The sequence below is a fragment of the Notamacropus eugenii genome, chromosome 1 (genome assembly GCF_028372415.1).
Source record: "Notamacropus eugenii isolate mMacEug1 chromosome 1, mMacEug1.pri_v2, whole genome shotgun sequence".
Classification (NCBI taxonomy): domain Eukaryota; kingdom Metazoa; phylum Chordata; class Mammalia; order Diprotodontia; family Macropodidae; genus Notamacropus; species Notamacropus eugenii.
This window is the reverse complement of record NC_092872.1, coordinates 418,450,586-418,974,925: the sequence shown is the minus strand read 5'-3', so window position 1 is coordinate 418,974,925 and position 524,340 is coordinate 418,450,586. Positions and strand designations below refer to the sequence as shown.

The following is a 524,340-nucleotide window of genomic DNA, read 5'->3' as shown; positions in this document are numbered from 1 at the left end:
ACAGAATGCAGCTCCAGCCCCCAACCCTACATGCCCTCCCCCTCTCCACCCTGGTGATAGACACAGCCCCTGGAACAAACCTTCTACCCTCAGGAATGAAATAACCCCTTCCTGACCCACCGAGATGCCCTCAACCCTAATCCACCTCCCCACCCCCTCCCCGGCCGGTCCTTACTTCCTCAATTTACTCCCGGTACTAGACTAATAAATTGTGATCCCTGGGCGTAGGATTAGATCATCTACCCCAGCTCCTTTGTTTTACCGAAAGGGGGAGGAAATGTCCCAAAACACCCTAACTCAGCACCTGACATTCAGCACCTCCGAAACAGAACTCATTTATTTTTTCCTTCACAAACCCAACCGTTCCTCCAAACTTCCTTATTCTTGTTGGGGTCACCATCATATTTCCCATCACCACAATGTGCAACCTTGACTTGCATCATTGACTCTTCTTCCCTTTCCTTTATTTTCATATCCATTTCGTTTAGAAGCCCTGTTGACTCTCTACCTCCACATTCTCCGAACTTGTCTCCTCCCGGTTCACACAACCAGTACCCTAAGTTTAGAATCTCTTTGCCTCTACCCGAATTATTGTACTCCCCTACTAATTGATGTCTCCACTTCCAAAGCTAACCCACTCTGACCTGACCTCTATACAGATGCCCAAATTATACTCCAACCCCAAAACCTTTAGTGGCTCCCTATTGCTTCTAGAACAAAATACTGTCAATTCCTTGATCTGTAGTTTCAAGTCCTCTGTCATCTGGATCCAATATATTTCATTATTTCATATTGCTGAGGTTCAGGGTGCTGGGGACCCTAAAATACTGACACACTGGATCCTCCTCAAATGAATTCAACTCAAGCCTTCTTTCAGCAAAAGAAAAACAGTTTATTAAAGATTCACCATATTGGATTGACTCTTAAGAAGCCTAACCATTTGTAAGACTTGTATTAACAAGCCGGCTACATAGAATCACAGCTAGACAGACTCCGAGCTGGATTCAATCTGAGTACCTCAATGGAGGCGAGTTGGAATTTTTATACAGAAGACCGTGGGAAAGATCTAGATGTGGTCTGGTAGTCTGGGAGGAGGGTCTAAGGAGGATCTTGATGGGACTGGGGTAACTAGTGATGTAATCCTAGGTGGGAAATAGCTGGAGGCAATTGGGAGTATCAGACAAAGTTGGATTTGGGTAGGAAGCAGGTGAGGAAATCCTGAAGTAACAGACAATGGAGGGCCAGGTTAGGTTAAGGGTAACTGATTTGAGTATGAAAGGCCAGATTAAGTGGAAAGATTCAAGCGGAGTTCAAGGAGGTTCCCAGAGTCTGTACCCCATCAATATTAGCCCCCTTCTTGCACTTTGTATTCCAGTCAAACTGGCCTATTAACTACCTTACAAACTGACATCCTAGGAAATGAAAAATGCTGTCCACCTCCAGAGAGAGAACTGATGGACTTGATGCAAATAGAAGCATACTTTTTTCTCTTTCTTTTTATTTTGTGTGTTTGTATGTGAACATGGCTAATGCAGAATTACATTTTGCATGATTTCATATTTATAATGGGTATTATATTTCTTGCCTTCTGGAGGGAGTGGAGAGAGGGAAAGAATTTGGAACTTAAAATTGAAAAAAAAAAATCCCATTTCCTATCTCTGCAAATATCACTAGCTTTCCTTCATGTCTAGAATTCACTCCCTCCTTACTTTCACCTCCATTAACTTCCTTCAAAGTCCAGTTCCATTGACTCCTATGCAGTCTTTCCTGATCTACCCGTTAATTAAAAATGTTTTTCAAAATGTCATGACTGAATAATAAGTGAGAAAATCACTTAACAGTTGAGTGGCAGAACTCAGGTTTGTCGACCTGAAAGTTTGATTTAAAGAGGCAAATATCCTAAAATCATATTATTTATTCCCTTATAGCTAGCAATTACATGATCATGGAGCCAGAAGGAAACTTCTGTCTGGTACAAGAATGACCCTGGCTTAAATACACTTTACCATGAGAAAGGAATTTTCTTAGTTGTATAACTTGTAAATTCAATAGGATAAGACAATTCATGGAGTGAGTAGGAATATGCAATCCCAGGATGTCTGTTTTCCTCTATCTCTGTTATCCTCTTATCTCTATATCAAGATAAGAAAAAATCCCACTGCTCTGGTTTGTAGGCATCCTGTCATAAACAGGTCTTTGAAATTGCTGACCTGCACAGCCCTCCCTCACTCAAAACAAAGTCAAGTCTTGTCATCAGGAACACACAGGAAAGGGCATTTTTAGAGCAAAACAAAGCAGTCTAATTGATTAGTTCAGGTGTTGGCCCTTTTTAAAAGTCCAAAAATGATATTAAATGTTATCAAGTTCAAGTTTTTTACTTTGGTATCCAGAATTGGTTTTGGAGACTAGATCCATGTTGTAGGGAAGAGGACATTAGCCCTTGGAGTTAGGAGACTTGCTATATGGATTAGATTATTCCTACCATTATTGAGGCAGCATGGCAGCTAGCCTCAAAGCCAGGAAGATGTGAGTTCAAGTCTCACTTCTAATATAAATTGGCTGTGTGACCCTGAATAAGTCATTGCTCAATGCTCTAAGCAACAATCTAAGCTGAGAAGATACATATCTGTAAATTGTAGAAGGAGTTTTCTTTTTTTAATTAATTTATTTGTTTTCAATTTTCAACAATCACTTTCATATATTTTAAATTTCCTCCTCCTCTTTCCCCCCTCCTTTCCCAAGATGACGTGCAACCTTGTATGAGTTCTACACATACATTCTTATTAAACACACTTTCACATTAGTCATGTTGCATAGAAGAATTAAAATAAATGGGAGAAACCATGAGAAAAACCAAACCAGAACAAGATGTAACAAAAGAGAAAATAGTCTGCTTCATTATGTATTCTTGACTCCATAGTTCTTTCTCCGAATGTGGATGTCATTTTGCATCAAGTCCTTTGGAAATGTTTTAGGTTCTTGCATTGTTGTGAAGGGTTAAGTCTATCAGAAACAGTCCTCATACACTGTGGCTGTTACTGTGTATCATGTTCTCCTGGTTCTGCTCATTTCACTCAGCATCAGTTCATATAGGTCTTTCCAAGTTTTTCTGAAGTCCACCTGTTCATCATTTCTTATAGCACAGTAGTATTCCATTACATTCACATACCACAACCTGTTCAGTCATTCCCCAATTGATCAGCGGTCCCTCAATTTCCAGTTCTTGATCACCACAAAAAGAACTGCTATAAATATTTTTGTACATGTGGGACCCTTTCCCTTTTTCATGATCTCTTTGGGATACAATCCTAGAAGCGATATTGCTTGGTCAAAGGGTATGCACATTTTTGTAGCCTTTTGGGCATAGTTCCAAATTGCTCTCCAGAATGGGTTGAATCAGCTCACAACTCCACCAACAATGAATTAGTGTTCAAATTCTCCCACATCTTCTCCAACGTTTATCATCTTGTTTTCTCATGTTAGCCAATGATAGATGTGATGTGGTACCTCAGAGTTATTTTGATTTGTATCTCTCTAATCAATAGTGATTTAGAGCAATTTTTCATATGACTATAGATAGCTTTAATTTCTTCCCCTGAAAACTGCCTGTTCAAATCCTTTGACCATTTATCAATTGGGGAATGACTTATATTCTTATAAATTTGACTCAGTTCTCTATATATTTTAGAAATGAGACCTTTATCACAGATACTAGTTGTAAAAATTCTTTCCCAGTTTTCTGTTTCTATCCTAATTTTGGTTGCATTGGCTTTGTTTGTGCAAAAGCTTTTTAATTTAATGTAATCAAAATTATCCATTTTGCATTTCATAATGTTATCTATCTCTTGTTTGGTCATAAATTTCTCCATTTTCCACAAATATGATGAATAAACTATTCCTTGCTCCCCTAATTTGTTTATAGTATCATCCTTTATATCTAGATGATGTACCCATTTGAACTTTATTCTTGTGTATGGTGTCAGGCATTGGTCTATGCCCAATTCCACCACACAAAACTTTCAGTTTTCCCAGCATTTTTTGTCAAACCATGAGTTCTTTATCCCAGAAGCTGAGATCCTTGGGTTTATCAAACAGTAGACTGCTATAATCATTGACTATTGTGTCTTGTGTACCTAACCTAATTCCACTGATCTACTCCTCTATTTCTTAGCCAGTACCAAGTGGTTTTGATGATTGCTGTTCTATAATACAATTTGCGATCTGGTGTAGTTAGGCCACCTTCCCTGCCATTTCTTTTCATTAATTCCCTTGAAATTCTGGACCTTTTGTTCTTCCAGATGAATTTTAATATTTTTTTCTAGCTCAAGAAAATAATTTTCTGGTAGTTTAATTAGTATGGCACTGAATAAGTAAATTAATTTAGATAGAATTGTCATTTTTGTTATATTAAATTGGCCTACCCACAAACAACTGATGTTTTTCCAGTTACTTAGATCTGACTTTATTTGTGTGAAAAGTGTTTTCTAATTAGTATTTCTAAACATAGTCCCTGGGTTTATTTTGACAAATAAACTCCCAAATATTTTATAGTATCTACAATAACTTTAAATGGAATTTCTCTTTCTATCTCTTGCTGTTGGGTTTGTTAGTAATATACAGAAATACAGATGATTTATGTGAGTTTATTTTGTATCCTGCAACTTTGCCAAACTTGTTTATTATTTCAAGTAGTTTTTTACTTGATTTAGAGTTTTCTCACCAAGGAGGTCCCTACTAATGAAATTGTAGGTCCTGTCCCCATCCTTTAAAAAAAAATATTTTCTATTCCATTCTCTCCCTCCTTCTACCCCTTATCTATTTTTTTTTCTTAAAGAAAAGAACATTATCTGGTGTCAGAGGACCTGAATTCAAATCCTAGCACTGTCATTACCTGAGTGACCTGAACTTTTCAGGTCTCAGCTTTCTCATTTGTAAAATGAGAAGGTAGGACTAGGTGAACCCTGAGGTCTCTTCTATTATTTATCTTCAGCAACTCTTGAGTCCAGCTAAACCTGTTTTGTTCTTCACACTTGTCTCCTTTCCACTTCACACTCCAGTGGCTCCCTATTGGCCTCTAGGATAAAATATAAATGACTTTCTTTGGCATTTTTAAAGCTCTTCACAACCTGGTCCCTACCATACCATGTTGATCTTCTTACTGATTTCCATATTTGACCTTCATTTCCTGTTTTTGTGTCTTGCTTTGGTTTAATCTCATGCCTACAATTAATTAATCAATCAACAGATTATTTACATATAATTTTCATTTTATTATTTTTTCAATTACATGTAAATAAACATATTTAGCATTTGCTTTTAAAAATTTTGAGTTCCAAATTCTGTCCCTCCTTTCCGTCCCCCTCCCTGAGATAGCAAGCAATTTGGTATATTATACATGTGCAATCATGAAAAACATTTTCATATTAGTCATGTTGCAAAATAACAAAAAAAGGCAAATAAAGTAAAAAAAAATATGCTTCAATCTGCAATCAGACTCCATCAGTTGTTTCTCTGGGGATGGATAAATCCTTCAGAATTGTCTTGGATCACTATACTGCTGAGAATAACTAACTAATTCACAATTGAATCACATAATATTACTGTTTCTATGTATGATGCTCTCTTCATTTCACCTTGCATCAGTTCACATAAATCTTCCCAGGTTTTTCTGAAAGCATCCTGATCATCATTTCTTAGAGCACACAAGCATTCCATCACAATGATATACTACCAGTTGTTCAGCCATTCCCCAGTGGATGGGCATCTCTTCAATATCCAATTCTTTGCCACCACAAAAAAGGCTGCTATAAATATTTTTGTACAAAGGTCCTTTTCCTTTTTCTTTGATCTCTTTGGGGTACAAAACTAGTAGTGGTAGTATTGCTGGTCAAAGGGTATGCATGGTCTTATTGGCCTTCGGGTTGTGAAAAATTATTTTTCTTAGTAATCATTATCTTAGAAACTCAGAGCTTTCCCATACCCCTTTCTTTCAAAGCAGTAGTTCAGAAGGACATGAAGATCTAATCTAACTGGGTCTATTCCTGCTCATTATGTTGCTTTAACAGGTCTGGAAAAATGTTGATTCCTCCCTATTGTCAATTACAGGTGACATGGAAATTGATATTTCTTTGATCAGGATTAAGTGACCTAAAATCATGTACTCAAGACCTCATTTTGATATATCCCACCTCCCTCTATGTGGATCAATCACACTTGATTGGCACCCATTGTGAACAACTACTCTATGAAGGGCATATAGCCTGTATCCCCAAATCGAGCCAGTTCTGAACTGGCCCCATTGGAAGGGGCCCTAGTTTTGTACTGTAATTCTCATGCAATGCATGTCAAGCCAGCTTGAGAGTAATTAAACTGTGGACATGTACACCCTAATTTTGTTTGTTTCTTTTTTAGAACAGAGTCTGTTCCAAATTGGGATTCATGGGGTCACAGGGCATAGTTCCAAATTGCCCTGTAGAATGATTGAATCAGTCCCTACCTCTGCCCACATTCCATTAGTATCCCTACTTTTCTACATCCACTCCAGCATTTGTCATTTTGCTTTTCTGTCATATTAGTCAATATGATGGGTGCAAGGTGGTACTTCAATTTTATTTCCACTTCCTAATCAACAGCGATTTAGAGCATTTTTTCATATGACTATTGATAGCTTTGATTTCTTTTTGTGAAGACTACCTTCAACAGGCATTTATTAAGCACTAGGTGTTGAGGTTCCAGGTACCATGAGGTTTGGGGTGCTCGGGACTCCAAAATACTGACATGCCAGGTCTTGCCGAATGAATTCAATTCAAGACTTCTTCCAGTCAAAGTAAAACAAAGTTTATTAAAGGTTTGCCATATTGGGTTGACTCTTAAGGAGCCTAAGCATTTTGTGATGCTTGTATTGACAAATGGGCCAGATAGAATCTCAGCTAAACAGAGTCTGAGCTGGATTCAATCTGAGCACCTTGATGGAGGCCAGATGGAATTTATATACAGAAAGACCATGGGAAAAAATCTAGAGGTGATCTAGTAGTCTGGGAGAAAGGTCTAAGGAGGATCTTGAGAGTGGGGTAACTAGTAATATAATCAAGGATGGGAAACAGCTGGAGGCAATTGGAAGTATCAGACAAAGCTGGACTTGGGTGAGAAGCAAATGGGGCAATCCAGAGGTAACAGACAATGGAAGGACAGGCTAGGCCAAGGACAACAGATTTGAGTATGAAAGGCCAGATTAAGTAGAAAGATTCAAGGGGGTTCCCAGAGTCTGAACCCCATCACTAGGTATGTATTTGCATTCTTCTAAGCACTAGGGACACAAATACTACAAATAAAACAATTTCTATTCTCAGTGAGGTTAAATTATATATATTTTTTAAAGAGCCATAATTTATTGAGAGCACATCCTCTCCCAACTCCATATATAGTACCCTGCCCTCCCAGCCCGGCTCCTCATGTCCAACTCCTTGGTCACTTCTGACTTTTGTAGATCTTCTTTGCCATTTCCAAGAAGATAGATGGGGGAAAGGGGATGAATGCTTCTCAGCTGATCTGCCCCATCAGTCTAAAGTAACTTTCTTCAAACATGGTGAAATGAGCAGACAATTCAAGTTTGTCATACAATTCTTTCACTTTGGCAACCTCCTCTGGATCTTTCTGTCCATAACTCTCACCCAACATCTTTCTTTGCTCAGATGATGCCAGCTAAAGGCACTTCATCAACCAGCCAGCTGCATTTGTTATCTTGGTTATCAGTACCAATCTTGCCAGCCACATTGGGGTCACCGAAACCATCAAAGTAATCATAATGAATTTGAAAAAATTCCCCCATCTCCAGAAGGATGTTCTTCTTTCTCCCCATCTATGCCTGCCATGAAAATGGTAAGTAGAAGGAATAGAAAGCAGTCTTGTATTTGACAATGGTCTAATATCTCTGCTCAGTGAATTTGATAAGATCAACCTTGCCCAAGGAGCTGTGATAAGATCAAAGATTTGGCCAATCACAGTCTGGTTAGTGCAGGGTAGGAAGAGTTCAGTGAGGTTCAGGTAACAGGGCTACCCATGGCAGTAATGCTTCAGCAGGCTGTAGATGCAGATTTCCAACAACATGACATCACTGATGGCATCCAAGCCAATGTCAGGTTTCTTATACCAGCATGGCTGTCCCCAGTGGGTAAGAAGAATTCATGATGCTATCTGTTACTAGGAAGAAAGCCTGGAGCAGCTCCACACACCAGCCCACTGCTAGTGCTCTGTGTAGAGTGTCAGCATCCTGCTTTTAATCAGCTTCCGGAATACCATGAGTATTGACAAGCCTCAGTTGCATTTTCCCATAACGCCATTGTACTCTATGACCTCCTTGAGCCTGGTTTTGGCATCTCCCACCTCAGAAGGCCCCATCCCATTTTCTGTCAGGATCTTAACAATCTGAAAGAAATGCTGGATGAAGTCTTGCTTCTCTTGGGCAAAAACTGATTTCTGATTTCTGTTCATCCTGGTACTGTATGCAGCTACTCTAGGGGGTGGGAGGATTACATTATATTTTAAAATTATGTTTTATTTTCAAATAATCTGCCTTCTCTCTTTCTGGTCCCCCCTACCCCATGTTGAGAAAGCAAGAAAAAAACAACAATCCTGTTACAAACCTATATTGTCAAGCAAAAAATACCTACATTAGCCATATCCAGAAAAATATGTCCTAATCGCTACTCTGAGTTCTTTATCTTTTGGAAAGTAGATGGCATGTTTCATCATAAGTCCTCTGGAATAGTTCTGAAGTCTTTTAAGGTTTTTGTCTTTACAATATAATTGTCATTGTATAACTTGTTCGCCTGACTCTTATCTAATTCTACATCAGTTCATACAAGTTTTCCCAGGTTTCTCTGGAACTGTCCCTTTCATCATTTCTTACAGCATAATACTATTCTGTCATATTCATATGATATGATATGAACATAAGTTGTTCAGTCATTCTTCAATTGATGGGTATTTCTTCAGTTCCAATTCTTTGCCACTATAAAAAGAGCTTACACACACACACACACACACACACACACACACACACACACACACACACACAGATCTATTTAAAGGTTTTCATGTAGGTTTTTTCATCTTTTTCTGATCCCTTAGGGGTACAGACCTGGTGGTCATATTACTGTATCAAAGAGCTTACTAACTTCTGGTTCATAGTTTCAAATTGCTTTCCAGAGTAGTTGGACTTTCCAGAGTAACCTCTCAGCATTTGTTATTTTCCTTTTTTTGGTCAACTTTGCCACTCTGATATATGTGAGACAGAACTTCAGAGTTATTTTTAATTTGCATTTCTTTAATTACTAGTGATTTAGAGCAATTTTTCTTATGGCTTTTGATAACTTGAATTTTTTCCTCTTACAACTCCTCTTCATATCCTTTGACCATTCATCAGTTGAGGAATGGTACTTGTTCTTATAAATTTGAATTAGTTCCCTACGTACATCTTAGAAATGAGATTTTTATCAGAGAAATATGCTGCAAAGATGTTTCCTAGTTACCTGCTTCTCTTCTAATTTTAGCTGTGTTTGTTTTCTTTGTACAAAAACTTTTAAAATTGTACATCCTGATTGTGAGGTTTAGAGTTGGGAGAGCTGGTTCTGATGGGATACAGGTGCAAGTCAAGACCTTTGCCCCATACCCCAAAAGAGTTTGGGTTCCATTTGTCTAAAGGGTCCTGGAAAACCCCACCTTGGAATGTCCTTGGATTTTCCCACTTAATTTGGCACTCCCTTGAGGCCATACACTCTTCATTATCACTATGCCCAAATCTCTGTTACCTCTGGATTGCCTTCTGGCTACTTCCCACCCTTAATTCTATCAAAATCCCATTCTCTTCCTGGTGTTTGACCTCTAGTCACTGCATTTTCATCAAGATCCTCCCTAGATTCGACCTTTAGGCACCCCAGGGTATGGGCCTTTCCCAACAAGACTCTCCCTATAACCCTCCCCACTCCAGACACCCAGACTATTTGGTCATCCCTAGATCTTTCCTTCAGTCTTTCTGCATATAAGATCTATCTTCTTTCCATGAAAGGGCTCAGACTCTATCTAGCCTGCTTACATTAGCGATACAAATGCTCAGATTACATAAGAGTCTACCCAATATGGCAGATTTTAAATAAACTTTGTTTGACTTTGGCTGAAAGAAGGCTTGGGTCGATTTCATTTGGGCAGAACCCACTATTTTAAGGTCCCAGCACCCCTAAGCCTCAACTGTTCAGGTGTAAAAGAACTCACTTAGACCTTCTGTTTTAGTCAATTGGGAGCTTTTTATTTTATGTGAAAAAGCATCACAGGCCTCCTTAGCAAGAAAGCTAAGTGAGAACCCCATATTTGGGGTAGTTATGCTTATATAGAGACTTCAGAATGATGATATAATTTTAGAGGTTTTTAGGGAGATTAAAGATTAAAGACAGAATAGGGTGAGGGAGACAAAGGGAATTCTTTATGGTTCAAGAATTTAAGGACAGGGCAGGAGGATACAGTTTAAAAATTAAAGGACCAGGGAACACAGGATAAAGGAGACAAAAGCAATTCTTTTGGTACAGGTTCAAGATAATAGAGGAAAGGACGTTAGGACAGGTGATAGAATAAACTAGGGGCTTGTTGACCTGAAAACTTGGTTAGAGAAAAGACAACATGGCTAAATGCATACATTTTATGATTTAATTAATTAATCAATTCCCTATAAAGAAACCAGTTACATAGCTCTATGGAGTCAGAGGTGACTCTGACTATCTAGTACAGAAATCATCTGTCTTAAGTACATTTTGCCATGAGAAAGAAACTCTCCTAATTAAGCAAATCATAAATTCAGTAAGACAGGACAATTAACAAAGCAATGTTAGTCAGGCCTTGAGATTCCAAGCTGGGTAAGCATATGTCTCGGTGATAAGGAAAGAAACCCCACCACTAGTAAGTGGCAGGCTTCCTCCCTTAAACAGATAATTGACATAGGAAAGGGTAAACAATGTTCAATAGAAATTATGATCTAAGATGTCTATATTTTCTTTATCATTAATACGCCATAACATAGTATATGTCTATAGATCAAAGGAAAGTCCCATTATTCATAACATAGTATGTGTCTATAGATAATAAGATTCATCAAAGGAAAGTCTTATTATTCAAGATATAGTGTCTTAGGTTAAAGGTCTCCTTAAGGAGTGTAGAGTCGGCCTTGGCTGGCTTTTGCTGACATAGAAAGAGGTACTCTCTGAGTTTACTTCAGAGAGAACAAAGAGATTATTCCAAAATTTTATATTAAACATTATCAGGCTTCACAAAGTACTGGAAAAGCATCTCTTAACTCTTAGGGCACCATCTGTATTCTCATCAAAGCCATGGAGAGTTGGATCAAGGACTACAGACAAGGTGATGCAGCCAGCTGGCCTGACAAGGAATCCCTAAAAGCTAGGGTGCTGAGACTCAAGCCCTGGGGAGCTTTGGACTTGGAACTTGGGACTGCGCTCTGTAAAAATTAAACTACACTATGAACCTAATCTCTTTCCCCTCCCCAGAGACTGAGGTAGGAAGTGGGGCAGATAGAGGAGGATTATGTGCCTTATATCTTGGAGGAGCAAGTTTGTACTTTTGTGATTTTACCTCTGGAAGTAAATATTTCTGTGTAAAAGCTAATCTGACTGCTACTGGCTAAATGGAATTGGTCGTAGGTAATCATCCCCTACAACTGAGGGAAAAATGTTGCAGAGGGCTAGAGGTATTTGCAGAGACTCTAGAAATTTCCCAAATCCCCTTGAGTGAACAGGTTAAGTGAAGATCCCTCAGGTAGGAATTCCCCAAAGCCCCCACCCTTCCTGCCAGAGATAAAATAACTAAGTATCCCCCTTAGACAAATAAAATGCTCCAGGATGGAGGAGAACCACCAAAGTTCTGGTCACCTGGAGTACCCTCCCCACCTTATGCCTCATCAGCATTGTTCCTTTAAGTTCCATATTTGGTAACAAAAACCCTCTTTGGTGAGCAATGATCCTTTCCATGTTCTTTGTCTCTGGGGTAGATTCCCATGCTTAGAATGTACATCTGGATTCCCAGCCAATGGGAAGAGAGGCTAGTGGGCTTCCACGTTAGGGACTATATAATGCTGTACTCTGCTCTGCTCAGGTGCCCTCCTTTGCTGACACCACCCCTGGTCTTGAGGGAAGTGCCCCTTCTCATGAGATTGTAATAAACTCCTTTTTGCCTTCTACCTTGAGAAGCCTCTGATTTTAATTTGAGTAAGAGTCACTATATCCCACACAGTTTTGGGGGCCTCTCTGGGCCCCTTTCTGATGGGTCTCCCAGACCATTAACAGGGACCAGGTGCCAACTGAGGTTTTCTCGGAGGTCCTTGGAATTGATTTGTGAGATCCTCCTCCAATCGGGTAACTGCCTGAGGAGAGGAACTCGGAAGAGGAAAAAACGAAAATAAAGAGACTCCAGAGCAAAGACAGGACTGATTAATTCGGCCAGGAAGACCAGCCAGAGCATGGGTCACATGAGTTGACCCAGGCAAGCAAGATCTTGTGAGCTTGAGCAGATAACTCAGGCAAGATCAAGTGAACACTTCTGGGTGACTGGTGAAGGGGTTGGTTGTAAATTCAACCACCCCCTCTGGACTTCTCATAGCAAGATTGAGTGAGCTTTTTTTTTTTTTTTTTTTGGAAGCAAGATCTCTTGAGCCATGGGAAGGGGACAGTTAAAGGTGGCTGGTCCCAAAAATTCATTTCCAGACATTCGGGAGGATAGCCCCTTGGGGAATAGATTTAGCAATTGCGAAGAAACACCAAAATATAAAGGGAAAGATAAGAAGAAAATGGTTGTCTTGTTTTGTTTGGGCAGGGATCTCCGTGGGGAGGAAATGTAAATTGACCAAGGTAAGAGTCCTCCAAGGACTGGGTGTGCCGGCAGTTAAACCTGCTGGTGAATGCCAAAAAGCCTCTTAATGAGGAAGAAAGGTCTTATGCAGCCCTATGGCTGCTGGAGGCAGGCCAATTTGTGGTTTGGCTTGATCTGTTCCATGAATGGTGTTAATTGAGAGTTTGAAAACTTTTTGAAAGTTGTTAAAAAAAAAAATCTTTCTTTCAGCATTCTTAACACCTGGCTATGTTTTTGAATGTGAAAAGAAAGATAAGGTAAAATGAACCTTAGGCCGGCCATCCACAGTGAAAAGTTGAGTTTTGATTTGATGAGATCTCAAAGCTAAAATCTGTACTTTAGGTTTGAATTGGGTCAATGTATCTGATACCAGACAGTGTGTTTAAAATTGCAAGTTCACTTTGGAAGTTCAGTGATTTCTTTTGGAGGCATTAACTCTCTCCAGATTCTGAAGGATGAAGACAAGGAGGGTAAGTATGGAGGTTCCTCAGGTACCTGCCTGGATTTTGTGCTAACCTAAGGAGAGCAGGTGGGACTTCAACTGTTTCTAGAGCCTGAAATTCCCAGGGCAGTATCCATGTGCCTAAACCATGTGCTCAGGGGAGGTTGCTCCCTCCTCCTCCCATTCTGAGTTAATTGGGAAAGCTCCTGGTCTGGTTGACCTTGGAGGGGGGAGGGGAGCTGGAAGATGGCTCTTCAGTTCTTTAAGGAAGTAGAGTAAAAAAAAAAAAAAAGATTATGGAAAGTTATAAATAAAGTTTTCTTTCAGTAGCAAGAGTATTTGAAAAAAAAAGAGGAGGGCTAAAATGTTTATCATTAGTGATTAAAAATCCAAGTTTGATATGATTTCAAGTTAAAATTTGTCCTGAAGGAATAACAAGCAGCATCTGACCTATCAGGATTAGGCAGAAAAGATATTGTTATTTGGCATTTATGATTGTAAAGTGCTTAACATAAGGATGGGTATATGTTGGATGACACATTACACAATTTTTAAATTTGGAGTTTGTTATATATATAGATTGGGGTTTTAAAAGCATGTAATAGAAATTTGATAATTTGAAACTTATATTTGGTTATAAATAAGCAGTGCAAATGCTGATGTTTGCTATATAATGGTAGATTTAAACTAGGAAGGGATTCCAGTGCAGACAATTATAGTTAAGATGTGGAGGAACTGGATAATCTGAGTAAAGAGACTGAGAGACTTGGAAAGATAAAGGGTTTGATTGAAGATGCAAGTCAGATAAGAATATTTGAATACTTCTGGATGAGTTAGTTTCAGATGGTTTCAGTAAGTAGTGAAGGTATGAGGAAGTATTTTAAGAAGACAGAAAAATTATTTAACTTGATTTGATAATTAATAGCTTAATCAAATTTGAGATGACTCTATCTGAAAGGATATCAGGTGATAGAGTGCGCCCATGTGGTGGTAAAGAGCTGAATTACTTTGCAGGGTGATGTGGAAATGCATTTAGCTGAATAAATAATGGCTTATTTAAAGTTTTAAGTAAACTCAAATAGTTTATATTAGAAATTGCATTGTTAAATTAATGATGAATTGGTTAAAAAAACTTATGTATTCTGTGTAAGAGTTTCTGTGTTGTAGAATTCCTATTGAGAAAATAAGAATCCTTGGAAAAACACATATGCATTTTTATATATGGATGTGATTTTCAAGCCTTTTCATTCCATGTAAGGATGTGTTAAGTATGTTAAAAAGTTCATTTCTGCTGTTAAGAAGGAAGTTTTAACTAAAATTGTTTTTTGCTATGAATCAAGTATTTACAAAATTATGTTTGTAAAAGGAAGCTTATGGGCAAATGTGGAAAGGCCTAGGTTTTAGATCTTGTAATTTTTGCCAGTGAGGTTCATGAGAATTTTGTGATAAATTGTAAACTGTTCTTAAAAAGGAAGATATTTGTTGTATGAAGAAATGTTTTATAAAATCTTTTGTATGATTTTTGAAAGGGCTACCTACCAAGTTTATATTTGTAAGTTAATTTGTTATAGTAACTTCAGGTTTTATGGAGGGTTGGCAGTTAAGGGACAAGATAAAGGAGATCAGGAATTTTATGGCTCCAGGAGGGTATGTGGTAGTTGTAAGACAAAAAGCCTCCTAGCCTCATCCCCCTTTCCTTTTGAAGTCCAGTCATTACAGAAGGACTTCTTAAGATATAACCTGAACTCAGATGGAGTTCCTAAACAAAGAACTTGTTTTGGTGATAAATAATCTCTAGTGATTGGTTTTTAGGACAAATTTAAGATGTGAGTCCTGGTAAAATTTTTGATTAGTGAAACCTGCCATCTAATATATAAGCTGCTGGGACTGTACTCAGAGAGGAATGTGACTTACAGACAGAAATATACTTCAGAGGACAATCCTGTCCTCAGCCTGGGATGGGATCCTTTTGACTCAGTTTTCCTATTGTGTCCCTTTGAAAAGGAATGTTTTCCCACATGACTATTTCTGAGTCTGACAATAAAGTGGAGATGATATCTAATTAGGTCCTTGCTTTTCATCTTCATGGTATGTTTCTATAATCAAATCAGATAGTTTAAGATGTAAGCACAATGCGAGTAGTGGAATCTTGCTGTTTTCAATTAATTGGGTAAATGGGTACTCTGGTATGGTCTTGTGAAAGATAAAATCTCTGAAATAGAACATTTTTCTGCATATCATGGGAATGCTTAGATAAAGGAAACCAAAGAATAGTGTGATGCAATTTATCATTCATGTAGCTCATTCTTTTAGATTCAGCATGGTTAGAAAGGGACAGAGTAGTTTGGGAAACAGATGTAAATCTTTTAGAGCAATAACTTATGGCTATAATAGTAAATTTGATTTTATGATTGTTATTTAATCAGAAACTAGAAAAAAGTATAGAAAGGCGTGCAAGCTATTTAAGACTTGCTTCAAAAAATGTTCCTTAGCCAATGTGAAGTTATAGTGATATCTGGAACCAATTATTGGAGCTTGCTGTTTTAAGATTTTAATGGGACTATTAACTGACTATTCTTCTGAGTCTAACTCCAGATGTGGATAGTAAGAGAGATTGTCTGAGCCACTGATTCATGATGCCAGTGAGCCTGTGAGATGCTGGTATGAACTGCAAAAAGGTGATCTCATGGGAAGATTGGGAGAGCTGCTGTTCAGCCTGGGTTGAGGTAGGATTCTCCCAACTCAGTTTCCCCATTGACACCTGGCAGACTTCAAGCCTGACTGAATGCCAGTTGACAATCTACTCCTGCCTGGAACTGACATGAAGTTAGGGAGATGTTGTTTCCCTGCAATGTCCCTACTCTTAGCGGCAATTTCATATAATCAAAAGTTTTATAAACTTAATATGAGATCTATTAAATAGTAGATTGTTGGTATGGGAACTTCTGAGGTTAAGTCTAAAATTAAGCTGTTAGACTTAGAATTTCAGACTCAACAACAATAAGTTAGGGTCCTTTAATTCTTAGTAATAGTATGGAGACAATCAGGTCAACAGCTTGTGAGGTTAGCATACATAGTCATTATTATTTTTGTCTCAGTTGGTAAATGTTGGAAGAAAAATGGTTTGTGGTCTATATTGTAAATTCTTTAAAAGAAGTATCACATGACCAGAAGTTGGGATTGCTTTATGATATGATATGATATGTACTGTCTTAAACATGATTATTTATTGTATTTATGTAAGTACTGGAGCCTGTTATTGACTTCTTAGTGAAATCTCATCTTCCTGATGGGGGAAATGAATAGTGAATTAATGTAAAATGTAAAATCTGGGTTCTAATGTGAATTTCTTAAACATGACAAGTGGCCAAAGTTCAAATTTTGATTTTCCAAGAGTGATAAGTGTATAAAGTTTAGGAATGGTCATCTAAAATGATATTGTCAATTTTTTAGGAAAGTGGACTTCTGGATTTCTACAAGAAGATAAAGGGAAGAAGATGCTGAGATGCTATGCTGAAGACTGCTTAAAGGAGCATCCAGACCAGAAAACTGCATCAGATAATGTTCCTTCCCAGACCTGCTGTATGAGATGGAACCTCTAAATGAACAATTCACGGATCTACTTTTTCCTTTTTTGTCACTGTATTTATACTTATAAAAAGAGGACTGCCATCTTGTAATTTGTCAATGCGTTGGTCAACTTTGCTCCCTTCCCATATTCATATAAAAGAGAGATAGAGGAAGGGGAGAATTCATAGGGGAAAGAATGTGAGGAGGTATTTATTGGATTTAGATGTGGAAACAGAAATTTTAATAAAGAAAAAAAGGGAGTTTGTGAGAAGCTAAATCTCTCTACCTGCTATATGAAAATAGATGACAATGGAAAGGCAGTAAAAAAAATGACTAGGAATATTAGAAAATTGGCTCACGTTCTGGTTCAGACTTGGACACCACCATTTAACACTTCTTAGTGGTCTTGGTTCAGAGATAGCTGGGGGAAACAGCTATTATGGTTTGGGCTCATCACCCTCAGTGGAGTTATACTCCTCCCACTTTGTCTCCTTTGCATGATACAACTAATAACCACACTAGCACAAGATTTCCTTTCAAAGATGATTAGGCCAGAAACTAAAGCTGAAGTATCTGTTAGTTTCATGGTCCTAAAGAGCCAAGGCTGGACACCAATCCAAGATAGCGGAGAAGAAGATAGGGAGGATGATTTAGCAGAAGCAGCCTTCTGAGAGTAGTGTGAGGGGTCTTCAGAGGAACAAAAACAAGAGGACGGATTGAATGAAATCAGGTTAAATGAAGACCCCCTCAGGCATGAATTCCTCAAAACCCCCACCCTTCCTGCCAAAGCTAAAATAATTAAGTATCCCCCTTAGGCAAATAAAATGCTTCAGGATGGAGGAGAACCACCAAAGTTCTGGTCACATGACCTGAGCTATCCCCCCCACCTCATGCCACGTCAGCATTCTTCCCTTAAGTTCTAAACTTGGTAACAAAAACCCTCATTGGTGAACAATGATGTTTTCCATGTTCTTTGTCTCTAGGGTAGATTCCTGTGCTTAGAATGTACATCTGGATTCTCAGCCAATGGGAAGAGAGGCTAATGGGCTTCCACATTAGGGACTATATAATGCTGCACTCCACTCTGCTCAGGTGCCCTCCTTTGCTGACACCGCCCATGGTCTTGAGGGAAGTGCCTCTTCTCATGAGATTGTCATAAACTCCTTTTTGCCTTCTCCCTTGAGAAGCCTCTGAGTTTAATTTGAGTAAGGGTTGCTGTATCCCACATACCCTTAAGGGTCCTGGAGAACCCTAGGGATGGGAGAAAAGTAAAAATCTAACCCACATGGCTTTTATGCACTGGAGACCAGAGTAATTTGTGTCTCGCTCACAATAGCAGGAATTGCTCCAAGTAGTTACACTATATAGCATAACTGTTACAGGGCTATTGTTGAGGTTTGGATGTGCTGGGACCCTGAAATAGAGACATGCAGGTCCTGCCAGAAAGAATTGGTCTCAAGCCTTTCAGCCAAAGAAAAGCAAAGTGTATTAAAAATTCACCATGTTGTCCAGACTGTTAAGAAATCTCACCATTGACTACACTCTGAAGGAATCTGAGCATTTGTATGGCTAATGCCAGCTGACCAGAATGATTCTAAGCACCTTCACGGAGGTAAAATGGATCTTACATACAGAAAAACTGTGGGAGGGATCTAGGAATGGCCAACTAGTCTGGGGTTACTGGAGGAGGGGTCCAGGGAGGATCTTAATGGGAGTGGGCAGTAGTCTGGGGTGATTAGAGGTCCAAGTCCAGGAACCAAGATAGAATTAAGGGTGGGAAAGGCCATCCAGAGGTAACATACAATGGAGGATTAGGCTCAGTTAAGGGTAACAGAGATTTGGGCATAGAGATAATGAAAGGCTTTTAGCCTCAGGCAAACACCAAATCAAGCAAGAAGATTCAAAGAGAGTTCAAGGGGGTTCCCACAGTACCATAGTAGAGTAGAGTCTGGCCAGTATGGAGGATTTTTAATAAACTTTGGTTTTCTTTGACTGAAAGAAGACTTGGGTCTAATTTATTCGGGCAGGATCTGTGTGTCACTATTTTGAGGTCCTAGTACCTAAACCTCAAAAATTCCACATGTAATAATGAAGAGGAGATAAATAGAGGCAAGGAGGGAAACTGAGTAGTACTGTCCTTGAATGTTTCCAGAGGAAGAGTACTTCTGTCTCTCTAAACACCAGACATTTGGCTTACAACAGTATCTCTAATTTAGGGAAATGCAATGCAACTTGTTTCAAATTATGAATCATTCTCTTTACTTTCATTTCTTCTGCTTATCACCTTGACCTGGTTTAGAAAGCAGTCACCAGCAACACCTTTTGTCTTAGGAGTTTTCAGGCAGAGCCCATCGCTTGGTTGACACTTCTCACCTTCCACCCCTACCCTGTGCATGCCTCTGAACTGGACATGCTGGATGAGTTTACTATATTACCCCAGATTTCACTGGCTTTCAATTGCTATCATCCACATTACATCACACAAACAAATGTTAGTGGTCACTAATGTATTTTATATACCATTAGAATAAACAGTGACAAAGGAATGCATAGAAATCACAGAGATAAAAGAGGAATCTCTGGGAATATATGAGAATAAGTGAATCACAAACTCTACAGGACTGTTGCATTTAATTGCATTTACCTTCCCTTTGGTTTAGAACTATAGGAGAAGGAAATTACTTTTAGGAGCAGCAGGGATAATCTCACCCAATCTAGACCATAAAGTTAAGTGCCTGCTGGTCAAGGTTATTCTCCCTTCACCTCAGCTGCTTTATTAACCTTCGTGGCTGCTTCTGAGCTAGCAATAGTTGCTTCTTTCAATCTCTTCCAAGAAGAGCAGAGAAGCACAAATTCGAGAAGTACTTGACTCTACAAAAGTTTGTGTGATTTTAAGATGGAGGTAAGTCAAACTTCTGCCCTTAGGGCTTAATGTATTCCATCTACTTCTGCCACATTTCTCTCAGAACTCTCTCTAAAATATACTTTCATATGACCTCATATGTCATGACCTCAGCTATCAATTAAATCATGGAAGTCTCTTTGGGTTACATTAATCCAGGGCCATATTTCTATTAGGAGATGACATACCTTCCCAGGATCAGAAATTTTTTAGTCCCTTGAGAAAATCAGCCACTCTGTTTGAAAGCTATAACTATGTAGCTTAGAGACTTCAATACTTTAAAAGAATAAGGAATTCTGACTTCCTAGGTAACCATTCTAAAGAAGCTTTGAAAATAAATGCTGATTAACCCCACATGAGACAGATGTAGCATTATACAAAGTGTCATTTGATGGGCTACTTCAAAGGCAAATTGTCTGTGTTACAGGCAAGACAAAGTACCTACACATCTCAAGAATACATTCACATCCATAGTACATAGGAAATAATCAGAAATAGTAAAAAATTAAAAAGCAATAATCATTAGTATGTACACAAATAAACAATGAGCAAAACAACATATTAAGCTACAAACAACACATACATGAGCAAATAAACATACCAATAAAAGAATAAAATAAGCATAATTTATATATGTAGTGATTAAGATATATGATAATAAATATGTGCAATTAAATGCAAGGTATACTACATATGAGCAGTCTCTAGTATTGTCGGTCAACAAACATTTATTAAATACCTACAATGTTTCGGGCACTGTACTTAGCGTTGGAGATACAAATATGAAAAAGAAAAATGGTCCTTGTTTTCAAGGAGCTTGCAATGTAATGGGGGAAGACAACATACAAAAGGACTGTCACTTAGCTACATATGCAACTATCTCCTTAGGTTTGGCAATAGCAACATTAGTTAGCTTAAGTGACTGAACAGATGGTATCTGATTCAGCGGTCACTTGCTGACCTCTTCGCTCCCACTTAAAGAGAATAAATACATTGTAGTTAAATACAAGGTAGTTTGAAAGGGAGGGCACTAACAATTGAGATTGGAAAAACTCCACATAGAAAGTTAGTTCTGGAAGGAAAAGAAGGATTCTTTGAGGAAGAGGTGAGGAAGTAGTGTATTCCAGGCATGAGGGAGAGCCAGTGCCAAGGCACAGAGACCAGAGATGGAGTGTCATATGTGAAGAACAGAGACAAGGTCATTTTGACTGAATCAAAGAGTGAAGAAGGGAGAGTAATGCCCAGTTGTGTTGAAAAGATAGTTTGGGATAAAGTAGTGAAATGCTTTTAAAGCTAAACAGATGAATTTGTACAAGAATTATCACAGTCCTTCCCAACTACTACACAAATGAGCTAACAAATGATATAGACAGACAAGGACACTGTCAGTAACACATCATCAGTGGGTGATGGACACGTTGTGAGACACAACCTAGCAGATGACATATGACATGACATATCATATATATGATACGTAAATTTAATATTCTCTTCTCTTGAACAGTGATCCAGAGAGAGTAACAAAAGAGCTATGTTTCTTACAAGGTCAGTTTAGCAAGATCAGGTAGAACACAATAGGCTGGAAAAGACGCTTTATTAAAACAAAAAGAGGATGCCTAAATTGTTACAAAAGAACAAATGTGTCCTTGTTAGCATGACCATATGCCAAAGAGAATAGTGCCTTCTTTACATATCAGTCAATAAAATTTTAAGAGTCTATTAAGTATTTTATTATATAGGATTTTTAAAAAGGGTCAACTTTCCTAAACTTTTGAGGTCCTCAGTTTTCTTTTGTAATCTTATATTGATTAGGGGAAAGGAGTTATTGAAAGAGACATTCATTACAAGTCAAAGAGGCATCATACAGAAAAATTTTAAGAAATCGCAAATATGGGACAAAATAGAATCAATTGTAGTCTTCTCAAAATTCACTTTCAATAAGTTTTAATTTTATTCTAGGGATTTATTGAGTAGAAAGTGACACGCTCAGTTCTGTGCTTAAGGAAAATCACTTTCGCAGTAGCATTTTGGAGAATGGACTGAAGAGAAGAGGCAAGAGATTAATTAAGAGGCTATGGAATAATCTAGCCATTGTCTCCTCACCTCTGCCTCTTTAAATCCAAGGCTATTTTAAGCACCACTTTTCTTGATCCACTCTCTGCCCTCTACCCAAAAAAATCACTTTTGTGATTTTGTTTTGTTTCTCCAGTATACAAATTTGGCAAAATACTGATTTTGCAATATATAAAAACATAAACATATATGTACACAAATATGTATTTTCTCCCAAGATGAAATGAATGCACTCTTCTGAATGACAGGAACTATTTCATTTCTGCTTTGGATCCCAAGTGCCTAGCACAATGCCTGGCACCTAGAGAGTTGGTTCTTTAATAAATGATTGATTGCACTGAAGCCAAAGCTCCTGGCTACTAGCCCAGGGCTCTTTCCCTTAGACTAGGTCCTAACTGTGTGGAAAACTGCTTTGCAAAATATAAAGGACACCCAGATATAAAATTTTAATATTTACTTCTAACACACCATTCTCAGTTTATTTATGCACACTGCCCCTGCTAGGATGTTGGGGGAGTCTGACACTCCTCCCACCAAGATGTGACCTGAGATTTCACCTCTAATTCTGAGGCCCTTTGCTCACCAGCCAGAGGGGTGGAGCTGGCTCCCTCCTACCAGAACCTGACCAGTCATGGCCAACTCTAAAGCCTGGGGAGAGCTACATCTGTCCTGTCTCTAGTTTCCTCCTTTCTGTTCTGCCTCACACCATCCTCATCAGGCTGGAGCTCCTCCCTTGCCTGCAGGTCTGCACAACTCCCTTCCCTTCCCTTCTTCTAGCTCTTGGTTCAACCATCATCCAGCTTCTCCTCCCCACTGCAAGACTGATACACCTGGATGCTCTCCATGTTACTAAGAGGACACTAACCCTGCTCAACAGATATAGGCTTGACCCAGGGGGCAAAGATTTCAGACACTATTGAGATGACAGATGTCACACAAAAGGGAGCATTGGTTTCACAGAGAAGTCGCAGAATACATTAGGAGGACACTACTGAGAGGGGGTGAGGATGACAACAAGGACACAGACCTCATTAAGGGGCTACAGAAGATCCTAATGAGAGAGGACCAAAAGAATATAGAAACCAATGAATGGGCTGAGTCCCCACTGCAGGGAATGCAACCCTCCCAGAGGAAGCTAAAGATCCCATTGGGGAAATACTCTAACCCTCATGATGGGGGATATTGATCCCACTGAGAGAACAGAGACACCCTTAAGGGAGACACAGATCACTGGGAGAGAGATAAGAGCCTCACCTGACTAAAGAGGACAAAGATCACCAGAAGGATGAGAATCCTGACAAAAAGGCAAACCTCAGGCACTACACTGAGGAAGGCATAGGGAAGGAAAGGGAATAAACATTTATTAAGTACCTGCTTTGTACCAGACACTGTGCTAAGCACTTTACAAATATCTCACTTAATACTCACAACAAAGTTGTGAGGTAGGTGCTATTATGATCCTCTTTTTTAAAATTAAAGAAACTGAGGCAACAGTTAAAAGACTTGCCCAAAGTCACACAGCTGAATCTGAACCCAGATCTTTCTGAATCTAGAACCAGCTACTTGTCTATCGACTGTACCACCCAGCCACCTCAGTAAGGGTACATAGATCCCACTTCAGAGACATACAACCCACTGAGAGACATGAACTCCTGTGACTTCACTGAGAGTCCACCATTTCCGCTGAAGGGAGGTACATCCATGAGAAGAGATCAAATGAGACTTATATGGAGAAAGGCCCTCTGAGGGAAATAGAGGTTCCACTGAGAGGACATAGACTCTAGTGAAAGAGATAGAATGTGTTGAGAAGATTTAGATCCTATTAAGGGGCCACAGAATATATTGCAGGAGTCACAGACAACCTTAAGGAGACACAGACCCTACTGAAGGTGCTGAGGGAGTATTCTTAGTTATAAGACTCAGCCCTCATGGGGGGAGGGAGTGAGGAAATGTGACATAGCCTACATAATATGAGGAAAACAGAGACCTCACTGAGAAGGGCAGAGACCTTGAGAAGATGACACAGACCCAACAAAAGACCTTACTAAGGGGCATATATCCCACTGTGGAAATGGAGTTACCACCTGAGAGAAGGACTACCCACAGGAGTATACTGGAACCAGCCTGGAGCTCAAGAGTTCAATTGATTGATTGTTAAATTTTAAATGTTAGCCTTTATACCTCAGAAATGAGCAATTCTACCAATCAGAGCTTGACATCATTTTAGTGATTTGCTTAGACTTAAGAAAATATTAACAATGAAGATTAAACTAAAAAATGTGCCAAGTTGACGTTTCTTCTGTCTCCCCCACCCTCACCCTCTGGACCAGTCGTTAAACATTTACCAGTATAACTTTGACTACATGGTTGGGCTGGGGAAAGCTGGATTTCCATAGTATTGTGCTGGACAGAATGAATGAAATGAATGAGAAAGTATTCTTTAAACACCTACTACATTCAAAGCACTAATTGTACTTTAGCACAAAGCACTAGCTGTTGTGGGGTATAAATAGAAAATCAAGACAATCCCCATTCTCAAGGAGCTCACATTCTAATAGGATGAGAGAACACATTTAAAAGGCTTCTGCATCAAGTCAGATTGAAAGACACCAAAGTTCTTAGGGTGCAGTGGGCACAATGCAGATGATAATGCAGATTCTTTACTGTTATTTCCGCAAATAAAACCATGTCAGTTTCAGATGTTGAATCATTTGATGATGCAGAGGACTTTGGCTTGAAAATACTTTTCTGTATCTTCAGTAGCAGGGACTGATAAGGAAGAACAGGGTGAGGAAGTAGTAGAGACCCTGCAAAGTCAAACTCACATCTCCAGAGAAGGGCTTCTTCCACAGACAAGAGCTCTGAGGGCAGACTAGGATCAAGGGTGGTGGAATGGTGGTAGTGGTTTGGGACTGCTACTCCTCTGGACTTCGTGGGCTTCCCTGTCTTACAATGACAGGTGGTTCATGTAGTGCCAATGCAATACCTACAGTAGCTGCAGTGGATATGCACGTGTATTTCCAGGATAAATTCTCAAAATATAAACTCTGTTCCTCAAAGATGAAACCAAGACATTTATTCAAACACCAGAAAGCCAAATCCATCATAGTAACAAGGAAATCTATACACATCAGCAACATAGGGAGCACCACCATCCCCGAACACAACTGAAATAATGGAACAAAAAGAAAACAATATGTGCAGTCCAGTAAAACAGATTCCCACGTTGGCCTTCTCTGAAAATGTCTATCGTCTTCTCCATCTTGAGTTCATCACCTTTCTGACAAGAGATGGGTAGGATGTCTCATCATCAGCCTCTGGAATCAGAGTTGGCCATTGTATTGATCAGAGTTCGTAAGTCTTTCAAAGTTGTTTGTCTTTACAATGTTAATGTTATTCTATAAATTGTTCTCTGGTCCTATTCACTTTACTCTGCATTAGTTCAAACAAATTGTTACAGATTTTTCTGGAAACGTAATTTCTTGTGATGCCCTAATATTCCATTACATTCTCATGCCATATTTTGTTCCACCATTCCCTAGTTGTTGCATACCCTCTTAGAATCCATTTCTTTGCCACTATAAAAAAAGCTGCTATATAACATTTGTTTACATATAGATTCTTTTCCTCTTTGATATCTTTAGGATTTAGGCCTAGTGATGGTATCAGAGGGTCAAAGGATATGCAGTTTAGGGAGTTTTGGAGCATGATTCAAATTGCTTTCCAGGATAACTGAAACAATTCACAGTTCTTATTTTCCCACAGTCCTTCCAAATTTATCATTTTCCCTTTTCGTCATATTTGCCAATATGATTGATATGAAGTAGAACCTTGGAGTTGCTTTATTATGTTTCTACAAGTAACAGTGATCTGAAGAATTTTTTTTTTTTTTGTTATGGCTGTTGATAGATTGAATTTCTTCCTTTGAAAGCTGCCTGCTCATATCATTTGATCATTTGACATCTGGAGAATGACTCTTATTCCTATATATTTGAATTAGTTCCTTGTGTATCTTAGAGGAGATCTTTATCAGAGAAACTTGCTGCCAAGATTTTTTCCCAGTTAATGTTACCTTTCTAATTTCCATTGGTTTTGTTCATCTAAAATCTTTTTAATTTTATGTAATCAAAATTGTCTACTTTATCTTCTTTAATCCTTTCTATTTCTTATTGACTCACGGACTCTTCTATTTATGAACTTCAAAGGTAATTTCTTTCTTGCTTCTTATGATGTGACCTTAATATCTAAGTTCTATTTCCATTGCAAGCTTATCTTGTATATGGTCTGAAGTACTGATCTAATTTGTCCCAGATTTCTTTCCAGTTATCTCAACCATTTTTGTTGAATAGTGAATCCTTTCCAAGTTACTTGGCTGTCTGATTTATCAAACAATAGACTGGGAAGTTCTTTGGCTTCTACAATGCCGTATGCCTCTTCTGTTTAAGAGCTGATACTGCTAAGTCCCCATCCTTCCCACTCTTTTTTCATTATTTCCCTTGAGATTTTTCATCTTTTGTTGCTCCAGATGAACTTCATTGTTATTTTTTTCTGACTCTATTAAGTAATCTTTTGGTAGTTTGATAGGTGTGTGTATGTGTATGTTCATCCTTTGTTGCCAAAGAAGACCATGCCATCAGAGAAATAATGACATGACTTGCACTTGACTTTGTTTTGAGTGAGGGAGGGCTGTGCAGGTCTCCAGCCTCACTTCTCCTCCAGAGGCATCTGAATCCAGTGACCAGATATTCATCAGGATGACTGGAGATGACCCAGGATGAGGCAATAGGGGTTAAATGACTTGCCCAAGGTCACACAGCTAGTAAGTGTCAAGTGTCTGAGGTGAGATTTGAACTCAGGTCCTCCTGACTCCTGCACTGGTGCTCTATCCACTGCACCACCTAGCTGCCCCTTAGTTTGATAGGTATGGTATTGTGCAAGTAATTTAGTTAGTATTGCCATTTTTATTATATTGGCTCAGCCTATCTCTGAGTGATTAATATTTCTCCAATTATTTAGGTCTGTCTTCATTTCTATAAAGAGTGTTTTGTTTCTTTAGTCCTCCTTAATGATCCACCCTCAGATGATAGGTTGGAGCTTGTTGTGCTCATGATTAATCTCTCCCTGAATCTGCCATAACTTTTATTCTGCCTTCTTTCCTTTACATTTCATCCTGTTTCCCTGTGTTTTCTACCTTCCTTTGACTGCTTCAGGTGAAATACCTGCTACCCCGCTCCTTTCCCCTTGTTTGTATAGTCTTTTAATTACACATACGTATTTATATGTGAGATAGCCTAGTTTAACTTTGCTTCTCCACCCTTCTTATCTTATATGTTCATTTCCCCAACCTTTTTTTCACTGTTTTGTGGTCCATAAAGCCACTTCCAGTCCTTCTATTAACTTCTATGACTCCTGATAACTTTAGGGTTCAGAGGGAACATTTGTTTCTTCTTCCTCAATTAGAATGTAAACACTTCAGTCCTTGAATAATTACTTCTAATTACTCAAATGCATTTACTTTTTTAACTTAATGACTATATTTGCACTTCAAAGTTTTTGTTCAGTTCTAGTTTTTTTTTTTCCCTTGGAAATTCTCTATTTCCTTAAAGGTACATTTTTGGGGAAGGGAAACTGGGTAAATTATTGTTGGTTGTAAGTTTATGCTTTTATCTTTTGGAATATTGTATTTTAAGTTCTCCTTTCCTTTTTGGTGTCAGTTACCAAATCTTATATAACCTTGACTACAGCTCTTTAGTACTTGAATTCTCTCTCTTTGGAAACTTGAAATTTTTTTTTCTTTGATCTCAAAGCTCTAGGTTTTGGCTATGGTATTCCTGGGAATTTTCATTTTGAACTTTCTTTCTGGAGGTAGCCAGTGGATTCTTTCTATTTTTACTTTTCCTTTAGTTCTAAAAGGTGTGGATTTCATTCACGATTTGGATTCCGGACTCTTTTTTTGGTCACTACTTTCAGGCAGTCCACTGATTCTGAAATGATCTCTGCTTGACCTGTTTTCCAGATCAGTTTTTTTTTCCTATGAGTTATCTTATATTTTCTTTTGGTTCTTTTTCACCCTTTTGACTTCGTTTTAATAATTTTTTTTTGTCCTATGGAGTCATTAAATTCTGCTTGGTCCATTCTAAATTTCAGGGAGTCTGTTGAGTGAGGTTTTGTACCTTTTCTACTTATTCTCCTTTCAAGTCTTCCCTCTAGTGCACTCATTTCCTTTTTAATTCTTTCCTTGAGAGGCCACATATAATTTATAATATAATTTTTAAACTCTTGCTCTATTTTTTTCCCAAGAATTCTAGTTGACCTTGCTGCTGAGCTATATTTTCCTTTGAGACTTTGCTGATAAATATTGGGGAGTTATTCTCTTCCTCTGGTTGTGTGTCTTGGGCATTCTTACATCTCTTTTTCACAGTTGTTGCTTTTTGTTTACTCATTTTTCCATGCACTTGTTAAAGTAATGTTGGAACCTTGCATGGTCTTAATCTGTGTTCTCTGAGATTCTACTACTGCTTTCTTCAAGTAGTGACTGCTGTGTTCTTCAAGGATCTTAGGGGTGGTTCAGATCTGGGACTTAGAAACTTTCAGTGTATCCTAATTGATGAGATATAGGGCAAAATCTGATGGCTGCCTACTTATTCTGACTTTTGCAAGTTCCTAGTGCCAATTTGGATGTAATAGCCACAATTGCAAGCTTATCTTTGGTTGGAGATCCAATAGATTACTGCTAGCCCCAGTCCCTGGAAGGTAGGTACAATATTTCTGCCAATTCAAGCAACAAAAGTATAGATTCACATTTGATCTGAGCTCCTTGACTAATTTACTTAGCTGCATATCCCATTCCAGGTTTGCGGGCTGAATTCACAACTCCAGTTCAAGATCAGAGCTACATAGCTGCTGCTTAGGCTCAACCATAGCCCCAAAGACCCCTCAGAGACCCAGGTCCAGGATCAGAGTGATATAGCTACCTGCTGTTGAGGTAGATAGTGGCACAGTGGAAAGATTGAGGGGCCTAGAGCCAGGAAGATGTGAGTTCACATCTGACCTCAGACACTTACTAGCTCTATGACCTTGGGCAAATCACTTAACCTCAGCCTCAGTTTCCCCAACAGTAAAACTGTAAAATTATTAGAATAACACTTACCTCCCAGGGTTGCGCAGATCAAATGAGGTAATATTTGTTAAAAAGCACTTAATGCAATGCCTAGCACATAGTAGGAGCTATGTAACAGCTTATTTTCTTCCTAGCTAGCTCTATTTCTGCTCCTTGCATTGTACATGGCTTCAGACTTTGTTAGTTCTGTGACCCTCCTCCTTGCTCTGGAACTTAGCTCTGTTGTGCCTGGCCCAGTCTCCATGCTGGAAAGGCTCTGCACAGGACTTCCAGGATAGACCCTTCTATCCAGTGGCCATAGGTCTCTGACTGCCTCCTTTGGCTACCTGGGTCGAAAAAATGACTCACTCTGATTTCTCTTTGGATTTCCTGATCACTACTTGATCCATTGTTCTTCCTTGAAATGTGTTAGAGTAATTGTGGGAAAGAGCTAGGCTGTACTTACCAGGCTTCCTCTTACTCTGCCATCTTTTCTGTCCTCCTGCCTTCAGTTTGTAGATAAGAAAAAAGGCACCCAGGGTAGTGAAGTGACTGCCCAATACCACATAGGTAGTAGGCATCAAATGAACTTGAACTGAAATCCTTTGACCCCAAAGTCAGTGTCTTTTCTAGTGCTTATGTTGTCACAGAAAATCTATATTGGGAGGAACCTCAGATACTACCTATCTATTACCTTAAAAATGGATGAAAATGAGTCCTAGATGGTGAAAGGGACTGGCCCAAGGTCATGCAGATAGCAAGTCATATTGATCAGAGTCTGAGAAGGAAGGTCTTTTTTTAGTAACAGTTGGGACAAGGGAAGGCTTGATGGAAGTGGTTACAAACATTCTGAGATCTACACATACAGAAGCAGCTAGGTAGCTCAGTGGATAGAGCACCTGGCCTGGGGTCAGGAAGACCTGAGTTCAAATTTGATCTCAGACACTTGCTAGCTGTGTGCCCCTGGGCAAGTCACTTAACCTCTGCTTGCCTTAATTCACTGAAGAAGGAAATGTCAAGCCACTCCAGTGTCTTTGCCAAGAAAACTCCACGGACAGCTTTGGCATACTGTGGTCCATGGGGTCATAAGGAGTTGGACACGACTGACCAGCATCAGTCCAACACACATATATGGACAGGAGGAGTGGGTTAGGCTGTATAATCTCTATGGTCCTTCTCAGAACAAAGTCCTGATGATCCATATGAATAGTTATTTGCATTCATGTTCATACTCATACATGCATATACATACTTACATATGTATGTAAGAGATAAACATCTATATTACTTTATCTGCTCACATACATATTTGTGTTTACATGTATATAAGCAGCAGTGCACTGGAGCCAGTTCATACCTATTCATAAAAATCAATTGTAAAATTTTCAGTGTGAGTATTTATACCTCAGAAATTGGCAAAAGCTACAAATCAGGGATTGATTTATTGTTTTGTCGATTGCCTAGACTTCAGAAAGTGCTGGAGAAAATGTTCATAATGTATATTAAACTTTAAAAGATGTCAAGTTACATTTTCTCCCCAGAGAGCTGATTGTTAAACATTTGCCAGCACATCCCTGTAATGTAGACAAAATCATTTGAGCATGCACATGCAGCATACACTCACAGTCATAAGAACGCACACACTCATGGACACGTGCAATAATCCGGTGCACATAACTCCTTTCTGCTTTCAACGGTGTTGCCTTTTAGGCTCAGAGTCCTGATCCTGTGCTGCCCCCTCCTGTCCATTGGGAGCTTTGCAGGAGGTGACAGTCTCCTGACCCTGGGTTGATTTTTCAAATCATATTGTCTTTTCCTTGAGACCCTTCCCCTAAAAGCAAGACAGTGTGGATTACAGGACAGAGTCGTTATCCCAACAAACATTTTTAAGGACCTAATTGTGCGCCAGGCACTGTGCTAAGTGCTAGGGATATATAAACAGAAGGCCAAAAAAACGGAGTCCTGACCCAAGAAGCTCATGTTCTAATGTAGATGACATGCAAACAATTATGTACACATAAGATATATATGTATATATATAATATACATATATATATGAAAGTAATTTCAGAGGGAAGGGGGGATATGTGGGGGGAGAGAGAGAGAGAGAGAGAGAGAATAATGCACTGTTGGTAGAGTTGTAAACTGATCCAACCATTCTGGAGAGCCATGTGGCACCATGCCCAAAGGACTGTAAAACTGCACACCCTTTGATCCAGAGGTATCACTGTTCGTTCTATATCCCAGAGACATCCAGAACAAAGGGAAAGGGACCTATCTGTACAAAAATATTTATATCAGCTCTTTTTGTGGTGGTTAAAAATCAGAAAGAGAAGGGATGCCCATCAGTTGGAGAATGACTGAACAAGTTGTGGTATATGATTGTGACGGGAATATTATTGTATTATAAGAAATAACAAGCAGGATGATTTCAGAAAAACTTGGACTTCTACGAACTGATGCAAAGTGAAGTGAGTGGTACAAGGAGAATGCTGTATACAGTAACAATAATATTGAATGACCGCTATTTTCAGTGATACAATGATCCAAGACAATCCCAAAGGACTAATGATGAAGCACACTGTCCATCTTCAGAGAAAAATTCATGTTGTTTGAATACAGACTGAAGCATGCCATTTTTTTCTTTCTTTCTTTTTTCATTTTATTCAAGTCTTTTTATACAATATGACTAAAATGGAAATGTTTTACACAACCGCACATGTACAACTTATATCTGAGTGCTTCCTGTCTGGGGAAGGGAAGGGAAAGGAGAGAAGGAGGGATGGAATTTGAAACTCAAAACTTTCTCTTTTTGTAGAATTTTTTAAAATTAATTTATTTGTTTTCAATTGTCAACAATCACTTCCATAAGTTTAAAATTTCTCCGCCTCCCTTCCTCCTTTCTCCCCGAGATGGCATGCAGTCTTCATGGGTTCTTCACATGAGTCATGCTGTAACTTAAAACTTTAAAAAAAAATGTTAAAAATTGGTTCAACATGGAATTGAGGGTAAAGAGCATATATATTAGAGATAAATTTGCATTGTAAAAAGAGTGAGAGTGAAGAAGAGTGAGAGTGTGTATGAGAAGGAAAGAGAGGGAAGAGAAGAGAGAGAGAGAGAGAGAGAGAGAGAAAAGGTGCTTTTTGCAAAAGGTGGGATTTGAGCTGAGGCTTGAGAGGACAGTTAATGAAAATATTAAGTATTTAATGTAGGGAAATGAAGTATCTTGGGCAGGAACAGCAAGAAGGCCAGTATAAATGAATTGTTGACTATGTGGAAAGTAGTGGAAAAAAAAAGGCTAGAAAGGTAGGAAGGGGCTAGGTTATGCAAGGCTTTAAAAGTCAAACAAAAGATTTTATATTTGATCCTGGAGATACAGGAAGCCAGTGGATTTTATTGTGTGTAGGTAGGGGGAGGGCAAAAGGTAATATGATCTGACTTATGCTTTAGAAAAATCACCTTGGCAGCTGAGTGGAGGATGGGAATGAGATGAGACTAGAGTCAGAGAGACCAACGAGTGTCAGTGTGAAATGAGGAGGGTTTGCCCCAGAGTGATGGCTATGTGAGAGGAGAGAGAGGGAGTGATGTTGCCAAGGTGGAAATGGCAAAACTTGGCAATAGATTAGATATGTAGAAGTCTAGGATGTGAATGAGGAATCTAGGATGACAACAAGATGATGAAGTGGGGAAACTAGAAGGATGGTTGTACCCTCAACAGTAACTGGGAAGTTAGGAGAATGGAAGGGTTTAGGGGGAAAGAAAATTAGTTCTGTTTTGGACATATTGAGTTTAACATCTATGGGACAAACAATTCAAGATGTCTCATAGGAAACTGGTGATGCAAGAAAGAGATTAGGGGTGGATAACTGGATTTGAGAATCATCTATCTAGAGATGATAATTGTACCCGTGGGACCTGATGAGATCACCAAGGGAGATGGTATGGGGGAAGAAAAAAAAGGCAAGGACAAACTCTTGAGAGACACACAAAGATCCAGCAAAGGAGACTGAAAAGGAACAAACAAGTAAGAAGAGAGCTAGGAGAAAGCAATGCCATGAAAACCTACAGAGGAGATAATATCCAGGAGAAAAGGGCAATCAGCATTGTCCAAAGCAGAAGAGAGGACAAGAAGGATGAGGAGTGGGGAAAAGCCACTCAATCTGGTGATTAAGAAATCATTAGTAACTTTGGAGAGAGCCAGTGCAGTTGAAAGAGGAGGTCAGAAGTAAGACTGCTGAGGGTTTATTAAAGAGTGAGAGGAAAAAAGTAATGGTGCTAATTGTAAGTGGCATTCTCAAGTTTAGCCATGAAGGGAAGGCAATATACAAGACAAGAGCAAGCAGAAATGGTTGGATCAAATGAGGTTTTGAGGGGTTTGTGATTTTGATTTTTTAAGGATTTTTGTTTGTAGACAGCTAAAGAGCATCTAGTAGATAAGGAGAGACTGATGATTGATGAGGAAGTAGGGATGCAAAAAAGGGGAATTTGCTAGAGAAGTCAGGATGGAAATGGGATCAAGGATAAATGTATAGGAGTTAGTTTGGGCATAAAAAAGGGTCTGCATGAGACAGGGTGAAGGAGGAGATAGTAGAGGAAAGTATTTGAGTGAGATGAGATGAGGAGCAGGAAAGAAGAGGCAGATCTCAGGAAATGACCTCAATTTTGTTTTCAGTAAAGCTTGAGGCAAGATTCTCAGTTGAGAGGGTGGGAGAAAGGAATTCCATGGATGAAAATATTTGGAAAAACCACTGTGGCAAATCGGATGGGGAACTGACTAGAAAGGTGTGGAATGATTGATTTACTGCATTGATGGCCCAGTAGAGATTATGCAACATAAATCTGTAGTGGACCCAGTAAGTGATTTCACTTTATCTAGCTCCATCAGCAGCACATGACTAGAACTGAAGGCAGCTGATGAGGGGAATAATTCAGGGCGGGGCATGGCAAAGCATGATTGGCTATAGGATAAGTGGACAAGAGACTCAAGTATAAAGAGTAGAGTAGATTGAACTGGTTCATCAAAGCATAGAAATAAGGATGGGAGCTGAGGGTAGTTAGTGCAAAAATGGAAGAATTGGAAGCTATGGTGAGGACAAAGGATAGAATAGGGCTAGGGGTCGTAAAGGGGGAGGGAAAAATGGAATAAGAAAATACTATGATCAGATAAAAGAATTTTGGAATTCATTAACATGGAAGTGTGACACTTATAGGTGATGGCAAGATCAAGGATATGTCCATCTCTATGTAGCAGAGATGGGGTAGAGGAGGTCGTAGGAATTGAGAAGATGAAGAACTGAGTGGTTAGGGTGTTGGGGGAGTATCTGTCTATCTGTCTATCCAACTATCTATCTGTCTTTCTATCTATCTATCTATCTATCTATCTATCTATCTATCTATTTATTTATGCATGTTGGAGTTCCTTAGTATGAGGGTAGGTGTTGGAGTGGAGAGAAAGACTGTGAGCTAGGTACTGAACTCATTGCTACTAGTAGATAACAGATATTAGGTGATACCTTTGTACTGAAATAACCTCAGAAGAGAAAAAGTTATTGAGTGATGGTAGGAAGAAAGTCTAGAAATGGAGATGAGAGCAAGGAGTATTACTGTGACCACTGAAGTGGGAGATAGGGGGATGGGGGAAAGGATTGGAAGAGTATGAATGAAAGATTATCCAGAGATATTGTTTCATCAAGAGGGAGCCAGATAGGAGTAATGTTCAGATGGAAGAGGGAAAGGAAAACATTTCAGATGAAAGTAAGTGTGTTACCTATGGAGCAGCAGACATCCCAGAGAGCACAACAGAAAGATAAGTCTGGAGAAGGGCAGTTGAGGGGAATGAGAATAAAGGAGTGGACAGTGGGGGCTAGGGAATGGGATTTGTACAATGACAGCCAGAGTTTTAGAAACACTGGGATAAGGGAGGCTATGAAGGGATGTAGGAATATGTTAACTGGTGAGGAATGAGTTCAGTCCGAGTATCAGTGTCTGAAAAGAGATCAGTGAAGGAGACAAGTGATTAGACCATTCAAGGCCCTCCCTTGAGGTCCCACCTCACAGCATGTGGTGATGTTGAGTTCTGTGAGGTCCAGAAGCCCACACTTACAATAGGAAGAAGCAGGTAGCGTTAGAGCCTGGGAGAGTCTGGAGGGGGGAGGCAAGAGCTGGCAATTCAGGATGAGTGTAATCTGAGAAAGGCTTCTGGAGCACTACAGAAGGCCCTGGGAGAAGACAGAGATGTCATTTTCATTCATATTTTTGTGGTTATTGTGTAAATTGTTCTCCTGATTCTTTTCATTTCATTTCATTCTCTGTTTTCCCCTTCTTTTGTCTTCAATCTTTCTCAATATAAAGGTACTTTCCAACAAGTCCTGTATTCTCATCTTGTGGCCAAAGTATTTAAGCTTCAGTTTCAGTATTTATCCTTCCAATGAACAGTCTGAATTAATTTCTTTAAGTATTGACTTCTTTGATTTCTTTGTTGTCCAAGGGACTCTCAAAAGTCTCCACCACCACAATTTGAAGTGTTGATTCTTCAGTACTCAGCTTTCCTTATAATCCAAATCTAATAGCCATACATTACTAATGGAAAAACCATAGCTTTGACTATATAGCTTTATCAACAAGGTCATGTCTCTTCTTTTTAGTATGCTGTTTAGATTTGCCATAACTTTCCTTCCAAGGAGCAAACATCTTTTAATTTTAATTAACTCACTTTTCAATAATTTCATGGCTGCAGTCACTGTCTGCAGTGACCTTCGAGTCCAAGAATATAAAATCTAACACTGTTTCCTTTCCTTCTCCCTGTTTACCAGGAAGTAATGGAACCAGTTGCCATGATCTTAGTTTTTTAATGTTAAGTTTCAAGCCAGATTTTACACTCTCCTCTATCTCCCTCATCAAAAGGCTGTTTAATTTTTTACTTTCTGCCCTCAGAGTGGCATCATCTCCATATCTGAGATCAATGGTATTTCTCCTTAGTTCTGGCTTTTGATTTGTCCACCCTGGCACTTCACCCAATGTACTCTGCATATAAATTAAATAAATATGATGACAGTATACAACCTTTTCCTAATCTTAAACCAATCAGTTGTTCCATGTTCAGTTCTAACTATTGCTTCTTGGCTCACATACAGGTTCCTCAGGAAACAAGTAAGATGATCTGGTACTCCCATCTTTTTGAGGACTTGACACATTTTGTTGTGATCTACACAGTCAAAGGCTTTAACTCAGTCAATGAAGCAGAAGTTGTTATTTTTTTCTGGAACTCTCTTGCTTTCTCCATAATCCAGCCAATGTTGGCAATTCAGTCTCTAGGTCTTCTGCCTCTTCAAAAACCAGCCTGCACTTCTGGTAATTATCAGTTCACATGTTGCTGAAGTCTAGTTTACAGAATTATCAGCATAGCTGGTATGTTCAATGGGCACATTTGTTCAGTCATTTGAACATTCTGTGACATTGCCTTCTTTAGCATTGGAATGTAAACTGATTTTTTTTTCTAATCTGGTGGTTACTGTTGAGTTTTTCAAATTTGCTGGCATATTGAATGGGATACTTCAACAGCAACATCTTTTAGGATTTTAAATAGCTTAGCTGGAATGTCATCACTTCCACTAGCTTTATTGTTAGCAATGCCTCCTAATGCCCACTTCACTCCATTCTCTAGGATGTTTGGGCTTTAGATTTAGATAGTACCGCACCATCATGATTATCGGTGATGTTAAGATCTTTCTTGTTATAGTTCCTCTATATATCTCGCCACGAATTCTTAGTCTGTCCTACTTCTGTTAAGTTCCTACCATGTTTCTCTTTTATCATGCCAATTTTTTGCATGAAACATTCCCTTGATATCTCTAATTTTCTTGAAGAGATATCTTTCCTATTCTATTACATTCTCTTATTTCTTTGTTTTGCTTCTTTAAGAAAACCTGCTTATTTCTCCTTGCTGTTCTCTGGAATTCTGCATTCATCCATATATCTTTCCCTTTCTCTTTTCTCTTTCCCTGTCATTTTTTCCTCAGCTATTTGTAAAGTTAGGGTATATGAGGAGTTAAGGGAGGACTAGAATCTCTGGTGTGAGGAACTCTTTTCAGAGCTGTTGATCCACCTTTGGTGTCCACTTGGCACCCAACTCTCACCTGTGGCTTCAAGAAGCTGTAGGAAGTACAGTGGCCACATCCTGGTAAACCATCTCAGAAGACAGGCAAAACCAGGTTGAGGGTAACTGACAGATCTCAAATTAGTCGATGAATTAGGGGGATGTCTACCCCAGGCATATGAAGACTTCTTTCTGGCAGAATAAGTGGATAAGAATAATTTGTTCTAATTGCCATAAAGGCTGCTGAAGCAGGCTCTATGGAGTGATGAGAACTTGGTCATACATCAAAGATGCTAAGGTCATTTACTGCATCCCAGGCCATTGCCAGTTGTCCTGGCTTTTTTTTTGCTACTGGATTTTGATGATTCTGACAGAGAGAGGGAGGCTGACAACTTTGTGCAACCCGAACTCACTTAAATCCATTTCACACACAAGTCAGGACATTGCATCAGGACATCATTGGTTCTCTTTGAAAACAAAGGATACCATGCAAGTTTTCCATAAAATAATCTTTTTGGCAAGCGTACATTTTGCATTTGAACAATGTGGCCAACCCATTAGAGTTGTGCTCTCTGAAGCATAGTTTGAACGCTTAGCAGTTTACTTTGAGTAAGAACCTCAGTGTCTGGTACCTTATCCTGCCAAGTGATCCTCAGAATCTTCCTAAGACAGTTCAAATGGAAGCAATTCAGTTTCCTAGCATGGCGCTGGTAGACTGTCCAGATTCATAGGCATACAACAATGAGGTTAGCACGACGACTCTGTAGACCTTCAGTTTGGTAGTCAGTCTAATACCTCTTTTCTCCCCTACTTTGCTTTGGAGCCTCCCCAACACTGAGCTGACTCTGGCAGTGCATTTGTCAACCTCATCATCAATGTGTACATCCCTGGAAAGTACACTACCAAGGTAAGTGAACTTATCTACAGCATTCAAAACTTCTCGATTTCCTGTAACCGATGGTTCCATATATGGATAGAATGGTGGTGGCTGATGGAGCATCTGTGTTTTCTTGGTATTAATTGTTAGGCCAAAATTAGCACAGGCAGTAGAGAATTGATCCATACTTTGTTGCATCTCAACTTCACAGGCTGCATTGAGTGCACAAGCATCTGCAAACAGAAAATCAAGCACCAACGCTCCCTCCACTTTGGTCTTGACATAACCTTTTCAAATTGAAGAATTTACCATCAGTGCAGCAGCTGACCTTGATGCCATGTTCATCCTCATTAAAAGTGTTTGACAACATAGCTGAAAACATCACGCTAAAAAGCATGGGAACAAGCACACAGACCTGTTTCACTCTATTGGTGACTGGGAAGGCATGAAAGCATTGTCCACTATCCAGAACCTGGGAAAGCATGCCATCATGAAATTGACATACCATACTGATGAACTTCTCTGGGCAATCAAATTTTGACATAATTTTCCATAAGTCCTCACGACTAACAGTATCCAGGAGAAATAATTGAAGAACTATCTTAAAGCCATGATAGAAAAAAAACCTGGACATCACAATTCAAGAGTTATCAGGGAAAACTGCCCTGATATTCTAGAACCAGTAAATAAAATAGAAATTGAAAAAAACCCATCAATCATCTCCAAAATGAAAACTGCTAGGAATATTTTAGCCAAATTCCAGAACTACCAGGTCAAGGAGAAAATACTGCAAGCAGTCAGAAAGAAATAATCCAGGTATCATGGAGCCACAGTCAGGATTACACAGGATTCTACATTAAAGAACTGGAGGACTTGAAATATGATATTCCAGAAGGCAAAAGAGCTAGGATTACAACCAAGAATCATTTACCCAGTGAACATCGAGTATAATTATTCAGGAAGAAAAATGGATATTCAATGAAATAGAGGATTTTCAATCATTCCTGATGAAAAGACCAGAGCTAAACAGAAAACCTGATTTACAAATACAAGATTCAAGAGAAGCATAAAAAGGTAAATAAGAAAGAGAAAACATAAGGGATTCATTAAGGTTAGACTGTTTTTAATTCCTACATAGGAAGATGATACTTGTAACTATTAAGAACTGTATAACTATTAGGGCAGTTAGGAGTATCCATAGACAGAGGGTGCAGGTATAAGTTGATTTTGATGGGATGATATAAAAAATTAAAGAATGAGAAAGAGGATTGCACTGGGAGAAGAGGCAAGGAAGAGGTAGAATGGAGTAAATTATCTCACATGAGGAGGCATGAAAGACATATTGCAATGAAAGGAAAGATTGGGGGGAGGGTGCATCACTTGAACCTTACTCTCTTCAAAACTGATCCAAAGAGGGAATAACATACCCAATTCAGTTGGGTATAGAAATCTGTCTTACCCTATAGGGAAGTAGGAGAGGAGGGGAATTAGAAAAGTGAGGGGATAACTGATAGAAGGGAAGACAGAGTGGGAGAGGCAGTGATTACTGGTGAGGAGGGACAGGGTAAAAGCAGAGAGGGAATGGGGGAAGAGAAGGATAAACAGGGGGAAATAGGATGGAGGAAAATACATGTAATCATATGTGTGTGTGTGTTCATCCTTCATTGCTGAAGAAGACCGTGCCATCAGAGAAATAATGACATGACTTGCACTTGACTTTGTTTTGAGTGAGGGAGGGCTGTGCAGGTCACCAGTCTTACTTCTCCTCCAGAGTCATCTGAATCCAGTGACCAGATATTCATCAGGATGACTGGAGATGACCCAGGATGAGGCAATAGGGGTTAAATGACTTGCTCAAGGTCACACAGCTAGTGAATGTCAAGTGTCTGAGGTGAGATTTGAACTCAAGTCTTCTTGACTCCTGCATTGGTGCTCTATCTACTGCACCACCTAGCTGCCCCCTAACATGTAATCATAACTGTTAATGTGAATGGCATGAACTCATCTATAAGACAAAAGTAAATAGCAGAGTGGATTAAAAACCAGAATCCTACAATATGTTGTTTACTAGAAATACACTTGAAGCAGAAAGACACATACAGAGTAAAGGTAAGAGGCTGGAGCAGATACCATTATGCTTCAGCTTAAGAAAAAAAGCAGAAATAGCAATCATGATTTCACACAAAATAAAAGCAAAAATAGATCTAATTAAAAGAGATAAGCAAGGAAACTACATTTTACTAAAAGGTATCATGAACAATGAATTAATGTCAATACTAAACATACATGCACCAAATGGTATGGTACCCAAATTTTTAAAAGGGAAGTTAAATGAGTTACAGAAGAAAATAAGCAGTAAAAATAAACTAGTGGGAGATCTCTACTTTCCCCTCTCAGAACTAGAAAAATTTAACCACAAAATAAATAAGAAAGAAATTAAGGAGGTGAATAGAATTTCGGAAAAGTTAAATATGATAGACCTCTGGAGAAAACTGAATGCGGAAAGACAGGAATATACATTTTTCTCAATGGTACCTAGTACCTCCACAAAAACTGACTAGGTATTAGGGCATAAAAACCTCATAATCAAATGCAGAAAGGCAGAAATATTAAATGCATCATTTTCAGATCATAATGCAATAAAAATTACAACACTTCAATAAAGGGCCATGGAAAGAGAGATTAAAAATTAATTGGAAACTAACCTACTCCTAAAGAATGAGTGGGTAAAAGAACAAATGAAAATAATCAACAATTTTATTAAAGAGAAAGACAATAATGAAATAGTATACCAAAATTTGTGAAATGTAGCCAAAGTAGCACTTATGGGAAATTTTATATCTCTGAATACATATCAATAAATTAGAGAAAGAGCAGATCAATAAATTGGGCATAAAACTAAAAAAAAAAAAACCTAGAAAAAGAACAAATTAGAAATCCTCAATTAAACACCAAACTGGAAATTTTGAAAATCAAAGGTGATATTAATAAATTTGAAGGTAAGAAAAACATTGAACTAATAAATAAACTAGGAACTGGATTATGAAAAAACAATAAAATAGATAAGCCCTTGGTTAATTTGATTTAAAAAGAAAGAAAACCAAATTATCAGTATAAAAAAAGAAAAGGGTGAATTTCCCACCAGTAGAGAGGAAATTAAAACAATTTTTAGAAGCCATTTTGCCCAATTATATGCCAGTAAATCTGACAATCTAAGCAAAATGGATGGATATTTACAAAAATAAACTGCAGGTTAACAGAAGAGGAAGTACAATACTTAAATAATTCCATCTTTAAAAAAGAAATGGAACAAGTCATCACTGAACTCCCCAAGAAAAAAATCCCCAGGGCCAGATGGATTCACAAGTGGATTCTACCAAACATTTCAAGAACAATTAATTTCAATACTACCTACACTATTTGGGGAAATTGCTACAGAAGGAATCTTACCAAATTCCTTTTATGACACAAATATGGTGCTGATATCTAAACCAGGAAGAGAAAAACAGAGAAAGAAAACTATATAGACCAATTTCTGTAATGAGTATTGATGCAGAAAAACTGTCAATAAAAACACAACACCCATTGCTATTAGTAACACCAGCAAGCACAGGGATAAATAGAGCTTTCCTTAAAATGATAAGAATATCTATATGAAAAACCATCAGCCTACATTATCTGTGATGGGGATAAGCCAGACACCTTCCCAATGAGATAAGAGGTGAATCAAGGAGGTACATTATCACCCCTACTGTTCAATATTGTGATAGAAATGTTAGCTATAGCAAAAGGAGAAGAAAAAGAAATTGAAGCAATGAGAATCGGCAATGAGGAAACAAAGATATCATTCTTTGCAGATGATATGATGCTATATTTAGGGAGTCAACTAAAAAAAATTATTTGGAATAGTTGAAGGGAAGAATTTATGACCAAACAAGAAAGACTTATAAGATATAAAATAGATCATTTTTATTATATTTAAAAGTTTTTGCACAACCAAACCAATGCAACCAAGATTAGAATGAAAGCAAGAAGGTGGAGGACAATTTTTCTAGCAAGTGTTTCTGAGAAAAACCTGATTTCTCAAATACATAGAAAGCTGAGTGAAATTTATAAGAATACAAGTCATTCCCTCTTTGACAGTTGGTCAAAGGATATGAACAGGCAGTTTTCAGATGAAGATATCAGAGCTATCTACAGTCATATGAAAAAAATGCTCTAAATGCATATTAAAACAACTCTGAGGTCCCACCTCATACCTATCGATTAGCTAATGTGACAGAAAAGGAAAATAACAAATGTTGGAGGGGATGTGGGAAAACTGGGACATTAACACATTGTTGGTGGAGTTTTGAACTGATTCAGCCATTGTGGAGAAAAATTTTGGAAATACAACCAAAGGGTGATAAAACCATGCATACCCTTTGATACAGCAATACCGCTATAAAGTCTGTATTCAAAAGAAATTTTTTAAAATGGGGAGGACTTATTTGTACAACAATATTTATACCAGCTCTTTTTGTGGTGGCAAAGAATTAGAAATTGAAGGGATGTCTATCAATTGGGAAATGGCTGAACAAGTTGTGGTATGTGATTATAATGGAATACTGTTGTGCTATAAGAAATGATGGGCAGGCTGATTTCAGAAAAACATGGAAAGATTTACATGACCTGATACAAAGTGCAGTGAGCAAAAGTACACAGTAAAAGCAATGTTGTACAATGATCAACTGTGGATGACTTAGCTATTCTCAGCAATACGATGATCCAAGACAATTCCAGAGGACTCATGATGAAAAATACTGTCCACCTCCAGAGAAAGAACTGATGGAATATGAATGCAGATCGAAGCATGCTATCTTTTACATTATGTGTGTTATATATGTATATGTGTTTGCTTTGGATCTGTGTCTTTCACAACATGATAACTATGGAAATATATTTTGCATGAATGCAAGTGCACAACCTATATCAAATTGCTATATCAAATTGCATTTGAGGAAAGGAAGGAGAAAATTTGGAACTCAAAAATTTCTTTAAATGAATGCTAAAAATTATCTTTACATATAATTGGGAAAAAAGAAATATTTTTTTCAAAAAAATAGAAATACCCTTCCTCTCAGGTAGTTCTGCAATGAAATGCTATTAGTAACAAAGAAACAAAGTATTAGTGGTCTTAACCTTTACCATTTCACTATTATTTTATGCAAAATTAAGTTGATCTTCAGAGTTGATTTTCCATTTCTTCTTTTGAAAATCTCAGAATTAAGCTAATCTATTGTAACCCTTCACTGCTTTAGCATCTCATCGAATCTTTCACATAGTCTGAGGTCACTCTGGTTTTGGGCAGACACTAGTAACTGTTTCATCTCTTAGTGGCAAGGGCTTAGCTGTCGTTGCTGCTGCTTCTGCCTGACTGGGTTTTCTGTGGCTCCTGAAAAGTAGTGTCAGATCTTTAAAGCTTATTACTTATTTACTTATTTAAAGTTTAATACTTATTACTCTTATCCCTGAAGACACCAGTAATGACACAGCCAAGAAGGTTCCTAATAGCTGAGTCCCCTGCTATTCTTGCTGTGGTGGTAGTCATTTGGGCCATCAGACTCAGCTGCCTGGGTGCAGCAGGAGAAGGTACCACTGTAGATGGTGGACTGCTTGCTGGTACTGACTAAGCTACAGCTCTCACAACTGTGAAGGCCAACCAGGAGGTCTGACTCCTGCTTGCTTAGGGCATCTCAACTCTGCGATGTCAATGATCCCAAAAGGGAAAGTGAGAATGAAGAAGTTACAGCAATTGGACCAACTGTCAAATTTACCAACAGTGTACAGCTACCTCACATAGCTACCATCTTCTTAATTCAGGACTTTATCACTTCTAGCCTGGAATGATTAATATAATAGCTCCTTGATTGGTTTTCCTGCTTCAAGTCTCTCACCACTCCAATTCATCCTTCCAACTGCTGCCAAAGTCACTTTCCTTAGGTACAGATCTGACCATGTGACTTCCCTAATCAATCAACTCCACTCATTCTGTAGCCTATCTATGTCTTTGCATTGGCTCTCTTCCAGGTCTGAAGGACTGTCCCCCCATCTCCTTATTTTTATCTCATAAGAACTCTCTCATCTTGTAAGATGCTCAAGTACCACCTTTTACATAACATCTTTCCCAATCTTCCTAATTTTCTTCTTCATTAGAAAGTAAGCCCCTCATGAGAAGGTCTATTTCATTCTTCATATGTGTATCTCTAGCACTTAGTACCAGGCACACAGTTGATGCTTAATTAGTCTTTGATTGATTGATGGTTGATTTTTATCTTCTACAATTTTTGACAGTCTTACAGATGTGAGGTCAAATTTCTGAGTTGTTATAATATTCAGTTTTCTTATTATAAGTGACTTCGAGCACTCTTTCATATGGTTGTAGATAGCTTACATTTCTTTGTTTGAAAACTGTTTGTTCATATCCTTTGATCACTTGTCTATTGAAGAATAGCTCTTGTTCTTACCTCATACTTGTATCTTCCTTCTCTAAAAGGATATTGGGGTTTGACATGGGCATGGGCATTGCTATAAATTTAACAATGGGGTTAGAAATGAGGAAAGTAGTGCAGATGTGGACACAGGTAAAGGAGAGAATGGGATTAAGGATGAAAATAAGATTGGGGATAGAAAGAGGGGTAGGGATGTGGTTAGAGTTGAAGATAGGGATACGATTAGGGATAGAACTGTAAATGTGGATAAAGGGGAAAGTGGTGTTAGGACTGTAGTTAGAAATTTAGAATAAGAACAATGATGGAGTAGAAATGAGATAAAAGAAATGTTTAGGGGAAAGAATGATAGGGTGAAGAGTAATGGAAAAGGGATAAGTATTGGAAGAGAATGAGAGTAAGGCCAAGGTTTGGAATGAGAAGGTGAAGTAATAATGGAGATGGGGATAGGAAAAGGGAGATGAGAATAGAAGATAGAAATGGGAAGAAAGAGATTAAGAAGTGGTAGAGATAGAGTTGAAGATGGGAAAGGGACTCAAGGCGAAAATGGGTTAAGGATTAAGGATGGGAATTAGGTTGTGAATTAGGAGAGTGGATGGATCATGGACTGGGGAATTTAACAAAGATGGGGTTGAATACTTGGATATGGATGTGATTGATTATTCAGTTTGAGATGGGAAAGATATAAAAGCTTGGGTTGGAGATGAACATCTGTACAGATATTGGAATGCTGTTGGAGGTGGAGATGAAGTTAGAGGTGAGGATAAAGATAAGATGTGGATGGCAATGAGATTGGGTTTGTGAAGGAGGCAAGGATAGAAAAAAACTAAGGATAGGATTAGAAATGTGATATGGAAACAATGATCTCTGTTAGTGATTATTGAAAGATTGTGGAGAAAGGGGTACTGCACTACAAAATTAGAGAAGGTCAAATAAACTGGTTTTCTAAAAAGGGAAAGAATGGAGTTTGCAGACTACAAACTGGTGAACTTGACTTTGATTACTGGCAAAATTCTAGAATTAAAGTGATGGTTAGTGAACATAGAAAAGGAATCAGTGATCAAAAAGAACCAGAGTGGCTTAGGATCATCACATGATTATAAATCATAGACAACTAGGTAGTACATTGGATTGAGAGCTGGACCTGATTCAGAAAGACCTGAGTTCAAATTATCCTGTCTCAGACACTTATTAGCTGCCCATGGTCACATGGGCAAACCATCACTTGACCCCTGAGTTTCCCATCAATTTCTCCATCTGTAAAAGGGAGATAATAATAGCACTTACCTCCTAGGATGATTGTGAGGATAAAATGAGATAGTATTTGTAAAGTGCTTTCCAAAGCACTAAAAGAAAATCTGGCAATTATTGCTATCTAGAACTGGATGAGAATCTAAGAAATCATTGAACTATTGATTCTTTTGATCCCATTACTGGATGTTTGAACCAATAAAATCACAGACAGAAGGAAAGGTCTCATATATGTCAAAATATTCATAGTGGCATTTTTTGTAGTATCAAGAAACTAAAAATAAAATGGATACCTAATGTGCTGGGGAATTACTAAACAAATTGTGGTACCGCAATTCATGGTATATTATTGCTCTGTAAGAAACTATGAATATGACCAACCACAATGCCAGAGGACTGATAATGATCCATGCTACTTACTTACCTCCAGAAGGAGAAGTGTTGGACTCAGAGTCTAAACTGAGACATAATTTTTTGGGATACAGCCAATGTGGAAATGTATTTTGCTTGACTATCCCCATTTGTAAGAGAAGTGTCTAAAAGCTGGCTTGAAGTTTAACATTAAAAAAAAAACTAAGATCTTAGCAACTGGTCCCATCGCTTCCTGGCAAATAAAGGGAGAAGAAATGGAAGCAGTCTCAAATTTTATTTTGGGGGTTCACTACAGACAATGACTGTAGCCATGAATTAAAAGATGCTTGCTCCTTGGAAGGGAAGTTATGGCAAATCTGGACACCATACTAAAAAACAGAGAAATTACCTTCCTGACAGAGGTCTGTATAGTCAATGTTATGGTTTTTCCAGTAGTAATGTATGTCTCTAAAAGTAGGACTATAAGGAAAACTGAGCACTGCTGAATTAGCAGTTTCAAATTGTGGTGGTAGAGAAAACTTTTGAGAGTCCTTTGAACAGCAAGGAGATCAAATCTGTCAATATTTAAGAGGGTAATTCAGGCTATTCAGTGGAAGGTCAAATACTGAAGGTAAAGCTTAAATATTTTGGTCACTTGATGGATCTCATTGGGAAAATACTTTGATGTTGGGAAAGATGGAAGGCAAAAGGAAAAGGGGAAGGCAGAGGATGAGATGAATACATAACATCATGGAAGCAATGAACATGAGCTTAGACAAACTTTGAGATAGAGTAGGGGATAGAAGGGTCTGGGGTGCTATGATCCATGGAGTCATGAAGAGTTGGACATGACCGAACCACTGAACAACAATAAAACCCATTTGTAATTTGACTTTTGTTTTTTCTTTCTTTCTTACTTGGGATGGAGGATGTGGGAGGGAAAAGAGGACTTTCATTGATTAAAATTAAAAAAAAAAACACAGAAGAGAACAGAAGGCAAAAGGAAGCACAGACAAAGATAGCTTTGAAAATTCCATGTTGAATTTATTTACTTTAAAGGAAGAGTGAAATGTACACCAGAGAGATTCACAGCTTCATTTACAATCCTCTTTTTCTGTTCTACTTTGTATATAAAAATGCTCTTTTTATTTGATGTTTGTTCAGTTCAGAATTTAAAACTAAAAAGAAAAAAGAAACTCTGAATATGAGAAATTCAGAAAAACATGGGAAGAATTATATGAACTTATTTGAAGTGAAACAAGCAGAACCAGAAGAATAATGTGGATTAAAAGAATGACTAAAACAAAGCTGAATGCTGTATAATTGTAATGACCTATCCTTACCCTATAGAACAAAGAGAAAATGAACCTTCCTCTTTTTCCTTGGAGAGGAGAAACAAGCATGTGGAATGTTGTGGTAGACCATCTATGGTAGACATGGTTGCTTTGTAAACTGGCTTAATTGCTTTTCTTTGTCCCATGATATTCCTCACACATTACATTCCATGTCCCGTTTTGGTATATTTACACTGGAATTCCCCACTGCCTGCCCTCCTCCCCTCTGTCTCCTAGCTTCCTTGAGTTCCTTCAAGATTCAGCTCAAAGCCTACATTTGTGTTTTTCTAATGCTATCAGCTTGAGCCCCCATTCCAGTGTATTCTCCTTTAATGTCAAACACCAGTGATTAAAGTCCCAGTATAATTTGCCATTAAAAGCTCCTCAGTATCATCAATAGCAGGGATTAGCACTCCATTATTAATTACCTTCTTGACATCAATAATAACCACTTAATGTCGATTTGCTTTTATAAAAGAATATTTGCTGAGCAGATACAATAAAAACAGAAGTACAACAAATTCAAGGTATACTCTCCACTCTACCATCTTGGCCCCTGGGGAGAGTGAGTTCAAATTTAAAATGGCTTCTACAAACATTGAACTCATTAAGTTCACATCTAAATGCAGCATAGTCATATGGATGGAGTCCCTTACTCACTTGAAGGATACAACTTTTCAGTTGCTAGAACTGATCCATTGGGAAGCTGAGTAAAACAAACCATTCCATGTTCACTCCTGGCTCGCTAAGTTCAATAGACACCAACGTCTGGTATGGACTCCAATTCCTGGACCTCTAGTAGCTCTTCAGACCCTTTCATGCTCACTTGGTTGTAGTTTAATCCATTCTATCTTCTACACTCTTTCAGCTAAGAGTAGGAAATAACGAAACACAAGATAGGAAACCAATATGTGTTCAAAGTCGCATAGTAGCCCGGGTAGAGAGATAAAAACATGAGACTTCTGAGAGTAGGAGTGAATATTGGGTCTGAGAATGGGAAGAGCACAGAATTGAAGGTTTGGTTTATGTTAGATAGGAGTTAGAGATGGAAAGGAGCCAGTCTTGTTGGTCTGTTTTTCCAAAGGAGACAGTTGTGTGGCAGAAGAGACTGGAGCAAGAGAATGACTTGAAGTCAATAAGGAGAAGAAAATTATAAAGGATTTGGAGGGCTTTGGATTTGTGAAGAAAGTGATTAGATAGAGAGAGAAGAAATTTGGGAGAACTTGAGGAAAAATTGAAGGAAATAAACTCAAGCAGAAGGAAGAGTAGGGGGAAGCTCAATCTGAAGGAGGAAAAGAATTGAGGAAAAGGCATATTAGGTGAGGGAGAGGTGGAGAAGGAGGAGAAGGAGAAGGTGGAAAACTCAGGAGAAGGTAGTTGGTAAAGTAAGGCAAGAAAAGGTAAGTTAAATTTTGGTAAGATGAAGTTAAGAACTTAGTGAGAAAATGAAAAGGAAGTTGAGTGTGCCTGCTAAATTATTAAGAGGTGGTAAAAGGGTACAGGGCTATTAAGGGGTGATATATATATATATATATATATATATATATATATATATATATATATATATATACACACACACACACACACACACACACACACAATATATATATGTATATATAAACACATATGTATATATGTATGTATGGGGTGTGTGTGTGTGTGTGTGTGTGTACCTAACCAGTAAGAATGGAGAACAGGGAGAATTTTGCAATGTCTTACACCAAATGTTCTTCATTTGCATTTCTGCCATGGTCAGCTGACTGCTGATTATTTTACTGATTATAAACAGTACAGGCTGATTTCTTGCTTAGGAAAAAAGCTGAAATGACTTGAGAAATATTTTTTCACACTCCAGGTTTTCAAGGACAATAAAGTATTCCTAAAATTAAAAACAATAACAACAACAAAAGATTTGGGAGTGGGAAAAAGAAAAAGTAAAAGGACCTCAAGAGTTAGAAGGGATACCCTTTGACCCAGCAATATCATTTCTAGGACTGTATCCCAAAGAGATCACAGAAATGGGAAAGGGTCTCACATGTAGCTCTCTTTGTGGTGGCCAAAAACTGGAAATCAAGGGGATGTCCATCAACTGGGGAATGGTTGAACAAGTTGTGGTATGTGAATGTAATAGAATACTATTGTGCTATCAGAAATGATGAAGAGGAAGACTTCAGAGAGGCCTAGAAGGATTTATATGAACTGATGCTGAGTGAAAGGAGCAGAACCAGGAGAACTTTGTACACAGCAACAACCACAGTGTATGAGGAATTTTTCTGGTAGATTTAGCCCTTCACAGCAATGCAAGGACCTAAAAAATTCCTGATGGACTCTTGAGGCAAAATATCTTCTATATCCAGAGAAAGAACTATGGAATTGGATCACAGAATGAAGCAGACTATTTTCTCTTGTGTTATGTTATGTTATGTCTTGTTTTCATGATTTCTCCCATTCATTTTAATTCTTCTATGCAAGATGACTAAGGTGAAAATGTATTTAATAAAAAAAAGAAGAAGAAAAGTTAGAAGGGAATCTTGACTTTTACCAGGAAGTTGGAGAGTGGAAGAATGTGATGAGAAGGAAGAGAAGAAGAGGAACCACTGAACACTTAGAGATAAGAAGAAAATTTGAAGAGGATAGAGGTGGATTCCATTAAGGAAGAAGAAGGTTCTTGTCTTCCAAGGAATGGTCATATGGATCTGCAGATGCTGCCATATTGGATTAAGGATCAGAGAAGAAAGAGAACAGAATAGGTCATTCTTTGCTGAAGGGAACTGAGGAAGCTATTGGTTAACTTGACGTCAACAACAAAGAAATCTGTTGCTTTTTTAGGGCATGTATCCAAGATAACAGAGAACCTCTTAAGACTTATAAAAATGAGTGACTCCTACATACTTGGATGATTCACATGAATTCAAATAATACTGCCAGAAAGAACCTGGGAGGCATTGCCAAAAATTATGCATACAGGGCCAAAAAATTAAAGATACTAGGGGCAATGGTAGTGTTTTCATAATTGCTTCCCATTGAAGGCATGGGGTATAGAAGAAGTAATCAGATTTGAGGAAGGGGAGCAGTTTATTAAACAGATAGTGTATGAGAAAAGGATTTGGATTTCTGGGTCACAATTTAAAATAGGAGAGAAAAGCTTCTAGACAGGTATGGAGTATAGCTAGCAAAAGCTGATAAGAATGTCTTTTCCTAGTGTCTTGAAAATCTAATAAAAAACTTTTTTAAAGCTTTTATAGGGATACTTACTTAAGATATGGCAAAGAATAGAAGTATAAACATTTTCCCCCAATGCCTCAGGGGGCATACTCAACACCATCTTGATCTCTTAATAGAGCAGGCTCAAACTTAACTCAGTATGAGCTAAGTAGCCATGGGTCCTACCAAATTCATGTTCATATGAGGAATGAGTGTTCATCTCAGCTATCCCTGGCCTGAGTCCCAAAGGTCATTCTTGAAAGTCACTTTTCAGGGTATTGATACTAAACTGGCTATAAAATCTGAAAGCTAGAACACTGGGATGCCACTCTCACTTCCCCTAAAACCCAAAGAACAAATGGAAAAGCAGGCAAAGAACCCAGGTATGTATTAACAGAGCCACATGGTCTTGCAGGGGAAAAGGTCAAATTTCTCTCTCCTTATAGCATTGTCTCTCACTGGACTCTGTCAGTGAAGGAGTGAAATAGGCAGTCTTTCCCTTCATTATCATTTTTAGCTTAAAGTTTTTTTGATTGCTGTTCATCTGTGTTCTGGTGGTTTTAATCCTTCACTGAAAATGGCATCAAATTTGGAAATTAAGAGAAAACTAGTAGCTGTGGAAAGAGGAATTTCACTTGAAAAATGAGACTGAAAACCAGATTGCAAAGAGTTGAGTAATGAAAGAAGTGAGTACAGGCAGTGTTTTCTAAGGGTTTAGCCTAGTTTTATAAAGCAGTAATCCTCAAAACCACCTGGTACTGGCTAAAAGATAGAGTGGTAGATCAATGGAATAGACACAGTAGGTAATGACCATAGTAATATAGTGTTTGATAAATGTAAAGATCTAAGTTTTTGGACAAGAACTCACTATTTGACAAAAGTTGCTAGAAAAAACTGGAAAGCAGTTTGGCAGAAACTAGATATAGACCAACATCTCACACCATGTATTAAGATAAGTTCAGAATGGGTACATGATTTAAATATAAAGGGTGATACCATAAATAAATTAAGAGAGCAAGGAATAGTTTATCTGTCAGAACCATGGGTAAGGGAAGAATTTATGACCAAACAAGAGATAGAGAACATTATAAGATGTAAAATGCATAATTTTGATTACATCAATTTAAAGAATTTTTGCACAAACAAAACCAATGTAACCAAGATTAGAAGGAAGGCAGAAAGCTGGGAAACAATTTTTTACAGTAAGTGTCTTGGATAAAGGCTTCATTTCTCAAATATATAAAGAACTGAGTCAAACGTATAAGAATACAAGTCATTTCCCCTTTGATAGTTGATCAAAGGATACAAACAGGCAGTTTTCAGATGAAGAAATCAAAGCTATCAATAGTCATATGAAAAAATACTCTAAATCAAATGCAAATTAAAGCAACTCTGAGATACCACCTCATACCTATCAAATTGGCTAATATGACAGAAAAAAAGTATGGCAAATGTTGGAGGGGATGTGGGAATACTGGGACACTAATGAATTGTTGGTGGAATTGTGAGCTAATCCAACCATTCTGAACTATGCCCAAAGGGCAATAAAATTATGTATACCCTTTGATCCAACAATACTGCTACTAGGTCTGTATCCCAAAGAGATTTTTTAAAAGAGAAAACACACACATATACACATACACACATTAATATTTATAGTAACTCTTTTTGTGGTGGCAAAGAGTTAAAAATTGGGAGGATGCCTATCAATTGTGGTATAGCTGAACAAATTATGGTAAATGACTGTAACGGAATATTACTGTGCTATAAGAAATGATAAGCAGACTGATTTCAGGAAAACCTGGGAAAACTTATATGAACTTATGCGAAATGAAGTGAGCAGAACCAGGAGAACATTGTACACAGTAATAATAGTACTTTATGATGATCATCTGTGAATGACTTAGCTCTTCTCAGGAATACAATGATCCAAGACAGTTCCTAAGGACTCATGATAAGAAATGCTATCCACCTCCAGAGAAAGAACTGATGGAGTCTGAATACGTATTGAAGTATATTATTTTTCACTTTCTGTATTTTTTCATGATTTTTTTCTTTTGGGTCTGTATCTTCTTTCACAACATGACTAAAGGGCAGCTAGGTGGTGCAGCAGATAGAGCCCCAGTGTAAGAGTCAGGAGGACCTGAGTTCAAATCTCACCTCAGACACTTGACACTCACTAGCTGTGTCACCTTGGGCAAGTCATTTAACCCCAACTGCCTCAACCTGGGTCATCTCCAGTCATCCTGATGAATATTTGGTCACTGAATTCAGATGGCTCTGGAGGAGAAATGAGGCTGGTGACCTGTGCAGCCCTCCCTCACTCAAAACAAAGTCAAGTGCAAGTCATGTCATTATTTCTCTGATGACATGATCTTCTTCGGCAACAAAGGACAAACACATATGGCAATATGTTTTACATATTTGAACATGTATAACATATATCAAAATGCTTATTATCTCAGGGTGGGAAAAGGGGAGGGAGGGAGAAGAAAAATGAATGTTAAAAATTGTCTTTATATGTAACTGGGGAAAAAAATAAAACATTATTTAAGAAAAAAAGAAATAATGAGCAGGATGTTTTCAGAAAAACCTGGAAAGACTTACATGAATTGGTGCAAAATTAAGTGAGCAAAACCAGAAGAACACTGCACACAGTAACAGCAATAGTGTGATAATCCACCATGAATGTCTTACCAATTCTCAGCAATACAATGATTAAGACAATTCCAAAGCATTTATGGTAAAAAAAAAAAATGCTATCTATCTCTAGAGGAAAAAATTGATGGAGTCTGAATGCAAATCAAAGTATTTTTCACTTTTTTATAGAGTTTTTGTCTGTGTTTTCTTTTATAACATTATTAATATAAAAGTATGTTTTGCATGATTGCACATGTATAACCTATATTAACGTAGGTTAATGCTCAATGTCTCAGGGAGGGAGAGAGAAGGGAAAAAAGGAAATAATTTAGAACTTAAATTTTTTTATTTCATAATGCTTTCCCCCCACTAAATTTATTAATTTGTTTGTGTGTAGTTTTCAACAATCACTTCTATAAGTTCCAAATTTTCTTGCCCTCCCTCCTCCCTCCCTTCCCAAGATGGCATACAATCTTATATGGATTCTACATATGGAATACTATTGTGCTCTAAGAAATGACATAAGAGATGATTTCAGAAAAACTTGGAAAGATTTATATGAACTGATGCAAAGTAAAGTGAGCAGAACCAGAACATTGTACACAATAACAGCAATATTGTAACAATGTTCAGAAAAACTTAGCCACTCTGATTAAGACAATGATCCAAGATGATTTCAAAGGACCCATGATGAAAAATGCTATTCACCTCCAGAGACAGAACTGATGAATTCTGAGTGCAAATTGAAGTATAATGTTTCCACATTCTTTATTTTTCTTGCTTTTTTTGGCAACATGGCTAATACAGAAATATTTTTTGCATGATTTTACATGTATCATTGATATCATCTTGCTTCCCTTAAAAGGAGGGAGAAATTTTGGAACTCAAAATTTTTTTAAAAATCTGATCTTGTGTTGACTCCAGTCCCACAATTACAAGGTAGATGCTAGGTTCAAAATTGGTCAGCAGGCGATGGTGCCATGTGAATTTGTTTTGTTTTTTTTTTAATTCAATTTTACTTTGTTTTCAGTTTCAAATTCTTACCCTCTTGTTTCCCCCTCCCCCACCTATTGGAAAGGCAAGAAAAATAAAATCCATAACAAATATGTATAGATATACAAAACAGATTTCCATATTAGCCATGTTCCAAGAAAAAAAGTGAAATAGAAGAAAATATGCTTCAGTTTGCAATCCAAATCCATCATTTCTCTATCTGAAGGTGAATAGCATGTTTTATCAAGAATTCTTTGGAATTGTTTGGTCATTACCTTGATCAGAGGTACTAAGTCTAATTTTAAAGTTGATTATCTTTTCAATATTGTTGTTACTACATAAATTGTTCTGGTTCTGCTCACTTCACTTCGTATCAGTTCATAGAAATCTTCCCTGGTTTCTCTGAAACCATCCCTTCATCATTTCTTTCAGTACAATAGTATTCTATTCCATGTGAACTTGGAAGGCACATTCCAATGGAGCATTCAGGGAATCTGTATTTGGTCCTGTGCTATTTAACTTATTTATCAATGACTTTAGAGACTACCTGGTATAATGGACATTAAGCCAACTTGAGAGTACAGAAAATTCACATCAAGTTCCTCTTCTGACACATGCAGGCAATGGATGACAAATCATTTAATCTCTCTCTGGGTAAGACATTCAATGTCCACCAGCCAACTCTGTAAGACTGGAGAGCAGAGCTGGGATCTATCTGCCTTGGTAAAGGAAGTTCCTCACACAAAGCTTCCTATAACAATGAAATAACAGGTCTGGGTCCCTTCTCCCCCTCCCATCTCCAAATCAATGTCTCAGATAAAGGCATAGAGAGTATTCTCATCAAAATTACAGATGCCACAAAACTGGGAGGGATAGCTGATACATTGAATGACAGAGTCAGGATCCAAAGAGATCTTGACAGTCCCTTAGAACCTAATAGAATTCAATAAGATGGAATTTAATAGACATGAATGTAAAGTCTTACATTTGAGTTAAAAAAATCAATTCCTCAAAGACAAGATGGGCAGCCATTGCCTACAATCTAATAAAGTATCAGACAGCAAGCAATTTGTTTGAAAAATATCTGGAGGTTTTATTGGACCACAAACTTAATGGGTCAACAGTATGATATGATAATAAAAAAACTAATTTGATCTTGGACTGTCTCAAAAGAAACATAGCTTTTGGTAATAAGGAGGTTCCACAATCCTTAGTCCTGGTCACACTACATGTGAAGTATTGTGTTTAGTTCTAGATACCACATTTTAGGAAGGGCATTGATAAACTAGAGAATTTCCTTAGGAGCACAACCGGAATGGTGAAGGTCTCTGACTCAGAGCTCTGAGAGTCCATTGAAAGAATTTAGAGTGTTTGCCCTAAAGAAAGAAGAATCAGAGCAAATATGATCTTTGTCTTGGAATACATCAAACATTGACATGCAGAAAGAGCATTAGATTTAACCTCTGCCAGCAGAATTGGGGTGATGATAATGAATTGCAGAGGAGACTTTAGACCTGATAAAAGAGAATATGTTCTAGCTATGAGAGCTATGGAATGAGCTGCCTTGAGAGGTAATGAGTTCTTCCACAGTAAAGGCTGTATGACCACTTTTCAAGTGTGTTGTAGTAGTGAGAATGTATATTTATAGTGATATAACTTTTAAATTTTAGCTATATCCTAGAAATTTGGTATGTTTTCTCATTTTTTGCATTATTAATTATTTCTATGATTTGTTCTTTGATCACTTAGGTCAGGATTTCATTTTTAAGTCTACATTTATGTTGCATCTTTTTCTCTGTGTTCCCTAAATTGAATACTATTTAAACTTCATTATGTTCTGCAAAGGTGTGTTTAGTATTTCTTGGTGTGGTTTTGTTTTACATTTTCAATTTCTTTGCTCCCTAATAAATGGTCTATTTTTTAAAAAAATATCATGGCACTAATAGAATATAATATAACATAAGTATATACTACTTAGTGATCCCATTCAGAATATGCCATCTTTTGTTAGTTCTAAATTTCCTGACATTTTGTTCTATATTTTCCCTTTTGTTTAGCTTTCTGTTAGATTTGTCCAACTCTGGAAGAAGAAGATTAAAGTCTCCTACTATTATTATGTTGCTATATGTTTCTGAAATTCAGTTAATTTTCCCTTTATTAATTTAGATGTTATGCCAAGAATGGGGATGGGGATTAGGATGGAGATGCAACTGTAGATAAGGATAAAGTTAGCAATGAAGGAACTTTGGAAGCATTGTGTAATGAGAAGAGCATTGAATAATGAGTCAGAAGACCTAGATTTAAATGCTGCCTCTTCTGCTTTCTACATATATGACTTTGGGCAAGTTGATTAATCTCTCTGTGCCCTAGTTTTCTCATCTGTAAAATGAGTGAGTTGTAGAAGATGACTTCTAAGATTCCTACCATCTCTAAGTCTATGATCCTGGACAGGACTGAGATGGTGAATAGAAAGACGGATGGGGATGGGGGTGGCAAATGGAAGTAAAGATAGACATAAAGAGAGGGGACGGGGATGGAGATGGAGGAGGAGGAAAGAGTTATGGAGATAGATTTGGGGATGGGACTGGGATTGGGGGTGGGTCTAGGAATAAAGATGAGAATGGAGATCTGAAGGGGATAGGGAGGAAAACGTGAATGGGATGCCAGTTATAATGGGCTTCCAATGAGTGAGAAACAGAGATGAAAGAAGAATGGGTATGGGGCATAACTGAGAGGAACTGAAGGAGAAAGAAGCATAATGTCCTTGGGTGCCTACCGGGATCAGAGACCCTCCTGAGAGTCATTAGTTACGTCTTCCATCTCTTCCTCTGCACTGTCCTTCCTCCTCCAACTCCATGTCATGTTCCTAGAACAAGACAGCCACTCAGACTCAGGGTCAACTTGAGACCCAGCCCCACTGACATGTGGACACCTACCTTAGTACCCCCAACTTACAAGGCCTCAGGCCCCGCCCCCAGACCACAAGCCCCGCCCCTCTCTGCTCCCCATCCCCCACTCCTTCTCCCAGGCCCCGCAGTCACTTCCGCCGCTGCGCTGCCGGGGCAGATTAGGGTGAGGATGGCGGCGGAGAAGGAGGCGAGCCAGGAAAGCGCCTTGGGCGCGTACTCGCCGGTGGACTACATGAGCATCACGAGCTTCCCGCGGCTGCCAGAGGACGAGCCAGCTCCTGCCGTCCCGCTGCGCTGCCGCAAGGACGAGGACGCTTTCTTGGGGGACCCAGACACAGGTGAGGGAGGGCCTCACGGAGCTGGGACTGACCACGACCCACCGCGGCTGACCTGGACCTACTGCAGCACCGCGGGCCCATCTCAGCATTTCTCCCCTGGTTCTCTCCACCCTCCCACCATTCTCTCTCCCCCAAGCCTCTCTCTCTATCCTGTACCTCTGTGCCCCTTCCTGTCAGCTTCTTCTTCATCCTCTTTGCTTCCATCCCCATCCTCGATCTGCCCTCCATCTCCTATCCGCATCCCTTCCCTGTCTCCCTCTGATTCAACCCTCCTATCTCCCTTCCCCTCCTCCTCCCCACCTCTCCTCCCATCCCCCTGCTTCCACACTTCTATTATGGATCCAAGAGCAAAGAATTGCAACGGTGGAGGTGGGAGGCGAGGGGAGAAGTATATTTCTACGGTCAGATTTAGGCTGAGGAGAGTGCCCGGGTTTTTCCCTTACCCCAGACAGAGCAGGGCAAGGGGAAGAAGGAAGGGACCAGAAATGTAGCACGAGAAAATAAGGTCTGGGAAAATTAGATCTGGGAAAATTTGATAGCAGGTTGTGCATGGAGGTGGGAGGGAATGGAATAGGGTATCTTGAAGGGAAGGGGAAGTTGATTGGGTTCTCATAGGTCTCCAGTGGCTTACTGGAAAACAGGGGGATGCATTCAATGACCTCTCAAAGTCCTTGAAATGTTCTTTCCTCTCCGGATTCCTCAGCATTCCATGGGCAGCCTTGCACTCTCATCCCCAAACTGTCTCCCATCTTTTTTCTTCAGATAATTATCTTGAGTGAAATCAACATAGTTATCTAATAGGTTCCCATGGTCATTCCACTATCTAGTGCCTGTCTTGGGGTTCAGGAGGAAGCAGGTCCCTGAACTCTCCTGCTCCCCCAACACAGGACCAATCACCAGACAGGTTTCTTCTATTCCCACAAAACTTAAAGGGGTACAGGACTGGGAAAGCACGGAGAGGACCTCAAAGAAGCTGAGAGATCTGGGAAGAGAAGAAGAGCACCCTCTGTTCTGATAGCTCTCTCTCAGGTCTCCTCTACTTTTCCATATGGCCTAGCTCTCTCTCCATCCTTCCCCCATGTCCTATGACCCCTTAATCAAAAGCATCACTTCCTGTCTGTGGGGCATCCTTCCAGTAGTAAGCCTTCCCTTTGGGACCCACTTGCACCTCCAGGCACCCAAATGTTCTTCTCCTCCTGACCTCACTGGGCTCTCTTACTCCCCTTAGCCCCCAGCTGCAGACCTTCACATCCTTCGTTCGCTCTTTTACTCTGTCCCAGCTTTCCCAATTCCTGCCCTTCAAACACAAACTTCCACATCCCAACCTTCTCTGCCTTAATCTCCCAATTCAAGTTCTCTCAGTTTCAACCTTCCGTGCCCGTCATTCCCAGCCCTTTGTGTGTCCCTAATCTCTAGCCTGATCTGTCTCAGCCTTCCCAGTGCTGGCTCTTCAAGCATCAACTTTGCCAACCCAGCTACCTCCTCCCCATCCTCTCCATCCCAAACCTCTTTATTTCTGTCACCAAGTCCAGGCTCTTGACCGTAGCATCTAATCCCAAGCCCCTTGAGAACCTAGATAGCTAGCGCACTGTGTCACTGATTGCCCAGCTCCTGCTACCTCAGCCTTTCTGACCCAAGACCCTCTGAGTCTCTTCAATCCCTTCATTGCCCACTTTTTAATATCCTTGCCCACAACACCTCTGGTCTCCAGGGCACTAAGTCTCCAGCCTCTTATATTCCCATCTCTGCCCCTTGAGTCACCACCTCCAGACCTTCTCTGCGTCTTCTTCCTTTCCAAGTACAAAATTTCTCTCAGATCTATATTTTCCCCAAGAGACCTGGGTTAGATGACCCTCCCCAATCTATACCTTTCCCACCAGTAGATGTTAGTGTTGCTTTCAGAACTAAATCTCAAACCAGTCACCCCTCCACCCTGCCTCTTATGACTTGTAGGAAGGAGGTCAGGGTGCCAGCCCTGCAAAGGGCTAGGAGGTTGGGAGTCAGTGCCTGAGTCTACAGACTCAGACCTTCTTCCAGGAAGTCTTATTTACTGAGTGTGTTGGATTGGAGGAAGAACTTCAAGTGGAAACATGGTGCCTGAAAGTTTCAGGGATTTGAATGGGTTGCAAGCTCATTGTATGTAATATTGTGGTCCAAAGACAGATAATGTGATTTTAAGCTGCATTAAGAGAGGCAGAGTAGGGGTAGCTAGGTGGCGCAGTAGATCAGATCAGTGGCCCTGGAGCCAGGCAGACCTGAGTTCAAGTTCGAACTCAGACACTTGATACTATCTGTGTGACCCTGGGCATGTCACTTAATCCTGTTTGCCTCACCAAAACAGAGAGAGAGAGAGAGAGAGAAGCAAAGTGACCACCTGGTCTAGGAAGGTGATAGTCCCACCATCTCCTACCCTACTTAGACCACATCTAAGGGATTGTGTTTAGTTCTGGGTGCCATATTTTAAGGGCATTCATAAACTAGAGACTGTCCACAAGAGGGCAGCTAGAATGGGTGAAAGACCTCAATACCAGACCATATGAAAATCTATTGAAGGAACTGAGAATGTTTATCCTGGAGGAGAGAAGACTTCGGTGGGGTGGGAGTGGAGACATAATTGTCTTCAAGTATTTGAAGGGCTGTCACATGGAAGTGGGATCAGACCTGTTCTTTTTATCCTCAGAAGGCAAAACTAGGAGCAACAATAGCTGAAAATTGCAGAGAAGCAGATTTAAGGTTTGATATAAAGGAAGAACATTCTAACAATTAGAGCTGTTGACAAGTGAACGGTCTGCCCTGAGAGCACTTGTTGGTGATGATGCAGAGAAAATTATTTTTCAGGAAAGCACTGGACTAGGGAGCATCTGATAGACTAGATAGGTTAGACAGTTAGTTAGCTAGTTAGTCCTATCTAACTTTGAGAATCTCTGATTGTATGAATGAAGAAAGAAGGAGGTTTTCAGAGCCAAGCTGTCTTGCAAGGGGGTGCCAAAGGACAGAGCAAGAGATTCAACACCAACCTCTGACCTCTCTTATCCTGAATATTGGAGAGCTTGTTCCCCCAAGATATTCTGGTATCTATAAGCAAAAAAGTCACCTTGGTTCCCAGGCCTTTGAGGGAGCTTCAGGATGGAAACCCACTACAACCCAAGTTGTAGTGCATGTATTTTGCATGATAGCCAATAAGTCTGAATCTCCTGACCAGGAATTAGTGAGGCATAGATGACCTAATGTAAAAAACTCTAAATTGGGTTTCAACCTGGGTACTGAGAGATCTACTCAAGGTTTCTCAGTATGACTATAGTCCAAAACCTGTCTCCTTGGTTGTTACATCCCTGATTCTCAGACTTTGTTCCCCAGAGGCCAGGGCAATACCCTCTGTAAGCTAGGGGAAGACAGGGTTTCCATCTTTAGGGGTTCCCCCTTTTTCTAAAAGAAAGACATGGCCCTGCCCTCAAGGGAAATCCAAGGGGAAAAAAGTAGTCCCTGCCTTTGAGGGCATCCCAGTCAGGGTGTCCTAGTTCTGGGGTGGAGAAGAAACAGGAGTGTTCAGAACAATTCCAGGAAAACATCAAGGAGGTTGAGGTTATAGTCTTTCAAGGCAGAATCTGGGCTCTGTACTTCTGTAATCCTATAGGACTTTGTACATAGCCTTGTCCTCTCAAATGGTGACTAGTGAATGCTTACCATGTGAATGTGCAAGAGCCTGATATCATGCCATATGCCCATCCACATCTTGAGTGGATGCAGGTGGGCACCCTGATAGGGTAAGAGGGGGTACATTTTAGCAGAGTTTTGAAGGCTATTGGAGATGCACTGCACCCTATCCATATTGACCTAGGCATGGAAATACTGACTTCTTCCATTGACAGACTTAAATGGATTATTTTACCAAGTCACTAAAGGTGAACAGCACAGTAATGGCAATCCAAAAGGTGACATAGTAGATGGAAGGAGGTACAAAGAAAAAGTTTTTGTTGAACTCAGGTACCTGAATAGCTAGCTATGGATGCTAAACAAAGGTATATATCTCATCACATTATGAAAGGGAAACCTCTTTACTAAAGCAGCTAAGTATGCCATGTACTAATCGTTAATTATTCTATTTTCTTTTGAATAGATTTTATGCATATCTTTTGTTTTGACATCACTTAGATTCCCCCCATGTCTCTCTCAGAGAGCCATCCCTTCTAACAAAGAATTTTAAAAAGATAGAAGAAAAAGAGAAAAAAAAGTCAGCAAAACCAATAAAAATACATTATATGCAATTATTGTATTTTCAAGATGGTACACAATTTAGAACAAGATTGAAATAACCTTTAACTGTTCTCAATCACAGCTCAGTAAGCCTAGTCTGCCCCCAATATGATGTAGATTTTTTTTACTTAATAGTATTATACTTTTCCAATTACATGTATTGATAGTTTTCAACATTCATTTTTGTAAGATTTTGAGTTCCAAATTTTTCTTCCTCCTTCCCTTTCCTTCCCCCTCTCCAAAATAGCAAGCAATGATTTAGATTTTATTAATTCATTCTGTGTCCCCAGATTTGAAGGTAGAAACTCCCTTCTGGTCCATGGCTGTGGTCCATTTAGGGACTTCAGGACAATTTTCCAACAAAAGTCGTTTCAGGCAGCTTCCATCAAGATGTTGTTGGGGGCAGCTAGGTGGTGCAGTGGATAGAGCACCAGTGCAGGAGTCAGGAGGACCTGAGTTCAAATCTCACCTCAGACACTTGACTCTCACTAGCTGTATGACCTTGGGCAAGTCACTTAACCCCAATTGCCTCATCCTGAGTCATCTTCAGTCATCCTGATGAATATCTGGTCACTGAATTCAGATGGCTCTGGAGGAGAAGTGAGGCTGGTGACCTGTGCAGCCCTCCCTCACTCAAAACAAAATCAAGTGCAAGTCATGTCATTATTTCTCTGATGACATGGTCTTCTTTGGCAATGAAGGATGAACACACATCAAGATGTTGTTCTCTCAATAACAGAAAATACTATTCACTGCCTTCTTACTTCTAAGGAGAAAACACTCTTCCATTTTCCCTGTTTTTTCTTCTCCACACAGTTCTGTGAGGAAATTCACACAGATTTGTGATATGCTTACCCTTAGAAACCATGACACACTTTTTCCACACAGAAGGTAATTTGACAGCCCACCGGATTTTCCCTCCATAAGTTTTCTCCCTTCCTGTGGTTCATCTTGGATCTATATACTCATCGTTTTATAAAGGATGAAACTGAGGTTCTGAGAGAAGGAACTTGCTCAAGGTCACATTTAGTGTCTGAACCTTTTGATTCAAGGCTCTTCCCACTATACCATATACTCTTTCTCTGTGGTTCAGGGTAAAGAGATTTGGATAGGGACATCTGGGTTTCCATGTTAGCTCTGCTATAGACGACCCTTCTCTGAGTGTCAATTTTCTCATCTCTAAGATGGGCATAAGAATATATGGAGCAGCTCTGTCATAGGGCTGTTGTGAGGCTTAAAGGAGAGAACAGATTTCAAGCACTTGGTGAGCTGCAAAGTGCCATCTAAATGTAAGCTATTAGGATTTAAAAAATTTTGTCCTCCCAGAAAAAGAGGAAGGAGACACAAATGAGCCCTGTATTCTGAAAGCATTCAAGGATGAAACAAATAGATGGAAAATGGGATAAATTTGTCCACATTTCTGTACCAATCTATTTTCATCATCAACGTCAAAGGAACAGCTACATTTGGAATCTAATGCCTCTGTCCCTGAAGTATGATAAGGGGAAGCAGAAATGACTGTTAGGAAAATAAACTTGGCAGTAGTAATCAGACCAGACCATGCACACACCAGAGACATTTATACTGTGGGCAACACAACATCAAAGGATGCCTTAACAAGATATCTCAGAGATATACTAAAAGGATGGAATAAATAATAATGTAGAGCTGTGTGTAGTAGCATAGTAAGTGGTAAGACTTTCTACTAGGGAATTGCTTGAGTTTAGGAACTCTGAGCAGTAGGGCTAAGCTGATTAGGTGTTTGCACTAAGTCTGGCACCAATATGGTAGACCACCAGGAATGTGGGGTCACCTGGATACCTACAGAGAGGCTAACCTACACAGGTCAGAAAGGGAGCAGTTTAAACTCTTGTGTTGGATGAGCCCCATGACTGGCCACTTTACTTCTATCTTGGGTGACCTGATGAGACCTAGTCTCAAAAAAACCCCCAAACCATGTATTATAATAAAAATAGCTAGCGTTTGCATAATGCTTACTATGTGCCAAACACTGTGCTTAAGCACTTTATAATATCTCATTACAGTCTCAGAACAACCCTGGGAAGTAGGTGCTATTATAATCCTCATTTTATAGATGAGAGAACTGAGGAAAACAAAAGTTAAGTTACTTGTCCAGGGTCACACAGTTAGTGTCTGAGGCTAGATTTGAATTCAAGTCTTCCTGGTACCCTATTCACTGCACCACCTCACTGCTTCATGTGGGATATCAACATACGCAAAAAAAAAGTTATTGAAAGCACGTAAACAGTAGACATGTGCTTCCTTTGTCACCTTTAAAAAAATCTTTATGTGAATACATACATACATATCAAAGATGTTCTTGGTAGAAATAAAAAGAAGAGAAAGGGCATGCTTTTTCCAAAGGATTCTCTATATCAGACCACATTTTTATAATTACACATTTGACCGAAAAATGAAGAAAATATAAGCTACCATGCAGTGGTATTGTTTGTTGGTTACAAAAAAGATTTGACTTATTAAAAGAATCTTAAAACCTCTCTTCCAGTAAGGAGTCTCTCCAGGATACATTGTCTTCTTTTTTTTTTTCATTTCTTTCATTTCCCACCAACTCACTCCACCCACCCATTCTGAAAGAAGTCTTCTCTTCTGACAAACAAGTGTACTTAAGCAAAACAAGCCAACACCGGCCATGTCTGGAAATGTGTGCCTTATTCTCATCCATCACCTCTCTGCCAAGAGGTGGGAGGCATGCTTCATCGGCTTCTGAAGTCATTATTGGTCTTGCATTGATTAGCATTCTGAAATCCTTCAGAGTTGTTTTCCTTCACATCATTGTCATCATCGTTTCATTTGTTCTCTTGGTTCTACTTATTTCACTCTGCATCAGTGCATTTGAATATTCCCAAGATTCTCTGAATTCTTAATATTTATTATTTCTTATGGAGCAATAATACTTGATTACATTCAGTTTATTTTATTTTTAAATTAACAGTCATTTACTTTCCTTCCCATCTTCTACCCAACTTAAAAGAAAAAAAAGAAAAACAAAACTTTTTATAATATATGTAGTTAAGTAAAACAAATTCCAATATGGTTCACATTCAAAAATGTGTATCTAATTCTGCATCATGAATCTGTCATTTCTCTGTCAGGAAGTGGGGACCATAGTTCATCATCAGTCTTCTGGAATCATGGCTGGTCATGGCATTGCTCAAAGTTATTAAACTTTTAAAAGTTGTTTGTCTTTACAATATCATTATTGGATAAATTGTTCTACTAGGCATTTCACTATGCATCGCTTTATAGAAGTCTTCACAGGTTTCTCTGAACCCAACCCTCATTTCTTATGGCACAAAAGCATTCCATCACATTTATACAGCAAAATTTGTTCAGTCTGTTCTCCAGTTAATAGGCTCCCTCTTGCTTTTCAGTTCTTTGATCTATTACATTCACATATCTCTTTTTTTTCAACCACTCTCTAACTGATAGGCATACAATTTATTTCCAGTTCTTTCTATCATACATATGTTAGGATCAAACATGATACTTTGGTTTTGTTTTTAAATTATATTTTTATTTATTTTGTTAAATATTTCCCAGTGACAATTTTTTACTTTTAAATTTCATTTTAAAAAAATTTTGAGTTCCAAATTCTTTTCTTCTTTCCTGCTTCCACCCCACCCATTGAGAAGGCAAGTAATATGATATCAATTATACATGTGAAGCCATGAAAAACATTTCCATGGTAGTCATATTGCAAAAAAACAACAACACAAAAACCCAAGAAAAATAAAAAAACTGAAAAAAAGTATGCTTCAACCTACACTCAGAATTTATCAACTCACTCTCTCTTTCTCTCTCTCTCTCTCTCTCTCTGTCTCTTTGTAAATAGCATTTTTCATCATGGGTCCTTTGGAATTATATTAGATCTTTGTCTTAATCAAAGGAGCTAAGTTATTCACAGTTGATCATTGTACAATATTACTGTTACTGTATGCAAATGTTCTCCTGGTTCTGTTCTCTTCATTTTGCATCAATTCAGGTAACTCTTCTCAGGTTTTTCTGAAACAACCCTGCTCTTGATTTCTTAGAGCATGATAGTATTCTATCACAATCGTGTACCACCGCTTGTTCAGCCATTCCCTAATTGTTGGATATCCCCTCATTTTCCAGTTCTTTGTCACCACAGAAAGACCTGCCATAAATACTTTTCTACAAATAGGTCCTTTTCCCTTTTCTTTGATATCTTTGGGATATTGACCTAGTAGTGTTATTGCTGGGTCAAAGGTTACCCACAGTTTTATAGTCCTTTGGGCACAGTTCCAATTTGATCTTTGGAATGGTTCACAATTCCACCAATGGTACATTAATATCTGTTTCTTTATATCCTCTTCAGCATTTGTCTTTTTCATTTTCTGTCATGTTAGCCAATGTGATGGGTGTGAGATGGTACCTCAGAGTTGTTTTCATTTTCATTTCTCTAATCAATAGTGTTTTAGAGAATTTTTTTTTCATATGACTATAGAGAGTTTTGGTTTCTTCTGAAAACTGCCTGTTCTTATCCTTTGATAATTAATCAATTGGGAAATGACTTATTTTTGTAAATTTGAGTCAGTTCTCTATATATTTGAGAAATGGTTTGTTTGTCAGAGAAATTTGCCATAAAAATTCTTTCCTAGTTTCTTGCTTTCTTTTTAATTTTGGTTGCATTAGTTTTATTTGTGCTTCATGTGTTTCATGTAATAAAATTTATCCATTTTACTTCCCATGTGTATCATGCATGATACTTTGTTAAATCAAACAGAGATAACAATATTCAATCACCCTCTTGATTATTGATATTAAATAATATATAAATTCAAGCTCATCAAAGTTGTTTGCCACTGGCACAGTGAATTTTGTGCAAGGTTCAAATGGAAGATTTCTGTATAGATGGTGAGGTCCCCCAGATATTCCTTTTTTGTAGATGACATTGGACTGATTACATCAAGTTCTAGAACATCACAAGGCTTCTCCAATGAGATTTTTGATTTTTCAAAAGTTATCATACTAAAAATTCATATAGGAAAAACTAAATGGATGAAAAATTCTTATTGTCCAGATTGTGACAGATAGGTCCATTAAACTAGTATATTAGTACATATCTGGGAGAGGCATTGCGAATGAATTTACCCAGAATAGGAGGAAGAGAGTTGGATGAATTGCATTTGGGAAATTACTCAGTTTTTAACGCTCCTAATCTGCCCCCAACACAAAGTTGCATCTTTGTTTAATGTTTAATCTAAATGTTTAATCCCATCTTGAACACACACTCTTTGAGGAAGATACATTGAGGCAAAGAATGAGATATAGAAGTTCTCATTGACTCCACTAAGTCCCTTGTGATTTTCTATCACATCTTCTGACATAGGTGATATATATTGTTTTAAAGAAACTTGAAGCTTCTAAAATCCCAGTAGTTTTGGTTTATTAACTCTTAGATTTCAGCTATTGAAAGCAACCTTCAAATTCTCAAAGCATTTATGAGGGAACTTGAAAATATATAATTACATATACATGCTTGAATGATTTAACAGGGATCACTTTGCTATATGACCTTCTAATTATTAACATCAAAAGAGGCATAAAACAGGGAGATATTTGTGCATCAAAGGTATTTGCCAGAATCATGGAACATGTTCAGCACAAACTCTAAATGGAAGATGGATTCCCCATGGACAGTGAGGTCTCTCAGATGCTCCTGTGTGCAAGAGACATTTTCTGCTTGCATCAAAGCCTGGAACATTGCAGTTTCCTAAATGAACTCCAAAGTAATGCCAGAAGAGTTCAGCTTCATTATCCACAAAGGAAAAGCCAAGTTAACGATGAGTGCTCATTTTCTAAATTACGATCTACATTTACATAGACAGTCCATAAAAGTGATCCATTCATGTAGCATGAACAGATGCCATGCATGGACAATGAAACGAGTTTAGAGTTGGACAAGGGGAGGAGAATGGGCTGTATTGCCTTTAGGAGATGGCAGTGTGTTTAAGTACTTGAAGCTTCTCTCTCAGACATTGGCTCATCTTTTTAACAGCAGTATTGTTCCCACGATGATGTATGACTGTGAGTCTAGGATGTCACAGTTTCTGAAGAATTAAAGTAGAGGGTCACCTAAAGGTCAACGGAGAGGAACATGGTGAGCGTGAGCAGTATGTGAAGCATTACCAACCCAGAATTGTGCAGAAGTGATATGAAGGATTTCAAAGAGAACTTATGATATAGAGGAAAAGTTGGACTTGTCACATAACAAGAGCAAGGTGATTACAAAGGACCAACTCATGTACTCCATTGGTGTCCACGCAATATCACGATATCTAGAAGAAGGCCCCCAGCATATTGGGTAGACCCTTGTGAAAGACAAAATAATATAAAGATCTTTGCAAACAAAGTGCTATATAGATATCAGTTATTATTATTAAGGAGGTCATGGAAAAGAACTAGAATGGGCAAGCCATGGATAAGGATCTAGGTTCAAAACCTAGCTCCTCCACTTACTGCCTGAGTGACCTTGGGCAAGCCACTTAACCTTTGTGAGACTCAGTTTCCTTGTCTGTGAAATGAGCATTTTGGACTTGATGAATTCTGAGGTTCCTTCTGACTCTAATTCCATGAGCCTCTGATTTATAATCTATCACTGAATGGAGTACTGACATCAACAAGAATATAGATATATCAAAGCATATGTGTATGTGTATGTATAATGTTCAAATGTTATTGGAAAGTTATCAGTATAGGAAGGATACCATTTATGTGACTTTGTAAGGTTGGGTGCTCTCCCATATGGCTGGATAAGTTATCAGACAGTTCTCAAGTAGGAGTCTTGAACTTCCATTTGCCCATCAGCTTGAGTAGAGCCAGACAGGCCAATGACCACTGGCTTAATGGCTTGGTATAGCTAGGTGGTACAGTGGCTAGAGCACAGGACTTGAAGTCTAGAAGTGAATTCAAATTTAGCCTTACACACTTTCTAGTTGTGTGACCCTGGGCGAGCCATTTAACCTCTATTTGCCTCAGTTTCTTCATCTATAAAGGGGGATAATAATAGTACCTAGTTTCTAGGGTGGTTGTAAGAATAAAATGAGATAGTATTTGTAAAGCATTTTGCGCAATACCTGACACAGAGTAGGCACTATATAAATGCTAGCTATTATTATTATTAGGTCTTCCTGACTCCTAGTTCAGTGATGCCTCTGCTTAGGTTGCTCCATTGGACAAGCTGACTATTCAGATGTTATAAGCAAAAGTAATAGTTGATTGAATATGAGAAGCCCTAGGTCAGTTGTACACTCATTTAACTTACGTACCTTATACGTTGAACCCTTTACTTATAATCATCCATGTCTATGGACCATCAAGAACACTGGAAAGCAAAGTAATCAAACATAACTTGGTGAATGTAGCAGTACCAGTCGATCTTAATACATACATACATACATACATACATACATACATACATACACATATAAACTTAGCCTTCTGAATTGTTCTTCATTTTCTCCCTTTTCTTCCCCATTAAACATAGGCATCTTAAGTGTTTGCAGTAGCCACGTGGAAAGCCAGCATCCCTACTTGTCTATTCCACAGGATAGGTGATTGTTATGCATTCAGTTATATACTCCAGCCTTCAGTCAGTACTTTTGTCTCTGAGAGGCTATTTTCACTCTGGTCCTCTCAAAACTCTCCAAATCTCAAGAACTTTTATCTGAAGGACTGTTTTTTTGCCCCTGGTCCTCTCAGAACCATCTATGGCTTTTTTTTGGTCTTTGTATCCCTTGTGCCTAGCATGGTGTCTAATACTTAGTAGGGAAGGGGACTGGACCTTGATTTCCCAGAATGTCCCTCATTGATTCATTCATTTTATTCATTCCATAGGCATTTATTAAGCATGTATTATATACCAGGCACCATTCTAGGCTCTAGTTACTAGAGTCTAGTGATTAAAAACAAAAACAGCCCCTGCCACTGGACAGCTTTCGTTGTACTGGGGAGAAACTATGTATATACAAATAAATACAAAGTAATATTGGAGAAGGCAGGGAGAGGCTTGACAACTGTGGCCTCCTATATATGGCTCTTAACATAAAGACTATTACAGTCTCTAGCTTTATATCCCATACTGTGGAGTGTACTTCCAACCCCGTTTCTGCTGCTGTCAGGTAAAGAATGGTAAGCGAATGTTGTAGGAAAATTCCACAGCTGGGGAGGCACTAAGGTGGTAATATTGTTTTGAGATGATAATTTTTAGAGGGCAGCCCAAACCCTCTCAACGCTTTCTTTGCCCAGTCAGTGAGGATTAGTTTTAATATTATGGGTTGAGAGACCAATCTAAGGTTTGTGGCACTCCCAGGGCTCATCATCTGCTCTCGCCCACTGCAGCTGGGAACTCAGGACATTCTCCAGCCTCAGCATCCAAGTAGCCGGGATTTTAGGCACGTACACTGTGTTTAGCTGCTGCTTGTTAACTTCCATTTGCAAAATAGAAATCTGCTCCCTGAATACAGAGTCTGAGACTTTTCAGGGGGAGTCTCAGCCCTCTAAGGATTCTTGAAAAATTGACTTCTATGCCTGTGATTCTCCTTGCATAACATTTGCTAAAATTGGGAAGCAATCACCCAAATCACCCCATAATTCTCACACTCTGAATTTCTCTTAGCTTACTTTTGCTGTGACTACTTTCCATCATAGTTCACCCCTGTGTAGGAGTCTCCTACTGGTCAAATTGAATATTTAGATATTGTTTAAGTATAGCAGCAGCAGAAAATGTGTGATAAGCATTGACTATGTTGTGAAACCATTTAGTTTATCTGCTTGATATACCAATTTATGTTTCTTCTGTTTCTAAAATACATATAAACAGAACTTAACATGCTTAGCAGGCAGCTAGATGGTGTAGTGGATAGAGTGTTGGACCTGGAGACAGGAAGACCGAACCCTTCCTGAGTTCAAATACAGCCTCAGAAGCTTATTAGCTGTGTGACCCTGAGCAAGTCACTTAATCCTGTTTACCTCAATTTCTTCATCTGTAGAATGAGCTAGAGAAGGGAATGGCAAACCACTCCAGCACCTACCAAGAAAGCCCCAATAAGGTGGTCATGATGAGTCAGACACAACTAAAAAACAACTCAACAATAAATAACATGCTTATCATTAACAAAGCTTATCTTTCAAACCAAGCTACAAAGTGATTTTTCCACTGACCCCAGTAGAGGTCATTTTTAAAGAGATGGGGGAGGGATGAAGATTGATATTCCCCAGAACACAACTACTTTGCTTATTTCTTTTTGAGGCAATTGAGGTTAAGTGACTTTCCCAGGGTCACACAGCTAGTAAATGTCTGAGACCAGATTTGAACTCAAGGTCTTCTGGACTCTAGGATCAGTGCTCTATACACATCACCACCTACCTGCCCCTAATCACTTTGTATATTGATTAATTGTGAACAATCTCTCAGATCCCTTCTAATTCTTAGATTCTCCAAGGGCTATGACCATTGCCCCTTAAGGATTTCTTTTCCAAGTCAGCTGTGATTGCAGAGAAGAAAACTAAGATCTGGCCCATCAGCCTTCCCTCTTTCTTCCTTCCCCCACTCTCATCTTTTCTGCCACTTCCAGGAAATTGGAGTTTTTTTCTGTATTGAGTTTGGGCAGGCAGAGACTAGGGGAGTCAGAGGACTGAGGAGAAAGACTTGTGTAACCTTGGGCTGATCATTTCTTTCTGAGCCTCAGTTTCCTCATTTGTAAAATGAGGCAACTAGTCGACACAGTAGATAAAACAATGGGTCTGGAGTCAGGAAAACCTGGATTCGAGCCTCAGACAGACATTTACTAGCTGTGTGACCCTGGGCAAAGTCCCTTTATCTCTGTCTGCCTCAATTTCTTTAACTGTAAAATGGGGATCATAATAGTACTACCTCCCAGGGTTATACTAAGGATCAAATGAAATACTGTTTGTAAACTGCTTAGCCTGGTGCCTGGCCATAGTAGGTACTGAATGAATGCTTGTTCCCTTTCAGCTCAAAGTAGTTCTATGACTAGATTTGGGGAAGGAGGCCTCTGTTTCCCGGTCCCCACCCATCTTAGAACAGAGCACGTCAGAAAGAGACTGAAAGATGATACAGGTTAGGGATTAAGGAGCTGGGGGAACAGGGGCTGGGGGAGGGAAAGCCAGAGTCTGAAGGAAGCAGGAAAGGCAGTTGCTGGGAGGTAGGTGGAAGCATCACCTCAAAGCCAAAAGTCCTCTGGGAGGAGAGCTCAGGGACTGGAGGGGATTTAAGCGGGGAAAGGTCAACAAGAGATGCGAGGAATTCTAATAGTTCTTCCTTTCCCTTCTTTAATTTCCTATCCCCCAGATCCTGACTCTTTCCTGAAATCTGCCCGGCTACAGCAGCTACCCTCATCTTCCTCAGAGATGGGCAGCCAGGATGGGTCACCTCTAAGGGAGACCAGCAAAGACCCCTTTGCAGCTGCAGCAGAGTGTTCCTGCCGCCAAGATGGACTCACAGTCATCGTCACAGCCTGCCTCACTTTTGCCACTGGGGTCACAGTGGCCCTTGTCATGCAGATCTACTTTGGGGATCCTCAGGTAAGACTGGAAAAGAGTAGATTGGGTAAAAATCTAGGGAGGCCTGAAGGAGAAAGAAAGAAAAATATGGGTGTAAAAGGGAACGTACTGGGGCCTAGGATGGAGTAGTGCCTAGGGTCTGAATAGAGGTAGGGAGCTGACTAGGAGATTAGAGAGAAAGAAGGAAGTAAGTTAGAAGAGAAGCCATGGTTAGGAGGTAGAGAGAGGGGACCAGAAACTGGCCGAACAGCCTCAGTTCAACAGAAAATTATTTTTTTTCTTATTAATTGATTTATTTTTAGTTTTCAACATTCACTTCCACAAGATTTTGAGTTCTAAACTTTCTCCCCATCTCTTCCCTCCCCCACCCCAAGACGACGTGCATTCTGATTACCCCTTTCCCCAATCTGCCCTCCCTTCTATCACCACTCCCTTCTCTTATCCCCTTCCGATTTTCCCATAGGGCAAGATAGATTTCTATACCCCCTTGCCACAGCAGACAATCATTAAACACCTACTATGTGCCCATCCCAGCTCTGTGCTCAGGAATGGAAGGATTTTAGGGAAAGAGAGACTTACCTTGGTGGGTAGAGGGTTGTACTCATCCTTGAACCCCAGTAGGTAGGTAGTTTTGTTTCCTCGACCCCCCTAGGTGGCATCAGAGTTTTGCCACCTAGAATAGAGGGTTAGTGTGAGGGAGAGATGTTCCATGAGAGCCTTTGCTGCTACCTGCCTTTAAAACTACACCTGCCCATATTCTCCCCCAGATCTTCCACCAGGGTGCAGTTGTCACAGATGCTGCCCACTGCACAGCTCTGGGCATCGAGGTATTGAGTAAAGGTGGCTCTTCTGTGGATGCCGCTGTGGCTTCTGCCCTGTGTGCTGGCATTGTAGCACCTCACAGCTCTGGCCTGGGTGGGTAAGTGACTTTCTATCTGGAGCTCCTTAAATCTATGCCTCAGACTCCCCCAACTTTCAATTCCCAGTTCCTCCAGTCAGTGCTCAACAGGGACCTGATTGGTCTCCCAAGAGTTTCTTAATCAGTCCCTCAGGTCCCTCCAATCATCCCTCATTAAGTTCTCCAAATAAGCCTCTCTGGGCTCTCCCAATTTTCTGCTCCAGACTCCTGTCAGCAGCCCCATTTCCCTAATCAGCACCTCCATATTCCTCCAGTTGCTTCCCCCAGACTCTTTCAGTTGACCTAGACTAAGGCATTCTCTTGCCCCTATACAAGCCCTGATTTCATTTTCAGGAAGGAGGGTGGGTAGGTAGGTCTTAACTACTCCTCAGCCCTTCAGAATTTGAACTTGGCTTAAAGGCCAGGTCAGTTGGGAGCTGATATCCAGGGCCTAAAGTCTTCTCCTTTACATAAGCCAGCCCCAGAGGCTGGGAGCTGGCTGCCACTTCTTTAAGAGAGGTACAGGAAACTGGCAGGCACCCAGGCTATGGCTCCCTAGGATTGGCCTGGAACCCTCCTCTGACCGGTTCCTACTAATCTGGGATTAAAATATTGGGTGACTTTGTGGGGAGAACTTCTTTAGGCCTGCTTTGGAGAGAGCCAACACCCTTCTCTCCCACCCCCCTATTAGTTTATTCACCTGCCCCTCTCCCAAGCCCTAGAAGAGATCTATCTCAACAAGGGGGGCCAGGAGAGAGTATACTACAGTGGGGGGTATCTCATGCTTTCTCCTTGTTCTCCATTACTACATCCCCTTGTTCCTCCCTGTTTCCACATGCTCCCCTGCCTATGCTCCCCTCTCACCCTGCACAGGGGAGGAGTGATGCTTGTCCATGACATCCGGAGGAATGAGAGCCGCCTGATTGACTTCCGGGAGACTGCTCCTGGTGCCCTTCGGGAGGATGCCCTGCAAAGATCCTGGGAGACCAAGGTGGGGGCCGCAGGGGAGGGGCTCCTCTCCCCTTCCCTTCTGTCACTGAAATCCATTTGTGAGCACCCTTTATGTGCCAGGCTGCTCTGCATCTACTATGTACCATGCTACTGTCCACCAGGAGTATACAAGGCTTGTGTGAGCTAACCCCAACCCTCCTCCAATTCACATCATTCAAACACTTTCCCTCACTTTGTCCTCCTTTGCTCCAGTCTCAGATGAAGAAATGGTCCTTTTCCATGCAAAAGTCACTTTCTTTGCATGAATCCTTAATCCCCCCTCCTCTCTGACTTCTCTGGCTAACTGTTCCCATTTTCTCTCTTATATTCAGTCTATCTACTAGCACTTTCCTTCTGCCTACTAACATACCCATATCTCCCCTATCCCTAAAAAAACTTCACTTGATTCTATCACCCCCACCAGCCCCACCAGCTCTTATCCCATATCTATCATCTCTTTATGGCTAAACTTGAGAAAGTTATCTACATTTGGAACTTCCACTTCCTCTCATCTCTCTTTCTTCTAAAAACTCTGTAATTTGGCTTCTTCGGACTTCATGGTGCACCTGATCTTTCGCTCTTTCAAGGCTACCAGTAATCTCTTAATTGCTAAATCTGATAGTCTTTTCTGATTTTTTTTTTTTTGATCTCTCAGCAGCATTTGACACTATTGATTACCTTCTCCTCCTGGGTGCTCTCTCCTTTCTAAGTTTATGTGAAATTGCTCCCTCCTGCCTCTCCTCCTGTCTGTCCAACTGCTCTTTCTCAGTCTCCTTTGCTGGTGTCCTGGGTCATCTTCTCTTTTCCATTTATACAATCTCACTTGGTTCAGTTAGCTTCTCTGTGCAGATGATTCTCAGATCTATATACCCAGACCTCATCTCTTTCCTGAGCTACAGTCACATATGAGCTGAATGGCTCAGAGACATCTCAAACTCTACATGTTCAAAATAGAACTTCATCCTTTCCCTAAGTCCTTCCTTCTTCTGAATTTTCCTATTATTGTTGAGAGCACTGGCATCTTCCTAGGCTCCCAGACCCACAAACTTGTTGTCACCTTCATCTCTTCACTCATACTCACCTCCATATCCAATCCGATGTCAAATCTTATCATTTCTACCCTCATAACATTTCTCTTCTATGTCCCCTTCTCTCAGCTCCTATAGCCAAAACACTAGTTCAGGCCCTCATCACTTGGACTATTGGAATAGCCTTCTGCTAGATTTTCCTTTTTTAAGCATCACCTCACCCTAGTCTACTCTCTGTTGAGTTACCCATGTGGTTCTTTTTCTAAAATTATTATTCGTATTTTTTCTCAGTTACATGTAAAGAAAAATTTTTTAACATTTAAAAAAACTTTTGAGCCCCAAATTGTCTCCTTCCCACCTCCTTGAGAGGGCAAGTAATTTGATATGGATTCTACATGTACAGTTATGTACAACATTTATATAATAACCATATTGCAAAAGAAAACATAGACCAAAAAACCCAAAAAACAAAAACCAGGAGTACTTAAGAAAGTTAAAAAAGTTTGCTTCAGTCTGCATTTAGATGACACCATTTGTTTCTTTAGCATTTTTCATCATAGGTCCTTCAGAATTGTCTTAGATCATTGTATTGCTGAGATTAGCCAAGTCATTCACAGTTGGTCTTTGTCACAGTGTTGCTATTATTGTGTACAGTGTTTTTCTGGTTCTGCTCACTTCACTTTGCATCAGTTCATGTAAGTCTTCCCAGGTTTTTCTGAAACTATTCTGCACTTTGTTTCTTAGAGCATGTTAATATTCCATCACAATTATATACCACCAATTGGTGGGTACCCCCTCAAATACTTTATCATCACGATACAAACCCAAGAGTTGTATTGCTGGGTCAAAGGTTATACACAGTTTTATAACCCTTTGGGCATAATTCCAAATTTTTCTCCAGAAGGGTTGGACAGTGCATTAGTATTCCTACTTTTCCACATCTCCTCCAACATTTATCCTTTTCCATTTCTGACATATTGGCCAATCTGATAGATATGAAGTGGTACCTCAGAGTGTTTTTAATTTGCATTTCTCTAATCAATAGTGCTTTAAAGTATTTTTTCATATGACTATAGATAACTTTGGTTTCTCCTGAAAACTGCCTATTCATTTCCTTTAAGTGATTCTTTCCGTAGCACAGGTCTGACCATGTTACCCTCTGCTCAGTACCTCTAGTGGATCCCTGTTGCATTCAGAATCAAATATAAACTCGGTTAGGCATTTAAAGCTCTTCATAACCTGGATCTTTTCCAGTATTCTTAGATTTTACAATCGCTCTATGATCCACCTACACTGGCCTCCTTGCATTTCCCCAAAAACAACATACCTCTTGCTGTTTTGTCTTTGCACTGACTGACCCCATTCCTTTTGACCTCAGCCTTTCACCTCTGCCTTATTTTTTCCAGTTTCTTTCATGACTCAGCTCAAATCCCACCTTCTGCTGGAAGCCCCTTCAGCTGCTTTTATCTTCATTCTCAGATTACCTTCCATCTTTGTTCTTGTTGTTCAGTAATTGCAGTTGTGTCTAACTCTTTGTGAGCCCATTGGGGGTTTTCTTGGCAAAGATGCTGGAGTGGTTTGCCATTTCCTTCTTCACCTCATTTTACAGATGAGGAAACTGAGGCAAACAGGGTTAAATGATTTGCCTACAGTCTAACAGCCAGTAAGTATCTGAGGCCAGATTTGAACTTAGAAAGAGAAGTCTTCTTGACTCCAAGTGCAGAGCTCTGTGCACTTCACCATTTAGCTTCCTACCTTCCATCTGCTCTGTAGATAGTTTTCATATACCTAGTAATTTGCATGTTTTCTCTCCCATTAGATTGTGAGCTCCTTGAGGACAGGCACTGTTTTTTGCCTTTCTTTGTATCCCTAGTGCTTAACAAAGTGCCTGGCACATAGGAGGCACTTAATAAATGCTTATTGATTGCCTAACCATACTATAGGTCTGGCTGCAGTGCACCTTCTATTTGTGTGTTTGCTATATGGCTAGTTACTGTATAGGGTGAGCATTGGTCAGGCACGTCTGTCTGCTATGTATATATGTATATAATATATGCAAGGCTACTGAACTATGATGTTCTGATGAACCTTGGGAGTTCCCTCTACCCTGTGGGCCCTTTAGAGCTCAGCCTAGCCCCTCCCCTTCTAGTGACTTGATCTCCTCTTTCCCTTGATTGCTTCACCTGACCCAGCCGGGTCTCCTTGTGGGGATCCCAGGAATGGCCAAGGGGCTGTATGAAGCTCATCAACTCTATGGAAGGTAAGGGAAGGGTGACATCAGGAACTTCCCCCATCCCAACCCCTCAAAACCCCCCCACCACTGAATTTTTCATTCTCCTTCCCGGGCATTCTCCTGCTTTGGGTTTCCTCTTCCCATATTCCCTCTCCTCAGGTGCCCACTTTTTTGTTTTGTTGTCACTTTCTCTTTCCCCACTCATATGTCTTATCTCCCCAGATTCCTCCTACTTCATCTTGGGCTCCACCATCCTTGCAGTCCCCTCTCTTTTTCCTCCTTTCAATTCTCATTCCCTTTTCCATTCTCTTCCCATGCTGTGTGTGTGTGGGGGAGGGTCTCATCTCCCTCTAGCTCTCTCACCATGTCCTCTATCTTCTCTCCCTCAGGCTACCCTGGTCCAAGGTTCTGGCATTTGCCTCAGCTGTAGCTCAGGATGGCTTCAATGTGACCCATGATCTTGGTCAGTTAGGGGCCCTGGAGGTGGGTGGTGAGGCTACAAAGGGGCTGGGAGGAGAGAATAAGAGCTTCGAGGGCTGGAAGTCCCTTCACTATGTTGGCAAGGGTGGTAAAGGGGGTGGTTAAGGTAGGCGAGGCTCAAGTCTGAAGTACCTTCCCCCTGTCCTTCTAGCCCAGGCCATCCTAGAACAACCTGTGCCCAATGCCTCAGAGCGTTTCCGGGAGATCTTCTTTCCCGAAGGCCGGCCTCTGGTACCTGGTACATTTGTGAGGAGGCCAGACCTGGCAGCTGTTCTGTCTTCATTGGGCTCTGCAGGGGCCATAGCTTTCTATGGGGGTGGCAACCTCACACAGGAGATGGTGTCAGAGGTGAGCATGGGACCAAATCAGGGTGGGCTGAAGTAATAGAAGCATAGACCAACAAAGCTGTGAGGGACTTTAAAATAAAGAGTACTTTACTCAGTCCAGCCATTTTATCGATGGTTAAATTGAAGTTCAGAGAAAGAAATTTCTCCCAGTTTGGAGCAAGTTAGTGGCAGAATCAGGGCTAGAACCCAGGGTACCTAACACCTGTTCCAAGGATTTTTCCATTTCTGCATTCTCAGGATCAACAAAATATTCCAGACACTTTTAAAGACTTTAAAAGTCCTAAGGAAAAAGATCAGGGAGCTCTTGAGGAGAGAGATGTGATCCTCAACAATATGGAGAGTGAGAGAAGAGGAAACAGGCTCCTAGGAATTATAAATCTGGAGCTGAAAGGAACCTCAGAGGCCATCTAGTTCAACCCCCACATTTTACAGATGAGGAAATTAAGGCACTTGCCTAAGGTCACATGGATAGTACATGTCCAAGGCAAGATTTGAACTTGGGTCCTCTGACTCAGAGTCAGTGCTTTTTCTGTTATATTCCATTTTCTAGGACTTGGAGTGTTATTGAGGGTGGCAAGAGAATACAGTCACCAGACCCTTACTTGTGGTGCCCCAGGGGTGGGCAGAGTGGGGGGTAGGAAAAATGTTAGCTGAGGCCATCTTCCTTTCTCCTTCTCTTCCTCCTTGCCTCTAGGTGCAGCACCATGGTGGAGTCTTGACTGAGGAGGATTTCAGTAACTACAGTGTATTAGTGGAAAAGCCTGTGCGTGGAGTGTACCGAGGTGACCCTTCCCCCTACACAGCAGCCTTTCTCACCCTTCCTCTATGCTGGCTGGAGACTCCTGCCCACTAAAGAAGGAAAAAACCAAACCGTGGAACCTTGAGAGGCCAGAATCTGAAGCAGAAACTAGAGATCAGCCAGCTTCCCAAGTGCCTAGAATGTCAAGATCTGGGGGAGGTGGGAGTGGGGAGAAGAGAGAAGGGACAGGCAGGTGGGAGGTCTAGTCTTGCCAAGGAGGTTGGTTTTCCTATTCATGCCCCTTTTTTCTCTCCTGTCTTCTCAATATCACTTGTTATTCAGTCATTTCAGTCACGTCCAACTCTTCCATGACCCCATTTGTGTCAGATACTGAAACAGTTTGCCATTTTCTTGTCCTGCTCATTTTACAGATAAGGAAACTGAGACAAGCAGAGTTAAGTGACTTGCCCAGGGTCACACAGCTAAATAAGTGTCTGGGGCAGGTTTTGAACTCAGTCTTCCTGATTCCAAGCTCAGTCCTCTATCCACTGTGCCACTTAGCTACCCCTTCCTAATGCCATGGTCTCAGCCTAAAGGAACCACAGAATGTTAGAAGAAAAAGAGACTTGGGAACATAGATTGTCCGAGCTAGAAAAGAACTCTGAGAGAATCTAATCCAATCCTCTCATTTTATAGAGTAGAAAACTGAAAAACAGGGAGTGGAAAAGATTTGCCTAAGGTTACACAGCTAGTATCCTGATTCCTATGCCAGGGCTTTGGGTTATCAGGATTTGGGGTGAGACTTTTTCAAAATTGTGGTTTGTCTCCATCATTCTCAGTCTAACCTCTCTGTGTGAGCCTCTTATATCTCTTCCTGCTCCACCCTCCCATCTTCCTCTTTAGGTGCTCAGAAGTATCTTCTTTCAGTGATATTCTTGGTCATGTAATTTCCTGGGGATCAATTATTGAGCAATCTTTATTAAGCACCTGCTCTGTTTGTTCAGGGATAAAAAGACAAAAATTTAACAGTCTGCTTTCACAGAACATATTTTCTGTTGTTAGATATACATATATATATGCATATGCAAAATAGATTCAAGGTAGTTTTTTGGGGAGGAGACACTAGCATCTGGAGAATCAGGGAAAGGCCTTGTTGTAGGAGGTAGTACTTGAGATGAGTTCTTTTTTTCCTCCCAAATACATTTTAAAGCTATTATTTATTCATTCATACTGTCAAAGTGGATCTCAGATGAAACTATTTAAATTCAGAATTTAAAGAACAGTGGGTTTGGGTAAAAATAAAATTGTCCATGTTGTCTTTGCCCTTGTTTCTTAGCATTCATCTGAGTTTTGAAGAAAACTAGTAATTGTAAGAAGTAGAATGTGTGAAGAACAGGAAGATGACCAGTTTGGCTGGACTGAAGAATGGAAGAGTGATAAAAGGGCATAATTTATAATAAGACTGGAAAAGTAGGTTAGAGCCAGATTGTGAAGGGCTTTAGAGTTTATTGAATAGACATGTGAATGTTGTGGTCAGAGCTATGCTCTAGTAAGAATCTCATTTTGGCAGCCATGTGGAGGATGTATTGGAGGGGAGAGTGTCTTGAGACAGAGAGACCAATTAAAAAGTTTGGAATATAGCCACAGTCTGGTAAGAGGATGAAGATGATAATCTGTGGTCTGTGAGAAGGACTGGTCAGACAGGTAGGAGGATAACCAAGGGCAAAGTCATGAAAACTCAGAGAGGAAAGACTCTGGGAAAGGGTAGTAAAAAGTTTCCAATGCTTTAGAGATGCTTCTCAGAAGCATCAAGAAAGATGAGACTTGACACTGAAAAAAGGCCATCAGTTCTGACAATTAAAAATCATTAATAATTATTAATATTAATAATCAATTAGTTATTGTGTCATTAATAATTAACATTATTAATAATGTTGGAGAGTACAATTTCATGATCAGAGGCAGAATTGCATGGTCAGAGCAGAAAACCCAACTGCAAAGAATGAGAAGTGAGAGGAGAAAAAATAGAGGCAATGACTATAGCTTTGCTTTTTCTATATTCTGGCTATATAAAGGAGGAAAGGCATTAGATCATAGCTTGAGTGGATCATAGGGTCAAATGAGAGTTGTTTTTTTTTTTAAGATGTCAAAGACTTAGGAATGTTTTTAGGTAGCAGGGAGGTAAGCAGTAACAGAGGGAAGGGTAAAAGATTACAGACAGAGAGGTTGAACAATTGTAGGGACAATTTGCTAAAGGAGCCAGAAAGGGATGATGGGAATGAGGGTAGAAGTAGAGGTGTTGGCCTTGGTAAGGAAATGGGGGGATGATGACAAGGAGTTTTGAAATGTAGAGTAAGGGAGAGAAAGGAGCTCATGGTGAACAGCTTCTATTTTCTCAGTAACATAGGAAATGAGATCCTCTGTTGCAAGGGAGGGGAAGAGGAATGTGTAGGAGGAAAGAAGTGAAGGTTTGAAATAGTCCCTGTGGGGTGTCCAATAGAAAGTCAATTACAGAAGAGGAAAAGGGTTGCCTTGCTGTAGTGAGGCCCTGATGGGATTATGCATATCAGTCATATAGGTTTGTATCTTGCAATACCTGCCATCTTGGCAACTCTTGGCCATCTCTTCTCATGAGTCCCCTGGTTCTTCTCACCAAATAACCAATTGTTTCCTCAGTTTTTCCTGATATTTCAAGGACAGCAGTAGAGCACGTGACTGCCCACCTATACTCCCATGACACATGACCAGCCCATCTTTTCCTATCATATGTTTCACTGATGACATCTTAAACTCCAGCTCTTTTTTGAAATTCCTTATTGGTTACATGTTGCATGTACCTCTCTGTAGGGTTCGCTATGGTTCATGTTTAGTTCTTCAGACACCATTGTGCTCCATGTGTCATAGCTATACAATGTCCCCAGAATGATGAGCCTTTGCTTCTGGGAAGAGCTTGAGTTCCTTAAAAGAACCTTGCAGTTTCCCAAAAGCAACCCAGCTCCCTCTCCTCTTCCCATTTAATCCTGGAACTACCTCATTGTCCACTGTCTGTCCCAGATATATATACTGATGGATGAGTTCTATAGTGGAAGTTAGATAACATAAAGGCATAGTGGACCCAGTCAGCATGGGGTCATCAGGGTCAGCCTTATCTCACTGGGCATGAAATGCTTTGTCTTTGTTAGAGACATTTTTGGCTTTGGCAAATAGAGAGTGGTGGGGAAGGTTAGGAGTGGGGTGGGGTAGGGATTGGAATGGCCTTTGTATAAACTTGAGGCCAGCCCTGAATGAATAAATATCTTGGATCCTTGTTTTTGAAGGTCTCAAAGCCCAGGGCTGGAACTTAGGAGGCCTTCTGAACTCTACCCCTGCTTTGCCACTGACTAACTGTGTGATCTTCAGCAAGTCCCTTTTTCACTCTAGGCCTCAATTTCCTCATCTATAAAATGAGGACTTTCGTTTCTAAGAGTTTGGTTTTAGTTTCTTTACCTCAGTAAAAGTTCTTTGCCCGCTTTGTCCTTGTACCTAGATCTGTTTCTCCTCCCCTCCTTAACTTGGCGTCTCCCCTTCTCAAAGGCCACTTGGTGCTCAGCCCCCCACCCCCTCACACCGGACCTGCCCTCATTGCTGCCCTAAATATCCTGGAGGGCTTCAACCTTACCAGCCTGGTGTCCAGGGAGCAGGCTCTGCACTGGGTGGCTGAGGTATGGCTCCCCTTCCCTTTCCCACTATTCTCCCTGTCAACTTCTCAGTTTCCTTGTCCTATTTTGTATTCCTGCTTTTCAGGGACTAAGGTCAGTGCCAACCTGCCCCCTCCCCTGTCCCATTCCATCTGGGTACTGGGAATACCAAGCAGTCCTTGGGTCTAAGGGAAGCTTTTGGGCATGGGGTTAATAAAGATATTTTGGAGAAGGTCTTTGGAATTCTGAGGGATGAGGCATGGATGTTTTGGAGCTTGGGGGTCATAGGCAGAGAAGAGGTCTTGATGTCTCCTTCATGCCTTTGTAAACACAGACCCTGAAGATTGCTCTGGCCTTGGCTAGCAGACTGGGAGATCCCTTCTATGATTCAACCATCTCTGAGAGCACAGAAGACATGCTCAGGTAGGGCCAGGAGATAGGAAGGGATTGGGGATGGGAGGGTAGTATGGAAAGACCTGAGAAAGGCATTTATCTGAGGCTTTTGCTTCTTTCTGATTTCCCAGAAACACACACATACACACACTCCATATTCATATATGTACATTTATGTATATGTGTGCATTGATCTGTAAGATTCATTCTAACTCTAAATCTTATAATACTATTTGTGCATACACAGGGAATTCCAAAAGTCTTAGTTCAGTTTTAAGCTATTAAAACTTAAACTTTATTAAACTCTATTAAAGTTATATATGTGCACATGTACATATAATTAATCACCAGAAATTGTGCTAGGTCCTAGGGATAGAAAGTTAAAATATGAAATAATCCCTGCTCTCAAAGAATTTACATTCTATTAAGGGAGATAACATGTACATATGTAAGTATATAGAGAATAAATGCAAAACAAATACAAACTAGGGAGGGAGGACATTAGCAGACAGGGGGATAAAGAAGGGTTTCCTGTAACGGGTGGTATTTGAGTTGTATTGAATTTATGTCTTTATTATTGTCTTTATTTCTTGCATTATGGTGTCCAGGTTTTTTGACATGTCATGTTCTTCTGGGAGACCTATAATCCTTAAGTTGTCTCTACATATGCTCTTTTTGAGATCAATATGTTTTGCTTGTACAAATATGTTTTCTTTTAACGCTATTGCATTTTGCTTTTCTTCTTCTAAATTTTCCTTCACTTCTACGTATTTGCATTCCTATTGGGTTATGCTTTCTTTTATTTCTTAGGGGAGACTTGCTACTTTGTGTTCAAGTTTTTTCCCATTCTGCCAGTTATTCTGCTATGTGAGCCATTTATTCTTTTTCACAATTCTTATTTTTCTTTTATCATTCAGGAACATGGTACTGTGGTTCCATGCTCTCTTGAGAATCTGTAGACTTCTCAGCCTCATTGGGTGTTGATTTTTCTTTGTCTTACAATACTTATGTATACATGTCTGGTAGTTTAGTTGATTTGGAGGCCATATTCCCTTCCCCATATTGTTTGTTTATTTGTTTATGCTAGAGGTCTTTAATTGAGTTATCTTCCTCCTGACATCTTTGATGTTTTCAGTTTTTTTGCCTCTATTATTCACTTTCTGACTCCTTCCCCTTTGATTGCAGTTTCCTTGAAAGTTGTACCTTAAAGCTATTTTAGCTTCTTCCCATGCTGGGAAATTCAAGTTTCATCAGTCTGTCTTTGCCCCAAGGGACTTCTGGGGATCAGAATTGGCCCTGACTTAAAGCTGGGCTCTTTCCCTCATGCTCAGTGGAGTGGCACATATGTGTCCTGCCCTAGTCTCCTTTGTTCCTTAGTTGTCTAGTTGAGCCCTGTGGCAGCATAGAGTGCTGCTGAACTGTTGTCCCAAACTAAGCAAACTTTTGACTTTTGGTTTTACATGGCATGTTTCATGAAGAAACAATGGGTAGGCTTTAGTTCTGTTATAAGCCCATGTGTTGGCTCTTGAAGCCCTGCTATTAGATCATGTTGAGCGATGGGGGGGGGGGGGGGTGCTGAATAAGCACATTAGGGGTTAGGGATTAGCCTTCTCTTCTGTTAGTTCATTGGATTATTATCTTATTAGGATTCTTGATGTCCTAGACTGTGGAGAGAGCTGAAATTGCTTTGTCTATACTTCCTATGGGCCTCCATCTTGTTGGCATGTGACTCAGATTTGTCCTATTACTGTCAAGTTATCATCACTCTCAAAGTCACCTAGGCTCACACCCTAGGTGTCATCTTCAGTTCTTCACTCTCTCTCATTCCTCATATCCAATCTGTTGCCAAGTCCTGTCATATACCCCCTTCTCTTCTCTGTCACTGCTACTACTCTAGTGTAGAATCTTATTACCTCAGGTATAGACTATTGCATAGCCATCTGGTTATTTTCCCTGCTTCAAATCTCTCCCAATCCCTGACCATCCTCTACTCAGCTAGCAAAGGTGATCTTCTTCAAGTGCCACTCTGACTATGTTACGTTTTCCCCCATTCAGTAAACTCTAGTGGCTCCCTATTATCTCCAGAATCAAATCTAAAATCCTTTGGCTTTTAAAGTTTTTATAACCTGTCCCATAGATTTCCAATCTTTTTATACCCTACACCCCCCCATGTACTCTACAATCCAGTGTCACTAGCTTCTTTGTGTTTCCCCATACTACCTCACAACTCTGTATTTTCAGTGACTGTCTCCCATACTTGTAATGTTCTCCCTCATTGTCTCTGCCTCCTGACTTCCCTGGTTTTCTTTAAATCTCATCTAAAATCCCACCTTCTACAAAAAGCTCTTGCCAGTCTTTCTTTTGCCTTTCTTCTGAGATTACCTCCAATTTATCTGTATATGTCTTATTTATACCTAATTGTTTGCATGTTGACTCCCTCACTAGATTGTGAGCTTCTGGAAGGCAGGGAATATTTTTGCATTTCTTTGTATTCCTAGCACTTAGCATAGTACCTGGCACACAGTAAATGTGTGCTTAATAAATGCTTGTTGACTTGACCTGATTTGACTTGAAGTGAGAAAATTTATGAGCTAGAGAATCTATGGCTAGTGAAAAGGCTTGGAGATGAGAAATGAAGGCTTTGTGTGAGGAACAGAGAAAAGACCAGTCTAGACTGTACAGTAAAGGAAAGGAAGTAATGGCTAAGGAAACTTAAAAGATAGATTGGAGCCAGGTTATGAAAGGCTTTGACAGCCAACTAGAAGAGTCTATAATTTTACCCTGGAGGCATTAGGAAACGACTGGAGTTTATTGTATAGGGGAATGATATGCTCAGAGCTACCCTGCTATGTGGAGCATATAATGGAGTGGGGAAAGATTTGAGGAAGGGGGACCAATTGAGAGACTATTGTAGCAGTGCAGGCAAGAGGTGATAAGGGCTGATCTAAGATTGTAGCTGCATGAATAGAGAAAAGGGGCCACACATGGGAAATGGTGTGGTCATAGAAATAGAAAGATTTGGCAACTGATTGGATAACCAGGGTAAAGGACAGTGAAGAGTCAAGGATAACCAACCCAGGAGATTGGAAGAAGGGTAGGTTTTAGGGGAAAGATCATGAGTTCTCTTTTGGACATGTTGAAGTTGAGATGTCTTGTGACATTTAGCTTTATGTGTCCAACAGGCAGTTTGTGTGGCAGAAATGGAGCTCATGAGAGACTGGGGCTGAATATATGCATTTGTGAGTCATTTGCATAGAGATGATAATTAAATCTATGAGAGCTTAGTAGGTCATCAAAGCAAAGAGAAGAAAACAAAGAAAGAAGGAAACAGGTCCTAGAACAGCTTTGGGGACTATCCACAGTTGAGGGGCATGATAGGAATGATGAGCCATCAAAGGACACTGAGGAGTGGTCAGATCAGTCATGTATGCATGTATCTATCTATATGTGTGAACATATGAATATGCATGCATCAATGTAAAGATATATGTATATTCATGTGTATGTGTACACCTTAATGCATATGTATCAGTGTGTGTATACATATATATATATATACATATATATATATATATATATATATATATATATATATATATACATAAATATACTGCATACACACAATGTATGTGTGAGCATGCATATTTTTGTATGGGAGAGATTCTTTATGATCACATTTGGGGTTTTCTTGCAAAGATACTGGAATGGTTTGCCATTTCCTTCTCCAGCTCATTTTACAAATGTGAAAACTGAGGCAGACCTAGTTAAGTGACTTGTCCAGAGTCACAGAGCTAGTAAGTGTTTGAGGTCACATTTGAACTCAGGTCTTTCTGACTCCAGGCCTGGTGCTCTATCGACAACATCACCCAGCTGCCAATGTGAGAGATAGTACAAGGTTATCTCTCTCCCTCATAACTCCCCACAACTATGACACACTTTTCACCTCTTGCTTCTTTGTCTTTTAGCTTTAGCCTGCCTTTCCTGGGAGTGTGGTTGTCACTATCTAAGTCCTGCCTGACCCCTAGAAGACTTTCTCCTTGACACTCCCCTCTCAGCCCTACCTATTGTGTTCCCACAGCAAGCTGGAGGCTGGGTACCTTCGGGGCCATATCAACGATTCACAGGCAGACCCTGGCTCACTGCTGCCTGCCTATGAGTTGGACGGTGGTGCCACAGCTGCTCAGGTGCTGGTGATGGGGCCTGATGACTTCATTGTAGCTGTGGTCAGGTACAGTCCAGTGTCCAAAGTTTGGAACCCAGAGTTCAGAGCCCATCCAGGCTGGGGAGGTGGAACAGGGATTGCCCATGGCAAGCATCTTCTCCTTCCTTTGTTGGAACAGGGAACTGGGTTTGGGTGCAAGGAGAGCAATGCTGATCCTGTGGGCATGGAAAGAGATGGGGTCTCATCTATGTCTCCTGTTACTCTGCAGCTCACTGAATCGCCCTTTTGGCAGTGGCCTCATCACACCCTCTGGGATCCTGCTAAACAGCCAGATGCTGGACTTCTCCTGGCCCAATAAAACTGCAAACCACTCAGCACCCAGCCTGGTACTTCCTAGGCTGGTCTAGCTGCCCTGCCCTCCTCTGCCCCTCTCTCCCTTCTTTTTCCCTTGCACTTTGGAATAATCCTCTAAACCACCCCAACCCTCCCCCCACTACCACTTCCCTATCAAAACTTTGTTCCCAACTTCTGACTTTCCCCACTTATTCATTTCCTTCTTCCCTGCCCTCTCCTCCCTTCCTTACCCCATATCCTGAAGTACATTGTTCTGGTCTCCGCACACAGCAGGTATTCAGAAAATGTTTGTTGAATGAGTGGGCCAGTTCTATGTCCAGTCCTGTGCTGAGTGCTGTGGGCTTATCAAGGAACTTACATTAGCTGGGGAGACATAGCACTTCATATGTGTGTAAACATAACTAACATGATTTATCCCAGCTAAGAATTAAATTTGCAGAAGGAGAGATCACTAGGGGTTGGATAGTCAAGAAAGACTTCCTGAAGAGAGGGTCCTGTTCCTTGAGCTGCTTCCTTCGGTTCTTTTTGTCCCTTATGTTCTCTCCTCCACCCCAAGATGAGTTTCTTTTCTCATCCTTCTAACCCCAGCCTATTACTGATCACCTTCCATTTCAAAGACACTAGACTGAGGCCCAGGGAGATAAGGGTACTGGCAGAGCTGGGCTTGAAACTCCCTGCTCCAGAGTTCTTTGAGCCTGGTAGAAGCTGGGAACAAGGGGAACCAGTTCAGGTTCCCATTACCCACAAGATCTATATTACTGTGACAGGAGAATGCTATTCATCCTGGGAAGAGGCCACTGTCCTTCCTGCTGCCCACAGTGGTGAGGCCAGCTGAAGGACTTTGCGGGACTTACCTGGCACTGGGGGCCAATGGTGCTGCCCGAGGACTTAGCAGCCTCACCCAGGTGAGCCCTTCCCTTTGTTCCTTCTGACAGAGAAGCATAGGAGCAGAACTCTTAGAGTCCTTCTTGCTCATGGGAAATGGGAGAGGGGAGGGGGCTACAGCTCTCCTCTCATACCTTCTCAGGTTTACTTCTCCATTTGAAGTTTTTTTGTTTTAAAGAACTTTAAAGGCTGTCTTCCTGTTTTCCCGGGAAGCATGAGAGGCAATGTAGTAGGGCAGCTAGGTGTGGTGGATAGAGTGCCAGGCCTAGAAGCAGAAATACCTGAGTTCCAATCCAGCCTAAGACATTTACTAGCTATGTGATCCTGGACAAGTCACCTCACCACAGTTTGCCTTTGTTTTCCCATCTGTCAAATGGGAATAATAATAGCACTTCACTCTAGGATTATTGTGAGGATCAAATGAGATAATATTTGTAAAGTACTTAGCACACTGTCTGGCACATGGTAAATGCTATATAATGTTAGCTATTATTATTACTATTATTAATAGTATAGTACAAAAAAAAATAGTATAGTGCAAAGAGCACTGAAGACCTACCTACGTCAGGAGACCTAGAATCCAACTGTAGTTCTAACGTTAACTGTGTAAGTACAAATCATTTAACTTCTCCAGGCCTCAGTTTCATCATCTGTGAAATAGGCATAGTAATACTTGCTCTTTTACCTTGTAGGGCTGTTTTGTGGAAAGTATCTTGTATATCTTAAAATGTGATGGAAATGTGAGCTATCACTAGGCAGTGTAATGCGTCATGGTATTATGGAGGAACATTGGACAGGGAGTCAGATCAGGGTTCTAGGACTGATCTGCCATTACCTCTTTCTGTGGCTGGTGGACAAGTTACTTTTCTTCCTTGGGTTTCAGTTTCCCCTTCCGTCAGATCAGAAGAATAATCTCTGACTTTCTTGACCTCAAGGGGTTGTTGTTGGTGTCTGAGGCAGTGGGTAAGGAAGTGCTTTAATAAGTATTATTAATAATAATAGCATTTATATGGTGCTTTAAAGTTTGAAAAGCACTTTACAAATACTTCCTTTTAAACTCACAACCACCCTGGGAGGTAGGTGATATTATTATCCACATTTTACAGACCGAGAAACTGAAGCAAACAGAGGTTAAGCATTTTGCTTAGGGGTCAGACAGTTAGTAAATGTCTGAGACAAGATTTTAATTTATTCACAGGAGTGTGCTGGTAAATGTTTCAATAACAGGCTCTCTGAGAAGAAAAATTGTGCCTATGACACTTAAATTTAATCTGTGTTAACGTTTTCTCCATTATTTTAAGTCTAAACAATCAACGAAACAATAAATCAAGCTCTGATTTATAACATTTGCCAATTTCTATGGTGAACATGCTCACACTGAAAATTTAACCATTGGTACTTGTGATGAGTTCAAGCTGGCACCAGCACAACCCTGTTACTATACCTCCTAGTACCTAAAAGTATATAATGCTTTGCAGCTATAAGGGATGATTTGCCTGGGCTCCTTGGGAATACTCCCTGGCTATATGCACCTCTCACCTCCCTGGTATCCTGCAGGTCCTGGTGAATGTGCTGACTATGAACAGAAATCTGAGTGACAGCCTGTCCCTAGGGCGTCTCCACCCTGAGCTCCAATCCAACATCCTTCAGGTGGACAGTGAGTACAGGGAGAAGGGCAGGCTGGTGGGGTCCTGATTCTGGAACCTAGGTGGGTCACATTAACAGCAAGTACAACCCCCAGGTGCCTCCTGGAGAAGGGGACTTTTAGGCTTTGCTTTCCTTTGTTGCCTCAGAACACCCCCCCCCACACACACACACATACCGCCTCTCTTATCCCCCCCAACCCTACCCCCTACCTGCAGGAACACCTTCTGGGAATTTATGAGAACATTGGAGGGATTATGGGACTCTTGAGTTTGTATCCCTATTCATTAACAGTGTTGCTGGCACATCGTAAGTGCTTAATAAATGCTTGTTAATTGACTCATTACTTATTCTCCCCTTGTCCTGGATGCTTAGTCAACTTTGCTGAGATAATAATCCTTTATGTACTCAGGGTTCTTTATGAGGAAGAAAACTAAAGACAGGAGTTGTTATCATCATCGTTCATTATTTAGAGGCACAATTTCTCAGAACACTTCTTAAAAATTTTGAATTGATATATTTTATTTTTGTTTTGGGTTCATTTCCAATTATATCCTTTTCCCCTCCCCAGACAGCTTGTAGACAAGATAATGGGTACAGGTAGGGACTGAACTTGTGATTTCATTGGTATAGGGAACTCTTGGGTGAGAAAATTTCCTTCTCTTCTACTTTTTGTCTTAGAGAGTTATCTAGGACACAGGTGTCACACTCAGGACTAGTGGGTCACATGTAGCCCTCAATACTTCTGAGTACTCCAAAATCAGATCACAATGTCATTGGGAAATGTTTGACAAAATAAATAAAAATGCAATCGAGCACATATAGTGTTCACATATGGCTTTCAAAGTCAACATGCTAGGTGATGCAGTGCTAGACCTGGAGTCAGGAAGACTCATCTTCCTGAATTCAAACCTGGCCTCAGACACTTACTAGCTTTATGACCCTGAGCAATTCACTTTAACCCTATTTGCCTCAATTTCCTCATCTGCAAAATGAGCTGAACAAGGAAATGGCAAACTACCCCAGTATCTTTGCCAAGAGAACCCCAAATGGGGTCTATGAAAGGGCTGGACAAGACTGAAAACGACTGAACCACTTGCTGTACCTTCCTCCAGGTTGTTACGGGGAGGAAAGGGCTTTGTAAACTTGAAAAGGCTAAAAAGACAGTATTGTCTTTTAAATTGATGTTATTTGTGAATATAAAAGATTAAAGGTCAAGTTCATCTACAAATCAGTTAAAAGCCTTGAGTCTTCTCCCTCCAGTTCTCTATGGGTGGTCTTTCTTTCCTGAGGTAGGCATTTCCTCTCTTCTCAGGGTTTAGAGCCCTCAAGGGCTGGGAAGGGGTGGGGGGAATACCCCATAAACCAATTTAGGTCTAGAGGGCCCTCCTGGCCAGCTTCTGTGAAGAGCTTTAAGCCAGGGCTGGCCAAATGAAGGCAGGCAGTTGGCAGAATTGCTGTTTGTAAAGTTTGTCCCAGACACCAACAGCTACCCCTTTTCTCTGCCCTTTTCCCACCTCAGTGGTGGCCCTTCTCTCTCAACCTCCCTTCTGACCCCCCAGTGCCCTCTTGCCTCCCACCTACCCAAAGACTGCTCTTGGGAAGTGCTTTGAGATCTAAGATAATAATTATTTAGCCACTTCCTCCTTTCTGGGCCTTAGGTTCCCTACCTTTAAAATAAGGAAGGTTGGACTAGACTCCCCTTCTAATACTAATTTATATATGACAGTAGTCATGTGACTTTAGGCCAATCCCTTCACCTCCCAAGGTCTCATTCCCTTCATCCTTATTTTCCCGTTGGCCTGGACTAATTCTATAGCATTGTAGTTGGTCTCCCAGCCTCAAGCCCATCTCTTTTCTGGTCTATCCTTCATATAACTGTCAAAGAAATATTTCCAAAAGACCTCAGTAAGTGCTTGATTGATTGATCTGTAAAATGGAGAAGTAGGACTAATGCTAGTGACTGATAACTCCATAATAAACTAGTTGTGTGGCACTGGGCAAGTCCCACAGTTAAGCTGTCCGGGATTGTTTCCCGTGTAAAATGTGAGGATTAGAGTAGATGATCTCTACAATCCCTTCCTACTCGGACAGTTTATAATTTTCCCATGGGAATTTATTCCATCAATCTGATCTCTGGAGAATGTTGGGATTTGTCCCTATTAAGGGATAAATGGGAGGACTGGAGAGAAATTTGGGAAGTAATGGAGATTTTTCTAGGGGTGCTGAAATTGTTTGTCTACATCTTGCCCTGGACAGACAAGCTTGTCTAGTCCTGAAAAATAAATCATCTTGGCCAGTGCTTGTGGGTTTATATGAGTTTACTGAACACCCAGAAGAGAGTTCTGTACACAGGAGATACTTAATAAATGTTTGAATTGATTTTGTTGCATGTGATTTCTTTCAGGTGAATTCACAGAGGAAGAGGTTGAGTTCCTGGAGGCTAGGGGCCATCGGGTTGAGAAGGTAGACGTTCTGTCCTGGGTCCATGGAGGTCGGAGAACCAACAATTTCATCATTGGGGTGAAGGATCCTCGAAGCCCTGATGGAGCGGGTGCCACCATCTTGTAGGGCTGGGTGGGTGGGGCAGGGGCAGGCGCTGCAGCACAAATACCCCTTTGCATGTTCCAAGAGCCCCTTGGAGCCCTGCCTCCCCCTGGGCAAGGGAGGGAGGGAGGAGGGACAGGCACAGAGTGGGTCTGAAGACCAGAGGTTCCCAGTTGGTGCCTTCGAGCTCTGCCCAGGGCCTGGGGACCAGAGGAGATTTATATCAAACCCAATTCCAGAATAATTGACAAATTCCACAGTTGATGGGTGTGGTGGCCTGACAGACCTCAGGCAAGAAGACTAGAAGAATGGTTCTGCCTCCTTCCAATACTTCCTACTCCTGAGAGGCTTAGGGAAATGCTTGCTTAAAAACAAAACAAAAACTCCCCAAAAAAACCCCACCCAGGTGGCCCGAATCATCCTTCCTTCCCACCAACCCTTGACATCTTTCCCCATCCCTCTCCCCTGTCTCATTTCTTAAATGACTTTTTTTTTAACTGACCATCCAGAAGCAAGGGGCCCTCTTTCTCCTTCTCTCTGTCCCAGAAGTAGTAAGGGTCTGAGGGAGAGGTGCAGGGAGAAGGGGCCACATAAGGGTGGGAGGGAGGGAGGGTGGGTAACAGCTCAGGGGCTTCCACTTCCCAAGAGGAATTAAAGAGAAAGTTGCTTAAGAAATCTCTTCTCTGGCTTGGTCTGTTAGCTGGTCTCCAGGTCAAAGTTGGGACAGATGGCTGAATTTTTGGGAGAGCGAAGTCTCCTCACTTAGACTTCTAATAGGAGCACTTTAGGCTGTCTGCAACCTTGGAGGCCATTTAGACCATCTCTCTACCTCTGGGCAATGTCACCCCTAACTCAGTCCATAAACAATGCCAGTCCCATGAAGTTCACCAAGAAGGACCCTAGGGAGGAAAAATGAATCTTCTCAACCTCTCTTTAATTTTCCTTAGTCTCTTAGGCTGTTCCTGGAAATAGGGTGGAGTAGGGCATGCCATCCAGCACTTTTTTCCTTATAGCTCATTGAGTATTAATGCTGGAAACTTTGACCCTCTAGTTGTACAGAGATGGAAATTTAGGCCCAGAGAAAGGAGAGCACATGCCCAGGTCTTCAACCTTGATTTGACAGAGATGGTACTCAAAGCACAGAATCCAAGAGTTGAAAGGAACCCCAAAGGTCATCCAGTCTGACTGAGAACTGAACGGAAATTCCTTCTTCAACAACCCTGAAAGGTGGAGCTCTCCATGTTAACAAGATTTTATTGACCCCTAAATCTCCTTCCCTGTAACTTTCACCCGCCATTGCTCCTACTTTTCTCTGCAGCCAAAAGGACAAAGCTACCTCTTCCACGTGACAGCTCTTCACATGCCTGAAGACACTGACCATGCTTCCCCTAAGTCCTTTCTTCTCGTGGTTAAGCCATCTGAGTTCCTTCCACTTGTGCGCTCTTGTCCACCTAGGCCTCCTGACTCCCTTCCAGGAGATGCACAGCCCTGCTCTCAGGTGTCAGCAGGGGCCGTTCCTGCTGGGCCCCCAGCCGCCCCAAGTCACCGAGATGACCTCTCTCTCCCTAATTTCAGTTCTGTCTCTAGCTTCTCACCGGGCCACTCTCAAGTCCTGGGATCCCGCGACCCTACTTAGATATCCCACTAGTCCCCCAAAGTGAACACTGGGAGGGAATGGAGACCACCCAGTCTCCTAGAGGTGAAGGCACTTGGGCCAGTCATTCAGAATGTAAGAGCCAGAGCTGAGGACGCAAAGCCTAGGAGCGAGACTTTGGGCCGGTTCTGTCCCTGCCTCCTCGGGGCCAGGGGCAGAGGGTCCAGGTTCGGAAGAACCAACCAGCAGGCAGAAGAACGAGACCGATTCCTGGCTACCCTTTCCTTAAGAGGGCAAACCAGATGGGGCGCAGTCCACGCAGCTGGGGATTGCGAAAAGATGGGGGTTACTGTGGGCTCCGGACTGTGGGGAGTCGGGGAATGCGCAGTCCGGAGAACCTGGAGATCAAGGGTTCAGCGCTGCCAAGGAGTAACTTGGGGCTCAGGAAAGAAAAACTGCCGAAGATCGGGGAGGAAAAAATCCGAGGTTCATCCAGGAGGGACCAGGGCGCGGTGGGGTGGGGCGGGCCCGGGCGCGCCTGCGTGCGGCCGCCCCGAGCTCCCGGGGACGTTCGCTCCGGTCACGTGCGCGAGGCCCCCGCCTGCCCGGCCCCGCCCCGCTCCTCCCCCTCCCTCTCCCCCTCCCCTCCCCCTCCCGGGCCCCGGTCCCCTCCCCTCCCCCTCCCCGCCGGGTCTGAGGCCGCTGCCGGGTCCGGGAGTCCCGGTGTCCCGCTGTCCGGCTCTCCGGGCCGCGGGGACGGACAGAGCGGCGCTCGCAGGCCACGGGCCAGAGTGGGCCGCCGTCGGAGGCCCCTGGCAGGGCCGCAGGTGAGGCAGAGGCTGGAGCTCGGGCCGGGTCCGGGGGGGTGGGGTGGGACTGGACGGGACGCGAATGGGACCAGCCTTGTCCCTGGTCCCGGGAAAATGGCGCCGCCGCGCGGGGCGGATGACAGACCCGGCCCGGCCGGGAGCCGCCGCCCGCCCGCCGCCAGCCACCGGGCTCGCTCGTGTCCCCGCCGCCGCCGCCATGTTGGGGAGCTGGCCCCGGCCTGCGGGGAGCCGGGGCTGGGGGGGGGGGGGCCGGGGCCCGGCCTGCGGCGGTGCGGGGTGGCCTCGCCGCGGTGCCCGAGCCCGAGCTCCGCCTCCCAACCCCCCAGCGGGGCCAGGGGAGGCAGGTGTCCAAGCCCCGGCCCGGGCGGGCGTGCAGGGCAGGCCCACCTCATTGTGTGCCCGGGTTACCGGGCCGGGTGTGTGTGCGCGAGTGTGCCCCGGGGGGAGGGCAGGAAGGACACGGGAAGGCCACTGAGGCAGAGCCCGGGCTGGGGACTTTGACAGCGGGAGTCGCAAAGGAACAAGCTTCTCCCTCCCAGGGGCTTCACGGTGCCTGAAGGTGGGGATAAGGAAGGAAGCCTCGGGATGGCCGGGGCCTGGCCGTGTTGTGTGTACGAAACAGCCGTGGCATTGTGTGGGGGTAATGACCCAGGGCACTCTCCAGGGGAGGACCCGAATAGGGGTCACACAGGGAGGTCACCCGTGGGGGCTGAGGAAGCGGTGTAGACCCAGCGATGTGGAGCCCGTGGTTGGGAGTCGGGACTAACGCCAGTGTGGGCAGCCCACCACGAGCCCGCTGAGCTTCGTGCGCTTTAAACGCGGACTCTGGTTGTCTGGAGCCCCGTGCGGGGCGCTGTCCTCAGAGCGCTTGAAATCGAGCCTCCGAGGCTTACAGCTGCACAGAGACTTTTGGGACACCTGGTGTAGGGACATACAGAAGAAATACAAAGAAACCGGGGAGGGAAGGATCGGGCCGTCGGGAAAGGTTGAGGAGCAGGTCTTGATCGCTGCTTCTTGAGGGAAGGGAGGCTTGTCTTCCAGGCAGGGGGGATGGCCGGTACAGAGACACAGGTGGCCAGTGGAGGTGCCATGGAGGAAGAACAGATATTCAGTTTGTAGATTGGGAAGGGGAGTAATGTATAACAAGGTTGGAGAGATAGATTGGGGCCGGGTTGTGAAGGGTTTTAAAAGCCAGAGAGAGAAGTTATTGGTGTAATAATTAATAAGGAGCAATTGAGAGGTTTTGAATGGATGAATGACCTGATTCTTAAACTCTGTGCCTTAGGAAAATTTATCTGTTGTGTGAAGCAACATGAATGGTGTTGGAAAGACCTTGGACTGTAGGTGCTAGTTCAAGCTCGGCCACTACTTATGTGATTTAGGATGTCAGTTTGTTTCATCTAGGTCTCAGTTTCCTCATTTGCAAACTTGGAGGATTGGAGTAATGATCTCTGCTGAAATTTTATTAACTCCCTTTCCCCAGAATCACTTTTTCTTTTCTTGCCCTTTTATTCTTTCACTAAAAAGAACTTTCTCAGCCCTTTCAATTTCCTCATAATCTCTCTCCTTCCCTCCAGTCGCTGAAGTAAAGTATTCTGACTAAGGCTAATTCTTTTTACCTAATCTCATTTCTTCCTTTGAAGACCTTACTTAAAGAAGTCAACCCCTCTGAGTCACTCATCTCTTCTGTCTCTGCTCCACTGGAACCTTCTCATCAGTTTACAGATGTGTTCATTTTGACACATCCACTTTTATTTAGCTACTATCCTGTCTTTTTCCCTTATGCTGCTAAACGTCTTGAAAAAAATTGTCTCTCCCAGATGCCTACACACCCTCTTTTTGGTTCCCTTCTATCTACTGAAACTTTCCTCTCTAGGATCACCATTACAATCACCAAATCCAGTGCTTTCCAAACCCCTTGACTTGTCAATGTCTTTTGACACTGTTGACCGGCCTCTTCTATTCAATACTCTTCTCTATTGGCTTCAGAGACCATACTCCAGAGATTTTCTTACCTTTTGATGTGCCCTTCAGTATGTCCTCAACTTGGTCTCAATCCCATAATGACGAAGGGCGAACACACGTGATTTTTCCATTGACAAATGAACATTCATTTCCACGACTTCAACTACTTCCTCTATGCAGACAACTCCAAAATTCTCTCCAATTCTGACCTCTAGATCTGCATTTCCAGTGACCTACAAGAAAGCTTCACCTAGATGTCCTTTTGGCACCTCAATCTAACATGTTAAAACCAGGTTTATTTCTTTTCTTTGGGCTCTCCTCCTGCCTCCCCTATTTTTGTCTGATTCACCACCATTTACTGTGCCTCTTATATTCAAAACTTTGGGGTTGTTAGTCTTTACTTTTCCTCATATCTCATATCCAAGTAGGTACCAAGTATTTTGCCAGTTCCTCTGCAACATCTCATTCATCCATTCTCTCCTCATTCTTTCCAATGATACCACCATAGTACAGGTCCTCATTTCTATTCACTAGTTCTATTTTAGGGACCTTTCTACCTTCTCAAATCCATCCTTCATATTACTGCCAGGGTATGATTTCTTATGTATAGATCAGGTTGCTCTTCTGCTCAAAAAACTTCAATGGTTCTTTATTACCTATCAAGTAAAGTTCAGATTTCTTTGCCAGGAGTTCTAAGTATTCTACAGTTTGGGGCTTTCTACATTTTAAGCCTTGTTTCTTTTTCTTTCCCTTTGCTCACAATGCTTAAAACAAACTATATTACTCAAACACAGATAGTCCTCATTATCCTCATCTGTTGAATCATCAGTAGTCCTTTAGTTCTCAACTCATTTGTCACCTCTTCCATTAAATTTTTCCTGATCAGTAACAATTTTCAGATCTCACACCATTTTTTGTACCATTCTAACTCACATTTATCCCAGCACATTAAGATTTGCAAAGTGCTTTACATATATTATCTCATTCGATCCTCATAACAACACTGAACTAGGTACTGTTATTATCCCCATTTTACAAATGAGAAAACTAAGGCAGATGGACTTGCTCAGAGTCACACAACTAATAAATAAGATAGGATTTGATTTGGGAATGGTCTCCCCTACTTCAAGTCTAGTTTACTAACCTTTATACCAGGCTGCCTCTCCTTTGGGGAGATGTAAAATTTCTCACTCTCATCATTTAAAAATTCACTTTCTCAGAAAGTACCTTAAATATTTCACTTATGTAGGGCTACTGTCAAGTATTTTAGCTACAATAGAGTCCAGAAGAGGGAGAAACATATAGTATCTTGCTTTGAAAGATTTTGCTTAATCGAAATTAAATTTTATTATTCTTTTCTTGAAGTATTCAAAATCAGTGCCTCAGTCACATTATAACGTTCATAATTTTCCCCTGCAGTTGTAATCTCTTTTGATGGTGATGTGATTATTTCCAAGCTGCATTGATTTGATTTGACCTCTCTGGACCTCAGCTCCCTTATCTGTAAAATGAGCTAGTTGAACTCCTTATTGTGTAATATTTTATATATATATATTTCTTCCTCTACTAGAATGTAAGTTTCATGAGGAAAATTATGCAGACTTGCTTTATCTAAACTATATCTTTCCAGCACCTAACATAACATTCTCTACACAGTAAATGCTTAATAAATGTTCACTGAATGAGTGAATGAATAAGTGAGTTCAATTTTTAAAAAATATCTAAGGCACGATACCATATCTAAGGCACTGTATTACATGCTAAGGACATAAAGATAAAAAAATGACACGACCCTCTTCCCTGATCAAAATTGGCCACACTTCCCTACATATGTTGCTTCCCCTTAGAGAATGTGAACCTTTTGAGGACAGAGACTGAGATGTGTATGTGTGGTTAGGGGTTTTTTTTGTATGTTCACTCTAGAAGCTTACAATCTGTTGGCTGATATGACATACACAAATAAGTACAATACGTGGTAAAGGAGAGATCCAGGAAAGATGTCATAGGAAAATTGGAGGAGGAAAAGAAGACTTTCACCCAGAGTGGGGGGATTGGAGGTCAGTAGAATCTGGAAAGGCATCTGAATTTGAACCTTTAAGGATTCTGAAAGGCAGAGATGAAGAGGGAAATTAATTTCCGGCCTGGAGGACAGATTACATGGAGGAAGGAGATGGCATGTCAGATTTGAGAACAATTAGTAGTCCAGTTTGGAATGTATTGTACAGGTAATGGGGATAATATAAAATTCAGAAAAGGTGGAGGATGTGGAAGGACTTACATACCAAGTTAAGGAATTTGTATTTTATTCTCTAGGCCAAGGGTTCTTAACCTTTTTTTGTGTGCTGTAGACTCCTTCTTAGAATCATGTTCTTAAATGCATAAAATAAAATACATATGATTACAAAGAAAACCAGTTACACTGAAATTCAGTTATCAAATTTTTTTTTAAAAATAACCTCAGGTTAAGAACTTCTGAACTAGTTGAGATCCAAGAGCTCCTTTAGCTCCTGCATTCTGGAACTCTGGAGTCAGAAAAGGGGCAATGAAAACAAGGGTGGGGGGAATGGAAGTATGTGATCTTTCCTTGAATGCTTAAATGTAGGATCTGGGCCACTAGGTTGGATAAATGAGGGTCACATATCTCTTTTACTATAAAAAGGATCTTGGTTAGCTCTGTTGTTCTGATAGTGCCTTCTTCACCAAGTTCCCAGATATTTTCTGGCCAACTTAATGATACCTGTGTCTCCAGCTTTAGGACTACCTCTGCTAGGCTGTAGTAGAGCCTGCAGTTCTACTACTGGGTCTTGCCAAGCAGCTGTCTTTGTGAAGCCAGATGATGGAACAGAACTGCTAAGGGATATATTAGCTCCTAATCAACAGCTTCCTTGCATTGTGAACATTCAAAATGACCTGTACCACTTTTACAGGGGCAGAGAGGAAGAGGAAATGTGCTAAAGTAAAACAGAACAGTGGTTATGTTTGTAGAATTAGAAAACCTGAATTTTCATCCTTGCTTTCTAGATGTGTGCATTTTGACTGAGCATTTCCCCTTTCAGTGCCTCAGTTTCCTCATCTGTAAGATGGTGATGATAATGATCATATTACCTACTTCATAGGCTATGAGGAAAGTGCTTTGTAAATCTTAAAATACTAGAGAAATGTGAGATGGATATGCCTTTAGTAGTTCTTTAATCACATTGGTGTAGGTACTCTCCCTAATGATACAGCTCATAACTCATTCACAATTTATATTTTTTTGGGATTTTGTCCTTGTCCTCCCATAAGTCTACTCAGTGCACTGGACACTGTCCTTTAAAGGTTTTTTATATTTGACAGGTAAAAAGAGCCATCTCAAGACTGACCCATCCCCTGGTTGATATCTTTGATGCTACAACTTGTACACAAGTTATGATTGTTAATAATTAGTAGCCTACTTTTGACTACCATGTTTTTTTCTTTAAAATTTTTAAAATTTATTTTTAACATTCATTTTTAAAAACTTTTGAGTTCTAAATTCTCACCTTTCCTTCATTTCTACCCCCACCCTTGGAGAAAGCAAGCAACATATTGTCAATTATACATGTGAAGTCATGCAAAACATATTTCCATATTAGCCATGCTACCACCAAAAAACAAAAACAAAAACAAAACTATAAAAAGTGAAAAAAAGATGCTTCAGTCTGCACTCAGGATTTCTCAGTTCTCCCTCTTGGAGGTAGATAACATTTGTTGTCATCGGTCCTTTGGAATTGCTGATCATCACTACAATATTGCCTGTTACTGTGTACAACATTCTTCTAGTTCTGCTCACTTCACTTTGCATCAATTCTTTCCAAAATTTTTCTGGAATCATCCTGCCCTTGATTTCTTAGAGACAATAGTATTCCATCACAATCATATACCATGCCTTGTTCAGCCATTCCCCAGTTGATGGATTTCCCTTCAATTTCCAGTTCTTTGCCACCACAAAAAGAAGTGCTATAAATGTTTTTGTACAGATAGGTCCTTTTCCCATATCCTTGATCTGTTTGACATAGAGACCTACTAGTGGTTTTGCTGGGTAGCCCTTTGTGCGCAGTTCCAAATTGCTATCCAGGATGGTTGCATCAGTTCGCAACTCCATGAACATTGCATTACTGTCCCAATTTTTCCACATCTCCAGCATTTGTCTTTTTCCTTCTCTGTCATGTTAGTCAATCTGATAGGTGTGAAGTGATACCTCAGAATTGTTTTAATTTGTGTTTCTCTAATTAGTCATTTTGAGCATTTTTTCAAGTAACTATTGACAGCTTTGATTTCTTCTTTTGAAACTTCCTTTCCATATCATTTGACCATTTATCATTTGGGGAATGACATATGTTCTTATAAATTTGGATCGCTTCCCTGTATATTTGAGAAATGAGGCCTTTGTCAGAGAAACTTGGTGTAAATTTTTTCTCCACTTTCCTGCTTTCCTTTTAATCTTGGTTGTATTGGTTTTGTTTGCTAATCAAAATTATCCATTTTACTTCTTCAGATCTTGTTGGTCACATACTCTTCCCTTATTCATAGAACTGATGAATAAAATTTTCCGTGCTCCCCTAATTTATGTCTAAATCATTTACTTATTTTGGTATACAGCATGAGATGTTCAGGCAGAAACTCTGCATAGTTTCTGCCGAACTGCTTTCTAGTTTTCCCAGCAATTTTTATCAGATGGTGAATTCTTGCCTCCAAAGCTTAGATCTTTGAGTTTGTCAAACGATAAATTACTGTCATACATCTCTCTCAATGACCCTTTGGGTTACTAGAAAATTTTATTTTTTTGGACATTGTGGTATTGCATGATTTCCAGCCATGTTGATGTTCAAAAGATGGTTTTTAGTGCTATCATAGAGGCATTATTAAATGTGCTACACAATTTCCCAAAGGCAGTCCAGCTCTTTCTTCCTCCCGTTTAATTTTGAGCCTACTTTATTATTCATTGACAGGTCCACAGATATATTTTGGACAAATTCAGTGGACTGCCCATCCACCAGCATGTAATGGTCTGGGAGTGTTATGCATTTTTCACCTTTTTTTGTCTTACATGAATTTTGAAATCTTTTTTGACTGTTGCTGAATTTCAGTGAAGGGGCCTCAAAACAGTGCAATCAGTGCAGTGTTTCCTGGAAACAGAAGTTTCTGGAGTACCCTCACCATTTATTTAAAAAAAAAAAAAATCCACTTTCATTGGGATTTTGCCAGAAAATCCTTTATAACAGGAGCTAACACTTTGGTTAAATGTGTGTCTTCCTGTTTTATGCCACTTGAGACTGAGAGAGGATTGAACAAAGTTATTTCTGTGATTTTTATCAGTCTAATAATCTTACATGTTTTACATATGGATGGAGACACCTTGCAGGATAGCCTGTAGCCTACTTTTTTGCTCTATCTAGTCAAATGCTTTAAAAAAACAACAAATAAACAGAAGAAATCTGGCAGCTAGGCATCACAGTGAAGTACCTGACTTAAAATCAGGAAGACCCAAGTTTAAATTTGGCCTCAGACATTTACTAACTTTGTGACCCTAGACAAGTCACTTCTGTTTGCTTCAGTTTCCTCGTCTGTAAGGGGATAATAATAGTACGTACCTCTCAGCATTGTTGTAAGACTCAAATGAGATAATTTTTGTAAAGTGCTTAGCTCAGTGCCTGGCACATAGCATTATATAAATGTTAGCCATTATTATTATTAATACTGTTACTATTATTATACTTTTTAGCCACTTTTGTGGTTATGAAGAATGTGGTCCACAATAGAAAATCTTAATTGAAAGCACTTTGCCTGTTCCATTCTCATATTCATCAAGGTTACTACCCTTAATGTCTATGTACATTATTTTCTTAATATTTTATAGCAATCTGAAAGTAGGCAAATGAGTTGGTAGTTGCTGATGTCCTCTCAGTTAGTTGCCTTTTTTTGGAGAATAATACTGCTTGTGTTTTTTTTTCTTATCATTTGGTATCTTACCTTCTTTAAAACATTTGGAAAATGGATCCTTCAGTGCTTCTAAAAATTGTATGTCTTTAGCTAGGATTTCCTCAGGTGTAGTTAGTTATTTTTCCAACTTTATTTTCCTGATCTCCATTTCAGCTTCTTTTTTATGGTACTTCTGGTTGGTACTCAGATGCTAGAATCAGTGTAATCACAATGATGAGAACAGCTCTATAGAAACACTGATAAATCTGTTCCACTTTCTGGCTAGTTGTTGTCCTCAACAGTTTTCATATATGAATATGATGATCTAGGTTAGCTGGGTTTCACATTAAGTGTTTTGCAGACTCATTTTTTTCTGCTTTGCAGCTGCAGGACTTCCCCATCCCCCACCCTCCTGGCCTGCTGCAGAGATCTTCAGGGTTTAGAATGTCTTCTCTGGCCAACTTGTGGCACATAGGGATGAAGGAGGGTGGCCCTACCAGAAAATTGGAGATTGTGGAGGTAGAGAATTGCCAGGTGAGTTTGGAGGCATTTAAAAACACAAACCTATTTCTAAGGTTAATTCTAAAATATTGTCAAGCAAAATTTGGTAAATAAAGTGGTTCATGAGATTAAAAAATAATAATTTGCTTTTACATAGTGCTTTAATGTTTGCAAAGCACCTCATATACATTGTCATTTGATCTTTAGACAACAATCCTGAGTGGATTACTATTACTTCCATTTTACAGAGAATGAAACTTAGTCTCTGAGAGGTTATATGACTTGCTGACTTCCCCAGGGTCACATTGGTATAATCTATTAAAGATGACATTGGAATGAAGACCTTTTTGACTCCTAAGTTCATGATTATTTCCACTGTACCATACTGCTTAGCATTATAGGACACAATAAAGGAGGGCTTTTTATTATTGTTGTAGAGCTCTTTGTAGTGAAGATAATTTGGAAAAAGTAGGAAATAGGAGACATCCTTGAGGGTGAAGGATAGTGAGGGCTTAGGAACTATGTTGTCTTATCTCAACTGTAATGGAAAAAACAGTCCAAGGAAATGTGAAGGCAGTTTTTAAGTATCTGAAGGTACATATTAATAAAAAAAAAAAAAAGTCTTCGACTTGGTTTCCTGATCTCTCGACCTTTCTCACTATCTAATTTGTGAGATGGGGTTAGTATTACCACCCTGACATATTCACGGATCAAATAAGATAAAGTTCTTTTTAACTATTTGTAGAGGGCACTGTACAAATGTAGGTGTTTTTATTGTACATATTTTAAGAGAGATGGGTTATGTTTAAATGTCAGGAAGAACTGTATAGAAATTAAACAAATTTATAAGTGGGGTGGGAGTGCTTCCATAGAAAATATTCAAACAAAAGTATGTGCAGAGTCTGGATTTTAGAGCTTAGAGGGACCTTAGAAATCATGGAGCTTTCTTTTTACCAGTGTGTGTGTTTGTTCATCCTTCGTTGCCAAAGACCATGCTATCAAAGAAATGATGACATGACTTGCACTTGACTTTGTTTTGAGTGAGGGAGGGCTGTGCAGGTCACCAGCCTCACTTCTCCTCCAGAGTCATCTGAATCCAGTAACCAGATATTCATCAGGATGACTGGAGATGACCCAGGATGAGGCAATTGGGGTTAAGTGACTTGCCCAAGGTCACACAGCTAGTGAGTGTCAAGTGTCTGAGGTGAGATTCAAACTCAAGTCCTCCTGACTCCTGCACTGGTGCTCTATCCACTGCACCACCAGTGAGGAAACTGAGGCTTAGAGAGGTAATTGGATGATAAGTTGTAGATCCAGATCTAGAAAGGATCTTTAGGCCAACCTAATTTTACAGATGAGGAAATTAGGATCTAGGGAGGTTAAGTGATTTCCCCAAGGTCACAAAGGTAGGTAGGATTTCAACCCAGCAGTGTTCTTTCTGCTGTACTGACTTTTCCTGATACTGACTGTCCTCACTTTATGTAAATTTGCATTACACAAATTTGACTTTACATAAATCTGAAAGAAATCCTCATTCCAAAAGCCCCCACCATTGTTAACGGTGCTTTATCTGTGCTCCTGCCCTAAATGATCCATGGTCTCTCCCACCCTTGCCCATCTTCTCCTGTCTCTGGCCCCCACTTGTCCTTGAACTATGTAATGGGCCCCTTCTCACTTCATTTCCTCCCTTCCCTTCCCCTGGCAAATTCACATAAATTCATATTAAATCTCTTTATGTAAAGACCTGCAGAAAAGCCTGAACTGTCTGTATCTTGTGGGAATGGGCATTCTGACTGTGGAGGATGCTAATACATATGAAAAGAAAGACAGCCTCTGCTCTCAAGGAGTTTATATTCTAATGAAGGCAGCAAACAAAAAATGAGTTTAAAACTGGGGAGGGAGAATGTTAAAGAAGCGTTTCCTTCTTTGAGTGATAGATTTAATCAGGTGACCTCTAGGAGTACTTGCAGCTGTAGTAATAAAAATAATAAGTTACATTCAAATGCTGTGTTAAAATTTTGTCTTTATGATTCTTTGCAAGAGAATGCGGCGTGGTATAATGCATAGAGATCTAGCCTCTGAGGCCTGAAAGGTCCAGATTCAAGTCCTTGTGGCCCTAGGCAAGTCGTTTAATCTTTCAGTGCCTCAGGCAATTCTCTTAAGATCTGAAGTTGTAGAATTGTTACTGGAGTGCTTTTGTGGAAGGAAATCACTGGGGGAAGTTGGAGTGGGAAATGATTCTGTAAGAGTTTGTATTCTGGAAGCAATAAAAGTATTTACTGTGAAGAATAGTTTTCTGTGTGAAACAGAAGAAAACCTATCATAACTGATTAATATGTATTCAGTTTCTACTAAATCCATGGCACTGTAGTGTTTACAGAGCATACATAGAGGAGCATTGACAAGAGGCCAGAAACACTCTCTTGCATTCCCCAGTCATCTTCACGCCTTACTGGCAAAGCTTATTGGCCGAGGAGAAATGGGATTTATAAAGACTCTTCAAGTGGAGACTCTTGGAGGGCTTTGTGTTTCAGGTGGTGATTGGAATAGATAACTTCACTAGGTTTCTTGAATTTCTAAGCTCTATCCAAAGAATTCTGATGTAGGATCCTCTGTTCTTCCCTTATACCTCTGAAGGGCTAACAGACATATTCATTTGGTGGTTAGGATCTTCCTTGGGATGATGAAGCCAGTAAATTTCCCAGGCCATGAAATTAGATGAAATTTTTTTTCCTGCTACTTTGTCATTCTTCTCCCAGCATTCTCCTGCAGTAAAAATGATGTAAGTTGATAAGGAGATAGCCACTATTGTACTCTGGTTTCAATCCACAAGATGGATTGTCATGAGGAAGAATGATTAGATTTATCCTCCATGGTATCCAGTGGAGCTAACAAGGATATATGGCAAAAGTTATAGGAAGGTAGATTTCAACTCAGTAAGGAAAAATTCTCTAACTATTAGGAGTTACTTAAAAATGAAATGGGCTGTCTCTGAAGTTTGAGGTCCTTATTATCAAAGATAATTCAGCATAGATTCAGGGACTTGCTGGGAGGTTGTAGAAGAGATTTTTGCTTCGGTATCTTGGACAAGATACCCTCTGATCTGTCTTCTAATATTAGGACTTTGTGATTTTAGGATTCTCCCTGATCCTCCTGTATTCTTTTCTTTTTTTGAGCATTTGAGACATGAATTCCCTGGCAGTTCTCAACAAGCAGGTGGAAGCTGAACTTATTTACAATTTATATGATTACTGAAAAGATATGTCCATCTTGTTCAGTAGCTTTCATTACATCTATGTTGGATATAGGCTTTATAGATTTTAAGTTCTAGAAATTCTGTGCTTAAAGGAGGATAACAGCTGAGGAATATGAGCAAAGGAATTGTTTTTGTGTACAATTAATTCTTAGCAATTATTGTTAGAGAAAAAAGAGGCACAGGGCAGGATCTGAGTGTTACTGACATTATCACTAAGCATAGGGCCTTACACTGCCTTTCTAGTGCCACCCTACTGTTCTAGACCAGTCTCAACTCTCATATAATTTCCTTTCTATATTCCAGCCAACTGAACTATTCCTCATTCCTTTTTTATGTCCTGTGCTTTCCCCAGGCTTTTACTAATTCAACTATCTGTGCTTCAAATACCCTCTTATCAACTTCCCCTTTCTCTACCTCATCTCTACCTTTTGAAAGCCTTCCCATCTTTCAAGACCCACACATTCCTTCAAATCTTTCCTGATTCCCCTGTTGAGAAATGAAGTTTTTCAATTCCCTCGATGGAGCTTGGGAAACAATTGGTTTATAGTTCTTGTGCACTTCCCTTATTCTGTTTTGTATTATGGTCATTTGTATAAGTGTCATATACCTGCCAAGACTGTAAGGTCTGCAAAGACAGAGATAAGTGTCTAATTTATCTTTGTACTTTCCTAGCCTAGCAGAGTGTTGTATATGTAGTAGTATCTGTTGAATTTTACTCAATTTACCTGGAGGTGTTGATTGTTTAAGTGATAAGAATATTTTATTATCCTGAGAGGCAGCATGGCATAGTGAAGCCCTGCATAACTTGCAGCCTGCCAAAGGATTTCTGGCAGCCTGAGAAAAATGTAGAGAACACGCTCTACAGGTTGTGCAGGCCTGGTGTAGTGTATAGAGAACTGACCTCAGAGTCAGAAAAACCATTGTTCAGTTCTCGCCAAACATACTGGCCTTGTGTCCCTGGGAAAATCATTGAAAGGAAATAGAAGTTCCCTATGAAAATGAAATCATTGGTCCCATTAAGAAAAAAAGGACAAATAGATGGTTCCTAGAACCTATACTATATTTTGATACTTTTTGATGATGTGTTAAAAATATCTTGCTTTTTTTGTTACCGGGCCATAAAGGATAAAAATTCTAAGACTACTATAAACTTTATTTAGTGATCTGGAAGATTGTAACATTTATTATACTTCAGGATATTTATCCTTCTAATATAGCATCTAGTATGAGGGAGATAATTAATGCCTTTGAGCTTTTGATTTTGTCTTTCAGGCCTAATGTGCCATGGCCAAATTCTTAACCACATATGTCAATCTGTGTTAAGATGGAAGTTAATTCTTTATTTAGCTAAGATGATAAGATTATTGGCCTTAGAAGTTGATGTTCCCTGAGCCTTTTTTTTTTTTTGGTCAGTTTGATTCAACATATAATTATTAATTGTCTAATATGTGCACAGTCTCGGGTTAAGTACTGTATTAGATAGAGAGATGAATTTGGCATTGTTCCCCTTCATGGAGCATAGTAGTAATATCATCATACTTATATCATGCTTTATAATTTACAGAGAAATTTCCTCACAAAAATCCTATGATGTGGGTAGTGTAATTATTATTACTTCCATTATACAGATGAAGAAAGTGAGGCTCAAACAGGTGAAGTCAATTTGCTGATAGTAAGAGGGGTAGCTGAAACTTTCAGTTATACCAGGTATAAGGTTAGTATTTAAGAAATGTGTAAATTATTATGGGGACTCAGAAAGAGAAAATCTTAAAGCATGGAGGGAGGGACTTGGAGATGGAAATCAAGAAAGAAGAAATCTCCTGTTTTAACTATGTGTCCCACAGTTAAAATTCTAATTTCTTGACCCCAGGCATTTTGTCAGCTATTCAGGAACACTAACTTTCTCTGGTTTGGTCTGTGGTTTGCCTAAGTTAACCTCTAAGGCCTCTGGACTAGAAGTAGAAATACATAATAGTGTTTAAAAACCTCATGAGAGGGATTGGAAGGATAGGATCTGCCTCATATTAAATCTCTTATGGCTATGCCCTTTGAAAAAAATCATATTTATTATTCTCCTAGGTACTTTCTCTGTACCTTATAAATTAAACTGAAACATTAAAATTTTGTTACAGACACTGTCATTTATTTGTTAGGCTACTGAGTTGTTTTTTTTTTTAAAATGCACTTATCCTATGATCTAGAGGTTTCTATACTTGGTAAAGGGAGCCACAATTTAAATGTCCCCAGATTAAGTGAAAGTATCCATATTACACTAGTAATGAATTGAGGGAATTTTCTCCTTATATGTTTCTTCACCACATTGAGTTCTTAGTAACAGGTCTTTTCTCATACTTTATGAAAATCAGATTTTTTTGTGTCATTTAAAAATACTACAACCATCACCTATAGAAAATGCATCAGTTAAAAGCTTGTTTGCTTCACATTGATTTCTGTGTAAATATACATCACCATTGTAACAATTACTTATGTAACATGATTTTATTTTTCCCTTTTTTTCTGGATTTTTTTCCAACTGTTACTGCAAAATGTAGGTCCCCAAATGCCTGTTTGGAGTTAAAGGCAGTGGTCTGACTAAATGATAAGACAAGACATCATTTTGGTAAGTGAAATCATATCTATGTGAGAGACTTCGGGTGAGTGTTTAGGAAGCAATGACTATTTTCTTTATCTCTCCATTTTCCCCTGACTAAAAAGAATTCTAACAATAATACCCTCCTGAAAGGATTTTGAGGCTTAATTTTACTCCCCTTGGCATCTGTAAGTGTTCTTTCTTCATTTTGCTAAAGAAGATTTCTAGAAACCATTGTGAACCTTTTTTTAGAAAAATTATTATTACCTTGTTGTCTGGAGAGGCCTCATGATGCCTTGGAAAGGGCACAGTCTTTTGAGTCAGAAGACCTAACACCTGTCTTCTTACACCTTACTCCCTACTTTATTATTCTTCAATCCAGTGACACTGGTCCCTTGGCTGTTTCATGAACAAGACACTCCATCTGTTGGCTCCAGGCATATTTTCTGCCTGTTCCCCATGTCTGCAACATTTTCCCTTTCCTGCTCTGCCTCCTTCAAGTTCCAACTAAAATCCCATCCTCCACAAGAAGCTTTTTCTAACCCCACTTAATCCTAGTGCCATCCCTCTCTTTATTATTTCTTACTTATCCCATATGTAACAGCTTGTTTGTAGATATTTTGTTTGATTAAGACTCCTTGAGGGCAGGCACTATCTTTTACTTTCTTTTACTTTCTATTCCCAGAGCTTAGCACAGTATCTGATACATGGTAAGTACTTAATAAATGTTTGTTGACTGTTTTTCTGGGTGCAAATTCTGACTCTCCTATGTACTGCTTGTATAACCTTGGTCACATCACTTAACTTTTCTGGGGCTCATCTATAAAAGAAGGAAGTTTGGACTTAAAATTATCATTCAGCTCTAAATTCTGTGAATCATAACCAACTTCATTTTTCATTGTCTGTGGCTCTACAGCATCAAGGTGGGAGCTAAATTAATGACTTTGATTATTGGCCAAGACTAGTAGGAGATAATGGAAATTACCTTCATGAGGTAATGGGAAAAGCCCTAGACTTGGAGTCAGAAGACCTTGATTTGATTTGAATCTAGGCTTTTCCACTTATGTGCATGATCCTCTTTGAACCCATTTCCTTATTTGTAGAAGGGGGAATAATTATCTTTGCTCTGCTTATTTCACCAGGGTTCTAGTGAAGATAATTGAGAGTGAATGCAAAAATGCTTAATAAATTGTAAAGCACAATATAGAAATCTAAGAAATAGCTATATTCTTTGTGGGCCAACAAAGAAACATGTACTAGTTCTAATAGGGAATTACATCTACTTATTGTTATTGCTGGGACAGGTAAGTATGGAAAATCATGCTTCCCTAGTTGTTGAGCAGTATTTTTTCTGCCATCATGACCTAAGCCATGAGCCATGACCCTACCACCCTCTGAATCTATAAGTCCAACTACTGAGGGGTTGTACTTTTTTAAGGTTTGGTAAGAACTATTCTTTCTGGAATGCTTCAAAGTGAGTGAAGTAAATTCAACTACAGACTCTTCAACAGTAAAGAAATCTCTTTTTAGAAAAATAATCTTCAATAGCTGGCAGGAAATATATACCTAAAAGACAAGAGTAAATCATTCAGCTTATTTTTTTGTTCTCTCATTCACTGATGGGGTAAATAGTGTAATTTATGGATATAGAAGAAAAAAGATAGATTGGTCTTCTGGATATGTGTTGTTTATGCCATGCCAGACACATGATCGGTGCTGAATAAATATTTATGGAGTTGAACTTAATTTTTTTTTTTGTATTTACCCTGTCACTACTCCTCCCTCCCCTGCCCCATGTCCTATATGTTTATGACAGTAACATGAAATGGAATAAAAGAAAATATTCTTATTAAATTTAAAGCACTTAAAAAAAAGTTTTATTGATACCTTTTGTTTTTGGCACAGTTCATTTGCTAGTATATCACCCATCCTGATCTAGGGCCCTTCTTTATAACAAAGAAGATCTTTTAAGTAAAACTTATTAAACTGACAGTATGTGCAATCAGTATTCTACATCCATAGTCCTCTTACTTGTTATGGATAGGGAGGGCTTAAACATGCTTGTTTCTAATTCTGTTATTTTTATGCTTACTGGGATTTTCCAATTAAAGAAATTTTTTTAATTCCTTTTTTTTGGCAGGGGAAGGAAGGCTACCTTATTGCTTGACAAATAAATTACAACTCTCACAGTTGTAATACAGCTGAAATACATAAGCATATGTTGTAATATATGCACAATGAGAAAATTCTGTCTTTTTTCTCTCTTTTAAAAGGTTGCCTCACAGTCTGCTTGGTGTGTTTGTATTGAATAATCATCACCATGGTTTTGGATGACCTTCCAAACTTAGAAGATATTTATACTTCCTTGTGCTCACCAACAATGGAAGACTCAGAGGTGGATTTTGACTCTGGAATGGAAGATGATGACTCAAAACATGACAGTATTTTGGGGGATTCTACTATCTTTATGGCTTTCAAAGGAAATATAGATGATACAGACTTGAAATGGAAATTGGATGCCATATTGGAGAATGTTCCCAGTCTTTTACATATGGGTAATTTTCTTTAAGTGTCTTTTCCAGTGTTTATTTGGTTGTCTTTAATTATATATAATCAGACCCCATTGACAGGAATATGGGAGTGACTGGGGTTGGGGCACTGTTTGGATTAGTAAAAAAAAAAATCTGAATTGTAGAATTTAAAAAGAAATTAAGGTATGTTATTTTCAAATAGGAGATTGTAACTAGGCTGAGTTTTGCCTAGAATATGTTTTGCTAGATAAGAATAATTATCAGTTAGCTTATATACATATAATTACACATAAGTACTAAAGGATACTAACAGAGTTTGTCCTCTTAACGACTTAAAATTTTCCTAGAAGTATTGTGCTTACCATTAATACCCTAGTACTAAGGCAGACTTTAGTGTAGGTCCTCTCAGAATTAGCCTCTCAGTACTAAGGCAGACTTTAGTGTAGGTCCTCTCAGAATTAGCCCAAATTCCGATTTCTTGTAGTATGAATTAATTAACTTTTCTGTAATGTAATTTGTTTTCTATGGAGAAGAAATAATTTTTCAAGGAATTTGGATGTTTTCAACCAACTCCTTTAGCAGTTATTTAGCACATGTATTCAGAACCTTGTATTTGTCAGTGACATTTATCAACGTAGTGTATTATATACTAAGAATCCTTTTATTCACAAAGCAGCTGTTAGATCATGTTAAGTTGGTGCATTTGGCATTACTTTGCTGACTTATTAAGATATAGAATCCCTGTTTTTTGACAATTTTTAAGAAATTTTACAAAATGACTAAATTTAAAATAGTGGCATTAGTTCTTGAGTGTTTGTGCTAAAATAGAAAATGTTTTTAGGCAATTCCGTACTTCTGAATGACCCTTACATTTGCATAAATGTGTGCTATCTCTGAAAATCTTTGATCTTCTTCTCAGGAGAGTTTGATTAATGCTTTCTGTAGGGCTCATGTTCTTAAAGCCTTTCCTGGAGCCAGTAATGGGAGGGTCATTTTTATTTCAGCTTAAGATTTTATCCTGTCCCAGCAGACTCAGTGACAGACATTCTAAGAGCCCGGAGCAGTCTTTTAAATTAGCCCCACTAGAGCTCTGCTCAAAGAATCATAGAACTCTAATGTTGGAAGCAACCTTAGAAGTTGTCAAGCTCAGCACTTAACCTCAAACATGATTACCCATTATAATATACTATCCTTATTAGAGCCCCCATTGGACCAGCTGTAGTGTGACTAAGGGTAGGATGGCCTTCCATCCTACAAATTGGAACTTAAGAGTCTAAGAGTGATAGAATTTAAAACCTAGACGGAACTTCTGACCTCATTTAGTCCAATGCCTGCATTTTATAGAAAGGAAGAAACTGAGGTCCAGGGAAAGGATGTCACTTGTCAAAGTCCTGCAGTGAGATACTGAAGAGTCTGAACTAGAATCCAGGTTTCCAAACTCCTAGTTCTGTTGCTATCTGTTTTCCTTATATCATAATGGCATTTCCATCTATCACTTCCCACTCAAGAACTTAGAAGTATTCCATGTATTGAATCTAAATTTGTGAACCTGGCATTACTACCAATATATTTCTTCTTGCCTACCTTAGTCCTTATTATTGCCTATGTATTGCCTTTTTTCAGTTCTGTTTTTGTACTGTCACTTCAGTCTAATATTCACATGCTCTTGTTTGTCTCTACCTTCTCTTGATCAACTTTTTCTTTAGAATTCACTTTTTTATTTCACTACCTCCTTGCTTCCTTTAAAACTTACCTCTTATTGTAAGTCTTTATTCTCTCTTTCACTCACTATTCTCGATTTGTGTATTCAATTTAAACTAAGTTAGTTTTCATTAATAATAACTTATATTTATGTAATGCTTTCTAGTAGGCAAAGAAATTTTCCTAATAATCCTGTAAGGTAGACAGTATATAGTCATGATTATCTCCCTTTTTACCAGTTAGAAAACTAAGACTTAAAAAGGTTACATAACTAGCCCAGGGTCTTACTATTGTGCAGTAGAAAAAGTACTGGATTAAGGGTTAAAGGACCTGGATTTTAATCCCAGTTTTGTTACTTGGTATCTGTGTGACCTTGGGTGGGTCACTTGACTTGCCTGTGTCTCAGTTTCTTCATCTACTAGATGACAATTGAATTACCTGACATCTAAGACCCTTTTCAGCTCAAAATAAAAAACAACCACATTACTGTTGTAATTAATAAGTGGCAGAGCCAAGACTCAAACCCTCTTCTTCCTGGTCCTAAGTCTTGAGCTAAGGCTATGTTATATTGTAATATAACCTACTTCCCCAGGCTTCATTACAATGAAACTTCCCAAATCTGGAATAATTCACTGTAGTGTGGGTTCATCTTATATGTAGATGATTCCTAGATTTGTATAATCAGACTTAGTCTCTTCCTGAATGCCAGTTGCACATAACCAGCTGCCTATTGGCTATGCCCCATGGGCATCTCAACCTCAGTGTATCCAAAACAAGACTTGTTTTTGAAAACCCTCCTCTGCCTTACTGCCCTATTTCTATTGAGCATACCACTGTCCCTCTAGTCATCCAGGTTTGCATCTGAGGAGTTGTTTGCAATTCTTTTCTCTCATGCCTTGTATCCAGTTTGTTGCCAAGTCTCGTTAATTCTATCTCCATGACACCTTTGACATCTGTCCCCTTCCCTCTACTTATACATGGTCACATCTCAAATTCAGTCCCATCTCACTTATTGTCTAGACTATTTTAGTATCTTCCTAGTTGATTTTCTTGCCTCTACTCTCATTTTCTTATCCATCCAGCATGTGATTGCTTTGCCTCTTGCCTCTACGACTAAAAAAAGTGAACAACTCTGCCATTTAATGTCCTTCTGCATTCAACCACCATTCTAGACTTTTTGTACATTCTTATTTTACACTCTCCGTTTCAGCCTAACCTGCCATTCCCTATTTGGGATATTTCATTTTTTTATTACCTCTTCCTGAAAGGTATTTGCTTCTCACCTCTCACTCCAAATTCTTAGCTCCTGCAAGGCTCAGCTTAAATGAGCTTACAAAGGGCCCATCTTGATTCCCCCTTGTATTTGATCCCCAATAATCCACTGAAAATTACTTTTTATTTACTTTGTATGGAGTTTTATATTTTTGTGCTTATGTTGTTTCCCCCCAATAGAGTATAAGTTTCTTGCAATCAGAAGTTGTCTTGTTCTTGTTTTTATAACCCTTGTTGCCTACTACAGTGTTTGGCACATTTTAAGTGCTTAATAAATGCTTTTATGAATGAATGAATAATTGGAGAGATTGGGAATTTAAATGAATGATGTCTAAATTACAGACTTTTACAGGTAATTTGAAATGTCTGCTGTTTATTATTTAGACTGAGAAATACATTATTCACTCATCTATTTATTAAATGCCTACCAGGTACAGAGCACTGTGTTTGGTATTGGAGGAAATACAAAAAACAAATAAGTCATAGCCCTTCACAATCTAATGGAGGAAAGAACACATATATAACTATGTAATAATAACCATAAAGCATAATAGAATATGATGAGAGCATGAGAAGTACAAAGTGCTATGTGATGTCCCAGGAAAGAAATAGTACTTCTGACTTAAAGGATGAGGAGAGATTCAATGAAGAAAATTGCATTTAAGACATGTAAAGTCAAACTCTCTAGTAACAAAGGTTTCTTACAGTTTGTTGGGACTGTCCCTTCTCTTCAGCCTTACTTTTCTACTTTGAGGATTGTAATGGCAATATATTGTAATGCTTTAACATTTCTTGCCCCTGAGGTTTTCTGTACTGCCATGAAGATTTTATGATGAAGCTTGGCAGAAAAGGATGGTAGTTTAATGGAAGAGGTGTCACAAGCTTTCTTACTTACCCAGATCGACAGACAAAGCATATATTTTTGTGTGCTGGGCACTATGCTAACACGGGAGTTACAAATAGAAGCAAGCAAGATATTCATTGATCTTAATCCTTCATTCTAAAGAGGAAAGATAACTCACAAAATGGAACTAGAAAGGGAGGGCCAGGTGTATATATGAGGCAGCATCTTGGGGAGGCTTCATTCCAGAGAAGATGAGCAGACTTTCTTTCACCTCTTAGAATCAAGAGGCTGAGAAGCAGAATCCAAGGTTGTAGTGGGAAGCCAAGGATGATTATAACTAAAATGTAGGCATCATTGTGAGGAGATGACTGGGAAGAGCATTTTGAGCTCGTTTCCATGGCTGACACTTTTTTCCAATTTCTCTTTTAACCAAGAATCCAACAAGCTCAAAGTACAGAAGGTGGAACCTTGGAACAGTGTCCGTGTTACATTTAGCATCCCCCGGGAAGCTGCAGAGCGGTTACGAATTCTGGCTCAGAACAACAATCAGCAACTCCGGGACTTAGGAATTCTCTCCGTTCAGATTGAAGGTATCTCTGCCATTTGCTCGTGTTGGTAGTTTTAGTTATGGCAGTGGTAGGAATCACCAGGAATAGAAAGCCTTCATTGTAGAAAGCCTTTATAGATATTTTTAAGTTATATAATTGTCAGGCCTGTTGAATGATGGCCAGATCATAAACCAATCTATGTTTTCTGTTTTAGCAGCTAAGAGTAGAAGATGGGTTGAGTGTTCTTTTGTCACTCTGCTATTCAGTCCCCTTTGGGATCCAACTATACTGCATTTGTGAGTGATAAAATTCATGGGTATAACAATGGTTGTCATGATTTAGTCAAAACTTTCTAATTTTAGGGTCTGTGCACAGCAAACCTTAGGCCACTTGCTCCCCCTTCTCTCTGCCCTGTGATCCCCAAGGGTTCAGACAAGTACCACTTTTGCTTTGCTAATAGAAAGAGGCAGTACCATCATACTGCTATGGCTGGGAGACCATCCTCTCCTTCAGCCTGTCACTTCGCATCCTTCCATATCCATGTTTGGAGTAACATTGGAGAACAGTAAGAATCATTTATAACTTTGCTGTAGATTCTTGGCAGTCTGACCAAGTTATGGCTAAAGATTGAGAACTAGTGCTTTAATAACTTTGTCAGGGTACTTTGGAATTTTAACTGTATTTAACAGACCCTGGCTTTAGCATACTGAATATGTTCATGGTTTTCTTCCTTCTCTTGAAAAGCAGGAAAAACTTGAGAATTTTTCTTTTTATTCACTTAATTTTATACTTTCTAATAACAATTTCAGACAAACTCTGCTACAAAGGTTGCTCCTTTATAATAGTAGTGATAGGGGCTTCTGTAGATAAGTCCTTATCCCTCTAGCAGCCAAACAGGTACCTTCCTGGATACACAAAATTAATACTACTGGTTATGTTGTCAGTATAGTGTGAACATTCAGTTTTTTAGTAGTGGAGGATGAATTTGCACTGGTTGTTCTGCTTACTTTCTTGCTCTTCTCTTTGTAAGTAAGATTGACTCACAAAAATTTTAGAGCTGCAGGGAATCTTAGAGATTATGATCCAAACCTTTTTATTTTACAGTAGAGAAACCTGAGTCCCAGAGAGTTTACACAGTGGGCCACAGTCACACAGTTAGTGTGACCAAAAACCAACACAGGTTTGACTGTAACAGAATAAAGTAACTTTCTTGGCTTTGTTAACACCGTATTTTAATCAGCTGGTTACATACAGCTTACATAACTGGTTGCAGAGTAAGGAAGGTCAAGAAATCTTCATTGCCACGTTTTTAAACTCTAGTCACCTGTGCTTCTCTCTGTCCACAAGATGGGGCTATTTTCCTGGAAAGAAAATTTGGATAAACTACCACATGGTTTATTCTTTGGAACTCCTTTGTTTCATGTATGGACCATTTCTCCTTGTACAAAAGTCAGTAAATAATACTTTGGTAAATGAATTTTTTTTCCTTTCTGGATTTAATTTTTAATAATTGCTATATCTAGTTCAAATTTAAGGGATAAAATTTCTTCAGCTTTGAGTATCTAATTAAATTTCAGTTCAAGAAATGGTATCTGACACCAAGTTTGGTAGAGGGAGGTAAATCCCATCTGGATATTGTCTTTCACTGCAATAATTGTCTAGAATTCTAGGACTGGGAGAGACCTGAAAGGTTATCTAGTTCAACTCCTTTGCCTTGGGAATAAATCCTTCTATAAGGATCCCTTGATAAGAGGTTGACCATTTTTGGGTTAAGTTCTGTTTGGGTTGTCTCTGCTAGAAAAGAACAAAGAAGAAGGTGAATGGAGGCCTTTTTGACATTTTTTCTTCAGGACTCAGAATTCAAACTTTTTGCCAGAGGAGTATATGAAATTTTCCAGCTTTAAGAAAAACTATAACACATTTATGAAATTATTGAGAACAATGGGGAACAGTTATTTGTTTACCTATACTTCTCACTGCAACCACTTTATATATATACCTCCATGGTGCCAGTCCTGACACTCTGTCCAGCCTGTTCCATATGTACACCTTATTTTATTTATGCATCAGAGCATTCTACTGATTGGGAAGTAGTACATTTAATGCCCAAAACAGAGAGATTATGAATGGCCTTAGCATACTTTGTGTCTATTAGTGTCATAGGGAGGGATTCATTTATCCATGGGGCTTATCTGATTCATAGAAAAAACTTAGGAGCTAGAAAATTGTAACAGTAAGCATCCCAACATACACGAGGCGGGGGGGGGGGGTGGTGTCTGCTATCACAGGTTCTTAGATCTGCATTCATAAAAGGAAAGCAACTTTCAGGGGGTTAACTGTCACTTTAATCAAGCACAGGTATCAGAGAAAATCAGAATGTCAGAAAAAATACAGAGAAATCAAAAGTCAATGGACATGCTTCTAGGATGTCTGACCATTACTTAACATACACAGTTACCAGAGGGAGCAGCATCAACTTCTGGGTTGGGGGTGAGGGGGCCCAGCTCCTTAGCGGCTTCCCAGAATCTCTCTGGCCAAAGAAACACTTCCAGTCAGTAAGCCCCAAAGTAAAACCTCACCCTCAGAGTATTTATACATTTTTTACAGCCAGAGGACATAACCCTTTGACTCAGTGCCTCAGTAGAAAAAACAAAAGATACTTGGGATCCTTCTACAAAACAACTCCCCTAATCTAATTTCCCACAATAGGCAGGTCCATCAATGGGTGGGAAAGATCTTCCCCCATCATTTTATTCACAGGCACTTTTAGTAAAACAAGAACAGCAAAAGATCCTAATTTGATTGCCATTACACAAATTAATTTCTTCTGAAGACACTAAGTAAATGATTCTTCTTCAGGAATATTACAGAGGGTAATTCCTATATTGGGAAGAAGCTGAACTAGATAATACTTGAGGTCCTTTCTACTTCATAAAATCATATAACTGCAAGACTTTGTGTACCTTGATTTTTATATTTTAGTGGAGGGCTTTTAAGTTTGGAAATTTTGCATTCTAGTGCTCCCAGAGCAATTTCTTCTTAGTGACTTCACGTGTTACTTATCACTAATTTTATTTCATTTTTAAATTTATTATTGATAGTTTTATTTATATCATCTTTATTTCCAAATATATCCCTGTACATTCCACCCTCACAGTGAGCTAGACAGTCTTTGTAACAAAAAATAAAAAAGAAAGGCAGGAAAAGCAAAACTGAACAACAGATCAGTATATCCAACAATATATAGAGTATTCCATATCCATGGTACCCCATATTTACAAAGAAAAGAGAGGGGTACATTTTCTCATCTCTTCTCTGGAGCCAAGCTTAGTTCAACTTCATTTTTTCTTTCTTTTTTCGATTTATATTGTTATTGTATAAGTTCGTTTCCTAGTTCTGCTTACTTCACTGAATCATTTCAACAGTCTTCTTGTGATTCTCTGAATTCTTTTGACATAATAATATTCCATGACATCCATATGCCATAATTTATTTAACTCTTACCCACTTAATGAGCATTTACTTTATTTTCAGTCTTTGCAGCACAAAGAGTGCTGCTCTGAATATTTTGGTGTGTATGGAACTTTTGTAACCGACTTCTTGGCATATATGTGCAGCCAAAGGGTCTAGACAGTTTTAGTGACTTTTCTTGCATGATTACAAATTGCTTTTCAGAATGGTCGAACCAGTTCACAATTCTAAAAATATATTAGTGTGCTTATTTTTCTATAATACTTCTAAGACCACTCCTGTCTTTTTGATATGATCTCCAGTTTGTTTGGTATGGGGTGAAATTTTAGATTTTTTTTGTGTTTCTTATTTCTTATTGGTAATTTGGTGCAGTCTTTCATAAGGCTCTTAATAGTCTGCACTTCTTTTGAAAACTGTTCATTCATATCCTTTGATCACTTAACCATTGAGGAAAGGCCCTTGGTCTTACATATTTGTGTTAGTTCCGTGTATACTGTTCTGTATATCATATCCTTATCAGAGCTGTCATTAATTTTAAAAGCTATTTTTTAAAGATTGCTGGACCTAATGCCTTTTATGTTTAATAAAAGCTGCCATTTAACACTCACTGGACTGTTAAAATGCTTTGCTTAGATGACTGGTCAGTTTGGTAGATAGTAAATTAAGTCTTGTTTTTGGAAAAGTTTCATGGTATCTACATTTATGTAACCTTTTCAGATTTCAGTTTTGAATTGTTGAGTTCCATTTTAATTTCAGCATATACTGCTTTGGAGAATTACAAGAACCTTGTTTAGTGCTACATAGCCATCCTATATTCATGTGAGGACTCTTTCTAACATTGTCCTGGGCTGAATGTATTTAGCATTAAGAATATTGAAATATCATTTTAATTGTCTGTCTTTGGTATCTGCTGTTGGCTATATTATAGTGAGTTTTTGTTATGCATTCTTTTTGTAATAATAACAAATATTTAATTAGGGAATTTTGTATATAGGGCAACATGCTAGATCGTAGGAGAGAGAGTTTAGGTAAGACATGGTTCCTTCCGTTTGGGAGAGGGCTAAGACACTAAGATAAATAGCTTTGCTGCGTGATGGTACTTTCGGTAAGTAACCCCCTTTGGTCAGGGTTCCAGAAGGAGCCATATGATACTGAATTCTAGGCTGTATATCTTCACTCCTATATAATACTAGCTTGTATAAGGCAGGATGGCAGGGTGGATGGAGAACAAATCATAAAGCCAGGGACACCTGGCTTTAAGTCCTGCCTCTGTCGTGTACTGGCTGGGTGATCCTGGGCAAATTACTTAATCTCTTATTGCTTTCAGTAACTCTCTGAGACTGTAAGTTGCCCAGAAGTTGCTAACTCTGCATTGAAATTTTTTTCACCCAGGAATTTCTTGTGTCAGTGAGATAACAGTTCCGGCCTTGTCCCTAATTAATACTACCTTATATAGTTATTATTTTGTTGTTTTTTGTTCATGTCCAACTCTTCATGATCCTGTTTGTTGTTTTCTTGGCAAAGATATTAGGGTGGTTTGCCATTTCCTTGTCCAGCTCATTTTATAGATGAGGAAACTGAGGCAAACAGAGTTAAGTGACTTGCCCAGGGTCACATAGCTAGGAAGTATTTGAGGTCAGATTTGAACTCAGGAAAATGAGTCTTCCAGACTTTAGGCCCAGCACTCTATCCACTTCACCATTTAGCTACCTGATTATCATATCCTGTAGAAATGATTGAAATTTAACCAGTTAAGACTGTGTACTTAAGTTTGTTGGGAAAGATGTAGCTCATTCTCAGAATTGACCTTGGAAGCTTGATTATTCTCATTCAAATAGTTTCCCCTTTTCAACCTGACTGCCCTTTTCAGGTGAAGGTGCAATCAACCTGGCTTTGGCTCAGAATCGAAGCCAAGATGTTCGAATGAATGGCCCCATGGGAGCTGGGAATTCTGTTAGAATGGAGACAGGATTTCCCATGGCAAGTGGTCCAGGTAAGAACGGACTTATCACTATAAAGTGCTTTTGTTAGAAGCCACTTAAACTCTCTAGGACTCATTTTTGCTTGGCTGTATCATTTATGGGAGGAAAAGAATGTCAATATAGTTAACATTTAATATAATATTATTGGCTTACATAATGTGTAATATATTGTCTATATTTTTTTAAGAAACAACCAGTTGTCAGTTTTCAGCATCCTCTGTGAATTTGTTAGCATTCTCAGTGAAATGCAAACTAAATGTAATACTGACTTCATCTAAACCAAAACAAGGAAGTGTGGGGGGAGGGAAGAAAATCAACCAATTCTATCATGTAATTCATCTGAATGACTTGCAGTGAAGCTTATGTTTTTTGGGAGTTTTCTGTTGCTACTTTTCTTCTATTCACAAAGGTGACTGACCAATGAAATTGACTAATGAAATTTCCCATTGCGCTTAATTCTTAATCTTCAAGTACAATGTATATGTGTTATAATATATTACACATGAATATTTGAAGAATCGGATTTTCAAAAAAAGTTTGATGTATTTTATTTTTAAACATCACTAAAATTTTCCCTATTATTCTTCTTCCTCTCCATAAACAAATAATATTCTTTCTGTGTACAGTGTTTTCTTTCATTTTAAAATAAATTCTCTTGGTATCTTTTATTTGGATTACCAAAATTTCCCCCAGTATCCCTTTCCTCTCTTAGAGAGCCATTCCATATAACAAATAATAACTTTTTTAAAAAGAAAAAAATCAACAGAACTTATCAATCCATTGAAAAAGTCTTAAAAATATTTTCAGTGTACCCCACATCCTTGGACCTTCCACCTCTCTGTGAAGAGATGGGGAATATGTGGGGGTGTCTTCATAGCTCTTCTTTGGAGCCATACTTGGGTTTTATATAATTTTGTAGCATTTGCTCTTAAGTCTTTCTGTAGTCATTGTATATATTGTTTTCTTGATGCTGCACTTTGTAACATATTATATAAATCTTTCTGTGTTTTCTTTGGAGCCTGTGAAACATTTTTATGCTTATTCTTAAGGGATAATTGTAGCAAGTAAGACAAGTTAACAAGCAATTACTAAGCACCTTCTATATGCAGTGCACTGTGTTAATCACTGGGGCACAAAGAAAGGCAAAAAGTTTGTGTCCTCAAAGAGCTCACATTCTAATGGCGAAGATCATAAGTAAAGAATTATTTGGAAATAGAATGTTCACAGGATAAATTAGAGATAATATCAGGGGGAACAAACTAAGATTTAGGAGGACTGGGAAAGGCTTTTTACAAAAGGTGGGACTTGAGCTAAGACTTCATGGAAATCAGAGAATACAGGAGGGAGAGGTACATTTCCTTTTCTGTGCATCGAAGAGAGAGCCTGGGAGAACACCGGCAGCTAGGAGGTAGAGTACCATGTACAGGGAGTAGACCAGCAACACTGGGTTGGAGCATGTGGAGGGAAGTAAGGTTTGTGAAGGGTTTTAAAAGCCAAACAATTTTGTATTTTATCTTGGATGGAATAGGGAGTGGCTGGAGTTGATTAAATAAGGGATGATATGGTCAGATAAGCACTTTAGGAAGATCATTTTGACATCAGAGCCATGGGTGGACTGGAGTGGGGAGAAATTTGAGGTAAGGAGACCAACTACCAGACTATTGCAACAGTTCATGTGTGAAGTAATGAGGACCTATGCCAGGGTGGTAGCAGTGTCAGGAGAGAGAAAGGGGCATAGAAGGAGAGAGCTTTTAAATATAGAAATCACAAAACTTGGCAATGGATTGAACATGAAGAATAACCCCTAGGTTGGGAGCCTGGGTTACCAGGAGGATGGTAGTACCTTCAACCTTAATAGAGAAGTTAGAAAGAAGGGAGGAGGGTTGGAAAGAAAAGTAATGAATTCATTTTTGGACATGTTGAATTTAAGAGATCTGTGAGACATACAGTTTGAGGTAGTAAATAGGCAGTTAGAAATAAGGCAACTAGGTGGTGCAGTGGATAGAGTGCTGGGCCCTAGAGTCAGGAACACTTGAGTTCAAAATTGGCCTCAGACAACTTGATAGCTTAAGAGATCCTGGGCAGGTCCCTTAATCCCATTTGCCTCAGTTTCCTCATCTATAAAATGAGTTGGAGAAGGAAATAGCAAACTACTCCAGCATCTTTGCTTAGAAAGCCCCAAGTGGGATCACAAAGAGTCAGAAACTGAACAACACTTAGATACAATAAATTATCATCCACTCACTGCTGTTGTTCATTACTTCCTGTTTTGAGGATGTGTCATCTATGGGATGGATCAGCAAGCAAGCGCAGTTGTCTAAAAAGAGCTCCCAGCACATCTTCTATTTCTGCCTCACTCCTGTTCTTCATCTTCACCTCAAACTTCACTCCCTGTATCCCTTCCTATTCTCCCAATTTATTATCCTTGTTCTGGTCTTACTTAACAGTATGCACTCTGTAGTTAATTCAGCTGCATGTTGTCCTCCACCCTTGACTAACTACTTTGTCCTCTACTTCTCTCAGTCATTATGCTGAAGAAAGTCACACTTCTTTGCCAACTGAGTCCATTCCATTCTCATGTTATCTTATCTCAACTGGACTGTCATTGTATCGAATAATTTTTTTTCTTTCTCTATTGTTCTTTCCACCTGATTCAGCAGTAGTTCCAGACTTCTTTCTCCTCAGTCCTCCAGCTCCTCTAAGCTATTTTCTCCTAACATTCCTTATCCTCTTAGTATCTTGAGGAAATTGAAGTGATCCATTAATCCCTCCTTCTCTTTTATTCCATATTTTAAAACTTCTTTACATCTTTACTCAGCCCCTTCCTCCTTACAGATTAATCTTCTTTCCAAAGTCAACCCTTCTATGTCTATTGTAGGTCCTCTCTTCTCCTCTCCTTTCTTCTGTGGAAGCTAATCCCATCAATCATTTGTTTCTTTAATCTTTTCCTATCCATTGGCTCCATACAAACTGCCCCAAACTACTTACAAAAGTGCTCAAAAAACCCTCACTTGACCCTGCCACCTCACTAATAAACTTTTCATCCCATGGCTTCCTTTTTCTTGCCACATGCATGGAAAGAATCATCTACACTTGCTGATTTTACTTGATCATCTATTCATTTGTTAGCCCTTGAAAAATGACTTCTAAGCCTGTCTCTTCTTATTTCTCCTCCAAACTTTCCTGTTACTTTTGAGAGCACTACAGTCCTCATTTCTAAGATTCTTACTCTTGGAGTAATCCTCTATTTCACCACATCCCCATCAGTTGCTGGGTCTTGCTGATTCTACTTCTATCATGTTCTTTGCATCAATAACATTCTTTCAACTCACTTGACCAGCACCCTAATTTTCTAGCCTTACTTCATACTCTTTTTTTATGCCTTTTATGTCCCATTCATAGCTTGTCTCTGAACTTGACTCTTTCATTTTTTGCCTCTGTATTTGCATAAGCCATCTCCTGTCTCTAGAGTGTACTTCGTTTATATTTATATTTTTTGGGATCCTTTTATTCCATTAAGACTCATCGTAGGTATCCTTATCTATCAAGTTTTTCTTGACCTCTTATACTGCATCCTAAGTTATTAAGTGTTTTTTTTCCTCTTTAGGTTTCCTTGTATACTTTATTTGTATGTCTTTTGTATCCCACTAGTAGGATGTAGGCTTTCTAAGAGCAAGGACTGTTTTTTGTTTTTTGTCTTTGCATCCCTAGAATAGTACATAATAGCAACATATAGTACATAGTCCATAACTTAATAAATGTTTATTGAATTGAATGAGGCAGCATGTTTTATGTGAAGAGTGAACTGGAATCAAGGGACTTGTATTCAAGTCCCAACTCTGATACTTATTAGCTGCTTGCCCCTTGGCAAGCCAATTCATCTGATCTTCAGTTTCCTCTTCTTCAGTAAAAGGGGGAATTATAATACTTATACTGCCTACCTCAGAGGGTTGTTATTAAAAATAACAATAACACTTACTTAACCTTGAAGTGCGCTGGAAATGTGCATTTTTGAGGATGGTTTTAAGTTATTACTTTCCTCTGAGAAAAACTAATGGATTCCAAATTTTTTTGTAGGATTAATAAGGATGAACAATCCTGCAGCTGTTATGATGTCCCAGGGTGGAAATGTATCTTCTTCCATGATAGCAGCTGGTGCTAACCCAGAGCTGCAGACCAGAGCACCCCGACCTGCTTCACAGTCAGGTAATGAACTCAAGTATAAAGTCCATTGTGAAGTTCAGGATGGCATCAGGTGGTAGCATGTAGTACTCTCCAACTCTTGGTTGTGCTGAGCTCCCCCTCACTTGTTTAGGTTAAGAGTGTGTTGAGAAGTGAAAAGGAAAAAATTAAGTCAAAATGAGTGGATCATAGATTCATACATTTAGAGTTAGAAGGAACCCTACAAGTCATTGAGTCTTTCCCATTCATTTTACAGATGAGACCCAGAAAGGATAAGTGCTTTGTTAGTCTGTTTATACTTGTATGTTTCTAGGGAAGGGAACATGTGGTATTTATCTTTTTGAACCATTGATTACATATTTTTAAGCCTTTGAATAGATATTGTAGTAGTTGATGGAATCTTGCAGCTCATCATTTCATAATTCAACATTTCTTTTTAAAATAATAAATTGTTATTTGTATCTATATCCCACTATATCCCTTCTCCCACCCCCTTACAAAAAGCTGTCTTACAATAAGGAATACAAAAGAGGAAACAAAAATTCAGCAAAATTAACCAACATATTGAAAAAGACATCATATATATGTTCCTTATTTATTGTCCCCTACTTCTGCAAAAAAGAGGAAGATGTACTTTTTTCTACCTTTTGTTTGAGGCCAAGTTTGTCAACAAATATTTCTTAAGTACCTATTATGTGTATTTTTTTTTCTTAATAACTTATTTCCTTAAAATGACACAAGGTACTTGGGGTAAAATGGGGGAAGACTTCTGAGTTATCTTTGGGAATTATCCCTTTAACAGATTCATAGAATGTAACACCTATAATGAATGAACAAGTATTTCTTAAGCATTTATTATGTGCAAAGCACATAGGGTACAGATAAAAAAGCAAAACAGTACCTTCTTTCAAGGTGCTCATATTCTTATAAGGGGATATAACACACATAGAAGGTTTGAACACACAGTCAGATGAAAAGGCCCCTGATCCTTAATTTTGCTTTAGCAGCAAAGCAGATGGTAATTAGCCATATCTATTTCTGATACTGAATCATTTGACAGTGCTTTGATAGGCTTTGGTGACAAGAACTTTCCCCATTTTCTGTATGTGCCTGCAGCACCTGTGGAAGCAGTTGCTGGGTCTTAAGTCCACAAGAGTTGATTTTCTGAGTGATAGCTGTGAGACTTGTGTTGGAAGCCTGGAAAATACTATTCCAATCACCACATTTTACAAAGGAGGAATCAGATACAAAAAGATTTAGATGCTTAACCATTTTTATCTGGGATTTTTTATCTTTTGCCTATGTAAGCATAATAGTAATTAGCTATTTTGAGAGAAATTTTTAGCTCATACAGTACAACAAAATTTGCAAAGCCTTTTCTTTATAACTACCCCCTGAAATAGAAAGTATTATTATTTTCATTTTTACAGAGAAAGAAACTGAGGCTCATAAAGGTAAAGTGACTTACCCATAGTCTCTAATGAATGTTGGAGCCAAAATTTGAACCTGGATTTTGTTCCTGAATCTAGTTCTCCTTTTATTATTCTGGGCTGCTTATTGTCTCATAATTTTTTTTTTGGTAATTATTAGATTATTTTATTTCCTTAATCTTGTCAAGCAAAAAGAATATTGTTTTTTCTATTTGAAGATCATGTATTTTCATAGAATCTCAGAGATGGAAGAAATATGGAAGGCTTTCTATTCCAATCCAATGTCCCAGTAATGACTAACAGGATACAAATTTTGAGCCGTTTTTCTCATAGTCTGGGTTAGATTTATTCTGTTTTACCTTAATTGATGTCTTTATTTGGTCCTTTTTGTAACCAGTAGTACAAATTCCCAGATAGCTGGTCAGAACTAGGCACGCAGATTGTAGCTGTGGAACATAGCAGAGATAATACAAGGATTGAACTTTGTTGTTATTTGCCTTTCCTTGTTGAAGAAGACCATGACATCAGGGAGGTGATACCCTGACATGCAAATGAATTGATTTAAGTGAGGAAGGGCTGTACAAAGTTACCAGCCTCACTTTCTCCTTCATAACCATCTGGGTCCAGTGGCAAGATATAGATCAGGATGACTGGAGATGGCCCCAGATATAGAAGGAAACTTTGGCCTTTTTAAGCTAAGGTCTTCAGCTGGTCTCAGTTTGACTGAAGCAATGCCCCTTCAGTGATTAAGGCTAGGTAAGAAATGTGGCAGAGAGTGGCCTTTTTACCTAGTGAAAAAAAATAATTCAGTCTGGGAGGGGAAGACCCTCTGGGTTTTTGGCCAAAATAGAAACAATTGCTATTTACATTCGCTCTGAGCCAATCTGGGCCCAAACACTGACCAAGTGGGGCTTGGTTTGGGACCTATTGTTGGCCAGTCTATGGGAACTTGAGTGATTGGTCTTGAGGTGTGGCTCTTAAGGTCAAACAAAAAGTTTCAGCTATGAAAATTTACATTCCTTTCCTCAAAGTACCTGCAGGTAAGGGTATGATCCTTATGTGGACAGAGGGAATGGAAAGAAAAAAAGAAAGAAGGAAGGAACGGAGGGAGGGAAGGAAGGAAAAAAAGAGCTGTATTGTCCAGTTGTCCAGTTCCCATTGGGTCTCTAGTGGAGCAGCTCCTACTTTCTACTCACACAGGTTGAACCTTGGTTTCATTATGGAACTGTGCTCCAATTCAGGGATGGGCCACGTGTTCTAGAGTCCAAACAGTAGAAACTTGCCTCTCACCCTACCCACATTGAGAATGAAAATAAAATCTCTGTTGCAAACTAATCAAGTGAAACTGATTTCCACATTGGCCATATTCTTATACACACATATAGATATGCATACATGTGTGTATGTCTTAACTTATTTCTCATTGAGGCTTGAGAAGCTAACAAAAAGCATTGACTTTAGATAGCATTGATCTTGTTTTCTTAGAAAATCTATTTATTCACCATTTCTTAAAGTTCTTCCCTTGTTTGACCATTTTTCTCTACAATAGTTCTTTGATGGCTAACCACTTCAAGTGCCTTAGTCTGTCTCAGCACCAACATGTTGTTTTCCATTGGACTTGTGATTTCATTGTTATAGGGAACTCCCAGTAAGGAAATTCCCTCTACCAGTGTAGTTTGGGACTTACTCTACCACTTACAGTCCATTGCTGGGGCACTGAGGTTAAGTGATTTGCCCATAGTCACACAATCATTATAAGTCAGAGGCAAAGCTTGAACTCTGGTCTTCTGATTCCAAGGCTAGATGATTGATTGCCCACAATGCTATGCTGCTTCTTACATGGGCACTTTGAAATCGAAACTTTTGATTCTTTTAAAGTTATATGAGTGGGCCTTTCCTTTAGGATTCCATTAATTTCTTTAGGCTTTGCAGAAGGCGTTTAGTATGTGAGTAGATAGGCACATTCTGATTTTCTTGCTCAGGTCATTTGATAGTGCATAATAGGTACTTATACTTTCTTTTTTACTGCTTTTATGTATAATTTCCATTGATATCAAATACATGCACACATGCTCAGTTTGCTTTACAACAGCCATCCTTTTGGTGCAGTTTTTAGTCCAGTCAAATAAACATTTATTAAGTGCTTGTTATGAGCCAGGCCCTGTGCTAAGCTTTGGGGACACAGAGAAAGGCAATAAGTAATCTTTGCCTTCGAGGAACTGATGTTCTAATGAGGGAGATAACATGCAGACAGCCAGGTACAAACAAAATATAAATAAGATAAATTGGAGTTAATCTAAGAGAGTAGGTACTGGCCTTAAAGTTGACCAGGAAAGTCTTCTTGCGGAAGGTCAGATTCTAGTTGAAATTTGAAGGAAACCAGGAGGCTGAGCATTCCAGGCATGGAAGCAAGCACCCTGTGAAAACACCTGAAGTCAGGAGATGGAGTTCCTTGTTTGAGGAACAATAAGCAGGCAGTGTCATTGGATTGTATAGTACATAGAAGGAAGTAAAGTGCAAGAAAACAGCAAAGGTAATAGACCAAGTTATGAAGGGCTTTAAAAAGACCTACACTTTAAGAAGATCACTTTGAAAGCTGAGTAGAGAATGGACTAGACTGGGAAGAGATTTATGGCATGGAGACCACCAGAAAGCTTATTTCAGTGGTCTAGACTTGAATTGATGAGGGACTTCATGAGTATGGTGGTAGGGTCAGAGGAGAGAAAGGAGCATATGTGAGAGATGTTTTGAAGACTGAGTAAACAGGACTTGGCAAAACGAATTAGTTATAGGAGATAATAGAAAGTGAGAATTAAGAATTACCCCTATCTTTTAAGCCTGGTTGACTAGGAGGGTGGTGTTGTCCTTGATAGTAAGAGAAAAGTTAGCAAGAGGTAAGGGTTTTTGAAGAAAGATAATGAGTTTAATTTTGGACATGTTGTTAGAGATGTCTCTGGAACAGGACATCCATTTCAGGATATACAATAGGCAGTTGGATTGGGGGTCAGGGCCCAATAAATTGATCTGAGAATCATCTGCAGAGATGATAATTGAATGAGTGAGACCTGTTGTATCATAAGAGAGCCTAGTATAGACTGAGGATCAGAAATCCTGCGATTGATTCCCTCCTTTGGCACTTAGTGTGTAACTATTGCCATGTCACTTCTCTTTTTCAGCCTCTTTAAAGTGGGGATAATAGTACTTACGCTACCTATAACAGAGTTATTTTGAGGAAAGTGTTTTGTAAGCCTTCAAATGTAAAGTGCTTTAGAAAAGTGAGCTACTGGGGCAACTAAGTGGTACAGTGAATAGAGCACCGTTTCTGAAATCAGGAGGACCTGAGTTCAAATCTTGCCTCAGACACTTGACACTTACTAGCTGTTTGACCTTGGGCAAGTCACTTAACTCGAATTGCCTTGCCTTCCCCCTTCCACAAAAAGAAAGAAAAGGAAAGTGAGCTATTACTTTTCAGTGGCATTAGGTGAATTATCCCTTTGTTGATTTTCTTTAAAACAGATTCAGTGGATCCACTCCTCTCTGGGCTTCCTCTACAGCAACAGAGTCATAGCTCAGGGTCTTTGGCTCCTCAACTCCACCAAATGCAGCCTGTACCAGTTAACAGACAAATAAATCCACCTAATTTTCAGCAGCTACAGCAGCAGCAGCAGCAGCAGCAGCAGCAACAACAACAGCAGATGCAACCTAGACCCCCACAGCAACATCAGCAGCAGCAGCCACAGGGAATTCGGCCTCCTTTTACTGCCCCCACTCAGGTGCCTGTGCCTCCTGGCTGGAACCAGTTGCCTTCTGGAGCTCTTCAGCCTCCACCAGCCCAGGGTGCTCTGGGTACATTGACAGCAAATCAAGGGTGGAAAAAAGCCGCCCTTCCTGGTCCTATGCAGCAGCAGCTTCAGACAAGGCCATCTCTAGCCACGGTACAAACTCCTTCCCACCCTCCACCTCCATATCCCTTTGGAAGCCAGCAAGCATCACAGTCCCACACAAATTTTCCTCCAATGAGCAACCCAGGTCAATTTACTGCGCCTCAAATGAAGAGCCTTCAAGGGGGACCTTCCCGGGTTCCTACCCCACTTCAGCAGCCTCACCTAACGAACAAGTCTCCTGCCTCCTCTCCCTCCTCCTTTCAGCAGGGATCTCCTGCATCATCTCCAACAGTTAACCAAACACAGCAGCAGATGGGACCAAGGCCACCTCAAAATAACCCTCTTTCCCAAGGATTTCAGCAACCTGTCACTTCTCCTGGTCGAAATCCTATGGTTCAACAAGGAAACGTGCCCCCCAACTTCATGGTGATGCAACAGCAAAATCAGGGTCCACAGGGTTTACATCCAGGTCTAGGAGGTGAGCTGGATTGAACATATTTTTGCCATTCTGTTTCTTAGAGAGAAAAATTGCTAGAACTTCATCTGGCTTTTTCAGTTGGCATGGGAAAAGCTATAATGTAAGGATCTAATTCATATCTTACACTGCATGATTAGTGTTGTCACATTAACTTAGCTACTTTGATGTGTCATATGATACCTTGGTAATTAAGCCAACCATCTTTGTGCAAATAAATACAGGTAATCAGGTTAGATGTGGTCATTTTGTTGTTTGAAATTCTTTGACTTGTCAGCTAAGAAAATGTGTCAAGAAAAGCACATTTTCGCTTCACAGTCTATGTATTGATTTAGTATGTTGTGGTCATTCAGTATTTTAAGTTGTGTTTGACTCTTTGTGACCCCATTTGGGGTTTTCTTGGCAAAGACACTGGGTATGCTTAGCAAAGATACAAGAATGGTTTGCCATTTTCTTCTCTAGAGATGAGGAAACTGAGGCAAACTGAGTTAAATGACTTGCCCAGGGTCACACAGCTAATAAGTGTCAGAGTCTGGATTTGAATTCAGGAAGATGAGTCTTTCTGATTCCAGGCCCGACTCTATTCACTACACCCCCCAGCTGCCCCTTTTAGTACATCAACTGCTGGTAAAATAGTAAAAGTGATTTTTTGATAAATTTGGTAAAACTTTGTTAAAGTGCAAAAGATAAGTTCAGAGCACATTGACTTTTACAGTATTATAATGCAGATAGCTGCTCCTTAGAGAGGGAGCTCCACTAGTTATACCTAAAGGAGATTTATTTATTAATTTTTAAGGTGTGTCTCGTATGAAGAAAAAGCAATGGAGCTTAATGTGTGAGAGGTAAAACGATTAATGTAAAACTTATCCATCTCCATGTTTATTATTGTTTATTGTTATTGATCATTTATGTAGTACACAAGAATGTGCTTGGAGCTTTTCAGTAAGACATAGAAAGCACGGTTACAATTACCATCTGATAAACATGCTCAGAAAAGAAAGTCACTTCCCCACCCCCAATATACTCCTTAAAGCTCTAGTAGAGCATAGTAAAGGCATGTTCTCATAGTTTCTGGTGAACTTGAGTTGCTCATCAATCTTTTCACTGGCTTGCAATTTATTTTATTGACATGGGCTATAGTTATGGCTTTAATATTTGCATCTCTTGGAGAAAAGGGCCCTACCAAATTCATGTTTTCCGGAAAAAAAATAATTTCAACCCCAAACTTCAGCCCCCCAAGCATTCTGGACATTCTGATACAGATCATCAGCCAGCTTTTATCTGGGTCTCACTCTACAGATTTGATTACTGTCTTTTCAGGAACCATCGGATGGTGCAAGAGGACTCACTATTAAACAGATGCATAATTGTATGCAAAAAAATGTCTTTTAAAGAGAAATGGGATTAAAAACATAGCACTTTTAAAGAGAGAAGCATGTTTAATAAAAGTAAATTGGAAAGAAGATTTTTGAGTGAAATGCCTTCCATTGAGTCCTTGATGGGTTCACCTAGATGATCTGATCACATCCAGTCCTATATTATTTACTCCCCTTCTAAATTAATTCTCAGACATCAGACCTTGTTATAAAAGAGAAGCAAGATTCGTATTATAATGATTCTTTGTATCATGACCATCAGAGGACGGAGCAGAGAACCTTAGGGTGGGTTCTATGTTAAACTGACATCATATCCTCATTTTGAAGCTTCTCTGCTACCCATTATAAGGAGACCAACACTATAATATTTAAGGGGGTAAGGAGGGATGGAGGAATATTGTAGAAGGAAATGTCATTTATCTCCTTAGATGGGATTGAAGCTATTTATTTATTTTTAACATCAGGACTCAACTATTGACCCTGATATGTTGCATATCAACCTGTTCTCATGCTTTTTTGCACATTTCAAGGTTTAGCATGTTCCCTTGTTTCAGATGCTCCTTTGGGGGTCTGTGCTGAGGAAATTCGGATTTTCCGGATTTGGTAGGCTACAGAACAGTGAGCACGTGAACCTAGCTGTGCCAGTGAGCTCTGGTCACCTCTAGGTAGCAAATTGCCCTCTTTTCCTTGGCATGTTCTGAGTATAAATTTTTAAAATATTTTTCTTTTCATTTTGACAATGCTTATGTGAGAGATTGTGTTGATTTTTTTAACCATCTTTTCTGAACTTAATATAAAGATATGGCCAGTGTGACTAAAAATCCCTAAGTAAGTGGACTCTTCATGCTGTTCATCCTTCCTTATTCATTCCAAACTTGAGCAGAAGTGCAAATTTGCTAGGTAACTGCCTTACTCATTGTTTTCTATTAAGGAATGCCTAAACGACTCCCACCTGGCTTCTCGACAGGACAGGCCAATCAGAATTTTATGCAAGGCCAAGTGCCTTCAACGGCCCCTGGAACCCCTGGGAACACAGGAGCCCCTCAGCTACAAGGCAACCAGAGTGTACAGCACACAGGTTTGTCTCTCTCTCTCCTGTGGCCAGGAGCCTTTCATCTTATTAATTTTATCTCTCTCTTATGCCAAATTTGAACAAAGAGTCTTGAGGCTGGTGGGGCAAATAAAACAAACACAATTATTGTCTTAAGATATATTAAGTATTGTCATGTGGAAGAGGGATTAAACTTATCTTCTTGTCCCCTAGAGGGTATGGCTTGTCCTAAGAGGTGGAAGTTAAAAGGAGACAAATTTCAGCTACCTGTAAGGAAAAACTGCTTAACAGAGGTATTCCCCAATTGTCTAGACTACCTCAGGTGTCCCTCTTGCTGGAGGTGTTTAGACAGAGGTCAGATAAACCACTTGTGCAGGATAGTAGAGAAGGAATTTATCCATTGAGATAGAGGTAAAACTAATTGAGCTTTATGGTTCCTTTTTAAATCACCTAGGATTGTGTGATGAATATACGTCCCAAAGAGTGTCAGTGAAATAGGCTGTTTGTCTTTTGGGAACAAATTCAGGAAGTTAGCACCTTTAGCCTGCAAATTAGGGAAGAGATTTCCAAGTAAGGACCTCAGGTTAAGGATTCTCTTCTTTGACTAGAACTTTAAACCTTCAGTAAAGTTTTCCTATAATTAAGATGTTTCTATGCTTATCCCTCACTTTAACCCTTTCTCAATTATAATAAGGAGAAATGGAATTTGTCCACATCTGGGTCAGGTTCACTGGCAGCCAGTGCACTTGAGAGGCTGGGTGTAATGCTACCATCAACAGCAGCTGACCATGTGTTATAGGAAGAGTGAGTAAAGCTAGATTGAAGATAGATGAAAATAAAGGTCAAGGAGATCTGTAATGGGATTTTTCTTCACAATCTATTTGAGAAGTGTTAAAACAGTCGTGTGGATAAACTATTTTATAAATCAGCAAATAAAATATACACTGTATGTTAACTTGACTCACACAGAGAGTAGCTTCTGGTTCCCTCTGTATTGGTCACAGAAGCAAGAAAACATCCTAGTGCAGTCAATCCCCGTAGTACAGTATACTTACGTGAAACATATTGAGAGAGGCTGAATCTCATTACTCCAGAAATGAGCCAAAAGGTGCTCAACAGCCCACATTTCATCTCTCTGATTATATATGTACCAAGTGACTTTTTCTGTTCCTTTCATACCCCTTTATGTCAAGGCATCATTTAAATTGGAACATTGGTGTGATGCCATCAAAAATATCTTGATTGTCCTGTGTTCTTACTTGGGGTTAATTTGATCATTTCGTCCTAGTTTTAATTACATATTATTGAAGAGTTAGAAAAGCCTTGTTTATAGCTGGTGAAAAGTCATATGACATCTTGAGAAGGAAAGGCAGTTTCTTTGACCTTTCTTATTGAATATGTAACAAATAGTATTTGCCCAGGTAGCTGAAGAGGAAAGTCCAGATGAACTTCCCAAGAAACCTTATAGGTCTTTCCAACTTCTTCAGAATTTGCTTGATAGAAAAGGAAGCATCTTCTCTTAAAGTCTCTGCACTTCCATCTTATATTTCCCCAGCTGCTCTTGAGGAAAAGTTTAGTTCACTGACCAAAAGTGTTTTTAATTTTCTTCATCTTACAGGTAGCAACAATCATCTTATTCAGTATTGACAATGAGATTATGTCCTCTTCCCTTTGTAATCTGAGAGAATGTAAGCTTGATTATCCAGCAAAAAAATTTGTATCATTGAGTTGCCAGGCAGGAGTGGGGAGAACTTGTTTACCTCTATCCCTGTTGTGCAGTAAGATCTCAATGTAGATGATTATACAGCGTCACACCTTTATGACCCAGAAAACCCACCAAAAGCACTCTCAAGTGTGTTGACAGGTAATGGTATTTAAATTGGTCGATCAGAATGGTGGGGAGTGGGGTATCTTTGTAGTTAAGGTAATTGGAATGTACTAATGCCAGTTGATTTATAAGAATTTCTTTCTAAAATCATGCATTTTCTTTTAAAGGTGGTCAAGGAACTGGTCCTCCCCAGAACCAGATGCAAGTATCACATGGGCCACCAAATATGATGCAGCCCAGTATGATGGGACTTCATAGCAATATAACCAGTCAACAAACTAGTAACAGCGGAGTTCCTCAGGTGAACATGGGCAGCATGCAAGGTCAGCCTCAGCAAGGACCCCCTTCTCAAATGATGAGCATGCATCAACAGATTGTGTCCTCCCAAGGACAGATGGTGAACTCTCAGACTCAAGGAGCCCTGAACCCTCAAAACCCAATGATCCTTTCTCGTGCCCAACTTATGCCACAAGGCCAAATGATGGTAACCCCTCAAAACCAAAACCTTGGGCCTTCACCGCAAAGAATGACCCCTCCCAAACAGATGATTCCCCAGCAGGGCCAGCAGATGATGGCACCACATAATCAAATGATGGGACCTCAAGGCCAGGTCTTGCTACAGCAGAACCCAATGATAGAACAAATAATGACCAATCAGATGCAAGGAAATAAGCAGCCATTTAATGGTCAGAACCAATCCAATGTTATGACGGGACCAGCTCAGATAATGAGAGGACCAACTCCAAACATGCAAGGAAATATGGTTCAGTTTACAGGACAGATGGCAGGACAAATGATGACCCAGCAAGGCCCCATGAACAGCAATCAATCTCAGGTTATGGGAATTCAGGGGCAGGTTCTAAGACCGCCAGGACCTGGCTCACACATGTCCCAGCAGCATAATGATGCCACTACCCCCACAAATAATGAAGTCAACATTTCCCAGATGATGCCTGATGTTTCCATGCAGCCATCAAACATGGTACCACCCCACATGCAGGCAATGCAAGGAAACAGCACCTCAGGGAACCACTTTTCAGGGCCTGGGATGTCTTTTAATGCACCCTTCAGTGGAGCACCAAATGGAAATCAGATCTCCTGTGGTCAGAATCCTGGTTTCCCTGTCAATAAAGACGTCACTCTAACAAGTCCTTTATTAGTGAATTTACTGCAAAGTGACATATCTGCAGGCCACTTTGGGGTGAACAATAAACAAAATAATACAAATGCAAATAAACCCAAGAAGAAGAAACCACCGAGGAAGAAGAAAAGTAATCAGCAAGGAGAACTTAAGTAGGTTGAAATGATCTTGCCTAAATGTTATTTGTTTGTTTCTGTATCAAGGGGGACTCTGTAATAGAAAGATCACTAGCCTAGGAGTGAAGAAAACTGAGTTCTAGTCCAAGCTCTGCCACCATCTTGTGTAATTTTTAGGTATGTCCTTTCTCTCTGGATCTTAGGGTTCTCTATACAATGAGGGGGTTGGAATAGATGATTTCTTCTTCAGCTTTAACATTTTATGATTCCACATTGTTTTATTTAGTCAGCCTTTTAGACATTGAAGTCACCTGCTAACTAGTAAAGACTAGTCCTAGGGAGCCCATGGCTCATCCCCCTTGGGAAGTCACCAAGGCCACTATATCAAAAAAAATAGATTTTCAGTTGCTGTTGACTATATTCTCAGCTTTAATTGTGGTTAGTGAACCAAAGTGGGTAAGTATGTTTTGAAAAACAACCTATGTGAGTGATAAAGCAAAACTTGCTTTTAAAGCCCCCTGCTGTTCACAGAAAATGGTTTTTTTGACAGGAGTCTTCATAGAATATTGGTTCTTAATCATTTCTAGAGGCTTGAAATCTGTGTTAAGAAGATTAGACACTTCAAATCAGGCCCCCTTTCCATCCCTGACAGATGGGTTTCTTTCATGTTCACAGAAGGCAGAATGATTAACAAATTCATTTATACTCTATTTCCAAAGGCTGAATGTCAGTTTGATTTGTTTTATGCCTTGACAATAAGTGTTTTCAAGGAAACTTTTAACTGTTTCTCTCTGCTTCAAAATGTAAGATAGAAATGTAATAGTTAGGATTTACTAAGACACTAATTGTTCCAATGAAGGCAGGAAAGGTTAATTCGAATATGTAATTAGAATTGACAGTACAAATATAAACAGGACCCTAATTAATGAATGCCTAATTGGTCCTCCTTATGTCTGGTCTGGGCTTTAGCCTAATATACACTGTAACAAAAATATGTGATAGATACTAGGCTATAGAGCAAAGGCTTTGCTATTACAGATTTCCCCCTGTGATAACTGCAGCTAAATTAAAAATATAAAATCTGATAAACCGCTTTTCACTTGTATTTTAAAAGACTCATTTTGTGGTTGAGATCTGGCAAAAATTAATTTGTCAGATGAACTTCCTCAGAAGGTTCATTGGATTCCACTTCGGTTCTGTGTATTGGTTGAATTAGATGATTACTGAAGTCCCTTTCAACTTTTCATTGTGTGATTATATGTTTTTATTTATTCATCTGGGACAAGAACCATACTGTTTGAAAATTACCCGTTGGTAAAGTTAAAAGTAAACATTTAGTGCCTAGCTTCAACGCTAATCTTACACAGGGCTGTTATACTTCTTCAAGATGAATGAGCAAAGAAAAGAGCAAAGTAATATTCATTGCAGGATTCAATCTAAAGTAGACAACATCTGTTTTATGTACAATAAGTATACTTGGAAGGATCTGTGATTTCATTAACATAGGTACTCCCAACACTGATGCAGATTAGAATCTGTTAATGATTGAATCTGTTAAAGAGTTCTCTTGGCAAAGAAGAAATATCTGGTGGTGCCCTACACACCAGACTGGACTTATTCTTAGGTGACAGAAACATAATTTGTTGCTTAGTCTTTACTCAAATTTGATTTGCTTGTAGGCTTAACCAAAGTTTTTACTCTTTTAGCCTTTTCTTTGAAAACTCAAAACCTCTTATACACTATAATGAGACCTTTAAAGAAGACAATAAACCACCAAACACCTTGCATCAGGTTGAAAAAGATCAGATTAGTTGAATGGCCTGTTAGTTTTACAAAGAGAAGTTTTCCCAAGTATATTTCCCTGCTGAAGTTATGTTCTTTTTATCCCAAGATGGATATATTTATTGAGATTTACTTAGACTAAAAGAGTGGCTATAGAGTAGCTCTGTATTTCAAAGACTCTTTAAGAAATACAGCATGCAATTAGCATATAAACCCCTTCCGGCTTTAAATAAGTTTTACAGGTGATTTCATTGGTTTCTCTAAGCCATAAGGATGTTTTGAATCAGACACCCTAAAAACTCAGTATTTTGTATGGTGCAAAGGGTCATTTTGTGAAGGGTAAGTCTGGCAGGACATTAGTCTGTCATTTCCAGAACAGTAGAAATGTCTGTTAGCATTGCACTTCTTTAAGGGTAGTCTGGGCTCTGCAGCTTTTTGAGCTTTCCTGAGTTGGCTATGTGAATGTGGACCAGCCACTTAACCTCTTAGTTCCCCAAGGTAAATCTTAAAGACTGAATTGTAGAAGAGCTGCTGATCTGTATTAATAAGAAGAAGGAGTTTTACTCAGAGGACAGGTTATCAGCAATTTATAGACATGGTTTTTGTTGTTACTTGTGTAACTTTGTTTTGTGCAAATTTGCTGAGTTTCTAAAAGGTCTCAGAATGTTATATACTAACATATCTGTGTTTAGAATAAGAATTCAGTAAGACTTGGCTAGGCTTGACATTTTTTCTCACAGGAAAAAGGGCAAGACTTTCTATTAATGAAATCCCACAGTATATATTCTCTTGTTCTTAAGACAGATGTGTGCAGTTGCGATCTTTAACACTGTAAGTTCTTTGACTGTTTTCCATTATTTTAATCATTTAACTAATACAGACCATAAATTAAATGTTAGAGTTGATGCAGAGGATTTAACATTCTCCCACTACTTGTCTTTTCTACCCTGGCTGTCTAAACTTTGCGTGTTTGGTACAGAAGTTAGGGGTGGAGGAAATAAGATGTAGGAACTTTCTTTCCTAAAAAGGTTGTATGACCTGAGTCAAAACACTTAAGTTTTCTAGGCCTTTTTCCTAAAAAGGTATATAGGGTTGAGATCACTTTTTTCTTTTTTTTTTGCTTCAGCTTTTTTTTTTTTCCTTGCAGTTCAGGGACTTGCTGGAGGGGAAAAGTATGTGTTTTTCCCAACCTCTGACCTCAGTTACGTAGATTTTGCTATATTAAAAATAGGGCAGATCTCTGGGGTGACCTTTATGGGCCCTTCTAGCATTTCATTTGTTTTTGTACTTTTAAATGTGGTAGATGACAACACCTGGATGGTTTACTTCACATACAGGTAAAATCAAATGCTTTTTGAGTCAGAGAATCTAGAAGTGTTTTGATTTCTGAAATAGGAAATAGTGATTCAACCTCACTCCTGACAACACTGTTCTCTCTCATTTGTGCAGATGTGTTTTTGAAAAATTGTGTAAAAATCAAGTTTTGTGAAGTTTTAATACAAAAACACTAGGAGAGTTCATAATTTAAAGATTATTCTGATTTGTTAATGATCATAAATCCCTAAGTTTTGTATATTTTCATACATTGAATGAGTGACAGAACAAGGCATAATTCCTTTGTTTTCTTTGCCAAGACAGATGATCTTTTGACCGGGAAAAATAGGTCACAAATGTTTAATGAGGAATTAGAACCTAAGATAAATAAGGAGATAGTGAAAGAATACCGAGGTCCCCTCATCAAACCTAGCCAGATTGCTTCTCAGAATTCTGCAAAAACTGGCAGATTTGATTACTGAGACACTGTTAGTAATTTTTTCTTTTTTTTCTAGTTTTTATTTTTACTAATAAATTTTGTTTTGACATTATACAAAACACCAGTATTCTCACAGTTGAATGCCCCACAAGTACAATCCCTCAAAGCAGTTAAGCTTAATTGTAACTGAAAATAAATATATCTTTACACATTAGTGGTTCTTCAGTTTGTTTTAAAAAAGGATGGGTATACACTTTGTAAGTTAAACTCAGTAATGGTGAAAGTTTTAATTTGAATTTTGTTGCCATTTAAAGTTGTCTTCATTTAAATATCTGTAGTAATTTTCATGTTTCTGTTTTGCTGACTCCACATCATTTCATATAGGTTTTCTCATAGTCCTTTGGACTTTTCATAGTGCTCTCATGGAGCAGTAATATTTCACTACATTCATATACCACAGTTTTTTCAGTCATTCTCCAGTTCAATGGGCACTCAGTTTTACTTCTAACTTTATTGTTATTACAAATAATGTTTCTAGGGATATTTCTAAGCATATATTTCTTTTCTTGTTAGTAACTTCTTTGGGGTATGAACTCAAGAATGGCATCACTTGGTCAAAGAACATAGATGGTTTTGTAAATTTTCTTGCTTATTTCAAATTGTTTTTCAAAATAGTTGAAATAAGTCAATTTCCTTACCAGTGAGTGTGCCTGTTTTCCTACATTCCCATCAACATTGATTATTTTCCAACTTTTATTTTCTTAGCCAATTTGATAAGTGATATCTCAGAGTTGCTTTGGTTTTTATTTCTCTTATTGATTTTGAGCTCTTTTTAAGATAGTTCTTGGTAGTTTGCATTTTTAAAAACTATTTGTTCATATCCTTTGATCACTTACCTATTTGGAATTGATTCCCAGTGGGGTTTGAATGTCGTACTTGAATTAGAAATATTTCATGAAAAGTTTTTTTTTCAGTCCTTATCATAGGATATCTATATTTCAACGCTGCATTTAACAAAACTTCTCATTGCATCTTTATGGATAAGATGGAGAGAAGTGGTGTAGTTGATTGTCCAGTTAGATGGATTCATGCCTGTAGTGGAAAGGCCCAGGTATCTGTCTTTGACCTGGTGCTTTTCAGTACGTTTATCAAACTTTCAGGTAACACATGCCTATAAAACTGAGGGGATGGGAGTGGAAACTGCTAAAATGTTAGGTAAAAATCAGACTCCAAAGAGATCTTAGCAGGATAGCATAATGAGCCAAATTTAATAAGATCAAATGTATAGGGATAAACAGAATACTATGGAGGCATAGTGTCCAGAAGAAGAAAGGTAACAGTTCTACATGGACTCTGTCCTGGTCAGACCATGCCTGAAGTATTGTGTTCAGTTCTGAGAATCATATTTTAGGAAACCTGTTGCCAACAGGAACTTAATAAATGCTTATTGACTGATATCCAGATGAAATTGATCAGGATGGTAAGGGGACTGGAGACCACACTTACTTATATGAGATAGCACCTCAGAATATAAGAATTAATTGGTGGAATTAGTCATGTTTAACCAGAAAAAGAGAAAGGGGGATATATATGATAGCTACCTTCAGTTATTTGAAAGATTGTCATCTGAACGACAGATTAAACCTGTTTTATTTAGTCTCCTAAAGGCAGATCTAGGAGCAAATTCACAGAATTTCCATCAGAAGGGACATTTATACTTGAACGAGAATACACTGTAGCATCCTTAACAAGTAGTTATCTTGCTTTCTCTTGATGATCTTTAGCGAAGAAAAATCCACTACCCCTCAATGCAGTTCATTCCACTTTTCAACATCTCAAATTTCTAGGAGGCTTTTAATTGCTTAAAATCTACATTTTCCTTTCTGCAACTTTAAATTATTTCTTCTATAGCAGTCTAGTGACCCTTTCAACAAAGAAAGTGAGGTTAATCTGGAATAATTAATTCTGGATGAAACCATACTGATTCTTGGTGATTAGTGCTTCTCTTTCTTTAAAAAAAAATCTGTTGGTCTCTTTTGTTTCCAAATATTTTCTGTAGGGAAGAAGGGGAGTTCAACAAAACTAAACAACACAGCATTGCTTCCCTTTCTAAATGTTCTTTAATTAGCCTTTTAATAATATATTCTAGCATTTTTCTCAATCCTCAGTTTATTGGCCTATAGTTTGGAGAAGTTACTTTTCCCTTTTTGGAAAATCAGAACAAATTCACATGCTGCTGTAGTTCCTAGTTCACCTCTTCCATTCTCTATAATTTTTGAAAAGTCATTGATAGGAAACTAGAATGTAATTTGTCTGGTCTTCAGAACTTTAATTCACTGAGGGCAGTTAAATGTTAAATCTCTTACTATTACCTCACTTGAATTTCATTTTCCTTTTAGCCATTAAAAAAAGAAAATTGATCTTCAGCCATAGTCTCAGAAGGAATTTATTATCTTGAATTCCAGCTTCATATATACTTTATTTTCTGTAAAAATGTCTATTAATGAGGTAATTTTTTTGGTACCATCATTCCTTTTCTTTTTTGAGAGGGTTATTATTCTCTTCCCAATAGTTTGAATGTTAAAGACTGAAATGCATAGTTAATTATTTGCTACTGTCATATTTTTATATTCTTGCTCTCTATCCTTCAGTCCTCAGGGAGGTATACCTCTTCTCAGCATCTGGAAGCTGACTCCATTAATATATTACACACTACTATTGGGATCATCCTTAGTCAGTCAGTGACTGGCAGGCAGCTCCCTAAAATAATCTAGTCATGGAGTTACAGTAGGGTATAGTGATAAAACTCTGAGATGGAGAGTTAGGACTTCTAGTACCAGTCTTTCCCCTGATTTATTGTGTGACCTTGGGCAAGTTCCTTCTTCTATTTGGTCCTCATTTTGCGTTTGGATTGTGCAGTCTTTGAGGTTCCCTTCAGTCCGTTATTATCATCATTTTATGATAAACTAGACTGTCCCATAGTCATAGAGTTAGTAAATGTCAGCTAGACTTTTTGGTTATAGTTTTCCCATTGTAACTTCCTCTCCCACTCCACTCCCCCCCTTCCCCTTTTAAGTATTTATTGAATTGTTTGGAGCCACTGTTGAGGAATTGCTTACTCAATAAACAAGTACTGGGCCCCTTGGTTACATTTTTTTCAGCTTCTGAGATTATGGTGTTGTAGATGTTTATATTTAAGAGTCAGCACCTTCAAACCCATTTTTGTCATATGCTGATAGGCCAGAACTTCTTTGAAGTCTTGAACTATTCCTTCTGTCTCTGACTCCTAGGGAGGCAGGTTGGTATGGTAGAAAGGGAACCTTGAGACCTGGGTTCTAGCTCCAGCTCTGTTACTGGCTTCACTGTTTGATCTTTGGCAGGTCATTTAGCTCTCTTGGTCCCTTAGTTTCCTCATCTCCAAAACTCAGGCATCTTGAACTAAGGTAGAGGCAGCATGGTACAGTGGAAAGAACATTGGATTTAGAGGCAAAGAAACAATTGAAATCCTGCTTCTGTGTAACCTTGGGCAAGTCACTTGATCTTTCTGGGCCCTAGCTTCCTTATCTGTAAAACAAATCAGTCACCAGTCAGCAAACATTTGTTGAGCACTTATGTGCGAGCCACTAGGGACACAACAATCGGAGCTTCCCTTCAAAAGCTCGTGGGGGAGACAACTTGCAAACAGCTTACGTACATACAAGGCATATATGGTGTAAATGGGAGATAGTCTCCGAGAGAAGGCACTAATAGGCATAGGGCCAGGAGATGGAGGAAAGGAGGGGGACATTGCAGGCTTGGGAGACAGCCAGTGAGAAAGCCCAGGGGAGGCAGCTGGAGTGATTCTGGATCACTAAGTACAGAACAGAGTGTAAGAAAACTGGAAAGGTAGGAAGGAGCCAGGTTATGAAGGCCAAACAGGTTTTTTTAATTTGATACTAGAGGTCATAGGGAGCCTTTAGAGTTAACATTGAGTGGGAAGGTGATGTTGTCAGACTTGAGTTTTAGAAAGATCACTTTAGCAGTAGAGAGGAGGATTGACAAGAATGGGAAGAAACTTTAGAGTTGAACTAAATAACCTACCTTTAAGATCCCTTGCACTTCTAAGTCTGAATCATTCTTTCCACCTCCAAAATTCTTTGATTCTGGGTGATTACATTACAATAAAAATTGTAGTTGTGCAAAAATTACTTGGAATAAGTGTGGTTTTTAACATGGTGGCCTGTAATATTTCACTCAATTATCAGATTATATAGACTATTTAAATTATAGGAAGCATCATAATTCCAGTGTTGATTTATAAAAAAGTATAACTTAAGGTCAAACTAATTTTGCTTGTTAAATTTCAAATGCTTTCCTTTTATTTCTTCTTTTTTCAACCCAGTACCCCAGATACACGCCCAGCTGGCCTTGAGGAGTCTGACCAACAACCACTGTCTGGAGAACAAGGAATTAACTTGGACAACACAGGCCCTAAACTCTCAGATTTTGCAAGTAGGCCACCAGGTGATAAAGCATAATGATGTCACTTGTCTTGTCTATGACATATGAAAGGGGGCTTTGTTTGGTGTTCCTCCTTCCCCTAAAGGAAGAAGCAACACTATTTTATCCGTTGTGATCCATTTGTATTTCCTGAACATTTTGGCTTGTGTGATGTTTGAGAATTTTGTTGTGTTGTTGAATAATAAACCTTTAAAATAATAAAATCTATCTGAAGGTACATGTACCTTTGGACTCACCTCCAGTTGGACCTTTCAGCGTCTTCCAAAGGAAGACTGAAATGGGATGGATTTTCCTGATCCTAACAGTGGACATCCAATCCCAGTCATATTCAGAGAAGCCAAGTTTAAATGAGAAGTTTTCTCTATTATCTGATCTGATATGCTGAGCTGCCCTTTCCACATTGGAAGTTGTGGATTTCCAAGAAATCAATGATACATTTATTCAGTATTGGAAAGCTTGATGTCAAAAGAAGTACTGGTCTTAGGTACTGTCACTGTAGCATCTAGTAATGTGATCTGAAATTTCATTTCAGATGAAATATTGTCTATGCCTATATATGGTAGGATTCACTAAGATGACTGTCCACCAACCTGTGACAGGTAGACCCAAAAGGGATACTGGCTCTATCCATAGCAGTAACTAATGGTAGGAGGGCCTTGGATGCTTCTGCCTAATCTTTAGGATCTTCCCACATAAACCATCTGTCTTTTCACCTTTGACACTGTTAGGAACCCTGTGACTTCTCAAGTACTTCCTGTCCCTGGATCTTTCAGGACATCCATATCTAGGATTGTAATTTCCACTAGATGATGTTACAGTGTTGCCTGCTAGTGGATGGGGTTCTGTTTCCTATTTCAGGGCAGATGCACCAGCTGCTGAAGCAGAATTGAGAGCATCTTTCTCATCTGTATCATAGCACTAGCATCAAGGAACTTGTGGAGAAACTGTAACTGCTTTGGTGCTTGATATTAAGTAATACACGTTGTGAAATCTGTGCCTCATATAAAAAAGAATATTATATTCATCACATAATATGCTTGATTGCATTAGGTATCTTCCTCACTTATGTTGAGAGAAATGCCTCAAGGACAAGAATTAAATATATAACAATGCTGTATTTTACCTTGGGGAACAGTTTGTTTAAAAGAAAAGTTATGTTGCATTTTAAAAAACATGGATAAAACCGTCCAAATCTAGATTCTCTAGCATTTACTATTAGGTGCCAAACAGACCTTAGCTCAGATGAAATTATCATTTATTCAGTTCTTAGGTGACACTTATCCATAAGGGTCAAAATAAAACTTGGCTAGTGCTGTGTGTAATTAAGCTAATATTCATTCAGTTTTGCCAGGTTAAAACAGAACCAAAACCACTTTTGCAAAGCTTTTAAACCTGCCGTGCCTGATTGTTGTAAGTTTTAACAATTTCTGATACAAAAGCTGTATCTCAGCTCCATGCCCCTCACCCTCCAACTCATTTACCTTCATTGTTGATGTCAGTAAAAAGTAAAAATACTTTTTAGTATTTATTCTCAGTACTGTGATAAGCAATACTTCTTTGTAAGCAGTGGGGCAGCTGTTCAAACCTTGCCTTTATGAAGCTCTGTGTGGTTATGTCCCCAGCATCTCTTTTCTGTTTGTTGTCCAAGAGGGCAAGTAGTGATGTCTTTGGTCTTGATGGTTTTTAATGGTGTGAGTAACTGAGAAATCTTTCTGCAAGTGGAAAAAATAAAGAACTATAAGTAAATATGGGGGTAAGGGACAATTTTAAAAGATGGACTTATGAACAAATACATAAAGGTCCCTTTCCAGAGTTTTTATATGTATCTCCTTGTGATTCATAGTTCATTCAGCTGATAAATGTCCTGGGGAGCAAGGACAGCCAAGTTGCCAATAAGATTTACTTTTCTTAAGGAAATAAATCCTAGACTTGTAAATCTCAATTTTACAAGTCAATAAGCTATCTTTTCCTCGACAGTTGTCAACAAAATCGTGAGAACATGAGAAACATGAGAAAACTAGTTAATTCTTACAATGGAGAGAATCACTTTATATGTACAGTGAAAGTCAGATGGCATCTAAGTGACACAAAAGTTCTAGATTGTATAAAGCATCCACGTGATTGGTTTTGGCATCTTAATCCACATTTTTGGCAGATATGTCACCTGGACTTTTTACCTCTTGCAATGAATAGCTGTACAGTTGTCAGAACCTGGAATCAATAGCATCTCATTCATACCCCAGGAGCTCAGGAGTTCTAGTGATTTTGCCCTCTCCTAAGCTTCTTTACATTTTCTTTAACTGTATGTAAGCCTGATGCCAAAAGACTGCATCCTGGAAAAATGATTGTGCTTGCACTGTCTGTATAGATTCAATGTGGCCTTCCTCAGAAGTATCACTGAATGTTTGTGAAAATGCTTTACAGATTCCTGAACTTGTCAGAAATCTAACTTCCCTGATTTGGGGGGCTCGTTCTAGGTTATCCATCTCAACAAGTTGAACAAAGGCCACTACAACAGATGCCTCCTCAACTCATGCAGCATGTGCCGCCATCCCAGCAGCCACCTCCACAGCAGCCACCACCACAGCCACCTCAACCACAGCCCCCACCACCGCCCCCTACTCAGGCACAGTCACAGCAGCAGCAGCAACAAATGATGATGATGCTTATGATGCAGCAAGATCCCAAATCAGTCAGACTGCCTGTATCCCAAAATGTTCACCCCGCAAGGGGTCCCCTAAACCCAGATGCACAGAGAATGCCCATGCAGCAGAGTGGTGGCATGTCAGTAATGGTCAGCCTGCAAGGTCCTGGCTCAGTACCACCATCTCCTGATAAGCAAAGAATGCCATTGCCAGTAAATCCTCCCTTGGGGAATAATGCAAGAAAAATGGTATATCCAGATAATATACAGAACCCTTCCAATTCACCTCTGGGAGAAGTGGCATCACTTCCTGAAGGAAGTGGAAATGAAGTTCCACCAGTCTCAGGGGCTTCAAATAACCTGGCTTCGCATTTAGTAGTTTCTCAAAATCAGTTAATGATAGCAGGGCCAAAACCAGGACCATCTTCCCTCTCCGCTGCTCAAGGTGCAAGTCCACAGCAGCCACCAGTTAATTCTTTATCTAGTTCTCATGGTCACCATTTTCCAAATGTTGCTACCCCTACACAGACATCCAGGCCTAAAACACCAAACAGGGCCAGCCCAAGACCCTATTACCCACAGACACCAAACAATCGCCCACCTAGCACAGAACCTTCAGAAATCAGTTTGTCACCAGAACGGCTCAATGCTTCTATAGCAGGTCTCTTTCCTCCTCAGATTAATATTCCTTTGCCTCCCAGGCCTAATCTGAATAGAGGATTTGATCAGCAGGGTCTTAATCCAACTACTTTGAAGGCCATTGGGCAAGCCCCTTCTAATCTCACTATTAATAATCCATCGAGCTTTGCTCCTCCACAGACTCATAAATTGGATTCTGTTGTAGTTAATTCTGGAAAGCAGGCTAATGCTGGAGGAACAAAGCGAGCTAGTCCAAGCAATAGTCGAAGGTCTAGTCCTGGGTCCAGTAGGAAAACTACACCAAGTCCAGGCAGACAAAACTCAAAAACACCTAAATTGTCTCTGACATCCCAGACAAATCCAGCTCTGATGCAGGGTGCAGAATTGCAAAGAAATGTGTTGGCCAACTCTACTTCTTTACCTACATCTGTATCTGGGAATTTTCCTAGTAACAACATGCAGAATCAACCAAACCCAGCTGTGCCTATGGCTGTAGTAGCTAGTATTACTGAGGATAACAAAGACAGTCTTAATGTTCCCCAGGATAATGACTGCCAGACTGCCCCGGGTAATAAAGAGCAGGCAAATGTTGAGCTGAAAGCCATTCCTATCCAAGAAATGAAGATGATGGTTTCGGAAGACCAACAAAAGAAGGAGATGCAGCCTTTAGACACTAGCAAACTTCCTATTGTAGAAGAGAACAAATCTGTGCTCTCTTCTGCTATGAGAGAAGCCCCAACGTCTTTAAGTCAACTTCTTGATAATTCTGGAGCTCCTAATGTTACCATTAAGCCCCCTGGACTTACCAGTCTTGAAGTGTCACCTACAGTGTCATCAGGGGAGGAACTAAAAAAGATAGCTGTCATTCCTCCACTGCAGGATCCACCTTCTGGTAAGGAATCTTCTAATCCCTTAAACTTGCCTCACAATAATGAGCCATGTTCAAACCAAATGCACCAAGAATTGGGTGAGGTCAACTCCAGTGTCACACCAAGTGTACCCCCAATAATGTCCAGGCCTGTCAGCTCCTCTATTTCTACTCCTTTGCCACCAAACCAAATAACTGTCTTTGTAACTTCAAACCCTATTACTACTTCTTCTAATACATCAACACCTCTGCCATCTCACCTGCAGCCTACATTAATGTCGACAGTAGTCACAATGCCCAGTGTGGGAAACAAAGTTATGGTTTCTGAGGGGCAATCATCAGCTCAGTCCAGTGCTCGACCTCAGTTCATTACACCTGTATTTATAAATTCGTCCTCAATAATTCAGGTTATGAAAGGGTCTCAGTCAAGTACAATTCCTGCAGCCCCGCTGGCCTCTAACTCCAATTTAATGCCACAGCCTGTGGCAGTGGTTGGCCCTTTACACATACCCCAGAACATAAAGTTTTCTTCTGCTCCTGCACCTCCTAGTGCACCATCCAGTAGTCCTGCCCCAAGCATACCGACCAACAGGTCTTTGGTTCTTAACTCACGGGCAGCACCCATGCAGCTTCCTTCTCCCCCATCCACAGCTTCTTCAGTTGTTCCTACACAGACCCCTGTCCAGCAAGTTAAAGAGTTTAGTCCAGATGAGGCTAGTCCTCAAGTTAGTGTTTCATCAGACCAGTGCCCTGTAGCAGCTGCGCAATCAGCAGTGATGGTTTCACCTCTTCTTACCAGTAGTCCAGGTTCCTCTGGCAACCGAAGAAGCCCAGTTTCATCTAGTAAGGGCAAGGGGAAAGTGGACAAGATTGGTCAGATTTTGTTGACCAAGGCATGCAAGAAGGTAACAGGATCTCTTGAAAAAGGGGAGGAACAGTATTCTGTGGATGGAGATGCTGAAGGCCAGGGCCTGGAAATGCCAGCCCTGTGTAATGTGGGAACTGAGCAGATAACTACAGAACCGGACAATAAGGCCACCACACCCCCGGCACCCACTCTACTAAAGATAAGCACTCCTGGGCCTGGCACACCAAGTGTTAGCACCATGGCTATTTCTTCTTCCTCAGTATCAGTGGCGCCGAGCTTATTGAGCAGTGCTTCTCCTGCCAGTGCACCATCCATGGTAAATGCCCCAATGATTTCAGAGCTTGCTTCCACAACCCCAAATACTAAAAGTAATCATGGTGGCATAGTGACTGAACAGCTTGGAATTGGCCTAGTGGAAGAGAAAGCAGGAACCCACCCAGAACTTCTGCAGAATATAGGTATGTACTCTGAGCCTTATGGTTTTTCTCATACAGTGAGTTAGCAATTTAAACAGTGATTTAAAAAGTTTGGGCCATGGTTAGAGGGAAAGAAGTTGATTTAAGACCTGCCTGGTATCTTTTCCTGAAGGACAAAAAAAAGTAAGGGCTTTCTTCCATTGAAGACTGGTTAATAGTGCATCTAAATTAATATAAACTTATATACATTTTTTTCATTAATGTTATGAATTTATAGAATTTTAGAGTTGGAAGAGACAGAGATCATCAAGCCCAGGCCTCTCATTTTATAATGGAGGCCCGGAAAGAGTAGGAATCCTACCTCAAGGTCCCTTAATCAGTAACATTTATTAATTGCTTACTGTGTACCAGGCATTGTGCTAATACACTCTAGGGATACAAAAAAGAAACACTAGTTTGTCCTTAAGTAGTGGAACTAACATCATAACCCAAGTCTCTGTACTCTTACTGCAATGCTCTTTCCATTTATAACCTATTATTTGTGATTGTGCCAAATCCTGCTAAGACATACAGACTGTCCTCGAGACACTCAGTTTAAAATATTCCTTACATATGAACAGTTGTAATTAGATATTTAAGACAAAGAAGCACCTAGTATTTTTAAAGTGATGGCCGTGTTTTGTTATTCAAACACCATTCCACTAATGTATATGAAATCTAAAAATGAAATGGAAACCAGATGTTGCTTAAAGTAGACTCTCCTATTGTGTTTTTCCATTTCTTCCCTTCAGGTAACATTATTACCTTACACGCCAAGAAACTAATGATATTTACAATCACATCCACAAGACCAGTGTGATTAGATGGCATTCAGAACTATATAGTATTGTTGAAACAACAGGGAAATCATTGCATCTGAAATTATCCAGGAGTTGGAAAACTGTTTAAAGTAGGCACTGCTCTCTAGTTTTGCTTTAATTTCCAGATACTTGCTGTGAAATTCCTTCTGAAGAGGGACCATTATTGTAGTAGAAAAGGTTGACAGTATAATATTAAGTTTTGTCAGAGAAGATATAATATTACCTTAATAAGAATCCATGATGACTGACCACATCATTGGAGATAAAGGGGATTCTACCAATTTGTAGTTTCAAGGAAAGAACAAAACTTATTCCAGGGCTCTTAGAGTCAATATCACCATCTAATCTTTGTATTGAAACATTTATTTGATGTTCATCATCCCAGGGAGATATATGAGGATAAAATATCAAGGACCCTATATGGCTGTGGATTTCTACTCTTAAGTGCAGCTTCATCTCTGCTGTTTATTGTACCCTAGCTGAGAGAAATACTCCAGTCAAGACTGGGGTTAATTTATCATTCCAGCCTGCTCTTTGGATGATTTTAACTGATTCAGGTCCTTCATCTAGTCTACTTCTACAATATGCAGACAACCACAGCTAGTGGGGTCTTTCCAAACACTACTACCATCACTTGGTTATTTTAGAAAATACTGATCGCCTCTGGTTCCAGTCACATGGACAAAACCTTAGGGAACCATACAGCAGGCCAATATGGAAATAGAACCTGGCACAGCAATGGGTGTTGATTTAAAATATTAGTCCTGGAAACCATAGCTTCAAATCCAAGTCACCCTTCCTAAACAACCTTGGATTGTACTTTTGCATATTCGCCTTCAGACCTACTTTTTGAGATCTCACAAATACTATAGCTAGTGGATTATTGGTATTACCCTTTATATGTATACCTTTCCTCACCTCTCCCCTCTCCTCCTCTCCCTCAGGCTTGTAATTATTGACAGTTGGTCGCTGAGTAGTGATAAGTTTCCTAGTGCCATTATCTTGTAATAACTGCTGTTATGCTGGGAAGTAGAGGCTTCCTCCCCTGAGTCTTTATAATGCTGTTTACTAAAGGACATCTACATTTTTGTTTTTTGCATTTTGGTATACGATCTTAGAATTTTGGTCTAATTAAACTTGTACAAATTAAGTACTTATTTCATGACTAGCACTGCTAGGTGCTATGATGGATACAGAGAAATATATGAAGTGATTCCTGCTCTCAGGACACTTCTAATCTCATTAGGGAGTAGGACAAAATAGGATTTAACTGCCAAGAGATATGTAGGCTATAAATCCCGTAGAAGTGATTGAATTCCCTGCCAAGACTTCCATTCAGGATTCTTAAAGTTTCTGGATAGCTGACCCCCAAGAACAAAAAGAGCTGTAAAAGGGTGATTAACCTGGGGAGGAGGGCAACTAGCATTCTTGCTTTACATATACACACACTTCCAAGTGCTGGTCTTTGCCAGTCAGTAAAGATGAACTTCTTAACAAGGCTTGGAGTTTATTTGTAAATTCAAGTCTGCCTCACCACCTCCATACTTCATTTAGGACTGTAAGAAAAGCTGTTTAAAAGTTCTTTCTGTTATCAAGCCACACATTGCAACACTACATTTTATTTTGCTTTGAAAAAAATTAGATCACCTGCTTTCCTCACTTATTTTAGCACCTTCACCCAATCTGGCCCAGAAGGAGATCCCAGCTGTACCACCTCAGGGACCTGCACACAGACCAGGTAGAGTATACTTTGGAAAAGCTTCTCTTTGGGCTAGAATGGACTGGAGGGTAGTAGACTTAGCTTTAGGCCCTCTTCTTGGGGCTCACCTTGCTTTCATTTTCACATGTTCTTACTCATTGGAGAAAAAATGGAAACCATTAAAAAAAACTTTTTTATGTCCTTTTAGGAATCAGCTTTGCTGTTAGATGACAGGCTTATGATTGACTCTGTTCTTGCATTCAGATGCTGCAGCTTTCCTGCCTTCTCCTTATTCATAGTAATAATAATTAACCAGTTAACTGACAAAAGACACTTTAATTCTTTCAAGTCACAAGGTCTTGGGATTCTAAGAAATCTAGTCGTCTAGTCCAACTCTCTTATTTTACTGAGGATTGTATTACATGATCATGTCACGTGCACATCTCTTATCCAGTTTAATCTCTCCCTCCTCTAATCCATCCTTCACATTGCCACTAGATTAATTGTCAATTCCCTGTGCAAAAATATTCACTTTTAATAGCTTTTCTCTTGGTCATCATACAACTAGAACACAGGTGTCCTTGCTCCTAATCTAGTACCTTGTACTGTAAACCGACAGAACTCTTAGTATTCTTTTGTTGCTCATCTATGTTACCATTGCTCTAACATTCCCAGGAATCCTGGGGAAATGCTAGCTGTTGTAAAACACAAAATGAAAATGCTCTTAAAATAGTGCTCGCATAAATTATGACTAAAGCCAGGACTTGTGTAGTTGATCTCTGATTAAATTGTAAAGCACTTTTGGTAAATGAAAATCATTTCAGCCTGTATAGGTTTTTGTTTCTCCCCTAGGCCCAAGGTGCTACAAATAGTCCAGGAGTGGTATTTTTAGAGGAAGAAAACCAGGGTGATGTGACAGATTCAATAGGACATGATTAATATTAGGATCTAAGTTCATATACATATCCTGCCTGAATCATATTTTAGTCAAGCTCTCCCATGAATTTTGCTGATAATCGAAGAAGTCTTTTGTCATGGCTTAGTCTACCTTAGCCATGGATGGATGTGTGTGAGTATGACAGAGAAATCAGGGCTTTCTTTTTTTTATACTGAGGGTTGCCAAGAAGAGGGTTATGATGAGATTAACAAGCTTTAAATGCTTTGAAGACCAGACTTGAGAAATACCGTTTTTCTTATCATCTCTTTCCTAATACACAGTACAGCAACATATTCCTAAGACCTTCAAATGTAAGAGTAAAAAGAAAAACATGTAATCATGATAGGCCTCTTAGCTTATTTCTCTCTAATCTATTTGTCATTCCCCTTTGCAAAAAAAATCCACATGTATTTGATGATTTTTTTCATCTTCATGCAAAATAAACACCTCCCAGCCTAGTATTTTAGGCCTTCCACAATCTGGCTTTAACCTCCTGAACTTTCTATTTCAGCCAGATTGTTCTTTTAGCTTTCTCCTAAGCATGCTTAGGCATGTGTTCACAGTAGTTCTCTGCCCATCAAAATACTGCCTGTCCTTCAAAGACCAGCTCAAATCCTGCTTTCCTCTTTTAAGTTGTACCCAACTATTCCAGTCCAAAATTGCACAATTTTCATTTTTTTTTTTTTATCAAACTAGATTTTAAGCTCCTTGAGGAGAAGGATCATGATAGAAATACTCTAGGGCTGACTATTTGAGCTCCTTATTCAGTCTGTAAATCAATTTCCTGTATGATCTTTTTCTTGTTTGTGTATATAAATGTTGGTTTATGTTGATGGCTGTTTAGAATTTTTCTCAAGAAAAGAAGACATAATGCTACATTCTTACTTATAAAGAGTTTTTCAATCAATCAGTAAACATTTATTAAGTGCCTGCTATGTGCTAGGCAATATTCTAAGCCTAAGATGTAAAGGCAAAATGTAGATAATATGAAACAATTAGTGAATGAGATAAGTAATTTTACAATATAGACAGTTAAAGTATGAAACCCTATGTGATAAGACGCTTGTTAGGATTTTTATAACATTGCTTGATTGACAGTGTCATATTAATATAGACAGAAATAGAAAATGTTCCCAGTTTTAGCAGTAGAAAAAAAGTTTTTATTTCAGCAGTCCTTTTTGACGTGAGTGATCTGTTGTCAGGTCTTGGAATGAAGTTATATTTCTCTGAGGAATGTTTTTGTCAGCAAGAATTTCTCCAGCACAGCTGATTTTCTTAAGTGACCACAAGATGGCAGACGTAAACAAAGAGGGCTTAAATTACCAACAACCCTGTATTCATCCCATTATCTCCTAAATCAGTCCTCAGTCTTATACAGGGTTCATTGACTGTCAGAATTGAAGAGGACTTTAGTCCTAAAGTATAAAAACATTAAAATGAATGTAGGTAGCACTTGAATACTAATATTTTATGGATCTATTTAAAAGTCAAACTCTAGATTTAATTCCCTTAATGTCAAATGGTATTGATCTTAAAATTTTTTAAAATTTTAAAAATTTAAAAACATTTAAAAAATGTTTACGGTATGGAGTTGTTGAAAAATAGTTTCATACATCCCACTTTCAGTGTATAGCATAAATCCTAGCCATGACTCTACCATCTGCCATGAATGTCTTTGGGCAGAGAGACTTCAGACATCTGTATTTTTGGTTGTGGCCATGTCACAACAGCTTCTGCAAAGGGCATCTTCTTAGTCTCATTTTATGTTTTTTGCAGAACTGGAAGCAAATGCTGCTGTAGTCTCCTGTCAAAGGTAAGATAATAGTTCCTGCAAATTCAGCAGAAATATAAACCTCTTTGGAAGGTATCAGCTTTCTCAGTTTCTAAATGAGTTTTCTCCTTGTCCTTTTTCTTCACTTCATTCACCTGTCTGTTTTCCTTCCAAATTGGCTAGCAGTCATTGATATTAGCTACAGATTAACCTTAAACCCCAGAACTAGGGTTTCTCCTCATAAAGCTTGATGATTGCTATTTTACTATGGGTGTAAGTGTGCCTATCTGCTTTTTGTGTATGCAAGAATGTGGGCCTCATTTTCTCACCATTGTAAGGGAATGACATTATACAGTGAAACCAATTATCTATACCAATGGAAAGACAGCTTTTTGAGGTCATAGATTTCTTGAATATTAGAATGAAGAAAGAGCCTTGGAATACATCTGGTCCATCCTCTTCATTGTGCAGGTAGAGTAACTAAGTCCCAGAGGTAAATGAATTGCCCAAGATCACACAATAAATTAGTAGCAGAGCCATGTCTAAATCCAGTTCCGACTTTTAGATCAGGGTTCTTTCCATCATACTGCTATTTTCAATGTGTAACATACATAGAGTCACAGGATTTTATAGCTGGAAGAGACTTGAGAAATCTCCAGTCCAGCTCTATACCCACTATAAGAATTCTCTTTTCTACAGTCTTCTGATATGTGGTCATTCAGTGTTTGCTTGAAGACTGTCATGAAAGGCTGTTATGAAAATTCAGTTAGATATTTATTACTCCAGAAAGCTGAATTGGGTGCAAGTTGCACAGGGGCAGATTTCAGCTCAATGTAAGAAACAAACTTCCTAACAATTACAACTATCCAAAGTGGGCCTTTGGAAAGAGGATTCCTTCAATAGGAGAATTCCTAGTCATCATGCTGCTAGAAGGAAGATGGAGGATTTTTGAAAGAGGAAAGAGAAGAGTACTCGCTTTGGCAGCACATATACTAAAATTGGAATGATACAGAGAAGATTAGCATGACCCCTGTGCGAGGATGATACGCAAATTCCTGAAGCGTTCCATAGTTTTGTCATTCCAGTCCCATTAAGATCCTCCTTGGACGACTCCTCATGATCCTCCCTGAACCCCTCCTTGCATCACCCCAGACTACTTGACCACCCCCAGATCTCTGTACATAAGTTCTTTCTGTATATGAGTTCTATTTTACCCCCATGAAGGCACTCAGATTCACTCTAGCCCGCTTGTTAATACAAGCATTACAAATAGTGAGACTTCTTAAGAGTCAACCCAATATGGCAAATCTTTAATAAACTTTGTTTTACTTTGGTTGAAAAAAAGAAAAGATGAAAAAAATGAGAAGAACTTCATTTGGCACTAGCCATTGGTGGTGATTGACTAGCAGAATGGGGGGGGGGGGATGTGCTGCAGACGTATTGGAACAAGACTTTTCTCTCAGGCAGTTAAATAGAGAATAGCCCTGTTAATCCTGATGAAATAGATACAAACAAGAAGCAACTGGATAGAGGTGGGAGAAGAACACTTCTGTACATGAGGACAGGTATAAATACAGCAGGGTGATGGCTAGAAAAAGTCTACATTTATGCAGATACTCATTAGTTTTTTGTTGACATTTCAGTGAGTTGATGGGAATTCTAGGAATGCTTACTCACTGGGCAGATTTAAGGCCTTCATTCTGTTTCTCAACATGAGTGGTTCATGTACGGAGATCCAAGTAACTGGTATACAGATTAATATGTTAGCCTCATGGCCCAGCACTTGCCATGCTTTAAATATACAGTGTAATGTACATTTAAATATGGAGTAAAAGAGCAAGCTTTGAAGTATTTGGTAGTTATTTCAGAGAACAGGCAGTTGAGGGGCATATTTCTAAGACTGGAAGTATTAATAAGATGGGGCCATTTCTGCTAAGGGATCTGATTCTTAAGAATGACCCTGAAATAGGAATAAAACAATTCCTTGTGAGATCATGTGCCCCATTCTGAATTTTGAGAGTCCTGTCTTTTGACAGTTGCTATTTTACCCTTCTTGTATGAGATAGTGTACCCTTCTGCCACTTAAACTCAGTTTTTGGACTTTTTCTTCTAATGTACCCCTTCAACACCTGCCTCCTGTTTCTAACTTCTTATTGTAGTCTTCCCTAATTCTGTACCCGAATATGTGCCCCTTACTAGAAATTCTGTGCTTTCATCCTTCCTTTAGTAATGAGCCCAAGGAGACAGGGGAGAAGTCTAAAACTCCAAGCCGGAGAAACTCAAGAGCTGAGGAACCCACCACTGCCTCAGAGAGTGGGGAAAATGGGCAGCGAAAGCGGTCCTCCCGGCCAGCATCAGCTTCTAGCACTTCAAAAGGTGGGCCCTAATATGTACCTACATAGAGGAAAGCAGGAAAAGAAAAACAGCAGCCTAGTTACAACCAAGGTGTTTTGACTGTTACGTACTACTTAAAGAGGCCTATTCATTGAATGGGTATATCTCACTCAAAGTGAGTACCTGATAAGACATTAGCCTAAAATGGACAGGGACTCCCATTGCATCCTGGGCCATCTCCAGTCATCCTGATGAGTATCAGACCACTGGAACCAGATGGCTCTGGAGGAGAAAATGAGGCTGGTGACCTTGCACATCCCTCCCTCATTCAAATCAAAGTCAACTGCAAGTCATGTCATCATCTTAATGTCATGGTCCTCTTCAAGAACAAAGTACAAACACAGCAACTCCTAAGTGAAATGGAAGGAACATTTGGAAGTCCCACAATGAGGTAGCTTATTGTTTAGAGGTAGACAAGACCACACTGTGCTATTTATAGCAACTGTAGTGCAATTGGGTGGAAGTACAGAGCAGACAAGAACACTTTGTAGTTGGGTGAAAACTCATACCTCTCTCTGTATAGCTTGAAGAGTCTCCCTTCCTGTAGTAATTATCCTTGAACTAGATTTTGAAAAGTAAAATAGCTGTCCTTGAAAACACTGCAATTAAATTTAATAAAGATTTGCTAAGTACTTACCATGTGCTAAGCACTATGTTATGTCCTAGGAAGATATAAGAGAAATAAGGCTTGGTCCTTAGCCTCATTGTGCTTACATTATAGTTGACACAAGCCCAAATACTGATCAGCACATTAGATTACATAAGTGAGTAAGAGCGACATGAGCAAAGTGGTACATAAAGTTGAAAAAGGAAAAAGGTCATTTCCAACTTGACGGTTTCCATAGGAGCTTCACATTTGAGGGAGCATAGACAGGATGTGTCTATGTCAACAGGGTTCATGGAAGTAGAAGGGATTCTAATATAGGAAATGGTATGAAAAAAAGCATGTGTGTAGTGGTTAATCAAGTGACTGACTACCCCTTATAAGCAAGGGCTGCCATTCTTGATGAACTTTATTAACTAACTGAGAGAGTCAACCTCATTAAGGCCAATTCAGGGTTGATAGAGGTATTGTAGGCCATAAATATTTCTGGGCTTTAGTGTGTCTGAGTGCTCCCATAGGTGAGCACAGAATCCAAGAGAATTCCCTCACCAAAGTGTATGCCCTGTGTTTCATTCCTGCCTTTGTGCTTTACCTGGCTGGTTAGCCCTCAGATGGTTGGACATGTAAGCAAGGTGCTAGCCTCATCAGAGAATTGTGGCAGACCTAGATAGGTTTCATTCCTTTGTCTTCAGTTCACCTAATATGAACTATCAACCTGTGACCTCAACATATCTTGTTCCTTAGAGGGGATGGCATGTGTGGCATGCATTGGGACACACAGTCTTTAGCCATTGACTTTATAATAGAGAAAAATAGGAACTGATGACTGTAAGCAAGAAATTGAAGGGAGTGGAAGTTTAAGATCTAATCCTTCCCCCCTCTCTGACTGTCATTTTCATCTTCTCTGAATCTTGCTGTAACCATTTGAGACTGAGGGGACACAAAATTCTTTGTACCATAGACCCTAGTTAAGAGAGTAGAATACCACAGACACAGCTATATTTCAGGCAGGAAAGAAGGAACAAGAGATTACTAGGTGTCTGGGGATTTCCTTTCTCACTTAAAATTGTCTTTTCAGCAAAAATCATTTTGGAAAAAACACTACTCGGTATTTCAAAGGACAAAATCTAGATTGTGGACAGAATGGTTCTGAAAAACTTTCCCTTTTCCCTTTCCTCATCACTCACATGCTTGAAGTCTTTAGGTTATGTCTGCTTCAGGCACTTTTAAGGCCAGAAGAAAGACAAACATTGGAGTGACCAACATTGGAAGCCACATTGGGTTGTTGAGATCTTCCTGGTCTTTGCTCACCTGGACCATCAAAAAATTCAGAATTGTAAGGAAAACAACAAGTTAGGATCCAAAACAGTTCTGCAGCAGGAAAATGCTACATGGAATATGTGTTGTATTTGTTAGAAGGTTGTTGCCTTTTTCTTTTTCACTTTGGAGATTAGGGAGGTAGGAGTAGAAGGGAAACTAGGGACAAGTAGACAAGAAAAAGAAGAAAGTAAAAAATGGGAAAGAAAGAAAAGTGACTCATTGAAACATTTTTTTAAACATACGGAAAAGGCTGGAAAAAATCACAAACAAGCAGGACAGTTTTGAAAGTTACAGTTTGAATTTATATGTAATTTACTTTATATTTTAAAAAGAAAGCAAGCTGTACATAATAGACTTGAAGTTTCAGGTACAATACTTCTTGTTTGTTTCTACTATGTATGCATATTTTATTTGGTATTTAAATTCAGAATTTTACAAAAGAACCCATACCAGGATCCCTTCAGGCAGCTGAGAGGAGTGGAGCTGGCCTGGGACTTACTGCAGGGTTTGGAAAAAGGCATCACTTAGTTAACTCTGCAGAGGAGTCACCTTTGTAGAGGTGATGCTATCTCTAGCTACTGCTATTCCTGTCAGGGCTTTTTACTAATCGGTAGGCAGGTCATCCAACCAACCAGAAAATCCTCTGGGACTCCAGGAGGAGAGCTCAAGTGTTTTTCCTGAGGGTCTGTGCTGCTGGGTGTGCATGTGCTTCCCCAGAGGAACACATTCCAGGCAGTGCCTCAACAACAGCCCAATCACCTCTTCCATGTCTCTGAACTTTTCTCTCCCTACTGTCACTATCTCAGCCAACAGAAATATTAGCCCTCACTGGATTTCCTGGAGCAGTCTGTCTAGATCTTTCCTTTGCCCCCATTTTACATTATGCTTATTTTAGACTTACATGTGTGCATGTCATAGTGCCCTCATTAGAATGGAGCCTCCATAAAGATAGAGACTATCATTTTTTCGGAATCTTTCTCTCCCCAACACCTAAGCAATGTTTTGTACTTAGTAGATGCTTAATTGTTAATTAACGTTAAATTGAATTGAGTTTCTGATCTTATTGCCTGCCACTCTACTAGCTGACCAGCACTTTGCCCTGAGAATTGTTGTATGATACAGCCTGAGGAGACCCTATTTTGTATCTCATCTCTAGCTCTCATGGGATCCCCGGTGAGGAAGGTTTATCACTGTAGAACCTGCCAAAAATTAGTAGAAAAATGGAGCCAGGGAGTAAATATCCTAAGCTGTACATGTTTTTCCTTTCTTCCTCACAGAGCCTGCAGCCAGCGTGATGCAGTCCAAACGAAGGAAATCCAAGTAAATCGCTTCAGGCAACTTGAGACTTGTAAATGTGTGTGAATTTTACAAAAAGCAATTTTGAGCTGTGATTTTTAGAAACAAACAACACTTTCTGTACAGTTAATCATTTTAATAATACTGCCCCTCTCTCAAACCATGTAGCCTCTTTATTAATGAACAGCAAGAGAGGCAGGGTTGATGAACCATTTATTGTGACTAGATGAAGTTCAAGTTTTCCAAAAAGAATTGTTGTCTCTCATAAGAAATGACAACTTACTGTTGTACATGTCTAGATTTCCCATTTGTTTCCTAAGCAAATTAGCAGACACAGTGGCCGTTCTTAGGTATCTGGTGATGTTTTGTGCAGTGGAAGTACTCTGTGAATAGCTGTATTGGGGGCAGAAATAATCCCTCTCCTTTGGAAATGTTGTAAATAATTTTATTATAGATGATTTCAGACATATTTGTTGTAGAAAAATGGACCAGTGAATAAAGAGAATCTAAGGGTTTGTATAATGTGGAATTCCAAATGTTCTAAATAAATGTCATTGTTTTAGACCGTGAAGGGTATTATTAGCAATAGTGGAGCCTCCTCTAAGGAAAGGGCAAGGTTTTCTCATCTGTAAAATGAGTGCTTAGAGATACAGAACTGGGAAGAACCTCAGAGGTCACCTAGTCTAGCTCCCTCGTTTTACATATAAGGAAGTAGGCCCAGAGAGGTGAAGTGAGACTTACCAAAGGAAAAACTTACCAACAGGAAAAATCGGTAAAACCAGGATTCCTAACCAGCTCCTGACAAGCTCCAGGACTACATGACCTGAAGGTGCCTTCCAGTTCTAAATCTGTGACCCTCAGTGTAGATGGAAGCTTGAAGCTTTTATTCATTGAAGATGCTGAGCATCAGCCATTCTGCTCACAAGTCCTTAGCTCTTTTTGGGCAGCTAGGTAGCCCAGTGCCAGGCCTGGAGTCAGGAAGACCTTAGTTCAAATTCAGTCTCAGATACTAGCTCTGTGACCCTGGGCAAGTCATTTCACCTCTTTGCCTCAGTTTTCTCATCTGTAAAATCGGGATAGTAATAGTACCTACCTCCCAGGGTTGTTGTGAAGATCAAATGAGGTAATTATAAAACATTTATCCCATTGCCTGGGACATAGTTAACACTATATAAATTGTAGCTATTATCCCTTACTCCTGTCTTCCCCCCAGCTGAGGTAAAAGGAGATTTGAGGCCTGAGGATGGGATCCTTGATATAGGTGCACACAGGCTTCCTAGGAGCCTTTGGAGGCCCAAGAGGGGTGTACACTGGTTTCTCTTTCCTACGTTGCTCTATCCCATCTTGCTATCATCTTTTCCATTAGGTCAATAGACCTTTTCATTTGTGGTCCTTCCTCTCTGGCACTTGACGGTCACTATTCATAGAGATTATCTTCATATCAGCATCCTGCTTAGGGGGTAATCTGAGCCACATTTGAAGTCCCAGTGGGGCTCCACCCCCACTCCCCTCACTCTAACCCCTTCTCCCTCCAAGCTAGACCTTCTAGGCCTTGAACAAGAAGTGTGACTTGTTTTGCCTCAACTCCTCCTTAAAGATGGTGTCATATTTCTATGCTCTTATTTCCTTATATTCAAGCCTTCTGCCTATGGATGCTGTAACTCTAAGGCTCACACCACTTAGCACAGAGCAGCCCAAAATAGGAGTGATCTTTTTAGGGAGGGAGAAAATAGTACTAGGCTGACTGCCATTCTTAAGTTTGCCTCAGCCCTTTCTCTTAAGATGCCAGCATCCTCCAGCATCATCATCCATCAGGGAGCAAAAGGAGACTAGGAATGTGGCCTTATCCCAATGTATGCCCACAACATGTCACTTTTCCTGCTCAATATCCCATCAGCATGGGATCTCTGGTGCACCCCAAATCAAGACAATTCAACTTCAGTATATGATTTAAATAGATTTTTATTTCTTGTGTTTTCTTTTATATTAATTTTTTCCCCCACAGAGGAATAGCGTTACAGTCTAATACTCAAGAGTCCTGTTACATACACACACACACACATGCATACACGCACACACACCACGATAGAGTCAAGGTAGTTGCATCCTTGAGTCCAACACACATTTTAAACATCCTAAGGAAGGTTCCTCCTACAATCTGGACTCAGCATATGACAGAGACACAGTTTGTTAGCTTTATTTGGAACCAGGCGGCAGGGCTACAGTCATAGGTATCAGAAACTGGGTGGTTTGTCTGCATTAAGCCCCCTAGTTCAAAGCCATTTGGATTTAGTAAGGCATTCAAGATCTGGAGCACCTGGGGGGCAGTGATGCCCTCTGAGAGAGGAGAGGCGGCGCTCTAAGGGGCGGATTGGTGGATTTCTGGTATGCTTAAAACCGGTCACAACTGCACAGGTAAACACACACACACCATACACACTGTGGCCCTCTTGGGACAAGAGTGGGGAGCAGGGGACCAGCAAGTGATACCTGGGGCAAGAGAAGGTCAGGTTCATGCTCTCAAAACTCAACAGGAAAAGAGCAATGCTGCCCTTGTGAACAGTGCTTACTCTTTAGAAACAAACCCTTAGAACGAAAGATGGGCATCTCCCCCCAACACACATACACACGCACATGCGCACACACAATTTTGTTGAAGTGCTGGTTATACTGGTCTAGCTAATACTCCTCACAAACTGGTCATTTCCTCAATGTCTCTGAAACAGTTGTCATTGCAGACTCTGACTCCCTGTCTTAGGTTGCATAGGACTTCATGAATACTGGTTCCTTAATTTGTTCAAGTTCTGTGGTTTAAAAAACCCTGAACCATGCTAAGGGTAAAAGGCACATACACAGTCCATATAGCATGAGAAGATCTGGTGGCTCTGTAGTCAAACAAACAGGGGACAGAGTAGTGTCAGGTCTTAAAAATCTAGACATAAAATATTGCCACACTCAGATGCTACAGTGTCTATGGGATGGTAGAAAAATCTTATGATCAGCTTGTGTTGATCCTTGGGTATAAAGACTTCAAGGAGTCTTGAGGAGAGGGAAGGCATTAATGGGGGCAAGCAAGATTTTAGGATGATAGGTCCTGCTCTCCAGACTTCCTTCATTCCAGTCCCCATTAAATAGCTTACTAGGAGCCAAACCCAGCTCCTCAGCACTGGAACAGGGAAGATGGGAACTTTGAAAAACAGATGTTAGGCAGACACAGCGTAACTGGGTGTGAGGTGACAAGTGGGGTTTGGGGAAAGTCTTGAAAGAGGGTTGAGGGAACTTTAGAAGGTACAGGGTGTGATACTTTAACCACTAACTTCTGAGTGAGCTGAAAGTATTTTTTTAAATGTCATGTTTTAATTTTAAAAAATAATTTGGTTTGCTTCTTGGGGCTGGGGGGCCTCTGCCCAGATAGCTGTGAAGCTATAGGCACCTGGACTCAGGAAGCCAGCCCAGTTGTACTCTAGCTATACACCCAGGGCCAAGTAATGGGAAAGGGGGTATGTAGACAGAATAACTCATTAGAGGAAAAAAATCCTTGGAAGTTTCAAGAAACAGAACTAGCATAAGAAATAAATCCAGATGAAGAGATAGGAAAAAGAATGGCATCTAGAAACTGACAGGGGAGATGCAGGGCATTGCAAGGGGACAATTGCTGGTGTCTGAGCCCAGAATTCACAGCCCACAGCATCAAAAAGGGTAGCTGCTTCTTAAGTCCCAGACTGGCCATGGGTTTTTGGGACCTTCTCTCCCTTTTCCATACACCTCAGGAATAAAGGAACAGCCACCTGATTTCTGCAGGTAGAAAGAAGGTAGGGAACCTCAGTAAAGGTTGGTACTAATAGCTCCGTTTTCCTAAGAGTGAGAACTTCAGAATGGGTGGGCAGTTAAAGGAGGAGGTGCTTCTCTATCCTTTTTCTAAGGTCTGGAGCTAAACAATAGTCAACACAGAAAGGCTTGGGACTACCAGAAGATCTGCCCATCTTGGAGCAAAGAGGATTCTCCCTAGTTCTAGAGTGGGTGAGACATTTATAATGCAAAGCACAGAACTCTGGTGTTGAGGCAGAAAGTAAATTCGGCAGCCTTAGTCATTTAGAGTCTCAGGCTGAGGTCAGAAGTTATCCTTTTCATTGCCCTCAACCCAGTCCCTAGAGAGCCTCCCCACCCCCAGGCTAGCTAGCTAGCCTAGGCTTCACAGGGTCTCCTGGATCCCCCCTAATTCCAACACCTTGTGGCAGGGTGGGAAAGGGAGGAGTCACCTGGACCAGAAGGCCTTTCTAGTATGGTGTGTGGTGGCATCAGACTGAGGAAACTACCTACTTACTCCATAAAGCAGTCTACTAAGCTAGGATGATAGGTCCCTTTCCACTAATAAAAATCCAACTTTCCTGTGCTCAGGAAGCTCTGCTTCTCCTGACTCTTATCTTTCTCGTCTGTCTCTGACTTTCTGTCCCTGTCTGAATCCCTCCATTCTTTCACTCTTTAGTTTCACATCTCACAGCCCTCTCCAACATACTTTACTTTCAGACACCTGGGCCAGATCTAAGGAGTCTCCTAGGGTACAGACAGTAGGAACTGGGCCTTAGGGCATTTTAACCTAGTAGCCAAGACTTGTCAGGGAGCCTTAGAAAAGACAATTCTGTCACTCACTGACAGATATCCTAAGAGGAAGGTTAGAGAGGGGCAGAGTTGTGATGGAACCAGTGTTTTGTATGTGTGTAGGTGGAGTCAGATGTAGGGAAATGAGGGGATCAAGGTTGAGGGATAAAGAAGGGGATGAGAATTCACAAGAAAGGATTTAGAGGTAAGGAATGGGAGGAATCAGTTGGGGAATGCAGAGAACTGAAGTACGGGGCTGGCATCTCTAGACAGAATGACCAAAGGGAGGGATGGCTGGCAACACCTTTGTCCCTCTAGACTCCCCTTGGGTAGAGGCTCCCTTAGGGAACAGGACCTTGGCCATCAGGTCCATAGAGCATGTGAGGGTCACCGTATAGGTCCAGAACAGGTGGCAGGAGCAGGCTGGTGAGAATGAGTGGGTAAGGGGTAGGTGTAGTGTCTGCGGGGGAAGGGGAGGGAGGAAGGCTGGTGAGAGGTTTATTTGAGAGCAGTGTAGATTGGAGCAGCCCAGAATGGGCAGACAAGAGACCTCAAGGGTATCAGTAATTGAACTGGCGCTGGCACGGCTGGTGGAGAAAGCTGCCCTGGTGCTTAGACCGACGAGGGTGGCGCTCTCGAACACGGTTCTGCCGCTGGACAACTTTCGGGCTCAACCTCTGTCTGTCAGCCCTCTGGCGGGCCCGCTGCACCCACCGGGCCTGACTGGCCTTTTCCAGCACTGCTGTCCGAGGGGGCATCGAGGCTGTGTGATGCCTGGGGCCTGGATCCCTTCGGGCTTGCATGACCTCCCTTGGGGAGAGGAGACATATAGTAGGCTCAAGAGTTGGACTTGGAGGAGGCCCATCTCCACTGCCCAGACCCCAATATCCCCTAAACTCCCTATCCTGCCTGACATCTAATTCCAAGCCTTTGATTTTCAATGTCCTTTCCGCTGCCAGTCTAGAGACTGGCTTCATTTCCTGTTTGGACTCTTAGCCACCTAACTTCCCTGTCTCCTTTTTTTCCTTCTCCCCCAATCCATTCTACATGATTTATCTAATATGCAAGTTCTTTCTCTTTAAAGAACATTCATAGTTCTCCCCCAAGGGTAGCCTGTACTGATTCTTCCAGCCTTACCAGGACATAGGCTTCAGGGATTAAAAGGGTCCATTGTGAGACACACACAGACACATACAGACACAGACACACACACACACAGACACAGACACACACAGACACACACACACACACACACTCTTAACCCCTGACTTAGGCTATTTATCATCACCTGATCTGGGACCTTCAATGGGCACCAATACACCTCCCCTTCTACCCTTTTGACTATGATCTCCCAAGGACAGTGATCACCAAAGCTCCAGAGCAGAAATGCTGTTGTGAACTCCCCCTCTACACACACACACACAGTAGCCCCCCTTTTCTAGCACTAAAAAAGTCTCTATAAAGCCTAAATGACCTGACCTGAGAACCCTGGTGACACAACCCACTCAATACCATCCCAGTACAGAATGCTGCCCTGGTCTTAGACCAGCAAGGATGGCCCTTCCAGACATGGTTCTGCCTCTAGACAATCTTAGGGCTCAGCCTCTGTAGGCCCTCTGGTGGGGGGCTGCACTTATCAGGCCCCATTGGCCTTTTCCATCAGTGTTCTCAGATCACTTTCGCTCCCCTAGTCCCCTCTCTAGGCCCTAGGCCTTTTCCCTCCCCCTTATCCTGGTCTCATTCTAGATTCTTCCTTCTCTATTCCTGTCCCAAGGGCTCACCGGTGGCCAGCTCTAGCTGGGGGCGGGCTCCGGGGTGGGGTCAGGGTGGGATCAGGCCCAGGCTCCAGGACGATAGTACTGCCAGTGACATAGACAGACATACTGGGGTGCTCGATGAGCAGGTCCTCCAAGGGGCTGCTCTCCAGGTGGGCAGGCCCCAGCTCAGGCCCCTCTGCAGTGAAACAGGCGGGAGGGGTAACAAACCAGCTCTCATCCAGCAAGCAGGAGGGGGTTGGTTTGGGACTTGGTGGGGTAGCAAAACTATCTGAGAGGAGGGGAGTGAGGCAGCAGCAGGGGTAGGGGACCACACACACAAGGACACATAGTGGGATAGGGAAGAGAAAGGGGAATAGTTAGTCAGACCCAAAGCCCACTGGCATTGGGCTATCCTTTCCCTCCAGCTGGTGCTCTTCTCTTCCTCCTCCAGGCCAGGCCCACTGCTGTTCCAGTAGGACTAGATCAAGGAGCAATCCCTCTAGAAGCAGTTGCTGCCCCTGGGGGAAGGGAGCTGTGAAAGACCCTTCTGGCCACCTGCTTAGGCTATCAGAGGCCTAGCATCCCGCTCTGGACACTTCCCCTCAGGTCCCAGATCTGTCCCCTTCCCTAGGACTTTCTGCCTCAAGAATCAACACTCCCTTCTCTGGGCTGATCTGAGGTATTCCCCGCCCTGCCCCTCACAACAGAAGCCACAGTCTCCAATAGCTCTGAATACTTTGAATGGGCCTTGAAAGGGAATTTTGGAATATCTCCCACTATGGGGGAATATGAGGGCCCATGAATTCTACCCCTACTCCCAGCCCCAGCTCTTTGAGCCCAGAGATCTTTGTGTGGACTCTTAACTGGAGCTGGGACAGGGGAAGTAGATGTGCTGGACCAGGCACCCAAGGTCTTCTCCAAGCACTTACCAGGCAGGTCAATAATGAGCCATCCATCTACTTCTTCGTCATCCTCAGGGCAGATGAAGGCTTTGGGGGAGGGGGGCTCCTCAGAGGGTGGGCTGGTGCTAAAGAAGAGGCTGGTGAGGCGCTGGAACATGATGCACGAGTGGGAGTGGGGGAGGTAGCAGAGGAAGACCCAGCTTCAGTGACCCTAGAGAGACCTGAGGACAAGGAAGTGAAAAGTCATTCAGGTCCTGGCTCTCACTCCCATATCTCATAGTCAAGTTGGGTATAGGGAGGCCACTTCTGTCCGACCAGGGATAGGAGGTAGCAATGAAATTCTTCCCCTCCCCTCTACTAAAAGCTGAGCAAGGTTTCCTGCAACAAAGAGGAATCCTCAGGCACAAAGTGTACAGTGCACAAAGGGCCCAGGGAGGCAGTTTTTCCTATAGGTACTGAGTATCTTCCTCCTTCCACCACCCCCTCCCATCCCTCCTTTCCCCCCCAGGAAAGCAGACTAAATAAGTATTCTCATCTATCTGATATGAGACAATTCAGAGCCTTAGGCCCAGATATTCCAGGCCTGAGACTGGGCATCATGTCCTTTAGGTTTTCTGTATTCTCACCTGTCCCTAAGAGTTTGAACAATGGCCTATTTTAGGGGATTAAAATAAGCCTGGACAGTGGATAGAGAATCCAGCCTTGGGATCAAGAAGACCTGGGCTTAGGTTCTACTTCTGACACTAATTATATGATCCTGAACAAGTCAGTCAGTTCCCCAGGCAAGTAAGACTATGTAAGTGCTGGAGAGTTTCTAATATGTATCGGTACAGGGAGTTCCTTTACCATGCATTCCCTGTACCAGACCTCTCTCACTTACAGGAAAAGGTCAGTCACAGGGATAGCTCAGACTAAGAAAGGGGTTTGGCACCACAGGGAGAGTGATGAGTAGGGGAGAAGAGCTCAGGTCCAGGGGGTTGCAAGATACAATGGAAAGAGCACTGGATTTGAAGTCAGGAGACCTGACTTCCATTTCTGGTTTTGATCCTTATTAGTTGTGTGACCTTAGGCAAACCATTTCCATTTGTAAAATGAGAGGATTGGATGCTGTGATCTCTAAGGTCTCCTTTAGCTTTGACATCCTAGAATATTGTGACCTATTTGAAGATGAAGGCAGATTTGGTTGATGAACTGATTATTCCACACAACTGTCAGGAATTGGGATCCTTACACACCTGGTCACCTACACTCAGTCCCATCCCACCACTTTCAGGTGCATCAGAACCCAAGCAGGTTCCTACTAGCCAAACAACTTCCTTGTTTTTAACTTCCCCAAATAGCCCTTGGGAGGACAAATCCCTTTAGTCATTGCAAGAGGTGCTCAAAATAGATTCTGTGGCTCCCAGTAAGTCAGTGGTGCAGCTAGGAATGGGACCCCAGAATCTCAGCTCTGAAAACTAGGCCTGTCCCTCAACCAAAAAGCTTGCCTGGTCTCCTCTAGGTACAGCTGCTTTGACAGGAAAGAGAATCATCATCATAGTGGCAGCAGATCACATTTCTGTAGTGCTTTGTGGGTGCTTAATGCTCATCAACCTGGTGAGGTAGGTAGTCTCACTGTTCCCATTTACAGATGGGGAAACTTGACATTTGAAAAGGGGGGGAAATTGCCCAGAAGCCCATCTTAGCTCAGCCTGGCCTGGAATCTGTGTAATCTGACCCCAAATTCAATGCTTTTTATACAGCATTCAAGCAGGAGGAGCAAGCCAAGTACTAGACACATTTACCACTAGCACCACTCCCTCCCTACACCTCCAGAAGGAATTGCCTTGTCCTCTGTCTGCCCACCCAACCTAGCTCCTCTTCAAGGGCAAGGAGAGAAGCAGAAAAGGAAACATGCCAGCAGAGAAAAGTAATACAGACCTCACCAGCTCCAACTGGACCACAGACAGGCAATGTTGCCCCAGAGGTCATGAGCTCCAGGATTGTATTACCTGCCCCTGATGCTTCACTTCCCTCATTCCCAGGGAAATCTTTCACTATGGAGTAAAAGTCAGAGCTAGGTAGGCTAAGAGGAAATAGTACCAGAATCAACCTTCCAGCTTCTGGAGTCCCTGAGCTTGTGTTTCTCTGGACCCACAGAAAGGTCTCAGTTTCCCAGGAGTTTTACAGCCATTACTTGCCCTGGGTGGCTCTAGGAGTCACCGGACCCACTAAACTCAGATATCGGGCCTCAGGTTAGTAATTGGCATTTCCTCGCTAGGGTCCCAAGCCCAACCCTAATCGCCCCCCCACCCCGCATCCTTCCCGGGCCCCTCCAGTCCAGCCATAAGCCTCGCCCCATCAGGCCTCTATCCAGCTCCAACCCAATCAGGTCACCGGAGGACAGCCGGAGTTGGGGGAGCTGAGGGTGGCGGGGAGGAGCTGGCCTTGGTGACGACTCAATGTCATATGTAAATAGGATGACGTCACCGCAGCGGACAACCCCAGGGAGCCAATGGGCAAAGGGCAGTGGGGTCCTGGGCTCCTGCGGTTGGTGAAGCGGTGAAGCCGAGAGACAAAGGCCCCGGAGCGAAGCCGGATCTCTAGCAAGGGAGGGAGGGCGACCCCGCGGGACGAAGGGTCCGGCGTTCCCGGGCCGGCCCAGCCTCCGCAGCGCTCAGAAGAGGCAGGGTTTGCACCCAGGCCTGGAAGCAGCCCCGAGCTTCCTCCAGCCTCCAGCTCAGTCCCCTCGGCAGCAGCGTCTGCGTAGCTTCCGGAGCATCCTCCCTCCTGAAGCCCGGCTCCCCGCGCCGCCAGCCCCCGCCGTCCGGCAGAGAGCCGCCGGCCCCCTTCCTCACCCACTTTGACCTCCGACGGCTGCTCTTCCCGCCCCCACCTCCGCGCGGTCCCCCGGGGGTCGGGAGTCGGAGCCACAAGCTGGCCCCCCCCGAAGCACCCGAGTCGTGAGGATCCCTGAGCAGCCACAAAAACAGCCCCGAGCCCCCATCACGCTCCGACTCTGCGGGCGCTGCGGCCATCCCGGCTCAGCGCTGCCGACAGAGGCCCGGTCCGGACCGCACTGACCTGGGACTGCTTCCACTCGCCGGCCGCGTCCCGGGGCAGCGAGCGCGGAGCTGGCCGGCCGGCGCTGAGGGGCAGACGACGGGAAGGGGAGAAGGGAGGCGGTGTGGCGGAGTGTCCCGGGGCAGGGGCTCCCTCAGAGGTCCAGCAGCATGGCTGGGGCCGGAGCGGGGCTGGCGGGTTGCGGGGATGCAGGCTTTGCTTCCAGCGCTCCCGGCGGGGGTTGGTGGATTGGCAGCAGGTCCGCCGGGGCTCACGGCACAAATTGGAACGCTCAAACAGCTGATTGTGACGTCACAAAGGGGCCCGCCCGCCCTCACGTCACGGCCCGGGCGGCCCGAGGCCAATCCGGAACGGTGTGTCCCCGGATCCCCTACCCCCGAGCCGGTGATCCAGCCACCACAGGGCACACGTAGCACCTTTAGGGTCTTGCGCCAGCCCAGTGGGTCAAGGCTGCTTTCCCCTCTTCCTCCCACCATGGGCTCCGGGGTCGGGTTGCTGCCTCCCCAGTTCTTCCTGCCCCTCTGGTCCCTCTCCATTCCTTATCCAAACCCCTCCCCTATCCTCTGGAGAAGGGGGAGGTGAGAGAAGAGATCCGGCAATGCTGGCCTTCCGGGCCTTAGGAGCTCTAGGGGAGAGTGCGCTGCATGGAAGGACCCCCTGCTGGTCCTCAGGGGTGAGTCAATCAAGATTCCTCCTGAGGGGTCCCAGGGAAACCTGGGGAACGTCGGAAGACACAGGAGTGCCTCAGAGAAACCAAGTCCTAAACTGGGCTTCAGAGCCCCTGGAGAAGCGCTTGTGATACAGCCCTGGACAAGAGGTCCTCCCGTTCGTTGTGTCCTTAGACAAATTCGTGCTCCTCTCAGCCTCAGTTTATTAATCTATAATATAAGGCAGTTAGACTCGATCGGGAGTTTCTAGCCTTTTTTTTTACTGTGGACCTCTTTGCTAGTCACCAACAGGCACCTCAAAGAATTTTTAAAGCACAAAATAAAACACACGAAAAATCAAAGGAAATCAAATATGTCGAAGTAGTTGTTGATTTTTTAAACCAGCTTCACAGGCCCCAGGTAAGAACTCCTGGTCGAGATGATCTCAAGGCACCTTTACGCTCTGAAGTTCTCTCTATGGTCTATAACCTCCGACTCCTCAACCACGAGGTTTGATTCCCTCAGGATGGTCCATGGTACTTCTGTCTCTCACTTCACTTCTGCCTGGGATTTGAGACTAGAAGCAATGGAAACCAAACCTTTCATATTTGAACCACCTTGGTTCACTCAGGTTCAGTGACCTCGGAGGTTCCAGAGCTTTAGGATATGGGACAGGGACCTTAAATAATAGTTAAGGTACTTCTCAGAGCTGAGCTGGAGGTTAAAGTTCAGAAGCTTCTGGCTCCAGGATCTTTATCCTGTAAGGAAAGGTGAAGGTAAGTGAAGGGGAAAGTGAGAGGGGCAGATCTGGGGGGGGAGGGGTAACAAGCAGCTAGAGTAGTTTGGAGGAAAGGAGAGACTTCCTAAGACAAAGTAAGGAATGGAGAGAAGTTTTAGGAATAAGGGAGTCCCTCAGACTTCAGTCTGAGTGAAATTTGAACTCATTCCCCAGCAGTCCAATGCTGCAACCTACAAACTTAGCTGCAAACCTAGCACTTCGGAACTGGAGACAGAATGGAAGGCAAGCTCAGCAAGTATAGAGACAGTTTCATTTTTGCCTTTGTATTGTCAGCACTGAGCACCGTATCTGGCCCCTAGTGGGTGCTTGGTAATTGATGGTAAGGCATCTTGGAAACCATAGTCCGATTCTCTTGTTATGAAGGAATAAACAAGTCCAGAAAAGGGAGCACGCTAAGGAGTCCAAATCACATGGAAGACCTAAGTCTCCTGAAACTTTTAAGTTCTATGATTTTTCACTGGGTTTCTTCAAAACCAGCTCCCCCATTAGCTTGCTATGTGACCTTAGGCAACTGCTATCTCTTCTAAGTATTTTCCCGACTTGTCCAGTGAAAGGATGGTCTCTAAAGTCTTTTTCCACTCTAAATTCTATACTTTCACTCTCTCCAGAAATCCACAGCCCCACACCTTATACTTCCAGTTCCTCACTACAGGATCCCCCAGCCTTTGTCACTCCCAGCATCCTACACCTGCAGCCCCTACTCTAAGGATGAGGGGATAGGGGGAAGAAGTAGGGCCTGAGTCTTCTTCCCGCTAGAAAAGCAGTCAGTGGGTGGGAGCTAGATTGACTCATGAGCCTCTTTGGGGCCCATGTTTGTCTACCCACCTTGGCACACCAGGAAGCTGTGGACTTGGGAGTCCTCGGGAACCTAGGCTAGAACTGGGATTAGACCAGAGACATGCCTAGTTGCTTTGTCACTGACCACACCAAACCTAGCCCCAGGACATAGGGAAGGGGCCCCACGTGACTGGCTCACCCAGAAGGGTGAGGCCCAAGATGCCTGAATCTGGCAGAGAATAATGACTCAATCTTCCTGCTGGCTAACCCTTGCTAAGAGCCCAGGCTCTTAAGTACCAGGCTGTAAGCAGGGAAAGAGCTGTGAACTCCTTCTGCCCTCATCCTGACCTCCAAACTTTCCACAAAAGACAACAAATGTGTTTAGGAAAGAGTGCTAAATGTGGAGTCAGCAGACTTCTGAATTTGAATCCTATTTCAGACCCTCACTAGCTATGAATGACTATGGCTGTCACTTAGTTTTTCTGACCCTAATAGTACTTACTCACGGGGGTTGTTGTAAGATCAAATGAGATATGTGTCATCCCTCTTGCAAACCTTAAAATTATGACTGACCACATTTCTCCCCTGCTCAGGGAACTTCAATGGCTCCTGTTGTCCAGAGGAGAAAGTCACAGGATGACAATGTGATTAGAGGTGGAAGGGATCTGAGAGATCATCTTGTATAGCTTCCTTATGTTACAGAAGAAAATACTCAGGCTCTAGAAAGCCTAGAGTTGGAATTTGAATCAAGGTCTTCACATTACAAAAGCAGTGCTATTTACTCAGCCTGGCATTCAAGTGCTAGACACCTCCCTATCTTGTCCAATGTATCATCCATACTTCTCCAGTTTAGACTATCCCTTATGGTCTTCCCTTCTTTTGATCATACCACCCCCTGCTTAGAATGTCCTTCTCTTTAAGTCCTAAAATGTTTCAAGGCCAAGCCCAGCTCAACTCATGCTTCCTCCAGAAAATCAACTCATAGGGAGCTATTAGTTGTTTTTCAGCTAATGTGGAACCTTGAAGGGCAGGGACAGAATCTTACTCAGCTATCCACATTTCAGCCCTTGTATGTAATAGATGCTCAATAAATGTTTCTGGATTGGCTGCCAGAGGAGGAGGAGTTTAGACTCAGAGAAATCAGAGGGTCAGAATTCTTAGCTTAAATCCCAGAAAGGGCAAATGTGGTCACTGCCTTGGGCTTTGCCCCAAGACCCCAATCAATCCTTGAGGTCACAGAGCTAGGGTTTGGCTACAGCTCTGACCTGGTCAAGGTTTGGAGTTTGAAGGTGCCTGTGGAACAGATGGACAGCATCCCAGAACTTCCCTGTGACTGGGGAGGGGAAAACTGTATCATTTTGGGGTCTCTTAGGTTTTAGGGGTCATGTTCCATATCTTAGTTTAATTCAACAAATACTAAATATCTATTATATGCAAGATGGTGCTAGACAGGGGATACCTCAGTTACCTCAAAAAATTACCTCAAGAAGCTATCGTTGTATTTGAGGGATACAAGAGATGTATGCAGAATGATGCCAGGTAATTTGAGGAGGAAAGGGCATAGCGGCAGGGGCAGGGGTGTGTTTGTATGTGGGGGAAGGGTAGGGGATGGAGAACCTCGAATCAAGGAAGGTCTCACAGGAGAGTTAGCAGCTGAGGCAAACCTTGAAAGAAGGCAAGGATCCTGAGAGGTGATAATGAGGGAGTGAATTAATTCCAGGCATTGGAGAACTCTCCTAGGATTCACAAACCCACCTCTCCTAAAATCACAGATTTAGAGCTACATAGGCCTTCAGAGATCACCTTCTTATTTTCTGCCTCCTCTCTCTCCAGATAGCTAAGAGTAGGAGACAGGAACCTGGCCTCTTCTACATCCCAACCCAGATTTAGGGGCACTATGTCTTTGAGGGGACAGCACTATATCAGCCATGATCGGTAATCCTAGCTAGATCAGAACACAGAAGACAATCCAGGCCAGGCTCTTACTGGAGGACAACTTAGAGCTTTTTTCTCAGGTTGGTAGGCAGATGAATGCTCCCCTTTTACTTTCTTTATGAAAATACTCAGTATATATTTTTACACACACACGTATAAAGGTAGAAGGCCTTGGAATCAGAAGTCTTGAGTACAAGTACAAGCTCTGACCCCTACTAGCTGTGTAATTCTGGGGAAGTCAATTCATCTGCCTGAGCCTCAGTTTCTCCATCTGTAAAATAAGAATAATTGCTTGCACCTACAGACTTCACCAAACTATTGTAAGGTAAAACATCTTAGAGTAGGGACAAGTTCTAGACCTGGACCTGGGTTTAAATATTATCTCTGACTCATTTGCCCTTGTGACCATGGCAAATTATTTGACCTTTCTTAGTCAAAGTTTCCTTGTTTGTAAAGCAAGGATAAACATACCTTTACCTTCTTCATAGGGTTGTTTAGAGCAATGATTTTCAAACTTTTTGATCTCAAGAACCCTTTACATTCTTAAAATTATTGAGGATCCCCCCAAAAGAGCTTTTGTTTACATGGGTTATATCTATCCGTATTTACCACATTAGAAACTATAATGTCTTAGTATTATTGTAAAAATAGTTCTGACCTCAGGGCCCCCTAAAAGAGTCTCTGGAACCGCCAGGAGTCTCCAGACCACCCTGTGAAAACGACTGGTTTAGAGAATCAAATGAGTTAATGTATTCTTTTCAAGCTGCTGTATTCTTTGTATGCTTTGTAATCCCTAAAGCTTTTGAAATGTCAGAAATGTGAGCATTAGTTATTATACACACTCACATATGGGTACACAAGCCTATTCAGTCACAGGCATGAGTGCTCACATCGGGTAATGTTGAGGCTCTGTGGGCACTTTTATCCAACATGTTGGGACAAACCTTCAAGCACCATGGGTGAACATGAAACTTTTCCTGATCTATCCTCATCTATTTATAAGACTCCCCCCTCTCCCTTTCAAATTACCTTGTATTTCTTTTATATACACAAAGTGTCCTAAAAGTCTTAGTGCAGTTCTAAGCAACTGAAGCTGTTATTAGATCTTAAAACTATACTAAGATTTTTGGAACACACTGCAATTTACATGTACTTAATTATGTACATAAGTATGTACTGTTTCTCCTGTTATGTATAATGTGGAAATTGGCCAGTGAGAGCTATGCCCTTATCATCTTGCACAGCATGTTCAGCCTGATGCAATCCCTCATGTGAACATCAAAGCATGCACAAGTATAAGTGTTTGAGGCCCTCATGGTGAAGAAAGACTGAGCTGGAACAGAATGTGAAACAAAAGGCTCTAATGATTTGACCTTGTTCTTTTACCTGTCTGGATGCCGTGGGGTGGGGAGATGAGGACTTCTTTGATTAAGTCTCTTGATTGGGAGAGAGCACACTATGAGGTCAGGAATGGAAGTACAATGTCAAAGTTTATAAGTAGCCAAGGCCAGTGGGAAGCGAAGTTTCCAAGCTACCTTCTTGTTTCAGTCTATTACTGAATAAACCCTGAGATACTTGTTTCTTCAAAGCTCATGCAGTAGAGAGTAAATTTGGTGGGGCACAAAGCTTCAATAATTTTTCATTTTTTTTAAAGGTTTATAGCTTTAAGTTTGACTTCACTCTTCCCAGGACCTGAAGTGGTACAGGAGAGAATATGTTCTTGACGTTTCTCTTCCAAAAAAAGTGAATTGGTATCATTTGTTTAAATGATATCAAGATGCTAATCAATGATTGATACCTCTGCAACTAGCATATCATATTGAGGAAAACACACTAGAATGGGAGACCAAGGCAATAGCTTTAGAAGAAGTGCCCTGTTGCCCCTAAAGGATATCCCTAGAACACCAAGGAAGGAGCTATCCCTTGCTCTGGGGGTCCTGACCTAGCAGTGAGAATAGAAAACTGGGAACTAGACCCTGAGTCTTTTAACAGGTTAAAAACATAAGCTCCCTGAGGGCAAAGCCTATTTCATTCTTTGTATTTGTATCCCCAGAACCTAACACAGTGCTTGGTACATGACATGTCCTTAATAAATGCTTACTGTTTAATTGAGAATGAGCTATGCATTGAATGCAGGGTCAAGACACTAGGATTCTATTCCTAGCTTTGCCCTAGGGTTAGCCTACCTTGTCCCTCCTTGATTTCCCTTTTTATGAGTCCCAGACCCAGGGTTTGGGATGGTAAAGCAGTTCAAAGGTCAAGGGGATGTGACATTGCTGGGCTTGGTCACAGTACTAAGAGAAGTGTATGTGTATATATGTGTGTGTGTGTGTGTATGTGTGTGTGTGTGTGTGTGTGTGTGTGTGAGACAGAGAGAGAGAGGGAGAGAGAGAGAAAAGGAGAGAGAGAAGAAGAGAGAGAGAGAGAGAGGGAGAGAGAAACAGGATGAGAGGGGGGGAGAGAGAGAGAGGGGGGAAATGTAGCTCAGTGGAAGGAGCAATGGATTTGGAGTCAAATGACCTGGGTTTGGATCATAGCTCCAATATTTACCACCTGTATGATTTTAGTGAAATGGCCTTACTTCAAAAGAGGGCCTGTTTTCTTATCTGAAAAAAAAAATCAAAGGATTTGAGTAGATGATTTCTAACTTCCTTCTTATTCAATATTTTATGTAACTTCCTGAGAAAAGCTGGAAATTTGATCCTGAGGGTGGAGGTGTTAGGAAATCCAGGAGATACTGAGCATTCTCTGCTCCTGTCTGGAGAGTGAAACCCAGCCCTGCTCACCGCCCTCCTCACTAGAGAGGGTGGCTGGACAGAAGCTTAGGAGGCTGATTCAGATAATTCTCAAGGCCCTAAGGACCTAAGCTAGCAATGTCCAGTAACAGTTAAAAAATGCTGCATTATGGAAATGGGGCCTGGGTTAGATTTGATTTAAGCAAGTAGAACAAAAAGGAGAGGGCAACCAGGTGAAGAAAGTGGATATTGGGCAGTGCTCCATACAATCAAATCCTGATTGTGCCAAAGGGTCCTTTCCCAGGTCTAGGGCCTATCCTGCCTCTCCATTCTTGAAGATCTGCCTGCCTTTCCATTTCCTTCCCTCCTCTCATTTGTCTTGCCCCTATGTATTAGGCTTTTTTCTTCAATATGGACCTAAATTTTCTCACCTGTAAAATGAGAGGCTCCAACTAGAAGGCCTACAGCTCTAACTTTTCCCCTCACTCTCCCATCTCCTTCCTTCTCCTTTCTCTTTCTTCAACCTCTAGCTGCTGTAATTGGTCCTGTAATGGAAAGAGTCCTCATCTAGGAGTCAGGAAGCTAGAATTTTAGTCTGGGTTAGGTCACACATTGATTCTTTGGTGTAACTTTATACAAGGTAGTCTCTGGACCTGTAACAAGATAAGGTTGGAATAGTTTGGGGATTATTAACCTAGGTTTTAAAGACTCCTATGGGGTAGATTTCAGGGAATCCTTGAACTTGGACAGGAAAAAAAATTTCCATCTTTATTTTCACTAAATATATTCATTTCCTTTATTTATTTAAAAATATGATTCTGAGAAGAGGCCTATAACCTTCACCAGCCTGCCAAAGGGGACTATAACACAAAAAAGGTAGAGAATTCCTGCAATAGATAGCATCTGAGATTCCTAACAGCTCTGTATTCTATATCCTAAGATGCATTCCAGCTTGGAGATCTTCTAAAGCTGACATTTTAATTCTATGTTCTATGGTCCCTCCCAGCTCTGATGTTCTATGATCTATTTAGTGGCAGAACTCAGATGTTTCTTTTTTTTTTTCTCCTATTAGTAGCATTTATGAAACTCACTGCTGTTAGAGGAAACAAGTCCCTGCCAGGAACATTTGGGAGATGAGACCAGAAAGACAGCATGATTCATGGAGCTTTGGGATAGAAGGGGATTGGGGAGGCGAAAGGCAGGGTGATGCAACAGCAACAGACAAACCCAGAAATCCAGTAGATAAATATTGACAATCTGGTTGGGTCTCTGTCCTCAGAAGGCAACTCTGCTAAAGGTTATTCTCTGAGGGAAATTTTACTTGAGAGCAAAGGGGTCAGTTAGGAACAACTTCATGAAGGAGGAAGAATTTCAAAAGACTTTGGAAGAGTTGAGGGCTGAAACTGAGGTGAAGTGGGAGTGGGCAGAAGTGCTACAGACAGCAGCTTTGAACCTGGAAGGGGAGCTGAAAAAATACTAGTGTCAGAAAATAAGGGTTTGGAACCCAGCTCTGTCGTTTGCTAGATGTGTACCTTGGGCAAATACTTTCTGTTCTCTGGGCTTTAAGATTAGGGAATTGAATTAAATAATATCAAAAGTAACTTCCAACTCTTAAGTCCTATGATCTTATAAGTGAATGATGGGGAACCTTGAGAATTCTTTGTTGCTGATAGATGGTGCATTGGATAGAGTGTTGGCTCAAAAGTCAAGAAGATCTGAGTTCAAACCCTGCCTCAAACACTTACTATCTGTGTGGAACAAATCATTCAACCTCTCAAACTCAGTCCACAATAATAGCACCTACCTTATAGGGCTGTTGTAAGGATCAAATGAGATAATATGTGTAAAGTGCTTTGAAAACCTTAAAGTGCTATATAAATGTTAGCTATTGTTGCTGAGTAGAGTCTGGATAAATATACTTTTCAAGGATTTCATCCAGGAGCTTCCTGAATAGGGCAAGGAGTTGGATTAGATTTCTAAGGTGACTCAGAGGCAGCTAGATGGTTCAGTGGATAGATACAGTGCTGGGTCTTACAAATGTCCTTACAAGGACATTCTCAAGCTCTTTTTGAAGAACTTGGGAACTGCATGACATGGGAAACAGGGGCACAGGATCACCCAGTATGGCCTGCATACTTCAAAGAAGGCACTGTGTTCTATGAGTAAAGCAGAATTGCAGTAGCTCGGAAGAAAAGTGAGATGCACAAATTGAGAGACATCTCCCCTCCAAATGTTCATACAGATTATTTACACCAGACCTGTGGCAGAGCCTTCCAAGCTCACATTGGTCTGATCAGCCATAGTGGAACATACTGTACCTTGATCCCAACATAGTGATGTCATTTTGGAGCTCTTTGAGAATGAAGAACAATAACTAACCAACCAACCAACCAACCAACCAATAGCACTGGGCTTCCTTAGATACTTACAAGCAGTGTGACCCTGGCCAAGTCACTTAACCTCTGTTTGCCTTAATCCACTTGAGAAGGAAATGGCAAACCAGTCCAGTATACTTGCCAAGAAAACCTCATAGACAGTATGGTCCATGGAGGCCAGGGCAGAGAGCACAAGAAAACTAGAAATTAGGGCTTTAGGTTTAGAGATCCACATTGAATACATAAGTTTGCCCAGCACCGACCCTGCCCAATTGCCAGAGGATTGGGTACCAAGGCTACCATAACTTCTTCCTATTAGGAAGTGACCATGGAGATCCAGGAAAGCTCTAGCTCAGGCTGAGAGTAGATAAAAGGTCATTGAAGAATGGCATTGGGACACTTCCATCTTTAGGGGACTAGACTTTTTTCATTCATACATTTTTATTCATTCAGAGATTGGACACCTGCTTCCCCAGATAGATTTCCCCAGTGCCTATATTCCTGTGTCCAGGGTAGTTTTTTTTGTCCCCAATTTTGAAAGTGTTTGTCAGGTAAAACTGACTAATTGGGTCTGGGGTCTGAAAGAGAAAGAGGAAGGTTCAGGAAAAATAGCTCTGAATGGGCTGGGAATAGGAGGTCTAGGTTTGAATAATGGCTCAATTTGAGTAATGGTAGTAACATTTTAGTTATGTGGCCCAGGGAAAGTCACTTAACATCTCTCAACTCCTATTTCTTCATTTGAACATGAAGATATTATTTTTACAACCTGCTTCAGGACTTTTGTGAATTATAAATGGCTTTAAATGTGCTATGTCCTACTAATATACACTTAAGATATATAAATACAAATATTAAATACTTTATTAAAATAAAGGAAGATAAATAATCAAAGATATATTAATTTTTTTTTAAATTTTATTTTCAGTTTTAAAATCTCCCCCTCTACCTCCCTTCCTCCACCAAACAAGATCCATTACAAATATGTATAGTCACGGAAAACTATTTTCTACATTAGCCATGTTCCATCCTCCCCCCCCCCAAAACACAAGAAAAGTAAAGAAAGAGAAGAAAATACACTTCAATCTGTCCTCTGAATCTATCTACTTTCTATCTGAAAGTGGATAGTATGTTTCATTATGAGTCCCCTGGAATTGTGGTAGGTCATTCATTATGTTGATCAGTTATTAAGTTTTTCAAAGTTGTTTATTTTTACAATATTGCTGTTACCATATAAATTGTTCTCCTAGTTCTGTTCACTTCACTTTGCATCAGTTCATACAAATCTTTCAGGTTTTTCCTGAAACTATCTCCTTTATCATTTCTTATATTACAATAGTATTCCATAAAATTCATATTCTATAACTTGTTTAGCCATTGATGGGCAGAGGAGTATTAATTTCTGTTAGTCATTGCATGGTCTAGGCTGCTGATGATAAATAAGGCCATGCCAATATAGTAATAATGATGGGAAAACCTAAATTAACCTCTAAATGACACATTTGCGACATCCTGCCTTGTACCTGAGGTTTCTGAGTTCTGCTTTCCTTAAGTTTGCCTTAAGACAAACTATAAACATTAAGTCACTGTATTAATCATTCAGCAAGGGAATGCAAAATCTAAGTTGTCTGTCTAATACTTGACTTCAACCACTACTCCAATAACCCTGTTAGCTTCCCCCACTTCCCTGGTGCAAGCAGGATAGCCTCCCTACTAGGCTAGTGTCCCCAGTGGCTACCAGAGGGTACTTAGTCTATAAATACCTGGACTTCTCCTCATACTTCCAAACCCATGTTTGGGTGGAAGCATTAAACAATGTGGATTAATCCTTGATAGCCAGGTCCAAAATTAACATAAGGGACACAGAATAATATTACTCAAAATTTTAAAATATGAAAACTGTTGTCCATACCTAGTTCATCAACCCCCATTCCACAGTATCATAGATACAGAGGTAGAAGAGGATTCAGAGGCCAACTAGTCCTAATCCTTCATTTTGTAGATGAGGAAACTGAGGTCCAGGAAAGTCAAGTGACTTGCTCAAGGTCACCAAACAATAAAATGTTAGATTTGGGATTTGAACCCAGGTGCTTCTGACTCCAGAATCATCTGATCACATTCCTACTTCCCTCCCCCTTTAAACTACAAACTCCTTAGGATAAGAACTGTCTTCTTTCATCTTTGTATCCTTAGAACTGTGTACAGAGCCTTGCACATATCCTAATATTTATTAAATTAAATTGAACATTTCAGGCAATAAGAACTTGCTGTGCACAAAGTCTAGTGATCCTGATGGGTGCTGTAGTAGTCATCAGAGCTGATGGAAATAAGAAATAAACAATGATATCTTGTACTCTGCCTTTACAATGGTCACTGCCTTGGAGGGGAGGGAGGTAGCATATTTAGACCCCTACAATTCTATAGTCAGTACAAAGTAGATTAAAACTCACAAATGCCCAAGGGGTAGAGTTGATTCAGGAACTCTGAGGAGGGAAATGTCATTTCTGCTGGACTGGAATGGTAACTGCCAGGCAAGTCTTTGAGGCAGAGGTGGCAATAACTGGGCTAAGTTTGCAATGATGCCATGGGCTTTTCACAAGTCCTAGACATGTCTGCATGTCTGTGCTGGACAGGAAGGAAGGAAGGAAGTGGAGGAGTCCTAAGGGGCCAACCTTATGGCCCCATCTTTCCGGCAGGCTCAGCCCCTGACAAACCCCAAGACCAAGAGTAGGTGCTTCCCTCATTGGGATGGGGCTGAGGAAATGACCTGTGGTAGTTTTGGCCAGGAAATGACAAAGAGGAATAAACAGAATGGTTGAATTCAGCACAACTTCTCAAACTTTCGAATCAGATTGGATACTACCAGCTTTAATTTCCTGTTTCACATTGATTTTTGAGGGCTAATTGCTTTTTATCATAGCAACCAACTGAAAGCCCACCTTCACAAAGATAGGAGATTATATATTGAGATAACTAGAAAGTGAGAGAAGTTATTGGAGTAGTCAAGAGAAAGAGCAATTCAAGAACTTTGTCACACAAAATGTAGCTTGTAGTTCGATCGACTGTTGATACTGAGCTACACTGAGTTACAGGCAGGTAGGTGGCACAGTGGCTAGGGTGCTGGCCTTGGAGTCAGGAGGACCTGAGTTCAAATCCAGACTCAGACACTTATTAGCTTTGTGACCCTAGGTAAGTTACTGAATCCTGTTTGCCTCAGTTTCCTCATTTGTAAAGTAAGCTGGAGAAGGAATAGCAAACCACATCAGAATCTTTGCCAAGAAAACTGCAAATGGGGTCTGGAAGAGTCGAATATGATGGAAACAATTAACAACAATGGAGTCTGACAGATGTTGGGTTTTTGCTGTGTTTCCCTTGAACATTTAACTTAAACTATCTAGTGGTGCCCCTGTGAGTCTATCATGGTGTCCCAGGGTACCACTGTGCACAATGTGGGAACCAAAAAGCATAGATGATGGAGGGAGAATTGGCCTCAACATTAGGAAGGCTGTGTCTTTGACACAGAGCTACTGTATCATTTAATCTCTCAGTGCCCAGGGAACTCAAGACCATACATTACAAAGATGTAGATTTCCACCTGAAACTCCTTACATAAATTAAATAGCCTATCTGTTAAGTGCATAAAATATATGACACAATTGTGTTAGACTCACACCATAGTACATACAACAATAACAGTCTGGTGACAATAGCATATAAAGATCTAAAGAAGGATCTGAGGATGATGTTTAGCATAGAAAAGAGAAGATGAAGTAGGGACATGTTGGCTGTCTTCAAGTACTTGGGGATATGATTTAACACCTCTTCTGTCTGGCTCCAAACCACAGGTGTAGGAACAGACAATAGGGAAAAATGGTAGCAAGGAAAGGTTTAGTTTGATACAAGTTCAGTGTGCCTCACATGTAGAGAACTCCATGTGTTGTAAGGGGCTGTCCCCTAAACTGTAGCATAAGAGTATTATTGTGTGACTCAAAGGGCCACAGAGCAGACATCTCTAAACTTCTCTCTTTTCTTTCTTCAGGGAAGTCTTTAATTCTTGTCAGGAGGGGACACAGGAGGTAGGGGCTGGAAGCCACTCTGCTCTCCTTAGAGAGAGATGGTAAAGGGCTAGATTTATATCTATCTGTTCCTTTAGATATTTTTATTCTAGGGTAGGGCTTCTTAAATTTTTTCCACTTGTGACCCCTTTAGCACTTCTTAAACTGTGGGTCACAACCCAATATGGGGGATATGATCAGATTCAATCTAACTTCTGATCACCGTAGGGGGAAGGAGAACCCCCAAGCTCTATATCCAACACTTGACCTATTTCCCATCAAATACCAGTTCCACAATGAATATACATAATCAATAGCAAAGAAACCTATTTATCCCCATCAGAGAATACATTAGGAGAAAATATGCCAAGCAATACAGTGTGAAGGAGCCCCTCCTATGGGGATCAAGGGAATTCAGCTCAATCAAAAGACAGAGTTCTAGATTTCACTCAAGAAGAAACTCCCCAAAGTCTCCAGAGTAGCAAGCTGGGGATGGGCACATGATAAACCCCTCCCACTCCTCTCATGTCTTCCCAGACTCTTTTACTTCAGCAGCCCTAAGTAGGGTTGCCCTCTTCCATCTTCTCTCTTAAAGCTGGAAGTGAGAAGCCCCCTAAGAGACTCAAGCTTGAAGAGTCCCAAAGAAGACTCAAAGCTCCAAGAATGAAGAAGGTTGGTGGTCTCTTACACTCATCTCCACCAATAAGGAGTGCTTGATACCAATGGGCTTTGGGACAGAGGATACACAAGGAAAAACATGAATAATCAGAAAGGTCCAAAAGGGAGATGGAATGCCGCAGGAGGAAGTGAATTTCTTCCTAAGCAGAAGTTGGATATATGTGTGTGTGTATACATATATACACACATATGTATATATGCATATACACTCACATATATATATATATTCACACACACACATATAGATAGGTAGAGAGATAGATAGATAGACAGAGATAGATAGATATAGATGCTTCCTCAAGCTCTCTAACCTCCCAATTCCTGGCCTCTTTAAATCCCATGATCTATTCATTCACTTCACCTCAGCCACACATATGGATGGTCTCACAATGGATTTCACTAATGCTCACAAGTGTACTACTTTTCTCATTAGAAACTTTGACCCTATTTGACCGTAACCTCTTGCCATTCCATCTCTTATGATGCCTCATCCCTCCTAAACCTATTCTTCACTCTCATGGAGACCTCCAATCCCTTCACCCCTCAGTACTTTCTCAGGACACCGTTGTTGTTGTTCGGTTGTTTCAGTCTTGTCTGACTCTTTGTGACCCCACTTTCTTGGCAGTGATACTGGAGTGGTTTGCCATTTCCTTCTCTAGCTCATTTTATAGATGAGGAAACTGAGGCAACCAGGGTTAAATGACTTGCCCAGGGTCACACAACTAGTGTCTGAAGTTAGATTTGAACTCAGATTTTCCTGATTCCAGGCCCGGCTCTCTTATCTACTGTGCCACCTTGATGCTCATTCTCAGGATATTGCCTGTCCTCATTTTAACCTTCCTTCCTCTCTAATCTTAACCCATTGGTTAGCCATTGGAACCCTAACCTGTCCTCTGATCTCAAATTCCTCATCCCTTTGTTCTATTGCTGTTCATATATTGTTTTGCAATCTGCCAGCATGGATTATGCCCATCATTGGCCTTTCTTCTGCTGCTGGATACAGCTGGAGGAAGCCTAACAAATGTGCTGAATTATATTACATTAAAAATTCATGTTATCCCAGTGTGGCGGAAATTAGGCATAGACCCATACCTGACACCGCACACAAGAATAAAGTCCAAATGGGTACATGATTTAGGTATAAAGATTGATACCATGAATAAACTGGAGAAGCAAGGAATAGTGTATGTATCAGATCTATGGAGAAGGGAAAAATTCTTTACTAAAGGAGAGATAGAAAGCATTATGAAATGCAAAATGGATAACTGATTACATTAAACTGAGAAGTTTTGCACAACCAAACCCAATGCAACCAAAATCCGGAGGGATGTAGTAAATTGGGAAAGAATTTTTACAGCTAAGCTCGGGGATAAAGGCCTCATTTCTAGAATATATAGAGAACTGACTCATATGTATAATCATATAAGTCATTCCCCAATTGATAAATGGTCAAAGGATATGAACAGGCAATTTTCAGAGGAAGAAATTAAAGCTATCTATAATCATATGAAAAAATGCTCTAAATCACTATTGATTAGAGAGATGCAAATCAAAACAACTCTGAAGTACCACATCACACCTATAAGACTGGCAAACATGACAGAACAAGAAAATGATAAATGCTGGAGAGGATGTGGGAAAGTTGGAACACTAATTCATTGTTGGTGGAGCTGCGAGCGCATCCAACCATTCTGGAGAGCAATTTGGAACTATGCCCAAAGGGCTACAAAAATGTGCATACCCTTTGACCCAGCAATATCGCTACTAGGACTGTATCCCCAAGAGATCATAAAAATGGGAAAGGGTCCCACATGTACAAAAATATTTATAGCAGCACTCTATGTAGTTGCCAAAAACTGGAAGTCAAGGGGATGTCCATCAATTGGGGAATGGCTGAATAAATTATGGTATATGAATGTAATGGAGTACTATTGTGCCATAAGAAATGATGAACAAGAAGACTTCAGAGAGGCCTGGAAGGACTTATATGACCTGATGCTGAGTGAAAGGAGCAGAACCAGGAGAACTTTGTGCACAGCAACGACCACAGTGTGCGAGAGTTTTTTCTGGTAGACTTGGAATTTTGTAATAACGCAAAAACTTCTTATAAAAAAAAAAAATCCCAAAGGTGGTTCTCAAGGCAAAATGCCTTCCACACTCAGAGAAAGAAATATGGAAGTCATTCACAAAATGTAGCAGATCATGTTTGTGTATGTGTATGTGTTTGTGTATCATGTTTTGATTTGTTATATGATTTCTTTCATTTATTTTAGTCTGACTACATAGCATGACTATAGTGAAAATATACTCAATAGGAAAGTATATGTAGAACCTATACAGAATTGTATGCAGTCGTGGGGAGGGAGGGGGGTAGTGGGGGGTAGGTGTGGGGGGGATAAAATCTCAATTGTATGGCAGTGATTGTTAACCATTAAAAAAAAAAAATTCATGTTATCCAACCTCAACTTGGCCCTCACTATGGCAAGATGGTATTTTTATTTCTCCCTAATTGATTCCCTGTCTCACTCCCAGCAAAGCTATACCAAACATTCTCTTCCCTTTTCAGTTCTCTCACATCCCTTTCTCTCACTTGACCAAGAAAATGAGGCCATTTGATCTGGGTACACTTTTCTTCCATTCTCTCCATCTCTAAAACCATCTCTCACTCTCTCCTCCTTTCCCTTGACTGGCTTTTCTCCTTGCCAAGGCCAATCCCCTTACTTACACTTGATCCCAACCTTCCCAGTCTTTTCCAACAGATAGCATCCACAATCATTCTCTATCTTGAATCTTCAACCTCTCCCAATCTACTGGGCTTTTTTTCCTATTGCTTTCAAATTTGCCCACGTCTCTCCCATCCTTAAATCTTCACTAGATCCCACCATGTTCTCAAGCGATATCTACCTAAATCTCTCCTCAGCCAAACTCCTGAAACAACTGTTTATACTTGCCATGTCCCCTTTACTCTTCAACTTTTTTAATCTAGATTTTGACCTCAGTACTCAAATGGAACCACTTTCTTCAAAGTTATCAATGATCTCTTTTTAATTACCAAGGCTGATGGTATTTTATCAGTCCTTGTGCTTCTCAATCTATCTGTTAATCATCCTCTTCTTGATACCTTCTCTGCTCTGCATTTTCATGACACTGCTCTTTCCTGGTTCTCCTCCAACCTATCTGAGTATTCCTTTCCAGCCTCCTTTGCTGGTTCATCATCCACATCAAGTTCCCTAACAATGAGTGTTCCAGAAGTCCCGTCCTAGGCTATCTTCTGCATCCACACTTTCTCTTGGTAATCTCATTATATAATTCTTATACAGATAACATGTATGCATCATATCATATAATCTGTGTCTATGTCTTGTGTACATATATCTTGCTTATATTTATATAATACATATATATGTATGTATTCCCATTTGCTCCCCCAAGCTTCAATCTTGTAACTGCCTATCAGAAATTTCAAACTGGATTTTCTGAAGACTTAAATTCATCATGTTCAAAGCCCAATGTATTCTTTCCCTCAAAATCCTTCCCTATTCCAAATTGCCCTATTTTGCAGAAGGCACCAACATCTATCCCTCCAGTCTTCCAGTTTTGTAATCTTGTCATTATCCTAAATTACTTACTCTCTCTTACCATGACTATCCAATCAGTGGCCAAATCTTTCCATTTGTATTTTTACATCTCTCTCATCTGACACTTCTTTCCAGTCACACAACTGTCATTCATGCTTTCATCTAGTTTATTTTAAAAAAGTGTTTAAATTAATTTAAAAAATTTTTTCTCCTCAAATTTCGAAGCTTTTGGAGAAAAAAATAGAAATATAAACCTCTTCTAGCATATAAGCCTAATCAAACAAAACAAATTCCCACATATGGTCCCATTCCAACAATGTCTCATGTAGATTATGACAACAGCCCCCCTGCCTGGAGTGTCTCATCACTCCAGGGCATCTTATGTTCTGCTGCCAGAGTAATTTTCCTTAACTGATGATATGGCTGTCCTACTCAACCACTCCTGTGGCTTCCTATTGCCTCTAGGATTTAATGTAAACTCTACTGTCTAACTTTTAAAGTCCTACACAACATCCAGCCTCACTGGATGCAATTCCCTGTTCTCCACATGTAGTACTTCCAACCTTACTCCATTTGTACTTTTGCACTGGCCATTCCACAAGAATGGAATGCATTTCCTTCTAATACACACACACACACATATATTATATATATATGTAGATATGTATTTATTTGCTTTACATTAATTCTGTATATTTATATATGTGCTTGTCTCCCTATTAGAATGCATATAAGCGTCTTATGGGTTGGAATTGTCTCGTTCATTGTACTTATATCTCTATGGCCTACACGGTGCTTGTCACATAGTAAAGGCTTAACAAATGCTTGTTCATTGATTGCTGTTCTATAAACTGGCTGTAATAGTACAAATCCTGTTCCCCATGTCACTCTGCCTACTCACTAATTCCTGACCAACCTCTTCCCCCACCCTCCACCCCCACTCCAATGTACCACTTAAGATCTCTACATCCCTCCCACTATGCTCTGTGGAATGCTTGATCCATAGGTAACTAATTTGTTTTCATCCTTTCCTTTCTCATTCCTTCCATCTCGTTGCATTCACTTTGAACTAGCTCCCTCTTGATGACACAGCTAGCTTTCCTTTTCAGAACTGGTTGCACTTTCTCTCATATCCCCTGAATCACTAGTCATGGTGGGGGAATCAGAATAGTCCTTATTCCCCATTGCTTCTTCTAATCTCTACCTCTACTACCATTGCTCAATAATCTTTTCTCCTTTGAAGTTCATTCAATCAATATTTATCACCCAGTTAAGATTCTTCTAGCTGTTATTTTCTGACTTCTAGAATATTTTCCTTTCTTTGTCAGTAGGTTCAGTGCCTGACTCACAGGCCTTTTTCTCTCCCCCAACTCATGCCCTCATACTAGGAGTCTTCAACATATTGATACTATACCAAACATTCCAACTTCCTAATTCTGCAACTTATTCATTTCCCATGACCCACTACCCTACTTCACCTCAGCTGTAGATGGTGTATACTCTTGCTCTTGTCATCATCCACAAGTATTTCACCTTCATGTCCATGACATCGGATATTTCTTTATCTAATTATAATCTGCTTAATTTTACCTTTCCCTGTCTTCCAACTCTTAACTTTATTCATCTTCATGACTTCCAATCCTTCTACATCACAGTTTTTTCCTTGGCTATCACCCCTGCACTGGCTATACTATTCCTTCTTTCCCCAAATGTGCTTCCTTGGTGAACCAATTCTATACCATCCTCTTCTCTTGAATCCTTTGCCCCTACATACTGTCACTCACTCATCTTTCATTGCCAAGTCACAGTCTTAGATTGCTGCCACCATCTGCCACCTTCTTCCTAATGATACTTGAAGCTGGCAAAATCACAAAACCATGCTAATCGAGTCCACTACAAATTTACTCACCTGGGCCCCTCAGGTAATCCTTTCATACCTCCCTAATCAATTCACTATTCTACCCACCACAGCAAATCTTTCTTCAAGGGTTTTCATCCCTCCCCAAAACATTCATGGCTCTTCCTCCTCTCACTTCTCTCAGCAGAGAACATTGCTTCATAGTTTATTGACAAAAATGGAGCCTTTTCTTCTGTTTTCTTTACCTTTACACTTCTCCAGACGCCTTCTGCCACAATCTCCTCCTGTTTTCATCTCTAACATAAAGAAGTGACCCTTCTCTTTGCCACGACAGACTCTTTTACTTGAATGCACAAATGATCCCATCCCATTTTTATCATCCCTAGTCTCTCTCTCCCTATCTACCAGCTGGTCACTGCTGCCCATTTAACTCCCACCCTCACAAACCCTTCCCTTGATCCCACCATCCCCACTAATTATTGTCCTCCACCTCGCTTCCCTTTCATTGCTAATCTCCTGGGAAGGCTGTTTGTAACTGCCATTTCTGCTTGCCTCTTATTCTCTGAACACTGCAGTCTGGCTTGGGATCTCACTCTCTCCAAAGGGACCTAGGCTTTCTCAATTGCCAAATCTAATGGCCTTTTCATAATCTTCGTTCTTCTAGACCTCTCCAGAGCCTTGACACTCTTAACCACCCTCTCTGACACTTTCTTCTCTCTGGGTTTTCATGTCACTGTTTTACGCTGGTCGTCTTCCTATACGTCTGACTCCCTCTCAGTCTCCTTTGCTGGATCTCAAGGCCTCAGTCTACAGGTGCAAAGGGATGATCCCTAAATCTCGGCCGAACTGTTATGCTCCACGTTCCGCAGACCTTGATCCCCTGCTGAGACCCCGGAGACGTGCCCTTTGACAGCACCACGCGGTGGCAGATACCAGTACAAAGGGTTTGGGGCAGACGCGCAACACGCGCCCCCTCCAGGTCTGCACCGATCACTAGAGCGGAGAATCTCCATCTCGGCCCCTAGGCCCTATGAGCAGGGACGAAAAATTTGCGCCATAATGAATGATCCCTCCTCCCTTTCCGTCGTTCAGGTCCTACACGCCAAGGAATTCTGGGAGTCGTAGTTTCTTGTCCAAGGTACCCCCTTATCTGTCGCGGTGCCCACCTTGGCGGGAAGAACTACAGTGTAGGGCGCATGCTCCAGACGGAGTCCCGCACCGGCCAGCGTCGACCCCGCCCTGCTCCGCGTGCCCGCCTGCTCTCCCGCCCCCGCTAACATGGCGGCTCCTCTGGCCCTGGTGCTGGTGGCGGCCGTCACTGTGCGGGCTCTGCTCTTTCGCTCCAGCCTAGCAGACTTCATCTCCGAGAGGGTGGAGGTGGTGTCCCCACTCAACGCCTGGAAACGAGGTGAGTCCGCCGGACTGCTCCGCCTCCGGACGCCCGGGACCCGGCCCCGCCCCCGCTCTGGCCCCTCCTCGGCGGGCGCCGTGAGGCGGGGGCTGGGGAGGGGAGAGAGGAGAGGCGCTCTCCGGGTCCCGGGGGCCCTGCTTCCTCCTCCCCTATGGGGCCGGGGGGGTTGGGATGGCTCGAGCATGGGCGGGACCATCGGAGGGCGGGGGGCGGGGTGGGGAGCCTTACGCCCCTGTCTCCCGGGATGAGGGAGAAGGGGCCGCAGGGCCATTGAAGGTAGAGGGTGTGGTCCCTCAGACCGGGGCTTGCTCTTAGGCAAGACCCTCCTCCCATCCCCCTAGGAGCCTGGCTTAGAGAGGCTACCCGTGCAGACTGTGGCCCTGAGCCCCGGGGTGTGCGTGTGTGTTAACCGGCTCCTCTCCCCCACCTTACCTGTCAAGGGAGGGGGCGTGGCCAGCGAGGGAGGGGGCGTGTCTTGTGGAAGTGCTCCGCCCAGTGCTTGGGTCTCGGTGAGTCACCTCCCCCAGCCAGGGACCCCCTAGGCAGGGGCGGAAGGTGCTCCGCCGGACCCCTGGGGTTATTGAACACGGGGAAGAATGGGTTAGTTTGACGTAATACTCAATAACGCCCTCACTGGGGGTAGGTACTTCTGTTCTTGGTTCCCTTCATTCAGTGAAGCTCCTCCTGCCCAGAATCCCCGTGCTGGGGACCCTCGAGGAGATTCTGGGCGTGGCTGTAGGCCGGGCACCTCTGGGCGCTGCGGTGTCGTCATCTGTAAACGTAAAGTGTGGCAGTAGAGGATCCCTGGGATTCCATTGAACTCGGAATCCTTTATCCTAAAAGTGGGAGGGGCCAGTGTCAAGAACGGAGCGTGCACCTGTGTGGAGATCCATGAAATGGTGTCTTTAAGACAAAAGTCGAGAAACACAAGTGTTGTTATGGGAATGTACTACCCATCAGCTGACTTGGAGCTCCTGACACATATCTTATAATTCAGTTCAGAAGTATTTATTATGCATCAGTAAATGTGTATTGATTGATAAGGTGTTAGACTTGGAGTTGGGAAGGCCTGGGTTCATGTTCAACCTCTGACCCTTGCTATGTCTTTAACTTCTATATCTCAAGCAAAGCCTTATGGCGTATATACTTAGGAATGAATGTATGAAAAATTAAGCGTTTATTATGTGCCAGAGACACTAGGACTACAAATTAAAAAAAAGAGTTTTCTTTTTCCTAGAGGGAAAATAACACTGAGACTAGAGTAGTTATTGGAGGAACTCAACTATCAGGAAATATGGCATTCCTAACTTTCCACTAAATGCAAAATAACTAACTTTTAAAATTAAGTTTTATTTTTTCTGTCAGAAATAACCTGCCGTTCTCTCTCATTCCAATTGAGAATGAAACTCAAACAAAACTTTTGTTACAAATATGTATATAGTCAAGCAAAACAAATTTCCTCATTGGCCACATTTAAATAAAAAATATAAATATATATGTAATATATTTAACTCTCATTCTGTGCTCTGAGTCATTTGTCTTTTATCAGGAGATGGGTAGCATATTTTATCAGTAGTCATCTGAAATCTTGGCTAGTCATTATGTTGTTCAGAATTCCTAAATCTTTCAAAGTTTGTCATTATAATATTGTAGTCGCCATATAAATTATGCTCCTTGTTCTTTTCATTTCACTCTGCAGTAATTCATCTAAGTCTCTCTAGGTTTCTGTTACATTTGTTTACCATAAGTTGTTTAGCTATTCCCTGTTTGATTGGCACCCCTTCAGATTTCAGTTCTTTGCCAACTCAAAAAAAATCTATAAATGTTTTTGTATGTCCTTAGATTTTATTTTGCTTAGGACTACTCCCTCCCTTAATCTACTATTTCCTCTTTTCCCTTCCCCCTTTTGGTCCTATTTCCTTGTTTGAATGAAATGTATTTCTTTCCCTCACTTTGTGTGTATATTCAGTTCAGATGAGAGTTGGGTTGAAGTTTCAGCTGCTTCCTCCATCCCTTTCTTGTTTATATAGATATCTTTTTGTGCACCCCTTTATAGCAGTGGCTCCTGTATTTGGTGTGATTCTTATTGTGGCACCTGGAAGCTCAAGGTTTTGGCTACTGTTCCTGGGAGTTTTCATTTTGGGATTTCTTTCAGGAAGTGTCTGGTGGATTGTTTCTACTTTACGCTCTGGTTCTAAGAGATCTAGGCAGTTTTTTAAAAATTTAATTAATTTATTTGTTTTCAATTTTCAACGGTCACTATTTTTTCCCTTTTCATTCTCCTACATCCCCCTCCCTCCCCTAGGTGGTATGCAATTTAATTTGGGTTCTACACATACATTCTTATTAAACACATTTTCACATTATTTATGTTGCGTAGAAGAATTCAGATGAATGGGAGAAACCATGAGAAAAACCACACCAAAACACAACACAAAAGAAAATAGTCTGCTTCGTTCTGCATGCCAATTCCATAGTTCTTCCTCTGGATATGGATAGTACTTTGCCTCAAGTCCTTTGGGAATGTTTTAGGTTTGGCAGGTTTTTCTAATAATTAATTTATTTGTTTTCAGTTTTCAACAATCACTTCCATAAATTTAGAATTTTTCTCCCCTTCCCTCCCCATTCCCTCCCATGATGGCATGCAATCTTATATGGGTTCTACACATACACTCCTATAAACACATTTTCACATTATTTATGTTGCATAGAAGAATTCAGATGAATGGGAGAAACCATGAGAAAAAACAAAACAAAATGTAACACAAAAAAATATAATCTGCTTCATTCTGCATTCTGACTCTATAGTTCTTTCTCTGGATGTGGATGACATTTTGCTTCAAGAGTCCTTTGGGCATGTTTTAGGTCCTTGCATTGCTGTGAAGGGCTAAGTCAATTAGAAACAGCCTTCACACGCTATGGCTGTTAATGTGTATAATGTTTTCCTGGTTCTGCTCATTTTACTCAGCATCAGTTCTTTTAAGTCTTTCCAGGTTTTTCTGAAATCTGCTTGTTCGTCATTTCATATAGCACAATAATATTATTCTGTTACATTTATTTACTACCACTTGTTCAGCCGTTCCCCAATTGATGGGGATCCCCTCAGTTTACAATTCTTGGCCACCACAAAAAGAGCTGCTTAAATATTTTTGTGCATGTGGGACCTTTTCCCTTTTTAATGATCTATTTGGTATACAGACCTATTGGTGGTATTGCTGGGTCAAAGGATATGCACATTTTTATACTGGACAGTTTTTTAAAAGTTGAAATATGTCTTATTGTTCAGTTGTTTCAGTTGTGTCTGACTCTTTGTGACTCCACTTAGAGTTTTCTTAGCAAAGATATTAGAGTGGTTTGCCATTTCAGCTTATTTTACACATGAGGAAAATAAGGTAAACAGGGTTAAGTGACTTGCCCAGTGTTTAAAGCTGGATTTGAACTCAGGTCTTACTACAGATTTGGCATTGCACCACCTAGCTGCCCTATCTAGGCTCTTTTTATTTTGGTCGTGGCTTCCAGGCAATCAGTGATTCTTTAAACTTTTTTCTTCTTGGTCTATTTCCATGTCAGGTGATTTTGCTGTGAGATGTCATACAATTTCTTCTATTTTTCAGCTTTGTGATTTTTAATATTTCTTATTGTCTTATATTTCTTTACTATTTAATATTGTCTCATGGAGTCATTGGCTTCTATTTAGTATTTTCTGATTTTTAGAGAGTTTATTGGTTTGACAAGGTTTTGTGTCTCTTATGCTAAGCTATTAATTCCGTTTGCATTTCTTTCTTCTGCAGCTCTCATTTCTTTCCATTTATCCCCATTTTTTACAGTTGAGGAAACTCAGGTAAACCTATGTTTAAGTGACTTTCCCAGCATCACACATCTGGTAATTATCAGAGGCTGTATTTGAACCCAGGTCTTCATAACTCCAGACTCAGCACTGTGCCTTCACCTGCTTAGTACTTACTCTCATGTCTATTCCAAAAACTTTTTTCCTCTAGCACTTATTTTATTTATAAAAATGCTTTTTAACTCCTTTTTTAAACTCTTATTTCATTTCTTCCAAGACTTTAGTTGAATTTATGGCCAAGTTGGGTTTGTATTTGAGGCCTTGCTTATAGATGTTTTGCATGGCAGCTAATAGTGGATACAATGCTGGACCTAGAGTCAGGAAGACCTGAGTTCAGATTTGACCTCAGACACTTACTAGTTCATGTGATCTTGGACAAGTCCCTTAATCTCTCTTTGCTTGGCCTCTAGTAGGTGCAGTTTATTTTTAATTTCCCACTTAATAGTATTTTATTTTTTTCAGTTACATGTAAAGATAGTTTTGAACATTCACTTTTTATAAGGTTTTGAGTTCCAAATTTTTTTCTCCCTCCATTACTTTCTTCCTCCCTCCTCAAGATGGCAAGCAGTCTGATATAGGTTATACATGTGCAATCATATTAAACATATTTCTACATGAGTCATATTGTGAAAGAAGAATAAGAACAAAAGGGAAAACCATGAGAAAGGAAAAACAGAAGTGAAAATAGTATGCTTCAATATACATTCAGCCTCCTTTGTTCTTTCTCTGGAAGTGGATAGCATTTTCCATTATGATTCTTTTGGAATTGTCTAAGATCATTGTATTGCTGAGATCAGCTAAGTTTATCAAAGTTAATCATTGTACAGTGTTCTCCTGGTTCTGCCCACTTTACTCAGCCTCAGTTCATGTGAGTCCATGTGAGTTTTTCTGAGAGCATCCTGCTCATCATTTCTTATAGCATGATAGTATTCCATTGCATTCATATACCACAGCTTGTTCAGCCATTCCCCAATTGAAGGGGATTCCCTCAATTCATAGTATAAATGTTAATTCCCTTTCTCTTTTCCTTATTTTGGAAGTCTCTCCCAGCTTTCTATTTTGAGCCTCTTCGTAACCATAATAACTTTTTATGGTGGTATTCTTTTTTTATTTGTTTGCTCATCCTTCCAATCTTCTTTCTAACTTTAGACTTGATATGAGAGCCAGGCTAGGTGCAGTTTTAAAGGAAAGGTCTGGGTTGGTCCTGTTGCTGCTTTCTTGGAATTGATGAGTATTGTGTTATTCCAGATTCTCAGGGATAATGTTATGCATATTAGGGAACTGGAAGCTTTGTGTGCTTCCATAGTGTCAGATCTAGAGCAAAATCTGATCACTGACCCCCTCTGAGCTTTTCAGTCTCCTGACCTGAGTTTGGGTCTAAGTAACCGTGGAGTGCTGCTGGACTATGCCACTATTAGTAGCTGGAAAGCTCTCCTGGTTCAGTGACAGAACTGTAGACTGGGATGAAGGTTCTGAGAGGTCTTTGGTTTGTAATTTGTTTCCTGAATATCATTTTACAGGTTTCTGCGTGGACTGGAAGCTGGAGCTGAGGTCTCACTCTTCTCCTGGGTTCTGAGCCATAAAATTACTGCTTGCTTCTGAACTTCCTTCTTCCTTGGTAAAGGTACACAGGCTAGGACAGGGGTGGGGGACCTGTAGTCTCAAGGCCACATCTTGGTCCTTGGGTGCAGCCTTTTGACTGAGTCCAAGTTTTACATAATAAATCCTTTTATTAAGGGGATTTGTTCTATGAAATTTGGATTCAGTCAAAGGGCTACACTTGAGGACCTAGAGGGCCACATGTGGCCTTGAGGCCTCAGGTTCCTCACCCCTGGTAGGGTTTGCAGCCTCTCCCTTCACTCTTGGATGCAAGTTACTTCCTCAGTCTGTCCTGAACTTGGGACCCAGAACTGGGTAAAAAGTGGCAAAGTTGTTCTTTGGCACCTTTTCCTGTATCTTGCAGGAGGTCTGGATCTGGTATGGATCTGAAATCTCACCTTTCCTTTGGGAATCTCCTGGCCAGACCCCATCCTGTGTCTACAGACCTCTCTGTATCCTTATGCTTAACTGGACTGGACAGATGATTTACCATAATTTTTTTCTCTTAAAATTTCTGATTGGGATTAGATCCAAGGCATTTTCTAGTTTTATTTGGAGTTTTGAGAAGAGAGCTCAATGTACTTCCTGCTACTCCACCATCTTCACTCTGCTTTCTATCTAATTACTTTTTGACTTGCTTGACTTAATAGTTTTATTCCTCGAAAGGTAGAATAAGTGATGAGAGACACTAGATTTTTTTATAAAGGATTAATTTTTAAAAACAGATTTTTATTGATATCTTGGATTTTTTTTACAAAACCTAGATTTCTTTCATATCCTTCTCCTTGCCACTTCCATATCCATTCCTTAGAGCAAAAAATTTTAAAAAAGATTAATGTATGCAGTGTTGTGTAATTGTAGAATAGTGGAGGAAGGTATCTTTTCAGCTTAGTTTTTTATAATTTCCCAATTTCAACCTCAGTTATTTTGCAGTAGTTGTTCTTTCCATTTATGTTGATGTTATCCTGTATATTGTTTTTCAGACTCTGTTTACTTTGCATCTGTTCATATAAATTTTTCTATATTTCCTTGTATTCATCATGTTTGTTATTTCTTACTGCACAGTAATGCCCTGTTACATTCCTGTAGCTTAATTTGTTTAATCATTTCCTACTTGATCATCTACTTTGTTTCCTTGTCTTTGTTAACCACAAAAAGAGCGCTGTAAATATTTTGTTTTATATGGAGCCTTTCTTTTTATCAACAACTCCTTGGGAGCATATGTCTGGCAGTGGAATCTCTGGGTTATAGAGTATAGTTAATTTTGATTCATAAGGAGAACCTGGTTGAAGTGGGCATAGGAATCTTGGCAGAAAGTATCATTTTAGAGTTGGAAAGCTTGGATGTAGGTAATGAGTTCGCTAGTTTATAGTAAAGCAAATTTCTTAAAGTAAATGTAAAAAGTAAGTTGGAATATATATCCTGAGAAGGAAATTGACTCAATAGGTATAGATAAGAGGCCAACAACATAGTTGAGAATAATACAGATTATGAAGAAAGGAGAAGAGAGGGTTCTAATGTAGTTGTTGGAGAATTATCAGATGGCTTTAGATTTAAGAAGATAATATACAAAAGATGGAAGCGGAGGCATGTAACCAAGGACAAATAAAAAATTGGGGCATGGGTTTGTAAGAATAGTTTGGTTTTATGTTTATTGATGACTTTTAAAAAGCATTGCTGTTACTTTCCAGTAACTCCGCCCATGTAGAACCTTTAGCAAAGAGGTATAGTTAAAGTATTGATCATGTCTGACAAATTATGCCTTGTCTTGCAGCCATAATCTACCACCTCACTGTTGAAGGGAGGAAGTTGAGTTTCACCATCAGTACTCTGAATTCACTGTGCTGGTGAAAGTCCTGTGATCAATGTTTTTCTTTACATCATTATGGTCCTTGAGTAAATTATTATTTTGACTTCATTTATTTCACTCTATTCATACATATCTGACCAAATTTCTCTGAACTCTTTATACATTTCCTTTGTTTTTTGATGCAGTAATATTCTATTACATTAATATGCCACAATTTTTTCCATTATTCTCAAATTGAGATCTATTTTGTTTTCAATTTTTCTAAATAACAAAAAGCACTGTTACAAATATTTTTTATATGGGAACTTTCCTACTGTCTTTTTTAAAAAAGCCTCACCCATCTCCTTTTCCCCCCTTGAAAAAAAGAAAAGAAAAACAAAATCCTCATAGCAAAGATACGTAGGCCAAATTCCTGAATCAGTCATGACCAAAGTAAAAGTCTCATTCCACACCTGAGCGCATCACCTCTCTGTTAGGAGTTGGGTAGCATGCTTCCGGCTTTCCACTGTTTTGATTTCCTTGGGAACATATGCCCATTACTGGTTTCGTGAGGTCAAAGAGTATATTTATTTTAGTAACTTTTCTTGGGTAGTTCCAAATTGTTTTCCAGAATAGTTTGGCCAGTCCTCAACTCTATCAACTCACCCTTCCAACATTTACCATTTTTGTCTTTTGTTATCTTTGCTGATCTGATGAATGGGAGGTGAAAACTCGGTGACTTTAATTTGTATTTCTCTTATTAGTATTTTGGAGCATTCTATCATATAAAAGCTCTCAGAAAAGATAGGGTCCACTAAATATGCTATAGGTAATTAAAAGTTTATTTTGTATGTGTAGTTATAACATACATTTTCACTGATATCTTTTTTTATGTCACTAGAATTTTTCCCAGTATCCCTTCCTTTTCCTAGAGAGTTGTTCCATATAACATACTATTTTTTAAAGGGGAAAAAAAGGCAGAGGAAAAAAAATCAGTAAAATCAATGAATTCATTGAAGGAGTCTGAAAAGATATGCATTGTCCTGTACGTGTGGCCCTTCCACCTCTGCAAAGGAGTCCAGTGAAGACATCTTTTCATGTGTCTCCTTTGGAGCTTGTTCTTTATAATTCTGCAGCATTTGCTTTTGAATGTCATGCTGCTGAACTTTCCACTTACATTGTGGTCATCATTGTGTATGTTGTTTTCTTGACTCTGCTTACTACAGTTTGCTTTAGATCACATAGGACATGCTTCTATGCATTCATCATACTGTTTCTTTTAGCATAGTAATATTCTGTTACATTTATTTGCCACAATTTATTTAGCCATTCCCAAAATGATAGGTATTGATTTTATTTCCAGTTCCTTGCTATTACAAACAATGCTGCTATAAATATTTTTATATTTCTCGTGACTTTCTTTGTATCAGTGATTTTCTTGGAAAGCCCAGTAGTAGAATCTCAGGGTCAAGGGTATGAACATTTTAATTATTTTATTTACATAATTTCAAGTTGCTTTCCAAAATGGTTATATACAGCTCCACCAGCAGTGAAGGTGTGCCTGTCTTTCTACTGTCCTTCCAACGCTGACTATTTCCATCTGTAATCTTTGCCAGTTTACTGGGTGTGAAGTGAAACCTAAGGGTTGTTTTGATTTGCATTTTTCTTATTAGTGATTTTGAGCATTTTTTCTTATGGTGGTTAATAGTTTGCCATTCTTCTTTTGAGAACAGTTTGTATCCTTTTTTTAAAAAAAATTTAATTAATTTATTGTTTTAAGTTTTCAGCAATCATAAGTCTTAAATTTTCCTCTTCCCTTCCTCTTTCTCCCTGAGATGGCATGCAATCTTATATGGGTTCTACACATACATTCCTATTAAAAATCTTTTCATATTAGTCATGCTGCACTGAAGAATTAAAACAAATGGGAGAAACGATGAGAAAAGAACAAAACAAAACATAACACAAGAGAAAAGAGTCTGCTTCATTCTGCATTCCGACTCCATAGTTCTTTCTCTGGATGTGGATGGCATTTTGCCTCAGGAGTCCTTTGGGGATGTTTTAGATCCTTGCATTGCTGTGAAGGGCTTAGTCTATCAGAAACAGTCCTCACACACTGTGGGTGTTACTGTGTACAATGTTCTCCTTGTTCTCATTTCACTCATTATCAGTTCCTATAAGTCTTTCCAGGCCTCTGAAGTCTTCCTGTTCATCATTTCTTATAGCACAATAGTATTCCATTACATTCATATACCACAGCTTGTTCAGCCATTCCTCAGTTGATGGGCATCCCCTTGACTTCCAGTTTTTGGCCACTACAAAGAGAGCTGCTATAAATATTTTTGTACATGTGGGACCTTTTCCCATTTTTATGATCTCTTTGCGATACATCCCCAGAAGTGGTATTGCCAGGTCAAAGGGTGTGCACATTTTATGTCTCACTTTAAGCATAGTTCCATATTGCTCTCCAGAATGGTTGGATCAGCTCACAGCTCCACTAACAATGCATTAGTGTTCCAACTCTCCCACATCTTCTCCAACATTTATCATCTTCCTGTTTTGTCACGTTAGCCAGTCTGATAGGTGTGATGTGGAACTTTAGAGTTGTTTTGATTTGCCTTTCTCTAGTCAATAGTGATTTAGAGCATTTTTTCATATGATTCTAGATAGCTTTAATTTCTTTCTCTGAAAACTGCTTGTTCATATCCTTTGACTAATTATCTCACAGGTAATGGCTTTTGATTTGTTAGTTATTTATGTATTTTATATTTCTTGAATAGAAAACCCTTATCTGAGAAATTTTATATGAAGATTCCTTCCCTGCCCCATTTATCTACTTCTCTTCTTATCTTAGGTACATTATTTTTTTTGTTTAGTAGCTTTTCATTTTCACATAATCAAAGTTATTAATTTTATCTTTTGTCATTGCCTTTCTCCTGTATTTAAGAACACATCTCTTAAGAATACATCTCTTAGCCATAGCCATGAAAAGTGTTTAAGTTGCTTTATCTTGTGATCTTAAATATTAAGGTCACACATATTCACATAGAATTTATTGTGAAGTAAAATATGGTTTATGGTATTGGCTTAAGCCCATTTTTTTTTCCAGACTACTTTCCAGTTTTCCTAGCAGTTTTTATCAGATATAAAGTTCCTCTCTATCTGTCCTACATTTTAATTGCATTTTCTTAGCAATTTATGTTTTTAGATGAATGATGAAGCAGGCACTTAAATTAGTTGCCAGAACATATTAAGGTGGCTATTTATTTGTACATGCTGCTTGTTACTGTTAAGGTAGTGTAACAGGCAGAGCTTCTTGCGTTATTTGTATCCTGTTAGGGTTACCACCTTGGTGAGTTCAGACAGTTGATTTTTTTCATTCAGTTTGTAACGATCAGGTTCTAGGGGGACTGAATGATTCCTATTCATTAGACAAGCTAAAATGCCAGTTTTAAAATTTATATGGAGAAATATAATTGCCAAGGGTAGTTAGAAGAGACAGGAGGAGAGGCTTGGGGACAGATGTTTGATGGGGGCAAGAGAAGAATGTTTTTGTTATGAAGGTTGGTTACTGTCTTCTCAGTAAGACAGAAGTGGAATTAAAATTGGAAGGTTTCACAGGGTGTAGATTCAGAGAAAAAGGAGTTGTGGGGGTATTAGTGGATGGTGTTACTTTTGGGATGTGTATACCTGACAAGTAGATGAGAATACTTGAATCAATCCATAATAACACTGTGATTTATTCTGTATAATACTTTGACTCTCATTTCAGTTCAACAAACACTAGGTGCCACCATGTGCAAGGTACTGTATTAGGTACTGGGCATATAATGACAAGAATGAAAGTCTTTCTTCAAGGAACTTTTTTTTAGTGCTTGGTAAAATTTTAGTACATAAATATGTACTAAAAAAACTAAACTATGTAAAAATACACAAAAAATAATTAATAAATACACAAAAAATAATACACAAAAAAGTAATTTCAAGAGCCAGAAAAGCCTATTAACTGGAAGGATTAGGAGAAGCTTTCCCCCCTGTCTTCCCCACTCTGCGCCCCTCCCCCCCAATAAGAGCTGGCATCAAAACAGTACCAGTACTTTGAAGAAAGGTAAGGATTCATTCCATGAAATGGAGGGAAGGAGGGTGAGCATTCTGTGTCTGGAGTGTGTAAAGTCAAGCAAGCTGATGGGGAGTAGCTAGGAAGTCCAGTTTGACTGGGAGGGAGAGGACAGCAAGACTCCATGTAGACAACTCCTCTTATGATAGCGTTGTCATCTTTATAAATTAGTTCGCAGCATGTCATTTCTGTTTCTTTGATGAGATTCAAGAGACAGCCTCATCTCCTTGATAAAATTTGGGAAGCACCCTTGTGTCTTATCAGTAACAGTTAAACCACTACAAAAAGTAATTTTAAAAAAAGTTTTATTCCCAAACTCTAGGAATTCCTTCATTTGGGACACTTGTATTTCACTAACACACTGTCTGTAGTGCTATATAAAGCTGCCCTTTAATTTTATAATCCAAGAGAGATAGCATTGATACACACATGAAAACACTTTGGGCCTATGTGATAGATTAATGCAGAACTGGTCAGTGAAATAAAATTATAGGATCTTAGAGCTGGATGAGACCTAGATTTCACACACTTCCTGACTAATGGATGGATCTCCTTAACATCATTTTTTTGCAAGTGACTGTCCAGTGTTTGCTTGAATACCTCCAATAATAGAAAGCCCCTTATCTCATAAGGCAGAACATAACAGCTTTTACATGACTTTGGTGACTAATGTGAACATTTATGTTGTCTTATCTTAGATCTGATGTCATGAAGAACAGTTGTAGGTATGTCTGGTATGAGTCAGTGAAGATTTTATAGGTCTATGAAAACAGGTACATCCCAATATATTTTTTGAAACCTCTCTGTTAGGCAGTTATGCTTAGTTATTTCCTTAATGATCTCTACACAACCTGTTGGAATATATATGATTTGGTTAATATTTGTGCTTTTCAAAATAAACTTACTTCAGAGAAGTATAAAATAACAGTGTTTAAGTGTTTTCTTAGGTTCTTCCAGCCAAATGAATAGTTCATTGTTTAGTCAAGTTTTTTTCTTAATCGTTGTAATATTTTATGGAGATAGTTTGTAGCATGTGACAATCATCACTTGTGTGAACCATTTAGCAATGTATATTTTTAACATATCCAAACTTGGATGGTATAGTTTATTGTGGAAAACGTATTGCAGGATAAGAGGTGCAAGCAAAAAAGAATGAGGTAAAGGAATGGAGTAATAACATATCTTGACTACAGTACTGTTGCATTCAAAACAAATGATAAAATCATAAAGTCTCAGAGCAGAAACAGTGGTTTTTGCTCTAAATATTTTTGTACATAGAGGACCTTTTCCTTTTTGTTTTTTATCTTTTGGGATACAGATCTAGTAGTGGTATTGCTATGTCAAAGGGTATATGCATGGTTTTATAGCCCTTTGGGCACAGTTTGAAATTGCTCTATAAAATGGTTTAATCATTTCACAACTCTGACAGGAGTATATTAATGTCTCATTTTTCCCATATTCCCTTCAACATTTGTCATTTACCTTTTTTGTCCTTATTTTCTAATCTAATAGGTATGAGGTATTACCTCAGAATTGTTTTAACTTGCATTTCTCCAGTCGATAGTGAGTTAGAATATTTTTTCACATGGCTATAGAAAGCTTTAATTACTTTATCTAAAAACTAATTATATCTTTCGATAATTTATCGATTGGAAAATGGCTCTTATATTTATAAATTTGACACAGATCTCTCTATATTAGAGGAATAAGGCCTTTATCAGAGAAACTTGCTTCAAAATCTTTTTTTCACAGTTACTCGCTAACTATATTTCCCTCCATCCTTTTCTCCCTACCCTTATTTATTCTATTCTCTCTCTCCTTTTACCCTGTCCCTCCTCAAAAGTGTTTTGCTTCTGATTACTCCTTCCCCCAATCTGCCCACCCTTCTGTCACATGTCCTGCCCCTTCTCTTATTCCCTTCCTCTTCTACTTTCCTGTTGGGTAAGATAGATTTCTGTACCCCATTGCCTGTGTATCTTATTTTCCAGTTACATGTAAAAACAATTTTTTAACATTCATTTTTAAAGCTTTGAGTTCCAGATTCTTTCCCTTCTTCCCTCCCCACTCACCCTCATTGAGAAGGCAAGAAATTCAATATAGGTTATGCATGTGTAGTCATGCAAAAAATTTCCATAATAGTCATGTTGTAAAAGACTAACTATATTTTCCTCTATCCTATCCCACCCTCCTTTCATTCTGTTCTCTCCTTTTACTCTGTCCTTCCTCAAAAGTGTTTGCTACTGATTATCCCCCAATCTGCCCTCCCTTCTATTACCCCTGTCCCTTTCTCCTTACTTTTCTGTAGGGTAAGACAGATTTCTGTATCCAATTGAGTGTGTGTGTTAGTTTCTCCTTAAGTCAATTCCAATGAGAGTAAGGTTCATTCATTCTTTCTCACCTCACCTCCCCCTTCTCCACTGTAAAAGTATTTTTTTTACCTCTTTTATGCGAAATAATTTACCCTATTTTGTCTTTCCCTTTTTCCTTCTCCTAATACATTCCTCTCTCAGCCCTTAATTTTATTTTTTAGACATCATCCCTTCATATTCAACTCATTTATATAGATATTTATATATACATATGTATGTTTATACACACACACACATATATAAATATATCTGTGCCCTCCAACTACTCTAATTATGAGAGAGGCCTCATGAGTTACAAATATTGTTTCCATGTAGGAATGTAAACAGGTCAACTTTAATAAGTCTTTTATGATTTCTCTTTCCTGTTTACCTTTTCTTGCTTCTCTTGAGTCTTGTATTTAACTGTCAGATTTTCTGTTTAGGTCTGGTCTTTTTTTGAGAATGCATTAAATTTCTCAGCATCATTGAATATCAGTTTTTTCCTCTCATGGATTATACTAAGTTTTGTTGGGTAGGTGATTCTTAGTTTTAAGCCTAGCTCTTTGACTTCTGGAATATTATAAACTCTCTGATCCCTGTATGTAGAAGCTTTTATAAATCTTGCATTATCCTGACTGTGGCTCCACAATACTTGAATTGCTTTTTTTTTCTGATTGTTTGTAATATTTGCTCCTTCACTTGGGAACTCTGGGATTTGGCTATAATATTCCTGGGAGTTTTCCTTTGGGGATCTCTTTTAGGACTTAATTGGTGGATTCTTTCAGTTTCTGTTTTACCCTCTGGTTCTAGACTATTGGGGCAGTTTTCCTTGATAATTTCTTGAAAGATGATGTCTGGGCTCTTTTTTTGATCATGACCTTCAGGTAATCCAATAATTTTTAAATTATCTCTCCTAGATCTAATTTTCCAGGTCAGTTGTTTTTCCAGTGAGAAATTTTACATTGTCTTCTATTTTTTTTCATTATTTTGGTTCTGTTTTATAATTAGCTTCCATTTGCTTCATTCTAATTTTTAAGGAATTATTTTCTTCAGTGAGTTTTTGGACCTCCTTTCCTATTTGGCCAATTCTGTTTTTTAAGGCATTTTTCTCCTCTTTGAACTTTTGGACTTCTTTTGCCATTTGGGTTAGTCTATTTTTAAGGTGTTATTTTCTTTACTATTTTTTGGAGTTTCCTTTAGTAAGCTGTTGAATCATTTTTCGTGATTTTCTTGCATCACTCTGATTTCTCTTCCCAATTTTTCCTCTACTTCTTTTACTTGGTTTTCAAAATCCTTTTTGAACTCTTCCATGGCCTGAGATGAATTCATATTTTTCTTGAATTGGATATAGAAGCTTTGACTTTGTTGTCTTCTGAGTGTATGTTTTGATCTTTCTTGTCACCAAAGTAAGTTTCTGTTGTCTAAGTTTTTTTCCATTGTTTGCTCATTTTCCCAGCCTATTACTTGACATTTTAAGGTAGGACTTTGCTTCCACTGTGGAGGGCATCCTGTCCCAAGCTTCAGGGGTATTGTGCAGCTATTTTCAGAGATACTTCTAGGGATCTGTAAGTTTTCAGTTCTTCCAAGGTAGAATGATCTAAGGAGAGGTGTTTACTCCGCTCCTGGCTTGTCCTCTGGTCTGTGAGTTACTACAAGCATTCTTTTCTGCCCTGTGAGAAGGGTTCCCTCTTCACTGTTGCCACAAGCTCTTTCTCAGTGCTCCTCCTTGTCCTGGGACTGCCACCCAGGACTATTACTCAAATCCAAGTGTGGTCCAAGTAACACAGTCCTGCCTCAGTGACCACAAAGCGATCTCTGTAATCTCCTTCTGGCCAGTTGTTTGATCCCCTTATTGTCTGTGGGCTGAGAGCTCTGGAAGTAGCTGCTGCTGCTGCTGATCCAGTCACTCCTAAGACCTGCTCCTGGTTTTCTGGCCCCTGTTTTGGGGCCAGGACTGGACTGTGCTCTCTCATCCAGGTCTGATAGATCTTTTCTGTTGACCTTCTAAGTTGTCCTTGGTGTTTCTGGGTCAAGTCCAGAAACTGCCATAGCTACTAGTGATTCAGTACCCCAAGGCCTGCTCCTGGTTTTCTGGCACTCAGTCTGTGCCAGTGCAGTCTGTGCTAGACTGTACCCCTCTCTCAGCCTGGTGCAACAGGCCTTTCCTGTCGACTTTCCAGGTTGTCCTGGGCTGGAAATTTGTTTCACTCTTTCTTTTTTGTGGCTTCTGTTTCTCTCGAATTTGTTTAGAGTCGTTGTTTACAAGTATTTGGAAGTGTTTGAGGGGAGAACTCAGGCAGTCCCTGTCTTTATTTCTGCCATCTTGGCTCCACCCCCCTCTAGGAACAGTAGTTTTTTAACGTGGAGTTAGTAAACTTAAAAAAAAAAATTTAATAACTTTATTTCAATAGAATTAATTTTTTTGTAATCCTATGTGTTTTATTTTATGTATTTGAAAACATTCTGGGAAGGGATTCATAGGCTTCATTAGATTGCCGTGATTAAGAAAAAGAAAAGAGTTAAGAACTCCTGATCTAGACCAATCCTAAGTTGAAGCATGAATGGTCTCAATCATATCCCTACCAAATGGACATCCAATCTCTGCTTAAACTCCTGTAGTGACAGAAATTTGCTGTAGTGACAGAAAGCTTGCTCTCTTATAGGGCAGCCCATTCCATTATTAGGCAGCTATTATTTAACAATTAGAATTGTTCAGTAGTATAAAACTAAAATCTTCCTCCCTGAAACTTTCACCCAGTGGTCAAAGTTCTTCTCCCTGGTCTTATCTGACTTTTCCTTCTCAGTTTTCTTTGCTTTGTCTTCATCCATGTCAAGCTTGCTAACTGTGGGTGCCCCACAGGTTCTGTCCTGGCCCTCTTCTCTTTTCTCTCTATACTATTCCCTTGATACCATCAGTTTTCATGGATTCCATTATCATTTCTATGGTGATGATTCTCAGATCTACTTATTCAGACCTGATTTCTCTGTTGATATCCAGTCTCACATCTCCAGTTGTCTGTTGGGCATCTCGCTTTATGTTCTGTAGAAATCTTAAACTCATCTTGGCCAAATTTGAACTCTGAACTAGTTATCTTTTCTCCTAAACTCCTCCTCTTACTGTCAAGGGTACCACCCACTTATCAAGGGTACCATACAGTTATCTAGACTTCTCTCCTAAGTGTCATCCTTGACTCCTCACTCTCTGTCATTCTCTATATCCAATCTGTGATCAAGGCCTATTGATTTTACCTCTTAACAAATCTTGTAACCTCCTTCTCCCCTTTGACATTGCCACTGCCTTGGTGTAGACCTTATCACCTTATGCCTTTTGATTTTTGCAATAGCTTTCCTGCCTCAAGTTACCCTCCTCTTCAGTCCATTCTACCATCAGTTGTCAAAGAAATCTTCCTTAAGTGTAGACCTGATCATGTCACTCTCCCTCTCCCCCCACCCCATTCAATAAATCCAGTGACTTCTTATCATTTTTGAGATCAAATATAAAATTGTTGGCAAGCCCTTCATAGCCTCCCCACCTCCTATATCTTTCCAGTTTCATTATACTTTATTCTCACCTATATACTCTACATGCCAGTGTCATTGGCCTCCTTGCTATTCCTCAAGCAAGACATTTTGTTTCTTAACTCTTTGGGCATTTTTATTGGCTGTCCCCCAGGCCTGGAATGTTTTCCCTCCTAACATTTTCTTTTTGGCTTTCTTCAAGTTCCACCTAAAATTCCACTTTCTATAGAAAGTCTTTTTTTTTTTAATATTCCTTAATTTTAGTGTCTTCTCTCTGATTTTTATTTCCAATTTATCCTATACATGTTGTTTGTATGTACAAACAAGTTGTATCCTCTGTATCTTATTTGTACATGTTTATTTACTTGTCGTCTCTCCCATTTGATTGTGAACTCCTTGAGGGCAGAGATTCTCTTTTGCCTTTCTATGTATTGCCAGGGCTCAGCACAGTTCATGGGGCATGAAGTGCTTAATAAACGTTTATTGACTGGTTGACTGTTGACTAATGATTACTTCACAGGAATTGTTGGTTAGCCAAACCTCTCTCATGATACTTGTAGGAAGTTGAGTTTTTGAAATCAGGTAAAAGACTTTATGTTTATCCAGAGTAAATGCCATCTTATTAGATTTGACCCAGTTGTACCCTTTTCATATCTTTTTAGATCCTGAATCTGCTATCCAAGATGTTAACTCCCTCTCAGTTTTGGGTCTTCCACAAATTTGATGAGCCTAACATGTATAATTTCATCCAGATCATTGATAAAAATATAAAATAGCACAAGGTATAAGATTGAATCTTGGGGCACTCAACTAGAAACCTTTCCTAGTCTGAAATATACTCCTTAATGACAAGTCCTGAGGATTCAACAAATTGTGAATTAACTTTATGATCATATAGCTTATGTTGATCCATTTTGTTCATAGGTATAACATTAAAGACTATCAAATGTTTTTCTTGAAATCTGTAGTATTAATCTATAGATTCCTTTGATCTAGCAATCTAGTAACTATCAGGAAAAAGAAATGAGGTTAGTTTGACATGACCTATTAAAATTTTTTTTTAGTCTTATTTTTGTTGACTGTCTACAACACTTTTACTTTCTGAATGCATCCTTTCCTTCTTTCCACCTAGGAAGTCATCCTTTGTAACAAAGGTTAAAAAAGAATGAGAAAAAAAGACAAACAAAATTAATCAGTGCACTGACTATGTTTGACAGTTTATGCAACATTCCACATCTATTGAGTCTCATCTCTGTGGTGAAAGAGAAGTAAAGCACATCTTCTCATCATTTCTCTCGAGCCAAGCTTAGTCAATATAATTATGCAACAATGAATTGAATTTTTTTCATTTACATTATTGTAGTCATTATATGTATATTGTCTTCCTGTTCTGCTTTTTCACTCTGCATCATCAGTTCATTTAAGTCTTCTCATGCTTTGAATTGTTCATAATTGTTATTTCTCCTTACACAGCAAAAAAAAAAACCCCAAGTGTTTAGCTAGTCCCTTATTTATGGACATTTACTTTATGTTACATTGTCTGTGGTCACAAAAAAGTGCTGCTGTTTAGTGTATATGGGACTGTCCTGTCTTGGACCTTCTTCATGTATATTCCCAGCAGAAGGACCTATAAGATTAAAGGATATGATACAACTTCTTTTTAATGAATTGTTTTTGGGATCATTGCTTTCTTTTTAGATATACATGAACTGTCCTTTTAATAAAAAATTGTATAGAATTTTGCCAGAATCACAGTTAATTTTACCAGCCATTTAAACTGAAGATTTCAGTTTTTTCTCTTTTTGAAAATTAGGACATTTGCCCTTTTATCCTATAGTTCTTTCCCATTCTTCAAGATTTTTAAAGAACCACTGCCTGTGTCTTAACAAATATATCCATCAGTTCTTTCAGTACCCTGGGATATTATTTGCCATGGTTTGGTTACTTAAATTTATTCAGAATGACTAGGTCCTCTCCTAACTATTTTCTTATCTTGGATTTTAACTTCTCATTAGACTTTTTATTGTATCATTTGTAATTTAAAGTTAGTTCTTGACAGAGAAAATAGAAGCAAAACCAATAGAAATTCCTTTTCTCCCTCCTTTTGTTATTGTTGATTCATCTATCCAAAACGTATTCCTTTTAGGGACCTCACTTTCTGTTTTCCACAGAAAATGGAGTCCATATACTGTGAGCTCCCTCTTTTTCTCTCCTCTTTGTTTCAGAATGCTTTAATATCATCCCTCTTTCTTTCTCCTCTTTATTCCAGTCTCTGAGGAAGAGGTGGTCTTTCTTACTAGGGTCTAACATCCTTTACATATGCTTATGATCCTGTTGACTTCTGTTTCCTCCAGCAGATTGCTTCTACAATCATATTTTCTTCATAATCTTCTAACATTCCTTTTTTTTCTTTCATTATTTTATTTGTTTTCAATGTTCTACAATCACTTCCATATAACATAGATTTTTTTCCCCTCTCTTTCCCTCCCTCCCCCTTCCTCCCCTAGTCGGCATACAATTTCGTATAGGTTCTACACATGCATTCCTACTAAATACATTTTCACCTCAGTCATGTTGCATAGAAGAACTAAAATGAATGGGAGAAATCATAAAATAAACCAAAATGTAATACAAAAGAAAATGATCTGCTACATTCTGTGATCAAATTCCATAGTTCTTTCTCTGGATGTAAGACATTTTGCCTTAAGAGACCATTGGGAATATTTAAGTCCTTGCATTGCAATGAAGTTCTAAGTCTACCAGAAAAAATCCTTGCACACTGTGGTTGTTGTTATGTATAAAGTTCTCCTGGTTCTGCTCCTTTCACTCAGCATCAGTTCATATAAGTCTTTCCAGGCCTCTCTGAAGTCTTGCTGTTCATCATTTCTTACAGCACCATAGTATTCCATTACATTCATATACCACAATTTATTCAGCCATTCCCCAATTAGTGGGCATCCCCTTGATTTCCAGGTTTTGGCCACCACAAAGAGTGCTACTATAAATATTTTTGTACATATGAGACCCTTTCCCATTTTTATGATCTCTTGGGGATACAAGTCCTAGAAGCGATATTGCTTGGTCAACGGTTATGCTCATTTTTGTAGCCCTTTGAGCATAGTTCCAAATTGCTCTCCAGAATGGTTGGATCAGCTCACAGCTCCACCAACAGTGAATTAGTGTTCCAACTCTCCCACATCTTCTCCAACATTTATCATCATCCTGTTTTGTCATGTTAGTCAATCTGATAGGTGTGATGTGGAACCTTAGAGTTGTGCTTAATAAATTCTTATTATTGATTGATCAATTGATTGACCCAAAGCAGTGATCCTGTTGTCTTTCTTTTTTTATTAATATAGCTTTAAAAAGTTTAATCTTTCTTCAAGATGGCAGCAGCTATTATGTCCTCCCTATGTTGTTTTTTTTAAAAGGCAAAAAATATTTGCATCCTTCCAATAATTCAGTTCAAAGCATTTATTTATTATCTACTCTGTTCAGGCCAATGCTTGGAACTGGGAATACAAAGATAAGATGTCCTTGTCCTCAAAGAATTTCAGTTATATAGGGAATGTTTTCAAGCCCCTCAGTATCATGGTCACCTAGCTCTATAGAAGCTTCACTGTGTCAATGTCCTTTCTAAAAATATTGAACCAACACTTGAATTCTTCTAGGAGTTTTTGTTTAGCTTGTATCCAATCCGTATTTTTCTTTGAGGCTTTGCTTGTAGGTGTTATTGTCCTATACCTGTGTGTTGACATTCTCTATTATCATAATAGATTTTTATGGTCAGGTTCTTTTTTTGGTTGCTTATTTTTTCAGCTTACTTCTCACTTTTGGACTTTATGTCATCTTATCTTATGTGAGGTTCTGCTCACCTCTGTGTGTGACCTGAGCTTCTGTCTTATGTCCTGCTGTTTTCATAGCTCAATTTGAAGGCTATGTTTTCAGTCCTTCCAAAGTGATATGATCTGGGAAGCTCAAACCAAAATCTCTTCATTTCCTCCTAGTCTATGCTCTTCACATTCTTGACCTGGTTTGGATCTATTGGATTGTGTGTAGTTGATTTTCCTTAGATCGCTGCTAGACACAGTTGTAGCCTTCTGGGATGATCTGCAGGTTCAGAGTGATTGATCTGCTAGCTCCTCCTTGGTTTTGGTTTCCTTTCCTGTTTATTTCATTGTAATAGGACTAAAGTTTAGGAGTTTCCACTCTTTGTTTGGGCTTGGAACCACACAGCTGTGTTTCTGGAATTTACTCCTTGCTCCTTACACACATAGGGTCCCTGTTCCCTCATAACCACGCCTACTTTTCTCTGCCCTGGAACTGGAACTCTGAACTGGATAATGGATGACAGAGTTGCTAAATGATACCCAGTGCTGCTCACAGAGCTAGTACAGGATTCCCTGGCATCTCTTTCTTCCCAGATGTTGAGTCTTCTTACTGTGGACTCTGGGCTGTTTTCTACTGCTGTTGCTTTGACCACAGCCACAACCAGTAGTTGCTTCTGCCTGTTGCCTGCTGCTGCTGCTGGCATGCTGTACTCCTGGCCAGTCCTGACCCTAGAGTCCAAAGATCTGTCTTGTCTATCTTCTTAAGCTGCCCTGAACTGGACAAATGACTCACTGTATTTTTTTTTCTTGGCTCTCTTGACCAGAATTTGGTTTGATACATTTTCTAGGTCATTGTGGAGGAGGATGTGAAGAGAAGCTAAGAAAACTTTTTTACTTCTCACTTTACCATCTTGATTTTGCATGCCCTTTAATGTCCCTCTTAAAGTAATTTAGTGTTCTATCCATATGTGATCTGAATAGAGTTCAGTGAGCGGAACTTTTTAAGTCCCTCATTCTTATACTCATAAAGTATCTTAGGATAACACTTATTTTTGTTTGCTGGTCTGTCTCAGACCAGTCCCCCAATAGTTTTGGTTTGATTGTGGGAGAAAATAAGCTTGTAGCTTATCAGTAGTTAACAAAAGGAGATTTACTTCATCATAGCAAGAAAAGTCTATCCAATCAATAAAGATAGGCATTGAGATAATTCAACTGAGAGAAATCTGCCATTTCAGTCCACTAGTCAAGAGTCACGGTCTTTCCAGAGCCTTTTGACTGCTTTGTTCTCAGGCAATAAGAAAATGATGTCAGCAGTTTGAACTCTTGGTCCCTGAGCCAACCAAATCTTGAAGAATGTCTCAGTAGTTTTTGAGGAAAAACTAACCTAACTTGCATGTGGGAGGGGTTAAGATATTATCCTTACCATACGATACCTCCCTTAATCTATACTTATGAAATTTATTTTTTGAGTGCAAGTATTAAACTTTACATTTACTCCTGTTAAACTTCACTTTGTTTTCTTTGCTCAGTTTGTCTGTTTTTATGTCCATGTCTCTAGCTATATCACTATATCTATGTCCAGTGTTTAACATAGTGCCTGGCACTTAGTAGGCACTTAATAAATGTTTATTGAATGAATTAAATATCTTTATATCTATTTCCATATCTATCCCATTGAAAAAATCTTAAAATGGTGGATGGACCACACTTACATTCACTTTTTTATAAGATTTTGAGTTTTGAATTTTTTTTCTTCTCACTAAGATAGTAAACAATTTGATATAGTTTATACATGTATAATCATTAACATTCATTTTTATAAAATTTTGAGTTCCAAATTTTTCTTCTTGCTCCATCACCTCCCCTCCTCCCTAAGATGGTAAGCAATTTGTTATAGATTATACGTGTGCAGTCATGTAAAAAATACTTCCATATTAACCATGTTGCAAAAGAAAATAGTAAAAAAAAAAATAAAGTAAAAAATATGCTTCTATATGCATTCAGACTCCATCAGTTCTTTCTCTGGAGGTGTATAGCATTTTTTATCATAAGTCCTTTAGAATTGTCTTGAGTCACTGAAGTGCTGACAGTAGCTAAGTCATTTACATTTGATCGTCCTACAGTATTGCGTCACTTTGTACAATGTTCTGATTCTGCTCTTTTCATTTTACATCAGTTTATATAAGTGTTTCCAGGTTTTTCTGAAAGCATCCTGCTCATCATTTCTTATACCATAATGGTATCCCATCACAATTATATACCACAACTTGTTCTGTCATTCCCCAGTTGATGGGGATCTCCTCAGTTTCTAGTTCTTTGCCACTACAAAAAGAGCTACTACAACTATTTTCCTTTTTTTATCTAAACAGATAATTTTCTTTCATATATATATATTTAAAATTAATTAATTTTTAGTTTTCAGTATTCGTTTTTATAAGATTTTGAGTTCTAGATGTTTTCAATCCCTTCCCTATCCCTCCCCAGGACAACATGCAGTCTGATATGGGCTATGCATGTACAATCATATTAAACATATGTCCACATTAATCTTGTGAAAGAAGAATCAGAACAAATGGGAAAAACCACAAGAAAAGAAAAACAATAACAGCAAAAAAAGAAAGTAATATGCTTTGGTCTGCATTCAGACTCCATATTTCTTTCTCTGGATGTGGATAGCGTTTTCCATCATGAATCTTTTGGAACTGTCTTAGATCATTGCATTACTGAGAAGAGCTAAGTGCATCAGAGTTGGTCATTAAACAATGTTGCTATTACTCTGTATAATATTTTCCTGGTTATGCTCATTTCACTCAGCATCAGTTTATGTGTCTTATCAGGTTTTTCTGAAATCTGCCTGCTCATCATTTCTTATGGAACAATAGTATTCCATTGCATTCATAAACCGCAACTTGTTCATCCATTTCCCAATTGATAGGCATCCCCTCGATTTCCAATTCTACGCTACCACAAAAAGAGCTGCTATAAATATTTTTGTACATGTGGGTCCTTTTCCTTTTTTTATTTTTATTTTTAAGTTAATTTATTTGTTTTCAGTTTTCAACAATCATTTCCCTAAGTCTTAAATTTTCTCCCCCTCCCCTCTCCCTCCTTGGGATGGCATGCAATCTTATATGGGTTCTATACATACATTCTTATTAAACATATTTTCACATTAGTCACGTTGCATAGAAGAATTAAAACGAATGGCAGAAACCATGAGAAAAACCCAACCAAAACAAAACATAACACAAGAGAAAATAATCTGCTTCATTCTGCTTTCCACTTCCATAGTTCTTTCTCTAGATGTGAATATCATTTTGCCTCAAGAGTCCTTTGGGCATGTTTTAGGTCCTTGCATTGCTGTGAAGGGCTAAGTTTATCTGAAACAATCCTCACACACTGTGACTGTTATTACATATAATGTTCTCCTGGTTCTGCTCATTTCCCTCAGCATCAATTCATGTAAGTCTTTCTGGGCCTCTCTGAAGTCTTCCTGTTAATAATTTCTTATAGCACAATAGTATTCCATTACATTCATATACCATAACTTGTTCAGCCATTCCCCAATTGATGGGCATTCCCTCGATTTCTAACTCTTGGCCACCACAAAGAGAGCTGCTGTAAATATTTTTGTACATGTGGGACCTTTTCCCTTTTTAATGATCTCTTTGGAATATAGACCTACTATTGGTATTGCTGGATCAAAGGGTATGCATAGTATTATAGCCCTTTGGGCATGGTTCCAAATTGCTATCCATAATGGTTTGATCAGTTCACAATTCTACCAATTATGCTTTATTGTTCCAGTTATTCCACATTCTCCAGCATTTATTATTTTCCTGTTTTATCACATTAACCCATCTGGTAGGTGTGATGTCATACTTCAGAATTGTTTTAATTTGCGTTTCTCTAATCAATAGTGATTTTGAGCATTTTTTCATGATTTTTTCATATAACTTTAAGTTCTTTATCTGAAAACTGCCTGTTCATATCCTTTGACCATTTATCAGTTGGTTTTCAAAAGAAAAAATGAAACTATTGACAACTATCTGGAAAAAATGCTCCAAGTAGTAATATAAATTAAACTAATGTTGAATAGTACTTCAAGAAAATTGTTGAAGATAATGAAAGAAAAAAACAGGCAGTGTTTGGAAAAGCTGTAGGAAGACAGACACACTAGTAGTGTTCTATGAATTGGAACTATGTTTGAAAAGTGATTAGATTATTCATAGTCAGTAGTAATAGCACCTGTTTTATGTAGTTGGGCAGTTTTACCTTTAAGTGGTTATGGAGGCTGTTCTCAGGATCATCATTAGTTTGGCTTCTTTATTGCCTGAAGCATAAAAGGCCCATTCTCTGGAGAGTTGATGTTAGAGGTTTTAGCTGGATTCTTGTTGCTCAGTGGAAACTTTTTGTTATTAGTAATTTGTATTGTATTTTATAGTCTACTACAGTCTCACTGCATTCTAACTCTGAGCTTGGACTGACCTGAGTTAGGCTTAGCTCAGAAAAGTGGGTGTCAAATAAGACAAAAATGTTGTTTGAGAAGTAGAGGAAAATCAGGAGTATAGTGTAGTATAATGACTCTCAGACTTTTTTCTTTGCTCTCAGCACATTCTTACTCTTTTCCCTGAGGAACCGTGGCATCTTATGGTACAGGGGTCAGTAGAATTGTACATGCACATATTATTGTTTGCATGTGGAAGTTTCATGTAATTTGTAGGAGACTTGAGTGTTGTTGTAAATGCAAATTCCATACAGTTTCTGGCACACTTAATGAGAACTCATGGCATACTACAGCATACCTTTTCAGAACCACTGCTTTAATAGCAGGGGTTATTGCCTTCCTTTCAACATGCACAGGTCCTTTCTGTTCTGAGGGAGGAAAACATCTCTTTAGTTGGGAGGCTCTAAATCTTACTTTGGCAGGGGGTAACTGAGACATGAGAAATTGTTTCTTGGAGGGCTGAATATCCCTCTTTTTTATAGCACTCACCATCTGGGAAACAAAACACAGAAATGACATCTGGTGCTTGCTCCATTGTATTAACACTGTACTCCTATACAATAGTTGTTCCTAGGCAACTGTTCACACTTTGCTTCTGCCCAGGGTCCTGATTAGAATTGTTGGTTTTATGAAAGCAACTTACTCATAGTGGCTGAAAGTGTTGGGCTGGGTTGGTGGAATATGCCTTCATTTTTCCAGATGGTTTTTACTTTGCACTGTATGGTTTCTGAGGTCCCTTTCTGCTCTAGATCCATGGTTTTATGATTAACAGATTCAGTATAACTAATCATCAGAAGCTCATTTGTGTAGTGTAGGAAGAACCCTGAATAAACTTAGAGTTAGAAGTACTGAGTTGGAAGACTAATTCTGCCACATACTAACAGTTTGACTTTGCACATAGTGGACATTTAATAATAAATGTCGAATTGAATTGACCTTAGGCAAGTCCCTTTACTTTCATACTAATTTCCCTCATCTGTAAAATGGGGATAGTAATTATTGCTTGCCTTTGTATAGTTCTTTGAGGTTTTTGCAAAACATTTTACATAGATTATTTCAGTTGATCTGCACAATAATCATATGAGGTAGGTGCTCCTATTTTCTTCATTTTACAAATAACAGCAGTGAGGACAAGAGTGAAGTGACTTGGCTAGAGGGTCACAAAGCTAGTAAGTGTCAGAAGCAGAAGTCAGCCAATGTTTTCCAGACTCTAGGCTCAATGCTCCATCTGCTACTGCTTCTCCCTTTAAGGTTTACAAAAGACATCTCATTTCAACCAGTTTGATGAGATAGGTTCTTTTTAAGGATGAGGAAACTGGTACTCAGAGAGGTTAATTGATTTGGTCATGGTCATACAAGTTGAGTTAGGGTTTGAACTCAAATGACTAATTGCCTATCCACCATGCCACATATTGCCACAGCTAGCTCACAGGAATTTGAGAATCAAATCAGTTAATAGATATGAAACATTTTATAAACCAAAATGCTATATACACATGAAGTTTATTCCCAACAAATTCATTTCCCCGTCCCTCCACTCTCAGACTCTTACCATGTGGGCATTTGGACATTTCACAACATGGTAGGTGATTGTGTAAAAGAATCAATTATTAATATCAGGTGAATACCTGAAAAATCAAAATTTAGACAGCCTCAGAGTTTCTTAGAACTTAATTTCTTTGATTTTATTCATGTATATAAATGACTCAGATGTGGGTATTGGTTTGTTTTGTCTTTACAGTGGTCGAAGGACTCTCTCTGTTGGATTTGGGAGTGTCTCCCTATTCTGGAGCAGTTTTTCATGAAGTAAATATTAATGTTCCCTTTCTTTTCCATGTGTTAAAAATGTTATTGTTATTCAAACAAAGTCTGACTAATGCTGACTATTTAATAGGTAACTTAAAATAGCCTTTGAAAAATTATTTAAGAAATAGTCCTGTGTTTGAAGTCCTCATCATTTAACAGTGGTGTCACAATTGTGATGGAAATGATTGCAAACTGAAGAAACAGACCTTGACCTTGGGAAATATGCCCAGAGAGGTAATTTGGGAATATAGAAAGACTTCTGCACAAAATTCTTTCTTGACAGTATTATTACATTACCTTCCCAGATCTCTATTTCTAGGCCCATGGTACAGATATTCTGGGTTAATTGAGAAAGAAATGTTTTTGTATTATTGGGTCTCACTAATGAGTATGGCATGGTGTAGGAGAAAGAGAATTGCACTTAGGACACTTGAGTGGGTAGCTTAGCGCTACCATTGTCTGGACAAAGTTATTCAGCTTCCTGATCTCTTGTGTAAAATAAAGATAATCTTGCACTAGCTACATCAAGCTTGTGAGGAGATAATTGTGAGAAATGAGCCCAACCAAGAAGCCCCCAACTGTGAGAAACATGCTCACCTTAAACAAAGAACAATACTTGTTGTGAAGTCAGGAAAGCTTTTATTAATCTTTATGTTTGTTCCTCCAGAATGAACAGGTAGCTCCCACATAAGGCTACAGGAAGACTACAATTTGTTCAGACCAATGCAAGCCCTTTATACTGTTCCAAATTTTAGACTTCCTGCCACATCATCCATTGACCATGTGACTTCATGTTCTCCTCTCTGATAGGCTTTTCTTCAAAAAGCTCCCCAAGCCTGAGCACAGAGTTCTGACTTTTTACCTGACTGTACTAGGTCACAATTCTGATCACCTAAAGCTGGGAGTTTTAATCCTGTGGAAACAGAAGGCCTTCGTTTCCTTCTCACAATAATAGATATAAACCACTTTGTAACACTAAAGTATAGTACAGATGTAAGCTATTAAGATTTTATTGCTAATATTTAGATGGTTCTGTGGTTTTATGTGTATGAATATTTTTTCCTTTGATGTAGATTGCAGTTCTAATAACTTCCAGTTTTTGTGTTGTTCTGGAAATTATTTTGTTTTAGTTTCTTTTGACAGTATGAGATTTGGCTAAAACTTTTTTGTTTTCGTCTTGTAGACGCCGCTAATAATATATCTTTTCCATTTCCTGATTGACTATGCGGAGTTGGTATTTATGGTAAGTAATCTACTTTTTAAAAAATTAAATTACTTTATTTTTGTTACATTTTAAGTTCTCAACTATCTTTCTTCCTCTCTACCTTGCATTAGAGAAGGCCACCATTTGACGCAAAATTACAAATAGATGTAAAACCATATTATACTCACTTCTTTTTATCAGTTCTTTCTCTGGAGATGGATAGCATCTTCCTTCATAGGTCCTTTCTAATTTTTTAAAGTATTTATAATAGCTCAGAATAACTTGGTCTTTCACAGTTGTTTTTCGAACTATTACTGTATACAACGTTCTCTTGGTTCTCCTCATTTCTCTTTTCATTATTTCATGCAAGCTTTTCTCTGTTTTTCTAAAGTCAGCCAGCTCATCATTTTTTATAGCATAGTAGTAGATCTGATGTAGTAGTATATTTGCTATAAAAATACAAATACATAGCACAGCTTGTTTAAACATTTTCCAATTAATGGGCTCCCCCTTAATTTCCAGTTCTTTGACACAACAGAGAGAGCTACTATAAATATTTTAAAATAGATTAAAATAGATTCTTTTTCTTTTTCCCTGATCACCTTGAGAAACAGACCTAATAGTAGTATTGCTGGGTCAAAGGGTATACACAGTTTTATAACTCTTTGGACATAATTCCAGATTGCTCTCCAAAATGGTTGTATTAGTTCACAGTTCTGCCAATAGCGTGTTAATGTTCTAATTTTTCCACGTTCCCTCCAACATTTTTGATGTACTCCTTCTATTATTTTAGTCAACCTCATAGGTGTGAGATATCTCAAAGTTGTTTTAATTTGTATTTATCTAGTCAATAATAATTTATAGAATTTTTTCATATGAGTACATATGGTTTTGATTTCTTCATTAAAAAACGCCTGATCATATCCTTTGACCATTTATCAGCTGGGGAATGACTGATTTCTTATAAATTTGACAGGGTTCTCTGTGTATTTGAGATATGAAACTTGTATTTGAGAAACTATAAATTTTTTCCCCAATTTTCTGCTTTGTTTCTGATCTTGGCTACATTGGTTTTATTTGTGCAACAACTTTTTAATTTAATATAATTGAAATTATCCATTATATATTTCACAGTGCTCTCTATTTCTTCCTTATAAGTTGTCTACTTTTAAAGAAAAGCCATTGTTATAATGTTTGTAGAGTCTATCAAAACTTGTCTTGATTGTAATAGTTTATATGTAGCCTCAGATTCTGATACATGCTAATTCTTAGAACTGTTATAGTGTCATGGAAGCAAGGAATATTTTCCAAAATCTCTGGCTAAATAAATGGGAAAGAGTAGATTGGGGTGAAAAGGTCACTTGGTGTTCAAAGTCCCTCCTGTGATGGTTATTAATTGACATGACCTTGAGAATGTTACTTAACTGACCCTTGATAAAAGGGCCTCTGTGTAAAATGGGATAATACCCACCACAGGGCTGTGTATTTAAATTAAATGAGATAATTAATGTACACGGAAGTGCTTTATAAGTAGTAAAATGCTAGAGATGCTGGAATATTTTAGAGAAAATGAATTTTCTCTCCATTTCTTCCCTTCTTATTCTTCAGAGTGGAATATAAAGATGAATTAAGACAGTCTATACCATCATGGGACTTTGGTCTTTTAGAATGGGGATAAGACATGTATATAGGTAGATATAATGCAAATTAGAATATGACAAGTTGATAAAAGGAATAGAAGATGCTATGAAATTAGATGGGAGAGCATTTGTAGATGGGCAAATAAGGAAAAGTTCTTTATAGAAGTGTCATTTTCTCATGTTTGTCACTTAATCGTCAAAAAGATCTCACATATATTAAACAAAAGTTCAGTACATGCTTAATATGTATGGCATGCTGTGCTTTACATTTGCAAAGTTCATTATATATATTGACCTCCTGACCATTTATTGATGAGGAAACTATAGCTCCTCTAGAAATTAAGCTGTATGGTCAAGGTTAAGAACCTATGGAAAAGCCAGAACCTGAACCTAGACCTTCTGATTCAAAACTTTCACGATGACCTTTTTTACTCACCTGTGTGACTTTGGCCTAGTCACTTAACCTCTCTGAGCTACAGTTTCTTTATCTATAAAATGAAGGATTGAACTAAGTGATTGATTAGGGATTCTTAATCTGAGGAGTGAACAAAAAAAAAATTGATAACGGTATTTCAATATAGTTGATTTTCTTTATAATCCTATGTATTTAATTTTTCACATTTAAAAACAATGAGGGGGGGGGGAGAATGGAGCCAAGGTGTCAGAGAAAAGACAGAAAAGAGCCTGAGCTCTCCCAAATTCCCGTACAAACAACTTTAAATAATGCTCCAAACAAATTCTGGAGCAGCAGAACCCACAAAAGTGGGTTCCAGACCAAGACAACTTGAAAGGTTTGTTGCATGGCATGAGAGTAGAGTGCAGTCCAGCACAGGCTGCACTTCAGCAAACCAGCAGCAGGCTTTGGGAGTGATTAAATCAACTTGGCAGCTGAGGCTTCTGTAGCTCTCAGCCCACAGAAGGTAAGGGGTTGGACAGCTGGTCACAAAATGATTACAGGGGTCTCCTTGCTGGCAGTGCAGAACTCCAAGTCCTGAGTTGCAATCCCAGGGCAAGGAGAAGCAGTAGCATACCAGACCTTGTGGTCTTAAGGAAATGGGGATTCTAGTCATAGTTCCTGGGTAGAAAAGAATGCTTGTGGACACTCACAGATCAGAGCACAGGCTGGGAGAAAAGGAACCATACCTTTCCTTAGATCATATCACTTTGGAAGAACTAAAAGCTTACAGATCCCCAGAACTAGCTCTGAAAACAGCTGAACAAAAAACCCATGGAAGAACTGAAAACTTATAGATCCCCTGACCCCCCTGAAACTAGCTTTGAAAACAGCTGCACAAAAACCCTGAATCTTGAGACACTCCCCTCTCCACCTCAGAAGCAGAGCCCAACTTTGACAGATAAAGTTAAAAGTCAAGAAATAGACTGGAAAAATGAGCAAGCAACAAAAAAGAATCTGACCACAGAAAGTTGCCATGGTGACGGGGAAGATCAAAATACAAATTCAGAAGACAACAAAGTCAAAACTGCTACAACCAAAGCCTCCAAAAAAAAATACGAATTGGTCTTAGTCCATGGAAGAACTCAAAAAAGATTTTCCAAATCAAGTAATAGAGATAGGGAAAAAATTGGGAAGAGAAATGAGGGTGATGTAAGAAAAGCATGAAAAAAGATTCAACAGCTCGGTAAAGGAGGCACCAAAAAATACTGAAGAAAATAACACCTTTAAAAACAGAATTGGCCAAATGGAAGAAGATTTTCAAAAATTCACTGAACAGAAGAACTCCTTAAAATGTAGAATTAGCTAAATCAAAAAGGAGGTACAAAAGCTCACTAAAAAAAATCAATTCTTTATTGATTGGAAAAATGAGGTGTGTGCAGGGTTCTCATAGGTTTGTTGATGCAATAATCCCCACAATATCTAGAAGATAGATGTACCCACCAAGGAAGCATTCTTCTGTTAGTAAAATAGTTTGCTGAAATGTAAGCTAAATGCAGTGCAAAATTGAGTCCATGGTATTAGGTGATACTAATTCTCTGAGTAATAATCTTTTTAAAGTATCACCTTGATAATGTCTATAAAATTCTGTGGAGTTTCTAAATTTTTCCTGTACCTGCCAGTAAGAACAGGGTATCCTGGCATACATTTTCATATTGGCTACCAAAATTCATAGGCTTATAAACATTTTTGTATTTGAACTCTTAGAAACCCTGTAATGCAACATTTCTTTTTAAGCTGTGATTCTCTTTGGCATGTAAGAAAATTATATACATCTGTGCTTTATATTAAGTGGTCCACTTTTAAACAGTGTACATATTGGACCATGCTGAAATTGTAATTAAATGACCAGTTGCATATTGTAATTGGTTATTTAATGTAAACTCATTTTCAGTGTATTTTTGGTTGTCCCTCTTATGTGTCTGAAAAAAGTGTTGTATAGATTATTTGTTTGTAATTGAACAAGTTTCAAAAATAAAGAAATGCAAAATATGTTTCTCAAATTAAAAGAAAAAGTAATTCCTTAAAAATTGGAATTGGGCAAGTGGAAGCTAATGACTCCATGAGACATCATGACATAATAAACAAAATCAAAAGAATGAAAAAAATGTGAAATATCTCATTGGAAAAACAACTGACCTGTAAAATAGGTGGAGAGATAGTTTAAGAACCATTAGAGATGGTTTAAAAATTATTGGACTGCTTGAAATCCATGATTTAAAAAAAAGAGCCTAGATACCATCTTCAAGAAATTATCAAGGAAAACTGCTCTGATATTCTAGAACCAGAGGTAAAATAGGAATTGAAAAAATCCACTGATCAAATCCACTGATCATTTCCTGAAAGAGACCCCAAATGAAAACTTCCAAGAACATTATAGCCAAATTTCAGAGCTCCCAGGTCAAGGAGAAAATGTTATGAGTAGACAGAAAGAAATAGTTCAAATATCATGAAGCCTGAGCCCAGTCAGGATAAAATAGAATTTAGCCATTTCTACATTAAAGAATTGGAGGGCTTGTGACATGATATTTTGGAAGTCAAAGGAGTTAGGATTACAACCAAGAATCACCTATCCAGCAAAACTGAGTATGATCCTTCAGGGGGAAAAAAGGATATTCAATGAGATAGAGGATTTTCAAGCATTCCTGATGAAAAGACCAGAGCTGAATAGAAAATCTGACAACTAAACACAAGACTCAAGAGAAGTGTAAACAGGAAAGAGAAACCATAAGGGATTCAATCAGGTTGAACTGTTTACATTCCTAAATGGGAAGTTGATATTTGTAACTCCTAAGAACTTTCTCATTATTATGGCAGTTAGAAGGAATATGCATAGACAGAGGGCATGGGTATGAATTGAATATTATGAAATGATATCTAAACAAATTAAGGGGTGAGAAAGAGGAATGCACTGGGAAAAAGGGAAAGGGAGAAGTAGAATACAGTAAATTATCTCATATAAAAGAGAGCTTTTACATTGGAGGAGAAGTTGGGGGAAGTAAGGGGAAGCAAGGGGAAGCATTTGAACCTTACTGTCATTGGACAAATGTCCTCAAAGAGGGAATAATATTTACACTCAATTGGATATAGAAATCTATCTTACTCTGTAGGAAAGTAGGAGGGGAAGGACATAAGAGAGAGGGAAGGGGTTGATGGAAGGAAAGATTGAAGGAGGCGGTAGTCAAAAGCAAAACAATTGAGGGTGGACAAAGTGAAAGGAGAGAGAGAGTAGGATAAATGGGGAAAAAAACAGGATAGAGGGAAATACAGAGTAATCATAACTGAAAAAATGTGGCTAATTTTTTTGGATAAAGATCTAATTTCTCAATTATATAGAGTCAAATTTATAAAAAATAAGAGCCATTCTCCAATTGATAAATGGTCAAAGGATATGAACAGGCAGTTTTCAGAGGAAGTAATCAAAGTTGTCTATAGTCATATGAAAAAATGCTGTAAATCACTGTTGATTACAAAAATGCAAATTTAAACAGCTCTTAGGTACTTCCCTACATGTATCAAATTGGCTAATAGTACAGAAGAGGAAAATGACAAATGTTGGCAGGAATGTGGGAAAATTGAGACACTAATGCACTATTGTTGGAGTTCTGAATTGATTCAGCCATTCTGGAGAACAATTTGGAACTATGCCTAAAGGTTGATAAAACTGTGTACACCCTTTGATCCAGCAGTACCACTACTAGCTCTGTACCCCAAAGAGGTCAAAGAAAAAGGCAAAACACCTATATGTGCAAATATATTTATCACAGCTCTTTTTGTGGTGGTGAAGTAGTAGAAATTGAGGGGATGCCCATCAGTTGAGTATGACTGAACAAATTGTGGCATATGATTGTGATGGAATACTGTTGTGCTATAAGAAATGACAAGCAGAATGCTCTAACCTAGAAAGACTTATATGAACTGATGAAAAGTGAAATGAGCAGAACCAAGAGAATATTGTACACAGTAACAGCAATATTGTACTATGATCAGCTGTGAGTGGTTGCAATGCAATGCAGTGATCTAAGATTTATGATAAAAAAAACGCTGTCTACCTCCAGAGAAAGAACTGATGGATCTGAATGCAGAGTGAAGCTTAGTTTTTAAGAAATTTTCTTTATTTTTCTTGGGTTTTTCTGTCTGTTTTCTTCTGTAATGTTACTAATATGGAAATATGTTTTGCATATATAAAATATACATTATATATATATGTAATCCATATCAAATTACTTGCTTTCCTAATGGGGGCTTAGAGGGAGAGAATTTTGAACTCAAAAAGAAAAAAAAAAGCATTCTAAAAATTGTTTCTATGTATAATTGGGTGGGGGAAGGAAAATGCTAAATGTTTGTATTCTTTTTTTAAACCAACATTTTGCTGAGAAGGGGTCCATAAGCTTTCCAGATTGCCAGGGGGCTCCATGACATAAAAAAAGGATTCAGATCCTCTGGACTAGATAGATGGTCTTTGTGGTCCCTTCCAGGTCTAATCTAAGATACTGTGAAATCTAATGCTTTCTCCTTTGCTCCATAATGCCCCTAAATATTATCTGTATTGAAATATTACTATCAGGATGTTGATGTCACTGTTAACAATGTTCTCACCACTGCTACTAATATTTTTTGTAATTTTCATTGTGGATTGTATTAGCATTTTTCCCTCAGAAATTGGAGAGAGAGAAAATCTTTTCTGGTGTTTTTGTAACATTTCTTGCTAGTGATTTGCTCTGACTAGATTTGTCTTTAAAATGGATGGAACTATGTGTGATGAACTGTGTTTTATTGCTGGATTTTTAGACCTTTTGGAGGTTTCCTCCATTTCCTGTTTAATGAAAGCTCTAGCAGGTTTTAACTCTGGTTTTATCTTTTTCTGGGATTCACACTGATTCTTGTACTTTTGTGTGATTTTCGTTAAGTTAACCTTGTGACAGTTCTTTCCTGTCGAACTATTTCCAGCTACACTTATTTTGACTTGGTATGTTACAGGTTCTGGCATCTACCACAACCTACATTATTTATGCAGAGCAAGTTTTTAAAATAATACTAGGCAAATACAGAAGGTTCTGGATGCAGCTCAAACCTGCCTCTGAGCCATTTTGAATCCATAAGAGAGATTTGAAAAGTAGCAAGTTTTTATTCAGTACTTTTTCTTTTTAGAGTTGTTTGCTTTCAGAAGTATGTAATCCAGGTATGATTTTAGTTGGTAATTGTTTTCACTGGTAAAACTTTTAGTGTAATTAACATCCGTGTACCCCATGGAGGAATATCTTCAACAAGTAGCCATTCCAGTTTCTGCTTGAGCACCTCCAGTAATAGGGTACTTATTATCTAGTGAAATAGCTTCATTCCATTATGGGAGAGCTCAGGTTGTTAAGTAAGTTCTTTCTTATATTAAGCTGATATTTGCTTCCTTGTACTTTCTAATGCATTGTTCCTCATTTTGCTTTCTGGAGCCAACCAGAATAAAGCCAATCCCTCTTCTCAGGTTATAACTCTTTAGATATTCAAAGACATTAATCATGTTCCATACTACATTTTCTCTTTCACAACTTAAACATCCCCAGTTCATTACTCAATTCATGTATAACATGGTTTGAATCCTCTCACTGCCCTAGTTACCCTCTTGGACATACTCCATTTTTTTAATGTTTTCCTCTAAAATGTGTTATCTAGAACGAAATGCAGATTATCCAGTTATGGTCTGACTAAATCAACGTGCTGTGAAAATCTGACCCACTTTGTTCTGCTAACTGTGCATTTATTAATGTCTCTAGAATTAGAGCATAGTTTAATTGGAAATAGCACTCTGACCTACATCACCTTGCTTTAGGAATCTAATCTTGCATTGTGAAGCCAGTTTTGGGTTTATTCTGTGTTCCATATATATATTCTATATAATTCTGCTAGTCACAGAAGAAAGGGGTTAAAAGATTACTTAGATGTGTAGAAAACAGTTTGGTTCAACAAATATTTGTAAAGTGCTGACTGTGAGATAATATAATAATTAGGTTAGGAATATAAAGACAAAAATAAAAATAATCTCTATCCTTAAGGCATTTATATTTCGCAAAAAACTATTGTTAACCTTAATTGTTGTTGGTAAGTTCATGTATTAAGGGGACTTGGTTCACTTGATTTACTTGGTCATTCTGGTGATGTACATCTGAACCAGTGGATACTTATGAGGTTTGTTTTGGTTTAGATACCTCTAAGAGACTTATTTGCAAAGGACCTTGTGGAGACCCTGGATTTGTAAATCTCTCTAATGGATTCACAATGGCTCAGAGGCAGGGTTGAACTGGATCCAGAACCTTCTTTATTTGCCTAGTATTATTTGAAAAGGAATTATCCACTGACTTTTGTGAATTGATTTTTGGGGCTCAGTCAGAGAGGGAGACAATAGTTTTACGTGGTTTTATGAATTTTTTTGCTCAAGGCAGCAACATGACTATGTAAGAGGGATGTATCCCTCTAGCCTTAGACCTTTCTTACTCCCCTTCTGACTTGGTCCCATTTTGTAATTTTCTTCTTACTTTCTCCAGGTAACTGATGCACTTACCGCAGTTGCACTGTATTTTGCAATCCAGGACTATAACAAGGTGGTGGTAAGTAGACAGGAGCTGAGTTGTTTCTTTTGGGCTTTTATCATCTTTTTTTTCTTCTCTTGGTCTAAAATGTGTTCCAGGAATCCTCTAGCATCAAAATCATAGGAAGTGAGACTGAAGGTGCTTGTCATATCTTACTGACAACTACAATAAAGTCAACTATAATCTGTGTAGCCTATTAATAAACTTTATTAGTATCACACTCCTCTGTAAGTTTAGACTTGAATGAACTGGGCTGTACTATTACTATTAATAGAAACCCTTCAAACTTTTCCATTGCTTTTACCTTTCAAGGGAGAATAAATGATAGCTATGATTCATTCATTCAGTAGTTTCAACAGACATTTATTTAATGCCTACCTCTTTTTTAAGCTCTGTGCTAAGTGGTGGAGATAGAAAGGAGTAAAAACATGGTTCCTGCTCTCATGGAGCTTCTTATAAAATCTTAGAAGGGAGGATCTGACCCATTGACAAATGACAATAATAAAAAATAAACTTGTGCATAAGAAAGGTGAGTACAAAGTTCTCTGTGAGAACTGACAGAATAAAGATTATTTTTATTTAGGGTAGCCAGATGGAAGAGATAACATTGACACTAATTCATTGATGTTGGAAGTGTGAAATGATCCAAATATTTTGGAGAGCAATCTGGAATTATGCTCAAAGACTTATTAAACTACCTATATATGCCCTTTGACTGGACAGTACTACTACTTGGTCTGTTTCCAAAGATAATTAGGAAAAAAGGAAAAGAACTTTTATGTTCTAAAATGTTTATAGTAGCTGTCTTTGTGGTCGTAAAGAATTGTAAATTACAGGGATGTCTATCGATTTAAGGAATGGCTGAACAAGTTGTGATATATAATTGTAATGGAATACTACTGCTCTATAAGAAATGATGAGCTCAGCGATTTTAGAAAAGCATGGAAGGGCTTGAATGAAATAATAAAGAGCAAAATGAGCAGAACCAAGAGAACATTGAATATAGTAACAGCAATATTGTTTTAAGAATGACTTTGAATGAATATTATTTTGAATATCATAAATACCCAAATTAACTAAAAAGAATATATGAAGAAAGATGCTATCTGCATCCAGAGGAAGATCTGATAAATAGAAGTATGTATAGAATAGTTTTACATATACACACACACACACACACACACACACACACACACATTTAGGTCTAATGGTAGCCATCTCTGGAGCGAGGGAGAAAAAAAGAAATTTACAGGATAATTTAGTTGTATATTTGAAAGGAATAGCAAGTTGTGCATAGTAGATTTGCAGTTTCATGTGAAATCACCTTTTTTTATTGTACTGTGTTATGGAAATCCTTCTTTTATTCCATAAATTAAAGACAAATTTTTTTTTTTTTAAAGGAAGAGGTAGCATTTGAATGGTCTGGCTAAGATGCTTATGATTTCCTCAGATGTAGATGGGCAGAAAAAATTCTAGAAATAGAAATTAGCAAAGGTACACATTTGGGAAGGCACAAGATTGTTTGCACACAGTTTGCAGTCTAGTTTGGCTAGAATGTGGAGCGTATGGCATCAAGCTAGAAGTGTAGCATAGTGCCAAATAAGTCTGAACTTTATTTGGTAGGTAATAGGTGGTTACCTGTTGCCATTGAAAGGTTTTGAGCAGAAAGCTGTTATGATTAAGTCTTATGCATAAAGAAGATGAATTGGTATCATGTATAGGGTGACTGGGAAATGGGGAGGCTAAAGTAGGTAGATCAGAAGGCTAATGAAGTACTACAGATGAGAAATAATGAAATCATGGATAAAGTGGTGGCAGGAGAGCAAAAAGAAAAAGATGGATGCAAGATATATATGTATATAATTTATAAATGAGTTTTTTGATTTTCATATAAGTCTCTCTGCTATAACCCCCTAGAGAATCTTCCTTTATGACAAAGAGAAAGCTATGCAAAAGCAAAACCAACACACCAGCCTTGTGTGTTGGTGTATCTACTAATATCTTCACGGGATGCCCTAGTTGAAAAGTTTGAAGTGTGTTCATTATCTGTTGAAGAACTCTTGGCCCAAATGAGCAGGATCTGAGTTGTGATAGTACACCTATGTATCTGTAGACCTAGGACAGTTTTCAAGTTTTCCTTGCTTCTGAAAAGTCAAACTAAATAACTGCAGCAGTCATGTCCGTTCTTAAAAAAGAATTCTGCATGACTAACTGGGAGTCACTGAAGGGATTCTGGCAGGGATGAAAGGCAGGGACATTCCTTTGGAGCCACTTGGCTCCATGGAGAGTTCCACTCACGTTGAGTAATAAGGCCCAGGTGAGGAAAGATTTTACATTCCTTTGCTTGACTAATATTAATTAGTAAAGAAGAAAGTCACAGAATCTCAGGTAGCAGAGGCCATTTAGTCCTGACCAAGAAGCCCTTTTATAATGTTACTGAAAAATAGTCACCTAGTCTCCATTTGGAAAGCTCATGGAATTTCAGAATTGGAAGGGATCACAGTGCCTGTCTAGTATAACAAAAAGAAAAAGAAAATTCATATCTGATAAGTTGTCGTCTAGTGTCTGCTTTAAGATTTCCAGCGCATGGCAGCCCACTATATCCTAAGGTAACTGGTTTCCTAGTTGGATAACTATAATTATTAGGGCACTTTTTCTTAGATCAAACCTAAATTTGCTTCTTTTCACTCTTCCACTAATTATTGCTCCTGGTTTGTCAATCTGTGGTTTAACAGAATACATTTAGTCCTTTTCCCACATGACAGCCTTGTGAATACTTGAAGGCATCTGTCATTTCCCCTTTCAGTCTTTTATTCTTTAGACTCAACATCCTCAGTTCTTTCAACTGACTCTTACATGGCATGAACTTATTAATGCCTTTTACCACCCAGTCTGTCTCTGGACACATTCATTTGTACCTTTCCCTTCCCCCTGATTTTTCAGCTTCTTTATGTTTTATTGTATTCCCTCATTAGATTGTAAGCTCCCTGAGGACAGGAACTGTCTTTTTTTTTTTTTTGGTATCTCTATCCCCAGTGTTTAGCACGTCTGGCACATAGTAGACACTTAATAAATATTTATTTACTGTTACTACTACTATTATACTTATCCAGCTTATCCTAAAACTTTGCTGAATTCATTTATTGTATCCACTAATTTTGTACTTGAAGTAGGTAAATGTCCTAGATGAACTTAAGTCATTTGCAAATGAGAGTTGCAGTTCCCATTTTTATCATTTTAATATCTTTTCCATGTCCTATTAGTGTTGCTAGAATTTACAGTCCTGTGTTAAATAAAAGTGATCATATTGAGCATCTTACTTTTTATTCACAGATTCAAGATCAGAATGCTCATTCTCACCCATTTGTTTTGCCCTTAGGGACTAAGTAGAACAAGTCTCATCCCTCTTCCACATGACAGTCCTTTAAATTTTTGAAGAAGAAACTTTCATATCCACCTTATGCCTTTTCCTCTCCAGGCTAAAAATCTAGTTAATTCAGTAAATCCTCATATAATATGGCTCTTAGGCCTTTCACTGTTGTGATTATATTCCCCTTGGACTACCCCTCCATCTTGTTTTTACATAATAGTAGTTTTTTAATATTATACCTCACAAAGAACTGTCTGGTGAATAGAAAGTGAATAGAATGAAGGGTCTGGCATCAGGAAAACATGAATGCCAATCTGGCCTTAGTTACTTCTGTTTCCCTCAGCTTCTTTAACTTTGAATTGGGGATAATAATAGCACCTACTTCCCAGAGTTGTTATGAGGATCAAATGAGATAATATTTGTAAAGTGCTTAGCACAGTGCCAGGCACATAGTAGGTACCACAGAAATGATAGCTATAAAAATTAAAAAATGATTGCATGTGACTGTATATATAGTATTCTGCTCTGGAGTTCCTGCTCTTATCATCTTTTCTCCCCTTTCTGCTAAATAGCCAGAAGTTATGAAAGCAGGAAAGGTTCTTTCATCATCTCTTCTTTGGGACCAAGATTAGTAATTGCAATTAAGTCAAGTCAGCAAGAATTTATTGACTGCCTTCTACACTGTGCTAAGTGCTGGTTATAAAAAGAAAGGCAAACAAAACAACCCCCTCCCCATAAATCCCAGTTCCTGCTCTTGAGGAACTCACAGTCTAATGGAGGAGACAACATATAAACACTGTACAAACAAGTACATAGTAAGATAAGCAGTCGGAGATGCGAGTCTGGAGGTTGAGAGAGATTAGGTCTAGAAGATCTTACAATCAGCATGGAGATGATAATTGAATCCATAGGGGTGCTGTTTGTTTTTAGGATTGCTTTTATTGCTCTTACTGTAGTTATTGTGTAGTTCTCCTAGTTTTGCTTATTTTTCACTACATCAGGATGTATGGGATATTCAGGGAAGACTGGTACCCCAGGTGTGAATGCTATTGAGCTCTTTTCAGAGTTGTTCATCCACCTTTGTTGTCCATCTGTCACCCACCTCTCACCTGTGGCTCCAAAAAACTGTAACATTCACATCTTGGTAAAATTGTCTTGGCAGACAGGCTAAACCAGCTTGAGAATAACTAATGGCCCTCAACCTGTCAGTGAGCTGGGGGTATCTATTTCAAGAATGTGAAGACCTCCCCAGTGGAATAGGGAAATGTGAACATTATGTTTCTTTTTTAAAAAAATTAATTTGTTTTCAGTTTTCAACAGTCACTTCCATAAGTCTTAAATTTTCTCCCCCTCTCTGCTTCCTCCCTCCCCGAGACAACATGCAATCTTATATGGGTTCTGCATGTACATTCTTATTAAACATATTTTCACATTAGTCCTGTTGCATAGAAGAATTCAAATGAATGGGAGAAACCACGAGAAAAATCAAACCAGAACAAAACCTAACACAAGAGAAAATAGTCTGCTTCATTCTGCCTTCCAATTCCATAGTTCTTTCTCTGGATGTGGATGGCATTTTCCTTCAGGAGTCCTTTGAGCATGTTTTAGGTCCTTGCATTGCTGTGAAGGGCTAAGTCTGTCAGATATAGTCCTCGCACACTGTGGCTGTTACTGTGTACAAGTGAACATTTTGTTTAAATGGGCCATGAAAGCAGTGGAAGCAGGTGCTGTGGAGTGCTTAGAGCTTGGTCAGATGCTGAAGTCACCAAGGTCATCCACTACATCCACAGCCATTGCCAGTTATCTTGACTTTTGTCTTGTCAGCTGAGATTTGGTGACTCTGGAAGAGAGAATGAGGTTGATGACTTCATACAACTCTGCTTCACTTAAATCCTATTTACCTGTGAGTCAAGTCTTCTCTTTTATCATTTTATCATTTTATTATTTTGCTATTCAATAATTTTATCATTTTATTATTTTGCTATTCAACTATTTCATTATTATTTTACTATGTTCCTATTGTATTATCTTACCATTTTGCCTGAGACAGCAAGGTGGTGCAGTGGATAGAGCACCAGTGCAGGAGTCAGGAGGACCTGAGTTCACATATCCTCTCAGACACTTGACACTCACTAGCTGTATGACCTTGGGCAAGTCACTTAACCCCAATTGCTTCATCCTGGGTCATTTCCAGTCATCCTGATGAATATCTGGTCACTGGATTCAGATGGCTATGGAGGAGAAGTGAGGCTGGTGACCTGCATAGCCCTCCCTCACTTAAAAAAACAAAGTCAAGTGCAAGTCATGTCATTATTTCTCTGATGGCATGGTCTTCTTTGGCAGCGAAGGACAAACACACACTATTTTTCCTACCTCAAAACCCTATGGTGACAGACTAATGACAAAGCAACAGATGTGGATACCCTGGGAGCTGTAGTCACAACCCTGCACAAAGGTGGTGCAGGCCATAGAGTTGGTTGTCTTTTTGCTGGACTGAAGCAGAAGTGGGATTTGGCAGTCCCCTGGGTATCTGAACAGCCTTCTTAAGCACTGCACTGTTTACCTTATGTAAGGAAGGGTCTAGAAAAGGTGCTCTCAAAATTGTCTGCTTCACTTAACCTTGGCCTGCTTACTGTGGCAGTCAGGGATTTCATTCTTTGGACAAAACACAAGATATGTACAAAAACTATGGTGAAGATGATTCTGCTTACTACTGGTATGTGGACTATGCACATGCTTATGCACAAGAAATCCTGTAGACCTGAAAGACAAAAAGCTCATGCTGCAAAAGAAGTCAGGAGGTATCACATCCAATTAGCAGCCCTGAGTGAAACTGGCAAATGAAGTCCAGTTTACTGAAGTCAGAACTGGATACACATTTTTCTGGAGTGGCCACAGTGATGGAGAGCACTATGAATCTGGCTTAGGTTCCATAATCATATCTAATCTGGTCAAAAGTTTGTAGGCCTCCCAGAGGAAATCAACGATGGACTCATGACAGTGTGATTGCCACTTGCAGGAAAGTGCCACACCACCATTATCACTGCCTATGCTCCCACCATAACAAACCCTGATGTGGTCAAATAAAAATTTTATGAAGTCCCTTATCACCAGTGTTCCAAAAGAGAACAAGCTTGTAATTCTGAGTGACTTTAATGCCAGAATAGGCACAGATTATCAGATGTGGCAGGGAATCCTTGGGAAGAATGGAGTTAGAAACAGCAACAACAGTGGTCACTACTGAAGACTTGTAGTGTCTCATGACCTCATCCTCAACACTGTCTTCAGTTTACCCAAATGCAACAAAACTTCATGGATGCACCCTCGCAGCAAACACTGACTTTTTGTTCGTAGATGATTGTGCACTGAATGATGCCAAAAAGTATGGATCAGTTCTCTCCTGCTTATACTAATTTTGGCTTAACAATTAACACCAGGAAAACACAGGTTCTCCACCAGCCAATACAGCACCATCCATGCTTGGAATCATTAGTTATAGCAAATGGAGAAGCATAGAATGCTATGGATAAGTTCATTTACCTTGGCAGCATACTTTCTAGGGATGTCCACATAGATGTTGAGATTGACTCACTCATTGCCAGAGTTATCTCAGTATTTGGGATGCTCCAAAGAAAATGTGAGAGAGAAGAATTGGACTGTCTGCCAAGCTAAAGGTATGCAGAGCCCTTGTGCTGACCTCATTGTTGTATGCCTATGAAACCTGGGTAATCTACTGGTGTCATGCTGAAAAATTGAATCACTTTCATTTGAATTGTCTTCAGAAGATTCTGAAAATCACCTGACAAGATAAGATACTGGACACTGAGTTCATTTCTCTGTCAGAACTGACAAGCATTCAGAGTTTACAGCAGGAACCACAGCTCTGATGGGCTGGCAATGTTGTTGGAATGCCGAACGTATGTTGACTAAAAGACTATTTTATGGAGAATTCACTCAAGGCAAGTGCTCACATGGAGGTTAGAAGAAATGATACAAGGACAATCTCAAGGTCCCTCTGAAGAATTTTGGAATTGATTGTGAGACATGGGATTGTCTGGCATGATGTGCCTGCATCAAAGAAGGTGCTATGCTCTATGAATAAAGCAGAATTTCAGTAACTCAAAAGAAATGTGAGATGCACAAATTTAGACACATCTCCCTCCCAAATGATTGTGTGGATCATTTGTGCCTGACCTGTGGTAGAACCTTTTGAGCTCATATTGGTCTGATCAGACACAAGCCGGACACCCTGTACATTGACCCAACATCATGATTTCATTTTGGTCTTCTTTGAGCATGAAGGACAACAATAACAACTCGTCACTATTCCTATAAATCTTACCTTATTTCTCTGAATTCCTTGTGGTCACTTTTTACAGCTCAATAATACTCCATTACATCTAGATACCACACATTGTTAAGCCAAACCTCCAGTCTGTTGGTACTTCAGTTGGTTTTTGCATACTTTTAAATTTTAGATGATCATAAATAAGATTTTTGGCCACATAGTGTAGTAGAAAAAACAATGAACTTGGAGTTAGGAAATTTGGGCTTAAGGTTCAGCTTGAGCATGTAATAACTGTATGACCTTGGACAAGTTGATTAGTTTTTCTGAACCTCAGTTTCCTCTGTGAAATGAAGATCATTTTTTTATTGCCTGTCTTAAACAGGTGTTGTTAGGAAAGTTCTTTGCATATCATGAAGTGCTTCAGAAATATGAGTTATGGGTAAATCAGGAAAAAAATTTTAGCATATTTCTCTGATAAGGTTTGATATCCAAAATATGTCACAAATTGATACAAGAGTCATTCCTCAACAGATATTCATGAATAAGCAGTCTTCAAAAATGGAAATGCAAATTACCAACAACTATATAAACGAAATGCTCCAAATCACTAACAAGATAAATGCAAATTAAAATAACTTAGGTTCTACCTAATACCCAACAGATGGGCAAACATGACAGAAAAGGAAAATAATTGTTGAAGAAGCTGTGGGAAGACAAACCCATTAATGAATAGCAGAGGTGTGAATTGGTCCATTCTGGAATGTAGTTTGAAAATAAATGCAGTACAGCAATACCACTACTAGGCATGTAGAAAAGAATAAATGTGAGTTATGATTATTATTGTTACTGCAGTAAATCTTCTAAAAGATGGCTTTATGTGACTCCACATTAATTTGAAATAAACTTCATTTGGAAAGCTAGCAGGAACTCTTCTTTTGTTTCATTCAGTGGTCTTTGTAGGATTCTTCCATTTTCATTCTGGTCCTAGTTAGTATATAGTGTTTCCCAGCCTTTTTTTCAATCTGTGATACACTTGTCACCTCCTTGGGATATGCCAGTGGATGATACAGAAATCTGTATTTCTTTTAAAACCTACTTGTCAAATTTTCTGTCAGTCCATGCCCCTTACTCCTAATCAGGCTATATATCTATAGATACATACATATCAATTTTCTTTCCTCCCATATAATAGAAAGAAAGAAATGACAATAGCTAACATTTATGTAACACTTTAAAATTTACAGAATATTTTTTCATATATTATCTATTACAACCCTGTGAGATAGGCACTGTAGGCATTATTTTATTTTAAAGATGAGAAAACTGAAGAGGTTAGGTGAGTTATCCATGGCAGGTCAGTAAGTGTCTAAGGCAAGTTTTGAACCTGAGTCTTTCTGGTATACCATGGTGCAAGTTCCACCCTCTTCTTCCTCCTTTCTCCATTACTATTTGCTTCCTTTTATCCTCCCTCTTTCTACCCTCAGAACAGAAGCAATCTTCTCCATGTTCTCTATTTTTCTCCCTCAGTACCTTTGAAGACACTAAAATTCTGAAGGGAGGGCACTTTTTTCTTCTCCCTTTATTAAAATGTTAGCACTACATCATCACTAAATCCTTCTGATTGCTTAAATAAATTTACCTTTCTCAGTTTATTTGGACTCTTGTGTTTATGTTTTAGAGTTTCTGTTCAGCTCCAGCCTTTTGATTAGGAATGCTTGAAAGTATTTTATTCCATTAAAGATCCATTTTTTTCCCTTGTAGGAATCTCATCAGCTTTGCAGAATAAGTTATTCTTGCTTGTAAACCTATGTCTTGCTTTTTGGAATATTGTCTTCCAGAATCTTCTCTCATTTTTAGTAGAAATTCTGTCCTGGGTCCTCTATTATATAACTTCTTCCTCTATATACTATTTCATTTGATCTTCCCAACTCTCATAGATTAAGTTATGCAGATGACGCATATATCTACTTGTCTAGGTTTAACCTCTTTCCTGACTGTCATTCTTTTTTTATTATTAATTAGTTTATTTTTAGTTTTCAACATACACTTTTATAAGGTTTTGAGTTCCAAAATTTTTTCCCTTTCCTCCTCATCCTCTCACCCCCAGATGGCATGCAATCTGATGTAGGCTACTGACTGCCATTCTTGCATCTGCAGCTGCTTATTAGACGTCTCAAACTGGGTGTCTCATAGACATCTTAAACTCAACATATCTAAAATTTTAATCTCATTATCTTTCCCTGAAGCTCTTACCTCTTCCTAATTTTCCTATTACTTTTGATGGTACCACCATCTCCTCAGTCATTCAGGCTTGCATTTTGTTTTATCCTCAACTCCTCACTTTCTTGTACCTCCTATAGCCATTCAGCGATCAGGTCCTCTTGTTCTACCTTCTTAACAGCTCTAACATATGTCCCCTTCTCTTCTGGCAGTGCTGTCAGTTTAGTTCAGGCCTTTACCATCTCATACCTGGACTAATGAAGTAGCCTACTGGTTGTAGTCCCTGCCTCAAGACTCTCTCCACTCCCATTCATTCTCCAGTCAGCTGTCAAATTGATCTTCCTGAAATAGCAATCTGGCCATATCACCTCATTAATTAAAAAAAGTCCAGTGGTTCCCTGATGTCTCTAAGATCAAATATAAAATCCTCTGCCTTTTAAAACCTTTCATAACTGACTTCTTTCTACCTTTCCAGTCTTCTTATACCTAATTCCCTTCTACATATTCTGTAATCCAGTGACACTGATCTTCTTGCTGTTGTACCTCACACCAGATACTCTACCTCCTTACTACACGCATGGGGGATGCCCCCATGCCTAGAGTGTTCTCTTCATTTCTATCTTCTAGCTTTCCTGGCTTTCTTCAGGTGTCAGCAAAAGTCCTACCTTCTGCAAGGTGCCTTTCCCAGTCCTCCTTAATGTTTGCTTTCCCTTTGAGATTGTCCCAGCCCTCACTCAGTACTTATTGTACGTGGTCCTCCATTAGATAGTGAATTACTTGAGAGCAAGGATTGTTTTTTGCCTTTCTTTTTGTGACCAGTGCTTAGCACAGTACCTGGCATGCATAATAGGTGTTTTAAAAAAATGTTATTTGACTGACTGATTGATTTAATGATTTGAAGTTGCCAGGTCTTGTGCGATCTTGTCTTTGGATCCTTGGTGCTTAAGTTGCTTTTTCTGGATGCTTGCAGTATTCTTTCTCTGATGGAGAAGTCTGGGTTTTGGCTGTGACATTCCTGACTTTTCCTTTGGGGCTTCCATTCAGGAGGCGATCAGTGGATTTGTTCTGTCCTTATTTTGCTGTATGGTTTTAATAGATCTGAACTTTTTAAAATATATTTTGTTGAAATATGTTCAGTTTCCAACTTTTTTGTTTTTGTTATGATTTTCAGGGATTCCAATAATTCTTAAATTCTCTCTCTTTGACTTGTTTTTCAGGTCAATTGTTGTTTTAAAAAAAAAACCCAACCAACAAATACCTTACATTTTCTTCCTTATTTTCTTTTTTTCTAATTTTTTTCCCAAGAGTTTCACTTACAATCCCCATGCTTATGGCTTACACATGTATATATCTAGCCCTGGTCTATCTTCTGAGCTCCAGAACCAGTATTGTCTACTGTCTATTTGACATTCTAAATTGAATGTTTCTCATGCATTTCAGTGTCACCGTATTTAAAACAGAACTCACTATTTTTCCGTCCCAAATCTATCCCGCTTCTGAACTTTCCTTTTCAAGGTCACCACCATCCTTCCATTCACCTAGGTTCACAACCTCGATTGCTCATTCTCATTAACCTCACATAGTCATTTAACTGTATCTTGTCATTTCAGTCTCCATAACTGCTTTCATATGTATGTCTCCTTATCTCACATAGACACGGTCATAGTTCAAGCCCTCACCTTTTGCCTATAATATTGCATTAGCCTCCCAATTGCTCTCCCTGCCTCAAATCTCCCTTTTCCAATCCATCTTCCATCTGGCTGCCAGAATGATGTTACTCAAATACAGGAACAAATCTAAACTTCTCTATTTAGCATTTTAATACATCACAACCTGGTCCCTTCCTTTCTTTCCAATCTTCTTACACTTTATTTCCTTCCATGCTCTCCATGGACCAGTTATACTTACCTTGTTCTTCTTTACATGACACTATGTTCATGCCTTCAACACTTGCTGCCTCCTATTCCTGTGAATGCTTTTTCTCTTCACTTCTCACTCAGAAGCCTTGCTTTATTCTAAGACTAAGATCAAATGCCTTCTCCAATAGACCTGTCTTGGTTTCATAGCTACTAGTGTCTTCACCTCGACAGTTACCTTGTATCTACTATATATATATAATATATATCTATATATCTCCTATATATATATATATACACACATATATATAGGATATATCTTTTTTTTTTTTATATTTTGTACATTAGAACATAAGCTTCTTGAGGGTAGGGATTATTTTTGCTTCTTATTTGAATGTCTAGTGTTTCTCCCACAGTGCCTTGCACATACATAATGGATTCTTTATAAATACTAGATGAGTGATTGAATGTTTATGAAGGACTCATGCATAACACTGCTAGATCTATCTTTTTTTTTATGGAGAGAGCTGATCGTATCACTTCTCAGCCGTATATCCTTCAGTGGCTCCCAGTAGCCTATTGAATAAAGTTCAAAGTGCCTGCGCTGGCATTTTAGACCCTTCACAGTTTGGTACCACTCCTTATAGTATTCTCACATTTTTCCTCCCTGTATTTCTTTATACTTACTTCATGCCTGCCTTGCATGTACTTCACTTCTCTTGCTCTTCTTTAGGCCTGCAGTGCCATAGTGGCTGTGGAATTCCTACCCATGCCCTCTCCTCTAGTAAACTTGGTCTTACTCTCTTAGTTAGTAATGACCTTTTTAGGTTTGGACTTTCTATAGTGGTTTGTATCATTGCATAGTCAATGGAAAACAAGAATTGAAGTCACAAGATCTGAGTTTGGATTCAGACTTTTCTAGTTTGTAGCCTTTAATTGAATTTCTCTGAGTCTATTTCCTTATTTATAAAATTAGGATATTTGTATTCTTTTTTATTATTTTATATTTTTATTACTTGTAAACTACAAAGCAGAATATTAGTGTAAGATATTATGATGATGCATTTATATTCTGTATTGTAGCATATTATACCTATTTGTATATACATCCTCCTGCTAGACTATAAGTTCCATATGAGCAGGGAAACGGTTTTAATTCAATTTTACAATTTCTCTAGGACCAGCATCATATGGTATATTAATGTAAATATTTGTTAAATTAAATGATGTCATTTGATCTTCTTATCAACTCTGTGAGGTAGTCAGTGCTAGGTATCAGTCCCATTTTACAAATGAAGAAAGTAAAAGTAATGCTTAATAGAGCATCTCTGACTTGCCTAAGGTCATGTAGCTACTAAGTGGCAGAGCCAGAATTTGAATCTTGGTTCTATGACTTCAAGTACAGAATTCTTGTATCTTATATAATTTTGTTTTTATCACTATAGTACCTCTCACACCTGCTGCCTGCCTGATTTTGGCCTAGTGTATTGAGGAACTAGAATCAAAGATTGCTCTTCAACAGAATTTTAGTTTGCCGAATTTCTTCTGTTTGTTTTGTTTTGCCTTCTTTCCAGATTAAAAAGCAGAAACTCCTTCTTGAATTGGACCAGTATGCCTCGGATGTGGCTGAACTCATACGGACCCCTATGGAAATGCGTTACATCCCTCTCAAAGTAGCATTGTTGTAAGTACTTCCAAGTAGAACAAGACTTTTAAGCCAGCAAATAAGATGAGAGTTTCCCATGTTTGTTAGATATTTGGAAATGCGAATTCTTAGTCATCAAATATTTTCTATAGTCCTGTTGCATGACTGACTAGAGATAGAGACAGAGCTATTTATTCACCTTCCCTCTGTATTAAAAAAATAGGTGTTTCATAAATTTTTTTTGTTTTAATGATCTAAATCCTTTCTTCTGTGACCAGCATTTCTGTAAAAAAAAAATTTCTGTTGAAATAATCCTTAGTTTTTTATGTAGCTACTTATTTCATATTTCTTAATATAATTATATTTTTTACTCAGTACAGCCTAGGATGTTTTCTTTCCCATTATACAGAATGTAAAATTGATAATGGTGATATAATAACCTCTGATTCATTCTTTGACTTGTAAAATGTATGGTACTTGAAATTATGATGCTGCTACAGAGTAGTAGCATATTATTTCCTCACTAGATAGGTACTTGAGCCCACATAATACTTCCTGCCAGTGGCTTTGATTCTCTTATAAGGATAGCCTTTATTCCTGAGAGTTGTAAATGTGAATTGATACAAAAACTGTGCTCATTTCTTTCACCCCTGGAATGGGCCCAGATCTTTGCAAATTGAATTGCTAAAAAAAAAAGTACTGTCGCTATTTAGTCACAAGTTAAATCTATTTGTTTTATAATTTGCTTTGATAAATGTATTTATATATTTTTCTTTTTCAAGGCTATCTGGGGTGATTTTCCCTCTTTCCTAGGCCCCTTCAGTGGAAATTAAGAGTGATCTTTGAAGTTGTGCAGCATTTGAACTTATATACCACATAAACAGAACGTCTCCTTGATGTCCTTCTTAGTAAGCCTTGCTGTTTTCTGAGAAGGGCGAATCTTAGATACTTGTAACAGCTCAGAAGACATGATCAGTGCCTAGGAATTTGATAATGGAATGTTTCCCCCTGGTTTTTCTGTAAAGGCCTTTCCTGGACTATGAATGCATCTGAGGGATCTAATGAAGTAATGTTTTCTTTGCCAGAGATGTAACATTTCTGAGATAGTTACAGTCTTATTGAATACATTTTGAGTCAATGTAGTGAAAAATTAAGACTGGATAATGCTTGTAGTTGGGAATAATTGTTATGCTGAGTGTGTGTTTATGTGTTCTTTCCCAGCTATCTTTTAAATCCCTACACAGTGTTATCTTGTGTTGCTAAGTCCACTTGTGCCATAAACAACACCATCATTGCTTTCTTCATTTTGGCTACAGTAAAAGGTAAGATACAAAGAACAGAGATTCCGGCTGCGGTACAAATGTCAATTATTATGGTTATTATAATGTCTTGAACATGCAAATTGATGAATTTTGATGAGTAAACTGCATAATATGAAAACTTTAACAGTGAAATTAGGTAAAAATAGCTGGCCACAAATGCACACCAATAATTTTTAGAGGGTTCCAGTTCTAACTTCTAACAGGTATTATTTTGTATAGTTTCTTACATTAATGATGTGAAAATTGGTGAACAAATATTATTCCTTTTCTTTGTTCCAATTAATTCTCTACTGGTTAGTTTTAATATTTAAAATTATCTGAGGCAAACCGTGAACTTCTGTACGTTATGGTAAAAGCTCATCTTTTGAAATGCATTGTTTCCTTTGAGTGGTGTTTGACATAAGCAGGTCAATAATATTAGGGCATATGTGTTGCTATATGTATAGCTGGATGAAATTTTTGTTTGTTTCTGACTTGTGTCAGGCAAACGTTTGGCATTCTTTGTAATAGTCCATTTATTCTGCATCCTAAGAGAAGTTAATGATTCTTGGCATTTGAAAATGTTATCTCAAAAATGGCTGTGCCCGAAGATAGACAGTGTGTACAATGTGTACAAGAGTCATCTGGTGCTTTCCATTTTCAGTGGGTCTAATGGAAAAAAACCCAAGGCTTTCTGCTATTGTACAACCTTTTCTTGACCTGTAAAGTCAATAAGAATGTTTTCCTTAAAGAAATTATTCTAAGTGGAATAACTGCACTGAGTCAGCAGCTAGGGTGGAAGAGCCCTGAAAGTTTTTGCTCTGTGGCCAGTTGGCTTACAGTGCAATCGTTGCTACTAAGTATTCAATACTTGCTGTTGCTTTCTCTTTCATACTGTCTTTCACATAGTAATCAGCTATCTAAGATAGTCCTATGTAGCCCTTGCACAGAAATTTTTAGATATAACCCCATATAACCCTAAAATCTACAAAAATAAGTAAGTATGAAGAATTCAGTATCCTTAAATTGTTCACATCTCTTAATTCTTGGACAACCTTCATTAGTGTATATTCACAAAATTTTACTACCTCATATTCATTAAGTACTTAAGTATCTTACGTTCACTGTGGTAGTAATATATGTGTAACTCTTGCTTTTGTTTCACTGTAGTATGCTAGCATGTGCCTGTAGGATTTTCTTAGCGCTTTTATTATTGTGGTGCTTTTAGGAGGGTTGTGATGTGTGTGGAAAAAGATAATGAGTTTCAGTTTAGGGCATATTGAGTTTAAGATATCTACAGGACATCCATCTGAGGTGTCTAAAAGCCAATTGGAGATGCAAAACTGGAGGTCCGCATAAAGTTTATGTCTGGATAAATAGATTTGAGAATTATCAGGATAGAGATGATAATTGAATCTATGGGAGCTGATGAGATCAAGTGAAATACTATAGAGGGAAAAGAGGAGAGTACATAGAATAGAGCCCTATGGGACGTTCACAGTTAGTGGGAGTAACATGAATAAAGATCTTACAAAGGTCAAATAGGTAGGAAGAGAACCAGGAGAGACTACTGTCCCAAAAACCTAGAGAAAAGAGAGTATCAAGGAGGAGAGAGTGATGGACAGTGTTAAAGGCTGCAGCAGTGATAAAAAGGAAAAAGATTGAGAAAAGGCCATTGGATTCACCAACTAAATGATCATTGGCAGTTTTGGAGAGAGCAGTTTCAGTTACATGATGAGGTAGGAAGCCAGAATGTAGAAAGATAAGAAAAGAGAGGAGAGGAAGTAGAGGCACCTATTGCAGCTACCTTTCTCAAAAAGTTTAGCCACAAAAGGCAGGAAAGATGTGGGAAGATATGAGGATGGATCAAGTAGGCATTTTTTGAGGATATGAGAGGTATGGGCATGTTTGTAAACAGTAGGGAAGCAGCCAGTAGACAGGGAAAGATTAAAGATAATTAAGAAAGTGAGGATCTGTTAAAGAAGATGGGAGATGATGGGATCACTTGCACATGTAGGAAATTAGCCTTGTCAAGGAGAAGAGACACCTTTTTATGTGATACAGGTTTGAAGGAGGAGATGGGGGTAGAGGGCATCTCAGTGAACAGAAGAGGAGGGAGCTCAATGAGCAAAATGCTTCAATTTTTTCAGTGAAATATTAGACAAAATTCTTAGCTGAGAGGGTGTGGGGAGGGGCAGCTGTGGGAGGTTCAGAAAGGGAAAAAAGGCTTGAAAGACCTTCTGTGGTGAGTGGGATGATAAGCTAATTAGAGAAATGTAAAAGAATTGCTTAGCAGCACTGAGAGCCCAATTGAGGTCATGTAATATAAATTTATTGTGGTATCAGGACAGTTGCATGATTTCCTCTACCTTTGCTCAGTAGAATATAATTGGGGCAAAGGCAAGGGATGGTCATGGTAATCCAAGTTGAGGCTTGGCAGGGCACTATCAGCAGTGCAATAAGGGGACAATAGAAGAGCGCAGTGTTGAACTGGTTCACCAAGGATTAAGATGGACAAAAGAGGTGAGTGTGGCTAGTGCAGGGGTAATGGCTTGAGAGAGAACTGGATGGTCAAGAGATTGGAGGTCATGCTGTCGATGAAGAGCAAGTTTTGGTATTGGAAGGCATGTGGAAAGCCCATAGATTGTGATTAGATAAAGGAATTTCAGAGTTTATGAACATGGTAGTAGTATATTATGGTAGTACATGTATTAAGGGTATGATTATCTTCATGTGTAGTTGAGGTAAAGTGGAGTAGTAGGTTATGGGAAATAAGTAAGTTTGGGAACTTCCAAAATCAGGGTTTTTGATGGGGAAATCAGTATGTTAAAGTCTCCTACTCTGAGGGTAGGAGTTGGGGAAGAGAGAAAATTGTGAGCCAAATACTGAAATAATTGAAGAAGGAAGGAGAGTGTCCAAGAGGTCAGGAGATAACATCTATCAGCGTCTTGATTGGGTGATAAATATTGATTGAATGACCCTCAGAGGAGGGGAAGTTACTGAATGATGGTGGAGGGAGAGTCTGGAAGTAGCAGTGGGGAGCAAGAATTATTCTGACTCCTCAACCATGACCATTGATTCAGGGGGTATGAGTAAAAGTGCAATCATTTCTGGAAGGGAAGGCCAAAGAAACTGTGTCATCAAGAGAGAGTCAAATCTCAGTGAGAGCTTGACAATGGAAGGAATGGGAAAAGAAAATATTTAAGATGAAAATAATCTTGTTGCATATGGAGTGGGTATTCCGAGGACATAATAGGAAGGATGGGTAGCTTTTGATTGGGACTTTGGGGTTTGTAACAGGTGAGGAAGGACTAAGTAGATTAAAGAGAGAATGACCAGGAAAGAGAGGAAATGGTCGATGCCGACTACTAGAATAGATGAAAGTAGATTGGGATCATGTGGAGCTTTTGAAAAGATTTGTCAGGTTTTTGCTTTGTGAAAATAATGCTGTCATGCATACTTTTTAGATTTTGTCTGGGTTATTTTCCTGGATATAGTCCTACAAGTGGAATTACTGGACCCAACCAAGGCTATATACAGCTTTGTAGTTGTTGTTTTAGGTCTCCGTGCTATTCTCTGGAAAGGTTGGACCAGTGATTAACTCTGTCCCAATTCCATGCAAGTGTATGTGTACTCACAGTCCTGCCAATGTAAGTTTGTACTATTTTCATTTATTTTTGTTTGGTCAGTATGTAATGATATCTTAAAGGTGTTTTGATTTTGATTTCTTTTACTGCTATTAAAGATTTGCATTTTTTCCATGCTATTGTCCTTTTCCTCAGATGTAAACATGAAACAGATCATGACCTGAAACTTGAATGCCCTATATAAAATTCCTGAAAAGTGGTCTCTTGAATGCCCACAAAAATACCCAACTCAGCCCATTCTGTTGTTGGATATTTGTAGTTATTATGTTGAGCTGAAGTCTACCACATGTTAATTCCACCTATTCTGTCATCTGCCATCTGAGGCCAAGCAGAACAGGTTTAATTTCTTTCATGTGACTATGGTCACATGGTGATTATATCTCCCCTAAATCTAAGCTTCTTTAGGTTAACATTCATTTCTTTCATATAGTCCTCTTGTGGCATGGTTTTAAGTCTCATCATCATCCTGGCTTATATCCTCATATAAATTCTAGGTTATCAGATATTTCTCTTAAGATGTTTCCAGAACTGAGTTCCAGTTGTTGCTAGATGTAATTCAGAGTGTATATAAAATTATCACTTCCCTTGTTCTGAACACTGAATTTGACCATTTGGCTGCATAAAAGTGGATAAATATTACCTTTATTTTAGTTTTTTCTCCAATAATTGACCAGTTTAATAGTTTCTTTTTAAAAATTCAGTGTTATTTTCATGAAGATTGTCATTCTCTCCTCATCTCCACCCCTATTGAGAAAGCAAGAAAAACAAAACCTGTTACAAATATTTATAGTCAAGCAAAAAGAATTCTCACCCTGGCCATGTCAAAAAATAAAATCTTAGTCTGTACAGAGTCCATCAATTATGTCATGAGGTAGGCATCATGAGTCTTTTGTAAGTGTGGTTGGTTATTGTGTTGATCAGAGTTCCTAAGACTTTCAGAGTTGTCTCAAAATATTATTATACTTGTATAAATTGTTCTCCTGGTTCTATTCAGTTTGTTTTGCATCAGTTCATATGTTTCCATTTCATTATCTTCCTGAATACACTTAAGTCCTCCACTCTTCATGCTCCTTCTGATTTAGTCAGTCACCTAGCATTTATTAAGCACTTACTTTGTGCCAGGCAATATGCTAAGTGCTGTGGATGCAAAGAAAGGCAAAGTCTTGGAGCTCACAGTTTAGGAGGGGAGACAACATGCAAGCAACTACATACAAATAAGCTATATAGAGGGTTAAATTGGAGGTAATCTCAGAGGGAAGGTACATTAAGATTAAGGAAGACTGGGAAAGGCTTCTGGTTTCTTTCAAAACACGTCCATCCTTTCTAATAACCTGGAATCTCCTCTGTCTCATTATTTATATGTACACCTACCTAACTCCTCCTACCCATACTTTTTCCCACACTGCACCTGTCCTGAGAATGAATACATCTGCTTCTGAACCTCTTTCCACACCTAGATTGTTCCCATTCTCATAAGGGCTAGAGAATTTTGCTCTAGCAACAGCAAATCCTAGTACTGTCTTTCCTAAAAGTCTACCTATTCAACTAATTTCTCACTCAGTAGAGCTTCTTTTTAGACCCTTTTAAAAATGTCTTAGTGTCTTATTATTCTTATTACTAATTTTCTGGTATACCCCCACTCCACTGCCTTTCTTTGGAACAAAGAAAAAGTTGTAACAAGCTAGCTGACCAAATGACTGCCTGACAACATATGCAACATTTCACTCCCATAGTCCTTCACCTCTATGTCAAATAAAGGGAAATATGTTTTTTCATTTATTTTCCAGGAGCAAAATTGATCATTGCAATTAATCTTAGTTTATCTGCCTTTTGTCATTATGTATATTGTTCTCCTGATTTTATTTTATTTTTTGCTTTGCATCAGTTCACATGCATCTTCCCATGTTTCCCTGAATCAGAGCTCAACTTTCATGGACCATTAGCAAATCATCAAGTACATGGAACTCCTGTGGCCTCCCTCACTGATTAGGCACCACCCTAGTCTTCTCGTCAACACAAATCATTTTGAGTGAGTTTCTTCCTTGGAAGATGTCTACTGTTCTCTGATCCTATCTGTTCAGTTGATTATTCTCAGCTTTCGTTTCAGAAGGTAATACTTTCTGATCTAGTTCCAGAATTCTGGGTGTTTTGAGTCTGCTGCCTCTCATGTGCTATCTCTACATGCATTATATACAAGAAAGGAGAATTATTAATCCAGGAGAATTACTTAAGATATGAATGGCACAGCCTTTACCAGTTCATTCTGTAATATTTGACCATTTAGTTTGTCATAAGATCAAGAAAAGACATTTTTTCCTGAGACAAATCATTATAGATGCCACTGAGTAGAGAAAAAATTAATTATATTTATTTTATCCTCTGTTTTTCCCAGTGCAAAACTAGACTAAATTCTTTATTATTTTTTTAAGGAAAGATTGGAGTTTGGAGGACCTGTCTCTAAGCTTCTGTTACTCATAACACATGCTGTGTGTGTGTACATGCACACACGCACACACACACACACAAACGCACACGTGTACACGTGGCTTGTTTTCTTTTTCCATAGAAAATCTTTGCACTGAGAAGTTGGCTCTTTTCTTCTATCTTTCCCTAACTTTACTTGATGTGTTAGTATTTTCTGTGAAACACCAGGTAGGTTTTGTGGCACCTTTGGCACAGATCTGACCATATCCCTCCCCTACTCAATAAATTCCGGTGGCTTTCTGTTGCCTCTGGTACAGGGGTTCTTAATCTGGGATCCATGGATTTTTTTTAATTTTAATTCTGATAACTGTTTCAGTATAATTGGTTTCCTTTATAATCTTACATATTTAATTTTTTGCTTTTCAAAACATACTAAGGAGTCTATACGCTTGATGATAAGACTATATGCTCTTTAGTAGTAGAGATTATTTCATGTTTTTGTCTTTGTATCTATCCCGAACTCCTAGCACAGTGCCTGACACATAGAAAGCACTTAATAAATGTTTGATTGATAATCAGGGCATCCTTTCTTCGGGAGTGTTGCTGGGAGCCTATGCCCCACTTGTTCTGTTGTTATGAGATGGACCCTGGCTCATGCTCACAGATAGACGTGTGTGGTGGCCTCTCCTGGTGATCATTGACCTGGCTAGAAGGGAACACATTATAGTTAAGTTATATTTATTGATCGCTCATGGATACATTCCATTGTAACAGGGACTAATCAACAAAGAGAAGACCATTTCAGTTCACAATGAGTTGTCCTTAACCTTTTGCCATTTCAGTGGCCATCTACTTCTTCCACCCTATACTTTCCAACAGCTGCCTGATCAAAATTGGTTAATTTTTTGGTTTGCGTATCCTATAATTCTGTTGTCCTAAAAACTGAATTATTCAAAAACTCCTTTATCTTTTATATTAAGAAATATTTTCTTTCTCTAAGGTGGTTTTCAGATATTTTCACTTTGTAAATTTCTTGTTGGACTACCGTATTTATATCTAGAAAACAAACCTAAGGAACTAACCAGAATTAATGGGAAGACTATTTATCTGCCTCTCTCTCTCTCTCTCTCTCTGAAACAGCAATGACACAATGCCTTTTTTTGTTATTAATTAAGGAAATTATTCATTCATGAAATCTAAATATTATTCTATTTGTTAGGAATTTGTGCACATTTGATAACAAAAGCTGCTCTGTATTGGATATTCTGGGCTCAAGAGCACAAGTACTGGTTAGGACATGAATAATCCTACACGTTATCACTGAAAAAGTGTCTTTTTTTTTAATGACCAAATATTTGACCTGGTTTGTTATTTTAAGGGGCATTAATCAGTTTCTAGGTGATGATTTATAGAAATAAATATTTTTGTGGGTTATCAACTACTAAGTCAAGCTAGCTTCTGTAAAATTTGCAATTGCTTCAAAATAACAAATTAACTGTGAAATCCTTAATTAAAATTAATTCATTTTAATTTTTAAAGTATATGAATGTATTGAGGCTAGGTTGTTGCAAATGACCATACATAATGATGTATTCTTGCAGTTCCCCAAAAAAGGCTGGAACCCAACACTAGTCCAAGAAATTTTAAGCATTTGCTATGATATTAGAAAATTGGATCATATACCAATATGCTATAGCACAATGCACGGTGACAAATAGGATGCTTTCAGAAAAATCTGGGAAGGTTTTCATGAACTGATGCCAAATGAAATGAGCAGAACCAGGAGAATATTGAGCACAGTAACAAAAGTATTGTACAATGATCAGCTATGAGTGACTTAACTGTTCTCAGCAGTACAATGGCTCAAGACAGTTTTGAAGGACTTATGATAAAAAATATTATCTGAGGAGGGCTGGAGGGGCAGGGAACTCCAAGACTGGAATTTCCTGCGTGGACCATCTGGAAAAGGATTCACAGACTCAAGCACTGTTGAAATCAAGGTGAATATTTATCACACTTTTTAGAGGGCAAGAGTTCTTAGGGAACCTGCAACCTTAGAGAAGTACAGGTAAAGTTTATATAGGATATTCCATAGCGAAACATGTGCCAAATATGCTAACTGTGTTTTGGGGTGGGATTAGGGAGTGGTTAAGGAGTGGTTAGTTCTTAAAGGAACATGCATTTTTGGTATCTACTATGCCAGGTATTTTACCCAGAGTTCATTGAAAAATAGCCTACGGGAGGGCTACATGGAGATGTGGTTTTAGGCTTGAAGCACCACTAAGTCAACTAATAGTCAGGGCTGACTGAGAAGTATCCAGGTTGCTCTCATCAATATCTTGTTAGACTCTTTAAGATAAATGTAAGGGAGTATACATACATCTAAGTATAGGATACATATGATTGGTCAGTGAGTAGTAAATGTTGTTATGATCTAGTACACAGCCAGTTCAGATTAATTAGTTCTATAGGTGCAGCTGGCTACTGTAGCAGGAAGGGAGATAACAGTTGTTGCTGGGGCAGGCTGTGTCCTTGGGATGGGGAGAAACTGCCTGGGATAGTGTTTTGAGACTAGGGAGAAATGTGATTTTAGAATTAGGGTCCAGAAAAAGAACTCTGAATACAGATAGAAACATAATTTTTTAAAAACATTTTTTATTATTCTTGACGTTTTTTGGTGTGTTTTCTTTTGCAATGTGGCTGATATAGAAATGTTTTGCATGACTGCACATGTAGAATCTATTTCAAATTGCTTACCTTCTTGAGGAAGGGAGGGAAAGAATTTGGAACTGAAATTTTAAAAAAATAAATGTTAAAAATTTTTGCTTATATTTTTTGCTTATAATTGAGAAAAATAAAATTTAAAAATGTCAAAAATTAGATCATAGGATCATAATGATATTTAAAAATAGAAGGGTGGCACAGCATAGTAGATAGAATATTGGTCCTGCAGTTAGGAGATATTGGTTCAAACCGTACCTTAGATACCTTCTAGCTGTTTAATCGTAAGGCAAAGTCACAACTTTCAAAATCTGAACTTTCTCATCTCTAGAAAAAGTGAAGATTATAATATTTATACCATATACTTCTCAGTGTTGTTTTGAGCAAAGAACTCTGCAAATCTTAAAACACTATAAATTTTCAGGTATTATTACTAATGCATAGTTCCAAAAGCCTTAGTATTCAGTTTCAAGGTATTTCAAGCTTTTGCAAAATATTGTATTAAAGATTGTCTGTCACTCTTCCACCCCCTTAAAATATTATTGATTCCTTTTGTTATATCTCATTCATTTCCAAATAAACATTATCATCCAGTAAGCCTTTGAAGCCTTGTAACAGAGAAAAAAACTACTTAAGAAAGATCAGCTGACACACAGCCACATCTGACAGCATCTGCAGCATAGGCTCTCATCTTTCTCATGAAAGGAGAGAGATATTGTTTTTTCATCTCTTCTTCCAGGTTCATCTTGGTCATTATAGTTAACACAGCATTCAGTTTCATTTTGCTGTTGTTTGTTCCATTTATGTTGTGTAGTCATTATGTATATTCAGCAAATATTTTAATCCCTTTTGGTTTTTGATCATCTATAGTTCCCAACTCTCCCCTTACTCTTTCTTTCTTTTTTTTTTTTAACTTTCCAGCTTATATGTGCTTTTATTTTTTTTATTTTTTATTTTTATTAATTTATTTAACTTTTAACATTCATTTTCACAAAATGTTGGGTTCCACATTTTCTCCCCTTTTGTCCCCTCCCCTCACCCCAAAACACCGAGCGTTCTAATTGCCCCTCTCTGCCAATCTGCCCTCCGTCCCTCCCCACCCCTTCCCTTTGGAAGGCAAGCAATTCAATATAGGCCAGATCTGTGTAGTTTTGCAAATGACTTCCATAATAGTAGTGTTGTATAAGAACTAATTATATTTCCCTCCATCCTATCCTGTCCCCCATTACTTCTGTTCTCTCTTTTGATCCTGACCCTCCCCATGAGTGCTGACCTCAAATTGCTCCCTCCTCCCCGTGCCCTCCCTTCCATCATCCCGCCCACCCTGCTTATCCCCTTATCCCCCACTTTCCTGTATTGTAAGATAGGTTTTCATACCAAAATGAGTGTGCATTTTATTCCTTCCTTTAGTGGAATGTGATGGGAGTAAACTTCATGTTTTTCTCTCACCTCCCCTCTTTTTCCCTTCACTAAAAAGTCTTTTGCTTGCCTGTTTTATGAGAGATAATTTGCCCCATTCCATTTCTCCCTTTCTCCTCCCAATATATTTCTCTCTCACTGCTTGATTTCATTTTTTTTTTTTAAGATATGATCCCCTCCTCTTCAGTTCACTCTGTGCACTCTGTCTCTATGTGTGTGTGCGTATGCGTGTGCATGTGTGTGTGTGTGTTATCCCACCCTGTACCCAGATGCTGAATAGTTTCAAGAGTTACAAATATTGTCTTTCCATGTAGGAATGTAAACAGTTCAACTTTTGTAAAGTCCCTTATGACTTCTCTTTGCTATTTACTTTTTCATGCTTCTCTTCATTCTTGTGTTTGAAAGTCAAATTTTCTATTCAGCTCTGGTCTTTTCATCAAGAATGCTTGAAAGTCCTCTATTTCATTGAAAGACCAATTTTTCCCCTGAAGTATTATATTCAGTTTTGCTGGGTAGGTGATTCTTGGTTTTAGTCCTAGTTCCTTTGACTTCTGGAATATCCTGTTCCATGCCCTTCAGTCCCTTAATGTGGAAGCTGCTAGATCTTGTGTTATCCTGATTGTATTTCCACAATACTTGAATTGTTTCTTTCTAGCTGCTTGCAATATTTTCTCCTTGATCTGGGAACTCTGGAATTTGGCCACAATGTTCCTAGGAGTTTCTCTTTTTGGATCTCTTTCAGGTGATGATCTGTGGATTCCTTGAATACTTATTTTGCCCTCTGGTTCTAGAATCTCAGGGCAGTTTTCCTTGATAATTTCATGGAAGATGATGTCTAGGCTCTTTTTTTGATCCTGACTTTCAGGTAGGCCCATAATTTTTAAATTGTCTCTCCTGGATCTATTTTCCAGGTCAGTTGTTTTTCCAATGAGATATTTCACATTATCTTCCATTTTTTCATTCTTTTGGTTTTGTTTTGTGATTTCTTGGTTTCTCATAAAGTCATTAGCCTCCATCTGTTCCATTCTAATTTTGAAAGAATTATTTTCTTCAGTGAGCTTTTGAATCTCCTTTTCCATCTGGCTAATTCTGCTTTTGAAAGCATTCTTCTCCTCATTGGCTTCTTGAACCTCTTTTGCCAATTGAGTTAGCCTATTTTTCAAGGTGTTATTTTCTTCAGCATTTTTTTGGGTCTCCTTTAGCAGGGAGCTGATCTGCTGTTCATGCTTTGACTGCATGTCTCTCATTTCTCTTCCCAGCTTTTCTTCCACCTCTCTAACTTGATTTTCTATGAGCTCTTCTATGGCCTGAGCCCATTGAGTGGGCTGGGATATAGAGGCCTTGACTTCTGTGTCTTTGCTTGATGGTAAGCATTGTTCTTCCTCATCAGAAAAGAAGGGAGGAAATGCCTGTTCCCCAAGAAGGTAGCCTTCTATAGTCTTATTTCTTTTCCCTTTTCTGGGCATTTTCCCAGCCAGTGATTTGACTTCTAAATATTCTCTTCACACCCACTTCGCCTCTGGATCCTCCCAGCCAGCACTTGGGGTTTGAGATTCAAATGCTGCTTGCCAGCCTCAGGGCTTTTGGCGGGGGCAGGGCTGCTATTCAGTGTGAGATTAAGTTCAGGTGCTCAGGTGGGGGCAGGGCTGCTTCACAGGCTCAGTTCCCTCAGGGGGTTTATGCAGAGACCTTCCACAATGGATCCAGGCTCCTGCCCCCTTGGGGAGCCCCATCTGCGCCCGTCTCCACTGTTGCCTCCTGAGGGGGCCTGAGTTATGGGGGCACCCCACTCCCCTCTCGACCCGCCAAAGAGACCCTCTCACCGACCCCCGTCACCTGTGGGTGGAGGGACCTGCATGGCCGCTGGAGATTCTGTCCCTGAAGCCCGCTCGGATCTTTTCCTCTCGGTGCCGCGGCCGTGGCAGGGCTGTACTCGGCGCCCAGTCCGTGGCACGAAGGACCTTTTGCGAGAGGTTTGCAGGTCTCTCTGGAACAGAAATCTCCCTTGCTCCAATGTTCTGTGGCCTCTGGGTGCAGAATTCGCCGTGAGTTACTTTTTTGTAGATGTTCTATGGGTTGTAGGTTCAGAGCTATGTGTATGTGCGTCTTTCTACTCCGCCATCTTGGCTCCGCCCTCCCTTACTCTTTCAAAGAACAAAAATTAAAAGAGAGGAAAGAAAAAGTTCAGCAAAACTAACCAGTACATTGAAAGAGCTAGTCCCTCACTTCTGCAAACAAGCTATCTTATCATATTTCTTCTTTGGGATGAAGCTTGGTCATAATATGGTATTCATTTTTTATTGTTTGGTTGTTTCCTTTTACATTGATGTAGTTATTGTGTATATTGCCTTTCTGGTTCTGCTTCCTTTGTTTTGTATCAGTTTTTACAAATCTTCCTGTGCTTCTCTCTATACTTCATATTCATTTTTTCCTATGGTGTATTCCATTACTACCATTAATTTGATTAGGTATTCCCTAATAAGTGGGCATGTGCTTTGTTTCCAATTTTTGTTACAATAAGAAACACTACTATTACTGTTTTTAATGTGTATATTTTTGATGTATACTTTTCTCTTTGATCTTCTTAGGATATGGTATATATGTCTTGTATGAGGATTTCTGGATTAAAGGATAGGGGTGTTTTAGTTATTTTCTTAGGAGAATTCCATTTCAGATTCCAGAATGAACATTTTTCCATTGTGCCATACTGTATTCATATGCTATGATTTGTTTAGCCATTCTCAGATTAATGAGTCCTCACTTTATTTCCAGCTTTTTGTGACCAAAAAGTGTTCCTATGACTGTTTTGGTATATATGGGATCTTCCTGTCTGTGACTTTCTTGGGAATATATATAGTAGCAAGATGTCTGGGTCAACAGTATAAACCATTAAGTGACTTTTCTCATCATAATTTCCAGCTGACTTACAGTGTGTTAGTGTTTCTTCATTTCTTTAGCCCCTTCAATACTGACTCTTTTGTTCTTTTTTCATCTTTGCCAATCTGATATAACCTTCCCTCCCATTTTACAGGGAAGATAAGCTTGATTTAAGTTAGTAAAACCCCACAAATATCACATCTATTTTGACATACCTCCACTAAGAGTCAAGAGAGTTTGATAGAGAAATAGCCTTTATTGTAATTATAAATTAGATCAAATATTTGGTCTTTATCAAAATATACAAGAGTACAGATAAAAATAGTGTGAATATGACTAAATAAATGTAGGGATATTCCTTATCATGACTATGGTAGAGAAATGTAAAAACATCAACGCTTTTCTAGCTAATCTTGAGATTTAATATTATGCCAATCAAAATACTATTAGATTATTTAATAGAATTAGATTAAGCAGTAATCAAATGCGTATATTAAAAATGAGACAAAAATATTACTACAAAAATGAAAATTGATAAAGGGGACCAGCACTACCAGATCTTAAAATGTACTATCAGATCGTCATTATAAAAACTCCTTGTTGCGATTGAAATTAAGGTAAACTGAGGGATAAAGGCCTGAGCGCATTCAGTTTATTAGTAAAGTGTGAATTTACCGATAAGTACGATTTCAGATTCCACAGTAAAGCTAAGATCCTAAATCATAGGGACAGCTCTTTTTTATAGTTTTGAGGAGTACAGAAAATAGGAAGCTAGCATCATAGATGAAAGAAAATATGATTGGATGGAAATTGTGAATGAGTGCTAGCAACAACCTCCCTTCTTCCCTCCTGTGACTAAGAAATGTTCATTGTTTGAGTCCAGCTTCATCTGCAAGGACAGAGATAGCAAATCAGACTTCTTTGGATAACAAAAAATACATCCTTGAAGAATAGTTTGGGGTGTAAAGATACTAGAGACCAGAATCCCTGGTGTCCAAATGCATCTTTTAAGGGTAACAGATTTCCTTGACACAAGAATAAAGCAATGATTAACAGGAGAACTGAATATCTAAATTCATTACAGGTCACCTAAAATTCTGAATTAAGTTCAGAGACACAGAATGATGACTTTGGCAGTTACAGGGCAAAATCAATTTACTATAAACAGGATCCATTTTAAAAAGACACAGAATCAATTGAATTATTTTGGTACTAAAATAGAATAGAGAAATTAATCAGGAATTCAATAAAAACTGATAGGAAAACTATTATAGATAGCTGTATGGCCTCTCCAACTAAATTCTTGTTTTTTTCCCCAAAACCTATTCTTCTTTTGAATTTTCATATTTCTATTGAGTGTACCATCATCCTTCCAGGCTCACAAGTTCACATCCTTAGCATTATCTTTGATTTTTCACTCTCCAGCCCACATATCTAATTAGTTGCTAAATGTTGTCATTGTTGTCAGATGTTGTCAAATGTTGTCAAACGTTACCTTCATAATATATCTCATATTCATCCCCTTCTCTCTGCTCTCATAGCCACCACTCTAGTATAGGTCCTTATCACTTTTTGCCTGGACTACTGCATTAACCGGATTGTTAAGTTATTCCCTGCTTAATCCATCCTCCACACAGCTACCAAAGTTATTTTCTTAAAACATGGGTGTGCTCATGTCACTTACCTGCTCACTAAACTCCAGTGGCTCACTGTTGCTTTAGGATCCAACATACCTTCCTTTGTTTGGCTTCTAAAATGCTTCCCATCCTTGGCCCAAGCTTGTTTTCCAATTCTATTGTATATTACACCCTTTCTTGTACTCTACAGAGTAGATAAACTGGTCTTGATGATCCTCCTACATGGCATTCCCTGTCCTGTCTCCCTGTCTTTGCACATTCTCTGTACCAGGAGTGCACACCTATCTCATCTTCTTAGGCTTTCTTACTTCCTTCAAAACTTTACTCAGGGGTCAGCTTATTTAAGAAGCCTTTTCTGATCTCTCCCAGCTCTTCAGGCCCTCCTCTCTCCCAGAAATTTAGTTCTGCTTATTTTGCATATATGTTTATAGATCTATATAGATCTATATGTTGTCTCACCCATCTCACTAGAAGGGCCTTGAGGACAGAGACTTTAATTTTTGCCTTTATATCTTCTGTGCATAGTACCTGGCACTCAGTAAGTACTTAATAAGTTGATTGATTGAACTACATGAGAGGAAGGGAAGGAAGGAAAGAATTTCAAACAGATCTGGAAGGGAACAAAGAATAAAATCATTTTCTTGGCTTGTACATTATTTGTTAACTCATTTGTCTCTTACTTCCTAAATGCTAGAGAATTTCTGCACAATGTTACTTGTTCTTTTTGGTTGCTTGTTTTTGTTGCTGATTGTTAAATATGTAACAATAAGAAGTTAATAGTCCATAAATCTCTGTTTAATATACACATCAGTGGGTTGAAATTTATGAGCCTACCAACATTGTGTCTCTCTTTAACAAGTTTCATAAGGAGTGTACCTATGGGATCTTGAACTATTAAAGGGGGCAGGTATGGGTTTATCCTTTTTCTTCTTGTATCTGAAACCAGACCAATTCCTTCTCAATTCTCTCTATATTTGAAAAAACTACTTGCTGACCAAAAGGCACTTATTTGGTAGCTGACTATTTGAAAAATAATGGGAAGTTTCATGTTAAGAAATATTTGCTGAGTCTAGTGTTGATCTGTGAGGGTGGATCATTTACCACATTTATTTCCTTCTCACAGGTAGTGCCTTTCTTAGTGCCATTTTTTTGGCCTTAGCAACGTACCAGTCTCTGTATCCAATCACGTTGTTTGTACCAGGGCTGCTGTATCTTCTCCAGGTAAACTATTGACTGGGTAAAAGCAGTAGCTCAATTTAAGTATAATATTGTATGTACTTAAGTCCTTCTGGGAAAGATTGTGCTTACTCATGATTTCCCTAGGATTATGACCATGTGATGTAGCATAGGGCCAGTCTGAGTCAAGTCAAAGTATTTATTAAGAGAGTATTTATTAAGAAATTCTTATGTGCCCGGTACTGTGCTGAGTGCTGGCAACACAGCCTTTGCTCTCAAGGAACTCCCAGTCTGATGCGGGAGAGGATATGCAAACAGCTATGTACATGTAAGACTGAGCAGTAAGAAAGTTAGATACTGACTCCAGTATCAAGCTGGAGCCAGAAGACCTGAATTCAAGCCCCTGCTCTGTCACTTTCTGACTGGGTTAACTTAGGCAAATCACTTCCTTTTTTAAACCTTCTCTTCCTTCATAAAACTTGTACTACATACCTTATAGAATTGTGTGAAGAAAGTACTCTATAAACTGAAGTCCATATAGGATTGTGAACTATTATAACATTAATGTTGTATCACACTTGATTCTTTAGAGCAGGCCTGCACAACATGTGACCTGCAGGTCACCCGAGGACCACAAAGTAGCCTTCAGGTGGTATGATGTGCAGGCTTGTTTTATATCCTCTACATATTTTGTGGTTTGCCAGAAATCTTTTGGTAGACCACAAATAGTGTGTGGGCAAAACATTATGCAGGCTTACTTTAGAGTGTGTCTCTAAGAATTAAGGAGTGAGCACTCAAACTTGTGTAAATAAATCCTATTAAACAGTAAATGTAGATATATATGCCCCTGTGTATGTATTTGTGTCTGTGTGTATACACATATACATATATACACATATATACATATATTTATAATGATGATAGCTAGATAATAATCAGTTTTCTAAAATTACTCAGTAAAACTTTAATCAGTTCACAGTCCTTAGCAGTATTTAATTTGTGCTTTGACTCCTTGCAGCTCATTCTATTCCATCAAGTTTGAAATATCTTAGTGTAGGAGATTCTACATGTGTGAGAAGACCACTGAAACCTAAGTTTATCCTCTTTAGTCCTCTACCCAGATCTGTTGCTGATTTGTTTTGTGATCTTGGACAAATCATTCCCCTTTCAAGGTCTTGCCATCTGCTTCTGTAAAATGGGGAATGGGGGACATTAACTAAGTCATCATAGTGGGCCTTTTTAAGTCTTAACATTTTTCAGATATTTAGGCACAGAGTTAGAAAAAGAAAATGATCCAGTCACACATCAGAGGACAAACTAGCCTGATAAATGGGACAGTGAAAGCAAAATTACTTGTAAAGTGCTGTGTAATTGTTAAATGCTGCTGTTATTATTTTGGTAGCCCCTGCCAATAGTCATAAAGTTCATTTGGAGTTTTAAGCTTCTTGAATCAAGTGAATTTTTCTAGTCTGTAACTGGAAAGAAAAATAGTCCTTTAAAAAATATGTTTTTTTAAATTAACAAAATCCATTTTCTCTCTCTTCTACTTTTTTCTTCCTCTCTCAACTGCCCTTTTATAAACATTCTCTGTCATTCCTTGGAAAACTAACTGTACCTAAAGGAGGAAAATCCTTTGGAGGCCCAGCTTCCAAAGCTGTGGGGAGAATGGTAGAGAAAGGGTCAGGGAATTAGAGTTGCCCACTGGGTGATAATGGAGTCACAGAAAATTAAAATGATAAGGTACCTTCCCAAGAATGTCAGGATTCCCTGAAAGGGACCTGAGACACTACATGTTCTAGTTTTCCTCAAACTGATTTGGCCAAGAAGCACTTCAGGCCTTGAATATATTTTAATAGAACCTGTAAGTACTAGTCTGTGGGGGCCTTTGGGCATGGATTATATATGCTCCTTATTTCCTCCTGTAAATTAGGAGTCAGGGAAACTTTGGAGAAAAAAATAGGGAACTTAGTCTTCTTTAATATCAAAACAAACTGCTCTAGAAGGGTATTTCTTTTTATTGATACATTTTGTTTTATAGGCATTTCCCAAGAAACATCCAAAGAAACTTCTCAATGAAGTATATTTCCCTGAAAGAATTCACAGCACAAATGTATAATAGAGGGATTAGGATGGATAATATATGTCACTTTTCTGATTTATTGATTGTTAACAAAGGGAAGGATGTTACAGAGGCATTTTTTATATATACATGATTACATATTTAACATTTTACAGGAAGAATATTTCTAACATTTACATTTTCTCATAAAAACCCTATTTGGTTCATGTGAAAAACTAACATCCATGGATTCACAGTTTGGGTGGCTGATCCGTTACAACTCAGCTCATTGTACTTGTGAAGAAAGTTATGCCCAGAGAGAGGAAACAACTTTCCAGAAAGTCACACAGCTAGTCATTGGTAAAGCCTGAACTCCCAATTCAGTATTCTCTTCCTTTTTGTCACACTGTGGTGATTCAGAACTGTGAAATGAGAAAGTATCTTGTCTTTTCCTTTTTTAAAAAATTTTTGACTGATTTGCTTTCTAGCCAGGGGTATAGCTTGATGAAAGAACTGGGATGTATATTCTGGCTTTGCCTCCCCTAATTGTGTTCTTTCTGTTCTGTCTTAGCGGCAGTACCTTCCTGTGAAACTGCAGAGCAAAGCCTTTTGGATCTTCACAGGACAATACACTGTGATGTATGTGGGAAGCCTGGTGGTTATCATCTGCCTTTCATTCTTCCTCCTCAGCTCCTGGGATTTCATTCCTTCTGTTTATGGCTTCATGTAAGTTATTCCAGAGTCAATGAGGTGAATTGAATGCTAATTTGGCTTATGTGGTCAAACAGAAATCACAGGAGACAGCCTATGTGAAGATAATTAATATACATATATATAGTCTCTTAGGACATTCCTAGAGATCCGTGGACCTCTAATTGGCTTGTTGGTTATGATAACTAATAACTCAACATTTCAGTTTATGATTCCAAAACCCTTTATAAAATTGCTCATTTTGCTTATCTGATCCTTATTTTGCTCATTTGATCTTTCTGGGCTAATAATGTAAATATTATCATTCCCATATTACATATGGGGAAAGTGAGGCTTTTAGAGGTCAAGTGACTTGCCTGTAGTTACACACAGTTACAGAGCCAAAACTGTAACCTAAGTATTCTGATTCCAAATCTTGTTCCTTTTCCACTACAGCTTGCTACCTCCCATTTGGTTTAGATGATTCTCATATGACATGGACTTTCCATTCCCTTACCATTCTGATTGCTCTCTTCTGGAGGCATGCTAGTTTTTCACTGTCCTTCTTAATATGTGGTACCCAGAACCGAACTCAGCACTTTAGATGAGATCTGACTAGGGTCGAGTGCATCTGGATTATCATATAGTCATTCATTCTAGGCCTTCTTCCTGTCATAATCATGTTAGCTTTTTTTTTTTTTGGCTGTTGTTACACTTTAAATTCTTTTTACCCTTGTGCTCTACCAAAATCCCTAAACTGTTGTACAACTTATCTTGTGCTGTAATTGAGTGATTTTTTTTTTTAATGGATTGCAAGACTTCAGATTTATCCCTGTTTAAATATCTTCTTGTTCTCGCCCATTGAGATCTTTTTGGGTCATTGATAAAAATGTTTAACATCCCAGTGTCAAGGACACCTTCCTGAAATACTACACCAGGGATGTCCCTTCTATTTGACCAAATTGAGGCATTTCATATTACCCTTTGGGTTTCTTCAGCCAGTTCCAAATTCACCAAACTCTCCTGCCATATAGACTATATTTCTCCATCTTGTCCACATCAATAACAATAACTTATCTAATGTTTTTTTCTGAAATCCAGGCTTACTCTGTGTACAGTATTCCCCTCTAGATCTCCAGTCTAGTTACCTTGTTTAAAAAAAACAAAAAAAAATTCAAAGTCACTAATAATCAAAAAGATTCACATTTAAACAATGTAGGAATATTATACCCCACACCCACCAAAATGACAAAAATAATCAAAACTAACAAAATCCAATTCTGATGGAGTTGTGAAATAAGAGGTACATGTATTCATTGCTAGAAGAACTGTTCATTAGTAGAACCTTTTAGAAAAGTAACATAACTGTACATAGTAATAGTTACAAAAATGACTATCCACTACCCAAAAATTCTGCTGTTAAGAATATATCATGAGAGTATTTAAAATAGGAGCTAATATTTGAATATATTTACAGAAGCATTATTTGAATTTCATTATTGGATCTAGAAGCAGTAAAACAACCTAAATGTCCAGCAGTAGGATGGTAGCTAAATAAATTATTATATACAAATGTAATGTATTTCTATAAGAGAAATTAAGTCTGACAAGTATAAGAAATATAAAGAAACCCAGAAGAATGATTATGAAATAATGCAAAACAAAAAAAGTATGCACTGATTTGCACCATATAAATATTAAATGGAAACTAACAAAGAAAAGTGATAAAGATTGAGAGGAATGACAGTTTATGATATTTTATTCATTAAATTCATTTACTTGAATGTAAATAATTGCAAAGCAAGCTTACTTGTTTGAAATGATGTTTAGCATTAAGTTTAGAGTTGTAATTTTTTTAAATCATGGAAAATGAGAGAACCACCCTAGAGGTGGAGTCAGAAAAATGTTGTCCCAACTTCCCCAAAAGGGAAGAGAATGTTGTCTACAAATTATAAACTGATGAATCTGACTAACTCCTGGAAAAGTTTTAGACTGTATTTATTAAGGGAATGGCTTGTGATGATTTGGAAAGGTCAGCAGTATTTGCAAAAAACCAATATAGCTTCATCTAGAGAAAGCCATACTAAACTCAATTAATTTCTTATAGAACTATAGTACTCATTACATTCATATACCACAACTTTAAAAAAAAAATTAAATTTTTTAAATTAATTTTTAGTTTTCAACATTCACTTTTTATAAGAGTTTGAGTTATAAATTTCCACTCCTCCCCAAGACCCATGCAATCTGATATAGGCTATACATGTACAGTCATATTAAACATATTTCTATATTATTTAGCTTATGAAAGAAAAATCAGAACAAAAGGAAAAAAACACAAAAAAGTAAAAAATAGAAAACAACAAAAAAGAGAAAAGAATATGCTTCAATTTGCTTTCAGACTCCATAGTTCTTTGGATGTAGATAACATTTTCCATCATGAATCTTTTGGAATCATCTTAGGTCATTGCATTGCTGAGAAGAGCTAAGTCTATCAAAGTTAGTCATCACTCAGTGTTGTGGTTACTGTGTACAATATTCTCCTGGTTCTGTTCACTTCATTCAGCTTCAGTTCATGCAAGTCTTTCCAGGTTTTTCTGAATTTGCTTGCTCATCATTTCTTATGGTACAATATTACATTCATATACCACGACTTGTTCAGCCATTCCCCAGTTTGGGTTAGTTCATTTCTCCATAAACAATGCATTAGTGTTCCAATTGTCCCACATCTTCTTCAACATTTTATTATTTTCTTTTTCTGTCATATCAGCCAATCTGATAGGTATGAGATGGTACCTCAGAGTTGTTTTAATTTGCATTTCTCTAATCAATAGTGATTTAGAGCAGTTTTTCATATGACTATAGATAGCTTTAATTTCTTCATCTGAAAACTGCCTGTTCATATCCTTTGATCATTTATCAGTTGGGGAATGACTTGTATTCTTATAAATTTGACTTAGTCCTCTATGTATTTTGGAAATCAGGCCTTTATCATAGACATTGACTGTAAAAATTGATTTTCAGCTTTGTGCTTTCATTCTAATCTTTGTTGCATTGGTTGTTTGTGCAAAAACTTTTAAATTTAATGTAATCAAAATTATCCATTTTGTATGGATCCATAATGTATGTTTTCTATCTCTTGTTTGGTCATAAATTCTTCCCTTTTCCATAGATCTGACAGGTAAATTATTCCTTGCTCTCTAATTTGCTCAGGGTATCTCTCATCCTTTATGTCTAAATCATGTACCCATTTTGACGTTATCTTGGTATAGGGTGTGAGATGTTCGTCTGTGCCTCGTTTCTTCCATACTATTTTCTAGTTTTCTCAGCAGTTTTTGTCATTTAGTGAGTTTTTATCCCAGAACCTAAAGTCTTTGGGTTTATCAAACAGTAAATTACTCTAGTCATTGACTATACTGTGTCTTATGTACCTAACCTATTCCACTGATTTACCACTCTTTCTTTGCCAGCACCAAATAGTTTTGTTGATTACTGCTTTCTAATAGAATTTTAGATCTGGTATGCCGAGGCCACCTTTCTTTGCATTTTTTTTCATTAATTTCCTTTATATTCTTGATCTTTTCTTTCTCCAGATTAATTTTATTATTTTTCCTGGCTCTATAAAATATTTTTTGATAGTTTGATTAGTATGCCACTGTATACATTGATTAATTTTGGTAGGATTGTCATTTTTATTATGTTGGCTTAGCCTACCCTTGAGCAATTAATATTTTTCCAGTTATTTAGATCTGACTTTATTTGTGTAGAAAGTGTTTTATAATTGTGTTCATATGGTTCCTAGGTTTGTCTTGGCAGGTAGACTCTTATTGTTGGACTTAGTTGATAATATATAGAAATGCTGATGACCGTATAAATTTTTTTAAACTTACACTTTCCTTTCATTTCTGGTAACTTAATTGGCCTTTCATTTATCTATAACATTCACTTTGATATATACAGAAACACATTTACAGGTACAAATATAAAGTTATACTAGGGTGTCCCTGGAATCTTAATGCAGTTTTAAGTTTCTTTAAAATCTTTTTTTGTATTATTTTATTTTTCCCCAGTTACATGTAAAAACAATTTTTAAAATTTGTTTTTAAAACTTTGAGTTCCGAATTGTCTCCCTTCCTCCTTCCCTCCCCTCCTCATTGAGAAGGCAAGCAATTTAATATAGATTATACATATATAGTCAAGCAAAACATATCCATAATAGTCATGTCATGAAAGAAAACATAGACAAAACAAAGCACAAGAAAAATAAAGAAAAATTTTAAAAGTATGCTTCAGTCTTTATTCAGATGTCATCAGTTCTTTCTCCGGTGATGGATAGCATTTTTCGTTGTAAGTTCTTCAGGTCTTGGATCATTGTATTGCTGTCAATAGCTAAGTGATTCACAGCTGTTCATCTTACAGTATTGCTGTTACTTTGTACATTAGGACATTTCACTTTGCATTAGCCCGTGCAAGTCTTTCCAGGTTTTTCTGAGAGCATCCTGTTCATCATTTCTTATAGAACAATAATATTTCGTCATAATCACATACCACAACTTGTTCAGCCATTTCCCAATTGATGGACATCTCCTCAGTTTCTAATTCTTTACTCCCAGAAAAGAGCTGCTATAATATTTTTGTACATATAGGTTTTCCTTTTTGTTTTTTGCCTCTTTGGGGATACAGACCTAATTGTGGTATTGCTAGGTCGAAGGGTATGCCTGGTTTTATAGCCCTTTGGGCATATTTCCAAATTGCTGTACAGACCCCTATCAATTTTTAACACATTTTTATTTATATTCAACTCTAGCCATCTCCTCCAGGACAATTCATCCCTTCTTTAAAATTTTATGACCTACGGGGCTGAGAGAAACTTTTATCTGACATATTTCTTATATCCCGTTGCCACTTCCATATATTCTCTTTGTCACTATTACTCAGTACAACCTCTCTTTCTGGTCTAAATGCTTACTGTGATCTTTCAGCCTCTAAATTACTCTCTCTCTTTCTTAAGGAGTTCATTACAAGCTCACAGCTTTTCTCTTCAACTCAACCCCTTCTCTCATACCTACAGACTTAAGTATACAAGTTGATGTTCTCTCAAATACTCTAGCCTCCCAGTGCACTGGTCTTCTCAACTCCAATGACCTACTAGTTTCTCCCTATAACTGACACTTCCAGAATTTCGAACTCTGAAACTCTTCTCTGTGATCATAATCTCCTATCCTTCCATCTTTCCCTCTCCTCACTCATTCTAAAGCAACTCCTTATCCTCATCACAGTCTACATTCCCTTATGCCTTTTCTCACAGTCTATCACACCTGCTCTATTCACTTTTTCCCCTTAATAATCTTGACCCTGTAGTTAACCAATTCAGGTATACATCGTCAGCCACTCTTGACTCTCTTGCCCTACTGCTATTCATGTTCTCCCAGACTTCAGCCCTGAATCATTCTACCTCCATCACCCCTGCCCTTTGCCCCCTCTACCTTCTCCACTTATACTCTTGAACTGCTGAATGCCACTGGAGGAAGTCATTACATTGTCATGCCTGTATCACTACAGATTCATGCCATCTAATTTCAGCTGGGCTTCCATTACTGCCTGATAAAACCTTTTTTTTCTTCTACAATTGATTACATACTCCCATTACAAGTTGTTCAAAACCTTTTCTTCCCTCTTCAGATCCCCAGTGTCTCTCCAATCTCTTCCTCCCTCTCAGGAGATACCTTCATCCCAATTTACTGAGAAGTTAGAGGCCATCTATATAAACTCCCTATTTACCTTACTCCATGCCTCAGAAGTCCTTCATGTCTTCCCTCATCCTCTTCTCCTTTCTGTCTCTGAGGAAGAGATATCCCTTCTTGCCAAGTTTGAGATCTCTATCTGAATCCTTTATCCCATCTCCTGACCCCACTTCAGGAATTTGTCTCATTGTTTATTCCTTCATTCTTATTTTCAGTCTCTCCATACTTATTGGCTTTTCCCCCTGCTACTTATAAAGTAGGTTTCCCCTATCCTTCAAAAGCATTGACTTCACCCTTCTTCCTTCTCAAACTATTTATATAGTTCCTTCATTTTACTGCCAAACTGTACCATGCTAATAGAGCTTTGTGGAAAAAAAAAAACCACTGAATTTTTAAAGAGAACTTGGGATTAAATCCTAGCTCTGCTGCTTTGTGGCAGGCTGTTGTATAGCCTTGAGAAAGTTGCTTAACCTTTCTGGGCCTTTAAAATGAGGAAATAGTACTAGATGTCTTTTAATGTCCCATTAAGCTTTAAATCCATGATCAAAGAAAGAATTGTTTACCTTTGCTACCTTAATTTCATCATCAACTTGCTTTTCATTGTCTTGCATTCTGGTTTCCAACACTATCACCCGATCTGAAACTCTTTCAGAGTTTATCTCTTAAATGCTAAAACTGGTGACCTTTTCTCGGTCTTTTTTCTCTTTGACGCCTCTCCTGCTTTTGATACTATTGATGAACCATCCCCTCTTCCTTTATGTTATCCTGCCCTTTGACTTTTAGGGGCACTAATCTCTCTTGGCTGCCTTCCTATCTGTCTGATAGTTGCTTCTTGGTTTCTTTTAGTGACCCGACATCTTGTTTGCTTGATATGGTTATCCTCCAAAGCTCTGTCCTGGAGCCTGTTTATGTTCTCTCTGTATGTTCTACCTTAGTGATCTAATCTGTTCTCCTGGGTTTAAGTATTAACTTCAGATGATTCCTAAATTGATATTTTTAGTTCTAGTTCTCTTGAACTCCAGTTCTGTTTTACATCCCTATCTGTATGTTCTTTAGGCTTCTCAAAGTCATTGTTCCTAAAATTAAACCCACAATCTTAGCCGCAATTGGTCCATCCCTCTGTGACATGTCTGTTTTTCTGTCAAGGGCCTCACATCTTCCCAGTCATTTTGTTAACTTCCAAGTCATCTTCAGCTCTCCTCTCTGCTTTGCCTCCATAGCTATTTAGATGCCATGGCTCATCAATTCTAACTCCAAAGCATCTATTGCATCTGTTCTTCCTCTCTCCTCATATTGGCACCAGTGTAGGCCTTATCATTTCTCTCCTGGACTTTTGTCATAGCCTCTTAATTAGTCTCCCTAAGTCCACTCTTTTCCAACCATTCTTCACACAACAAAAATAAACCTTCCAACATAAAACTCTGACCATGTCTATTGAAAAGTCTTCAATGACTCTTCATTGCCTGAGGATAAAATATAAACTTTTTAGAATTGACACTTCAAGCCCCCCACAATCTGATGCTTCTTCTCCCTTCTTTCAGCTTTCCAGCCTTAATTCATATTTGTTTTTCACTCTGTATTCTACCCAAATTGCACTATTAGCTATTTCCTGAACTTCCCATGGCATCTCCTATTGCTGTACCTTTGCAAAAACTGTCTCTCATTCTTAGAATGTGCTCCCTCCTCACTTATTCCTCTCAGAATTCTGGCCCTCTTTTAGAGACTTTGCCCCATTTTAATCTCCATGAAGCCTTCCTTGATGAGCTCAGTTGGTCATACTGTCTTCCTCCTCAATTCCCTGTGTACAATGCTTATTTCTTCATGTGTTGTATTTCCCAGTAGAATGTGAGCTTCTTGAGAGAGTAGGAACTTTTTCATTTTGTCTTTGAATCCCCACTGCCTGCCAAGTTCCTACCAGCTTCCTAACAGAGTCTAGGATTTCCCCTTTGCCTGCTTGGACTCTTTTCCTTCTTTAATTTCTCTTTGAAGCACTTTTATCCTTTATAGAAAAACTTTGTTCTTCCTAATTTAAAACATAGTTTCTCCAGCACGTTCATTTCCTTTTGTAGTAGACAGACAATTCTGTACTTGGTATTTGTATGTTTTAAAAAAATAATTTTTGATATTTTTTGTTCATACATTTGAGTATTTATTTATTTTTAGTTTTCAACATTCACTTTTATGAAATTTTGAGTTTTAAATTTTCTCCCTTTCCTTCCTCTTTTCCATAATGTACCCGTTTTTGAGCATGTGTTGGTATACAGTTGGTATACAGAAATTTTGGTCTGTTCCTATTTCCTACCAGACTTTCAGTTTTCCCAACAGTTTTTATCAGATAATGAGTTCTTATCACAATAGTTAGGTATTTTTTTTTACTCGAACACTAGGTTACTAGGCTCATTTGGTTTTGCATATTATGAAACTAATCTATTCCATTGATTGACCACTCTGTACTTTATAATATAGGTTGATATCTGGTACTGTTGGGACCCCATTCTTCACTTTTTTTCCCATTGATTCTCTTGATATTCCTGACTTTTTGTTGTTCCAAATGAGTTTTATTACTTTTTTCCCTAGATATATAAATAATTTTTAGTAGTTTGATTGGTTTGGCTTATTCATACATTTGTCTAGATTTTCTTGTTTCCAGTTTCTCTTTTCCCCTCCCAGGGAGCCATCTCATGTAAAAAAGAATTTTTTTTTAAAGAAAAAGGTAAATAACTGACTTTTATTAGTACCTTGAAGTTTCAGAAATTAGGTAAAACTATTATCTCATTTGAGTCTTGCAGTGACCCTGAGAGGTATGTCCTCCATGTATTGCTGTCATTACTGATGAAGAATTTGATGACTAGGGACATGCAGTGCCTTGCCTGTGGTCATGTAAAAAGTAAACAGCAGAGGCAGGATGCAACCATGAGCCCAGTTTTCTTTCCACTACATCATCTTACTTCTTCTGGCAAAAATCCACCATAAAAATCTGAATGGTACTACTAATAATAATAGATATCTATATTGTATTTTAAATTTTTCAGAATACTTTTATTTCATCTGAGCCTCACAGTAACCTTTTTAGGAGGGAAGGCAAGTATTATTATTTCCCCTTTTACAGATGAGGAAACTGAGGGCTCATAGAGACTAAATGATTTGCCAAAGGTCACATAGCTAGTAGAAGTTAGAGCTAGGATTTTATTCCAGTTTTTTCTGATTCCAAATATTGTTTTACATTCATCGAGTTCATATTATTGCTCTTTTGTGAATTTTTCTCTCTAACATATTTTTAAAGTTTATGCCCTCTGGTACTACTGCCTTCTCTGACCAAATCCTTTTTTTCCTAGCATTTTTGGTAACCCTTATTTTACTTATTTTTTTCAATTAACAAGCATTTACTTTCTCTTCTTCCTACCACCTCCCCCCCCCCCCCCCCAGAAAAAAAAGAAAAGCAAAACCCTTGTAACAAATATGGATAATCAAGCAAAACAAATGCCTTCATTGGTCATGTCCAAAACATATACATATATCAGTCTCCACCCTGTGTCCATCACCTTGCTAGGAGAAGGAAGAGGAGAAGGGTAGCATGTTTGAATATTTAATCCTCCAAAATATTGGTTGGTCGTTGCGTTGATTCAAGTTCTTAAATGTTGCTCAAATTCTGTGGGAAAACAGAAGCTGCCACACACACACACGTACATACATACACACATATACTTATAATGCTTGACTTTTCTTTCTCTTTTAAAAATTACAGACTGTCTGTTCCTGATCTCACTCCAAACATCGGTCTCTTCTGGTACTTCTTTGCAGAAATGTTTGAGCACTTCAGCCTCTTCTTTGTCTGCGTGTTTCAGATCAATGTTTTCTTCTACACCATTCCCTTAGCAGTGAAGTTGAAGTAAGTGGTTTTGGATAATTGCCCTGCTGTCCACATAAGTGTTGGGGTTTGTCTACTGCTCTGACACTGCATGTTTGATGGTAACAGATTGAACTGTGGCTCAGTGGTTAGGTTTCTGTAAACTTGACTTGGGGAACCTTTTATCCTAACAGCATTAGAAAAAAATCTGCCCAGTCTCACAATTTATTTGTTAAACTTCTCTTTTAATAACAAAAGCTAACAACTCCCGTTTTTGTAGAGCTTTAAGTTTTCCTTCAGCAATACTGTGAAGCAAGTGATTATCCCCATTTTCAGTTAAGGAAGCTGAAAGTCAGAGACATGATGCTGCTCAGAGGAGTTAAGTGATCTGCCATGCATACAAGTGTATGACTTGTACCATATAACCAGTAAGTGGCAGAGCCAGGACTCGAAACTCCCTGGGCTCCTGATTCTCAGTTCAGACTCTTTCTGCCATCCCACCTTTCCTTTTAGCATGTACAAGTCACCATATATGTAACATGATGACAGAGAATCCATAACTAGAACAAGCCAAATGTGTGAAGGAAATGATTTTTTGAAACATACATTTTCCAACAGCTCTTTCTATTGGAACCCAGTTGAGTAACCTAAAATAGTTTCCTTTGTGATGTTCACCGTGATGGCTGTGCTGTTGCCCTCACTTGGGCTGGCACTTCCAGTGTCAAGTGACTGTGATAAGAATGAATTTTGGTGTCATCCATAATCCACAGGAAACTAGGGGGAATTAGTGGAAAAGCTTGCCATCTGTAGCCTTGTTCTGGCCTGACATTCTCTGCCAAAGTACTTGTGCTTGTGAAATTCCCTTTTACCATGTTACTATGTAAGAGATATGAGCTGTGACAAAGGAAAGCAATATTATAGAGGCCAAAATAATCTTTCCATCTGGTTTAGGTCACATTTTGCCTTATGTGAAAATTCCTAAGTTTCCATGTGTGCCTGAGGAGGAGAAAGCTTCCTTTTACTTTGATTTGCAAGTAATAGTAACATTTTGTCTCTCTGTTAGATTGTGTTACCTCAGGAATCTTCTAGGGACCTAGCCCTTTAAAAAATTCTAAAAATACATTATGATAATTTCCTATGAAGATTCTTATGAATCTTGCTTCCTAGACAAGAAGACAGACACAATAAAGTTTCTCTTCGATCACCCACTGCATCCAACAGGAATTAAGACTGTCCTCTCAATACCTGGCTCCCTATTCAAACTTCAGTTTTCATTTGGCTGAGCACAGTGGGTGGGTTTCCATTTAGGGAAACAGTTTGCCTAGTGTTTTATATTTCTGTGACTTTGGCCCAGGCCCCTGTTAATCCCCCATTTATTGCATAGCAAATTAAGGAAAGAAATGGATCCAGTCTACTTTCCATCTCCTCAGCTCTTGCTGAAGTCAGACCTGCCTGGCTGTGAGCAGCAGTAGGACTGAGGGGACCTTTGAGAAAATTGGGTGGGTGGCAGGTATGTTGGCTTTTCCTCTTTTTGTTAGGATAGTACGTGTGCTTTTCTGCCTTCCATGTGTGAATGTCTATAAAAATAGCTCCTGGTGGGGTGGTGACAGAGTTATCATGTGACATTTCCTTGTCATTGCGGCCCCAGAGGTCACTTAGAATCATCTTACTTCTCCTAGCATCTTTACTCCCTCATACTGAGAATTCCAGCCAGGATTTCTGGTCTGTGTGAAAAAACAGTCCATTTGAAGGCTCCAGGTGGCTTACCAGATTTTTCTCTCAAATTTTTCTCCTGTTCCCTCCAGCATCCTCCTCCCAAATTAATTTGTGGCCTGTCTGGTAGCAATTCACATTTGGCAGTGGAGGTCTCAGTTGTAGGCTCATTCAGAGGTTCAAAACGTTTTCTGAGGCTATGGAATTGTTAACTTGCCACCAAGTTTTCACTGGCCTTTCTTTAGAAATATTTCACCTGATGAGGATGTCACTTGCCTAAAGCAGCGATGTTCATGTTTTATGGGTTTTTCATTTCTGAAAACATTTCCTGGCTCCCACACATTATTTCTCACAGGCTGTGGATGTGTGCTAATTTGTATAGTAATTCTACTGTTGGGTCAGTTGAATTTCAGAGAAAAGCTGATGTGTGTTGTACTTCTTTTGTCCCCAGATGTAAGATTTAGACCCACTGAACGAGCTCCCAGTTTGACCTACTTTTCATCACTGCTGACAAAGATTCATTTTGTCCTACAGGACACCCTTATGAAATAGACTGCTAGTAGTGCTATCCTTAACTAAGAAAGGGAAACCAGCCAAGGACAGTGAGTTTTCCCAGGGTGGAATAGAGAAAGGAGCCTGAGAAAGGGATTCCTTCTCACTGCCTTCACTCAGTACTTTGGGCAGCCTCTCAGATTGATCTATTTGCATCATCTCATGGTTATAATGCTGAAGCAATGAAATGTGGTTATTACCCTTTAAGGAACTTCACAGCTTCATTATGGCTTACAGCCCTCTCTGAGAATAGGTCACATGCATGTACTAATAACAACCCACATTTCTATAACAAGATTTGTAGAATACTTTCCCCATAGTCACCTTGTGATATGAGTTCTAGAAACCAGATGAGGTATGTAATCTGCCAAAGTCACACAGGTAGTAAGTAAATGGCAATTTGCTGGCATTTATCAAGTGCTTTTTATGTGCTAGGCACTGTCCATACAAAGAAAAGCAAGAGATAGTCTGTGCTCTCAAGGAACTCACAGTCAAATGGAGCCAGGAGCCAAGAATACTGACTGTAAGACCAGAGCTCTTTTCACCCTACCCCTCTGCAACTGAGGGCTCCTCCTTACCTTGTTTACTGCTGTAAGGAAAGAAATTGACTTTTTATAAGCTCTGAATCCAAGGGCTCAGAAGCAAGGGAATCTTTCTAGATGTATTGGTTGACCATTTATGGCCCACATTAAAAAATGTTGACTTCATCTAGTTTCCCATCTGCCTCCTAGATGAGAAGGTAAGTTTAGAATCATTGTTTGTGATGACTGTTTAAGTTTCTATGGTTGTTTAAAAGGGTTATAGTAACCACCCTTCCTGGGTACAGCTAACCTCAGATGCCTCCTTCATAGTGTTTGCTTTGTATGAAGGCTTTTTGGTTTACCTGGTACTGTGTGTTTGGCCTGTTGGGCTTGGGCTCTTTCCATGCACTGGACATTTTGCTGTCAGAAATCCATGGTGAAGTTTGTGAGGGTCATCAGGATTGGTTACTTGGGGTTCTACTCATATTAGATCCTAATTTATCTTCTCGGTTTATTCCCTCTATCTCAGGGATCATCCCATGTTCTTCATGTTCATCCAGATTGCTGTTATCTCGATTTTCAAGTCCTACCCCACAGTGGGGGATGTCGCCCTGTACTTGGCTTTTCTTCCAGTGTGGAGCCATCTCTACAGATGTAAGCACCTTCCTTTTTCCTTAACAGTCTCTTGGATTTATCTTTCTTAAATTCCCCAGTGGAAGATTTATGTTCATTCTGTTCTTTGATGAAAGAAGGAAGGTAGTGGTTACTGGGTTTAAGCTATAGACCATCCCATGGATGAAAGCCATAAAGAATCTGGAAAATCAGTCAGTACTTGCTTTGTGTCATATAACCCTGCTCGGTGCTCTGGGCACTATTGGTGGTCATGATGGGTATTTGTCATCATCACTGGTAGGGTTTATGTTATATTTCATAGTTTGTATATGCCTCCATATGGCTCAGAGGAACTATACGCAATCAATCATTCAATAAACATTAAGTGCCTATTATGTACCAAACACTGGGGATACAAAAAGAGGTACAAGACAATCCCTACTCTCAAGGAGCTCACAGTATTTCCCTGCCCTCAACAGGAATATGTAATGACAGCTCTTGAGAGCTTGTTAAGGTTTACAAAAATCTTCTCGCACAATAGTCCTGTGAGGTCAGTAACGTCAGTATTATCCCCATTTTACAGATGTGGAAACTAAGGTGTATTGTCACATAGATAATAAGTGTTAGAGAGAGTTCAGACGTAAGCATCCTGATTCCAATCCCTGCCCCTTCCATGATGCCTAAAGGAGCTAAAATGCCGTTTCTGGAGACAAGATAAGAAAAATTAAGTTGGTAACTATAGCTGTAAATAGCGTCCCCTGCTCATGAGGAAATGCCATTATACCCAAAGTACCCATCCACCAGAAATATGCTGTTTTTATTGGCTAGAAAGAATGAGGAAGAAGGCCCTCAATAAGGGCATACTCCAGCGGTTTAGCACTGCAGCAGTGAATGGACCTTGGTTCTACAGCCAGTTCACTGGGTCTAGTTCACTATGTGTCCTGAGTAAGTTCTTTACTTCTCTGACATCAAATTTCTCCCATCTAGAAAATAAGGCATTTGAACTAGTTTTTCTAGTGGGGCCTTTCCAACTTTTAACCCATTGTCATGCTATGATTTGTTTTAAAAATGAAATGAGGCAGCAGATTTTTGTAACCTCTTTGTAAAGCTGATTGTAGTGAATGAAGACAACTGTTTTGAGGATGTGTGTCTGTTGTTATTTCATTCGCCGACCTGCTGGGGCTACGTGTGCCAAGCAGGAAGTGAAACTGAGGAGCTCTAAACATGAAACTGACTAATATGACTGCCACCCAAACAGCAGGAAGAACAGTGAGTCAGTAGTGTGAGTGGGTGCAGCATGTGCTCCTCAGGGGAATTATATTCTGATTTACCATCTGCTGCCAAGGCAGTTCCTCAGCACCTCCCTGCAGTTTTCTCATGGTTACCTGCAAGACTCATCAAGCAGGTTTGGGACTGCCCTGTGGCCCTTTAATAGCCAGGTCATTTGGAGAGTGTGTGGGTGACTGCACACACAGTTTGTAAAGTGGATCAGGCGATTTGGTCCCTATCACCCTCCTTTTCTTATTTGCCTCCCAAAGTTGGATAAACATGTTGATTCTTATGTTTAAACTGAAAAGGATATAATAATAATTTTCTTTGCTTCTCTGCTCCACACCTTTGATTTTCGTTCTTTTGCTTCCTGACCCTGATCCTCATTCCTCAGTTCATCTTACTAGTAGTAAGAGTCGTCCTCATAACAATAAGAACAAAAATATTTACATTTATCCTCATAATACTTCTGTGAAACAGGTAGTGTATGTGTATATTTTCCCCCATATTACAGATGAGATCCCTGAGCCTCAGAGAGGACAATGAGTTTTCCAAAGTCACACTAGTAGTTGAATTTAAACTCCAGTGTAGGTCTTTAGTGCTCTTTCTATAATATCACACTGTTTCTTGTATGTATATGATACATTTATAGTGCCCTATTGTACAAATTCGTGGGGATATACGTGTTTCTTCCTTTATAATGCAGAGTACTGTTATACCACATGGCATTCTCAAGGATAAGGATGGAAGAGATGTTGGAATAAACATGTTTTAAGATCTGAAAACTGATTAAAAGCCAGATTCTGCCTTGTAGATTGATGAGTCACATGAGAGTTGCTGGTGAGGTTTCTGGGAGCCCCTCCGATGCTAATGAACTGTCTCACTGGCTTTCTGAGCTATATTTTGTTTTTGTTTTATTTTGTTTTAGTTTGGACTGAGAGTGACTGTGAGCTTCTCAGCACCAGGGCCTATGAAGACACTTGCTTAGAATGTTATGTTTGTGACATCACCACATGATGGCCAGTGGCTTCTTTTTTTTCTTGACGCTTTAGATTTAACTCTTTAGTTTTATGGCTAGAAGTTGCTAGAAGTCTTTAAGCCAGTGGCATACATCTGAAACTGAGGAGTAGTTTTAAATTTTGTTTAAAAAAACAACCTTTACTTTTTTCTCCTAAGAGAACAAGTATGCACAGTCAAGCAAAATAAATTCCTGCATTGACCATGTCGGAAGATAATACGCCTTTGCAGCACTTTGAGTACCTGAAGGTTGATTGCATTTGGCCTATTTTGTTTTTGCCCAGAAAGCTTTCCTGAATTTTCACCCTTTTTAGTTTTTATGGGTGCCACCTAGTGGTTGGAATGTGCTGTGTCATGTACACTCCACGCTCAGCTTTTGGCCTGGATCTCTTGGCCCTCTGGTGCTTCTGGATTATCAAGGGACTGTGGGAAAATTTTGTTTTTGTTTTTGTTTTTTTAAGGGTAAAATATCTTCCAATTAGTTAATCAACAAATACACAATAGCAGTAATAGCTGACACTTTCGTAGTGCTTTAAAGGTTACAAGGCACTTTTCCTACATTCCTGGGAATGTAGGCTCTGTTATCCCAGATGGAAAAATTGAATCAAAGAAAAGTTGAATGACTTTTGCTTAGTTATACAGCTAGTAGATGTTCAGCCAGGACTTGAACTCTGATCACCTGTCTCCTTGTGACCCACAGAATGAAGTCCAAATGTCTTAGTCTGGCATTTAAGGCTTTTTATGATTTGGCCCCCATCTATCCAGTTCAATGAACATTTATCTTCATTATTATGAGCTTAGTTGTATAAATGACCTTAGATAGCATGTAGTTCCACCTCTTCATTTATGAACACTTCACTCTATAGAGAAAGTTAATAATGAAGATTGTGCCTGAAACTGCAAATCTGTTTCAGAGATTTATATAATATAAATTTGAGTATAAATGTTTTTCCCATTCGATATATAATAAATCCTGTTACTTTCAAAGATGTCCTATTAATATGTTTTCTTCTGAACTTCCTTTTGTTCATTTCTATGCATTTTTTAAAAATAATGCTTCCGTGACTTGCTTTTCTTTTTCCTCCCTCCCTTCCTCTCTCTTTCTCCTTTTTATTTCTTTATCTTTCTTTTCCTCTTCCTCTCCTTCTGACTTTCTTTTTCTCTCATTTTCTTCCTTCCTTCTTCCCTCCCTCTTTTTCCTTTCTTCCTCTTTCTAAATTTACCTCCTCCCTTCCCTCTCATCTTAATCTTTGTATAGGTAAGCAAACACTGGTGGCCAGAAGTTTTGACATCTTGCTGCGAGCCTTGGGGTTGCTTTTTTTTTTTTGTAATTGATAGTTACTCATTCGTTGTTGGCTCCAGAAGTCTGGAGTGACTGGTGCCAACATGGCCTTCCTGAACCAAGCCTATTGCACTTGGGCATCCTTGATTCCCTATGTCTTTAATGGGGCCTTCCTTTTAAGTCTTTTTTTAAAGTTTCACCAGGGCTCAAAGAGATTCTGTGAGGACATTGTATCCCGTTTATAAAACATATCCCATCTCCCCCACTTGCAAAGAGTGAGGATTTAGCCCCATAAAAATAACTTTTTTCCCCTCAAAAGCTATGATGTATTGGCAGATTGACACCAGTCTCCAAACTTCTGGGCCACTGCCACCCAGATACAACAAGCAATCCCAGGGCTCTTAGCAAGATGCCAACCCTTCTAGTTACTAAGGTTTGCTTATCTTTGCAAGAGAAGTGACTTCTTTTTGGCACCAGAAACATTAAAAGGGAACAGAACATTTCTAGAGTCTTAGAGATAGCTCTGGGCACCTGGGGCTATGAAGATGAGTTATTTCAGGCACTTAAGAAGGGCACGCAACAAGCTGCTTGTCAGTGGTCCAACCTTGATGCCCCACATAGGCAGGCCCTAGACTAGTCAAGAACAGCAAAGTCATTTGTTACTTACCCATGAGAGGTACTAGCAGGAGATACAAGTCACTCAGCTGAGATTTGAGAATCTTGTGGTTGAGAGAAAAACTCCCCTCAACTCATAGCACCTGATACAGGCAGATTCCACCCAGGTTAGCCAGGGATTGTGTTTTGCCCCAGGGAGTGCTTCATTCTTTCTCATAATTCATTTGGGTGTTGTTTACGTGTCTGGCTGTTCCAAAGAGAGGGTTGAATTATCAGCTAAGAAAGAATAAGGACTTTTTCAGGGGAGGCTGGGCCTAGGTCATAGAATTAATCAATAAAAATTTATTAAGCACTTAAGCCAATCTTTGTGCAAAGTGCTGAGGACACAAAGAGGCAAAACACAGTCCCTACCCTAATGGAACTTATCAGGGAATTAGTATTTTTAGCCTACCAAAACTAGTGAAAGAAAAATTATTCCTGCATTACCATTGGTTGGGGAAGTCCTTACTGAACATCATATTTTGGTATATTTGTGGCCTCAGGAATTATTCTTTTTAATATCAAATTAATGTAGGACCTCTGAGTCCAAACTTCTGTCTGAAGTTGGATTATTAGATGATGAAATTGCTATTTTTTAGAACTGTCTTATGTCATTCAGCCTCTGTTTCAACACTTTCTAGTGACAGAGAACTCACTCATCTACAAGGTGACCTATTCTAATTTTGAGCAGTTCTAGGTCTTGCTAAACATTCTAAATTAAATCATTCAATCCTCACTTAACATTTCAGACCTGCTTGTGATCTTAGACAGGCTCCAGCTTATGAATGCCCTTACTTAGGTTTAGACCCAGAACTGATAAAATCATCTAGATGTGGTCTGACCTTCCTTACTCTGGAGTGTAGATTTCTATAAATTACGCGTAGTAACTGCTTTCTCAGCCAGCTGTAGCTTTAGTGACTGGATTCATACCTGGACTTCAGTAAATCAACCTACAAGGTTGGAATACACCAGCTTGGAAAGTTATTGACAAAGAATGGTGCCTCTGAGGGAGATTTGTCTTTTATGACATATGAGGTAGTACACCTTAACCACCCTCTCTTTTCTCCACCCTTCCACAAAGTATGGATTAATTCTCGGCTGCTTGTGCTAATTTTGACCCAATAATTAACACCAAGAAAACACAGGTGCTTTATCAGTCCCCTCCACACAATCCATACATGGAACCATTGGTTATAATAAATGGAGAGGTTTTGAATGCTGTGGATAAGTTCATTTACCTTAGTAGTATACTTTACAGGGATGTATGCATAGATAATGAGGGACACATGCATTGCCAGAGCTAGCTCAGCGTTTGGGAGGTTCCAAAGGAAAGTATGGGAGAGAAGAGGTATTGGACGGACTACCAAGCTGAAGGTCTACAGAGCCATTGTGCTGACCTCAATGTTGTATGCCCGTGAAACCTGGACAATGTACCAGCGCCATGCCAGGAAGCTGAATCACTTTCATTTGAATTGTCTTAGGAAGATTCTAAAGATCACCTGACATGATAAGGTACCAGATGCTGAGGTCTGTACTCAAACTAAACTGCCAAGCATTCAAACTTTGCTTCAAAGAACGCAACTCTGATGGGCTGGCCATGTTGTTTGAATGTAAATGTACCCTTGCCAAAAAGACAGTTTATGGAGAGCTCACACAGAGCAAGCATTCACATGGTGGTCAGAGGAAGCGATACAAGGACACTCTCTAGGTGTCTTAAGAAATTTGGGATTGATTTGTGTGACATGGGAGACATTGGCACAGAACCATTCAGCATGATGTGCCCACATCAGAGGAAGTGCTGTGCTCTATGAGCAAAGCAGAATTGAAACAGCTTAGAGGAAATGCACAATGCGCAAATTTGGAGTTTCCACCTCAAATGTTCACATGTACTATTTGTGCCCAACCTGTGGTAGAGCATTCTGAGCTTGTATTGGTCTGATTGGCCCCAGCTGGACTCATTGAAACTTGAGTCTAGCATAGTGATATCATTTTGGTCCTCTTGGAGAATGAAGGACAACAACCAATCTCCAAAGAACAGGCACATTCTGGAAAGCAATTTGGAACTATGCTCAAAGGGCTATACAACCATGCATATCCTTTGACTAAGCAATACCACTACTAGGTCTTTATCCCAAAGGGATAAAAAACAGAAAGGAAAAGGACCTATATGTACAAAAATATTTATAGCAGCTCTTTTTGTGGTGGTTAAGAACTGAAAACTGAAGGGATGCCCCTCAATTGGGGAGCAGCTGAACAAGCTGTTGTATATGATTGTAACGGAATACTATGGTACTTTAAGAAATGATGAGCAGTATGCTCTCAGAAAAACAAGAAAAGACTTAAATTAACTGATGCAAAGTGAAGTGAGCAGAACCAAGAGAACATTGTACATAGTAACAGCAATACTCTATGATGATCAACTGTGAATGACTTAGCTGTTCTCAGCAATACAATGATCCAGGATAATTCCATAGGATGTATGATGAAAGGTGTTGTCTATCTCCAGAGAAAAGAACTAGTAGAGCCTGAATGCAGATGAAAGTTAGTTTTTCTTTCCTTTTTTAAATTTTTCTTGTTTTTTGTCTGTTTTCTTTTACAGAACATGACTTACATGGAAATGTGTTTTGCATGACTACAAATAAATAAACTGTGTCAGATTGCTTGTCTTTTCTTTTTTCTTTTTTTATATTTTCAATTTGTATTTTTTAATAATTATTTTATTTGTTTTCGGTGTTCAGTGTTATATATGTGTGTGTGTGTGTGTGTGTGTGTGTGTGTGTGTGTGTGTATATATATGAGATTTTTTCCCACTCTCTCCTCCTTCTTCCCCCCTCCCTCCCCATAGCCTCCTCAAGATGGTGTGCAATCTTACATAGGTTCTACACATACATTCCTATTAAATACAGTTCCACCTTAGTCATGTTAAATAGAAGAATTAAAATGAATGGGAGAAACCATAAAACAAAACGAAACATAACACAAAAGAAAATGATATGCTTCATTCTGTGATCCAATTCCATAGTTCTTTCTCTGGATATGGAAGGTATTTTGCCTCAAAAGCCCATTGGGAACTTTATAAGTCCTTGCATTGCTATAAAGGACTAAGTCTGCCAGAAAAATTCCTCACACACTGTGTGGCTGTTACTGTGTACAGAGTTCTCCTGCTTCTGCTCCTTTTGCTCAGCATCAATTCATATAAGTCTTTCCAGGCCTCTCTGAAGTCTTCCTGTTCATCGTTTCTTATAGCACAATAGTATTCTATTACATTCATATACCACAACTTGTTCAGCCATTCCCCAGTTGATGAGCATCCCCTTGATTCCAGTTTTTGGCCACCACACAGAGAGGTGCTATAAATATTTTTGTACATATGAGACCCTTTCCCATTTTTATGATCTCTTTGGGATACAGTCCTAGAAGCGATATTACGGGGTCAAAGGGTATGCACATTTTTGTAGCCCTTTGGGCATACTTCCAAATTGCTTTCCAGAATGGTTGGATCAGCTCACAGCTCCACCAACCATGAATTAGTGTTCCAACTCTCTCACATCTTCTCCAACATTTATCACCGTCCTGTTCTGTCACGTTAGCCATTCTGATAGGTGTGATGTGATACATCAGTTGTTTTGATTTGCATCTCTCTAATCAATAGTGATTTAGAGCATTTTTTCATATGACTATAGATAGCTTTAATTTCTTCCTCTGAAAATTGCCTTTTAATATCCTTTGACAATTTATCAATTGGGAAATGACTTGTATTCTTGTAAATTTGATTCAGCTCTCTTTGTATTTCAGACGTATCACAGACACTAGTTGCAAAAATTCTTTTCCAATTTTCTGCTTCCCTCCTAATCTTGGTTGCATTGGGTGTGTTTGTGCAAAAACTTTTCAAGTTAATGTAATCAAAATTATCCATTTTACACTTAGTCAAAAGTTTCTCCATTCTCCATAAATCTGACAAATGCGCTATTCCTTACTCCCCTAATTTGTTTATGTATCAATCTTTATACCTAGATCATGTATCCATTTGGACTTTATTCTTTTGTATGGTGTCAGGCATTGGTCTATGCCCAGTTTACACTACACTCTTATCTAGTTTTCCCAGCAATTTTTTTTCTTTCTTTTATTTTAAGTTTTCAACATTTCCACAAAATTTTGAGTTCCAAACTTTCTCCTTATCTCTCCCCTCCTCCCACCCCAAAGTGCTGAGCATTCTAATTACCCCTACCACCAATCTGCCCTCCCTTCTAACATACTTCCCTTATCCCCATCTTCTCTTTTGTCCTTTAGGGTAAGATAAAGTTCTATACCCCATTACCTGTATTTCTTGTTTCCCAGTTGTATGCAAGAACAGTACTCAAGAGTTGTTCCTAAAACTTTGAGTTTCAACTTCTCCTCCTTCCTCCCTCCCCACTCATCCCCATTGGGAAGGCAAGTAATTCAATATAGGCTATATATGTGTAGTTTTGCAAATGACTTCCTTAATAGTCATGTTATGTAAGACTAACTATATTTCCCTCCATCCTGTCCTGTCCCCCCATTTCTTCTATTCTCTCTTTTGATCTTGTTCCTGCCCAAGAGTGTTGACTTCTAATTGCTGTCTCCTCCCATTGCCCTCCTTTCTATCATCCTCTCCACCCTGCTTATCCCCCTCTCCCCCAGTTTCCTGTATTTTAAGATGGTTTTCATACCAAAATGAGTGTGCATTTTATTCCTTCCTTGAGTCAAATGTGATGAGAGCAAGCTTCACATTTTCCCTCTCACCTTCCCCCCTTTTCCCTCCATTGAAAAGGCTTTTTCTTGCCTCTTTTATGAGAGATAGTTTGCCCCATTCCATTTCTCCCTTTCTCTTCCCAATATATTCCTCTCTCATCCCTTAATTTCATTTTTTTAGATATGATCCCTTCCTATTCAACTCACCCTGTGCTGTGCTGTGTGTGTGTGTGTGTGTGTATGTGTGCATAATCCCAACTACTCAGGTACTGAAAAAAGTTTCAAGACTTACAAATATTATCTTTCCATGTAGCAATGTAAACAGTTCATCTTTAGTAAGTCCCTTATGACTTCTCTTTGCTGTTTACATTTTCATGCTTCTCTTCATTCTTGTGTTTGAAAGTCACATTTTCTTTTCAGCTCTGGTCTTTTCGGCAAGGATGCTTGAAAGTCCTCTATTTCATTGAAACACCATTTTTTCCCCTGAAGTATTATACTCAGTTTTGCTGGGTAGGTGATTCTTGGTTTTAGTCCTAGTTCCTTTGACTTCTGAAATATCATATTCTAAGACCTTCGATCCCTTAATGTAGAAGCTGCTAGATCTTGTGTTATCCTGATTGTACTTCCACAGTACTCAAATTGTTTCTTTCTAGCTGCTTGCAATACTTTCTCCTTGGCCTGGTAACTGGAATTTGGCTACAGTGTTCCTAGGAGTTTCTCTTTTTGGATCTCTTTCAGGAGGTGATCGATAGATTTTTTCAATATTTATTTTGCCTCCTGATTCTAGAATGTCAGGGCAGTTTTCCTTGATAATTTCCTGAAAGATCATGTCTAGGCTCTTTTTTTGATCATGGCTTTCAGGTAGTCCCATAATTTTTAAATTGTCTCTCCTAGATCTATTTTCCAGGTCATTTGTTTTTCCAACAAGATATTTCACATTATCTTCTATTTTTTCATTCTTTTGGTTTTGATTTTTGATTTCTTGGTTTCTCATAAAGTCATTAGCCTCCATCTGTTCCATTCCAATTTTTGAAGAACTATTTTCTTCAGTGAGCTTCTGAACCTCCTTTTCCATTGGCTAATTCTGCTTTTTAAAGCATTCTTCTCCTCATTGACTTTTTGAACCTCTTTTGCCAGTTGAGTTAGCCCATTTTTAAAGGTGTTATTTTCTTCAGCATTTTTTTGGGTCTCCTTTAGCAAGGTGTTGACGCACTTTTCATGCTTTTCTTGCATCTCTCTCATTTCTCTTTCATTTTTTCCTTCACCTCTCTTACTTGATTTTCAAAATCCTTTTTGAGCTCTTCCATGACCTGAGACCATTGATTATTTATTTTGGATGTTTGGGATACAGAAGCCTTAACTTTTATGTTTTTCCCTAATGGTGAGCATTGTTCTTCCTTATCTGAAAGGATGGGAGAAGATATCTCTTCACCGCGAAAGTAACCTTCTATAGCCTTATTTTTTTCCCTTTTTTGGGCATTTCCCCAACCAGTTACTTGACTTTTGGGTCCTTTATCAAGAGGAAGGTGTGCTCTGGGGTTCTGTAAGATCTCAGTTCCTGCAAGGTGCCACAATCAAGCATGTACACTGGTCTGGGAGCAACTAAAAACTTTTGTGCCCAGAATCTGAGTAGTAATTTCTTTTCCAAAACCACCTGGCCTCCAGTTACACCAAGCCAGCACTGGGGGGTCAGGGCCACAAGGTTGAGGTAAGGATCAGTTGCTCAGTGCCCACAGGGGTTTTATGATACAACAATGGATGAGGGCTGCTGTGGGGGCTGCTGTGGGAGCTGCTGCTGCCGCCTCCTGAGTCCTCCCTTTACGGCCAGCTGAAAAAACCCTCTCACTGACCTTTGGCTAACAGCCGATACTGTTCCAGGGGATTCTGCCCTCCCCACCCTCCTCCCCAGCCTGCTCAGGTCCTCCTCCTGGGTGCTGTGCCGCCTTTCAGGTCACCCTGAACTGGAAATTTCTTCCACTCCGTTGTTTTGTGGCTTCTGCTGCTCTAGAATTTGTTGAGAGTCTTTCTTTACAGCTATTTTATGGGCTGTGGGGGAAGAGCTAGTGTATGTGCATCTTTCTACTCCGCCATCTTTGCTCCACCCCCCTTTCCCAGCAATTTTTGTTGAACGATGAGTTCTTATCCCAGAAGCTGGGGTCCTTGGTTTATCAAATAGTAGATTGCTACATTCATTGACTACTGTGTCTTGAGTACCTAACCTATTCCACTAGTCTACCCCTCTGTTTCTTAATTGCTTGTCTTTTCAATAAGGTGGGGAGGGGAGGAAGGGAGAGGATTTGGAACACAAAACTGAAAAAAAAAGAATGTTAAAATTGTTTTTATGTGTTACTGGGAAGAATAAATATTAAATAAGAAAAAAAAGAACAGGCAAGAGATTTGTTGCTTGACTGTAAATGTTAGTGTTGTTTATTTTTGCAGTCCTTCGGAACATCTTTTTCCTCTCCTGTGTGATGATTGTCTGCTCCCTGCTTTTTCCAGTTTTATGGCATCTTTGGATTTATGCAGGAAGTGCTAACTCCAATTTCTATTATGCCATCACGCTGACATTCAATGTTGGGCAGGTGAGTTATGGGGGGAAGAACGTATTGGGAAATAGCATATAGTGGCCATGAACCTATGAGGAAAACCTACTACTTCAGCTACATACAATCCTTTTGCTCTGTTGATGGACACTTTGGATGGTTATGCCCTACATTCATCGACTAGAGTTTACCTGGTCAGATATCGTTTTGCATTTTAAGGCCTTCATGATAACCAGTTGGGCCATTTAAATAGCCACTTATCCTAACCTAAGCATTTCCTATGGATTAATGACTGATAGGGAATATGGATGACTGGAGTCACTGACTATGGTCATTAATCCCTTTAGAAAACATTTGCCTTAAGGGTTATATTAGTGAATGATGGAGCTAGTATTGTTACTTGCTATAGTACTTACAGAAGATTATTGTCTGGCACAGACATTATCTTTGGATACCAGACGCTGGGTCTCCATTTGAGAGGAGGAAGGGTGATTTCAAGCCTGAAGGTCTAGTAGGATTTAGTCAGAGAGTGTACTCCAGCATCTTTGCCAAGAAAACCCCAAATCACAGAGATTCAGACATGACTGAAAAAACTGAACAAGACCTACAAAATATTTATTTCTTCAATGTACTGTTTCTTGGTGTCAGGTACCCCTAGACTCCCCAGCAAAGGAATGTCTAGATTTATCCTTATTCCTCCTCAGCTATTAGCATTGTATCTCTGGGACTTAGGAACACTAGTTTTTGTTTGTTTTGGTTTTTTTTACTACTACTAGTTTGATTCTTTCTGAAAGAGAGATACTCTTTTTTGCTGGAAGCGGACTTGCCTGACCTTTTGTTAGCAGTTGCTTGAGCCTGAGGACTTTATTTGGTACTGGCTGTCGGTCAATTCTGTGGCTTACCAGTAATCTAGTTATTTTCTACAAGCTAGCCTGGCTCCCAACAGTGAAGTTGAGAATGCTGTTGAAGTGGGAAATAGTGAGGACAGTGGCAGAGGTTGAGAGAGAAATGGGGGAAATAAAGGCTAAGGGAATGACCTAAATCATTTAGTCAGTGACACCCTTGCCTTCAATTTTCGGGTCCCCCTTCTTCTGCCTAGGGGTTGCCTCCTTTGTACATCAATTGTACATTGTAGTATCAATTCACAATTCCTTTGCTGTTATCAGTGATTAGAGTGAATCTAGTGTAGTGACAGTTTTTCTGTGTGTGTGTGTTGGACTCTGTGCTGGGGAATGTGGGTAGTTTAAGAGAAACTAGACAAATGTGGTCCCTTCCTTTAGTTTAATTGGGAGCACAATGCAGGAAATCTGAATGTTAACAAAAATGTGAATGATAGCTTAGGGCAATAATAGAAGAAATGCCACAAGGTTATACACAAGTGCTGTTAGAGTTATACTGCTAGTAATTGCTGTAGAGAGGCAGAGGAAGTAAAAAGCTATGTGCTAGTGAAATTGGGAGTCTTCCTAGAGAAGGCATGTCTCCTGTTTGGCTAATCTGGACCTCTACTCCAGACCTGGTACAGGGCTCCTGCTTGTGTCTGCCCCGTGTGCCATTGCTTGCAGTTTCTTACCTGCTCTCCTTGGGGGGAGTTTGTCTCAGCTGAGAAGAGAGTGAGCAGCTCCTCTGTGTTAGTAACTAAGACTTTGTTCTGTTTGCAGTTATTGGGCCTTCAGATCCCCTCATACCCAGCAGGGCCAGTTTTCAAGGGCATGCACATGTGTATGGTGTATGTATGTATGGTGTATCTCCAGTAAAGCAGGACAGCATGATCTCAAACATGGTCATGTCCTCCTGATAGATGACTCTCAGGTATTCTGAGCTCACCTCAGTGTGTCTGAAAGCAGTTTCATCATTCTTGAAATAGATGGCTGGTGAGGAAAAGGGGTTGCTCTTTCTGAAAAGAGACAATGGCCGGATACACTTTGGCATTCCTTGTGCTTATTGACAAAGAAGGATCTTTTCTGTGTAGTCCTCAAATGCAGTCATTTTCTCTCCATTTTAAGAGATTCGGCTGCTCTTGGGCCACAATACCTGTAGAAGCCTTACTCTGAGTATGACAAGGAATAGGATTTGAAGCCCAGTTGAAAAGAACCAGATCTCTTAGGACAGGCATGCCTGTATTTCTTGTCTTGAATTTTTGTATAATTTTTTTTGTATAATAATATCTCATCATCATCATCAGAATGGTAGAGTCAGTAGTCAGTGAGCATCTGTTCAGCACCAATTATGTGAGAAGCACTGTGCTAAGTCCTAGGAATACACAAAAAGGCAAAAGACAGTCCCTGCCCTCAAGGAGCTCATGCTCTAATGGGAGAGCAAAAAGCAAACAAATATGGACAAATAATCTATATACAGGATAAATAGGAAACAATAGAGGAAAAGCATTGGAATTAAGAGGGGTTGGGAAAGGCTTCCTGTTAGTGATAATTTGAAGGAACCCAGGGAAACCAATAGGTGGAAATGAGGAAGAACATTCCAAGCATGAAGGACAGCTAGAGAAAATGTCTAGAACCAAAAGATGGATTGTCTTGCTCATGGAACAGAGAGGCCAGTGTCATTGGTCAAAGAGTATGTGGTAGGAAGTGAGATGTGAGGAGACTGACAATGTGTATGTGGGGGTAAGGCTAGATTATGAAGGGCTTTGAACACCAAACAATAGAATTTTATATTTTATCATGGAGGTAATAGGGAGTAATTGTAGTTCAATAAGAAGGGGGTGTGACATGATCAAACCTATGCTTTAGGAAAATCACTTTGGTGGCTGAAAGGAGAGGATAAAGTGAAGTGAGAAGACACTTAAAGCAGACAGACTTGCCAGCAGGCAGGAGGACATAAGGGCCTGTACCAGAATGGTAGCAGTGTCAGAGGAGAAAAGGGGGCGTATCTGAGAGATGAGGCAAAGGTGAAATCGACAGGCCTTGGCAACAGATTGGTTGTAGGGGGGTAAGAGATAGTGAGGAATAGAGGATGACATGTAGCTTGTGAGGCTGGGAGATAGGAGGGTGGCAGCCCCCTCAACAGTAATAGGGAAGTTGGGAGAGTTGGATAGGGAGGCTTTAGGGGCAGAGATAATGAGTTAAGTTTTGGACATGTTGAATTTAAGATGCCTACTGGACATTCAGTTCAAGGTATCTTAAACACAGTTGGAGATGAGACTAGAGATGAGCAGAGAGGTTAGGTCCCGATACATAGATGTGAGAACAATCAGCATAGTGATAATAATTAAATATATAGGAGCTGATGAAATCACTGAGTAGCACAGAGAAAGAAGGGAGGAGGATTCAAAACAGATGCCTGTGGGACGCCTACAGTTAGAGGGCAATATCTGGGTGAGGATCTAGTTAGGAATCGTATAGTATAGGAGACTGAGAAGGTAGAAGGAGAACAATATGGGTTATCATTTATATCATCTCAAACTCATGTAGCACCTTTGTGCTACATGTACACATACATTATTTCATTTGAGTTTTCCAGCAGCTCTGTGAGGCAGGTAGTATAACTATTATTATTCCTATGGTAACCATGTGGAGTATTTGCTACGTACTGTGTGCAACTGAACAAACATACCAATTTTAGCTCTCATTGCTATTGGCATGTATGGATTTTTCAGAAATAATTAGAATTCCTGAGATTTTCTCTCTGATTGACTCCCTCTCCACTCTACCCCTTCCAGATCCCTCAGCCTAAAATAAAAATCACCTGTTCCTTTAGGGTTAACTTCCCTTCTCTTAATCCTAAACTGAATAATTGTAAATTTGGAATCTAAATAATTGTACAAGCCCATAACTTTAAAAGCAATTTCAGATAGCATAGGAATGCAAGTAAACATTTAACTGTATAGGCTCTGTGTGTGCCTGTGTGCTGTACATGTTGTATGTGTGTGCATGTGCATGTGCATGTGCATGTGTGTGTGTGAATTTTCCCTCTCCACATCCTCACTCACCCTTTCCTTCTAGTTGGAGGTTAAACAGAAAATAAATTGGTCAGTTACAGGGGGGAGTAGGGTTTCTTTCAGGCAGTGCTTGGGGAAACAAAGGGGGAAGATACGAGTTGTGAACCAGATTTAGTCATGTTATCAACCAGTCTGTTTTCCACTGCTCCTGTCTTCCTGCGTGCATCTTTTCCTGACTTTGTTCATGCTTTGCTGTTTGCTTTCTTTGCTTTGAGAGGCCAACACTCCTCCTCCTTCTTTGTCTTTTCTGGTAGGCTTCTCTGAATCTTGGTCTTATGACTTCTTGACATCCCCCGGAAAGTTCTACTGTCAAAAGGGTTCAGAAATTTGGGGAACTATGGATATTACCTTGGAGTTACCATTCTCACACCATTAAGTTTATATGGCAAAGGTCCCTGGGATCTTGGGATGAGGGGTTACATATATTTTACAGATGAAAAAAATCTGAAAGCCTCATAAAGGGGTAAGTGACTTGCCAAAGGTGGAATTGCTTGTCAGTGTTATACCAAGACTAGAACCCAGTTCTCTTCACCCCAGATCAGTGTTCTTTCCATTGCACTGTTCTGCTGCATGCTTAACTTTGCTCATTCTTAAAGTTCTTCAGTCTAGCAGATATACTGGCATAGTTTATAATAATGTGTACATCTTTGTAACATTGTATAGCAAGAAATCCTAGATGACCTTCTACTTATCCTGTGTTTTGCTGATTTTCTTTAGGAGACTTTGATCTTTAAAATCTTTTAAAAACCAAAACATTTTCATTCTACTTAATTGATACTATGTTCACAGCCATACCTGGATGGACATCTGGTTCTTCCTTTTATTTTACATAGAAGTGAACTTCTATATGAGAATATGAGAAATTATGGATTTCTGTGTACACAAAACTTTATTTAACCATCTTTGTTGTTTGATTTGATTGTTTCATTTACACCAATCGGAGAAATTGGTTTAATATAGTAACATACATTAGATTAGAGATAATCATAAGATCCTAGAGCTGGAAGGTATCTGAAAGGTCACCCAGTCTTAACCTTTATCCAGTAAAGGAATCGCCTTAGCATTTCGGTTAAGTGCACATGCAAGTCTCTTCCTTCTCCTTCCCATTCCCTGTATGAAGCCCATTCCATTGTTGGATAGTTCTGATTTGGAAGATGTTTATAGTTACTTAAAATCTGCATCCTCTATCCTCCATTCATTGGTTCTGTGCTCTGGACAGAAGGCCACTAATCTCTCTTCAGCATGACTGTGCTTTTGATATTTGAAGACCACTAATGGCTATCTCACCATCCTTCCCCCACTTTCCAAGTCTCATCTTTTCTAGGCTAAGCATTTATTCTGGAGTTCCTCTCCTCTCCCTTTCTCCTTCTTCCTTCCTTCCTTTCTTCCTTCCTTCCTTCCTTCTTTCCTTCCTTCCTCTCTTTCTGACTTTCTTTGTCTTATATCACCTTATTTTCTGAATATATCACACCCTTGCTTTCCACAATGACCCATCTCATGTAAAGCAGAATTAAAAAAAAGAAAGACAGAAAAGCAATTTAGTAAAATCAGCTATCACATCACCTGAATCTGACAGCATCCACAATATGGAATACATTTTCAAAATATTTCCCCCACAAACAGCTGCTATTTTCTGTTAAAGTCACTGCTACTTACTTAGCACTTTCCAAGGCCAAATCTTGCTGCCACAGGGCTTCTAGACTCAGAATACCAGTTACAATTGATGTACCACTCTTAGACCTTCCTGCTTGTTAATGGCTTTTTAATTAAAAGCTCCTTCAAACAAGTGACTTTAGGGACCCACTGGATGCAGACTGTGAGAGACAATCATTAAGTACCTGATACGTACCAAACACTGTGCTAAGCACTGGGCATACAAAAGAAAGGCAAAAAAGAGTCCTTGGTCTTTCAGACTTTCTATCCACCTTGGAAAGGAATGGAGATTCTTCATTTGTATCAAGGTGTAACATTGTGTGTGTGTGTGTTCATCCTTTGTTGCCGAAGAAGACCATGCCATCAGAGAAATGATGACATGACTTGTACTTGACTTTGTTTTGAGTGAGGGAGGGCTGTGCAGGTCTCCAGCCTCACTTCTTCTCCAGAGCCATCTGAATCTAGTGACCAGATATTCATCAGAATGACTGGAGATGACCTTGGATGAGGCAGTTGGGGTTAAGTGACTTGTCCAAGGTCACACAGCTAGTGAGTAGTGAGTGTCTGAGGGGAGATTTGAACTCAGGTCCTCCTGACTCCTGCACTGCTACTCTATCCCCTGCACCACCTAGCTGCCCTTAGGTGTATCATTAGTCATGCTCTCAAGGAAGAGTTGTTCCACACCTGTCATTTAGTCTTTTTAAAAAAAAAAAAGTTTTATTCATTCTTTTTGTTTTTACATCAGTTATTTACAAATGTACCATCTCTAAAGAAAATGGACTGCTCATATAGACTTTTATTCCTGGCAAGTTCCCAGGGTCATGAGAATTATTGTTGAATCACACTTTAATACTTAAAGGATCCATGATCTCCTCAGTATGGGGCCTCCCTTTGCTGATGGAGATTACAGTCTCCTTGTGCTTTTCCCGGAATCATCTTTAGAATAGCCACCCATTGCACTACTGTCCTCTGTTAATACTTTTGGATACCAGTGCAGCACTGGGGCTGTCTCATTTGTATTCTTCCTTCCCACTATAAGACTGGTTCAGCTCATTTGCTTTTCAAATATGTCCTTAATATGTTCAAATATGTCTTTTACTCCTTGCATACAAGTCTTCTTTGACAGTAGGCTGCTACCTTACATTCAGCATGCATATTTCCATTACCCTTTGGTTCCCCAACAGTTGTGATTTTTCTAAAATTGTAATGGTCCCAGATTGACAGCTGGTTTTTTTTTTTTAATGGAATTTTTGCAGCAGCCAGTTGCTTTGGATCATTAACTCCAATTCATAGTTTCCTAAGGAAATTCAGCCCAGCTTCTTCCTCTTGTTCAGTTCTGGACCATATGTAGTGCCTATCCAATATATTGAGGCATTCAATGTGTTGCCTGTTCAACTGTGTGCCATAGTCCAGGTCCAGGTAGTATGTGCCTTCCTGGCATATTTTGTTTTTCCTCTGTGGATAGCAAAGCCACTGTCTTTTAAGTAATCACTGAGAAGACTTTTTAGTGTTCCAGGGTTCTTTGTCTTTAGCTTAGTGTTCATCTATGAATATTGGTATCTGCAAAACCTAATCTTGAATCAAGAATTCATCTATTTTTTGGTGTTTATTCAGGATATGATATCCATGACAGTGTTGAAACATTGAGCTTTTATGTCCCCTTGTTTACTGACTTACTTGATGCCAATACTCAGCTCTTTGAACAAAGTCTTTCTTGGTGATTGTATCTGCCTTAAAACCTTGTGTGATTTTATGATTCTGTGGTATAGAAGACACCCTGTTGAAAGAAATTCTCTCAAGCTGCATTTGGCTGTTCTGAGTCAAGTGCTTTTTTGAAATCCACAAACAATAAAGAAAAACATTGTGTGTGTCACCCATCCCTCTCAGTTAATGTCTGTAGTCTTCTGCAGAAAATGGTTTCCAGAAACCTGTTTGCTTCTCATATTTTTATTGATGCCCTTAATATATGCATATATTGTCCTTGTAAAGATTTTAAAATGATGAAAAAGAAGCATGAGGAGCAGTAGGTGCTCGTGTCTTTTTGTTTGTCCCCTTATTTTGTTAAGGGTAGTGTCGGATCTTTTCTAGTTTTTTGGAGTCACCTTGGAGATACTTTAAAAAGTTGATCCCTTTAAAAGTACGTTGACTCTAGCATTATGTTTGGCATGCTGAATCATCATACAAGATGAAAATGGACAAACGACCTAAATTAAAGATTTTTTTTTTTTAAATTGGAGTGCAGCTGAAGTGATTGCATTCTTCTGTACGAAGAATTCTTTGTGTATTAGGTAGAGCACCATGTACAGGAATGATTCAGGCGCTCCTCAGAAGCATTTATTAAGCTTCTTTCTGCACGTGGTACTAATTATTTGCTAATTACCACTGTGTAGCAGTGAAGAAGCTTTGTTTCAGAATCTGGTGGAGGAGTAGGACAGGAAAAGAGGAGGCCCTCCATGGGGGGTGCAGCAGCCAGAGAGGGTAGTAGCTCAGCTGGTCGGAAATGCCTGTCGGACTATGAAGCCAGGTGGGAACTGTTTCTTTTCTATTTGCCAGTCCTGGGGCGGGGGCTGCACACTTAATATCAGAGTTTATAACATCATTTATAAATTCACTTGTGAAACAGGAACAGCTTCCTGTTTAACTCCAGAGAATAGCTCTCAGAGAAAAATATGATCTATCATGTCGGAGTGGGAATTTTTTTTTTTCTGTTAAGAGTCATTGACACATCAGGGATAAAAACTAGTCAAGGACTACATGTAAGTAGAAAGCAATATAATTTAACTTTTATGAAAAAATGAAATGTTCAGTTCATCTACTTATTATAAACTTAGTAACTGTCAGCAGCAAATCAACCACACAAAACAAGGGGCAAAATCTTACCCATATTCCTAAGCTATTAAAGCAAAAACAAGAAAATTCATGAATAACAGACAAATAAATGAGATACTTTTGTTTTATATCCTTTAGACCTTTCTGAAATCCTGCCACCTTTGACCTAGCTTTCCTTCTTTTTCCAAAATGTAGTTGCATACAGCTCTGGCACTCCTAATTTTACTCTGACATCCTATAGATCTTTCCATATATCCTTCTACTTTTTGGCATTGTGATATTCTATTACAATATACTGAATATTTTACTTAGGTATTTTGGTTTTTTACATCCCCATCCCTACCTATTCCTTCCCTAGAGCATCCTCTCATATTAAAACACACACACAATATAACGTCAAAAATACATTTAAGCAAAATTGTCTGGTATAGTAACTGTCTTTAACAAAATATACAACATTCCATACCACTATATTTTTACCAAGAAGAAAAAAAAGTATTTTCCAGTATTAGTCATCTGGAACCAGTATTTGTCATTTCATTAGATCTTATTTCCTGTCTTTTAGTATTGTCTTCATTAACATTACTGTAGGCATGAGTATTTAATTTTTCCTGGATCTGATTTCTTCATTCTGTATTAGTCCATATAAATCTCATGTGACTCTGAATTTCTCATATTCATTGTTCCTTACAGTAAATAATATTCCATTACATTCATGCTCCCCATTTGTTTAGCTATTCCCCAGGCAATGGACGCTTACTTCATTTTGTCTTTTGCTGACATAAAAATTTCTGCTACAGTTATTTTTGTTTTATATATATATATATATATATATATATGTCTGTGTATATGAAGACCTTTCTTTCTATCATTGTCCCCTCCTTGGGGTATATGCATAGTAGTAAGATTGATGGGTTGGAGAATATGAGTAATAGTAATTTTTTTGGTATTCCAAATTAGTTTTCAACAGTTCTACCAATATTGTCTTAATGTGCTTGTCTTCCCTGAAGCCCCTTCAGTATTCAGTTTGATTCACTTCATGTAGTATTTTTGTCTTTTATCATCCTTGCCAATTTGATGGGCATGAGGTTATACCTTAGTTTTTAATTTTGCATTTTCTTTATTAGTTACACAGGGAAATTTTTCATGTTTGTTGACAGATGGCATTTTTTCTTTTGAAAACTTGTTCAAATCCTTTGACTAGGAATCTATTATGTTAATGTGCCATAATGTAGTCAGTTGTTTGTTGGTTATATATTTCCTGTTTTTTCTATTACAGAGAGAGCAGCTTTGAATATTTTTGTACAGATAGATCCCTTTTTCCTCTTTTATCATGTTTTTTGGAATAGAAAAGGCAATGGAGACATGGGGTCACAAGGTCTAATGGATTTTGTGACATTGCTTGTCAATCTGCCCTCAAGTTTATGTTCTGCTAAATTAAAAAAGAAATACAAAACTTTAATCAGTTAATACAACGAATAATAGAGCATATTGTTTATTTTTATAGCCCCAAAATTGTTGCCATAAGTATGGTGGCAAACAAATGAAATTAGCTGGGAGTTAGTTAGATCTAACCAGGGATTTCTCTAAAATCCCACCCCACTTCTTCATGTTGGGGAGGCCCACTGTGTTGACAGCTTCTCTTTGAGATTGTCAGCTTCATGAGAGCAGCAATTGTGTCTTATTTATCTCTTTATTTCCACCAGTGCTAAGAAGCATAGTTCTAGGTATATAGCTTTGCTTTTTTTCCTTAGTCCCACCCGCCAGTCAGAGATGTCTCCCTAGGAAGCCACTGTCAAGGTCCAGGGTGTGGCTTCCTGTGGAGGGAGGAGCTGTTCCTCTCAATAGTCCTGGGTAGGATCCTTGTAGGCCATACTTTTCCTCCTGTTGCTTTGTTCAGTCATAGCCCGTGTCCAGTGCTGCTGCCTGAAGGAAAGATCTCATTGCCCCTTTATTTCCCATCTCATCCTTCTTTTGCAGTAATGAGGCTGCCAGCTATTGGTGTCAGGTCACAGCTGGAACAGATCTCCTTTTTCAGAAGCTAAAGAATCAGCTTCCATCTGACATCTTTAGGACAAAGGGGCCAAGGGCTGTTTGGTGGAGGGTGTGAGGAAAACAGGAAATAGTATATTTTCAGGGGCAGAGTTAGCTTCTCTGGGAAGGCTTCCAAGGCCCTCTCTACCACACCACTGTGGCCCTTCCACCAACTCCCTTGGCCCACTCTGTCTTCCCTATGGCTCATGTAGAACACCAGAAGACCTGAGAAACTATTTGCATTTGTGCTTGGGTTTTATCCTAAAAGCTGAGATTCCTGAGTCCCTAACTCTAACGTCAGCTCCCATCTTCTTCCACCAAAACTTTTGCTGTTTTTATGGTGCTCACAGCTTCTCTCAGTTCCCATGAGATGGTTAGTCTGGAGGAGTAATAATCCAGTTATGGTAACATGTACAAGGCAGCCAGGTGTTCTGGGTGGAGTAAAGTGGATAGTAATGAATTTGAATCACAGCCAAGAATTTCAGTGGAAAGGGCACTAGGCTGGGGAGTCAGGATACTTGAGCTTTAGCCCTGGCTTTACTATTTATTGGGAAAATTTGCCCGGAAGGAAGAACTTCCTCTGATTGGTTGGCCAAGGGCCAGCCATCTCCTGTCCTTGGATCTGGGAGTTGGCTTCTAAGCAGATAGATGTAGGGACCAGTGCAGAGTGCAGGCAGAGTTTGAGGATGAAGGGAGTGAATGTCAGAGCCTCATAGCCATAGTACAGGACCAGGCCACACTGTCTTACCTGTACTTGTCTTTCCCTTCTGGGCTCCATGGAATTAGATCAAGATGTCTCAGCATGATCTCTAAGGGAAGTATTACCCCTTCCTTTTCAGTCTCTCATCACTGCTTTCTTTTTGGCTTCTGCTTTGACAGCTTTCCTGGGGTGAGGCAAGCTTCCTTTCTAGTTAGCTGTAGTCCAAAGAGGGTAATGGTCTTGAGTTCTACCATGTTATAGGGACCTTGGGGAAGTTACTTCTCACTGAGCTTTTCAAGTTTCTTCATCCATAAAAATGGGGCTAATAATACAGCAATGGTTATGAAGACTTTTGCAAACCTTAAAATAGTGTAGAAATAAGAGCTATTTTCTCCCTTCCAAACCTTGTGTAAAACTCCAAGAAATAGTTGCTTATTAGCTGTGCATAACCTTATTACTCCACTCTTACACAGCTCTCTAGCCCCAGCAGGCTGTGATCTGGGGTACATTTTAGGCCCTTCCTTACAGAAGCCTTGGAAGTGAGAGACCACACTTATGAGAAGCATCATAGGGTCAGTTTTGAGAAGTGTGTGAACCTCTCTTTGCCGTCTTCTCCCCCAGATCCTGTTCATCTCAGATTACTTCTACGCCTTCCTGCGGCGGGAGTACTACCTCACTCATGGCCTCCACCTGAAGCGCCAGGATGGGACTGAGGCCATGCTGGTGCTCAAGTAGTGAAGGGGCCAGCTGACCCTGCTGGAGATGGACTCCTCTGAGACCAAGTTGGGAGAGCTGGGGGTGGGCTGGGCTGCTGCACCCCCTCCCTTCTCCCTTCATCTTGGCCCTCCTTTGGGGAGTGCCCTGTTTAGAGGTCGGGGGAGCTCATGATGCCTTCACAGACCTGGATCCTTGGAACAAGAGAACAGCTATCAACAAAGGCCCCCTTGGGAAGTGAAACCTTCAGCAATGGAGGATGAAGAGAAGTCCTTGGTTGGGAAAATGGCTGGGTCTGCCTTGGGCCCCTCCTCCTTGGGGAACAGTGGAGGGACTTGGGTGAGTTCTCTCTTCTCCCTGGAAGTCCTGGTTTCAGCAGGTCCTCCCCGCACCAATCCCCCAAATCCTAAACCCTGTTTTGTCTCCCATGCTTTACATAGATTATTCCTTGTCCACCTCAGCAGGGTACAAGTTACCTGTGGTCTTGATTCTCCCAGGCCAAATTCTATTCCTACATCCCCTTCCCTTGCCCTTAAGCCTGGACAGCCCCTTTCCCTATGAACCTAAAAGTCAGGCAGAGCCTTGGTGTGTTGTTGATGCTGAATAAATGTCTTTTTCGTAGTGAATACTGATTCTCTATGGAAATGAAAAAGGGGTGGGGAAAGCTAACCCTATGAACCTAAAAGTCAGGCAGAGCCTTGGTGTGTTGTTGATGCTGAATAAATGTCTTTTTCGTAGTGAATACTGATTCTCTATGGAAATGAAAAAGGGGTGGGGAAAGCTAACCTGGGAGGGAGAGATTGAGATGAGGGTGTTCTCAAGTGAGATACAGACCTAGGCTCTGTTGGTGCTACTCCAGTGCATTTATCTGCCCTTGGACCTGGGATGGAGGCCCTTCTGTTACGTAATTAATTGCCCTGGGCTGTGGTGCTTGAGGCCCAGGACCTCAGGGCTGCGTGCAGGGGAAAAGATACCAACGGTAGAAAAGGTTTCTTGTGTCATTTTGCCTCCTCCCCAGCCATCCCTCCTTTCCTTTTGGGATAGAGGTTAAAAATCAGCCCTTATGTGTGTGTAAAACTTAAAAATTTATAACATAGAACTTTATGTGCATAGGCATGTCTCTCTTGAACAGGCTTTGCCACAAGTCCAGGGAGGATGTTCACATTCCATACACTAATTGGTCTTATTATGGAAGGTGCTTTGGGACTCAGAGGCCCATCAGAGCCAAGACTGACTACTGGAGAAATGCCTATTTGAGGGTAACCATGAGTGCTGGCTGAACTATAATGAGATATGGTTTCTCATGTGGCACCAAAAAGTCCTGCCTTGGAGCAGCAACCAGGGCCCCCTCTGAAGGACACGTTTGGACATGGAAATGGTCTTTCATTTGTCTTAAAAAAAAAAAAATCAAGTTTCCTGATTAAAGTAGCAGAAGGATACCAGCCTGAGTCAGTAACTTACTGTAGCCTGTAGTTCTGGAGAGGAGAAGGGGCCTAGCATCTCATCTGCATTTTGTGTCCAGAAGGACCAGGCTGTGCTGCTGTGAGAGGCAGAGAGGGAACACTGGCCCAGAGCTGGGTAGGACTTGAATTTCTCTTTATTTATACATAGTAATGGTAGCTCAAATAGGCTGGTCCTCCAGGACACTGTGGTACATAACATGGAAGGAACAGCAGGCAGGGTTGTGGTCGCAGGGGGAAAGCTCAGTCCTTGGAGTGGCTGCCAGCACAGGATGGGTCCAGACTGCATGCAATAAAGACAGGAGGGACAGGTGCCTAAAAAAAAAAAAACAAAACAGACCAGAGCCAAGGCAGGGCCAAGGCCACAGGTGCCCACCCCCCTACCCCCTCCCAACTTTCAACAGGGGCCACCTTCAGAACTGGGAGGGGGCAGCCATATATAGCTATATCTGTATTTTCATCCCCCCACCTAGACACACAGACAGACAGAGCGGCCCCCAAGGCTCTAGCATCTGGGGGTAGCACCGAGAGTTGATATGTGTACAGAGTTGGGATAGATGAAAATTCCTTGTTGACACAGGATGTCTTCTGCTTCAGCCCTGGGTGGGCAAAGTCCTTTGTTTGGCATTGATCTAAGCCAACCACTCCTGCTTTGGGTCCTGGGGAAGGGGCCCAGAGAGGGGGTAGTTAGAGGCAGCTTTATAGTTCTGGAGTAGGGGGCTGGGCTGCCCCCCTCCCCAGCTGCTATCTTCCCAGGGCCAGGATACTCCCTGCCCCTTTTTGCTCAGTAGCCAAAGGTCTCCTGGGAGGCATAAACCATGTAGAGGAAGCCATCTTCATCCTTCTCCTGCTCATAGATCTCCGAGATGGGTGTGGAGACGCTCACCATGCTGTGCTGGTTCACCAGCAGGAAGAAGGCCTGAGTGGGGTTAAGTTGGAGTCTGCGGCTGCATAGGGGAGAGGAGGATCGGGGGAGTCTGTTGGAAAGGCAACAAGACCCTCCAACTCCCAGCTCTGGGCCCTGACACTGGAGTTGGAGGGAATCTCTGAGCTCTCTAGTCCAACCCCTCTCCCCACTTCCTGACAACATCTCTGAGAAGAGTCATCCATCCATCCTGCCCAGTGGGAGGTCCCAGAGTCGTCCTGCCTCTTATTGGATGGTTTCGGGTTTAGGCAGTTTCTACTGACCCAAGCTGTGCCTCCTTCCATATCCTTATTCCCACCTCCTGTCTCCCACCCTTGAAGGCTCAGGGCCAATCCCTCTTCCACATGGCAGCTCTTCTAATACAAGAAGATAGCTATCATGTCTTCCCTAACTTCTACAAGCTAAAACATAAACTTACTTCCTTTCAGTAATTCTCACAGGGCATGAATTCTACTTCCTTTCCATCCTAAACACTATCCGGTGGATTGATTTGAGTTGTCAATGACCCTCCTTAAGCACGGTCCCAGAATTAAATGCTGTATTCTAGATGTCAGCTGACCAGGGCAGAGGCAGAACGAGGGAACCTTCTCTCCCCCTCTCCCCCACGTCGTAGACACCACCTCTATTTCACGATGCCTGGAATGGCACCAGCTTTCACGGCTGGGACTGTCAAGCCTGGGGTCAGATTCCCGAGGCACTGCCCTGGTCGGGTGCTTTCCAGCCCAGACCAGGGGGAGGTGAGTGGCTGGAGGGAGTGGGAGTTGGGGTGTGCCTCACTTACCGGATGATCTTCACTAATTCACTCATGTTGACATGGTCAGGGACAAGGAACTTGGTCTTGTCCAGGACAGGCAGCTGCTTTTCCCCTTTGTATCGCTCGATGATCACCTAGCGAACAGGCATGGGTAAGAGGAAGCGGGGGGCGGGCCCTTGGGGCGGCCCGGGCCCCGGCACTCACCGGTATCTTACTGGGGTGCTGCTCGCGGATCTGCTGCACTTCCTTGCATCTGTCGGCTGCAAAGCAAAGGGAGGCGGGGGTGAGGCCCGGCCCCGGGCCGCAGCGGCGGACCGTAAACAAGGAGGCGGCGGCTCCCACCCACGCGTCCGCCCCACTTCACCAGCCTGGCCTGGACCCAGCTCAGGGGGCCCCTCCGAGCACGAGCACCGCCCCCGGGTAGACAGCCAGGGCCGCGGCCCGAACCGAGACTCAGGCTACCCGGAGACCTCAGCCATCCACCCAGCCAAACTCCATGCCCGGGTCCAGGGCTCCCCCGGCCTGGCTGGGAAAGGTCGCTGCGGACGGTCGGGCTGGGGTGGGGCGGGGGGACGCGGGACCCTCCCTGGCCCCGAGCCAGCCCCCTCCCCCGCCCTGGACACTCGGAGTAAACACTCCAGGGCTGCGGGGGAGGGGCCTCGTCTGTCTCCTCCCCCCAGGCCCCTTAAAGGGCAAACTCGGGGTGGGGGAGGGCGGACCCGTCCGGGAGGCCGTCCCTGGACCTCTCGAAGTGGAGCGACCCCAGAATCGCCCTCCTGCAATGGGACCCTGCGGGTATCTGCGTGACGCCACGCGTGCCCATGACATCATCGGCCGTGGGCTCTTCCCCCGCCGGCAGGTCCCGGGACGTCTCGCAGAGTCCCGGTCGGATCCCACAGCCCCCCGCCCTACCCCGCCCTGGCCTCACCGAAGCTTCGCCGCTGCTTGAAGGGCCGGTCGGAGGGCATCGCGCCGGGGTCCTGGGTCGGGCAGGGGTGGGCTGGGGCGGGAAGGGAAGTTCAGGGTCAGGGATCCAGCTGTCGCCGCTGCCGCTCTGGTTCTCCGTCGCGCGCGCTCGGGCTCGTTCTGCTTCTCAAACCCGAGCAGCTGCTGCTCCGAGGAGATGGTAACTCGGTTCGGTGACGTCACTTCACAACATTCCTTAAAGGGGAGGCTGGCCTTGCCCTGCCATTGGGCCGACGAAAAAGCCACCCCATCCTCCCACTGACCCCGTGACGCACAGGCAGCTCGGGCCAGGAATGGAGGCCTGAGGAGGCGGGGCTCCCGAGGAGACATCGCCTGCCTGGTCGCTGCCATGACAACCGGTAGCCGCGCATCTCCGCTCTGGACCGCGACGTCGCATGCCCCGCCCCCTCAGGGTCTAAGTTGGGGCCCCCATTCCGGGCCGGGACTGGCGGGGCGTGCCCGGGCCTTCAGCCGCCGGCCGGGCCGGCAGCAGTACGGACGAGGCCTGCAGCCAGAGGTGCCGGCTCTGCCCCACGGCAGGCTCCGTAGGCGGGGTCCCCACGGCCCCCCAGTCATGCGTTCCCCAGGAGACACAGCCCTGGTTTCGAGAAGAGGGATCCCAATGGCAAGGAGTGGGCCAGGATGTCTAGGTCTTTCCAGAGACACTCAGGACTTGGAGCCGGAGGGCGCTCGGGGCCCATCTAGTCCAACGGAGGAGGCACATGCCAACTTGCCAGGCTCTGCCCCTGGCACTCAGTGACTTAGCAGTACCAAAGTACGACCCAAAAACTACATCTTCTGGCTCTTTCCAATATACGTCACTCCCAACTCATATTGGGTAAGTCCCAGGACTTTTCTGGGCCTCAGTTCCCCCACCCAGGTAGTTGAATTAGGTGATGTACAAAGCCTCTCCTAGATTACTTATTGTTCGGCCTGGTTTCACGAGCGCAAGGTTCGGAATTCTGAGGACTCCTCCAAGTACGTTCATTGCTCCTGTTTGCAGAACGACTTATTACCTGAACTTCACAGACAGCCCCCCATCCCCCCTTCCTTTTCTTTAATTAAATTAGAAAGCATTTAATACTTAATAAAAGCAAAAACATGGCTCGAAATCTTGCCAGGGTTTGTGACAGGAAGAGGGGAGGGAGTGAGTGAGATGATTTTCAGACGCTGATGTTTGAGAGGAAAATGTCAAAATATAAAATTCACGATGAGGGCTTGTTTAAATGCCGTCTGGTTTCAGGGGAAAGGCTACCAAGCAGTTTCTGTCTTCCAGAAGGGCAGAGGGAGTGAGGAGAGAAGCTGCTGATGGAACAAATGATTAACCCTTCCCGTCACCCCTGCCTGTAGCTACTCCTTTAACTCCCCTCTTGCCTTACTAAAAACTAGGGAGTTTTGGAGATTTGTAAAGAAAAACGTGTTCTTGGTCTTCCTCTCAGAATGCCAAAAGAGGTATGGTCAGGAGACAAACGATATACCAGTCATTGGCTTTACCCTGCAGTGGAGTGCAGGAAGCCTGGGTCCCAGTGCTGGTCCTGCTTCAAAGGGGTGGTTTCCTCAGTAAAAGCAGCTTTTCAGATTCTAGGATTCTAGAGAGTTGCTTCCTTTTTTGATTTATGATCAGGATGTCAGTCCTAGTTTCTGCTCAGTGCCTTGAAGCGGACTGCACAAAATGAATTCTGCCTCTAATGACTAGGAGAGAATTATTGAAGTATTTGCAAAGAACACACAAGGATGATGTAGATAACCAAATTTGAAAGAAGCAATTTAAACTGAGGCTCTTCCACTGACACACAAAGGCCTGCCTGGTTCCTTGAAATCTTGGGATGAGAAAGTTTCTTCAGCAGTCCCAGCAAGTGACTTAGGTACCCAGGGAGCTTCGACTCATTTCTGTATGGAACTCAAAAAAGTGGCTATGGATACTTTTCAGTGGAGGAGAAGGGAAGAGAGTCTGGTATCTGGTGTCCAGGAGGTGTCAAGGGTATCTCTCCTATGTTCAGGTTACAGCTAAGCTACAAGATGTCCCACTGGGGGAGGCAAAGGATGGAGGCAGTTGAAAGATGGCAGCATTGGGGCTCAAGGGACCATCACAAAACCCTACCCTACCCACAGTGCCAGGGTAGGGGCCCATGTCCTTTTATAAAGGCAGGAAATCACTCAGTATATGCCAGACCTCAAGGCTGCCTTGGCCTCACTATCCTCCTCTACACCTGATGCACAGGAAGTTGGTGTTGGCCCTTACATGCCAGGTGTTAGTTAAAAGTGGTGTTTGCACCCTCATGCCACACAAACACCTTATTTCATGTGATGTTTCTGAGAAATGGAAAATAGGCTGTTCCAGAAAAAGTAATTTTCTGGTAAAATTCTCTGGGTTATCCCCCAAACCCCTTTTAATAGTAAAGCCTTTCTGCTGAAAAATCTTCAGAAAATGTCTAAAATCATTTTCTCTACAAAATAGCCTCTTATGTGGTCCCCATACCCTGGTCTCTTCCCACCCAAGCTTCAGAAGCTATCCCTCCTTTCCCTGCTCAAAAGCCTTCAATAACTCCTTTTGGCCCCCAGTCAAAGTACATCATCCTCAGTCTGCCTGGAATTTAGAGGCCTCTACACTCAGAGTCCTACCTACCTTTCTAGGCTTAGTTGGCCCTCTTCCACTAGAAATTTTCTTCAAGGTTCAACTTAAATGCTACCTCGCCCCTCAGAGGTACTTTTGTGCATCCAGCAACCTTGACTTCAGAATTCCATGCTCTTCATTGTCTTTGTGCCCCCAGAGTGCTCAGGACCTGTGACTTTATAAAGTATAAGTAGTTCCTGATAAGGAATACAGAAAGAAAGTAACATCCAGTCTGTTTCCTGGGGTGGTGAGTGGTTAAGTGATCTGTCCAGGGGAGTATGTATGAGGTAGGACCTGAATCCAGGTTTTCCTCACAGATTAGTCTGCATGATGCAACACCAGCTCCCACACAGTAAATACTTAGTGAATAACCCTTTAATTGGTCAGGAGCATCTCAGGGACCCAAAGGAATCTTTCTTTGTAGGGAATCCCCCAGGGCCTCACGACATCAGTTAATTTTTCTTTTCGTCTTTTCCCCAAACATGGAAAGTGCTGCTGAAATGCTCATAGAAAGGTGTCTTCTAAGCTGGGGTAGAGCTGATCATGCTTCTTCCACAGGCTTCCCTCCTGGTCCTCGGGCCACCCCTTCAGACTCCTCCTCATTTTTCAGGGTCACTTCCCCAAATCCTTTGCAGGTCCCTCCCTCTGCTCTACTACTATGGGCCTGTGAAACTTGGTCAGTCTCTGTGCTGGAACAAGAGCAGTGCCCAATGGGGCTCTAAGTCTCCCCAGACCCACTGAGTGTGGCTGCAATGTAAAGATGGATGGTTTCACATTCCCACCAGTACCTGTCCTCTGGATGTTCATCCCCTTCAAATCCCTTGGAGAGGCCACACCCTCAGATCTCACCCCTCCCCCCACAAGCTGCCATTTAATTCACAGGCTGACTCCTCTACTAGGTCTTGGGATCATAGATTTGGAGGTGAAGGCCCTCTGAAGGTTATCTAGGTCAACTCATTTTGCTGAAGAAATTGAGGTCAAGAGAAGGGAAATGACTTGCCCATGACTACAAAGAACTCAGCTCTTCTAACTCTAATGTACTTTTCCCTAGATCCCCTGCTGCCTGCTTTGTCCTCACAGATCCAGGTTCCAGATCTCAACCCCCACCCTGCAATAACTCATGAGCAGACCTTCCCACCAGGGCATTTAAAGATACAACAAAAGAACAATCGTTACAGTTATTTTTAGTTCCTTTTAAAACAGCAACAAAATTAAAACCAGAAGCCTAGAGCCTGGATTGGGAGGAGGGAAGGCCTGGCCAAAGGGGAGCTCAGACCTTAGGGTGTGGGTACCAGCCCAGGCCATTAAATTTGTCTCCAAGGGCTTTCTTCCTGATGACTGAAGGCTACAGTTGCAGCCTCAGAAGATTCTAGATGGATAAAAGGTTAAGAAAATCAATTTGGGCCCCGCCCTGGGTCACATGATCTCTGCAAATCCAGTCTGACATCATCATTGTTTTCCACATGCCATTCAGTGGTGAGAGGGAATCAACAGGAATGCTTTCTTTCAGGGAGACTATTAAATTAAAGAAAAAAAAATATGGCATCTCGAATATGGCAAATTATTCTGTTGGATTTTGGATCACAATCAGGAAATAATCTTTATCTGCAAAAAGAAGAAAAGACATATGTCACACACTGATTGCTGACTCCAAGTCCAGGCTCTGCCACAAATTTGCTCTGTGGCCTTGGACAAGTACTTTGATTTCCCTAAGCCTCAGTGTTACAGGAGTGATGGAATTAGAAAATCAGAATGGGACAGATCCAGGCCAACCCACACCTGGAAAATAATTCCCACTACAACAGATCCAATGAGACAATTTGGCCTTTCCTCAAAACCTCCAGGAAGGGGATCCCACTACCTTCAAAGGCACCCCACTGCACAGTTCCCCTTCGCTGGGGAAGGGAGGGTATCCCAAGGGATGGCAGGGCTATTGTTGCTTTACTCCTGAATGTGACCCCTCTCTTTATTCTGACAAACACTGCCTTAGCCTTCTTGGATACATCATCCTACGGACTCATATACAGAGTTTGCAGTCCACTAAAAGCCACCGATCTTTTTTGGATGAAACACTGTCTAACCAAGCCTCCCTTCATTTGTACTTGTGAGGTTAATTTTTAAAATCCAAGTGTCAGACCTCACATTCATCCCTATGAAAATTCTTATTATTCAATTCAGCTCAACATTTTAGCCCATCAATATCTTTTAAAATTCTGTTTCTGTCATTCAATATATTAGCTATCCATCCCCTACCCTAGATTTGTATTATCTGCAAATCTGATAAGGATGCTATTTTGCCCTTATCTAAATTATTGATTAAAGAATAGGGAGATTCAAATTCTGGTTTGAAGCATCTTTGTTTCCCCTAAGGCAACCTTGGAAATAGCCATTTGCCCAGACTGGGGGCAAGAATATGTGTGGTAGAAGAAAATGCAGACATCTTTTACACCATGGGGAGGATAGGCTGGTCACAAACTGTATGGACTCCTCAGTTCCTCGAAGGCAAAGGACAGGGTCTTCTTCATCTCAGCCTGAATCTCCAGTGCTTAATCCAAGGCCTCTCATATAGTAAATCTTGACTAAAAGTTTATTGAAATGAAAAAAGCATGTAATGGCATTTCAAGTGTAAAAAATTCAGCCTCTTCATCCAAATTACTGCAAAAGAGCAAGTGTATTCGATCCAAGTTAGCCCTCTTGCCCATGAATTTATCTTTTGTATTTGTTTGGAACATATCTTGTGTAGACTTCCTTGTGAAAGTGTCCAGGGAAGAGACTGTCATTTCTGTAGTGGTGTCTCTACCATCTGTTACAGTGCAATATACCTAACTGATGCTTAATAAATTCATGCTGATAGACTGAAATATAGTTCTTGTTCCTGTTTCTGTACTTATGAGAAATGATTATTAATAACCAATAATTTGCAGAGAGCCAGTTTCCCCATTTTTTAAGTCTTCATTTGGCAGTTCTGTCTCTGAAGGACACAACTGATGATAATAGATGGGATTAACATTATCCTCAATCTAGGGATTGCTACCTCACCCAATTTTACTAGGAATTTAATCTGAGGTGAAATTGGTCCATGATGTTTTACTCAGGCTTGGGTGGGGGATATAGATCCTTTGTCTAGATTCCCTGAGGCTGGGGTTGGTTTGGGAGTAAGAGTGACATAATCAAAGTCACATTGTCCCAAGTCAACCATTAGAATAAATCTACCTCATTAACTGTTAACCAATCAGAATTGATAGCCATCCTCAGGAACATTCACTCTTCCAAAGGCACATAAACTGTGAAGTTCCCCTCCCCCCATGTGTCATCTTTGGGCTAAGAGAGTAAGCCAAATGACCATCCCTTTTATTGATAATATACTAGCACTATTAATAAAATATTTATTACCTAGAAACTATGTCCATCAAACTTTTGTGACTGACTCATTAACAATGTAGACCAAAGGCATCAAACTCAAAACTCCAACCAGATTAAAATGTTACTGGGAGATGTTTAACAAAATACATAAAAATTCAATACAGCATAGATTATGCTAATTTCTATTTGAGATGGTGTAATGCTAATGAGTTAAAAGATCTTCCCCACCCATTAATGGGCCTGCCCATTAAGAGAAGTTTGATTGGGGGAGATTTTTTTTGTTGGAAGGCCAGCACCTTTTGTTATTTCTAATGAGGCACTGGTTCTCAAGGCTTGTGATGCCCTCTGGCTCTGAAAAGTGTATATATATACTCTGAGGTGAGGTTTGACTTTGGGGCTTAGTTTTTGGAAGAAGGTTTGTATGCCAGATGAGACTATGGGAAGCTGATAAGGAGCTCTACCCCCACCCCTCAACCCAGATGTTGGTGCTTCTCTCTGGTAACTATGTATGTATGTAACTGTGATGTATGTATTGCTTATGGTCAGACAGTTGGAAGCCCTTTCTGTTGATCTTATTTCTCTGTTTGTATTTTGTCTGAAGTTCAGGGTGTTCACTTTTCCCTTGAACTAAGTGAAGGATATATGTGCTTAATTAAAGTGATTGCTGACCCCTCAAAAGTTGCTTTCCTTTTAGAAAAGCAGATCTAAGAACCTGTACAGCAGACCCTTCTGTGTATGTTGGGGTCCTTGCTGTTACAGATGGACATCACTGGTGTAAACTAACATTGATAGTTTCCTTATTGTGACAGGAAAGATCTAGACTGTACAGGTTGGTGTCTGTGGCTACTAACACTAAGGGGATTGTTATATAAAGAAGGCTGGACTAGATGAATTTTAGGATGCTTTTTACCCCTTGAAGTCTAAAACATGAGGCAAGTCAAGAAACACTGGCAGTGGGGTATAAGTCAGAGAAATACTCCAGTGACAAGTCACAAGAGCAGAAATCAAGTCCTGTCAAAATCCCCTGTGTGACCTTGGGTAAGAAAATGAACATTCTCTGAGCCTCAGTTTCTCCATCTGTACCATGGTGTACACCATCATCTCTAAGGGCCCTCTAATTCCAGCATCCTATGCCCCAGGGTTCACCAAAGGAAGTTTCTTTTGAACATGCCCAATGAAATCCTGACAACTGCTCCAAGATTCAGGTAATGAGACTCTTACCTGGAGCAACCATGATCTCATTTTTCTTGGAACGAATGCGGAGGAATGTGAGATCATTCTGGGGGTCAATGTCTCGCACAGTACCCCGAGCCTTCAAGATGAAGCTGTGCATCAGATTGGCATACTGCACAGTGGTGGAGTTGTCCATGGTGCTTTTAATTGGAATGCCTGAGCCAATGACAGAGGAAGTAAGAAAAATCAATGCCAGCTCTTCCGCTTCTTCCCCATTCTCATGATTTGTGCTTGTCTCAAACAATAAAACAAGAGACTAATCTTTACAATTGCGAGTTTTAGGGTATAAACAGGGTCACCCATTTTGAAGACAACTCATTTAGAGACCAATAAGGATTGCCTTTGACATGAGCCTTTTTCTTTTGGAAGGGGTCTTTTATCCCAGTTTTAGAGGCAAAAAGCTCTCCAAAGTAAGTCACCTCAAAAAACTTGAAACCAACCATGTATGAAATGACTGGAACCTGGCTCAACAAACTGTAGTAGTGTATATGAACAGTAGTGGTGGCACCATCAGAAAGGTCAGAGGAATTCCATGAAGTGAAAAAGAGCAGAACAACGACCTGCACACTGACTGCGAAGTCTCCAGAAAACAACAAAATATGGGCAAAATACTGAGCTTGGAAAAAGACGTGGAACCAACAGGTTATCCGTGCTTTCATGTATCATCATATTTATTCTTGATTGTGGAACTGAACAATTATTTGTGTTGTAGGTACCTGAGTTTAGAATAACAAAAACAAGCCAGCTTCCTCCTCCTGATTATTATACTTGCCATCCCACCCTCTCCCTATGGTGTGGCAAGTACCACCACTTAGCACAGCACCAAGCATACACTAAATAGTTAGTTCAGCTTAATGGTGAATATGACAGATGTTTATTTTGCAAGGAGCCATGGCTAATGATCCCATATCAGTAAGATTATACCCATTTATCAAGGGGAAGATGACAGGGCTGACTCTCTGTCCTCCCAGGGTTCCTTAGCTCTGAGAGCTAAACTTCTGCCTGATCTTGTTAAGGTCCCAAGCAACTTCCTAGCATGCTCCATGCCAAGACATTCATCTCCACCAGAGGCCCTTGACTCTAACAGGTAAACTCTGCCTCATCATTCTGGCAGGGGGAGGAGGTCCCCAACCCTAATCCTCCCACCTCCATCCAGTCAATGGTGTCTTCCCACTTTAGAATGTGATCTTCTTGAGGGCACAGACTGTCTTGCTTGCTTGTATTTGTATCTCCAGTTCTTGGCGTATAGTAAGTGCTTAATAAATTCTTTGTCTTGGAGCTAGTTTGGCAGTGATGTGGAAAGGACATTAAGTTAGAGAATGTGTGACTGAATTCCAGCCCTAGCAACTACTTAGCTATGTGACCCTGGGAAAAACAATCTCTTCATGCTTCAGTTTCCTCATCTGTAAAATGGGGATAGTTCCTACCCTACCTCCATAGTAGGGATTTTGTGATGATCAAATGAAATAACACCTGAAAGTACTCTGAAAACTGTCAGAAGCTGTACAAATCTATTATCATTCTTATTTTCACCATGAGGCAGAGAAAGGATTAAGTCTGATTCCTCTGTCTTTTTGGAGGGCTTAAGGAAATGTTCTGACATTTTTATTGATTTTGTTCCAGGTTCTGTCAGAGTTAAGCCACTTAAAAGTGCCCCATGCTTTCAGCAGTACTTTCAGAATAAGAGTTCTGGGAATGCTTCAGGGCTCTATCCAAAGCAGTTCAAAGACCTGAAAAACAAGTAGTTTCATAACCAAGAGGGTGATCCTGGGCAGCTGAAAGTTCCTGACATAAGAAAAGGTAGATTCAGAAGCAAACCACCTGGCTGGTATGTTCTCCCCCCCATCATAATGTGCTGAGAAGTGTCTTGATCTTCATGCAGCTTTTAAAATAGGAATCATTCATATTCGCCTTCCCAATAATCCTCTCTCCCTCTCATCCTGCGAGAATTCAGACCATAGTAAGGTTAGAGGCACTAATGCTGCATCAACACCATTTCTTCATGATTACAAGCTGTAGGATGTGCTGGAAAGGACCTTGCACTGAGTCAGGAGATGTGAGTCTCACTGTGTGACCACAGGCAAGTCACTCTTTCTCTGGGCCTTGCTTTCATCTTCTGTACAATGAGGGATTGGATTAAAGAATATTTAAACAAGAATCCTTACTACTCAAATATCAGTGTCTATTCCCTGTCCTGCAAGGCACTGTGCTTGATGCTGGGGATGGTACAGATGATACCCAGAGCTCAGGACCACAGCTCGAGGTTTATGTGGAATGAGTTCACTCAGCATGGTGTCTTCCACATCACATTATCTGAGTTTGACTCATGTACACCCTGTGTTTCTCCCGGTGTTGGAGGTTTCTTTACACGAAGATGAAACAGGACACTTACCCTTTTCATCAAGGAGTTTGCAACGTCATATTCTATAATTCTATGAGGCTCAATATGTAGGTGAATTTTCAATGTTCACAGAAGTTATGTTTCATCAATGTATTAGAATAGACCCTCATTATTGCACCTGAAAATGCAGTACTCAGTGTTCTTTGATGTCAAATTGGGTACATTTTTAGGTTGAAAGGAAGACACTTGGTGACATTAAATTCATCTTCTTGCCTCTTATAGGATTCAGCATAGAAAAGCCCTTGCTGAAACAACAGCTGTATACGAGGCATCTGGGATCTAGCTAAGGTTTCCAAAGAAGCTTGAATGCTAAGATATCTGGTGACAATTTCCTCTTTATAATTCTGCCTTCTCCCACTTTCCTGGAAATACCATTAAGAACCTTGAGCTCAGAGGGTTTCTAACTGGCTTGGGACAGTCCTGGCACATGGAATAAATAAAGAACACTAGAATGTCAGAGCTAGAGGGAATGTCAGAGATTATCTGGTCCAATTCCATCATTTAATGAAATATTTCTGGGGAATGGAGGTAACTTGCCCTTGATCACACAACTAGAGAAGGGCAGATCCAGGACTGGAACTCAGGTTCAGGGCTCTGTTCACTACACTCTGTTGCCTTTCAGCCTCAGTTTCCTGTTCTGTAAAACAGAGTCAAGAATCCATGCCTTTCCCTTAGCAAGGCTATCATAAGGATAAAACAAGATCATAAGTATGAAAGTGAAATGGCAGTTCTCTTAGGAGGGCAGAGAGGGGGCTAAGTACCTTCTGAATTGACAACAATGATCCCTTGCACTCCCTTCTGGCTCTGAATTCGTTTTAGGGTTTCTTCTACTTCAGCCTGGCAAATGAAAAAAAAAAAAAAAGGAGAGAAAAAACAAGATTAGGAATAGTTCCCAAGGTCACTTGGACACCACTTTCCCCAAGGTTACAGCCAGGTCCCGACTCCTCCTTAAATTTCTCCAGGAATTGTTGGCCCTGGGGTCACCATCACAGTTCCTCAGATCCTGTTAGCCTCCATTCCAGCAGATTTCTCCTACCATAACCACAGAACTTTGCTACGGCAGAATCTGTTCCAGGCCCTGATTATTATATCAGTCTTAATGCACCTCCACTATCCTGAAGCAGGTCTGTTTCACACTAGTGGGAACTCTTCTTACCACACCTGACAAGGATTTGAAGAATAACAATGCCATTTCTTCCAGTCCTTACTGCACTCTCCAAATATCTCTTGCCTATGTGTGAGGGACGTTATAAACTTCTGGTAAATAGAAACAACTTCCTTGGGCTCCTATTCAAGGTTCAGAGTTTACCTCATCAAAGATCAGCTAGAAACAGCAGATTCTCCATTCCCACCCTAGTCCTAGTGGAAATACCTGAAATACTCTCTGCTGTCCAGGGAACCTCCTGTAAGTTCAACTTTAACTGCTTCTAGTGGTGGGAACTTGGGGCCTTCTGGGTTCTTGGGTGCAGCCTTTTGACTGAGTCCAAATTTTACAGAACAAATCTTTTTATCAAGGGGATCTCTTCTGTGAAGTTTGGATTCAGTCAAAGGGCCACACTTGAAGACCTAGAAGGCCACATGTGGCTTCAAGGCCTCGGGTCCCCCCCCCAACTTAGATACAAAGCTGAATGGACAGTGCCTATACCCACTGTTGGAGAAAGCTACTTCTTTTTTTTTCTTTAGAATATCCTTTCCCATATTCATTTTTCCCCATTTCAATTTCAAAAGCATTTAAGTGCCTACTATGTCAGTCCACAGCACTGGACCTAGAATCAAAAAGACTTGTATTCGCAACTCATTTAACTTCTTTATGCTCCAGTTTCCTCAACTGTAAAATGGAGATCATAATAACACCTACCGCCCAGGGATGATGTGAGGATCCAACGAGGGAATAAGTATTAAGGTCTCATCACAGGGCCTGGCACTTAGGGGGTGCTTAATAAATATTTATTCCCTTTTTCCTTTCCTACTATGTGAAAGGCACTGGGCTAGGCTCTGGGATACAAAAGGAAAATGAAGAATTCCCTATCCTTGAGAAGCTTACATTCTACTGGGGAAAATATGTTATAAAAAGTGGTTGAGTCCTCCAATATTACTAGTGTTATGGTTCAGCTATATTATGGGTTAATAACAGGAATATAATCAACATTTACATTATTGTTTCTATGGGATAATAAGTTCCAAACTTACATCTACTAATCTATTTCTAAGTTGGGGATGACTTTCTTTTCACCTTTTCTGTGTTTGCCCCCAAACCCTAATAAAGTAGTTTGATTTGTACACTATAGACCATGTGACTTAATATGTATACAGATAAAGCTGTGTCCTATTAAAGGATCCTGAATTTTGACTCAGAAAAAGTCTGGATTGAGCCCTGCCTCCTCCACTACTAGTTGTAGGGAGTTGGGAAGGTCATTCTAAGCCTTACTTTTCTCACCTGTAAAATGGGCTGAAAATACCAAAGCTGTCTAATTTCAAAAAGATATGTTGTAAAGATAAAATAAGATAATGTTTGTAAAAACAGCTTTTTGTAAAGACTCCTGTAAATATATCTGTTGCATGCGGTGGTATGTGTCCTCCATTCATGTCTTTTATTTACGAGAACTGGAAGAAAAACAACAGAACTATTTAACAAGTGGAAACCTCAGAGTCTGGTGCCCAAACAAAAGATTCAAAACATCTTCAAGGAAGCAAATCTCCATTAAGGGAAGGGAGGACAGACTCAGAGACTTAATGTACTTAATTGACTGGCCCTGAAGGTCTGGCACATCACAAAAGATTTCTATGTAAGAAATGTGTGACGTGGACTCTGAATATTTATTGTGCGATAATACTAAACACTTAGGAATCTATAAACAAGATACATAACAGCGGTCAAACTTAAAATTACCTAAGGAGGTAAAGCAAACTTTACTTCAGAGGGCTTGCTCCTAAGAAAAACCTTGTGATTCCAAGCACTCCTTTCTTTCAGTGAGGGCAGAATCTGGCTTTCCGGGAAAAACACTTCCTTCCCAGGGGCTAGTGTTGGCAAAGTAACTCATAATCTGGTTATTTTCTGGTGGGTATCAGACCCAGGCATGACCCAATAAATCCACAATGAGAAAGCTCCCCTAAAAGTAAGTCTGCAAATGCCCCAAAACCTGGCAGTAAGTGGAAGATGGGTGAACACTGCGGCTGAGCAAGCAGAGGGAGGAATCTGTACATCCAGACACAAATGACCGGCATCCACAAAGCGAGGGAGCCACTGGGGGCAGAGGAGGCAAGGACAAAGAGCGGCACCAAGGCCGCGTCGGCCCGTGGTCCCCCGCCATCCCGGTGGTACCCCGCGGCACCCCCCAGGCCCGTACGTAAAGTGCCATCACTTGGATTCAGAAACCCCGGCTGTGCGTTGCAGACGGGGAAGGCGCGAGGACGTGGGGAGACACTGGGAGCTACAGGTCTGGGGGGCCGGCGGGGTGACCGGGCGGCCAGAAAGGCTGCGGCGGGCCCGCGGAACCCGTCTAGCTCAGCGGAGAGGGGGCACTCCTGCCGTCCCAGGCAGCGTCCGGGCATGACGGCCACAACGCAGAGAACGTCCGAGGGCGCTTCCCGAGAGCCCGCGCCAAGGGCTCCGAGAACTCAGGCAGAGAACGGGAGGACTGCCTTCAAGTAACCGAAGATGGGTCGTGTTCAGCCTAACAGCTCGACAAGCATCGTGAAGCGCCTGCTCACTGCAGAAGGCCCTGCGACCACCCTTCGGGGGTGCCAGGGAGGGGCCCGTGGGGGCCGGGTCCTTGGGGATCCCTCGGACGCTGCACTCGGGCCTCCGGCAGCCTTCCTGGGATCGCACGAAGGCGCTCTGGGGTGGGGGCGGGGGAGAAGTGAAGGAGAGGGTCCCGGCAAGGAGCCCTTCTCCGGCCTGGGCATCCTAGGGCACTTCTCACCCTCTACGAGCAGAGCCGGGGCGCGGCGGTCACTTCCGGTCCCCCGGCACGCGGGCCCCGGCAATTTAGTTCCCACCTCCGTCTCTCTGTCAGCCCAGTCTCCAGGCCCCATCGGGTGCTACGGAAGGGCCCGGACGGAGAAGGGCTCCGGCCTGAGACGGCAGGACATGAGAGAACGGGGCCTGGGGCTGGGGCTGGCTCCCGCCAGGGTCGGGCACTTACCATCCTTCCGACAGAAACGACCGCGGCTGACAACAGAGGCTGGGACGCCCAGCCCAGGCCAGAGACGATTCCCTTCGGCGCCTGCGCAGCCCCGCCCCGTAAACAGGGTGAGGCTGATGATTGGCACGTCAGAGTCTCCTTAGAGCCCGGGCTCTCGGCCGTCCCCTCCCCAGGGCCCGCTGGTGATTGGCACAGCGCGGGCAGGAAGCGCAGCCCCGGGCGCGAGCTCCGCGGCCTGACGCCACAAGCGCGCGCTCCCTCTCCGGCGGCAGCTGCCGGCTGTGAAGGGCGGCCCGGGAGGACCGAGGCTACGGGGGCGGTGGTGGAGGTACCGGGCGCGGAGCTCGGGCTCTGGGAAGGTCCGCCGGCTTCCCCGTCTGTGTCAGGCCTTCGGGGTCGGGGGAGGAAGGGGACCAGCCGGCCGCCTGGGTGACCTCGGGGTGGGGAGGCGCTGCCTGTACTCCGTCACGTCCAGACTTGGGCCGGGGTACGCTCACGACGCGGGCGAGTGGCGGGCCCCAATAAGATTTTCTCCCCCAAAACTGGTGCAAGTTTTAGGGTGCTTCTGTGTTGCCAGGCACCAGAGTGAATGAGAAGCGCCTTGTGACGCCAGAGGCAGACGGCCAGGGCGCGGGGATCCGGAGTCCCATTCCGACTTTGGGCACGAGACCTTCCCCTTGGGCTGGGTACCCGCTTCTGCAGCGCCCCACCCTCGGGCCTCGGCGGCTTTTGCTTTCCCTTAATGCTCCTGGAGATCGGGCACCCCGCACCCTAGAAGAGGGATCACCCAAGGTGGCAGCGTTATAGGAGAGAACCCTGGACTGGATCTCAGGAGACACAGATAGGAGGGATGGACAGGCGTGTGACTGAGGCCGGTTAACCTCACCGCTCAGCCCCGCTTTCCTCATCTGTAATAGGTGGATAAAACTTGCACCAGAAGATGCTTTGTGGACCTGGTTGACATCTTAAATGGCTTTCACAACTCTGCGAGGCAGTGAATGATAATCCTATCCCATTTACAGAAGAGGCAACCTGAGGCACAGAGAAAGTTGACCTTCCTGAATTCATTACTGGAGTAGCAGAGCTGGGATGTGAAGTTGTACTCCTGATTATAAGTCCAGGGTTCTTTGCATTATTACCTCTTCTGCTTTCCATTTGGGCTTTTTAGAGGAATTTTTGGAATGAGGGCAGGCCTATAGGACAGAAACCCAAAACTCTGGATATATTCTAAATTTTGCCTTTATATTCTAAGTGTTTAGGACAGAGCTGGGCACATGAACATTTGATAAATGCTTGTTGAATATTCAGTGCACACCAAGCATTGATTTTTCATGTGATTTTGTGTGAAATTGCCTCTGTTGGGACTAAGTGAACTGTCAAAGGTACTCAAAGCCATTACTGACCACAGAAAAGGCAGTATACTGTAGTGGAAAGGGCACTGCTCTCTAAGAAGCCTTTCATTCCATGAATCAACAAGGATTTATTAAGTGCCTACTATGTGTCTGGCCCATGACAGTCCCTGGCTTCAAGTCATTTCCATTCTGTTGGTGAGGCACATGTTCACAAATAAGAAAATAAAACAAAAAATACACAGTGATGAGAGAACGGTATTAACTGGTGGAAATAAGGAAAGTCTCTTGAAGACTGAGTCTTGTAATACTGCAGGAAGCAGAAGTAAAAGAGATACACAAAAGCAGGGGATAGAACATGTAGGGGGACAGCAAGTAGACCAGTTTGGCTTCAGCATGGAGAACATGGGGGGAGATGTGGAGGGGGAGGCAGGCAATGTAATGTCTGATAATCCTAGAAAGATGCTAGGGCCACTTGTGAAGGGGTTTCAACACTAAAGGAATTTGTATCTTATTCTAAAAAAAGGAAGCCACTGAGGCTTCTTGAGCTCATAATCAAAAGATCTTGAGTCCCCTCATCTGACATTACCAGCATGCCTTTCTATAGGTAAGCCACAACCAGTATCTGTTTCAACATCCATAACATGTGGATCCATGTATCAACTACTTCAGTTTAATAAGCAAGTGGTTGTGGTATTGCACAAAGATATCTATGACATATACCTTTCAGACAGCTTGTAAATGATGGGGGTGGCAGGGAGAAGAAGAAAGAAATCAAATTACCAGTGACAGGAGATAATGAGGTGAGTCAGGGTCTAGGCAAAGACCACTTTTACCTTGGGGGTGGTGGGAAAGTTAAAGGAAGGTTTTATGAAGGTGTTTTGCCTGAGTTGGGCAAGAAGGGAGGGATTTCAGCTGAAGTGTGCAGTTCCATTCTAGTTGAAAGCAGATAGGAGAGAGCATATAAAAACAAGACACTTTGTTCTGTGATTTGAAAAGAAACACAAGATTGGAGAGGTAGGGTAGGGTCACATTGTAGAGTAGGGGTATGATTGTTCAGTTCCCAGTGTGATCATTGACCCCCTTAGAAAAGGGCAAAAGTTATACATCAGGTTTTGGTTTATTGTTTTGTCAATTATCTGGACTTAAGAAAGTGATTGAAAAAAATGTTAATTGAAATTAAACCTAGAAAAAAGTACACTCTCCCTGTTTTTCCTGTGTCCCCTCCCCCAGTTGCTTGTTAAACCCCACCCCTATTGCAGAGAGTCTTATATGCCAAGTTCAGGACTTCATATATACTAGGCAATGATGAGTCATTACAGATAAATCTGAGCAAAGGAATGACATGAGCAAAGTCATTTATGTGTTAGTGTAAAACTACTTGGATTCATGGAATATGAGAAAAGCACGTTGTAAACTACTTAAAAGTGCTAAAGCTTTCATTGACTTGTCTCATGGCAAGAGTGTGGAGTTTATGATGATGGCAGGACTAGACTAGTCCTAGGACTAGTTTTGTTTTTGGGACAGTACCCAGTGTGGTCATGAGGAACAGTGAAGAACTGCAGTTCCATGCTGGGTAGGATTCTTTGGAAGGATGTTGCTCCCAAAAAGGTGTGGACTAGACTAGATGAATATCCAGGTGGGCCAAGGTGGTGGTTTAAGGTAACATTCAACAGACCTCTTCCAGTTAGCTTTGCATTTGATTGGATACAGTTGTCGTCCTACAGATTCCTGGTACAAGTGAGTAGTTTTTGGGAACATTAAAGATCAAAAATCAGATGAAGTGGGAGCCTCTATCTTCTCTCCCTATGGAGGTGTAATAGAAAGAGCACTTAATTTAGAGTCAGATGACCTGGGTTCAAGGTATGCTTATTGCCTGTGTGTCATCCTGGACAAGTCTCCTAACCTCTCAACCATATTTTCCTCATCTATAGAACTAGATTAGACTAGTTGATCTTTAAGGTACCTTCTAGCTCTAAGATTGTATGATCCCTATCAAATTTGGAGTAACACAAAACTGGGAAGGATAGCCATTAAGTATGAAGACAGAATTGGAACTCCCCACCAATATAAGTTCAATTTAATCATATCAAAATCCTAGACTTGGGTTCAGAAAAGTAATTGCAAGTCACTTAACACTGTTTGCCTCATTTTCTTATCTGTAAAATGAGCTGGAGAAGGGAATGGCACAACACCCTTTGCCAAGAAAGTCCCAAATGGGTCATGAAGAATCAGACACAACTGAAAAAACTGAACTTCAACAGTAGTAATAAAAGTAAAGTGTCCAGAACAAAATAATAAAGTCTTCTTGTACTCTACCTTGATTAGGCCACAGCTGGTATACCATGTTGAGCTTTTGCATGTTATTTTAGGAATGACAATGATAAGCAAGAGTATATAGAAGAGGGCAACCAAGACTGAAACAGGTAAGAGTATTAAAGGAACTGGAGCTGAGCAGAGAAGACTTTGGCTTGGGGAACATGAGTACAGTTTTCACAGCATCTGCAGTGCAGATTTATTTTGGCTCAGAGACGGAGGGCAAAATCAAAAGTGACAAGTGTAAGTTGAAGGGGCAGATTATGAGCCAGCTCCATATAAGGAAAAACTGGCGGGTTGGGTGTACTCGCATAGTTTATGAATTCCCCATCTCTGAGGGTTTTCAAGCACTGACTGGATGACCACTTTATTAGGGGTGTTTTAGAAGAGATCTGGGTCTGTCTGGGATTCTGTTTGTTAACTGAATTGTGAGCCCTGGTTCTGCCACTTGCCACCTGTGTGATCTTGGGCAAGTCCTTTCACCTCTCTGAGCTTGAGTTTTCTCATCTTGAAAATAAGGAACCTGGCCTAAAAGACCTCTGAGTTGTACTGTTGCTTTAGATCTATAATCCAGATCTTTCGGAATATACAAGGCATTGTGTATAAATAAGATGGAGTTTCCATCCCACTGGAGCTGGAGAGAGCTTGGTACACAAGTAATACAAGGTAGAGTGATGGGGTAAAGGAGATGTCTGGGGGGCTGTAGGGCTGGAGAAGACTCATGAGGTGCCTTGCAACTCTTAAGAGTATGGTGGTGCATAGGTTTCCCTCCTGTCTCGCCCACCTTTCTATTCTTATGGCCACCATTCTAGTTCAGACCCTTTTCATCTTCTGAGCTGCTGTAATAAGCTAGTGGTTCTTGCTGCTAGTACTTCATCTTTAGTCCATCCAATATTCTGCTTTCCCTCGTGTATATATATGATCATAGTATGGTAACGTGAGGAGGGTATCGCCTCCATTTGTCAAAGTTTCAATGAGCCCCTGTTCCCTACCATGTAAAGGCCAACCTCATTCCCAGGCAGTTCAAACCTTCTCAGTCATGCACCATCCTGCCTTCTCTTGTGGCCTCAAATGCTGTGTTATTTCCCTGCCTCTGCTAACTTAAGACAACAGAGGATCATAGGTACAAGAGCAGAAGGGGCTGTTGGCCTTCGAAGTCTAGTCCCTTCACTTTACAGATGAAAAAACTAAGGCCCAGAGAGGCAAGATGATTTCCTCATTGTCACACAGGTAAATAATTATTAAAGATTGGGTTTCAAAGCCAGGTCATTTGACTACAAACCTAGCCATTTTTCTGTCACATCTGGCCACCTCTTTTCCATGTAAAGTGCTGTCTCCTCCAGAAAATCTTTCCTGATATATCCAGTAATAACCTGGACCTCACAAAGCTTTCTGAGATTACATACATAGGACACCCAGTGGATAGAATACTAGACCTCAGAGTCTGGACCCTAGTTTAAATCTTGCCTCAGAAGCTGTGTGACTCAATTTCCCTATCTGTAAAATGGAGATAATAATAGCACTGAAAATATAAAGCATTTTGTAAACCTTAAAAAGTGCTACATAAATGCTATTAGGATGTATGCATTTATGATCCACATTCATTTTATAGTAATCTCTGTATATTACCCTCCTTACTGTTGCTTGAAGGATTTTCTTTTTTTGTTATCTCCTCTAAGGTCTAATAAATTGTTCTGCATATAGTAGGTACTTATTAAATGTTAGTCAAACATAACTGGTGGTCTCTACTCTTTGAGCCAGACTACAGAGAGTCCCTTACAAGAGATGGTATGTGAAGCAGCTATGGAAAGGGTGGTTTTGATAAAGATTAATTTTATTAGGCCTTGAAAAGAGGTACAGATACCATAACTTTTCTGGACTGGCTTGTCCTAACTCCTATATCCTTAAAGACACTATTACAATTCAGAAACTTTAACATTTAGTCTCCTAACTCAAGAAAAAGAACTAATTCCCGAACAGATCAGCTCCAGGCTGAAAGGTGGTCATTCTGTGTGCCATCCTATGTAGGTGGTCATGTCTCACTGAAGCAATCCTGTATGGACTTACAAGTTGGAGGCCCTATGTTGAAGTGTGAGCTCTACCATTAAAATGGGACATATTACCTATTTAAGCCTTAGTCTCTTCTTCTGTAAAATGGTGGTAATTATCTTTGAACTACGTACCACCCTAGTGATAATGCTTTGTAAAAACTGTGATGGGCTATGAAAATGTTAGTAATTATCTGAGGAAAATAGTAGAAAAAGTCAGCACCAACCCCTCTCAGTAGTAGCCCTTGATATTCATACCCTTAACTTTCTGAAACAGAAGCAATCTTGTTTTATGAAATGATACACAGTAACTCTAATTAGGAGAGACAAATGTATTCTTCCTTCTGTGTGTCTTTATCATGAACAGGCAAAACCAGATCACCAATGTGGTCATAAAACTACCTGAGGGAGCTAATCCTGCAGGTGAGCAGTAACCCGTTAACCATGACTAACAAAAAATTTCAAGGACCAAAAAAAGTTTAGTTATAAATTCGAACTTAGACTTTTTAAAAAAGAAAAAATGAGCCAGCTCTTTAAGGAATTTTATAAAAGTGCTTGACTTGTTGAGATACTTTTAGTTACCTGAGTATTTGAAATTACAGTCCAAGGAAAATTCAACAATGAAATTCTAATACAGTATTGTACAATTTGATACTGCTGTTCCCTGATTAGTTAGTGAAAGCATATGTACAAACTAGAATTTTGAAGGAAAAAAAACCAAAAAAATCCTCTAAAATAAAATCCCCCCAAAGGGGCTGGAGATGCCAATATTTGCAAAAGAGGTGACATTATATGAGTTATCAAAAGGAAAGCAAAACTAACAAAATTGAGATAGGACAGAATTGAGAGACAAGTATTATTTCCTTGGTTCATTAGAAATGAACAAAAAGCATATGATAGTATTTTCAATTATTAAATGGTAATAGTTTTTTTTGACTAAAATACACACACTGGGGCTTTCATATGACTCCCCTGGCAGCATGCCCTAGTTATGGGTTACAAATTTTTTGTCAAATAAATAAAAGGTAAGGCTCATCTTTAGTTGGTCAAAATCTACTGGTGTGAAATTAGAATCTGAAAGCTAAATTAAATTCTAATAGGGTTATTTGAAGTTCTACAGACTTGAGTCTTGGTATTGTGACACAATCATGTAAGGAAAGGACATTAGTTTGTTCTATTTGCCTTACTTGTTTTAAAACTACCATACTTTAATTTCTACTAAAAATGTCCCTAGCCAGACCCCTTCTCTCTTGTCAAAGATAAGACTGCGTGCTGTGCTCCCCAGCCTCCCATAGAGAGCACAAGAATGCACCAACTGCTTATTTTACTTCCTTTTTATTTCAATATAACATGCGGTAAAAAATTAACAGGATTTGTTAGCATTTACAATGCTTACAAAGAAAATGGACTTTCTAAAAGCATTTTTTAGTTAAGATTTAAGAAATCTCTCTAATTAAACACTTACAACAAATCTATTTTCAAATGTTTAGTTTGGACCCAAATGTAAAAGTTTCATTTGGTAGGTATTTGTATTTCCTGTATATCTCTGCAGTATTTTCACAACCTCTGGTTCTTGGGATATCCAGCCCCCAGTTCCCTAGTACAGCAGGAAAGACATACATGTGGCCACTTAAATTAAAAGGAATTAATGGAATAAGGGAGACCCCCAGGCTGCAAAAATATATACAAGCATTTACCTTTTTCTGGAACTAAACATTTCATCCATAAAAATATTTAACAGCCAAACCCTATAGAACTAGGGCTATGGCTATTTCAAATATAACTATTCTGTATCTTAAAAATATAGGGCAGAAAGCCTCTTGGATGATATTTATACATTTTAACACAATAATTCTATGTCGGTAGATGAATCATGATGCATTATGTAGAACAAAAAAAGTCTACTTTATTACACTTACTCAATTTTGTAAATCTCTTAAGTAGCTAAATTTCATTATGCAAATTCACCTCACCAGGAAATCTTTATAAGGCGTCATCTTATCCAGAGCTCATCATTTATTGCAAAAATTTGGTCATATTTGGGTAGTTGATAATTATTTACTCAGTAAGACTGTCTCATAGCCTCCCTCCCCACAGGAAAAAATGGCAAGTCTCTGCTTTAAAATCAGTTATGGCTTTAGGAAACAAAGCATTTCTTGGGGTACATTTAAAAATAAAATAAAAAACAGGATTGGGAGAGCCTCTTTGCCCTTTTATACTGACAGGTAACCAACCACCAGAGAAGGCAGCCCATTCACTCATATGAAATCTCTATTTTAAAATTCTAGTCTCTTAGAGCTAAAGTACACTTAATATCTTTACAATTTTTTGTTTGTTTTTTGCTCTAAGATTCAACTGTGGAGGAAACAAAAATGTTTTCTTCCCAGTGGGACTGGATTCTCTTTGTGGCATCCACCACTCATATCTTAGGCTCCATCCCAGTCTCCACAGATTAAGACCCATGATTGTAATCTATCTCTAGACAGACTCCATGGGGGCAGGATGAGGAAAGATAATTTACATATATAAGACCCAAAGTGCAATCATTAACAACAATCAAGTCTAATCTTAAATATTAACGGAAAATAGAAATTAAAACTGCTTAATTTTAAAGTGAAAATAATAATTCAACTAAACTCAGGCACAACAAAGAACCAAAATGACTACCTTAACATATGATGGGGAAATGATCAGTCTGAATCCAGAGACAGAACATTTCACAGGTAAACTGAGTAAAAGATGGGCTTTCTTCAAGCAATTCCTTTTAAAAACCCTCAAGTTTTCCCCAAAATGTAAATATAATTTCTGGAGATGTTTTACACTTAAGTAATTTGGATTAGAAGGTAAACAATGCGTAACGTGGCTTGTTCAGCATCACTTAAATGTTTTAAAAAAAGAAACAGGAAATTATCTGAATATGACACAATTGCAAAGGTCAAGCCTAACTTCTACCTTTCCTTTTCCATCACCGTGAATCTGTAAAAATATTGGACATATAGAACCTAACTGATTTAAATTCTAGGCAAACTTTTGCAAACAGTATACAACCACAGTGTTTATAGAGGGATTTTGTTTGGCTACGTAGCACCATTCTGGATGATCTGTCCTTCTATTTGCTCTGTCCTCAATTAAACTGCTTGTGGTCAAGCTTACCAGACCTGTCTCACGTATACAGCCGATGTGAACAATCCATGCCATTCTCCTGCCACTTTCCTACAGTGTTAGCAATGCTGGGGCAGTTAACCATTTGCACTAAGTTGAAATCCCAATGAGAAGACAAATTTAATAGTGTCGTGCTGGCTGGGATTTAGTTCTGTCTGAATTCATTTTTGAGGTGGCACTAAATGCAGAAGGTATTTGTGAACAGATGCAAGAGTTCTGAACCACTTCCAGAGGTAACATCAAAATGATGCAAAATGGAAAACAGTCAGGCCAAGCTGCAGTGAGAATAGGCACATGAACTGGACACTTGCTTCTGGTACTTGGGAGCTGACTTAAGCATGAACTGATAATCCCTCTTTACCAAGAGGCTTAAGGAAGTTTAAGCTACCTACACATTACAACTATAAAGAGATTTCCCAGAATGTCTGCAGCTCCCCCAAAGAAAAACCTACCTTCAAAGGAAAGACTTGACCAAATAAAAGGTTAAAGAAACATTCTTGTTGAGTAAAACAAGGCAGGTGTCATTGCTGTGTTAAATCTCAAGTTAAGTCAGGTTTCATCTGTAGTCATATCACTTGAAGATCTTTTTTCTGGAAGGGCTCGATAGAAATCCAGAATTACTGGGGCTTCAATTGCAATGATAACATGAATTTACTTACACACAAATAACTCTTTAAACAGTCAGAGTCCAATTTACAAGATGTGCAACAAGCAGAAGAAGTGAAGGACAGGCATTGCAAATGAATTCATGTCCTTCAAGGGTGCAAATTCTCAGGGGTTACTCTTGTCCAAATCCTTCTGTTTCCTCAATAGCAAATAACAATTTTTCCTTCAGTTGTTCATAGCTCTTGTAGGGTGGTAGATCCAAGCGGTTAAAACTAAAAATAAGAATGATCAATATGAGAGAAGCAAACTCATAAGAAAACAACAAACTGACAAAATGTTTTACCTTTGGGGCTTAGTTGCTATCAGAGAAAGGAGGCTCCTATGAAAAGTTTTACATGATCCCTCTAGATTTTAGTCTTTTCTCCCTCCTCAGATTACTTTGTATTCACTTATCAGAGTACATGTATCCCTACAGTAAAATATAAGTTCCCTGGCACAGAGGTGGTAATCAATAAACAAGCATTTGTTGAGGACTTACCATGTATGAGGCACTTCTTTACCTAAAGGCTGAGATTTCAAGGAAAAGCAATAACAGTGCTTCCCCTCAAGGAGTTGCCATTCTAATAAGGGAGATAATGTAATAAACAGGTACAAGACACCAGAACACACAGAGCAGATACAATGTAATAGAGGGGAGCCGACTAGCAGTCTTGCTGAATTACCTGCCTTGATTATAAGCTGTCTCAGCTACTACATGGAAGAGGCAGCTGCCTCTATTAGGAATTGCAAATAGATGCAATTAATAATGGCGTTTGCATGTGGATACTTCCATCTGGACCTAGTGCTTCGGCCCCAGGAAGCAACTCCAGGTACTTATAATTAAACTTTTGTGAAAATAGCAATGTAACCCTGGATAAGTCTCTCGTCATCTCAGCGTTCTTGGTTTCAGAATCAACAAAATGAAGAACCTGAATTGTCCTCTAAGGAACATTCCCAGCGTTAAAAGTTTTTAACAGTGGGAAGGGAAGGAGGAGAGATGATGGGTGTGGTATACTACTTACTCTGTCAGACACCATCAATGTGCTTTGCTGACCTGCTTTTGTTTCTCTTGCTTTTAAAATCTTTATTGTGAGAGATGGGTCACTGGCTAGAGGAGAAAGGAGGAACAGATGTGGAAACAAATGTGCAAGAACAAAAAGACATCGGGAAAAATAAGATTTTTTTTTTAAAAAAATCTGATACTATGAAAAAAAAGACCAAGCATTTTCCTAAAATCAGAATGAAATAGTAAAAAAGGCAAGCTGAAAACTCACTAATCTTGGGAGTTTTAAAATTTGCTTTGGTGGCTAAAGATGAATGTGCCAAAGAGGTGGTATAATTTTAAAATGAGAAAAAAAATCAGAAATATTGTTCAAATTAATGTTCTTATGCTTTCACTCATATCGCAGAAGTAGCTTTGGAATCTTGCCGAAGCCTAGAAAGCAATAAACTAAAGTTTGCTTATTCTCACCAGGCTGTTTTCTGTCATTATAATATGAAATACTAGGTTGTTGGTTTTTTTTAAAAACGTTAAAAGTACTATCTTTTAAAACATGAGCAAACAAAAGGAAGTATCTTTTCCCCAAGTAGGGCTAGGAGGTGACTTCTTATCTAAATATGGCAAAGGTGATGATGAAAGACAAAGAAAATTCTGACCACATAAAATCAAGGCCCTTTAGCACAAACAAGATCCATGAACTTAGAAAAAAAGTTGCAGAGTTGGGGAAAATCTTTGTATTAAATATCTGAAAAAAAAAAAAAGTCTGATTTATAAGATCTATAAGGAATTGATAGAAACATGTAAGACTTCAAAGGCAGCCAATGGATTCACACCCTTGACCTTTCTGGAAAGTTTTCAAACAAAGAGTCCCAAACTTTCAGAAATCACACCAATCTCTAAATTGCTGTAAGAGAAGTAGAAATTAAAATAATTCTGAGGTTTCAGGTTCTGTCTCACGATCAAAATGATGGAAATGGTCAGTGAGAGATGGGGCAGATGAAGGAAAAAAACAGTCAGTACATCTGTGAACTGGGCTAATAGTTCTTGAAGAAAATTTGAAACTGAGAAAAGTCACAAAATTGTTGCTAACCTTCTTACTCACTCCTGCACATAAGCCCAGAGGACCCAGATGTACTAAAATATTTGCAGCAGTACTTTTTGTGGTATCAAAAATATTAGATACAAAGTGAGGGCCCATCAGTTGGAGAAAGGTTATTGACAGTTACAGAATATGCATGCACATATAATCCACTACATGAATAATTCTAGGAAGTGTGGACATAAAATTGAACATATGAACAGGAAGACAACATTCACAATGACCATAATAACATAAAAAAGCATAGAGGAAAATCCTACGAAAAGGAGAATCACAGTAAAAGGTGAACAACTCTAGGTTCAGAGGCTAATCCTAGCTTAAGAATATGCATCATCCCTCTCTGTAAGAGGGAGTGAACATTACTGGAAAATTGGACATCACTGAGAGGCAAACTGGTTGTGTTGACTGTTCTCTTTGTGGTAAGGGAGGGTGTTTGGAGGAAGGGTGTCTATCAGGAAATGATTTTGGTGTAAAAATAAAAGGCATCATAGAATAGGCAGGGAGGAAAGAGGCAGCATGTGTACATGATTTTCTGGAATTTATTCGGGCAGTAAAAGGAGAAACTATAGACATGGAACGTAAGAGCAAGATCTGAATATATGTGTAGGCAGTGGGAAAGACGTCAGGAGATAAGGAGAGGAAAAGACACGAGAAGAATAGTCAGCTAAAGGGGCAAACTCCTGAAAGAGACGGGAAGCAACAAGGTACAAGGAGAGAAATTAGCTCACCTCTTCTTCAAAAACTGAAACAAAGGACAGGATGGGTAAAGAAGTAATAGGGAGTTCTGAGTTATGGGGATGAGGAGAGGACTCTTGAAATGGCATAAAGTAGGAGGTGAAGTTATCTGTTGAGAGGGAACAGGAGGTAGGCATCAGAAAATGAGCAAGTTTTGAATAGTTGCTGCAGACAGTGTGATGGAATCAGTAAAGGAAGAATAAAAGGTTTTCTGTGCAATGGTCAAGGGTCAGCTGAGATTAAATAATGAATCTGCAATGAAACCAGTTGATCTTAAACAAGTATTAAGCAGTAGAGAGGGAATTTGAGAGCAGGTTTTCTGACTTCAGTTTCTTTCCATGTTACCGTAGAATGAGATTATTTTCTTACAGAATAAAGTATTATGAAAAAAACAGAAGACTTCATGCTTCAAAGTTAGTCCATATGATTGCTAAAGTCCTTTCTAATTATGCTCTGGCAACTGCTGTATTACTCATTCAATTATTTTTCTTTCCCAAGGAAAAACACTATTTTTTCCCCAGTATCATATTTACCCAGCCCCTCCCTTTTCCTGGCTTGATTTGTTGCCCTGCTTTAATTGTCATTAGCTGAAAATTCAGTATATAATTAATGTACTGATGCTTTCTTCTTTAAATCACCTTTCACTTCCCAATGACTAGCGTCCCCATTAGAAATGTCCCTTGCTGAAAATGACAAATAATGGAAGAGATGTGGGAACACAAGGGACACGAATGCATTGCCGGTAGAATAGAGCAGTTTGGAACTATGCCCAAAGGGCAATCAAACTGTGCAGACCCTTGATCCAGTAATACTACTGTTACTTCTATGTCCCAAAGAGATCCAACAAGAGGGAAAAGGACCCATTTGTACAAAAATATTTACAGCAGCTCTTTTTGTGGTGGCAAAGAATTGGGAACTGAGGGGAATGGCTGTCCAAGTTGTGCTATGTGATTCTGATGGAATATTATTGTGCTGTAAGAAATGATGATTTCAGAAAAACCTCGAAAGACTTATGCGAATTGATACAAAGTGAAGTGAGCAGAACAGGAGAACATTGCACACAGTAACAGCAATACTGTATGATGATCAACTGTGAATAACTTGGCTATTCACAGCAATATAATGATCCAAGACAATCCCAAAGGACTCATGATGAAACATGCTATCCACCTCCAGAGAAAGAACTGATGTTGTCTGAATACAGGCTGAAGCATACTATTTTTGTCTTCCTTCATTCCTTTTGTTCAAGTCTTCTTGTACAAAATGACTAACATGGAAATGTTTTACATAATTGCACATGTATAACCTATATTGAATTGCTAGCCATTGCAGGAATTGTCCTCCCTCAGGAGAGGTGGGGGGAGAAATAGAATTTGGAACTCAAAACATTTTTTTTTAAATGTAAAAAAAATGTTTTAACATGTAATTGGGGAAAAATTAAAATATTTAAAAAAAGAAATGTCCCGTGGTGAAATGTAATTAAGCAAACCAACGTGTTAGCATGTTTGATAATGTATGCCTCATTGTGACAGTACCTCTCTTTCCAGAAGAGGGAGGCATGTATCACCAGCAGTCCTCGGGAATCAGTATTAGTCACTGAACTGATAGCTTTCGATCTTTACATTGCTATCTGAGATCTACATTTTTAATGAAAGTTATCATGTGTGCTCTAAAATTCTACATATTGAGAAACACTTCAGTAGGTATAATTTCTTCATTTATGACAAATAATTAGTACATGTCAGATTATTGCAAAGTTTTCTCCTTAGTCTGAATGATTTTACTCACCAGCTATGACTTCTAGGTAACCAATTTTCTTTCCCAACTTTTTCAATGCAAAACTTTTGTGGGCCATTGCTCCCTATGACAAAATAAAATATATATCAATTTCTGGTGATGCTGCCCTTGACAGAAAATGAGGGTTTATGCAGCATTCTACATCTGGGATAACAAACTGGTAACAGGAAATAGAGGAATGTAATATATGAAAAACTCAAGTATTAATGCTGAAGGAAAAAGGAGAAAATAATACAATTTCTGGTAACTTACTATGATCAAAACTTGGCTTTATTTAGATCCAGAATTATTCAACCTTACCTAAGAAGACTTAGAGAACAAGGCCAAAATTGCTTTGGAAATTTAGAGTTTTTTCTTCCTCCCAGTGAAAAGCATCATCTCAGTAAGCTCCTTCTTATGAATAAAGAGCATCCATTATAATCTGATGAACACATATCACTTTCAGACTCTTGAGGGACATATTGCCATTTTCTATTCAATTCAACAGAGTAAGTACCTATGACATGCAAGATACTTGCTAAATGCTGGAGAGATAAGAGTGAAAAATGACACGTCTGTGACGGAAGAAGCTGATAATTTTAGCCCAGAGCCTGGCACACAGTGGGCATTTAATAAGTGCTTGTTGACTTTCAATCTTCAATCTCTCCCCATCCATTAGGCTCTTCCTGTTTGCCTTTAAACATGGACAACTTTCCCTTGCAAATCTTCAAGCAAATGAGTTATTTTAAAAACAACTTGTTTGACCCTGGCTACTCTGGGGTAGCTTCCATCCTATTTTTGTTTCCTGTCCCCATCATATTATTACAGAGAGTAATACATCTTCCTTTTCTCATCATCCATTTTTTCCCTTAATCCCCAGTAATCTTGTTTCTACCTCCTCCCCACCCCCCATCTCCCTGAAACTATTCTCTCAAGATCATCTTTTAAACAGATCCAGTGGCCTTTCTGACATTCTCCTCTTTTTGGAACTGTCTCTCTTCATAGCTCCAGTAGGACCACTGTACCATCCTGGCTCTTTTCCTTCTCTTTAGGCCATTTTTCTTCTATCTCCTTCACATGTCCTTCATTCTTAGTCTTGTGGTCTCTGCTCTCCTTTTCCCTAGAGAGCAGATCTGTTTCAATTTCAAGAGCAGATACTTTCAGTTATCACCTCTATGTGCATATGACTCCACAATCTGGCTCTGGGTAGGGAAAAAGCACCTAATAGAGAATTAGAGGATATGGGTTCAAGTATGAGCTCTGCCCCACTGACACCTGGCAGACTTTAAGCCTGACTGAATGCAAGCTGACAATCTACTCCTGCCTGGAACTGACATGAAGTTAGGGAGATATTGTTTCTCTGCAATGTCCCTACTCTTAGTGGCAATTTCCTAAGTCAAAAGGTTTGTAAGCTTAATATCAGATCTATTAAATTATAGATTGTTGGTAGGGGAACATCTGAGGTTAAGTCTAAAATTAAGCTATTAGGCTTAGGACTTTAGACCAACAACAATAAGTTAGGGTCCTTTAATTCTCAGTAATAGTGTGGAGACAATTAGGTCAAGGGCTTGTGAAGTTAGCATACACAGTTATTATTTGTGTCTCAGTTGGTTAATGTTAAAAAAAAAAATTCGTTTGTGGTCTATACCTTAAATGCTTTAAAAGAAATAGCAAACTGACCAAAAGTTATGTGATATGAACTGTTTTAAAAATGAAAAAAAAAATATATGAGCTCTGCTATTTTACTTCCTGTGTGATCTTGGGCAAGTCCCTGAACCTTTCTAAAGTTGAGTTTCCTTATCTGTAAAATGAAGGTTGGACTTGTTCATCTCTAGGGTCCCATTCAACCCTAATTTTTACAATCTTTAATAAGGTAATAGATCTTTTCACTTGCAAGTCCTATGATTTTTTTTTTAAAAACTTAGTATGCTCCCAAACAAGTTCACCACTTTCCTTGTTTCCCTAAAAAAATGAGCTTCTCAAGAACAACAAAAACAAAAAAAACCCCAACACATTCAAGAGCTAAAACAATGTAAAATTGGTCAATATTGAGAGGTGATAAAACTAGTCAAACTAAAGCTAAGTAAGAGATTCATTCTCCTTTTTGTTACAACTAGAAAAAGTTTTTGTAGAGGTGTCATCTGTAGAGTATTTGGGGGGGACATTCAATGGGAAGTTTGTTGTGTCCAAACAAAATGTATTAAGTTTTTTTTTTAAACAAAAGCAGTGCAATGATAGGGGAAAAACAATAAGCTCCCCTTCTTTCTTCCTTCCCTAGCTCCTCTCAAGACTACTGTCATGTACTCTACCTTCAAGCCTTAAGGCTGCCACTGATGTGCCTCCCCGCCTCAACTATGTACTGACTTACACTGTTAAAGCATTGCTTGTATGCATGTTTTTCTCTTTAAGTCTTCTTTATTTCCCCAATGACTTCTTTCACTAGCAGCTGGACCTGGGCACAATGTTATACCCACAACAGACACTTAATTTTTCTAGAGAACAGGGCTGTGGTAGTTATTAACATCATTTCAGTAGTCAATTTTCACAAAATGAGTTACCACATTCACCCACTGATATAAATACTGGGTTTAATGTCTACAATGAAATACATGTGACAAAATCATAAGGGAACATGCACAGAAAGGGTGACTTTACACAAATGCAAGTTAATTCAAATTACCTAAGGAAATTAACTGCTTTATATCTGATTAGTTAGTTCTCACAAGATATATACATATACATACATATATAACTGTATCTGTATCTCTCTCTCTCTACATATATATATATAAAGAGCTTCCTGTTTAACTAATTTCTGTATTGGAAATATTTGCATACCCATGAGGTCAGCAAATCCTCCAACTGGCAACCTGCACGTCCCGGTAACAAACTGCAACAGTCTCATTCTCTTCTCATTGTCAATTTCTTTCACAAACTGGTAAAAGGTAAAAAAGCATTTTTAAATATATGGAATTATCATTTTGAAGCAACAAATAATAACAAACACATAAAAATAGCAACATGTAAGGTAAAAATCATCATGAAGAACAACACTGCTAGGGATAGGATTGACCACCTCCTACCTTGCCCATGTCTGTCATAAAACATATTTATCAGGAAAAAGACCTATGCCTTTGACCTCTCTTACCTCAATATTCTCAGTTGTGAGATGTTTTAGGAACTATTTTTAGGCTGCACAGAAGTTCCCTTAGCCCTAGAAGCATTCAAGGACAGACTGCTTCAAATATGGGTTGAACTAAATGATCTCTAAGGACCCTTTCAACTCAGATCCTAGAAAGGCCTCTTCTGCCACTCTGAATGGGAGACAAGAGAAAGGGGCTACATTTTGACACTGGACAGCTGTGCCAGATGTTATCCTACTATGTTAGGATCAAATATCTTACAGCCCTCTTGATCCGATATTCAATATTCCACCCCTCCAACCCCCAATTCCCCAACACAGGAGAAATGCAGAAAAAAGAATGGAGAAGTGCCCTCTGGCATTTATATGCACAGCAACCTTGTTCAGTATAGATTTTGTTTTATGAAATAATTGTTGTTTAGAGAACCCTGATCTAGAAGGGTTTATTCTATTGTCAAACAGCTCCCTATATCTAAGGGGGGTATATTTGGGATGCCTACAAATAGCTGCTGAAACATGCCACAGGTAAGTTGGTTGGTAGATACTCTGTCTCTTTTTCTTCCTATTTCCTCTGGAATAGAAGCATGGCACACTTTATTTAGCAATCCTGAGAGCTACTATCCAATGATAATCTCAATTGGGAGCCACTCATTTGCAAATTAATCTTTTCTAATTTGTAGCCCAATTTTCTTTTAGCTCAGCTAAATATTTTTCAAAAAGGACAATTTACATACTATTCCCGTTATCAAAGAAATGTTTACATTATGCAAGTTTTACTGATCTTTTGATAAATTTTCATTTGATACACACACAAATAAACCCCAGAAACTTTTTGGAAAAAACTATTCTTGTTTCAAAAATCAAAAACCCTATTTTGTTCTGCCACTTATTTGTAGAAAGACTCCAAAGCCTTCCTAAACAATGAAAAGTTTTGGCATCACAAACAGTAAACAATGCTTTAGTTATACAACAGCCCAAAACACAGGTAAGTATCACAGTACAGGAGAATATGGTATATTGCAGTTCTATCTTATACTTTGTAAAAAGGGGTTAAATTATGAAAAGTCCTATAAGGATCTAGTTATAAGATGCCATCTCAAATGAATGGATCCAGAGGCCTGCAGTACAAGCAGAGTTCAGTGTTATTTTGTTTTGTGACTTACATTCTGTATGATTTATCATTTTCTAATAAATTATAAAATGGTGACAAAAATAAAAGTGAAGAAATCAGCTACAAACCTGCCAAAACCACATGATTTGTTTGCTTGTCCTAGTGTAATGTCGGTAGATGGCATGTCTTTGCCAGTCATTTAAATCAATCTCTTGCATTCCACACAAAAGTACCTTTGATAACAGAAAATACTTGGTTTACTCAAGGATTTTAGAGACTTATGATAAGCATACTTTACCAGGTCCCATCAATAATAGAAGTATGAAAGAAAATCAGTAGTTCAACATGATAGCCTAATACTGCTTAATAATTACTAGTTTTCAAAGCATTCAATCTACTCAGAAGGATTTCAGTTTTAAAATCAGACACCAAGAACCTATCTACCTGTGATATAAGATAAATTTCATGGATGTGTTATCCACAGAGAGAAAATGACACTCGTTTCAGACATTATACTAAAAATTAACTTTTACTTAAGGACCTAGTCCAGTTATACTAATTCCTCTGAATGAACATTTATTAAACATTTAAGAGGAACAATATACTAAGGTATGGTCAACAATGTCAAGTGCCACAGAAGCGACAAGGAGTACAAGGACTGAGAAAAAAGACACTGGATCAGGTTAAGATCAGTAGGAGACTATGTGACCATGGGCAAGTCATTTTAACCCCAGAACTGCCTCTTAAAAAAAAAAAAAGATAGAAAGAAGTGATTTTGTCATTGGAGTACATTACAGACCACTTGGATATTAAATGAGAAAACAGATGAGGAACAGTAGTGTTGGGGGACTTTCAATTATCCAGACATCTATAAAAATTCTCTCTGCCTAAAGGAGAGCAGCTAATAACTTCTTGACTTGCATTTATGATAACTTCATCTTTCAAATGTCAGATGAACCAACAAGGGGAAATTCTATTCTGGCTGATTCTCACTAACAGGAAGGACTTGGTTGTTGGGATGGAAATGATGAAAGTGACTGTGCCTACTTAGAATTTGTAATAGAAGAGGAACAATCTCTGGACATCATGGAATGCATCCTAGATTTGGGGAAAGCATATTGCAAAAAGTTCAGAGGAAAGATACACAGCATTCCCATGACTAAAATTCTGCAGGGACAATCAGCCTAGAGGGAAGGGATGATCCTAAAGAATAAAATTCTGAGGACACAAAAGGAAATAATTCCATGGAAGAGGAAAGAACAAAAGTTATTTGAAGATGATAACAGTGATGCAGACAGAATCCACCAAACTGAATTTTAAAAGGAATGGACAGAAGACAGAAGCAAGGGCAAGTCATAGAGGATGAATTAAACTGCGTGGCATAGCCCCGTCAAAATAGTCAGGGGTGCTAAAACTCAGAATGAGCTGAAGATGGTGAGGAAAGCAAAGGACTATAAAAAAGAAAGAATCTTTCTAGTTGTATCATGAGGAAAAAGAGACAGACAGAACCTTTGCTTGCACCAGATGGGCTGATAAATGAGAGAACATCAGAGAAAAGGCTGAGCTGCTCAAGTCTTACTTTGCTTCTGTTTTCTTTAACAAAGAAAATGACCTTTGCACTAGAAATGGCAAAATAAAAATGGCTAATGTAGAGCTGTGGTCCAAAGTAAATGAGAAGATAGTAAGAAAGGACCCAGTTATACTGGATGAATTCAAGTCTCCTGGCCTGGATGAATGACACCCCCAGAGGAGTGCAAATGTCTCAATTTGAGAAGAAAAAAAAAAAAAGAGGGAAGAGAACAATCTATACACTATTCAGCAGTGCATGCTAATTCCTGGAAAGACTCTAAAGCAGATCAATAAGATATGGGAGGTGACCTGTGAGAAAGGGAAAGGGGGATCACAAAGAACTTCCTCAACAACAGGGCATATACAAGCCACTTTATTTCTTTTTGGTTTTGTTGGCAGTGTTATTAAACTGGTAGATAAAATGAATGCTGTGGATATAGTTTACCTGTAGTTTAACAAATTCTGATAAAACACTTCATTCTGTTTTTATGGAGAAGATGGGGAAATGTGCACTGGATGACTGACCAATCAGATACATTCAGAAGCAGCTTGATGGTAACGCAAAGAGGAGTTATTTATAGTGTCATGTTGCAGTGGCAGGAGATATTCAATAGATTACTATACAGATCTGTGCTACTAACAATTTTATCTTCTATTTGTATAAAAGGTAAGATTCTAGATTGCAGAACTCAAAGCTGATAACTTACCACCAGAATCTAAAATGAACTTAATAGGCTAGAGTGTTGGTCTGAGTCTAATAAGCTAAAATTAAAAATTCATGTTTTTATTAAGGTACAGAAAATCAACTTCACAAATACAAGATAAAGGAGGGAGAAGACAGGAGTTTATTTGAAAAAGATCTTAGGGTCCTAGTGGACTGAAGGTTTATTAAATAAGTGGCAAGATATGAAAGCCAAAAGACCAATGAAATTTTAGGCAGCATGTCAGGCATAGTTACTAGGCATAAGATGAAAGTCACTCTATACTCTGTCCTTATAAATTTTCATCTGGAAATTCCATTCAGTTTATAAAGCCACAATTTAAGGCACTGACAAGATGGAGAGTGTGTAGTGGAGGGTAACCAGGTTGATGAGTCTATGCTGAAATGAACTGTTAAAATAAACTGGGGATATTTAGCCTGAAATAAAGAATATTGAGGGCAAACATAACAGCTGTCTTCAAGGATTTGAAGGGCTATCACATGAAGATGGGTTACACTACTATGCTGTTTGGCCTCCAAAAGCAGAATGAGGAGCAATGGGGACAAAGGGGAGAGGAGGGATTCACAAAAAGGCAAGTTTAGGGTTGGTGTCAGGAAAAAATTTCTAACAATTAATCCTATGCAAACTTAAACAGATTGCCTGGAGAAGTGGCATGTTTCCCCATCTTTGGAAGCGTTTGCGCAGAGACTGGGTGACTATTTGTCAGAGTTGTTATGGTTCAGATTACTTTAGGTGCAGATTGGACTAGATACCTACTGAGGTCCCTTCCAACTCTCAAATTCTGTGATTTGGCAAATAAGAGGTTCATTTGTGACATCTAAAAGTGCAATATGAATGGGAAGTAATGTATCATAAAGATATTAACTGTAGCCAGTGTGTCCCAAAAGTGTTAAGCTTTTAAAGTTGCAAAACTGTTAAGACTTTTGGAACACCCTGTAGAAATTAAAAAGAATTTACCTATATATATAGCATTTATTTTACAATAGAGCTTCATGTGCATTATCTCAATTCATTTGATCTTCACAATAACCTTGAGAAGTAGGCAGAACAAGAATCCATTTTCAGATGAGCAAACTGAGATTCAGTTTGCCTAATTGTACAGGAATAATTACAAATTTGAATTATTGGCTTTCTTAGGTACCAGGATCTATAATTCTTTATATGTCATCAAAGGAAAGAGAGATACTTCTCACCTCTAGTTCCTTAGCATCAAAGTATTGCAGGTACTGCTGCGGAAGAATTTCATTGAAGCCTTCGAAGAAAGCCTGTGTCTGCTCTTCAACACCTCGAGATAATCTCCATTCCGCTACCATTCTGAAGAAAAGAAACCAAATATCGTGACTGAAATGCTCAGTGACATTCAGGCATATACTCTTAATGTATATGGCTAGTTAGAGACAAAGCACAAAATGGAAGAGAATGGAAGAGGCAAAGTATAGGTCAATGAACTTGACTTTGATTACTGGGAAAATTCTAGGATGTTGAAGTGACAGCAGTGAAACCATTTATTTAGCAGGGTTCACATGGAGTCAGCATGATTTCATCACAAATAGATCAAGTCAAAAAGCCAACACAGGCATTTACTTCTAAAGCAAAGTACAGCATTAATTTTTATAAGAAGATTCTAGGATATCTTTTTTCTCTGGGGAGCAGAAAGAAAGATCAATTTTATTTATTTTTAAACTAATTTTTTTTTCAATTAACAAAAATATACCTTCACTCAATCCTACCTTCCCCTGTCCTCCAATGAAAAAGGAAAGAAAAACACAACCCTTGGAACAAATATGTAGAGTCAAGTACAACAAATTACTGCATTAGCTATATCCAAAACAGTAAGCATCTTAAAACAGCTCTCAGTCAATCATTTCTCTTTCAGACAGAAGTGGCATGTTTCATTCATTTCATTCATCCTCTGGAATTGTCCTTGGTTGCTATTAAAGAGGACAAAAGGCCTTCAAAGATGATTGTCTTCACAATACTGTTATTATTGTATAGACAGTTCTTGTGGTTTTGCTCACTTTACTCTGCATCAGTGCATAAAAATCTCTTTCCTTAAAAGTGTCCATCATTTTATACAGCACAATTTATTATAAGCTGCTACCAGGCAAAAGCTAAGAAGCCCTTACTTTAGCATCACATGACACTTACTTGAAAGTATATATGTGAATCATAATCATGAAATGGATGATTCTGACTACATAAAATTAATGTTTTACCCCCCACAAACAAAACTAATGTAATTAAATTTAGTTTCAGTAAATCTTTGTAACAAGTTTGTCTGATAAGTCTCATTTCTAAAATTTATAAAAGTGTTGAACAAAAGCCATCTCCTAACAGGTAAATGGTTAAACGATACGAACAAGGAAATTTTCCAATGAAGAAATTCAAGCTATCACCAATCGTAAATAAATGCACCAAATCACTAACAACAGAGAAATGAAAATTAAAACCATGTTGAGGTTCTACCTAACACTCATCAGTTTGACAAAGATGACAAGAAAAGAAAATGACAATGCTGAGGGGGCTGTGGAAAAAAAGGCACAATAATAAATTGTTGGAGCTGTACATTGACCAGTCTAGAAAGCAATTTGGAACTACTGTTTAATAATAAGTTATTAAACATCTTTGACTGAGAAATACCACTACTTGGCATATGAGGCTCCCTACCTTCCCATGATAAGAGATCTAATGAAAGAGGAAAAGGACTTATATATACAAAAATATTTAGAGACAATCTTTTTGCAGCAACAAAGATCTAGAAATCAAGGAGATATCCATTAATTGGGAAATGGCTAAATAAATTCTCGTATAATAATGTAATGAAATATTGTTGTTCTATAAACATGATGAAAAAGATGGTTCCAGAAAAACCAGGAAAGACTTTCTGGTGAATAATGAAGAGAAGAGAACCAGGAGAATACTCTACTTGTTACAAAAGTTTTGCTTTTGGTGTGTTGTTTTTTTTTTTTTTTAAATTGAGAGGGCCAGGAAGCAGAGAAAATAAATGCTTATTTGTTGAAAAAAAATTAAATTTAATTTAAAAATAATATCCATGTGTAGTTAACAAGAAAGCACTTGCTCAAAAATCAAACCAAAAACTCTTCAGTTTAGTAATTAAAAGACTTCAAAATATCAAAGTCTACCCTAAGTGAAAATTTTAATATAGTTCTAAAATTGTTAGATTTTAATTGGACTGAGCAGTTAAAAATCTTTTCCAACAGTCAGTTTGACAGTCTGTGGTAACCTGGCCCCTCTTATGAACATTTGAAAAATAACAGCAATCAGCTCTTTAAAATTAAGAGGGTTTCATTTTTTTGTCAACTAGTCCTGAGAACAGAGCAAAGATGATAAGAACAATATAAAGAGTACATTTTCTCTTACCTAATGTATTCTTCTTTATTTTCTTCTGTGACTAGAATATTACTGCCATTGGGTTTCAGTTCATGACTCTTAATTTCACCAAGAATTTCCTTATCAACTGAGAAGTACATCTCTAAACCACATTCTTCGATATTGTTTTCTCTGTTAAAAAATTAGTATAACATAGAATCCATTATTTATTCCCTGAACAACTCAATTATGTTTTGGAGTAACTATACTTCTAACTATGAAATGGTAGTTAAATCAAATTAACAAAGTAAAATAATAAAAGAATTAGGCAATTATGTTCTTTAGTCATTACACCTTTGTCCAAATCTACAAGTCCTTAGTCACATTTCTGTCAAGTTTATTGTAAAGTATAATGAAAGAAAGAGAAGTTCAGTGTAGGGTAGGCTCAATTCCAAAAATAAATTATACTTCAGTGGTTTTGGTGGGAATTAGGAAATGAAAAATTAAGGCACTTGGACTGCAATTTCACAAAGTAAACTAATAAGAAACGTACTTAACCCAGATGAGAGAATTGTAAAATTCTGGATCAATAGATTCTAAGTCCTTGAGTCCAACTGGCTTATTCAAGATACGTTTATAGAATGGCAAAGAAAAACCTGTATCTATGAATTTTCCATGGAATAATGCCTGGAGGATAAGAAAAAGAAAAGATTTAATTCACAGAATTCTTATAATACAAACTCAGCATTCAAAATGTTAAAAGCAATCATAATAATGCCACATAAGCTGATATACAGTGACTAGACAGATCAAATTTGTTTTGCTCTAGCACCAATGGTCAAAGTACAGAGAAGCCAACTCAGAGAAAAATTTAACAAGATCTGTCCAAAAGTGAAGTAGACTGCCGTAACAATAACTGGTCATACCAATCTTATGAAATAAGTAGTTACACCGTATTTTTAGTCTACAAATGAATAAACTGAGACTCAGAGAAGTTGAGTAGTTTGTCCTGGTCACATAGGTAGTTTAAGTGTTCCAGCTGGGCTCAAACCCAGTCTTCTGACTCTATTCTGCTATTTTATCTACTTCACCAGCCTCTAGTGCCCTGACTGGAAGTTTTCAAGCAGAAGATAGACAACTATTTTTTGAGGATAGTAGAACTGCGGGTTGGGGGTGGGGAGGGTGTTCATGTTATAGCTTAGGGTTTGAACATATAAAGTGTCAAGACATCCTTTCCTATTCACAGATTTTGTGAGTAACTACAAAATTCTGGAAAATCAGCTCTTAAACCCTGTGTTAGAAGCTACTTTCTGGGATATTTTCAAATAAGATAATTAGAAAACATGCCCCATAGATATGCTATGCTTTCAGCTTGCACTTACCATGGCAATAAACCTGCCAATAAAACGGAAGTATTTCAGATGATCTGGATTGATGTAAGAAGCTGGGTTTATCTGCAAGCAGTAATTATCCTTTCCTGCATATTCAAACAGGCAATACATTGGGTTCAGCACTTCATGAGATAAAAGAAAGAACCATTCTCTGAAATTAGAAGAAAACTTATGGTAAAAACCTTGAAAATAGCCCATTTTCAAATCAAAGTATAGTCCTATAACAAACCGCTCAGTTGTTAGCATTCCCTACTCCAGCCCCCCACCAAATGTTGACTTTGCAAGCTTCCAATGAGATTTCAGTTATTTATGTATGTATATATGTGTATGTGTAAGTAGACACAGCCAAGGTTTTATCCACTTATTACTGCAAATATAAACTTAAAAGCTTCTAAAAAATAGTGAAAGTTCTCACATGGTTGAAGTGTGTTCTGTGTCATCTCACCTTATGCCATCTAATATGGCTGGAATACAAACTCCCCCTCCTCCTCTACCAACCTACTTTCTCTAGCTATCTTCTTACACACCCTTAAAGGCTCCACTCAATCACCATCTCTTCCATGACCCTGATAGTCTTCTCTGTGATCATTTCTTCCTCTGTACTTTCACAATATTTTGTTTGCACATCTCTCCTTACACAATTATTATATTGTACTTTGTATATTACTGTCTCTTTGTCCGTCTTTTCTATAAGATGACTCCACAAAGGCAGGGACCTACATCTTATTCACTGCTGCATCTCTCTAGCATCCAATAATAATGCTCTATACAGAGAAGACACTGAATAAATGTTTGATGAATAACAAATGACTGCAGACAGGCACGTGAATCTTACTAGCCTTAACTCAGTCGTGAACTCCCAATAAGACTCCTGGCAATTCACAAATTCTTATTCCCAAGTTTATTTAAGATAAGTCTGACCTTATTAAATCACGAGTATTGAAATGGTTGGTATGGAACCACAAGTTCAAAGAGCAGTAAGAAGGCCAGTTTAAAGTAAGAATACAGCATATGTGAAGAGGAGTAGTGTAAAATAAGTCTAGAAACACAGTTGAGGGCCAGAATTTATAGGGCTTTCAATGCCATGCTGAGGAGTTTGCATTTTATCCAAGAGGCAACAGGGAGTAACTACAAATTCTGGAGCAGATAAACAAGAGGGTCAAGCCTGTAATTTAGGAGACTGGAAGCAGGAACACTATTTAGAAAGTGGAACTACATCAGGGTGGTGTGCATAAGAAAAGATTAACAGGACAGATGTAAGAGATGATGTAAAGGTAGAATCAGCGAAATTTGGCAAATGACTAGATGTGGAAGGGGAAGAAAAGTGAAGAATCAAGAATAATTTTGAGGCTGAAAGTCTGGGTGAATGGGAAAATGCTGGCACCCTTGAGAGAAATAGGAAATTTTATAGAGGTGGATTTGGGAGAGAAGATAACTAAGTCACATTTTGGACATGTGAGCATGACATGCCTAAAAGAAGGTAGTTGCTGCTATTACTCCATTTACAATTGAAGAAACTGAAGCAGACAGAGTTAGGTGACTTGCCCAAGGTCACAGAGCCAGTAAGCATCCGAGTGTCTTGAACTCAACTGTCCCTGACATGAGGACCATTGCTCTACATACTGTGATGCCACCTAGCTGCCTAGCCAGGCAGAAGAGACTACGGAGGATGAGGACTTTTTGAGAAAAGTCACATGATTTAACAGTAGAGCAATAGTAACATCAAGAAAGCAGCTTTTAGTTGACTTTTGAATGAAACAAGCAGTTTTTTAAATCTAAAACTTCCTACACACCTCTGATCAGACACTAATGATATATAGAACGGGAAATACAAGAAATTGAGATTTCTTAATTCTTATTCCTCAATTTTCCCATGACAAAGATGGGAGGAATATCCTAACATAAAAAATATACTAATTCTGTTATAGAAAAGGAACTAAATTCTAAGTAACCAGATTATCACTACCTTGCCACACCTCCATAATCTAAACCTTCTTCTCCTTGAAAAATCACCCACAAACGTCTTCGAAGATCCTGGGGATTGAAACTCATTATCTAGAAGAAAAAAAAATTTGTTATTTAGAAAGCCTCTTAAAGCATTATGTAAATATCATTTTTAGGGGGTATATCCTTCTAAATGCTACTGAATTTAAGGACAGACAAGAGTAGTATTTATATGTGTATACACAGATAGACACACACACTTTCGTAGAGTACACAAATTTGCTTTTTTGTGAATGTACTAGAGTTTAATGTGGCTAGCTGATTTAGTTGATCAGAACATGATGCCAGTTTAACCAAGATCATGGGCTGAATTCCTTACAAGAAGCAGTGAAAGATAATCAGCTCTGCAGCCACAGACTGTATCTAGCCCTGAAATTAGATTATTTTAAATATGTGTGCTCACAGCCCCAGTATATGGAGACTTACTCTATCAGAACTGCAAAAATAACCATGATGATACATATCTAGGATCAATAATTCTTCAAACATGAAATACAATACATTATTATTATGTCAATGGGCAAAGTATCAGCCTCTGTGCCTTAGTTTTCCCATCTATAAAAAATGGGTTCCTACTACCTGTTTCAAATGTGATTTGTAAAGTAATGAAGATTCTTAAATGCAAAATCTCATTTTTTCTTAGAAAAAGGTATAATAAGAATTGAGATTGTAGGCTAATATATCTATAGCTTAAGAAGTCCTAAAAATAGAATTTTTAAAATCAGACTAGATTTCTTGAAAACCCCCCCCCAAAAACCCTAACTATTCCCAGACCATCTACTAGGCCAGAGGAAATATTAAATTTCAAATACAGATCTGTATCAAAATCAAGTAAGAAAACTAAATGTTAAGAACAATCAGAAAAGCTACAAGTTTAAGATAAAATAACTACAAGTACTAAAAACAATTTTAGGAAAGGGTCAACTGGAGAAGGCAATAAAAAATATGAGAAATATGTTAAGTATTAAAAAGAGTTAAGTCATAGTATTCCTCACTAATACATCTAATATCATTGAGAAATTCACAAATATACTCTCCTCAGTTTCTTTCATCAGGTAGATATAATAGAGTAACAAAATAAAACTTAGTTTGTCCAGGTCATCACTTATCCTGCTACCAAACAGTTTAGACATTAATTTTCAAGCCAAATTTGTCACATTTGCATTCTTAATAAATGATAATTTGATAATGATTACTAGTTTCTCCCTAAGATTTTCTAAAAAATATAGAGCAATACTTTATTATTTTCCTTCTGTGCTTTGTTGTTTCTACTGATCTTCCAAGTTTCCAAGAAACCTAACTACAAATAAGCTAGTCAACAGAGGCTGATTTATCCAGATGAGAAGAAGCATAAATTTAAGCAGAAAATAGATGTAAGGAAAAATGAAATGTTGCTGTGCCTGACAAGGTTCACTGGATTTAAGGAAAATCCCTTGTTCTTTGGAAGGCCCAAGTTTCATCATAAACTTGAGAGATTTAGGATAAGCAACTGCTTTCACTGAGGTTACTTCAATGACAAGTCCACAGGTCATAATTCTAACTGCAGAGCTGAGGTAAAGAGAAGCTATTCCTAAGTATGAATCCTGTTCTCCAGGCATTTGACAATGCACCACGATACCTGCTGAAATGAATCTTCAAATAAAGTTTTTCTCGTCACTGTAATCTTGATGTGCTGTGGCATAGACAATTGCTGAAATAAAAGTGATTCAAGTAAAACATTAAAACCAATTACCAAATAATGAAAGTGAAATTTACATTTAACATTGTATGAATAAAAAGTGATTACTGTATGAATCTAAATTTATCTTTTTTACATTTAGTATTTAAGAATACTGACAAGCACATGTGCAAGAAACATAAGCAAGTAAAACTCAAAAAGTTACAGGTTCTTTTGCAATAATATATTTCCTAATTTTATATTCTAGATGCTGTTTCAGATAATTTATATTCCTAGTGGTTACTTTTTCTTTGACTAATTCTCCTTAGAGTTATAAGAATCTAAGCGATTACTAATCTAAAGTAGTGGTTTTATCATAGTAAAATCTTAACTATTAAATTCATCTTATAAAAAAAAGGTAGCCAATAGAAATAAACACTAAATTTGATACCAAAAATATCACACAACACTAATTCATTTGAAACAATCATTTTAGTTAAGGAATTTAGTTTAGACAGAAGGTGACTGATCTACTTAACTCCATTTAAAAATGGACCGATAAAGTAGGTATCAGTGTTCTCCATCAAGACTCTAAGTTCTGTGATGGCTGGTAGCTATATCCAATTTCTTTTTTGCCCAATAACATTAAGCACAAACATTATAGCTCCATAAATACCTACTGACAGACTCATATTTGGGGAAGCTGACTTTGTAATTAGAAGAGAATAACTTGTTCACTTGGGGTACTAGATTTCTTTAGGCTCCTGGCAACCACTAACATAACATGGTGATAAATCTAGTGCTGGTTGGTAAAATAAAAAAAATAAATAAATAAAAAATTTAAAAAAAGGGTTGGTAAAATAAATACCTCATAAGCCTGAAAATGCTAGTGATGATGATGGTGAATGTTTCTGAAAATTTGGGGGAATTGATCTTCAAAAGGCTGACCTGGTAACGTAAAAAGATGCCTATGTACCCATTCACTCATATACTATATACTATCTCAGGTACCATTTTGCTTTATAAAAAATGGATGGAAAAGGGTATAATGAAATAATAAAGATGAAGGGAAAAGATTTTATTTTCTAAAAAATCCCTTATTTCTTACTTCTTATATAATAGCTATTGTATAACTGCCTATTTATAAGTAGCTTAAAAACAGCTATAAAGAAACATTTTATAATACTGACCTGACACCAGAAACGGAAATAGTGAACTTTTGCCTTGAAATCCCTAACATAGGCTATTTGAGGTCCATTGTCTCTGAGGACAGAAAGAAAAGGAATTGAGAACATATCACTCCTGTTAGTATACCTGTTTATTCTGACACAACTGAAACAAAAGTTATTTAGCAGCTACAAAAATAACTGAAGTATACAGCTTAGTGGCTAGCTACGTGAGGCGTGTTCAAATTGGACGTGTCAGGCTAAGAAAACCTATATGAAATTCAATTCCACCTCTAACCCATCCTTTTCCTTCTGTGACAGTTACAAAAAGCTTAGTTACATCCTAAAACATGAACACTTTTTGGAATGCAATAGGTAAGGAAAGTAATGAATAAGCTAAAGATCAAGAGACTGGAAAAGAGTAGAAATCAGAAAATTTGGATTCATCCGTTGCGTAGTAATATGATAGTGATTTCTATAGAGTAACAATACACGGTCCTTTGTTTGGCAGATGGTCGCCAGTAGGTAAAGACTTCAAGATACAGTTTTCAGTAAAAGGAGATAAAAATGCTAAATACTTAGTAGAAAGAGAAATGCTGGGATATAGTTTCTTTCCCTAGTAAATAAAACTCCCATTCCTGTGTGTCAAGAATTGTGAAACAAAAAGCAAATGAACAAAACTTTTTTATACTGCAAAGTGAAATTCAAAGAACTTAATTTCAAATTTTTAGAATGCTTACAGAGCAGATTTTCCAGTTCGGGGATCTATATATGTTGTTGTTCTCCTGTTATGATCCACAAAATATGGAACCCCATCCACTGTAAATCTCATTTCCCAGCCTTCTGGTAAAGGCTTCTCATTTAACTGACTGAAAAACATGAAAATACAAAACCAGTTAGACAATACTAACACTGTATGGTTGCCGAGTGCAGAAACTAGAAACAAGGACAAATGTGAGGGAAAACCTTCTAGAAAGCCGCCTCTAAGTGGTAGCATTTCTGTGACTGGCTTCATTTATGTTCTATGGAAAACTCCTCTGATAATACTGACAAACAAGTTCATCCAGTGAATGAGTACCTGAACTTTTACAAGTATAGTATTGTAATAAATATGGAATTACTTAACACTTTCTAGTGGTGTTTATTGTTTTGCCGTTAGGTACTAGAAAGAGTGTTTTACTACCGCTGTTACTGTCACAGGAGTGATTTTTCAGGGGCTAATACAATTTTCTCTATTGCACAGCACAGATTTTATTCCTAACTAGAATCTTACTATCTCAAACCTGGAAGAAAACTTCAGGTCATCCAATCCAATCCTACCTAAACAGGAAAATCCTCTTACACATCACTAATAAAAAGTCATGCAACTTCTCCTTGAAAATTTCAAGTGACAAGGAACTCATGACCACAGAAAGCAGCATAGTCCATTTTTGGACAGCTCTGATGATGACAAAATTCTTCCATTTACGAAGCTGAAATTTGCCTTTCTGTAACTTTTTCACAATTTATGTCCTCTGGGGTCAAACAAAATAAAATTTTACAAAAAATTCCTATTTTACACGACGCATTTCCTTCCTCCCTGCCCCTTGAAAATTTTCTAGTTGAACATCCCCAGTTTTTTTCATATATCAAGGCTTCTCTTTGAATAGGACTGGATTAAAGAGTAAGGATATTACGTCAATGCAAATTGATTACTCTTACTGAAAACATAACTCTAAGTATTAAAGCAAACAACAAGTACTTATTAAGCACCTACCATGTACAAAGCACTGTGTTAAATGCTGGGGATATAAAAAACAGTCCCTACTCTCAAGAAGCTCACAGTTTAACGAGGGGGAAATCAAGATGAAAACAATTGTGTACAAATAGGATACACATTGGATAAGTTGGAGATAATCAAAAGAGGAAACATGCTAGAGAAAACACATTAAAAGGGGAGCTTGAAAAGGTTTACTGTATATGGGAGGATTTTACTTGGAAAAATTAAGGAAAATTGCACCTGGATCAGGAATTCTTAAGTGTCTGAAATGTAATTTATATCTTTTGTAATATAAGGATTTTATTTAACACATTTAAAACCTTTATTTTGGGAAGGGGTCCATAGCTTTCACCATATTGTGAAAGGTTCAACGACACAAACAAGTTAAGAACCCCTGCCCTAGACTATAGAATTCTCTGAACAAAGGAGATATTTAAATATCTCAAGCAGGTTATCTGGTAAGAAGTGTCATCTGCCCTTCTCTTTATGCCACCTTTCTCTGACATCATCCTCTACTATCAACTCCTTTACTCCAATCTCTAATGATGAGGTGGATTCACCCCCTTGTCAAGACCAATGTGTCCCTTTCCATGTACCCTTGATCCCATCCCCTTCTGTATTCTCCAACAAATTGCCCCCACTCTCTCTTTAATTTTCAACCTCTGCCTATCTACTGAAACTTTCCTTACTGGACACACATAAGTTCAAGTCTTTGCTACCTTAAAAAAAAAACAACTCACTGAGCCTACCTTCCCTACTAGCTGTCATCATATATCTCTCTTGACTTTCAAATCTTCATTTATCATAGGATTCTTTTTGTATGACTGATTATTTGCTTATTTTTTACGGAAGGGGTTTTTTTATGGGGAGACAGATCTCTTGGTTTTTAATTGGGGGGGGGCAGGTTTAGGGGAGAGGAGATGGGGAGTTATTGATAGTTATCTCACTCCCGTAAAAAAGAGAGGCCAATGAACCTGTAAAAAAGAAAGATCAGATCTCCCTTTTGTGCTGAGTCTGGAAGCAAAGGGACTACCTGTGCACCTGATCCCACTCTGGTTGGCAAGAGAGCTTTGATGTGCTCCATTTTCAAATGAGGTCAGTTCACTTTCCTTAGATGACCTTGAGGTACTTAAAAAAGAACTGGCAGCATAAAAAAAGATGTACAAAAATCCACTGAAGAAAAGAACTCCTTAAACACTGAATTTGCCAATGGAAAAAATGTACAAAAGTTCAGTCAAGAAAATAATTCCTTAAAAGTTAGAACTGGGAAAGTGGAAGCTAACGATTCTACAAGACATCAAGAAACAATAAAACAAAATCAAAACAAAAAAAATAAAATGTGAACAATTCTCACTGAAAAAACAACCGAAAAGGAAAGTAGATCAAGAAGAGATAATTTTAAAATTACTGGACTACCTGGAAGGAGAAAATTTTCAAGGAGAAAATATTGCCAGCACCCAAACAGAAACAATTCAAATATCATGGAGCCACAGTCAGGATAACACATGACTTAGAAGTTTGTATATTAAAGGATCAGAAACCTTGGAATATGATATTCTAAAGGGCACAAGAACTAGGATTACAACCAAGAATCACCCAACAAAACTAAGTATAATCCTTCAGGAGGAAAAACAGACATTTAATGAAATAGAGGACTTTTAAGCATTTCTGATGAAAAGAAAATGTGATCTTCAATTATAAGACTGAAGAGAAGCACAAAAAGGTAAACAGGAAAGAGAAATCATTAGGAATTCAATAAGTAGGTTTAATTCCTATATGGAAATATGATATTTATAAATCCTAAGAGCTTTCTCATTAAGGTAGTTAAGAGTATGCATACAGACAGAGGGCATGGATTTGAAGTATCACCTCATACCTAATCAGATCCACTAATAAGACAGAAAAGGAAAACGACAAATGTTGAAGGGGATGTGGGAAAATTGAGACACTAATGCCGTTGGATGAGTTGTAAACTGATCCAACCATTCTGGACAGCAATTTGGAACTATGCTGAAAGGACTACCCTCTGACCAAACAATACCACTACTAGGTTTATATCCCCAAAGAAATAAAAACAAAAAGGGAAAGGACCTATATATACAAAAATATTTATGGCAGCTCTTTTTATGGTGGCACAGAATTGAAAATTGAAGGGATAATCATCAATTGGGAAATGGCTAAAAAAGATGTTGTATATGATTGTGATGGAATACTATTGTGCTGTAAGACATGATAAGCAGGATGTCCTCAGAAAAATCTAATAAGACCTACATGAACGAATGCAAAGTGAAATGAGCAGAACCTGGAGAACATTGTACAGAGAAACAGCAATATTATATGATTATCAATGGTGAATGACTTAACCAATCTCAGCAATACAATGATCCAAGACACTTCCAAAGGACTCATAATGGAAAATATCCATTTCCAGAGAAAGAACTGATAAGAGTCTGAATGCAGATTAAAGTATACTTTTTTTAACCTTATTTTTCTTGTGTTCCCCCCCCATTTTTGGTCTGTGTTTTCTTTCACAACATGAGTATTATTTAATAATATATTTGTATATTATATAAATATTTCCATGTGATAATATGGAAATATGTTTTGCATCACTGAATAACATTACCTATATAAAACTGCTTGCATTCTCAATTAGAGGGGGGAACAGGGAGGGAGGGAATTTAAGAACTCAAAATTTTAAAAAAACAAAAGTCAAAAATTGTTTTTATATGTAACCGGGGAAAAAATATTAAATATATTTTTAAAAAAGAAAAGTTTCCTTCTTCAAGGTTCTTATAAAAATTACTTCCAAAGTGTCTTATGTTGGAAATATGTCAATTTGAACATTTCTCTCTAAAGCAAAATAGTGACTAAATTCAGAATAAAGCTAAAGTAATAAAAACTATTTCTGGCACGCTTATGCCTACAATAGAATATATAATATGCTTTTCCTCATTTGACAACATGTACCCCATCTTACCTTTCCTTTAAAATTCTGTTGACGGTACCACCATTTCCCTAGTTACTCATGCTTGAAATCTCAGAATTTTTTACTTTTCTCTCTCTTAAACTCTATCCCACAACCATATTCTATCAGTTGCCAAGTTATGTTGATTCTACTTCCACACACCTCTCACTCTCAATCCTCACAGTCACCACCCCAAAGTCTCAGGTCTTCATCACCCCTCACTTGTACTATTAATAGCTACTTAACCGTTCTTTCCAACTCCAAACATTCCCTTTTCTAAGCCATCACTGACATAGCTGAACTTAACATTCTAGCTACCAACTACATATATTCACACAGGCAATCAGTCTCCGCAGATTAAAATATATTCCTTTCCGCCTTTCCTTCTTTCAAAGCTCTCAACTCAAGTGTTACTTACTCTATGTAGCTTTCCCTATTAAATGTTCTCTTCCTCCTCAAATATTCTCAGAGAACTCTGGATCTCTCCTTTGGACATAGCACTATATTATGTTTATCTGTGTAAAAGGAGTATTTCCTCTCCCCACTAGGATTTAAGCTCTAGGAAGGCAGGGACTATTCTGTTTTTGTCTTTGTACCCTCAGGGCCTAGGACAGTGTTTTGCACATAATAGAGACTTTAACATCTGTTCAACTGAATTGCATTATGCAATAAAGTTGTAATCTTTCTGTATGTAGGAAAGAGAATTCAGATTTGAAGCATATCTCAATAATGAATAATCAAATCTTAATTTAAAAAAATGAAATCTACAAATATAATTTGAATGTTTACATTGACTGCAGCTTAAGTTTTACTTTTTCTCCCACCTGCCACAGAAAATGTACCCAATGAAATGTTACCAGTACAAATAAATCAATCTAAAATGTTTCAGTGAATTTTGTCTATATGCCAATACTTCTTACAAAAAAAATCTGGCCACAAAGCATGCTTGCTTGAAATATTTTGCTGTACTTCATATTGTCTGCTTCTTAAAAAGACTGGGTATTGGGCCTCCCTACCTTGCCCAGGCCAGAATCAGGGACCAATCTCATTCTGGGTGGCCAGGGAGCTCTGAGCTCTTTTTCCAATCTGGGCCAGCTTATTTCTCCTTAGACAACAAAGTACATGGTCCTGCCCCCATACCCACCCTTCCCCCCTATCACCTTGCCACTATTTGGGGATCACCATACATGATGAAGGATTGAATGCAGACATATGTTCTGCTTAGCCCATTACATCAGTCTTCCTGGCAGCTGAAATACCAGGCATGGGCCAACAGACCTGACCACAGGTCAGTTAATGTAGAAACTTTGTCATGAACTTCTGTTCAAGTTGAACAATTTAGAAAACAATAGTCTAAGGCTTAAAGGGACCACCTAGTTGTGATTTATATATAAGCAGTTAAGTGGCACCATAGATAGAGCCCTGAATCTGTAGTCAAGACCACCTGAATTGAAATTTGACCACAGAAACACTAGCTGTGTGAATCTGGGAAAGTCACTTAACTTGATGGGGATGCTAACTAATATGACACCTAAGCCCATGAGCTGTTCTGAGGATCCCGTAAGGTAATTTTTGTAAAGCACTTAGCACAGTGTTTATCTAGCAAATAGACACTCAATGAACGCTTATTTCTTCCTCACCCCCCTTACAGTATATACCTTAGTAGAGCTTTGAAATTCTTATAGGGAAAGAATTTGAAACTTTATCCACCTGATAAATAAATAAATAAATAAAAGATGAATCAGTAATTGAAAGTTCTTACCCCTGACTTCTGGGATCTTCCCACTGTGTAATACGTGTGTTGTGATTGACAAAATACACTCTGCCATTGTTGTCTGTTCTCTTCTCTAAAATAAAACAAAATAGAAAATATTTTAGAATAGCCTTATATTTTTCCCTAAAATGATACACAGAAAATGTTATAATGATTTAGTACACTGTATTCCTTTCTCAATTTTTTGAATCATAAAGGTAAATTTAATATACTTTGTTTCAAATGCTTATAAATATATACTACTTCCAAAACTGAGACTAGTTTATCATTAAAATATACTTTTCTGAATGTAAATATGAGAAGGTAGAATGACTTACCTAGAAATAAGTGTCCTCAGATTCTTACAGCACATTGCCATAATATAATATAATATGATATAATGTAATATAGATTGACAAATCAAAGAGATTATGCATTTAATTGTTTGGCAATTGTAAATTGATTACATGGGGGAAATCGAGCTACACACACACACACACACACACACACACACACACACACACACACACACACACACCAATATATCTATTTATCTACATCTATTTAATTTACTACGTTCAAAACAAATTATCAATAGTACTGAAATGTAAACCGGGAAAAGATAAAGCCAAAGAAGGAACTATGGACCAACATCACTAAAATAGTTATCAATATCTTTGACCCAAGTAGTGAACATTACAGGTAGCATTTGAACCCATATTCTGTGACTCCAGAGACAATGCTCTTTATACGAGTAGTACCACAATGCCTTTCAAGATTAATTCAACATTAGCAAAACTATATATATAGACTGTTTAGAGTACTAAGTAGCAGGGATGGAATATGAACCTGGAGCTTCTATGGCACTATTTATGCAGGATGCTTTTAAACAAATGAACCTTTAACAAAATTAAGCACAGTAATTTGTGTTAAAAGCAAAGGAGTAAAAGAAACCTTCCTTTTTGAATCCAAGTATGTAGCTAAAATCAAGAACTGTCTTTATTTGTAAGAGAGAAATAATAGATGCCTTTTGCAACAACATGAGAAACACAGCAGAAATGCCTACTATAATGTTATAAATCATTTTATTAATCTAATAAAATTGACAGTAGCAACAGATATCTATCCTAGGGGCACAGATAGAAAGCTGGCATCATTGTTCTAATTAGTGCTAGAAATACTAGCAACAACACAAGAAGAAGAAATTGAAGAAGAGGCAAAATTACTTCCTATCTGAAGACGACAGAATCATTTAAGAAATTCCATAGAATCGATGAAAACTTCTGATAGAGACCATTAACAATACCATTAAAATGGAATACCAAAAAAATCTATTAAATTCATTAGCTTTTCTGTATATTACTAATAAAATCCAGGAAGAATAGATTTTAAGAAAAATTCCAACAGAGACTGGAAATAAATTAAGTATCTGAGAATGAACTTAACCAAAACAAAGGGAAGACACATAAAAATACCTATAAACAATGAAAAAATGCGCACATTAATATACAAATAATAGGATAGATAAAGAAATTAAGATTAATAAGGTTGCATTAGTAATTATTACTTATCAGTGAATAATTTAGAATACACACATATCTTTGTAGGAATAACTACTCACTGTATTAAGCTAAATAATGTAATGCCTCTTCTAAAGATTAAGATGCCTCTTCCTTATTCCTTCCTTCTGAAGTTTTATATAATTTTTTGTCTCTTCATTTCTTTTTAAAACAAGCTTTTATTAATCTTTTTTTAAACATCATTACAGTGATTGCTCACTCCTTTCCCTCCACTGAGGACCATAAAAATATGTGCACTGTACAATACTTGTGGAACTTGGGCCTCTGCAAAGGTGTGGAGTTGAAGTGTCTTCTCACATCTTTCAAGCCATGCTTGTTCATTATAATTTTGCAACTCTCCCTTTTAATTTATGTTTGGTTGTTTTTCAAGTTGCAATGTTCTATTCATTGTGTCTTGTTTTCAAGACTGATTACTCTGTAGCAATTCATGCAGATCTTTTCATGTTCTTCATTTTTCTGGTATTCATGTAGTCTCTGAGGACAAGTTAACTGTCCTTTAAGTTATTAACTGTAGTTGTTATATGGAGCTACAAACTGCATCTATGTTGGATTTCTGGGTACTTCTACATCTATTAAAATTCTTTCTTAAAAAAATATATTGTTTTGTTTTGTTTTCAGCATTCACTTACACAAGATTTTGAGTTCCAAATTTTCTCCCCATCTCTCCCCTCCACCCCAAGACAGAGTACATTCTGATTACCCTTTCCCCCAATATGCCTCCCTTCTATCACATTCCACCCTTCTGTCATCCCCTTCCCATCTATTTGTTTGTAGAGCAAGACAGATTTCTATACCCTATTGCCTATATGTCTTTCCCAGCTGTATGTAAAAATAATTTTTAACCTTCGTTTTTAAAACTTTGAGTTTCAACTTCTCTCCCTTTTTCCCTCCCTACCCACCTTCATTAAGAAGGCAAGCAATTTGATATAGATTATACATATTTAGTCATACAAAACACTTCCATAAGCCATGTTGTAAAAGACTAACTATATTTCCCTCTATCCTATCCTGCCATCCATTTATTCTATTCTCTCTTTTGACCTTGTCCCTCCTTTCAAAAGTGTTTACTTCTAATTGCTCCCTCCTCCCATTTGTCTTCCCTTCTGTCATTCCCCCACCCCTCCTTTCCTGTAGTGTAAGATAGATTTTCATACTAAATTGAGTGTGCATGTTATTCCCTTCTTAAGCCAAATCTGATGAGATTACTATAAGGTTCACTCTTTCCCTCTCACCTCCCCATTCTTCCCCTCCATTGAAAAAGCTTTTTCTTGCTTCTTTTATGTGAAAGATAATTTACCCCATTCTATTTCTCTGTTCTTCCTTCTCCCAACATATTCCTCTCTCATCTGTTAATTTTATTTTTTTAGATTATCATCCCTTCATTTCAACTCACCCTGTGCCATTTGTGTGTGTGTGTATGTATATACACAATGCCTCCAACTACCCTAATACTGAGAAAATTCTCAAAATTTACAAATATTATCTTTCCATGCAGGAATGTAAACAGTTCAACTTTAGTAAATCCCTTTCTCTTTCCTGTTTACCTTTTCATGTTTCTCTTGATTCTTGTTTGAAAGTCAGATTTTCTATGCAGCTTTGGTCTTTTCATCAAGAATGCTTAAAAGTCCTCTATTTCATTGAATGACCATTTATTCCCTTGAAGTATTATACTCAGTTTTGCTGGGTAGGTGATTCTTGGTTTTAATCCTAACTCGTTTGACCTCTGGAACATCATATTCTAAGCCCTGTGACCCCTTAGTGTAGAAGCTGCTAGATTTTGTGTTATCCTGATTGTGTTTCCACAATACTTGTATTGTTTCTTTCTGGCTGTTTGCAGTATTTTTTCCTTGACCTGGGAGCTCTGGAATTTGGCTACAATGTTCCTAGGAATTTTTCTTTTGGAATTTCTTTCAGGAGGTGATCAGTGGATTCTTTCAATATCTATTTTACCCTCTGATTCTAGAATATCAGGGCAGTTTTCCTGGATAATTTCTTGAAAGATGAAATCTAGGCTCATTTTATGATCATGGCTTTCAGGTAGTGCCATGATTTTTAGATTGTCTCTATTTTCCAAATCAGTTATTTTTCAATGAGATATTTCACATTTTCTGTTACTTTCTCATTATCTCGGTTTTGTTTTAGAATTTCCTTATTTTTCATAAAGTCATTAGCTTCCATCTGCTCCATTCTAATTTTGAAGGAATTCTTTTCTTCAGTAAGCTTTTGGACCTCCTTTTCCATTTGGCCCATTCTGCTTTATAAGGCACTCTTCTCTTCATTGACTTTTTGGGTATCTTTTGTCATTTGGGTTAGTCTATTTTTAAGGTGTTATTTTTTTCAGCATTTTTTGGGTCCCTTTAGTAAGCAGTTGACTCGTTTTTCATGATTTTCTTGCATCACTCTCATTTCTCTTCCCAATTTTTCTTCTACTTTTCTTGCCTGATTTTCAAAATCCTTTTTCAGGTCTTCCATTGCCTGAAACCAATTCATATTTTTCTTGGAAGCTGTGGAAGTAGGAGTTTCAACTTCGTTGTCTCCTTCTGGTTATATGTTTCAATCTTCCTTGTCACCAAAGTAAGATTCTATAGTCTGATTTCTTTCCCCATGTTTGCTTATTTCCCCAGCCAATTACTTGGCTTATTTCCTGTTACTGTGTTAGGTAAAATAAATTTCTATACCCAAATGAGTGTGTATTTATATTTTTTTGCCCCCATTTTTGAACCAATGACAGTTAGTTTCAAGCACTGACTGCCACTGCACCCTCATTTCCCCTTCTACTGTAAAAGTTCTTCTTTGCATACCTCTACTATGTGAGATATATTTTCCATTTTAACTCTCCATTCTTCCTTCTCCCAATGTATCCATCTTTCTCACCCCTTTATTTTTTTTGAGATCATCTCAACTCATAATCAACTCAAACCCACACTTCTATCTATGTAGACTGCTTCTAACTGCCCTAATAATAATAAAGTTTTAGGTGTTACATGTATTGTCTTCCCATACAGGAATCTGAACAGTTAATTTTATTGATTTGCTTATGATTACTTTTCTATGCTTACCTTTTTATGCTTCTCTCTAGTCTTGTCTTTAACTGTCAGATTTCCTATTTACTTCTGGTTTTTTCATCAGGAATACTTGAACGTTCTCTATTTCATTAAATATCCCCCTGAAGTATTCCCCTGAAATACTCAGTTTTGCTGGGTGAGTGATTCTTGTTTGTAATCCTAGCTCCTGTCTTCTGGAATAACATATTCTAAACTTTCTGTTCTTTTAACACAAAGCTGCTAAATTTTGTGTGATCCTGACTGTGGCTCCACAATACTTTAGGTATTTTTTTTTTTCTGGATGCTTGAAATATTTTTTCCTTGACCTGGGAGCTCTGGAATTTGATTATATATTCTGGAAGTTTCCATTTTGGGCTCTTTTTCAGGAGGTGGATTATTTCAATGTCTATTTTACCCTCTACATCTAAGATATCAGAGCAGTTTTCCTTTATGATTTCTTGAAATATGATGTCTAAGCTCTTTTCTTGATCAAGGCTTTTAGGTAGTCAAATAATTCTTAAATTATCTCTCCTTGATTTGTTTTTTCAGGTCAGTTTTTCTGATGAGACATTTCACATTTTCTTTTGACTCTTTTATTGTTTCTTGATGTCCCATGGAATCATTAGCTTCCACCTGCTCAATTTCAATTTTTAAGAATTATTTTTGCTGTGAGCTTTTTTAAATCTTTTCCATTTGGTCAATCTTGATTTTTGATGAGTCCTTTTCTTCAATGATTTTTTTTTTTTGCTTTTTAACCATTTTGACCATTTTTTTAACCATTAGACTAATTCTGCTTTTTTTTCATTTTTTAAATCAATCTGACAATTTTCTCTTCATAATTTTCCTGTATCATTTTCATTTCTCTTCCCAATTTTCCCTCTACCATTCTTATCTCTTTAACTTTTTTTCAGGAATTCTTGCTGGACTTGGTTCCAATTAGCATTTCTTTTTCATGCCTTTTGTTTTTCAACCTTTTTCAAGATTGTAGCTATTTTTACATTATTGTCATCTTCTGAGTTTAGATCTTGGTCTTTCCCGCCACCACAGTAACTTTTTATAATCAAGTTTGTTGTTGCTTACTCTTTTTTTGGCCTACTTCTTGACTTTAAACTTTATGTTGGGGGGCGGAGCCAAGATGGCGGAGTGAAAGCAACGACTCACCTAAGCTCCTGGAAAAACTCCTCTGGATATATCTGGGGGGAGAGTCTGACCAGACTTTGGAGGTGTAGAATCCAGTGGGAGACGGACTTTGACAGATTCGGAGCCCAGGCTGGACTGGAAGGTCCACGGGAAGGATCTGTTCGGCGGGGGTAAGACCCCGGCGCACAGCGCAGCACGGTCGGCGCGGCAGGGCGGAGGGGACCCGAGGGGCCCGAGAGTGGCGGGCGAGACCAGCGGAGCAGGAGATAAGCCAGGCCGAGCCAACAATATCAGCGCAACAGCCTTTGAAATCTTCAGCCTAAAGACGGGACTTCAGTGGGTCACTACTTGAACATCCAGAAGCTGGGATGCCGGAGTGATCAGTAAGTGCTCTCCCCTCCCCCCCGATGACCGTGAGGGAACCATAAAATTCTTCCCCAGATTGATCCTGGATCAGTGGGAGCAGCAGAAGGGGGCAGGTGGTCTCATAACACCAGAGGCTGGAGAGGTGGCAAAGGGGGATTCTTCCTACCGTGGTGGAGGCTATCTGGAGGGACAGACGACCCAGGGCAGAGAAAAATTCGCACTGAGACCCAAGCAAGCCTCAGCCCGGGAGACGAGCCCCAGGAGGGGCGGGAACACGCATTAGCCTCTAGGCGTGCCCCAGTCCTCCAGGGGAAAGGGAAGACAATAGGGAAGCTGGGATCACCATCCCCGGACCTTGCCTTTGCCTCAGGCCAGCTGAGGAGATATCCTGAGACCAGACCACACCTCCCACACACCTATCAAGCTAACTCCAGGGTTGATCTGGGAAACAACAACAACAACAACAACAAAAAAAAAAAAAAAAGCCTGCTTTTAGCCTAGACAAACATCAACTCAACTTAAAAGATCTGTATCTTCTGACTGAAAGAACCAAAAGCTACAACACTCAGCCAACATCATGAATCGGAAAAAGCAGACGAAAAGTGAAAAAACCATAGAATCTTTCTATGGGGATAAGGACCAAAACACAAACACCAAAGAGGTCAGAGCTGAGACTGTACTTCCATCTGAAACCTCAGATGGGACTATGAATTTCTCGCAAGCACAACTAGATTACCTGGAACGTCTGAAGAAGGATATAAAAGAAAAACTGGCCAATGATTTTAAAACCATAAAAAAAGAATTCACTGATGAGAACATCAATCTGAAAAAGAAAATTGAAGAAATGGAAAAGGAAGTTCAAAAATTAACTGGAGAGAATAATTCCCTAAAAGGAAGAGTTAATCAAACGGAAAAGGAAACTCAAAACCTAATAGGGAAAATTGATCAGATGGAAAAGGAAACCCAAAACCTAACTGGGAAAATTGGTCGAATGGAAAAAGAAGTACAAAAATTAAATGGAGAAAATAGCTCCTTAAAGGGAAAAATTGGCCAGATGGAAAAGGAGATGCGAAAGCTAACTGAAGAAAACAATACGATCAAGATTAGAATTGGGCAAGTAGAAACTAATGACTCAATGAGGCAACAAGAATCAGTCAAACAAAATCTAAAGAACGAAAAGATAGAAGAAAATCTAAAATATTTAATTGGAAAAACAACTGACCTGGAAAATAGATCCAGGAGAGAAAATCTAAGAATTATTGGCCTGCCAGAAACCCATGATGAAGAAAAGAGTCTGGACAATATCTTCCAGGAAATCATCAAGGAAAACTGCCCAGAAGTACTAGACTCAGAGGGCAAAATAGTCATCGAAAGAATCCACCGTTCCCCACCGGAAAGGGATCCCAAACTCAAAACCCCAAGAAATATAGTTGCCAAATTCCAGAGCTATCAAGTGAAGGAGAAAATACTACAAGCAGCCAGAAAGAAACAATTTAAATATCAAGGTCACACAGTCAGGATCACACAGGACCTTGCAGCTTCTACATTAAAAGATCGAAAGAATTGGAACCCAATATTCCGTAAGGCAAAGGAGTTGGGACTCCAACCGAGGATCAACTACCCAGCAAAGTTCAGCATAACATTTCAGGCAAGGAGAAAGTCATTCAACGAAATAAGGGATTTCCAGAGCTTCCTGACCAAAACACCAGAACTCAATAGACAATTTGATCTTCAAATGCAGGTCTCCAGAGAATCATAAAAAGGTAAACAGAGGGGAAAAAACAAAAACAAAAACTTGCAACTCAATTAGGGCAATCTGTTTACCTCCCTATAAGGGAAGATGATACCTGTTAATCTTGAGAACTGTGCAGCTATTATGATAAAAGGGATATATGTAGAGGGAACGGGCATAAAGTAAATGATGTCATGGCAAAAATATGATTTAAGTATGAGAAGGGAATGTAATAGGAGGTGTGGAAAGGGGGAAGCAGAAAATGGCAAATTATATCACAGGAAGAAGTACAAAACTATAGTAGAGGGAAGGAGGGGAGGGAGATGAGCATTGTTTGAGAGGTACTCTCATCTGATTTGTTCAAAGGAGGGAACAATAACCTTAAGCAGATAATCCTAACTAGCTCTATAGGTAGTAGGAGGGGAAGGGGGAAGAAAGGGGAGGGTGGCTAAAAGGGAGGAAAGAAGCAATAAGAGTAAAGGGGACTAAAAGGGAGGGGGGCTAAAAGGAGGAGGGGAAGGCTGCAGGAGGAGGGGGAGAAAAGTGAATACTATTGAGGAGGGGAAGGGAGACGGGAGAGTTAAAAGCACAAATGGTGGGAAAGAGGGTGGAGGGAAATACACAGATTGTAATCATAACTGTGAATGTGAATGGGATGAACTCTCCCATAAAACGGAGACGGATAGCAGAATGGATTAAAAGCCATAATCCAACAATATGCTGCTTACAAGAAACACATTTGAAACGGGGGGATACACATAGGATAAAGGTCAAAGGATGGAGCAGAATATATTGTGCTTCAGCTCATGTAAGAAAGGCAGGAGTAGCAATCCTAATCTCAGACAAAGCAAAAGCAGAAATAGATCTAATCAAAAGGGATAAGGATGGAAACTATATCCTACTAAAAGGCACCATAGACAATGAAGCAATATCATTACTAAACATGTATGCTCCAAGTGGTATAGCATCCAGATTCTTAGAGGAGAGGTTGGGGGAGTTGAAGGAAGAAATTGATAGCAAAACTATACTAGTGGGGGACCTCAACCTCCCCCTCTCTGAACTAGATAAATCCAACCTTAAAATAAACAAGAAAGAGGTTAAGGAGGTAAATAAAACTCTGGATAAGGTAGATATGATAGATCTTTGGAGAAAATTAAATGGGAATAGAAAGGAATATACCTTTTTCTCAGCGGTACATGGAACATTTACAAAAATTGACCATGTACTAGGACATAAAAATCTCACAATTCAGTGCAGAAAGGTAGAGATAATCAATGCATCCTTTTCAGATCATAATGCATTAAAAATTACATGTAATAAAAGGCCATGGAAAGAGAAACCAAAAATCAATTGGAAACTAAATAATCTAATTCTAAAGAAGGATTGGGTTAAAGAAGAAATCATAGAAACAATCAACAACTTCATTCAAGAGAATGACAATAGTGAGACAACGTACCAAAACTTATGGGACACTGCAAAAGCAGTTATTAGGGGAAGTTTTATATCTCTGAATGCTTACATAAATAAAATAGAGAAAGAGGAGATCAATGACTTAGGCTTCCAGTTGAAAAAGCTAGAAAAAGAACAAATTGAAAATCCCCAAGTAAATACCAAATTAGAAATACTGAAAACCAAAGGAGAGATTAATAAAATTGAAATAAAGAAAACTATTGAATTAATAAATAAAACCAATAGTTGGTTTTATGAAAAAACTAATAAAATTGATAAACCTTTGGTTAATCTGATCAAAAAAAAGAAAGAAGAAAACCAAATTACTAACATTAAAAATGAAAGGGGTGAACTCACCTCCAATGAGGAGGAAATTAAAACAATAATTAGAAACTACTTTGCCCAACTTTATGCCCACAAATTCGACAATCTAAACGAGATGGATGAATATTTTAAAAAATACAAATTGCCCAGATTAACAGAAGAGGAAGTTGAATACTTAAACAACCCCATCTCAGAAAAAGAAATTGAACAAGCCATCAATGAACTCCCTAGGAAAAAATCTCCAGGGCCAGATGGATTCACAAGTGAATTCTATCAAACATTTAAAGAACAGTTAATTCCAATACTACATACACTATTCTTGAAAATTGGGGAAGAAGGAGTCCTCCCAAATTCTTTCTATGATACAAATATGGTTTTGATACCCAAACCAGGAAGAGACAAAACAGAGAAAGAAAATTATAGACCAATTTCCCTAATGAATATAGATGCAAAAATTTTAAATAAGATTTTAGCAAAACGAATACAGCATCTTATCACGAGATTAATACATTATGATCAGGTAGGATTCATACCAGGACTACAGGGCTGGTTCAATATTAGGAAAACTATTAGCATTATCGATCACATCAACAACAAAGCTAACAAAAACCACATGATTATCTCAATAGATGCAGAAAAAGCTTTTGACAAAATACAACATCCATTCCTACTAAACTTTATGTTAAAGTTGGCCTCTACTCAACTTGGGGTGACAGTTTGTGACATTGTCCCAAGACTTCAACTTTTTGTGCTGTTGTTTTCAGAGCTAGTTCTAAAGAGTATGCAAGTTTTCAGTGTTTCTAAAGTGGTGTGATAAAGGGAGAGGTGTAGTCACTAGTCTCCTGATCTGTGCTCTAAGTGTTTACCCAAAAAGGACCCCTGCTCCTTTGCAGCTTGCAAAGATGCTTCTCGGCTGTGGAACTATGTCCAGGCTGCTGTTCGCCTGCAGTCACAAATGTTAGGAGGCTCCTCTGTGCCTTGGAAATGTGATCAGGTCCCTGCTTCCTTATGACTTTTAGATGACAAGTTCCCCTGTCTACCTTGGAACTATGACCCAGAACTGCATATGGGCAATGGCTACATGAGTGTCAACAAAGGGTCACCCCCTATAATCTTTTTTTGTTTAGTTGTTCTTTACCACCTCTGGGTTGATAACTCCCAATTCTGCTTCTACTGCTGTCACAGCCATTCCCAAGGCCTACTGCTGCAATCATGTCTTCTCTAGGTTGGCCCCCACTCCTGTATCATGGACCTCTCTCATCAACCTTGGAAGTTGTCTTAAGCTGGAAAAATATCTCACCCTGACTCTTTGTTCGCTCTGCCACTACAGAACTCTATTTGAGGTGTTATTTTACAACTGTTTGGAGATAAATGCTAAGAGAGTTTGGCTGGGCTGCACCTCTAATCCACCATCTTGGCTCCACTCACCATTTGAACTTTAACAATGTTTTTCTTAAATTTTTTTTTTAAAATAGAGGTTTGGACTTCAACTTCAACTCATTAGTATACTATATTGTCTTTTGAGGATGATCTTGCCTTCTAATCACTCCTTAATCCCTTCTATCTCTTCTACCAATATTCTCCCTTTCCCTCATTCCTTTTGCTATTAATTTTTGAAAAGTGGTTCTGTTAAACGTTTCTGTTTGAAAGAGAAATCATTTTATTACACAAACTGCATTTCAGTTCAAAAGAAAATACATTTTATTACTAACCATACTGTTTCGTAAGCAAGTTAGTTAGTATTTAAAAATAAAAGTATCTTTGTAACTTGGCTAAAAATGCCTCAAGCTCACGAGTATTTCAAAGATAATAGAAAAAAATCAAAATATTTCAAGACCAATTAACCAGAGGTAGTATGGTAAAACAGAAAGAGTGCTGGACTTGAAGTAGACAGAAGCTTGGGTTTGAATTTCAAATAAGATATCGCACAACCAAGAGTAAATCATTTTACTTTAAGGCTCTGTTTCATCAACTGTAAAACTGATATGATTCTAGTACCCCAGAATTTGTTGTGAAGAGTAATTAAGATTATGTACGTCAAGTGCTTTGCAAACCTTAAAGTGTAATGTTATTTTAAACATTATAAAACTTATATTTTTCAAGGGTGGAGTCAAGATGGCAGAATACAAGGAATCAATGCAGATCAACACTCAATTCACAACTCCTCCAAACAGATCTATAAAATGCACCAGAATAAATGCCAGTGGAGAAGTCCAGAAAAAGAAAAAGTCTTTTGTCTATCCCAGTTTACCATGGATAAACAGAGAGGTCTGAAGACAACCAGGACAGGAACATCTAGCATGCACAGCACTCCAGGACCCTTAGAGAGGCTGTGCACCAACATAAAAGGAGGTCCCAGTCCCACACTGGGGAAGCCCCTATTAACTGGGACACTGGTATGAGAACAGGTAAAAGGGAAAAAATATTGTAACCATACAGAAAGGAAGAATTCAAGTACCAAGGAATAATAGCCAAGATTACACCTGATTTAGCAGCCACCATTAATAAAGGAATACACAACTTGGAATACAATAATTCATTCTTGACTGTAAAGTCAAGAATAACTCGTCCAAACAACTGATTATAATCTTACAGGGAGAAAAATGGACCTTTAATGAAGAAGAGGACTTTCAAGCAGTTTTGATGAAAAGACTAGAGTTACAGAGAAAACTGAAGCTCAAACATGAGTGAAGGAAAATATAAAAAGTAAACCTGAATGAACAAGGATAAACTGCTTACATTATGACACAGAGAGATGATACATATATTCCTTCTGAACACTATGATAATAGAGGGTCACAGAGAAGTTCAATTAGACAAAGCCTGGGAGTAGTTTTGTTGTATGTTTAAAATAATACGAAAAGAGAAAAGAGGAGGAATGTACTGGGTAGGTGGAAAGGTAAATGAAAGTTGGATGAAACTGTCTTACATAATGGAGGTATACAAGTAGACATCTATAAAGGAGGAGGGGTGGGGGACTGGCTGAAATTTGAACCTCATTTTCAAATGAGCTGATCAAAGAAAGGAAGAAACAGAAACACACACAGAATTTTTTAGTCAACAGGAAAATCAAAGGAAAAGGGGAGAAGGGCTAAGGGACAGAGAATCAGAGTAAGAACAGATTAAGAGAAGGATTAATCCTAAGAAAAACAAACTATGCATGTACAAAAATATTTACAGCTCTTTTTGAAGTAGTAAACAATGGGAATCTGAGTGATTACCTGTGTGGGAACGGATGAACAAGCTATGGTATATAAATGTAACAAAACACTAAAGTGCTAAATTCTTCTCAGCATAATGACAAACCAGGATTCCAGGGTATGAATAAGGAAATATGCTACCTATATCCTGACAGAACTCAGAAAGCAGAGTGAAATAATACTGGGGATAGGGGGAGGACGCAGGGTGGGGGATATATTGACAATATGGAAATTTGTTTTGAATGAATACGCATGTTTTGAATGAGGAAAATTTACATTCTCTATAAATCATTTATTTTCAAATTAGAATTTATAAAATATAGCCAAGAGATCACTTTTAACTTCTTGAATCAAAACAAAAAACTTACTTAGATGCTTCTGCTAAAGTAAGACCTATTCTGATGCCTTGTAAAAATCCTGTATTCTCAAATAACAAACCAGTGGAGTAGAGGCTTTGATAGATTCTATACTATTTGTGTTGAAAGCCTTTGTTCATGGAATTTTTGATGATAGTTCAAGGGGGTCATGATAAAAATCTTTTAATGGTTTCTTAAGCAGTAAATAATTGCTCAATTATGTTATAAACATAGTTTTCCTCTATGATGAGTATGTGCATGTTTAAAGCACTATGGGTCTCTTTTTGCAGCAATTCAAAACTGTCATGATCATGTGCATATGATTTTGGTGTTCTTGCAACACTTACATCAAACTCTGACCACATGCGTTTACCTGTCATCACACTGTTTCCAAACTGCCATGAAGGTTCAACATTCAACATTCAACATTGTCAATTATTGGTCAGACCCATACATATACCCTCATTTGAATTCTGCACACTATGCCAGAGTATTCCCTACTGGTAATTGTATCTCATCATCTATATAATCATATGAGCATCTGAGTTCTTGTAGCACAAATGTTAAACTGCTTGAAAACCATGACTGTCGCACATGTTACAAACCATCTTGAAGGTACCACAAACTATTCATCTCAAATGTTCTCCATTCTCATTGGAGTACTGAGGTTATCTTCCGATTTAAATTTAACTACTACTCGTGTTTGTTAAAATTCTATCTGACCATAATCTGTCATATCAACTAGTTGGTAAAATTGGTCTGTCAATTCAGTTGTTTCTATGAGAGTGCAGCTTGTGTATGAATAGTAGAAGAAAGTAAAATTACTCCTGAAGAAAGCATTTTCTTGCAAAGGTTAGTGTATGTATATAAACATTGTTAAAAACAAAGCAATATGTGCAAATGAAGTTTAAGTACACTTATCTCTTAATACATATCACTTGTTATTAGACAGTAAAACAGTAAATATTTTAAATCATTATTCATTTTTATCTATTGGTTAGGTGGCTAAAAATTAAAAAATGAAATTCCAACTCTCAGAAAGAGCTGATAAATTCTCCCATTTCCAACACATATCTCTATAAGCAAACATTTTCACTTTATTCATACTTTAAAAGAAAATACAGAAATAAGCTCAATGCCAAACAAGACTTAAAACTGTTTTTGACTGATGCTGAGCCAAATATTGCAAATGTTTGTTTAAAAAAAAAAAAAAAGTCCAACAAGTCAAGGGGATGTCCATCAATTGGGGAATGGCTGAATAAATTATGGTATATGAATGTAATGGAATACTATTGTGCCATAAGAAATGATGAACAAGAAGACTTCAGAGAGGCCTGGAAGGACTTGCATGATCTGATGCCGAGTGAAAGGAGAAGAACCAGGAGAACTTTGTGCACAGCAACGACCACAGTGTGCGAGAGTTTTTTCTGGTAGACTTGGAATTTCGTAATAATGCAAGAACTTATTAAAAAAAAAAAATCCCAATGGTGGTTTTCTAAGGCAAAATGCCTTCCACACTCAGAGAAAGAAATATGGAAGTCATTCGCAGAATGTAGCAGATCATGTTTTTGTGTATCATGTTTTGATTTGTTATATGATTTCTTCCATTTATTTTAGTTCCACTACATAGCATGATTATAGTGAAAATGTACTCAATAGGAAAGTATATGTAGAACCTATTCAGAACTGTATGCAGTCATGGGGAGGGAGGAGGGTAGTGGGGAGTAGGTGTGAGGGGGATAAAATCTTAATTTTATGGCAGTAATTGTAAAACATTAAAAAATAATAATAATAAAACAAAATTAAAAAGAAAGTCCAACATAGTATTTAAATTCATATTTGATTAGTATATTATATTAAATATCTTCCAAATTTAAAAACTTACTTCATTAAAAATGTTATTTCTATTCAACTAAATTCATAAAAAAAAGAAATTTAATATGAGATATTGTAGCTAACAGAAGCATAGGAAATCTTGTTGGGATTATTTCTTTGAATTCTTACATAACACCTCAAATAAAGTATTCATAATTATTTTGTAATTAGAGTTTTCATTATTATCAGTAGAATAAAATATTTTCTAATTATAGTTATATGAATTTTAATTTGGAGGTGGGGGGCCAAAGTTATCATTGTAGTTACCGTAAGCACTTAATGAATAAATCTAAAGACTATTATGAGTAGTATATAGCAAATTACTTTGGTGATTCACAACACATATTTTGTTAAAAGCAGTTAGAGAAACATAGTAGTACATGGGATTAGTCTACGTGTTGTTTATTATCTAAGAACCAACCTAGCTAAGCTCACAGAAGTTTATCATCAAAACAGTGAATATCAGTTAACAATTGTTTTGGCCACAGTAAATCATGAAATCAATCACAATGTAGTTGTCTCTGACTTTGGAATTTAGGGTCTAAATTCTACATCGATAGTCAGCATTTACCCTTGGAAATCCTTTAAGTCAACCATAAAGTACAATACAGATCTTTAAATATTTATTGCTGAGAGGGGCTTAAAATCAAGTCAGCAAGCATTTATTAATAAGCCCTGTGTGCCAGGTACTGTGTTCAGGATACAAAGAAAGCTCCCCTCCAACAGTTCCTGTTCCCAAAAAACTCACATTCTAATAGGGAATACAAATGCAGACAACTTTACACAAATAAGATACAGGATAAACTGAAGATAATCTCAGAGGAAAGGCACTAAGATTAAGATGGACTAGGAATGGCTTCTTATAGAAGTTTGGACTTTACTTCATACTTAAAGAAAGTCAAGGAAACCAGAAGGAGGAGAAGAGGAGGAAGAGTTTCAGAAATGAGGGGAAGTCAATGAAAATGCACACTCCCTGATATGAAAGGTAAGAGAGATTAAGGGAATCAAAGATTACACCTAAATTTAGAGCCTAGGTGACTGGAAGGATGGTGGTTCCCTTGACAGTCTCTTTAAAATAGGAGTTCTTAATCCAAGGAGTTTGTAGATAGATTTCAAGAGGGATCACAAACCTGGGTGGGGGAAAAAAAATCACATCTTTCTTTTCAATATACATGGTTTCATTTGAAATTCTTTTTTAATTTACTATATACATTTTATTTAATATAGATTCTAATAATGCAAATTTATTTAATGTAAATTCCTTAGGTTTCAACAGATTGCTAAAGGAGTCCATGATAAAAAAAAAAGGTTAAAAATTTCAGCTTAAAAAAAAATAGTCTCTATTAGAAAGATGTATCTGAGATGGCTGCTATGGAAACAAGTGAATATAAATTTTACTCTTCACAACAACCAGGAGAAAGGCAGGAACCAAGCCTTGTATTCAAAAAGAATCAAACAAAAATGGATAAAAATTTAGCTGGTAGGAAAAAGGATAATTAGGGAAATAAGTGTTATTACATTTCAGAGGAATCACACTACTACGTAACCTGCTTTATCGTAAGGCAAAAAACATAAGTGAGTCCAAGGGAATACAGCAGAAGCCTTCTAGTTGACCACAAATGCTAGGAAGGCCAAGTTAGACTGTCCCTCTCATTTGCTCGACTAACCAGAAAGAATAAAAGACCTGTGGATGAAGAAAAGGAAATTCAGCAATTAAACTCAGTATGGTGTTCATTGTAGAACACCAACAGAGGAAACAGTCAATTCACACCTCAAGTTCACCAATATACTAGTATGCCTCTACTGAGTGGAATAGTAGGTAGAATCCCCTAACTACTTAATAATTTCCTCCCACTTTTTTTAGTCTAGCATACAGTTGAATTGCACAAATGTATATTTAATAAGATTATACTGAACTGTCCTATGATGCAATGCCTAATGCTAAGATACAAAGGGCAGAAAGTTCTAACAGGCATTGCTAGAAGTACCACAGCAGTGTATAGCTCTTTAGAGGCATTCAAATCATTAACACTCACAAAATATCAGAGGTACAATGGGCTTAAGTGATTTTCTAACAAATCTAATATCAGATAACACCTGAGGAAAGAGAGACATCAAAAACTGGAGTGACTTGGGAGAAGTTGCCAGTCACATAGTTCACACAGCAATAATGAGGTATGCAGGCAGGAAACAAGCATATATTAAACACTTACTATGTGCCAGGCACTATGCTAAAGCACTGAGAATATAAATACAAGCAAAAAAAAAAAAAAAGACAATTCCTGCCCTCAAGGAACATACATTCTAACAGGGGAAGAAAATATCTAAAAAAGCTAAAAAGGGAGTAGAAGGGATTAGGGACAGGGTTAAGGCATGAAGGTGAAATGTAGCGAGTCTGGAAAAGAATGAATTTTATTTGGCTTGGGCCTGTCCCCAAAAGAGAGGCCTCAGAAGGAATCCATCAGTGGGAAAAAGGTACCAGAATGGCAGAGAGACATTCCAGGGTAAGAAGTCAGATGAGTCATGGTGGTAATGCTTGAAGAGTCAGAAAAAGGACTACAGAGAGGCAAAGTAGAAATTATTACCTCCATTCTCCTTCCTCTTAATTCAGGGATCCTTCTATTATTCCATGCTATTTCAGTATTGGAACTATTTTATCTAGATCCTGTGCCGTAAGCAAAAATCACACTTTTTTTGGGTGAAAATGGCATTATATAATACTGCATACTTCTGCTCCCCACACCAACTTCATGGCTACAGACAGGAGTGAAGATGATGAAGATAACTGACATGCTACTACTTTCCCCCATTCTCAGAAGCAACTCAGCATGGAGCAGAAGCAGAATTAAAGGCTCTTAGAAATGAATTCCACAGTGAAGGAAGGATTCTGGTACAGATGGTGCTGCCCACTAGTGTTTATCTGGGCTCTGCTTTCTCTGGGTCTCCAGGGAAGGGGACCATGCTGAACTTCTCAGGACTGGTTCTAGGACCAGAAAAGAAGACATACTATACAGAGCTGAAGCAATCACAAGCTAAAAAGTCCAGGTGCTACAAAATAGTTTATTTTAACTGAAATTTCACAAATCAATTTGGAGAAATTCTAACTGACCATTCCTAATTATTAAAAAATCCACCAAATTTATATTTCCAAACACAGTTCTTAATAAGAAGAAAGATAAAACAAATGAGGCTCAAATGAGATAACGTAGGACGAGGCCTCTGCAAACCTTAAAGCACTACATGGATTTCAGTTGTTACTATTATTACATCACTCATCTCTAAAACCTCCTTCCTAAAATTTTAAAGTTAATACTCCAAAGAGTTAGCCCTGAATGCCTCTTTTACCTCCCAGAATACAGATAAAGGTATCTCTGTGCTGAATTGCAATTAGATTTGATCTACATGTATATTAACACATATAAGGAGGAAATTTCTAAACTGACATCACAAGACAGTTTTCAAATAAAAGAAAAAAAGAATAAGATTAAAGCATTTTGCTGCAAATATGGAGTTGATTTCTTACTGTCAGCATGAATGCTGAAAATTACTGAAAAATTAAACTGAATTGCAGATGAAAATATTTTCCAATTTGATGAATAAAACTGTGAAACAGGACAGCTCGCCATTCTAGAAATAACTTCCAGCAAATGTGAAGATGAGAAAATATCTTAGTACCAGCCCAACAAGACAGTTGCAAAGTTCAATTAAAGAATTTTTGGGTCTAAGGCAAGAAGTATCAAATTCATCCCAGTGGCTTGAACAAGATAAAAATGTAGTTGAGAAATGTATAACAAAATAAACACAATATAATACAACATAATGTTAACTTGTGGTTTTCTAAGTCAGTACGCATAGAGAGATCCCTTTATATTTGATTCTGATACCACTGGTAAAGCTTTGGCAAGCTAATTAACATCTAAGGCTACCTCACAAGAGAATGAATGGTTCAGAAGACAAAGGGTGAACACAGTCACATTAAAATGTTAAGATGCAAAATGCTTAAGGCCGTCAGACAAGGTCAAAAATGAGATTGTTTGGGCTTAACTATGTGAGCTTGTTAATAATGGAGGATTCTATTTGGGGTAAGTATTGAGAAATGACAGAGATGGAGGAAAAAGCAGCAACAGAACATTTTCTAAAGGAGTCATGATGCTTGTATAGGCATTGTTAGTTGGAATCCTATGTTGGTACTAAGAGTTTGACTGCCCTAAGATCTAGATCACCAGAAAAAAGGAATGAAATGCATGCATCACAGATTCACATGACAGCTTTTTGTCAGAGAAAAAGAATGATCATGTTCTTATTTACGAAATACTTCAATTATAAGAACAGGCAACCTAAAAATAAACAACCTGGAAAAAGACAAGAGGGTAGAATGCTGATGCTGTTGACACCTGAACAGTCTGAAATTGGGGTTGGGTCAGCATGTCAAGAGAAGAAAGCAGGGAAGGAAAGCAAAAAGACACTGATGACCAAGAGCAAGGGGAGGAAAGTTGTCAAAGCCAAGCAAGTGGTGCAAGAGGAAGCAGTGCAGCTGAGCTCCCCACCACAACTCTTCCAGAGAGATCTAGAAAATGTACCACATCAAAAACTGATGAAATAGAAGTTTAGAGTGAGTCCTTTGCAGGACCTAGATTGGCCAGCTGATGGTGGAAACTGGGAAAGGCAGAGGCCGCTGGAGTGCTGAACCACCAGAGAAGACTTAATACCAGTCATGTGAAGGCCCTGAACCCTGACCTATACTGGGGAGCTGTGAAAGGGACAGGTACACTATTGAGGTTCAGATCATAGACTGAGGAGAGGTCATGGCATGGAGTGGTATTCCCAAATTAGGAGGTCTTGGCTGGTATATGGAGAAAGAAGACAGTTCAGAAGTAGTAGACAAAGTGGTGGTGGGGCTCAGACCCCAGGAGCAGAGAAGGATCTTAGTTTCAGCATTTAGCCCAGTCTGCAGAGGAATAACCAAGGGAGAAATACCACCAGTCACTTCCTAAAAGAAAATCCCAAAATGAAAATTTCAAGATACATAACCAAAATCCAGAGCTTCCAACTCAAAAGAAAAAAATACTGCAAGCAGCCAGAAAAAAAGAACTCAAATACAGAGAAACTACACTCAAGATCAGATCATATATGATTTAACAGCAACCACTATAAAGTAGCAGAGAACTTGGAATATGAAAGGCAAAATATATGGGCTTATCAGACAAGAATAACTTACTCAGCAAACCTGAGTGTAATTCAAAAGGGGGGAAGGGAGGAAGGAATTTTAATGAAAAAGAGAACTGAGTATTCTTGATGAAAAAAACACAACTTGGTAGAAATTTGAAGTTCAAATACAGCAATTAAGATAAACATAAAACAGTAATCATTAACAATGATAACTGACCAAACAAGAACCAACTGTTTACATTCTAATATAGGGAGATGATATCTATGTCTCTTCTGAGCCCTATTATCATCAGGGGTCAGCGGTTCTCCTATGTCTTGATGATGTTGAGAAAATGGAAAGAGAGAGGAAGAGGAATAAATTTGGGGGCAGAGGAAGAGAAAGAGAAGTAAAAGAAGGTTAAGGAAAATTGCCTAGTATAATAAGGATGCATGAGTAGATGGGATGGGAAGAGCAGCCAACCCTTCACCATCATTCATTTAAACTAGTTAAAAGAAAGAAGAATACACACACATATACACAGAGTTAGGTACAGAATACATTTCATTCAACAGGAATATAGGAGAAAAATGGGAGAAGAAAGAGGGAAATTAGTGAGAGGGTAAATTAAGGAAGGGATTAATCTTAAACAAAACAAACTCTAAGGTTGAACGAAAATGTTAATAGCTCTTTTGAGGTGATAAAGAATGGGAATCTAAAGGCATGTCCATAAATTGAAGAACGGATGAACAAGTTATGGCATATAAATATGATGGAATACTATTGTGTGCTGTAAGTAATATTGAAGAGGATGATTTCAGAGAAACCTAGGTACACTTGTATGATCTCATGTTGAGTGAAGTGAAAGGAATCAGAAAAACAATTTAAAGACAAACAACCTGGAAAGAATTAAGAATTTTAATCAATGTAATGATCAACCATGATTCCAGAGGATTAATGATGAAATATGCTACCTATCTTTTTATAGAGAGGTGAAGAACTAAGTGCAGAATGACTTTTTTTTTTTTTGAGATGGCCAATGTGGAAATTTGTTTTGACTGTCTGTCTCTACATGTTTGTAACAAGGTTTATTTTCCTTTAGTTCTCAAGAGAAGTGTGTTTTGGGTAGTACAGTAAAATGGAAGATTTTTGCTGACTGAAAAATATAAAATATAATTTTTAAAAGAGTAAGATGAGGCCAAATTTTGCAGGTAAAAATTTTCTAAGGAAAAACAGATAATACTGGTTCATGGTTCACACTCTCATTAATATCTAGGTAGTCAGTGATCTATACTTTAGGCAAGAAAGGCAATTTGACACAGTGGCTAAATACGCTAGTAGCTGGAAAGGTGAGGGAAGGAAGTCATGTTTCTGACACATATTAGCTATGTTACTCTACGCAATTCACTTAACCTGTAAGTGCCCAAAGCAATTCTCTAAATAAATTACAAAACAGGCTCTGTCCTATTAGAAATTTATTCACTGGCATCTGTCTATACTAATGAAATCAAAGGTCCAATCCAAAAAACACTGAAGCAAAAATTAAGCAAGTTTTTGCAACACTGGAACAAACACTGAGATGTGGCCATGGAATTGATTTTGTAGTAAGTTTTCATTTTTATGACAGTGTCCACGTAGCTTTTGAGTGCAGCTTTCCATATATCACCAATAGGTTGTTGTTTCTGGGGTGCTCTGTACAATCATAACAAGGAAGTATGTGTCACTCTTAGTGACAATGCTATCAGTTCTGCCTACCCAGGTTGTTCCTCCCCAAAATAACTCATATGTTTACTGCTACTAATAGTTAGAAGCTGGTGAGAGAGAAACCCATCCCTTTCATGAAGCCTAATGGGAAGTACAAGTACCAGTTGGTTCATTTTATTTTAGTAGCCCTACCTGCCTACCTGACGCGTAAGGACAAACAATCTATGTAGAAGTATTTTGGATTCTTTGGTTAGATTCTGATTCTATTACAGTTATGAACCATCAGGGAATATGCTTCAGGGACAAAAATCCACAAGTACTATGAAAAAGTATCACCTATTCTAAATTTCTGCCACAAAATACTCACACTTAAAAAAACTTTCTTTTTTCAAATGAAGATTTGCCCTTTTCCCCTCAAAACCTCCCATCAACTGAATAATTAAAACAAAAAGCTCTATTACAAACATGTATGGGTCAAGCAAAAAAAAATCATGTTGCAATCTATACTCTTTGTCTATCACCATCATGAGCTTTCTGACATTGCCATTGGTCACTGCAATGACCAGAGTTCTGTGAGAATTAATTATTGATCCTATATTTTATATCTGATTTTACTCTGTAGGTGATTTTATGTTCTATATTCTATGTAACAAACCTAAGCCTCTTCTTTGTCTCAACAGTTCAGCCTCCCTCTCTGAAGTTAAATGCAGAAGTTTAAACTTTCCCACAGCCACTATTTATTAAATGAAGAAAAACTCTTCTAAGTTTAGAAGTTCAATACACTCAAAAATACTCTAACTCTATGTGAACTGTTATCTCAGCAACACCTGTAAATTACTCCTGCCATGGGACACCTGAATAACCTAAGCCTCTGAGAAACTTCATGGAATTTGTGTATCATCCTTACTCATGAGAAATTAATATTTCTCCAATTACTGAGATCTGTCTGTATTTGTATAAAGAATGTTTTGTAATCATGTTCCTCTATTTTCTCTGTGTGTTTTGACAAGTAGTCTTCCAAAGCACTTTATGCATCTAATGATTTTGAATAGAATTTCTTTTTCTTTCACTTACTGCTAGATTTTGTGTGTAATAAAAAAAACATGTAAACATGTTGATGATTCATAACTTTGCTGAGGTTGTTAATTTAATTACTTTCTTAGCTGAGTCTCTAGGATTATCGAAAATCCACCATATCATCTGCAAAAAGTACTCCTTTTGTTTCCTTGTTACCTATGTTTATTCCTCCAATTTCTTTTTCTTCTCTTACTGTCATGGCTGGTGTTTCTAGAACTATATTGAGTAGTAATGGTTATAATGGACATTCTTCCTATACCCCTAATCTACCAGAAAGGCCTCTAGTTTATCCCCACTACTTGATAATATATTGGCTCTTGGTTGACACAGACACTTATAAAAACTTCTTTATTCTTATGTTTTCTAGTGTTTTAACAGGAACTGGGGCTTTTATCTTCTCAAATGCTTCTGCACTTATTGATATAAAGATGTGATTTTTGTTGTTCTTGGTTTTAATTAGGTTAATTACTAGTTTCCTAAATAATGAATCAGTCCTACATTCCTGGTAAAAATCCAGCCTGGTCATAATTTATAGTCTTTATGTGATAGGTTTCTATAGTGTTCTTCGTAATATTTTATTTAAATAGGTTTCACTAATTATTACTGGGGATGTTGGTCCATAGTTTTCTTTCTCTGTTTTAATTCCCCCCAGTGCAGGTATTAACACCATATTAATATCCTAGAAGTAACTTGTTAGGAACCCTTCTTTCTCTATTTTTCTTAACAGTTTATGTAGTATTAGAATTTTTTTTAAATGTTAGGTAGAATTCATTTGTAAATCCATGTGTTCCTGGATTCTTTTGCTTTTGGGGTATATGGTTTGTTCAATTTCTTTTTCTAAGACTGGGCTCTAGTTATTTAAGTCTTCTGTGTTCTGTTTTATTAATCTGGGCATTTAATATTTTTCTCCATATTCATCCATTTAATTTAGATTTTAAGTATTAGTGATAAAAAAATAGGGAAAATAGTTCCTAATCATTTCTTTTATATTGGGTTCTGAATTTTCCCTTTTCATTTCTCATACCACTAACTTGGTTTTTCTAATTAAGATATCAGTTTATCTGATTTTTTAAAAACCAGCTCCTACATTTATTCTTTTCTTTTTTTTCAATTTTCAATCTCTTCTTGATTTTTCAAGATTTCTTCTGTGATGCTTAATGGCAGTTTTAAATTTACTAACTTTCTGTGATCTTTTTAGTTATATGATTAAATAACTGAATGATTCTTTTTCTTACTGATTAAACTGTTCAGATATAGAAATTTCTCTTAAGGACTCCTGCTACATCCCAAATATTTTAGTTATATGTCATATTTCTGTTATTATTTTTAATAAAGTTACTGATGTTCATATGATTTTTTTGATCAGCTGATTCTTTAAGATTGTTATTTAGTTTTCAATTAACTTTACTGTTTTTTCAATAATTTTTAATGAATATAGTTTAAATGTATTATGCCTTAAAACATATGCTTTTAGAATTTCTACTTTTCTGCATTTGATTATGAGGTTTTTAATGTCCTCATACATGACTGATTTGCTTGTGAAGGTGTGATACATAGCTGAGAAATATGCATAATTCTTTTCTATTTCCATTTAATAATCTCCAGAGGTTTATCATAGCTAACTTTTCTAAAATTCTACTCAGAATCTTCAGATGTTTTTTTCTTTAGACTTAAGTCTGAGAGGGGTAAATTGTGGTCCTCCAGCATTAGTTTTACTATTTTTCTCTATAATTCATTTAACATTTTCTTTAAGCATTTAGATAACTATGATATTTGGTACATATATGTTTATTTAGGGCCTTTGTCAAATTAGACTCCTTTTTTGACCCTGAATAATACTACATGCTTCATATACCTATATTAGAATGTAAAGTTTTTCCTTATTTACTCCCTGATGAATAATTTCCTATCTTTATTATTTTATGTTTCTCTTGACTCCTATGTTTATATTTCAAAGTTTCTACTCAGCTCTGGAGTCTTTTCTTTAAGAATGTTTGGGAGTCCTTGATTTCATTAGGCTACAGGATTAGCCTTCTCCCTGCAGGATTACACTCAGTATTGCTGGATGAATTATTCTTGGTTTTAAGCGTATATGTTTTTGTCTTCTGGAAAACTGCATTCCAAACTCTACACTCGTTTAGATGGTGGCAGTTAAAGCTTGCATGATCCTGATGGTGGCTCCTCAGTACTTGATTTTTTTTTTCTTTCAGTTTGGTTCCAGTATTTTTTTCTTTGATCTGGAAGCTCAGGATTTTAATTGTAATATTCCTCAGAGTTTTTCCTCTGGTGTATCTTTCAAGATTCCATTTTCACTTTTCTCTCTGGTTCTAAGAGTTATGTGGAATTTTCTTTGACTTTTTGAAATATGATTTCTAGTCTCTTTTTTAATCATGACTTTTAGGTAGTCCAATAATTCTTAAATTATCTCAATCAGTTTTCTAGGTGAGTTACTTTTGTTATGAGATAATTTATGCTTCCTTTTACCTTTTAACTTCTTTTAATATTTCTTGCTGTCTCACTGAGACATTAGCTTCTGCCTGGTTCATTCTAATTTTCAGGGAGTATGTCTTTATTTTTCTTGTGCCAAACTATTTATTCTCTTTTGAAGTCTTCTATAGCTTTAGTGCTCAGCATTGGATCTCTTTCAGTTTCTATGGCCAAAATGCCCCATTTGGTGCATCCCTGACTAGACTCTGTATCTCCTAGGTTCAACAACCTTTCTGTTTATCTCCCTATGCTGTGCTGGACTGTAAAAACAATTCACTAAGATTTTTTTTCTTAGCTTTTCTAATTGGGATTTGGTAGAATAGGTGAGCTGTATTTCTTCCTGCTACTCTACCATCTTGAATCCAAAACCCACTCACCACAATTCATAAACTGAATTGAAGTGCACATGAAACCACTCTATCTGTTGATATGCAGTTTTACTGTACTTCTCTCATCTTTCCATATTTGCTTTACTTTTCTATTAGAGAACTTATTTTTTCTGAATAGATTTTGTTGAAACATTATTGTATAAGTGTTCACTATTAAAGAGAATTTGGAAGGTGTGCTCCAACTTTTATCTTACCTACACCATTGTAACTGTTAAAGGAATTCCTCATGTCAGAGTCACGTCATTGTATGGCATGATCTTGCATTCTAGAAAGTATCCAATGTCTTATTACTTATACAATAGGTAAAAAAGGTAGACCTATCCCATATGCAGTCACAATAATCCTCTACTTACTTTACAAAAATAACAATAAGTCTAAGTCCAATTAAGGGCTTTTAATTTCTTTGAATCATAATTTAGAAAGACTTACAACCTGAAACCTTATATCATCTCCCTACTGCCTATCCTGTTAAGTTTAAACTTCTTAACCTGACATTTATGGTCCTCCATAATGTTGTGCTACCCTACTTTTTCCCATTTATATCACAGTATTTATATTTATATTACACCTAACTTTATCAATATGGACTACAGATATTTCTTGCTTTACATAAGTGAACAAAGTAAAATGATCTTTATAAAATGTGAATTTGCCCAGAGATGCAGGGAAGAAAGGGAGGAATGGAGGGAGGGGCCCAAGGACACATGAGAGATACGGACAGAAAAGGGAGAGGAGGAAGAGGAATACATGGTGGGGTCAAGGGGCATTTGGGGCTGAACACAGAACCAGATAGGAGAGGATGGGCACCACATGGGACTGAGGACAGACACATGGTGGGTGACCAAGTGAAGCAAAGGTCTCCTCTCTTAGCACTGGAGATCTCAAGCTGAACACCTAATCTGACAGTAGTAATGTTCTATCTGCCTATCTTTTGCTTCTGTATGGAAGGGTTTTTGTCTTGGGGTTTATCTTTTTTTGGGGTTGGGGAGGACACAGAAACTCAGTTCAAGGAAAAGGAACAGAAAAAGAGAGCACAATACTGTATATTAAAGTTAACATAGGTGTTTTTCTGGAATGTGAATTTCTTTCCAAATTCTTTACATAAAGGTGAATTTATGTAATGCAAATCTGTGCAAAGTGAGAGCTTCCGTATTTGCTATACTCTATACAAGTTCTTCACTATTCTCTGATGCTTAGGATTTTTCACCATTTCCGCCTACCGAATTCCTATTCATCATGCCTACCTCAAATACCACCTTCATGAAACCTTCCTTTATCTTTCTCAGTTGATAGTCACCTTTTCTCCTTAACACAGAACTTTATTTGTACCTCTCTAGTATATTTATAGAGAGGCTGCAAGAGTGTACTGAAAGCAGGCCTTCGTAGTCAAGAAGAACTGAGTTCAAGTTCTGCCTCTAACACGAAAAGGATATATAATTCTGGTTAAATCACTTAAGCTGTCAATGACCTTTCTAAGACTGTAACTTGCAAAGCAAATGCTGATCTGCAATGGTAGAGCAAATTCCTTACATCAATGAAATCCCAAGTCTAGGCCAAAAAAACGCACTTATGAACTGCTTTGTGTTGTAGCTTTATATGTACGTGTGCAATAATCCTAATTAGTAAGTAATAATTCAATAATCCTAATTAGTAAGCTCTTTAAGAATAGGGCCCATGTCATCTCAATTTATTATTTCTTTCAGCATTTAACATATTGCTTTGCACTAAAAGACACTTAATAAATGTCTGTTGAACTGAATTAAAGATACTAGACTAAAAGCAAAGCAAAGTAATAACCATAAAGAGTTAGCAAAATTATTTTTTTTCAAAGTTTGCTTTTCTCTAACTGAAACACAATTTGAATTACACTTACCCCATCCTGGTGGCAGAGGTCCAAGAGGATCAAACTCTTTATTCTGAGATGAAGTAAACAAATCTTGATTCTACATAAAAATGAAAAGGATGTATTAATAACTCAGTACTAACGTATCTTTTTTTGGAAATTCTAAGAATAGCACTCATTAAAAAAATACCGAGTTCACAAATCTGCTGAAGCCTATTGTAATGTTAAGGGAATTTGAAGATCTTCCCTGCCTCTTTCTTACTAGGCCCATGTGATGTGCTTTGAGTTCTGGACCAACCCACAACTTGAGTCACATGGAGCTGATGGTGGGTGGGAGGAGCTTGCAGAACCGGTAGAGTAGGAAGGGTGGAGCTGACAGAGAGAGAGGCAGAGCTGGGAGAGAGGGAGGCAGAGCTGGGAGAGAGGGAGGCAGAGCTAAGGCAGGGCAGCTAGTGTGAGTGAGAGAGGGAGTGATTTTGCCTATGGCAGCTTCTTTGTGGGGAGGTCTGAGAGAAGGAAGGCTTGGAGATGGCAGTACTTCTCTGTATTAATAATGTAGATAGATTTCTTTGTTACTATGATGGATTTGGCTTTCTGGTGTTTGAAAAAATGTCTTAGCTTCCTTTTTGAGGAAGAAAGTTCATATTTTGCGAATTTACCCTGGAAATATGCATGCATATCCATAGTGACTGCTGTGAGTATTACACTGGCATTATGCCTTTATATTCTAAAGAATACCATATACCATGCAGATGTGACAAGGCATTATACATATATTAAGCTTAACAGTAACATATTTTCTTATCTTCATACCTGTCTGTAGTTTTTCTTAAATGTTAAATGCTCAATTATAAAATTGGTTACAATTAAAAGTGAAAAAAAGGCTGATGAAAAAGAAAGCAGTTAAAGAGAGGAAAATAATTATTGGTTAAACAAAATTCTATTTTCCACAATTATCAGAAAAGGGCATTAGAAAGAATGTGGCCAAAGTTACGGGATAGGAAGGAGAGAGTTTACTGGATGAGTACATGAGTTAATAATTCCAGAATATTAGTGGAAAAAAGCAAAGATTTCAGAGAATGATCCAAGATATTTTAGAAAAAATTCTTCTAATCAATTAGTTTTCAAAAAAAAGCAATTAGACAATTAGTATGAGCATACACTGGAACAGTGATGGTGGTAGTCATTCAAACAGTACAAGAATTGAGATACAAAGAGGCTTATCGTGGTGAGTTTGCCTACCATAAAAAGATAGGCAAGTGGTAAATGTGACACTATAGTATTCAAAGAATAGTCATTGAAAAGTGATGAGAACAGAAGCACAGGAGGAACTGGAATCCCTCAACTTCATTTCTTGGAATCTTTTATTTCCTTCAAGACTCTCAGATCAAGCACTTTTCTCTACATGAAGCCTTTCTCGATCCCTACCTCAACCTCCTCTGTCCCTGACTACTTTGTATTTTGTGTTTTTTCTATATATAATTCCATACATACACTTCCTCCAATACAACATCAATATCTTGTAAACAGGAAATCTTTCATCCTGAGAGTTTAGCATAGTGCTTGGTTGAGTAGGTGCCATGAAATGGAAAGAAAACCTATTTCAGATTTTTACGGATTGTTTCTTTCTAGCTTAGATATAAGGGTTTAAAGATCTGTCATCTGTTGGAACTTACATTTTGCTAAGTTTTTAATGTCTTGGCACCAATCGTCTCTAAAGATATATTTTGGTACATTTACCAGTTATTCTACCTCATTGCCACAGGACTAAAATTAAATATAAGCCCTTTGTTTTCAGAAAGCAAAGATTCTTTACCAAAGAAGGGAAATCTATTTCTGAAACTGAGGTGTAATTTTTTTGTTCAGGTCTGTGATTTTATCAGTTTAAGGGAGTCCCTGTGAGGAAATCATCTCAATGGCCACCAGCAACTATTCTCCACCTCATGGCCTTAGGAAGTTGTCTTGGGGTAGTAAGATACTAAGTGATCAGCGATACTTCCAGAATATAATGAAGATAAGACTTGCAACTTAGGTCTGCCTGACTATAAAGCTGGCTCTCTCTCTATTATATCAAGCTATTTCACAGGGTATTGTTCTGTAACACCATCCTAGGCAGCTTCCCAGATTCCTTCAACCAAGTGGAGCTCCAAATAGCTTACCCTTTGCAAAAAAAATAAAAATTGTTATCAAGAGATCCATGATAGAAATTTAGTGTTAGATATGTAGGGCTAAAGTTTTTTCCCTTACTCAAATTGTAAGAATTACTTGATTCTTTTCCTCCAATTTGATTGTATTTATTCTGTTTTTAAAAAATAAGAAACAAATTTTGTCCTAACCTTTTGAGACAATTTCTTTTTAATTAAAAAAAAAAACTTTTACACTCGTTTTTATATTAACTTCACTTCCAAAAATATTCCTCCTCCTTCTCCTCCTCAGAGAGCCATTCCTTATAAGAATAAAAAATTAAAAGGAGGATGGAAGGGAAACAAATTAGGAAAATGAATCAGTAATACCACCTGGGTCTACCACTGTTACAAATCCATTAGTCTTTTTTCTATATAACCAATGAAGAAAGGACTAGACATAGGAGGCACATAGAATGGGAAAAAACTATCACTTATGTTTATATCTAGGATATGCCAAACAAAAGTCTAAAATATATCCACCAATCAAACTGCTGACTTATGATCTTGCCTGTGAACTTATTTTGTCACTATTTTTATGTCTTTTTATCTTATCACTTTCTACAATTACTTTGACACATTCAGGCAAAAGGACCATGAGACATTTCATCAGTCTGTAGCACGAAGACTATTGCTCACCCCATAAATGAATCTCTGGTTAAATTGCTGCATTGCTCCTTGGAGCTGACTTCGTTGTAGTTGCCACTGCTCATAGTTTCTAACTGACTCCAAAGTTGGCCGCTGCCAGGTTGTAGTTCTTGTGAAGTGGTCAACATAATAAACACGTCCCATGTTGTCAACTCGACGTTCCCAGCTAATGAGAAAAACTCTCAAAATTAATGTCAGCACTGTGGAGCTGCTAGAATAAACAGGTACCTGAATATCACTTGGGCCACAGAACAAGACTCCCTGAACCTTTTCTTGAGAAAGTGCTTATGTGATATATACTGATCTATTAAAGAATACAGAACTATTAAGCAAAGCGTTTGGCGTGTAGGCCTTACAACTTACGACTCCACAGAGACCTACTCTTAAACATGCTTACACTACATTTAAGTCTGGTTCAGTGAGGGAAAATAGTGATTTTTTTTAATAAGGGCCTGAAAGAAAAGACATTATGTGATCACTAATAATAAATCCAAGACAGCAAAGTAAAGTTTCAAGTTCAGTAAACAGTTGATATGTTACTATAGAAGCCCAAGATCTAAGCAATCTCTTAGTCACAGTTTAGACAAACAAAAATAATCCAATTCCTGCCTCTCTTTTGTAATGTTCCAAACTTTGTGGAGATAGATAGAAGTGACCAGAAACCAGAACAAACAGGAATGTAAGTAGACTTGAAAAGATTTAAATTCCTGTCTCTGAACAATTCTGCAAAGTTTTCCATTATTTCAGACTCACCCAGGAGGAAGAGGTTCTGGTCTATCCCACGATGTTCTTTTTTCAACATGATCTACATAGTAGACTCGTCCATGCTGGTCCACTCTCTGTTCCCATCTTAAACACACATAAATAAAATGGCTAATGTGGTTTCATACTAGAAAAATATGCCAAATACTATACTGTCCAAAGTATTTCATTAAAAAGTAGCACTTCTTTTAAACTTTGGAAATTCTGGATAATGAGTACAAAAATTAAAATAAAAAAATATACATTTCTAACAAAAATATACTCAATTAGAGGTATCCTAAGCAGGCCTCTTTTTGCAAAAGCTATTAAATGTTTCACCTTCTCAACTAACTATTAGTAGATGAACTGCCAAGTCTAGTTCAGTCTCATTGACTTTGTAAGGACACATTTCAGCATGGAAAGGCTCATGACCACTAACTATCCTGTTCACTTGGTAATGAAAATCTTTAATCATGACAACCCATGATACAAGTAAAGAAAAATACAAAATTATTCTGTCTTGTGTAGCCCCTTTCTGTTCTTGCAGTGTCTGTGTCAAAAAAGAGAGAAAACAATGTAAAGATTCCTAGTCTATCTTTAAATATTAGCTTAGCTGTTGGTATTCTAAATATGAGATCCTTACCCAATAACCAATCAGTGAGCATAAAACTAGAGAAATCAAATCTTATAAATCCTGATTTTCTTTCTATACATGAAATCAGGAAGAAATTGCAGCTAAATGGGATGATAGTGTACAGATTATTCTTGGAGAGGCAAAAAAGATCCTAGAAGTTAATTTTACTATGTGTTGAAAGGTAACAAGAAAGATAATTTCAAGAGTTCTTTGGCCAGCTCATATTGCAGTTATTCATGCTTAGTATTTGAAAAAAAAAACCATCATGAAAATAATTAGTTTATTCAAACATATCTGCTCTAGAGAATGAGGAAATAAGAGAATTTCTATAGAGAACTAGATAAGATCAATCCAAGTTCAAGTAATATGCACTTTGATATTCAGCAACTGCAATGTAAAGATAAGACAACTGGAAAGATGGTAAAAAAATGTGAGAAAATAGAGTTCTGGAACAAGAAATGAAAAAGCGCAAAGACTTGTAGACAATACAGAAAAGCATCATACTGATAATAAGGAGTTAATATTTTCTTGAAAAAAATTTAAGATAAATTTTTGGAAAAGAAAGGAAAGGCAATGAATAGTGGGAACCTCAACTAACTCACAAAAATTGAAGTAATTTTATTTTAGCAGAAAGGAAATGACTCATTACTGGGGTGAGACTCATTGTCTAATCACCTTTCTGCTTATACCAATTTGCTAAAGCAAAGATCAAAGTTAACACAAAAATGGAGTGAAAATGGAAAAAAAAATGAGGCATGTTTAAAAAATTCTAACCTGACCGATGCAAATAATTTGCTGATTTCAAAATAAAGGAAATAGGTCAACAGACACCATCATAGTTTATCACCACTTCTCAAAGAAACCTGATATATGTCAAATGCTATAACAAAGAGACAGAAAGATTCTAGAAATTGTCTTGGCCACTAGATCTTCTTGCCAAATAAAGAAATAATGTAGCCGAGAGCAACATCAGTTTAAAAAAAATAAACTCACCAAAAAAGTCTTATGGAGGATGGTACAAAATTATGAGTAATGTCATTTGTTAAAATAGTAAGAAACAATGGGGAGAAAAAAATTGAAGAAAGTTTTGTGAGTGATCTAACTAAACAAGTCAATCTAAGGGCATTTAAAGATACACTTAAAAGACAACAAATAGATGGAAAATGGAAAAGATTTATTACTTAAAATCTTTTTGTCATTCAGAAGATTGAAGCCACTACACTTGGGTGAACCTCATAGTCCTGGATGTATCATATATGAAAATGGCACTAAAGAAAATAAAGATAAGAAAAGCAATAGGAATAAATTAATTATAGACAGAAAAAGTCTATGATGAGCCACTTTTGTTGCTACATTAAAAAAGGGGAGGAGGAAGGATGGAAAAAGGAGGAAAAGAAGAGAAGGAGAAAGGAAGGAAATAAGGAAGGTGTAACGGAGGAAATAAAGGAGGGAAGGATGGAGAGAAAGAAGAAAAAAGGAAAAGACAACCTAGAGAATGTCAGGAACTACTCAATCAATTAAGAAGAAAAAAGAAAAAAGGAAAAGGCAATCTAGAGAATGTCAGGAACTACTCAGTCAATGTCTCTCCTTTCCAATCTCTAAAAATGTTTACAAAAATAATGTTCACAGACATGGACAACATACTTGATGAAAGTATGAAAAGGGAATGGGCACACTTCCACAAATAACATGCAACAGTAGATTACCTTTACAATTCACACCCACTTAAAAGGTGTGCAGAATATAAGATTCCCTGTGCTGTTTGATTATTAAAAAATTTTTAATTGATAAAACAAAATGCTAATTCCAACAGGTAACATAACTCCTATGTTTATCAAAACAATAGAACTCTAAAGATGCAACATTTAAAATTATATTTTATATTCAAAATCTCTTATTGAAATTTAGCATTTTCCATTATTATGAATTTTTAAGAAAAATTCCAAGAAGGGATCCACATATAAGTTTCACTAGACTACCACTACCAAAGGAGTTAATTAAATTAAAAAATTAAGAATTCCTGCTACAAATAGTGAGATCCTCCAGCTGCTCCAGTTTCTGTTTAACATTTTGCTGACCATAAGTTATGATGTGGATAGTTTCCTATAGAAGATCCATAATCCTCCAAAAATTCAAGTTTAACTATACAAATAGATTTTAAACCAAGTGGATGAGGAATGTTTACTGTTCAGACTAGATGGTCAACTGTATGGAACATACATTAGAATTGGTCCACTATTGTACCGAAATAACAAATGGCTATTCAGCTGAGCCAAGAACTGAGGAGGAAGAGAATGGGCTGGAATACTTTCAGGAAACTATACAGTTCTTTTAATTATCCCAAGCTTTCCCCTGAAATAAAAGTCCATCTTTCTTAACAGCAATATCTTTCTGTTTACGTTACATGGTTTAGAATCATGGAACACTAAAATCCCTGAAGAACTAAAAATGAAGATCACACAAAGAGAAATGGAAAGTGTATGTGGTGTGTGTGTGAACAGGTAATACATTACAAATACGTAATTATGTGCAAGTGGTATAAAAGTATAAAGTAACACAAAGAAAGATAAGAAGAAAAATAGATAGCCTGGTCTTATAGCAAAAGTGAGAGAAAAAGTAATAGATAGCCTGTGTGCTATCCACTGGCATCCACTAATCTCAAGAGAATATTAAGACTCCAAGAACACGTCTGGGATAATGAAAATGAGTTGGACAGTATAGGCAGGCATGAATGGGATAAAATCTGTATCACCGTACAGAAAACCTACACTGATGGACCTCTTGAAGCGTAAGATAAAATTCAAATGGCATTAGCCTTAAATACCACATACATTTTTAGCTCCTTCATCTTTTTTTATCTACAATGACCATGGTTTGCCTAGTCCTGGTGCTGTCAGGAAGAACATTTCAATAGCGCCATTTTTTGTCACATGGGAACTCATGAAAGGACTAAAGGAGAAATGAACATAAAGTGCACATAAGTCATTTTGACAACCATCAGTTGATGCCCAGTTCAAATGTCATTTTCTTCATAATCACCGCAATCAAAAAAGTTCTCTGCCTCCTGAAAATTTCTATGACACTGTTAATTTATACATTCTAAACTTAACATCAAATAAAATGGATATTTCCATATACAGAGCCAAAGAGAAGTACACAAGATTCTAAATCTATACTACATAGCTATAGCATTCTGCATAATTTTATGACTTATTATGTATCATCATAGCATTATTTTGCTTTCTTGTCTTATTTTCCTTAAAGAATTGTCCATTCATTGAGATTTAGAACCTTGGTTTTTCATTCTCTTTATCTTTCACATTACTGTGCACATAATGGGTAATCAATTCAATTCTGCTGAGATTTTAGTAAGCCATATCTGGTCAGCAGCACAACATCCACCAGTACTAAGTAGACAGAAAAGGTGAGTTCTAGTTAATTTTTTTCTGCCTCTTCACCCTGTCCCCAGAGATGAAGTCCTAAATATAAGCAGGTCAAGAGGTCTACTTCAGAAGTGATCCACCTGGGATCACTTCAAGTCCACATTCTCTGACTCTTGGAACAGGAGTACCATTGACAGAGTAGAGGAAATCTATCAAAAACAATTGAAGAAAAAATTTCAAACCTCTAGTTTATAAAGTGGCAACACAACGTATGAAGAAAATGTTAGAATCAGAGTCAAGAGATGTGGGTTTAAAGGCTCCCTCAATAATGGGACTAGAGGCAAGTTACTTAACTCCCCAGGACTTTAGTCTCCCTTTATTTAAAAAGGAAATGATGTTTTCCATGACTGCACATACATAATCTATATCAAATTACTTATGATCTTAGGGAGGAGGGAGGGAAGGGAAAAATTTGGAACTGAAAATTTTGTTTAAAAAGATGTTAAAATTGTCTTCATATGTAATTAGAAAAAATAAAATACTATTTAAAACAAAAATAAACAAAAACGACATGATGATATTTCCACTATCTACATCGAAGAATTGTGAGGAAAAGTGCTTTTGCAAGCCCTTAAGGAGTCATATAAATCTGTGCTATTTTTATTATTATGAACTAAATTTGACATATTTATTTTATGGAATTTACTTTTTTTACCCTGAACTTAACATCACATAAACATTTGCAAAAAGAGAAAAAGGACGATTATACATAAAATGACAAATTTCTAATATGAAAAGTTCTTTTAAAGAATATAATAAATTCAACATGTAATTTTCAAAACTGTTTTGCTTGTGATCCTTTTCAGCTTTACTTCTGTTCTTTTGTGAGAGGTGAGACTTCAAAGACTCTTTTGTGTGTGTGTGGGAAGGGGAGTGTCAGGGGACCCCACTTGGCAGAAATCCTGACTCAATCTCCTTTTCCTGTTAACTCAGTCCCTAAATAAAAAAAATTTTTTAAAAACGCTCCTTGAGACAAACATGCATAAATAAAACAAAATCTATTACTGACTACATATGACAACATATTTTTTGTTCTGCATCTTGAGTCTGTCATCAATCAAGCAGGATATAGAATAATTTTGACTTTAATTTCACTATGCCTAAGGGCAAGTGCTAAAAGTGATTTTTGCTTATAGTTGCAAAAAAAACACCATAGCTATAAAAGTCTTTAGGGGGAATGTCCTAAAGGTGACAAAAACATGATGTTACTTCCACAAAACTCTGTCCTATTACTGTCTCTTCCTCTTGTGTAAGTGTTAATCTCCATCCTATCCCCTTCTCCCTTTAAATGTTATAACTTAAAACTGAGGCAAAGAGAAACAATCTTTAACATGGTAAACTCCAAAATTCAATACTCAAATGGATGCGATCTCACTGATTTTAATGCTCTCCCTAACAATGAATATTGCAACCCAACCATGCCTATCCATCCTACAGCATTCTATATTCCAAGTCATCCCTTAAGGTCTCCACAAAGGAGTTCATCCAACACACTAAAGGTCTGCCTTGCTTTTTTCTAACATCATAAGGACAGCAGGTGAACACTTAGGCTGTTCATCTATTATTCCCCACACTTTTCATATAATCAGACCACCTTTTCGTCCTATCATACATAATTTTAATGGCATCTAGGTAGTACAGTGAAATAGAGCTCTAGACCTAGAAGTAGAAAGATGAGTTTCAATATGATCGCAGGCATTTACTAGCTGGGACCTTGGGCAAATTATAACTTCTTTTTACCTCAATTTCATCATCTAAAAATAGGCATAATAATAGCACTTACTTCCTAGGATTTTATGAGGATAAAATGAGCTAATATTTGTAAAGAACTTTTAAAATCTCAAAGTCCTATATAAATTCTAACTCAGGGGTAGGGAACCTGGGATCTCAAGGCCACCAGTGGCCCTGTAGCTCCTCAAGTGTGGCCCTTTGACTGAATCCAAGCTTCACAGAACAAATCCAAAATTTGGACTCCATCAAAAGGCTGCACCTAAGGACCAAAAGGCCCCATGTGGCCTCAAGACCACAGGTTCCCCACCCCTGTTCTAGCTCTTCGCTTTTTTTAATCATCTTTTATGCCTATTCAGCAAAGTTTCTCACTTGTTATAGCTTACTCATACCCACCTTGAACCTCTCTCTTCATTGCCCTCTATGTGATATTCACCTTCAATTATTTTAAGATTATTGTGTTCCATGTCTCACAGTTATACTACACTGACAGAATTGGTATTAAACAGATGGGTCTTCTGTTTCTGAGGAAAGCTTTTAATACAGAAGTTTGGTAATTTCCAGATGATATCCAGCTTGTTCTCTTCTTCCTGTTTAATTTTGGGTCTAATCCACTGTCCATTTACATTGTCTACCCCAGTGGACAGAATGCTGGGCTTGGAGTTAGGAAGAATTGAATTCAAATTCAGCCTCAGACACTTATTAGGATGTGTGACCCTGGGCAAGTCACATATCCTGTTTGTCTAAGGTTCCTAAATTATAAACAGGGATAATAATAGCATTTACCTGACAGGATTGTTCTAAGGGTCAAATGAGATATTTATAAAGCACTTAGCACAATGTTTGGCAAAAAATAGGAGCTCAATATATATTTTTTTCTGTTCCAGAGAGTCACAATGATAGATTCTCTTGGTTGTCTATCCATATATTATAATCTGAATATTACCTTTCCTGTGAGGATGGTCATGTCAATTTACCAACACATTTTATTATGTACCTTGTGCAAAGCATCAAGCTAGGTGCTGGAGGAGGAAAAGACAAAAATGGAACGGGTCAAATGCTTTTTGAGTCATAATGGATCTCCTGCAGTAGTTTTTGCAAAGTTCTTGGGGACCAACAGGGACATCTGGAAGTCGTCAACATTTACAAAAAATCTCTCTTCAATTTGGACTTTGTATTGGATCTCCTCAATCACAGTGGTGAATTCCTTTGGAGAGTACATGTCTCCTTTTTTTATGCTTCACCTGATGTTTATGAACAGAGGGTAAAGAGAGTAATTTCTGTTTTTATATCTTTTAAAGAATCTTGAATGATTTTTATGTGAACAAGAGGCATTTTGCTGGAAGAAAGCTTTTTGTTAAATTAAATTTGGTGAATTTGGTGTTTTTCATAACCTACAAAAAATAAGCAAGTGATACCTTTATATCACTACATCTTTCAACGAACTGAGAAATGGTAAATACGTGGTTCACTGTTGAATTATCACTTGCAAAAGCCTGCTTATTCCCCAGTTATAGCCTCACCAAAAACACCCTCGATTCATGTGTAAATGGGTCTGCGCAGATGAGAAAGTATAAAAGGTCAGTAATTGCTGATGTTCTTCTCATTTACTGTTTTTCAGTACTGTAATAAAAAGTCTGAGGTTTTTTCCCCCAACTCTTTAGTATCTTCCCTCCTTTGGATAGCTTGAGAATTAATCTTTCAACACTCTCAAGCTGTGTTACTTCTAGCATAGACCTCCTCTACTCATGGTTTAATCTAGCTGCTTTTCTTGACTTTGTTCTCTTTAATGCCAATCTTACCTCCCTTATAAGTAAATCTGGCACTGTGATGTTAAAATCCAAGTGTGGTGGCTCTACTGTCCTTAAAGGTGAAAAGTCTGTTTTGTAAATCTTTGCTGATCTTTTCCATTTATCTTCTACTTGCTGTCCTCCTTCCATTTTTGTCCTTACATATCCTCAGGGTGACTTCAGTTAGTTGGTATCCTTGCAAGCCTTCTTTAAAGTGGTTTTACCTTCCAATGCTTCTCTCTGTTTAATGAGGCAATAATGCTCATAATCATTCATTATCCATCTTCATAAAATTTTACATCTGAGTTTATATTCTAATACAGCGTTGCCTTTGGTTTCCACCTCTCTCCTTGCTGCAAATAAGTCAAAACATCTGGCTGCTTTTACAGATTCTTTTGGTCTTCTTGCTATGGCAATTGATTTACACAAATTAACTTTGATATGAAATTATAATTAATGTTAATATCATGTCTATTGTCCATTACTGTCTTTATCATCAATTTTTATTCAAATAGTGCAAGACTGAGTTGTCTCAAATATATGCATATCTGTTTTCATTACTGTGATTTCGCCAAGCTTTTTATCTCTGACCATTCCTTTAACAAGTCTGTGGTCTAATATGGGGTAGGTTATTATTTTTGTTGTGTTTATGGAGTAACATTGTGTGGCCCTGATTAATAACTTTAAGACAGTGATGAGTGAAACCAACTTTATTTCTCCACACATCTGCACCCACACACAGGCACACAGACAGACAGACAGACAGACAGACAGACACACACACACACACACACACACACACACACACCCTCAAAAGACCCGGGGCAGCTAACCTCTACCTGTCCACACTCCAAAGGTTGTTATGAGTCAAGATGCTATGATACAGATCTTGACCAATTTGAGTTAAGCTCACTTAGGTTGATCCACTTGTGGAACATGTGTATATATGAATCACTCTATCTACTGAGCAGGAAACTTGTGAGACCTCACAGAACTTTCTAGCAGGCTACTTTTACCAAAGGTCATTGAACATGTTTCTGTGCAGGATAGAGAAAAATTGTGCTCAATGCTACATGTTTAGTAAACTGAATGTTTGTTTAAAATCTTTGACTCTAAGATGCATCAGATGTTGAATCTTCTTCTTCAGACAAGCAAGAGTGGTAGGTGAGTCTGCTGCAATGATCTGAGCTCGTAAAAAATGAAAAAAGTGGAAAAGACATTAATTTCCTGACCGTCAATCAGCAATCCAGGAATTAAAAGGGGGAGGGACACCTGGCTTGCTGGAAATAGCCCAGGCAGCATCTATAGCATTGGGACAGAGGGGAGGTCAGTCATGTCCTGGTCTGTAGGCAGCAGTTCAGATAAACTGGCAATAAGCAAGATCATGAGGAGGGCACCCTAGCCTATAGGAAATGGTTCAGATAACAATGCAGCAATGTGGCTAGCACTGCGGGATATGAGGATGGCCCTTTGGCATCCAGGCAGTAGTCCAGGTATCACTAGCAACAGCAAGATTGCAAGGAGGGCACCTTGGCCTGCAAGCAACAGTTCAGATAGCACTGGCAACAATAGGATCATAAAGAAGGCACTTTGGCCTGCAGGCAGCAGCTTGGAGGGCTACCAGCAGCACTGAGAGAGGAAGACGACGTTCCCCTAGAGGTAAATAGCAGTGGAGTAAGCAGTAGTGATGCAGGTGTCTACAGACGGGTATCACTGAAGGCTCGAACACAGTAGATAGCACCATGAGCAATTGTGCATCAGGCAGCAACATGGAGTAGAGTAACAAGAAACAATAGGGGAATGATGATGGGCAGCAGCTGAAGAAGAATGAAAAGCAGAAAAGGAAGAAAAATGTCTGGCAGCAAAGAAAGAAGGATGATGGGCAGCTGAAGAGGAATGTGCAGGGTAGTACTTTCTTCTTTGTTTCTACTGCACAGAGGTCCTCTTGATCCAGAGGGCTCAGGGGGTATAGGCCAAGATTCTAGGATGCAGACTGGGGCAGCTTTAGCTAACTCTTCATCCTCCTACCTCTGCAGGAAGCCAGAATAATATGAGACAAATTCTCATTTGTGGGCAGTATGATCCAGGTGGATTAATTTGAAACCCAGATGTGAGCCCTGTGGGCAATAAATATAAAGAATTTTTCTATCTATTGACTTGAATTCTCTGAGACCCCACAACAATTCCTTGAGGACTGCTTTTATCTGGAAGTCAACAGTTGTGTCTAGTAGAAGACAAAGGAAAGCTACTTTCACTTACCAATAAATCAGTTTGTTAAAGGAACCGTTTATTTGATCCTCAGGCTCCAAGTAGTCCACTGAATTGGATATGATAGCCCTTCTTGAATTATGTCTTACAACAGAAAAAAAAATTTCCACCTAGAAATTTCACATTTGACTTGGTGTCTCTTTGAGACCTCATGATTTAGGGCCAGAGGTCAATTTCAACAGAAACCCAAAGGGGTAGAAGACACTACTCAAAGGCAGACTAAACAATAAGTTATTTAGAACATTGAATTTCCTTTCCTATAAAGTACTTTCAGAAGAAATATTAGCAAAGTAAACATAAATTAAAAATGTTAAGATACTCACCCAGGTGGAAGAGGACCTTGATTAACTGTATTGAGTTGCTGAGAAGCAGAATTTACAGGCTGTACTTGTCTAGAAGTTGGAGGTGTTGTTAAAGTCACAGTGGTAGGAGCTGCTGTTCCTTCAGGAATTACACTCATATTTGTTGAAGGTGATGACTCTGTACTAGACACGGGAGTTTCAGAAGGTGCAGATGGAGAACCATTGACAGATGCTAGAAATGGTTTCAGTAAGAAAATGTTAAAAGTTGTTGTTAATTTTTTTCTAAATTATGAGTGCAATTTTGATTTTTTAAAAGTTGGTAAAGGCCAAACACAAGCAAACTCATTTAAAAGCACATGACCAAAAATTCACAAAATGAATCATGGGATTACAAGTCTGGAGCTTGAAAGGAATAAAGAGGTCACAGAGTCCAAATGCAAGGGCAAGGAATTTAAGTTATTTTCCCAAGGTAACAGAGATAGGATGTGGAACAGGCCCTTTGAACTCAGTGCTCTATCTACTATATGAACCTACAAGCAAAAAAACCTTAAAGTTTATTTGAGATAAACCTATATACACCTCAAATCAAGATTTGAACGGAAAAACTGTTACAAGCCTTTTTCATTTTAAAATGTGATCATTCAGAATTTTCCTATGTATATTACTTGCCATTTACTCATTCTACCTTAAAGACAGTTAAGAGAAATAAAAGCTAAGGGACTCAATTATTTGACATTCTGTGGTGCTACACCAAGTTATGTATTATAGAACCTCAAAGCTAGAAGGGACCTCAGGGAACTTTTAGTCCTTTTATCCCCTTTTAAACTTTTTTAGTCCAAATGGAACCTAAATAGTAATACCCTGTACAACATAATTTACTGAATCCAAAACGATGGAGTACACCTTAGCAGAAGGGACTACCTACACTTTAACCATGAAGACATAATGTGAATGCAGTTGTCACCTTTCAAGGACAATGAGCTGTAAAAATTTCAATAGTCCAAGAAGGACTGATGGAAAGACTATCAAGTATCTCATGATTGTGTATGGGAAGATCATCCTTGTCAAAAAATGCAAAGAGACAAATGCAACCATGAAAACACTCTAAAAATAAGAAACAAGAGTTCTATTGATGTTCACCTGAACAGCAAATTAAAATAGAACATAATAATAACAAAGATCATAGCCATCAGTTATATTATTAACAGCTAACCCTTCCTATCTCCTTTAAAAATACCAACCTGGTCTACGAGGAGTGGGAGGAGGTGGCCGTGAAGGTCTTGGAGGCCTAGAAGGTTTAAAACCTTCGTTTGTGAGTGATGGAGAGTTACTGCCATTGACCCTTCTATTTTCACTGGGTCCTGGTTCCTCAGCATTTTCAGGTCCATTTGTATTTGATCTAGGTGAGGGGTAGGGGAGAAGGAACAAAAAAATAAAGAATTCCCTCTGAATCTTGCAAAGCATGACAGAAAAAAAAATCTCATCTCTCTATAGGTAAGACTCCTCATTTAGCCTTATCAAATATATATTTGGAGCAATTTTTATATATATAAGGTTTCTTATAAACATATAAGCCAGGTTTCAAGTAAGAATAGCTTATTTTCAAAATGAGCTGAGTGATTTTGAATGAATGTATATACATATGTATACTATACATATGTATAGTATATTTAGTATATTTCCTAACTGTGTGATCCTGAGCAAGACATTTAACCCTGCTTGCCTAAGTTTCCTCATCTGAAAAATGAGCTGGAGAAGGAAATGTCAAACCACTCCAGTATCACTGCCAAGAAAAACCCAAACAGAGGAGGCAGAGCCAAGATGGTGGAGTAGAAAGAGGCACATACACTAGCTCTTTTCCCACAGCCCACAAAATACCTGTAAAGAAAGACTTTCAACAAATTCTAAATCAGCAGAAGCCAGAGAACGACAGAGTGGAGGAGATTTCCAGCCCAGGACCTGGAAAGCTGACGGGAAAGATCTGTCCCATCAGACGTGGAGCAGAGCCCAGCCCAGGCTTGGCTGTGTAGCACCAGGAGGAACAGGGCTGGAACAGGCCTTGGGGGCAGAAGCCTCAACCCACAGGCAACAAGGACACTTCAAAGCTCAGGGAGAAGGCTTTTTGACCTCTGTGACAAGGGAGCAGGGTCCTCCCCTAGACCTGGGGCCAGGATGCAGCAGCGATGGCAGCAGGAGCAGCAACAGGTAGCAGCTGGCAGCGGCTGTGGTGGCCATGGCAGGCAGAAGCCTGCATCCACTGTTCCATTGTTGTAGCACTCAGCATAAAGCCCCTGGGGGCTGATACGAATCTCAGCCAGGAGCCAGGCCTGGGAGTTAACTCCTCTCCCTTGATTGTGCCACCTTGGAGGAACTGAGAACTTACAGGTCCCCAGAGTATACCCCTACTCTTGACAAAGGACCCAAAAATCAAGTAACTGGTCAGGAAAGTGCCCAAAAAGGGGAAAAAAATAAGACTATAGAAAGTTACTTTCTTGGTCAACAGGTATTTTCTCCCATCCTTTCAGATGAGGGAGAACAATGTTTACCATCAGGGGAAGACATAAAAGTCAAGGCTTCTGCATCCAAAACCTCCAAAATAAATATGCAATGGTCCCAGGCCACGGAAGAGCTCAAAAAGGACTTTCAAAATCAAGTAAGACCAAAAACTGGGAAGAGAAATGAGAGCGATGCAAGAAAATGATGAAAAGCAAGTCAACAGCTTGCTAAAGGAGACCCCCCCCCCCCCAAAAAAATGCTGAAGAAAATAACACCTTTAAAAATAGGCTAACTCAACTGGAAAAAGAGGTCCAAAAACTCAATGAGGAGAATGCCCTAAAAAGCAGAATTAGCCAAATGGAAAAGGAGGTTCAAAAACTCACTGAAGAAAATAATTCTTTAAAAATTAGAATGGAACAGATGGAAGTTAATGACTTTATGAGAAGCCAAGAAATTACAAAACAAAACCAAAAGAATAAAAAAATGGAAGAAAATGTGAAATGTCTCATTGGACAAACAACTCACCTAGAAAATGTTGGGACTGGAAGCTCAAATCCATGTGGACAGTCTCGGGCAGGTAAAAGTGGGACTTCTAAATCTTAGAGTCTTATGAGGCCCTCCATGAACAGCGGGGGTTCGAGAAGGTCAGACCGAGCTAGCTCGGCTAGCTCGGGTATTTCCGCCTCTCCCCCGGAGATACCTGATGGGTGGAGTCTCCCTGCCCTCGAGGTCGTCCCGGATTGGAGCACACCTAGTTACCTAACAGCACGGTATTGAGATGCAAACTGTGTGGCTGAAGATTAAGTAGGATTGAGGAAGCCTAAAAGCTCGCTTAGCACGTGTGGAGCCAAAGAGAAAAGTAGGGCTCCGCTTCTTTTCTTTCCTCTCTCCCCTCCCCCTCTCTCCCCCGCTTGTACTTCTACTTCCATTCCCTTAAGCTTAGCCTTCTTAGGAAATCTCCCCCTCTTCGTCCTAAGAAAGAAGACCCCCTGCACTTGTAACCGAAACCCTGTAATAAAGCTCAACCCCTGTTTGACTCTGGAACGTCCTTTCTCTCATACGTGCATCCGGCGTGGCCAGCCGAAGACCTGGACAGGTAAGAAAGACTCGGGTAGCCCAATACAGGCCTCTAGGTTTGGCAAGAAAACAGATTCAAGAGAGACAACTTAAAAATCATGGGACTACCTGAAAGCCATGATCAAAAGAAGAGCCTGGACATCATCTTTCATGAAATTATCAAGGAAAACTGCCCTGATATTCTAGAACCAGAGGGCAAAATAAATACTGAAAGAATCCACCGATCACCTCCTGAAAGAGATCCAAAAAGAGAAACTCCTAGGAACATTGTAGCCAAATTCCTGAGTTCTAAGGTCAAGGAGAAAATATTGAAAGCAGCTAGAAAGAAACAATTTTAATATTGTGGAAATACAATCAGGAATAATACAGGATGTGGCAGCTTCTACAGTAAGGGATTGAAGGGCTTGGAATATGATATTCCAGAAGTCAAAGAAACTAGGATTAAAACCAAGAATCACCTATCCAGCAAAACTGAGTATAATACTTCAGGGGAAAAAATGGTCATTCAATGAAATAGAGGACTTCCAAACATTCTTGATGAGAAGATCAGAGCTGAAAAGAAAATCTGACTTTCAAACACAAGAATCAAGAGAAGCATGAAAAGGTAAACAGGAAAGAGAAATCACAAGGGACTTACTAAAGTTGTCCTGTTTATATTCCTACATGGAAAGCTATTTGTAACTCTTGAAACTTTTCTCAGATTACACACACACACACACACACACACACATACACACAGCACAGGGTGAGTTGAATAGGAAGGGATCATATCTAAAAAAATAAAATGAAGGGATGAAAGAGGAATATATTGGAAGGAGAAAGGGAGAAATGGAATGGGACAAATTATCTCTCATAGAAGTGGCAAGAAAAAGCTTTTCCAATGGAGGCAAAAAGGGAGGAGGTGAGAGGGAAAAAGTGAAGCTTACTCTCATCACATTTGGCTCAAGGAAGGAATAACATGCACACTCAATTTGGTATGAAAATCTATCTTACACTACAGGAAAGTAGGGGAGAAGGGGATAAGTAGAGTGGGGGAGATGATGGAAGGGAGGGCCAATGGGAGGAAGGAGCAATTAGAAGTAAACACTCTTGGGAAGGGACAGGGTCAAAAGAGAGAATAGAAGAAATGGAGGTCAGGATAATATGGAGCGATATGTAGTTAGTCTTACACAACATGACTATTATGGAAGTCATTTCCAAACTACATATATATAGCCTATATTGAATTGCTTGCCTTCTCAGTGGGGATGGGTGGGGAGGGAGGAAGGAAAAGAAGTTAAAACTCAAAGTTTTAGGAACAAATGTTGAGAACTGTTCCTGTGCACAACTGGAAAATAAAAAAATACAGGTAATGGGGTATAGAAATTTATCTTGCCCTACAGGACAAGAGAGAAGATGGGGATAAGGGAAGGGAGGGGGTGTTACTAGGGAGGCACATTGGTGGAAGGCGCAATCAGAATGCAAGGTGTTTAGGAATGGAAGAGGGGAGAGATGGGAAGAAAATCTGGAACTCAAAATTTTGTGGAAATGAATGCTGACAACTTAAAATAAATAAATAAATAAAATTTTTGAAGGAAGGGGAAAAAGAGAAAAACCCAAATAGGGTCAAGGAGAGTCAGGCATAGCTGAAAAATGACTGAACTTGTACAAGAACTGGAAACAAAGTAGATGCCCATCTACTGAGGAAGGGCTAAACAAATTGTGGTATATAAATGTAATGGAATACTACTGTCTACAAGAAATGATGCATATGGTGAATACAGAGAACCACAGAAAGATTTACCTGAACTGATGCACAGCAAAATATACAGAGCCAAGAAAACAATATACAAAGAACTATAACAAATTTAAATTGAAAGAACTACATACACACACACACACACACACACACACACACACACACACACAATCGAAGTAAATATAACAAAATTAAAAAGATCAAGCAGGACTTAATTGAAGAGGTATGACTTGGTGGAAGCGGGAGGTTCAGAAGAGGTCCATAATTATAATTGCTATTACATGTGTTTTCAAACTTTTTTTTAATGTATTGATTAGTTGTACTGTTGTTTCTTTCCTCTCTAAAAAAATATTTGTTATATGAACTGATTCTCCAGAAGATGGAGGAATACCTGGAATAACTATAAAGATATATGAAACAGAAGAGAATAAAAACTTATTTTTAAAATTCTATCACTCTAAATAACTTTGGTAATAAAGGCTGATCAGAGAAAAGGACAAAACACTGGATTTTTAAGAATGTGAAAATAAAACATACTGTATGACAAAAAAGTCAAAAGTGTGATAGAAACAGGATTTTAAAAAGAGCTTAGAACATCCTTCAAGAATTTCCTCTTCTCTTCCTCATCTCACATCACTAAGGTGTCTTCGATCACTTTCTCATCCACATGAAGAAATGGTCTTTCTCTCTGACAAGGCAAACTCCTCTACCTGCACAAATAATCCAATCTATCCTGTCTTCTTCAGTAGACTGTCTTTTCTATCACATCCACTCTCTCACTTAATCTTCAATTTATCTCTTCAATCTATCTCTCACTTATCTTCAATCTATCTCTACCTCTAGGCACTAGGCCCTCCTAGTGCCTATAAACTCCCCCATCCTCAAGAAATCCTCCTTTTGATATCTATCCATTCCTTGACCTATATCTCTTTTCCCTTTTGTGGCTAAACTTCTTGAAAATACCAACTACAGACAATGCTTCCACTTCTTTCTGCTCGTTCCCTTCCTTAATTCTGCACCTAACTTCCAAGCCTGTAAATCAACTGAAATTGCTCTCGCCACAGTTAATAACAATCTTCTAACTGTGAAATCTAAAGAACTTTTCTCAGTCCTCATCCTTCTTGATCTCTCTGTAGCTTTCTCTCTTTCATACCTTCTTCTCTGGGCAGCTAGGTGGTGCAGTGGATAAAGCACCAGTGCAGGAGTCAGGAGAACCTGAGTTCAGACCTCACTTCAGACAGTTGACACTCACTAGCTGTGTGATCTTAGGCAAGTCACTTAACCCCAACTGCCTCATCCTGAGTCATCTCCAGTCATCCTGATGAATATCTGGTCACTGAATTCAGATGGCTCTGGAGGAGAAGTGAGGCTGGTGACCTGTGCAGCCCTCCCTCACTCAAAACAAAGTCAAGTGCAAGTCATGTCATTATTTCTCTGATGGCATGGTCTTCAGCAATGAAGGATGAACACACCTTCTTCTCCATGATACTTTCATCTCTAGTTTTTTATGACACTATTTTCTCCTCATTCTCTTTCTATCAGATTGCTCTTTCTCAGTCTCCTTTACTGCATTTTCATACACATCATACCCTCTAACCATGAGTTTCCCACAAGGATCTGTCCTGGTCCATCTTCTCTTTCCTCTATACTTTTTCACCTGGTGATCTCATCAGCTCCCAAGAATGCAATTAACATCACTACATAGATGATATTCACGTTTTATTTGTCCAGCCATAACCTCTGCTGACCATCACTTATATCTCCAACTGCCTACTGAATTTAGAATTTACATTTGCATTACATAAATCTACATTTAGAAATAGATGTCTTGGGGGCAGAGCCAAGATGGCGGAGTAGAAAGACGCACATACACATAGCTCCGAACCCACAACACATAGAACGGCTACAAGTAAGTAACTCACGGCGAATTCTGCACCCAGATGCCACGGAACATTGGAGTGAGGGAGATTTCTGTTCCGGAGAGACCTGCAAACCTCTCACGGGGGGGGGTCCTTCGTGCTGCGGATTGGGCGCCAGGTCTGGGAGCAGAGGGCAGCCCTGCAGCGGCGCGGCACCAAGAGGAAAAGATCCGAGCGGGCTTCAGGGACGGGATCACCAGCGGCTGCACAAGTCCCTCCACCCACAGGTGACCGGGGTCGGTGAGAGAGTCTCTTTGGTGGGTCGAGAGGGGAGTGGGGTGCCCCCATAACTCAGGCCCCCTCGGGAGGCAGAAGCTGAGAGGCGGCTGCAGACAGGGGATCCCCAAGCAGGCGGGAGCCTGGATCCATTGTGGAAGGTCTGTGCATAAACCCCCTGAGGGAACTGAGCCTGAGAGGTGGCCCTGCCCCGACCTGACCACCTGAACTTAATCTCACACTGAATAGCAGCCCTGCCCCCGCCAAAAGCCCTGAGGCTGGGAAGCAGCATTTGAATCTCAGACCCCAAGCACTGGCTGGGAGGATCCGGAGCAGAAGTGGGTGTGAAGAGAATATTCAGAAGTCAAGTCACTGGCTGGGAAAATGCCCAGAAAAGGGAAAAGAAATAAGACTATAGAAGGTTACTTTCTTGGAGAACAGACATTTCCTCCCTTCCTTTCTGATGAGGAAGAACAATGCTTACCATCAGGCAAAGACACAGAAATCAAGGCTTCTGTGTCCCAGCCCACCCAATGGGCTCAGGCCATGGAAGAGCTCAAAAAGAATTTTGAAAATCAAGTTAGAGAGGTGGAGGAAAAACTGGGAAGAGAAATGAGAGAGATGAAAGAAAAGCATGAAAAGCAGATCAGCTCCCTGCTAAAGGAGACCCCCCCAAAAAAATGTTGAAGAAATTAGAAATAGATGTCTTATAGATATCTTAAACTCAATATGTCCAAAATTGAACTCATTATCTTTTCCCCAAAGCCCTTCCCTTTCTTCCAAACTTCCCTATTACTGTTAGGAGTACCACCAACCTCCCAGACCCAAAAGCTAGTTGGCACCCTCAACGCATTACATGGCACCCTCAATGCACAACCAATCAGTCATCAAGTCCTACTATTTCTACTTCTGTATTACCTCTTTATATGCCCCCTTCCTCTCTTTGACATTGCCATCACTCCAGTCCATGTAAACCCTCATTCACCTCATGCTTGGATTACTGCAATAGTCTTTTGGTTCCCTTAGCTCAAGTGCCACCCTCCATCTGTCTTACAATCAGTGGTCAAACTGAGCTTCCTAAAATGTAAGTCTAGCCATGTCACCCTTCTATTCAGTCAACTCCACTAGTTGCCTATTGCCTCCAAGATCAAATATGCAATTGGCTGTTATATAAAACCATCTTTAACTTATCTTGTTCCTACTTTTCCAGTCTTCTTACATCTTACCCCTAACTTCCCACCATATATAGCAATTTAATCAGTCAATAAACATTTATTATGTACTATGTGACTGTGACACTGGCCTCCTTTCTGTTTTTTACACTAGATACTTCAACTCCTGACTAAACATTTTCACTTGCTGTCATGAATCTGAAACTCTCTCCCTCTTCTTTTTTGCCTCCTAACCTCTCTGGATTCCTTCAAGTCTACCAACCATAAGAGGGCCCTCATTGCTACTAGACAATCCTTCTATAGATCTTAATAATTCATTATTCCATTCTCCACAGCAGCTCTTTCAAACCTTTTCATCAGTCCTCAAACTTCCCCTAGCTCCCCCTCCTCCTATCCTCTCAGCTGAGAACCTTGGCCTTATGTTTTACTAAAAAGAAAATTTGAGGCCATATACCATGAGTTTGTCTCCCCCTCCTCATCTCATTTCACCCAGAAGCATTCTGCTACTATCTCCTCCTTTACCTGTCTCATAAGAAAGGGCCCTCCTCCTTGCCAAGGCAAACCCTTCTACTGCACAAGTGATTCCTATTCCCAGGATTCCCTCTCTTCCAATCGAGTATCTCCTCTATCATCCCTACCTACTCTCACATATCTTCAGTCTCTCCCTTTCTACTGGTTCCTTTCCTATTGCCTACAAACATGTTCATGTCTTCCTCATCCTCAAAAAACTCTTACTCCTATACTCACTCTCATCCTATATCTCTTCTACTTTTTGGGGAAAAATTTCTTGAAAAGCCATACAATAAATGGCTTCATTTCCTCTCCTCTCACTCTCTTTTTAACTCTACAGTCTGGCTTCTGACCTTATCATTCAACCAAATTATTCTCTCCAAAGCTGTCGGGTTTTTCTCAGACCTCTTTCTTCTTGATCTCTGTGCAGCCTTGGACAATGCCAAGCTCCTTCTCCCTCTTAATACTATCTTCTTTCTAGGTTTTCAACTATTCTTCCCTGGTTCCCCTGCTACCTTATCTTACGGTTCTATCTCATTCTTCTCTTGCTGCTCATTATGGGTGTCCCACAGGGTTCTGTCCTAGGTCTTCTCTTCCTTTTGTAATACTTCACTTGAGGATCTCATCAGCTCCCATGGATTTAATTATCAATTCTATACTGATGTTTCTTAAATCTACCTATCTGTCCTAATCTCTCTGCTGACCCTGAGTCTCACTTCTCTAACTTTCTTTAAAGACATTTCAAACTGGATCTTAAACACAACACATCCAAAACTGAACTCATTATCTTTTCCCCTAAACTATCCTTCCCTCCTTCTTCCAGACTTCCCTAATACTGTGAAGGGCATAAAAATCCTCCCAGTTTCCCAATATAAGTGTTATCCCTCAACTCCTCACTATGTCTCTCACCACCCATATAGGAACTGTTCCCAAGACGTGGTGATTTCACATTTGCAACATCTCTCGAATATGCCCCTTTCTCTCCTTTGACACTACCTCCACCCTGGTGAAAGCCCCTCATCTTCTCAGGTCCATACTATTACAACAGTGTGCTGGTTGTTCTGCCTGCTACAAGTCTCCTCCCATTCTAGGAAATCCTTCATTCAGCCACCAAAGTTATTTTCCTAAAGTGCTGTTCCAACTACATCACTTTCATATTCAATAAATTCAAATGGCTCTTTATCACCTCTAGGATCAATTACAAAATCTTCAATTTGGTATTCAAAGTCTAGCCCTCCATCCCTGACCCTTCCAGTCTTCTTACATTACACACACCTCCCCATTACACATGCTTTGAACTAGTGACCCTGGCCTCCTTGCTGTTCCATGAATCAGATACTCCATTTATTGTCTCTGGGTATTTTTTCTGGTGAAAATCCATGTTTCATGCTTTGAATGCTCTCTTTCCTCATCCTTGCCTCCTGGCATCCCTAGCTTCCTTCATTCAGAACACCCTAAAATCCCACCTTACACAAGAAACATTTCACAATCTCTCAATTCTAGTTGCCTTCTCTCTCCTTATTTAACCTATTTAACCTATACATAGCTTGTTTGCACATACCGGTTTGCTTGTTCTCTCCCATTAGACTGTAACGTACTGAGGGTAGAGACTGTCTTTTGTCTCTTTGTATTCTCAATGCTTAGCCCAGCGCCTAGCACATATTAAGTATTTAATAAATACTTACTGACCTGCAAAAAGCAATTCTCCATAATCTTAAGATTAGTGCTGTCCCTCTGGTAATTATTTCCAATCTATCTTGTACATATCTTACTTGCACAATGTTGCTTGATGTTGTCTGCCCTATTAGATTATAAGCTCCTCAAGGAACAGGTACTTTGTTTTGTCTTACTTTTATTTCTAGAGTTTCTTATAGTCCCTGGCAAACAGTAAGTGTTTAATAAATGACTAATGTCTTAGCTAAACTCACTAATGTTAATTTCTCTTTTGGTTACAAAAATGAAAATAAAACTTAGGAAATAAAAGAAAATCTAAATAAAACCAAAAGTCTGAGCTATCAACAGAACAAAAACAGTAAGCAGCTCAAACAGAATAAAACTTCTGTCAAAGTGAATTTTCACTTCACAATGATCAAACTTATTCGTTTATGAATTACAAAACTGTAAAAGTAAATGCAAAGAGGTTGCTGAACCACTTTGTAGTACACTTTTGTTCCAGTAGCTCTCAATCCTTTGTAGAAGGAATAAGTAAAAAATATGTATCACATAAAACTGTAACAGAAATCTAAAGCTAGTCTAATTAATTTTGGTTCACTCACTCTTCTTCCCTTGGACCAAGTATAGTTCCGTGATGTTCTTATTAAAAGTCAATTTCTGAATTTTTAGATTTCTGAAATTTTACCTGACTTGAATGTTATTCTAAAAATCATCTTATAGAGAAACATTCTAATTATATTCTAGTATGTATTAAGCACTACACAAATTCAAATATGAAGAACTGATTCTTGATGTCTACAACCTCAATACCCAAAATGGGCATATATCAGACACTGAAACTTAACAGAGGCATATCAGTAAACAAAAATGTATAAGGAATTTACATGCTATATGGATCTAAAAATAGCATTGTCTAACAATAAAATCTTCAGAAGATCAGGTACTAACTTCCTTGGAATCTAACAATGACTAAAAAGAGAAGACAACTGGAATATACAAGCTATTCAGGTCCATTATGAAAAATATCAGGATACTAAGGCTAGATTCATGTTACAGACAAAGCATGATTTTTTTTAAAGTAAAAATTCTAATAAAGTTCCTCTGTAAATTTCCTGGATGGGAACTATCAATGAGTGACAACAGATGCCAATATGCAAAGAACCTAGTCAGCTTCGTTAAGGGGTTTGGCAGCATTTTGGGGCAGGGGGAGCAGGAAAGAGATCCCAGAAGAGGGAAAGTCAGGGCTGTAATTGGAGGTGATTTTTAGAAATAAACCTTATCACTAACCCAACATTTGTAAATCTTTAAATCCCAAAGGGCCTTTTTCCACTTACGAGGCATATAGTGTTGAGAAAAGCAAAGAGATGAAAACTGATTAAGGTGGGGCTTTAATATTACCTTTCTATAAAATCTAGAATAAATCCATGACATCATTTAGTCTTGTTAAACCTAATATCAAAAAACTGGCAACAAGTTATATAACGGAAGATTTAAATGGGAGTGCACAAATCTGTACAATCCCACTTATATGATATGGGATGATATAATAAATACACCTTCCAAAAAGTTGAAAAAGCAACCAAATAATCTTTTGTAGGGAATTCCTTTCTCAAGGAATACATAATAGTATAAAAATGGAGCATCTACCTATCTACAGAGACATATATTTCTATGTTTCCAGTATTGTTTCATATTGTATTATGACTAAAAATGGCAAATATCTTCTGTAAACAAAGATGATGATATTTAACAATGTTAACTTGTCAGTGGTAACACAAATCAATCTTTATCTGGTCTTGTGTCATATTTTACAGTCAATGGTCTGCTCTTTTCCAGCTAAATAATCTAAGATCTGTAGAGGTTTATATACTCTGATTTCCCTAAAATCCTTGATGCTCTCCTGAGTTAATGGTGATTACCTCATCACACACACACACACACGCATACAAACTTCTATATAAAGTGATATTTTTAATATATAATGCAAATTTGCCTATGGATATAAGGGAGGGATAGTAGGAGGGAAGTAGGAAGGATGCAGAGTGTCCATGGAGAGAGGGGGGGCTACCACATGATTCAAGGACACATTGGGGTTAGAGACAGAAAAGGGAGAGCAGAAGAGAAGCACATGGGGACTGGGGCCAGCCATGTGGGAGGCCTGGATCGAGAGGAAGCACATAGAAAGAATAAACATAGGTACCAGACAGGGACACTGACAGGAGAGAATAAGCAACATGCAGGGTTTGGAGACATACATGTAGCACCCTAGCTCAGAAGACAGATGTGTGAGCCAAACATACAGGCATGTGGGTAGAGCAGGGTAAAGTCCTCCTCTCAGTGCAGGAGATCTCAAGCCAAGCCCTTCAACTATTAGTGGTGGCAAAGTTTCATCCATTCTGCTTCCACTTGGGGAGTGGGTGGGTGGGTGTATTTTTAGGATTTTTTTTTTTGGTGGAGGGTGAGAAACTGCAGAATGCTGAGAGACAGAGAGAGAGAGAGAGAGAGAGAGAGAGAGAGAGAGAGAGAACACATAATACTGCACTGTAAAGTTAACCGAGATGGCTTTTTGGAATGCAGATTTCTTTCCATAAAGTATAATATGGGTAAAGCAAATTCATGTAAAATGAGAAGTGTGTGTGTGTGTGTGTGTGTGTGTGTGTACACACACATATATGAAAAGACTGATACATCATTCTACCATTCATCCCAGGAAAACTACCAAGTAGCATAATTCTTCTGGAGTTTTTAATTGTGTTTTCTAGGTGCCAACCATGACTGCCTACCTATTTGTCTGGTCCAAGTTAACTCACTGTTATCACTTTATTTATACTAATTGTTGAACTAAGCTTCATCAACTTGGGAAAAATAAACATTTACCTAATTTACATATCCTTATGGGCATCAATGTCCAAGTTTAAGATTAACAAAAGCTTTTTGTGATTTGCAACCAAGATGACTGCCTATACAGGAGGTAGACAACCCTCTCCCACATGCCTGCTGTAGCACAACTCTGAAATCTGAGCAGATGATAAAGAAAGCCAATGGGAAACCAGAGGAAGTGACTTTTTCTATCCCAGAACTGAACAAAATGAAGCCTGAGGGAAACAGGAAAGGGGGTCACCAGGAAAGCCATTAAGATTGCAGGGTAGCCTCAAGACTAACTAGAGGTAAGGCAGATATGACCACAAATCAGCCTGTAAAGCTCTGGGTGTAGAGGTAGCAAAGGCTTCTTTTCAGAAAGTGACATGATGGTCAGAAAGCCTTAGGGAGGGAATCTTGGAAGCCCTCAGTAAAGGTAGTACCACAACACTCAGGCTAAGACATCTTTGGCTCCGGGGCTTCTGAGATCCTTAATACTCAATCCTGAGATGCCAGAGAGGGCATGAAGATCCAGAGACGCCTACTACCAGGAAGTAGAGGTCATACCAAAAATCTATTGTGAGAACAAGGAACGTCAACTGACCACTGCATTTAAAAGAACAACAGGGAGCAGAACCTGGCCCTGGCGAAACCCATAGGTAAGGAATAAAGGTGGAGAAATGAGCAAATCAAGGAAACCAACAATCAAAATATCAAAAAACGATTGTAGACATAGAGATCCACAAAAGGAGAAACTAACTCCATAAGAACAGCCAGCAGAAACCCTAAAGAACAAAAATCAATTTGCAACAAGGCTAATACCAACACTGAAAAGGAATGAAGCAACAGATAACAAAACCTCTGGTGGAAGAACAGAAAGGAGAATAAACACTAAGAAGAGAAAGTGATAAACCTTAAACAAGAAATGAATTCCTTGAACACTAGGATACACAAAATAGAAATCTAAATTACTTTACCATGCAGCAAAAAATATTAAAACAAAACCAAAAAACTGAGAAAAAGAGAAGAAAATGTAGGATGTATCTGATACCACCCCCCAAAATAAACCAACTGGTGTGGAAATCAGTTCAAGACGTAATTTAAGAATCCCCAGAACCTCTCAAAAACATGATTTCAAAATAAAAAGACTGAACATTATCTTCAAGAAATCACAAGTGAAAACTGATCAGAGCTATTAGAATCACAAGGCATTCCAACTGAAAAATAGGGGAAGTTCTCAAGGAAAGAAATCCAAGCCATACCGAAAAAAATTGCTTCAAATCAACAATAGGGAAATGCAAATTAAAGCAATGTTGAAGTTCTATCTCACAACCTTCAGATCGGAAAAGACAAAAATGGAAAATGATAAATGCTAGAGAGACTAAAGAAAAAAAGACACAATAAAGCACACTGTTGGTCGAGCTATGCATTCAGTCACTCTGGAAAGCAAGCTGGCGCTCTGCCCATATAGTGATTAAACTAGCAGGCCCAAACCTCAAAGACATCAAAGCAAGAGGAAGAGAACATATACACACAAAAATATTTATAACATCTCTTTTGTATAGTGGCAAAGAACTAAGGGAGTACCTATCAAGTGGGAAATGGGTAAACAAATTATGGTTTCTGAATGTAATATAATACATTCTGTATGTAACAAAAAAAAAGAGAACGTTTCAAGGAAACATGGGAAAACTGGTGTAAACAGAATGAAATAAGTAGAACTAGGAAAATAATTTATAATATTAACAACAACATTTCAAAACAGGATCAATTTTGGAATACTTAAGAATTCTGATAAATGCAATGATCAACATGATTCCAGAGAATCAGTGGTTAAGGTATGCTACCCACCTCCTGAGAGGTGATAGATTAAATACGTAAAATGAGACACATATGTTTGGATATGGCCAATATGGGAAGACGTTTTACTTAGTCATATGCATGTTTTCTAAAGGTTTTCTTTCTTCTTTTCCATTTGCCAGGGGAATATTGGAGAAAGAAAATATGAATGATAATTGAAAATATTTTTAATTTTTTTAAAAAGCCACTAATCACCTCCTAAAAGAATCCCCAAAAGGAAAGTTCCCATAATCAAAATCCAGAGTTCCCACATCAAAGAAAAAAATGCTCTAAGCATCCAAAAGTAAACAGTTTAAGTAACATGGATCCACAGTCAGGATCTCACAAGACCTGAAAATTTCTACTAAAAACCAAAAGAGCTCTTGGAATACAATATTTCTCTTTTTGTGGTATTTATTTGGCATTTAATTTTTCCCCAGTTATATATAAAAACAATTTTAAACATACGATGTTAAAACTTTTGAGTTCCAAATTCTCATCCTTCCTCCCTTCCCACCCACGCACCCTCTTTGAGAAGGCAAACAATTCCATATAGGTTATACATGTGTAGGCATACAAAACACTTCCATAATAGTCATACTGTGAAAGACTAACTATATTTCCCTATTCTATCCCACCCTCTATTTATTCTATCCTCTCACACTCCCTCCTCCACGCCTCCCCCAATCTGTCCTCCTGTCTATCGGCACCCCTCCCACCTTATCCCCTTCCCCCACTACTTTCCTGTAGGGTAAGAAAGACTTCCATGCCTATTTAAGAGTGTATGTTATTTTCTCCTTAAACCAATTCAATGAGAGTAAGGTTCACTCATTCCCTCTCACTTCCTCCCTCTTCCTGACTACTGTAAAAACTTTTTCTTGCCCCTCTTGTGTGAGATAATTTACCCCATTCTACCTCTCCCTTTCTCCTTCTCCCAGTATATTCCTCTCTCACCCCTTAATTTTTAGTTATCCTTCATATTCAACTCATTCCTGTGCCCTCTCTTTCTTTCTCTCCATATATATGTACGTGTGTGTGTATGTATATATATATATACATATGTATATATATATACATACACACACACACATATATATATATATGTATATATATATATTCCCTCCAACTACCCTAATAATGAGAGAGGTAAGAAACCAAGGATTAAGAGGAAGGATATCACTTTGAAGGGTATAAGGTATAAGCAAAACAAATGTCTTGATCCTGAAAGGAGTATTAAAAGAAAAAAGAGAAAAGAACTAGAATCTGAGGGGGGTGGGATAGGGTGATAAACCATCAAATGGGTAAAAGTTGAACAAACTATGTGGTACAGAATAATCAAATATGTTTACATCATAAGAAATGACAATACAGACAACTTCAAAGAATCCTTGATAGTATCAACTAATAAAAAGTGAAGTAAGCAGAACCAGAAAACAATTTATATAAGGACAACACTGGGATGGAGATGGGGAGGGGCGGGGGGGGGGGGGGGGGCCTTCAAAAGACTGAAAAACTCTGACCAATGTAATTACAAACCCTATTTCCAGAGGACCTACGAAGAAGCATGTTATCTATTTCCTGACAGAGATAGAGGCTCAAGATGCAAAAAGAGACATATATTTTTGGACATGTCCACTGTGTGAATTTTATTTCACTATGCTTATTTATTATAGCGCTTTCCCCCTTTTCTTCTCTTAGTGCCTTCTTAGGAAGAAGGGAGAGTTGGCAACAGTGATGCCAATGAAACGTTTTAAAATGCAATGAAGAAAACAGAAGGATGTTGAGAAGGAAACAAAGAAAAGGTAGAAAGTTTGAAAGCAACATGAAGAATTTATTATACACTTTTTTAAAAGTCATATGAAATGGAAATTTATAGCCTCATATAAATTATTTTTAATATCCTGCTGCATTTATGGAAATGCTCACTTTTTTGGTGCTTAAGTTTAGAACAAAAAATATTTTAATTATTTTTTGATGATACTATCTCTCTACTCCTCCAAAAATGTCAAATCCATTTAAAGAAGAATTCCTGATGACTACTCCAAATAAGTATTGTCCAGCCAATATTCTCCAAGACCAGCAGTACTATACAACAGGGACTGAACTCTGTATGAGAACAAGTCACCAACAGACTTAGCAAGATAAAATATAAAAATTCTGTATTTCCCATGAGGAAAGCATGAAATGTATTGCATAATCCTTTTTTAACCTTCCCACACTGATTATTGTCTGAAGCTGCTATGTCATATTACAATAAAATAAAATAAAAATTAAAAATCTCTTGGTTATCAGGATCTAGATAGGGCTATACACGTGAGGCTATTGACAACATCCAAAAAACCTATGCACAAAATCTCAACCTCACTGAAGGGTGCCTAAAGGTGACATTCTTGTTATCCATCAATGGCAAAGTTGTAATAGTATTGTGTAATCTCTAAATAAGATATCAACAAATGTCTCAATTAACATGGAGGAGCTCCCTAGAAACAACATCAATACTATTCAACTATTGCAAGAAGTCCTCAAGGCAGGGGCGGAGCCAAGATGGCGAAGTAGAAAGACGCACATACACATAGCTCTGAACCCACAAACCACAGAACGGCAGAGGGGACCAACCCAGGGCGAATTCTGCACCCAGAGACCACGGAGTATTCGAGCGAGGGAGATTCCTGCTCCGGAGAGACCTGCGGACCTCTCGCGGGGGTTCCTTCGCGCGGCGGACTGGGCGCCGGGACGGGAAGCGGAGTGCGGCCCTGCCGCGGCCGCAACACTGAGGGGAGGAGATCCGAGAGGGCTACAGGACGGGATCTCCAGCGGCCACGCGGGTCCCCCCACCCACAGAGGGACCTGCAAACCTCTCGCAAAAGGTCCGTCGCGCTGCAGACACGGAGCCCAGCCCGGACCTGCGGCGGCGGCCACGGCTCCGAGAGGCACAGATCTGAGAGGGCTCCAGAGACGGGATCTTCAGCGGCGGCACGGGCTCCCCCACCAACAGGTGACTGATGGGGGTAGGTGAGAGAGTCTCTTTGGCGGGTTGAGAGGGGAGTGGGGTGCCCCCAAGGCTCGGGCCCCCCGGGAGGTGGGGGCTGAGAGGCGGCTGCAGACAGGGGCTCCCCAAGCGGGCGGGAGCCTGGATCCATTGTGGAAGGTCTGTACATAAACCCCCTGAGGGAACTGAGCCTGAGAGGCGGCCCTGCCCCGACCTGACCACCTGAACTTAATCTCACACTGAATAGCAGCCCTGCCCCAGCCAAAAACCCTAAGGCGGGAAGCAGCATTTGAATCTCAGTCCCCAAGCACTGGCTGGGAGGACCAGGAGGCGAGGTGGGTGTGAGGAGAACATTCAGAGGTCAGGCCACTGGTTGGAGAAAATGCCAAGAAAAGGGAAAAGAAATAAAACTATTGAAGGGTACTTTATCGGAGAAAAGACACTTCCTCCCTTCCTTTCTGATGGGGAGGAACAATGCTTGCCATCAGGCAAAGACACAGAAATCGAGGATTCTGTGTCCCAGCCCACCCAATGGGCTCGGGTCATGGAAGAGCTCAAGAGGAATTTTGAAAATCAAGTTAGAGAGATGGAGGAAAGACTGGGAAGGGAAATGAGAGGGATGAGGGAGAAGCATGAAAAGCAGATCAGCTCCCTGCTAAAGGAGAACCAAAAAAATCTTGAAGAAATTGGCACCTTGAGAACTAGCCTAACTCAGCTGGCAAGGGAGGTGCAAGGGGCCAATGAGGAGAAGAATGCTTTCAAAAGCAGAATTAACCAAATGGAAAAGGAGATTCAAAAGCTCACTGAAGAAAATAGATCTTTCAAAACTGGAATGGTACGGATGGACGCTAAGGACTTTTCGAGAAAGACAGATATCTCAGAACATACCGCGCAGATTCGAAAAATGGAAGATAATGTGAAATATCTTATTGGAAAAACAACTGACCTGGAAAATAGAATCAGGAGAGACAATGCAAAAATTCTGGGACTACCTGAAAACCATGATCAAAAGAAGAGCCTAGACATCATCTTCCATGAAATTATCAAGGAAAACTGCCCTGAGATTCTAGAACCAGAAGGCAAAATAAATATTCAAGGAATCCACTGAACGCCGCATGAAAGAGATCCAAAAAGAGAAACTCCTAGGAGCATTGTGGCCAAATTCCAGAATTCCCAGGTGAAAGAGAAAATATTGCAAGCAGCTAGAAAGAAACAATTCAAGTATTGTGGAAATACAATCAGGATAGCACAAGATCTGGCACCCTCTACATTGAGGGATAGAAGGGAATGGAATAGGATATTCCAGAAGTCAAAGGAACTAGGACTGAAGCCAAGAATCACCTACCCAGCAAAACTGAGTATAATACTTCAGGAGAAAAAATGGTCTTTCAATGAAATAGAAGACTTTCAAATTTTCCTGATGAATAGACCAGAGCTGGAAAGAAAATTAGACTTTCTAACACAAGAATGAAGAGAACCATGAAAAGGCGAACAGCAAAGAGAAATCATAAGGGACTTACTAAAGTTGAACTGTTTACATTCCTACATGGAAAGACAATATTTATAACTCTTGAAACATTTCAGTATCTGGGCACTGGGTGGGAGTACACACACACACACACATGCACACACGCACACATACATAGAGACAGAGTGCACAGAGTGAATTGAAGAGGATGGGATCATATCTTAAAAAAAAAATGAAATCAAGCAGTGAGAGAAATATTGGGAGGAGAAAGGGAGAAGTTATATGGGGCAAATTATCTCTCATAAAAGAGGCAAGCAAAAGACTTATTAGTGGTGGGATAAAGAGGGGAGGCGAGAGAAAAACATGAGGTCTACTCTCATCACATTCCACTAAAGGAAAGAATATAATGCACACTCATTTTGATAGTAAAACCTATCTCATTATACAGGAGAGTGGGGGACAGGGGCACAAGCACGGTGGGGGGGAGGATGGAGGAGAGGGCATGGGGAGGAGAATGCAATACGAGGTCGATACTCATGGGGAGGGAAAGGACCATAAGAAAATAGAAGTAAAGGGGGACAGGATAGGATGGAGGGAAATATAATTAGTCCTATACAACACAACTAATATGGAAATCATTTGCAAAACTAAACAGATATGGCCTATATTGAATTGCCTGTCTGTCAAGGGGAAGGGGTGGAGAGGGAGGGAGCTAAGGAGGTTAGAACTCAAAGTGTTAGGACCAAATGTAATGTTCTTACCACTGGGTAACAAGAAATACAGGTTAAGGGGTCAAGAAAGCTATCTGGTCCTACAAGACAAAAGAGAAGACGGAGACAAGGGCAGGGAGGGAGGATAGAGGAGAGAGCAGATAGGTCAGAGGGGCAATTAGAAAGCTCGGGTTTGGGGGGGGGGGGGGATGAAAGGGGAGAAAATTTGTAACCCAAAATTGTGTGAAAATAAATGTAAAAAAATTAATTAGAAAAAAAAAAAGATAATAAAGGAAAAAAAAAAAAGAAGTCCTCAAGGCACTGAGAGCTAGGGACCTCAATGAGCTGCCTTCCCCTGTTAAACATATATCCTCCAAATCTCAGTTGGCTTTACAAAACTCACAGAAAACAGAAGACGTTAACTTATATCTTGCCAAAATGTGGAAAAAGAAAGAGAAGCACTGGAATCTGAAACCTTTAATCTTAATCACCTTTAATTCTGTTTTCTTGTCAGTTCAATTTTATTTTTCCCCTTCTAGATGACAACTTCTCCTACCCCAAAGGCAAAAATCATAATCTTTCCTTATTTTTCTACTCCCATGGAACCTAATATACCTAGTAGCCACTGAAAACTTATTAAATGAAGTAAAAACTTTGATATTATTAGCATCTAAATCTTACAGCACAAGGTTCACTTGATGAAGTTATACTTCTTGCAATAACAATTCCAAGAATTGATAATTCTCTTTGATTTGACTATATTCAAATTCTCAATTTTAAGTTTTAATTCATCACAAATGGCACTTTTCAAATGTCATAGAAAGTACTTCTATTCCTCTTTCTTAGTAATCTTAGGACACAGTGATTGCTTTACTCTCCTGTATTTGGTATCAACAACTAATTAATTTTTAAACAGAAATCTGAGCATCCTCTAAACACTTGCAACCACAGTAGGCTAAGTCATAAGTCTTTCAGAGTATATCTACATTTATATGAAATTCCCCTTTTCAATCATTATCACTCAATTCATTTGCTTCAGTGTGGGCTTGATTTAAGAGCTGCTTTCTGTATTGTTTCATTATTAATGTTCTTTCCTCTAGTTCTGCAAACAATAGTAACCACTCATATGCTCATGTGATATATCTTACCTTGTATCATTCCTGGTTCTGGAATCATCACTCAGTGAACTACCTTTATCATCAGCAAAAACAAACAAACAAAACCCAAAGAATTAGTCTTACTTTCAAAAACTTTTTAAACTTAAGACTGTGTAACCTAAATATACACAATCTTCCTTGATAAAAAACATATTTTAATACTTGATCGAGATTCTAAGGTTAAATCAAATTCAATGATTTAATTGAAACAGGATTAATTTACTTAACTTATCAATAACACCTAATAGAACTAGTCTTACTATAATTTATATGTAACAAAAATGTTTTTCTATTGCATTTAAGAGATACACTGTATTTATATGGGCTAAAGAATTAAAATCTTCTATGTACCTTCTATAAAACATGTTTCTTCTGGTTTTAATTTAAATCTTGTCCATTATCCTTTTATAGCCCAATACTGCATATCAAAGTAAGAGCATGCAGTAACTGCTCATGAATTTTGAATATGGTAATATGGAGATCACTTAAACTCAACTATTTAGAAAACAGCTAGAACCAAAAACAAAAAAAGCTTCAGTGCAGTAGAAATGGATGACATAAAGTACACAATAATATTGACAATTATAATACTGTTAACGATTGCAGCTCCTGGGTAAATAAAGTAATTTTGGTCACAGAAACCATTAATAAGTTTCATTATGTGGGGCTTAGGACCTTTAAAATGTCTATTTTAGGGAAAATATTTAATAATAAGGAAGTAAGAGAATTCACAGGTAACATACACTACTGAGACAGCTACTAAGCAGGTACTTAATGCAAGAAGTTAACATAACACTGAAACTCATGACATTTACATCATTATAATCTGCACTAGCTTAAAGCAGACCATTTTACAGAAAGTAATGACACACTGAAGTCTTTTAATAATTATACTTCAACTACTAGTAACAAAAAAGGCAAACATAAAAGTGCACTAAAGGCTGAGAAAACCAGAAAATCATAAATTCTTATGGGGATTACTGAATCTTATTGGGACCTTACAGATCACCTAGTCCAAGTCCAATCCCTTTCTGAAATAGGAAGTTCTTCTACACCATTCTTCACAAGTGATTATACGATCATACAACCTCTGTTTGAATAACTCCAATGATGGAGGAATCCATTATGCAATCCGAGGTGGTAAGAATAAATAAATTCTTCATTAATTAGGCATTAGCTTAAAGAACCTCAAGAAGTAATATTCTAAAATACAAAATAAGGAGATCTGGACAGAAATTGATTCAAAAGTCCTACTTATTTAAGAAATGTGGCAATTTCAGAGTCAAACTATAGGTGGATTTTTGTTTATTAATATAATGCTAAAAAGTAAAATCTTAAATGCCATTACATGGTACTTATAAAACTAAGTGCCTCTGACTATAAACATATGTGGAAATTGGGAAAGCAATAAGAAAAGTAACAGAGACAAAAAGGTTAAAAACAAAACTAGAACAAAAAGAAACAATGTTGAGCCAAATTGCCTAAACTCAATCAGTTCATAAGCCAAAGAAACTATCCATAAGAAAAAAGGGATAATATGAAAAGTAATTTCAACCTGTTGTAAAAAAAAAAAAATTAAATATTTCTGTTATCATGACAAAATGACAGGAGTCGAACGGTATTATCTGAGAGAAGAGTGATCGATAGTGACTACATTATTACATATTAGTTACCTTCTGAACACGTGGCATAGCCATTTGTTAGAATCTCGGGATCTACTTGTAATCCATCAAGACAGACTGACAAGTCTCCTATGATTTCTGTTGGTTCTTTGTCACCCACAAGTTGTAATGTCACAACCACTTCATCAACTATGGAAAAGAGAAGTCTTTTTTATCTTTCAAACCTCTTACTGAAAGTCTGTCATAAAAAAGTATAAGATTCCATCCATCAACTGGATGCATATAAACTATATTTATTTAGATAAGTGGTCCTAGTTCTCAATGAACATCAAGACGTACTACATGTGGAATAAAAGAATGGAATAAGCCTTCTATTCATGTACACTGGCTTCTATACCTTAAAAAACTGAATGCAGCATAAGCATAAATGACTAAAAGCTATTAACTCCTTAGGCCAGGAAAGAACAGAAAAAGTACAAAAATTTGTTTTCAGTTGTTTTCATTTTTATAACCTATTTTAAAAGTCACCACTTAATCTATTTTTAAATTTTCTCCATATTTGTCAGCGACACAAAATAACGTGAGCAACAATGAAATTCAAAATCTTTTATCAAGATAAATCACATTAATTTAGTTAAAAGAGAAAATGAGACTACGGATTTACACAGGATTTAAATTTGTCTCAGTATCTTAACAAACCCAACAGGAAAGGAAGATTCTAGAAATGTTTTAGTCAGGGAAACAAGACCTTCTTATGACTATTACTACTTTTGACTAATCATTTGCATATTTGTTTTGGATCTATAGCTTTCCTTAGGATGAGTTAAATTTCTTAAGATATTTCTTATTATTAAAACTACATCCAAGTAAACACTGACATGCTTGCTAAAATCACAAGTTGTTTTGTATGTCTGGAAGAATTCCATATAGGCTATGACAAAGTACACACAAGTTAAATAAATTTTTGTTTACATACATACGTTTCATATTGTTTGACTTTAATGTTTCGTGAATATCTAGAGCAGCACTTCCCAGTAAAACATCAGATTTTAATGTCTGGTGACTCCATACACGAAAATTTAATTTGCTGACAGGTGTGACAATTCTAAAAGGAGAAAAAAAATTGAAGGAAAAATGTGATCTTCACTAAACACAACACTGTGACCTGGAACAAGTAAATTATAGTTTATATCTATGGTAAAACACAATTCTAATAATACAGCTTGTATTATATGAATTTAAACTATATCTAAACTCCACATGCCTTTATGGCTAATTTCATTGGTAGAGCAATCAATCAATCAACAAAAATACATTTTTTCCCCTACAACAAACTGCTACAACATGTTCACAGCTTCACTGTGCCTTTGAAGAAAGCACCATATTTTGAAAGCCTGATGACAGTGAATGATGCTCACTATATGTGGGGGATGCACCAGGAACTATAAGAGATAACTGAAAGTGACCAAGAAAGCATAGCAATTCTCTCACTATTCAACTCTTGAAAAACACTGGGGGAGAGCAAAATCATGGATGAGAGAGTAAAGGAAAAAGCAAGTTCTGAAAAATCTGTTCAAACTGTACTTTCTTCCACCTTTTTTTCACAAAACCTTCAAAAGTTAACCGTGGCCATGTGTACTGTATCTTCTTGGAATTCATAGATAAAACACATGAAAAAATAATTTTGTACTTCATGTTCCTCACTTTCTTTCTTTTGTCCAGCCCTAAGCTTTCATATCTCTAGGGTGCTCCTAGTAAGACCACCCTCTCACACATGTAGATGAGCAATCATTAAGCAAGTCTTCAGAGTTGCTTAGGGCACTGGGAGACTTGCTCAGAGACTTGATCCAGTAGGTGCTGGAGGCAGAAATTTGACCCCAAGTCTTTCTGACTACAAGGTGATCTCTCTCTATTGAGACATCCTGCTGCCTCTCTTCACTTTCTAGTCTCCACAAGCATTTCTGATATGTACAAAGATGAGTTCTCATGATCATCTGGAGCAACACACTAAAGAAAACAATAAGCAAACAAATACACTTTTTCTTAACTAATGTACCCTGTGCCTCCATATAGAAAATATATTTTACCACAGATGATAAATCTCTGAATTACTCCAAAGCAATTATAAGGGGGAAATCTAGTATAATTTCCACATGTGAAAAGAATGTAAAGAATTCAGACACTTATTTTACTGTGCCTAAAAACTCAAGAACTTATGACAAAGTCCTTGAAATAGTTTATCTTCACTACAGAACAGCTATGCTTCATCAAAAGAATGAATCAAGTTCTCCCTCACACCTGCAACTACTTAGATCCAGCCACCACAGGCTGTGCTTTCTTTCTTTGTTATGTATAGTTCCTACTGTAAAGAAGTAAAAAATTGCACTCAAGTCTCATTTCAGTGCTTAAGAAAGAGTATAGAATAATGGAAAGAACAATGGACTTAAAGTCAAAAGGTATGGATCAAGTTATGGCTCAGCTTCTCAATTACAGAACAACCTTGACCAAGTCATGTGCCTTTCTGTAAAGCTTGTGCAGTTTGCATAAAATGTTGATCGAGTCCTATGATCCCAGAAAGACTACACAGTGGGGCCGTTATATTAATGTATAACCTCTTTACACCATGATGGTTTGGTGCTTTCATACAATAATTCAAACCTTTCTGCCTGGGGTCTGAGATAGACTATTTATATAAGGAATTTGACTCTGGAATGCTATGTTGATATGTCAACGTATAAAGAAAATGAAATTTACTAACTTTCATCTAGTTGCAATTAAGAATACCATCTAAGTTGAGAGACTATGGCAAAAATAACCAAAGATTAAAGCTTTTTACCAAATGAATAAACTCTAAGGAAATTAGCAATAGGTTAGACATTCTGGCTGAAGCAATAAATAAGCCATAGTCTGTTAGTTAAATATATGCTATCTTATCATTAATAAAAATCAAGTCCACTGAGAGCTCCCCAGATGTGCACATGCTTAAGTACAACACAAAGATGAGGAAGCCTGCTTCCTCTCAGGCTATCTCCCTACTCAAAGCAGGATCAAGAGGAGAGGGTGAGAATACGTCCTAGAATGTCATATATACTTTTCACATACTCAAGTTCTTCCAATTCCAGAGATACTGCCCAATGGTGACAGCAATTAATTAATTGTTGTTGCCACCACTTCCAACTAAAACATGCAAAGAGAAGAAAGGAAAAGACTGTGGAAAAACAGATAAAAAGAAGAGTACAAGAAGGGATAAGGAGAAAAAAGGCTGAAAATGGAAAAAGAAAGAGGAGCCAAGAGAAGAGAGTGAAAAAAGGAATAAAGAAATATAAGAAGAGAAAGGGAAGAAGAAAAGTGAAAAGAGAAAGAGGAAGTAAGAAAAAAGGCTGCATTTATGCTTACAGGCATTTAGGATCATACATTTATTACCTGCTAAATAACTGTACTCAACAAAATATTTGCAAACCTACACAGTAAGAGGCTGCTTCCATTTGGGACTGTTGGTATTGCTGCATTTTTCTGTCTTCTTTGACTGTCCATCTACAGAGACTTCCACATAAGGACTTGGTCCAAACCAGTTCTTTTTATTTTCTTTAAGTTTCGCTGAGATAACTATTTTTAAAAAAGAGAAAAAGAGAAACATTTTCATCATGAAGTTCTCAAAAGATCTTAAGAAAACTTTACTTGGATGCTAAAAAAAAAAATCAGCCTTACATAGTTAAAAATTAATTTTATTTGTGAAGAATAAATGCATAAACTACTCATTTTACCCAACAGGATACTTAGGATACCAAAATGAATCACTGTATTGACTAACAGAAGTTTGATCCCATAGACTCTGCACTCATTTTGAGAAAAAAATTGAAGATTTTTTTCTCTATATATAATTTCCCTTCAGTAGGCCACTGTTAATAACAGTAGTCCAGGATCTCTGAGGGATGATATATAGCCTTGAGGCTGCAATGTGAACAGATGTATCTTATTTAAAATTACCCCAACCATCATTCTGTAAAATTGTTAATGCATTATACCCAACCCTAACCTAATATCCCCACTCCTCCTTCTTCCTGAACGCCTTTTCATTCCTATGCAAGTATCACCAATATGGAAACAATTAGACACTTGAAAATTCTAAACTGGGTTACAGAGAGTTCAATACAACTGCAAAGAACTCTGCATGGAAATATTCAGACTTGGAGTCACCTACCATTCATTAAAGAAGTCTCAGGTTTGGACTGCCAACCTGGCTTCCTATCCCTGGAATTCTAGTTTTTGTTACATTGATGTACCTCTTCCAAACAATGTGTATGTGCATATGAGAGTAAATCATGTATCCTAACTGAATGCTGTAAAATTATAATAACCAAGCCTAGTCCCAAAGAAGAAATCTAAGAATTAACCTCCCTTCCTTTGAAGAGGTAGGAGACTATGGCTGTAGCATTCTTCTTTTAACAATGGATATGGATGATGTGCTGGTTAGTTTTGCTCTCATTCTTTGTTATACAGGATAGCTTTCTAGTAGGAAGAGGCTATATTGGGAAATGAAGATAAAGGGTGAGTCATAAACAAATCAGGAGACCGAGGAGTAGTTTACCTGTCATATCTATGGAAAAGGGAAGAATTTAGGACAAAACAAAAGATACAGAACATTACAAGATGTAAAATGGGTAATTTTGATTATATTAAACTTAAAAGTTTTTGCACAAATAAAACCAAAACAACAACCAAGATTAAAAAGAACACCGGGGGAAAAAGTGGGGTGGAGCAGGGAGGGGAAGGACCCATTTGAACAAAAATATTTATTGCAGCTTTTTTGTGTGGTGGCAAAGAATTGGAAATGGAGGGGGCACTCAACAATTGGAAGATGACTGAACAAGTTGTGGTATATGACTGTGATGGAAAACTATTCTGTTTAAGAAATGATAAGCAGGATAAATTTGGAAAAACCTGGAAAGACTTAGCAGAACCAGAAGAACACTGTATGCAGTAAAAGCAATACTGGACAACGATCAACTGTGAATGACTTAGCTCTTCTCAACAATACCATGATCCAAGACAATTCCAAAAGACTCATGATGGAAAATGCTATCCACCTCCAGAGAAAGAACCATGAAGTCTGAATGTAGATTGAAGCACTGTTTTCACTTTTTTTGTTCTGTTTTTTCTTTCTCATCGTTTTCCCCTTTTGTTCTGATTCTACTTGCACAACTTGACTAATGTGGAAATATGTTTAACATGATTATACATGATTAACATGTATAACCCTTTTCAGATTGCTTACTATTTTGGTGAGAAGGAAGGAGGGAGAGAGGGATAAAAATTTGGAACTCAATGAATGTTGAAAACTACCTTTACATGTAACTGGAAAAAATAAAATACCATTAAGTTAAAAAAAATTGTTTTTCTGATGAAATTTGTGATTTAGAACACAGATAGCAAACTTGTGGCCCACAAGCTAGAAAATTCAGGAGCGGGTCCTGAACTGGATTAAAATGTAATTAGGAACTATTGAATGAAATTTATAAAAATAAAACAGATCACGTTAATCTGTGATTTTCCTTTTTTTCTAGCATTCATTTTTAAATTTTGAGCACTAAATTCTCTCTCTCCTTTCAGCCCCTCTCACACCCACTGAGAAAGCTAATATGATACTCATTGCATACATGAAGGCATGTAAAATATATTTTTCATATTACCCATGCTAACAAAAAAAAAAGGAAAAAAAGAAAATGTTTTTAAAATATGATTCAATTTGCATTCAAACTTCATCAGCTCTGTCTCTGGAGATGGAGAGCATTTTTCACCATGAGTCCTTTGGAACTGCTGTGCATCACTATATGGATCAGAGTAGCTAAGTCTTTCACAGTTGTTCATCATACAATATTGCTGTTACTGTGTACAATGTTCTCCTGATTCTGCTCACTTCACTTTGCATCAGCTCATATAAAGCTTCCTAGGTTAATTTGTGAAGTTTTTTAAAGTCAGCATGTATTTGGCTATTTGTTTGTTTTTGTGCTTGATACCACTAAGTTAGAGCATTTAAAAAATATGGTCAACTCTGCCTTGTTAAAGGCTAAGGTTTATAGTGGAAGTTAACCCATTTTTTTATTTGGCTGACTTTTTGTTGAAGATTAAGTTTATAATTTTTTTTAAAAAATTCAAATAGAGATGTCCTACTGGAAATATGAGAAAGGAATACATCAAACCTATAGACAAAGATTTAGATTTTGTTTAGATCTGATCAATGAACCTAATTTGACCTAGCTGAGTACCCCATGAGTGTAATTGTTAGAAGCTTCAATTTTTCACTAGAAAACATCATTTAGCCAAAGAATTTGGGCTTTATTTTCTACATGCCTTTTAATGATTTTGTTATCAATCACCATTTTGTCTGTTTATGGTTTTCTTCTAGTCCTTCCATGACTTAACATAAAAATATTGTTAACTAAACACCAAGATCAATATTGCCTTTGTTCCAAAAACAAAATAGAGTAGATTATAAAGCTTATAAAGATTATCCAAATTCCAATGGTGTCTGTGGAGATTCTCTCATGACTAAACTTGCTTTATATGAACAGAAGTCAGAAATCACTTTGTTTCTATTCAATCTAAGGAAGCTAAAGTTTACGTTGCTTTTACCCATGATCCTACTTCCAAGAGGCAGAGAGAACTAGTAAAAAAGACCTTAAAATATTTACAGTAGCAGCAAAGAAATAGAAACAAAGTAGATGTTCACTAATTGTGGAATGGCTAAACAAATTGAGGTACATGAATATGACGAAATTATTACCATACTATAAGAAACAATGAACATGAAGAATACAGGCTATCCAAAAACCTTAGAGCACCTTTAAGTTTTAATGGCTTAAAAAGGCACACAGAAGCATGAACTAATGTAAAACGAAAGAAAATAAAACTGGGAAAAAAGCATACACAAGTAGAAAAACACAAATGGAAAGAACAACAAGAAACTGAATGGTACAAAATGGTAATGGTCAATCCCTGTCCCAAAGAAGAGACAAGACATTAGCCCTAACCTATTCCTTTGCAGAAATGGGGGTCAATGAGTATGGAATACTGCATTATAACATCAAACTATTATTTTATATGTTGGTTAGCTGTGTGGAATTTTTTTTCTTCCTTTTTAAAAAATTATTATAAAAGTTGGCTGGCTGTGAATGGTAGTGGGTTGCAGACTGTATAAAAACAAAATATATCACCAAAAATATTTTTAAAAGAAAAGATAGTAAAGTACAATTAGTATTAATGGTATTATATTTATTTTCTTTAGTTTTCCCTAAAGGTTTAGAGATTTTAAGGAAGGACTTGAAGAGTTGGGTGGGAGGGGAGTTGTCAGCCTTTGCAACCTCTGATTGTACAGACCTCTCCCAAAGGCTATGGTCATGGTCACTGGCATTTTGTTGAAGGGAGATTTCTGATTACATCTCAGTGACTGGAGCTGCCCAAATATGAATTAGTTGGTTTGTAGGCTTCCTTTAGTGATTCCAAGGGTTTCACTGAGGTCACTCTCAGAACTATGTATTTCAATTGGGGTGGAGCCAATTACTACATTTTACATAATTGTAACTTCAAAAATTATTAATTCAAATACATGTGCCTGCCCCCTTCACAAGGGATTCATTATTTACACTAATCAGGACCTGTCTTATAGAAGTACAAAGAGAACAAAGAAAGATGAAAAAAAGAAAACAAAGAAAGATGGAAAAAACCTACATAGACAAAGTACCAATTTTTGTTGTGGTAAAGAACTATAAATAAACTGGGTGCCCATCAACTTGGGGAATGGCTAAACAAATTATGGTACAGTAACATAACAGGTTATTATCATAGCATTAAAAATGAGGAAAGGGATGGATTCAGAAAAATCAGGGAAGATGCAGGAACTGATGCAGAGTGAAGTGAATAGAACCAGAACAATTTATACAATAAAGACAAATTTGGAAGACTTAAGAACTATGATCAATGTAACGATCAACCATGAATCCAGAAAACTAAAGACATATATGGCCAATGTGTAAATTTGTTTTGCTTCACTATTGTGTGTTTGTCCTTCACTGCCAAAGAAGACCACGCCGTCAGAGAAATGATGACATGACTTGCACTTGACTTTGTTTTGAGTGAGGGAGGGCTGTGTAGGTCACCAGCCTCACTTCTCCTCCAGAGCCATCTGAATCCAGTGACTAGATATTCATCAGGATGACTAGAGATGACCCAGGATGAAGCAATTGGGGCTAAGTGCCTTGTCCAAGGTCACAGAGCCAGGGAGTGTCAAGTATCTGAGGTGAGATTTGAACTCAGGTCCTCCTGACTCCTGCACTGGTGCTCTATCCACTGCACCTCCTAGCCAACCAGCTGCTTGACTACAATTATTTGTAAGAAATAACTGTGCAGTTTTTTAAAAAGGAAATGGAACATAAGAGGAGAGACTAGTTATAATAGGCATGAAGGAAAAAAAAGTCATTGTATATTCTTTTTTAAAAGAACAGAAGAATCTTCAGAAGAAAATACAAATTAGCCAAACAGCTTCAAAACTAATATACTGAAATCATTTTATCATTTTTTTTAAAGAAATGCAAGTTATATGTGATAAAGATGTGGGGTTCCCTATACAAGTCCTCTCATTCTGGTTTTTTTGTCCAGTATGGAAATATTTATGTTGTTGATGTTTGTCAAATTCAGAACAAAAACAAAGACAAATAGAAAAACTTTTAAAAGGCTATAAAAAGACAGAAGGCCAGGTCCCAGTGTTGCCCAGTGGTAACCTCAAGTTCAATTCCCATAAGTGAAAACCATGAAGTGGAACTGAGCAGTAAGAACTTTTAGACCCTGGTGGAAAAATTGGGATTCACTAAAGAAGAAGGAAAATTATGCAGATTATTTATAGACTACTGTGAGTGATTTCTATTTTTGCTGCATTTGGACTTCTTTGAATCTTCTGCATATGTATCCTCTACCAGATATGTGTTTATTATCTTTAAGTCCTAGTATAGAAGCTGTTCTACCTGGTTCTACACATCTGTAAAAATATCAACATGAGTTATAACTAAATCCAAGAATAAACTTTGGGGCATGGGCAACCAGCTAAAAAAAAAAGTAATGTACATAGTAACCTTTTGGGGGAGGTCCCAGTCTTTATGAGTCCAGAGACTTGGGGCCATGGGTCCCAGGTTGAAAAGGAAGGTGATAGCACCTCTCACTCATGATATAAGCACACATGATAAGTTTAGTGGGATAAAAAACTAACCATTATTTTAAAAATATAATTATTATAACATTATTATTTTCAAAATATTTAGGATTAAGTTACTTAATAAAGCTCCGTAACTGTTTTATTACAATTCTAATTCCTAATATTAGTAGTGGCAAATAGATTTAAGTGTTCCTTTGGCTCAGAGAAGGTTGGTTATGAAGACCAATGTAGTTTCTACAATGATCTCTTGACATTCACAGGGACTAAGGGCACAGGACCCCCATGAATGTGAAAAACCATGAATAGTAATTCTCTGCCTCTCCCCAGACCATTATTTTTAATTCTGATATTTATTTAATATACAAAACAAGTAAAACAATACACTAAACCCATTAAAAAGTTGGAGTTTCTAAGCAAGAGAGGTTAGTATCTCTCACACCATGTGATGCAGCTGCAGCTGCAGATTTCCTTCTACAAAAAGTCCAAAATATAAGGATCACTGTGGAAGAAAATCACCTGACTGAGTCTGAATGGTAGAAAGACAGAGAGGAGGCATTTCCAAAGACAGTGCTTAGCCCATAGTTCTTTAGTGCACTGAAACTTCTAAGAAAATTTAATTGTTTATAATAAATTTATGTATGTAATCTGGTAGTAAATGATAAAAGATTAATGAAATGTAGTATTTATGCATTTACAACTTAGCAATTTTTTATTAGTTTTCCTTATCTACAGGTGTCATCTAGAATTTTTCACAGTATGCCACAGATCTCCAAAAATTTCCATTTAATTGTTGATAGCCAACCCAGGAATACCCAAAATTGCAAATGTGAAACCCATGAATGTTGAGGAATGACTATAGTATGAATTTTGCCTGAAATTAATTCACATTTTCTACTTTCTAAATAGAAAGAGAATTACCATTCTTTGGCGTTTGTAATGGGGAAAGAGAAGTCAACATGTAGATATGAAGGTGAAAGTCTAGTTTTCTGAATGGTACAAAACCCACTAAGTGATTCAGGGTAGTTTTTGTTCCATTCATGCTAAAAAATAAATTACTACTGTAACGGATGATGAATTTTGTTTCCACTAAAATTATAAAAGAAACATGATTTGAAGTCATACTAGTTGCTAATGTCAGAATTAAAACTGATTGTATCAGAAGGGCTGTGAGGTATGTTGGCCTCCAAGGACGCCTTTTCCTGTATGTAAAAAGAACTGCCAGGCCAGGTGTCACTCACAAAGGATGAGGTCCATTAACCCAGACCAGTTGCAGACAATGGGACTTTGTATCATGGATATCCTGGGTTCCAATCTTTAACTCAAAGCTTTTGTCAATTCTCTTAACAATTGAGGAAATTCCTTTCTCATGCTATCTGAAGCAGACAATCGGAGAAGAGATTAAAAATTTTTTTTTTTGGCTTGGCATTTCCTTTATTAAATAAAGAATAAAGTATATGAGGATGTAAAAGGGGGGGACTGAAATGTGGAAATGAGAAGATGTAATCAGGGGATATAGATTCACAACGGGATGGGGTTTAGGTTGTTTCTGTGAACCCTGACCTGACCAATGGAGTTCAGGAAGGAAATTCAAATCTGGATGGATTATAAAAGGGCTTTTGTAACTATCTTAACGTGTGCTTATGCCTAGGAAAGGGACCTTTTTTCACAAGGAGTTAAAGGTCAAGTCACCTGTCAGAAATGACATGAAATAAAAATCTTTTTAAAATTCACTCATGGAGATTGGTAAAATGATTATTTCTCACACTACTATACTACATTTCATTAAGAAAAATGATCAAAATCAACCAAAAAGTATGTTAAAAATTTTATGCTGCTAACTTTCCAAGAAGAAAATTACTTTCCAAGAAGGATTCATCGCACCATTACTCGTGAACTCAACATTTTTCACTCAAGTCCAAATATGCTAGGGAATTTTCCAGGATCCAAGAAAGATTCTCTTTTTCATTCTGCTTTTACCTCTACCTAGATTAGTGACCCATAAGAAGACAAGAAAAGGAAATATAAAGCCTTATTCTGCACAGGCTTCCTTTTTTGGTACTCATCCCTAATGGATTCCATCTCAATAGAAACAACCTATGTGCCTACTTTTAACCTGTCTTCAAACTGAAATCTAATCAGCTATATATCTAACTGGACATAGAATTAGAAGCAAGTCTGACTGATTCCCCAGCCTCTTATACTTAGTTTCAAATACTATAGAAGGTAGGATTTTATAACTGCAAAATAAAATTTTAGTTTAGTAATAAAAATTCACTTAATTTGCCTAGGCAGCATTTTAAAATTCATAATCAAAAAAGTAGTTAACAGTTTTATAATATAATTCACCATTTTAGTAAAAACTCTTAAAAATTAATGTTGTGGTGTCCCCCCCACCTATCCCATGAGGTAAATACAGTGTGTATCAGTGATAGACAGTGGTTGCACTTTCACTGCTTTTGAACTTCTCTACATCCCTCTATTGTGTCTTCTTTCCCCAGAAAAGACATCATTGGGAAATCTCATTATCCTACAAAAATGAATTTGCCTGGTACTCATATCCCAACAGTACCCTCTGCAATTCTTATTCTGACAGGAAGATAAGACCATGGACTCCAGGGCCTCTATCTCACCATCCTCTATTTTTTTAAATTTTGAGTTATAAATTCTTTCCCTCCTGTCTGCTCTTCCCCAACCAATTTAGAAGGTAAGCAACATGATACTCATTTATACATATCATGCAGAACAGATTTTCATATTAGCTATGTCACCAATAAAAATGAAGTGAAAAAATATGCTTCTATTTGCACTCAGAATTCATCAGTTCTCTCTTTGGAGATACTTTTCATCCTAAGTCACTTAGAACTGTCATGCTCATCGTATAGGTCAGAGTAGTTGTCTTTCATGATAAGTGTTACACTATTACTGCTACTATGTACAGCACTCTCTTGGTTTTGTTCACTTCACTTTCATGTAAGATCATATAAGTCTTTACAGGTTTTTCTGAAACCCCTAATCATTTCTTATGTCATAATAGCATTCCAAAACAATTATATACCATAACTTGTTCAGCTGTCACCCAAATGATGGGCATCCCCCTTCAATTTCCAAATTCTGTGCCACCAGCTACAGTCATCCCTTGACATTCATAGGTTTCACATTCCTGGTTTTGGTTATTCCAATAATTAAATGAAATTTTTTGAAGATCTGTGGTGTATTGAAAAAAATTGCAGATGACGCGTATGTAAAGAAAACTAAAAAAAGTAGTAAGTCATAAATACTGTATATTATTTATCTGTTTTATCATCCACTACCAGAAGTATAAATACAAAAATTTATTATAAACTACATTTTGTTAGCAGTTTCAGTGCACTACAAGCACTCTCTTTAGGAACGCCTCTTCTTTGTCTTTCTACCATCTAAACTCAGGCAGTTGATTTTTCTCCCACACTGATTCTTGGATCTTGTGTTTTTTGTAGCAGAAGGAATTCTGTGAAGCAGTTGCTGCAGCTATACACCAGGCTGCGAAAATTCTGATCTCTCTCATGTAGAAAATGCAACTTTTTTATGGGTACAATGTGTTGTCTTACTAGTTTTGTGTATTAAATAAATATGATCAGTTATTTAAAATAAAGGTTTGGAGTTTTTTATACATATATATAAATAAAGGGACTAGAGTTATCCACGGTTTTTCATATTTCTGGGGGTCCCACGCCCTTAACTCCCACAAATTTGAGGGTCTATACCTTAAATATTTTTGTATACAAAGGTCCTTCTCCTTTTTCTTTGTTTCTTTGATCTCTTTGGGATACAGACCTAACACAAGTAGTGCTGGGTCAAAGGGGATACACAGTTTTACATTCCTTGTGGGCATAGTTCCAAATTATTCTGTAAAATGGCTATAGACCAGTTCACAACTCCAACCTATTTTTCCACATCCCCTCCAGCATTTGTCATTTTCTTTTTCTGCCATGTTAGCCAATCTGATAAGTATGGTTTTAGTTTGTATTTCTCCAACTATTAGGAGATTTGAAGCACTTTTTCATGACTATTGATAGCTCTGCTTCTGAAAACTGTGGGTCTGCATCATATGAACATTTATCAGTTGGGGAATGGCTCTTATTTTTATAAATCTGGCTCAGTTCCCTATGTATTTGAGAAATGAGGTAGAGTTTCTATTTAAAGAAGAGGCTCAGCAGTTTTTCTACACATTTCTCACCAGCTACACTGCTTCTGTATTTCTCTAGAATACTACATCATGTTTTCTTCTACCTCCCTTCCCACCCCACCCATTTTTTCTGCTTTCTTTTGTATGTAGTCCTCTACCATTTGATTGTAAGCCCCTAAGGGGAGGGACTGTATTTTTAAAAATTTGTGTTTGTATCCCCAACACTTAGCATAGTACTTGGCACATAGCAGGCACTTAATAAATGTTTCTTGAGTGAAAGGGGCATTTTACATAAGTTCACTTATGTATCTACCATACCTTAAGGAAATGAGGGTCTTTCTGTTTCCAGGGCAGCTAGGTGGTACAGTGTATTGAGTCCCAGGCCTGAAGTCAGGAAGATTTCTCCTCCCGAGTTCAAGTTTGGCCTCAGACACTTAATAGCTGTGTGACCCTGTTCACCTCAGTTTCCTCATCTGCAAAACGAGCTGGAGAAGAAAATGGCAAACTTCTCTAGTATCTTTGCCAAGAAAACCATAAATGGGGTCACAAAGAGTTGGGCACAACTGAAAAATGACTGAAGTTTCTGTCAAATTACAGGAAAACATAAAAAAGATCTTTTTTATTCCTTTTCTTAAAACTCTAGTTTTAAATTGTATTCTTAAGAGCAAAGACCCTTTGTTATCTAATCTCTTCCTAATAACTCAACCCCTCAAACCTCTCATCTAGTCACTTTATTTATCTACTATAAAAACCACTGACCTCAAATGAATTTTAACCCTTTTCAATTGGAGAGATATACATATACTTCTCTATGGAACAGATGCAAACTATATCCTATACAATTCTTATTAGTTTACATACCTCAATCCTATTTAAACTCTGAAGAGTTTGGATACCTTGCATTGCATGATCTTCTTGATATAGACTCTATATTATTCTTGACATCACAGAGCAAGGCTCTAACATTTACTGCCCAATAACTACCTGCCATTCTGAGTTAATTCAGCATATATTTATTAAGAATTACGTGCACAACACTGTGCCATATGCTGAGAAAGATATCATGATAAAAACAGGTCTCTATCCTGTCATCTTAGATTAGACTTTGTAATGCAATAAAGGAATGACAAATAACCAATCAAGTAATTAAAGGACAAAACAGAATATGACAACTGCATTAAAAAAGCAGAAATAAAATGCTACCTAAGGAAGAATAATTTTTGAGGTTTGAGAAAAGGAAGAAGGGGGAAGATTTTATGAAGGAAGTGATACTAGAAGCTAGGTCAGGTGGCTGAGTAGGATTTCAACAGTTGGAAATAAGGAAGAAAGACTTGTAGGCATAAGAAATGTCATGATCAATGGTACAAAGCCAGGAAAACACAAGGATATGTAAGCAAGTTGTCACATTTAGCTAGCATTTAGTGTACATTGTGAAGCATAGTAGAATAAAGCTGAAATGATACAGTGGTACTAGAATATTCATGATTCAGTTGCCAGGCTGAGTAGGGACTTTATTTGGTGGGTGACAGGAACCCATTGAAGGGCTTTAAATTGAGTGAACAAGAGTTGTACATAATATATTAACAATGTGAAAGAGATAGAGAGATTAATTAGATGGTTACTTCAGTAGTCTTAAGTGGGAGGAAAGGTAATAAGGACCTGGACTAGGATGGTGGTAGTAGAAATAGGAAGGGATGGATACAAAAAATATAACATAGGAAGAACTGCTAAGATTTGGCAATCAAGTAGATTGTAGGAGGTGAGGGAAAGAGAAAAAAGAGACTGAGGTTTTGAACAGAGTAACTGAATGAATGGCACTTCTACTAAAAGAAATAAATTGATAAGTCAAAGGGGAAAAGCAAGTTTTTATGGAAAGATAACAGGGCAAGGCCAATGAGACAATCACTCCCAATGACAGAGATATTAAAATTACAATTCATTGTTGGTATAATCAATGACAGTTGAAGAAATACACATAGTAATATTAATTTTTAAAATCTTTGCAATTTAATCTAAGGAGAAAAGGAAATTTCTAGCAGAATTATTTTAAAAGGACGTAGGAATCCTCAAATTTTAAGGCACAGAGAAACAGCTCATTATATAGTTCTATTTTATAAAACTTTAGCCATTTTTTATTTAACCAATTATTCAAATGACATTTTATAGGATAATAGTGACTAAAAATTAATATGATACTTTAAAATTTGTAAAGCACTTCATATATATTCTCTCATTTGATCCCCACACTACCAGGAGAAATAGGTGCTATATATATTATTGCCATTTCACAGGTAAGCAAAGGGGAGCTCAGAGAGGTAAAATGATCTGTCCATAGCCATAAATTTTAAGTGCCAAAGTGGGAAAATCAAAGTCAGTCATTTCCTTATACTCTACTATCCTCTGATGCCTCAACAGAAATGAAACAAAAATTAAAATGAATTTTAAAAAACCTTTCTTATTTAACAATAACCTTTAAGAACCTCCAAAACAGTTTTTGACCAGGGTTAACATGTACAAAGGGGAGAAGGAGGAATCTGACTTTTCAGGAATGTGCTTTGATTTAGCATCCTGGGGTAAAAGGAGGAAATGAGTAGGTAAGGGACTTTGCTAACTATTTCCTTTCCTCTTCCCTTTACAGATGAGGAGGATTTCTCTTCCCCTGTCCTCACAGCACCAACAATAGGTCCCCCTTCATCTACATGAACTAGTAACATCAACAGGTTAGGGACAACTTCTGAAGGCAATGGGAAATCACTGAACGTTTTTAAGCATTTCTAATGAATCATTACTTAGCGATTTTTGAGGACTTTATTTGCAATGTTTGCTGATGTCTATATAAAGAGCAGTATGTTACATATGTATTACTATGTTCTTTTGATTGAGCTTTTGAAACAACACTGTGCAATGATCAACTATGACAGACTTAGCTCTTCTCAGTAACACAATGATCTAAGACAATTCCAAAAGACTCATTCTGATTCGTCTTTCACAACATAACTAATATAGAAATATGCTTAATATGACTGTACATGTATATCAGGTTGCATGCTGTCTTTGAGAGGGTGAAGTGGGGGGGGTGTGAAATTCAGAACTCAAAAGCTTATAAAAGTGAATGCTGAAAACTAAAAATAAATTTAAAAAATTTGAAAAAGAGAGACCTTAAAGATAATCAAGTGGTCCTAATCTCTTCTGCAGTATGAATCACATCTACCTGAAAGCAGGTTACTTAACAACAGACATGGAAGGAGTGAAGAAGCCTTCCTCTCTTTCATTCCTTCTTTCCTGAGAGAATGGATCCCATGCACCTATCGAAGGTCACCAAATCTCAACCATTTGTCCAGAAAAAAATATCTTTCCTATTCTTCAATTCACTTTTTAAAAATGCTTTGGTAAGTATCTATTTGATGCAAAGAACTGTTAAGAACTGGGGTTGGATCATCATCATCATAAATGGCTCACATCAATATAGTACTTTAAGATTTATGAAGCACTTTACATACATTTTCATTTGATTCTCACAACCACCCTGGGAGACAGGTGCTATTAATATCACCATGTGATAGATATGGTAACTGAGAATGAGAAAGGTTAAGTGCTTTGCCCAGCATCATATGAGAAATGTCTTGAGGAGGGATTCAAAATCCACACCTTCCTGAATCCAAGACTATCAATCTAACACATAAAGCTGTCTCTCTAGAACAGGTGCCAAACTCAGGACAGCTTGAGTATACCAAAACCAAATTAAAATGCAACTGGGGACAGATAAGTAGTAAAAGAACATGAACAAACAGTTCTCAAAAGAAGAATTGCAAAGGAATCACAATCATATGAAAGACTGCTCTAAAATCACTAATGATAAGAAAAAAGCAAATCAAAACCCTGAGGTTTCACCTCATATCCTACAGATTAGCAAAAATGACAAAAAATAGCAAAAGTCAATGCTGGAAGGATTGTAAGATAAGAGGAGGTACACTAATATGTTGTTGGTAGAGCTGTGATATGGTACAACCATTTTGCAAAGCAATTTAGAACTTAAATAAAGTGTTTAAAATATCTATATATTCTTTGTCCCAGAAATTCTATTGCTAGGCTCATATTCCAAAAAAGTCATCAATACAAAGAAAGTTCCCATATATACCAAAATGTTTATGGCAGCACTTTTTGTGATAAGAAAGAACTGGAAACAAAACAGATGCTCATCAATTGAGGAATGGTTAAAAAAAATTGTGGCACATGAATGTAAAGAAACATTATTACTATGCTATAAGAATGATGCATATAATAAATACAGAGAAGTATCGTATAAAGATCTATATGAACTGATGCAGAGTTAAGTAAGCAGAGCCAAGAAAATAATATACATCATAATTACAACAATGTAAATAGAAAGAACTAGAAACAAACCAACAAAATGAATGTAACAAAATTATAAAGATCAACCAGAACTAAATTAAGGGATATGAGAGGATATCCCCAATCCACTCATTTGTGGAGGTGGGAAATCCACAGATGTTATACTCACAACATCTTTTCAATGTATTAATCTGTTGGCCTGGGGCTTTTTTTCTCTCTAAAAACTACTATACGTCATATGAGATGGACCTCTAGCAAGGAGCAGGATACTTGATGACTGAAGAAACAGAAGACCAATTTAAAAAATTGTGAAGAAAACAAAAATGTAATTGGGAAATGTCTGTCAAAATAAATAAAAATACAATACAAAATAAATGTTAATTTGTGGCTTTCTAGGTCAACATGCAGCCTGCAACACAAAGCATTCTGGGAGTTTCTATGTGAATTCGACACTACTGCTCTAAAAGACCCAGATTCTATTGTCAAGAAGTTTACAATAAAATAGGAAACAAGGAAGAGTATAGCAAGTACCAAGTCCAGGATCAAGGCAAAATGCTAGGAGAAGATGAAGATGTGAACTAGGATGGTTCAGTGGGAGTAGAAAGAAAGAAAAAACTGAAACATTACAGAGGAAGAGTCAAAAGCATTTGGATAAGGTCACATTGCAAGTTAATGGCAGAACAAAATCTTATTTTAAATTTATTTTTTATACTAGTATTAAACTACTGTGGAAGAAATAAAAAGTTAAACTGTTCAACAAGAAATAGGTCAATCTACAAATATTTACCAAATATCTATCATATACAAGGCCCTCTGTTAGGTATTATTAGAAATACAGAGACAAATGAGTCATCCTTTCCCAGGAGCTTACAATCTAGTCAAGGAAGCTGTAATGTAAATCATAAATGATTTTCAGCTTCTTATAATTTAAACACAATTTATACCTTGAAAGCATTTAATAAATAGTCAGAAGAAACAAATTATTCTTCTCTCGATGTTATTTTTCAACTTAGAGAAAAAAAGTAAATGACTATCTTTTCAAAGACTTACCAATGATCTGAAGTTGTGATTTCATGGTCAATCCCCCCACAGACCCTGACCGTGAACTACTGCCAGACATGCCACCAACTGGACTATGGACCTAGATGTGGCAAAGGAGACATTTTAAACATCATCATACACAATCTCATTTTAATAAACAGCATCATAATAGCACCAACAAGGCTATTCTCCATGACCTAGCCCAGAGTAATTATTCTTTGCTGATCTAGTTATAATTAATTATATTAAATGAAAAAACCTATAGGACATATCCCTTTTCAAGTCCTCTTCCACGTTAGTAGTCAATCTCTTCATCAAAGATGTTTTAGCATGGCACAACTGTTTTAGCATGGCATATACAGTTTTATTCAGGCTAGTTTTTTCAATGGTTCCTCCAACAAATTACATTAATTGAAACAATGTGAAAAGTAAATTCAAGTGAGGTTAGTGTCAAGCAGGGCTCTAGTACTAACTTGCGTCATGGTTAATCATCCAATTTACATCTTCAATAAATATTCAAACTATATTCAGAAGGATTTCATTAGATAGTGTTAATAATGTTATTGCAAAATAACATTGTGCTAAGGCAACATTATATAGGGCATGCCTCTATCTGAATGCAATATAAGATGTTCTTCAAACTTGACATGTTTTACAAAAGTTTGGAGAATGGGAGAAGTGCTTTCTCTGACAACTACAAAGATGATAGAAGTAGAATTGAAAGCAAATAATTAACAAAGTGGAAGAAGAAGGGGATAGTTAAGCTAGGGTCCATTAACAGTAACAGAAAACCAAGTAGTTTAATTTATAAACAACAGCCCTGGCTGCACACTTCAGCATTACATTTCCATTTTCAACTACATGTGTATACAATGAAATAATTTTTATTTCACTGAGTCTTAGTCTGTTAAGATGATCCTACTTGTACAATCAATAATCTGTTGTCTAAAACAATCGAAAGATTAATTTATTCAATGACCACTCATTAAGCACCTATGTTGTGCAACTTATGGTACTAAATCCTAGAAGAGAAGTTTAAGACATGGTCCCTTGTCCTCATAGAGTTACATTTTAGAGGAAAAAGTAGACGCAAACACAGATATTTTATAATGCATGTTATGTAATAAGCACATTAGAGATTTCTAAAACAAAACATTATTAATGAGAAATCCAAATGGAAAGTCATTTCTTACAGAAGAAATGAGGGAATACTTCAAGGCAAAACTGGTATTTGAGTTGGAATTCTAAAGAATGAGTTTCAGTTCCACAGACAATGAGGGGCAAAGGAGGGCATTTTAAACATCGAGAACAATAGCAAAGGCATCAGTGTAAGAGTGTAAGGTAAATTTGTAGATCAGAGAATAATCAACCCAATTAAACTGGAGCAAAGAGTATGCTAATTCAGATTACTCACTGAAAGGACCAAAACTGAGGCTTAAATACTTTGGCCACATAAGGAGAAGACAAGACTCACTGGAAAATACCCTGACGTTGGGAAATATTGAAGGCAAAAGGAGAAGGCAACTACAGAAGATGAGATGGATAGTGTCATGGAAGCAACAAATATGAGTTTGCACAGGCTTCAGTTGATAACAGAGGATAGAAGGGCCTGGTGTGCTATGGTTTATGGGGTTACAAAGAGTCAGACACAACTGAATGAACAACAAAAGATGTAAAAAGCAGAATCACATGAAGTAAGGCTGGAAAAGTAGACTGGTAGCAGAATGTACAAGTCACTGAATAATAGGCAAAAGAATTCCAATATAATCATTACCCAATTCAAAGCCCCTGAAAGGTTTTTGAGAGAAGGAAGGACATGATCAGATATATGCCCAAGGAAGATTAGTCTTGAAGCATAAAAAGGAATAGATTGTAGGTGATTAGAGGCAAGAAGATTGTTAGGAGGTTTTGATAACAGTCCGGGCAAATGTTAATAAGTGCCTATTCTAAGGTAGTTTCAGTCAGAATAAAGAGAAAGTAGGGAATTTTGATAGATACTATAGACAGAATTGGCTGATCTTCTTAACTGAAAAGCCATATTTATTACCTCTACTTTCTCACTTCATGCCCATTCCTCTTTCCATCCTGACTTTCTGGAATTCAAAATCATGGTTCTAGTCTTCTGTCTCATCCTAGAACTTCCTTCAGCACCTAGGTCCTCCTTGCCCTGGAACATGCTATCACTCCTTCGGGTTGCCCTCTACCCTCTTTCTCCTATTGATGAGTTCCTCCTGGAGCCTCCATTTTTGTGGAGTATAGGCTGGCCTGCCTTCCTTCCCTGTCTTGTTCTTGATTTTCTAGACTTCAAAATAATGTGCTAGCAGGAGTACATTGCACATAGTTATAGCCACAACTGTTCGATGACTTAACAACTCTGATAGACTCAGCTCTTCTCAGCAATGCAAGGTTCTAAGACAACTCCAAAAGGCTCATCAAGGAAAATACTATCTACATCCAGAATTACAGTCTAAATACAGATCAAAGCATACTATTTGCTCTCCTCTCTTTTTTGTTTTGTTTTCTTTTTTCTCATAGCTGATTACATTGGTTATAATTCTTCTTTACAACATGACTAATGTGAAAATATGTTTAATATGAATGTATATGGTGAGCCTATTATCAGAATGCTTGCTATCTTGGGGAAGGGAAGAAAAGGAGGGGAGAAAACTAAAAACTCAAAAGCTTACGGAACTGAACGCTGCAAACTATAAATAAATTAATTAAATAAATATTTTTTAAGGGTGTTGTGCTAGGAACCTTTATTACCCCGCCCCCCATTTCTGCTCCCTTTTTTGTTGACTGGTCAACAAAAGCAATTTTCATTTTATATTACAAAGATGTAGATATTCCTAAATATGAAACTATAAGGGACCCATTTGGCCATGACTAAATTTAGTATATTTACTCTTATTTCATCTGAATGAGTACAGTTAACACTTATTTTGCGATGTTCACTAAAATAAACCTTTGTACCCTAATAATCTTATTATGTATTGACTAATGGTGAATGGTGAATTTTCTGGTTTATCAAAATGATAGACAAATTTTGCTTCAGTTGATAATGTATCTGTGTAACATGGAATGACAAAGAATTGGACATCAAGGAGATGACCATCAATTGGGTAGCAGCAGAATGAGCTGTGGTATATGATATAAAATACTATCATATCATAAGAAATGACAAGCAGGATGATTTCAAAAAACTTGGGAAGATATATATGAACTCATGAAAAATAAACTGCAGTGAGAGAAACTAGGAGAACTTATACACAGCAACAGCAATATTGTAAATATGATCAACTGTGAAGAACTTAGCTACTCTGATTAAGACAATGATCCAAGACAATTCCAAAGGCCCCATGATGAAAAATGCTATCTATTCTCAGAGAGAGAACTGATGAACTCTGAATGCAGAATGAAGCATTCTTTTCTTGCTTTTGTTTTATTTTATGTTTTCTTTTGCAACACGGCTAACGTGGAAATATATTTTGCATGACCTCACATGTATAATCAAAATCAAACTGCTTGCCTTCTCAAGGAAGGGGGAAGGGCAAGAAGGAAGGAGAAAATTTGGAACTCAACATTTTAAAAACTGATTGTTAAAATATTTTTACATTGGGAAATATTTAACAAAATAAATTTTAAAAATTTAAGACATAATAATGATCCTAATTAGTGATTTTTAAAAATGAGTAATAATACCATGAATGAAATCATATTTTGAGAAACTTTGCCCCAAAAAACAAACCCACCTATCACATTAATAACATTATGGTTACCACTTTGTTAAAGAATAACTATTAGAACATTTTTATCATAAAATGTAGTCTATGTATTTTTTTTTAACAGTACAAAGTGTGGGTATAGAAATCACAAGTTATATAAACCTAGTCATAGAATCTTCAATACTCTACTATAATCACTTACAAAATTGTCTACCCAATTTTTTAATATTTGGGGCATAACAGTTGTTTTTTTTTTTGCAGATACAAATAACGTTACTATTAAGATTTTTGTAGGGCCAGGTCTTTTTTCCTTTGAATAATAATAACCTTTGGGTAGAATTCTATTAGAGTGGTATGCTGTGGAATTATGATTTTCATTATAATCGATATGATGTGTAACAAATATACTAACAGATTTGATTCTCAGAACTGTCTTTTCCAGCTTGAGTCAGATTTACAACACACTTTGAAAAGATCAATCAAACTTTGACAAAGCTCACAATCACTGGCATCCTTGTGACTGTGTACCTAAAGCAAAGAGAATCAAAGGCTGTAGAATCTGTCCGTGTCACAAAACTCTGATCCTGTGACCCAACAAGTTAACAACCCCCAAAGACTTGAACAATGCTGTTCCCACAGAACTTCAGGACACCTATGCCTTAGTGATTGTGGGATTTGTGAACTGATCATGGGAAAGCACTCTGGCCCTGGAAATAATTGTGTGTAATCCAACTTCCCCCCTCCCTTCCCACTGGTGTATAAAATCTCTTGTCTTCACTTCAGCAAGATGGAATTCTAATCATGAGAATTCTCAATTTGCAGATCAGTTCCTCATAATGAAACTAATTAAACAGCCACCTAATAATTACTGGCACTTTGTCTTTTGCCCACTGTTTCATCATTCTCAGGTGAAAGACTGGCTCAGTAAAAAATCCTGTTAACAATACCAATAATTTTACATCTCTTTCAGATACTGCCATATTGTTTTACAAAAAGACTAATAACATAATATATAACACAAAATAATAACTAAAAAATTCATTTTTTTTCTCTTAAAGACCATTCGTAACCCCAAAGCACTTTGGTCCCAGACCAAGTCCTTTTTGATCAATGTTTGGGCCCTGACTGGCTCAGAATGAATGTAAATAACAATTGTTTCTATTTTCACCAGAAATTCTGAGGGTCTTCCCTTCCCAGATTTTTCTTTTTTTAAAAAAGAGACCACTCTTTGACTCATTTTTATTAAGACTTAATCACTGAATGGGAGCTGTCTCAGTCAAATTGAGACCTGTTAAAGGCCTTAGCTTGAAAAGGCCAAGGTCCCCCACTGCATCCTGGGCCATCTCCAGTTATTCTGATCCACATCTGGCCACTGGACCCATATGGCTCCAGAGGAGAAAGTGAGGCTGGTGACTTTACACAGCCCTCCCTCACTTAAATCCAATTCACTTGCATGTCATGGCATCACCTCCCTGATCTCATGGTCCTCTTCGAGAATGAAGGACAAACAGCAACCTGTCACAAGGGTAATTTTCCCTAATAATTAAGACTTGAACCCTTGTCATTGCTTTCTCATCACCTAAGACAGAAGTAGTCTGCCCTACTCAAGCTTAACAGGTTTCCTCACTGCCATGTAAGTCTTCAATATTCATCTCACCACCATTCAAATGCCAAGGCAAAGAAACTCCACCTAAGTGAAATAGTACTGTATCTTTGCTAAATATCCTTCTCATGCTATTGAGTAAACTTCCCTTTGTCAAGTTATATAATGTTTCATTTTATTCCGATCCAAAGCCAACTGAGTGGGCAGCAACACAAGCATCAGCATAGGCAGCAGTAGAAGAAAGCCCCATCATAGATCTTTGCTGATAATCCTCTTCCACACTGCTTCTAGGACGGCACCCAGAGTCAGTCCCCATAACCGCTCTTGGCCCAAGGATGAGGGATTATAAGAGGAACCTTGGCCTAACGATGAAATGGACTATTAAAACATCTTTGTCATCACATCCAACTACTGGAGTTGGATGTACTACTTCCCAGTAGCCACGCAAGTGATGAATCTACCACCCTAGGAACATAGAAAGGCCTCTCCAGTCCAGTGGTTTCTTAGACTCAACCTCTAAGAAGACCTAACTGATATCAACAGGCTGCTTATATATACTCCCAGTTGATCCTCTTCAATCCTTTCTTTTCCCAGCGTAGAGGCGATATGAACTGAAGGTCGCTGATCATTGGGAGGAACCAGGAAAAGACTCGAGGTTACTTTAACTGGTAATTCTTCTTTCCAAGACTGTTTAAACAAATTCTTCCAAGAAAAGATTTGGACCAGGTGGTGGAATTATTTGAAGACTTGCTTTCTAAGTATTGGGGAGAGGTCTCTGATCCATAACATGGATTGATGACTGTGTCAAAATCATCATGTGTATTGTGGTCCTGATGTTGCTGGTCTTGCTCTTGTACTCTGTCACTATTTACAATGGGAGATCCACTGTGAACCATTCTTTGCCTATAACATGGATTATTAAGATATGGGAATGCTTCTGAAAGGGAAAGGTAAAATTTGGAATTTCCAGTCTTGGTTCACTGAGTTCTTTCAGGGATTGTTTTTTCCTTTTTTTTTTAGGGGGGAAGGGTGTCTTTATCTCCTCCTCCAACCAACCTATATAACACTTTAAGAACCTCCAGACCAAGGCTGTCTAGTACTTGTGGTTTATGACTTTAAGGAGAAACTCAGACCTTTAGGATATTTTAAAGGATGAGATGAGGCAGGAATAACATCCACTATTAACAAAAAAAAATGCATGGTCCTTTTAGGTTAGTTTTTCCCTAAAAAGTTTAAGCAAACATCCTTAATAGCTAATTGGCCAAGGTGATTAAGGCTTGAACTTTTTTGGAGTACCTAAAGCATATGAGCTCAATACACAAATAATGAGTGGGTGCTCATCAGGCTTGACTACTATGTGGGTCATCACACCCTTGTTGGCATACCATCCTAGCTAAGAAATGAATGGACCTGTGCCAAATAAGCAAACACTATATTCTATGCTGAATATCCTTTACATGCTATTGCTCAGTAAACTTTCTTTTATTAAAAGACATATGGTTAACAGACATATGGTTAACAGACTTTATTCTAATACTAAATCTAACCCAACAGACCAGCCTGAACTAGTCTTAGTCCAGAATAGAAGCAAAAAGAATTCCTGTCATTTTATTAAAGTTAATATATGTGTATTTTTATACCATAATAAAACTACTAATAATAGCTTTGTGCATAATTATTTTTAATTTCTTATTTTTGTATAATGACAGTTTTCCTTTAGAGATACCTACTAAATTTAGAAAAAGACATTTTTAAAAGAATCTATTATATCTCCATGGAAGAAGAGTGTCCTTTTCTAATTAACAATCAATTTACAACCAAACACTTATTTCAAATGAAGGTTTGGCAAGTTAGTTCTTTAAGAGAGGAGAAATTACTAATCAGCTTTTTGTTTTGTGGAGCTAAATTGAAAAAAGGGAAAACTAAATTTTGAAACAAAGGTTTCTGCAGAATGAGAAAAAGCATCAACCTAACAATCTAAATTCTTTCCAATAGGGCAGTTCTAGTCTAAATTTGAATAGGAAAAGAAGCATTTTTCTTTTTAAAAAAAAATTATTAAAAATTATATTGATCACTTCATCTCCAGAGGAAGTCAATAGTAAATGAAATGACATGATGTAGCCAATTACTGCTCCCTCTTTGCTCATACCTTAAAGTTAAACATTTAAGTTTTCTAAATACTGGACTCCTGGGAACTTAATTATTTGGTGAATGAATTGTGGCACAGGAAAAGGAGTGCTTTGTTTTTCAATTCATTTTACATATACAAAAGTTGTACTTTGATGCCTTATCAAGTGTGGAGGGCTCTATTCTAGGGGAGTGAAGCTTTGATAAACTACCAAAATGAGAAGCCTCCATCCAGCAACAGACTACATATAGTCTGTTATCTAAGGACCAGCCTAAGTATAAAAAGGCTTATCAAAGAACATTTGACACCTCATCAGTGGTTCCCAACATTTTTTATTCTTTTAATTCCTTTCCACAACAACAAAAAGTGTGACTTCCTATTGTAATTTAATATACTACTCATAATATTCAACAACTATTTAATTGCTTAAGGCACTGCTAAAGCATTTTAGCAGGAACCCTTTGGACTATAATCAAAAACCACTAAATGGGAACCACTGTATTAGGTGAGAAATTCTGTAGTCCTGTGTGCTGCTCCCCCCATTCTGTTGTAATGGTAGCAGCAAAGTGAAAGAAAAGATAGACAGTACTAAGAATCACACAGTTCTTAAGCTACCTACTTGGACTATCTAGCAATTTAACTTTCGGGAAGATTCAAAGACCCACAATTTGATACGCATCAGTGGAAATGAGTGATATCCATACTGATATACCTAATGTAAATATAAATGAAAGCAGAGAAAAAAGAAGTTGCATTTAAATGACAAGATAGCTCACAGCTTCTTTTTCCAAGAGTCAAATAAAAGAGCAGGCAGAAGTATTCTGCCAAAAAGAATCATTCCATGAGATACTTGGTCATCTCGTCATGCTATGTTCTTGATAGCATAAACACTCAGAAAATAATTACAATTGAGGAGCCCACATGTTGCAGAAGATAAAGAACTATTGAAATTCTACTCACTTCTTCCTTACCATTTACTATAAAAATGCCCAGTTCTCAATCCTTATGAAAATCTTTCTTTAACCCTATCTAGCCCCTCAAGCTATCACCTTATCTCTTTCTCCCTTTCATCACCAAGCTCCTAAAAAGAGTTATGTAACTTCATGGCCTCCAATTCCTCACCATTCATTACCTTACAATTATGCTTTCACCACTACAAATAAACTAAAACAGTTCTCTCCAAGGTTACCAATAATCTCAAGTTCGAAATCCAACAGTCTTTCCTTTGACCTAATCTTACTTGATTTTGTTAATCAAACCCTCCTTTTCTTGAATACTCTCAACAAGGCTTCCATGGCAGTACTCTCCCCTGATACTTGTTCTTACTTATTTGATCAATCCTTTGCAGGTTCATCACTTACCTCCAGCAGTTAAGTGGGGATATCTCCCAAAATGATCCCATGGGTTCAATCATCTCTACAAAGAAAACTCTCAAATCTACATCATCTAGCTCTAATCTCTCTTCTAATCTCTCTAACTCTAGTCACATACCTCCCAAATGCCTGCTGGACACCTCCATCTGGATGCTAGTGGTACCCCAAACTCAACACGTTCAAAAAAAGAAGTCAACATCTTTTATTCAGCATCCAGCCCTATATCAGACTTCCTAATTTCTTCTATTAAGGTCATTATCATCTTCTCAGACACCCAGATTTTCATCATCTCATAGCCATCCTCAATTTTATGCTCTCCCTAATTCTCACATTGAATAAGTAAACAATTTTTTTGTAAATTCTACCTCCACAGTACCTCTTTTCTCCACTGTCATAGCTATTCTCCTAATTCAGACACTCACATCATTTTTCAGTCATGTCGAACTCTTTGTGACCCCATTTGGGGTTTTCTTGGCAAAGATACTGGAGTGGTTTGCCATTTCCTTCTTCAGTTCATTTTACAGATAAGGAAACTAAGGCAAACAGGGTTAAGTGACTTGCCCAGGATCACACATCTAGTAAGGGTCTGAGGTCAGATATGAAGATCAGGAAGGTGAGTCTTCTAGGTTCCAGGCCCAGGATTGCATTCACTGGTGCCCTCTCCTCTCCAGTCTAGAATACTATAATAGGCCCCTTTGGTCACATGACTAAAAATCTCTGTTCTCTCCAATCTATCTTTGATACAGCTACCTTTCCTTAAGGCCTACTATGGTGCCTCATTGGGAAATAGAGGTGACCCTAGGTTTTTGAAGGCTATGCTGGTAGAGTATAAGCTCTGGCAGGTCCTATTAAGCTGGATGTTTCAAATACGTGCCTTGTAAGGGAAAATATAAGGATGTGGACTTGCTCTGTGATTTTTCTATATAGGAAACCCTGGTAAGGAAACTCTTTCTACCAATGCATTTACACCTTCTTTGCAACTTGAGTTTTACAAAATCATCTAGAACACTGAAAATGTCAATGACTGGACCAGGGTCACAGAACTTTACCTACATGTCAGCACCAGAACTTCAAATGGGTTTTTCTACCTCAAAGATCAGCTCACACTCCACTATGCCTCTCTAGACTACACGTATCTGTTGTCTGAGGACCAGGTCAACTAAACTGAAAAACCACTCATAAATATAAATCTTAGCAATAGGATGAGCAAAAGTGAGACCACAGCAACAATCAAAGATAAGTTCTGAAAGGGCTTACAGGCTTCACCAATGAAAGAAGCACTCATATGGACTAAATTATAGGTGCAAAAAGTACTGAGGAAGACATGTCTCACCATGCACATACCAAATTAAGTTTTCAATGACTCCCTATGGCGTCTAAGATGAAATAGTCCATCAGTCAATCAACAAGCATTTATTAAGTGCTTAATATGTGGTTAAGAGCTTCAAGAGCTGGAGATACAAAAGAAAGGCAAAAGAAGTCCCTGCCCTCAAGGAGCTCACAATCCAAAAAGGGAGACAACATTCAAATAACTATTTACAAACAAGCTATAGACAAGATAAATCAACAGAAGATAATATTCAGCAGAAGAAGACACTAGAATTAAGAAGGATTGGGAAAAATTTCCACTAAAAAGTAGAGTTATAGCTAGGACTTGTCAGAAGCCAGAGAATAAAGATGAGAAGGTTGGAGAGAGGCATGAGGGCTTTGAATGCCAGAGGATTTTACAATTGATCCCAGAGGGGAGAGGGAACCACTGGAGTTTTTTGAGTTGGTGGAGGCAGTAAAGAATGTAACATAGGGGGACGGAGCCAAGATGGTGGAGTAGAAAGACATAGATACGGAGGCTCTCCCCACACAGCCCATAAAAAACCTATAGAGAGGGACTCTCAACAAACTGTGGAGCAGCAGAAGTGGAGAACAACAGAGTGGAGGAGATTTCCAGCCCAGGGTGACCTGAAAGGCCCACGGGAAACTGCTGCACCAGATGCGGAGCAGAGCCCAGCCCAGCCTTGGCCAGTACAGCTCAAGAACAGCCGTTGGGGGCAGAATCTCCAGTTGCGGAATCCCCAGTCCCAGTAGCAGCAGTTCCCAGATCCCTCAACCCACAGGCACCAAAGGTCAGTGACAGGGTTTTTTCAGCTGGCCAGGAAGGGAGAAGGGCCTTCCCATAGCTCCAGCAGCAGGCAGCAGCCACAGAGGCTGCACAGCAGCCTGTACAGCCTGCTCCACTGTTGGAGCGTAAAAACCCCTGGGGGCACTGAAGAGCTGAGTCTTACCTCAGCCCTGAGTAGAGGCCCTGAGGCAGCTGGTCTTTGTCTTGCACTGAATGTAGGCCCTGGCCATCCAGCTTATCTGAAAATCAGTTCCCAGTGCTGACTTGGCAGAACTAGAGGCCAGGTGACTGTGGGGAGGTAAATGCTAAGATTCTGGGCACAAAAATTCCTCTCTGTACCCAGACCAGTACACGCTTGATTGTGCCACCTTAGAGGAACTGAGATCTTACAGATTCCCAGAGTATACCCTACACTTGACAAAGGACCCAAAAGTTAAGTAACCGGTTGGGAAAAAAGTCCAAAAAAGGGAAAATAATAAAACTACAGAAGGTTACTTTCTAAGTGAACAGATATCTTCTCCTATCCTTTCAGATGAGGAAGAACAATGCTTACCATCAGGAGAAGACATAAAAGTCAAGGATTCTGTATTCCAAACATCCAAAATAAATATTCAATGGGCTCAGGCCATGGAAGAGCTCAAAAAGGATTTTGAAAATCAAGTAAGAGAGGTGGAGGAAAAACTGGGAAGAAAAATGAGATGCAAGAAAAGCAGGTCAACACCTTGCTAAAGGAGATCCAAAAAAATGCTGAAGAAAATAACATCTTAAAAAACAGGCTAACTCAACTGGCAAAAGAGGTTCAAAAAAGCAATGAGGAGAAGAATGCTTTAAAAAGCAGAATTAGACAAATGGAAAAAGAGGTTCAAAAGCTCACTGAAGAAAATAGTTCTTTCAAAATTAGAATGGAACAGATGGAGGCTAATGACTTTATGAGAAACCAAGAAATCACAAAACAAAACCAAAAGAATGAAAAAATGGAAGATAATGTGAATTTCTCATTGGAAAAACAACTGACCTGGAAAACAGATCAAGGAAAGACAATTTAAAAATTATGGGACTACCTGAAAGCCTTGATCAAAAAAAGAGCCTAGACATCATCTTCCATGAAATTATCAAGGAAAACTGCCCTGAGACTCTAGAACCAGAGGGCAAAATAATTATTGAAAGAATCCACCGATCACCTCCTGAAAGAGATCCAAAAAGAGAAACTCCTAGGAACATTGTGGCCAAATTCCAGAGTTCCCTGGTCAAGGAGAAAATATTGCAAGCAGCTAGAAAGAAACAATTCAAGTATTGTGGAAATACAATCAGGATAACACAAGATCTAGCAGCTTCTACATTAAGGGATCAAAGGGCTTGGAATAGGATATTCCAGAAGTCAAAGGAACTAGGACTAAAACCAAGAATTACCTACCCAGCAAAACTGAGTATAACACTTCAGGGGAAAAAAATGGTCTTTCAATGAAATAGAGGACTTTCAAGCATTCTTGATGAAAAGACCTGAGCTGAAAAGAAAATTTGACTTTCAAACACAAGAATCAAGAGAAGCATGAAAAGGTAAACAGGAAAGAGAAGTCATAAGGGACTTACTAAAGTTGAACTATTCACATTCCTACAGGGAAAGACAATATTTGTAACTCTTGAAACTTTTTTCAGTATCTGGGTAGTTGGTGGGATTACACACACACACACACACACACACACACACACACACACACACACACACACACACACACATAGAGACAGAGAGCACAGGGTGAATTGAATAGGATGGGATCATATCTTTAAATAATGAAATTAAGCAGTGAGAGAGAAATATATTGGGAGGAGAAAGGGAGAAATGGAATGGGGCCAATTATCTCTCATAAAAGAGGCAAGTAAAAGACTTTTCAGTGGAGGGAAAAGGGGGGGAGGTGAGAGAAAAAACATGAAGCTTACTCTCATCACATCTGACTAAAGGAAGGAAATAAAATGCACACTCATTTTGGTATGAAAACCTATCTTACAACACAGGATAGTGGGGGAGAAAGGGATAAGCAGGGTAGGTGGGATAATGGAAGGGAGGGCAGTGGGAGAAGGGAGCACTCTTGGGGAGGGATAGGATCAAAAGAGAGAATAGAAGAAATGGGGGGCAGGATAGGATGGAGGGAAATATAGTTAGTCTTATACAACATGACTATTATGGGAGTCATTTGCAAAATTACACAGATATGGCCTATAGTGAATTGTTTGCCTTCCCAAAGGGAATGGGTAAGGAGGGAGGAATGAAGAGAAGTTGGAACTCAAAAAGTTTTAAGAACAACTGTTGAGTATTGTTCTTGCAACTAAGAAATAAGAAATACAGGTAATGAGGTATAGAAATTTATCTTGCCCTACAAGACAAAAGAGAAGATGGGGATAAGGGAAGGGAGGGATGTTAGAAGGGAGGACAAATTGGCGATAGGGGTAATTAGAATGCTCAGCGTTTAGGGGTGGGGGGAGGGGAGAAATGAGAAAATTTTGAACCCAAAATTTTGTGGAAATGAATGTTGAAAACTTAAATAAATAAATTTAAATTAAAAAAAAGAATGTAACATGGTCAGACTAACTTTAGTATGACCACTTTGAGAGCTGAGTAAAGATGGACTGAAATGGAGATAGTTTTATGAAAGTCAGAATATACCAGCAGGCTACTGCAATATTCCAAGTATAAGGTGATAATGGCCTATGCCACACTGGCAGTATGTCAAAAGAAAGGACACATATGCAAGAAATATTACAAGGGTTAAAATTTATAGGCCTTGGCAACAGATTTGATATGGGGAGAGAAAAATGAGTGAAGAGTTTGGAAGAAGAACACTTAGGTAATCAAACTAGGGAACTAAGAGGATGCTATAGCCTTTACACAGTAATAGGGAAATTACCAGTATCAAAAATGAAGGAGGTGAATTGACCACCAATGAAATTAAAGCAATTTAATATGAGTTATTTTTGCCTAATTATTTGTCAATAAATCTGATAATCTAAGGAAAATAGATGAAGTTTTACAAAAATATAAATTGCCCAGATTAACAAAGGTGAAAATGATACTTAAATAACCCCATCTCAGAAAAAGAAATGGAACAAGCCACCAATGAGTTCCATAAGGAAAAATCCCCAGAGCCAGATGGACTCACAAGTGAATTCTACCAAACATTTAAAGAATAATTAATTCCAATATTATATACACAATCGAGGAAAAAACATAAATGAGGAGTATAACCTAAATTACTTTTATGACACAAATATTATGATACGTAAATCAGGCAAAAAAAAAAACTATGAACCAATTTCTATAATAAATACTGAGGCAAAAAATTTTAAATGTTAGCAAGGAGATTACAGCAATATATCAACATATCAATTACAGCAAAGAATCACATACTATATATTGAGGTAGGATTTATGCCAGGAAGACAGAACTGCTTCAATATTAGGAAAACTATTAGCATAATTGACTATATTGGTAACAAAATGAACAGAAATCATTTGAATGTCTAAACAGATGCAGAAAACCTTGGATAAAATACAACAACCATTCCTATTTTTAAAAATCAGACTATAGAATCTTACTTTCATGGTAAAAAGGCATTTACTTATATCCTTGGTGACAAGGAAGATCAAAACATACAACCAGAAGGAGATAACAAAGTCAAACCACCTACATTCAAAGACTCCAAGAAAAACATGAATTGGTCTCAGGCATGGAAGCACTCAAAAAGGATTTTGAAAATCAAGTAAAAGAAGTAGAAGAAAAATTGGGAAGAGAAATGAGGGTGATGCAAGAAAAATCATAAAAAACAAGTCAATAGCTTGCTAAAGAGACCTAAAAAAAATGCTGAAGAAAACTACACCTTTAAAATTAAACTAATCCAAATGGCAAAAGAGGTCCAAAATACCAATGAAAAGAAGAATACCTTAAAAAGCAAAATAGGCCAAGTGGAAAAGGAGCTCCAAGACTTCACTAAAAAAAAAATAATTCCTTAAAAATTAGAATTGACCAAATGGAAGTTAATGACTTTATGAGAAACCAAGAAATTATAAAGCAAAACCAAGATAATGAAAAAATAGAAAACAATGTGAAAATCTCATGGAAAAAACAACTGATCTGGAAAATAGATGCAGGAGAGATAATTTAAAAATTACTGAACTACCTGAAAGCCATGATCAAAAAAAGTTCCTAGACATCATCTTTCAAGAAATTATCAAGGAAAACTGCCCTGCCATTCTAGAACCAGAGGCTAAAATAAAAATGGAAAGAATTCATTGATCACCTCCTGAAAGAGATTCCAAAAGGAAAACTCCAAGGAACACTGCAGCCAAATTTCAGAGTTCTGAGGTCAAGGAGAAAATATTGCAAACAGCCAGAAACAATTCAAGTATTGTAAAAAGCAATCAGGATAACACACGATTTAGCAGCTTCTACACTAAGGGATCAGAGGGCTTGGAATATGATATTCCAGGGGTCAAAAGAGGTAGGACTGAAACCAAGAATCACATACCCAGCAAAACTGAGTATAATACTTCAGGGGAAAAAAATGAAATTTCAATGAAATAGAGGTCTTCCAAGCATTTTTGTTGAAAAGGCCAGAGATAAATAGAGAATTTGACTTTCAAATACAAGAATCAAGAGAAGCATGAAAAGGTAAACAGGAAAGAGAAACCATAAGGGACTTATTAAAGTTGGACTATTTACATTCCTACATAGAATGATGATATTTGTAACTCATAAGACCTTTCTTTCTCAGTATTAGGGTAGCTGGAGACAATATGTGTGTGTGTGTGTGTGTGTGTGTGTGTCTGTCTGTCTGTCTGTGTGTGTATGGTTGTTGTCCTCTGTTCTCCAAGAGGACCAAAATGACATCACCATGATAAAGTAAATTTTCAATGTGTATGACATCACCATGATAAAGTAAATTTTCAATGTGTCCAACTGTGGCTGATCAGACCAATACAAGCTCAGAATGCTCTACCACAAATTGGGCACAGACAGTTAAACATTTACTCCAAATTTGCGCATCCCACATTTCCTTTGAGCTGTTTCAATTCTGCTTTGCTCATAGAGGACAGCACTCTTTCTGATGTGGGCACACCACGCTGAGCAGGCCTATGCCAGTGTCTCCCATGTCACACAATTAATTCCAAAGTTCTTGAGAGAGACCTTGAGAGTATCCTTGTATCACTTCTTCTGACCACCATGTGATCACCTGCCCCATGTAAGTTCCATAGACAGAGGACAGAGGGCACAAGGCGAGATGAATATAAAGGGATGATATCTAAAAATAAAATTAAGTGTTAAGAATGTACTGGGATCAAGAGAAAGGGAGAAGTAGAATGTAGTAAGTCATCTCACATAAAAGAGGCAGGAGCTTTTACAATGGAGGGGAAGAAGGGGAAGGTGAAAAGGAAGAAGTGAGTCTTACTCTCATTGGATTTGGCTTAAGGAGGGAATAACATACACACCCAATTGGGAATGAAAATCTATCTTACCCTACAGGAAAGCCAGGATGGAGGGGACAAAAGAAGGAGGAATAATAGAAGGGACAACAGATTGGGACAACAGAATTGGGCAATCTGAAGCAAACAATTTTGTTGAGGGACAGGTCAAAGGAGAGAACAGAATAAATGGAGGGGAGGACAGGATAGAGGGAATACAGTTAGTATTTCATAACATGACTGTTATCAAAGTGTTTTGCATGATGACACATACATAACTTTTATCTAATTCCTTGCCTTCTCAATGAGGGTGGGTAGGGAAGGAGGAAGAGAGAGAATGTGAAACTCAAAGTTTTAAAAACGCATGTTAAAAATTATTTTTACATGCAACTGGGAAATAAACATAGGAAATGAGAAAAAGAAATGTATCTTGCCCTACAGAAAAATAGAAGGGAAAGGGACAAGAGAAGAGGGGGATAAGAGAAGGGAGGTCAGATTGGAGGAAAGGGCAACCAGAATGCATGCTGTCCTGGGGTGGGGTGGGGAATTTTAAACTCAAAATCTTATGGAAGTAACTGCTGAAAATTGAAAAAATAAAATAAAATTTTTTTTAAAAACCACTAGACAACATAGCAATACATGGAGCATTCCTTAAAATTTTAAGTGGTATCTACGTAAAACCATCAGCAAAATTATCTATAATGGGGATAACCTAGAAGTCTTCCCAATAAGATCAGGGTTCAAGAAAGAATACCCATTATCATCACTAACATTCTATAGTGCATTATCAAAGAAAAAAATTACTGTTTGCAAATGATATGATGGAATAGAGGATCCTAGAGAATTAACGAAGAAACTACTTGAAATAATTAAACACTTGACCAAAGTTGCAGGATATAAAATAAACCCACATCAGCATTTCTATATATTACCACAACAAAGTCCAGAAGCAAGAGATAGAAAGAGAAATTCCATTTAAAATTATTGTGGACAGTATGTGGGAGTCTACTTGTCAAGACAAACCCAGGAGCTCTATGAACATAATTACAAAATACTTTTCCCACAAATAAAGTTAGACTTTAATAACTGAAAAAATATTAATTGCTTATGAGTAGGCTGAGCCAATATAATAAAAATTTTACCAAAATTAATCTACTTATTCAGTGCCATACCAAACTACCCCAAAAAATTATTTCATAGTTAGAAAAAAATCATAAAATTAATCTGGAGAACAAAAGGTGCAGAAAATCAAGGTAATTAATGAAAAGAAATTCAAGAGAAGGTGTCTTAGCTATATCAGATCTAAAACTGTATTATAAAGCAGCAATCATCAAAACTACTTGGTAATAGCTAAGAAATAGAGTGGTAGATCAGTGGAACAGGTTAGAGACACGAAACACAATTGTCAATGACTATAATAATCATAAACCCAAAGACTTCAGCTTCTGGGATAAGAACTCACTATCTGACAGAAACTCCTGGGCAAACTGGAAAATAGTATGACAAAAACTAGGCATAGACCAACATCTTAAACCCTATACCAAGATAAGGTCAAAATGGGTACACATTTTGGACATAAAGGATGATACTATAAGCAAATCAGGAGAGCAAGGAATAGTTTACCTGTCAGACCTATGGAGAATAGACGAATTTATGACCAAACGAGATAGAGAATACTGTGAAATGCAAAATGTATAATTTTGATTACATTAAATTAAAAAGTTTTTACACAAACAAAACCAAAGCAACCAAGATTAGAAGAGAAGCAGAAACCCAGGAAACATTTTTTACAGTGCATATTTCTGATAAAAAGCTTAATTTCTAAAATATATAGAGAACTGACTCAAATTCATAAGAATAAAAGTCATTCCCTAATTGATAAATGATCAAAGGATATGAACAGGCAATCTTCAGATGAAGAAATTAAATCTATCTAGTCATGAAAAAATGCTCTAAATCACTACTGAATAGAGAAATGCAAATTAAAACAACTCTGAGGTACCACTTCACACCTATAAGATTGGCTAACATGAGGAAACAGGAAAATGATAATAAATAATGGAGATGTGGGAAAACTGGAACACTAATTCATTGTTAGAGGAGCTATGAACTGATTCAACCATTCTGGAGAGCAATTTGGAACTATGCCCAAAGGGCAACCAATCTGAGCGTGCTTTGATCCAACAATACTACTACTAGATTTGTATCCCAAAGAGATCATAAAAATGGGAAAAGGACCCACACGTGCAAAAATATTTTGATGGTGGTCAAGAACTGGACATTGAGGGAATGTCCATCAATTGGGGAATGGTTGAAGAAGTTGTGATATATGACCGTAATGGAATACTATTCTTCCATGAAAAATGATGAGCAGGCAGATCAGAAAAACCTAGAAACCAACTTACACGAACTGATGCTGAGTGAAGTGAGCAGAACAAGGAGAATACTATATACAGTAATAGCAACATTGTGCAATGACCAACTTTCGACAGACTTAACTCTTCTCAGCAATGCAATGATCTAAGACAATTTCAAAAGACTCATGATGGAAAATGCTATCCACATCCAGAAAAAGAAGTATGGCATCTAAATATAGATTGAAGCATACTATTTTCTTTTGGTTTTCTTTCTAGTGATTTTTTCCCCATTTGTTCTGATTCTTTTTCCACAACCTGACTAATGTGGAAATATGTTTAATATGATTATACATGTATATCCTATATCACATTGCATGCAGTCTTCAGGAGGAGAAAGGGGAGGGAGGTAGAAAATTTAGAACTCAAAATGTTATAAAAGTGAATGTTGAAAACTAAAACTTAATTAATTGATTTTTAAGGAAAAAAGAAAATGAAGGACAAACAACAAAGCCCACTAATTTAGTCTTAAGTTCAAAGTGTATGGACATCTTTTGTGACATTATTTGAATTATTCCAAAAATTACTTTCCAAAATGTTTGTACCACTTCACAATTCACCAAATAACATATTAGCATGATTATTCTTCCACAAACCCTTCAACACCAAATAGTGCCTTCTAAAAAACATTATTTTTGCCAATATACAGGATGCAAGCTAAAATCTCAAGGTTGTTTTGAATCACACTTCTCTTATTATTAATGCTTTGGTGTACTTCTCAAAGTGGTTGTGGATACTTTGCAATTCTTTTCAGAACAGTGTTTATATATTTTGACCATTTATCTATTAGGGAATAATATTAATCTTATATATTAATTATGTATCTTGGATACCAAACCCTTATCAGAGAAATTTAATACAAAATTTCTCCCATTTGATCACTTCCTTCTTATCCTACATGCATTAATGTTGTTTGTGCCAAAGTTTTTCAGGGTCAAGGAATCAAGATTATTTATTTTATTTTTTGTGACTGCTTCTATCTCTTGTTTGATTCATAAGAAATCTCTTACTCATAGCTCTGAGAAGCATAGATATATTTTTGATGTTATCTTTTTATTTTTAATTTATGGAATAGAACAAGCATTTCTATAATATTTTATAATTAATAAAGATGATTGCATATGAAAACTGTAAATCAATTATATAGAATATGCAATTCCTTTTAAATATATAACTATAGCGTAAAAATTATTTTTACATGTAATTGTGGAAAAATTAATTATTTAAAAAAAAACAACTGCACATTCCCTTTGACCCAGCAATAACCCTACTAGGTCTGTGCCCCAAAGAGATCACAGAAAAAAGAAAAGGACCTATTTGTATAACAATACATAGTGCTATCATTCAGTTGTTTCAATGGTGTCTAACTCTCTCTGACCACATTTGTGGTTTTCTTGGCAAAGAAAATGGAGTGCTTTGCTATTTCCCTCTCTAGCTCATTTTACAAATAAGGAAATGGGGCAAACAGGACTAACTGACTTGCCCAGGGTCATACAATTAGTACCTGCCTGAAGTCAGATTCGAACACAGGAAGATGAGTCTTTCTAACTCCAGGCCCAGCATTCTATCCACTATGTCACCTAGCTGCCACAAATATGTGGTAGCAAAGAACTAGAAACTGAGGAGATGCCCTTCAATTGAGGAATGGCTGAAAAAGTTATAGTATACAAATGTGATGGAATACTACTGTGCTGTATGACATGATGAAAGGGATGGTTTCAGAAAAACCTCCGGAAGACGTGTATGAAGTGAGGTAAAGTGAAGTGAACAGAACAATTAGAATAATTTCTACAAATTGTAAAAAACAATCAACTCTGACAGGTTAAGTAGTTCTGATCAATGCAAAAGCTCTTCACAACTTGGCCAATTTCTACCTTTCCAATCTTATCTTCTACTCTCTTCCATACTCTATAATCTAGACATATTAGTGTACTTACCATTCTTTGCATTAGCCACTCCTCCCATCTCCATGGCCACTTTTTTTTATTGACTGTTTCCCATGCCTAGAATATCTTCCTTCCCAACCTCTGACTCTTAGAATGTCCCGCTTCCTTTAAAAGTCTGCATGAGTATGACTTTCTTTAGGAGACCTTTCCTGGTCCTAGAATTAGAAAATAACTCTGGCAGCTGAGCAGAAGATAGAACGGAGTGGGGGAAAAAACATGAGCCAGGAAGGTCAATTAGAAGACTGTTACAACAATTTAAGCAAGAGATGAGAAGGTACTGAACTAGGATAATGGTGGTCTGAGCTAGAGAGAAGGTGACACAGGTGAGATGTAGAGAAAGGAACTTCAAGAGTTGAAACCTGATTAGATATGTGGAGTGAGTGAGGAGAAGAGTCAAGGTATATCAGAGATATAAACTTAGCAAAGAACTATGTAATTTTTTAAGATTTAAATTTATTTAAATGTATTTTTCTACAATATTTTGAGTTCCAAATTTTCTCCCCTTATTTCCCTCCCCCCATCCTGCGATGGCATGCATTCTGATTACCCCTTCCCCCAATCTGCCCTCCCTTTTACCATCCCCCCTTCTTATCCTTTTCCCCTTTACTTTCTTGAAGGGCAAGACAGATTTCTATACCCCACTGACTGTAGATCTTATTTCCCAGTTGCATGTAAAAACAATTTTTTAACATTTGTTTTTAAAACTTTCAGTTCCAAATTCTCTCCCTTCTTCCCTCCCCACCCACCCCCATAGAAAAGGTAAGCAATCCAATATCGGTTAAACATGTATAGTTATGCAAAACACCACCATAATAGTCATGCTGTGAAAGAACAACTATATTTCCCTTCACCCTATCCCATTCCCCAATAATTCTATTTTCTCCTTTGACCCTGTCCCTTTTCTAAAGGGTTTGCTTCTGAGTACCTCCTCCCCCAATCTGTCCTCCCTTCCATCATCATCCCCCCTCTTATCTCCTTCCCCCCTACTTTACTGTAGGGTAAGATATCCAATTGAGTGTGTATATTATTCCCTCCTTAAGCTAAATCTGATGAGGGTAAGATTCACACATTCCTTCTCACCTCCCCTCTCTTACCATCTATTGTAAAACCTTTTTCTTGCTTCTTTTATGTGAGATAATTTACCTCATTCTATCTCTTCCTTTCTCCTCCCAATATATTCCTCTTATCTCTTAATTTTATTTTTTTAGATATTAACCCTTCATATTCAATTCACTCTGTGCCTGCCATCTGTCTATCTGTCTCCTCCAGCTACCCTAATACTGAGAAAGGTCTCATGAGTTATAAATATCATCTTTCCATGGAGGAATGTAAACAGCTCAACTTTATTAAATCTCTTATGATTTCTCTTTCCTGTTTACCTTTCCATGCTTCTCCTGATTGTTGTATGTGAAAGTCAAATTTTCTATTCAGCTCTGCTCTTTTCATCAAGAATGCTTGAAAGTCCCCTATTTCATTGAATGTCCATTTTTTTCCCCAAAAGGATTATATTCAGTTTTGCTGGGTAGGTGATTCTTGGTTTTAATCCTAGCTCCTCTGACCTCTGGAATACCATATTTCAAGCCCTCTAAATCCCTTAATGTAGAAGCTGCTAGATCTTACGTTATCCTTTTCTGGCTGCTTGCAATATTTTTTCCTTGACCTGGGAACTCTGGAATGTTGCCACAACATTCCTAGGAGTTTTCCTTTCAATATCTCTTTCCAGAAATGATCAGTGGATTCTTTCAATTTCTATTTTACCTTCCGCATCTAGAATATCAGGGCAGTTTTCCTTGATCATTTCTTGAAAGATGATGTTTACGAACCTTTTTTGATCATGGCTTTCAGATAGTCCAACAATTTTTCCTCCATGGCCTGGCACCAATTCATATTCCTCTTGGAGGCTTTTGATGCAGGAGCTTTGACTCTGTTGTCATCCTCTGGCTGTATGCCCTGATCTTCCTTGTCACCGAAGGAGGATTCTATAACCTGAATCCTTTTACAATGTTCACTCATCTTCCCAGCCAAACACTTGACTTTCTGACTCTTTGTCAAGGTAGAACTCTGCTTTCAGTAGGGTGGCAGTTTGTTGTACTGCCCCAGACTTCAGGGATTTTGTGTCAGTTGCTCGATCCTCCACAATCTGTGGGCCCAGAGTTTCAGAAGCAGCCTCTGCAGCTGCTGTGACTGCTGCTGCTGCCATTGCCACTGGCTGCCACCACCAGCTGCCACTACCCCCACTGCCTTCCTCTTTCACCCAGATCCCACAGAGTTTTCCCACTGACCTTTTTGGTGTTTGTGGGTTAAGAAGTCCAGAAACTGCCACACTTGCCAATGATACAGTCCCCAGAGGCCTGCTCTGACTGGTCCGTACTGGTGCGGCCCACATCAGACAGCATTCTGCTCCCTTCCCAGTGCAAAAGACCCTTCCTGTCAACTTTCCAGGTTGTCTTGGGCTGGGGATTTGTTTTAGTCTGTCATTTTGTGAGTCCTGTAGCTCTTGAATTTGTTTAGAGTCATTTTTTACAGGTATTTGGAGGGCTGTGGGGGGGAAGGGGACTCAGAGAACACCCTGCCTTCACTTCACCGTCTTGGCTCCACCCTCCCAAACTATGATTTTTAAAAACACTTCTAATCTATACCATTATTTTAGGTGTTATTTTTCATCACACTAGGAAACTGTGACAGATCTTCATATATTGGGAAAAGGTATTAATGTATAGCTAGGGATAAGAAATCTCATACTTGTAATTTTAGTGCATCTTCCTGAGAAACAAGAGAAAAAAAATGAGGATAAAGGAAGATAATGTCAAGATTCTTTAGTTGAATCATCTTTCCCAAGCAAAACAAAACAATTTCCCTAAAATTTCTTTGAATAGAAATCTCTATTTCCAAATAAGTTATTATTAAGCAAGTAAGATATGAGGTGATATTACAAAATTCAGTAGACTATTTTTAGAAATGATACACCCAATATAACCAGATATTTTTAGAATATCATATTCACTTATGACATATTCAGTCTTTAAAATGTCTTTTAGTCAGCTGTTTTTAAAGACAAGTACAGCCTTGATGTATTATTTATCAAGTCACTTGTCAAAAATCAAACATAGCAAAAAGACTAAGAAAAACAGCATTCTAAGAAGGAAAACACAGAGCTCAAAGATCTAAAGTACATGGTGTTTAGAGAAATGGAACCTAAGTACAGTCAACTTTCAACCAATCTGACCAAAGAAACAGAATTATCCACAAATATGACATTCATTCATGGCCCCAAACCAAATGAGAAATTGACACTCAGTGGATTATGGTGTGAAGAATATCTTCATGATACCTATCACTACAGAGAATGGGACTCCAGGATTAATCATTCTGGAAAACTGGGGGGTAGGAGGGAAGTCAGAAAGACTGTTCCACAGAAAGGGAAAATGTCCCCTATTACAGATTTCCAAGTAGCCAGTACTGACTTGCATTAAAACTTTGATTTCATATTTTTTATAGTACCAAAAAGCTGGTTACCAAGAAGCCCTAACAATTCATTTATTATTTCAGATACCATTTCCCAGAGTTGCTGGAAGTAAAGAGCTCTGCCTATATTTCTAGGGACTCAAGAGCACTCCTTTACCAACATGAACCAACCAATTAACAAGTATTAAGTCTCAAGTATCAGGGATACAAAAAAAAAAACCCCCAAAGAGCTTATATTCTAATGTGGAAAAGAACACATATATTACAGTTATATATGGAAGGGGAAGCTGGAATAAACAGAAAAATCCTCCTACAAAACATGTTACTTGAGCAAAGCCTCCTGAAGGAAGACAGCGAGGTTAAGAGGCAAGTACAAACAGAAAGCACTCTACATATGGAAGATAACCAGTACAAAGTCAAAAAAGAGAGATGAACGTCTTGTGTGAAGAACAGTAAGTAAGACCAGTGTCAATCCTTCGTTGCCAAAGAAGACCATGCCATCAGAGAAGTGATGACATCACTTTCATTTTGTTTTGAGTGAGGGAAGGCTATGCAGGTCACCAGCCTCACTTCTCCTCCTGAGCCATCTGAATCCAGTGACCAGATATTCATCAGAATGACTGGAGATGACCCAGGAAGCACTGGGAGACCTTGGACCCTTTAGGCCAAGGTTTTTGCAGGTACTCACTTAGGGTGAGATAATGCCCATTCATTGAACAGGCCTGTTTAAGAAGTAGCCAGGGCATAGCCCTTTTAATGAGGCCAAGAAAAAGAAAGACATCAGACTGGATGGGAAACAGCAACAGTTACTATGAATAATCACTGTAAAGCTAGGAGGGTAAAGAGGAGTATTTAGGCAGGGGCTCAATGGTGTCCCGGTTTCAGAGTGCAATAGGTGTAAGGTTTGGGAAGAGGACAGGACAGAACAGAGGGGAGGGGAGGGGAGAGAAGGGAAGGGCCATCCAAATTTACCATCCTTTGGAGAAGAGAAGGAAGGGGAAGGATTGGCAGATGAGAGAGGAGGAGTTGAGTTACCCAGCTAGCTGGGTCCCCACCATTAAGCCAGCTGCATCTACTCACAAGTAGACCAGTAGACAGAATATGTATGTACATAGGAATAATGTGTAAAAGAAACTGGAAAGATAGGAAAGGGCAAGGTAGTTAAGAGCTTTAAATGCCAAACAGGAGACTTTCTATTTGATCACAGAGCTAACATGGAGCCACTAGTTCCCTAAGTGGGGAGAAAGAAGTATGTGATGTGATCACATCTGCATTTTCTGTATGGAAGATGAACTAAAGGGTGGAGAAATTTGAGGCAGGGAGACCATTTAGAAGATCACTACCACAGTGCAGATAAAAAGCAATATGGTCCTGAATTATCATGTGAGGAGTGAAGAGAAACATATGATACATGTGAAGAGATATTAAGATTTGGCAATTAACTGAATATGTCAGATGCGTGCAAATGAAGAATCAGAATGACACTCAAGTTGTGAACCTGTATAGAAGAAGGTGTTCTCAACAGCAATAGGGAAGTTAAGAAGAGAAGGATCTGAGGGGAAATTAGTTACATATTAAGACATATAGAGGTTTGAGATGCCTAAAGGATGTTGAGTCCAAAATGTCCAATACGGTCTTGATGGAGGAGCTCAGGAGAGAGACAAGGCCTAGACATGTGAGTGAGTGATGTGAGTGAGTCACCTGCATAAAGATGGTAACAGAATTCATGCGAAATGGCTGAAATTAACAAGTGAAGAATAGAGAGAGAAAAGAAAAGGCCTAAGACAAAGCCTTGGCACACTCAGGTATTGGAAATGACATTAATGAAGATCTAGCAAAGGAAACTGAGAAAGAGAAGCCAGATAGGAGAGAGAGCACTAACACAAAAATCCAGAGGGGAGAAAGGAGAATAAAGTGGTTAGCAATGCCTAATAGCCAGAGAGTTCAAGAAGAATGAAGACCAAGAAAAGATTACCGAACTTGGCATTTAAGAGATCATTGGTAACCAGAGAGAGCAGTTTCAGTTGAGTGATAAGGTCAGAAGCCAGATTTCAGAAAGTCTAAAAGACAATGACAAAAGAAGCAGAGGCATAGACAGGTTTTGCCACAGAGTTTAACCAAGAAGGGGAAAAGAGATATAAGACAAAAGCCTTCAGGGATGGCCAAATGTATTGAGGATTTTCAAGGATAGAAGAGGCTTGAGAGCGTTTTTAGGCAGCAAGGAAGGAACCATTAGAAAAGACTAAAGATTAGATATGGAGGGATGAGAACAGAAGTAATTCATTTGAAAAGACAGGAGAGGATGAGATCAAGAGTAAAACACAGAGGAATTAAACTTGACAAAGAGGCTTCTCTATTAGAGACTGGATTATGTAACCTATATGGAATTGCTTGCCTTCTCAATGAATGTGAGTGGGGAGGGAGGAAGAGAGAGTATTTGGAACTTGAAGTTTTGAAAACAAATGTTAAAAATTGTTTTTACATGCAACTGGGAAATAAGATATACAGGCAAAGAGGTATAGAAATCCATCTTGCCCGACAGGAAAATAGAAGGGAAAGAGGATGAAGGGGGAGGGTGATAGAAGGGAGAATAGATTGGGGGAAGGGGTAATCAGAATGCACATCCTCTTGGGGTGAGGGGAGGGGAGAGATGAGAAAATTTGGAACTCAAAATTTTGTGGAAGTGAATATTGAAAAGTAAAAAGTAAAGTAAAAAGAAAAAGGGATTTAATATGGGAGTGGAACTGTTGTGGGTTGTGGCAAGATCAAAGTTATCTCTGTGGATATCTGAGGCAAAGTGGAAGAACAGGTCATGAGAGCTGAGTAGATTGAAGAAATGAGATGTTAGGAAATTTGAAGGAATATCAACAATATAGTGTGAGGACTGAGTAAAGAAAGGTGAATCAGGAGAAATTCAGAAGTCAGGAAGGCTTTAATGAACTTTTAACAGTAAGACTATGTCCACTTTAAAATGGACTTTACAAAGAAAGCAAAACCAAAAGGATATACACAATGACAATAACATAAAATGAAAACACTAAAATTCATTAGAATTCAAGTAAGGGTAACAACAAATATTGATTCAAGCAATTGGCCAATAACATTAAGCATCTACTATGTGCCAGGCACTCTGCTAAACACAGGGGCTACAAAAAAAGGCAAAAGATAGTCCTTGTCCTCAAGGAGCTTGCAGTTGAATGGAGGAGACAACATACAAACAACTTTGTACAAATAAATACAAAGGACAGATTGGAAATATTTAATAAAGAAAGCCCTAGAATTGAGGAGGATCAGGAATGGCTTACTGTGGAAGGTGGGATTTTAGCTGGAATATGAAGGAAGACAAAGGTGAACAGGGAGAGCATTCTGGACATGGAGATGGACAACTAGAGAAAATGCACAGAGTTAAGATATGGAATATCTTTTTCATCTGAACATCAGCAAGGAACCCAGTTTCAGTGGTTTAAAGATTATCTGGTGGGGAGGAGTATGTGGTGTAAGACTGGAAAAGTAGGAGGAGGTCAGGGGATAGATAATGAAAGACTCTGAAAGACAAGAGGATTTTTATATTTAATCCTAGAGGTGATGAGAAGCCACTGGAGTTAACTGAATGGGGAAGTGGTTGATATGGTCAGACCTGAGTTTCGGGAAGTTCAGATTCTAGAAAAATGAGGAAATATTTCCCTCTCAATAGAGAGGCAGTAGATTTAAGATGTCAAATATTCTGCATACGCTCACTGTCGGGCATAATCAACATAATGGTTCATTTTACTTAACTGCTTCTCTCTTTCAAAGGAAAACTGTATGATGAGGAAGTGACAGTAATGCAAATAAAACTGCACCAATAAAACTTTTAAAAAATAAAATATGAACTATTTTTGAAAAAAAAATTCAGGGACTGGAACCAACAACTTAAATATATTTTTTGAGCATCATTTTAAATGTTGAATTCTGGACCTGATATTCAGGAAGGCAACTGATACCTGCTTTTTTCTGGGCCTTAAAAAAGAACACTGACTACTTTTATAGATTGCTTCCTATATAAATTTGGCCTTGATTTATTATTTGAGTTTATGTAAAGGACTTACTATGCAACAATTAATATAATGGCTGTCCAACTAGTATTAAGTCCAGCTTTCTTAAAAATAATATCTGATTATGCCATGGTTATGCTGCAAATCAAATGTGAAGGTAGAAGTGTTGGCCCTTCAGGTGTAATTCCCTACTCTTGAGATACCTATCCAGTACCCTCTATCTCAAACACATGGTCCTGGAATTCAATAAAATCTTTTTTTTGTTAGCATATCTTTCATTTCATTAGGATAGGGAGCTTCAGGTAAGGAAACCCTGTTTATAAATGCAGAGTAGCAAGAATAGTAAGTATATAGTACAATATATAGCCCCTGAGAGGGGCTTGCTCAGGATCAAACAGACAGTATTGTCACTGGCATAACTTGAATGTAGGTGTTCCTGATTCTAAGACAGTTGCATTATCCATTATACCACAATGGCTCTACTTATCCATTAAGTCACCCTAACTCTCTCAAGAAAACATTTTGTATTCTGAGATACCTCCTTCTATTGAATATTCCTCAATATTTCCTTCATATTATTAAGTATTGAAGAAGACATTCCTAAAGTTGAATGCTATAAAAGTCACTCAGCTTTGCACATGCAGTGGCATCTTTGACTTCACTCTCTCACTCTATATATCCTACTGGTTGGCAAATCTTGACATTTGACCTCCATATTATCTTAGGCCTCTATCTTTCCCTTTTCCTCCACTTAATTACCAGTGTAATTCAGACCCTAATCACCTTTTACCTCAACTACTTTAACAGTCTTCTTATTTTTCAAGTTTTTATTGATATCTTTTGCTTTTTAATCTCTTAATAGCATCCTATTTTTAGTTTTCTCCAATATGCTTCCCCTTCTTCTTCCTTGAGAGAATCATGACAGACGGTATCATTTAAAGACCAAAATGAGAAAAACATCAACAAAAACAATTTATACATTAAAAAAAATCCAAAAACGTTAAAATGTGCAACACCTGTGGACCACAACCCACCTCCAGATGGGATGGGTTGGAAGCATCCTCCAATAACTCCAGTCAAGCTTGAAACTTCTCATTTTGTTACACTCACTTCTGATTTTTTTCTGTGTGGTTGTCCTTTGCCTCTATGTTGTTGTAGTCATTGTATATAGATTGTTTTCTTGGTTCTGCTCACTCAACTCTGTATCAGATACTTCTTTCCATGCTTCTCAGTATTCACCACATTTATCATTTTTCAGAGCATAGTAATATCCACTACATTCATGTACCATTATTTGTCTTGCCACTGGGTTCCCCAATTAATGGGCATCTACTTTGTTTCCAATTCTTAGCTATCATAAAAAGAGCTGCTATAGATATTTTGGAGTATATAGGAACTTTCTTCTTATTGATGGCTTCCTAGGCTAGGGTATGAGACCAGCAACAGAATCTCTGGGTAAAAAGGATATAAACATTTTGGTCTCTTTTAAATAATTCAAAACTGCTTTCCAAAATGGTTATGCCAATTCATAGCTGAATCATCAATACATTAGTGTATCTATCATCTCCAAACCCCTACAATACCATGGCCATTTTTTTTGATCACCTTTCCCAATTTGCAGGGTGTGAGGTGAAACCTCAGGGTTGTTTGATTTGCCTTCCTCTTACTATTACTGATTTGGAGTAATCTTTTATGTGGTTGTTAATACTTTGCATTTCTTCTTTTAAGAACTATTTGTTCATATCCTCTGACTGTTTACGTATTAGGAAATAGTTATTAGTCTTACATGTACACAGTTCTCACTTTACCTGGGTGAATCAAAGTGATTTTTATATGAATTAGAAGTAGCTCACAGATGTGGAGTAGAGAGGGAAGGAAGAAGAGGATCATGCCCATGTGGAGAGAGGAGGCCAGCACATGGTTAAAGGACACAAGAGTGCCAGGGACAGAGAAACAAGAGCAGGAGGAGGAAGCCACAGGGGCCAAGGCCAGCCGCACAGAGGCCTGGCCTGAACCTTGAGAGGAAAAACATGGTAGGGGGGTGGGGGGAGGAGGGAAGTGAGAGTCAGACAGGGACACAGACAGGAGAGGATGGATGACATATAGGGGTCAGAAATAGACATGTGGTACCTGATTTTTTTTAATGTATAAAGGGCAGAAGAAAGACACATGAGTGCCAGACACACAGGCAAGTGAGCAGAACTAGTCAAAGGTGTCCTCTCTCATCATCTCAGGTCTTAAACCAAGCTCCCTAATCCAGAGCCAGCTAGTGGTCTCTCCACACTTGGTTCTATTGCTCTAGCTTGAAAAGTTTTTCTTTTTTTTGTAGGGGGAGGCCACAGCTGAACACTGATGGGCAACAACAGAAAAAAAGGGACCACAGTACTGTAAAGTTAACACAGGTAATTTTCTGTGGAACAAAGTTTTCTTTTGGAATTCTTTACACAAAATCAAATTTGCATAATGCAAATTTACATATAGTGACTATCTGTATAAGTTAATTCAGGCCTGTACAACTTGTGGCTCTCAGGTTTGTGGCTCAACAAAGGATTTTGGCCAAGTCCATGAAAAATGTAGAGGAAAACATCCTTTGTAAGTAGAGGAAATCCTATAGATTCCTGCAAGTGGCCCACAGCCCATGGGTTGTACAGGTCTGACTTAAGTGTTTATATATCTTGGACACCAAACCCTATCAAAGAAATCTGATACATTTTTCCCCCTTTGACTGCTTCTCTTATTATCCAAAGTGCATTAATCTTGTCTGTGAAGAAACTTTTCAGCTTCATATAATCAAAGATGTCTAATTTTATCTTTTGTAATTGCCTCTATTCCAAGTTTGGTCAAGAATATCTAATACTCTTAGTTGAGAGGTATATATTTCCCTTCTAACTTTTACAGTATGATCTTTAATATCAAAGATCACATATCCATTTAGAATGTATTGGGGGACATGGTACATGGTGTTAATTTAAGCCTGTTTTTTACTCTGTTGCTTTTCAGTTTTCTCAGAAGTTTTTTTTTATAATAGGGAATCTTTTCCTAAGTAATTCATGTTTTCCAATTTATCAAACACTAGTTCACTTTAGAGTTCCATTGTTTCTAATTTTCCTTTGTCAGGTCTGTTCCATTCCTTTGCCTCTCTATTTTTTAACCAATACCAGGTAGTTTTGATGACTGTTACTTTATAAAATAGTTTAAGGTCTAGAAATGCTATTCCCCCCCTTCATCCCAACTTTTTTTCATCATTTCCCTTGATAATTTGGATCTTGTTTCCAAATAAATTTTATTTTATCAAGTTCTATAAAGTATCTGCCTTAATTTATACTAGCATAGTTCAGTCATAAGCAGGGTATATTCCTCTTATTTAACCTGTTCTTTATTTCTTTAAGGAGTACTTTGTAATTGAATCTATACAAGTCTTTTGTATGCTTTGGTAGATCAATCCTCAGATACTTTATGCATTTTGTAGTTACTTGGAATGGGATACCCATTTCTATTATTGCTTCTTGGATCAGTTATTATTATGATTATACATAAACGAGGTGATTTTTAAGGGTCTCTTTTAGAGCCTACAATTTGCTGAAACTACTGTCTCAATTAATGCATCCTTGCTGATGCCCTAGGATTTTCCAAAGTACACCAGCAGCAGCAATTAAGCATAGCTGTATTTCTCCTGTTCTATCTTTACTATACACATATTTTTTGTATTTCTGGGTTTCTATATTTTTCTACATTGTCTGCTGACCTTCACGTGTCTCTGGCTTCCACAAAATTCCAAAAAAATTTCTATTTAGTTTTTTATGCCGAACCACTATATGTCAAAACCATGATGAGTAAAGTCACAATATGGCACGGATAACTATGTATATGTATATGCATTGTGTATGCACATGTATATGTGTGTATATATACATTTGTATTTAAAGGATCCTCTGTGCCTGTACTTTGTAGGATTTTTAGCATAAATGAGTGTTGTACTTTTCTGCACCCACTGAGATAACCATGTGGTTTGGGATTGTTTTATTTAGTTTTTAAAGATTATGTTGATTGTTTTTGTAATGTTGAAATAGCTTTGCATCCCTGGTATAAATTCATCAAGGCCATAATGAAAGATCTCTTGGATAAATCTCTTTAGTTTGACAGGAATTTGTTTAAAAATATTTAATTTATATTCATTACTAATACTGGTCTAGTTTTTCTTTCTGTGTTTTATCCTTCACTGGCTTAGGCATTAGGACTGTATTTTTCTCCTAAGAGGAATCTGGTAAGGTGCTCTCTAATTTTCTTTAAAAGTTAGGTTACTTGCTGTCTTGGAGGAGGAAAGGGGGAGAGACAGGGAGAAAAATTTGGAACTCAAAATTCTATAAAAATGAATATTGAAAACTATTTTTACATGTAATTGGGAAAAAAATAATATTAATGAAACAGGAAAAAAGGTTAGATAGAATTCTCCAGTATATCCATCAGGACCAGAAAGATTTTTTCTTCTTTTTAATAGTTGGTTCTATTTCCTTTTCTGAAATTAAGCTATTTAAGATTTCTATCTGGTCTTCTGTCATTTTGGGTATTTTACATTTTTTTAAATATTCCTCTATTTCTCAGTTTTGTTGGCAATATAACTGTGTATAAATGCATTCTGATTATTTTTCTTCTGGTTTTGTGATTTCACCTTGCTCATTTGCTCTTTTTTTTTCTATCCTCTTCTTTTAAACTATATTAGCTCATCAATTCTGAAATTCATACCTTCTCAATAGCCCCTGCAGCTGGGGCCCCTCTCTCCCTCTGGTGAGAAAGAGTGGTGAGTGAACACTGAAGAGCTCTTCCCAGATCTTCTATTTTTAGCATGTTTTCTTTTAATGTTATTGCTTTTTTCTTCTCTTCTTCCAGAATGTCCACTTCTTTGTGTCTGCATTCCTAATCAACTGTTCTTCTTTTGATTCTTTCATGAGACTTACCACTACAGATTCAAATTTTTCTATTCCGTCAAATTATTTCTGCAGCAAAGGCCATAAATTTTGCTCTCACAATTCACATTTTTTTTTAAACCACTCAGGAATAGCATGTTGTGGTTCCATACTCTCCTCAAGCTCTCCCCTACAGGGTCCTCTGCCTTATCAGGTATTTAATGATTTCCCTTGTTTTGCAGTTTTTATTCATAGACAACTGAACTTATGGTCTAGCAGACCACAATTTCCTCATACTGTTAATATCTTCCCTGTTGGTTTGTCTGCTTATGCTCAAGGTCTTTGAGTTTTTTCTTCCTGAGATCTTTGGTAACCTCAGCCTTTTTCCACTTATTTTCCCCCTACTGTTCACTTTCTGACTCCCTCCCTTCTGATGGTAGTATCCCTGGTAGCTGGACCTGAAAACATTTCAGTCCCCTCCCACCACAGGCAGTTCATCATTGAATAGAAGAGGTCTCTGCCCCTAGTGGCTTTGGGAGAGGGGCAAAACTGGATCCAACTGAATGCCAGACTCCCTCCCTCTGGCTCAGTGGAATATCACACAACCCCCATGCATGGTAAAAAGTCCTGTTCTGTTTCTCAGTTTGCTTTCCCAGCAATATACAACATTGAAATGCTTCTTTCTACCTGGAAAAATTTCTGCTGTTTGGAGTTTGGATGTTCATGGCACTGGGATGAAGAAAGGATCAAAGCACAGAGTTGAGCTCTATTACAAACCCAAATGTATATTCTGCTCCATTCCTTCTGTTCCTCTCCTCTCCTAAGGGCTCTGCTGCAGCACAGAATGCTACCACAATGTTGGCTATATCAGCCCTAGCTAATTTCTGCAGTACGGAGTTTAGATCTCTAAGCACTTAAAAGAGGAAGAGGTGGAGTCAGGATGTGGGGTTGGCTTCTGTTGCAAGCCCAAGGGTCAAGTCAGCTTTTGCAGTCTTGAAGTCAGAAGTGTGGCTGGGGAGGGTGGCAGGGAGGGAAGGGAAGATGCAGGGTGAGTTCAAATTAGGCATTGGTTCAGATACAGTTTTTGTTTGTTTTACCATCATTTGGGTTCTTGGTGGCCTAGACCAAGGAGGCAGCTGGAACTACTTTATTTCTAGTGCATAACTTCTATTTTGGAAAGGTCTGAGAGGTTGTAAGGATCAGAGAAAATGTTCTCCCATCTTGTTGGTCACATGATATCTCACAATAGCCTTCTAATTAGTCCCCCTGCTCAAGTTTTTCACTATTCCAGTCCATCCTCTACCACTGCTGCCAAAGTGATCTTTCTAAGGTACAAAACCATTTTCTTCCCCTACTCAAACTCCAATAGCTCTCTGTTACTTATAGGATCAAATGTAGACTCTTTTGTTTGGCATTTAAAGTCCTTCACAACCTGACACCAAGTAAACTAGTCTTACTATTCCTCATAAATGACAGTTGATCTCCCAACCCCATACTTTTGAACTGTCTCTTAATCTGGAATGCACTCACTCTTCACCATCGCCTCTTAGGATTCCTAGTCCTTCAAAGTTTGACTCATTTTTGACCCCTCCCAAATTGTGAGTGCCTTCTCTCTCAAAATTATTTTGTATTTATTTTGCATGTATTTTGTACATAAGTACCCTCTTGAGAGTAAATAAGCCCTTGGAGGGTAAGATCTGTTCACATTTGTTCTTGTACCCACAGTACTTGACATAAAGAAGGTACTTAATAAATCCTGGATAAATTATGTATTATATTATATATAGTAATACATATTTTATGTAACAGTACATAGCACATAACATATAATAATTATAATAATATTTACATAGAACTTAAAATTTGCATTTGATTCTCATAACAGTAGGAGGTTATTTTCCAGATAAGGAAACTGAAGCAGAAAGCAGTTTAAAGACTTGCCCAGAGTCACATTGCTAGTAAGTGTTTGAAGCCTCCAGGTCTAACCACTTTATTCCCTAGCTATTTTGATAAACAAAGTCATACTTGTCTAAAATGAAGCCTATAAAACATAAGCATTAATATCTTTATAAAACCCCACCCCAAAATTAGAAAACTGGGAGATCTAACCATATCAATTAGTGCCCTCAATTCTAAAAGGGGAAGAAGCACCATCCATTAAAAGCAAATCCAAACTAATTTTAGTCTGCAACTCTTCATTAAAGACCTAGTCCAAAATGACCTTTCCCTGATACAACTGAATCTAGTGAAAGAAAACAGAATAATCATAACAGTCACACTGTTACCCTAAGCCTCTCAAAATAATTTATTTAATAAATTAATTTATTCTCACATATAAACAAATGAAATACACATAAAAGTTCAAAATCTGTGAACTGGAAGGGAATTCTGAGGTTATCTGGTCCAACCCACCCCCTTCCATAACATCTCCAAGGAACAATCATCTAGCCTTTGTTTTAAAGACCATCAGAGATACATAATTCCCTATTTCCTGAAGGATCCTATTTCACTTTTGGATAGCTGTGTTAGAAAGTTTTACTTCCAGATTAAATTGAAATCCACCTCTCTCTTAACTTCTACCCCATGGTCCTAGTCTGACCCTGGGCAAGGGAAGGGGTAATCAGCCCTGCTTGATCTGAGCCTAAAACCTCTGGGATTCTTGTGCTGACACCTACCTCCTGAGATAGTTGTATTTTTATGGTTGAGAGTACTGAATTTTCAGGATCACCTCTGACTTCTCAGGAGAGCATTAATTACCACAGAGTCCCAGACTGGGCGCTATAGTCACCACACAGCAGCACCTCCCACTGCCTCACTGGTCAGCCAGTGCAAAGTCACCTGGTAGCTCATAAGGTCCCTACCCCTGGGGCTTTTTCAGGGAATTCCTTTGCTGGAATCTTCCAGTCTCCAGAAAGATCCTTGTAGGCTATATGCCTCCCATATCTAGTTATACTGCTGTAATCTTTGAGAGGTCCCCTTTTGTATTGTCTGTAGGCTACTGACTGACCACTTTGTGCAGTTCTGGAGTGAAAGAAATCACTGAAGTTTCTAAATGGATTTCATGATCATTATTCAAACTGGAATAAACTTCAAGGTTTTGGTGGAGTAGGTATTAAGGAAGTCTCCCATTCAAGCAGTCATCCTCACACGACATTGAACAAGGGCTCTCACTTGGTGTTTTAGTAGTACTAAAATCTCTTTAAAATTCCTATTTGCCATTAAAAATTACACATAACCTACAGTGCAGTATATTATTGAGCCTGAAAAAGTCTGAATATTCATTTTCTTCTTAAAAGTTACCCCATTTGGAGAATGCTTAAGAAGGGTAAACTGAAGAAACAAGGAAGAAACACACAAACACCCCTTATGAGTCTGGAATATGAATTAAAAAAAAAAGTTCTAATAGGTTGGAGGCAAAGAATAGGTCTACTTCTTTTCTGCTTATGCTTTCCTCCAAGAATTTACTTAATTCCTCTACCACCAAATATTTGTTGAGAATAAACAGAGTAACTAGCATTGTACTAGATGCTTTTACTTATTAACAGCGATATAGAAAGAGTAATAGGTAAGCAGAACCAAAAGCTGAGGATATGAAGTCTCTCTACATATTTCAACAACTACTTTAAGAAGCTTAAGTGTTTATTAGTATGAACAATCACAAACAAATCAATATTTCAATTAAGTCATTGTAATTACCTAGAATTTAACACTTAAAAAGCCCAAAGGTTTAAATCTCTAGAAAGTTGCATATCTGTTGTAGCATAAACTTCTCATAAGTACAGCATCATTAAGTTAACTTGTAAACAAAGTAAATGTTTCTGCTCATCTGCTAAAGGTTTATAAAATTCTCAGAAATCTCCTTATCTATAAATGGGAAAAATACCAGTGTCTGCATTATAGTGATATGTGGAGAATGAATGTCTTCAACTTATAAGAAAAAAGGTATAAAAACGCTAGTTATTACTTTTTTATAGCCAGCAAATGCCTTCTCTGAGTAAATTTTAGAACTACTCAATCAAGAAAAATTTTTAAAACAAAAGAAAAAAGTTTTATTCAAAACAAAATCCCAAGAATCACTCTCTCAGGATAGATAGAAGACATAGATTCTACTTTTTAACAATACTATTTCTCCTCTATTTCTTTAAAATTCTGACACATAATTACATTTCCACAGAAAAATTACATATCTTTTCAACACTTACTCTTCTTAATATACTTAAACCTTAGAAATTTAGTACATAATTTAGATAACAAAACTCATAAAACTACCAACTTCTATCTTCTAAAATGCTGTAAAGCACCTAAATTTCTTAGGTTTTCAATTGCTTTCTATTTTGCTCGTGCAGTCTAGTAAATCACAATATAGTATGAGTATCATCCAGAGGGTGCTGAGACTAAGAACATGGTCAAGCAAAATTTGTATGTAATGAAAAAACTGTGACTGCTTGCACTTCACCATCCTCAGTCACCCCTTGTTACGCAAACAAGTAAAAGGGAAAAACCTCCCTAAATTATAGCCCATTCAATTCCTGCAACAAGCTGGATGCCTTAAAATAAAAACTCCTCTAGACATTAAGGCAAAACTTTCCATTTTTACCATTACCAATACCCTAATGTAAACTCTTGCTTTCAAACCTGGATTATTACACTAGTCTCCCAAATCTGCCTGTCTTCAATTCCTTCCCTTTCTTGAATATAAAACTCATCTTTGTGTTCTCAACACCCCTCCCTCTACTTTCCCAGGTCTGGTTCTCTCCCGACTCCATTGGGGCCCTGCCTAAGGGCTCCTCTGGACCATCCTAGCTTGAGAGTGATTATCAATTTTAACTGTTGCTGTTTCCCACCCAGCCTGGTGTCTTTCTTTTCTTGACCTCATTAAAGGGGCCATGCCCTGGTTACTTCTCAAACAGGCCTATTCAACGAATGGGGCGTTGCCTCACCCTAAGTGAATGCCTGCAAAGACCTTGGCCTAAAGGACCCAAAGTCTCCCAGTGCATCCTGGGTCATCTCCAGTCATCCTGATGAATATCTGATCACTGGATTCAGATGGCTCTGGAGGAGAAGTGAGGCTGGTGACCTGCACAGCCCTCCCTCACTCAAAACAAAATCAAGTGCAAGTCATGCCATCATTTCTCTGATGGCATGGTCTTCTTTGGCAACGAAGGAGAAACACACAACCTTCAACACCTGGAACAGTGCCTTGCACATAGTAGACATTAATGTCTATTTAGTTCTTCTATTAGTTGAATCCATCCTGTGCTTTCCCTCTCAAATTTTGTCAATAGTCCTCCTGGCTATCCCCCTAAAATAAAATTCAAACTCTTCTGTATTCGAACCCCTATCTTTCCAACCTTCCCATTCTTCCTCTATGAATCCTAGATATGCTAGTTTCCTGGATGTGCAACAACTATAAAGCACATTACATTCTCATCTTTGCACATGCCTGGGCCCACCCTTAAATGCCCTTCCTTTTCTACATCTATCAAACTTCTACCTAGTTGTTTAAGATCCAGATCAGTATCTACCTTTTAACTCAAGATGCCTTACTGGACAATCCCAACCCAGTGATTCTTCCCTTCCAGCACTCAAAGAACTTATCTGTGCCACTTATTTGTCATTTAAGTATATGCTGCCTTATAACATGTCATGTATTATCATATTGTTATTTGACTTTTCAGTAAGTTCCTCAAGAACAGTAAAACCTGTGAGTTTTTCTATTTCCCTAGCACAATGAGTGATGTAATAAGCACTTACTGAAAGGAATATATTTCCCATAAGGCTCTAGGTCTTAAGTAAAGGCTTCACTGAAGTTCCTAGGACTAAAGTCCTATAAGATCTGGCACCTGGGAGCAAGGGATTTCAGTGGAGAGAAGCCAGAAATCCTAGAATCAAGGGGATGAGGAAAAAAGACAAATGTGAAGAAGACAATGTTGTGAAGCAACTACGCATGGCATTCAGGGAACTGTAGAGTATCCCTGAGCTGCCAAGGTGTTGTGACTGAAATTAAGGTAAACTGAGGCAAAAGCTCTGTATGTGATCAATGTATTAGGAAAGCAACAGGATCTTGGCCTCCTCAGACAGCTGACTCCGAATGAGAACTGACATAATTTTTATGGACAAATGAAGAAGTATACAAAAAGTAGAAGGCAATATTATAGATGTAGAAGACAATGTGCTCGGCTGCAGAATCAGAAGCATAGTAAACAATCTTGTCACTAGAAAATTAACTGATTTAGTCCACCTGAAAGAATAACTAATGGCTGGTTATAATTCTTTTTCTTTTGTTTTGTTTCTTTCTTTCTCATGATTCCTCCCATTCATTCTAATTCTTCTATACAACATAACTGATGTGAAAATATGTTTAATAGGAATGTATATGTAAAGTCTATATCAGAGTGCATGCTGACTTGGGGAGAGAGGGGGAGAAAATTTAAAACTTATGGAAGTGAATGATGAAAACTAAAAATAAACTTTAAAAAAATGACTGATGTGATAATATATTTAATATGAACGTATACGTATATAGGGCCCATCTCTGCTTGTACACCATCTTGGGGAGAAAATTTAAAACTCAAAAGCTTGCGGAACTGAATGCTCTAAACTAAAAATAAGTAAATTTAAATTAAAAAAAATAATGGTTTATAGATAACAGATTTCCTTTAATTGTACTAGGAGACTAGTACTATACCATTAAACAGGTTTCTTTTAATTAAAGTGATTTATAGGAAAATAACCTTTAAACTTAACTAGGAGAAGAAGACTGAACTGGACCTATGAACTTTTGAACTTAATTCAAAGACATGACATCAGCAGTTTTACAAAACGTCAGCAGTGATACAGAAAAGGCAGCTTCATGCTACTGGGGCAGTCTACAGGGATGCCTGAACTGTAAACTACACTCATACTGTTCTGGTCCACATCGAAGGAGAACCAGAGCTAAGGCTACTCAAAGCTGCCCTGGCTGGCCTACTGAGTCCAAGCTCACGGAACAGAAAGTATCTCCTGTTGTGACGAAGGTGGTTGAAGATAGCAGACAGTGAATTTCCCCAAGTGAGCATGTAAAGATTTTTCAGTATTCTCCATAATCTCAATGCATGAGTTTTTCATGGATTTGTTTACTTTCCATTATTCACTTGAGGATAAAACTCTAATTCCTAGAGTGGGAAAGTACATTCCTTCTCTATTTCTTTACTAATCTAACTAAAGTTTTTATTTTTGAAAATGCATGTTTCTTGTATTGATTTTCTTCTAAGGACTTGTGACTGGATTTAAGTGATCACTAGACTTTCTACATCTGTATCGAGGAAGACAGAACAGACTAAAATACAATCATCATCTAAACTACTCCCATATTGAATACAATAATCCACGGAAATTTCAGAATGAGTAGAAAATGAGTTATACATGCAAAGTTCCTAGCACACTGTACAAAAACACAATAAATATCTATTGAGTGAATTAACCTATCAAGGAGGAAGTCTCAGAATAAAAAGATCCAATCAAAAAACAGCATGACTTAGCTATATTTCCTTTATTAAAGAGGACGACCAACTGGCTTTGTTCTCTGGAATAAATAAAAGAATATATTTTATCCCGACTTTGTCAGCTGCCTGAATGATTAGCTGAGATACCTGAGTTGAAAAAAAAAGTTACAGGTAGCATTTCGGAAATTTATTTTTGTTGTTAAAAAACAAATAAACTAACTTCCAGATTATCTCTTCTCCAAAGCAAAGAACAAAAAGTAGATGAAACAGTAAACATTCTTTTCCCTTGAAAAGAAAATGTTATAAGGACACAATGTTTCCAGAATGAGGTTGCACTAAACACACTTAGAACCATGAATTTATACAAGGTGCTAAAGGTTTCTCCTTTCTGAGGAAAGAGAACATAACAGCAAGGTAAAACGCAAATGGGGAAATGGACGAGTCCATTCCAATTACTCTAAGTTTCCTGAAGCCAAGGATGGTTCTTTTATATTTCTGTGTATGGTAAACCTCGATAAAGCAGTATGTAGTATGTCATCCTGAGGGAAAGACAAAAGGAACCATGTGCCAGATAAAGTAAAACCACCACCTCAATTACCACTTCTTCTCTCAGACCAATATGATGACAGCTCAGGACCCTGAACCCAAAAGCTCTGAGGTCTACAGATCACTAAACCAGTAACCCCTGCCAGAAGTTAGGGAAGTAGTTCTTCTGGTGAAGGAACAAGTCATCTCTACCAACTACTGACCAAGTGCCACCCACAGGGGAGAGGCAAGTCAACCTAGTCAAAGCATCATGGTACCCTGAAGCCATAGGAGGCAGCATGGGCCAGAAGAATCAAACTACTAACCACCAATATCACCTCACCTCAGACCCCAATAGTCCAGGTCCTTGAACTCAAGAGACTTGGGAGTGCTTACATCCAGACCAGGCTCCTCAACCACTGTCCTATGAAGATTCCCTATGAAGATTCAACCTAGTCAACTGCTTCTGCAAAAGTGTTGCAGTCAGTGCTCACCTCCTCAGCAAAAAAGCGAATGAAGACCCAGGAAAGAAATCCTTCACACTGTCAAATGATTTAAAATAAAAAATAGGATGTTATCAGTAGAAATGACAGTAAATAAAATCATTACCATCTGCTGCTTTGTTCTGCACCCTGAAAGACATGAGGCCCTTTCATCTGACTTGCAGCTGAAAAGTCCCTCCATGTGTTTTCTCCTCCATTAGGCTGTGAGTTCCATTAAGAACACAGGACTTTTTTTCTTTTTTTAGCACAGTGCTTCACACACAGTAAGGGCTTATAAATGCTTTTTCACTAATTTCATTCAGTCTAGATTAAGTGTCTAGAGTAGTGTCTTGTACACAAAGGACACTAAATACTTAATTTAGAAGTAAATTTAGATTTGAAAACATAGTGCCAAATCATCTATTAATCTTTAATAGGGAACCCCTTCAATTGTGTCTCTTTCTGCTATGTTTAGAACCAGATTTAACACGGCACCTTGCCCTTGAAAAACAGGATGTATTAGAAATCCTATCATAAGACAACTTTGTATGGACCTACTTCCCTATTTATTCTCTCCTCACTTCTCAATTTCTTGCTTCTTATTTTATCACTATTGTGGTGACAGAAATTAATATAGCAGAGGGCCAAAATTTTTTGGCTTTATCAGTTTATTCGATATTATAACTTTATTATATTATATTAATATAATACATATATGATATTATTAGAATGTGAACTGAAATGGATGTGTCTTCCTTCTGACTGGCTTGGAGACAATTCTTCTTAGTAGATGTTTTAATGAGGGTAAGGGGAATGAGAATCATCTCAGTTCCTCCCCTTCCGAAAATGGGATTAGGCTGCAGAGAGCTGTGTAGAGTAGCTTTGGCTGAATCCACTAGAATTTGGATTGAGTGGGGTGATAGGTGAGGTTAATATAAAGGAAGCTGCATTTGAGTTAAATGGGGGAGAGGGATAAGGTTACAAAGGTAGACAATACCAGGGTAGAGATGCAAATTACAGAAATAAAATTGAAACTCAAATGACAGGAAGCTAACTAAAGTAAAGGATGGAGACAATTACAAGACAAAAGCATGTGTGTGGGTGTGTGCGTGTGTGCGTGTGAAAAAATTCCTACCCAAACTAACAAGACAGACCAAGTGGATGAAAATGTCTATTGTTCCAATTTCAACATGGATTTTGATGGACACCCACAGAACTTCTCCAACACTCTGTATATCTAGGACACACAATACAGATAGATATGAAGGAACATGACCAGAAATGAACAGGAGGATTGTTTTCAGAAAGCTGCAAAGGTCTTTTACTGACCCCAAGTTTCCTATGAAAGCAAAGGCACGTTTTTTTCAATACTATCATTTTACCAGTGTTCTACATTAGCAACAAGATGTAGAGTATTACTGCCTCTAAAGAAAGGATGAGTATCATAGAAAGGGTAACAGAAAAGCGTAGTCTATACAAACAGATTACAACACATAACCAACAAAGAACTTCAAAGAACAGGAGTGAAGAATGCTACCCAAAAAACACATGAGAGAAAAAGATGGTTTGTCATATAGTAAAAGCAAAGGATTACAGTGGACAGCTACACTGTTCCACTGGTACCCTGCTGATATCAAGGCAAATAGAGAAAAGGATGATCTCCTCCCCATTGAGTAGTTCCTCTCTGAAGAACTTTTAGGACAACATGGACCTCACCAAAAAATGGGTAGGTATGAATAGGTTGCAATCTGCATTTTTGGAAAGAATGCCCAAAGCTTTGACACCAAAGACTCATATGAATATTTTCTGGTACATACCTAAATGTGTACATGTCTCCTGTGATAGACTAAAAAATCCTTGAGAACAAGGACTTTTTCATTTCTGTCTTTATTTCTTTGGTAGACATAGGTTAGCATGTAGCAGAAGCTTAATAAATTCTTGCTAATTGCTTGACTGGAAGGAAGTTAGATAGATACTTTTTAGTCCCTGGAATAGAGCACTAGCTCTTCATACCATTCAATCTAAACTCCTACTTCTTCTCAAAACCCAAACTGACCTGGTACTAATTGGTGGTGTTTCACATAAATATTAAGGAATGGCTCCCTAGGAACTGAACTCAAATATAATAGACTGTGTTATTCAGCCTTCTTAATGAGCCCCTTTGACCAATCTGACAGGGCAATCACTTGGCAACAGTAAACTTTTTTTCTGCATAGCTGAAAATATACAGATGTAATTATTTGGGCCTTATAGTCACTGTCTCTGAAGCCACTGTATTTGCCATTGAGTCCTTTACATTAACTGAAACTCAGAAACAGGATAGGATTTCACCAGATCTCAAATCAGTTCATTTCTGTGGTGAAAAGGTTCTTAGAAAATAAATCTCTAAATACCCATAGCTGGTTTAGAAAGTGAAAGAAAGTAATAGAAATGCACTACTTAATTCATTGTCTTGTAAATATAGCCTTTCTCCATAGTTTAAAAGCAAGAAGGCAGTGGCAGTTGGCTATTCTACAACATGAGGGGGGAAAAAATTCTACAACAAAAATCATACAACATACATATACACATAAAACCTATAACAGAAACCCATCCTATGAGAAGGCAAGAAGTATGGGAAAAAATTAAGAGGTATACTAAAACAAAGTTGTCTTTGTTCTGAATCAACTTTAACTCTCCTTTAAGAAATGTGCCTTTTTGAGAGCTTAAGCTCACCTGTTTACACGCAAGATGACTAATTTTAGACCCAACCTCTATCGCCACCCTACAGAGCTGGTGTTTTTATCTACTCTTTAAGTACTCACGTCAAAATACTCGTCTTAAAAACAAGTTACACCCCCTTCCCCACACACCACCACCACCACCATCATCATACTGTCGGGCTTTCATTTCCACCTGTGTTGGTCGGTTGCTTTTTTTTTAAAAGTCATCTCAGCTTCAATGACCCAAGAAAATAAACACTGCACTGAGGGCAAGGGGGCGGGCGCAGACAGAAGGCACCAGAGCCCCGGGGGAGAAAGGCAAGGGAACCGAACAGCCAGCGAGGACAATGGGAAGGAGGAGGGTTCGTCAGTCGCTCCCTCTCTTTCTGGCGGGTGCGATTTGAAAGAACCAGGTGAAAGCTGTGGACTCGGGAAAGCCAGAGCAGCGCTAGAGTGAGACGTCCTGGAAATGAAGCCGCAGGAAGGGGGCGGGGACAGCAAGTGGGCAATGTTCGCCCGCTCGCCCTCGCTCCGGACGCCTTCGGTCCCAGGGGGCTGCAGCCGCCCCCCGCCCCGGCCCGGCCCAGGTGCCAGCGGGGGGCGGGGAAGCCTCCGCCTCCACGCTCCCCTCCCCCCGCGGAACCCCGGCAGCAGGGTGCCTGCGGCTCGCGCCCAGTCACTAGCTAGCCGGGGCCGGCACGGAGCAGAGCCGAGCGGGGCGGAGCAGGGCTGGGCTCGGCAGCGAGGGGGGAGAAGCGCCCCGCCACCCTCGTTCTCCCCTCTCCGCCTCCTCCACACACAACTTCTGGGCCCGGGAGGCGGGGGACTCCAAGCCCCTCCGCCTCGCCAGCCCCACAAGCCAGCGTGCCGCCGCCGCTCCGGGCTCGTGCCGGCCCCCTCCCCCGCGCCCGGCGGCCCCACTTGTCCCTCTCCCCTCCCGCGGACCGGGCCCGGCAGTGAGGGGGCTCACAGAAACCAAGGGGCCACCCCTCCCTCCCTCCCTGCGGGGCACGGCTCCGTCCGTCCTCCCCGAGATCTCCCCCTCGCCCCGCTTCTAAACCAGCCGCCCTCCCGCAGGTGTTTACCGGTCTGGGGGGAAGAGGAGGAGGAGGCGGCAGCGGCGGCGGCAGCAGCAGCTCCTCAGTCCCGCGGCTAAGATGGCAGCCACTCCCGAGCTCCAACCACGGCGAGCAGCCAAAGTCGGCACCCAGTGCGCAGGCGCGGCCGCTCCGAGGTGGCGGAGCCAGGGAGCGGCCGGGACTACAAGTCCTAGTAGGCATCGCGAGCCCCGCCCATTTCCCAGCGAAAGGTGCCAGGTTTGGGGGCGGGGCAAAGGGGAGGGGGAAAAATCCTGAAGCAGCTGGCTTCCCCTAGATACTTCAAGGGCAGGTGATTCGGGTCTCGGCGATTCTTCTCTGGAAGTTCTGAGTGTGAGATGGGCACGGGTTGCATCGTTAGACGTAAGAGTCGGAAGTCCCGGGTTTGAGTTCTGACGCCGGCAAGTGTTGTGGGACCCTGAGCAAGTCGTGGCATTTGCCAGAACAAATGACGTCTGCTTCTGTAAAATGGGCATGATAACTCCTGTCCTTCCTGTCTCACAGCAGTGCTGGGTAACACCGCCAGTCCTAGTACCAGCTCCAGCCCCTGTACCCTGTCTGCCTCACACCAATCTGGATAATAACCCTGGCCCTACCGTTTGGCAAATAAAGGAAAGAGGTACCTATGTTTACATGGTGGTTGTCCTTCATTCTCGAAGACCAAAATGACATCACCATGATAAAGTCCAGTTTCAGTATGTCCGACTATGACTGATCAGATCAATACGAGGTCGGAATGCTTCACCACAGACTGGTCACAGATGTGAACATTTAGGGTGGATACTTCAAACTTGTGCATCCTCCGTTTCCTTTGTGCTGTTTCAGTTCTGCTTTGCTTATAGAGCACAGAACTTTTTCTGATGTGGGCACAGCATGCTGAGCGGTCCTGTGCCATGTTGCACAATCAAATCCAAAGTTCTTGAGAGAGACCTTGAGAGTGTCCTTGTATCACTTCTTCCGACCACCATGTGACCATCTGCCCTATACAAGTTCTCCATAAAATGGTCTTTTTGGCAAGCATACATTTTGCATTGAAACAACCATGGCCAGCCCATGAAAGTTGCGCTCTCTGAAGCATATTTTGAATGCCCTGCAATTTAGTTCAAGCAAGGACCTCAGCGTCGGGGTACCTTACCTATCTTCAGAATCTTCCTAAAACAGTTCAAATGGAGACGATTTGGTTTCCTGGCATGGCACTGGTAGACTGTCCAAGTTTCACAGGCATACAACAATGAGGTCAACACAACGGCTCTGTAGACTTCAGTTTGGTAGTCAATCTAATACCCCTTCTCTGCCATAGTTTTCTTAGGAGCCTCCCAAACACTGAGCTAGCTCTAGTAATGAGTGTGTCAACCTCATTGTCAATGTGTATATCCCTGGAAAGTACACTACCAAAGTGAGTGAACTTATCCATGGCATTCAAAACTTCTCCATTTGTTGTAACTGATGGTTCCATGTGTGGAACACCTGTGTTTTCTTGGTGTTAATTATTAGGCCCAAATTAGCACAGGCAGCAGAGAATTGACCCATACCTTGTTGCATCTCAGCTTCAGAGGCTGCATTGAGTGCACAATCATCTCCAAACAGAAAATCATGCACCAACACTCCCTCCTCCTTGGTCTTGAATTGTAGCCTTTTCAAATTGAACAATTTACCATCTGTATGGTAGCTGACCTTGATGCCATGTTCAGCTTCATTGAAAGCATTTGACAACATGGCTGAAAACACCATGCTAAAAAGCATGGGAGCAAGCACACCACCCTGTTTCACTCCATTGGTGGCTGACAAGGCACGAGAGCATTGTCCACTATCCAGAACCTGGGCACACATGCCATCATGAAATTGACATACAATACTGATGAACTTCTCTGGGCAACCAAATTTTGACGTAATTTTCCATAAGCCCTCACGACTGACAGTGTCAAAGGCCTTGGTCAGATCTATAAATATTGTGTATAGACCTCTGTTCTGCTCCTGGCATTTCTCCTGGAGTTGTCAGGCAGCAAACACCATAACAACTGTGCTTTGGCCCTTTATGAAGCCACGCTGGCTCACAGTTAGATGACCATCTTCCAGGTGAAGGATCAGCCTATTAAGGAGGACTCTAATAAAAATCTTGCCAGCAGTGACTAAGAGAGAGACACACCCCCACCCTCCCACCCCCATCCCTCACCCCGTGATTATCTCAGGACGATCTATTTTCTTTACCTTTATAGAGATGGACAATGGAGGCATCCTTGAACTTCTAGGGGATAACCTTCTCTTGCCATATAACCTGAAAAATTTCAGCGTGTGTTTACATAAGACTAACTAAAACAGGACAAGTAAGCCTGAAGTCCTTCTAGGAGCCAAGGCACAGTATTAAAGTGATATGAAGAAACCTCTTACTCTATACACAGCTTTACAAGGTGCTACAAGACATGATCATAGCATTAGAAGGGACTTCAGATTGTCAAATCCAATCTCAGTATTTACTCAGTTTCCTGATGGGAAAACTGAGTCCAAAAGAGGGAAAATGATTTGCCAGAGGTCACATAGTTAAAGGCAGAGCTTGAACTAGAACCTGGGTCTTTGGGGCTCATGCCACTGTACCATCCTGGGTCCCAAAGAATATAAGCTATGGGAAGGAATATAGCTGAGGGGCTCAGGCTGTCCAGCCTGGAAAGGCAAAGAGTCCTCCCTTCCATTCATATGCAACATACTGGGTTCAGAGGCCTTTGGGGCTAGCACAGGAAAACCTCTGATCAGAGTTCAAAGATCTATGCCACAAGACTCAGTAGCGACTAAAGCAACTCTCCACCTTCCTGCATGAAGACTTTATAACACATACAATCAGTAAGAGCCAAGAAATTAGAAGCTGCTACTGTCCCATACCCTTCTCCAATCATTTAGAGGGCGAAGTTTAGCCAGATAAGAGTAGAATAGGGGAAGAGGGAATTGAGCCATAGGCTATAAAGCCAGAAGGAACTTTGGCGGTCATCTAGTCTGATGTCATTTTACAGAAGAAAAAAAACAGAGGTGAAACATGACTTGCTGATATTGTACAAACAGCATGATAGTAAAACCAGAAGTCTAACCCTGAGTTCTTTGACTCCAAATCCAATGTTTTGTTTTGTTTTTCTGATGCTACCTTTCAAAAGTAAGAGTGGAAATCCTTTGATTATCCAACCATTTAAAAATAATTACTTTTGTTAGAATGAATTAATAAGACCCTGGTGTAAACTGGGCATTTACACCTTCTTGAGTCAATCCAAGGCATTGTTTGAGACTTGGTTATGTCCTAAAGAAATTGTATAAAAGGAGCTATCTCAGAATAAAAATTCTAAATTTTAAGAAAAGAGGAAGAAAGAGTCATACAGAGGCAGGCATGAAAGAACTGATATTATAGGAAGCAACTAACCAACAAAAGGACAGAGAAGAAAGATATCCAGGAGGGTTATTGGTTCTACAGGCTGACTCTACAGTGTGCCCCACCTACTCAAGGACTGAGGGAAGTACTGAAGGAAAAAAAGTATTCTCCCCAAATTCCTCTCCTGGTGCCTCTCTATCCACAGACACTATAATATAGTCTTATTTTTTTTTCAGCCCAAATATTTCCAGTAACATGAATTTTGCCCCTACCTCCAAAGAGGCCAAAGGTTAACTAGAAATAGATATAAATGTAAATTGAAGCAGAGCTCCATCTCTGCCTAAATATTAGGAATTTTTGTAACTGGGGCTGCTCTAAGAGATTGTGATTGAAACTTGTAACTTTTCATTTAAAATAAAGTCCCTTAAGTCTCAGAGAAGAGTACTTTGTGATTGCTTGTAAGTTTAAAACAAGCTAATTATTTTAACAGTGTTAACAAGTATTGAAAGAGATGTTATATAGAAGAGAGTTTAGAATTTTTCTGTTTATACCCAGAAGGCTGAAACAGTAGCAATGGATGAAAGCTGAGAAAAGGCAGAATAAGCTCTAACATAAGGACTCTCTAACAATCAATGATATTCAAAAATGTAATGAGCTGTCTTGGGAAATAATTATTTCTTCTTTGTCAGAGGTATTCAAGAAGAGACTGAATAATCACATTTAACAAATGTATAGAGGATACAGGTATAGGTTGAACTCGATGATATCTGAGGTCCTTTCCATCTCCAAGATTTAATAGATCTTCTCTTGACTTCACAAAGCAGCCACTTAAGGTCACTAGCACTTTGGCATTATGGAAAACAAAAAAGAAAATATTTTTATCCATACTTTGTATCTACCTCAGTGCTAGAAAGAGGTATACCTCAGGTATTTAGTAAATGGCAAATATGTTGGTGAATGGACGGTATTTCTGAGGCACCATGGCCCTTAAAGCTGTCCTGCGAAGACCAGCAAATCTTTGCCCAGGCATAGGCAAGAAGAGGGTCTGAGAGTAGGTCTGGCCATATTTATAATAACTGTTGACATTTATACAGTACTTTACATTGGATCCTCACAGACCCTGTGAGGTTGTCCGAATGTTATTAATTTCATTTAACAAGAGAGGACACTGAGACACAGAGAAAGGAAATGACTGAGCTTAGGCTGTGCAGTAAATACCAGAGCTTGGAAAGAAACCAGGTCTCTTGTCTTTTCCTTGCTTTTCTACTTGCTTTTCTACTGCAACCCAAGCTTCTGCCCAGTTTATCCTCACTCCTCTTGTAGGCTAGGTTCTTTGGACCCAGGAATCGTTTCTATCAACAGGCATGCACAGTCTGTGACACCTAATTACTTAATGCTGCTTTCCCATCACAGTAGCCAAGGTGGGACGGGCTGGGCTGGGCTGGGGGGTGAAGGGGATCAGCAAGAGACAGATCAGGGTCAGATTGGCATCAGAAATGCCAAAGTACTTATCTGACCATCTAACCTGGAGGAGAGCTTTGGCAAAGGATTAGGAATAGCTAGAGAGGAAGGGAGCAAAAAAGGGACGACAAGGAAGGGAGATTGAGCATTTCATGGACAGGGACAGCTAAGGAAACAAGAGAAAAAAACAGATGTAAGAAAACAAAGCATACAGGGAAGCAAATGATTGAAAAAGAGCCATATGCTTTCCTTGCAAAGTCCTGAGTCACACTTCCATTTCAAAACTCACCAGGGTATCTACCCTTTTAGGTTCCTACTCTGATAGGGAGGCCCTTGTAAAAAGACCAAAGGATCAAAGAGGAAGCGTACTGGCTCTGGGGTCAGAAAAACTGGTGTTCAAATTCCAATTGTGCCTCTGACGTGTGATCTAGGGCAAGTCATTTCTCCCCTCCCTGCATTACCCACCCCCTTTAAATAAATAAGTTTATTTATTTATTTTGTAAAATGAGGGGGGGCAGAGGAGGAACTGATTATGAAAAAAAATCCTCCTTCAGATACAGGGTATCTGTTAAAAGTGACATAAGCAAAGGACCAAGGAAGGGGTTATTGTTTAAAGAGACCCTGGAAATGAAGAAACTGGAGAGAGACAACACACATTAGTTAAGATCATCATTTTGTGACTTCTTGTGGGGATTTCACAGAGACCCACAGGCCACAGCAGTTATGCTGTACCAACATTTCAGCTCTCCAAAAGACACCTAACACCCAGCATTTGACCTTTCCCTGAGTAGCCCTAGTTCTCAATGCTTTTTAGAATCATAGAATGCCAGTGCTGCAAGTTGCCTAAGGCTGTGTACTTGTTGACAACAGGGACTGTCATTTGTAAGCTTTGTGTCTATCTCCAGCATAGGAAAGACTGGCATGTAATAGGAGTTAAAGGAAGTGTTTGTTGAATTAAGGCTTACAAACTTGTCTTCAAATATCTTCAGGGCTGTCATGTGGAAAAAGCTTCAGACTTGTTCTACTTGTCCCGTAGGGCGGAACTAGGAACAGTGAATAGGAATTAAAGAGACAGAAATTTCAGCAAGTGAAAGAAAAAAAACCCCACAACTTCCTATCTATCAAGTTGGAATGGTCTGACTCATGAAGTAATGTGTTCCCCATTACTGAGGTATTCAGACAGGAGCTAAATGATCTTTTGACCAAATAGTCTCCCTTCCTCTAGTCTTTCCTCTTTCAAATCTATCCTCCTCCCAGGTGATATTTCCAAAGTACAGGTGTGATGCTGTTATGCCACTACTGCTCAAGAAATTTCAGTAGCTCTCTACTGCCACTAGGATAAACTATAAGCTCTTTGGAATCTGTCTCCAACCTGGTTGGATTTCACCTAACTCCCCCTCTCACCCCTACTAGTTAAAAGGAGGGAGGAAGAAAATAAGCATTTATTTATACCATATGCAAAGCACTATGCTAAATGCTTTACAAATATTCTCTCTACTTGCTGATTCCCATATGCAAAATTCTATCTTGATCTGTGCCCCATGCTGAAAACACTCTTGATCTTCTTCACCTTTTGGAATAGTGTCAGAGTTCAAGTCAAATGATCACTTGTTCCCCAAGGCTTTCCTGATCACCTCAGGTTATTGACACATTCTGCCCACTAGATGGTCCTCCCCACCATGATCTCCTTTTTCCAGATTATGTTGAGTTTGCTTCACTTGTACTTTGTATTTAGTTATCTGAGTACAAGTTGTCATTCTCTCCTCCAGTCCTCTCCTAAATAGAATGTAAGACTCCTAGAAAACAAAGATTGTTTCATTTGTGCCTTTTTCTCCCCAGCCTGTAACATAGTAGCTACTTAGTAAATGCTTGCTAAATTGAATTGATGTTATAGACAGGGTTCTTGCTCAGACCTAGGTTGGAATTCTGAGGACCCTTTCAGTTCTAAGGTTGTGTCATGTTCACTCATTTCAGCTATATCCGTGGCCCCAGGGGCAGCTAGGTGGTGCACTGGATAAAGCACCAGTGCAGGAGTTAGGAGGATCTGAGTTCAAATATCACCTCAGACACTTGACACTCACTAGCTGTGTGATCTTGGGCAAGTCACTTAACCCCATTTGCCTCATCCTGGGTCATCTGCAGTCACCCTGATGAATATCTGGTCACTGGATTCAGATGGCTCTGGTGGAGAAGTGAGGCTGGTGACCTGCACAGCCCTCCCTCTCTCAAAACAAAGTCAAGTGCCAGTCATGTCATTATTTCTCTGATGGTATCGTCTTCTTTGGCAACGAAGGACAAACGCACACATCTGTGACCCCATTTGGGATTTTCCTGGCAGAGATATCGGAGTGGTTTGCCATTTCCTTTTCTAGCTCATTTTACAGATGAGGAAACTGAGGCAAACAGGGGTAAGTGACTTGCCCAGGGTCACACAGCTAATAAGTGTCTGGGTGGATTTGAGCTCATGAAAATGAGTCCTGACTACAAGCCCAGCCCTCTGTCCTCTGCATCACCCTGATGTCCCAGGTTGTGTCAGATTGTGTTAACTAATCCAATATCTTCCTTGATTACATGAGGAAACTAAGGAGAAGAGGAGAAATCATTTACCCAAAGTCACAAAACAAATGTGTGTGACAAGGCCTGGGCCCCAGGTCTCCTAGCTTTCAGTCTAAGGCTCCTTCTATGTGTTGTTCAGTCATTTCAATCATGTCCCATTCTTCGTGACCCCTCTACTACAGCCCACTAGTTCCCAAGAGAAAAAGTGCTAGATTTAGAGTAAGGATTTGGTTTTAAATCCTATCTCTGCCATTTCCTAGTTATGTAACCTTGAGCACTGTTCACTTCATCTCTCTCAGACTCAGTTTCCTGTAAAATCGGTGTTAGACTTCATCAGTGTTCTTAGAATTTGCTTTTTTAGTATCTTGATAACAATTTCAATATAAAGGTTTCCGTGGTAATGCTATGTATTTTATTCTACACATTTAAAAATATTATTCTGAGAAAGGGTCCATAGTCTTCACCAATCTGTCTAATGGGGTCTATGACATAAAAAAATCCTGAACTAGATGTCCTCTGAGCTGTATGGTCTGTAAGTCTATGATGCTAAGTGATTTTAAGGGAAGGTGGGAGGGGAAGAAAGAAGAAAAAAAGTGCTTTAGATGTTTTAAAGTCTACTAGGCAGAGTGATATCTGGGAAAATATTTTAAACACATTGCCCCTGATAGGGATATCCTTTGGGTCTGGAAAAGGTATTCCTTCACAATACCCTTCTTCAAATTCAAAGTCAACCAGACTCATTAAAGATTCTACTGTGTACATCACTATGCAGGGGTTGATACAAAGTTTAGGAAAGACAAGATTCCCTATCCTCTGAAGCTTATAGTCTAGTAGGGAGAAAAAACAAACATAAAAGGACAAATCTCTAAAATATAACATCACATGTAAGTGCATGAGAGAGAGAGAGAGAGAGAGAGGAGAGAGAGATTGGGAAAGTGAGAGAGATAGGGAGAGATAGGGAGAGAAAAGAGAGTATGTAGCTTGGAGTTAGGAAGACTCATCTTTATGAGTTCAAATATGGTCTCAGACACTGGCTGTGTGACCCTGGACAAGTCACTTAACCCTGTTTGTCTTAGTTCTTCTTCTGTAAAATGAGCTGGAGAAGGAAATGACAAACTGTTCCAGTATCTTTGCCAAGAATGAGACACAACTGAAAAATGACCAAGATGTGCTAGGCATTGTGTTAAACACTGGATATACAAATATAGGTCCCCCTGCCCCCCCCAAAAAAACCAGTCCCTGCCCCCAGGTAGAGGTACAAACTGTTATGTGAGTTCTTCCTTATTCCCACCATGATGCTTATAGTACCTTATACTTCTACCCTACCTCTGTCTAACTTTTAGCAAGGTGAGTTCCTTGAGATGAACCACTCTGTCTGATCCATAATTACAAGCCAAGTACTTCAATGGATTTGTGATCTCATTGATGCTGATAGTCCCTCTGGCAATACAGTAATCTATCTTGCCGGCCCATGTCACACAATGTGATTCTTATCTTTGTCCTCCCATGAATATACTACAAGGACTCTACCCAACATTCTGGGAACCTTCCTGGAACTTTCTTGACATTGAAAGGATACCAGTGGAATATGTGGATTGTCCACAAGTTATTTTTAGCTCTTGACGCAAGACTTTTTATGACACATTTCTTTGATACATAATTAATAATTAATATTTCCATGGCACTTTAAGACTTTCAGAGATTAAGTATGTTATCTTATCTGATTCATTCAACAACTGTGAGATAGGAACTATTATTTTCCCCATTTTACTGAAGAAAAAACTGAGGTTCAGAGACGTTGTGTCTTACCCAAAGTTACACAGCTAGTGAGTAACTGAGACTTGTTTAAACCCAGGTCTTCTTGCCTCTAAGTTAGTGCTCAATCCATTATTCTAACATTATATCCCCCAGAGTGTCCAGCACAAGATCTAGTACAGAGTAGACACCAATAAATGTTTCTTGAATGAATGAATGTTGAATAACCCATAAAGCATTTTTGACAACCTTCCTTTCTACTCTCCCTGCTTTTCTGTGCTTTGATCACAGAATTTGGATTAAGAAGAAAGATAACAGAGTAATATTAATACCGTCCCTATCACTGAGGTACTGTGGGATTTGGGGCAAATCACTTTTCTGGGCCTCAATTTTCCCATCCATAAAATGGGAGAAGAAAGAGAGTGGGTAATGATCTTAAAGTTCCCTTTTAGCTCTAAAAACATTGATTCCTAGAGGTTACCTAGTGTATCTATCCATAGATGAGGAAACAAAAGAGGCTAATTTATTGCCTGCCTCTAGGTTCCTCCTTTTCCTTACCCCCTGGTCTTATCTTCCTATTGTATTTCCCAACACTTCCTTAGGACCTCCCCACCTACTTATTTCTATAGCTGCTAACTTTTGCAAGTCTCTTGGACAGCAAGGAGATCAAATCAGTCAATACTTAAAGAAATTAGTGCAGGCTATTCACTGGAAGGTCAAATACTGAAACTGAAGCTTAAATACTTTGGCCACAGTGAGAAGTTGGGACACAATGGAAAAAGCTGATGTTGAACTAGATTGAAGGCAAAAGGAAAAAGAGAGCAGAGGATAAGAGGGATAGTGTCATGGAAACACAGAGCATCGGCTTGCACAGACTTGAGAGAGTAAAAAAGAAGTGCCTGCTGTGCGATAGTCCACCGGGTCACAAAGAGCTGTACACAACAAATGACTAACCAAAAACAAATGTAACTTTTTTCCTTATGTATAGGGAGGCAGGGTATGTCCCTTGGCCCCAAGGTCCTTTTTTTTTTTTTACCTTCCAGAAACTCCAGCAGGAGGAACAGGTAAAGATGTATACATCTGGCAAGTGTGCCCAGAGGAAAGCAAGACCAGTGTCCTCTCTGACCCTTTATGCACAGTGCAGAATGGAGGGATGTCACAAGGGAGGGCCTCCCAGTCAGCGCTGATGCATCACAATTACAGGGGAATACCCTTAAGGGCTGAGCACCAGGGCAGGCCCCACTGCAGGGATTCCCAAAAGTGGGGCTTGCTTCCTCTCAACCTCCACAAAAAGATTGTATCCAGATGAAATAAAGAGCCATAGATCAGGATACGTGGAATGGGGGAGGGGAATTATTGGTTTTTCTTGGTGAGCAGGAGAAATCCTAAGTGTTCATGGAATGCAGGTCAGTTGTAAGTCTTTTTTTTTTTTTTTTTAGCGACAGAGAAGAGCCCTCCCTTCCTTCCCCACTTCGGTCCTCCATTTACAAAATAGCCTAATTCTGAAAGTCCAGGTTCAAAATAATTGTCTTGCCAGAGTCCTAAACCTAGGTTCTAGTTCTCCCTCTTCTTCCGAGTCATTGTGTGACCTGGGGTAAATCATTTCCCCTTCTCTGGACCTCACTTTCCACCTCTTTCAAATGGAAGTGAGAAGGAATGGACTATAGATGGTCTGTAAGGTCCCTTTCAGCTCTTACAGCCTTAATTTAATCCTTGTTGATGATTGATATGCAATAATATTCAATCATTCTGAACATCAAGTCTTACTGTATAAGACTTTAAGGAGTAAAATATCAGGCTAAATATATGTTGAGTATCTTGGGAAAATTCCTCTCTGGGCCTCAATTTTCGCATCTGCATAATTGGCAGGTTTGCCACTAAGGCTTTTCCCAGTGGAATGTGCTTCATCAAGTTTCAAAGGAACTATTTTTGATGAGGTTTAGGGGTGCTGGGGACCCCAAAACACCAACACACCGGGTCCTACTCGAATGAATTCGACTCAAGCCTTCTTAAAGCCAAAGAAAACGTTTATTAAAGATTTGCCAAATTGGGTTGGCTCTTAAGGAGATTTGTAATCTCAGCTGGACAGAGTCTGAACTGGATTGAATCTGAGTACCTTTATAGAGGCAAGATGGAACTTAAATACAGAAAAGACTATAGGAGGGATCTGGGGGTGGTCTGGAAGTCTAGGGTGATGGGAGGAGGGGTTTAGGGAGGGTCTTGAGGAGAAGTCCAAGGAGGGAATGACTGGTCAAGGGTTGGAAACAGCTGGAGGCAATCAGGAGATTTCAAACAATGGAGAGCTTGGGTCAGAAGCAGGTGGGGCAATCCAGAAATCTGGATATGGCCTCCCAGTATGGGAATGACCGGTAACTTGGAGTGAATACAGATAGACTCTAGGAGGATCTTGATGGGAGTAGTCAGCAGCCTGGGGAATGGAGTTTTTATGGAATCAAGAGTGGGGAGTGCAACAGAAACCTGAGCACAGTGATAATGAAAAACTCATGGGCTTCTTGAGACTTCCAGAACAAATGGGAAGATTAGATTTGAGTAAGAAAAACCAGATTAAGTGGGAAGATTCAAGGGGAGCTCAAGGAAGCTCCCAGAGTCTGAAACCCACCATTTTCATGCTTCATTGAAAAAAATTACTTTTTTTTCCAATTTTTATCTTTTCTGCCAAATAATTATCAGAGTACTGGAGTTCATAGACTCTTGGGGCTATTGGAATTCCCCACCACCATGACCATAATGTCTGCAGCAAATGTCTGGAGAAAGTAGGTTAGCAGAATAGAAATAATAAAGGAGGGAGGTGGAAAGATATGTGTCAGGAGAGGATACCTAGAGTGCTAGAGCCTGTCAAATCCCCCCTCCCTTCCCTTTACTACCTTATCCTACCTTTTTTCAGGAAACTGAAGATGGCCCATAACCAGTGTCACAGAAGCTGAAGCTGAGGTGGTGTCCTGGTTGTGTAAACCCCAAGAATGCAGTCTTTGTAATTCTTCTACATTTTTTTCCTCAAAAAATCACTGCTTCCTCTTCAGCTGTCACCACTACCACACCAGGGTAATGAGGAGGGAAAATTTCTTTAACCCAACTGAGAAAAAAGTAATCTGTGTAAGAGTAGTTACTGTGTACAGGGGTCAGTATAGAACAGAGAACAAGTCATGGTCTAGTCACTGTCCTCAGAGGTTTACAGTCTATTTGAGTGGGGAACTTGTGACCTCAAGAGCACATGTGGCCTTGAGGTCACAGGTTCCCCATCCCTAGTCTAGTACAAAAGAAAAGCTACACCCAAATCTAATATATAGTACAAATAATATATACAGAGAGCAGAATTACAGGAGAGGCATGAGGATCTCATAGGTCATCAGAGAAAAGGTAACAATTCTGGCTAACCCATCAGGGCAGGGCCACTGGGAAACCATACCAGCTCTATAAAAGGCCCCCTTTGATTTTTTAAAAAATTGCCCCCCCCAGTAATGAGTACAGAATTCCCGATCTTGGCACTCAAGGAGCAAGTTCCCTACTGGATAAACTCTGGTTGCTTTCTATTACCTCTAGGGTCAAAACCAAATTTCTCTATATTTAAAGTTTTTCACAACCATCTTTCCAGCTTTATTACACGTTATTTCCCTTCACATATATGATGGTCCAGCCACAAGGACTAATGGTCCCTCATACATGCAGAAACTCCATCTCTCATTTCCTTATCTTTGCACTGACTGTCTCCTTGCCTGGACTGAGCTACCCAGTCATCTCTAAGAATCCTTAAATTCTTCCAAAGCTCACTTCAAGGATCACCTTCTACATGAAGCCTTTCCTGATCTCTCTTCTCCTTTCTGGTGCTAGCACCTTTCCTTACAAATTATTACCTTGTATCTACATCATTTCTATTGTGTGCATAGCCACCTACAGACCAGAGGTAAACTGCCATAGTGGATAGTGAACTAATCTTGGCATCAGGGAAATGTTCCAGTGGATAGTGAGCTAGCCTTGGCATCAGGGAAACCTGCCATGTCATAGTGAGCTAACCTTGGCATCAGGGAGACTCCTACTTTGAGTCCTTCCTGCTTTGGCACATCCTGGCTAGCTATGTGACCCTGGGCAAGTCTCTTAACCTCTTGGTACCCCCAGGCAACTGTCTTAGATTTATTATTTGCAGAGCAGATCAAGATCTGCATTAGTAGAGTATGGGAATTCCCCATGCTTCACATGTGCTCCATAAGAACTTTCACTTTTTTCTTTGAGTACCCAGCATTTAACACAGAGCCCGATGCATATGCATCTCTTAATAAATAAATGCTTGATTTATTAGTTGGAGTGTGCAGAAGAGACTAGAAAGAACACTGAACTTGGATTCAAAAAACCAGGGTTTGAGTCCTGCCTTTGTCACTTATTAGCAGCGTACACTGGGCAATTAGTTCACTTTGCCTGTTTGGACCTTGGTTTGGGGGGCTAGACTAGAGAACCCTTAAGGTCCCCTCCAGGCCTGGCATTCTGTGACCTCATAGGTAGGGTCTGATTTGACAGTTGGATTGTATGTTATAGAAACAACAAGGACCAAGTGAGAGCAGATTTGTAAAGCACTTTGCACAGTGCCTGGAACATAGTAGGCACTTAATACTTGTTCCCCTCCTCTGTTGGTGAAGTGGTAGTTTAAGAAATATTTGCTTGTTTTAAGAAAAACACCAAACCCTTTCTCCTACCACAAGATAGGTGATGCAAGTATCATAATTCCCATTTTACACATGAGGAATCTGAGGTTTCAGAGAGATAAAAGGATTTGTCCAAGGTTATAAAGGTCAAAGCTGGGAGTCAAATCCACATTTCCTGATTCTTACTTAGTCCAAAACTCTTCTCATTATACCACATTCCAACTCAACCTACCTTTCTGGTCTTATCTCATCCTACACCCACTCATATGACTGATGTTCCAGTAAAACTGGACTTACTTTCCATCCCTGGAGGCAGTGGGGTAAAGGCAAGGGTATATGGGAGGTTCAACAACCAGATTTGGGGGGGGAGGGTTATATATATGACATACTTTTAAGTTTAATCTGTGTTATTGACACTAAAGTATAGACAATTAGCTAAACAATAAAAATCAAGCCCTATTTATAGTTTGCCAAGGTGTAAATGCTCACATTGAAAATTTAACAATCAACTCTAGGTATGAGTTCCAACCCTCCTGGGTACAGTGGAAAAAAGCACTAGATTTAAAAGACCTAGTTCCAGTCTCACCTCTGACGTCTATTACATATGTGACTTTGGACAAATCATATCACTTCCCTGAGCCGCAGTTTCTTTCTTTTTTTTTTTTTTTTTTAATATTTCTTTATTTATTTTTAGTTTTCAACATTCATTTCCACAAAATTTTGAGTTCCAAATTTTCTCCCCATCTCTCCCCTTCTGCCCCATAATGTCTTGCATTCTGATTACCCCTTCCCGCACTCTGCCCTCCCTTCTATCACACCCCTCCCTTCCCTTATCCCCATCCTCTCTCTTTTCTTGTAGGGCAAGATAGATTTCTACACCCCATTACCTGTATTTCTTTTTTCCCAGTTGTACGCGAAAATGTTTCTCAACATTTGTTCCTAAAACTTTGAATTCCAACTTCTCTCTCTTCCTCCCTCCCCACCCATCCCCACTGAGAAGGCAAACAATTCGATACAGGCTTTATATGTGTAGTTTTTCAAGACTTCCATAATAGTCATGTTGTGTAAAACTAACTATATTTCCCTCCATCCTATCCTGCTCCCTATTTATTCTACTCTCTCTTTTGACCTTGTCCATCCCCATAAGTGTTTACTTATAATTACTCCCTTCTCCCATTTGCCCTCCCTTCTATCATCCCCCTCACCCTACTTGTCCCCTTCTCCCCTACTTTCCTGTAGTGTAATATAGATTTTCATGCCAAATTGAGTGAGCATGTTATTCTCTTCTTTAGCCAAATGTGAAGGGATTAAGCTTCACTTTTTCCCTCTTACCTTCTCCCTTTTCTCCTCCCTTGAATAAGCTTATTCCTGCCTCTTTTAGGAGTGATAATTTGCCCCAGTCCATTTCTCTCTTTCTCCTCCCAATATATTCCTCTCCCATCCCTTAATTTTATTTTTTTAGATATCATCCCTTCTTATTCAACTCACCCTGTGCTCTTTGTCATATATATATATATATATATACACACACGTGTGTGTGTGTGTGTGTGTGTGTGTGCTTGTGTAATCCCTCCACAACTACCCAAATACTGAGGAAAGTCTCAAGAGTTACAAATATCTTTCTGTGTAGGAATGTAAACAGTTCAACTTTAGTAAGTTTAGTATGATATCTCTTTCCTGTTTACCTTTTCATGCTTCTCTTGACTGAACCTCAATTTCTTTGTCTGTAAAATGAGAGGATTAGACCAAATGACCTCTGAGGTACTTTCAGCTTTAGATCTATGGTTGATGTGTTTTTGCTGTCATAAAGTTATCCATTTAGATAGGGAAGGAACCTTGACAGTTGAGGAAAATGAGGCCAGGGGAGGTCAATTAATTTGACTCCAGGCTCTTTAACTCCCAATCAAACACACTCCTTTTACTTCACCAGGCTTCATTCTCAGTGGTTGGAATGAACATCCCCCTCCTCTCTCATCCCATCATATCTTTCCAGCCATCTCTCTAGATTGAAATTCCTCAGAGCCTTTAAGGTCCAACTCAGGTGCCACCTCCTCTATGAAGCTTACATTGACATTGTCCTTTTCCCACCCCCCAAAAGCACAAGATGAAAGCAATCTTTTAACATCTTCAGATTTCTCAGAGCACTTTGCCTAAACCTCTGCATTTCTATTTCTCACTCTTCCTTGTATCAGAGAAGCACAAAACTAGATGGGACTTCAAATGCCATTTAGTCCAATTCCTTCATTTGATAGGGAGGAACCTGAGACCCAGGGAAGTTAAGTTCCAACTCACGTCCCCCATTAGACTATCAATACATTGAGGCAGAACCTGTACTATATTTTTTTTTATATCTCCAGCACTGAGCACTGTGCCTTGCATAGAGTTTATAATAATAATGATGATGTTTCTTATTTTAATAATAGTTTCCTTACTGGAACTGATAGGCAGTGTGGAGTAGTAGTATCCCCGAAACCAGGAAGAATCCTGGGTTTAAGTCTTACATCTAACACATAGTTGGCTATGCAACCCTGGGCCTCAGGGGGCCCATCACACTCAACATTGAAGAGCAACCCAAACCAGATTAAAATGTAATTGAGAAATATTTAACAAAATAAATATACATATAATAAAACATAGGTAATAGTAATAAATGGTTTTCTAAGTCAACATATGGCCACAGGAATTCTTATGTATGGTTCAGTGACCCCTTAACACCATTGCCCTGGGCAGTTAACTCTCCAAGTCTAATATGTTGTTGTTCAACCATTCAGTCATGTGACTCCATAGACCATTCTTCTATGAGGTTTTCTTGACAAAGCTACTGGAGATATTTGACATTTCCATTTCCTTCAGATTAAAGCAAACAGAGATTATGTGACTTGCCCAGGGTCACACAGCTAGTATCTGAGGCCAGATCTGAATTCAACAAAATGAGTCTTCCTGACTCCAGGTCCAGTATTCTGTCCACTAAGCCACCTAGCTGCAGAGTCTAATATAGTCAACTAATAAAAAGTAGGTAGGTGGTGTAGTAGGTAGAGTGTCAGGTCTGAAGTCAGAAAGACCTGAATTCAAATCCTGCCTCAGACACTAGCTATGTGACCCTGGGAGAGTCACTTAACCCTGTTTGCCTCAGTTTCCTCATCTGAAAAATGAGCTGGAGAAGTAAATGGCAAACTACTCCAGTCAACTAATATCATAGACATCTAATATACGTTATAGTTATAGAGAGGCTACTGATCTGCTTTGGAAGAGACAGTTTCTTAATGAAATTGCAGTGTCAATACCTAACTTTATTAACTGAACTGAATTAAATTGTCTCTAGAAGTTAGGTCATAGTCTTGATGATGATGATGATCTAGTCTTCCTAAACTATTACATGACATATTCTCATACAACAAATGTAAATCTCGAAAATACCCTAGCAAATTCAACAATTAAGCTATACTAGAACCAACTATCATCATAGACAACTGTTGCCCATGCTTGCCTAGACATCACACCGACCCATAAAAATTTAAAAACGACTTTTAAAATAAATGTTGCCACACTGAGTACTCACAGCCTCCAAATAAGATATAATAAAAAGCTCTCAAAATATGGAGACCTAGCAGAAGAAATCAGAAGCACACAGGAGCAGGAGGAAGTTCCTAAATGATCATCCCTGTCCTTTGCATTCCTAGAACTGTCCCAAAGATGCTTTCAGCAAGATGACAAGGCTGTACCCCAATATTTTTATGCAGTCACAAAAACCAGTCACCTACAAAGAAGTCTGCTGAACACTAGGTTCCTAGACACGGAGGCTAGCAGTGATCTCAGAAGACATCTAGCCCCACTTCCCTCATTTTACAGAGAAGGTTAAATGTCCAGGGTTCCCCAGGCAGTAACACTAGAAGCAGTATATATACACACATCCTCTGACTCCAGGGCCTTGCTCTTTTCATTCTATCCCACTGCCTCTTGACATAAAAGGATATCACAGTAGGATAGCAACTTGTCATTTGAATCTGGGCTTCACTGAGTATTAAAGATGAGAAGAATGAAATAGAATATTAATAAGTGAAACTTATGTAGCATAGTTAAGGTTTACAAAGCACTTCCTCCAAAAAAACCCCTTTGAGGTAGGTAACGCAAGCATTATAATCCTCATTTTAAAGGTGAGAAAGCTGAGGCAAAGATGTCCCTAGCCAGTAAACAGTCAGAACCGACAGTAACTTCAGTTAGGCCACAATCTCCCCCCTCCCCCCTGCTCTGACTTTTTCCTACCTTCTTTAGAGCCTCAGAAGGTCTACTGAGCAGAGACTATGAAAGATTAAACAGACAGGTGCCCTGTACCCTTTCCTGCGGCACCACCAAGCTGCTCTGTTCTGTCTCTGATGCAGCTGGCTGGTACCATTGAAAATGTCCTTATTGTTCCCCCGGGAGCCCCACTGGCTTCCCTTCCAGCTGCTAGGACTTCATGGGTAAAATATTCAATAGGTCTGGTTGTCCAGCCTTTCCCTCCCACCCAGAGCCACCCAGCCTCCTGCATTGTTCCACAGAAAGACAAAGATGCTTGTCCCACTGGGAGGGCATTTGTGTGACATAGATCCTTGTCTGTCTCCCTTCTACAACCAGTACTCCTCTTGAGGAAGAAGCCAGGACCTGAAAGAACCAGGTAATGTGCTGTAATTGAAAGAACAAACAATTTGGAGTAAGGTGCTTGGGTTCAAATCCCAAGTCTGCCACTGTGACTTTAGGCAAGTCATTCTTTAATCTAAGCTTCAGTTTTCCTATTCTGCAAAATGAAGTGGTTGGGTTGCAGAAGACCTATGGGCGCTTCCAGCTGAAAGTCTTATGACCTCAGAGATCGTTTGTTCTAGTCACTCACCTAAGGCACAAACCTATTCTATAATATCCCCAAGAAGTAGTAGCAGGGAGCCCACCATCCAAACCTAATAAGGCATCTGGTTCTATTTTTGTACAGTCAACTACAGTTATTTAAAAGCTTTCTTATATTAAGCTGAACTCTGCCTCCTTGTAATTTTCCTACAATGGCCCTAGCTCCTCCCTCAGAAGATGAACAGAATAAATCTAATTTCTCTGCCGCATGACAGCTCTCCAAATACTGAAAGACAACAGTCTTTCAGATCCATTGCCCTCAAGTCTTTTCCATACACTAAAATATCCCTAATTCCTTCATAAATGAATTCATATGATAAGAATGAGGTGGCACTTCAAAGTCTGGATTCAGTCAAAGAGCCACACTTGAGGACCTAGAGGGCCACAAGTGACCTCGAGGTCACAGATTCCCAACCCATGGAGACTCTACCACAATAGAAAGAACACTGGATTTAGTCACAGGACCTGTATGCATATCCCAGTTATGCTGTTTATTACCTGTGTGATCAATGTTGGGCAAGTTACTTCACATAATTGGGGCCTCAATTTCCTCATCTATAAATAGTGAAGAAACAAGATCTTTTCCAGCTTCAAATCTATGATCCATGACCTCTGAGATCCCTTACAGCTTTCTTTTTTTGTCTTGACTTTTTTTTTTGCAAATTTATTTTTAGTTTTCAATATTCACTTCCATAAGTTTTAAATTTTCTCTACCTCTCTTCCCTCCCCATTCCCCAAGACAGTGTGCAATCTGATATAGTCTCTACATATACATTCTTGTTAAACATATTTTCACATTAGTCATGTGGTACAGAAAAATCAGAACGAATGGGAGGAACCACGAGAAGGGAAATAACAAAACAAAGCAAAAGGTAAATAGTCTGCTTCTATCTGCATTCAGACTCCACAGTTCTTTCTCTGGATATGGACAGCATTTTCCACCCTGAGTCTTTTGGAGTTGTCTTAGATCCTTGCATTGCTGAGAAGAGCTAAGTCTATCAATGTCAGTCATGGAACAATGTGGCTGTTACTGTGGACAATGTTCTCCTGGCTCTGCTCACTTCACTAAGCATCAGTTCATATTGAGGCATATTGAGATGTTTGTCTTTCCAGATTTTGCTGAAGTCTGCCTGTTCATCATTTTTTTTCCTTTTTAAAATGTCCATTTTTTCCAAATTTATTAATTTATTTGTTTTCAGTTTTCAACAATCACTTCCATAAGTTCCAAATTTTCTCCCCCTCTCTCCCTACTCTCTCCCCAAGACAGCATGCAATCTTATATGGGATCTGCACATATTCCTATTAAACACATTTTCACATTAGTCATGTTGCATAGAAGTATTAAAATGAATGACAGAAACCATGAGAAAAACAAAACATAACAAAAGAGAAAATAGTCTGCTTCATTCTGTATTCCAACTCCATATTTCTTTCTCTGGATGTGGATGGCATTTTGCCTCAAGAGTCCTTTGGGGATGTTTTAGGTCCTTGCATTGCTGTGAAGGGATTAAGTCTATCAAAAACAGTCCTCACACACTGTGGCTGTTACTGTGTATAATGTTTTCCTAGTTCTGCTCGCTTCACTCAGCATCAGTTCATATAGGTTTTTCCAGGTTTTTTAGAAGTTCACCTGTTTGTCATTTCTTATAGAACAATAGTATTCCATTATGTTCATATACTACAAGTTGTTCAGCCATTCCCCAATTGATGGGCATCCCTCTTCAATTTCTAGTTCTTGGCCACCACAAAAAGAGCTGCTATAAATATTTTTGTACATGTGAGTCCTTTTCCTATTTTTATGATCTCTTTGGAGATTGTAAGCCATAGAATTGGTATTGCTAGGTCAAAGGGTGTGCACATCTGTACAGACCTTTGGGCATAGTTCCAAATTGCTCTCTGGAATGGTCGGATCAGCTCACAACTCCATCAACAATGAATTAGTGTTCCAATTTTTCCACATCTTCTCTAGTATTTATAATTTTCCTGTTTTATCATGGTAGCCAATTTTATAAGTGTGATGTGGTACCTAAGAATTGTTTTTATTTGTGTTTCTCTAATTAATGGTGATTTTTTGTATGATTATAGATAGCTTTAATTTCTACCTCTGAAAACTGCCTGTTCATATCCTTTGACCATTTATCAATTGAGGAATGACTTGTATTCTTATAAATTTGACTCAGTTTTCTATATATTCTGGAAATGAACCTCCTTATAGCTTTACATCTATGATGCCATAAGCCTATATACCTATGAGTTTATGTCTTGGCTCTAACATTTACTATCCAAGAGATGTTGGGAAAGTCGCTTCCTCTCTGAATCTCAATTTCCTGATCTGTAAATTGCAGATAATAATACATGTATTGTTGACTTTATGGGACTGGTTATGAAGAAAGAGTTTTGTAAGCCTGAAAGCATCATAGAAATGAGATTTATGATATTTATGATGATGATGCAATATACTCATGCCCTCATGCAATATACAAACTGCTGTACATTTTTTTTTTTTTATGGAAGCAAAAGGAGGTTAAGTGATTTGTCCAGTAAATGTGTGAAGCTAGATTTGAACTCAGGTCCTCCTGAGTCCAGGGCCAGTGTTCTATCCACTATGTCACATAGCTGCCCATGTACATATTTTCTGATTTTTAGAAATTACTAAGCAGCTGATAATGATAATGACAATGATGATGCAGTTCTCTTCATTATCAAGGAATCTGGTTGATCTTTATCTGAATATGTTTTGGAATACTGCTCAATATGCTTTAGATCGGGGGATATTCAACAGTACAGGTGCTCAGGCTTTGCTGAAGCTAAAGTTTTTTAAAATACCTGAAAAGGGAAAGATTTGACTTCACTTCCTTATTTTCCCTTTTCTTCCCATTTTCCCTCGTTTCAATGAACTCTTCTCCACTAGACCTAGAGCTCTCCTATCACCCTGCAATGGTCCTGTGAGAGTAGAAAATTATTTGAGAATTAGCATAATGCAACAGAAAGACAGAAAGTCTGGGTCACTATCTTGGATCTGCTACTAACTCGGTGTCTGACTTTGAGCTGGTTCTTTTTCCACTATGACCGTAGTCTCCTCCTCTGTAAGATGAGGATAATAATATTAATAAGCCCCAGTGGCTCCCAATTGCCTCTCAAATAAAATATAAACCTTGTTTTTTTAGTGTTCAGTGCCTTTTACAACCTGGCCCCAATCTATTTTTCCATAATAATACTCTCCTTCCCACACTTTTCAACTAAGTCCAAATGGACAGTTCTCTGTATCTCACACCTGACACTCCATTTTATGAAGCCTCTATGTCTTGGTGCTGGCTGTCCTTGGGTGTTTGGAATGTGCTTTTCCTCACCATCTCCTTTCAAGAGGTAGATAAAGCTCCAATTTTTACCTGAAGCTTTTCATGATCCCTCTTAAATTGCTAGTGCCCTCAGTCCCCAACTGTTTGTATTTAACTACCTTATATGTATTATCTTCTATTTGTATGTATTCTATACATACCTATATATATATTAGTTATCTTCCTCATTAAAATGTAAGTTCCTTATAGGTGTGATGTGGTACCCTAGAGTTGTTTTTATTTGCATTTCTCTAATTAATAGTGATTTAGAGCATTTTTTTTGTATCACTATAGATAGCTTTAATTTCTACCTCTGAAAACTACCTGTTCATATCCTTTGACCATTTATCAATTGGGGAATGACATGTATTCTTATAAATTTGACTCAGTTTTCTATATATTTTGGAAATGAGGCCTCCTTACAGCTTTATATCTATGATGCCATGAGCTTGTACACCTATGAGTTCATGAGACCTTGCACAGCCCTCCCTCCCTCAGATCAAAGTCAACTGCAAGTCTTGATGTCATGCTTCTCTCCGAGAATGAAGGACCAACACAAGTTCCTTAGAAATAGGGATTGTTGCTATTGTTGTTATTGTTTTTAAATCTGTGCTCTTAGCACCTAACACAGTACATAGTAAGTATACCTATCCCTGTACATAGTGGACACTTAATAAATGCTTGTTGATTGATTGATGAAGCACAGGTTCAGATATTTTCTAAGCTCCTGTCCAGTTCAAACTCCTATGATGACAAGGTCTCTTTCTCTACATGCCTTCTTCACTATATTGCTGCCTTGTCAATGAGATGAGGAAGCTAGGAGTGGCCAGAACCTCAGTTGTTTACTTGGGCAACAATTAGTCACCTAATGAATCAACCAATCAGTGATTGGGTGGGTTTAGAAGACAGTCTGTCAGCTGGTCACTTAGGCTGGTACCTTAACATCCAAGAAGACTCCCATGGGATAGATTTGATCTTATCATAACTTGCAGAGTTTGAAAGCTTTTTAAAAATTTAAATTTTAAGAAGCTTGATAAACAGCTGGCCCCCTTCTTCCCCCTCTCCCCAACCCCACCTCAGACAGTATGACATTAGTTTGACAGAAAATCATCCATCTCTTTTATTCCCTCTGTCTTGGGACTGTTCCGCATTCAATCTCATATATGTTCTATAGTTCCATCCACAGCCTTGAACAATGAGAATTCACATACAGAATAGTTCCCAAGTCTTAGCAAGATTCTTGGTCATCTCTGAACAACGTGAATTATATAGCGTTTCAAGAAGGTGTCCTGGCGCTATTTGATGGAAACAGACCAGGCCTGGGAGCCAGGAAGTGTTTTAATCCCAGACCTGCCACCAATATGCTTGTAACCTAGGGATGCAAGTCCCCTCCCTTCATTGGGTCTCAGTTTCCCCATCTATAAAAAGGAAGTCTGGCATTCTGAAACATTTAAATCATTTAAAGAGAATGATTCAAATGTCCATACCTTTTGACCCCAGGATTCCATTAGTAAGTGAATAAATACCCTTAAATAGGGCAGTGTTAAAAAGAAAGGCTCCATATACTACAAAACATGGATAGCAGCACCTTTTGTGGTGAAATGAAAAAAATTCATTGGGGAATAGCTAAACATATATATCCTAAGAAATGACTGTATGATGAATACAAAGAAGCACAGGAAGACTTATTTGAATAGATGAAAAATTAAGTCAGCAGAGCCAGGAAAACAATATATACAATGACCACAACCATATAAAAAGAACAATAACAAATTATTCCAAACTGAACATTGTGAATTTGAAATGACCAATTTTAGTTTCAAAGAAAAGACGTGAAGATACCACCCCCTTCTTTTATTTTTCAGAAGTAGGAAATCACAGGTGTGAAATACTGCATATAATTTTGATCTGGTGGTTAGTTTTGTTCCTTCCTGTTTTTTTAAAAAAAATTCTTTATCATAAGCAATGGCTTCCTGGGAGAGAGTTGTTTAAGAGATATGGTGAGAAATGTAGATGAAGTAAAAATGAAAAATAATCAGTAAAATTAAATAAGCTCTGAGGTTCCTTGCAGCTTATTACAGGTCTCAGAATGCTGAACTGTAAGTCTTTTGAGGTATTGGGATGGGCAGAGGAATCATTCCAGCACACAGAGCTCATCTGCCTTATCACTGGATAATTTTTCAGGGAGAGGATTATGCTCCTTAAACATACCTTCTGCCTGTGAGACAATCTATTTCACAAATGGCTGCTGGGGTGTACTGGAGCCAGCTGAACCAGTCTGAGGGAGAACTGATTGTTAAATTTTCAGTATGATCATTTACATCATCGGAAACCATCCAATGTTATAAATCAAGACTATCATTTTGTTGGTTGTTTAGACTTAAGAAAGTAACAGATAAAATGGTAATAATACAGATTAAATTTGAGTGTTCTGCATACATTTCCATCTCACCCACACATACACACCCCCATTGCCAGTTGTTAAACAATTTACCAGAACATCCCTGCATATGGGGAAACCAAGGCATTGATCAAGATTGTTTCTAGATATTTCAGTAGTTGGCAACCTACCTGTCTTTATCCCCATCTGCTAGGGACCAAGTTAAAGTGATGTGTATACTGCCTAAAATTGACTCCAGCCCAGAGACTCAAGCCAGCCCTATTCAAGGGCATCCATATTTGATTTTTTAGGAAGGGAACTCATAATGTTACCAATTTAATGATGGAGATACATCACCTTAAAATTAAAGCGACCATTACAAACCCAACACTGATAGAGTTACTGCCAAATAAAATTCATTTCGGCTCAATTCAATTCAATTCAGCAAATATTTTCTAAGTACTGTGCTTAGTGTTGGGTCTCTCTGGGATTAGAGAAGGCTGGAACAGAAATAATACAAAATCTCCATCCTCTGTGAGCTCAGAACCTAGTTGAGAAGCTGAATAATATAATGGATAAAATATATGAATTTTGGATTAGAAAGACATGGGTTCAAATCCTGCCTCTGACACCAGTTAACTGCTACTTTAGGCAAAGCACTTAATTGCTCTGAGCCTTTTGTCTTTCCTCCTCAGTAAAACAAAGAAAAGAATACCTCTAGATTAATTACTTATAGCGTAGTGGTGAAGATTAAATGAAATAATATATGTAAATCACTTTGTAATGTTCTAAATACCATGAAAATGTCAGTTTTAAAAAAAGGACTAAAATGGAGACAGAAAACTAGAATACACAGTAAAATTTGAATTTTTACAAAATGGAGATTTTACAAAATGTGATGAGGGGATTGAAGGAGGAAAAAATTACTACTAGCTACGGGTGACCAGGGAAGGCTTTGTGGTTTTATGGAAGATGGGGCATCAAGTTGGGACAAATGGAGAGGATTGCTGCAGGTGTAGATGAAGTGGGAATTGAGGCATTTAGTTTGAGACACCAGTTTAAAATCTTCTAAGCATCCCTACCCCAGCCCCACCCCTGGTGGGGGGCGGTGGTGATAAGAGTGAGAGTTATGAAATAAGGGTTCATTCCTCTTGCACAGGTCTCATTCCTGAAAATAGAGCTCATTTCTTAGCATATTCTGCTTCCAGGAGCTGTTCCTTTCTTAGCTGACATCCTAGAGTTGAGTAGTGGTGTCAGATTCAAAAAGAAACTCATCTGTGTAGGCTGCATATTGAACTTAAAGAATCACAAATTTACAATATTTATGTCGTATTGTATTTTTATTTATTTAAATATTTCCCAATTGCGTTTTAATCCGATTAAGTCAAGAGTTTTGTGGACCACATGAAAGAGCAGCAAGATTGGCACCTTTGTCCTAGAGTGCAGTAGGGTTTCATTTCCCACTCATGCCTGAGTTCAGGCACTTTTTACAATGTGGACCTGTTTTACAGATGAAAAAGTGAGTTCCAGAACAGTAATAACTCATAAAGGGTCAGGGACAGAGGCAGTGATGAAATAGCTTTAGAGGAGTTTGTTAGGGTTTATTTCTGCCCCAGGCAATTCTCTGCTGACTCATCAAATACTCCAATCTAGGAAGTATTGAATGAAAGGCCTTGAGTGAATATTAATCTGTTCACTGTCTCTATAGTATAATTTAGAGGCTGCTCAGGTGAGTTAAAATTAGATCAGAAATTTAGGCCATGAACAAATATTGGCTCCTTTGTTCTTTGCATGATCTCAAGTGATCACGAGCTCAACTTGAGTTCAATTCAAGGTCATCTTCTTGGTACTGACAGGCAATTTAGAGACAGAACTTCTTGGGAAGACCAATGCCTAGCTCAGGGGTGGGGAACCTGCAGCCTAAGTTACAGGTTCCCCATCCCAGCCTAGATGAATGTTGGTCACGAGTTTGTATATTTATTTAGTTCCAATTGCTAATGATAATCATTTAATGATAATAATTTAATATCATTTTAATATAATAATAATTAATTATAATTAATGATAATCATTTAATATCAATTTGAATCTCAGTAAGGGCCAGAGCCTTTAGTAAAAGGGTAAACTCAGAGAATATCTCTTCTTATGTCAACAAGACCAGATGGGGCTGACTTAAGAGCATTTTCCTCTGTTTATGGTTAAGGATGAGACCTTTAACCTGAGACACTATCTTAAATAATGGGACTTTTTCTTATTTTAATCTTTTTTTATGGACACATACTATGTTATGGCATGTTAATGGTAAAGAAAACACAGATATCCTGGGTCATAATTTCAGTTGACACTTTGTCAACTCTCTTATCTTTTTGTATTTACCACCTATTAAATCAAGAAAATTCCTTTCTCATAATATGGTTAAACATATATGGAGATCATAAATTTGAGTGACATAGAGACCTTGAGTTGAGATTGTTCTAAAACATATTTAAGGCTGGTCATTCTTTTATCAGACAGTTTGGCTCTGTGAAGCATGTATCTGCTCATTTAAAGAAATAAACAATATGAATTTATAATCACCTAACATGTTTGCCTCCTTTAACCAAACTTTTAGGTCAGTACTTATTCTCTTTTGCTTCACCTCTAAAACTCCCAGTAGATTGGGGGTGGGGGTGGGTGCATTACAATCCTATGCCTCTTCTAACTCTCAACAAAATGTAAAATTTAAAGTCCCAAAGTCTAGTCCCCTAAAAGTAGAGATAACAGGTAACACCCTGCTTTCACAGTGATCATCACCCTGGAACCTCCTAAAAGGGAGGGAACATCTCTAACACACATCAGGGATAGGACTTTTCTTGTACAAAAGCTGGATATCACATCCGGAACAGCTTCACAAACTGCCCCCATACAGGTGCAGACCTGAAGGACAATAGAACCCACCCCATCTCCAGCCCTTTCACAATCTCAGTCACCTGTAATTGCAGATAATATCCTTAGACACCCCCATGCCTTGGGACTCTGAAAGATGATTGTAAGAGAGGGGAGAGTTAGCACTGACTGGCCCATGGTCCATGAGCATCCTCTCCCACCTCTTCAAAACAGATTCTTAGGCTAAAGCTGTCTACATTTTCTCAGCTCTGCCCTGAGCATGGAAGATTGGGCATCTAGGTGTTCCTGAAGCCTGAGGATTCAGTTGTTATTGTTGTTAGTAATGATAATGATCATAACCTATGGTTATTTAGTTAAACTGAAGTCAGAGTCCATCCCAGTTAACAATTTCTTACTCAGAGAAGCTTCACAGGAGCGCCCCCATGTGTACATCTGTGATGACTGCAGAGAATAACATCTGACACGACCCATGTATCCTGGAAAGTGAGTATTGAACTGGGTGGATAGGAGACTTCTCAGATCTGACATACTGAAACGCTAAGAACTTGCTTAGTCTTGGACTTTACCACTGATCCTATGTGCAACTTTGGGCAAATTCCTTCCCCTCTGTGGACCTCATGTGGTCCCTTTCTGTTGAGAAAATCAAATATTGATTTAATATTTTGCATTTGATTCCATTCTGTAATCGATTCTATTCTATAACTGCCTGAGCCATGTTTCTTTGTCTCTGAGATAAGTTCAGAAGTTTATGAGTCTAGAAAAGGGGTGAGGAGCCTTTAGTCTTGAGGTCACATGTGGCCCTCTAGATCCTTAAGTGTGGCCCTTTGACTGAATCCAAACTTCACAGAACAAATCCCCTTAATAAAAGAATTTGTTCTGTAAAACTTGGACTCAGTCAAAGGGCTGCACCCAAGGACCTAGAAGGCTACATGTAGCTTTGAGGCTGCAGGTTCCCCACCCCTGATCTACAAGTTCCATTTTTCTCTCTGACTGAAGTTTAAAAGTTGTTTCACCAAACATCACTTTAATTAAAAAAAAACTGTTGTCTCTTCACCACTAGCTGTCCTTGTACAATTAGAAAAAATCTGTTCTCCTTGAAGGATGCAGATGGATGCACCTAGGAGTCTAACCTGTTATCTTTGAAACACTGAATATCCATCAAGAAAGTTTGGCCTCTTATCACTGTGACACTCACTGACCAGGCAAGTAGACACCACCATTGAGCTTTCCATAGCAACAAGATGGAAGGAGGGGCTATTGCTAGCCCTGTTTTCAGGCTTCCATTCAATCATATTGTTTTCCATCATCTATGATACTTCAGATTTTATAATCAATTGTATTGTTTTCCATTTATGAGGCTTCTGGTTCTTTGTTCTCTTGTACTTCCCAAAACTATACGAAGGCTGGGAAGCCTCACCTTGTGGTCTTTTGGCTTATTGAGAAACTGAGAAGCCCCCTTTATTCATAATTGCTAACCTTACCAACAAATTGATCATGCTTGGAACTTTGTGCCTCAGTCTACCTTAATTTCAATTGTGACACTGTAAAATGAGGGGGTTGGACTAGAGGAGCTCCAAGACCTGCTAATTGATGCCTGTATGACTTTGGACACATCACTTTACTGTTCTGGGCCTCAATTTCCACATAGATATGCAAGGAGGAAGGGTTGGTTCTTCCCCTCCAACCCTTAAAGTTAATGTCACTGTTAGAAACATTGTTAATGTCATTGTTAGAAACAAAGAACAATACTTGTGAAATCAGGAAAGCTTTTATTATTCCCCCTGAATGAATGAGTAATTTGTAATGGACTGCTACATTTGTTCCGACCAATGCAAGCCTTTTAATGCTGTTCCCAATTCCAATTTCCCACCTTGCACTCCATTGGCCAACATTCCATGATTCACCCCACCCCACGTGGGCCACATTCCTCATTTTCTTTATAGAATGACATGATATAGACTCTTTTAAAGGAATTCCTTTAATTGATGTACAATCTTTCTGGTGTTGACCTGAAAATTTGGTTAAAGAAGCAAACTGGCTAAGTGATATCTTAATTGAAAAGGTGGTAAATACAATAAGAGAGTTGACAAAGTGTCAATTGAAATTACCACCCAGTATATCTGTGTGTTCCTTACCATTAACATGCCATAACATAGTATGTGTCCATAAAATAGAAAGAAAATGTTCCAATTATCAAGATAGTGTCTTGGGTTAAGGGTCTCAAAGAATGCCCTTAAGTCAGCCCCATCTGACCTTGTTGACACAGGAAGAGGTATTCTGTAAGTTTACTCAGGGAACAAAGAAGCTGTTAGGTCCAGGCTCTTCTGGTTGACTAGTTCAAGCTCTGACCCTCATTAAGTTTCAAAAATGATATTAAATGATTATCACTGATATTACAGATCTTACATAATTTCTGTGGAAACATAAGTTCAATTCATCACTTACAGCCATAGAAATCAAAGAGTAGATAACAGAGTTAATAAGATGTCAAAGTGCTAACATGTTAACACCCAATGATCGTTTAGTAAGTTGTTGTTGGCTGAGATGAGGAATCTAGTTTCAATTTAACTTTATTTAACTGTGGGTTATGAAATGTGAACATCTGAGTGAATTAAAAGAAATAATGTGATTTTCTAGGCTGAAAATGGGCAATGCCTCTAGGATTTTAAATAACTAAGCCCTAGAGTGAGTTCCTGAGGGCACCCCTGAAGGGGGAAAGGGAGAATTTCTTTTTCTTGCCCATCATTTTTCACGGTGTTTTAGCAGCAGACCTGCTTAGCCAGAAGGAGACACCTCATCTAGAAGCTAGAGAATCAGCTACATAAGCATAATTGAGGGATCAGAGACATACTCCAAACAGATATGAATAAAGAGAGGCAGTAATTCAAGGGAAGAAACAGCTTCAAGGATTGGAACGTTTAGCAGCAGAAAAGAGAGCTGGTCGTGAACTCAGCAGAGCCAGCCCTGGCAATTGAGAGTTGAGCTGCAGAGAAAAGCAGATCGTAGGAGCCCAGTTGAGTAAGCTAGCCAGAAGAAACTCTGTACCCAGGAAGGAGCTTACTAAGGACTCAAGTAGGAAAGAAGGTCTTCCAGACCCTACATTATTATAGTAGTCAGCAGCCTTGGCTTTGTTTCCTAAAAGTGTGCCTTACAACCATTGCATTCTGTTTCTGCCCACTATTTCCACAGATGTTATATGGATTAGTGGAAGAGTGAACTCCAGATTTATTAAGGAGAATATTTTATGGTTGCTATTGTAACTACAGTATTTTAGTAAATGCCTTTGCTAACACCTAGTTCGATCCATTTTTAATAGGAAACATACTGAGGTACATTATTAGGAGTGCAGGCCTATAGCATTAACCCTAGACTGCAGGAGAGATGTTACCCTCTGAAAACACTTTTGTACTCTTGAGTACAAAAGCAAGTTTGGGGAGTATACCAGAAGGGACTATTATATGTAAAACAAAGAGGTTAGAGACACAAGACCTTTAAGCTGCCTTCCAACCCTAAATCTAAGACCCTATGGTATCTCCCAGCTTTAAGATTCAGATACCATGAATCTCTCCGAGAGCTTCCTCATTTTCACCCCCTCCTCCCTTTGCCTCTGGGTCTTTGATTGTTTCTGGAATGTAGACGAACTGAGTTGGGGAAACTGGAGTTTCTTCTCCAGTAATACCCTGAAGGCAAAACTGTGAAAGTGGCCATTGTGTCTCTAGAATCACTAGGCCCTTTCCATGTTTTCTACTCATTTCCTAACCTTATTTCTACCTCCTGGTGAACATGTGGTATTGCCCTTCTCAGGGATTTATCAAATTGCCCCCAAACCTAGGAACCTAGTTCAGTGGAAAAAGCACTGGACTTAAGAGTCATATCCTGGCTCTAACATTTACTAATTGGGCCTTCCTTAGCTTCATCATCTGTAAAATAATAATTTCTGCATACTTCCATGGGATTGTTGCAGGGCTAATATATCACTTTAATATGCTAGCTGCATATATAATACACATGTTGTGTATTATAGAATAGAAAGGGTACTACTTCTTGAGTCAGAGATTATTGTTGTACAGTCATTAAGTTGTATCTGACCCCTTTTTCTTTTTTTAATATAAAATTGATTTACTTTCAGTTTTTAACATTCACTTCCACAAGAATTTGAATTCAAAATTTTCTCCCCATCTCTCCCCACCCCCCACCCTAGGACAGCATACATCCCATCCACCCCTTCCTTCAGTCTGTCCTCCCTTCTTCCATCCCCCTTCCCCTCTATTTTCCTGTAGGGCAGAATAGATTTCTATATTCCATTGCCAGTATAGCTTAATTTCCATTTGCATGCTAAAACAATTTTTAGCATTCATTCTTAATGCGTTGAGTTCCATATTCTCTCCCTCCCTCCCCACCTACCTTCATTGAGAAACCAAGCAATTAAATATAGGTCATACATGTGTAACAATGCAAAGTACTTCCATAATAGTTATGTTGTAAAAGACTAACCACATTTCCCTCTGTCCTATTCTGCCCTCCATTTATTCCATTCTCTCCCTTGACCTGTCACAATAGTGTTTGCTTCTGATGATCACTTTCCCCAGTTTGCTGTCCCTTCTACTATCTTCCCTCTCCTATCCTCTTCCCCTTGCTTTCCTGCAGGTAAAATAGATTTCCATGTCCAATTGAGTATGTGTTATTCCCTCCTTAAACCAAATCCCATGAGAGTAAGGCTCAATTATTTCCTTTCCTTTCCCCTCCTCTTCCCCTCCATTGTAAAATCTCTTTCTTCCCTCTTTTATGTGATGTGATTTGCTACATTCTACCTCTCCCTTTCTCTTACTCCCAGTACATTCCATTCAACAGTAAATTTTATGTTTTTTAGGTATTCTCCCTTCATATTAGCTTACCCTATGTCCTCTGTATGTATGTATGTATATATGTATATATACACATACATATCCACATACACCCATGTACATATACATACCTACACACATATAATATATACATACATACATACATACCCACTTATACACACACATATATATGTGTATGTATGTGTGTATATATGTGTATATATATATATATATGCATATTCCCTTTAACTACCCTAATACCGAAAAAGGTCTCATGAGTTACAAAAAATGTCTTTCCATGTAAGAATATAAACAGTTCAACTTTAATGAATTCCTTAAGGGTTCTCTTTCCTGTTTACCTTTTCATGTTTCTCTCGATTCTTGTATTTGAAAGTCAAATATTCTATTTAGCTCTGGTCTTTTCAGCAAGAATGTTTGGAAGTCCTCTATTGCACTGAAATTCCATTTTTTCCCCTGAAGTATTATACTCAGTTTTTCTGGGTAGGTGATTCTTGATTTTAATCCTATCTCCTTTGATCTCTGGAATGTCATATTCCAAGCCCTTCAATCTCTTAGTGTAGAAGCTGCTAAATTCTGTGTTATCCTGATTATATTTCCACAATACTTGAATTGTTTCTTTATGGCTGCTTGTAATATTTTCTCCTTGACCTGGGAATGTGGGAATTTTACTACAATATTCCTAGGAGTTTTCCTTTTGGGATCTCTTTCAGGAGGTGATGGGTGAATTCTTACTATTTCCATTTTACCCTCTGGCTCTAGAATATCAGGGCAGTTTTCCTTGATAATTTCTTGGAAGATGATGTCTAGGCTGTTTGTTTCATCATGGTTTCCAGGTAGACTAACAATTTTAAAATTATCTCTCCTGGATCTATTTTCCAGGTCAATTTTTTTTCAATGAGATATTTCACATTGTCTTCTATTTTTTTCTTCTTTTGTGTTTGTTTTGTAATTTCTTGGTTTCTCATAAAATCATTAGCTTCCATCTGCTCCATTCTAATTTTTAAAGAACTATTTTCTTCAGTGAGCTTTTAAACCTCCTTTTCCATTAGGCCCATTCTGCTTTTTAAAGCATTCTTCTCATTGGCTTTTTGGATCTCTTTTGTTATTTGGGTTACTCTATTTTTAAAGGTGTTATTTTCTTCAGCATTTTTTTGGATCTCCTTTAGCAATCTTTTGACTCGCTTTCATGATTTTCTTGCATCACTCTCATTTCTTTTCCCAATTTTTCCTCCATCTCTCTTACTTGATTTTCAAAATCCTTTTTGAGCTCTTCCATGGCCTGAGACCACTGAATATTTTCTTTGGAGGTTTTGGATAGAGAAACCTTGATTTGGATGTCTTCGTCTGATGGTGTGCTTTGTTCTTCCTCATCTGAAAGGATGAAAGAAAATACATTTTCACCAAGAAAGTAACCTTCTATACTCTTATTTTTTCCCTCTTTTTTGGACATTTTCCCAGCCAGTTACTTGACTTTTGAGTCTTTTGTCAAGTGAAGGATATACTCTAGGGACCTGTAAGTTCTCAGTTCCTCCAAGGTGGCACAATCAAGGGAGAGGAGTTTACTCCTCTCTTGGCCTGCATTCTTGTCTGTGAGCAACCACAAGTACTCTGTTCTGTCCAGGATCTGCCTGTAGGGTTCCCTCTCCACTGTCACCACTAGTTCCACCACACTAGAGCTCCTCCTCACCCCACGACTGCCACTCAGGGCTGAGATCCAGATCAGCCACTTGATTCCCCCAGGGTCTTTAGGCTGAGGGTTCCAAAAGGGGATGTTGCTGCAGTGACTTCAACCACCCTGGGGCTGGGGCTTGGACCAGATCCATGCCCCCCCCCCCCCCACTCAGGTTAAAGAGCTTTCTTACTGACTTTTGAAGCTATCTTTGGCGTTTGTGGGTTGAGAAGTCTGGGAACTGCAGCTGCTACCTGTGATTCTATGCCCTGAAGCCTGCTCTTGTCCTGTCCATGCCATGCAACATGGCCAAGGCTGGGCTGTGCTCCACTCTGAGTCTGGTGCAATAGACCTTTCCTATTGGCCTTCTAGTCTGTCTTGGGCTGGAAATCTCTTTCACCCTGTCGCTTTGTGACTTCTGCTGCTCTAAAATTTGTTTAGAGTCATTTTTTACAGGTATTTTATAGGTTATGGAGGTAGAGCTAGAGCAGGTCTGTCCTTCTACTCTGCCATCTTGGCTCCACCCCTGATCCTTTTTTTCTTGGCAAAGATATTAAGAGTGGTTTGCCATTTCTTCCAGCGGATTAAGGCAAACAGAGGTTAAGTGACTTGGCTGTATGTCACACAGCTAGTGTCTGAGGCTAGATTTGAGTTCAGGTGTTCCTGATCACAGACCTACTGTTGAAACCATCAACTGCCTTGAGCCAGAGGGCCTAGGTTCAAATCACAGCTCTACCTCTACTACATATATGAATCCAAGTTTCTGAGCTTTACTTTTCTCATCTATAAAATGAGGTTGTATTTGATAATCTCTGCTGTCCCTTCTAGTCCTAAATGTATGATCCTTATTGCACTAATAATATGTAAGTTTACTTTTGCTTCTTTTATTTTGCTTTGAGTTTTTGCTCCAGATGGGAAAGATAAGGGATTAGAGGTAAGGGCAAATTTACAGAGTGAGAGAACACAAAGGATTAGCTCCTAGAATCTTATGGGTGATCTATTCCAGTCCCCTGCCTAAAAGATGAATCCCTTTTGTGATGTCTTAAGAATGCACCTACCACTCCCCCTCAACCCCACATATGCCTGGTCAGACTTCTTAAGATCCCTCACAATTCGTAGGGATCCTCTATGGGAACTCTAGTTCTATTTGTCTCTATCCTCTACTTTCCCAGAACCTGGGGAAATCTCCCATTGAGCCAGTGATTATTAGGTTTGAGACTTCTGGAAAAGTGGCCACCCCAAAAAGAGACTAGTGGGGAACCTGGCAGTGAGAAGAATGAGGAACGACCTGAAATTGCTTCAGCTTTGAAAGGACCAGGGATTGGCCAAGGCTGGGGGCAGGACCTGATGGCACAAGCCAATGGGAGACTTTGGTGAGCTCCGCCTCCCCTTTTCTCTTTGTGTAGATAAACATTTATTAAGAGTCTACTGTGTGTTAGGCCCAGTAGTTAGGCCTGGGAGGTGGGGTTAGGGTGGAGTTAGTGGTGAATCACACTTGGCACCTGTCCTCCCTTAGTGCCCAGGTCAGAAGGGAACTTGACACAGATTACGATTTTTCTGACATCCAATTACGGGTGAGCTTCCCCTGTTCTTTCTCCTCTTACAATTTTGCCTGAGAAAAGTAAATAGTAAAGGAACAGTACTAAAGGTCAAGTGGCATGTGAGGCTTGGAGTATTTATGTATGTGTAAAGTGTCGGAGTGGAGGCAAGAGGATCTTCCCCACCTCCACAGTCATCACCTACAGCCTCACTAGTTTGCAAACCTGGGAATCCACCAGGTATATGGGAGAGTGGGGTGTGTTCTGATAAATATTTAACAACTGGCTCTCCAGAAGAAAAGAGTACATATGACACAGTTTTAAGTTCAACCTATTATTAACATTTTCTCCATCACTTTTGTAAATGTCTAGGTTTAAGAACATCAACATAACAATAAATTAAATTCTGATTTATGGCATTTGTTAATTTCTGAAGTGTAAACAATCTCACTGGAAATTTAACACTTGGCTGAGCAAGTTCAATCTCTTCCCAACACACCCCTGGGCATGTGTCAGTGCTCTGAGATTGAATCAGAGAGGCAGCTTTTTTCTAGATATTTGGAGGTGGCAGAATTGGGTACTAAGTCCCCTCCTCAAAACTATTCTTTCTGACAGAAGGAATAGGGACCAGGATGTCTACAAAGAAGAAGTTGAGGGATGGGAAAATGCTGTCTCTTAATCTTTCTCAGGACATTTTTCCCCCATATTCCAAAGGTGTAGTGTACCTTGGGCTAAGTCATTGTCACTTGTGTATTACAGTGTAGTATAGTGGACAGATTAGGAGAAAGAAGTACCTAGTTTCAAATCCCACCTTAAATAATAGCTTTGTGATTCTGGGCACGTCACCTAACCTTTTAAAAATTCTTGGTTTCTTCATCTGTAAAGTTGGAAAAACATCCTCATAGCACTGTTATGAGGAAATCATTTTACAAACCTTAACATACCATACAAAAGTAATTGTTATTATTTGGAGGAAAGAGTAATGCTTAGGATCTCAAGGAATGGGATTCAAGATGTGGACTTTAGATAGGAGCCTTCTGGGGCATCCAGCTCAGCATGACAGATAGAGAGGATGAAATCCAGAGTAGGGAAGAGACTTGCTAAAAGTCACACAGCAAGTTAGAGGCATAGTTGAAACTATAATCCAGAGCTCCAGGCAGATTCTAGGGTTCTGTCTACCACATCATAGGCAGGTGGCATTTTGTTCAGTACTCATATTCACCCATAATTCGCTTTCCCCTTCATACCATTCCCTAAGCTCTCTCAGGTATCAAACTCTATGCCAAACACAAGAACATAAAGTTTTCTCAGATATCAAATGTTCTAGACCTAACTCTTACCTTTCTTGGATTCTTTGTCTTGAAAACAAATCAATCAACAACATTAATTGAATGCTTAGATGTGAAACTCTGCTTGATGTCAAGGAGTGAGACAGAGATGGATGAGACAATAGTCCCTGTCCTAGAATCTAGGATCCCAAATCTATAAATTTCCTTAATTCAACCCATAGCTGAACAGTAATCCCATTTACAACCAACAAGTACAAAAGATCAAAGAAGCATGCAAAAAAGGAGAAAATGGTAAATATACAGGTATATGTATAAATCTTCTATACATTTTTTTAAACAAAATAGAATAAAACAACAACAAAAGTTTGCTCTTTACTCCTGAATCCATCTGAATATCTCTAATCTTTCAACCCTTTCCAAAGTTGGACAGCTGTGATTGCTAGGAATTTTTTCCTATAGAGCTGAAAAATACTTTTTTTTGAATTCTAATCATTGCTTCTACTTCTGCCCTCATCAATTTACCAAAAATCAACCAACAAGCAATTATTAATAAATGTGCCAAGCACTATGCCAGGTACTGGGGATACTAAGGCTCAAAATATGTAAAAGGTAATGGGAGGAAGCTCTAGGTTGAACTCCCTTACACATGAAAGTCTTTCAATATTGTTAGTCATTATATGACTTAAATCTGGAAAGGACCATAGAGGTAGTGTGGTTCAACCCCCTCATTGCACAGATAAGGAAGAAAGGATTGACCATGATTACCCAGCCATTCAAGGAACAGCCTAGACTCAAAATCAAACTCTGAAGCCACATCCAATGTTCTTTCTACTGCAATACTCCTAATTCAAATAATGAGGGCAGCATTGTTGGTCTTCCTCTCTTCCCCCAGGTTTCCTCCTCAGACCTTTATAAAAGCTTATTATAAGGAAAAGACCATGGAATGGTGATAGTGGTGAGTCCCAAATGTAGAGAAGAGGCCACTTATGGCGAGAGGTTGTGCTTGTGTGTCTTGAAGGGAGGCAGAATAGACATCTCTTCTCTCCTCACCCTTTTCCAAGGGAGATGTTCATTCATGCAAGGAGAGGAAACAAGAGTTTGAGACTCGTGACCACTCTGCTCTCCTTCAAGAGACAGGGGGCACTAGATTCGGATTTTATTTTCTCTTTCAAATATTATTCATCAGGCAATTTCCAGATAAAAAAATAAAGTTATCTATAGTCTTATAAAAATTCTCTAAATCACTATTTAGTGGAGAAATACAAATTAAAATAGCTCTGAGGTACTATTTCATACCTATCAGATTGGCTAATATGACAAAACAGGAAAATCATAAATGTTAGGAAAGATGTGGGAAAATTAGAACACTAATGCATTGTTGGTGCAATTGTGAACTGATGCAGTCATTCTGGAGAGCAATTGGAACTATGTCCAAAGATCTATAAAACTCTGCATATCCTTTGATCCAACAATATCACTGCTAAATTTGTATCCCAAAGAGATCATAAAAAAGGGAAAATGATCCCCACGTACAAAAATATTTATAGCAGTTCTTTTTGTGGGCAAAGAATAGGAAATTGGGGAATGGCTGTATGAATTGTGGTATATGAATGTGATGGAATACCATTGTTCTATAAGAAATGATGAGCAAATGGATTTCAGAAAAACCTGGAAAGACTTACGTGAACTGGTGCTGAGTGAAGTGAGCACAACCAAGAGAACACTGTACACAGTAACAGCAACACTGAGTGATGACCAACTTTGATAGACTTGGCTCTTCTCAGCAATGCAGTGATCTAAGACAATTCCAAAAGACTCATGATGGAAAATGCTATCCATATCCAGAGAAAGAGCTATAGAGTCTGAATGTAGATTGAAGCATATTGTTTTCTCTCTCTTTTTTTTCTTTCTCATGGTTTTTCCCTTTTGTTCTGATTTTTCCTTTACAACACGACTAATGTGGAAATATACCTAATAGGATTTTACATGGTATGTAACCTATACTGGATTGCATGCTCTCTTGGGGAGGTGGGAATCAAAATCTTATAAAAGTGAATGTTGAAAACTGTCTTTACATATAATTGGAAAAAAATAAAATATTATTAAATGGAAAAAATATTGTTCATCAAGGTGATATGATCAGGTCCAGATAACTTTTGATTGTTTTGTCATTCTGGGGGTGGGGGACTTCTTATTTGTATGTCCAAGGCTTGACCTCTTTTTCACCAAATACCAGTTGTACAATGAACACTCATAAAGAATAGTATAGAAGCCTGTTTATTCAAGTCATAGCAAAACAGAAATCAAAGATTTCTGTGTACTTAGGAGAATACATACCAGACAATACAGAATGAAAAACTCTCTCATTGGGAGATAATTCAACTCAACAAAGAGAGAGTATCATGGATCTCATCCAAGGGGGAACTCCCCAAAGTCTCTAGAGTAGCAAGCCGGGAATAGGAACATGATAAAGACAGTCCACTCCTTTCATGTCTTTCCAGAATTTTTTCCTTCAACAACCTGAAATGACGTTGGCCTCTTCCATTTTTTCTCTTAAAGCTGAAAGCTAACTTCATGCCACACTCAAAGAAGACTCTTGCTTGGAGAGTCTCAAAGAGGGAATTGGCTGAGAACTGAAGCTCTTACATCTTACCAACTCCACTTCATTCCTCATGCAGGACAGAGCCCTCATCTCCACCAATAAGGAGAGAGTCCCTTACCAACGAACAGAATTTGGAACAATTTGGGACAGAAATTACATTACAGTCTAACAGGACTGACAAAAAAGAATCACACTGTCAGGGATGGAAGGAACTCAAAGAACATGTAACCCAGTGCCATCATTTTGCAGAGAAGAAAACTAAGGCCCCAAAAGAGGAAGCAACTTATCCAGGGTCCCAGACCTAAAGATTTGTAGGCACCTGGAGAGTTAAAAAACAACACATACTTGCAACTTCAATAGGTCTGTGATCTCATTAATGTGGGTGTCCCCTCCAGTGGTACAGACAACAATTCATCCACACCTTTTCATCCTTTGGGATTCTTGCCCAGGTTTTCTCGTAAATCCCCCATAGGTTGTCTGCCTAATGTATTGGGACTTTCCTCTAGGTCTTTTACTATTACATGGATGCAAAAGAACAAAAAAAATTTAATGCTGTATAATTATAATAATGAGACTTGGTCCTGAGAAGAGATAAGAAAATGCACTTCTCTCCTTTCTTTGCAAAGGGGATTATGGTTGTTGAATACTGTATATTCTATCAAACATGATCAATGTGTTGATTAGTTTTTCTCAAATGCTTTTTTCTTCTTTTAAAATTTTTGTTACAAGGGATGTCTTACTAGTAAGAAAATGGGGAGGGACATATATATATGCCCATGTATATGTATGTATATGTGTGTGTATCTATGTGTCTATGTACGTAAAAACAAAAAATTAATGAAATATTTAAAAAAACACATTACAGGAAACAGACTTCTGGGAGTCAAGATGGTAGAGTAAGCAGTAAACTGCTGCAGTTCTCCTGTACTCATCTCCAAACAACTATCAAATAGAGTCCCCAAACAAATCCTGGAACAGTAGAATCAGCAAAAAGACAGGGTGAAATAACCTTTTATCCCCAGAAACTTGGAAAATCAGCAAGAAAGATTCATCTCTCTCAGGTGAAAGGAGAGCGCAGTCCAGGACAGGAAGTATCCCAGCAATCCCCACCTCCACAAACCAGCAGGAGGTCCTGAGCCCCGGTATGGGGGAGCAGGCAAACACCAACACCAGGACCCTCCCCTCCATGTGCCATAGCATAGCCAGCAGAAACAGCATTCTCCACCTCTGAGAACCACCATGTGATTCAGCATAGCTGAGCCAAACAGGTAGATGTATGGGTACCTAAGTAAACAGGCAGCCACCAGCCAGCACCAGCCCCACCAAGCTTCAGTGTAGCCCCAGGCAAATAGGCAGCCTCCAGAGGCCTAACTGCATGTGCTTTAGGGTAGCCACTGGGAAATGCAGAAATGCCCTATCAGACTTCAGCACATGCCAGATAAACTGCCAGACCCTCTATGGCCTCCAGCAGCACCAGCCAACCCTCACCCCACCTCACTTCACAGGGCAGCACTAGATATAAGAGTCCCCTGTGAACCTCAGGGTAACATCAGTGCAGCACCAGGTAAATAGTCAGGGCCTACAGCCACTAGCAAAACAAGCCTGAGACAGTGCCCCCTCCACCCTGGAAACAGAGCTCAAATTTAAAAGAAAGGAAAAAGGCCAAAGAAAGGTGGTGGGGAGGATGAATAGAAAACAACAAAAAAAGAATCTGACCATAGAAAGTTATTATGGTGCTGGGGAAGACCAAGATACAGAAGAGGGCAACAATGTCAAATTCCACACCCATAGGCAAAACCCTAGAGAA

General features: G+C 38.9%; 7 protein-coding genes, 2 long non-coding RNA genes, 1 other non-coding gene and 1 pseudogene across 28 annotated transcripts; 6 read left to right on the top strand and 5 right to left on the bottom strand.

Moving 5' to 3' along the window:
* Positions 1-7,467: 7,467 nt before the first annotated feature.
* Positions 7,468-8,490, bottom strand: LOC140518856 (farnesyl pyrophosphate synthase pseudogene; annotated as a pseudogene).
* Positions 8,491-12,418: 3,928 nt separating this feature from the next.
* LOC140518860 (uncharacterized) lies at positions 12,419-17,027 on the top strand. Its single transcript, XR_011972035.1, has 2 exons — positions 12,419-12,908; positions 16,805-17,027. It is a non-coding gene; the product is annotated as an uncharacterized lncRNA (long non-coding RNA).
* A 40,240-nt stretch (positions 17,028-57,267) lies between these two features.
* GGT7 (gamma-glutamyltransferase 7) lies at positions 57,268-93,368 on the top strand. 2 transcript variants are annotated; one of them, XM_072631322.1, is made up of 15 exons: positions 57,269-57,475; positions 72,105-72,337; positions 73,084-73,235; positions 74,088-74,205; positions 77,425-77,492; positions 77,855-77,928; positions 78,097-78,293; positions 78,987-79,074; positions 82,605-82,732; positions 83,043-83,131; positions 87,180-87,329; positions 87,532-87,649; positions 88,385-88,522; positions 90,060-90,159; positions 92,554-93,368. In XM_072631322.1, the coding sequence occupies exons 1-15, from the start codon at positions 57,307-57,309 to the stop codon at positions 92,715-92,717; spliced, it is 1,986 nt and encodes a 661-aa protein (XP_072487423.1). In that variant the 5' UTR covers positions 57,269-57,306; the 3' UTR covers positions 92,718-93,368. The 2 variants fall into 2 exon arrangements, with proteins under 2 accessions (XP_072487424.1, XP_072487423.1); XM_072631323.1 differs by lacking the exon at positions 90,060-90,159 and having other exon boundaries at positions 57,268-57,475.
* Positions 93,369-94,978: 1,610 nt separating this feature from the next.
* NCOA6 (nuclear receptor coactivator 6) lies at positions 94,979-162,114 on the top strand. 5 transcript variants are annotated; one of them, XM_072631318.1, is made up of 15 exons: positions 94,979-95,114; positions 109,332-109,399; positions 111,643-111,924; positions 116,152-116,307; positions 121,607-121,729; positions 125,796-125,924; positions 130,847-131,692; positions 134,033-134,143; positions 136,112-137,237; positions 145,118-145,239; positions 147,714-150,713; positions 153,201-153,269; positions 155,944-155,980; positions 158,166-158,314; positions 161,534-162,114. In XM_072631318.1, the coding sequence occupies exons 3-15, from the start codon at positions 111,690-111,692 to the stop codon at positions 161,578-161,580; spliced, it is 6,150 nt and encodes a 2,049-aa protein (XP_072487419.1). In that variant the 5' UTR covers positions 94,979-95,114; positions 109,332-109,399; positions 111,643-111,689; the 3' UTR covers positions 161,581-162,114. The 5 variants fall into 5 exon arrangements, with proteins under 5 accessions (XP_072487419.1, XP_072487422.1, XP_072487418.1 ...); XM_072631321.1 differs by having other exon boundaries at positions 133,997-134,143; positions 147,714-149,411; XM_072631317.1 differs by having other exon boundaries at positions 133,997-134,143.
* LOC140521945 (U6 spliceosomal RNA) lies at positions 156,907-157,013 on the top strand. Its single transcript, XR_011973205.1, has one exon. It is a non-coding gene; the product is annotated as a U6 spliceosomal RNA (small nuclear RNA).
* A 1,382-nt stretch (positions 162,115-163,496) lies between the features above and the next one.
* TP53INP2 (tumor protein p53 inducible nuclear protein 2) lies at positions 163,497-171,997 on the bottom strand. 4 transcript variants are annotated; one of them, XM_072631324.1, is made up of 4 exons: positions 171,874-171,997; positions 168,838-169,031; positions 167,933-168,197; positions 163,497-166,961 (listed from the first exon to the last, which is right to left on the bottom strand). In XM_072631324.1, the coding sequence occupies exons 2-4, from the start codon at positions 168,965-168,967 to the stop codon at positions 166,712-166,714; spliced, it is 645 nt and encodes a 214-aa protein (XP_072487425.1). In that variant the 5' UTR covers positions 168,968-169,031; positions 171,874-171,997; the 3' UTR covers positions 163,497-166,711. The 4 variants fall into 4 exon arrangements, with proteins under 4 accessions (XP_072487425.1, XP_072487427.1, XP_072487426.1 ...); XM_072631326.1 differs by lacking the exon at positions 171,874-171,997 and adding an exon at positions 170,731-170,807 and having other exon boundaries at positions 164,888-166,961; XM_072631325.1 differs by lacking the exon at positions 171,874-171,997 and adding an exon at positions 170,298-170,383 and having other exon boundaries at positions 164,888-166,961.
* Positions 171,998-192,508: 20,511 nt separating this feature from the next.
* PIGU (phosphatidylinositol glycan anchor biosynthesis class U) lies at positions 192,509-300,264 on the top strand. 3 transcript variants are annotated; one of them, XM_072631311.1, is made up of 12 exons: positions 192,509-192,715; positions 220,016-220,080; positions 221,264-221,323; positions 229,915-229,977; positions 243,268-243,377; positions 244,560-244,660; positions 260,488-260,585; positions 263,171-263,325; positions 272,779-272,922; positions 276,196-276,320; positions 287,653-287,795; positions 299,546-300,264. In XM_072631311.1, exons 1-12 carry the CDS (start codon positions 192,586-192,588, stop codon positions 299,657-299,659), a joined length of 1,308 nt encoding a protein of 435 aa, XP_072487412.1. In that variant the 5' UTR covers positions 192,509-192,585; the 3' UTR covers positions 299,660-300,264. The 3 variants fall into 3 exon arrangements, with proteins under 3 accessions (XP_072487412.1, XP_072487411.1, XP_072487413.1); XM_072631310.1 differs by having other exon boundaries at positions 287,635-287,795; XM_072631312.1 differs by lacking the exon at positions 287,653-287,795.
* A 949-nt stretch (positions 300,265-301,213) lies between these two features.
* MAP1LC3A (microtubule associated protein 1 light chain 3 alpha) lies at positions 301,214-304,850 on the bottom strand. Its single transcript, XM_072631315.1, has 4 exons — positions 303,706-304,850; positions 302,982-303,037; positions 302,805-302,911; positions 301,214-302,045 (listed from the first exon to the last, which is right to left on the bottom strand). The coding sequence occupies exons 1-4, from the start codon at positions 303,743-303,745 to the stop codon at positions 301,883-301,885; spliced, it is 366 nt and encodes a 121-aa protein (XP_072487416.1). The 5' UTR covers positions 303,746-304,850; the 3' UTR covers positions 301,214-301,882.
* A 2,674-nt stretch (positions 304,851-307,524) lies between these two features.
* On the bottom strand, positions 307,525-317,710 carry DYNLRB1 (dynein light chain roadblock-type 1). Of its 2 annotated transcripts, XM_072631314.1 has the most exons (4): positions 317,500-317,710; positions 314,116-314,191; positions 310,942-311,109; positions 307,525-307,962 (listed from the first exon to the last, which is right to left on the bottom strand). In XM_072631314.1, the coding sequence occupies exons 1-4, from the start codon at positions 317,500-317,502 to the stop codon at positions 307,919-307,921; spliced, it is 291 nt and encodes a 96-aa protein (XP_072487415.1). In that variant the 5' UTR covers positions 317,503-317,710; the 3' UTR covers positions 307,525-307,918. The 2 variants fall into 2 exon arrangements, 1 of the variants encoding a protein (XP_072487415.1); XR_011972029.1 differs by lacking the exons at positions 307,525-307,962; positions 317,500-317,710 and adding an exon at positions 316,245-317,271 and having other exon boundaries at positions 311,084-311,109.
* A 6,821-nt stretch (positions 317,711-324,531) lies between these two features.
* On the bottom strand, positions 324,532-496,366 carry ITCH (itchy E3 ubiquitin protein ligase). Of its 6 annotated transcripts, none has more exons than XM_072631306.1 (25): positions 496,306-496,366; positions 495,329-495,527; positions 437,870-437,960; positions 422,561-422,702; positions 420,077-420,201; positions 419,148-419,285; positions 417,466-417,508; positions 396,892-397,049; positions 395,672-395,882; positions 385,498-385,593; positions 384,736-384,910; positions 381,944-382,013; positions 354,211-354,295; positions 348,462-348,590; positions 347,746-347,818; positions 346,517-346,588; positions 344,861-344,949; positions 342,886-343,045; positions 342,057-342,190; positions 341,555-341,695; positions 339,367-339,487; positions 336,011-336,115; positions 334,468-334,564; positions 331,642-331,714; positions 324,532-327,252 (listed from the first exon to the last, which is right to left on the bottom strand). In XM_072631306.1, exons 3-25 carry the CDS (start codon positions 437,937-437,939, stop codon positions 327,153-327,155), a joined length of 2,607 nt encoding a protein of 868 aa, XP_072487407.1. In that variant the 5' UTR covers positions 437,940-437,960; positions 495,329-495,527; positions 496,306-496,366; the 3' UTR covers positions 324,532-327,152. The 6 variants fall into 6 exon arrangements, with proteins under 6 accessions (XP_072487407.1, XP_072487405.1, XP_072487406.1 ...); XM_072631304.1 differs by lacking the exons at positions 495,329-495,527; positions 496,306-496,366 and adding exons at positions 489,088-489,165; positions 493,470-493,484; XM_072631305.1 differs by lacking the exons at positions 495,329-495,527; positions 496,306-496,366 and adding an exon at positions 493,470-493,550.
* On the top strand, positions 493,652-523,210 carry LOC140518849 (uncharacterized). Of its 3 annotated transcripts, XR_011972032.1 has the most exons (4): positions 493,652-493,839; positions 495,339-495,496; positions 501,703-501,742; positions 522,491-523,210. It is a non-coding gene; the product is annotated as an uncharacterized lncRNA (long non-coding RNA). The 3 variants fall into 3 exon arrangements; XR_011972030.1 differs by lacking the exon at positions 501,703-501,742 and having other exon boundaries at positions 493,653-493,839; positions 522,433-523,210; XR_011972031.1 differs by lacking the exon at positions 501,703-501,742 and having other exon boundaries at positions 493,653-493,839; positions 522,491-523,208.
* Positions 523,211-524,340: the final 1,130 nt, after the last annotated feature.

Bases quoted from the DNA above. Each gene is read 5' to 3' on its own strand.
- GGT7 (XM_072631322.1), top strand. From the start codon at position 57,307: ATGGCGGCGGAGAAGGAGGCGAGCCAGGAAAGCGCCTTGGGCGCGTAC. The intron at 72,338-73,083 runs GTAAGACTGGAA...ATTCTCCCCCAG, and splicing joins TCTACTTTGGGGATCCTCAG to ATCTTCCACCAGGGTGCAGT. The intron at 90,160-92,553 runs GTGAGTACAGGG...GATTTCTTTCAG, and splicing joins CAACATCCTTCAGGTGGACA to GTGAATTCACAGAGGAAGAG.
- NCOA6 (XM_072631317.1), top strand. From the start codon at position 111,690: ATGGTTTTGGATGACCTTCCAAACTTAGAAGATATTTATACTTCCTTG. The intron at 121,730-125,795 runs GTAAGAACGGAC...ATTTTTTTGTAG, and splicing joins TCCCATGGCAAGTGGTCCAG to GATTAATAAGGATGAACAAT. The intron at 145,240-147,713 runs GTGATAAAGCAT...GGCTCGTTCTAG, and splicing joins TTTTGCAAGTAGGCCACCAG to GTTATCCATCTCAACAAGTT.
- TP53INP2 (XM_072631324.1), bottom strand. From the start codon at position 168,967: ATGTTCCAGCGCCTCACCAGCCTCTTCTTTAGCACCAGCCCACCCTCT. The intron at 168,198-168,837 runs GTAAGTGCTTGG...CCCTCCTCTCAG, and splicing joins GCTCATTATTGACCTGCCTG to ATAGTTTTGCTACCCCACCA. The intron at 166,962-167,932 runs GTGAGCCCTTGG...CCTCTCCCCAAG, and splicing joins CCAGCTAGAGCTGGCCACCG to GGAGGTCATGCAAGCCCGAA.
- PIGU (XM_072631310.1), top strand. From the start codon at position 192,586: ATGGCGGCTCCTCTGGCCCTGGTGCTGGTGGCGGCCGTCACTGTGCGG. The intron at 220,081-221,263 runs GTAAATATTAAT...TTCGTCTTGTAG, and splicing joins CTGGAGCAGTTTTTCATGAA to ACGCCGCTAATAATATATCT. The intron at 260,586-263,170 runs GTAAACTATTGA...GTTCTGTCTTAG, and splicing joins GGCTGCTGTATCTTCTCCAG to CGGCAGTACCTTCCTGTGAA.
- MAP1LC3A (XM_072631315.1), bottom strand. From the start codon at position 303,745: ATGCCCTCCGACCGGCCCTTCAAGCAGCGGCGAAGCTTCG. The intron at 303,038-303,705 runs GTGAGGCCAGGG...TTTGCTTTGCAG, and splicing joins CAAGCAGCGGCGAAGCTTCG to CCGACAGATGCAAGGAAGTG. The intron at 302,046-302,804 runs GTAAGTGAGGCA...TCCCCTATGCAG, and splicing joins GAATTAGTGAAGATCATCCG to CCGCAGACTCCAACTTAACC.
- DYNLRB1 (XM_072631314.1), bottom strand. The intron at 311,110-314,115 runs GTACTTAGCCCC...TCATTGGCTCAG, and splicing joins CATTGTTGTCAATTCAGAAG to GCATTCCAATTAAAAGCACC. The intron at 307,963-310,941 runs GTAAGAGTCTCA...TTCTTTTTGCAG, and splicing joins TGAGATCATGGTTGCTCCAG to ATAAAGATTATTTCCTGATT.
- ITCH (XM_072631303.1), bottom strand. From the start codon at position 483,495: ATGCCTACTAGGACTTGTAGTCCCGGCCGCTCCCTGGCTCCGCCACCT. The intron at 397,050-417,465 runs GTAAGATATATC...CCCCTCACCTAG, and splicing joins AGAACCAGGAATGATACAAG to ATCAAATACAAATGGACCTG. The intron at 347,819-348,461 runs GTAAGCATTCTA...TTCTGTCCTCAG, and splicing joins CGAACTGGAAAATCTGCTCT to AGACAATGGACCTCAAATAG.